The sequence below is a fragment of the Podarcis cretensis genome (assembly GCF_951804945.1).
Source record: "Podarcis cretensis genome assembly, chromosome: 9".
Taxonomy (NCBI): Eukaryota; Metazoa; Chordata; class Lepidosauria; order Squamata; family Lacertidae; genus Podarcis; species Podarcis cretensis.
The window spans coordinates 41855303-42342588 of NC_137178.1; the positions used below are offsets into that span (position 1 = coordinate 41855303).

General features: G+C 41.9%; 10 protein-coding genes and 1 long non-coding RNA gene across 34 annotated transcripts; 6 read left to right on the forward strand and 5 right to left on the reverse strand.

Annotated features, from left to right (window-relative positions):
* Positions 1-7629: 7629 nt before the first annotated feature.
* Positions 7630-24357, reverse strand: PLRG1 (pleiotropic regulator 1). Its single transcript, XM_079990465.1, has 15 exons — positions 24202-24357; positions 19068-19174; positions 17587-17729; positions 16817-16870; positions 15772-15865; positions 14897-14987; positions 14601-14702; positions 14099-14191; positions 13641-13790; positions 13438-13539; positions 12035-12137; positions 11013-11121; positions 10676-10815; positions 9407-9600; positions 7630-8162 (listed from the first exon to the last, which is right to left on the reverse strand). Exons 1-15 carry the CDS (start codon positions 24208-24210, stop codon positions 8103-8105), a joined length of 1551 nt encoding a protein of 516 aa, XP_079846591.1. The 5' UTR covers positions 24211-24357; the 3' UTR covers positions 7630-8102.
* A 5035-nt stretch (positions 24358-29392) lies between these two features.
* FGB (fibrinogen beta chain) lies at positions 29393-38163 on the forward strand. The gene is made up of 9 exons (XM_079990468.1): positions 29393-29549; positions 29774-29794; positions 31203-31409; positions 32153-32336; positions 33554-33781; positions 34612-34725; positions 35707-35829; positions 36653-36938; positions 37767-38163. The coding sequence occupies exons 1-9, from the start codon at positions 29445-29447 to the stop codon at positions 37996-37998; spliced, it is 1500 nt and encodes a 499-aa protein (XP_079846594.1). The 5' UTR covers positions 29393-29444; the 3' UTR covers positions 37999-38163.
* Positions 38164-41544: 3381 nt separating this feature from the next.
* Positions 41545-49092, reverse strand: FGA (fibrinogen alpha chain). The gene is made up of 6 exons (XM_079990444.1): positions 48939-49092; positions 47041-47169; positions 46161-46344; positions 44308-44453; positions 42793-43804; positions 41545-42396 (listed from the first exon to the last, which is right to left on the reverse strand). The coding sequence occupies exons 1-6, from the start codon at positions 48987-48989 to the stop codon at positions 41693-41695; spliced, it is 2226 nt and encodes a 741-aa protein (XP_079846570.1). The 5' UTR covers positions 48990-49092; the 3' UTR covers positions 41545-41692.
* Positions 49093-54955: 5863 nt separating this feature from the next.
* Positions 54956-62622, reverse strand: FGG (fibrinogen gamma chain). The gene is made up of 10 exons (XM_079990470.1): positions 62455-62622; positions 62310-62360; positions 61815-61998; positions 61614-61707; positions 60817-60947; positions 59337-59470; positions 59035-59219; positions 57459-57736; positions 56231-56397; positions 54956-55382 (listed from the first exon to the last, which is right to left on the reverse strand). The coding sequence occupies exons 1-10, from the start codon at positions 62515-62517 to the stop codon at positions 55368-55370; spliced, it is 1302 nt and encodes a 433-aa protein (XP_079846596.1). The 5' UTR covers positions 62518-62622; the 3' UTR covers positions 54956-55367.
* Positions 62623-70614: 7992 nt separating this feature from the next.
* LOC307224011 (uncharacterized protein) lies at positions 70615-467399 on the forward strand. 2 transcript variants are annotated; one of them, XR_013842368.1, is made up of 21 exons: positions 70615-70798; positions 73393-73493; positions 73575-73644; positions 74038-74168; positions 76664-76749; positions 78275-78374; positions 79904-79947; positions 80965-81042; positions 82916-83112; positions 89989-90053; positions 91147-91253; positions 92990-93101; positions 94714-94813; positions 97499-97538; positions 98092-98143; positions 101509-101620; positions 102776-102859; positions 104501-104624; positions 110859-110949; positions 111834-113810; positions 466783-467399. XR_013842368.1 is itself a non-coding variant. In XM_079990452.1 (20 exons), the coding sequence occupies exons 1-20, from the start codon at positions 70630-70632 to the stop codon at positions 111906-111908; spliced, it is 1938 nt and encodes a 645-aa protein (XP_079846578.1). In that variant the 5' UTR covers positions 70615-70629; the 3' UTR covers positions 111909-114890. The 2 variants fall into 2 exon arrangements, 1 of the variants encoding a protein (XP_079846578.1); XM_079990452.1 differs by lacking the exon at positions 466783-467399 and having other exon boundaries at positions 111834-114890.
* On the forward strand, positions 117556-126889 carry LRAT (lecithin retinol acyltransferase). 3 transcript variants are annotated; one of them, XM_079990482.1, is made up of 3 exons: positions 117556-117787; positions 122015-122698; positions 126220-126889. In XM_079990482.1, exons 2-3 carry the CDS (start codon positions 122108-122110, stop codon positions 126370-126372), a joined length of 744 nt encoding a protein of 247 aa, XP_079846608.1. In that variant the 5' UTR covers positions 117556-117787; positions 122015-122107; the 3' UTR covers positions 126373-126889. The 3 variants fall into 3 exon arrangements, with proteins under 3 accessions (XP_079846608.1, XP_079846607.1, XP_079846609.1); XM_079990481.1 differs by lacking the exon at positions 117556-117787 and adding an exon at positions 119845-120184; XM_079990483.1 differs by lacking the exon at positions 117556-117787 and adding an exon at positions 120331-120546.
* Positions 131211-135438, reverse strand: LOC307224032. 2 transcript variants are annotated; one of them, XR_013842378.1, is made up of 2 exons: positions 135299-135438; positions 131211-132111 (listed from the first exon to the last, which is right to left on the reverse strand). It is a non-coding gene; the product is annotated as an uncharacterized lncRNA (long non-coding RNA). The 2 variants fall into 2 exon arrangements; XR_013842379.1 differs by having other exon boundaries at positions 135187-135313.
* On the forward strand, positions 132877-151356 carry RBM46 (RNA binding motif protein 46). Of its 8 annotated transcripts, XM_079990457.1 has the most exons (6): positions 135758-136230; positions 138181-138352; positions 138865-139332; positions 139955-140737; positions 147141-147200; positions 151124-151356. In XM_079990457.1, exons 1-5 carry the CDS (start codon positions 136084-136086, stop codon positions 147194-147196), a joined length of 1626 nt encoding a protein of 541 aa, XP_079846583.1. In that variant the 5' UTR covers positions 135758-136083; the 3' UTR covers positions 147197-147200; positions 151124-151356. The 8 variants fall into 8 exon arrangements, with proteins under 8 accessions (XP_079846581.1, XP_079846582.1, XP_079846586.1 ...); XM_079990455.1 differs by lacking the exons at positions 135758-136230; positions 147141-147200 and adding an exon at positions 132877-133447; XM_079990456.1 differs by lacking the exons at positions 135758-136230; positions 147141-147200 and adding an exon at positions 134046-134271.
* NPY2R (neuropeptide Y receptor Y2) lies at positions 250270-265183 on the forward strand. Of its 9 annotated transcripts, none has more exons than XM_079990572.1 (5): positions 250270-250484; positions 254526-254622; positions 256820-256921; positions 260209-260653; positions 261737-265183. In XM_079990572.1, the coding sequence occupies exon 5, from the start codon at positions 261785-261787 to the stop codon at positions 262946-262948; it is 1164 nt and encodes a 387-aa protein (XP_079846698.1). In that variant the 5' UTR covers positions 250270-250484; positions 254526-254622; positions 256820-256921; positions 260209-260653; positions 261737-261784; the 3' UTR covers positions 262949-265183. The 9 variants fall into 9 exon arrangements, with proteins under 9 accessions (XP_079846698.1, XP_079846700.1, XP_079846701.1 ...); XM_079990574.1 differs by having other exon boundaries at positions 260461-260653; XM_079990575.1 differs by having other exon boundaries at positions 260509-260653.
* MAP9 (microtubule associated protein 9) lies at positions 319553-340729 on the reverse strand. Of its 5 annotated transcripts, none has more exons than XM_079990443.1 (16): positions 340570-340729; positions 338832-338963; positions 337753-337837; positions 335330-335545; positions 334988-335227; positions 331567-331796; positions 330590-330701; positions 329630-329910; positions 328926-328981; positions 327678-327843; positions 326872-326961; positions 325936-326100; positions 323959-324104; positions 323275-323407; positions 322571-322657; positions 319553-319777 (listed from the first exon to the last, which is right to left on the reverse strand). In XM_079990443.1, exons 2-16 carry the CDS (start codon positions 338901-338903, stop codon positions 319655-319657), a joined length of 2202 nt encoding a protein of 733 aa, XP_079846569.1. In that variant the 5' UTR covers positions 338904-338963; positions 340570-340729; the 3' UTR covers positions 319553-319654. The 5 variants fall into 5 exon arrangements, with proteins under 5 accessions (XP_079846569.1, XP_079846568.1, XP_079846566.1 ...); XM_079990442.1 differs by having other exon boundaries at positions 334988-335230; XM_079990440.1 differs by having other exon boundaries at positions 325939-326100; positions 334988-335545.
* Positions 440282-478252, forward strand: GUCY1A1 (guanylate cyclase 1 soluble subunit alpha 1). The gene is made up of 9 exons (XM_079990450.1): positions 440282-440525; positions 458399-458756; positions 462324-462385; positions 463357-463415; positions 467462-468171; positions 469004-469489; positions 469985-470128; positions 474179-474333; positions 475554-478252. The coding sequence occupies exons 2-9, from the start codon at positions 458511-458513 to the stop codon at positions 475753-475755; spliced, it is 2064 nt and encodes a 687-aa protein (XP_079846576.1). The 5' UTR covers positions 440282-440525; positions 458399-458510; the 3' UTR covers positions 475756-478252.
* The last annotated feature ends 9034 nt before the right edge of the window (positions 478253-487286 follow it).

Consider the following 487286-nt stretch of genomic DNA (forward strand, 5'->3'; position numbering starts at 1 on the left):
CTTTGGATCAGTACAATCCAGGATGTGGAATCCATGCCAGGCATAAGAGTCTGGAATGGTAACACAGCTTGGATCAGACCTGTATAATAGTTATCTAAAAGGCTAACAAGGTGGAATAAGAGAGCACAAGAAAAGAATTTATAAACAGCTCACTGGGCAATCTATACCTTGAAAATTCTACTCTTGCATTCTAGTTCTCAGGTATTTAATCTTCCAATATGAGTTGATTGTGTTGTTAAAAGCAGCTGCTTCAAAGTAGATACAAATTTTGTTCCTATCAATGTGATGTGGAGAATAAATTTATTCCAAAGGAGAAAAGTTTGTGGTTTGCGGAAACTAGAAATGTATCTTTTATGACCTAGTCAGTTCCTTATACAGTGGTACCTCGGGTTACATACACTTCAGGTTACAGATGCTTCAGGTTACAGACTCTGCTAGCCCAGAAATAGTGCTTCAGGTTAAGAACTTTGCTTCAGGATGAGAACAGAAATCGTGCTCCAGTGGCACGGCAGCAGCAGGAGGCCCCATTAGCTAAAGTGGTGCTTCAGGTTAAGAACAGTTTCAGGTTAAGTAAGGACCTCTGGAACGAATTAAGTACTTAACCCAAGGTACCACTGTATGTGAAATTCTACTTTCGGCTCTTTCCCCCAGGTAACAAACCAGAAGTCACGGAAATCCGCCCAGTTCAATTTGGGCATGCCAGCCAGGTCTCAGCTGGGAAGTGTCTGGCATGCCTGAACCTTGCTCCAAGCAGGGATGAGCCTAGCGCTTATAAACTGATGCACAGAGAATTCGATCCTGCTTTGCGCAGTAGTTCCCTGGACCCCAGCAGACCCCAAGTTTGACAGGTGGGTGTTTCCACTCACCTTGTCAAAGGTTGCCTGCCAACATGATAAAAATCTGACACACTGGGCCAAAATGGTTCCCCACTCCTGCTGTTCAAGTTCTTTAAACAAGATGCCACCACTGAGAAATCTCAGTCAATCCAGTTCTAATCTTTAATTGTTCAGGCACATGGATGAGTTTCAGGTAGATTAATCTAAACAGCAGATCCTATGCCATTATCACAAGTTGCAGAAGTCTGCAAAGTATGTTTTCCATGCCGTACAGTTGCCGCTGTTTCAACTTTTATTTCTCCAAGACCCTTTTTGACATGCAAAATATGTTGAATGGATCCAAGCCTCTTTCTATATTTACATCTATTTAAGAAACATAATACCCATTTCCCCTTCTGGAAAAAAAAATGCATATTCCGGAGAGTGAACTCATTTCCTGCATTATTTACATGTAACCATGACATGGGTCTGCACATGAACTTAATAAATTAATTGGATTGAGTTCAGAAGAGAAACACACGCATGCTTCAGTAATTAAATTTTTATTTGTGATTAAGTTGCAAAGAATACACAATATTCATATTTTACTTAACACACAAAATACTTAGTTTTGTTGCCCAATCTTCCATTAACAAATGATAACATCCCCACTCTAATCCGCACTGCATGCTTTCATATTCAGGAATCCTGTTTTGAAGCTTTATGATCCTAATCAGTCACATAAAACTTACAATTATGTTACAAGAAATTGTTTTCTTTTCTTATAGTTATGTACAATATTAAAGTCAAAACCCTTTTAAGTCATGTTGGTAGGAAAGGAAATTTTACACACTTAGAACAGTACATGCTACCAGATAAGAGGAAATTATAGGAGTTCTGATTCCAATTTGAAATACACTTAACAAGTTCTGAGTCTCAAGTTACATGGAGCTTTCTAAATTTCCACACTTGTATCAGTTAACAAAAGAGCAAAACATACAAAATGTATTCCAGATTTGTTATCTGACAGAAACTGCTAAGGACAAAAACAGGCAAGAAAAATTATTAGAGCCAACAGCATTGTTCTGTGCCAACACTTATTTCTATGGGATAACCAGCTTCATCTAACCAACATTCTTAAATCTAATTAATTGCATGAAGGGGTTAATACCATACAGTCCTGCCAGACTTAATCTAGAATTATGGAAACAGGTAATCAAGTCTATTGTTCACCCTCAGTCTACATGTGGATCCAGGTTGTGAGCTCTGAGCTGCTGCCTCTAGCTGCATGGCTTTTACAACCCGCTCAGGTTCCTAGACCAATAATTTAGGAGCTTTTGCCACTTTGTAACTGAACTAAGTTTTACTGCCTGTGCAACTTTTCTGAAGCACATGAATCTGACCTTTGAAGAGTTTGTAAGTAAACCATTTTTTTACATACCAAAAGTGTGGGTTTTTTCCCCCTATGCTGAAGGAAGAGGGAAACTTTGGAAACAAACTTTTAAGGGAACATTTTTGGAACTCACTTTAAAGAGTATATTTTAAAGGTCTAATAACCTATATTTTCATACTTTGCTGCATATTGTGATTTTAAATCTCTGCTGGGATACCAGAGTACTTGCCCCAAATTTGGATCTTGGCATCTAAGATTTATTTTGTCATTGCACCAAATTTGTTGCTGGCTTAGCAGTCCCTCTGCCATATAGTGCTATCCTATTCATGTTTACTTAAAATTTCTGCTGTATCTAATGGAGCTTATTTTCTTAGGTGTGTTTAGGATTGCATCCATAGGTGTTTCTAGAGGCATCCTTAGCTGACAGCGATAATGGCTCTCCTGGCTGTGGTGCCAAACTATTGTCTGGGGAAATCACTGTTCTAATCACCACCTTCCACAGTGTGAATGTAAATAAGATTGTTGAAAATACTAATTAAAAGTTCAAATAAGTAAGCATTGTTCTCCAACACCTGCTCTTTGCATTTCCTCCCTCAGGCCTATATTTGAGCCACTCAGTTCCTTGTGAAAGCAACTGCTGACATTTATAAAATTATTAAAACACGCAGGAATATTATCTGCAGTTTCCTATTTGTCATGTTGCAAGGGCCAAAAGCTTTTCTGCTTCTAAAACTTAATGAAATGTGTGCAGACTTGTAATATTGAATGTACCCCTGGAGTCAGTAATCTTGACCATATGAAACTTGTTTTAATACTCGCTTGGTTAAAAAATAAAAAGTTTTCAATCTGAAGGACAAAGAACAATTTATGGCACAGCAAAGCTGCCCAAGATTTTTATACCTCCTATTCTTTCTAAAGTATTATAGGCTGAATTCATAAATGGTAACAGCTCTTCTATTATATGCCAATGGGACATCACTAATTGTAGCGATATATATATGCAGAATTCATCATGCGAAAGGCTGGGCTGGATGAATCCCAAGCCGGAATTAAGATTGCCGGAAGAAATATCAACAACCTCAGATATGCAGATGACACAACCTTGATGGCAGAAAGTGAGGAGGAATTAAAGAACCTTTTATTGAGGGTGAAAGAGGAGAGTGCAAAATATGGTCTGAAGCTCAACATCAAAAAAACGAAGATCATGGCTACTGGTCCCATCACCTCCTGGCAAATAGAAGGGGAAGAAATGGAGGCAGTGAGAGATTTTACTTTCTTGGGCTCCATGATCACTGCAGATGGTGACAGCAGCCACGAAATTAAAAGACGCCTGCTTCTTGGGAGAAGGGCAATGACAGGCCTAGACAGCATCTTGAGAAGTAGAGACATCACCTTGCCAACAAAGGTCCGTATAGTTAAAGCTATGGTTTTCCCAGTAGTGATGTATGGAAGTGAGAGCTGGACCATAAAGAAGGCTGATCGCCGAAGAATTGATGCTTTTGAATTATGGTGCTGGAGGAGACTCTTGAGAGTCCCATGGACTGCAAGAAGATCAAACCTCTCCATTCTGAAGGAAATCAGCCCTGAGTGCTCACTGGAAGGACAGATTGTGAAGCTGAGGCTCCAGTACTTTGGCCACCTCATGAGAAGAGAAGACTCCCTAGAGAAGACCCTGATGTTGGGAAAGATGGAGGGCACAAGGAGAAGGGGGCGACAGAGGACGAGATGGTTGGATAGTGTTTTCGAGGTTACCAGCATGAGTCTGACCAAGCTGCGGGGGGCAGTGGAGGACAGGAGTGCCTGGCGTTCTCTGGTCCATGGGGTCATGAAGAGTTGGACACGACTAAACGACTAAACAACAACAACAACAACAAAATTGTAGCGATGGGAGCTCTGTTACAATCTGCTACATCCAAACAGTACTCAAGAGAAAGCCCACTGAAATTGTGGGTACAGTGGTACCTCGGGTTACATACGCTTCAGGTTACAGACTCTGCTAACTCAGAAATAGTGCTTCAGGTTAAGAACTTTGCTTCAGGATAAGAACAGAAATCGTGCTCCAGCGGCGCGGCAGCACGAGGCCTCATTAGCTAAAGTGGTGCTTCAGGTTAAGAACAGTTTCAGATTAAGAACGGACCTCCGGAACGAATTAAGTACTTAACCTGAGGTACCACTGTACTACTATCACTCCAAATTTCTATGGCCTAGAATTCTACTCCAGCCTCCAAAACACAATTGGCTGATTCTATAAATTGCTGTGGTGACAGAGCAGATTTCTCTGACACTAGGCCTTTGTTGTTATGACTCACAATCTGATCCTGACAAACGTTATCAGATTGTTTCATTAAAACATGCCATGATGGCGCACCTGATCTTTCACATCTGACAGGTTTCATAATTAAAGCTGTTTACAAAGTATTGGCAAATTAGTTCCCAAGGAACTAATTTGCTGCTCACCATCAAAACTGAGTTCCTGGTCTGCACTTTTCTATCTTCTTTTAATCTCAGTTTACCCCTGGTGTTTGTTGATCAGTTGCAGACCAACTAACTGCTGGGGCTTGTTTAGTGAGCCTTTTAGGAAAACCAAGCACAAAGATTTTGCCTGAGATCCAAGGACCAGATCAGGCTCTTGTTTCTGGAGCAGAGTCCCAACAGTGTGTAAAAGGTGGTTACTTTCTGAAACACTACCATATACTGACTTGTTCAACAAAGTACACTAGCCAAGCAGCAATTAGTTGAATGCTCTAGTCTTTCCAACTGGAATACAACCAATTTTAGTTAAAAACTAGGTATCAGATTGCTCAACATATTACAAGAAATTGTTTCATAAAGTATATGAGAAACCATCTGCATAGCCATTAGCCCTATTCTGCAAATCTTTGTGCTACAGGTTGTGCACATATGATGAAACCGGGAACTTTTCCACAAGCAGTAGAATATATTTTTATTCTGGGTTTTTCCTGACATAATGCTCTGATGAGAAATGTACAATAGCTCTTCCATGAGCAGATGTTATCTTGCACATACAGGAGAATCCAAATGGAGCTAACCAATTGAGCAGTTTTTCAAATTAGGTCCCTGGCTGATCTTATGGTACAGCCACGGAACTGTTTAATATGTTTTAATGAAACTTGCACACCACACCATAAATATGTCTATTTGGCATTAAACATCCTTAATCGTATTAACCCAGGGAGTTGGCACTTACACCACTGTGAAGATTATGGGGAGAAAATTAAACGCTATTTCACGAGGTCAAACTTTTGTTTAAATTGCATCATAACTACATTAACACACATTTGCAATACCTTCTAACTGTAATAGAACATTTTTTCCAAAAGAGACAATTCATGTGTAAGTTAACACTAGCTTGTGGTTTTATGGGACTTCAGTTGATAACAACCAATATTACAAACCAAGTATTTCACTGGCAATATTAAATTTCTATGTCCACAAATACGTGTTATACTCATGTAAATGCTATTGGAACAAAGTGAAGATGTTGAAGATATCCAACCCATAAAAAAAAAATGTACAAGACTGGAACAATGCACCTAAATGGCACCTTGGGAGGGCTCTCCGAGTTGAAGGCAAAACCCAAAGTGTTATGTTGGCACACAATGGATTTTCTAGCAATTTGTTCCAACGCAGCCCCTTCCATCCTCTGAAAAGCTAAGCGCGAAGATCACAAGAATCCCAAAGCAGGACTCAATGACACGTGCAGAACTGCAGTCAGAAATAGAGCTGGGTGATAACTGGTTTTCAATATCGCAATATATCACCAGCTAAACATGGCGATATACCAATATATCACAGTATGTGAAATAAGGAACTACGCAGAGGTGAACAGGACAATGTCCTGGCAACTGCTACTACTTAGGGGCTAAAACTGATAAATGATATTATCAATCACCTCATGGTCACTTTCAGCAGCAGGCAAGCCAAAATGCATCCTAACAGGACTTTTGGTTTTGGGCTTGGCTACCAAAGAGTGGCAGCAGTAACAGCATTGGCCTGTGAGGCCTCACAGTGGTGACAGGATTTGGCAGCAGAAGTGGCAGTGGCCTACAAGTCCTCGCGGTGGAGACCCGGGGGGGGGGAGCCCTGCGGCAGTAACAGGTGACAGCAGTAGCAGCATCCTGCGAGGCCTTGCGGCGGCAACATAATATTGCAATATTCTGGCAATGGTGATGGCAATAGTAGTGGCAGCCTGCGAGGCCTCATAGCCACACAAACATTGGGGCTTGCGAGCCTCACCACGGTGGCAAGAAGTGGTGGCAGCCTGCAAGTCCTCCTGAGGGTAGGGAGAGGAAGTGGCGGAAGCTGGCAGCCTGCCTCAGTGAGGCCTTGCAGGCTACCTCTGCTTCTGCCACTGCCTCCTGCCACCACTGCAAAGCCTCACAAGCCACTGTCATTGCAACTGCCATGACAAGACCTTGCAGGCCATTGCCGCTTTTGCCACTACAAGGCCTTGCAGGCCACTACTGCCCCCACTACAAGACCTCAGAGGCTGCTGTTGCCTACTGCTGTGGCGGGGCTTCGCAGGCTGCCAATTATTGCACCACTGCTGCCAGGCTGCCACTGCTTCTGCCCCTTCCCCGCTGTTGATTCTGCCACCTCCCGGCTGCTGCTACTTTTGCCACCTAGGAGACCTGGCTGTCCCAGATTATTTGTATTCACTATGACTCATTGCTGTACTTTGGATTGTCCTACATGCCACAATTTCGTAGCCAAGCCCCAAACCAAAAGTCCTATTGGGATGAATTTTGGCTTGCCTGCTGATGAAACTGACTTTGCGGTGATTTATAATACTGTCATTTATCCGTTTTAGACCTCTTAAGTAGTAGCAGTTGCGAGGACATTGTCCTGTTCACCTCTGTATAATTCCATCCTTATTTCAGACATTGTGGTACACTGCAACCTTTAGCTGCTGAGTTATTGTGATCGTGAAAACCAGGTAACACTTAGCCCTTACATACATTATGCTTCACAATATATTGCCTGCTCAAATATTATGAAACAATTATCACGATGTGAGCTTCAAATTGGTTTTGGACCATATACTGATATATGACCCAGCCCTAGTCAGAAAGCAAAATTGCTAAACCATCGCATTGTAAGTGGAAGCATTTCCACTCACTCAGAAGACTCTTGATCTCAGCCAAAAACCTTGTGTCGTTTCAGAGCTGCTCTTCTACCTCGTCTGTGGAGTCTTAAAAAGAGTTGTGTTTTAAAAGTTTGACTAACAGAGAATCAAATAATAGACACTCATCAGAAAGCATTTTAAAGAGGTTGTTTCATTAATTTTTTAAGTAGGATTCTGACACGAGATGGTCAAAACCATTGCTCTGAAACAGAACCACACGTACAACATATAAGAGCACAGTTCTGCATTTTAGTTGTTAACGCCCAAGAACAAACTGGAAAAGAAATTTATATTTTATTGCATTACAGCTCAGTGAAGTAGCACATTGTATTAAGGACATAAATCACTTTTACAATGGCTCCCCCCCCCAACAGTTTTACTATTTGGTGCTGTAGGATCAAGTACCAAACAGGAGTTTTGTTTTGTTTTTTTTCCTCGGGGGAAAGAAGAGGGATACAAGAAAAGAGCAGGTGGGATTCACACCACCTTCTGCCCACATAGAATGACATGCACACACTGGGTGACTATGATCACCAGCACATTACCATTTTATTAAAAGAAACTTTCACTTCTTCAGATGTGCATAACATCTGCAGCTGATTTCCTGGGATCAGAGAGAGGATAATATCCTAGAGGGAAGCCATATATAATATAAAAACTGCAAACTAAACAAAGCAATGACTTGAGGAGAGTTCAGGCTTTGTAGTCAGAGTCAGGATTATGGCACAGCTATTCAGGTGGATTCTCATTAAAATCGTTTTCGCTTGATGATTTCTGGTTTCCAGCTGACAGGATGGGTTTCTTCAGTCTAGAAGTATTTTTAAAAGAAAAAAAAAACATATTAGAATTCCAGCTTGTGTTAAAGTCAGAATGTTTAATAAGATCAGTGTCATTGAATTTTACTATGAAATCACACTCTTGATGAACTAAGTTTATTGATCCAAGCTGAAGTTAAGAGAACAATATAAAAATATTGCCATCAACAGGAGGGGGAAAATTATCAGTTTTCGTCCAATATACATAACCATATCAATAAATGTTTATTATGGGTGGTATCCAGTGGCAGAGGAGGCAGCAGAACTGGAAACCACTGTGTGTTTCTTTCAACTTCTGCACACAAGCATTAGAATTTATCAATTAAAAGCTCTGGTAAAATAAGCCACTAATCCCATTTCACAGCTGGAGTGTAATATAGATCAATGCATCAAATGTGTGTAGATGACGACACAGGTAGATTTGTTTACTGGATGTACTATAGTTATTTAAGTGGCTCAACTGCACCATACAATCAAGATATGCAGTAACAAGCTTTTGTTTAAAAGTAGAAAATAAAGCAACAGAAAACATTTCAGTTTCCTCTGATCAAAGATTCCCAATAAAAAATTCAAGAGTGATTTTCTCCCCTGTAAAACAAGCGTAGTTTGATGTACAGTGAAATAATAATGGACAGAAGGCTGCTCCCATGATAGTCTTAAGTTGGAGCAAGTAATGCAGCAGAACTCTGCACAACAGATAATAGGCTGCAAACCTACTCACATGTAATAAGAATTCAGTGGGACTTTTTTCTATGCACAGGATTGTGCTCTAAGTGTCGCAGATAATCAGTGTAGCTAAGGAAATACTTGTCTGCTTTTAAAATGCAGCAGCCATCTCCAAATCCATACGTCCTTTTGTAATCTTGTGAAACTAGTAGCAAGCGTTTTCTGCTCTGAATAAATGCATAGTACTTTCTTCTTTTTAACAATTTAAAAAAATCTACCCTGTTCAGGCTGAAAATGGAATTAGAAATCATTTTATTCCATTGTTGTTAGAAAGTTACAGGCAAGCAACCTAACTGCCCTCTATTTGTAGCGACTGTTTTTTTATTACATTTCCCCATCCCATGAGATGCGTTTGCTGCTGAAGTAGGCCGGCTGCCCGAGCTAATGTGTAATCACTCTAGCAGTAAGCAGCGTTTAGGGATAATGCTTCCAGAATCTCTGTCCTAAGAGTATCTTAAAACCTAGTTTTATATATAAAATATGTGGCGAAAAAGAATATGGTTCTCCATACCGCAGTATCATCTTCTCTGTAGACTTTAATGGTTTTATCGGCTTCAGCAGTAAGCAGCCTGCTTTCAGACTGATCAAATGCACATGCAAATATTCCAGATTCGCTGTCCAATGATCCAGGCTGTACAGCCGCATGAACTCTCTGGAAGTTATACCCAGTTCTCCAGTCCCAAAGATGCATCGTACCATTGTCAGCTGAAAAACAAAATCAGTGTTACACCTGCTTTACAATTCAACATACAGCCCAAATTCACTTTAATGTTTTTATTATAAAAAACCCCCACTTACTCTATGTAATCACAACAGCACCATCAGCACAATCCTATGCACATTTACTCAGAAGCAAACCCCACTGAGTTCAATGGAGCTTATTCTCCCAGGAAACATTTACAGAATTACAGCATATCAGTTCATCAATTAGTTAAACCTGTGTTGGTTTGCAAGTAGTTCTGAAGCAAGTATAGTATGCTTTCAGATGATGCATGCACATGTCATAGCTGGCATCAGTTTAGAAGAGGCATTTTATCTTATGTAAGATAAAGGGGGGATGTTTCTTAAGATTGTGCTTGCCATCTGCAGTCTATACTAAAACACAGGTGCCACCATTTAGAAAGCCCTGCACCTCATCTCCATCAAATGTCAGATAAAGGTGGGATTTGGAACAAGAATTCTTCCAATTACCACCCTCAACATACTTGGACCAAGTTCATTTATGGCTCTAAACCAGGCATCCCCAACTTTCAGCCCTCCAGGTGTTTTGGACTACAATTCCCATCATCCCTGACTGGTCCTGTTAGCTAGGGATCATGGGAGTTGTAGGCCAAAACATCGGGAGGGCCGCAGGTTGGAGCTGTCTGCTCTAAACCAAAGCTTTCCAAACTAATTTAGTTGGTGACACACTTTTTAGACATGCATCATTTCATGACACAGTAATTCAGTTTTACTAGCAAACCAGTGGTTTAACTAACCACTTTCTATCCCCGGGAGAAGCAGGGAGCATTCGTGCGACGCCAACACACTAATGTGTCAAAATACAATTTGGAAAGCTTTGCTCTAAATGTTAAAAGCAGTATTTTGAATAGTCTGGGACCCAAAGCTCTTTCAATGCTAGTGCTATACATTTGTGGAGTCAATCAAAATGACCTCTGAGCTATTCAGTGTTTCAGAACTGTCTGCATAAGTGAGCCCTGCAGACAGCATGTTACAGTAAATAATATGGAAAAAAAAGAAATGTCCTACTTCGAAAGCTACTTCGAAAATTCTCATTTACCTCCAGAAACCAGAACTCCATCTGAATTCACAGCTAGTGTATTGATAATAGCACTGTGACCAGAAAGATTCTGGATAAAGTTTCCATCAGGGAATTTCCACTGTTTGATGTTATCCGGAGACCCAGATGCAAACGTGTACCTGTAACAAGGTATATGTTAGCAAGTATTGGAAGTTCAGTTAACCAAAGACTACTATATCTGATTAACAATTTAATTTACTACTTTCTTCAATAATATACATTGTTGCAGTTGTTGTAGTTATAATATAATATTATTATATGTATTGCATTACATTAACAGGATAACAGGAGAGGAAAAAACCTGAAAAAATCTTACTGTCTTGGGTGCAGTACTACTGCTCTTACTGATTTCTTGTGATTGGTTAAAGTGACCCATGTTTTTCCTCCCACTAAGTCCCAGAGTCGTATAGTGGTATCATGACTTCCTGTAAATACAAAATAATAAGAACAGATTTTAGAAAGGCATGTGGATAGGATAAGTATCTGAACTGCCTGTATGTTAAAGAATCACATGCTCCAATTTTGTTATACTTCCAAGTTTCACAATCACAACTCTGCTTCTGAGAATCCCTGCAGAGAAAGCATCATCATATGCATCAATGTTATCTTAAATTGCATTTCAATGTCTTGGGGGGATTTAGGATTATCCAATAGTCAAACTTTCAAAGCGCCAAGGTACTTCTTTTCTGAAAAGGCCTTCTATCTGCTGTATACACATTTGTAAGTAAATACAGTGGTGCCTCGCAAGACGAAAAGAATCCGTTCCGCGATTCTCTTCGTCTAGTGGTTTTTTTGTCTTGCGAAGCAAGCCCATTGACGGCTTAGCGGATTAGCGCTATTAGCGGCTTAGCGGCTTTTAGCGGCTTATCAGCTTAACGGATAAGCAGATAAGCAGCTTAGAAAAAGGGGGGGGGAGGGGAAAAAATCGGAAAAACTCGCAAGACATTTTGTCTTGCGAAGCAAGCCCATAGGGAAATTCGTTTTGCGAAGCGCCTCCAAAACGGAAAACCCTTTCGTCTAGCGGGTTTTTCGTCTTGCGAGGCATTCGTCTTGCGGGGCACCACTGTAGTTTCCTATTGGTTAGTGGATTACCACCAACACATTGTAAAAACTCCCACTGCTAGTTTCCAGTTGAAAATCAAGCAGCAAAATGGGCTACATATTCTACCATCTTCAATTCACAACATGGCTGCAAATCAATTGTTTTCTGGTTCTCAATATGTTTCCAAAGAGAGTCTGGGAATTGGAACAGCACTTTTCCTCCCCTATACTCCAGCTGACTGTAACAGTGAACTGCTGGATATGCTGTATGCATTTGGTAAACAACTTCCACCATACCGGTGATGATCTGTGGTTCTGCCGCTTGACACTTCACTGTTGCCACAGCATTTGTGTGTCCTGCCAATGTATGCACGCTCGCTTTTGTCCTCACATCCCAAATCTAGGGAGGTTAGAATCAAATTAGAACAGATAAATGCACCATCCACCATCAAAACCAATGACAAAAGTATGTATCACTCAGGTCTCTCCTAATGTGGAAGGCCAACTCTTCCTCTGCTCACCTATTAGTTCCAGTATTACTTGTTAGCAGCCTGGCCTTTCATCATCAAACTTCTCTCATCTTCTTGTGAACCTGAGCCCAGCGTTTAAGAATTACTGCCCTATATCATTTCATAATTTGTGTATTCTGCAGTGGCAGATACCACACTGAACTGTAGCCAAAGCAATAACTCGTAGGCCACAGGAAGCCTTCAAAAAATTTAACTCATACAAAGGTATCTGTTACAACCCACCCTAATGCCCCGAAGATAATGAAACACATAAACTAGGATGGAAACTGAAGCTGTCGGCCAAGTATTATATGTTCACTAAACTGCAGGCAGGCAGGAGGCATACATGCCTTGAAGAGCTGATTCACACATGCGACATTTTTCCTACGCTGTGACATTATTATTATTATTTTTAAATGGGAATCAGACAAAAGAACACAGTATTGTATTTTCCTGTAGCAACAAATTATTGACAAGCGTATTGTCAGGGAACTGCCATCGGAAGAACAGGAGGTGGAAAGGCTCCAGGAGAATAGCAGAGACACTACAGCAGAAGAGGGAACCAGTGGGGGGGAGCAGGAGCTCCAAGGGAAAGGGAGTCGGACGGGAGGCTCTGGGATACTTCCAGTGAGAACAGTGAGGAGGTATCAGGACCCCCTTTAGGGACCCCCATCCCTCGCCGGAAACTGTCATGCAGAGAATCCAGGAGACGCGTTTCCGTTAAACAGCTTTTATGTTGGAAACGTTTCCGCAGACGCCCACTGTCAGATTCTACCAGCGACTGACGGAGCCATGCCAAAGGGCTCCGCTCGAGGCAGAGATTTGCTACACTGAGTAATCTCTGAGGGATCAAGCTTTTACGCACAAGCAGCTCATTATCCCATCACACGTATGCACACATATATTCACAGCATATATCGCATATGGTGGTATACCCCAATTTGCCTAAACAGAGACTATGTCCATGTAAGATACAGGGAGTGCCATACATTCCTGCTCAAAGGCCAAGTTTCAGTCTTCATAGCATGATTTATCTGACCAAATCACATACCCTAAACCAGGGAGGGTAAGTAGAATTTGTTCCTTTTGAAATGGAAGCCAAATTGGCAAGAGACAGGAAACCTATTTAAGCATTATCTTACGTAAGAAGAGACAGATCAAATACATCACAGATATATGTGTTTTACTTACACGTGCAGTTGAATCTCTGCTACATGTTACAAGCACGTCTATTGTTGGATGCAAATCCAAGCCATACACAGCACTCAGGTGGCCATGGTAATGCCTAATAACCTACACATCAAACATATTTCAGTTAAAACTGGATGCTACATGAATAGGTAATCTTTAAATTAATAATAAAATTTCAGCTGCTACCAGTGTGCTTAGCTTACCTTATTATATTCAAGGTCCCAGCATTTCACCTGTTTATCTTCTCCACAAGAGAAAAGGTATGGACTCCGTCCACTCACAATTACACCCCGAACTGTACTAATATGCCCTGTCAAAGATAGTTTCAGTTTGCCACTAGCAAGGTCCCAGATCTGAAGCAAGAGAAACAAATGTTTTGATGATCTTGCAAAAGTTAAGACATCAAAGACTGTTCATTTAATGGAGTCCAACATCTCAAAGACCTAAGCAGAGTACAAAATTAATCTCTAAACAGAATTATAAAGTCTGAAAACTCAGTTTTTTATTTAATTCCAGTTCCGGCACACTGGTGCAACGAAAATTCTAGGTAACAGAAAGAAAGATGGGCAATAAATTATGCTGGTCATGAAATACTTAACAGCACCTGAAATAGCATCAATGGCAGCAGACAGTGATTTTTCAGTTCTTTGCTATCTCTTACCTTTATAGTTCGGTCAGCAGAGCCAGTAACAAACCACTGATTTCCTGGTTCTACTGCAATACATCTCACCCAACCTAAGTGTCCACTGATAACCTGCAATTGTTATAAAATGAGATGGATTGTTATAAAATAAGATGGATTGCGCGGGTGGAGAGGCTTCGGACTGGCTCGCACCAATCAAAGCCCAGCTCCCTTTCTCCACAGGGCAGGGAGAAGCCAGGAGGAGGGAGGGAGGGAGGGAGGTGCCGCCGCGGTGTGGGGGGAATGGCTCCCAGGGGAAAATAGCCCCCCCAAAAAAGGCACAGTCTGAACAATTACACCAATCCAAGCGGCAATTCCAAGACCGTCCCAGATCCAGAGGGCAATTGGGCCTGATCTGGGATCTGGCCCGCGGCCCTTAGTTTGCTGACCCATGCTCTAGACTGCACTGGAGCAGGTGTGGGTGTGCTTGAACCTAAGGTTTGAGCCTAAGATTCATCCTTGCAACTTATTTCTTACTTACTCGGTACAGCTTCCATGGGGGATGCCATTGTGGTTTTGGCATTGTTGGAGCCTTCTTTGCCATTAATGCAGAATTTTTGTTCCCACCAGCTTCCATCATAGCCTATAAAAGGAACAGACATTTTAAAACTACACTCAACAAATATCCCACCCCGCCCCAAATAAGTTTCTACTATCCCTATATGGTTATGCAGTGTCATTCTGTCACAACCCTATTCCCAACAAAGTCACTGTTAAGAATCCAATTTGGTAAATTTACTGCATCTCCATCAGAGGCTTTCAATTAACGGGGCTTACCAGAGTCAAACCTGGAGGCTGTGAGCGCTCAGGAATTCCAGCATGTCTGTATATATCACCAACGCTAGAAGCAGTTCGATTTGATTCCATTCTGGAAAGGCAGGGGGAGTGGACGTGAGGCAGAGAAAGTGAAGATACATTATCCTACAAAGCGTTAGCAGACGTTTGTTTTCAGTTGCTTCTTTTCAAGTAACTGACAAAATCTTGTGCATGTAAATGTAAAAAATACAAAAAGTGTCCTTAAAACAGTCCTGCTTCCATACTGCAGATGAAGGGCTAAGGTCTTGGAGAGGCAGCCATTTAGGCTGCAAACCTAAGCACACTTAATAGGACGTCCTTCTGAATTGAACAGGACTCACTTCTGAGTGAACATGGTTAGTAAACTGCATGGTTAGTGGGTACAGGTGAAATCTGAACCAGGACTTCGTGGCTCACAGCTCAAATCCTTGCAAATTAGCTTTTACCGGAAGGTCCCGCAAAGATTTCACTCAAAAATAGAAAAGAACTGAACATATGCCATTGTCTTCACATCACTCCCTAATCCAAAGCCCCCTTTTTCGTCTCATCTCCACAGAGAGGTAATCAGAACTAACAAAATGCTGATCAATTGTACAAGGAAAAGGCTCTCACAGTAATTCCAAACCATCTCATCAGACAACATTCAGTTCTTAAATTTCAGCAATATAGAAAAACAAATGAAGCCGCATCAATTAAAAAATCCAAAAGCTCAGTTTCAGATCGAACACATTATTCTATTTCCATTAATACAGATTTAAATAGCTGTTCTTTACATTGCATTTTCCATGCAAACTTCATCAGCTAAAATCATCAGTTAAAAACACAGAATAATTTTGCTTTTAACGGAATATAATTACCTGGACTGAGAAGGTGGCAACGCCACAGCTAATGACTGAGCTGCTGATTCACTAGGCATCCTCTGAATTTTAGTGTCTGCAGTCAAAGCCACTCCTTATAAAAGAGAAAATACACACAGTTAAGACAAATCTTAATTACTTTTTGTTACCAACTAAATCCTGATCAATCTATTCTTGCTGACAAAAGCCAGCCCTCAAAACTTAGTCTTTATTGATCATATGTATTTAATGCTATGGATCTAAAGATTTTAGTTGATTTAATTTTACCTGACTTTAACAGGGCTAAACTGGCTTTTAAAATTCAAAGAGTCCATTTTCTCTCTTTGGAACAGGCTGAAACTATAGTTCTCTATAATGCAGGTAAAAAAATATAACTCATGATACTCTGGATACCTAAGTATACTGGACAACTTGTAATGCTCATTTGGACACTTTAGATACTTTAACAACAACTTAAGCTCCAATGTATGGGTGGGTGTGGGTATATATATATATATATATATATATATATATAATTTAAGTTTAAATTATGAAATTCTTAGGTTCAAAGTGTTCCATGAGAGAAATACTCCCTGTTAATTTTCACTAAACAGCAGCACAGCTAGATATGTTAAGGCCCATAAACACCCTCCCCCCCCCAACAGGAAAAATGGGGGGAACACCTCCCCCAATTTTCCAGGACCATCATATCTCTTAGCCAATATCCAAAGATTTAATAACCAAATGTTAAAGAACAAATGCATCTCCTTCATTTCAAGTAGTGATGGAATAATGAAAGATACTTAAACATTTCAAAATTTGCCTAGTGCACTTCCACTATAACATGTAAGAACTCATTAGGTAGATGCAAACCATACTTCAGTAAACATTATTTGTGTAACTTGCATGTATAAGTCGCATCCACTTATTTTTGGTATTGTATCCTCTAGCTTCATTAAGAGACAGTGACTATCAAGCACTGTATCATTAGTGGTATCTCCCTGGGGAAAATATATATACTAAAATTGCACTCAATTTCACCCATATAGTTTGTTCAAAATCTTACCAGGTCCAGGGGGATATGGATGTGTCCCTGTTATCAAATATTCATCATCATCACCTAAAGAGAAAGAGATTTGTTGATTATTACTTTAATAAATATTATAGTAAACAGATAATTACTTGAATTCCTAAACACACCTTTGTACAATTTTCATTATAATTTGCACATAACAAGAACTGCTGGTACTGTCGACCTTGTAAGTACATGCATTATGTGCTGCTTATACACTTAACAAGAAACTTAGGAATTCACATTTTTCCACTCATTCTTCTGGCACAGTGGCATTTATTTCCATTTTTGTTTCTTTGAGGGGTATTATTAAATGTCTTGCTTACTGTATCAATAAACCATTAATAAACACAGTCAGATATAAATATAATTAATAATAACATGTTCTGCACTAGCAAGCTATACTTAGGATAAAGATCACCAGCTGCTACATCATGGCAAGTCACAGATCAGGCCATGTGTCAATGCCACTGTTAGATACACAAAGACTTTCTATGTGAAAGAAGAAGAAAAACTTCAAAGTCTTCTGATGTGTTGTTCTATAAATATTTAATATGCACTTCCACATGCCACGTCTTTGTCAACCACATGTATGCTGCCTTGGGTCCATGAAAGAAGAAAAGGAAATAAAGATAAACAAATAATAATCCAGGGTCCTCATTTGTGTAACCACATTGTAACTGAAAGTGCAGCAAAATTCTTTCACTGCAAGTGGGGCCCAAATGTCTATACTCAGGTTTATACAATTATAACTGTAGCCATACCTTGATTCTGAAGATACTGCTTATGTCCATAAGAATCAATCACACCATGGGCACCCTTCTCTCGAGCATTTTCTTTCAATACAGGCATGTGAAGCACAGAACCGTACTCTGTACGAAGTTTAACGGCCATCTTTACTTTGTGGCTGCGTAAGAAAACACTTTAGTACATGTATATTTTTGATGCACTGTATTATCATAACAAACTCATGCTTTAAGTAAGATATGCAATTAGGAGTTCTGATAACAGTTCTGATGTTCTTGTGGAGTTATATTGGGATGCAGTATTCTAAGTATTTAGATAAATAGTCCAGCAAACAGGAATCTTACTGAATGTTACAATTTTCTAGATTTTACTACACCCTAGGTGTTCATAGGCCCTAGTTTATAAAGGAAAGCCCTCTATTTAAAGGGCTGCCCAGTCAAAATCCAGGTTAAGGATAAATAATTCTAAAAACGGAGAGCTAGGCCCTCCCCCTTCAACAGTTAGTACAGTAGTGCCCCGCAAGACGAATGCCTCGCAAGACGAAAAACTCGCTAGACAAAAGGGTTTTCCGTTTTTCGAGGTGCTTCGCAAGACGAATTTCCCTATGGGCTTGCTTCTCAAGACGAAAACGTCTTGCGAGTTCTTTCCCTTTTTTTCCTTTTTCTAAGCTGCTAAGCCGCTAATAGTGCTAAGCCGCTAATAGCGCTAAGCCGCTAATAGCGCTAAGCCGCTAATAGCCATGCTTCGCAAGACGAAAAAACCGCAAGACGAAGAGACTCGCGGAACGAATTAATTTCGTCTTGCGAGGCACCACTGTACCTGGACTACAGGCTGAACAGGCACACAGATCACCTGGTCACAGTTATTCCCGCTATAGTGAGATTGTACTGTACTATAGTGAGATTAAGTACTGTATTGTACTTAATACAGCGCCATGCTTCTGAGACATAACTTCCCTTCCTCTCCTACCCTACCCCTACAGCTTCCACACACTGCCCAGATGTACTATAGAGGGTCCACAAACCTCCAGAACAGGTTTTGGGGGTTCCAGGAGGCTGCAGAAGGGGGATAGTTCTGCTCCACCAATGACATCTGTTCCACTGCCAGGAGGACACAGTTCAGTTTCTAAGTTTGCATCTGTACACCTGTGCTGGCATACAGTATACAAATTTTAAGCAAATCTGCCCCCTTCTGTTTTTGTTGTTGTTTTTTGACGATGCATTTCTGACTATGCATATCCCACCAAATATTTTTTGATACTTCAGCATAAACTCAGTGGGTGATACAAACACAGGATTAGATGGGTACATAGCCAAGTTTTAACTTCATCCTCCATCACTGTAAACACAATCAAATGTTGATTCTAAGCCCTCAAGAACTAGTTCATTTCAAAATGATACTGTGATACTATGGAATAGGGTTGCTGAGTAATGGATTAAGTTTTTAGACTGGTGTGTAGCTTCAAAAGCACCAATAGCTTACTGGCGATCCTCCTTACCTCTTATCATCCAATGATACTGGTTTTGCATTGTCAGCCACAAACATGTCATGAGTTCTTTTCAAAGATCGGAAAACAAGGGTATGCACAGAATGCTTTTGTACTTCCTAAAGGGGAGAAAAGTTTCAGACACATCTTTAGTAAGACCTATTTTATTAAAAATGCTCAATGAACATTGACGAGCACTGACCCCCCCACCCCCACGTCTCTTCCTCAAGTCCTTTGCACATGTCAGATAACTCAAGGAAGGTTCTCATTTCTCCTGATCTCTAGAGTAGACAGAAATCTCATACCCTTCTATCTGATTCAAACATAAACACTATATGAGAAATCAGCCTTCTCTCTCCCAAGTCAGAAGAGGCAAATGGTGAGAGTCTTCATAACTTGCCAAGTTTGGGAGTAGACAGAAGAAAACACAAAATACTTCTTTTAGGTCTAAAGTTCAGCATGATGAAATGAGAGACCTTTCCTTCCCCTAGAGCAGGGGTGGCCAACTCTCAAGAAACTGTGATCTACTTTCAGAATTAAAAACTGGCAGTGATCTACCCCCGTTTTTTTTGGGGGGGGGGTTCAGCTCAAAGTTTTTATGGGTTAAAAGTATAGCTTTTGGGGGGGACTTCCGTTTTTGGGGGGTTAAAGACAAGGGACAAAGGGATAAAGTCATTCACAAAAAGATCACTATGAATGAAAACAGCAACACAAAGAAAGCTCCGTCTTACCTTCCAGAGATCAAACAACAATGGAGGGCGGGGCGAGGGTGCGGGGCAGGAGTCAGTTTTGGCAATGCTAAGGAAAGGGGGCCAGAGATCGACCGCGATCTAGCAAAACCTCGCAGGGATCTACCAGTAGATCGTGATCGACCTGAGCACAGTATTTGTAGCATTAAAATTTCAATGGGACTATTTGTAGTCCCATTGAACATTGATAATTGTATTTGTAGTATTAAAATTTCAATTGGACTATTTTGAGCATAACTGAGTTGGATACAATTCACTGTGTTTAACTATCTACGGTAAGTATGTATGTACTTGATACATGTTTACTAAATAATAATGTTTACTAAATACTTTGTTTTGGTGAACTTCTTTGGTATGTGTTTTTAACCGCTTGTTAAAATTGTTATGCAATTCTAGTTTTGTTTTAATTTACAGTATATAAAACATTTTGGAAATGTGTCCTAGAAATAAACAGAAGTACAATAGCTACTAAAATGTAAAATGTTTTTAAAAATAGTTTGCATTAGTATGTGTACTTAGAAAAATATAACCCATAAATGTTACTTTCACTAGTATTGTGATGTTCTAATTGAGTCCAATACAATGTATTAGACTAACAGTACTTATGCATATATGGCTAGCTTGACTTAATTTTGTTCTCCTTTAGAACAAGTGTAGCCCACTTTCCCCACCCCCATTCAAAAAGAAGGCAAAGTACCAAAAACAAATGAGAAAAGAGAGCATAGCTCTTGCTCCCATTCTAATAAGCAGCTGTTTACTCTGCAACAGAATCTGCTAAGTGCTAAAAACTATGACTGAACTTTCCAAATGAAGTATTAAGTTAACTTTCTTCCTTTCCGGAGTGTCAAGATCAAAGACATTAGACTAATGCTTTGGTCAAAAGTCTGTTTTCCATCCTAGGGTGAACTGGGTGTAAATCCAAACATAAAAGCTCTGCACTTCCTTTCTGGCAAGTCACCTTTCATATACATTTAGAGCCCAGAGTTCCCCTAAATTTATTGTCATTGTAAAACTGGATAAAAACAAACAGAGTGAGGACATTATTTACAGAACATTAAACATGATCCATTAGCTTTCTGCACGTCCAGTCAGAGAACTGTTTCTCATTTTTTGTTGGCTCCAATCAACTATTACTTGCTTGGTTGATCAGGCTAGCATGCTAATGTTAATACAGAGGCCACATTAAACTGCTTTTTACTATTATCCTACACTGGGAAGCCAATGTCAATTACATTGGTGATACTGGAATTTCCTACCTTGTTTATGTGACGAAGCAGCTATGACCAACACATGATGTATGAAAGACCAAGGAACTGATGCATGCTCGAATGCAGTGGAAGTGGGGTGTACACATTGTCCCAGTCAGTTACTCCTTAACAAAAGCACCTACTAAACCCATTTGCACCCAAAATGATATGTGGATGCATGGAAGTATTTGGGTTCACACATGAAACCCCAGCTACTATTAATAACAAAGAATGTTATTCAGTATCATGCAGTCATTACTTCAATAGCCGTTCACCATGTAGATGAAACTGTTTTGCTTCTGTACTCCATTAAGGTAAAGGTAAAGGTACCCCTGCCCGTATGGGCTAGTCGTGTCCGACTCTGGGGTTGCATGCTCATCTTGCTTAAGAGGCCGGGAGCCAGCGCTGTCCGAAGACACTTCCGTGTCACGTGGCCAGCGTGACGAAGCTGCTCTGGCGAGCCAGCACCAGCACAGCACATGGAAACGCCGTTTACCTTCCCGCTATAAAGCGGTACCTATTTATCTACTTGCACTTTAGGGGTGCTTTCGAACTGCTAGGTGGGCAGGAGCAGGAACCGAACGACGGGAGCTCACTCCGCCACGGGGATTTGAACCGCCGACCATACGATCGGCAAGTCCTAGGCTCTGTGGTTTAACCCACAGCGCCACCTGCGTCTCTGTACTCCATTACACCATAAATGGAGATTTATGGTGTAATCTGTACTCCATTACACCATAAATAAAATCTCTGCCTCTTTTAAACATCTTAACAGCAATTTTGCCAACCTGATTTTATTCTCCAGCTAGGAAAATGGGCACTTGCATATACTTATCCTATCCTCCATTCTCTCTTGTCCCTTAACACTCATGTTCTGTTTGCAGAATTTGTGCTCCCCAAATCTCTTGGTTGACCCATGTTGTTCGGGAATGACTCCCATTTTCTCACACACAAATAAATTGTGGATGTGGAGGCTGCATGTCTGTGAAATGTGTCATTCATATTTTTGCCACTTCGGTGAAAGGTACATGATGCTGTTTATCCTACAAGGCTCTGTATTGGTTAGAATTTGTGCTTCAAGACAAACTTTCAAACTTTTCAGGGCTGCAAAATGAGATACCAAATCTGACATAATAGATAGCTGTCAGGTACACTGTCCCTCTGCCATCAAACCCAATTTGTGCAAGGCCCTGCACTACACCCACAGCCTTCTTGGGCTTTTGCACCCATGTAAAGTTAAGACCGCTGGCTGCACTGTTGCAAGATGGAGACTAGCGTTCCTGTATCAATGCAGGGCCACTTAGTTGGCATCCTAAGCCACGGTTTGGTTTGGTTTGGCTTGGCTTAACTTAACATGCGAATGAGACCAGACATTTTATGCATTATCTTTAGTACTTGGAAAAAAGGATCTGAAGCTGATGATGATCTGGGTAAATAGTAATTCATTTATCACACAAATTTCTTCCCCTGCTCTTCAGTGAATACTTTTGTGTGAGTGGTAGCAAAATGCAGAAAAGCTAAATACTCTAGAATTCTTTGTTCAGTTAATTCATCCATAAACATGGTTTATCATGGGACAATTAACTCACATGGGCCCCATACAAGCATAACCCAGCATGTAATAGCAGCATCCCTCTACGTATGTGTACAGGCAAGATGGATACAGCAGTGTTCCTCTTCCTATTGCCTGACCTGTGTTTTCAGTCAAGTATTTGAGGAATAAAAAAGAACAGCACTTGGGCAGTATGTGTGCCTTACAGACAGCTTATTTTACAATGAAGTAGATCTGGGGATAATTGCAGCTTTTTTAAAGGATTATGAGCATGTAAGCACAGCACACCAATAAAGCTCAGACCAGACACAAGGATTTCCCAACATTTCTGCACCTAGTTTTAAAAAGGAAATGCAGTTTTCCTGTCACTTTTCATGAGTAAGCAAACAAAAGTTCACCAAGTGTTATTTATTTTTGGGTGTAGAAAAACTTACACCTTTTTTTTTAAAAAAAAAAAAAAACAAACCTCACTATCTGAGGAAATGGAAAAACACTAACACTATGCATATAGCCTGTACTGTCAGCATTGCTTATTATGGATGTAACTCTCCATGATCTCAGACCTTTCTGGTTTCCCAGGTCCGTGACTGAATGGGAGGCCTTCTGCATTCAAGGTATACAAGTGAACAATTTTTTCTTACTCAGAAGAGATATATATATAAATAACTCTTCAGTCTTTACCTTCATCACCAGATGAAGGTAAAGCAGCAGCAACCAAACATTCCTGCATCATTCCTAAATCCAGAACCACCCGAGAGCCCCTTTGGCTACCAACTATCACTGATGGATGTTCACTGGCATGTTCGAATGCCAGGAAGAGGCATCGTGTACTGATGGAATCCATGAGGTGTTATTTCTGAAGTGGGATTAAGTCTACACTCATTATATATATATATATATATACACACACACACACACACACATATGGTATAAACATGTAACAAAAAACAATTCCAAATCCAAATACTGAGATTACTCTGAATCTCCTGTCTTCCCCCCATCCCTTCCATGGGTCCTAATGATGATATTTACAACTGCGTATCAATACATGCCCAAATTTTTATCCTTCTAAATTATCCATACTTTCTGTTACTTGACTAGTGTGATTAAAATTTTACCAATGTTTTAAGCTACTTACAGTGGTCTCGTACATAAACTTTCCCCATTCTTGTCGTCTCGATTTCTGAGCTTCCCAGTTAAATTTTTGCCATTTCGGTAAGCCAACACTGATTCTTGATCTTTTCCATGACTACCTTCACGGTTCATGCTTACTATCTGACTGCCTGTAAGACACCCTGAATGTGCGAAAACCCTCCTCCAAGCCAACATCGGGGAGGCTTTTGAAAGCAACTCTCCAAGCTCCTCACTCTCGCCCACACACACAAGCTCCGGTTCGACCCGCACAGCCGGCGTTGGAGGAAGGCAGGTCCAGCTCTACGCCCAAACCGAAGACAAGCGACTGCCTCATCCAGCTGATTTCAAAGGGTCTCATTTTCGCGCAGCTGACCCCCCCCCCAAAAAAAAGCGGCGCGAAGGAGCGAAACTGCCCTCAACTCGTCGCGCCACGAGCCTCGCCAGTCCCACCCCTGCTCTCTTACCTCCACCATGGTGCCAGCCTCCTCAGTTACAACCACCTGGTCATTCAGCGAAAACCGCGGCAAAACCGACGCCGGACGCAGGCCCGTTAGCAAGAAGGCGCCACTTCCGGCGCTTTGCCTTCGCCGCACCGGAACTGACGTAAAGTTCCCTCTGCCGCGCCTGCGCGGGGCAGCGTTTAGGGCGGAACCTCTTCGGTTCCACTCAGTGCCGGGCGCTCGCTTGATGGCGTCACCGGAGGGCTGCCCGCTCGAAACGGGAACCCCGCACGTAGCAAAGGGGGCTGAGAGCCGGAGAGAGATGAATTGATGGCTCAAGACAGTATGGCTGCAGCCTCACGCCCTTGCCCGATGCCATATGCGCCTGGCTAGAGAGCGAGTCCCCGTGGGACTTCCAGGGAAGCGCGTGAGAAGGATGCAATTCAAACCCCCGTGTTTCTATTTCTTTTCCCATTAGCCATTCTCATAGAAACACCTACGGGGCGTCACGCCATCCAGTGATATTTATAATCAGGAGCTTGGAGGTTTGTGAACAAAAATGCTCTGAAACTGAAAGCCACAGAGCCATAGGACCATTGCGAACTTATTATTAAATTTGTATATCGCCCTTTATCCATAGATTTCAGAGTGGTTCACAATATAAAAAGACAAAATGAAAAAGACAAAATACATAATAAAAACAAGAGTAACACACCCCTCCCACTCAAACACACATTTTATCATTGTTATTTACTCATCTGAAACATATTTTGGTATGATCCAGGAATCAATTCCGTTTAAGTAAGGCTGCAGAACATGCCAGGGTAAGGTATCAGATTGCATTTTCCTGTGCTACCTGACTAACTGAAGCTGCAGTCCTTTGGAATACTGTAATCCCTTTAAACTTAGTAGGAATAAGGCTGCTCCAATCCCATGTACATCAGTGATGCTGGATAGTTTTCCAAAGGTATTAAACTGTGGCAGTGTTGGGAAGTAACCAGGAAGAGCTGTGGTTCAGCAGTTACCACATCCTTAGCATGCAAAAGGTACTCATTGGATGGACAGATAAAACCAGTGGAAAACAGTTGCAGATGGTACTGACCCAGGTGGACCGATGGTTTGACTTGACATAACAAAGCTTCCTATGAATGCTATATAACTATCCCTGTGCTGAAACTACCATAATGCACTACAGCAGTTCAAATGCCACCTTTAATTATATCATGGGTGAGGAACCTTTTTCATATTGAGGGCTGCATTCAGTTCTGGTATAGTAACATATTTTAATTTTCCCTGGGTCACTGCAGTAATTTATTGTTTGTGGATTTTTACTTATTTTTGCTGTTTTAAATCATTTTGTTTCTACCTTTGTGTAGTAAATAAATTAAGTTCTGAGAGGCCGTACCTGTTAGCATTGCTGCTTGCTCTGCAGAAATGGTGGCAACTCTATTCTTGTTCACCAAGTTTTTTCTGACGCCACTACTGAATAATGCTTTAAGCAAATTTGGGAAAATAAAAATGGGAATATTGTGCTCAAGGCCGCACCCATACCGTCAAGATACACTGAATATAATGAATTGCAAAAGTGGCTGTGGAATATTTGTGTGTGTGTGTGTACAGCATTGTGTAATAATTATTGTAAAACTGAGTTCCACTACATCTGTGGACAAGTTTAATCGGATGGCTTCAGTTATGTTTTGTACCTCAGAGGGCACTAAGTGCAGTTACAGATTCTGAACAGAAGAGTGCATGAGTTAGCTTTTCATTGACCCCAAGAAAAAGATTCTGTTTTTTTAACATTAGAAATCTGGCAAGATTTACTTGGCTCTGATATTATACATACTTATCTGTGAGTAAGCCCCAATGAACTCAGTGTGGTTTACTTCTGAGCAAACATGCATGCTGCCAGGCATGTATGTGTAGAAATGCAGCTGCACTGTTTCTAAAAAAGATCCTTGCTTGCCCTTAGAGCTAGAGATAGCCAAGATTCAAATTCCTTCCAAGAAGTTTCAAAAAACAAACAAATCCCAGATCGTATCAGATTATAGTTTCTTCCAAATATTTTTACAGCTAACTATTTTGGATATGGACAGAAGTCTTTTAAATTGTTTGTTTATTCATTTGATGAGTCCCACTTTTCTGGAGAGCTTTCAGAGCTTTTTCTAATTGTTTAGTTCAAGTTCCATGCTAAATTTCACAACTGGGTTAACTCAGCTGATGAAAATAAACAGGAAGCATCCCACACATTAATCTTTAAAAGTGTGTGTGTGTGTACTTGCTTTCTTCCAGCATATTGTCATGATGTATTCTCACTTACGAGAAACTACTACAAATATTTGTTGCCTTCAGACTACAATTTGAGAGGGTCAGAGAGAGATTTCATGTTTGCACTTCTCTTTTAAAAGACAGAGTAGGTTTGCAACCCTGCTTGGGGGAAAAGGACATTTCTAAATAAGTTAACAACCAGTAAAGAGCCCCCTCTTGCACAAACACAGTGGCTTATCTGTGGCCTACTCATAGAATTCTGCAGAGCTGCACACAGACATATCATTTGATCTGAGAGTCACTAACTAGTGGCCTTGGCTTATCAGTCAAAGCAGGGCATTGCACCATGACTGAACAAACCAACAAGGCAAACGATGCAGTTTAGGGTCTCTGTTCTCCACTGTCCAAATATATAGGTAAATAAGAGGAAAGCCTAGGAAAAGGAGAAATGTCAGCCAACATTTTCTTGTTTTAAGAAAAACTCTTTACCTCCAACTCTTGAGCTAGAAGAATCTGCTACATATTCTCTCTCAGTAGAATGAATTACTGTACCTTCCAAAAATTGCTAAGATGGTTGTTTTCCTGCAGGAAATGAACATACTGTGTCACCTGTTTGCCATATTTGAACAACAAGGACATGTAAAGAGAGGTTCTTGGTGTTGCCCTAAAATCGTGTAATTTCCATCCCATGGATATTCAAGGCTTGAACATAATCATTTTCAAGAAGTGCTGGGAGACATTTTTATTTGTTCCAGCTTTTAATGGCTATAGCCAGAGTTAATGCTGGTGGTTTTTATTTTCCTTAGTGGGAGCAGGGTTAGGTGGGTTTGTGGGACACTTGTATTCACTGCTCCATTTCCACATACTCCTAGGCTGAGACAAGCCAATAAATAATAGATACCAGTAAATATGTTCAGGAATGGGTGTCCCAAAGTCTGAGCTTCAACAACTCTGGTCCTGGGAGTAAGTCCTATTGAACTCTCAGTGAGACTTCCAAGTACAGCACAATTTTGTATGTCTATACATTTGCTAAAAAGTGTTAAATATCTCCAGATAGTCAAGTTTTTGGCTATATACACACTTCTGTTTATCCTGTGTGCTCCAACTGCTGTTCTGGGAAGCGGTATTTACATGACATTATGACATAAGAAGAGCCTGCTGGATCAGGCCAATGACCCATCTAGTCCAGCATACTGTTCTCACACGGGCCAACTAGATGCCTTTGGAAAGCTTGCAAACAGGATTTGAGCTCAAGAGCACTCTTCTGAAGTTCCCAGCAGCTGTTATTCTATCAACTGGTATTCTAGCAACTACAGTTGTACCTTGGATCCCAAACGCCTTGTGAGTCAAATGTTTTGGCTCCCGAACGCCACAAACCCGGAAGTGAGTGTTCCGGTTTGTTCTTTGGAACCTGAATGTTCGACACAGCTTCCGTTTGGCTGCAGGGGCTTCCTGCAGCCAATCAGAAGCTGTGCCTTGGTTTCCGAATGCTTTGGAAGTTGAACGGACTTCCGGAACGGATTCCGTTCGACTTCCAAGGTACAACTATGCTCATGGATATTTCTGTGGGCTTAGAGTTACCGCTGGCAGTTCTTTCACTAATAGTAGTCAATATTAGGCCCCAAAGTATATCCACTGGTAGGACAGAGACCATCTCTGTTGGGCCCCAGGATCAGACTTCCTGAAGCTGGCATAACTTACATAGAAGCTACCACATGCAGAGTCAGACCATCAGTCCATCTGGTTCATCTTTGCTGCCTGGCAATGGCTCTCCCAAGGTTTAATGCAGGAGTATTTCCCATCCTTTCCTGGAGATACTAGGATCTTCATCATGCAAGGCAGATGCTATACCATTGAGCTATCTGGTTCATCTTTGCTGCCTGGCAATGGCTCTCCCAAGGTTTAATGCAGGAGTATTTCCCATCCTTTCCTGGAGATACTAGGATCTTCATAATGCAAGGCAGATGCTATACCATTGAGCTATGGCCATTCTCCAAGTAGAGCCATGTCAGGAAAAAAGGAGATAAGTCACACACGTATCTCCTGTGCTGGCTGCCCCAAGCCAGCAGGGCTTGGATTGCAGCAGGAGATCTGATACCCCTCAATCTCACTTAGCTAGGCACTGTTAGTAGGAAGATGATAGATGCTTATAAAACTTTGTTTGGCGTGGAGAAAGCTTGAGGTAGCATGCAACTAATAAGCTTAAATAAAAATCGTCATCTGGTTAATCTGGCTGATGTGCCACATTAAAGATTTGCACAAGCTCTTCTCATTGTGTAAGCATTCAAAGGTGCTGATCTGTTGCACAGTGAGACTTAAGGTTGAAGGATAAATTGCACTTTTTAAAATGGAGATGACGTGGTTTAGGATGGGCAGCATGCAATGCCGTTTGAAGACCAGGTTAGCATTTACAAAGTATGAAAAATATCCAAAACCACAGTAAGGGTATGTAAAATTACAGTAACAGACTTGAAACTACCCGTGAGTAAAGGAAAGACCAACTCCATAGGAATTAATGGGGCATAGTCACAACAAATAACTCTCCCTATTGATTTCAGTGGGACTTAAAGGATGACATTTAATTTTCTTTAGATCTGAGACAATGTAGTTATACATAGCTTTGGGTCAGGGTTGCTGAGACCTGAGGAGCAAAAAGGAGACGAAGGAACAAGACTATCAAGACCCTGATTACAGTTACAAACACTGCTAGTCTGTTTTCTTTACCCAATTTCTTACGACTACAACATTTTTAATTTCCGCAAATGAACATGGCTATATTTAAATGACACCTATTTGTCCTCCCTTGAAGATGGTACATAGCAAAAGATGTTGCTCAACTGGAGACTTTGTCCAGGCACAAACTCTGAACATTTAGGTTAAATATTAACAGTGTGGGACGGCAGACCTATCGTTAACCAGCTAAGATACTTCAGGTTGATTCATTTATATATGATCACTGACTTGCTTTCTCTGATTTTACAGAGGGGAGGAAAGCTGCTAAGATGCTCACGCAATCCAAAATCATGAAACTACTGTTGCTGTTTCTCCTTTCTGTTGTTGTCGTCGTTAAATCCCAGGCTGCTGTTGACTATGATGATGAAGAGGAGGTTAGAATATAAAGATTTTTTTTAAAAAAAAATAATAATAATCATGTGTTCACATTTTTGGTTTAGATTTCAGAAAATAGAGGCAAAACCGAATACCATTTTATTTGCATTAAGGAAATAATAATTTGCAAACTAAACATGTAAGAAAGAAGAGTTGAATTCTTGAGTTATGTGTAATTAATGCTGATCCTTTTCCCTTCTTTCTTCCCTTTTCCTTTATATAGGTAACCACAACCACAGCTCCGGTAAGACCGAGTTTTCTTCTTAATTAAAGAAAAACAAACCACATAATGGTTACAATTATGGATTCCGTTCCAGAAACTTACATATTTGCTTATAATTTGCTGTCAAATAATTGTGTGTGTTAAAAAAATTCACTTACCTCCAATTTAAGAATTAATTTAATATTGCCGTTCCAGAGACATTTATCATTCATTTCTTGAAATAAAGCTGGCGGGTGGGGTGAGGAAAGCCTGCTGGTCCTCATGGGATTATTCAGGTACAGTTTGACTGTTTCCACATAAGATACTGAAAAGTACATGATACCATCAGGGGGAAGAAAATTTCTCTAACATGACAATTCAATAGCACATGAACTTTGTCTATGGGAACACTGTCACCTTTTGTGAATTCAGTTAATCTTTTGAATGAAGTTCAATGGGTAATTATTTGTATTGTAATATATTATCTCATTTTATCTTAAAATTGATTTTTGCCTTCCATTGCTTTGGATTCATTTTTTCTCAGGTTTTGTTCATTTCATTGGGATGTTAGGTTAGGAATATCTAAGGGATATTAGCCCTATTCCTTATGCATCTTTATGTATTTGTAAGCACAAAAACTCATAATTGTTAGGACCAAACTGCACCTTTCAACGCAGTTTTTTCCAATTAAAAAATATGCTGGGAAGGGTGCATGTCCAAGCAAAGAATAAATAGGCAGGCATTTCTCTCTCTGCTGTTATTCTCCAGATCACATGCTAAGTGATTTCCCCATCCCTTAATGGGCTTCAAAAGAATGTCAAATATATTGAAGAATTTACTTGCCTCCAACCACAGATTTCTGCATACAGTTTTATTCTGAGCTTCCTTGATGACCCCTGTGCCCCCCACTCCAGTCCAAAATACTAGAGCAGGCCTGGTTTGTTCATAATACCAACCCATGGTTTATTAAACCATGACTTAGTATTACACATAAACCCTGCCCAGTGCTTAACTGTGCTTTATTAACTGCCAACAAACCACAATCTGAAGCCATGGTTTGTTGCTGGCTTACAAACCTTAGTTTGTTTTAACTATGGCTTGGCATTACATGTGAACCTGCCAGCTTTATTTATTCAATTTCCATCCTGCCATTCCTGCCAAAGGAGCCCAGATGGAACATGACAAAGCAGCAAAACAGTACAGGTTAAAGAAAAATAAGTAAAATAGATGAAAACATTTTAAACCATTAAGAACATATGGAAAAACTTTAAAAATATGCAGCCCCAGCCCCTCCCCAAACTACACAGGAGAGAGCAACTGGAAAATGAACAAAACTTTGGAGGAATAAATACTTCGGTAGATGCACGACGTATTCTTTTTATAACGTAAATTGTTTGCAGATTATAACAGTAACAGGATTATTTATCCTCCCACTGCCGTCGGTGAACAGGTTGACGGTGATGGAGTAGATGCACGAGGTCACAGGCCACTGAACAAAAAACGGGAGCCATATCCAACTCTCCGTCCAGCTCCTCTTCCTCCCAGTAGTGGCTTTCGATATCGGGCTCGTCCAACTAAACCACCTGTGGCTGGCCGAAAAAGAGAGCAGATTGTATTCCCCGATCATGGAGGCTGCAAACATATGTCGGAAGAGCTGGTAGGTTTATGTGCATTACTAGTGTGGTGGGACGATAATTCTTAAGAGCAAGTAGCAGGTTTCATCCTGTTTGATAAGGCTACCTCTTGGAAGCACTTCGGTGGGAAAGTACATGTGCTATTAGTCCATTTCTTGTTGGTTTGCTTTGGGCTGTAATCCTGATATTTCAAAAATTACAAACATGCCCTGCTGGGGAGCTTGCTTCAGAGCTACTTTGCCGGGTCTGTAGTGAAACATCTGTGTGGCCATCAGGTATTTAGATGGCAGCTGCTTTTAAACAATTGCTATTTTAATGGTTTAAGAACTAATCTTGTTTACACATCATAACACAGACATTCTGTTCTTTATCTCTCCCAGTTACTAGCCATCTGTTATGACAAAACCAGCTACAAATGTGTGGCTGGCCAATTAATTGATTTGTTAGCACCTACTTTGTATGCCCGATCCGTATATGCCTGAAATTCTGTGGAGGTAACCTTGTGATTCAGTTCCGTATCACTCATGGTCATGAATGAATTAAGCAATCAGATAGACAGGGCCAATTATGTCTCTCTCTCTTTTTTACCCATTCAGAACTCCATGCACACCCACACCCAAGCACTATGGGATGGCATCGCTACTTGCATATTTTTTTTTTTAAAAAAAAGCTTGCACATTGAATTAAAAAAATGTACTTAATGTCATGTTAGCTCTAACCCACTGCATTCAGCTGCATTGTGTTTGTGTGTGTGCGCTTTTTAAAGGGAGTCTTATGCCCAACTGGATGTGAGCTGCGGACTGCGCTGCTGAAACAGGAAAGGACGGTGAAGCCAACTGTGCAGGATCTAACAGATAAAGTGCAGAAGCTAGAGCAGTCCACTTCAACTATATATTCTTATACCCATCTGCTGGATGAGAGGCTAGCAAAGAAACAGAAACAAGTACTAGGTAAACCCTGCTATTGTTATTTATCACTTGCTGCAAATCAATACATAGGCAAAACTGCCTTGCTCTGGGTATGTTGAAAGGATTCTCGAGAAGGATGAATGATAATAATGACCACCAGAGGGCACATTCGTGACCACACTCCCCGCACAAACGTGTGGTGGGACAGCAGAATGCTTAAAAAAAAAATTAGTTCCTACCTTTATGTATTAGTTGTATTTTTGTAATTGGGTGTCTCAAGGTGACTTACACAACAAAAATAGAAAAAAGCAGAGATAAAAATAGCATTAAATGAAAACTTAAACATAAAAATAGCATTAAATGAAAACTTAAACATTGCTGTCTATTTTGAATAGACTTATATTGGAACTGGAATGTACGAACCATGTGTGAAAATGACACATTTATCAGTATGGCAGTTTGATCATATCAGCCAGCCATCAATCTCTAATCAGGGTAATAATTCCTGACTCTCGTGCTGGACCAGATAGGCAGATGTCATCTACAAACATCTGAAGTGCTTGTCCAGGAGATAAAGCAGAAGTGAAATCTTTATCATGGTTTATAACATACTGAATTAGTATTTATTATTTCTATTGTACCCTCCATACATATGTGGCTAAGTCCTACTCCTCTTGCCAACCTAGCAGTTCGAAAGCACGTGAAAGTGCAAGTAGATAAGTAGGTACCGCTCTGGCGGGAAGGTAAACAGCGTTTCCATGCACTGCTCTGGTTTGCCAGAAGCGGCTTAGTCATGCTGGCCACATGACCCGGAAGCTGTCTGCGGACAAACGCTGGTTCCCTTGGCCAGTAAAGCGAGATGAGCGCTGCAACCCCAGAGTCGTCTGTGACTGGACTTAACGGTCAGGGGTCCCTTTACCTTTAAGTCCTACTCAGACTAGATCCATTGAAATTAATGAACTTAAATTAGTCATGTCTATTAACTTCAGTGGGTCTACTCTGGGTAAGTGTTATTAACACTGATGCTGTTTTACAAAAATGAGAGGTCAGTTCTCTGCCTCAAGGCGCTTCCAATCTAAAGAAATGCACAAAGGATGCAGCAGAGGAATGCGAGGGCAGTGGGAGTCAGTGTCAGATTACTAGCCTATTGGGTGAAAAAAGTCTACTATGTACTATGTACTGACACAATAAATGCTCTTTTATTCTGTTAGCAGTTTTTTTAAAAAAAGTATACATGAATTTGGGGTTTTTTTTTCCAGATAACCAGAATGTAATTTCTCAATACAACAAGGAGGTTGAAGAGCACTACACTTTCATCAAAGATAACCTAGACAACAACATCCCAACTAATCTGCGACTTCTTCGTTCAGTTGTGGATAGTTTGCAAAAGAAAATACAAGAGCTGCAAAAAACTGTCACTTCTCAGTTGCAAAACTGTCGCACTCCCTGTACGGTTTCATGCAACATACCTGTGGTGTCGGGCAAAGGTAATCTCTCTCTTCCCTGACTTTTCTTGCTCCACAGTTTGACAGGTGCACAGGCAGCCTTGAGGGTGCCACTGGCGCATTCACAGAGACCCTTACACCGCACTGTCATCTCCAATGAGGCATCTCTTGTGACCACCAAATAATGAGCAGGGCAATCCGACCGCCAGCTACAGCTTCTGTGTCCATTGTGGCTGGTGATGGTCTGGCTACAGCAGCCCTGTAACTTCATCCCAAGGTCTATGACAGTGACAGGGAACATGTGGTCCTCCAGTTGTTGTTGGATTCTCAGATCCCATCAGCACTGACCAGCATGGTCAGGGATGATGGAAGTTGTAGTCCAGCAATGTCTGGAGAGCTGCAGGATCCACATTCTTGGCCTAAGGCCAACTTGCCTGCTGTTCTCCTCTCCTTCCTTTCTTCCCAATTGGCCTTCGTGGTAATTGTGGTAATTGGTTCACTAACATGCCGGCTTAAGCTAATGAAAATCTCTTATTACCTCATTCTACTGAGGGAACCTTGTTTTTTAACAAAACGGGTGGAGAAAAGACATTTCACATCAGTAGGATCCCCAAAAGTATTGGGTGTGGACCCTAAACACAAAGACCCTATGAAAACTCTGTGTTTGAGGGATGTGAGTGGGACAGTACAGAGACTGTATTCTTTCCTTCCTTTCATCCTCTCAATTTCATTCATCCTTTAGAAAGAAAGTGGGAGGCAGTAAACAATTTTACGCCTGTATGTAATTGGTTCTGCTAATACCAAGCTATTGGGAGGAGGGAAAGATTTTTGTAGCTTGCTCAGCAATATATATCATGGCTTTCTGATTGCAGAGTGCGAAGACATAATTCGGAAAGGAGGTGAAACATCTGAGATGTATCTCGTCCAACCGGATCCTTTTTTCAAACCATACAGAGTTTATTGCGACATGAAAACGGACAATGGAGGTGAGTTGGGCCAGTGCCCCACAGGAGCTCCTTGGTGATTTCCAGGACCCCTTGCCCTTCCCCATCTGTGCTGCTACTTCCTGTTCATCTGCCCCTTCCAGGATGCAAACAGAGATAAGAGCAAGGTGAGGGAACTGTAGCCTCCACTTGCCTTCTAGGCAGTTGTGTGGGTTGGTCCCAGAGGGAGAGAGCAAGTCCAAGTGACAGTGGCAAGGAGAGAGGGGAGGCTATTCAGGGAGAAGACTCACTGAAGCTGCCCATTTGAAGCTGCTACTGTGTTGAGTAAAGAGAACCAAAAGAGTGGCAAAGAAATTTGCACCAACTGTATTACACCTGCAGCTTTTGCGTTAACAAGAAAACAGTTACAGCCTGTCAACTTAACTTTGAAATTAAGTATTTGGTAGTTAAGTATGATGCACATTCTCTCAAACTACAGCTGGAATTCAATTCTGAGAAGATTCCCTAACCCACCCCCAGTAGCCTATGTGTTATGGATACTATCACATCAAAGTTTAGCACTTTGAAATTTCATGTGCCCCCCTTGATGTGAACATATATTTTTAGAGTATAGTTGCATATTTTGGTATTAAATATCCTGCCCATCTTGAGATGGGCAAGGTAAAAAATCTCAGGTTATAATCCAGATAGTGGGCATCTGACCCCATGAGAAATCAGTTGCTAAAATCTCATTATTTCTAAGAGGTATTGTTCTGTTACACAAGCAATGATCCACTGACAAGTTCTGCTATTGAAATGATATGAGAATGTCCAAATAGACAGTGCATGTCCTTTAGATAGAGGTGCAGCTATTTATTTTACTGAAGTCTTCTATATACCAGTACATTCAGACACAATGAGACACAAATTACTGAGGCTATATTGATGATACACTAAAATGACCTGTGCCAGCATTTTTCTTCTTCTTCTTTCCTTTGTTTTGGTTAATGACTGGTGATTTTTGCATCCTTTTACCTTTTCCAGGCTGGCTTCTTATTCAAAACCGCCAAGATGGCAGTGTTAACTTTGGAAGAACATGGGATTCCTATAAAAAAGGGTTTGGAAATGTTGCATCCAGTGGTGGAAAGAACTATTGTGACACCCCTGGTAAGAATCTTGACTCTGAGCAGCTTCTTATTAATGGAACTATTATCAGCTGCTTTGACTGGTGAAGAATGTGAGAGGACATACTGCAACTTGGGAGTTGCATGACTTCTTAGTGGTAGACCATCTGCCTTGTATGTGGAAGGTTTCAAGTACATTCTCCAGCTTCTCTGGGTAGGGTTGGGGGAGTCCCCTGCCAAAAACCCTGGACAGATGCTGCCAGTCAGTGTAGACAGCACTGAGCAAAGTGGGTCAATAGTCCCACTCTGTATAATGCATCTTCCTATGTACTTGCAGCCACATGGCTCAAGTGGCTGTGTTAATGAATGCCTTCATCATTACAACATTGCTCAAAGTTGAGTCTCCAGCTGTTATTGGACAGGACCAGTGGTCAGGGATGATGGGAGTTGTAGTCCAACAGCAACTGGAGACCCAGGTTTGATAAACACTGCTGCCTAAATGCCTGCCACTTTTGACTACCTTTGCTTCTTTTTTCTATCAATGCATAAAGTTTGTACAGCAAAACAGTGTCAAGAAGTGTTTTCTGTAGCTGTCTTAACAGTTTCTGAACTTTCCTCTTCCATAAATCAATAAAAGACTGTTGGTTGCATTGGAGTGATTAGAAGAGCAGGGATAAGCAAGATTTCTCTGTTTCTGTTGTTTAAAAAAATGCCATATGGTTTCAACTCATTTTCCAGCTAGGTGTTCTCATAATTCTTGGAACTGCCTTGTTTGGTTCAGGTTTTACAGATTTAGGACAAAGAATAGATTCCTTAAAACCCCTTCTGAAGATCTCTTTAGCCAATGTGTTTTCATTATCCCACAGGTGAATATTGGCTCGGAAATGACAAAATCAGCCAGCTTACCAAAATGGGACCCACTGAGCTTTTAATCGAACTGGAAGACTGGAATGGTGATAAGGTTAAAGCACACTATGGAGGATTCAGCATTCAGGGGGAAGCAAACAAGTATCAGCTCTCAGTTAGCAACTACAGGGGCACAGCTGGAAACGCCTTGTTAGAAGGAGCCTCGCAGCTGTATGGCGAAAACCGAACCATGACAATCCACAATAGCATGTTCTTCAGCACTTTCGACAGAGACAATGATGGCTGGTATGTGTATGCATTTGCACTTGGTTTGCTACTGTACTCTGGCACACATATTTGGGTATGACTAGAGATGAATTGCTTCCTTTGCAACTCTTAATGTTGCATGACTGCAACCTGTTAGGCTGGCATAGTTTATTACCATTGCAATAAATGAACACTGATGGCTGATGGGCACACAGATACACCTGTCAGGCTTTTTTTTGGGGGGGGGTTCTAATTCAGGGAGAGCTACTTTTGATTAGACATGTTTAGGATCATGCTGTCAGGCTGGAACAGATTATAAAAAGTACCCTAGGGTTAAGAGTTATAAGCTATATACAGTGGTACCTTGGGTTACATACACTTCAGGTTATATACGCTTCAGGTTACAGACTCCGTTAATCCAGAAATAGTCCCTCGGGTTAAGAACTTTGCTTCAGGATGAGAACAGAAATCGTGCAGTGGTGGCGCAGCTAAAGTGGTGCTTCAGGTTAAGAACAGTTTCAGGTTAAGAACAGACCGAATTAAGTTCTTAACCCACGGTACCACTGTAATTTATATAAGTCATCATTCGGAGAACCATGGGATGATCTCCTGGTTGATTAATAGAGATTACTTTGTCCAAGGAAGATACAGCTATTACTGGGTGCACAATTACATTTATTATGGTTGTAATTATCATTACTATTGTTATTAATTTAAATGTATTACTCACCCTTCACCAGGGCACTTTAAAATTCAGAACTGAAAACAGTTAATAACATAAATTAATATATGCTGGATTTGCAGATTATGCATTTACTTTTTTATTGGTGCATGTAAAATATACCTTTTGTATATTTCACCCCACAGGCCAAATCCAGACCCAAAAAAACAGTGTTCCAAAGAAGACGGTGGTGGCTGGTGGTACAATCGTTGCCATTCCGCCAATCCAAATGGCAGATACTACTGGGGTGGGCATTATACCTCAGAAATGGCAAAACACGGAACAGATGATGGCATGGTATGGATGAATTGGAAAGGGTCCTGGCATTCACTGAAGAAAGCCAGCATGAAGATTAGACCAGTCATCCAAGAACAGTGATTGTTATTTAAATAAACTGTGGCAATTTTTTTGTGCTCATATCTGTTTCATGATATATTTGAGCCTAACTTTGCATTAAAACATTAACCGGCAAACACACGTACTCTCCCATGTTTATGTTGGTTAAATGCACTGTGAATAAAAGCAGAAGTGTTATGCAGGCAAGTCGCATCTTACACTTATTTTACTTATGTGATCACAGCTTTGTGCAGATGGGGATGGGAGGGAAATAAATAAATTGAGAGGGGAAGAAAACCCACTCTCCATTTATTTCCCTTCCCCGAAGGTGAGCAAGGTGCCAAGCTTTGGGAATTTGCAGGAGAGCTCGGGGACACTGCCAGAACCTTTGCACAACCTTCCCAAAGCCAAGCAAGAAACCCTCCACCTTGCAGGGGTGGTAGTTCCAGGGGTTCCTGGCTTGGATTAACCTCATTGAAATAGTTTGCAAACATCATGTGATACATTTGTGACAGATAGGCAACACAAAAACCTTTTGAATACCTCATACTTCCTCTATAGTATTGACATTTTCTGCTCCGATAACTTCATTTCTTTATTACAGGATTTCTTACACATACCCTTGACCTTAAGGTCCCAGGGCAAGTTGCAAGACTGTCACACGGTTTAAAATAAGATAAAAGAATTTACATGAAAATCTAATACAATTTTAAGTATTATATAATGTAAATCACACCTCACAGCTGTCAAAGGCCAGGGTAATGAGCTGCGAAAAAAGCTGTACTGTAAAGAAGCCAGCTGCATCTTTCTGTGGAGGGAATTCCACAACTTCTCCATTCAAAAGTAGATTCAAAGTAGATTCAAAGTGAGGAAATGAGTTCTTGTCTCAAATTCTGTGGGAAAAGCTTCACAACATAAGAGGTCCTGCTGGATTTGTTCAGTGTTCCATTGAGTCCAGCATTCTTTTCCCAGAAGTCAGCCAGAGGCTTCTGGGAAGCAAACTGAGCTGCTGTGTTAATTAAATAAATAAATGGGTGCTTAACTCACCTTGATGCTTCTTCAGCTGGGTCTCCCTGCTTGCAGACGTCTGATAGGCACCTGATGGCCACTCTGATAACAGGATATGGGGCTAGATGGGTCACTGGCCTGATCCAGCAGAGATCCTATTATGTTTCTGTGTTTGGCGACAGAGGTATACTGTCTCTGAACACGGGTGTGTAAACTGCCCTGTGGTTTCTTGATGACGGGCAGTATATAAATTTAATAAATGATAGTAATAAAAATAATTCCAATAAGTGATTTTTCTATAATTTTATTCTTTTGTCTTCAAGCTACTTTTTACCCAACTTCCTTTTAATCACCTGAGACCAGAATCACCCTTGCACAGTTTGCACTAAAAACGTCTAATGCACATCAGGACATTTTGAATGTGACCTCACTGAAGTGTATTGTCACCAAACAGTTAACATTTGTCCAGTTAGACATTTCCCTATAGAAGTCTGCCTTTCCTGACAAAACAGGGCTGTGACTATAATTATGCAATGCAGCTAACAAGAAACAACTGATACTGGGATATCAATGCTTTCTCTGGTTGACTACAAAACAAGAGTCCTTTTAGTTCACAGCCCCTGTTCAGTATGTCCTTGCCCTCTAGCTATGTGGTGCCCTCCAAACAGCCAATGGTCAGGGATGTTGGGAATTGTTGTCAAACAACACCTGAAGGGCGCCACATTGGCTACCCCAGGCTAAGAACTTGCAGACATGTTTATCCTTGTCACCAGTAGTTGTACTAAGAGAGAGGTCACCAGCTTTTTTGGTCCAGCAGCACATTTTGAATATTGAGCAAGTGCTATGAATGTCAATCACAAAATAACTGCCATGGGGTGTGGCATAACACAAAATGTCTGCCATGGACGGGGTATGGCAGAATACAAAATGGCTGCCATCAGAGGATGGCATAACACAAAATTAGAGAGAGAGAGTCATCATTGCTGTTCCTATGAGATTGAAAATGGGGTGGTCTGGGTACCCTTCAAGCCCTCTGATTACTCTTTCAAAGTTGTTAGCATGGTGTAGTGGTTAAGAGCAGTAGACTCGTAATCTGGTGAACCAGGTTCGCGTCCCTGCTCCTCCACATGCAGCTGCTGGGTGACCTTGGGCTAGTCACACTTCTCTGAAGTCTCTCAGCCCCACTCACCTCACAGAGTGTTTGTTGTGGGGGAGGAAGGGAAAGGAGAATGTTAGCCGCTTTGAGACTCCTTCGTGTAGTGATAAAGTGGGATATCAAATCCAAACTCCTCCTCTTCTTCCCACCACGCCACCCCGGAAACCTCATTCTTAGCCTGAGAAGTCAGCCACATCCTCCTGATGCCAACTATGGGGATCACACAATATTGATTCCACATCCATATATACCCAGATGCTGTTGCCCCAGTACCAGAAAAAATATGCAAGGTGACCACGCCACACTTCCTTGCTTACACGCACAGTATGCACAAGCACTCGTCACACACAGACCAGTCACCCATTTCACATAAGCATCTTTCCTCGCCCTCAAGTGCACCTCTCTCACAGAGATCATACGTACGCAGAGACCTCCCCATTCTCTCTCACACACACTCTGCATATTTTCCGTCACATGTTAACTTTTTAAATGCAGAGAGTTTCTGATGTCGGGGAGTATTGAGCTGTTTGATTCTCCCACCTTCATTTTTAACTGATAAGAGATCCCGGAGAAGCTTTTTCTATTAAGTGTATTGGTAGATCAACATAGATGCTCCTACAATTGCCTGGCTAGCAAGCATGGGATATCACTAATGGGAGCCTTTTTACTAATGCTCTTTGCAGTGCATTGGGAGGGGAGGGTTATGCTTCCCCACAATAAAAACCAGGGGCCTCCATGGCTGGTGGTAAATAATAAAAACCAGACATAGCTCTCCAGCAACTAAGCTTGAAAAAAGCTTTGTGAGAAAGGGGGAATTTACAGATATGCCTGTGCACACACTGGTTTTGTTGATTGTTGTATTGATGAAGACACTTCGCTGCTTGAGGCAAAGGACAAGATGGTGCCCCTCCACCCCATTCCATTATCTAAAGCCAACCAGACTGGCATCCTTCAACACTGATGATGGGACAGCATCTTCAACAACACCTGAGGGAAGCAGGCTAGCTAAGTGGGTGCAGGGTGCACTCATGAGCCTCAGTCTCAGTCTCTTGAATAATAGGGTCAGCCCTGATATGTGTGCCTACTTTGTCCTTGCATGCTTTGACCATGCCCACTTTTGTTTTGGGCCCACCCACTGGACCTTGGAAAGTTGGCAATGAGGGAATGAAATCCTCAGGCTGAAAAAAGGTTCTCCATTTCTGACTTAAATACTGTAGATTATCTTTCTTTGCTCAGCCAGCACTGGTTTTTCAAAGGAATGGTTCTGAATTTCATCTCAGTGTGTAATGTGCGTTGTTTAATACTACGTTTGTTATAGAACTTTAAAGATACAAATAGCTTAACTGAGGAAGACATTCCCAACAGACATTTTATAATATTTATTTGTGCTGTTGTTTGTAAATAACTTAAACACACCAGAAATGTATTTTTGAGTGAACCCATTTATTTTATAGGCAGTTGCATTCTGTTGTTTTGGATAATAAAAAAAAAACGCACACACTATCAGACATACACTACATAATGTTGAGGTATATATAATTTTGGAAGTTCTTGTTGTTGCTGCTTTGATATCTAGAGTGTCTCTATAGGCCGAATTTTCAATCTAACAACTTTGAGAGAGTAATCAGAGGGCTTGAAGGGCACCCAGACCACCCCATTTTCAATCTCATAGGGAGCATTGTTCCTTGGGTCATACTGACCTCCTGAGTAATAAATCCCATTCAGATTAGCAGCTTGGCAATTATTGTACCACCAGCCACCTCCATATATCTCAGCACAGTTCTCCTCCCATTGGTCGTTGTCTCTATCAAAAGTACTAAATTTCATGTTATTGTGAGTGGTGTATTCAACCCCATCTTCCTCTGAACCCCTGATAAGAGCATCGCCTGCTGTCCCCTCATAATCAGAGACACTGAGCCTATAGCCTTCTTCTTCAGAGCTTATGTGTATGTTATATTCTGCATAACCTTTATTGCCCTCCCAGTCCTCTACTTCGACTCGAAGGACAGTGTCCCTCTGGGTCAGGAGATGGAGATTTTCATTGCCCAACCAGAACTCTCCTTTCCCATCCACGCTGCCAAAACCATTCTTGTAGTCTTCCCAGGTCCGGTTAAAATTCAGCGCCCCATCCAATCTCTGTTGGATCAGAAGCCATCCTCCCAAAGTGGTCTCTTGGTCGCAATAAACTGAAAAAACCTTAGTGGTTCCTGCTGGCTTGATTCTGAAAATGCCACTTTGGGCACCAGAAGTGTGTTTCTGGTGGATATCCTCACAGTCTAAAAAAACAAAGTTGATCTGGTTGACAGAAGTTTTCGGTTAAGCTTTATTACAAGGTCACAGGAATCCAAACAGTAATCATGCTCAAGTCAACTGGCTACACTTAATTTGGGGCTACAGTGGAACGATTCCTTGTACTTTTCCCCCACCCCAAACTGATTGCTTACATGCACATTTTCATTACCCATGACATTAGGTACACAACTGCCTTGTTATCCAATTACTCATGGCGAGAAACCATGTCCCCCACCTTTCCAAAATGGCAACCAACAGACACATTGCTCTTATTATTTAAACAATGGCATGGACTGCACTCGTTTAACCTGTGTGTCAGTTTGGTTGCACACTTCACTGCTGCTCCCTCAATAATTATTTTCCATGCAGTGGGTGGGTACCTGTCCCGGTGTAGCTTTCTCCCTGCTTCACTCCTCCTGCACTCAAGCTGCGTGCATGAAAATCAGGTCTGTCTTCTCCACTCTCGTCATGTTGCAGCTCAACTGATGGGATTTTTATTGACTTGGTTTCGAAAGTGGAGCCCCCTTTGTTGAAGCCGCTAGAACTGCTGCTGCTGCTGCTGCTGCTGCTGCTGGACATAACCGTCCTGGAATGGGATGTGGAGCCACTTGTATGAGAATGGAAGTCGGGGGAGGGCTGGTCAAAGATGGAGAAGTCGTCGGTTTCTCCCTCCCCAAGGTCAGAGAAAACGTCGCGTCCTTCAAAGGTCGATGTGTGGGTGCCAGTCCCTGTGCTATGGATTCTGCCACCAGAACCTGAGGTGAAAAACTCTTTTGCATTCAGAGGCAGGGTAGAAAAGTCAGAGGAGCCACTTCCACCGGTGCCAGTGGTCACTCTCGTGTGGGTGGTGCCTCCTGCTTCTCTGGTTAAATCTTTAGAATGGAAACAGTCCAAACCATCAGATGTTTTATACTCTTCAACAACCTCTTCTCTGGGACCTTCAGGACCTCTGATCACTTTTCTAGTGATGGTTTTGACGCATGTACGGGAGAGACGAGACTCAGAAGGACCGACTATTTTCAAACTACTAGAGGTATCGCCTCTGCCAGAGGTATCCCCTCCAAAACCAGGAGTGACTAACTTGCTAGTATGTGGTTGTCCAGCAGCCTCTGAATCTTCCAATACGACTTCAACCAGTTTGATACGATTAATGATGCCTGCTTCTTGTTCCGACAGAGGAGCCGTTTTAAAATGGCTAGGGACAGTGGAATCCTTCAGGGGTCTCATTTTCAGTACCCTCAAGGGAGCAGCTTCATATGCCGGCTGCAAGTTGATGGAACTGGCCTGTAAAAGCAGCTTCTGTATCTTGTCATAGCTATCGGTGTCCACATTGTAGCTGACAGCTCGAGAGCAGGACCCTTTGCAGGAACGCACCTTAATATCAATGTCCACCTAGGCAGAGATGGAAAGGTGAAAATACAAATGGGAGAAGAAGAGAAGTGTGTCAGTCTGGCAAGTGTTTACAGTATTATGGTCAACCAACCTATAAGACAAAATGCAATGTATAAAATACAAAACCACAACCTCAGTATAAATGTGCATGCTTTGATTCCTAAGTCTGCCGAAGCTGTTGTATCCTTAAGTATTTATTGGGCTATTTTGTTTGTAAAGGAGGAATGCCGCTGGGCTATTGCTGATGGCAGTTTCATCACTGCTTGAAGTGACCCCAAAAGGTTTTGTTGTAAAATAAAGAAGCCAAACCCTCATCTATAGCAGTAAGGCATTGCTCAACAGAAAATAGTTATAATTTGTCCAATTGTACCAGAGGTTGAGAAGAATGCCTCTTGTACTGTATTTCCATAGAAGATGGATGCCCTTGAGAAATGGCGAGTGGGTGGAATTCAGCCTAGAACAAGAATTTTTTTTATTTTTTTGAAAAAATGGTTGCAGCCTACCTCTAAACGCTTCATCTCTACAACTTGGTTCCGGATGGTGTTCTGCAGCACTTTAATCCGGCTAACTTGGTCAGCGACTCTCTGCTTCAGCGTCACAAGTCTCCTTCTCAGATCGTCAGATATTTGGCCATAGTTATCATCAATCTCTGAAGCAAAAGAAGCCGCAATAGCTTAGTCTTTCCCCGCAATAGCTATTTGAAGGTACAAATTGAATTACAATGATAATAACAACACATTATACTGTATAAGGACACTAGGTAGGAGGAAATTAGCAAATGGCTCCTGTAGGGCCAAACCTTAATGACCCTTGATGATACTGTCTTTTTCTCCAGATTGGGACAGCAGTATCTGAGAGGGAGGGTTTACCTTCCCTCCTCATGCTGCTTTCCCATTGAAAAACACTGCTGAAGGCACACCCACCCCAGTCACGATCCCAGCATAGATCAAGGTGCTCTGTGGGTGCCATTTGTAGATAAAAACACTTGGGTACTGTCAACTTTTTTGACAGGCTCAAGGACGCATGCATCCATGTATGCCTGAATTATGCATCCCTATTACTTAATCTTCCAACCTTCAGTTCTGCAATGGAACCCACAAAATTCACCTCTTAGACAGAGGTGCTGAAAAACCTTGCTGCATGAACTGGCACTCTCTTTTGTAGACATTTGAATCCTAGCTTTTTTTATTTCCCCCTTTCTGTGTATTCCATTCATGTTAGATCTTAATTTGTTAAAGAAATGTTGGAAGAAAGTAATAATGAGCCATGAATTCTGCTCATATCTAGGCCATACATATTCAGGAAGAATATCAGGGGCCCAACTTACTGGGAGGGCACATCCTTTACATGCAAAAGGCCCCAGTTCAACCCCTGACATCTCCAGTTAAGTTCAGCTTCAGCAACACTGAACTAGGTGGACCAATGGTCAGTCTAGGAATGAAGCATTTTTGTTGTTGTTACACTGTAGATACTAAGACAATAAGTGAATATTCATCTTTGAAGAATGAAGCTTTCACTGTTGAAACAGGGTCTCTGATCTGGGGCAGGATAAATCCTCAGAATTATTTTAGAACATTATTTGAAAGTATATCACATGGTCTGCTTTTGGAAGGGAGATCTGGACCAAGCCCACATTTGCCATAATGTTTAAACTTAGAGGACTGGCCATGGGTTCATGTGGTTCTTGACGCCCAAACAGATATCCATGCCTGGTTTAAAGCAAAGTAATTAATGAAGATGATGTGATAATTGTAAATTGGGAGGCTGCTGATTAGGCTTTGGCTAAGGGTGCTTCTCTCCCAATTGTCTCAGACAGTTGTTAAAGGCCTTGTTGTAACTGATGTTACACTGGATATGCAGGTTGACACCGTGTGTTCAAGAATCCTATGCGTTCAGCATTTCTGATGCTACAGACCCACTAGGCACATGCACCTAGAAGTGGGTGCCCTTCTACAGAGCTTTGGCTCTGAGTGCAGGGGCCCAGGGGTGCAGCCAGCTGGTGTGATCCTGCTCCCCTCTTTGTATGATTATGCATGGAGATAGCTTGTGAAAGGAGATTATTTTGACAGTGGAATCATACAAAGCAAGTGTGTTGTGAAAGTTTTTGTTGCTCTTGATGGGCCTTCCTTATGTGTAATTATAACACCTACAATTCTAGTCTGTCATGTATGAGCTAGTTGAGATTCTTGCACTGCAGGGGGCTGGAGTAAATGACCCTCGAGATCCCTTCTATGATTCTGTGACTGTTACAGGAGTCCACTTGGTCTTATATAATAAGGATGCAACAAGCAATTGTTTGTATTTGGCAATTGTTAGGGAAGTCAGATGAAAGTTCACTTGTGTGGATGATACTCACGTTGCTCACTGGCCAAATTTCTCTCCAGATAGCTATTGATTTCCTGTTTAATAATATTTGATGTCTTGTAGCTGTTTTGATTATCCGCAAGCAGTTTCTTAATTTTGTTTATCCTGTCAGCAAAATCCTGGTCTGTTTCGTCTATCAGTCCCTGCATCCGGCATCCTGAAGGACATTTAGTGCCCTGAAATGAGGAAATAGCAAATAAAATAAAATTACAGATGAAACACCTGCCATGTCACTTATTTGGTCCTAAAGGTTCATTATTTTATTATTACTGCTAATAGAGATTTAATTATAATCACATATAATTTAATTATCACATGAGATTTAATTATAATCACATCCCCAGTTTCAACCATGTTTGCTTGTCATGCCATATTGCTTATGCAGGAATGCTACCTGGTGAAGCTGGTTTAATTTGACTTCCTAGCAATAATAACATTGTTCTGTATTTATAGCAACTTTGTCACATGTGAATATATTTTTAGGAAATGCAGTGCTGTGTATTTTTTCTAAGATTTGTGTGCCCAAAATCTAGCATACCGGGTGCTCAACAGCTAGACTCTGTACATGTTTGCTCCTGCTGTGATGTCTGACTGAATTCAGTGGGTTATATGTGTAGTCTGAACTGACTTTATTAATAATCAATGAAAGCTTTTTAATTACTAAACAATACATAGTTTTTCATCCTTGATTTTCAGTTAATCTAGAAATCTGAAGAAACCCTTTGTAGCAATTTCTAAATTGCAGGCGTGTTGCAGTATCATTGTATATCTATGTCGTTAGGGTCTATTGTGCCATGACTGTGATGTTGTATGGAGACCGTGGTACACAGCAAAAAGTGTGATGAATGTGCTTCAGGCTTGTTCGCTCTTACCCATTCGTCATCAGAGCATACTGGCCAATTCTTTTCAGATTTGCAGTCAGACTGGGCTTTATGCTCCACTATTCTTGGGCCACGTACTCCTCCTCCGAGTTCTGTAAAGGATGCATCACCTTCTGCTGCCTGTCATAGAAGGAGAGGAAAAACATCAAAACAATATTATAACTTATTTAATCTAATTTATTGTTACATTTCTCTTTCTCTTTCCTTCCCAAAGTGGCACACATGGTTCTCACCCTCTCCATATTATCATCACAACAACCCTGAGATAGGTTAGGTTGAGAATTGGCGACTGGCCCAAGGTCACCCTTCATGGCGGAATGGGAATTTGAACCGTGGTCTCCCAGGTCCTAGTCTGAAATTCTAACCACTACACCACACTCTCTCTTTAATAATAATTCACTGAGTTCCCAAAACAACCCAAAATATACCCAGATGCCCCTAATAACAAAGTCTAGTAATTAGAAACTCTTGCACTTGTTTCACTAGCATTACAGCAGAGAAACAATGTCATTACTTTCAAGCTCCGCCTTTAAAAGTAAATGTTACTATATAGATGGAATATAATGCAAGCAAAACTGCTGTGAGTCATGAGTGAATTTGCTGGAAGTGTGTTTCTGGTGCAAAGGACAACTTCGTGCAATTGATATGCTGTCAAGTACCAAGCAACTGGAAAGTAATAAGCCAAGTAAATCACCAAGCAAATATTAGTAAGTAACTGCTGTTACAGTTGAGGTATATGAAAGGTATAGTAACTAAAGAGGAATTTATCACTCATGTAGGCTGCAATCCTCCTCAGTTAAAATCATTATGTTTTGACACAAAGTTTTGTATGCCTCTTTCATCAATACAGCTGGCTAAAATAGCAAATGGATTGGCTCAATCATAACTTAATAGGCTATATATGGGTGTTCCCTTACTTGGCTTCTTAGCTTAGAAGCTAGAGAGAGGCTTATCTGAATCTGTTCCATAGGAAACGGTTTGGTTAGGCTCATACATCACAAGAATCTTTGCTTCAAGCATTTTGTTTCACTTCTGAGAGCTGCCATGCCCTGGTGTGATTCATTCAGTTTTATTGTGACTTAATTGTAGACTCAATCTTAAAAACAGAAACTCAGCAGTATAGATTGTCAGAACAATTTCTGCTTTATACAGTTACAAATTTCATGAAATGCTGAAACGCTGCTAGATTTCATATGAAGGTAATGCATTTATCCTTGGGTTTGCTTTGGTTTGGGGAGTTATCACATCGTAATTTAATTAATTTTGGGGTCTTTTTTGTAATATAACTGAGAACTCAGTTAAGTTGTTGTTTTTTTGGTGTATGCAATTGCAACTTTCATTGACTAGGTTTCATACGAAGAATTCAAAGATAATGCATATCAAAAAGGCTCGTATTATGAACACATGCCTATAAAGTACTCATTTGCCCCAGTCCAGCAAGGAAGATGCATGCACAGAGATAGGCTAACACTTACAGATGACAATGCAGAGACATAGCTGGATGTGCATCCACATCAAAACCCTCATCAGGGTCCCACTGAGATGCAATCTCTGGAGCTGGTTGAGAAAGCATATTCCCTTATCTGGGGCCACTTTTATATGCAACCAGTTATGCGTTACTTTTTTTCTTGTTTATATACATATAGAAACAAGTACAGATTGTATAGATGGAGATGCAGCCAGATGATGCACCCAAGAATCGCCCCTCCCGAATTCAAGCATTTGAAAGGAGAACCCCCCAGATTTCACTTCCATTTCATTGTTCATCTGGAAGTAAGAGGTTTATTTGGGCTGAAATATATTACTTTCTAAGCAAGCAGGTGACCAACAGAACAAAAAGCAACATAGCTGGTAAGCTAACAGGAGAATCAGTTAAAATGAACTCATACCCAAGTGATGCTGAAGCACAGCAGGGCACAGAAGACTCTCAACTGCAACATCTTCAGAAAGCTGTGGATCTGACAGAAAGGGATGTGTTCCACTTAGGTATTTTTGGTTGAATTTAAACCTTGAATTTAAACTATCCATCTCCCCCCACAATTAATGATTAGTTTCCCTTTTGTTTGCAGAGTCACAGTGCAACATTTGAGTTTGCTGACCCAGAGGTCTGTTGCAAAAATTCCTTGGTTTGTTTGCTAGAAGTCCGTTTGCACAATTCCAGCAAACACGGAACACAGACGTGGGTGGATAATCCAACCCTGTTCCAGGAAAGGAGGACCTAAAGTTTGAAATGAATCATTGATAGATAGAACACATAGGGGAGAATACAGCGCTGACAAATGTCAACGATCTAGAGCTGGCATTTCTAACAGTGATGGAGTGTCACTGCTTAGTACATTACAGGAAACACATGGTTACAATGGCCATTTTGTGCTGTACTATTATTGTTTGGATCCAGAAGAAAGAGCCAGCAATGGGGTAAATGCATCATTTCCAATACTAGGAATGGAGACATGGATGGATTTAAATAAAGGGCTGCAACTTCCTTTAAACAATTGGCTCCTCCAGATTACCTGTTCATTGATCATTCATCCTCATTTGCTTGTACAAAGCTTACACACACACAAATATATTATATCTGGTCTTTACTGAGCATTTGTTTTGTTTGTGGGGCAGTTATATGATAAGTATAATTTGTGCTGATTTCATCCTGATTTGCTTGTGAGGCTTTTATATGTCTTCTTTTGTTCACCCCACACTTTTCTACGAATTTCCCCATCACTTTCCAAACTGCAAAAAGTCTGATTATTTTTTAAAGTTGATTTTTTGTACTATGGTGACAGAAACTATAACTTGCTTTAATTGTGCAAAACTAAATTTAGAGAATGCACTTAAATTCCTCCCACAAAACAGAGGCTGATGAAACAGTTAATGGAATAACCTAATCTCCCACTTTCCAAAGAGGTCGGGGTGGCGTATTTGCCTCTGAGGCTAGAATGAGGATTCCTCATTCTGCTATCTACCTGCATCAGGTGACTTCACCCTAGGTCAGAGCATTAGCTATCTTTATGGCTGGTGCTGAGGAGGTTGCTGATTTACCATGAGTCCCAAAGCATCAGATTTTAGGATCAGTGAATCTTCAGTTGCTCAAGGTTGGCTCCTCTCCCTGTTTCTTTCAAGTTGGGAAGGTTTGCAGAACTGTCTTGGGTAAATGTCCCTTCACCAGGGTGATGCCTCAGAGTGCTCACCACTGGGAACATGCGCTGTCTTTACCTTCTTTTCCCCACCCACGTTATGCCTGCTGCAAGACAGAGCCAGCCTAACTTGTCATTTCTCAGCTTACCTATGACTCCAAAATGTGGACTGCAGGCCTTGCAGTAGATCCCCCCAAGGACAGATCACGCCCCTTCTGAGAGAGGTGTACCCCACCAATTACACCATAAGAATTTGCATCAAACTGCTGCTCTTAGTTGTGACTAACATTTGTTCAATTATGCCCAATCTGTGTAGGACCGAGGGTGCATGCTTTTGATATGGGACACATTTTGAAAACACTATCAGTAAATGAATGCTAGGCTCAGTCCAAAGATAAAGCATGCTAATGGGAGAGTTGCAGAGTTACAAGACTATGGACAGATGGCTATTTGAATGAGCCACACATTCAACTATCATGGTGGTCTTAACCATCAGTGGGACTTCAGTCTTTCCCGATGATATTTTTGTCAATGTGCTTGGTGCAAAAAAGAAAAAAGAAAAGGTTACTTTGAATCGGGAAGATTATTTTTCAAGGGCTTTGGTATTTTTTGTACAAGATTCCAATTTCTAAGTTTTTATTGATAGATGTGACATGCTTCTGGAAAGTGGCTTGCTTTAAAAGAGTGGCTATGGTTTGTTTCTTTTATTTCATAAAACAATTTTATCATGCAACTGCCAATCATTGCAGTCATTTCCACCTGAAAATTGCTGAGGGCCCCCTTATTGTAGCAATTGTAAATCTGTAGAATTCAAATTGTAATACAATAAAATACAGAAGCAATAAACATATAATTAAATGTCATAATGAATATTAAGTGTGATGGATATGCCATCTCCCATGGTCAACCACAAATCCACTGAGACCCTACAGGTCTCTGGAATGAAACTGATGGTCATGGAGCAGTTTGGGAAGCTCTGCTCTATCGGTTCAATCTTCTAGTTTCAATTTATCATGTTAGGAAGGCAATGCATATTTAAATATACATGGTAGACCAGCTATTCAAAATGTATTGACAGATTTTGCATGTCCTTGGAAGGTTTGAATACGATCTTAGGAGCATGATAGAAGAGACAAAAAATCCATCTAAAGTAGCATCCTATTTCCCACAGTGGAGTCACCTGATTGCTCCGAGAAGCCTACAAGCAGAAAGAACATGGTGGCAATAACCAGGTGTGCAGTAAAGAGTCAGTATCAAAGTAAAGGTTTATCAGTCAAATCCTGTTTTTTGTTCATATATAAGTTCAATAAAGCAGCTTCTGGGATCTTGTAATGTGTTGGTGGGTAAAAACTTGCGTATTTCATGAACAACTGGGTCCTGAAATGATTACACTTTTCAGGCACATCCACCACATTTGGCAGTAGTTGCCTCTGTCACCTCATCTACTCCAACAGAATTCTTATGAATATAAGAAAGTTTTATTGCAGTATTTTCAGCATCATTTCTTTAATACCGGCTAAAGAACACTTATAAGGGAATTTCTCCCAGATCTTAAACCAATATTCATCTTCAATTTCTATTTCCAAGTACATTTCCTAAATGTGTTTTAAACTTCCTGCTGTGCCCCGTATCCCGTAGTGTTCACAGCTTGTGTATTTGGGAGACACTTTTCCCCATGTTTTCTGTTTCTACAATCATAGCTTCAAACCAGGTAAGCCCCCGAGTAGCCTGCTGTTTAATATGTAGTGATATTATGATAACAGGATCCAGTATTTTTGTGTTTCACTTGTGTTTGCTACAAATTCTTTTGCAGGGGTTGGTCAAGACAAGAATATAAGAAAAGTCCTGCTGGGTCAGATGAAAGGCCTACCTGATCTAAGATAGCCTGTTATACATTACATACAAAAAGGAAATGCATTACCCAAAAAGTGGACAGAGATTTGCAAAACATTTGTGTTGCTGTTACAGTAACCTTTCTTGACTATATCCCGTTCATGGGCTATCATCAGTTATCCGCTTTTCTACTTCTGTTGAGGATTGAGTTAGATTTGTTCAAATCAGCACAACAGATGTATAAAGTTGTGGGACCTCTAGAATAGTGTGGGAAGTAGCACTGCTAGGAGGAGGAGGAACTGGCAAAATCACCCAACATCACCTTCTTCCTCCAGCAAGAACCTCTTCTAGATCTTAGTGCTGTCTCTCAACATCCCTTCTATTTGCAGAATGGCAGATATGGATCCAACCCATTAATTCCAACTATCCTTATCTGGAGTGATACCTGATGTATAGTTAATGCTATATCACATTGACCGCTCCCCACATTAAATGGGGGGCGCCCTTTGCGTGGTCGCACGCAGCCCCCTGGACCCTATGCAGCACCATTACCACAGGCTTGGCTTCGCCTTCCCGAGGTGGGATACCTGGAGGGCTCTGCCTACCTCAGCCAGTTGCCCAATCCCGCCTGGGGAGGCATTGCCCAGGTGATCAGGCCAGGTAGGGGGAGGGACCACCTGCCCACACAATAGGGGGAGGATCTTACCTGGGAATAATCAGTTGGCTCCAGAGCTTCTCCCACCCTACCCACCCTCAGTTAAGACTTCTTTTGCAAGTTAACCTTTTCTCCACAAGAATGGGCACTGCTACATCAAGGTAGCTGTTGAAGGGCTGGAAAGGAATTCTCCTGCATTGGCAGGTTTGCCTTTCCCGTAGCAAAACTTCACAACTTTGGCAGTATCAGGCCTTGGGCAGAATCCTTTAGTCCATCTTCCCTAAATGGGGGAGGGCATGCAGCAGTGACCCACACCCCCCTCCTCTTTGCGGTGGCGATACCAGGGTTCCCCGTTAAACGGGTTGTTTGAGGGGAAGCTTTGGCCGTACGCCTAGAGGTTGTCATTGCTATCCCCTGCGACAGCAGCGTAATGGGGGCGGGCTCTCTCTGCTTGAACATGTGTTCTCCAGAGCCAGCCCATCCAGCCCACACACTGGATAACCCTGATGTTCCCCAGATCCCTGGTGGGGGACTGGGAGGGATAAATGCCCAATGCCTGAGCCAAGGTCTACTCACATCTGAAACATAATAAAGTTGTGGCCAATTTTAAGCCCATAGCACATTGTCTTGAGTCGTTATTCCACACGGGGGCTGCCCAGGGTTTGGGGGACTCCGCCTGTCCACATTATTTTCAGAGCAATGCAAACTCTTTTTATTTTAAGACCATATTTCCATATAATAGATTTAGCAACATATCTGGGAAGGTAGTATGATGTTTGTGCCAAAGCAAACTAGAAGTAACACGGATACAACTGCACAAATCAAGGTATCATAGCGGACTATCTCAATTTAATTTTGCCTTAAATAGTGGCAGCTTGAGTCTTAGCCTTATTATGTTGATGCTTCTTGAAGAATGAGCTTTAGTGAGCCAGTTCTGTGTATCTGTCAGATCTAGGGAAGTTTTTAATATTTAATGCTGTATTGTTTTTAACACTTGATTGGGAGCTGCCCAGAGTGGCTGGGAAACTCAGCCAGATGGGTGGGGTATAAAGAATAAATTGTTGTTGTTGTTGTTGTTGTTTTACTAGTGGTTAATTTCAGCCACAAAGTGTTTGGTGCAAGTATATTTTATTCCTAATTAAAACAGTGTGGTTCGTAAAGCACTGTTCCTATTCCCTTAAAATAAACTGAAGTAATTTCTGGAATATGAATAAATAACAAGGGAAGAATAATTTGTTTTAAATGTGAATGGATGGGGTATCATTTACTACACAAACACCTTTACCTAACAATAAGGGATTCAATGAAATGAGTTTGGTTATGAAATTGCCAAATCTGGTAATTTGGTGCTTTTATTCGCAAAATCAATTTGCATCAGTGGTCCATCTCAAATAAAACATAAAAAGGTAAAGGTACCCCTGCCCGTACGGGCCAGTCTTGACAGACTCTGGGGTTGTGCGCCCATCTCACTTAAGAGGCCAGGGGCCAGCGCTGTCCGGAGACACTTCCGGGTCACGTGGCCAGCATGACATCGCTGCTCTGGCGAGCCAGAGCCGCACACGGAAACGCCGTTTACCTTCCCGCTGGTAAGCGGTCCCTATTTATCTACTTGCACCCGGAGGTGCTTTCGAACTGCTAGGTTGGCAGGCGCTGGGACCAAGCAGCGGGAGCGCACCCCGCCGCAGGGATTCGAACCGCCGACCTTTCGATCGGCAAGTCCTAGGCGCTGAGGCTTTAACCCACAGCGCCACCTGCATCCCTCAAATAAAACATAGGTGACATTAAATAAAGGGCAGTCAACTATATGTAATAGATTGGGCTTTGTATGGTATTGTTAAACCACAGAGCCTAGGGCTTGCCGATCAGGTCGGCGGATCGAATCCCCACAACAGGGTGAGCTCCCGTTGCTCGGTCCCAGCTCCTGCCAACCTAGCAGTTTGAAAGCACATCAAAGTAGATAAATAGGTACCGCTCCGGCGGGAAGGTAAACGACGTTTCCATGCGCTGCTCTGGTTCACCAGAAGCGGCTTAGTCATGCTGGCCACATGACCCAGAAGCTGTACGCTGGCTCCCTCAGCCAATAAAGCGAGATGAGTGCTGCAACCCTAGAGTCGGTCACAACTGGACCTAATGGTCAGGGGTCCCTTTACCTTTACCTTTAGGGTGCTGATGAATAAAGCTAGGAACGCATTTACAGATTTATAAACAATTTTTGAAGATGATTCTGAACATTTGCTGAATTCCTTTCAATTATTGTGGCAGTTAAGAAGCAATTAATAGTACATTTTCATTTATTAATATTTATTCAAATATATACGGAGAAGAAATGTTGAACAATAACTACAAATAGTGGTTCTAATCTAGAACAGTTTTTGCCTATGTTGAAGGATATTTTCTTGCATGTGGATTTTGCTATACCATTGTTGGATACAGACACAATCTGGAGAACTTCAGGATTCAGGCTTTTAAACTTGTGAGCTTTACAGTTTTCCACAACCTTGTGCAAAATTGTGCAACTGTGAATATGCAGCAGAAAATGTGAGCAATGAATGTCTTTTATTGGAGGGTGGAAATGAACATTTAATGATTTGCTTCTAGTTCCAGAGGCTACATTTTGGATGCTTTGTGAACTTCAGAGTAGCATTTTATAAAAGTTTGTGAACTTGACCAGTTAAATCTTTGTTAAAAATGTTCTTTTAAACATCTCCAACCTACAAGAAAGAAAGAAAGAAAAAGGAACAACTGTCATTTTTCTCCTGAGAAAGACTGAATAACATACATCTATAAAGAGGATTTTGTGAACACAAAAACAAAAGAGTGCTGCTATTTCCAACCAAAGACATTACTAATTCAGAATCTTTGGAAGATCATAACAGACCACAATCTCCGCTTCAGTTTGGGATTCAAAGATACACTTATTTTGAACATGGAGGTTCTGTTTAGTTATCATGGCTAAATGATAGTTTCAATAGAATGATCCACCAGGAAATTTGTCTAGTCCTATTTTAAAGCCATTCTCTGCTAGAGTTCCAACACCACATCACATGGCATCAGGTACCATGTGTCCGTTATACACATCTATATGCCATTTTGATTTTAATGTGATAAAACAGCATTCAGAATGAAATAGCTCTGAGAATATTTTCCATAAGATGCCAGTAAAATGCTGTTAACAGTGTTCAGGTGCAATGCTTCCATTAATTCAATTTTCAATTGACTTTGTTGTCTTCCTAAATGTCTCCTTGGCCTCCTAATCCAGCCTCTCCCCTTATGAACCTCTCCCCAAAGAGTCTCTCCCCATATAAACTTAGCTGGACCCTGCAATCATCATCGGAGGCCCTTCTTCATGTGCCTCCTCCACAAGACGTCTGGAGGGTGGCAACATGAGAACGGGCCTTTTCTGTGGTGGCTCCCCACTTTTGGAATGCTCTCCCCAGGGAGGCTCCTCTGGCACCTTCACTGCATATTATCTTTAGGTGCCGGTCCATTTTTCTCTTTAGTTGCAAAGCAACTAAATAATAATAATAATAATAATAATAATAATAATAATAATAATAACCTCTTTTACTCCTCCGGCTTGCCCTCCTGTTACTACTGAAAGCCTGGAGAATGGAATGATCTTCATAGTTGTTTTCTTCATGGAATACCACCGACTTCGCCAGGTTGCCCAAATGATGCCATTGTCATAACCACTTGGACCGGCATCTTTCTCTGTGTAAGAACCACCTAAAATACAAGCAGCAACATAATATCATGTAAGTGGATGGTAAGATTATTTTTACAGAATGAGAAGATAAGCTGCACTTAACTTTACCCTTCTCTGTGCCCCCAGCAATTCTGCAGCAAGTTTCTAAACTTGTTTTTTCAGAAGTCAGCTCCACTGAGTTGAATGGGACACTTCATAATAAGAACACTTAGTCAGTGCTTTTTTTCTGGAGGGACGCAGGGGTATGCATACCCCTAAACATTTTGTGACTCTAAGTTTGGCCTCATTGAGGGGCAGTATTTCAATATGAGTAGGAAAATAAGAGTAGCCCTAAACATTTTTGTAGAAAAAAAGGGCTGCACTTAGTTATACACACAATAAATATGTGATATGTGAAATGTCAATTGACAAGTAAATGGTTCCTTCTCAGGCTTATTCAGAGTAAGTATCTGAAGTGAGATGAAGGGGGCATACTTTGTAATTACAATTCTTAATTGCTCATGTGTGATATGTAAGGAGTCAATTGACCAGCTAATGGCACCATTTCAGTATTAAAGTTTCCTATTTCAAGATATCTCAGAATCATAAACCGCAGGAAAATGCATATACCTGGCCATCCAGATCCACAGCACAGCGTATACTTGATCCTGGAAAATCTGAAGCATCTACAGATGCTAGCCAAAGGCTAGCATATAAAAGTTGAATTGATTTCTCTCTCATTGAAATCAATGGGACAGAAAAGTGCTTAAAGGTGAAACCTATGCATGTTAACTCAGAAGTAAGTTGCCCTATATTCAGTGAGCCTAGGATTCACTTTTGTTGGATCCTACCCTGAATGTTTAGGGCTGGAGGGAGAAGAGATCAGTCCTATCAAACACCCCTTGATTGAGTCCATTTTAACTTGGATTGGCTCAGAATAAGTGGAACGATTTCCAGATTATGTGAGGAGGTGTCTATGTTTGCCCATCTCTTTCTGAAACCTGAGATCAGATGAGTCAGGCCCCTGTTACCTGTCCGCCTTCAAAAGTTTGGAGGGGAGGGGAGGGAGGACTTGGAGCATGCAAAAAGCTAATAGCGTTACCTTGATAATATCTGCCATTGAGGTGAGCAGCATGACATCTGTTCATCCACCACCCAGATTTGTCCTGTTCAGCACAGTTGCCATCAAATTTATCATTGTCGTTGTCAGCTGTGCTGAACTGCATTCCGTTGTGGGATGTGAAGAATTTGTCGCTTGGATCATCTCCAAAATCAAAGCCTTCAAAGGCATCACCAGCCTCACCGCCAGAAAAGAAGGCGTAAGTCAGGCGATATTTGTCTGCTTCAGTTCCCACTTTGAAGTGGGCGTAATCTGCATAGCTGTAGAAAGGAGAAAGTTAAACGTTCCAAATTTTACTAGCATTAAATGTCTTTTACTTTTGATTCCTCAGACATGTCCGTTAATTATATTACGTGGTGCAGGCATTTCAAGGATACAAAATGGGGGCATTTGCGCAGAAACTGTCTAAAACAACTGCCTGCCAAGTACTTCATCTTAGCAGGTCTATAAACGTAGAGGACTTGATCGCACTCCTCTGCTCTTGGCACCATAGTAAAGCAGTTTTCTGCTATTACAGTTACTGCGGGAGTAAATTAGAGCTTGTTTGAGAGATGAGGTGCAAACCATCCCTGGGTCATAACATTGTACACTAACTTTACCTGCTTCTATAATTTAAAAATTGCTATTTTAAACAAATATGATTGTGCTTTTTATGCTCTTCAGTGGAATATTGTCAGGTAAAAAAACACTGGGGACAGCCCAGTGGTCTTTCATTAGTGCTGTGGACTAATGGCCGGAACACATATCAGTGTCAGATTGGCTGCTGGGAAGGAGCCTGGATCACATGTTGCAGGAAGCAGTAGAACCCAGAGAAACCAACAATAGCCTTAAGACTTATATTGGCTGGTAGCAAACGGGCAGAAAGATGATGGCACAGCATAACAGGCTTGCCAGGTGTTGACAAAGCAAGAGCTCTCTTTGCAGACTTTGGCCCACAGACCTGGAGTGGGGGCATGGATGGGTGAAGAGGACAGCAGAATGATCTAGTTTATACCTTAGAATTTGGCAGCTGTACAGTGCAAACTTTGGATAGCCAGAGTTCCAAAGTCTAAGAGCAATGATGTCCTGCGACAAAGAACCAGGTAGAACATGGTTCTGCTGCACTTAACAGCCCCCAACAAGTCACAAGATCCCAAGCCTTTGCTGTTACAGTTCCTCTACCCCAGCAATGCTCATACACAGATCCTGCATCTACCTCTTCTTCCTTCCCCCACAAAGTCCTCCTTCCCTGCTTCCACTGGCACCATTGTACCTGACAACCATTGCTTCACTTTCCCCTCCTGGCCTCTGGTCAGACCCCACTCACCCATCTTTTACTCCCTGGGAAGCCCTTTTGTGGGGAGGCCTCGTGTGTGTTCCTGCTTTTATTGCACTATTTCCTCTTAACCTTCTGAGCCAAATGAAGTGTTACCAGCAGGTACAAAGTTCTCATGGGAAGAAAATGTGAAGTTTGGGAAGGGGAAATCCCCATTGTTCCTCCTGGAAGGAGCATGTGCTTAATAAGCCAATGTCTGACCACCACCAGCATAAGAGTCATGAACTACTGAAGGAGGAATACCTTTTTTGGCCACTCCAGTCCTCCAGCTCTATTCGCAAGGCATATGGAATAGCAGACTGAGTCGTTATCAGATGAATCTTCTCATTTCCTAGCCAGAATTCTGTCTGGTCATCTGGTGACAGGTGTCCAAAGCCTTCTTTGTACTGAATCCAGTTTTTATTAAAATCTTCACTCCCATCAAGCCTCTGATAAGGAATTGGAAAGGTAGGAAAGGGAAATGAACAGGATTAGTATTCATTTTATACGACTGATCTTCTCTTATATGCTATGCATGCCACGCATTCGCTTTGCAGATCACATACCCTCTGGAAAACCGTCCACCCGTTTCCTAGTGTATCCATTTCACAATAGACCAGGAACTGCTCCTTGGCTTTGAGAGGTTTGATGAAGTAGAGACCGCTCTGCCTGGCACCTTTATTTGCAATGTCTTGACAATCTATAATGAAGAAACAGGATCAACATATGTTAGTGAAACTGCTGTCTATGGTATTCACATTTTAACTAAACAAGACTACCTCACCACATACCTCAGTCATTATAATTTGCATTCTTCTCCAGTGCTTTACCCAAAGAACTCAGGGCAATATACACAGTTTAATCACTCAAGAATCACATGAAGTAGCTTAGGCTGAACAGAGATTTGAACCCGAGTCTCCCTGGCCTAAGACTAACCCCACACCCCTCAAACCACTGGTTCTGCTCTATGTGGAAACTGTTCTGGAGTACATAATTTAAAGACTGTTAACAAAACGCTTTGGACACTGAGATGTACCTACGTTATTCATTGTAAGTCTGCAGAAGTTAACGAGATACATTCCTATTTGTCTGCACCGAAATGTGGTTTTCTTGGAACTGTATTAACCTACAACTGAGCTATGGGCCTCCTCCTCTTTACTTATATAGCTAGAGATTTTGATAATTTTATAGGTCAAGCAAAGCTTTAGAAAATACCACAAGTTGTCTTTCTCCACTCATTGGTCCAGCTGGGACTTCCACTAATGGGAAGGAGATGAGGCCTCTTGCAACTGCTCCAAATGTTATGCTGGGGGGAGGGAGTGCATTTTGGAACAGTTTGGTAGGTGAAGTGGGGAACTTCAGGTGAAAAGGAAGTTTTGCAAAAACTACCTTAAGCTGATGGAAGTCTGTGCTGCATTCAAAAAGGATTCCATCAGTGGAAGGACACAAGTAGATTTAATGCAGTAAACATGCCGACCTCAAGGCTCCACTTTAAATATACTTATATCTGGGCATATGCCGAAGACATCAATGGAAACTATGAATAATTGTGCTTAGACTTGAGGTGAGAACAGAATGACAGCCCATAGATGTTAGCCTGGACTTAAGGCCATCTGGATCTTTAGAACTAAGTCACTAGAACTAAGTTGTTTGTTTCCATGCTTTAGTGATGAAACCATTTTAGAGTGACAACTGTCAAATGAAGAGTTATTTCTAATGATCTCAATCCCAGTCTGTGTACCCACATCCAGTTCTTTCAGATTTTAAAATATGCTTTCAAATGGCTGGGCTTCATGCTCAAGAATGAAATAAGTTTATAAAATGGTCAATTAGCCAAATGCATTGCCTTTCCATAAAATGTTAGTACGCAATAAACTGGCATTATCCTGTCACTGCGACTTCCCATTAATTTCTGTATATATTTGAATTGAGTGGGCTTCATGATCGGAAACAGATTAATTTTTTTAAAAGAACTATTAGCCACCTCAATAAGATGGGAGTGATGGCACACAATTCATCAAACAGGTACTAGGCTCTCACTCTTACCTCTTCCAGTTAATTCTTGTATCTGGACAGTGTCTTTGCACGGCTGTTGGCATTGTGCCTCAAGCTGAGCAGTCTTCTGCTTCAGATGTTGAATATTGTTATTGTTCGAAATCAGCAAGTCTGTCAGTTGCCTAGCAATTGAAAAACCCAATACAGGACAGGCTTATTGGAACAATAGTTGAAGCTGAAATCATTTAGACTGTGAGGAGGTGGGTGGGGGGCAGAGAATCATATCTCAAGTTACCTCACTCTCTGCATGTTCAGCAAACTGTCCACTGAAGGCACAGAGCCTGGTGCATGTCCAGTGAGGGACCCCACTCTCCCCTTGATGCAGTCAGTATACTAGGAGCAAGTGCTTGTTTTTCTGCACTAATATGACCTAAAAGAATAATTGTACTGCATGCCTCCATGTCTGCTGCCTTGAGCTCACTGGAGGAATAATAGATGGCTGTATCTGTGTTCTTTAGATGTGTAAGAAGCATCTGCTGTAGTCTGATTAAACGGGTTTATTCAGAAGTTAGCCCCAATGTAGTATGTGAGGCTTGCTTCCAAGTAAACAGGTATAGGAGCTGCAGCTACACAGATAGCTTAATTCTCTTGGTTGGGTTATAACTTTAGACAAGTAAATAGCTTGATTAGGTGATAAACCTTAACTAAGCAAACAACTTGTCTGTTTACACAGATTAAGTTATAAGAACACACACATTTTCTTTAACACATCAGCAGAACTTCATTAAGGAAGCGAAGCAGTGAGATTAAGTAAAGTCCTCAAAGCTGCAATAACAGAAGATACGTACTGTATTGTATTTTCATGGGCCACAACGATGTTTTCATATCTGATGATTTCATCAATGATTTCTCTGGACTTTTGAGCATAACCTGGAATCACATCTGCAGAACAGGAACAAAAGCATGCAAAATGTTAGTGATGTGCTGCTAAATGAACTGGGAATTAAAGGAATGTTTCCACTGTACTGTAGTGGCCTTTGCATTCTCACTTGGCTGAGTTTGAGGGGATCCCATGTGCACCTGACGAATCTGAGCTATCAGTTGGTCCGTTAAACCTGAAGAGTTAGAGATCTGTTCCAGGATTTGTTCAAGTATCCGGAGATCTCGATCCACTGTAGGCTGATATGTATTCAAGAAATCTGCAATGCCACATGTGGTGGGGCAAAAGCTACCCTAAAGGCAAAGAGAACTTTTAAATCACACTGCAGAAGAATAAATGTTTAACAGCCTGATTCTATAACTTTTCATCCCCTACACATGCAGAACCTGATGAATATTAATCACCCCCTTGTAGGCTAGACAAGAGGAGAGCTTAAAACACAATGATAAATGAGCTTATTTTAAAATATTGCATGCAGTCCGTAACCAACGTTAAAAGCAGGCACACATTTTAACAACTGCTTCACAAAGGAATACACATACCAACATGCCAGTAGTAACCATATTAGTAAGAAGCGCAAGAATAACAAGAGATATTGACTTACAAATCGATCATCCAAGATGCAGCAATTATCACGGGTCACAGGAACATCATACTATGTGAAAGAATAAATAAAATAAAATGAGTTACTATGGCAGCTATTTCAGCCATTTCTTTAAGAGGTTGCTACCCTGCCCTGCTACACTTACTGTGCTGCAAGTTGAAAAAAGGAAAGACAGGAGAGGCAGCCAAATGTTGAACCTTGGCTTCATTGTGCTTGTGGCTCTGTGACTTCCCAAGCACTGAAGAGACAGTGCTTAATCGGTGCAGCTTTGCAAGTGTCAGGGACCTGATATTGCTCTCCGGACTGCACAGCAGCAGCTTAAGGGATCAGGTGGGACACAGTGGGTGGACACAGTATTGTAAATAGGCGGGGACAGAGTGGGGAGGGAGGGCAGCCTCTTCCTGACCTCGCGGGGGTGTTTCCGGGATCCGTTGCCTGTTCTTCCCATTTTTAGCACCAGTGCATTTCTCACTCAGCACCCACGTCCACAAGTCCTCCTTTGCAGGGAACAACAACAACAAAAAGAAAAAAAGGTTGTAGAAGATGGACAAATTGCCCTATGGAGCAATCGCTTCCAGGAACCACTTGCACTAAGCCTGACCTGTATATCTGAAGGGTCTGATGATCAGAGATAGCAAAGATCGCAAGAAGAGTCTACGTCCGCCACCACAAAGTTCAAACAGCTCCAAGTGAATGTGTTATTTTGTAAAATGGCTTATGCCGTGCTCTTGGACCCCCGTGTGGCCTTGAAAAATTACAGTGGTACCTCGGTTCAGGTTACAGAAGCTTCAGGTTACAGACTCCGCTAACCCAGAAATAGTACCTTGGATTAAGAACTTTGCTTCAGGATGAGAACAGAAATTGTGCGGCGGCAGCGGGAGGCCCCATTAGCTAAAGTGGTACCTCAGGCTAAGAACAGTTTCAGGTTAAGAGCAAACCTCCAGAACGAATTAAGTTCTTAACCTGAGGTACCACTATATTGGTATAAACTTTAAAGGTTTGGGAAAATTTGGAAAGTATGAGTGTTGGGGTATAGCAGCATGGAAAGTGTTTCTGTGTGGCCAAGGCTCAAAAAAAGAAATAGCTTGTGTGTGGTTCCCCTGAGCTGGAGCTCCTGCGCATGAACCCCTCTAGGTTATTTGCTGTGGGTGGAAAGCTCCCATTATCATCAATGTGATCTGATTCTAAGCAAGAAAGGTCCCCTCTCCCTACACCACAGACCCGATATTACTTGGGCTCCCCTGCACCGACTATTTGTTTCTTTAAAAGTCCACCACACAAGGCCAAACCACCTGATGAATGTCATCTGGGCCTGTGGAGGCTCCAGGCAGGGTTTGCAGAGTGCCACATTCTTTCTGAGTGGTATCCCTTCAAGAAGATCCCACACCTGGGAAGAATGAGCTACTCTACAGAGCTGGAGATATCTGAGGTGGGGAACCTGAGGCTTTGGGGCCTCTCTCTGTTTGTACCGAGGCTGCACACCCGCATCTAGCAACATCCCTACTTGCCCTTCTCAAGTGCTTTTGCCTGTGCTTGGACTGAAATAATGCATCTTGATGTACGTGGATGCAGAAACCTCTGGCATTTTCATGGTTAGCATGTAGCCTAGTGTACAAAGGGAAGAGTCCCATCTTTGCTTCACACTTTTGCCCGTGGACCTGTCAGCCACTGCCATGCAGCGCCACAGAAAGTTGCCTATGAGGGAATGAAGCCCTTTGGCTGAAAAAAGCTCAAGTTAGTTATCCTGCAAAAAGAATTCTGGCACCACTAAATTTTGTAAACCGCTTAGAGGGTTGTTTGCTTTTCTTAACAATTAATTAAGTAAGTAAGTAAGTAAGTAAGTAAGTAAATACAGTGTTGTTGCTATGGGCAATAAACCTGTGAAATAATGCTGATCCTTAAAATCTCTTGATAATATTTTGGCACAAACCAAGATGCTCCTTACGCTTTTTCATAGAATTGTTGTGTTGATCCAAAAGAAACACATGAGTGAGAAGAGAGGTAATTTGCTACATTTAATCAAGACCCTGGCAGCATTTACTTTGCCATTCTAAGTGCTTTTGGTTTTGCTAAGGTGTCCTTATAGAGACAAATCTTTAGAAAATGAATAGAAGAATGGGCAATTCATTTTTAGAGGCCAAAGTAAAGCCCTTTGTGTACTGAATTGAGCAATTTTGAGCCTTTTGTGGTTTATTGACGGATTTCTCAAGCAGCTCCTGAATGATTAATGCAGATGGAGATGGAAGGCAGATTTCTTAAGCCTAGATACTCATGTACCTTTCTCAAACTGATAAGAAAGGTAAAAATGGTATTTGGTTAGTTTTTGGGTCGAACTTTATAAATCCCATTGGTTGTGTACATAGAGGTTTGAGCTGATCTTTGTTAGCCTTTTCTTTCAAAGGGACATTGGAAAGTTATCCTGAACATTCCTGTTAAGATTAACTTTTGGGTTTGTTTTTTTAAAAAGCGAAATGAGAAGTCCATGGAATGGAAATATCTGTTTATAAGGCAGCTCAGAAACTTGGGCAATAGGTCAGGGCACTTCTAAGAACGTACATAGCAACTTTGTTTACATTTGTGCACCACAGCAATGATGGGATGGAAGTTTAAAATGGAATCAGAATTTCCACAGGCAACCAACTACCCCCCCCCCCATTATGCGCATCACTGTGAAATAAATAAATACACGATTTGAACCATGTATAGGCAGCCCTGCATAGGGAAGTTTTTAATGTTTGTTGCTTTATAATTTGTTGGAAGCTCCTCAGAGTGGCAACATATGGGCAACATATAAATGAATAATAATAACAACCAAGAAACAGTACCAAAAAAGAGCAGGATAGAGCTGGGGTGGGGGTGGGGAGAGCTTGCATGGCTGCTCACAGTGTTTTGCCACCCTCACTTACTCACCCTCTTTGGCTTTCTTCTTGGCCAGCAGAGCCATTGTTTGGGATGTGCTCTGCATCTCGGCCCACCTGCCAGTCTCTTGCTTCCACATAACACAGAAAATATTCATTACCAATTTTATTTTGAAAATACTCATTTTGCTGCTACTGTAGATGCTTCTCCTGGCAATAGAGACAACAAAATATTGCTTGACTACACATACAGTAGTGCTACATTCAAACCAAATTCAGAGGAGGGAAAATTACATCCCTTTATAACAATCACATGAGTTTTATTCAACATGTCTGATTGAAGATTAAACTGCATCTTAGATTATAAAGGAGACAATTTGATAATAGCATTAGAAATACAATAGTATTTTTTTCTGCTGTTGTTTCTATGTCTTCTCTTCCAGAGTTTGTAAGATGTGGTTACGTTCATAGAATCATAGAATTGTATAGTTGGTAGGTACCATGAGGGCCATCTAGTCTAACCCTCAATAATGCAGTTTTCTTTTGCCCAACGTGGGGCTTGAGCCTAAAACCATGACATTGAGTCTCACGCTCTACCTACTGAGCACTCATACAATGAACAAGATTTGGAAGCATTTGTCAACATCAGATTTTAATATTCTTTGGTCAGTTCGTGCCCCAGCTTCCGGAACACAACATTGCCCGATTTCATTTGACTGATCTACAGATATTTGAAGGACTTCGGCTCATTTACAAAAGGTTAGCTTTAAGTTCTTTATTCAAAGATTGTGGTGTATGCTTTACCTTGAGCAGAAGACAGTGAACTCCATTTGCTCAACAAAGGTCTAATGCGCTAATGTGCAAGGGGGAGATAAATAATCAGCTCAAATATTTGCAGAATACTCTGCAAGTAGGTGAGGACAGAGTCTACAACAAACTCAGCTGTTTGTGAGTAATGCTGTTTGATGAAGTAGTCTCAGGAAAAGACTGACAAATCAAACAAATTTTCTGGATAGGATACAGGTTTATGTGTTTGCAGAACATCGTATACAATAAGCAATGTTACTGGCAACCGGAAATGTAACATTAATTGTGAAATGGCCAAAAGGTGCATCATCATTTGTCCTCAGTAAAATAAAATGCCCTTCATGAGTTCTTTAGCAAATGGGACACTGTGTCAGGTTGTTTCCCCAACCCCCAGATATAACTGAGGCTGAAATCTAGGGGTGCCAACCAGATTTCCTGCGACTGGTACAGCGTATGTGAATTGGGCTGTCTGAATTCTGCTCCCCTCCCCAAACAATCTGTTGACAATACATGTCTAGCCTACCTCACAAAGCTGTTGTAAAAATAAAAAGAGGGGAGGGGAAGACAGCCTTTAGCTCCTGGGAGCAAAAGCAAGATACAGTTACAGCCAACAACCAATTTATGCATGTGCGAGTGTGCACACATGGTGCTGAACCGGGAAGTGACCCAAAACCATCACTAAAAGGGCGGAACAGGGGTGGGGCAGGAGTGAGATGGGGCAGAATGCTTTAAGTGGGCTCTGTCGAAGCACGCATGGGTCCAGACTGTAACTTCTGCACAAAATGTGTAACTTCTGCACAAAATGTGGATTGCCTGTATACAAAAAGAAGCAGCATACACTCTAAGCATGTGTAGTTTCACAACTCTCAGCAAAACACACACACATTTTGACAACCATGATAAATGAAAGAAGTATCTTTGGATTACAGTCTACATGAATTTCAACTTGCTGCAGCTGTGATTTTATGGTTGTATTCGTTGCTTCACTTTGCATTTTATATTTTAGTTTGATGGTTACTGTATAGTAATAAAAAATGCACAAGTGATGACAGATGAGTACTGTACTGGTTGTTGGGAGACATGATAAACGGGCCCACCCTCTGCAATATCACAATTTTTTCCTTACTTGGAAGGAAACCTCATTTATTTCATGAGTTACATCCATGTAAAACATACCAAAGCTAGCCAGTTGTGTTTTACACTGTAAAGGCAATGCACTTGGGGAGTGTATGAATGAATGTGGTCATGGAAGAAAGTGCTTAAACAAACATATCCCAGTACACAGGCAGACCTTCCTGCTTCATCCAGCATCAGGCTAGCAGCACAGACATGCTTCTCTCTTTTCCCCCCTCCTGCAACCGATTCCCATGTGGTCAGCATTCCTTCCTGATTTGCTTAGCAAAAGTAATGAAGGAACCTTAGCAAAAACAGTTGTATCTGCAGCCTTAGAACATTGTCTCCACATTTTGCTTTCCAAACCTCTTTATAGACGTCTGATTGACTTCACTTTTTTTAAAATGAAAATGAATCTGGGCTCCTTGCTGGCTTGGGGCCAGGAGATGTGTGTCCCACTCACCCTCACCCCCTGGCTGGCAGCCCTGCTTGTTTCTTTATTGTGCTCCTATCCTTGGCTGCAGCACTAAATATAGTTACATATCTGATTAGTTGTTGTATAACCTCACTTGTCTCAATACAGAAAGTGAAATCACTTCCCAAAGCTAATGAGTTTCATCCAGAGATAGATTTGCATCTGAACAATGCAACTCTGGCCCAAGACATTTTGGCAGCTGAGGCAAACCACAAAATGGCATCCTCCTCCTCTCCACTAGGGAAGAAGGGGTGAATGAAGATCTACATTGAAAACAAGGTGGGGGTGGGGGATGAGATCAACCTTACCCAATGACACAACGATTAAAGATTGCTTTTCTACTCCAAAAGTTGTTTCAAGTTTACACTAGCCCCATATGGCTCCATAAAGTCAATAGGGACTAGAGCAGGCTGCACAGACAACAGCATTGCCAACTTCTTTTTAGTTAGATCAATAGGCTAGTAAATAGTTTTGAAACACCAATCCTTTTGTGAACATGTACTAAACAACGATAGACTATTAAGTATATCTATGTATTGCTATAGACTGCCACCTGCTGTCTTTTTATGGTAGCATTAGAGTTCCTTAGGGTTTGTGTACTGACTGAAAAAGGAAAACAAAATGCAAAAGTATAGTATGCATCAGAAATGCCTTTTCACTGAGAAAAGCACAAGAAATCCAAATTAATGTTTTTTATAACCAAAAGGCATGTTAATATGGCTGCCGTGCGGTGTTATTTTTAGCTATACTATGGCTATTCTATCTGAATTTGATTGCGACTAAGTCCCATGGACTGCAAGAAGATCAAACCTATCCATTCTTAAGGAAATCAGCCCTGAGTGCTCACTGGAAGGACAGATCATGAAGCTGAGGCTCCAATACTTTGGCCACCTCATGAGAAGAGAAGACTCCCTGGAGAAGACCCTGATGTTGGGAAAGATGGAGGGCACAAGGAGAAGGGGACGACAGAGGACGAGATGCTTGGACAGTGTTCTCGAAGCTACCAGCATGAGTTTGACCAAACTGCGGGAGGCAGTGGAAGACAGGAGTGCCTGGAGTGCTCTGGTCCATGGGGTCACGAAGAGTCGGACACGACTAAACGACTAAACAACAACAACAACTCTTCCTAAAGTACAGTAGTGAGTTGCATCATGCAAAACCAGCCTCTGCTTATAAACCTTTCAGTGACTGATAGTTGGCACATTGTATGATAAACTAAAAATAGCATTGCTTATATTGATTCCTGCTCTTTTTATACCAGTATCATTATTGTCAAGATTTGGCCACTGTTGATGGTGGTGCAACACAGCCTCCTGCTGGTCAGAGTATAATCCTAAGGAATTTTTAAGTTAAGCATCTCACAATGGCCAAGTTTTCTGATGGTGCTTTCAATTAAGGTTGTTAAAATATTGCAAATGTGTGTGTATGTTTGAAGTTGTTGGATTTTTGCCAGAAAAGGTTTAAAAATGCTTGGCACACCAACATTTCATGTTGACCCAAAGTATGGTGTTTCTTCCCCAACTATTAATAAGCATAGTTTAAAGCACTACAGTGGTACCTCGGGTTACATACACTTCGGGTTACATACGCTTCAGGTTACAGACTCTGCTAACCCAGGATGAGAACAGAAATAGTGCTCTGGCGGCACGGCAGCAGCAGGAGGCCCAATTAGCTAAAGTGGTGCTTCAGGTTAAGAACAGTTTCAGGTTAAGAACAGACCTCCAGAACGAATTAAGTTCTTAACCTGAGGTACCACTGTATTTAGTCAAGTAAAATGTAGGAACAGGGAAGAAGTACTCTTTGCACATGCTATGGATGATAACGTTCAAGCCTATCTCCTGTTTTTAAATTTGTTTTTATTGAGGACAGAATTCTGACAGATATTTTTGTCCGAGAATTGAAAAACGGGGGGCAGTGACTGGAACCCTAAATAAAAACTCCCAAAATGTGTGTGCGTTATTGTTTTTCACTTTTTCTCTCAGATGGAACTTTTGCTTCCTTTGACATACTGTATAGCAATTTTAATTTCTTTTTATTTGCTGTTATATTCTGCTCCATTAGCTAGTGAGACAACCATCCCTGGAAGCAGATGCTGGGGAAGAAGCAGGGTAGTTTAAGATAAGAGTGTACGGACCCTGTGGTTTGCGGTCCCTAAGCTAGCCTGCTGCCTTCAGGTGCAAAGGAGGATCCTGTTTCCAAACCAGTGTGAATTCAATATTCTGCTGCTGGTCCATTCAGCTTCTGTATATGAAACAGGATGAGGCATCTGATCTTTTGTTTCTGGCAGCAAAATGTATTTGGGAAAATGACAACCATGTAAGGCTAGTATTGGAAAGGGTGTTTTCATCACTGGTACACCTTTTCCTTCTATATTTATTTAACTCAACGGGCAGCAAAGGTATGCATTTGGGGAGGGAAGTCAGTGTCTTGAATGTGGCTGATCCTGGGTTCGAGTTTCAGAATATTCGTTAGGTGGAAGCTGTTGAGGTCCTTGACTGCTGTTGTGGACAATATTGGTCTAAATGACCTGGTATAAGGCAGCTTCTGATGTAAAGCAGCAAACACTCCTATAGTGAAAGGCTTTGGCTCCTCTTGGCCCAATGAAGAGTTGTTAAATCCTGGTCAGGGTCAAAGGATCGCTGCCACATTTTGCCTGAGAGCTCCTGCACCTTCATCAGCTGCCTGACGCCTTTGTTTCTTAAAGATTCCTGGGTTTTTAACAACTCCAGGAGGTTAGCATTTCCAAAAAGGTGCAGCAGCTTCTACGGTCGGAAACTTGGAAAAACTACTACCGCAACTCTGGAGAGGGAATGGCGCCGCTTCACCAGCCGGATTTCTGCCTGCCACCCACAGGCAACACCCCATGGAGAACGGCGGAGGCCGCCTTGAAGAACCGGGAAAGCTGCGGGAACGCGGAACGACACGGCGACGGCGGCAGAGCCGAGGGCGCCAAAGTCCGGGCGAGGATCCCGGGCGCTGACTGGCGGCGCCCGGCGGCCCTCCTTCTCCGCGCCACTTCCTCGGCCGAGCCCGCCCAGGCCTCGCCTCTCGCCCAGGAAGAAGCACCATGAGCGGCGCCGCGCTGCTGCTGAGGCTCCCGGCGGCCGCCACCGCCCCGCGCCTCTCGCGGTGGACCAGCAGCCGCCGCTGTTGGAGCAGCGAGCCGTGCGCCCCTCAGGCGAGCCCGGTGCGGATCGGCTGTGCCTCGGGCTTCTGGGGAGACACGGCGGCCTCAGGTATTACGCAGGGAGCCGCGGCCTTGCGCGCCTGCACCGGGCGGCAGCTCCTCCTGCTGGTTGCCCGCCGGGAAACCCCTCGGACGGGGAGGCGGGAAAAAGAAAAACTCCCTTCGCGCCTTCCGCGGGTATCTGCTCCGCTCCACTCCGCGGAGTTCCCTTCTGAGCCGATCGCGCTGTTCGGCTGCACTCCTTTTGCCACGCTTATCTGGGAGCGTGGGCACCGTTGAATGCAATGGCGCGAGATGCTTTGCATGCCTCGAATATGCCCAAACCGGCGTGCACAGATTCACGATCTCCATTATTAAGTTCTTCACTCGCTTCTCGCCCCGTTAGCCTTCGCTGCAGTTTTTGCGCGCTTCCTCGCAGACTCTCTCGCCCGGCCTGCTGTCCCGATCATGCCATCTGAACGCACCTTTGCATTCGCTTGCCCTTACAGTGTTCAGTTGCTTAGGTTTAGGTTCCGCACAGGCTCACCTTGCAAAAGCAGTCCCGTTCCTTCCTGGCTTGATTCATTGGAAGTTTGGGGGTGAAATCGGGCCAAAAGATAAAACAGCAGATGGCGCTGAAGTTGCTGCAAGTTTGCGTTGTTTGTTTACTCGCTGCAACCTCTCAGATTGCATGCAACGATGCAATCGAACCTCAGGACTAAGGCGCATCTGTTTTAGCGGGATTTACAGGTCAGCGTGCATAGGACTGCAGCCTAGGAGTATCCAAAACTTCTGATCGCCTAGCAACTGTGTAATCACAATTTCAGCTTTGTAGTTTCGTTGCTTTAGCTGTCATGCAGTCCGGGGAAGGCAGACTTCCTTAATTTTTACCTTTCCCGTTTTCGGCCGAATTTCGGAAATATTTTGTAGATCCCAGTAAGCCTTTCAATCCTACTTACGGGTATTCAAATTCAGTTCCAAATTTCAGGAAGGAATCGGAGCTCTCCGCTCATGGCGACGCGGCTTCACTCCACGGGCTGGGTAGCGACTCTCAGCACCGCACGCACACCCGATGCCGCTCCGGAGCCTTTAAAAAGGCTCTTTTGCAGTAAAGGGGGGCGCAAATGGTGCCCACTGAGTCTCCTTGCTCACAGGCTTCCACGCCTGTGATTTTTGAGGGTCCCCGCTTCGCCGTAGCGGTCAGGCCCGAACTCGTGAAGCAGTCCTCCTCCGGAGCTCGAAGGGAGGACCTTTTAATTTGTGTTGAAAAATCAATTAAAATTATTTTAAAAAAATAAAAAAATAAAAAGCAACTGTGTAATCACAGTTTGGCGTGATGGAAATGATGTAAAAGGAGTATATAGTTTCGTCTGTAAATGCATGCTGTGAACATGACTCTGAGGCTGCAGTCCTAAACACTTGGGAGTAAATCCTGTAAAAAAGGTTAAAAAAAAAGGTAAAGGACCCCTGGACGGTTAAGTCCAGTCAAAGGCGACTATGGGGTTGCGACGCTCATCTTGCTTTCAGGCCGAGGAAGCCAGCGTTTGTCCACAGACAGCTTCCAGGTCATGTGGCCAGCATGACTAAACTGCTGCCGGTGCAACAGAACACCATGATGGAATAGAAAAGGAATAAAAAGCGGTCCTTATTTATCTACTTGCACCGGCGTGCTTTCGAACTGCTAGGTTGGCAGAAGCTGGGACACAGCAATGGGAGCTCACCCCATCGCGGGGATTCAAACTGTCGACCTTCTGATTGGCAATCCCAAGAGGCTCAGTGGGACTTCTCAGTAACTTTGCAAAGGATTTGGTTTTCAATGTGACTGGAGGGTGGGACTAGGGAGGAGCTATTCTGGATAAATGAGTCCAAAGTGAAAAGGCATAGTCCAATATAATAAATGTCATGTGGGAACTGATTTGGAGAGCTGCAACATATGTATCTATGAATGGTGTACTATTAAAATAATTTCCTTATGGCATTCCTCAGTTTTGACAACCAACTTGGTGGTCACCTTTTACTTATTGTAGACACTTTTTAGTTAGAACATTATTACTCTCAGTATTTGACACTTGAACTTCCTTTTAGTTGATCTTAGCTTTTTACCCATTTCACTTCCTTTGATATTTTGCCACAACAATTTTATACCTTTCTCTGTAACTGGATAGTGTGATCCTAAACTTTTTAGTGTAAAAAGGAGTTGTCATTTCTGGCCAGTTTGCATAGGTACTTTCCCTGTAAGACACTTTTATTACAGAGTAATCTCAGCTTAATTCCCTCAGATTTAATTTGAATAAAAATACATAGGGCTGGGTTATAAACTAGTTTCAGTTCAGTTCAGTTCCATTCCAATGTAAACGTCCACCAAAATGTCCCTTTTGAGCCAAAATCTGTTGTTAGTGTAATATGCTATCATAGCCGTCCTTGGAATTAAAGGCCAAATTTTACAGGTTAGTCATGAACTGTGGTCTTGGGATTTGACTTTAAGAAATTAGCCATTGCATATATGTAGCTCATTGGCCTTGAATTATATTTTAAAGAATTATTATTAACCCATAAGTCTGTTTGCTGCAAAGCCCATATTCCTGAACTGTTTTGCATTAGATGTTTTTGCAATGTGAGTGTGTGTGTGTTCTTACTAAAGACAGTTTTATTTCTTTGTATTAGTTCCTCAACTACTCTATGGAGGGAAACTGGATTTCCTGGTTTTTGATTACCTTTCTGAAATTACAATGTCTCTACTAGCTACTGCCAAAGCTAGATCTCCAGTGAGTAATTCTTCTGAAGCAAACATTTTAAAAAAATTATTCTAATAAAAACATTCGCAATTTAATTTTCATTTCTTTTAGGATTTAGGATATACTCCTGATTTTGTATTAACTGCTATGGCTCCATATATAAAGGACATACACAGGAAAGGTATGATTTTGTATTTTATATTGCTGTAATAATTTTAAATTATTTGCAATGTGTGTGTGTGGGGGGGGAGAGGGTACTTGACCCATGTGCTTGTTTTAAACCTTGGCTTGTAAAACCTTGATTGATTAGAACTGAGCCAAATTCTCCTCCAGTTTACAAAAACTCTACTTGCCTGTAGCAATTCCTTACTGACTCCCAAGTGTCTGTTTAAAGGTCTGTTTTAGTCCAGTCAGAGGTATGGATTAGAGCAGCCAGCTGTAATTTGTAGCTAACTTTTAGTAACCATCTGAGTAGAAACAAACAACAGAGAAATCAATTTATATGTGTGTGTACATACATGAACAGTGTATATACATTGTTCATAATCCTATATATTTTTTTTGCCTTTCTTAGGTGTTCGTGTTGTAAGCAATGCTGGTGGAATGAATGCTCTTGTCTGTGCTTCTGCACTCCAAGAAGTGGCCAAAAAAGCTGGCGTCGACTTGAAGATTGCTGCTATTACTGGTGATGATTTAATGGGAGAGGTATTTGGATATTTTATTTCCTTAAATAGGAAGGTTGGTACTTTTCATACAGTTTTAAAACCGCATATATGTTTGTCGTAGAAGCCTGAAGTCTGGTCAGGTCCTTAGTGTGTCTATTAAACAAATGTCACCAACGTTACGCAAATGCAGTAGATAATCCATGGAGTTAGGAGACAGTGAGGTCTCCTTTGTCCTTATTCTTCCTCCCCACCTGTGAGGATTCGGGAAATCAGATACCTCTTCAATGGCAGCAAAGAAGCAGATAAAAGAAGAGTTCTTATCAATTAGTTTATTCAATAATCACAGCAAGAGACAAAGGAATGTGGTCTCTCTCTAGAAATGGCATTGCTCCAAGTAAAGTCCCACCTCCTCCATCTCTACTATTCTACGTCACCCCGACGTTGGCTAATCTGAGCTTTCTGCCGCTGAGCTTTCTTTTCTGTTACCATCAATGCCTGCCTAGTCTTAGGAGAGGGGAGGTCAGGAATGCTTTCCAAAGACACTGAGTCTGTCAGCTGTCTCTCCCCTGGTGTTTCCTCTTCCTGCTGTTCCTCTTCCAGTATCTCCCAGCTTCTCCCCACTGCAGTCTCTCAACTATGCCCTTCTGCAAACCACTGTTCTAAATCTATGCTAAATCTATCCTCCTGTCCCCGGGGGGTTCAGGAGAAGGGAGGGCAGTCCCCACCATTCCTCCTCAGTCCAGTCCCTGACACCACCAGTGTTCAAAACTCCCATTGTGTTTCTAGGTGCATTTTGGGACAAGAGAATTTTATTAGCTCAAGCAGTTTCTGAGCTCTGGGCGCAATACTGCGCCTAAGATTTCAGATTAAAAGAGCAGAGTGGAAGGAAAGGAGGACCTTTTCCTGCCTCCCCTCTTCCAGCTACTCTCTGAAGACTGGAGAAGAGACCCTCTGAAGAATATTAGAGGGGTGGGCAGGGGAAGGACTAGACTATGGGAAAAATGAACATAATATTTTAGTCAAAATAGATAAAAAAATAAAAAAATTGTCTAGTAGCACCAAAGACCAACTAAGTTTGTTCTTGGTATAAGCTTTTGTGTGCATGCACACTTCTTCAGAGGCTTATACCAAGAACAAACTTGGTTGGTTTCTAAGGTGCTACTGGACAATTTTTTTATATATTTCAACTGAGTCAGACCAACACGGCTACCTACCTGAATCTGTAATATTTTAGCTGCAGTTCATTCATTTTCATCTTTGTATTCTTGTTATAAAAAAGCACGCCTAGACATTCTGTTTTTGTGCCCATAACCTACGTTTAAGGAGCCATTTAGCTCCTAGTTTTCATATCTCAGTTTCTAACACTGCTCCCCACACCCCATTTTCTGGCATCCCTGTTGAGATGAACAAAAGTTATTGGTAGCCTGTTGACTACTACCTCACTTCAGCAGTTATTATGATACAAATTTTGTATGGGCTATGCTAGCATGTAATAATTTTACTATTTGATAAAGTGATGGCTGCTATTTATGAAAAAAATTCCTTGGGCTAATATTGGTAAACTGCATAACAATGTGAATATTCAAAACAATAGCTCATATTCATTAAAATCATGGGAATCTTGCCCTTACAGTGGTACCTCGGGTTACATACGCTTCAGGTTACATATGCTTCAGGTTACAGAATCCACTAACCTAGAAATATTACCTTAGGTTAAGAACTTTGCTTCAGGATGAGAACAGAAATCGTGCTCTGGCGGCGCAGCAGCAGCAGGAGGCCCCATTAGCTAAAGTGGTGCTTCAGGTTAAGAACAGTTTCAGGTTAAGTACAGACCTCCAGAATGAATTAAGTTCTTAATCTGAGGTACCACTGTAGTTCTATTTTAATAAACACTGTACTCATTGTACTGTACACTGTACACAACCCTACGCAAACATATATATTTGTTTAATATTTGTTAATTATTTCCTATCAGATATTTTTGGATAAGGATAAGAGAACCTTACACAATGATGTGATCTGTTAGCACTTAATTGCAAGCAAGATCAAGTGAAAATAATGGGGCTTGCTTTCAGCCATAGGTTCCTGGTATAAAAGCAGTGGGTGGCGTTCAGATGTCAGAATTCTAGTCTTCTAAATGTGCTTGAGTGCTTCCCCTCCCCCAGGCTCTGCAGTGCTGGTTTGTAGAGATTGTTCAAACCATTGTTTGTTAATTTGGTCATCATGGCAAATTATTGTTTGAGAAAATCAGGAAGTCTTTAATTAAGTTTTGAAAGAAAATGAGGAGAGGGGAAGCTCTTGACCCTGTTATTTGTTTCCAATTCCCCAAATCATTTAGCCACAATTTCTTGATTAAATGTTGAACACTCTTCTGAAAACAAACCTATTTAGTATCCCCTAACTTAATTTACCTCTTGCAATTGATAAATTTTATCTAGCATTATAACAGAAACATTACTTATTTTTCCGTCCTAGAAATTAGAATTGTAATGTAAATATTTTCATATCACATACATAAGTTTGGGTATTTTACAGTTAAACAGCATCAAAGAATATGCCTCAAAAGAGGAGAATGGGAAGCCGTTTCCAGAAAACATTCACAGCATGAATGTATATCTTGGGTAAGATCTTTAAGAAATTCATCTTGTTAAAAAAATATATTATACGGGGAGCTGCTTTTTAGAGCACGCCAGTAACAGTAGCAGTCTGTGGGTTGGGGACAGCATTGATCACCACCTACCTTCTGAACACCTGAGTACCACTGCTGGTTCCTGAGAAGGGGAGGGGTGAGGCATGGTATGAGTACAGCAGCACAAGTGTTGAATTGGCTCTGCCACCATGCCTTGTTCTCCACACCTTGCCCCTCCCACCACTAGTGTCAATTTGCAGGGACAGGAAGTGTGATGCCTTAGCTCAGGCATAGGCAAACTCGGCCCTCCAGATGTTTTGGGACTACAACTCCCATCATCCCTGATCACTGGTCCTGTTAGCTAGGGATGATGGGCATTGTAGTCCCTAAACATCTGGAGGGCTGAGATTGCCTATCCCTGCCTTAGCTGAAGAGTTAAGGCTTCTTTCTATAGTACAGTTGTACCTTTGATCCCGAACACCTTGTGAATCAATTGTTTTGACCCCTGAAAGTCACAACCCGGAAGTGAGTATCCTTTATTATATACAGTCGTACCTTGGGTCCCAAACTCCTTGTGAGTTGGATGTTTTGGCTCCCGAACGCTGAGTGTTCTGGTTTGCAAATGTTCTTTGGAACCCGAATGTCCAACATGCCTCCAATTGGCTGCAGGAGCTTCCTGCAGCCAATCAGAAACCACGCCTTGATTTCCGAACATTTTGGAAGTCGAACAGACTTCTGGAACGGATTCCGTTCGACTTCTGAGGTACCAGAAAGTAGTTTGAGAAAGGCATTTCAGATATGTGCATACTGTTGCACAACATAGCCAATGGGAAGGAAGTTATATGCCTGATCTTGGGGTTTCCTGTGGGAATGAAGGGGATTCGCCCCACCTGTATCTCATCCCTGGAATGCTTCATCACCTGGCCTAATGTTAGCTACTAAAGATAGTGGAAACGTTGCCTGTGACAGATCTATTCCTGGAGAGTTTTCTGCAGGTATAGCAGAGGATTCTGTGGTAGAAATAGCCACCCTGCTGGTGGAGCTCCTCTCCTATCCATTTTCAACTTGTAGATCGAGGGGTTAGGATTGCGTTCTTAAGGTTCAAAGTTAGCAGTATTTTATCAACCCAGCCAAACCTATCCTAACCTTTTAAGGCATTTTTGTATCATTTTATTTTTTTACAGACGGGAATCTGAACCTGAGAGGTGGTGGCTTGTGTAAGGCTGCCTACTGAGTGTGTGTCTGGGGCATTATAAACTCTGGGGCACAAGATCCCTCGTTCATCATGTTGTTGCTCTCTGCCCAGTAATATTTTGTTGTGTGTAATATTGAGAATTTAATCAATGATTCCGGCTGCAAGATCTTTTCTCTCACGAGCTCAATTGAATTGAGGGGTTGTTCATTCATGAACTGTGTGCTGGATTTAATTTTAAATCTTTAAGATCGAATGTTCAATTATTTTGAAAGGTGAATGAGTAAATCTAGTGTTTTAATGATCAATACTTCTGTTTCTTCAGTGCAAGGCCAATAAGCAGAGCTCTTGACTTAGGAGCAGACATTGTGGTGACAGGAAGATGTGTTGACAGTAGCCTTGTATTGGGACCACTAATTCATTCCGTAAGTGTGAATCAATGTTTCTGAAACAGTTTCTTCCTCTAGGAGTCATCTGTATGAATATTGAACAGGTTTCCAGTTTTTGTTATTTTAATTATAGGCCCTTGAAGTAAAATCCAAATGTATTTTCATTAGTTTTGTTTATTTTGGAACCATCCAACTTGATGAAATATGCTTATTTAGAAAGTAGTTAGACAGTGATCAAGAGATCAAGAACTAACTTAGCTTTGCAACCCCCTCCCTGTCTTTTTCAAACTCTTGTTATCATAAATTGATGAAATCTGTATATTTCTCTCTAAAACCTAGGTTGGGGGTTCTAGTAGTTCGTTGTAGTTCTAAAAGAAATATGGAGACAAGCAAATCCTCATATTGGCATTAGTTACTTTTTAGGAAAAAAATGTCATCCATGTTAATGAACTTCCTCTGATAAATCTATCATCATTATTTAACTACCTTTCTCTCATTTATAGTTTTTACAGAACAAAAATATTTACAACATGAAAATGATTTTGCTTGCCACAAGGTGGCATAAAAGGTCAACTTTAAACATGTAAATTTTTTTTCATGAGTTAGAAATTTTTATCTAAATGTCTGGTTAGGCTAAAACAAATTTCTGCAAGTATGTAGCTGAGCTGATGCACAGCATCTTTAACATAATCAGTGTATAAAAAGTCAGAGACGTCAGTTTTTGATTTTGTTTGTAAATCATATCCTCTGCATCGAAAACCTTTTTGCTATTCATGCTGCAGATCCTTATCTATATAAGTTTGGTATTTACCAAATGAATTTTGAAAGCCGGCTACATTGTGTCCTGGTTTGCAGATATTGCGAATACTCCTCTTTATATCTGTAAAATGTTCTTCCATTGTTTATTGATGTCTATTTAATTTTCAGGGCACAATTCAGTTCACTACAGGCTCTTTACCTTGCCATGCATCCATGCAAGTTATCTGCCCCAAGGGGAAGGATAGAACGTGTACCTAGGCATCACGTAGTCCTCATCCAGTGGCCTTCTTTTCCTGATAGCGTATGTGTGTGTGCATACAGGGAGTGGGGAAATTGGGCTCAACCTACCTCTAGGGTAGGTTGTGATGAACTGTTCTTTGCATTTTAAAATTCAGTGCACCACTTAAATGTACTTCACTTAACACTTTAAATGGGACGCGGGTAGCGCTGTGATGTAAACCATAGAGCCTAGGGCTTGCCTATCAGAAGGTTGGCGGTTCGAATCCCCGTGACGGGGTGAGCTCCCATTGTTCAGTCCCAGCTCCTGCCCATCTAGCAGTTCGAAAGCATGTCAAAGTTCAAGTAGATAAATAGGTACTGCTCTGGCGGGAAGGTAAACGGTGTTTCCATGCACTGCTCTGGTTCGCCAGAAGCGGCTTAGTCATGTTCGCCACATGACCCGGAAGCTGTCTGTGGACAAACCTATAGAGCGAGATGAGTGCACAATCCCAGAGTTGTCCGTGACCGGACTTAATAGTCAGGGGTCCTTTACCTTTAACACTTTAAACCTTTTGTTTCTTTTATAGTTTGGCTGGAAGAGAGATGACTTCGGCCTTTTAGCATCTGGAAGGTAAATGATTTGACTTTAAAAAATGATAAATGCTTTTAAAATGTAATGCTGTATGAACGTCGATTATGTTCTGCATAATTCTAATTGAAACATTACTTTGAAAAACATGAGTGCAATGTTTGCTTTCACATTTAATTATGAATACCGTATATCAAATTATTTTGAGTTCCAATGCAGAAGTGTCATGGTTTCAGGAAGCATATCTGGATCCAATGAAGTTGATGCAGGCTTCTGCATAGAAATCCCCTGCTAAATTGGAAATTATGTACAAAGAAAGTATGTTGCATGCATAGTTTTTGGTGCTGGATCTGCTGTATTTGTGGTTCTTGACAGTGGAGTAGGAACTCTGGATTAATAGACTGTAACATTTGCGAGCTTCCGCAGTGCTAAATTTATCTTTGGACTCTGTGTGTGTCAGACTAGATTTTGCCTTCCTCTTTCACTCTTTTCCTATTGAGGGAGAAAGAGAAGAGGGGGGTTGAAGGACTATCACCATCCAAAAAAGGCAATTGATGCAATTAGGCCTTTTAGTAATTAGCATCAACTATCTCTTCAGAGCTATATGAATACTGATGTCACTAAGATTCACTGATTTCATTTGGACTTACTAGGAAAATGGCCTCAGGTCAAAGTCTCTGAAGTTAATGAACCAGAATTATAAATTAGTTGCTGATATTCCATAGTCAATTTAAGCAGGAGGACTAATTACATAGTAGTAATGTGTTCCCTGACTATCGAACAGATGGAAGAGGCCAAAGAAGCACTCTGTTCCAAGATACGCTAAAGATTATAGAAACTGCCCATGGATCCATTACGTTTTGAAACTTTTATCTATTATGTGGGATCCCTTAAGGTCAATTTGACCATTATAGATGCATCTAACCATGCGTCATATGAACAGGATATTTTTAGGTTAGCTTTCTTTGCCTTCTGAAAGATTAAAGTTGAATCTGAATGACTGTATACTAAGGTGTCTGCCACTGAACTAAAATGTATATTACGACTCTCGGTTTTCAGTCTTGCAGGCCATCTGATTGAATGTGGTGCTCAATGTACAGGCGGAATATTTACTGATTGGCATAAGGTACCAGACTGGTATGTTGATTCTATTTTGATAGTTTGATTTGATTTATGTGGTGAAAATGAAACAAGGACACCTTAAGGGGATTTATCACTTTTCTTTATGCTTATTTTGTCAGTTTTCTCTCTCAAACTTTTTAGGACAGTATGTCTCAATATTAGATACATGTATCAATATCAGTATATGTGGGCAGTCTAAATTATTTCATCAAATTTATTTCATCAAATTTATATACAGCTTGTGTGTAAAAACAAAACCCCAAACCCTCAAAATATATGAATCCCATTTTAGAAATTGCTATGCCCCTTTGCTTTTCTCTGTGTTTTTGGAGGCCTAGCCAGGCCAAGCTTAAACATTTGAATGCAATTTTACCTTAATTTCAGCCGTTTTAATTATACTGTGCATTCTTTGCCTCACTGTAACCTAGTTAGCTCCAACCTACCACAGATTCTTTAGAACCATTGAATACAGAGTGTTCTGTTCTCCACACTGTCATCCCTTTTTTTAGCTTGCCTTCTTTTTTCTTCTTTTTTATTGGTTTTTCAGTTAGTTTATAGCCATCCTTTTCATACACGTCAATATTCACAATAAACAATTGGACACAATGAACATTCCAACGTTTAACCTGTATGCATAAACTAAATAGAAAATAAATATTATGTTACTTATCTACTTATTTTGTTGTTACTTTGTTTGCACCGGACTTCTTTCCACCTCTTACTTGGGTCCATGGAATGCTATGTTATATGCCTTTCCAATTGTATCTAATATTCTATTTACCATCTTTTCCACTATTTCTACTGGTTGTCTGTACAAGAGTCATTCTAGCCCAGTCAAAAAATTTTAATCACCACAGTAATCTCCCAGATATTTTTTTAATTTACTACAATTGTTGTTGAATTTTTGGTACTCTTAACTTCCCTGTCAGCTTATCCATCACTGCGTGTTCCATCAACTTTACTTACCAGTTCTCTTCATTGGAATTTGGTCTTCTTTCCAGTTTTGTGCTAACAATACTCTCGCTGTGGTGGCGTGCATGAACAACTTCAGATCTTTAGGGAATCTCATTCCCAATGATTCCTAAAAAGAAAGTTGCTGGCTTTTGGGGAAATGATAATTTAAACATCTTTTTTAACTCACTATAAATTATATCCCAGAATTATCCCATTTTTTAACATCTCCACCATGCATGATATATTGTTCCTACTGCTTTATTACACTTCCAACACAGATTTGACTTATTTTTATACATCATCGCCAATTTATTGGGTATTAAATACAAACGGTAAAAAGTCTTCATATAATTTTCTTTAAGAGTGTAGCATGCCGTGAATTTGAGATTTTTCCCATGCTGAAAGTTGGATGTTATGACCTATATCCATAGCCCATTTTATCATGACTCACTTAACCTCCTCTTCCTTTACCGACCAATCTAGCAGAATTTTGTACATTTTTGAAAGCGTTTTCTCCTCATTATAGATCACCTCCTTTTCAAATCTCGAAAATTCTGTTGCAAAGCCTTTCTTTTTATCTCGCTTAAAAACCTCATGTAATTGATAGCCTGTCAATCTACCTTTAATTTTCTCAAAGTTCTTAAGTTTTAATTTTTTAGCTTGCCTTCTGTTTATTTGTCCCCATCTCTGATTTTGGGGCACAAACATTTCATCCCCCAGTTATTTTTCCTTATTTGCCATAATGCAACTGGTCATTTGACTCTTCAAGAGCTTTGAAAACTGTGTGTGTGTTCTATATCCTTTAAAGTTCTGGGTATATGTTTTGGAAGTAGATATGTTTTTGTCCCCCCAACCATTGCCATGTATTGCTTGTTATTTGGTTGCTTATATATTTTCCAAATCAATAAAGTATTCAATGTTTTCAACCCTTTAGGCATAACATCGGTTTTCCCATAGTAGAATGTTCTTCTGATGGAAGTTTTATTGTATCCAAACCACCTAACACAGGAGGCCTCTTGTCTTTTGGCACGGTGGCAGAACAGTTGGTATATGAAATTGGTAACCCTAAGGAATATCTCCTGCCAGATGTCACATGTGACTTCTCTCAAGTTTCCCTTGCTGAAATCCCAGGTTAGTGTCTGCAGAGGGTGTGTACAGACATGCATAAACACAGGATTATGAGTTGAAGAAACAGGTAGAGAGGATAAGGAATCATAGCAAGAAGAGTGTGACCCAGGGGTAGTCAACCTTTTTATCCCTACTGCCCACTAATGCATCTTTCTTGATGGTAAAATTTCCTTACCGCCCACCAGTGCTCAATGGAAGGAGGATTCAGCTTGTGCTGTTGTACCCCCTACCGCCCACCTAGAATCCTGAAGCACCCACTAGTGGGCAGTAGTGACCAGGTTGACAACCCTTGGTGTGACCAAAGATGGAGCTGTGTGCCATGAAGCTGAGGAACCAAGAAGTGCCAGGGGGAGCTGATCCCTATCAAAGACCAGAGTTAAACTTGTATGTGGCTACTTGCACATGGCTTTGTGGAGAAATGTACCACCTTCCTAGGTTCTAAATTCCAGGCTCATGGAAATCTAAATCTAATTTAAGTACAGGGCTGGTAGGAGGGGAGTACATTTGCACTGGGCCATGGACCCTAGACTTAGTTTTCAATTTTAAGTGAGTCAATTTGATATTTCTATACAAAGTTAGAAAGCAAACTGTGGAGGTACAGTACTGTAAGGCTTCAGCACTGGGCAAGCAGCACTTTTGCTAAGGAATTTAATCACTGTTGATAAGTAACCAAAGGAAGAAATGCTGACCACTCCCACTCAGGAAAGGGGTATTCTCAGAGTGGTAGATAAAACAAGAAAACTCATTGTTGCTGTTAGCCTGTGCTGGACAGAGGGTGATACTGGGGTTTATTTGTTTAAGCACTTTCTTCCATGTCCATATTATTTCTTTCCTTCCAGTGTGCTGCCTTTAAAGAATAAATCAAAATTGGCTGGCTTTGGTAGGTTTTACTCAAACTTAGTTCCTTCAAAATAAATGAGACCTCCTTCCTACTTAGAAAAATGGTACTGTTGCAACCCCTGTGCCCATTTTCCACTTCCCCCTCCAGCCACTATTGGTCTGCTTCTTATCACTATGCTGTTATTTCTTCATAACACAGCAACTATAAGGAAATATATGAACTGCCTTACAGCTGTAGCAAGTTAGAAGCCCTGTAGGCTGTATTTTTAGTGCAAGGATATTTGTTTTTCAAGGTTGACAAAATGTTTTGTGTGTATGTGTTGTGAAAGTGCACATTTGTTGCTCATTGCTGTATATTTGTATTACATTTCCTCCCAGGAGCTCAAGGCTGTGTATGTTGTCTTCCCATATCTCCTTTTATCTGTACAACAGCCCTGTGGGGTAGGCTAGGCTGAAAGTTGGCAGTTCAGACACCAAAGCTACAAAACTTCACATACCTGGCATATTTTTCGCTTGTTGTTTATTAGGGTTGGCAAACCTTTTGGGTAGTGGTGGTGGTATTTTGCTATAAATATCAGGACTTTTTGTGTCTTTCTTTTCCACTCAAGATACTTTATTGTTGTTGTTGTTGTTGTTGTTGTTGTTGTTGTTGTTTTTATAGGCCCACCCTATTCCTGTAACAGTAATTCATTTAAAAACAAATTTAAATAATGAATGTTATATTGTTGTAACCTACCCTGTGACCTTACGGTGTAGAGTAGGTTAGAAATTGAATAAATAATAATAGCAACAGCCTTGTGAGATAGGCTAGACTAAGTTAATATATGTATCCAAGCAGCATTTCTTGCCCACAGATTGCTAGCGAAAGATTGGAGAGATGTGGTGCTGCAACTCACATACAGGAAATCCTGTTGGCATCCTTGGTTAAGAAGTCAAGGATTTGTGACTGTGGAGAATAGGAAAATAGATCATTAATTTTGTATCCTCAGTCATCTTTGCTCTTTGTTTTAGACTACAGTAAGATCCATGCAGGGGACGCAGGTGGCACTGTGGGTTAAAGCCTCAGCGCCTAGGACTTGCCGATCGAAAGGTCGGCAGTTCGAATCCCTGCGGCGGGGTGCGCTCCCGCTGCTCGGTCCCAGCGCCTGCCAACCTAGCAGTTCGAAAGCACCTCCGGGTGCAAGTAGATAAATAGGGACCGCTTACCAGCGGGAAGGTAAACGGTGTTTCCGTGTGCGGCTCTGGCTCGCCAGAGCAGCGATGTCACGCTGGCCACGTGACCCGGAAGTGTCTCCGGACAGCGCTGGCCCCTGGCCTCTTAAGTGAGATGGGCGCACAACCCCAGAGTCTGTCAAGACTGGCCCGTACGGGCAGGGGTACCTTTACCTTTACCTTTTAAGATCCATGCGGGTGGCGCTGTGGTCTAAACCACTGAGCCTCTTGGGCTTGCCAATCAGAAAGGCGGCAGTTTGAAACCCTGCAACAGGGTGAGCTCCCGTTGCTCTGTCCCTGCTCCTGCCAACCTAGCAGTTCGAAAGCACGTCAAAGTGCAAGTAGATAAATAGGTACCGCTCCAGCGGGAAGGTAAATGGTGTTTCTGTGGCTGCTCTGGTTTCGCCAGAAATGGCTTAGTCATGCTGGCCACATGACCCGGAAAAACTGTCTGTGGACAAACATCGACTCCCTCGGCCAGTAAAGCGAGATGAGCGCCGCAACCCCAGAGTTGTTTGCGACTGGACTTTACTGTTAGGGGTCCTTTACCTTTACCTTTAAGATCCATGAACTCAATAGGGCTTACTGCCAAACAAGTAAAAATGTATAGCGTCATGCTGTTAGGACTAAGGAATTTTTAATGAAATTATACAATGAAAATACAAATGCAATATTAATCCAGAAAGATTGTGCACACACATATATATTTGATAAACAAAAAAACCCTAAAACAGATACACAAACAAACATTGGAATCAAAAATGCAATAGCTCTAAGCTTAAAGGAACCCTTTTTAATAATAATTAAATATACACCTAACCTTCAAATGAACTTTTAGTTTGTAAATGGCCCAACATGACACATTTGAACTCCAAATGAACTTTCACATGAACTTTCAGTTATTCTAGTAGAAATATAACAGATGGGAAGTAGGCAGATTTCTCAAATATCTTTAGATATAATTGTTTTGACACGTACACCAGAAAAAGGACTCCAGGCCTATCTACTTTAATTGTTTACTTTACTAAATATTTTGTATGGCAGGATTAGATAAACTAGTTGGTTGAACTAGAGATGCTCTTTTTATTATTTCAGTGGGGAATATGAAGGGTTTTAAAAAACATAATTGGTGTAAGAGCTCTGCTAATTTTGTGATTTTAAGATGTATTTTTCTTATTATAAAAGTTCTAACAGAACTCATGAGCTATAATGAATCAAGCTGCAGGAAGTTATGTTTGTTTAGATTTAAAAACATTGAGGAGTAAAGCCATTTCAAAAGTAATGATAAATTGCATTGTCCTGGTACCATTTGGCTTATGATGTTCTTTTAGTGATGGGTTATTTATGAAGAAAAATATTTTATATTATTGCATAGATCTGTTCCTTCATGTACTAATCACATGCTCAGTGGATAAGTGTGTGTGTGGTTTGATAACGCCAAGGTTACAGGTTCAATCTCCGTACGGGACAGCTGCATATTCCTATATTGCAGGGGGTTGGACTGGGCAACCTTTGGGGTCCCTTCCAACTCGACAATTCTATGATTCTATGAATTAGTTTGAAGTCCTGCACCACTGAAATCAACAGAGTAGTCTGCCATTTAGCTCTGCTGAAATGGAGGAGAAAACCATGACCTCCTCTGTGTACAAGTCAAGCCTATCGACTTTGGTGATTCTCCAGCTGAAGCCTCTTTTAAGAAAAGACGGACTTGGCCTCAGTTAAGACAAAATGGTCTTGGCTCTAGTTATTTCAGAGCTAAAGTATTCCAGTGCTTTCTGTGTGGAGCTGCCTTCACAAACAGCTTGGAAACTTCAGAACTTAAGTCTGATAACTGGGACTCATTATTCCAGTTACTTTGGCTACCTGTGTGTTTCCAGGTTCAATTTAGCATGCTCATCTTTCATTTCCTAAATTGCTCAAGGCCTAGTTGCTTCGGGGGACTGTCTACTCCCATATCATCCTGCCCAGAGTTTAAAATCGTCCTGTGTGCCATCATCAATCGTTAATATACTTGCAAGCATCAAGGGCTGACATGTCTGACATCGAAACCCAGAGTCAGTTAGATACATGACTAGGTGGGCCAACCATTCAGTCAGATAAGATTTCTTTGCTGAGCTGTTTTCAAAGACGTTGTTTATACTCATTATTACTAAGGAGTGCATCATACATTCTAGACTGCTGTTGAACATAACACTAAGCCGTGGTTTGTTTTCAGCACAGGGTGTTCCACAAACTGTAAATCATTTCACAGACAGGCAAACAAACTATGGCTTGTTTCTCCAGAGCTTGTTTTGTTTTAGCTGTGGAATAATTTACAGAGTTATTGCCGTAACTATCATCTCTCTTTATCAGTTTAGACCTCCCTGGTTAGTACCTGGGATAGCTCAGTTAGCAGAGCATGAAAATCTTCATCTTGGGGTTGTGGGTTTGAGCCCCAAGTTGGGCAAAAAGATTCCTGATTTGCAGGGGTTTGGATTAGATGATCATTGGCATCAGTTCAAATTCTACAATTATGTGATTTTGTGAAGGGGAACTGGGGCAAATAAAATGGAAGGATCATGTACTAGAACACCAGTGGTAATTCTTTTGAATCAGATTTTAGTGAAGCAATATCTACACTGTGGCATACATTTGTTCTTATCTTTTATTTAGGTTTTATATAATTTTATTCAGATTTGTTTAGAATTTCTTAATTTTGATCTGTGTTAAAAGAGAGGTTTTTTTTTTAAAGGGGGGGGGGAACTGCTGTGATTTGTCCTGGAGGTTCAGAACTTTTCATTTTATATTGTATATAGCTTTATTTAGGTCTGCATCTATTTATTTATGTTAATGCATGTGACTTTTATACAAATATGGAATTACGTTTGCTAAACGCTTGCATTGTGATGGTCTGATGGCTAGATATAAATAAACCAATCTGATATACTGTGATGGCGACAATAGGGTTGAAATCAGTGGTGGGGAACCTGTTGTACCATTCCAGATGTTGCTGGACTCCCCGGTCACATCATCCCTGACCCCATTGGCCCTGCTGGCTGTGACTGTTAGGAGCTGGAGTCTATAACAACATCTGGAAGAGCACAGGTTTCCCACCGCTGGTTAAAATTCCTCCTCAGCACCTGGAAACAGTTGTCCAGAAGAATTGTCCTGAGTACACAATGTCAGCATGATCCTGGCTGATCCTGTTTGCAGGCTGAGCCATCTTTGGGTAGCTGTGATAATATACAGTGGTGCCTCGCAAGACGAAATTAATCCGTTCCGCGATTCTCTTCGTCTAGCGGTTTTTTCGTCTTGCGAAGCAAGCCCATTGACGGCTTAGCGGATTAGCGCTATTAGCGGTCTAGCGGCTTTTAGCGATCAGCTGAGAGGCGGCTTATCAGCGGAACAGCTGATAAGCGGCTTAGCGGCTTAGGAAAGGGGGGGGGAGCGGAAAAAACCCGCAGGAACTCGCAAGATTTTTTCGTCTTGCGATGCAACCCCATAGAGAAATTCGTTTAGCGAAGCGCCTCCAAAACGGAAAACCCTTTCGTCTAGCGGGTTTTCCGTCTTGCGAGGCGTTCGTCTTGCGGGGCACCACTGTAACGATTAACCATTTTGTAGGCAAAAAATGCCTGTCTTTTACTAGATAGTGAGTTAGTTTAAATTAAATGGCTGTAGCTGGCTTGCCTGCTCCTGCCTCCAAGCCCCTCAGAAAGGCTCTATTGAAGGTTGGAAGATGCTGCTGAATTGGGTAGACTGTTGTCCAGGGCAAGTGGGGATCCCTGTTGATTGGGCACGAACATAATATTCAAACTGAAGCTCTACTAGTGCAAGGTACCTACACTCTCACAGCCTAATTCATTCAGCAGGGTCTGCTGCCTTGAGGCTGTATTCAACAGTACAGCTCAGCTGACAGTAGGGTCTCTGCCTGCAGGATGGAGAGGGAAGCCATTTCCAGCAATTCCCTTTCCCCTTTGCTACCTTTCCCTCTCCAAAGTCTGCTTCAGAGCATTTGGGGGCAACCATCAGAGCAGCTGGACCATAAAGAAGGCTGATCGCTGAAGAATTGATGCTTTTGAATTATGGTGCTGGAGGAGACTCTTGAGAGTCCCATGGACTGCAAGAAGATCAAACCTATCCATTCTTAAGGAAATCAGCCCTGAGTGCTCACTGGAAGGACAGATCGTGAAGCTGAGGCTCCAATACTTTGGCCACCTGATGAGAAGAGAAGACTCCCCGGATGTTGGGAAAGATGGAGGGCACAAGGAGAAGGGGACGACAGAGGCGAGATAGTTGGACAGTGTTCTTGAAGATACAAACATGAGTTTGACCAAACTGCGGGAGGCAGTGGAAGACAGGAGTGCCTGGCGTGCTCTGGTCCATGGGATCACGAAGAGTCGGACACGACTAAATGACTAAACAACAATCAGAGCAGATTTAGAGGTGGCGCAGGGGACTGGAAAACATGAGAATTTATTTCCTGTTCTGTTGCCAGAAATCTTTCTGCCACCTGGGTGACACCACTGAATGCAGCCTGAACACAACCGCTGTCCCCACCCCACCCCAGCAACAGATGTTCAGAGGAATTCCACTTCTGAACTGCACAATTCCATTTATCTGTTGTGGTTTAAATCCACTGAAATACTTTTCTGCCACACACTGGTCTAATTTCATTTTGGAGCCATTGCTTTTACATGTATCCAGGGAAACATATTTTGACAGTTCTGATTTTGTCTTCATTTAATAGTGTTGTCAGTCCTACACACTTTGGAGTGCAGTAGCTCATAAATGCTTATTAATAATGGTTTGGTTATAAGTAATTCCAATCTTTTAAATATCCCTTTTCAGGCATTGAAGGTGGTGCAGTGAAAGTTCAGGGAGCAAAAGGATTGCCTCCATCAGCATTTTACAAGGTTCTAATTATTGTTTCAATAATGATAATGGTAGTATAAGCCTGAAGAAAATATAGTATTGCCATGGTGTGAAACATGTGTTTTCCTATGCCTAATGAAAAGAATATAGACACTTTGCAAACATCATTGAACTGAAGTGATGAGTCTTTCAAGAAATTCTTGGCAAGTCTGTTTTGCATAGCATTTATTTATTTTCACTTTATGTATTTAGTTTTAGAAGGTTTTGCAGTCCTTTCTGTGGTAAACAGTCTGAAATTAAACCATCCAAACTGTTTGAACAGGCTGTGCAGAAAAAGGAGTCTGAAAGACCATACAAACTGAAAATTTGTTTTAAAACTTTTGGATAATGCAGATGCAAATTTGTGTAGTGTTCTGTGCATTGAATCTGGGGATTTGAAGAGGGTGATTTGTCTGCTGGCATCTCACATAACCATTTTTAGGCTGAGGTTTGAATTTACTTTATCTTGCATTGGTTCAGTGGGGCTTTTTGTACTATACCACTGTCTCTTTCTGTATCTAACAGAAATTTGCACATTTAAATGTATACATATTAAAACATTTTTTAACACAGATATACTATTTAGCAGGTATAAAGATTATATTCCAACTTCTGACAGCATTTGAAAATCACAACCATCCTATCTTATCTTAATTTAGTTCTAAAATGAGACAGAACTTTAATCTATCCCTCTCTAATTATCTGAATATGATTAAATAAGAGTAAAGGATTCTTTTAAATAGATGGTTAAACATTAGTCTGCATAGCTAATGAAACTGAAGAGTGGTCACAGACGAACAAAGCCACAGGCACTGTCAAAGGGTTTATTTGAATAACAATTGCCCTGAGTGTTTTGAGCGCAGATCTTAATTGCAAATATAATCAATCCAATCCAGTTTTCTAATGCCACTTGCTTCAGCTATCAGCTATGAGCGCTCTTCATTCAGTAAACCCTTTGCATAAAATATACAGCTTTGTTCTTTTGTGATACTCCTTATTGCTGCAAGGATAGCTCTTCCATTTTAAACAAAATATGAGAATGAATAATGAGAATGAACCATTAATAATTTATTCACATCTTTTCTGTTTTTCCAGGTAAATGCTACGTACCTTGATGGATTCAGAGCTACAGCTTGCTGCCCAGTAGGAGGACCAAAGGCAATAGAAAAAGCAAGAAGAACTGCTGAAAGTATTTTGAAAAGGTTGGAATTTACTGTAGAACAGCTCCCCTAATTGTATAATCATCTCACGGTGCCCCATTGGTAAAAAGTAGCCATGTCATTTGGTCCACAACTTAAAATGTCACTATCTTAAATTAAGAGCAATGTAATATACACTTAATATTTCCAATAGCATATTATCAGGCGTTCATTATGTATAAGAACCTAAGAAGAAGCTGCTGGATTAGGCCAATGGCCTATCCAGTCCAGCATCCTGTTCTAACAATGCCCACCCAGATGCCTGCAGGAAACCTTCAGGAAGGACCGAAGCATAAGATGGATCTCCCCTCCTGCAGTTTCAAGCAGCTGACATTTAGAAGCATTACTGCCTGTGACCATATTTGCAAATTAAGCCTGGAGTTGCCTATTTCAATATATGAATCCTGTCAAATGAGAAAGTGTGTTTCCAGAAGAGGGATGCAGGTGGTGCTGTGGTCTAAACCACTGAGCTTCTTAGCCTTGCCAATCAGAAAGTTGGTAGTTCGAATCCCCGTGACAGGGTGGTTGCTTGGTTCCTGCTCCTGCCAACCTAGCAGTTCGAAAGCACAACTGTGCAAGTAGATAAACAGGTACCGCTCTGGCAGGAAGGTAAATGGCATTTCCCTTGAAAAAAAAGATTGGCTGGGGCAAGAGATGATTTGATTTCCACACTCATTCTTATCCCCCACCCTTTTTTAAAACAACAACAACGGTTAAGAGTATACCAGGAATGAGTAGAATAGCTTGGGGGGAAATTCAAATACATTCTTTGAAAAATGTTTCAGACTTACTTCATTTATGAGGATTTAGGATTTTCTTGATTCTTTTACATTTTCTTATTATGAGAGCTATGATAATAAGAGGGCGGAAGTTTTTTTTGGGGGGGGGTGAGAGGCTCCCATCTTTCACCAGTTTCTGAGCTTATAGCTATGCTAACACTTGCCCAATAGGAAGCTTTGCTCTCTGACCCAAACTCCATGTGAAGGTGGTAGACTTGCATCTTTAAACACTGTTGTGACCTGCTGGTATAAAGTGGGGACAAGGATACAATTTAAAGGGCACATGAATAGGGTGGGTGGGTGAGCCAAAACATACCAAGAGCTTTTCTCCCAGCTAGCTGGTGCCAGAGCTCAGTTGAAGAGAAAAGCACCGGCTCCTGCCAACCTAGCAGTTCGAAAGCACGTCAAAGTGCAAGTAGATAAATAGGTACCGCTCCAGTGGGAAGGTAAACGGCGTTTCCGTGCGCTGCTCTGGTTCGCCAGAAACGGCTTAGTCATGCTGGCCACATGACCCAGAAGCTGTACGCCGGCTCCCTCGGCCAATAAAGCGAGATGAGCGCCGCAACCCCAGAGTCGGCCACGACTGGACCTAATGGTCAGGGGTCCCTGTACCCTTTACCTTTAAGCCAGAGGTAAGCCACAAGTGGGCAGAAGTGGAAAAATATATGTATATGTCACCTGCGTATAACACACTCACATCTGCATCCACTTCACACACAAAGGCAGAAAACCCATTAGAAGACTTTGTCTGCTGTTGCCCCATGTAGAGTTTGAATCTCAGAATGGGGACCATAAGTAAATCCCTGCTAGATCATGCCAAAGGTATACCTAGTAAATCACACTGGCCAACCACATGTCTGGGGGGAGCCTGCAAACGGGACTTGAGTTCTACAAACAAACCTTGGGTGTTGCAAAAGTTTCTTTAGCAGCAGCCTAGTGAATATATTTGACCTGTTTCAGGACACGCCTGATGTTTGATCAGCTGGGATATGAGGACTACAGCAAAATTAACCTACAGATTTTAGGTTCTGAGGAAACGTACGGACCTCACGCCAAAAGGAGTACAGACGATGTAAGTAAGAAGGTGGACTCACAAGCACTTTTCTTGATTAGCCAAGAGAAGTATTCATTTCCCTTTGCAATTCCATTTACTCTTCATTTTCACCGTCTTATCGTTTACTTAGCCCTGAAGGAAAGGAGAATGAAATGGAGCGTATGACATTATTTGCAGAGGATATTTTTGTTTTTGTGTTCTGGTTTCGGTGCCTAGGTGGGAAGATGAATAGAAACAGAGAACACCAGATTGAGAAGAAGATCGTTCCTCTCATGCATTTTACCAGTCTTATCACTTTCTTCCTGTTTATATTCTTCCACCGACTGGGAAGGAATGGAGGCTAAGAATTAAAATACATATTACATTTATTGCTTAGTGAGCAGCTATGTCTCTTCTTTTCTTTAAATTAATTGCAGCTGTGGAATTGGAGGGGGCATTATTGTAAGGGGGACATTGCCAATGCTTCCCCCCAAATATTGCTTCACTGTGCAGTTGTGATTTTTTTTTGTAAAAGTTACCATTTGTGTTAAGGAGAAGTTCCTAGTTGCCATGAATATATATATATATATAATATTAATTTGAAAATAACTGAGGTAGTTTTCATAAGTACCATTATTCAGCTATTGCTCAAAATGGCATTATTTAGAATGATCAGGCTGAAAATGAGAAGGAGCTGGGTTTTCTCTTTATAAAACTGAGGCTCTGTTACAGGACAAGGCAGGTCATTAATGGCCCTTTACAGTGATTTAGGAAGCATTCTGAAGCCAGGCCTTGGATTTATTTGGTGGTATTATTACTGATAATTTACGGTTGCTATTTATATTTTATATATTTTGTTTGTATACCCCCTCTTGTTGTGGTAGGAGCGGGATAAAAATGTTTAAAATAACTTCTCTCAGTAGGATCCTCTTCCAAGTATGAAGCTTCATGCAACCTTTAAACTGTCAATACTTGTCCCTGTAGTCCAGGCTGTTTTCAGTATCTAAATCTGTACACATGGCTGGAATTATTCCAATTTATTTAATATTTAATTTAAAAAGTCATGTATGAAATATCTCTTTTTTTAGAAATACAACATTCTGTTTCTGCAAGAAAATATATCTCTTGATATTGTGCTTTCTGTTGCAAAATATAATGTTCTCACGATCAAATTTGCTTCTGTACAGAACATATCATCCAGACTCTGAACTGTGCCATTTGAAAGTTAGCATACTGACCCTGTTACTGACAACAGCAGCAGTTTTTTATTAGGGAAGTTTATACTATGGAAATATTCTAAACTTTGGACTATTCTTAGAAGGCTTGCTTGCAAGTTAAAGTGTGTCAGTCACATTTTTAATGCTCAGCATTCTACAATTATTTGCTATATATGCTATATATGTTTTGTCTGCTGAAAACTAAAACTATTGTCTTAATTTCACGTGCACGTTTGGTAATTTTAATAAATTATGGAAATAAACAGATACTTCAAAGTTAAATTTCAAACCATTTGCAGTAGGAGTTGTGTCTTTTGATTTACGCTTCCGCTTCTAAATTCTGTGGAGTTTTTTTTTTTTTTTACCATAGAATTGTTAGTCTTTCAATGTGGTTTATAATTGTTACCTTTCTCTTTTCTAATATCTGAAAACAGGGTCCACGGGAAGTTGTTATTTGGCTTGCCGTACTTCATAAGCAGAAAAAGGCAGTGGAAATCTTTTCCAGAGAGATTGCTCCAGCTGGAACAGGAATGGGTAAATTTTGAATCTTTTCTCTCTCAGTCTCTGGTTGTTTTTCTGCTGTTGTGGTTTATAACCAAACTTGGTTATTAAACTGTATAAAATTGGTTGTCATTTGACCAAAACTGAGCACTTCTTTGGTTTTTAGTTAGTCTAGAACAGGAGTGGGGAACCATTTTGACTTCCCCAGACAGCCTTTAAGGCCAAATTTGGTTGGTGGGCAGGGTTGCCCACATCAGTCATGTGATGCCACAATGACATCATGTGCAAGGTACTCTGAATTGCTGAGCAAGGTCCTTCCTCAATACAGACCAGCTTTTAAGGTATTCATTTGCACTAAATTCCCTTTGTAGTTAAGTAATTGCGTTGCTTGGGATGTTAGGAGTACATTAACCATGTGGTCCGTGTGAATAAGCTGTTCATTTATTGCTTCTGCAGTGGCCTGGAGACAGAATAAATACACTGTTGATTTAAACCTCTGTTTACAGAAGCAGGGTCAGTGTATGGTCACAGTCTGTAACTGGCAGTAAATTTATGTTCTACCAAGCAGAGCAAAGTAAAGTAGCACTTATCTATATGATATTAAATATTGCTAAGATAAGATACATGTAACCATCTTGACACTTGTTATTGATCAGATTTGCTTTCAGGAAGAATTTTTTTTACCTTTAAAATGTATTTCCTTTTACAGCGTATTTGCAAAAACAACAACAACATTGTGTAGTAAAAGCCCATTCCTCAGAACATTTGTGAATGTCAATAAAAACAGTCTTTAATTAATAGTGAAAGTCAAAAGCTCTGTTGGATGGCACCCCAATTTCTGAGCGGTTCGAAAATTCAGGGGTTCTAGGTGCTTACCCAGGGTTTGTGTTTGCTTTTAAATATGAAGCACAGTAGAGACTGTGGTGTCTTTATGATATGTGGTTTATTTACACATATATACAACCTCTCCTCAGGAATCCTCGCCCACTAGCTTGCTTACTCAGCTCTTGGCAACCAGCACCTGCTGGCTGGCCCCAGAGCCACCATTCATTTGCCTGGGGAGCTTGTAGCCAGGGCCGCTGCAACAAACAGCTGCGCAGGCCTCTGGAGGTGGAGATGTGAGAGGGCATCAGAGGATGGAGAGAAGGAAGGATGGAGGCCGGTGCCACCCACGGCACACCTGACCACTATTCCAGGGTGTCATGGCATGCTGGTTGAAAACCACTAAGCTAGACCATTTGATAGCATGGCATTGCCCCTGTTTCTTATGGGCTTAAGTCTTAAGTTTCATAAGTCCCTGCCACACATGAAATTGCATTGACTGTTCAGAACTAAGACAATAAAACCTGTCATATGCTCTGAAAACATGCCATTACGATCAGTGCAATTTCCGAACACTTCTCAAGGGCAGACCCATATGGAGTGTACAGCTGTAATCTAATCTGGGTATGTCTAAGGCAGGGGTGGGGAAGTGGATCCAGATTCGAAACATGTATTAGAGTCACCCAAATTCCCATACTGGCCCCTCATTCTTATTGAGATAACTACAACAAAACTGATGTTCGGAGTTTTCAACAGCGTCAGCAAGGAACGTTCACATTTTTAATCTTCTGAAGCAGCTTCCCAACTACAAAACTAATGTGCTGACCCTTATTTCACATCTTAAGTGACCGGAGCTTGACACCACGATGACAGCTGCTTAATGCAGCTTGAGATTTTAAAGTGCCTGGGTATATGTAAATATTATGACTGATGACAAGTGTGTTGGAAGTTGCTTCTAGGTTTAACAGATTAACTTGGCCAGTCCTCATTTATGTTTGAATACATAATCCTGAAAGATACCTTATCTCTTTGGGTTGAGAGGAAATGGATATAGCAATTTTAATTGGCCTCTGTAAGCAAAGTTATTTGTATATGGTGTGCAATATTATAATGACTATAGGACACTTGATTTCAGATGCTTGTTGTTTTAGAGTTTGAAAAGTTCAAGTTCGTAATAAGTGCTGTGGCTGGACGATTTGTTGTTGTTTAGTCGTTTAGTCGTGTCCGAAAATAATATTCTTTCTAAAATCTTGAAACTGATTTAGTTTCAGGCTCTAGCTCATCCTAATACTTGTGGATATTACAATAGAAAAAAAGAAGGGCCTATAAAAGCTGAAAATGTATTCTGCTTTCTAACTTGCGTTGGTGTTACAGTTGAACTGCATTTTTTTAAAAAAGTATTTTGTGTTGTGTTAGATTAGACCCATATTAGTTCAGAACCCTGAGTAATGTTATTTAGACCCATCAGCTAAAGCTCTTGTAAAGGGGACAGCTGTATAGTTATTTGAAACAGGCATCCTAAATACTTTATCAGTGGAAAACTCACTCACTCAGATTCCTAGATTTAGTCGCAAACTCCCACCATCTTCTTAGCTTCTGTTGCACGTCTTCTAGTAGAAGGATAATCATTTTATTTCCTTCAGATTTCCCCGACCTCCTGCTGTTGAAACTCCATTTATCCTACTGTTCCTGCCCTTTAATTCTGCAGGGTCTAATTAGGAATTGGAGTGATTTTAAGTATCTCATGCTTAGGCAAAAGTCCTCATCATCCTAAAACTTTTATCTCATTGTCTGAGGGAGCTTTGGAGAAAAACCAAATCTCGATAAATAAAATGGTTCAACTGATTTTCTGTTAATCATCTTTAGAATCTTAACTTTAAAATATTTCATTTTTAGCACCTGGTCTCACTGGAATAGTTGGAGGACGTCCAAAAGTGTAAGTTTTTAAGAGGGGGTTATAAGAATATATACTTTTATTTTTAACCGTTAGGGAATTCGTGCATTTCTTAACTGTCAGTTACTTAACATATTGATTAGCTAACTTTATGTTTTATAGACAGCCAAATTATATACTCCCTTAGCTGAGAATCCTAAAATATTCTAGTCAGTCTCAGGAATGTGCTGACTGCTGTGTTTTGGAGGGCTTTGCCTACAGTGAAAATATTTATTGGTCATTATATTTCTAGAAAATTTCCAGTCGTAACAAAGTGGCTCAGAAGCAGATTATCAGCGATACTGCACTGCATGGTTTTAAATTATCCTGTGTTGCTGATAATTAAAAGACAGGTCTTGCACCTCAACTGCCATCAGCCCTAGCCATCATGACCAGTGGTCATGAAGGACCACCCTTGAATTAAATAGATGTACTGAATGTCTAAAGACCATAGTTGATGTTGAATGTATTCAGGAACCATTTAAAAACCTACTGAAAGGTGTTCTTTTGGCATCTGTACTTAATTTGCCTTTTTTGTGTGTGGCTTCTTTTCCAGATCGCCAGTTCTGAAACCATTTTTCTTTCTTTATCCAAAAAAGAATGTCAAGGTAGGAGCTGCTTTCTAAGTACCAGTCCCAAATACACTTTGTAGCTGCTGCAGAAAATCACAAAATTCATATTGGTTTTATATTTTGAAGGGTGTGTGTTCTTACTTGTACATTCTTCTTAGTCATTAGATTCATGGTGGCTGATTTAGCTTGTTTGTGTTGGGAAGAGACATCCTATAATATGCACCACTGTACAAGGCGATACTGTTCTTAATGTTGTCTGTGGAATGTTGAAAAGCTCCAAATGTCCCGTCCCCCCCACAAGCATAGGTATGGATGATTTTTTTAAAAGTGAATCTTTTTTAAAAAGAATCTTCCATTATGCTTTACCAGAAAGAAGAAGAAAACAATTCAGAGCTCTTTAGTGCTCTGCAAGCAGCATTTAGGCAGTCACACCTCTTGCAAAATCTGTTGACTTAAAAGTAGAGAAAGATAGAGGAATAGAAAACAGAGAGAACGGAAAGGAAGAGAGCACAGAAAAACAGCATGACATGAAACTTTGTGAGGGCCCATCTTTGACTTGAGGTGGTTTGTTTACATTGTGGTTGGACTCAGTGACAGAGGAACCCTCTCCGGCCCCCAGGGCAGGATGCCGAGGGGTGGGGAGAACCACCCAGTGACGCACACGTGGCGTCTGTACGGACTGTGCACGCGCGGCATCCTGTACGGAGTGTGCACGTGTGCTATCCTGTACGGAGTGCACATGCGTGGCAGCCCATACGGTCGTCGTGTGAGAGGCAGCCCTTATGGATGGCGCTCGAGAGTGGCAGCCTGTACAGTCGCCGTGCGAGCGGCGCCCATACTGACTGCGCAGGCCCTTGGCCACTCTACAGCTGTGGGGAGGCAGGGGCCATCTTGTCACACACACACCCTCCGCCCCCCACTTCATACTCAGCGAAGAGTAAAATCACCCCAATTTGCTTCATTATGGCTGCAGAACAGAGCAGCTGCACACCCCTAAATAAAATAACCCGTGCGAGGTCAGAGTAGCAAAGCTTGAACAATCCTCCCTATTTGTCTACAATGTAATGAGAAATCACATTGCCATATACTCTCATCCATGCAAGGAGTTGGGGCTAAATGTCTTCTGAGGACCTAAGACTGAGAAACACAAGGCTTCTTCTGACTCTGCAGCACTTTCGTCCCTCCCTCCTCTGTTTCCAAATAACTCCTTCTATGTTTCTCTAGCCTGGTTAGGGAAGAACAGTAATGTCCTTATTAATAAAGTGTAGCAGTTCCAGCAACTGTGGGAACCTCCAGCCCATTGGCCTAACCACTCAGCCCATGAGGCTGTTATTGGCCAAGCCATGCCACCTGTTCTGCACCTGATGTGGCTAAGTCCTATTCATAGAATCATAGAGTTGGAAGAGACCACAAGGGCCATCGAGTCCAACCCCCTGCCAAACAGGAAACACCATCAGAGCACTCCTGACATATGGTTGTCAAGCCTCTGCTTAAAGACCTCCAAAGAAGGAGACTCCACCACACTCCTTGGCAGCAAATTCCACTGTCGAACAGCTCTTACTGCCAGGAAGTTCTTCCTAATGTTTAGGTGGAATCTTCTTTCTTGTAGTTTGGAACCATTGCTCCGTGTCCGCTTCTCTGGAGCAGCAGGAAACAACCTTTCTCCCTCCTCTATGTGACATCCTTTTATATATTTGAACATGGCTATCATATCACCCCTTAACCTCCTCTTCTCCAGGCTAAACATGCCCAGCTCCCTTAGCCGTTCTTCATAAGGCATCGTTTCCAGGCCTTTGACCATTTTGGTTGCCCTCCTCTGGACACGTTCCAGTTTGTCAGTGTCCTTCTTGAACTGTGGTGCCCAGAACTGGACACAGTACTCCAGGTGAGGTCTGACCAGAGCAGAATACAGTGGCACTATTACTTCCCTTGATCTAGATGCTATACTCCTATTGATGCAGCCCAGAATTGCATTGGCTTTTTTAGCTGCCGCGTCACACTGTTGGCTCATGTCAAGTTTGTGGTCAACCAAGACTCCTAGATCCTTTTCACATGTACTGCTCTCAAGCCAGGTGTCACCCATCTTGTATTTGTGCCTCTCATTTTTTTTGCCCAAGTGCAATACTTTACATTTCTCCCTGTTAAAATTCATCTTGTTTGTTTTGCCCCAGTTCTCTAATCTGTCAAGGTCGTTTTGAAGTGTGATCCTGTCCTCTGGGGTGTTAGCCAACACTAACATTTTTCTGATCATTGGTGCTTCCATGCAAGTATTGACAATCAGCTGATTTGGGAGGCTAGCATAGCGCTGTGCAGAAACAAGTCACCTGAGGTCATTGTGACTGACAGGTGGGAGTCCCCACTCATGTGTCAAACTTGGCCCATGCAGGGTGGGAGAGACTGTGCCATTTCCTGTGCTTAAAGTTTGACCTGGATTTCAGTAGTTGCATAAATGCGTGCTGTTTTAAATATTGTTTTAAAGTCTGACCTAGAGTAAAACCTATTGCATAAGGTTTCCCCCCCCACCCCCATCTCCAAAGGCTTGCATTGATACAAAGATTCTATTATTTGGTTTGCAACAGAGCTTTGTTCTGTTCTTGTGAAGAATGAGGATCAGTGGAGCTTTTCCTTTAGCTTTTATGTAATTGTACTTCAAAACAGTGTTTGTGCAGTTTCGTATCTTTACAAGTTAGAAACCTTTTGATTTCAAAATATACAATTGTATGGGTAATATACAACTAATTTATACTTAGAGCAGGCGCAATAAAATTAATGGGTCTAAGTTAAGTCATGTCTGTTCATTTCAATTTGTGTACTGGGGGTATGGCTAACGTTGGGATAAAACCTTGCATTTTTTTTAAATTGAGGAGCAGCTGAAATTTTTTTCAGTAAGTCTTCCTCTGTCCTCCAAGTCCCCCCAAATTAAATATCTGTTAAAAGTAAGAATGGTGCCTATTGTCCTGAGTTCCACTTAGTCTTCAATTTCTGCTGACCATTGCTGGATGTACATGAGGAAGGCTTGCTTGCTTGCTTGCTTTCTTCTCATTCCACTTTGTTTTGAATCTTTTGCAAAACTTGTACTTGCACACACTGTATAAGTTTTTAAAAATCAAAAGCTGGAGAAAGGCCATTGACATGACTGGCTGGCTGCGTCTATAGGTTGCAGTAGACACTTCTGATTTGTGAGATATCTGTAAGCAGGAGCTATTATAGTCCAGTCAGCTGATGCCTTGGTGTGATAGGTTGTGTCAACACAGATTTCATTGAAAGCACAAGCTAGATGTTGCATGGGAGCACTAACACAAACAGTTTTACCCATTTTACATCTAACTTGTTGCCTACATGGCTTTTAGTCTTGTATATGTGGCAGCCTATTTAACAGTTTAAATAATATCCTCCCCCAGATTGACATATTTATCAATGGGCTACATGTTGAAACATATGAGGAGGATCTTTCATTCACTTCAGATGCAGCAATTTCACATGATGAGCCCATGACTCAGGAAGAGTTAAAAGGTACTATTGTTTACCACTAAAATTGCTCCATACCAAGATTTTTTATTTTTATTTTTGCATATAGACTTTTCTTTATACAGGGTATGCTTTTCAGTACAGTCTTCTATTTGGACACAGTCATCTCCTCTTGAAAATAAATCAAATGTTATTGTAGTTTATCAAATCTGGAGAAATCTTCTCTGTCAAATGTGCAAAGTATATTTCTTGTAGCAGATCCTAAAATTAGCAGATTATAAAATATAATAGGCCTTGGGCATAATCTTTTAATAGCCACATGCTGAAAATTGGTAGAATTACTGTTTTTAACAGAATAAACAATCATTTAAAGACATATTAGACCACATGCCATAATTTTGCTTTGCAGTTTATTCAAAAGTTTTGGATTATTTAATTAATAAAACAGATTAAGGATATTGCACAAAGGACAGATTTGTAATAGTGTTGTAGCAATATCATAAGTGGTTGGATCTGGGGGCTTGTTTTGGACATTTCTCAATCCTAGTAGTAATTTCAAAATTTACTGGTAAATGATGGAAATTAGAGTTCCAGACTAAGACTGAGAAGACTGAGGTTCAGATTCCCACTCTGTTATAAACCACCTGGGAGGACATTGGGCCTGTTTTTCTCTCTCCCAGCCTATATCACAGGTTGGTTGTGAGGATAAAGTGGGTGGGTGAGCAAACTTGACCTCATTTGGTTTATGTTGATATATACTGTACACAATTTGGCTTATTAAGGATTTATTATTATAATATTTGCTATTGGAGTGTTTGTATATGTGGTGAATATTTTATTGTAATAAAGAATTCAATATTTTAAAAAAATACATTTCTCCTTAACTTTGTTTTTGGTTGCTGAGGGTTTCGTACCTTAGCTTGATTTAAGAATATATACATGAAGATTGAGTCAAATCCAGGCTTCCTCAACCTCGGCCCTCCAGATGTTTTGAGGCTACAATTCCCATCATCCTTGACAACTGGTCCTGCTAGCTAGGGATCATGGGAGTTGTAGGCCAAAAACATCTGGAGGGCCGAATTTGAGGAAGCCTGGTCAAGTCTGCAAGCAGCAATACACTAGAGAGTATAAACAGACAAAACAACAGCTTTCCTGTTGCAGGTGAGAAAGCAGTAATTTTATTTCATTCCATATGTATAGATCTACCAAGTGGTCCACATATATATCGTCTGGAAGAACTTGCCTATACCAGAAGTGGGGACAAAGGCAATTCTGCAAACATAGGTATTCTTCAATTCTTATGGTTACATATGTGGGCTGCTTTTTAAATGAATAGAACTTTCACACCACATTGAGAATATGCTTAACCTTCATACATTTTTGCAAGGATAACTGATGCTGAAGCGGTAGAACAAAATTTTAAACATTTCATGTATTCAAAATAATGCTTTGACAGTGTTCCATCCCTTTGTCCCACTTTGTATATGTGCGTTTCAAACTTGAAGAGCTTATTAAAATCACTGTCAATACAACTAAGTTCCCATCTGTCAAAGAGAAATACAATCAATGAATTTTTGTTAAGCTTTGAGGATTTTATGCTTGTATATGTTGTTCATTTATCACAAGTCAGTGGAAAGAGATGCAGGAAGCAATATACAGTAACTTAAGACTGACTTTATTTCATATAAAAGTAGACCTCAAATATATTTAAATCTAGATCTTCCCCCAATAAGCTATATGGATTTATCATCTACATCCTTAACTTGGAATTTTTTCTCACTTCCTACTGATGCTTTGTTTGGCTGTCTTGTTTATCTTGGTGGATTTTTTTAATAGTTTGTAGTTGTTTTATCACATCTTTGTACTTCTATTGTAAGCTGTCCTGGGACTGTTTTGGAAAAGGTGAGATATAAATATTTGAATTTATTTTAAAAATGTGTCACCAGATGCAAAAATTATACAGCAGAAAACAACCACACCTTTACCTTACTTTTTATCATTATTATACCAGCAAGGACAGCTGATCAAACATGAAACAACAGCTGAGAGGAAGAAAGATCTCCCGTAGAAAATGCATTTATTTTTAGCCCTGCAAGGCTGTTGGTTTGAGAAAAACTTGAAGTGGAATGGTTTCTTTTTTTCTTATAGTTTTGCTATAAAACAGTACGTGGCTGGTGTTGTTTTCTGGCTCAATACACTCATACCTTGGTTGTCGAACGCCTTGGTACTTGTATGTTTTGGCTCCTGAACGATCGAAACCTGGAAGTGAGTGTTCCAGTTTTTGAATGTTCTTTTGGAAGCTGAATGTCTGATGTGGCTTCTGCTATTGTTTCTGGCATGCCTGCGTAATTGTGAGCCACTTGGAAGCCGCACCTTGGTTTCCGAACATTTGGGAAGTCGAATAGACTTCTGGAACACATTCTGTTTGAAAACGAAGGTATGACTGTACTGGATCTCATGGAGAAGGCAGGTCAAAGGTTACAGAACCATGGATAGCATCAAGTGAGCCACTTGCTCTCACAAAGATTGAGAACAGACCAAGCCTTTTAAAGCAAGCACACCCCTTGTAGATAACTTCAGGACCATAAAGGGCCAACCCTCTGGCCTGAATATGTGCACTTCCTGTTCCATAGCCTCCATCTTGGTGTCTCCCTGTGCAGCTTGACTAGTGAGGGAGACATTGGATGGCTCTGGGGAAAGTTACTTTTGAGAGTCCCAGCTCTGGCCATTGAGATATGGGAGATGATTCCGGGGGGGGGGGGGGTATGTTCTGCAGACTCAATTGTCTCCTGCTGTGCAACAGCACCTGGACCTAGACCTGGTCTGTCTCCTTAGCTGAAGAGACTGCAGCCTCTGACTCCTAGTCTTGCTGGAGGCTAGACTCTGAGGTCATAACAGTTGTGTTTTTCTTGTGTGCAACAACAGGTGTAGTAGCCCGACATCCACTGTACTATCCATACCTCAAGAAAGCACTAACTGCTCAGACTATAGAAGGGTATTTCCAACATCTTTTAGAGAAGGAACAGTCTGAAGAGAGCTCGGTCACAAGGTATGTGCTTTTTCAGATTAAAACATTCATGCAATGTGGCTTGAAGAAACTGTTTTGTCATATTCTTAGATTACTAGAAAATATTCAAATTTGAAATAGGCTTCAAATGTTATTCTAGGCAAAAGTCCGGTGTAGAACATTGGACACACATAAATGTTCCCACTGAAGGGTTGATTCAATGTCACAAGTAGAAAAGTGGATTTTGGGGCTCCACTGAGCTGCTTCATTTGAACAGGGAAAGTATGGAAGAGGTTGAGATATTAAGGCATGCCTGAAGTTGACTTAATAGCTTGGCTCACTCCAAAGCAGTGAAATAAAGTTTCCTGGTTCAGATGAAATGGAAACCTATAGTTAATGGAGAACTTCCTGGTTTGTTTACTCTGGTTGAGAAGAGGCTGTGGGAATGGCCAAAAGGTTTGTTTACATCTTGGCTTAATAAACCGAGATAGGATCAAGTGTATGTCTGACAACAGTTTGAGACAGAGTATTTGTGTCATTTAAAAGCAAACACCATCCTTAAAAAAAGGAAAGGAAAGGAAGATGGGAGGCAGAGGAAAAAGTGTGAATTGGGCCACTCAAGCCTTTGACAGCTCATTGTAAGTATCCCAAAAAAGGGATAGGAATTGAAGTTGAGGAGATGCCTCTGCCATCCCCTGCCTCCAGCTATATGGTACTCAGGTTTTGGGCCAACAGTCCTCTAGTGCTGTTTAGCAGAATGGGGAAAATCTTCTGCATGGGTATGGGAGGAAACAGACCAGAGAGGGGACTTGACAGCCATGAACAGGAGCTCTGCAACATTGGTATATAATGTATCTGGAGGACAGTGACAAGAATGATAGGGAGGAGACACATGATCAAACCAGTGAGCAAGATCATTCATCTAAATCCTGGTCTTTCTCTTTACCTTTCCATCTTAATTAAATTATAAGATTTCTTGTCACAGCACCTAGCACACCATGACACCTAACAAATGTTTCATCGTCATAGTAATAGGACTAGTCGTACTGGTAGTTCAGTCTTACAGTGTCTACTCTGTTAATACTACTGGCATAAATGATGCATCTGTCCCTTGCCTTGGGCTCATTTTTGTGTTGAACCAAATCCTGTACGTATGCAGAATGTGACTTCTTACTTGAGTTCAGAGAGGAATTGATAACAATCTCTGTTCCTTTGGCTTGTCATGAATCAGATAATTTATGATGTTAAATATAAAACCACCCAGCCTCTTACTAGGAATAGAAACAACAATAATTCACAGCGAGTAAATTGCCATAAGGTAACAGAAATTCTAGGGACGCAGGTGGCGCTGTGGGTTAAAGCCTCAGCGCCTAGGACTTGCCGATCGAAAGGTCGGCAGTTCGAATCCCTGCGGCGGGGTGCGCTCCCGCTGCTCGGTCCCAGCGCCTGCCAACCTAGCAGTTCGAAAGCACCTCCAGGTGCAAGTAGATAAATAGGGACCGCTTACCAGCAGGAAGGTAAACGGCGTTTCCGTGTGCGGCTCTGGCTCTGGCCAGAGCAGCGATGTCACGCTGGCCACGTGACCCGGAAGTGTCTCCGGACAGCGCTGGCCCCTGGCCTCTTGAGTGAGATGGGCGCACAACCCCAGAGTCTGTCAAGACTGGCCCGTACGGGCAGGGGTACCTTTACCTTTACCTTAACAGAAATTCTACCAAAGTATTCCATTGTGATGCCTCAAGATCCTATAGGAATAAGTTATTATTTACTGATATTTAAATTAGATGCTAAGGACCTGGATTAAACTAAATTGTACTAATGGAAGACAAGTTGCAGTAGCACAATGGGACTTCGCCTTTCTCCCACTGTGCACCCCTGCACCCTCCCCAAAGGTGTTTAGGGGGTGGTCGAGAGAATCCTCAGAACAGCTGGCAGGATGAGAAGAGGGGAGGTCATTCTGTCTGGCAGACATATATGCTTGTACTGATGGAATAATCGCATTGGAATTCCACCCTAAATATTTTTGTTTCCAAACTCCCAAGTCATTGTCCTTCAAATGGTTGTTACAATTCTGTTTACAGTGGAAGCAAGGTGAGAAACAACTCTGGAATGTCCTCTGATCTTAACTTAAAGGTAAAGGACCCCTGACAGTTAAGTCCAGTCGCGAAAGACTCTGGGGTTGCGGTGCTCATCTCGCTCTATAGGCTGAGAGAGCTGACGTTTGTCCTCAGTTTTTCCGGGTCATGTGGTCAGCATGACTAAGCCGCTTCTGGCGAAACCAGAGCAGTGCATGGAAATGCCGTTTACTTTCCCGCCGGAGTGGTACCTATTTATCTACTTGCACTTTGACATGCTTTCGAACTGCTAGGAAACTTAGGAAGGCTTTTAATTAAGGGCTTCCAGCTTGTGACATTTGCTGTGGGATTTCCAACAAATGATTTGATTGTTCTGTCACAATTTTTTTTCTTTTTGGAGGCAAACCGAAGAACAACACGCAGGTCAGGTGGCATCAACCTTAAAATCTTCATGATTATGCGGCCTTCTGCAAAGTTTAAGTTCATAACACTTGTGTTCTCTGAAGGCTGGAGAATAGTTATCTTATTCATTGAGCAATGCTTTGGGCCATGAGCTAGCCTTGCCATTTTTACATTGTGAACAGATATTTGTTTTGTGAAAACGTGTGCTCAGGCCACTATTGAAGTTTTTGGCTTAATCAAATTTCTTAGATTAATCAAATCATAGGCATTTAGTTTGCTGTGTATTTTTAAGGATGTGATAACAGAATAATGTGAACACAGGGTGAAAAGCGACCAGTGAGAAGAAAGAACACTTTTGTGTTGTCCTTGAGGAGGATTAGAAGGAATTATACTCACATGCTTTTAAGATCTGAAGGCTTCTTACTGGACTGGCAAAATTTGTTTGCCTATGGGAACAAAAGCAAACAAGCTTTCCATTGAAAAGAAAACGACACATAATTTTGAATTGCAATTTGAGGAAAACCATATTCTTGCATTTTAATAGCACTATTTCTCTTTTGTATACTATCTGACAAATGAGCACAATTGTTATGATACCATTTCTGTAGAAATTACTACAAAATGTAACTTCCTGTTTCTGTGCCAGTAAGGACTTCAGATGAGTACAATTGTTTAGTACTATTTCTGTAGAAATTATTACAAAATTTAACTTTCTTTTTTTGTGCCAGTGAGGACTTCAGACAGAAAGATTTAATGCTGCAGTCCTGTACTCACTTACCTGGGAGTAAGCACAATGAACTTCAACGGTCCATACTTCTGAGCAGAGATTGCCTAGAATTGCCCAGTTAAAATAGAACTTAAATGAGCGTTAACTTGATAATACTCGTATATAGCTAGCTAGTTATTTTATCTTTTACATTAAAAATTATATATAGCTTATTTTTATTTAACACCCCCCAACAGATCCTGTTCCCCCATTTGGTATATTTTTTAGTGGGGGAACACTAAAGCCACTCTGGATTCTCAAAGAACACAAATCCCTGTGTGTTTCCAGCTCCAACAGAAGACTGCCATGCTGTTGCTCCCTTTCACAGACACATGCCTTCCTGACATCACCTCCAACAATGGGTGGGGGGGGAGCTGAGCCCTGATTCCAAAAACTTCTCCCTTTCCATTCAGAGACACCTCTTTGGCAAAAGCAGGTGTGTATCAACCCCTCTGCTGGAGCCATCAAGGTAATGGGATCTAGCAGGGTTGCTAAAGCATAGCTTTCTGCTTACCAGATGTCAGCCTCACAACCTGGGGATCCTTCAGGTGGCATCCAGACTAACCTCCCAGATTTACAGCAACACATTGTCATCTTCCCTGAACTCCCAGAAAACAGTACAATACACATCTTCTGCATGTATTTTGATGATTACCGAATTGTTTGTGGAAGCTCATTGCAGCCCCTCATACAGAGTCAGTGTCGTTCCACCTGCCCCAGGCAGCTTAATCACACCCTAACTGAGACTGTTAGCGAAGCTCTACCTCTCTTTTAAATCAGAGCCAGTGAGGGAAGTGAAGGTCCTGTGTGAGTGCCTGGAGGCGGTTGGAGGATGGATGGTGGCTAATGGATTGAGGCTGAATCCTGATGGGGCAGAAGTACTGTTCTTGGGGGACGGGGTGGGCTGGTGTGGCAGACTCTCTGGTCCTGAATGGGGTAACTGTGCTCCTGAAGGACCAGGTGCGCAGCCTGGGAGTCATTTTGGACTCACAGCTGTCCATGGAGGTCAATTCTGTGTCCAGGGCAGCTGTTTATCAGCTCCATCTGGTACGCAGGCTGAGACCCTACCTGCCCACAGAGTGTCTCGCCAGAGTGGTGCATGTTCTAGTTATCTCCCGCTTGGACTACTGCAATGCGCTCTACGTGGGGCTACCTTTGAAGGTGACTCGGAAACTGCAATTAATCCAGAATGCAGCAGCTAGGCTGACCTTTAAAGCCCTGAACAGCCTCGGCCCAGTATACCTGATGGAGTGTCTTCACCCCCATCGTCCAGCCCGGACACTGAGGTCCAGCACCGAGGGCCTTCTGGCGGTTCCCTTGCTGCGAGAAGCCAAGTTACAGGGAACCAGGCAGAGGGCCTTCTTGGTAGTGGCGCCCGCCCTGTGGAACGCCCTCCCATCAGATGTCAAGGAAATAAACATCTATCTGACTTTTAAAAGACATCTGAAGGCAGCCCTATTTTGGGAAGTTTTTAATGTTTAATGTTTAATTATGTTTTTAATATTCGGTTGGGAGTCACCCAGAGTGGCTGGGGAAACCCAGCCAGATGAGCGGGGTATCAATAATAAATTATTATTATATAAGTGGCACCAAGTCTGAAAGCACATTTAAATGAGAGGAGCCCCATTTCAGTCATGACTTGCATCCCATCTTAGTCAAGCTTAGGAGCAGCCTGCTAGCTAGAGTGGAACTGCTCTTTGGAGGGAAGACTTCTCTAAACTTTGCTTCATACATGGAGCTGATCCTCAGTATTGTTTTTAGGTGGTTCAGGGGGCTGTACCAAGCAAGATGGGGAAGGTAGGAAAGTTGCATTCTACAGGCAAAACTCCACTCACATTTCATCGTAACATATATTTGGAATTGATATTTTCACCCAGATTATAACAGTTCATTATATATAGGGGCGGGACATGTAGAAAAACAAAGTTTGCTCCATTAAAAAACTTACAGAATTGTATTGGTACCAACCAAGATGTCACAAAATAGTGACAAGGGGAGAGCAACAACAACAACAACAACAGTATGCTGGGTGTTGGCCAGACAGGCCAAATATGGCCATCAGGGCTCTCCCCAAGCCATACACCCCACCAGCCCTGCTTTGTGTGCTACTTGATTGGTTTTGCGTAGCCTTGAATTCTGGTAATGCTTCTTCCTTGCTTGATGGAGGATAGAGAGGTATTTGTAAAGAAGCTAACCTACTATACAAGGTAAAATTCACACTAGTTTCTTTGCTCGCTTTTGCCTCAGTTTCACGATGGAGATTACAGAGTGTCTCTGATCAGTCTCTGTTAGGAGCTACAGGTATTAAATAATATTATTTATTATTCATGCTGGGATAAAAAAAACAATGCCTGAAACCCATTTTTAAAAATTATAACGTCCAACAGTAACCCAGATCTGCCCCATGCCTTCAGTGGCTTAACCCTGGGTTCCTGATTAGTCAGAGAGCTGAAATAAAGAAAAGCATGGCATTCTGTATGTTAGCAAATCTGGAGATCAGTTATACCAAATTGTGTGGTAAACCTAGTGGTAGGACAGGATGTAATCTTCAAAATGTGAAGTTCCTCTTCAGGTGGTAGGAATGTAGCTTCTTATGGATGCTTCTGCCATGAATGGCTTGCTTCTATATTCCCTAAGGCAGCTAAAAAAGCACAGTCATGTTGGTCCATGAGAAGTCCATGAGAAGAAGGAAGAAACCCTCCAGAATTGGGGTATGACTAGCAAACAATCATCACTTGCCAAAGAACTTCAGGAAGTTTGGATACTAAACATTGGAAATAAACTTTTTAGACTGTTGTAGTCTGCTAGTTTGATAAACATAGCAATAAAAGGAAATGGTCTGCCTTATGCACACACTTGTTAAAATAGGTCAGCTCCTTGAAGTCATCTTCATTAAATGTGCATCATTTCACTTACTTATGTGTTTAATTTCTAAATCCAAGTTTTGTAATCCATGATCAGTCCCAGTGTGATTTCTTAAGAACTGTGATTAAATTGCAAGCTGGTGAATCAAACAGCTATATTTTATTTTTCCAGATATGAAATGCCAGGAATACATGGATTGAACTTTGTTCTGAAAAATGCCCTGGGTGGTGGTGGCACTGCATCTCTGAGAAGTGACCCACAAGTAGGTGTCTTATTCCAAAGGGGTTACTGAGTTGGTCTGTTGCAGCAAATCAAAAGGGTCTTTTGCCCCTTACAAGATTGATAGATGTATTGTGGCATAAACATTCCTGGATTAGAGCCCTCTTTATTGTAAATGGGATGGGGAGGCAGGGTTCATTAAATGTATACCACAATACGTCTGTTACAGTGCAAACCTATATATGTCTACTAAGAAGTAAACCCTTTAATGTGGCTTACTACCAAGTTATATAGGATTGCAGCCTTAGGCTTTAAGGGGGCACAAGACACAGAACTCAAGCAATTTGTTTTCTCCCCCTTACATTCCTTTTAACAAACTGTGATAGATTAACCAACCATTACCTGCTGAGATGTTAATGTCCTGAAGTTAATTCTAGCTCTAAGATGGTATTCAACTAAGTTTTACTCACAGCAGAGCTGCTGAAATTAATGAGCTGTAATAAGCTAGGGCTGTTGATTTCAGTGGGTCTATTCTGAGGAATACTCACCGTAGTTGAATTCCACCCCTGGACTTCAGAGAGTTACCCTGTGACTTGTCATGTTCTACCCCATTTCTGTGTTGACCTCTGCAAATAACTTCTGGGGACAACCTCATTCTTTCTTGTATCTTGGCTTCCCTTTCTATAAAGACTCGTATGGTGCAATCCTGCACATACATTCTCAGGCAGAAATCACACAGTTTGGGGCCATGAGGTAATTGAATGGAAAGTGCCAAACTGAAATAGTCTGCAGCACGAGGAATGGAGTTGTTATTCCAAAGGGGGAGAGTCACTAGGGAGACATATTTGGGTTCCCCCCCTTGTGTGAATAAGAAATTACCTTTGTTGCTGCATAAAGTGATATGTATTTATTTATTTGCTTTCACAGGGCAAGGCGTATGGGCAGATGCTGTTGGATTTCCAGATTAAAAATGTTCCAGATTTAAAATCTTTGATAGAATAGCAAATCTTTGGCCTCATTCAGTTTTCAAACAACGTCAAACACATATCAACCCAAGAAGCACATGATTCATTCAAAAATCAAGAAACCACCAAAATGTTTTGGTGGCAATTATCAGTTAAAACGTTCAGCTAACGCCTATGCACAGATAAGGAAATGTTCTGAGTAATGCCAGATTTGTTGCTTTGAAAGTGACTGGTATTTCCTGTCTAGTGCATTGGATGAAGAGCCTATTTATTTCCTGTTAATATAATTAAGCAATAAATTTTGGAATATCTTTCTGAGAGATAACCACTGTTCCCCTCCCCCCAAAAATGCATGTCCTTCACTGCTTTCTGGTACAGCAATAGCTCTAGCAGCACTGTAATATAGAGCTTGCTACCATTAAATCATTGCTATTTGTTTGCAGATAGATGCTACTTTATGGGATCCAGGAATTGTTATTGCCTCAGTCTGCAGGAGGTCTAATTATATTAGCAACTCAGAAACACATGATTTTTAATGCTTGCTCAGTCTTGTTTGCTTCTTTCATCTTTCATGGTTACTGAGACTTAGCTTCTAGATTAGCACTGTTTTCATTGGAGGCTTCCAAATTCCTATTTGGATTTAAAAACAAAACTGTTGTGTCCTAGCCTTCCCCAACCTGGTTCCCTCCAGATGTTTTGAACTACGGCTCTCATCGGCCTTAGCCAGCATAGTTCCATGGTAAATGGATCAGGGAGAATGGGTTTTTTTAATCCAAAACATCTGGAAAGAACCAGGTTGGAAAAGGCTTGGCTTCAAAATGTTGCATCAGTGGTTCAAAGTGTGTTCAGTGTGCAACCAGTTGGGTATGTATATTCAGTACAGTGGTACCTCAGGTTAAGTACTTAATTCGTTCCGGAGGTCTGTTCCCAACCTGAAACTGTTCTTAACCTGAAGCACCACTTTAGCTAATGGGGCCTCCTGCTGCTGCTGTGCCGCCGGAGCCCGATTTCTGTTCTCATCCTGAAACAAAGTTCTTAACCTGAAGCACTATTTCTGGGTTAGCAGAGTCTGTAACCTGAAGCGTATGTAACCTGAAGCATATGTAACCCGAGGTACCACTGTAAATGGTGTAGTATGTATTTTAAGTCAACATGCAGCAAGATAAATGATACGTTATACAATTAATGAAAAATCACTCTGGATTTCTCCAGATGCTGTTGAGCTATTCCATACTCTTGAATTGGTTTCCCAATTGATCAGGAAGAGGCAATTGAAAGGAAGGTAATCAGACAAGACGAGCAATTTGAAGTTCCATTGATTGCACATCCAATGGGAGTTAGAACTTCATGAGGCAAGGTAGAAGCTCGAGTCTCCCCCTGAATGCACTTTAATGTAAGTTTTATTAACAAGGCCAAAGATCCAAAGAACAAATTTAGATCAGCTTAAAGATGGGGGGCAAGCCGGGTGATATTTTGTATCCCACCCCCTTTGATAGAATCGTAAAATCATAGTGTTGGAAGGGACCCCAAGAGTCATTTTCCAATCCTTTGCAATGCAGGAATCTCAAGTAAATCATACATGACCACTGGCCATCCAACCTCTAAGGAAGGAGAGTTCACCCCCTCTCATAGAGGTCTGCTCCACTGTCAAACAGCTCTTACTGTCACAGAGTTCTTCCTGATGTATAATCAGAATCTCCTTCTTGTAACTTGAAGCCATTACAGTGGTACCTCAGGTTAAGTACTTAATTCGTTCCGGAGGTCCGTTCTTAACCTGAAACTGTTCTTAACCTGAAGCACCACTTTAGCTAATGGGGCCTCCCACTGCTGCCGCGCCACCGGAGCACAATTTCTGTTCTCATCCTGAAGCAAAGTTCTTAACCCGAGGTACTATTTCTGGGTTAGCAGAGTCTGTAACATGAAGCGTATGTAACCCGAGGTACCACTGTAGTTTAGATCCTAGCCTGCATCTTTCGTGTGACAGCCCTTTGAATATTTAAAACAGCTCACCACCACATCATGTCACAAGCTGCTTTTGAAACTCCTTCCTTGCTTTGTCATGGCAAGGTTGGGTGGGTGGACGAAATTGAAGACCCATAAATACAAGCAAGCCCTTGGACTCCTTGGGCATGTTGAACTAGTAGCTTGGTTCTTTGGATGTTGGCTAATGAACTTGAAGGTTGCATTTGATGGCTGGTACAATGTGTTAGAAAGATACTACCTCCAGATAAGTCCACATGGGGACAGACCCTGAATACTGGCAAGTGGTTGCTTATCCTACTTGTACAAACTATCGCCTTTAGCTAGGGATGGGGAACCTGGGGGCCTCCTGGTGTTGCTGAACGGCATATCCCATTATGCCTAGCTATTGGCCATGCTGGCTGAGGCTGATGATGTCCAGTAATGTCTGGAAGGCCACAGGTTTCCCCTTCCTGCCTTAACCTTTATTTGGAATTGACCAAATATTAGCTTAGAGTAGTCTGTGCTAACCTGGTGCAGTGTAGGTGTTTTGGACTACAACTCCCATCAGCAACAAGTGTCAGAAATCCTAATCAATTCATTCTGTAGTACAGTGAAGAATGGTATACAAGTGCATGCTTCACTGAAAATGGCAGTACAATTTTTTATTTTGGAATTTTTTTATTTTATTTTTAGAATTATTATTTGTAGTCTTTATGTGCTTGAATTATACATACATATATATATATATATATATATATATATATATATATATATAAACACTAGTTCGGACTATGTTAACTTTTCCAGAATCTTGTAGGCACATATTAAATTCAAGACCTGTACACAGATTTTGCACATTCGTTCCTCCAGAACAGCATACAAGCCACTGTTTATCAAGATTACACTTGAATATGTTGATCGGACTTTGGACTTGACATTGAAGCTTCTGTACAGAACTAATAAGAGTAAGGAGTACACTCGGGTGTAGTCCCATCTTCATTACTGAAAAGTGGTACACATAATTTTAGTGTTAAATAAATGTTAAATGGAGTCAGCAGTTTTGTTGTGTCTCCCTTTCTATCTTTTTTCTCATCTGTTGACTTTCTCTAGGCTCATCATAATATAATGATGTCCCAAGAAGCAGCAATCTAATGTATTTCAACTTCATCTCATTATATAGTAAGGTAAAGGTAACGGGACCCCTCACCATTAGGTCCAATAGCGGACAACTCTGGGGTTGCGGTGCTCATCTCGCTTTATTGGCTGAGGGAGCCAGCGTACAGCTTCCAGGTCATGTGGCCAGCATGACCAAGCCGCTTCTGGCAAACCAGAGCCGCGCATGGAAACGCCATTTACCTTCCCGCTATAACGCGGTACCTATTTATCTACTTGCACTTTGATGTGCTTTCGAACTGCTAGGTTGGCAGGAGCAGGGACCGAGCAATGGGAGCTCACTCAGTGGCGGGTATTCGAACCGCCAACTTGATCGGCAAGCGCTAGGCTCTGTGGTTTAACCCACAGCGCCGCCCGCGTCCCTATCACAGAAAGGTAGTGCCTTGAATGATGAGGCAGACTTTTGTGATATTTTCTGTTGCAAAGAGACTCAGCTTGCTACATGATTTAAATTTTGTTTTCACTTTCTTATCTGGATAAAGGTTGATAGTTAAATCAGCAGGAGCAGGCAACTTTATTCAGTAGGCATTTATCCACCTGGCAAGTTGGATGCTTCTGAAAAAGGAAAAAACAACTGCTAGAGGTTGGCATGGAGAACCAGTAGGTGTGGCACAGCTTAACTTCACCCTGCCAGTTGTTTTCTCCTTGAAATCACATTCCACCCAGCTGATTTCCCTCTTCAGGTAGAAGTACTAGCATCTTTTTTCCCTGCAAAAGGAAAAGCCATGCTGGGTTTGGGGCACTTTTGAGTGGAAAAACAACTGTCTTAGAAGGAGTTATGTATCTCCTGCCTATTTACTGCCTCTCCACTCATAATTGCAGCCTCTATAAGTTTCTTTTCATTTTTTAAAAAATAGAGGAAAGCTACACAAAACTATACATGATTAATAGTTTAACCCTAAGACTTCCGCAAAACATCATATCTCATGTCCCCCACCACACACACACCAAAAAGCAGATAAACAGTTAATACTGTATAATATTTCTGTTTGTGACCCATCTTAACAAGGACTGGACCTCTGGGAAATTCATTTTGTGCAGAGAATGGGAAGTGGCTAGCTGCATTCATTTAAAGTCCATTAGTCGAGTTAAGTATACATTTAAAAAGTCAGTCAGTCATCTGTAATATCCTTTTGTGCATGAACTGACTGCTCTGCCTCTGGTGTGCTGCCACCAAATGATTCCTCCCTTCCAGCAGCTCTCCTGTGAATAGGACTCCAGTTTGTAGGAAAGCTGTGTGGGGCTATCGGCAGCATGCATAAGGGTTCAAATACATTGGACCTTTATAGTGCGATCCTATATGTCTTTCCAGGAGTGGTTTCAGTTCAGTTTGATTTTCTAAGTGAGTTTAGGATTGCAGCTTTAGCATAGTTAGTAAGGACAGTCAGTTCTCAATCAGATTTTCAAAAAAGTTACAGAGCGGTGATACAAAAGGTGATGATTAGACAGGAAGTTGGCAGAAAATTCACACATGGTTAAGTGAAAATAGTGCAGAAGAGGGAATTTCAGCAAGCGTAGTTTGCAAGTCAAGTGCAGGTACCCTGCTCTCCTTTTCATCTGGACACCCTGAAGAGAATTCCAAAGTATTTTTAATAATCCCCCACTCCCTGAAAATAGAAAATTATTTTTGCAAATAAAACTATGGGGGAGGAAGAAAGGCATGTAACCAGCCTCATATAACCAACATGCTTTAGTCTAATTAACGCATGAAGGGGTTAAGACCATAGCATAAGCTTCCCTGCCAGGCTTAGCTCACCTTAGTAGGCTCTAGGTCAGTGTTTCCCAATTAGCTAAGTACTGCAGACCCCCTGTTTTTCAAAAGCCAAGCCATGGATCCCCTACTTTTGAAAATGCTAATATTTCTGTGGTAGTTTTTGTTATGTGAATGGTACTACCATACCATCCAACATGTCCCAGTGCAAAACTGGGATTCATGGCTTCTGGGCCGTGTTCCTGCACGAATTGCGTGACCCATGCAAGAGCACAGTACCCCAAAACATGCATTTTTGGGTGCCACAATCTTAGGCATTTTTTGGGTGCTGTGCTCTCGTGTCTATACTTTCTATAGCACATTTTAATGGAGAAAGTATATTTAAAGTCTGATTCTGATGCACTTTTCCAGCAAAATTTTGCAATGGATGGTATTGAGACTATGTGGATATAACTCATACAACCCTATGTTTACTCAAAAGTAAGACCACTTTAATGTGTGCCTACTTGCAGGTAAGTGCACATTGCATCCTTACAGTGCTATCCTAAACATGACTACTCGGCAGTAAATCGCAGTGAGGTCAATGGGGCTTACCATTAGGTGGGTGGATTGCAGCCTTTGTGAGTCACTGGTTGAGCTGTGATGTTAATCCCTAGAATGAGTATTGCAGATTTACATACTGTAGAACAGTAATGCAAATTTAGGCTGTATTTTAGTTCTGACAGATTTGGGTCCATATGACTCTTTTCAAAAATAATGTGTAGCAACATATTTGTTGTACGTCCTTGATAAAGGGTGATGTGTATAGTATGCCCTCTATAACATCCGTGAATGTTCTCTGCTTGTTTCCACACACCCACACCCTGTTTTGAAATATATATTTAAACTAATTACTGTTGCTTTCTGCATCTGAAGCTCCCAACAGCACAAGGACAGTGAAGCGTTAATTTCAGAGAGTGGCTGAGTATATAGCTGAATTTTCTGGAGCTGCAGTCAGCATGGGATCAATGCATAGCTTTTCAAGAAAATGCAACACACTACCTCCCCCATCCCTGCTAATGAGCAGCCAGGTAAGGTGAAACTGTTGTTTCCCCAGCTTGTTAGTGGAAGTAGTAAGAAAAGGGAGCTAGTTTTTTCATACATTCCTTTTGAGATTCACCCAAGCAATCAAGGCTTTTGGCCAGAAACCTAAATAACATCTCTGGTTTCATGGGCTATTTCCTTTCTGGATTTATCTGTAATGTACCCCTTCATTTGGGGGGATTAAGATTAAATGGCACTGGAAAATAAAACAAAGGCTGCCTCTGTCTAAACAAGGAGTGAAACATCCTGGAAACATCTTTTTGCACACTAAGAACCAACACTTAGCTCTCTCTCCACCTGACTTCCAGCTCAAGTTCCCACTGGCAATACTACAGTGAGTTGCATCTGAGGGGTGTGTGTGTGTGTGTGTGTGTGTGTGTGTGAGAGAGAGAGAGAGAGAGAGAGGAGAGAGAGAGAGAGAGAGAGAAGCTATGCAGCCAAGACTAAAAGGCAACAAGTTCTCAAAACCATACATCTAAAAGAAAGAGAAGCAGAAGATTCACTTAAAATAAGTGTCATGTAAGGGTTCCTAGTTGTGGAACAGAGTGGAGATCTGGGTCATTTCCTTCTTAATTCCACATGGATCATCTGAAATAGATTTCTACAGTAGCCCTTCAGGGCCTGAGGCTCACATTATAGCATTTGTTAAATTACAAAATCCACATTAGGGCAACATCCTTATTAGGTCGACCAACATGTTACAAAATAGTGCACAAGTTTGTGAATTCCCGAGATCTCTGCATAAGGGTAGATGCTGCAGCCACAGATGGAGTCTGCATTTAGGCACAACTTTAAGATGGAGGCAGCTGGCATTCAGCTGAAAGGAGTCTGTTAGGTGCTTTGCAGTTTCCAGATTGCACCCAGGAAGAAAAACTGACACACGCCCCCCCCCCCCCCTTTTTGGTAAACATAAAACAATCTTGCTTTTCAGCTGTTGCATTGGCAATCCTAAAATACAACCTGGGAACATCTCGGAAGGGCTACAGCCTATCTGCTTTAAATGTATGTTGTGGTGGTGTGACCAAGGACAGGTAAGCCAAGCGCCTATCAAGGGGAGAAGTTCATAACCAGGACAGGAATCAGATAGGTAGCCGTGTTGGTCTGCCATAGTCAAAACAAAAGAAAAGAAAAAAAATTCCTTCCAGTAGCACCTTAAAGACCAACTAAGTTAGTTCTAGGTATGAGCTTTCGTGTGCATGCACACTTCTTCAGATACCTCCATCTGAAGAAGTGTGCATGCACACGAAAGCTCATACCTAGAACTAACTTAGTTGGTCTTTAAGGTGCTACTGGAAGGAATTTTTTTTCTTTTATTTTGTCAGGACAGGAATGTAAGAGCAGCCCTTCTGTTGCTTATCTCCACTATCAATGAAAACCGAGCTGAAACAATTGCGCGGGAGAATTCTCATTTTGCAAGCATTGATGCTGAATATAGCATGCCGTCACTGCTTGGCTCTATTCCCCCACCGCACCCCTTTCCCCCATTGTTTTCCCTGATGCCCCCGGCATTCTCCGCCCCCGGAATTTGAATGGGTGGGGATGGAGGGAGAAGTCTTGCTCATTTTCTTTGTTAGTTTAATATGCTTCCTCAATTAAAAGATTAACAATAGCAGGCAAGCTTCTGCCACCGCTGTCAGATCTCTTGCAACATACAGCCCGGAGGAGAGTGCCAGGTGTGTAGCGCTCTTCCATCCAAGAAACGCATCCCAGGTGCTCTTGGGGGTGTTCCAAGCATGTGCCCCATTCGGTCGGTAGAGCGTGAGACTCTTAATCTCAGGGTCGTGGGTTCGAATCCCACGTTGGGCAAAAGATTCTTGCATTGCAGGGGGTTGGGCTAGATGACCCTCATGGCCCCTTCCAAATACGATTCTGTGACACTGGCTGCGAGTTTCTTCCTGGTAACTCTGGTTAGGGAAGCCAGAGGTCCTGAGGTGCGCCTCCCTCCCTCCTCCCTCCCCGCCCCCGCCGATCCTGCTGCGCCACCAGGGAGGTCCTTAGGCAGCGCTGCCTGCCCGGGCGGGGAAGGAAACTCGTCCTGTCAGGGCCCATCGGGACCCGTTGCACAGTTTCGGGAAAGGGGCTAAAAGAGAAACAGCTCCACGCCTCTCTCCCGTTCGGTCCCAGCGGCGCTTTGAGAGACAAGGGGAAAGGGGGAGCTCTGGCTTCTTCTAAGCGCGAGGCGAGAGAGATCCGCCCCCTTTTCCCGGGGCCCCGCCCTCTCCCCCTTCCAGCGGCCGCTTTTCTGCCTCTCCGGATCCGGAGTGCCGGGGGGCGAAACACACACACAAGAGTGAGTCTGGCAGGGGCCGCTAGAAAGAGAATGGCGGGTTGCGCGGGGGAGTAGCCTCCCTCGCTCCGGCTGTCAAGCCCTTGTCGCCTTCCAGGTAAGATGAATGGCCCCCCATCAATCATGCTTCGCAGATTCCGCGGGGCTACCAAGCACAGGAGCCTCCGACAGGGGCCGAGGAGAAGGAGGGGGGTAGGGGAGAAGCAGTCTGATGGGCTCGGGGTGGGTGTTGAGTTGAGGCTTTTGTTTGCTGGGCTTGACCCCTCCGCATAATGGATTAGCAGAGAATCAATCTTAACCGCGAGGCACGGCTGGCTCCTTCGGCGCGTCTCTCAGCTCAGCTAGCCTGCCGCAGGCAGACAAGCCGCCGAAGAGTCTCGTGGCACCTCGAGGCTGGCGCAGTTGTGCCAGATGCTTTCGTGGAACGAAGCCCACGTCATCAGTTATCCTCACTTGCAGGTACGCGCGCGCGCGCACACACACACACACACACACACACACACACACACACACGGTGCGGGAGAGCAGAGCAGTGTAAACAGTGGCGTCAGAGGGAAAGGAAATGCAGAAAGTTAAAACGGGGATATCCATACATGAATAGATATGTGAAGTGCAAGATTAATACCCCCCCTTCCCCAAAGCCAGCCAACGGTTATTTTTTTTCGTTTGAGCAGAAATACAGGCCCATTCTGAAAGGGGGGAAATGACTTTTAAAGGATTGCTTGCTTTTCTCCCATCACTCTGCTTCTCCATCACTACAGTTTCTTTCGCACCTTCCTTCTGAGAACCCTGCAAGTACCTCCATGGTGCATGAAAAGATTAGCTGGGGATGGGGGGGTGGAAAGGGTTTGCCCATGCTTTTGCTTTTTGTCATAACAGAAATGTATACCTTCCCCAATTCTGTACAGATCTGTTGCCTCTCTAAAAGTTAAAATAAAATAAGGATACATTACAATTCTGGGGGAAACCAAACCACTTCCCAAACTTCTGCCAAACAGAAACCACACTTGACAAAAGCCCTATATATGTTGCATTGGAACTTGATGCTATCTTACCTGGAAACTATGTGGAAAGGTATGCTTTGAACACTCACATAGGAAATGCAAATATGGTAAATGAACTTCTATCATGGCATTTGATCTCTCACCATCTTGCAAATTCAGATATATATTTTTAAATGTTATGTGCCAAGCTGAGTTCATGTATATGTAAAAAATGAATCATTTTCATCAGTAAGCAGATCTCTGTATCTTTAAATCAGTACATGTATAAATTCAGATCCAATTTGCATGGCACACAACAAAAAAACCTTTCACTTAGATGTACCTATCAACATTTTCCTAACACTGAATACATGGCAAGGTTTGAAAACCCATTCCTATTGGTTGCAGTGGCAATTACTTGAAAATAAGGCTGCAAACATATGTGCAAGGAAATAAGGTCCATTGAGCACAGTGGGGCTCACTTTCATGTAAGCATCTAATCCTATACAATTAAAAGTCTGCAATTCTAATATTTACTTGGAAATAATTTCAGGGTGCCATATGTATGCAGCCTTGTATACCTGCATATTTACTTGGAAGAAACCCCTGCATACTTACTTGGAAGAAAGTCTTACTGAGTTCAGTGACAACTTACTCCAAAATAAGTGTATGTTGCAGATTTTGTGTCTCAAATAGTCTCCCAGGATAGTCATAATCTATCACAATCTGAATCAAATGCCTAATGATTGCATTGGTACTTACATCATTCTAGGCTTTCAAGCTGTTCAGTCACTAAGTGCTTGCATTTCGATAAGCACATGGTCTAGACTAGGTGATTTTGTATGTGTGCCTGCTCATTCTATATACTGAATGCATAATTGGGACTCTTGTAAAATGTTTCTGAAAGAGTCACTTTCTGAGTAGAGGTCTATTTCACCCCACAGTAACCACCCACTTGCCTATCTGCCAATCCAAACTGATGCTGGTTGTGGGACAGCCCCTCTTGCCATGATAAAAAGGCAAGATGCTGAAGCTGAATGAATCAGGAGCAGCTGCAGCCGCAGAATAAGATCAGCACCATGAAAAACCCCATGTATGAAATAGCATCCCTGCTACTGGAAAAGTTTCTGCTGCTTGCCAACTTCAAACTTCTCGGTGTGGGCTCCGGTGCAGAGGAAGAAGAGAAGAAGAAACGATGCTGTTATTATGATACCACCTATTTCAAGCCAGGGGATTTGCTGGAGGTGCCCCGAACACTCTTCATTCATTTTGGCATCTACCTGGGGGATAACCGGGTGGCTCACCTTATGCCAGATATCCTGCCTGCTCTCACCAACGACCAGAAACAGATCCAGAAGGTGGTGACTAACAAGAGACTCATCTTTGGTGTCATCACTAAAATGGCCAGGATCCGTGTGGACACAGTGGAAGACTTTGCCTATGGAGGCTCTATTCTGGTAAACCACATGGACAAACTCTTCAAGAACAACGTCCTGCGTGATGAAGAGGTGGTCTGCAGAGCAGAAAAGCTGGTGGGTGCCACTGAATACAGCTTGCTGTGGAACAACTGTGAACATTTTGTGACCTTCTGCAGATATGGTTCTCCGGTCAGCTTCCAGACTGAGAAGGTAAACTACCACTGTACAAATCTAGCCAAGCAACCTGGCAAAAGGATTCTGAGTCCTTGCTTTGAGAGCACAAAGGGACAATTGCACAGTGGCTTATCTGTATGAGACTCCGTGTTGTGCACTTATAACCTACTTCTATAAGCATTTCTCACTTGCATTTCCCTTCCCCCAGAACATAAAGTAAGCTGCATGAGTTGAGGGTGTTTCATTTTTGGTTCAGTCTTGTGCTTTTAACTATTAGTAACCAACCGTGTTCCAAAATCTCTAATAATCCATAAAAAGCTATATAGTGCCTTTTATGTTAGTGGTAAGATTCAAGTGCAAGCTTTCCTTGCATGTCCCAACAAGACTGCTATCCAAACACTTAATGTATCTCTGAGCCAGAATAAACAAAAACACAAAAACAAAACTGTCCAGCCATTCCATCGTCTGGGAACAGGGCAGTGTGAGCTGATGCTGCCAAGGAAGTATAGGGATCCTGCTGTAGCACCGGCTATCCAGTTTTCCTATCTGAAAGCAAACCTGGGCAGAGAACTATTCAATTCCCAAAAGACTTTAACTAGAGCCTTCTCTGTTGAAGAGAAATGCTCATCTTCCCATTGCTCTTAAGGAATGGAATCTTCTATTATTATTATTATTATTATTATTATTATTATTATTCAGCTCAGGATTTGACTATACTTACAGTCCTTTTAAATTTTGTTTCTTGCAAATCAAAAGTGGGCAAGTCATTGTTTTAACATTCCACCTGCCTCTCTTAAATCCAAGCCCAGACCTCTAGCAAGGGCCCACTAATCTAAGTAGAATTTGGCCTTAGACTGCTGACAGAATGCTAGATTTGGTATTTTGAGTACTTTCAACCTAGTGACAATGGTGCTGGTTGCAGGAATTGCTATATAGTGTATATATTTCCCCCTGCTTTCCCCCCTAATGAAATGGTGATTCCCTGAAAGGCATACAGTTCAAGGCTGTTGTAGATTCTGGCTTTTTAATACTCATGCAGAAATGGATAGGGCTAAGGGGTGCCACATGCAACACTGGCCTCTGTCCCTCTTTCCTTCCCTCCTTTCTCTTATGCCCTCTTGTGTCTCTGCCTCCCAAAGGCTTGCACAGCTGTTCGTTCCAGCAGCCCTGGCTACAAGCTCCCCAGGTGAATGGTGCCTCTGGGGCTGGCCAGGGGGTACTTCCCACGCCCCCATGGGACAGTGTGATGAGGCACCTCTCTTTGGGGTGGGGGGGGCAGCTCAGAGACCAGGGGCAGCAGCTGCCCAGAGGACTCCCAAGGAGAGGAGAGGGGAGAGGAGGTTGAGGGAACACTCCACAAAGGAGGGTGTTTGAAAAAGGGTGAGAGGCTGCCAGCTCTGCAGGCAAGGGGTGACATAACTGGGCTCCTGAGCCCCAATGGGGTGCCGCAGAAAGAATGTAGTTGGTCAAGCGAGCCATGGACTCAAAAGGGTTGAAAACTTGTGGGCTAAGGTATGTCCTTTACTTTTCCACTCTCATCTTTACTGTGTGAAAACTTCTGATTCATTGGATTGGCTGCTATCTAAAAGCAGAGCATGCAAAACAGCCATCTGAAGCACAGCACATCCTCTGCAGAACTTGAGTTCAGTCCCATTTTGCTGAATGTATGTTTTAGTCAGCATTTATTTCATATTGTTGAGGGTGGCCCTATGTGAACCTTCCATCTCAAGCTTAACAGTGCTAAGGAAATAGGTCTCTCTTCATATGGGACAGCTGGGTACAGGGAGTGAAAATGAACACTGGTTTAGGTTGTACACTGTGTACTGTTCCAACAGGCAGGGGTTTGGCATTGCAAAAGTAAAAAAAAAGTTCATCTTTCCATCAGAGGGTAAACACAGGATATTTTTGGTGTGGTTTAGCAAACATCTAAATGCGATGCCCTGAAATTCAAGGTTATGATTCTCCTTTGTAGCTGGGGATGGTGGTACTAAGAGCAGAGCTGATCTCTTCTCCGCCATTCAAGAGAAATAAAGGTACATTGTGCAGAGACTAGGAGCAGTATTACCAGCAGCCCCAGGTTAGCTCAGAGGCGTGCTTTTACAAGCTGAACTTGATGAAGTCTGCAAAAGGAAGTACGTCAGATTTATTTAGGTACCAAGCAAATAATTTGTTGTAGTAGAGGCAGTGTTTCTGGGTGGCTAATTAGAATGGAACACATATTGCCTCTCTGTGCCCAATGCAGGCAGGAACAGAGCAAGGGCTATTTTGCTTTAATTTCTCTCTCTCTCTTAAAAATATTGAATCTGTGTGAAATGCCAATGAAGTCATTTAGGTTTGCTAGGTTTCTGACAGACAAAACCAGATTTTAATTGGTGTTACTGTTCAGCACTGTTAATCTAACAGAGTTTTTGTATAGTGCTTTATTAGTCTAATAAATGGCTTGGCTGGAGAAAACTTGCAACTTTTAAACCCTTAAGGCTGCCTGGTTTGGTTTAAATTTTTTTTTTTTTTTTGGTATGCTTCCTTAAGAAGTAGGACAGCTAGTTCTGAAGCCTTCATTTGTTCATTTTAAATACACTTTAAAAACAACAGCCAACCCCAACTATTCACTACTCTATGCCTCACTTGGATGTCACTGGTGGATTGGCACATTTTGAAGACTATTCTTTCCCCCTTTCTGTTCATTTCACTCCTGCCATCTCATCCCAATGCAATACTCTAGTAAATAGTAAATGTGCAGGTACCACAGTTCTGCTGACATTTTGTCCTGAAACCACAGGAATGATGGGGTAGTTGAGATGGGGGTGGCTAGAGAGTAAGCAGTCAAGGCATTATATACTTTCAGTCCATCAAAACCAACTTGCTAGAAAGCACTGAAATACCATCATGTAAACGGTAGCAGAGAACTGAAACCAAATTCTAGCCAATGTCATCATGTAGACATAACATAATTATCCAAATGGTTTTAGAAACACACACAGCAACTGAAGAATTAGAAATTCAGATGGATGGGAAGTGGGATCCTGACCACTAGGGTGCCTACTCTTAACCTGTAGTGTCTCTCTGTGGTCTCAGGTAGAGCTGTTTCCCTGCCCTGCTGCCTTGAGATCTTGGAAGTTTTGAACCTGTGGCATTTTGCATGCAAATGGTGTGCTCTTCCACAAAGCTATGAGTCCTCCCAAATAAACAAGGGTGCTTCAATATCCTTTGTATTATCACTGAGGATGTTGGGGTGCATCTCTTAGATCATGTGGCACAGTTGCTTGTAACAGCAAATCATTTTGGACTAGCCCTGCTAAATTTCAATTAAAAAAATTAAATACTACGTAAGTCAGTTTGCTATATAACCTGGAAGGTGGTAGACTCTCCTTTGTTCAACCAGGACTAGCTGGTCTTTTTTTGGTGTGTTGTAGTAGCAATTACCTGCATCAGCAGGAGGTTGAACTACATGAGCTTTAAGGTTATTGCCAAATCTATGATTCCATGCATGTGTTTATTTCTCAACTGGAAGCAGCCCTTAATTTGCATTCTAAAAATTTCTGCTCTGATTTTTGCAGTTCTGTGAAACGGTGAAGATGATTATTCGGGACCAGAGGAGTGTTCTTGCTTCAGCACTGCTGGGACTGGTTTCTATACTCTGCCTGGGTCTGGCACCTTCTACTACCCTCCCTACCATCATTATTCCATTCATTTTGTGGATGGCGGGTTAAAGGCACCCACAGAGCTTGTTAGAAGTTGTAAATAGAATGTACAATGTATTTATGAAAGATCAAACACCTTTCCAACCTTGTGTACAGAAGAAAAATGTGGCATCCAGTTGTGTAATGATTTAAAAGCATCATTGGCCAGAATATGTAATAGCTTACTGTGTAAGCCACTGGATTTTGTGAAAATCTTTCTAGAAGGCAAATTTAGCAATGGGTTCATGGGATTTACTCCCAAGCAAGCATTCCTAAACTGCATTCCTAAGATCAAAAGTGAATTCTAATGAAATTTATAGGTCTAACTCCCAAGTAAATGTGCATAGGTTTGGACAATAAGGGTAATATGGGAAGAGGTGTCTTTCAGAATATCAGTGAAACAGAGTATTAGAGTCCTTAGCTAGTTGAGAGGGGACAAATAGGGAATGAAAACAAGCTACTAGCATTCAGCATCTCTTCCAGTTGTACTTTGAAGTCTGTTGTTTCTAAACCAAATGCAGTGGGAATAAAATAAGTTCAGATGTGTGTTTTTATTGTTGCATATTCAACAACTTCTGACTGGTTCACCTCTGCTTTTTTACATTTCTAATTTTAGACTCTAGACTTTACAGGGGCCACCTCTTGAGATAGTAATGTGTATTACTTCACTGACTTCAAAGCCAGCCCTGCTGCGTTTGTGGGACCTCCTGCCCATTCTGCTGAGAGGGGCCCTAGACCTCTGTCCCAAAGTCCTGCCAGTGAGTTTTATAAAGTGGGAAGTTAATTCACCAAGAGGCTCTCCATTTAAATTACAAAACTGCCTCCCACCATCCTGCCTGGATTTAAGGGCTGTGAAAAAACTGCACCTTCCTAGAGCTGTCCCTGTTATTAAATGTTATAAATCATGCCAGAAGTTTCTGAAGTGTAGAGACTAAAACAGTTTGGCTGGTACAAGTGGCTAACAAGGAAGCAAAAAAAGAGAGAAAGGCTGTGTTTTGAGGGAAGATGAAAGGAGACTGCCTTGCTCTTTAATCTTTTCTTGACAATGAGACCAATCGGGTTGGAAATCATGAAGCTGCTTTATGACAGCTAATGCACTGGGAAGTGGGAAGCATGTGTCATCATTGTGTCCAGGGCCAGACATGCCATTAGAAAGGGTGAAACAACCTGTGCCAGGCAGCAGATTTCAGGGTGCTGTAAAAAGTGTGGCAAATTGTCAGTTACTTAGACCGCAGTGCTGAGTACACTTATGTAGGAGCTACCGCAGAGCGATTAAGAACAAAAAAGATCGCTTGCGGGGTCAGAGCACCACCCCCAGCAGGGCAGGAGGCACAAGAGGCCTCTGCCCTTGTTGATTCCTAGCAAGCTAGAGGCTGCTATTGATAGATGTCTGAGGAAACATGAATACTGTACAATTGGGTGGCATATTTGTTATATGGAGTGTGTGTGTATGTGTGTGCTGGAATTTCTACCCCGGCCCCTAACCTGTCTTAAGTCATTTCTGATTGTTCCATGTGGGACGGAAGAAGCCTCAGAATTCAATATTTGGTATTTAAAACAGAAGTGCTTCTTAACATAATGTTCCTCCTCACTAGTACCAAAACCCACATCTTGACATCACAACCATGCATCCCTTTATTGATGCATGGTTGATACCTATGCTTTCTGCAATGAAAGTCATCCCTTGTGTTTAGTCTATGATGTATTAGAGTTTTTTAAATCTCTGATAAAACAGTGGGATAACCCCCCCCCCTTTAAAACTCAACTGGCTTGCATATATATATATACACACACACACACACACACACACACACACACACACACACACACAGTGGTACCTCGGGTTACATGCTGTAATGGTTGTAAGGGGGTTACTTGTGCGTAAATTGCCTTCGGTTTAGTTTGATTGCTTGCCCAACCATGCTTAGGCTCACAGCTCGCCCTCCGTGACCTGTTAGTCACTTGCAGAATCTGTCAGTGGGCGTTTCTTGAACCTCTTCCAGCATAGAAGCTGTGTGACGCCAAGTCTCCACCTATGTTCCCTGCGCGGAACTCGTCTGCGCAAGTAAGGGGAAGGCTGGGGCGTGCCAGCGCTCTCTCCACTAGTTTCTGGTGAAGGGTCTCGGAGCCCTGTCACCAATTCCTCCATCTCCCTCTCTTCTCTACTGGTGTTACGCTGAATTCCTTCCCCCCTGCTGGTCCCCTCTCCGGCATCGCTCTGGAGCCCTGCCTCCGCCTCTCGCTCTGATGTCAGTTCCCTGACACATACGCTTCAGGTTACATACGCTTCAGGTTACAGACTCTGCTAACCCAGAAATAGTGCTTCAGGTTAAGAACTTTGCTTCAGGATGAGAACAGAAATCGTGCTCCGGCGGCGCAGCAGCAGCAGGAGGCCCCATTAGCTAAAGTGGTGCTTCAGGGTAAGAACAGTTTCAGGTTAAGTACGGACCTCCTGAACGAATTAAGTACTTAACCCAAGATATCACTGTATATGTATATCTGCTTTACACAGTTCCTATAATCTTCTCGGCAGAGGCTTGTAATTGCTCAAATAACTATAAATCACTCGGTTTGCAGATGTTGAAGGAAACAGAATAGCAGGTGGCCAACAATGCCTTTATAAAAGAGAGAAGATACATTGAAAAAATGGGTTCTGCTTTTCTTCTGTCCTAGACCTAACTTACTAACTGTGATTAGTTGCTTGTGTAAATAGACAATGTTGGAGCCAATTATGACTATACCAGGGAAAGCCATCAAAATTAAATGTTTCCTGGGCGTTGTTGAAATGGACTCAGACCACATGGGGGCATATTCATACCGGCTGCTAATGGCTCACAGAGTTACCCATTGTTTTCTGGTGGTGATGTCACTGCACTGTACCTTACGTTTAGGTTACTTCTACCTGGGCACCTGTTCCCAAATAGGTAATGTACATTTTACCAGGCCAATTCAAACTGCCTCAAAATAGTTGGACTCAGTAATGCAGGGGTAGACAAACTGGTGACCTCCATGTTTCGGACTATCAACTCCCACGATCCCTGGCCACCATGCTGGCTGGAGCTGAAGAGAGTTGTAAAACAAAACATTTGGATGACACCACATTGACTATCTTTGTAGCAGGCTGCCTGAGCGTAAGATGAAGACAGTTTTAAAAAGTGAGATAGCTTAATGGTGGGGGCTTGTAAATGGAAAACTAGTTGAAGAAGTCTAGGGCTGTGATTCATAGCTCCAATAGAACTATCTGGAGTAGAGCACCCAGCCAACGCATAATGACTGGTGTGATCCCAACTCTACTGCTAGCACACATGAACCCAAACAATGTGAATGTGGGGCCCTTCCAACCATGCCATTCCCTCTTTTTGAGATGCAAATTTGAAAAACTTCCTGCTGTGGTCAGTTTCATTTGCATGGGAGCCTTTTTTCCTTCTGCAAAGGGGGGGGGGGGGTAGGAGGGAATAAAACACTGACTCTTCATCCCTGATACCCATAAGCCATGCAGCAACTCTGCTGATCTCTGGTAGTCCAGATCTTAGAGTGAGGAGTGGTTGGGGGCACAGTCTAAACAGGCAACTGCTGCAGTAAAACACCATGGCAATTGGTACTTCTTGCACGTGATCATCCCTTTCTCTTTAGCATTACAACACCAAACCAACTGGGGGAGAAGCTGCAACTTTGGATGAGCTGAAAGTCATAGCAATGGGAGGCACAGACATGCTCTCACAAGGAGACAAAGCTTGACCCTCTCCCAGTGAAACAAAACTTTCGATTCAGAAGGGTTTGTGAAATGAACAGAAGTTGCTGGCAGGAGCAGGGGGCAAGTGCAATGAGGACAGAAGCAGGGAGAAAGAAGGCAGTCCTCAGAATAAAGAGGAGCTTGGCCCTCCCTTCTCTTCCAGATTGTATAGTCCTGTCATCTTCTAGATAAGATAAATGGCCTCCATCAATCATCCCCTGCAGCCCTCACAGAAGCTGGCTATCTGCTTGACTCCTGAAACATACTGGCCTCCAACTGGGGGGGGGGGGGGTATTGCTGATCTGACAAGGTGCTCTTTTCTGAAAGCAGCCCCTAGGGTTTGATCATTTGCATAATGGTTTATTGTCTCCACAAAACTCAGCCATGCTTCCTACATTTTCCCAGATGATGGAATTGAGACCAGTTATTTGGGACAAGCAGGTAATTGTCAACCAAATGGAAATCAAAATGAATTTGTCAAGGAAACAAGGATAGTGCCACCAACCTTATAATTTACTCTCTCCCCCCCCCCCAGCATGTGGTAGAATCAATGCACGCCACTTCATACTCTCAATGAAAAGAAAGAGCTGTAGGAAACAAACATCCATTATTTGCAGACTTATTTTAAATCGGAAAGCACTCAGGGTAAGACATTTTGCTGCCCGTGGCGAGAACAAGATGGTGTCCCTTCCCATTTCATATACAGAAAGCAGCTGAAATGGCAGTTGAATCTTGCTTTAACACTGGTACAGTATCTTTCACTGCATCTGAAGACAGCAGGCTAGCTTAGGGTATATCTGACAGGACATATGACACTCCCTGCCCTCCTGCCTCACTCTACCTAATGGTAGGGCTGGTCCTGGTTATATCCACCATAGAACAATTACGGTACTTATCCATATATACTTTCTATGAATCTGAAGAGTTTTGTATTGGTGTTTTAATGGGGAAGTCCATGACTCTTCAGAAGGTTTCTGAATATTAACTGTCGGTACAACCAAAAAAAACTAACTGTTGCTCAATCCTGGCTCAAATTCCAGTGCAACATAACGCACTGATATCTTTCTTCTATGGCACAGCTTTTCAGTACAGTAGTTGGTCATGAGCAAAAATGGAGGACAGCATTAATGCCAGGTTCCTTTTAAAATTTATTTATTGTGTGTGAGACTAATTAGATCATATCTGCTTCTCTTTGGTGATGAATCACAGTTCACCTGGGCTGCACTGCCTGTGTCTTGGTCAGCATTCTGTGAGTTCATCTACAATGGAACAACAGGAACAACTGGTACAATTCTGTAGTGATGTTCTCTGTCCCACTTGTTCAGTAGCAGAAGTTTCAAAGCTGCAAAGTACTGTTTGTACCACAGCAGCTGAAGCCAAGTCTGAGGTTTTACACAGACAAGATTAATGGGGAAGGGGAAATAATTTATCTTGCTTTTTTCTGTGCATGAGAATCAAGATTCCAGTTATTTTAATCATTTGCATTGACTTAAGGGATGTTTGCTGGAATGCAGGGATGGGGGACCCATGACTCTTCAGATGCTGTTGTATGACATTCCCTTATCATTGGCCGTGCTGGTTGAGGCTTATGGGAACAGAGATCCAACAACATCTGGAGATCCTCAGGCTCCCCATCCCTGCTGTAATGAGAAACCCTGCCCAAAATTGTAATATTTAAGGCAAGTGATTATTCAAAGAACTGAGGCCACCCATGCCACACTTCATCCCTTGCTTAGCAGCATCCTCCTGTTGAACTGAACACTGATACAGCATTATTATTCCTTGGTATTAAGGCTAACAAAATATATAGTCAATCTTCTTAAACTGTCTGAAGTTTCAGTCTGATAGCTGACAATGATCTGCCATTATTAAGGTAAAATGATCTACCTGTGTCAAGTGACAGGTGCACATGGGAGATGTATTCATCGAAGTGAAGCTTGAAAGCAAGACACAAAAGCACATATGATTCTGTCAGCCTCGTGTTCTTCTGCACTTTCTGCTGTGAACCTTATCCTCATTTTGCAGGCCATAATGCACTTTATAATAACAACAACAACAACAACAGCAACTTATTACAGCAAAAGTCTGTACAAATGCTGAACTCCCTTAAGTAGATGAGACTGCAAATTAGAGTGGCACTTCTACTGTATGTAGTAAGAGTGCTTGAGCTAATCAATGAAATGTTCCAATGATCTAATTAAAAACCATCCCATAAGAAAAGCAAATTCCAATTGTATACATCCGTGCAAGATCCATAATATTTTTTGCAAAAACATGTCAAAGTAATAAAAATCAAAATCCAAACTATAATGCAAGATATGGATTTAAACAGAAATAATTAGTTTAACTGTACTTTTAAGAACCCCCCAAGAGAATTTTCAGAAGTTGGGACTCAGCAATTTACTAGAACATAAACGTAGGACTTAGAGATGGATCACATGCCACTGTGAAAACAATGGGGGCTGAAAGTTAAACTGTAATTACAGTGTATGAAAACGGTATTTAAAATTCTGCAAATAACATTTAAGATATTGAGTTTTTAATATCTCTGTATTTATTATATATAATGTGTGTGTAAATGTTGTTTTAAAAAGAGAGAATGTAAAGTACCCGATAAAGCTAATTGGGAGCAACAAAAAAAACCACAATAACAACTTAGTTTTTCTGGACTAATACTTATTGCTGACTGCATTGTACTGGTGGCAGTGAAGCCCTGCTGCCTACAGTTGTACCCTTTTAACCTTGGAAGAAACAGAAAAGAGTTTGAAACAAGGTGCTGAATGCAAGTGAGATTTGATGATGGGAGAGAGAAACAGTGGAACACACAAACTGAAGTTGGGGCGCTTATCTGGAAAAGCAGAGATAGGTGGTGTGTGTGTGCTATCAAAAGTGGTAGATTGCAAGGGCAGGCTAGCTTAGCAGAGCCAGACATACCCTTAGACAAAATGCCATGACCACCTCAGGTGGTAGCAGTCAGCTGTTGCTCCTGAGTTTCTGGCCATTGCCCTCTGTTGAAGGACAGAGCTATTTATGCCACACAACCTGACCTGGGACCCTAACTTAGCCCCAAGTGCGGTGGAGGGTGCTATTCCATTCCCTTCTTCCTCAGGCTGAAAAATATCCTGGGCAGGTCCTGAGGTCAGATCATTCTCACAGACAGGAGACACAGTGAGAGAGAAGAGGTGCAATTGTGTGGTGTGTAAAGAGACAATGACCCAACTGCCACGGCAACGAGATCATAGTCCTGCTTTGCAACATCTGGCAAGACAGGAAGGAGCAGCCTGGTGATCACAATGGCGTCTCACAATACTGTGAGACTTGGAACTTCTCATGGGAATTCAGAAGGAGGGGGGCACTGGTAGAAGACAGGGGGTAGGCGGAACAAATAATTATAGTTTTGTCCCCATTCTCCTCCCTGCCGAGTTGTACATGGTCAACATTGAGACCTAAAGATGAAGTGGATAGGTTGTGCTAACCCCTGAAGTGTTTGTAAGCAAGATGTCAGGCAGGTGGGGTCTGTCTGAGAGCAGAATGAGGTAGATGGTGCAAAGCCCCATTCATTTTTATAGACCAGTCTCCACTGGGCAGCATGCATAAGGCTGGCATTAGAACTGTATGTAAGGACCAGATGGCAACAAGCCAAGAAAGGCAGACACTGCAGGCTACAAGCCCAGGGAAGAGAAGGAAAACAAAGGTGATGATTGCCAGCACCTTTCTGCTGAAGCTCGGAAAATGGCCACACTCCTTCTACAGTCTGTGCAGAATAGGGGAGAGCACAAGGTCAGCTGGTGTAAAGTGTGGACAGCAGAGAAGGGGGAAGAAAGAGACAACTGACAGAAACCCACAAGGCAGGCGTGGGGGGATCCTTTTTCATCCTGAGGGCCGCATACACTTTTGGGAGCCTCAGGCCAGAGGCAAAAGTGGGCGGAGCAAAGAATATAAAGGTACATTTCACTTTGGTACAGCAGGCTAGTTTCTTCACAAAAAAGGCATTATCCGAGTTCAACATCACATTCCAGCCAGGCAAAAATGCTCAAGGAAGGGGGTGAGGTTAAGACTGGTGAGGGCTTTGGCCTGGGGATAGTGTGTGTGGCCAGGGAAGAGTCCCAAAAGAAACCTGGAGGACTGCATTTGGCCCACAGGCCTGAAGTTCCACATCCCTGATGCATGAGGTGAGGCCAGAGACACAGCCAAAGGTAAGGCATTGAGGATTTTGAGCAGGGAACTCTTGTCTCAGTAGCTTCCATGCAGAGAAAACTGCTAATCTCTGCTGCACCATCACCACACAGGGCTAGATAAGGTACTGCAACTTTCAACACCAGCAAAACTTAGTGATGTGAGGACCCCACCTGGCTTTTGATAGCTGCTTTCTATGGGCTCAAACTAATTTCCTGCTCAGTACAGGCTGAGCTGTTATGGAGTACCTGAGAACTGTGCTGAACAGCTGGCCTGCCTCTTGGCTAACAACCATCCCATCCCAGCTCTGGTGATGTGAGTGTCCCACTGCCTCTGGAAAAAAGCTGTGGGGATGGCTTTTTGTTTTGCTTTTTGCACCATATTTTACCAGCCAAATTGTTGGCTGCAGGCCTGCAACTGAGATTCATTTCAGTAGAATCACACTTAGGCATCATTAACTTCCCTGGGGTGGAGCTATTAAAATTTATTGCAACTGTTTGATTGTTATCTGGAAGGAAAATATATTCTTTAATATCTTTTCAGCTGTAATGTGGGGAATAATGCTAAGCTGTAAAATGCCTGTTTTTGAATTGCTTCGTGGATCATAGGAATGCCTGGAGGCCAAACGGTAGCCTGGTGCCACACTGACTGCAGTTCAGTTAGTGAGGCGAGAGTTTAACCACCAGCCAAATCTGGGCTTAGCCAAGTGGTGTGGGAGCAAAAAAGTGGCAATGTAAGCCAGAGTGAGGGAACATTTGGCCTTTGAGACTACATTTCCCATCATCCCTGGCTATTGGTCATGCTGGCTGATGGGAGTCAGAGTCCTATATGTACCTTTCCTTGCTTATTTGTTTGTTTTGTATCACAAAAAAACCCTAATTGCATACAGAGCACCAATGGTTCCCTATTCCTCTGTCAGCCACAGTTTGGCTTACCGTGTTGTGGGAACCAGGCCAGTGTGTGTAGGTAAGCTATGTTGCATCTTTCCCGTTTCCTTTCAACCCTGCTCACACTTACTTGGGAGTAAGGCCCCCCCTTGGAACCTACTTGCGAGTAAACGTGACTTATTCAGCCTATGAGCTGGCAGCTCCTTTCCCATTGGTTGCTTCTGACCGTCGACGAGAATTATTAGACGGGGGAGGCGCGTCCGTTGGGATTTACAACCGTCTCCCCTCCTGCGGGAAACCGCGCGCGACGCACGCCCCTCCACCTCTTTAAAGAAAGCGAACCCTCCCACCTGTCCTCGTGCTGCTCCGCCGGGGTTCAAGGCTTCCCATTGGCAGGCGGCCGCCGTCCATCTTTGTGAGGCGTCACGCGAAAAAAGCAGCCGGCGCAAACTCAGACGGGCGAGTGCGGCAGATGCGCGTGTGCCACACGGGTGAGAAGGCGTGGCGCGGCATCGTGTTCTCGCCCCTCTGTACAAGAGAAGGAAGCCTTATTTCCCCCCACCCACCTCCGTCCCAGGCGGTAGGAACCTGCCTGGGCGACAAGGTTGGCAGTGGTAATGTGAGGGGGTTGAAGTAATTCCTGCCCTGCCGCCGTCGGCGCTGAGCTCCTTTCCCTTTTGCCTCCTCGCTCCCTGTCTCGGTTTCTCAAGGGAAGGGGAAGCGGTCGTTCGTGAGGGCTTGGGAAAAGGGCCCACGGAAGGGCGGGAAGGGCGAGGGCCAGCGGAGACGTTCACACGAGCTGGGTGAAGCGACGGGCACAATTCGAACAGTTTCGAAAGCAGGCCGTAGAAACGGCCTTTCTCCATTTCCTCGCCTTTCCGGAAACAGAACCGAGGCAGCCCCGGGCTTTAAGGCAAACCACCCTGAGAAAGAGCCGAGGAGAAAATGGAAAGGGGAGGTAGAAACGGGAACGGCAGGCGAGCCGGCCTTGCCGTCCTCTCCTCCCTCCCACCCGCGGATGCGGCCTGTAGGCCCTGCGTCGGATCCATCGCACCCCTGTTCTTGGTTAAGATTGGTCCCCCTGCCTATAAGGTATTGGGAAGGGGGCAGGGGGAGCCGGCCGGTAGGCCGAAAGCCTGAGGTCCAAACTCCCCGGAAGTTTTGCCGCTCCACGTTGGCAGACTTAGACTTGCGCAGCCCAGAAGTCTCGATTTGGCCATATCACCGGCCCGTGGGCCGCTTTAGGATCTTGCCCCAGAAATGCCTGGTTTTTGAGTTTCTATTGGGGTTGATGCCGGCATTAGCTCCTGTTCGCGGGAGCATCGGGGACCTGGTGCTCTTGGAGAAACCACCACATCCACATCTTGAAAATACTGTGTCCAAAAGAGGAGGCTTCGGGCGCACTCCTAGTAAAAGAAAAGTCACAAGGTGGTCTTCAGTTTCATATTAGAAGCCATGGGGTTAGCGCTCCCCCCCTAATCAAGTAATTAAGTAAATAAAAGTAACTGAAGACCTGACCCAAATGCCCATGTTAGAAGCACTACTAAAATGGCGAATGTGTGCACCAGGAGTCTAGAAATCTTTGGTACCATGTTCTTTGTTAAAATCCGGCAATTGGGCGGGGGGAGGAGTAGAAAAAAATTCTAGTGCAGTATATTTCTCGTGGAAATGCTCCACTTTCTGTGCTTGGCACAAGGGGCTCACCAGTATCTCTAGGAAGACTATGAGGTTTGGATCTCCGAGAGCACCAATAAAATGCACTGTTTCATAAAATGAATTGTTCAGTGCCGTAATTATTCCTTCAAACAGAGTAAGGAAAGTGCATGCTACTGAGTTGTCATGTTTTAAAATATTTACAGGTATTTCAACAAAAACAATTTTCAAGTAAACATTTGAATCAGTTTGAATATATTTTTTTTTAATTGCATTGTGCATTTCCCCCCTTTGTAATAAGAGACATTAATTGACTTGCTTTGGAAGAAAGGTTTTTATATAGCATGCAATTGAGCAATATTATGTATAATAAATGTAAGTCAAACATGCTAAATTGGATCCTAGTTGGAAACCTGCATATTAAATCTATGTTTTAATATGGAACAGACTTTCTTGGGAGGTGGTGGACTCACCTTCATTAGAGGTTTTTGGCACAGGTCAGATGGCCATCTGTTATGGATGCTTTAGTAGAGATTCCTACATTGCAGGGGGTTGGGCTAGGTGATCTTCAGGGTACCTTCTAACTCTACAATTTCAGAGAATCTATACTCAGCAATATGTATGCACTGGGAATCCTGGCTTATAACCACAACAGAAAAAAGGTTAGTTGCAAACAAGCCAACTTCAAAGCTGGTTAGTTTGAGCAGAGATCTTTTGAAATAAAAAGTAAGCTCAGCAAGTACTCCTTGCTACATGAGAAGGGAAGGGGACTACTTAACCCAACACTTTGTCTTACCAGAAAATATGGTTATTTGCATTAACAACAGAAATTGATTGCTAATCAAATAGTTCTTAGCACCTGTAAATGGTTAACTGTGTTTCAGTTCTGTTTTGTTATTTTAGCTTCTTCCCATTACAGATAATAGCTTCTAGATGAAAGAGGGAGGATCACATTTGAAATAACAAGAATTACTGAGTCCATTTAGCAGTTTATAAAAGCATTTTCAGAAGCTTGCAGTTCATTGCACATGCACATTTATCTAAAGTACTTTGCACTAATAAAGCTAAAACACTATAAACGCTTTAAACATTTTGTTTCACTTTGCTAGTTTATATTATATTCATATATTGTTTTGGGGTTCAGGAATAGACTGCATAATAAAACCATACAGCATGTACTAAAATCTACATTAAAATTTGATACATAATTTAAAACATGATCCTGGAAATTAGCAAGCATATGTAGCTATGTCATGAATTTTCTTTGAAATATATCAGACTACTTAAACATATAACTACTTTTCAATAAAGGTTTTTCAATAATAGGATCTTAACATGAAATAAGAAATTGTGCTTTCTGTTTAAGCAACACTATGAACATTCTATCAGTTTGCAGAAGACGTTACAGCAATGAATGAAGAACACACAGATGTAACGAATGGGTGCAGTAAAGTTAGAACTGGTACTCAGAATGAGGCTGCCTTATTGGCTCTTATGGAAAAGACTGGCTACAACATGGTTCAAGAAAATGGACAACGAAAATTTGGTGGACCTCCACCGGGTAAGAAAGCAAACGTGTGTTTTGAGAATGTTAAGCTTTGGAGTGGGAGTGAGGGAACAGATTTTGAATTAATACGTGTAATGTAGGTCAATTTAACATTGACTGAGAACTCTGTAGTTAGTTTTTCAAATAGCGCAGATCCTTTTTGTGCTTAATGTTACAGGAAAATACACTTTCCATAATTTGATCTATCCTAGCTTATGATAAAGTAACTGGATTCAAATTGATTTATTCCTGCTTGTTAAACTAGGCTATAATTCTGACCATATTTTGCAGTAAATTCAGTTGAAATCACTAACTAGCAGGATGGGGTAGGGGAATAGGGGAATAGAGCTATTAAACTATTTTCGAACTCCATTAATAAAACAGATATTTTACCCCATCTATTTATCATACAGGAAACAACAAATTAGAAATTTCCTAATGTGTTAAGACATGTATGTTAAAGTTCTTATTGGGAATGTATCTTGTCTCATAGCATTTGTAATAATGTGCTGAACCATTTTTTTAAGGTTGGGAAGGTCCACCACCACCTCGAGGCTGTGAAGTTTTTGTAGGGAAAATTCCCCGTGATATGTATGAAGATGAACTAGTTCCTGTTTTTGAAAGAGCTGGGAAGATCTATGAATTTAGACTGATGATGGAATTTAGTGGTGAGAATCGTGGATATGCATTTGTAATGTATACAACCAAAGAAGAAGCTCAGCTTGCCATTAGGATCCTTAATAATTATGAGATCCGTCCTGGAAAATTTATTGGTGTTTGTGTAAGTTTGGATAACTGCAGACTATTTATTGGAGCTATCCCAAAAGAAAAGAAGAAAGAGGAGATCTTAGATGAAATGAAGAAAGTTACAGAAGGTGTAGTAGATGTTATTGTTTATCCAAGTGCAACTGACAAGACAAAGAATCGTGGTTTTGCATTCGTAGAATATGAATCCCACAGAGCTGCAGCTATGGCACGAAGAAAATTGATTCCTGGTAAATCTTTGTTTTTCATATAAAGTGTAAACACATTCTTTTCAAGCCACTTCATTCCTAGATATGGACTTCACTAAGAGCTAACCTTGATGAGATAGTGGCAGGTTCTTGTTCCCTAGCCATGTAGAAAGCAGGGAGTGGTGAATCTGATTAAGAACAAAATGGGCAGCACATAGGTGAGGAATGCTAAATTATCCCCCAGCTACAGTTTACCTTGAAGCCTGTGTTCAAGTCCTTTTCTCCCACACACTTGTTCTTAAAATTGGACCACCATTTCATACCTGACAGAGTCAATTTGGGTTTTTATTATACTGATCTGCCATCACAGCTAGTTCAGCCCTAACATACTGAAGTGAGAAATGAAGAAATGACAATGAGCCTTCTTACATAAAGGATATTTGTGTTTTTCCTGTGTAGCTGAGAGTTGATTTTTGGCGCTCTTCTGATTTGGTTCCCTGCAAATCAACCATGATGTCCCACCCCACATTGCTTATGACAGCCATCAACCATTTGGAAAGGCTTTTGGGGGTTGTGGGGTGAAGGGAGAAGTAGATGAACATTCTTAGGTAACTATGGAAAATGTTAAAAATTGATGCATTTTCATTTCATTTTTCTTTCATAGGAACATTCCAGTTGTGGGGCCATACTATTCAGGTTGATTGGGCAGACCCAGAAAAAGAGGTTGATGAAGAAACCATGCAGAGAGTCAAAGTATTATATGTTAGAAACTTGATGATCTCGACTACGGAAGAAACAATTAAGGCTGAATTTAACAAATTTAAACCAGGAGCTGTTGAGCGTGTAAAGAAACTTCGAGATTATGCTTTTGTTCATTTTTTCAACCGAGATGATGCAGTTGCTGCTATGTCAGTAATGAATGGGAAATGCATTGATGGAGCTAGCATTGAGGTAACACTGGCCAAGCCAGTAAACAAAGAGAGTACCTGGAGACAACATCTGAATGGACAAATTAGTCCCAGTTCTGAAAACCTTCTTGTCTTTGCAAACAAAGAAGATGGTCACCAAAAATCACTACCGAAGCCAGCCAGTCTCCCAATTCGACTTAATGGACAGCACAGTCCAAGTCCTCCTGAAATTGAAAGGTGTACTTACCCATTTTTTCCTGGAACAAAGCTTACTCCAATTAGCATGTACTCATTAAAATCTAGTCATTTTAGTTCTGCAGCAATGCAGTTAGATTATTACTGCAACAAAAATAACTGGGCTCCTCCAGAATATTACTTGTATTCAACTACAAGTCAAGATGGAAAGGTTCTACTAGTGTACAAGATTGTTATTCCTACTGTTGCAAATGGATCCCAAAGTTATTTTATGCCAGACAAACTCTGCACAACAGTAGAAGATGCAAAAGAATTAGCAGCACAGTTTGCGCTGCTACACTTGGGTAAGTTCTTAAAACTTTTATTAGTGTTGTGGTTCTTGGTGTTCATTATTTTAGGAGAATGAATAATTAATCTAAAGCAAATAAGACTTCATAGTGGCCCCTGGTGATTAGTAAGCAAGCTCTATGGAAAGCCTGCATTTTATACTCCAGAGATACTTTAGAATCTTTTACATACACCAAGGGATGTAGAGACTTTGTACTTTTTGCCTCAGAACGCACCTGTCAGATACTCAGTTTCATCTTTTTAACTGTCAAGCAGCAGCATGCTAGAGAGCAAGAATACATTTAATCTTCAGTGTAAATCTGATTTTCTTTGTTGTTTTGGACCATGTTCATCTGGGATCTTTGCCTTTAGGATTGAGGCTTCTTCTAGTTTTATTGAAAAGGCAGTGGCAGTTAATTTTCATTTCAATCACATACTTGCATTGGGGGGGATTGCAGGAAAAAAAAATGATACAGTAAAGTTGTTTGGGGATGGAGTTACGCAAATGCCTTAACTTTTCTCAGGGCTTTGGGAGGCATTTACTGTCCTTAGATATGTGTTTGTCAAGCACCAGCATGTGGCCCTCAGAAGGCGATACAGCTCTTGCACTTGAAAAAGTTTCCCACCTCTGGTTTTTTAAGCTATGAGTGGTAAAATATTTCCCCAAACCTCTTCTCCTTTCCTAAGCTCTTTTTACAAGCAAATAGTCACTGTTTGCAAAAGCTACCCACTTCCTTTGTGAAAAGGTCTAATTTATAGTTGATAAGGCCTTAGAGGTTGTAAAATAAAGGGTTTGTGAAAACTCAACCAGGAGATAAAGCATGATTGAGGTCACATCTGCAGGAGAAAGTGCTATCCAGCTACATGATTAATGTTACAAATCAGAAGACATGTCGGGCGGGTTATGAATTAAATTATTATTGCCAAGCCCTGTGCGTATATGCAGTTGCGCATGAGTTGATTGCATGTAAGTGGGAGGATGCCTGTACAGCATTTATAATCTGAGGGAAGTCTCAGGCTCAGTCAGCTGCTAGTTTGGATTTTTTTCAGTTGATTATACTACCTTACTTATTTCTTAAGTACCGTACTTATTACTGCTCTGAGTTACCTTTCCCCCCAAACCCATTCCTTTTGTATTATTCTTGGATCCAATCTTGCATAGCAGTAGCCTCCTAATTGACTTGCCTGGTGTGACTTTTACATGACTGAAGTATTGTACTGTACAATATGGTCTGGTTGGTGAGGTTTGGTACTTCTGTCTCTGCTGACTTCTCGTAACCAGCAGTTTACCTGGAGTGCGCACCGACCCCTCTCGCTCTCCAGGCTTCAGGCAGCTATCCGCAAGCCTTCGGAGTGCGGCGGGAGTTCCCGCAGGGCTCCGAAAGCTTGCGGATAGCAGCCTGCAGCCCGGGGAGCGCAGCGCCAACTCCCGCTGCGCTCCCCAGGCTTCAGGCAGCTATGTGCAAACCTTTGGAGCGCGCCCCCAGCCCTGCAAGCTCCAGGAGCAGTGGCAAGGCTGCACGCAACCTTGCCGCCGCTCCCGGACCTGTTCTGGGGGCTGGGGTCAGGGGAAGCTCGGGCTTCCCCCGCCCCAGCCCCGTGGCTAAAAATGAAGCCAAGACAGCGAGCGGGATCCATCCCGTACGCTGTCTTGGCTTCTGCTAAAGCTGCGTGCAGCCTCTCCCGGCTGGAGAGGTTGTGCGTGGCTAAAGAGGAAGCCCAGACAGCAAGCGGGATAGATCCCGCTCGCTGTCTTGGCTTCTTTGCTCTTTGGGGCGGGGGGGGGGGCGAAATGTTTTTCTTTATTCCCCCCCAAAAAAACTAGGTGTGCCCTATGGTCCGGTGCGCCCTATGGAGCGAAAAATACAGTATTCAAAGTGCTTCATGTGCATTATCTAGTCGTAATCTCTACAAATAATTACTTGCAAGGCAAGTAATTATTTTCCTTCATTTTTGGAGATATGTGGGGACTGAGAGAGGGAGAGAGGGTCTTGGTTAAGGCTACCTAGTCAGCTCATGGCTGAGGTTAGATTTGAACTAAATTGTACCTCTATTTTCATCACTACTCTCTATTACTTTTCATATTCACATATAAGTTATAGTTATATGTGAGACTTGAATGATCTCCAGTAAGAATGGGTGAATCAGTCAATTATGGGTTCTTCCAAGTTTCTCATTTTCAGTTTTCCACATTTCCACATCAGTTTGCAATTAAAATAACAATCCACATGAAAATTCATCAGAATTTAGTGTGTATTTTTCATAATATACACTGGTCCTGTTTGCTATGGATGATAGTTGTAGCCCCAAAACGGCTGGAGGGCCGAGTTTGGGGATGCCTGATATACACATTTGGCAGAACAGTTCCCCCTAATAGTATGCATTGTACATTGTTTCCACTAATATATGCATTTTTATGCATACTTTACTCCAGTACATGCATTTATTTACACGTTACTTGGCTGGAAAACTGAATTGAAAAATTAGAAGAATTTTTGAGGTTGTTTTGGTTCTTGTATTGGTTTGGGAAGCGTGAATCAAATGCAAACTGAATGGAAATCTGTGACTAAACTTGTGTCAGTTTACAGTAAACATTCCATTATCCTTCCATTTTCCTATCTGTATTAACAATTTTCAAACATGGCAGTACAAGAGAGGCTTAAAATTACATTTATTTAGTTAGAAGGCTGGCCACTTTTCAGACCAATAGTGTCACAAAGTGCTTCACAATAACTAAAACACTTCAGTAACAATAATTAAAATACAACAATAAGACAAACATAGAATAAAATAGGCGAAAGCCAGCATTGGAAACAAGTCCCAACTATTCTAGCTCAATTGTCAACCTCACCCCATTTTAAAACAATATTTCTTTAGAGCTTGTTTAAAAGAGAGAAGAAATGGGGCTTTCCTGACTACTACTGGAGTTGAGTTCCATAAATGGGGGACCACATCAGAAGAGTCCTGGTTCTTTGTGTCTTATTAGCCAAATAGATTTTACAGGCAGAAATCTTAGGATTTGAGTTGACTGGAATAAGTACAGGAGATAACATAAAGTAATATGAACTCAAACTGTTCGGGGCTTTAAATGTTATTAACAACTTGGGCATGATTGACTTAATCTCTTGGTCCCAGGCAGAAGCGAGGCAGCCAAACTTTGTACCAACTGTAGTTTCCAGTATATCTTCAAAGGCTATTTGGAGTACACTGCAGTAGTCTAGTCTGGAAATCACTAATGCGTGAATTACTATGGCAGGGTCAAATTTCTGAAGATTGGGTGGTACGACAGCTACAAACTTAAGTTGATAAAATGCACCCCTGTACTTTCTCTCACTCCTAGTCCTTTGAGGCCTAGTCAAGAGAATAGAAACAGATCTACAAAGTATGCCAACAGAAGGAAGGCCACAAACAAAAGAATACATTGCATCCTTCCTTCTCTTGTGACAATGGCAGTGCCCTCCAAGAGGCAGAAATGCATCTTACTGTTGCATTTGAGAGTTGTACTCAGGACTTGCATGTCCTAAGTTTACAGGAATTATAATGATGGGACACAGTTTTAGAAATCATTTTGGGGGAGTAAATATATGAACACTTTGTCTTAAACATTTTGTTCATCATTTTAAAGAAAATATTTCATCATCCAGATTTTTCCAATTTTTCAGAAAAAAAGCTTCTGAGGGGAAAAGGGGCCTTTAAAAAACATACTATCCTCCCTCCCCGGGGCCTTCACATTTCTGATTGTTTATTAGAGAAAGGAACCAGCCTGCCACTTCACACAACAGGATAACAACAAAAAATTTAACATAGCTAGAGGTTGAGAGATTTTTCAAACAGTATAAAGTTGTACTTACCATTCGGCTTTTGCAGTTAAGTACTAATAACATTAGATTACTGAAAAATGTCCATGTTTGGAAACACAATTTAAAATGTTATTATTAGATGCTGAGAAGGGAGCTATCACAGAATTGTCAGTTATTGGTAGATATGGAAACCAACTTTAAATTATCTGATTTAAAATGTAAGAAGATCATGGGTTATACTGCCTCAATGGACATGTGAAAGTTTATAGGAGAGAGAAATAGTAAACATTTTTCCTGTGCCAATATACCTGAAAATAAATACAAAGTAACAGATAGGTTTCCTTGTATAAAAGGGATTTTTTGTTTGTTTGGCAACTATGTCCTTTACTAAAACCAATGGGAGTCTGATCAAGTTCATAACACTGGGCAACAATTTTTTACTTTTTGAATGTTGTCTAGATTTCTACAACTGATTTAGGGTATTTTTGCACTGCTGAATCAGGAAATGGCATCCGTTTCTCTCCATCAGGTCAGGTTTACTGTAAACTGAATGGTGGGCATTGATAAAGGTAAGTACACGTAAATTGCATGTTGCTTCACCATTTTTCAAACTTCAGGGCTTGAACCGTTTCTTGGAACTCCAGGAATGCCCAGCGGCAGGGAGGTCTCTCTTCAGAGTCCAACAGTAGTCAGCCATCATGACTGCGTCCCAGTGACCCTGATACCTGGTCTCCATCTCTTTCATGTCCTGATGGAATCTCCCCCTGCTCATCAGTCATTGAACCCAGGTTCTCAGGAAACCGGTCCATATGTGAAAATAGGTAGTGCATCTTGACTCTCATGTTGCAGCCCAGATTTCTGAAAGCAGTCAGCATGTTGTTGAAAAGTTCTGTGTAGTTTCTGGCCCTATTGTTGCCAAGAAAGTTCTTCACTACCAGAACAAATGCCTTCCACGCATCCAGTTCCACTTTGTTCATTGAGTTTCCGAACTCTGGATCTCTGATGAGCTGACGGATCTGAGGACCATCAAAGATGCCAGCTTTCAACTTCTCCATGGTCAATCGTGGAAAAGCCTGGCATAAGTAAGTGAAGCAGTCACCATCCTTGTCCAGAGCCTTGGTGAACTGCTTGATTAAGCCGAGCTTGATGTGCAGCGGTGGGAAGAGTATTCTGTCTCTGTCCAGAGGGTCGTTGATGACGTTCCTTTTTCTGCAAGGCACCAGTTCCTCCCGCACAGGCCAGTCATTCTTCGTGTAATGCTGAGCACGGTCCCTACTATCCCACATGCACAGAAAACATGGGTAATTGGTGAAGCCATACTGTTGTCCCAACAAAAAGTTCACCATCTTCAGGTCAACACAAATAAACCACTTATGCTGATCATAACCAATTTTCTCCAGCACATACTTCACCGCTTCATAGTTCTCCTTCAGTGTACTCGAGTGAGCCAGGGGTATAGAGGCAAACTGGTTGCTGTTGCGCAGCAGAACACATTTCAGTGATCGCTTGCTGCTGTCAATGAACAGTCTCCAATCTTTGGGTTCGTACTGTGGCATGCGCGGGTGGAGTTTCCTATACACTTCGTGGGGCGGTTGCCCCATTAACTTAGTTTTGATCCCCCAACTTTACGCTTTGCAGCACCAATTTATGGAAGATTTCGAGGTTTTATGACTTCAAACTGATCCCTTTTCGACATAATTACCCAGAACTATCGGACCTGAATACTTCTTGTCATTAAAATAATTTTCAATCAAAACAATTATTCGACATGGCATTTTACCCCCACCAACTTCTTCTAAAATGCTCCACACAAGCGTACATGTGAACAAAAATGTAAAAAAAGACATGTGGCCATAACTCAAAAACTTGACCTGATTGAGCAAAACCCAGTGGCGTAGCGTGGGTTGTCAGCACCCGGGGCAAGGCAAGTAATTTGCGCCCCCTAACCCGTGGATTTGCCCTAACCCCAGATGTTGCGCCTGGTGCGGCCGGCCCCCCCTGCACCCCCCATGCTACGCCACTGGCAAAACCAATGTGATTTTTGGATTCAGCGCATCAGCTTCATCCTAAATCAACTGAAAAAACGCAATTTGTTGTTGACCAGTGTAATCGGCAAGACCCCTGTATTTAGATCTTGTTATTTTAGTATATGTTATGCAAATCTATACCCTGTGACTTCAATGTACTAAGGAAACCTCTAGATTGCTTTTAGTTAGAAATGAAGAGCTCAGTACTTCTGAAACTTATGCCTTGAGATCAGCACTGCAACAGCATACTATTCTTGCGTTCTTAGCTGGCATATTTGTGAAGGTGTATTTTGCAATGCCAACACAACATAACAGTATTGTACTGCATAATGAATTTTGTGGCGGTTTTCGATGAAGGACTTGGTGCCCTTTTTCTTAAGGTGTGTGCTAGTACAGGAGGATTGGGGGTTGTTAATCATAACTTCAGTGTGCGGAAGATCAGTGCCCTAAAGTGAGTTGAGAACTAAAAAGTTACACATACATAACAAACTGAAAATGCATAGTCCAGTTAATTAAGTTCCAGAATTCCATACACTTTTGTTAGGGTTAACATCACCTTGAAGATTGTTACATTCTGTCTCCACTGCTTGCAGAAAGGGTACATAACCTCCCCAGTCTGGACCTGTGTAGGAAAATTTGGAGAAAGTAAGCAGGTAAGTAACTTGATTGAAGAAAAAGAAATGGGCCAAATCCATGCTTGGTTAAACGCTTGGAATTCCCCCCGGAATGAAATTGCCATTTGCAGAGAAATAACTTGTGCTTTGATTATTGCACTTCTATTTTGAATGTTGCATGTAACTTTAGTAATTAATCCCCAATAGTAAAAAGTCACAAATTCTCCTCCATTGCAAAGAGTGATCAGGGTATATATTTAACTATTGGCAGAAATAATATGAAAATATGTAAATACAATATTTTTTTCTTTCATATTATTTTTAATGGCACAAGGAATTTCTGTGTGACAAAAATCATGCTTAAATGAGCCTTTCTCTGAGAATTATGACCTCCTTAAGCTGCATATAAACTAATTGATGTTTAATACTATTTTTTCTGTTCCCCCACACCATCCACTGATATTAAAATGTCTTCTACCATTCATAAAGTTTTATTTATTGTTACTCCTTTTGCTTCTTTTTTGTCTCACCCCCAAATGCTGATTTTACTGTCACACTAAATTATTTCCCTTTTCATTTCACATTTTTATCTAGATTATGGCAGAAGCTTATACATATTATTCATGTTTAGCACCTATTATATTGTTAGCATGCCTATAAATAACGTTGATGACGTAGTGCCTGTGTTTTGGTTCATTGAGCTTTAAAATATATGTTGAAAAATAAATGGCAAGGTTTATGAAGTCTAAGGAATGAAGTTGGTCTGAACCTGTGTACTCTACTTTAACTGGAGGGCTGCAAATTAAATCATTTCTAATCCCCCCATGCCTCCCCCCCCCCCAAAAAAAAAAATCCTGCCTAGTTCAGGAGAGTAGATATGCTAGTCTACTGTAGCAAAACAAGCCATGATATTTATGGCACTTTAAAAGACTTAAAACAAAGTTATTGTCCATGCAGGTTTTAAGAACTATAGTATAGCATTTACATTTTCCTAATAATACAGCTATGTACTTGTTTTTATTTTGAACCAATATGTAACTCTGCCAAGTCATCTAGAACAGTGGTCACAACCTTTTTGGTACAGCAACCCACAAGTTCACATTTCCTTGCTGTGGTGATCTATAGCTTCATTGTCATGTGAATTTTGTATCTTAGGTCTTTGACAGCCATCAGCTTTGTGCATTTTAATGGCAAGTTTGCCTATTTTATAACCAACAACCTGAGGCACCTAAAGACCGATTTACTTAACACTCCTATTAATGTGCAGTTTGCTGAAATATTTATAGTATAGTATGGATTCCATTCGACTTCCAAGGTACGACTGTACTTACAAAGTGATTCTCAGTTTTGTTTATGGGAATGTCAGAACACCCACCATTTGGATTGCAGGATATTGCTTCAAAAGCTACAAAAGTTATTCTATAAACATATGTTTACATAAACAGTGTAGGGCCCCATCTGTACTATATGTTTAAAGCAGTATTATATCACTTGGTAATAATCCAGGAAACTGTTTGTTATGGGTGCTGAGAATTGTTAGAAGTCCCTGTTTCCCTATAGAGCTACAATTCTCCAAAACAACCCAGGGATCTCTGGGCATTGTAGTTCTGTGCAGGGGAATGGGTTTTCCTAACAACTCACAGCACCCTTAACAAACAACAGTTCTTGGGGGGAACTGAACTTTGGGGGAAGCCATGAGTGTGAAAGGACGTGGGTTGCACTGTGGTCTAAACCACTGAGCCTCTTGGGTTTGCCGATCAGAAGGTTGGTGGTTCGAATCCCCGCAACGGGGTGAGCCCCCGTTGTTCGGTCCCAGCTCCTGCCAACCTAGCAGTTCGAAAGCACACCAAAAAAGTGCAAGTAGATAAATAGGTACCGCTCTGGTGGGAAGGTAAACAGCGTTTCCGTGTGCTGCTCTGGCTTCCAGAAGTGGCTTAGTCATGCTGGCCACATGACCCATAAAAACTGTCTGCGGACAAACGTGGGCTCCCTCAGCCTGTAAAGTGAGATGAGCGCTGCAACCCCAGAGTCGTCTGTGACTGGACCTAACTGTCAGGGGTCCTTTACCTTTACCTTTTATGAGTGTGAAAGTGATGTACGTAATACTACTTTAAATATATAGTGTAGTTATAATGAACTATAAATATTTTTTATTGTTCTATTCATGATAAAGTCCATTTTAGCAAGTACAGTAATAGTGGCAGTGTATGCGTACATTGTGGCCAACTGTCACCTGATCTGCCAGCATCTGCCAGGGAGCAGTTTCCAAGCATTAAAATGTAAGACTTGAGCCTTTCTCTTTGTCAACATAGCATTCCAATATGCCAATGAAGCAAAAAGTTGTAAGAGGTGTTCATTGTTTCAGTTAAGGATTAAAAGTAAAAAATTATTATTTGGGGTTTACTTATAAACTCCACTTGCACAGGCATTGCAAGTTGCAACCATAGGCTGGGAAACACTGTTTTAGAATATAATCTGTTGGCTAAAACCAAGAGTAGCTTCATCTGTTCCTTTTACGGTGTTGAGAAAATAATGTGGCTTATTTCTGCTTGTATTATCTTAGAAGGCATAACTGAGTGGGGAAATTAAGAATTTTTGTTGGTCAGCCATAAAATAGAAATTTAATTTGTTACTAAACAGTATTGAATTTTAAGATGCACATGCTGGGAAATTATTTATAGATGTGTTTTTAGCTGTTTTCCTTTGAAAGGCTTGTTGCAGTTCTGCAAGTTATTATTAATGTATTTGTGCTGCAGCAATAATATTTAAATTGTTAAGAGATGTAGGTGTATACTAAGATGCATGGTAGTTAAATATTGGCTAATTGATGTGATAAAAAGTACTGCCACTTTCTTTTTCTCTGGAACTGATTTATTTCTAACTTGTAGATTGAGTCTTAAAGGCAAAGATTTAAAACTTGCTAAGGTTGGACTCTTGGAAACCCATTATTTAAAACACTTCAGTGTGGCAGCATGATAACTCTGTTTCTGCAAAATTAAAGATGCAACTGATTATCTATAAATGAATTTTCTGTTAGGCAGGGGCTAATTAGACATTATATGCAACTATGTGAATAAAGCACTGAAGGCTTTCTTACTAGTAAAATACTCTTTTGAAAGGAGGCATCTCTGTTCCAAATCTGATTCCATGTGTGTTTAATCAGTTTCTGATCCTTCAGGGGGAAAGATGCTGATAATTGGGAGTGGAGAAGGGCAGAGGGAGGACTAAATCTTTTCTACTCCATGTCCCCACCCAGTCCCAACAAACAGCTTAAATATTTTATTCTAAAAGGCTTGCAGGGTTTCTTTATATGCATTTGCATATAAGGTTTAATTAGACCCTAAGTGCCCAGTATTTGTAGCTACTAGGAGCCATCGCTTAGTGTAACAAGATTCGCAGTTCAGTATCATCCATCTTCATTGCGTTTGACCTTTTTGAGGCTTGAAATGCATAGACAGTTGTTTAGCTGAAGGACAAAGCATGTAAGCTCCTGTCTCCATGTGACAGTCATGTAAATTGCTTTTACCTCCGCCGTGCCATGGGTTATGCGCTGGACAAGTTGTAATGCTGTACCAGGCTACTAGATGGCACCACAAAGTCTTCATTGGGGACATCCAGGGAGGTAGCCAGAGTTCCACCTGATCGTTCATTTTGTACAAGCAAGACAAGTAAGCTCTTTCTCTGTATGGCCCTGTCATACTTTGTTTTAGAGAGCTTTGGCTCAAAGTAGCCCATGTGTATAGGTAGTCTTCAGTGCTGTTGGTGAGCAGCAAGGTTTTGAGTGAGGAATGTGTAGGTTGCATGGAAATCTTTAGTAAAAGGCGAAAGATACCTGTTTACATAGTCTAGATTTGCAGAAAACTAAAACAGTGACCATTGTTTTATTTCTTAACTTTCGTTGCTTAATTAAACCTCTGTTGTACATTCAAACTTAACTCAGATTATTATTGCTTTTTTTACAGACTACAATTTCCGTCGAAGTTCAGTAAATAACATTTCTCCAGTTAGCGCTACTCTCTCTTCTGGAACAACCAGCATATTACCATATGCATCCAGACCATATTCTTATCCAAGCTACCCTTTGTCACCAACAATTCCACTTGCTAATAGCAACCATGTTGGACAGCGTCTGTATATCTCCAATCAGGCCTCATTCTTTTGAAAAAGAAAAAGAAAAAGCTGGATGAAAATAGAATACGTTTTATTTTATTTTAAAACTAGAGTGTAGTTTTAGTTTTAATCGGGTCCACACAATTAGTTGGGGTGAGTTAACTTTATCTATTTTACAGATTGCTTATAAATTTACTGAATTTGTGTGAAGATAAAGTTTCAAATGTGTTTTTGTTTGGCAAGAATGGGATTCTTTCAAACATGACATAGTATTTCATGCCTTGTCTAATTGTAGGTAAGGGAATCCAAGTAATATTTTTTTTAAGTAATTACTTTGCTGAATGGTAGCATTAACATATTTTAAGTGCCTACAAATGTTGGTTATAATCTTGTTACCAAGGATCACACTTCTTTTCTTTTCTCTTTTGGAGATGGGAAACATTATTTAGTTAAAAAGCAAAGTATTATGTAAGAAGGAAATGATACATATGAGAGATTTATTTTTGTAGAAAAACAAAAACAAACAACTCCAAGTGAATGCCTCCAAATTTGACTTCACACAAATAACTTATATACTATTGTGGTCCTTGTAAATCACTTTGCATTTTAGTTGCATCCTAAATATTTGTTTTATTAATGAAACAAATTATTTTGTGTTAATTTATACAGTGTTTACATTGTTAAGCATTATTTGTTAAAGGTACTGTTCTATTTGCATGTTGTCATGTTTTTAATGTTTATATCATGTGTTTAATTCCATGCTTGAATGCAGACATTTTGACATTAAATTCTTGCTGTATAAAATACTAATGAGATTTGTCTTTAATACATAAAGTAGTTGTCAGTAAATTTCAAATCAGTTTATTACCATGATTCTGCCCCCTGTGGTGTTGAACCAATAAGTTATCTGATTAAAATGCACATATTGCAAACCACCGTATGAAACTGCAAATAAGGTCCAGTTTATAAGTTATTAGAGTGGATTCTCTGTCGTCCATTCAGTTGCATTCTGTATCACATACAGAAATGTGGATGGGATAAAGGGCATTGTTCTTTCACCTCCCATCTTGATTTCCAAATTTAGGCACTGGAAGGGTTAAGGCACCTCCTGTCTACCACTGCTCCTCTTCTCCCTATTACCCCCTGCTCTGAACCTGGTTTTCTTTAAAGATCTTCTGCATATAAATAGCAACATATGTTGTGGAATATTAATAATAGTTGCTTCTCAATGAAGACAGCATACTTATTTTGGACTGTAGGTGGCAGCAATGTGCTGCATGAATGGTTTCTAGAGTTTATTTATATCCTGCCTTTGGAATTGAAAATATCAATGCAGCTAGCAAAGGAAATAAAAACAAATGGGTCTAACGAGCTATGGAAGTTTAGTTTACTTTCTCTTACTTAACTCTTAGTTAGATAACTAATTCCAAAGATCCATTAGTTATCAAACACTACTTTAAAATTACAGAGTTGTGTTGAACAACTGAAACATTTGCTGCTACGAAAGGAAGTAGTTAATCAAATTCTGAATGTGAAAAGAAATTGTCAGTTGCAGCATGAGGAAAGTTATATGGTTGCGTTGTAGCAGTCTTGCCTGCTCCCCGTTAATAATGGAGAGCATTAATTTGCCACAGTGCTATGTGTCTTCCAGACCTTTCCCAAACTTTGAGGAAAAATGTACCTAGGCAGATGTGCCACAAAGCCAAGAAAAGCTGCTGCTACCTGGTATATGTTTTAATATTAATTTGTATCCATTTTCAGATCATGGGCATAATCCAGGCAGAGCCCTCCCCCTGCCTCATTCCTAATTGCAAATGACCTAAAGTTAAGAAATTTTAGTAAATTGGATTATTTTTTCCCTACTAAACTCAGTGGAACTTGATAATGATTTATCTTGGTTGGCCAAAGCTCCATCGCTCCAAACTGGGGCTTTTTTTTAGTCTGTAACTTGAATTTGATATTTGTGAAGATGCATATTGTTTAGAAGTAGAATTTCTTTCCCACTAGAAGCAATCTGGTTTCCTTGTCAGCACAATGTATATCCAATGTATTTCTCTTCTGGGGAAAACCAAATGCATGTTTGTTTGTTTTTTTCATCTGAAGAGAATTCAAAATAGTTTTCTGGTTTCAGGCTGGCATTGGCTACAAATCAAAAGCAGATGTTTTACTGGTGAGATGGACAGGTTCTCTTTGTTAATGCTTACCCACCAGTTCAGGGCTACTTCAACTAATCCCCAGACTAATATAAGTAAATGTGGATTGCATTTTGATAGCACTAACTTGACCCTGCTGAACTTGGTACTCTGTACTAAGGAAACCCAGGAAACAGTGTTTAAGTCTAATGCAAGAAAAGGGTCTAATACCTGTGTCAACACAGAAGACATGGAGTAAGCTTCCTTCACCTAATGGCATAAAGGTTTTTATCCACTGATATGTAGAGAGCCATGAGATAGTGCTAAGATGAAAATGATACTGAAATCAAGAAAATAACCTGCAGTAAAGCCTTATAAATACAACTATAAAACTTACTGGAGCTTCTGGTTTGGAAAGAAACCTCATAATATTTCAGCAACGTTACATTTGAAAAGAAAAAAACCTTACAGTATTTGAAAACCAGGGTTGAGATTTAGTTTGATTTGTGTTAATTTAGCATTACTTATCACAGCCCGGGACGCAGGTGGCGCTGTGGGTTAAAGCCTCAGCGCCTAGGGCTTGCCGATCGAAAGGTCGGCGGTTCGAATCCCTGCGGCGGGGTGCGCTCCCGCTGCTCGGTCCCAGCGCCTGCCAACCTAGCAGTTCGAAAGCACCTCCGGGTGCAAGTAGATAAATAGGGACCGCTTACCAGCGGGAAGGTAAACGGCGTTTCCGTGTGCGGCTCTGGCTCGCCAGAGCAGCGATGTCACGCTGGCCACGTGACCCGGAAGTGTCTCCGGACAGCGCTGGCCCCTGGCCTCTTAAGTGAGATGGGCGCACAACCCCAGAGTCTGTCAAGACTGGCCCGTACGGGCAGGGGTACCTTTACCTTTTACCTTTATCACAGCCCTCATTGACAACTTCAGACTCCTTGTTTTGTAATGCAGTACCGAAAAGAATTAAGTTTGTTTCATGTTGCTCATATCTGGAACTTTTCTATAGTGTTACCAAAATGAAACATTCAAATCCCACTGGATGATATCCAGCTGCAGCTGCCTGTCATTTTCACAGTGGCACAGTGGGATTTCTTTTGCCCCCTGCACACAACACTCCAAATCTGTTCTTGAGCTTTAGAGAGCCTTCAAGTAGATTTCAGGAGGATGGGGGCAGAAAGGAAGGGGAAGGCCTTTGTGCAAGTTAAAGTCCATTTGCACAAGGTTGGATATTTATGTATTTGTTTGGACAGTTTACATACTGCTTAATTACAATTGTCTCTTAAGTGGTTTACAGGGAACACATTAAACATAAAAATGGGTTAAAACTAAGATCAGAATTCAGTCAAAATGCCTGCTGGAATAAAAAAGTATTCAGTAGGAAACCTGTCTGACTTCAGCTGGAAGGGAGTTCCATAAAAGGGCCTACAGTGGTAACCATTTCCTCATTGCAAACAGACTTTGCAGACTGTAGGTTCAGCTTCTGTTGCTGCTGTAGCTTTTCTGACATGATAAAGTCTTTTCATAAGATGGTCCCCTCCACAAAATGCCTGAGATGTGGTTCAGCTTTCTTACAAGCTGGCTGACAATGATTACACATATCTGAAGAATATTCACATCATATATAAAAGATGGATGAGTTCTGTCAACTGCCACTTCCAAATGACAACATTTGTCTTAATTCTGTATGAGCTTCATAGTTGGCAAAGGCAGAAATTGTTATTTCACATTACAGATGGTAAACTTCTGTTCAGCTGTGGTTTAAAGCCTGACATGTCTGGGAAATTTGCAAAGGGATATTAGTCTGTTGCAACAAAAAACAGTCATGACATTTTAAAGTTTATTGGCTGTAACGAAAGCTGCCATTGCCCTTGTACAACAGACTTCCACTTGTGCAATGGATCTTCTCCTCTCCCATGCAGCTGCTTGTCTCAAAATTTGTTCCAGAGGTTTCGGGAACCATTTGTAGCAGATTTTGGAGATGGACAGAGAGAGGAAGGGGAAGGGGAACAGTGTTTCCACAGTGTTTGCAATGCCCCAACACATTTATTATGGCATTGACTTATGGATTATGGTCCACTTCATCAGATGCATGAAGTGCTATCCTGAGTTGCAGATACATATGCGTATAGTTAACAGTGAGTTCAGAAGAAAAATAAATGAAGCAAAGTTCTGATGGTAATTGTTATGTTATTACCCATGGTAGTTCACAAAATGCCGATAGTTGATAACAGACATCCCCAATGACGTGGTCTCCAGATATATTGGACCATGACTCCCATCACCCCTAGCCAGCAAGGTTGTGGAACGCTGTGATAGTGATAAAGCTGTAGAAGAATGAAACTGAAGTAATGACTAGGGCTGCAATCCTAGTCATGTTTACTCAGAAGTGAATTCCATTGAATTCAGCAGGGGTTTATGCCCAGGGAAGCGCTGTTAAGGATTGCAGCCTAAATTATATCCAGATACTGTAAATGAAACTGGGTGCCCAAACATCATTTAATGCTCACTGCTAAACCTAACAATAGGTACATAAAAGAATAATCTTAATAATTTTGATGATTCATCACTGATATTTTTACATAATAGTATTTAATCTCTACTTAAAAGAATAAGGTAGCATTAAGACATTAGCTGTTCTTCATGTTACAAAGGTTTGGGGATTTGGGACAGAATTTTCAAAGTAATGTATACAGAACTCCCCTTTCTTCAATAATTGTGCACAGCACGGAACATTTTCCTAATTCCATATATATTGGGTTTTCATTATGTTTTATCTCTAATTCTTTTATCATTATCTGAATAGTGGATATCTTCACACAAGAGATAAGAATCACAGAAGAGATTATGCAAATGTTGGTAAGGGAATCTCGGTAGAACATATAGTAGTTGCACCTACAATTACAGTCAAGCATTTCAAATACTGTTAAAGAAAATTGGACTGTTGTAAAAATTACTTTTATGCATTGTGTCAAAATGATAGTTCTGACTTCCCACTCAGTAATTTAAAAAAGTGACTGTATATGTATTTCTCATTTCCCCAAAAAGCAAGTATTTAGGAGACTTCTCTCCTAGACAGATTTCTAGATCACATTTAAATAAATATTCTTTTGGTGCATTAACATTGTATTAAATGGCATGGAATTATCTCCTAAAAATATAAAACATAATTGTGGCATGAGTGCATACAACAATAATCTGGGCACAGTGTTCATGCACGGGTTACCGTAGGACTTCATCAGCACCTACACACTGCAAAACTGATCCTTTAGCAACAACTCTGCCCAGAACATACTGAACATGACCTCCCTAATCAGACAAATCACTTACTAATAGACACTCTACCTTATCTCAACTTCAGTTTATTGGCCCTCATCCAGGTCATCATTGATCCCACACACTGATTCAGCACCACCACTGCCTTACTTGCCATTCGTCACACAGAGAATGATCTGGGGCATGGAGTGGAGGAGGACTGAGAAAATCTAAGCATTTGTGATTTAAACAGGGGTAATGTAGAATCATTTGTCAACTTCCAATGGTATTCTGGATGAGAAGGATCTTTGATTCAGCAAAGGACTTACTTTAACCTATGTAATAATAGCAAACACATCTTCTGAGTGTGGATCCTTATTTAACCAAAATGACACCGTCTACACACACAAGGAATGTATCAATCAGCTTGGAGTAACCAAGGTTTGCAGAATAATGTTGGGAAGGGAAAGTGGGAAACCAAGGGGAAATGGAATGGAGAAACCTGGAAAAGGCTGAAACTCTTAAAAAGCATTCCACACTGCAATATTTTGTTGCAGGTCCTTCTTTGGCTCTTATTTAGAGAATTTTGTCTCACGGAGACAAAAAACAGAATTTGGTTTAATGGCCTGGAACCTCCTTGATAAACCCTCGAGCTTTTATTGTCCACAATACAGCCACATGTCAAATCATTTGTAGGTTGCAGTCACCATGAGTGAATGCCCAATTTACCAGTTGCACATGTAACATAGTTGTAGACAATTTAGTTTTCAAATTTGTCCAGCTGATAGAGGTGATCGGTATTATGCACACGGTACAGCACAATTACTTGCATCCTTTATTTTCTGTGGATTTCAGTCAGACGTGATATATATCTGAACAGCTGCTCTAACAACTACACAATACATATGCTCAGATATCATAAATCAGCAGAAAGTTATAGGCATGCTAAATCCTTTTTGTTTGATTAGCAAGTAGGTTAATTTAAATCCTGACAGGAGCAAAGAAAGAAGAGCAAGGCACTTCCTGATAACAGTCTGCTTCCTTAGAAAAACTTGCCTTTGTGCTTTGCGTTGCAGATCGACTTGGCCAAGTGTCTGCACTGGCTGCTTTTCAGACAGAGGATGTTTCCAGCCCTGTCTTGCTGATGCCTGGGATGAACCTGGAAATCTTCAAAACAGATGCTTTTCCACCAGGGGTGGGGTCCCTCTGGTGTGGGTGCCAAATGCAGCCTTCCAGGCCTGTCCGGCCGACCCTCAAAACTCTTCCCAGGCTATGCTCTTCACTGCCCCTGCTTCACACCCTGAGGGGTTTGGCCTGGCAGCAATATGTCCTTGAACTTTGGCCTCTTGGCCGTGTGGACAGAGGACAGAGAGAGCTTTGTGTGTGTGGAAGCTAGCCTACTGTGCATGCACTGCTCCACCTACTTTTGTCTCTGGCTCTGCTCACCACTGGCATGCAGCCACTAGAAGCCTACCCAGAAGGAAAGCTGGCCTTCAAGCTGAAAACAGTCTTCCACCCCTGCTCTACCACTGAGCTTACAACCCTTCCCCAGTGGCTGGTCTACCTGTAGCACACTAAGCTGTCTTGGGCAGGTGTGGGAAGACAAGAGGATAGGCCTGCCCTGCAGCAGAGGCTGGAACCAAGGTGACCTTTTAGTGTTTTTCAATTTTGATTATTTTGGAATCAAAACAGTTCTAGCATCATGGAATCCCTATGTTGAAACGGTGCTCAAGAGGCCCTGTAGTCCACATGATTTTCTTGCCCATCTTATTCCCACGTCATTCTAACACATGTCAAGCAAAGCAGTTGAAAGAAGTATGCAGAGACTAGAGAAAGAAACGTGAGAAGAGAGGAGAGTATTTTCCTATTTGCCATCCTTTGGACTCCCCCCAGAAAACTCGCCCAACTAAATCTGCTGTATCCTGGCTTTGGTTATGTGCAGTGCAGCTGCAAGAAGATCAAACCTCTCCATTCTTAAGGAAATCAGCCCTGAGTGCTCACTGGAAGGACAGATCGTGAAGTTGAGGCTCCAATACTTTGGCCACCTCGTGAGAAGAGAAGACTCCCTGGAAAAGACCCTGATGTTGGGAAAGATGGAGGGCACAAGGAGAAGGGGATGACAGAGGACGAGATGGTTGGACAGTGTTCTTGAAGCTACCAGCATGAGTTTGACCAAGCTGCGGGAGGCAGTGGAAGACAGGAGTGCCTGGCATGCTCTGGTCCACAGGGTCACGAAGAGTTGGACGTGACTAAATGACTAAACAACAAGTGCAGCTGACTGAGTGCTGAATGGGACACAGCCATGGGCAACCTGATGAAGTTCCAGTAACCATGGTGCCTGTCCATAAAAACAAGCCTAGAGTGAAGGACTAAGGTGATGCCAGCAGGTCCCAGGAAAAATCTTGTGAGATTTTGGGGGAGATTTGTGAGAGCCAGGCTGGATGGGTGGAGCCTTTGGTGAGAGCCTGGGGGCTGAGAGGTGTTAAGTGGGGAGGTCTGTCAGAAGGAGAAGGAATTTGATATCAGTATATATATATATTTAGCAAATTGCACTAATGGTTTTATTGTGTATTTTCGGAATTGGTGTGTTTCAGTTTTCTGTACACTGCTTAGAGATATTTGTATATATTAAGTGGTATAGAAACAGTCTAAATAAATAAAATAAATATATAGACCAGTCAAGAGAAAGCAAGAGAGTGGAAAACAAGAAAACCGTGTCCTTCAGAGAGCTGCTCCAATGCTGAAGCCCCCTCCCTCATAAGAAGAGAAAAGGGATGGGACACAATTCTAGATGAGGCTCAGCTGGCGACTCTCATTATACTTCTAATTTCTTAAACTCCTCGGCCATAAGTCTCTTGTTAATGATGACTAATATCAGAATCAAACTGCCACTTCTCAGGAGAAAGAGCTTAGTCACTAGGGTGAAATGGACCAGGAAAAATAGCCCATTAAATGGCAAGCTTATTAAGTACTGATACGTGTTGGGAGGAAAGCAGAAGGTGGCTGAATCTGCCAGCGATACAAAGTCAGCTGGCTATTATGGAACTTGTAAATAAGTGTTTCTGTTTGGCTAATTGCTGTTTATCCACAGGAAGATTGAGAGAGCATAATTGCTTTGAAACATAAATCCCTCTGTAAACTATAATTACTATTAAATCGTTTCCAGCGTACAAAATACTTTACCCTTCCAAACTGATTTAGGCACCAATCCTGTACATTTACCTGGGACTATGTCCTATTGAGCTTCCTGGAGTGAACTTATTGGATTGCAATGCACATCTCATAACACTCTGATCTCAAGCAGAGAGGTATTGCCACAAAGGGCTTGATTTGAGCTGCAGTATAATGAGGAAACTGCCTGTTATCAAGTCAGACCACGTATGTCAGGTTAGTCACTGGCTAGCTGTGACTCTTCAGGATTCTTTCAGACAGGTGTCTTATACAGCCTTACTAGAGGGTTATGGGGGACATGCGTGTCCACAAGTGGGCAAAGGAGGGAATCTTCTCCCCATCCCCCAAAATCATAATACCCAGATTCCCTGCTTTCATTTTTAAATAAGTGTTAAATTGCCAGCATTTGCCTGAGTTATGAGGCAAAATGTGCAAGCATCATTTGTTTGATGGACCTGTCCTCTGGTGCTTATTCTGCATATGTTTTTATTTGGAGTATTTACTATCCCCGCTCCTGAAGGGAAATTCTGCAAAAACACTTTTGGGCAGGGATTGAAGCTGGGAATGTGGAGCATGTGCTGTGTCACTGACCATTTCTTTACTTGGCAAACTGCCATTTTCTGCTCACAGATATGATCGTAGTGGTGATCATTTGAACTTATTAGTTGCTTGCTATACAAAAAAAGGTCTCAAAGTGACTTATTTTTTTTACGAGCATAAAGCAGAAATACAAAAAAATGCATAGTAAGAAAAACATAGAATAGTTAATTAAAAAAAATCAACAGAAACCTCCCTGCCCCATAACTGCAGCAAATGCTTCAGTAGCATCAATAACAGCCAACAACCATTGGCTTTAAATGCTGGGGGAAAGAGGCGTGGTTTTAACTGGAGCAGAGAAGATGTTATTGATGGCACCAGGCACGTCTCACTGTGGAGAGCATTCAACAAACGGAGCCACAACTGAAAATGCCCTCTCTTCAAGCATCTGTCAGAGGGGAACCCAGTACAGGCCTCAGGAAACAGTCAGCAGGAGGAAGAAATTTTCCAGGTAGTCTTATTTTATCCCACATGGAGGGACATATTTCTTGTCTCCCTTCCAAATGTCACTTAGCAGCTCATCAAGACCTCCCCAGCACATTGCTGCTGTCTGTTGCACTTATTTACCCTACAGGAGGAGCCAATCTTACCATGGGCATAGCCAAGGGAGGTCAAGTAAAACCATAGAAATACTTAACTAGCTGACTAATCAAGTTCTGCCCCCCCCCCAACAAAAATCCTGGCTACACCCATGTGTCTTACAATGATTTAATCTTTTTTTTTTTTAAAAAAATTATTTTTCATTGAATTGTTACAGAAATAGAACGAACAAAAGAAAAAAACACCCATACCATACAGAAGTGAATAAAATTATTACAAAACCAAATGAAAAACACAAATGACTTCCCGTCTACTCCTTAATTAAAATACACAAAACTTGCTGCTGATACAAACTGTTATCATGATTAAACTGCTTCTTGATTAGTCTTGGGTCTCACATTATTCTTAAAACTACTACTGAAATTAATTAAATGCTGCAACAGAATTTAAACTGCTATAATTATTTTTCAAATACATTTTGAAGACTTCCCATTTTGATACAAATACCTGTTTTGGTTTGTTCTTTATTTTTTCGGACAAACTATCCAATTCCGCGTATTCTGTCAGTTTTTGAATCCATTCCTACACTGAGTTAATCAACGCAACCAAATGTGATGTTTTGTCTCTGAGTTTAGGATATCAGATGCTGACCAGACCCAAACCTCCTTAGCTTCAACAACTTTTCTCTGCCTTGTGTCTTGAGTACCCATTTTTACAAAATACAAACATGCCTTATAGTGAGTCCAGTTCTAGCTCAGTTTTGTCTACACACTGACTGGCTTTCCAGAGTTTCAGACAATGATATTTTCCCGTCGTATCTGGAGGCTGAACTCAGGATTTTCTGCATGCAGCACAGATGCTTGAAAACTGAGTTATGGCCCTTCCCTAAACAACTTTTCAATCCAGTAAGTTGGATAATTCACAAAGGGTTTATTTATTTAGTAGCAAAGGTTGCATTTGTTGGGCTTCTCTACCTATGCTTCTCAAGACAGTATTTGAGCTGCTAGGGCACCACACAAAGCCAGTTTTACAAAAGCCAAAGTCTTGTGTTCCAAAAGGGCGCTTTCATTATGTCCTTAACATGAAAATATGATCTGTGCAAATCCCAAGGGCAGCAAAATTTCCTAGCGTTCCCATTTAGCTAGTAGCAGGAAACCAGTCTTTTACTTATGAGGAAGGGGTACAGTGGCTTGGATTCTGGTTTCTTTGGACCTTCTGACTATGTAGTAGGGATTTGTGAGAGATTCATCAGCCAATCCAGGTAAATTCTCACTGTGGCAACAAAGGCCCTAATGTATGTGACGATTAATTGGCTCTTGCTATAGTTTTGAGAGCACATATTGATTATATATCAAACCTTCAGGCTAGGCACAGACCTTCATCTTATTAACTCATTGGGAAGGGATGACATTTTGTCAGTAAAAAAAAACAACCAGACACATTTTTGAGTTGACAAGTCTCTTTCACATCCATCAGATAGTTGAGATGAATTAGTTCAGCAGCTGTCTGATTTCACTTAGAATTGATTGTGCCTTGGTTGATATATCATTTGATTGAAGTTTTCTCATTCCAACGATGGCAGTTTTTCATGTGTCTTTTTACCTGCCTAGTGGTGCAGATGATGCTTCTGAGCTGCCTGATGAGCATTGAAGCCTTGTGTCAGAGACAGGGCTCCCCAGAGGGATGATGAGGATGAGGATGGGGACAAAGAGCCAGAGAATGTCAGAGCTCTCCAGAGAGACAGAGAGCTAGAGGAGGAAGGAGTAGATCTCTTTCCTTCTCAGCCCCCCGCAACCCCCCTTCTCCTCTGCTGGAGAAGAGGAGATAAATTCTAAGGGAAGTGAGAGAGGGCGGGAGGGAGGCCAAGGCACTGATAAGCGCTCTCTAACAACAGCACAAGGGGGGAATGATTCGTCAGAGGAAGAGGTGGGACGACAGCCAGAATATCCTCGTGCTCGTAGGTTAACGAGGGTCAAGGAAATACGTCAATCAAAGAAACGAAAGGGGGGCTTCTGGAAGACATCCTGTTGGCGGAGGAATCTGAGCTCAGATTAAGGTTACCAGACATTCCCATTTCCCAGGGACAGTCCCCGAATTTACAAATCAGTCCCCATACAAAATCCATTGAAGTTGAAAAGTGTCCCCGGAGTCATTGAAAAAAATCTGGTAACCTTAGCTCAGATGCCTCAATGTCTTGAAAGGGGTGAGTAGCCATTGGAGCGGCTCTGAGTGTAATTACTGTATATAATAAAACTGCTTGAAAACTGACAGAGTCTGCTTGCTGTCTGATTAAGCCGAAGAGCCAACTGGATCGTGACACCTTGTTTCTTTGAATGGAGGGTGGCCTTTTACAAATGCAGGCTGATATCATCAGTGCTAAAAAGTTATCAAGAATCCATTTTGAATAAAGGAAGGGGTTGCCAAACTGCACAGCCTAGGCCCAGTTAATATCATTAGACCATCCGGACTGGCACAAGACAGTGTGCCATTGTCACCACTTCTGCTCTGAAGAAGGGCAGAGTAAGGTATTGGATATGAAGCAGCCCAGGAAAGTGCCTGCCTGTGGCGTTTGCCCTCCTAGGTGACATCATGCTGGGTCATAAGGAAAGGGTTAAATGAGTGTGAAGTGATTGGCAAGTGGGAACCCAAGGGGAGGAGTTAGAGTTAGAGTTAGTGTTGTTAAGGAGTCAGTCGGGTGTTAGAGAAGAAAGAGGGAGGATAAGTCTGTGGGTTGGGACAGTTTGATGTGAGAGAGTGAGAGAATCTGTTAAGAGGAGTCAGATAGACAGTTGGGATAATCAGTTACCAGTAGAAGTTATTAGGAAGGTATAGGCCGGTAAAGAAACTAAGATTGAGAAACTGACAAGAAAAATTATCTGAAACCATAAACTTGTTAATGCTTATAAAATAAACTTGTTTATTTGGTTTAATGTTAACAACTGTCTGGACTCCGTGTGTACCTGAGAGAAACAGGTTGGTGGCAGCGGGGAAGCAATCACAGTGGTGGCACAGGGATCAATAGACTGTCAAACATCCGGGGACCCTGTGTGATCGCCACACTGCCCCACAGTGACAGGCAATAAAGCAGAACAAGAGACACTCATTTCCCTCTCCCGGGGACTTATCTTGTGAATCACCCTGAGATCTTTTGATGAAGGGCAGTATATAAATAACAACAACCACATCTCCTTTCCATAGCTAGACCTGTAGTCAGACTGAGATGGATCTAAATAATTGGCATCACCCAAGACTTTCTGGAGTTCTGATGCTACAGGCTACTTCAATACCTTGCCACCAAATGGCAAATTGGACAATTGCCACAGGATCTAAATTTGGCTTTTTAAGGGGTGGCTTCACTACCTCCACCTTAAGGCTGCCGGGGATTTCTCCTTCCCTCAAGGAGGCATTAACCACTGTTGAGGTGCAGATGCTCAGCCCTAATCTCTCTGATTTAATCAGCTAGGATGGGTAAGGATCAAGCCAACAGATGGTAGGCTTCATCACTCCGAGTGACTTGTTGCCATCTTCAGATAAGAGAAGCTGAAAAATTTGCAATTCTTTAGGTTGTAAAAAATAAAATAAAAACCACCTGCTATTATGCCTTTTCAGCTTTCTTGGGCATTATATTGTATCAGTGGGTTTAGTGTAGGATGGCAACATTACAATAAAATATCCAAATCATCAAAATAGACACTTAAAACCTAGCAGCTGCATAGGAGAACCTTATTGAATCTAATTTCCATTTCCCTGGCTTAGGTTTTCCTAGGACTGCAGCCATTACGGGAGTGTTCAAACATCAAGCACTCTTCATTCCTCGTGACATTTTAAAATAAGTAACTCCTTAACCACTCAGGTCCCTACATTCTAAGTGAGTTTTCACTTAATGGAGTTCCTTTGCTGGTGTGCAGCACATTCTAATCAAGGGTATTGCAGTTTTAGTAAGATAAATCCTTTCCCTTGGAACCTATTTCTGCAGTAGTCCTCAGAAAGGAAAAGTTATTGTTTGAAAGGGAGGCACCAGTCTATTTGCTTTCTTCCTAAGGGTGCTTCTGATGTCTACTTCTTCCACTGTAGCGATGAACAGAAAGAGATAATGGAAGAAGTGTCCCAGTAGGACAGGAGTGGTGAATCTCAGGGCTCCATTTCACCAATGGGGTTTTCCTCAATCCACACCTCTTCCTATCCCTCTTCTGTGCTTTCTTCAAGTGATATTTGCCTGGCTCAAATGTAGCCTTGAACTATGGTGTCTCTTGCTTGCTAGGATGGCATCATAGCTGTCAACTTTCAGATTTGAAAATAAGGGACCAGCAGCCTCACCTGTCCCGGGGACAGTCTACAGGATATCTAACAATCCGGGATAGCAGCGGGAAGCAGCGGGAAATGGTGCTGGAATAAGGGAATTTCTCACAAAAAAAAGGGAAGGTTGACAGCTATGGATGGCATCAATATAAAAATAATTATAAAACCTAGTCTTTGAAAGAGGGATGTGGGTGGTGCTGTGGGTTAAACCACAGAGCCTAGCGCTTGCTGATCAAAAGGTCGGCGCTTCGAATCCCCACGACGGGGTGAGCTCCCGTTGCTCGGTCCCAGCTCCTGCCAACCTAGCAGTTCAAAAGCACGTCAAAGTGCAAGTAGATAAGTAGGTACCACTCTGGTGGGAAGGTAAACGGTGTTTCCGTGCACTGTTCTGGTTCACCAGAAGCGGCTTAGTTGTGCTGGCCACATGACCCAGAAGCTATACGCCGGCTCCCTCAGCCAATAAAGCGAGATGAGCGCCGTAACTCCAGAGTCGGCCATGACTGCACCTAATGGTCAGGGGTCCCCTTTACCTTTACCTAATCTTTGAAAGAAGCACACAATTGTTGTATGAGGATAATGCAGGCAACCCTTAGAGTCAACTAGCATGAAGCCATGCACTCAAAGAGGTGCATGGATATAACAACATAACTTATGAAAGGACAATTCTTTACAAAAAAAGTAATGCATACCTTGCATACTGCACTGATTTTAGCCCATTTCTTTGATGGGAAATCATTGGAGCTCAAGTAGCAAAGTTAGGTTATGAAGCTATAAAATTGAAAAAGAGTTTGATGGATTTGAAAAGAGAAAGCCTCTTCTGTAGTTTGTGGAGCAGGAAGCTTTTGTTCAGTGTATGTCAGTTTCAATTTGATGCTGCTGCAGAGAAGTTATTCTGTGAGCGGCTAATCTGATTGAAATGTTATAGGGATATCAGAAAAAAATTGTTCCAGTGGCTTTGGGCACAGCATCACCTAGTAAACAAAATGCAGATGTATGAAAATGGGCCCAAACCATAAATCTGTATGCCACTAGATTATTTTAAAATAAGAGAAATGAGTTCACATCCTGGGGTTTAATTTTTCCTAAAAATACCACAAAGTCTGCACTCCAGAGATTGCATGCTTAGGCGCACTAGGTTTTTGGTAAGTTTCTCCAGCCATCAGATCAATCATTTTATTGGTAGAGATGAAGTCATAATCTTCATAGATCAGCTGAAGTGGGGCCTGTGTCTGATGTGTGTGTATTTTTATGTTGAGAACTATCTTGTGATCTTCAGATGAAGGACAGCATACAGATTTAATGAACAACAACAACAACAACAGTTGCAGGTTGCATCAAATGGTGGGAGGTGACTTGGGGCATCCAGTTTTCTCTGACCCCCCTGTTTTCACTGTCTTCTTGTATATAGTATATTCAAATCTTAAAAAGTAGAGACATCACCTTGCCAACAAAGGTCCATATAGTTAAAGCTATGGTTTTCCCAGTAGTGATGTATGGAAGTGAGAGCTGGACCATAAAGAAGGCTGATCGCCGAAGAATTGATGCTTTTGAATTATGGTGCTGGAGGAGGCTCTTGAGAGTCCCATGGACTGCAAGAAGATCAAACCTATCCATTCTTAAGGAAATCAGCCCTGAGTGCAGATCCTGAAGCTGAGACTCCAATACTTTGGCCACCTCATGAGAAGAGAAGACTCCCTGGAAAAGACCCTGATGTTGGGAAAGATGGAGGGCAGAAGGAGAAGGGGACGACAGAGGACGAGATGGTGGGACAGTGTTCTCGAAGCGACCAGCATGAGTTTGACCAAACTGCGGGAGGCAGTGGAAGACAGGAGTGCCTGCCGTGCTCTGGTCCATGGGGCCACAAAGAGTCAGACACGACTAAACGACTAAACAACAACAACAACAAATCTATTCTGGAGGATCCCCAATCCTCAGGTACATCTTTTTGAGGGCTGAAGCAACGGGGAGGGCGCTTCAGCAAAAATAATGTATCTTGATGTGTGGATGCAAGCTTTTTCCACTAAAGCAAAGCCATTGGACATAACTCAGAGTTCATTAACTCTTTGGAAGCAACTGCAGAGTACAATTTGGAGAAGATTGAACTTGGAGCAACTGTAAATTTCAGTTCAACCTTGTCCTGACAAGGCTGTTGGAAATAAGATATTTATCTCTCCCAGCTTCACGTCCACAGAACTGCAAGGGTGTTACGAGAAAGCCATTAATTTTATTCAAGCAATCCATTTCATTGATTGTATCACGCCGTGTTCATTAAAAGGGTGTTCACTGTGTTCATATATATTATATAGGTGAGGAAATTTCTGTCATCAAAAGCAACATTGAGCTCTGATGTACTTTGTGCAAGCATACTGTGCCCCACTCATTCTTTCAGCTTGCTCTGTGTTTTCCTAGCATGCCTCCCGCTCATTGTCCGTGTGGAAAGATGTAAAGGACATTCTCAGACTGTTATGAACAGAATGGAGCAGCTTCAGATTCTTCCCATGCAGAAATCTCCTGTGCACATGGACTGGAGTACTTGCATTATATTGAGAACCATAGGCGACTGATTGTCAATTGCTTCATTCTTTCAAGTGTACAGCAGTACCTCGGGTTACATACGCTTCAGGTTACAGACTCCGCTAACCCAGAAATATTACCTCGGGTTAAGAACTTTGCTTCATGATGAGAACAGAAATTGTGCAGTGGCGGCGCAGTGGCAGCAGGAGGCCCCATTAGCTAAAGTGGTGCTTCAGGTTAAGAACAGTTTCAGGTTAAGAACGGACCTCCAGAACGAATTAAGTTCTTAACCCAAGGTACCACTGTATTTCCTTTTCTTTTGGAAGCTGCTTGTAGCTCCCTTTGGGCGCTATGCGATTTGTAGCTGCAGTAGATCATGTGTACATATAAGGCTAGTCATGATGGCTGGTATCAGAAGTAGTGTGCCAGTTGCTGGGGAACATGAGCAAAAGAGTACTATTGCGTGATGTCCTGGTTTGGGGCTCTTGTAGGCATCTGGTTGGCCACTATGGGAACAGAATGATGGACTAGTTAGGCCATATATTAGGCAGACCCAGACCATAGAAATGTAATTGGTAGAGGGCTCTTTGTGATGTCATCCCCCGTCTCCTTTATCCATATTGTGCCTAATTTTATATGTGCCTATCAGCAATACAGCTCTGTGGTCTTAACCCATTCACTTGCTTACTAGCAAGAATATGCATTGTTAGATATGGCTGCTATTCTCCCATACTTTGGACCTTCTGGGAAACTCAACAAACTTGCTTCACTTGGAAATGGGTGCAAAGTGTGCAGCTGAATGGGATGCACCAGTAGACAGCCTGAGGAAGTGTCATCTACCTTTGGTTGGCTCATAAAAAGCGAGTCTTGAGTGATGTTCACTGTTTCCAGGAACTCTTCTCATTGTGAGACTTTTGTGGGTGAGCTGAGGATTCGTTGGACCTTGGGGGAGAACCCGGAGGCTGAAAAGGAGCGTATGTCAGTAGGAAAACGAGTCAACATTGATTTATATAAATTAATAAACTTGTATCAATGTAACATTTTTATATGTAACTGTATTTTTGTAATATTTTGTTTAGGTTGCTTGTTGTTGCTTCAGTTTTTTAGACAGGATATTTTTAATATATGGAATGGCATAGAAATCACTCAGTCAATATATGTTTTGAGACCGAAAGCTGATTGATTCCACAGACATACTTTGACATGATGTAATAGTAATAATAAGAATAATAATTTTATTATTTATACCTTGCCCATCTGGCTGGGTTTCCCCAGCCACTCTGGGCAGCTTAAAGCATATAAAAAATTGTAAAAACATCAGACATAAAAAATTTCCTGATACAAGGCTGCAAGGATGTTCCTCCTCTCGTTAAAAAGTCCCTTCCCTTTCATGTCTGAAGTATAGCTCAGATAATTGTTTTCCCCTAATTTCTATTTTACAGGATTATAAGCACAAATACTGCACTTTATTCTGGAAACACACTTTATTACAAAGGAATGAAATGCTTGAAACACCTATAGGAAGCACAGTTTTATAGTTTTTTGTAGCCAGTGTTCCTAATGCAGAAATCGGTGTCTTCCTTTGATGGTAAAAGTCTGTGAAACTTGGCTACACTATAATATGTCATGTAAATGCATATGTAATTCTTTCCATTGATCCTTTATAGCTTTGTATCTGTCTTCAGGAAATATCAGGAGCAACTCAGTGCAATGGTCCATGTAGCCTTCAGTCCTCCATAATCCCTTCCTAATGCAGTTCATTTGTGAATTTTATTTAAAGGAAATGGTGGCAGGTTCTCCTGTACAGTCAGTTGGTTGTTAAAGACAGTGGACCTGTACCACATTTGAGCTTCACTGAGATGTTAATCCACTTTTACTTTATTTTCTAGTTTTGTGGAAATCTGAGGGATCAAGTGAACACACACACACACACACACAGAGAGAGAGAGAGAGAGAGGGAGAGACAGACAGAGAGAGAGAGAGCACAAAAGAGAGCGAGGGAGAGCGAGAGCGAGAGCGCTATGCTTAGTTCAGGAGCATGCTAGGAATAGTTAGGAGCATTCCAGGCATGAAATGAAAACTGTAAATTTGAAGCACACATATTTCAGGTTGCTGTGCAATACCTAGTGCTCCTCTGTTTTGCTGGGATCCAAACTCAAGTTTATTATCTCACTTCCAGCCCACCACTGCATCCAGACACAGGTCCAGGACCTGCATGGCTTCTTCTAATTCAGATGTTATCAAGAAACAGAGCTGAGTGTCATCAACATATTGATGGCACCTTGCACCAAATCTCCAAATGACTGCTCCCAGTGGCTTCATATAGAGCACTGGGGATAAAACCCTACACCACTCAACCAATAAACTCATGGAATCATAGAACTGTAGGGTTGAAAGGAAACCCAAGGGTCATCTAGTCCAAACCTCCCCCCCCCAATGCACGAATCACAACTAAGAAATCACTGACAGATGACCATCCAACCTCTGATTAGAAATGTCCAATGAAGGAAAATCTACCACCTTTTGGGTGGGACTTATTTCTGAGTAAACATGCATAGGGTTGCACTGTTAGACAGTTAACTGCTGTCTGTCTATGAAAGTGCACGTACTCAATGTCAGTATATTACAAATCTAAATGTATGTCCAAATGTTTAAAACCAAAAATTCAGGCTATAATAACTAAGAAAAACAGTGATGGAACTGACAGCATATCCCTTTCCCTTTCATTGAGGTAGTCAGTATTTTGATCCCCGCCAACAATTTATACAAAAAAAAAAAGCTTTCATTCAGGTTTTTTTGGGGGAAGGTTTGAATCTTCTTCATGCTGTTCTAGGTCACATAATCACTTCATCAAAGACTCAGTGAGATCGCAGTAATGATGGGCACCTATGTACTCAAGTTTCTGAAATTAGCGCAGATGTGACAGATCTGCATAAGGGCAACTAAAATGATTGGCATGCGTATCATGTAGAGACATACTTGTTAAGGACATGTTTTTGCTAGAAAGACTGATAGATGTATATGATTGTCATAACTGAGTTGTCTTTGCTGACCTTCCTTTCATTTTACATTCATTTTATGTAAATTAAAACTATACAGTTGAAATTGGTGCATTTTTTTTTACTGTCCTAAATATAATGATGTGAAAGGTAAAATAAAAAATGCAGGTGAAATACAAGCAGAAAATAAAAAGTAAAGAAGAATCTAATTTCATTAATACCAGGAGGGAAAGATGGCTTTATTATTTCTAAAGGTTTTAAAAATGCCGACAGTGATATGATAAGGTGTTTATCCCAACCCAGCATGGAATATATATAATCAGAAGCAGGATTACATGTCTGGAATCCTTTACTGGGTTGGAAATAATGCACCCAGATGCAAAAGGTCCTGTATTATCCCTGTTGGCGCTGGAGATAGTGGATGGGTATCTGTGTTCCCATCCGTGCTGCAGTACATATGCAAATGTGCATCTCTATCTGCTGTTTTAAGTTGCTAGTTATGTGTGTGCTGCATAATTATTGAGTACAACTGTCTCTGTATTGCAGCCATAGAATACAAAATTATTTAGTGGTAAGGGTTTATTAGATTGTTTTTGTTCTTCTTTTATTATGCAGTGTGTGTTCTCATTTTGTATTTTTGTGTTGTGATGCACCTTGTGTCCTTTGGATGAATGGTAGTATACAAATTTAATAGACAGCAGCAGCAACAACACTATTTATCTCCCTTTGTGGTAGTATATTACAGTATATATACTATGGGGACCTGGGAGTCGACGCTTTAAGGTTTTCATATGCAATTGCGTCATCTAAATAATATTGCTATAGGACTTACGTTGGGTTGGATTTTCCTCTCAGGATTTTTTCCAAACCTGTGATTTTGTAGTTGTGAGACTTGGGTCTGAAGAAGAGTATGAGGACTGCTAAAATGATTAAACTCGTTTCTTTTCTTAATGGAACTGGCCTGGTCTGTTAAGTATCGCCTTTGTTATGTGGCTATATTGCCACAGAAGCTAAAGAAATTTCTGGAAGGTGAGAGCCCATAAGTCAAAAGAGGACATTTTTTTCTTACCCCTCTCTTGACTAGGACAGCATGTAGGTGTCATTCAGACTTGGGGTAGGACAGAAACAGAGCGAAACTGCCTCTGGAAAGCATTTTGGAGGTTCTGTCTCCCTAGAAATTTGATGAAGAAGTAGCAGTGAACCTTGAGATACCAGTTGCACTAAACCTGTATCTCCACCTCTGCTCAACCTGTATACAGTGCACCTCAGGTTACAGATGCTTCAGGTTACAGACTCCACTAACCTAGAAATAGTACCTTGGGTTAAGAACTTTGCTTCAGGATGAGAACAGAAATCATGCCGCGGTGGCACAGCGGCAGTGGGAGGCCCCATTAGCTAAAGTGGTACCTCAGGTTAAGAACAGTTTCAGGTTAAGAACGGACCTCCAGAACGAATTAAGTTTTTAACCCAAGGTACCACTGTATTCGTAAATAAACTGTGTATCTCAACATGCTATTCTCCAGCGACCTCATTCCAAAAGAAACAGAACCTGAGAATATATTGTATCCTTGGAATTCTCCCCACCCAGAGAATCAGAACAATCAAAATCTAGCCGTTTTCCTATTAGCCTTTTCCTGCTACTCCTTACTTTTCCAATATAATGTAGGTTACTCTTCCTACTCCATACCATGCACCCCATTCTTGCCTTCTAGTTTCATAAGTCCCCATGGCTTCTCTTTTGCTGCCTCTTCAACTAGTAAGCCATTGCAGTTATTTTATCCCTAGTTAGGAAAGGAGATGCTGGAGGAAGGAGCTCTTGCCCCTTCAAGTACGGGAAGAATTATTTGGGTACCCACAAAATAGATGGCCTTTTCGGAAGAGGTGGAATATTTTCAAGGAGCATCTTCATAAGCAACAAAGAGAAAGCAAACGATCAGCATGAAGCAAACTACAAGAATTTAACAGGAAAGGGGGGAAACAACTTTATCAACAAATGCCACATAAATGCAGTTATGCTATATACAGATGGTGTGTATCTATAAACTTATTTTCAGTGTCTTTAAAAAAAGTAAAGCAAATAGGTCTGCTGAATATATCTAAGCAGCCAAAAGCAGACGGTTAAAAACAAAATCATCATCATTTAAGGGATCATTACTAAACACTTGTTCAATATGGTATATCACCATGACAGACTTCTAGGCATACTTGCCTAGAAAATTACTAAACAATAGTTCAGATTGGGGAAAAACTACAATGTACTGATAACTCAAATAATATTTTCATCCTAAAGGCTTTGTGTAAAAGGGGCCTCTTTAGCTTGTAATCTTACTTGTGAGACGGTCTCACTGAACTCAGTGGGATTTACTTACAAGTAAACCTACATAAGATTGCGCTGCATATGAACAAGGTTCATATGGGTCCCCCACCAATCAGTTGCTACAGCTTTTAGTGATATGATCAGTAAGCTAATATGAAATCTAAGTGTAAGAACTAAAGAAATCTGCGGCTTAGAAGGAAAATGCTTCTAAAGGCAAGCTATTATATAGTTCCCTATAACAGTAATTTTCCATTTCAAGGCAAAATATTTTTGTGCAGTTTGGTTTCAAAGCTAAATGAGACCAGCCACAAAACAGAACTGCTAAGGAGAGCCTGAGGGATGTTGATGTCCAGGACATTTTAAAACTACCTGCTGAAGGGGGCAAAGTTTTTCTCAAGTAGGGGAAGTGACTGAGGACTGCACATATGTAGGTATGCTGGTGCGTCAGTCTTGTATTCATGCAAGAAGGGGAGATCTGTGGCAGCAAAGAAGAGTTCAGGAGGCCAAAGTTGTGACAAGCATACATACTCCATTCTTCTCAGGCTGCCATATGTCCGGAATTTCCCAGACATGTCTGGGACTCGTCTTTCGGAAATAGTGTCTGGATGAAGATTTTGAAAATCACAAAAAATGTCTGGGAAAACCTGGGTGTACAGCAAGCCATGTCAGAAGTGTTGAATTCTTTTGGCAAACTTCCTAAAAAAGAAGTCCCCAACCTTCGTTTTTGGGGGAGATTTTGCAAGAAAGCTCAACAACTTTGCCCCCCAAAAGCTTGACAACTTTTGTGTTCTCTCGCACAGGGTGCAAATGTCTCATATTTTCACAGAAAATTACTAAGTTATGGTCAACGTTAAGTTTATACTGCACAGCCCACAGAACTTCAAGAAGTTATAGACTATTTTCATCTGAGAGGCTTTGAAGAACAAGGAGTGTTTTCATGAATACAGTGGTACCTCAGGTTACATACGCTTCAGGTTACATACGCTTCAGGTTACAGACTCCGCTAACCCAGAAATAGTGCTTCAGGTTAAGAACTTTGCTTCAGGATGAGAACAGAAATCGTGCTCTGGCGGTGCGGCAGCAGCAGGAGGCCCCATTAGCTAAAGTGGTGCTTCAGGTTAAGAACAGTTTCAGGTTAAGAACGGACCTCCAGAATGAATTAAGTACTTAACCCGAGGTACCACTGTACAGTTTTTTCATAAACAGTAACCATTCAATTCTGTACTATTCAGAAATAAGGCCCGCTGAGTTCAAGGAGGCTTACTCCCAGGCATGTGTTACAGAACTGCAGCAACAGTTAGACAGTCACTCTATTTTATACAGTGATTTAATAAGTTAGCTCATAGGAAATCTAGGTATGACAGTTAATGATACCTGAGGCTTAGAAGGAAAAATAACAAGGTGATACATGTTACAGTTAATTGTCAAGCTGATACTCTAAGTTTCAGGGCCAGGGTGGTGTAGTGGCTAGAAAGTTGGACTAGGACCTGGGAAGCCAGGGTTAAAATCCCCACTTAGCCATGAACTTTACTGGGTGACTTTGGGCTAGTTACTGCTTCTCAACCTAACCTACCTCATGGAATTGTTTTGAAGGTAGATTGGGGAGGGGGAGTCCTTGAATGCCACTGAGCTCTTTGAAGGAAAGGTGGGATATAAATGCAGTTTTTATTAATAGTAGTACAGCAAAAAAAATACATGCCATGCATTTTGGCATCAAGGAGTTCAAATTATACTTGGCTGGCTAGAGTTCATTTTCCCTAGACACTTAGAAAGGCCAGAATGCATCTTGACCATAAGAGCATAAGAGCTTAAAGATGTGGCATGTAACTAGCTTGGAGAGTAAGCAATATATTTCTTGACTGTTAAGTGAAATATTGTGTTTGCTGACATTATCACCATGAAATGTGGAGACATGATTAGGCCAATAAAAACAAGGTATAGCATTTAGAGGTAACAGAAAACGGATGGTTATGTGCTTGAGAAATACAAGCTTCACAAAGGATAAAATTTAATTTCTTTAGGAAGGCATGGGCAGAATTTTTATTTGTTTCCATCCCCAAGCAGTTCCTGGTCGTTAATGCTAACAGGGCTGAGCTTGCAGAAACCTGGAACATGGAGACTGTCCAGGTTGTTAGAGCCAGACAGTAGAAAGTGGTAATAATTCATGAAGGCACATCTTATTTATGAGGCAAAATTACATGGGAGGGAAGTATAATATGCAAAGTGATAATCTTTACTATATCAAAGTGTAAAAAAAGGCAGGGGGCATGTGATGGCGAAATAATGTGATAGGAAACCATGTTTTATCAACTCTCATTGTGAAATTGAGAGGTGCATATTCATTGTTTGCAAATGGGACCTGTAAAAAAATGCAGGAGTTCTCCTGTTCCAAACTTTATTCAGCCTGGAACAAGAGCTTTGTCATGCTGTTTGGCACTCACGGGTGACACACATTTCCCGTGATGCTATATGGAGCTACAGGGCTTGGTTTGGGAATAGCTTCCAGTCCTGAATCTGTGGCTCTTCAGATTCTGTTGGACTCCAATGCCCATCAGCCCCAACCAGTGTAGCCAATGCTCAGAAATGATGGTAGCTGTATTCCAGCAATATCTGGAAGGCCAGGCCTGTTTAGACTCCCTTTTCTCTCCTCAGGGGTTGGAGCTGCCAAGGCTGAATGAAGTTTGTTGGGGACCCTGGTGCAGTTGCCCAAATCAGTGTAAGAATTGCAGCTCATCTGATGAATGAGCAAATTGCCAGAAACAGCTGAATAAAGTGAACCAGATATGTCAGATATTGTAATGGTTCTAGGGGTTGCTCGTGCGTAAGCAGGTGCCTATCTCGCCGGCTGGGTGCAAACACCTGGCTGGGTTGCCTAAGTGAATCTTTTCTGTCCAGAAAGCCACTCGCCTGTGGCTGTCTCAATCGCTGGCAGAATCCGTCAGTGGGCGTTTCTTAAACTTCTTCCACCAAAGAAGTTCTTTGACGCCTAGTTTCCTCCTACTCTCTCTGCGCGGAAGCCTTCTGTGCAGGGAGGGCGTGGGCAACGGAGGACCCCTACTCTCCCCGCTGGTCCCAGGCAAGGAGTCATGAGACCACCTTGCCACTTCCCCCATCTGCCCCCCTTCTCCACTGGTGCTACGCTGATTCTCTTCCCCAGAAGATGGGCTGCTCCTCCCGATCCCTGGACGCTCTCTGGAATCCCTCTGGCTTTTGCTCTCCCCCTCCAGTACTGATGGCAGTTCCCTGACAGATATATTTCTCTCTTTTTTTAAATTTCTTTTTATTGAGTTTCTCTTACAACATACACAAAAGAGAAATAAATTAAAAGAAAAATACAACTACACATCGTATAAAAAAGAAGATAAGAAAAAGAAAAAAGAAAAAAGAAAGAACAACTAATGTACATGACAAATTTAAGTACATAGTTTAAATACACAAACTGACCTCCTTCCCTGCTGATTTCGGGTTTCTTAATTTAAAAATTTCATCTTCTGACAGATATATTTCTCATTGTAGGGCTGATTTATTTTTATATTATACTTCTAAGTGTTTTGCATTTACTCCAGCAACCCTTATGAAATGACCAGCACCACACATTAGAAACGTTCTATCAAGCAAGCAAAAATATTTAATTAGAAAACTTGCAATTTTACACTGTGCAGTAATTAGAGATGCACAGTTTGTGCTGCTGTTCCAGTTTTTTACCCTCCTCCTCCCACCCAGAGCCTGAATATTTAAATATTTACAATCAGCAAGATTGATTGTACGTGCAATTACAGGTCTCTCTCTTGGCCTGGAATGAAACATCAAAGTGCTTAGCCTGAGGAACACAAACTTTGTAAATCTGGATGCAAACTGACCTACTCTGCACCTCCAAGACTAATGTACAGATCAGAATTTAGGTCATCCATTGGCATTCCAAAACTAGATGGAACTGACTTACGGATGAAGGTAAAGCAGACTAAAAATGGACTGATTTGCCCAGACACAGACAGTGGCAATTCTTTATGCTCTCATAGCAGCTCATTATGCTACACCGTTCAACAGAAATGTAGACATTTCATATAATACCTGGCATTCTGGCTCCTAATACAACACTGAATTGACCTGACAGGAAACTTTTTTAATAGTAGCTGTGAAATGTACAGTATGCAAACTTATTTTTCTCCTGTGGGTTTATTCCCAACCATTTCTGGGTCCACATGCATATGAGCAAAGGCAAAGTATGAATGCTCACAGATACAATCACCATTCTCAATGAAAATAAACTGAGCTTGGTAGATGCTCCCAGACTCTGGAACTCCTTTCCTAGAGAAGCTAGACTGGCTCCCTCCTTGTTGCCTTCTACTGATAAGTAAAGACTTTCTTGTTCCAACAGGCTTTTGAGATTGAATGCTTTTAACTAAAGGGCTGGTGCTGTGCTGCCTTTAATTTACTTATTTGTATGTTCTAAGCAGAGTTTATATAAAGTTTTAATCCTATCAGTGTTTAATTGTTTGTAATGATTATTTTTTCTATGTTTAGTGGTTCTTGTTTTTCGCTGTTAGCTGCTTTGAGTCCCATCAGGGGAATAGATGAGGTATAATTAAATATATCATCATCATTATCTGTCCATCACCCTAGTTACAGAAAGATTGCTGCTTGAAATAATAATTGTCAGGGGCTCAGGAGCAGAGGCACAGGGGAGAGAGGAAATGGAGAGCGAAGGGGAAGAATCTGAGGGCAGCGTAGGGGAGTATGACAGTGGCACGAGAGATTCCATGAGCTTCTCCAGCGAATCAGAAGATTCCCAGAGGGGGCGCCGAGGGCTAGGGCAAGGGGGGTCCCAGGGGGGATGCACCAGAAGCAAGGGGCCAGCGGGGACTCCCAAAGCAGCAGCGGGAGATCAGGACCAGCTCCCCCACCAGAGCGTAGTGGGGGGGAAGAGTCCCATGTATCAGGGCCAGCGTCTCCTCCAGCAGGGAGAGAAGATGAGTCAGGACTGACCACGCCTCTATCGGAGAGTGAGGGAATGGAGGGGAAGTCAGGTCCAGCTAGCCTCCCCGAAGGGGGAAGCAGTGACAGGAGCAGTGTAACGGTCAGGAGAAAGGTTGCCGGCTGGGCGCGCGCGCCAAGTTCGAATGTACAGGCGCGCGGGACGGCAGAAAACCCGGATTGGGAACCAGGTCCTAAAGCCCGCCGGAGGGAGGGGGAAGACTCAGGGGACTCAGCGTCAGAAGAGTCTAGAAAGGGCAAGACCCCAGCGGACAGGCGGACCCAGAGGAGGAAAGAGTAAAGGAAGAGGTGGAGCAAGGCTAGAGTCTTAAACTGGTGTCTGGGGGGAGGAGATTCAGACGGAGCTTCAGCGGTCTAGAGTTTGAGACGTAGAGCTGCGCACCGCGGCTTTGAAATCGAAACTGAACTTCAGTAAAGACTTTTGTATATAACAACGAACTGGCGTTGGTCCTTTGTGAGCTGGGACCTCGGGCAGCTCTGACAATAATAATATTTTTATTATTTATACCATGCCCATCTGGCTGGGTTTCCCCAGCTACTCTGGGCGGCTTACAGCATATCTAAAAACATAATAAAAACATCAAGCGTTAAAAGCCTCCTAATACAGGGCTGCTTTCAGATGTCTTCTAAAAGTTGTGTAGTTCTTTATCTCATTGGCTTCTGAAGGGAAGGCTCTCCACAAGAAGGGCACCACTACCAAGAAGGCCCTCTACCTGGTTCTCTTTGCTTCTCGCAGTGAGGGAACCAGCATAAGACCCTCAGAGGAGGACCTCAGTGTCCGGGTTGAATGATGGGGGTGGAGACGCTCCTTCAGGTATACTGGGCCAAGGCAATTTAGGGCTTTAAAGGTCAGCACCAACACTTTGAATTCTGCTCGGAAATGTATTGTAGACTCTGGAAAGTTTCTTTCTTAAATGTTTGCACCAGCATCACAGTTACATCTGTGGTTGTCTTCAGGTATAACTGTTGATGTACCCTAAGCACAATGTGCCGGCACAGCAAGTCATATCGGCAACTTTGATTTATGATGTCCTTTTCTAAATGAGGATGATAAGTTTGGGTTCTCTTGAATGTTTGGCTTCATCTATTCTATAGCATCTTTACTTTGAATATTACCTATTTATCTTCTGTTGTGATAAGTGTTATGCTGGCTCTGTAACAACTCTGGAGAGCTAGGGTCACCATGCTGAAGATGCATATTTTATGGAAATGACTACACTGACCTTAAAGCATCTCTATGAATAAGTACACACAGTTGACTACTGCAGCAAAGTAAGCCATTGTTTTATTAGAGGTCATCTAAATTCTCACAGGCAATTTTATTTGACTGCAACTTTCTTCCTGGATAGATCCTTAATGGCTGGACTGAAGAATACACTTAACAAGTTCTGCATGACACCAGCTGTCATAAAGATGTTGCCTTTTATTGAGCAGGCACTCAACAAACTCTTAAGCATTTACACCATTCGGTATGCAGGCAATGATTGCTCCATCAATTTTCTCTGAGCTCCGCAACACAGGTGATCATGGCCACCTGATGAACAACCACCAAAGTCTGGTTCTAAAATGCTGCCGAGCTGCAATATTCAAGTGTCATTTGAGGCAAATCTATTGCCTCCAGTGCTATTTGAGAATAAATCGCCTGACTATTACAGCTTAAATACGTACCTTTTATGGCAATCTTGTACAGTAAATACCATTGAGGACACAGTTACTACAGCCTTCTATTGCAATCCCTCTGCCTGCCACCACATTTCCAATGCTGGTGCCAGGAATGAGCATTACTGGGCATCTGCTGAGGACAACACTCCAACACGGGTCACATTGCTAACCTCCATGGTCCATGGCTTCTATTAGACCTTCTTGTTGCTGCCATTGCCTATCACAACCCTTCTTTGGGACCAGAGAGTCAGAATGGGTGGAGCCCTAGAAGCAGCTAGTCTACTTGAAACTTATCTGCAAGAAGAGCCAGTACCCCTGTGGTCCAGAGACATTACATTTCCCTCCTCTTGACTCAGAGACTTCCACCTCAGTTTAGCTAGAGTCTCCCCTGTTCTGTTGGGACCAAACACCTGCGGCAGAAAGCTTGATCTTTTAAATGAAGAGCCTTTTCTCCATGAAGGTGGCTGCTGAAGCAACATCAGAACTCTCCTCTCATGCAGGACTCAACTGGGAGGGTGAGGTGACTCTGGAAGGCCTTGACTTGGCTGTGGTCAGTGCTTGCATTAGGACACTGCCTTCCCTTTCTGACCAAGCAATGACAAGGACAAGGAGTAGCAATCTCCATTTGTGTTGCTCTTTCATCTGGGGAGTGTGGCAGATCTGGCACAGTGAAAGGGGGCAAATGGGGATGGTGGTAACATGGTGGGTCCACTCAGGGAGAGGGGCTCCTGGGACTACCTTGAGGCACCCCTAAATCTGGAGCTCTTCTCCTCTGAGTACAAAGCAACTGTCATAGCCTGCTGTCATCTTTCTCGAGCCAGGGGAATAGACTGGTCTGCTATGGCTGCTTTCATTCACACAGTTTTCATGGGGTTGTTTTTTATTACACTTTTCCTCTGCACTGAGGGAACAGACAAAAAGAGCCATCATACTTGGCCACGATTGGTACAAACAAGGATGAGGGAGGATGAGAAACACTTTGGGCAGTTTCATTGACTTCAGCTAACAAGGGAACAGTGACAAGCCATTTCTGCCACAGTAGGGTTTTAGTTGTGAATGGCTGGCAGCTGGACAATTGAATGACATGCTCATCAAGCTCTGATGGAGCTTCTGTGCTCAGGAAGCCTGGCCATCAAAGCCTTTCCTCTTCCTGTTGTGTTTATATAGCTTCAGTGGGTCAAAAATGTGTTCCACCTGTGCCTGCAGTGCGATGCTTTATTACCCCTCCTAACTACACCATTCTACATCAATCCTGGCTGAAAAGAGAGAACAAAAATTCCTTCCCCTCACCAATATAATGGACTCTGCTGTGATTGGTAACCTAGGTAAGTAAGAACCTGCAATATATGACTAATTGAATGTGTCAGGTTCTCATTCTCTTTGAACTGCTACCCGACCCCTGAGTGGAATTACAGCCACTTAAATTGCAATGCAATGGCTCCTTTTGATTTCATGCTTTCGAAGGGCTTGAGAGCAAGCAGCCGAGAGGAGAGCTACGTGATCTGAACAAGTATGACTCTGTGTACGTTCCTGCTCTCCTCCTTGGGAATGAATTATCTGTTGTGTCCTGAACCTAATCTTTTTTCTTAAAAAAAAAACACCTGATAATAGATATGAAGGCAGAAAGTTCACACCTGAATTGTTGGCAATGAATTTCATTTCTCAGCTGGACAAGGACTGTGTTTCTCTGAACGTTTAGCAAGGAAGGAGGCAGAACATGGCACGTTAAATGCTTGCAGACTTGAAACCATAGCCTAATGTTCTTTTCTGGCTACATAATTTACTTTATTTAACAAATAAAATTTACTTTTCAAAGTACAGTTTCCCAAGGTGGCTGACAATATCTGGAAAAAGCAGCTAAAATATGTACAACAGTACAATAATATGCTATACAATAATAATAGGTTGGAGATAATAACATTAAATGTCCATTTCAGCAGGCCACTCAAGAGAAAGGCGTGCTTGAATTCTCTCTATTTTATTCATCTTAATATGTTTTTACATTGCTGCTGTACTGGTTCTAGTTGGGTTATATATACGTATATATATGGTTGTCTTTTTAGAATGTACACAGCATAGAGACTTTGAAATTTTAAGTAGTATAGAAATGCTTTAAATATTTTTAAAAATATGAAAAACAGACCATTAAGAAGAACAAAACCTAATCTGTTTCCTGAGTTATATGTACTTTATCTTTCCTGTCTTTTAGCCTGCTGCTCTTGGGCTTAGTATAAGCCTTATATTGGACTTCAGCCAGAAGGGGATAAAAGTACCAATAGCCACTGATGGACTGCTAACATTGGGGTGAGGCGGGAGTACTGCCTTTCCCCTTGCATTAGTTAATGTTTCCTCTGTGATGCATACCTAAATAAAAGCTTTTTTTTTAAAAAAAAGATTTATTTATGTACCCAAATTTCTATATCGCATATTCAAACTGCAGACTTCTAAGACAAACTAAACTAGAGACTTTTGAATGGCAAGTGCATCATTTGACTAGCCTGGGACGTTGCTGTTAACTTTAAGGCAGGAATCTGAAATTCAGCAACGCAACTGAGTAAAATGTGAAAAGGCTCCTAACTCCTCCTAGAGCAAATTCTCGACCTTACATAAGCAGCATAAACAGCCTCAACTTAATAATGTTCAAGTCATTGTCTCCCTTCCTGACCATAACAGAGAACTTTAATTTTGGTTTTTCATAATGAGAGATAATAATAATAATAATAATAATAATAATAATAATAATAATAAAAAATAATTTTATTTATATCCCGCCCTCCCCAGCCGAAGCTGGGCTCAGGGCAGCTAACAACAATCAAAATAATCCAACGATTCTAAAAACATTTCATTATAAAAATTAATTAAAATCAAATTTATGGCAACCAATAAGCAAAATTCTGTGCAGGTTGCCAGAGGAGGGGGGTCAGGCTGTGCCCTGACCAAAGGCCTGGTGGAACAGCTCTGTTTTGCAGGCCCTGCGGAAAGATGTCAAGTCCCGCAGGGCCCTGGTCTCTTGTGACAGAGCATTCCACCAGATTGGAGCCACGGCCGAAAAGGCCCTGGCTCTAGTTGAGGCCAGCCTAACCTCTCTGTGGCCTGGGATCTTCAAGATGTTTTTATTTGCAGACCGTAAGTTCCTCTGTGGGACATACCAGGAGAGGCGGTCCCGTAGGTACGAGGGTCCTAGGCTGTATAGGGCTTTAAAGGTTAAAACCAGCACCTTAAACCTGATCCTGTACTCCACCGGGAGCCAGTGCAGCTGGTATAGTACCGGATGAATGTGATCTCGCAGCGAAGACCCCATAAGGAGTCTTGCCACGGCATTCTGCACCCGCTGGAGTTTCTGAGTCAGTCTCAAGGGTAGCCCCACGTAGAGTTACAATAATCCAGTCTGGAGGTGACCATCGCGTGGATCACAGGGCGAGAGAGATAAGGAGCCAACTGCTTAGCTTGGCGGAGATGAAAAAATGCTGCCTTTGTTATAGCTGTAATCTGTGCCTCCATAGAGAGGGAGGTATCGAAGATTACACCCAAACTCTTAACGGACGGTGCTGGCACTAATTGTACCCCCGCAAGAGATGGGAGTTGCCCCCTCAATCCCATATCGCCCCGTCCCAGCCAGAGGACCTCTGTCTTCGAAGGATTTAACTTCAACCGGCTCCCACATAACCATCCAGCCACAGCTTCCAGACATCTGGTCAGTGTGTCTGGGGCCGAGTCAGGATGGCCATCCATCAACAGATAGAGTTGGGTGTCATCGGCATACTGATGGCAACCCAGCCCAAAACTCCGGACAAGCTAGGTGAGGGGGCACATAAAGATGTTAAAAAGCATCGGGGAGAGAATCGCACCCTGAGGCACTCCACACACCAAGGAGTGGCGCGATGACAATTCTCCCCCAAGCGCCACCCTCTGTCCCTGACCAGAGAGAAACGAGCGCAGCCATTGAAGGACTGTGCCCTGAATCCCAACGTCGGCAAGGTGGTGGTCCAGGAGTTCGTGATCGACCATGTCGAAGGCTGCTGACAGGTCTAGAAGAATCAGCAGCCCCGACCTGCCTCGATCCAGCTGCCTGCAGAGATCATCTGTTAGGGCGACCAGAGCCATCTCGGTCCCATGACCAGCGCGGAAGCCGGACTGGAATGGATCCAGGGCCGATGTTTCATCCAGAAACCTACCAAGCTGTTCAGCAACCGCTCTCTCAATCACCTTACCCAGGAATGGAAGATTCGAAACTGGGTGGTATTTGGATAGATCTAAGGGATCTAATGATGTTTTCTTTAAGAGCGGGCGCACCACTGCCTCCTTCAGTTCCCCTGGGAATATCCCGGTGCCAAGGGACAAATTGATGATATCCCCCAGGGGGGCCCGCACCTCGTCTGGACACGCTCTAATCAGCCAAGACGGGCACGGGTCAAGAGGACAGGTGGTAGGCTTTCCAGCTCGGAGGAGTCTGTCCACATCGGCTGGGGATATCCGGTCAAAGTGGTCCAATACTGGACCTGAGGACAGTCGAGGGGCCTCCAGTTCCTTTATTGTATCCAAATTGGCAGGGAGGTCATGGCGGAGCAACAGGACCTTCTCCGCAAAAAAGCTCGCAAATGCCTCACAGCTGTGTGTCAAATTGTTATTTAAATTTGGCTGTCCTTCAAGGGACGTTAAAGACCTAATTATACTAAATAATTGCGCTGGGCGAGAGCTAGCGGAGGCAATGGAGGCCGAGAAGTAGGACTTCTTAGCGGCCTTCACTGCCATCTCATAGGTTTTCATAAAAACCCTATAAGATGTTCTTGAGGCTCCGTCACGGGCACCCCGCCATACTCGCTCTAGCTGTCTGAGGTCCCGCTTCATTTTCCGGAGCTCCTCGGTAAACCAGGGAGCCCGGTTTCTGCGGGGTCGCAGAGGGCGCTTAGGTGCGATCTCATTGATGGCTGCCAGGAGCTGGATATTCCAGCCCTCAACAAGCTCAGTCAATGAGTCGCCAGGGGAAGCAAGGTCCTTCAAGGCCTGACGGAATCTATCAGGGTCCATCAGCCTCTGCGGGCGAGCCCAAATTGGCTCGCCACCTAAGCAGGGTGGAGGTGGAAAATCAATCCTGGCTTTCAGAGCGTAGTGATCAGACCATGGCACCTTCATCGAAGGAGACATGATCACATCTATACCGACGCCAAAGATCAGATCCAGCGTGTGGCCTGCTTGATGTGTGGGGCCCGAAACAAACTGGGAGAGCCCTAGTGTCGCCATGGAAGACACCAGGTCCAGAGCCTGTGAGGAGGGAGTGGCGTCAGCATGGACGTTGAAGTCCCCCAATACCAGTAGGTTAGGGAACTCCAAGGCCCAGCCGGCCACCGCCTCTAGCAGGCCTGACAGGGTGGCTGCTGGTGCGCTAGGTGGCCGGCACACCAGCCAGACAGCCAAGCTCACCTCGGAGCCCCACACTAGGCCAACACATTCAATGCCGGGGATCGATGGCGATGGTAGAGCCCTGAAAGAACAATCTTCCTGGATTAATAATGCCACCCCTCCCCCCCAGCCCACAGTTCGCGACTGGTGGAGGACGGGGAAACCCGGGGGTGCCATCTCTCGTAAGGTAACAGTATCCCCTTCGCGCACCCAGGTCTCCATCACACAAGCCAGGTCAACCCCCTGCAAGGTGAAGAAATCTCGCAGGGTGGCGGTTTTGTTGCCTATGGACCTGGCATTGCACAACACCAGTGACGGAGGTGAGTAATCCTTGCTCACCCTACCCTCGTCCCTCGGGATGGGGCGCAGATTGGAAGGGGTACGAGCATATCCATATCTCGATCCCCTTCGCCTATGACATCTGCCCCCACCGCCATACCTCCCTCGCCCCTCCACAGTAGGAATCCCAAGCCTTATACCAACCTCCATTTACAAAATAGAAAAACAAACCAAACCAAAACAATTTATACCAAACAAAACCAATCCCCATCCCACTCAATATCCAACCCCAAACCAAAATAAAATGGAACAAAATAGAAATACATCAATAAAAACCACCGTTCACGGTGGTAAAACAAAGTAAAAAGTAAAAACCCCTTTAAAACACTTTAAAACATATAAAACATAAAAAAAGGTTATTAAGCTCCTGTAGACCATCTATACAAATCTTAACACATTTCTTTTTCTTCCATATAAAAGATCTATAAAATTATTACTTGGTAAAATATTCAGGGCACTGCCTAGCTAAAGTAAGCACTTGGAAGCCCTGTTTATTTCAGTTGGAGAGGTGTGAGCATCATCCCTAGCTAACAGGACCAGTGGTCAGGGACGATGGGAGTGGTAGTCCCAAAACATCTGGAGGGCCGAGTTTGCCTATGCCTGCCTTAGAATGCCAAAATGCTTAGCTCAGTAGTATTTGGGGAAAGATTTTATGAGCTGCATGAATGCAACATGTATTTAAACTTGCATCCACCAAGTCTCTCGCCACACTCTTTTCTGATTACTAGAATGTAAGCCTGCAAGCAAGAGCTGTTAATCTTCGTGCAGTATCCTCCTCCCCTTCATCACCATCAACACTATCAAGGCAAAAATGAAATTATTATTGAATTATTCCAGGCTCACTAAGGCACTCTGCCATGTCCTCTGAGAGGCATCCAGAGACTTGTACAGCTTCATAAAAATACATAATATTTCCAGGAAAATTATGTTATTAAAAGGAAGTTATCTCCAGTCCCAGCAAAACTGCTCCTGAAAGCTGTGTGATCCTGTTTGTGATGCAGCACAATAAGATGCTGGAGGAATGAGAAATTTTGGAATCCCTAGGTGTGTATGTGGAATTACTTGGGCCCAGTTAGGGGACTCTTTAGATCAGATTCTGCAGGCCTAGTGGTGACTTCTAGATGTTTTAGGGCGGCAGAAACTTCCATCAGCCATAGGCAGCTGCTTCAGATGGTACCACACAATTCACATTTTAATGAATATTTTATGTATTCATCTCTTAAAAATATCATCTCCACAGAACTTGGAGTAAATAAAGACTCCAGCAGCATGATACATTGCATATTTATTCAGAAGTTAGTCCCCCTAAACTTAATGACTCTTACTCCCAAGTAAATGGATATAGTCCTTCACTATATTGTGGGTTTTTCTTTTTAAGCTATTTGATCAATTTTTTTTGCAACATGCTGTGCTTAATTGCAATCTTAAAATCCTGCTGGAAAATTAACAGTGGAAGCAAGAACATTCAGAAATAAGGCTTTAGAATGTGCTGGCCAGCATTTATGTCAATAGCCAGCTACTGCACTGTCCCTGCATTTATTCTTCTAAGATGTGTTTCTTGCTTGGCAGCCCTGATATGCCAGGACCAAAGAGCTTGATCTTATCACTATTCTATTCATTTTGCATGAACACCCCACTGCCGCTGCCCTTTTGTCCCAACGGTACAGGCAGCAGTCTCAATCTTCTGCGCATCTTTCTTCTTAGACCTCCCCAAGTCCTTTCAGCAGCTGCTATGATGAAACAGCCATATTACCTTTCTGACAAATACTCAGCTCTGTCAAACAGGTACATAAATCCTGCAGTCACTCATGTAAAAGAGATTGATGGGGAAACACAAGGTAATATTTGTCATTCTACAGAATTCACTGGCATTGCATAGAATCCTGTCCCTCCGTGATGGAATTGGATGCCAGGACGGCGGCTGTGTCAGAGCTGGTTCCTTTGGCCTCTTTCTCATGTTGACGTGCTTATTGAGTTCATGCTTACTGAAGCTGGAATTATATGTTACATTTTTTATGAATGTATGCTCCTATGCTTCTAAAACCATAATGTGAGCATCCTGCAAATGTGTTTTCCTTCACTTCTCTGAAGAATTATTGGTCTTGCCCTTGCTATTGTGTTTACATGCTATGGCAAATGATGTTTGATGCTGTATTTAGGTTTTTAATATATACCTATTCACAGTTTTCAAGGGATTCCAGTGGCCCTCTTGATGTTGTTGAACTCTTAACACTCAGCAGCCTTGGTCAGTATTTCCAGTGCCCAGGAATGATGGGAGGTGTTGTTCTATGAACATTCTGGAAAGCCACAGTTCCACCATGCCTGGAGTACACCTAAATATGTAAGCTGTGGTGTGTGACAGATGCATATTTTTAACCCTGTCAGGGCTGGGCTATAGGCAGCTGTCTGATACACCTCAAAAGTAGAGATGAATCTATCAGATTTGCACTTTATGAAGAAATATGAGAAAATGTACGATAAGGAAAGCTATGTACTATGATTAGGACTGTGATATGGTCTTTTGAAACACTGATATAGGAAACTGCTACATATAATTACTAAGAAATTCGGATGGAAGAGATTTGAGGAAGTCAAATACTATGTTTATGAAGATGGATGGTACTTAATTTTAATTAATTAAGTGGTAATATGTTGTATGTATCTTTTTCCTTTTTCCCTTTTTCTTTTCTTTTTTTGTATGTCTTCATTATTGTTAATCTTTTCTTTCTTTACTATGTTTATCTATTGAAAATAATAAATATTATTTGAAAAGAAAAGAAAAGAAATATGAGAACCAAAACACAGCCACCCTTTCATGGGAAATTTGTGGTGCATTTCTCTAGCCAGTCCCCAAATGAAACAGAATAAATAATGAAGCAAAAAATGAAGAGATTTCCATTTTGTCCTGTGAAACGCACCTTTGGTTTAACTCCAACATCTTGCTAAATCAGGTCTAGTTACACATGGTGAATAGTCATAGAATGACTAGCAGCTGTTTCTAGTACAGTGAGACCCAGGTGAGCATTGCAATGCACATCCAAATCTGCACCAGCAGTGGCTCGTGTGGAAGACTTTTTGCAATGCAACTCTTGTTTAAGGGACTGAGACAAAAGTGTTTTAGGTTTTGAATCCCAACTGGAGATAAAAGCAAATTTCAAAATACCAAATTCCACAGAGGCCTGAAATTCCACGGGTGGTGGTAGTTTTACTATATCCAGGTAGGCTCAAAAGTCTTGGAACCAACAGGGTTAATTTGTTAAACTGCAAATTTGTTCCAAAAATCTTTGCAAATAATTGTTTTTGTATCTTTTTCTTTCATGCCTTTGAGTTGAGGATGAAATTCGTGAGACATAATATTATTTTCAGTTTGTGTTAGACAATAAAATATAGTTGCAGAACACAGTGAGCTGCTTCAATGAAATAATTTTACGAAAAACTTCATTAAAATGGTTGAATCATAGCACTTACTCCAGTTAAGATGTTTATGCAGTTCAGAAACGAAAGGTACATTCTTTCTTAAAATGTATTATTATGTGCAAAGCATACATTACTGCTGGGTGGTATTCAGCTAAGCTTAACTTAGAGCAGACCCACAGAAATTAAAGAACATGACTCAGTTAGGTCCATTAATTTTTCTAGGTTTGCTTTGAGTAAAACTTAGCTGACTACCATCCACTCACATTAGTTCAGTGTTCTGTTTTATTCATGAGCACTGATGTGGACAACTTCTATTAAAAATTCCACCGCCCCCAAGGCAGAAATAGCATCTCAAAAGACAACAATGTTGGCGTAAGGGGTACTAGTTATTATTTATTTATTTATTTATTTATTTATTTATTTTCAATCCCTCATCACACTAACTTCTAACACACTAATATTTAGATTTTACAAAAATAAGTAAAACGAGACAATGAAAAATAAAAAATGTAAAACAAAGCCTAATACTTAGATATTCTACCATGGTACAGCTCCAACTCTCCATTGCAACGTTCCTCAAACTCCCCTCATGGACCACTTGAAAGTTAGTGGGGGGTCTTGGTTGTCCACTTAAAGATTTTTCTTTTTGCTTGTAGCAATTGCAAGGTGCTGTGCTAGATGCTGTATGGTTTTAAATTGTATTTTGCAGACATGCCACAGACCACCTGAATGAAGCTTGTTGACCACAGTTGGGGAAACCCTGGTCTAGAAAACTGGAAATAGAGATCATATTAGCTAGAAACAGAAAGCTGATATCCCTGCAGGTAGCCTGTTTCATTTGTATCAGAATGGTCTCAAGAGAGGCTTGAAATTAAATCTGTTTGTTTCTCCCTGTCCTACAAAGTGGGGAAGTCTAAAACTCCAGAATAAGTGGTGAGGGAGGAATCCTCTCGCCATGTTTGAGCACTCTTGTACTCTCCTCAGACAAAAAACCTTTCACTGTTGCTCCTCATTGAAAACAAATCTGTGAATGGATACTTTGGGGTGTTGGGGCATAAACCTTAATGGTAAAAAAAGTTCAATCAAATATCTGGCATGTCTGTGTTCAGTATCAATGAATATGAATCTGTAATATGATTTCTGTGATATTTTGGTTTTGTGTAAACTGATGTCCAAAGAAGATGGGATATTTTTCCTCACATTTTACCTCACAAGATTATTCTAAAAGAAAACCATTGTGTGTGACATGATCAAGGGGGCGGGAGATTTTACACTTTGGTCCCACCTCAGTTCCTGTTGAACTCACTCTGAGTAGACATTTATGGGGTTACACTATGCATCTGCATGCTAGGAAAGGCAAGATGTTGCCGTTGAATATAAATTATCTGCTTTCCAAAGCCGCATAGGAGGTGTGCCAGGAAAAAGAAAACACCCACATTTACCAGCTGTCAAAGCCACAGATATTCAGAAATTATAGATGTTTCTATCCTGCAGATCATGCATAAGGGAGGACTTCAAGGGTACTTTGAGATGTTCAGGCTTCAACGTTTTCACACACACAAAGCCCCTGAAAAATACTGCTGGTTTTGCTGTATGTTGTCTATTGGGGCTAGAGGGATAAAAGGATGTATTATATCTTTGTTCAGGTGATGACAGGGCTGGCTCAAAAAAAGGACATGCAAAGGATATGGTTGCATTGGCAGCTGAAACTTACTTCAATCCTGCCAACAGAACATTTTCCTCCACCTAGGAGTAGGAAGTTAGCGTTTTGGGGAATGCAGAGCAGGCTAGCAAAGAGGGTTTAGGAGAAATAGAAGTGGCACCTACAGCCTGAGGCAACAACCCCCTGTGCCTAAATTTAGGGTTGCCCTGATTCCTGAGTGATGATTTCCATTCTCCATGTTGGGATATTCAACATGGAGTTGATCTTCCATTTTCAATTCCACTTTTGTGGGGTGGGTGGGTAGGGAATGAATGGCATTTCTGGAGGGGGAGTTGATACCAATATGCTAGGCTCCCTGGGGTTTACTAGCAGCAAAGGCTATACATAAAACTGTCTTTCCCCCTCATTTGACTATGTTATTTGCTGCAAGTGACATAACTTGGTCTTTGGAGATGACGCAAATTTAATGCTAAAGTTTCTAAACTATTGCATTATCTTTCTAAGATGAGTGAAAACTCCTGCTGTGTGTTCCTCATGTTTTTAGATGTTTCCTTTTATGGCCACCTCTTCATCTGTTGCAAGGACCCTTGGCTCTGTCCTGGGATTTTCATGCTTCACTTGAATCCCTCAAAAGTACACCTAGCAGCTGCTCTTGCTCCCCACCCCAGGCTCTGAGAATCTTATGAAATGGAAAAGACTACCAAAAGAATGCTTTTACTGTGGATCCATTTAGTTTCAAATCAAAGACTTTCTGCCTGGTTGGAGACGCTGAAAAGTATAAGGTCTCTGGAGGCTTCCCAAGGAATGGGAGCCCCAGGGGAAAATAGTAAACTTCAGAAGAGTTATTCATTTTATAGCTACTACAGAAATGTCACTTTTTACACACACTTACACACACACACACACACACACACACACACACACAAGTTTTTCCAGGAGTGTATGGGGTATTAGGGACAGAGGCATAGCATGGGGGGGGGGTAGAGGGGCCACAGCCCTAGGCACATGATTTTGATAGGGTGCAATGAGACAGCCATGACAGGCAGCCAAGAGGAGCCATGGTGGTGGTAGCATTGCTGTGCCTCTCCTCCATTGGGCTCTGGTGCATGAGAGAGCTGCAGAGGCAAGTTCCTCAGTGATAGCCCAGCACCGCTGAAATGTCCAAGTGATCAGGGGGGATGGGGGATGGGACGATGACAATGATGTAACACTTGCCCCGCCCTGGGCGCCAGGAACCTGCGCTACGTAACTGATTAGAGAGACACGCTCTCTCAAGACAAATGGATGCCAACAACAACCATAGTTTTTCCAAACTGGAACATCCCCCCCACCCAGCATAACAAGGAAATATTTTCATTCCTTTTACTTTTTGTATAGCAGTTCTCATCATTTAATAGTGTAATTTAAAATAAGGCGTTTAAAGAGGAAAAAAACACACCGCATATTTGGAAACTTGTGAAAGGTGTAGGTGTTTCAGAGAACATTCTGAATAATGACTTTAAGGCGTGTTTTGCAAATGAATTAGAGTTTGCTTTTAAATTGGTTGATCTTTTATAGCTTGCGCTACCGCAAAGGAAGTGGGATTGTAGATAACTATTGTTGGTCTCGCTACTATTTTCCAGTCTTGCTTTCTTATTATTGTTGGGGACTTTTGTGTGGAGGTGGGAAATGGCCTCATGGGTTCTGCTCATTAAATTCCACCAGCACGAGCCTAGGCAATTTTGCATGTTGATATAAAGAATAACAAAGAAATAATGGAATCAATCATAGATTTCAACAAAAATATACTTGCCTAATGAAATTCTGCGGAAAGCCTACAAAGCAAGTCTTTGTCAACCTTCCAGAAGACATAGAGAGCATCATTATGTCAAAGAAAATGTTTGTGCGTGGGGGGAATCTCTACTATGTTCGACATTAAGCAGTAAGCTTGGTCTTGCTTCTTAGCAACAGGAATGCAGGAAGCTACTGACTCTGACCATTAGTCCCTCTTGCTCAGTACTGTCCACACTGCCTGGGAGAAGATGCTCAAGGGTTAAGACAGGAGGCACCCCCATCCCTACCTGAGGATGCTGAGGACTGAACCTGGGATCTTCTGCATGCAAGTTCTTCCGCTAAGCTATAGACCTTCCTCAAAGGATATGTATTAGAAATGCAGTCTAGCATTACTTAAATATAAAACCCAAAATAATTATTCAAATACAGTTGTACCTCAGAAGTCAAACAGAATCTGTTCCAGAAGTCCATTCAACTTCCAAAACAATCAGAAATGAAGGTGCGGCTTCTGATTGGCTGCAGCCAATTGGAAGCTGTGGAAGCTGTGTTGGACGTTCGGGTTCCAAAGAACGTTTACAAACCAGAACACTCAGCGTTCGGGAACCAAAATGTTCAACTCACAAGGCGTTTGGGATCCAAGGTATGACTGTATACAGTGATACCTCGGGTTAAGTACTTAATTCGTTCCAGAGGTCCGTTCTTAACCTGAAACTGTTCTTAACCTGAAGCACCACTTTAGCTAATGGGGCCTCCTGCTGCTGCCGCGCCGCCAGAGCACAATTTCTGTTCTCATCCTGAAGCAAAGTTCTTAACCTGAGGTAATATTTCTAGGTTAGTGGAGTCTGTAACCTGAAGTGTATGTAACCTGAAGCGTATGTCACCCGAGGTACCACTGTATAATAAAGGATACTATTTAGTGGGAGGAAAGTTTACACAGTTTTGCAGTTTCTTCTAGAAACCATGTTGGTTGATTTGTCAGTGTGTGAGATTTCCAGTACTTTTAAGAGTCATTCTGAGTTTTTGGAGATTAAAGTGCTTTCCCAGGAGCTGGTGAGTTTTCTTCCTTTGGTCAAAAAGTTAATCAAATTTCACACCCTTTGTTAGCTTCTTCCATTTATAAAATATAACAACGTTCTTAATGCATCACATTTTAATCTGGCCCCTGCTATTTTGTTAATTATTTGAGTTGAATAACGTGTGGGCTGGTTCATAACATATGATATTGATCTGCATGAATCCTACCATTTTTTCAACATACAAATATAATAGTATAATGTACTCTGCTATTCATTGGGGTGCCATGTATCATCTAAACAAAATCTTAAACTGAGCCACTTTGAGTTATGTGCTAATATAAAAATTGATATTTATCCCTTTTGTTTGTTTTTGGCTGCACTCTGACTACATTCTATGAAAGTTCCAGCAAAGTTGTCCCATTAGAACAATGACTTCCACTTGAGCAACAAAATATCCCCCTTGTATCTTCTCTTCGTTTGCCTGTGCACCAACCTCCAAAAATCTGCTCTGAAGGGTTGGGAGGAAAAGCAGAACAGATTTGGGGGCATATGGAAGTCCTTGTGCTAATGGGGCAATTTTGTTGGACACAAGCCAGTGCCTCTCAAACAGAAACCCCTAGAAGACTCTAGTACATTTTAAAAGGATGCTAAAGGTTGATAAATACCACAATATGCTCATCTTGCTAAAAGTGGCCAAGTTCCTGTACCCCTAATTCTTGTGTAAGTCCCAAACTATGGACTTGGACATTTGGATTCCGTCTAGACATGCTCAACTTTGCCATCCCTTCTGAGCCCATCAGACTTAACAGACTTCTGTTGCTGTTATGTTAGGTCACTGCTCTTAATGTGCCATATATTCTGCACACAGAATGGACTGATCTCCTTTGCAACCCATCTAAGTCAAAGGCCACAATCACATCTTGGGGCTCTGAATTCCATATATTGATTATAAATGAGTTGTGGAGGTTGCCAGGCAAGTTCCTTTTGAGAGTGAGTTCAGCAAGGTAGGTGCAACAACAGAGAAGGCCCTGCTTGTTGCCTGAAGGATAAGATAAAGGGTGAAAATGGGCAGGCATTCTATGTTGTGATGGAAGTGATCTGAACATAAACCATAGCTCAGTGGTAGAGAATGGGCTTTGCATGCAGAAAGTCCCAGGTTCAGTTCCCAGTATCTTTGCGTAGGCTTGATAAAGACCTTTAGCTGAAACCCTGGAAAACCTTGTGGAATATGGCTTTCATCATACCTTATCATTGCTGCCTGGGGCTGATGAGAGTCTAGTCTAAGACATCAAAAGGCACCAGGTTGGGGAAGGCTGGTATAAACAGCACTGAGTTAGATGGAGCAGTGATCTGACTTGGTATAAGATCCCATCTGTTGACACCTCATTTATCCTGAAAACAGGTGGCTCAGAATGTAGCAAATATTTATTCCAACTACTTTTCTCACACCTCAAAAGGGCTGTCCACCTTCATGCTAAGACTATGTCTTCCTCTTTAATTAGCACAGTAAATATAGAACAAGCACTTGGGGCAGAATTTGGTGACATAAACCAAGTCACTATGTCCTGCCTGGTGGCAGAATGACCAGCAGAATTGATAGAAATTATTTCTGGTAGCTGATCTCAGGTTCCTGTAGGAAAGGAAACAGCACTGACAGCAGGAGACACAGTGTGCTCGAGGGAGAAAATGCTCCAAACACGAAAGTTACGGGGTTTTAGAAGGCATACAGAGGATTGTCGTAACAGCACCTGGAGAGCTATAAAACACTGTCTGCCCCTTTCCTGGCATTAAGAAGAAAAAGGAGGACATGAACTGAATAAGTTAGGGACACAGAAGACTCCTTTGATTCTAAATGTTGATTTTTCTGAGGCAGGAGTTAAGGGTTTTTTTATTTTCAAATAACAAAATTTGATGGGATATCTTCTGTGAAATCAAAAGAACTGTAATAGGTTAAACTATTTTAACAGACAAGGGTGGCACTGTGGGTTAAACCACAGAGCCTAGGACTTGCCAATCAGAAGGTTGGCAGTTTGAATCCCCGCAACAGGGTGAGCTCCCATTGCTCGGTCCCTGCTCCTCCAACCTAGCAGTTCGAAAGCACGTCAAAGTGCAAGTAGATAAATAGGTACCGCTCCAGCGGGAAGGTAAACGGCGTTTCCGTGCGCTGCTCTGGTTCGCCAGAAGCAGCTTAGTCATGCTGGCCACATGACCCAGAAAAACTCCGGCTCCCTTGGCCAGTAAAGCGAGATGAGCGCCGCAACCCCAGAGTCAGTCACAACTGGACCTAACGGTCAGGGGTCCCTTTACCTTTACCTTTACTCAACCAGTCAGATGCTCAGATTTGTGGGCATAACAACCACCACCTTTGACTAATATTTGATGATGTTGGAAAGAGAAAGCCAAATGGCACAACAGAAGCTCTAAGGCAGGCCTGGAGGTGGGGGCAAATGCAGCTCTTTTGGCTTTTCTAACTAGCCCTTGTGACTCTTCCCAGGCCACACCCTCTTCAGCCCCTTGAGTGTTTTTGTCCAGCTGGAATGTGTCCTTGAATTCCAATAATGCCTCTTGGTTGCCTGGAAGCATGATAGAGGGTGTGTGTGTGTGTGTGTGTCTGTGTGTGTGTGTAGAAAGTAGCCTACTGTACAAAAGTACATGCCACCACTGTCATGTGGCCCTCACAAGCTTGCCCAGATGGGAATGAACCCCTGGTCTGACAAAAGTTCCTCATCCCTGTCTTAAGGCAGAGCCAGCTAAAGGGATATCCTCCAGATATTACTGACTTCAGCTGCCATAAGCCAGCATGGCCATTTGTTGGGGATGATGGGAGTTGTAGTCCATCACATTCGGATAGCACTATATTCCCTAACTTTGCTTTAAGGCCTCGTCCTTGTAGATGAAAATGCCCTGCTAGCAAGCCTTCTTATGTCTGTGTACATATGCATAAATGCCAGGCAAAATTTGAATTCTTCAGTTCCTTGAGAATCCAGTAATATAAAGCATAAATCCTGAGATGAAACACTTCTTTATTTCAGGTATGAATTATGACGCATGGGGCCACAGCTCAGTGGTAAAGCACATGCTTTGCATTCAAAATGCCTCCAGCTCAATCCCTGTCACTGTCAATCAGGTAGCAGATACGGGGAATGGCTCCATCTCTACGTGAGACCCAGGAGAGCCACAGCAGGAACAAAATTTCTGGGCTGTAAGGAGCAATGTTTTGACCCACAGTAAGGCAGCTCTCTGTATTCCCTTATGTGTCCTTCAGGAAAAATAATTACCGCATCATCATGAAGATATTAACCAAGATGCACTAAACATTTGAACAAATCTCTTATTCCTGAAACCTCTAAGGATCTCTAAGATCTCCAACAAGGCAATTAATTTGTGTTGTTAATAAAGAAATCCTTTAACTCAGGCATAATGTTCCTAGGAAGTTGCACATTCACGTTTCTCAGTTTTGCCAGCAAGTTTTGCCAGGATGCATTAAAGGACAGATTTGCATTTTACGTTGCTAATACTGAGAAGTAGTGCAATGCCAGTAATTTCGAACAAAGCTGAATTACTTTGTTTCCATCATATATGTGAGTCAAACAGGGATTCTTTCAAAATTCCAGATAAACGCAAAAGAAGCACTTGAAATATTGATTTGCTGGTCATCATGACTTTTTGGAAGATTTGAAATTAATCATAGAATCATATGAGTTGGAAGAGATCCCAAGGATCACCTAGTCTTTAGCAGGAATCACAGCTAAAGTATCCCTGGCAGATGGCCACCCAAACTCTGTTTAAAAACCTCCAAGGAAGGAGAGTACATCATCTTCTGAGGTAGGCTGTGCCACTGTCAAACAGCCAGTGCCCGATTTATGTACAGTGGTGCCCCGCAAGACGAATGCCTCGCAAGACGAAAAACCCGCTAGACGAAAGGGTTTTCCGTTTTTCGAGGCGCTTCGCAAGACGAATTTCCCTATGGGCTTGCTTCGCAAGACGAAAACGTCTTGTGAGTCTTGCGAGTCTTGCGAGTTTTTCCCCTTCCCCCCTTTTTCTAAGCTGCTAATAGCCGCTTAGCCGCTAAGCCGCTAATAGCGCTAATCCGCTAAGCCGCTAATGGGCTTGCTTCGCAAGACAAAAAAACCGCTAGACGAAGAGACTCGTGGAACAGATTAATTTCGTCTTGCGAGGCACCACTGTATAGGCTAAGTAGGCTGAAGCCTAGGGCCTCTAAAGCTAGGGGGACTCACCAGCCTGCCATCTCCCCAGTGCTGCAGTCTCCCCTCTCCCAGCAGCTCTGAGACTCAGGGCTAGCCAGTGGGGCCCAATTTGAAGAAGTGGGGCCCAACTTTAGGGTTTTTTTTGGTAGGGCCCCAGTTCACAGCCAAAGTCTGTAAAATCTTATAGGTAAAGGTAAAGGGACCCCTGACCATTAGGTCCAGTCATGGACGACTCTGGGGTTGCAGCGCTCATCTCGCTTTATTGGCCGAGGGAGCCGGCGTACAGCTTCCAGGTCATGTGGCCAGCATGACTGAGCTGCTTCTGGCAAACCAGAGCAGTGCATGGAAACGGCGTTTACCTTCCCACCGTAGCGGTACCTATTTATCTATTTGCACTTTGACATGCTTTCGAACTGCTAGGTGGGCAGGAGCTGGGACTGAACAATGGGAGCTCACCCCGTCATGGGGATTCAAACTGCCGACCTTCTGATCGGCAAGTCCTAGGCTCTGTGGTTTAACCCACAGCGCCACCCGTGTCCCTGTGAAATCTTATAGATATAAATAAAATCCATCTAGATTGCCCTGATGCAGGGGGCCCCTTAGAAGCAGCCTGCAGGGCCCAATTTGGCCAAATTGCCTTAAGGTTAGCCCTGATGAGACTGTGCAGGGGTTGGACTGACAAGCACTGCACCTTCTAGGTCCCTAGTGTCACCATTCAGAGTACAGACTCAAGGACTTGTTATGGAAATAAAGAGGGGGCACTTATTGGAAATCAGTTTTGTCACCTTCCCCCCAACCCCTGGACGATGAGCCCAGCCACCGTTTATTCACAGTCACATAATCACTACACTACAGCATGGCCATAAACCTGTACGTTCAACTGCTGAAATACACACCCAATATGTAGCAATGAAGATTTATGTTACTGCTTTATGAATGAACACTGTTTTATTAACGAACTCTGTATTTTTGGAATTACCTAAGAGCCACCAATAGGGAGCTCTAGAATCTGACAGCTAACCAACCCGTTGGCAACAGAAAGCAAACTAAAAATGCTTTTGCAGTTCATCAGAACTATCCAGCAGTACCAATTTATAGGAAAACTGGTGCTATTAACAGTAACCCTTCTAGTTGGCTAATTGATTTGGCAACTTCCATGCACATGACATCTGATGCTAATCCCCCCCAAAGAGTTAAATGATAACTCATCAGAGGCAGCTACAGTTGCAAATGGCAACAAAATATCTGTGAAAGGAAGAGGAGCAGGTTTGCTCAAGTGTGTTGCAGGTTGAAATACTGTTTGTAAAAAAGTAGTTGCTCAAATTAACAAATAAGAAAGTTTTGAGAATTTAAATTCTAGATTAAAATGGATTACTTAATTGAGAAGGGGATCGTAAGAAAAACACTGGGGCCTAATTTGAATATTAGAGTGCCTGGTATCTGGAGGGCCATCTGCTCCTTTATTTCCACACTGTGGCTGCAGACCAAATCACCTGTCAGGAGAGCTATGAGATTCAGGTGAAGGTCTTGCCAATCCTAGCAGGTATATGACAGGAAGAACGGCTGCCCAGCATTACTGTATTTTATGGCTGTAGTTTACTTCTTAATATGTATTTTAAAACTGACTTTTTAATGACAACATAAAGTGGATTCTAAAAGTGCCACCCTGTCAGGTAATCATGATCATATTATTTATACTTCCCAGGCAGTATAATTTGTAAACTCAATGGGTTTTTTTTAAGAATAATATTACAACTTCATTTTCCTAAGAAATAATACCAAAAATCATAGGAGTCATAACTCCACAACAACTGGAGGACCACAGGTTCTTCAATCTGTTTTAATGGTATTGTTTTATTGTATATTTTTGTTATGGGTGGCTGTAGTTTAATGCTTGTGCATAGTTTTATACTTATATCTATTTTGGGTTTAAGTGGTATTTAATAAAGAAGCCTTCCCTTGCTGGTGTTATTTAATCCCAAGCATCAACTGTCTGAAGCAGTTGCCCCATTTTACCTAATGGTAGAGACGGTTATGCTAGAGTCTTTAAATAACTGTTGGTAGTGTATGTTTGTAGGGCATAGAGAATGGTATGCTCTGGCATTGTACAGCAATAGGAACATCACAATCTTTGTCCAAGATCTTTACAGTGGTACCTTGGGTTACATACGCTTCAGGTTACAGACTCCGCTAACCCAGAAATAGTGCTTCAGGTTAAGAACTTTGCTTCAGGATGAGAACAGAAATTGTGCTCCAGCGGCAGCAGCAGGAGGCCCCATTAGCTAAAGTGGTGCTTCAGGTTAAGAACAGTTTCCGGTTAAGTACAGACCTCAGGAACGGATTAAGTACTTAACCCGAGGTACCACTGTACTCTCATGTGCAACCTTGGACTGAGAGGAGCACCTAGTGTTTTCGGAAAGGACAACCGGTGACTGTAAAGAGAAATTACAAAGAAGCTCAGCTTCTGAGTTATGATCGATAAAAGGAAATTAGGTATTACAACTCAGTCCTGTCCCCTGTAGGCTGGCAAAGCTTTACTTTAGCAAACAAAGGATTATATTAATGAAGGACAAAAGTCATTTCCCTGTAGCTGGACATACAGCAGAAGTAGTAATTGGGAGCGCTTCTGTCAAATTGCGGGGGCCTTGGGAGATGAATAGCAGGGAGAAAATTGTTCTGTCCCTTGAGAGGCAAACAAAAATCAATTTCAATTTTAGAAGGGGACTTATATTTCAAAATTCAGGATCAGCAGCGTCTCCCCCCGCCCCCTTCTTTTCTTTCTTAACTCCTTTTTGAAGCTGAATCCAGCAGTGGTGCTTTCCCTGGGCAGTTCCATGGCCACTATGTTAAAGCACAGCATTCTTCCATGGGTGCAGGAATGGCTCCCCTAAGTATGCTCAGTTGATTTGCAAATGGATCAACATGTGTGATAAAACTATTTAAGTGTGATGGAAAGCATGTGCAGTTAAGTGTCTTCTAGTGACCTACTTAAACCAATATAAATGGGTCTAATTTTAATTGCTGAAAGGGAAAAGTAGACCTTAACTTACTGCTGAAACTTACTACAAATGCACTAAATTTAGTGGAAGTATAAAAGGTCAGGGTAGCAGTGATGAAGTGATGCTTCTTGACATCTTGCACACAAGCACTTACTGTTACCTGAGTGGCCCATCAGGATCTCACTCTGCCAAACGCCTGTCCCTCCCTCAAAAAAAGAGAGGGAAAAACTGTAATAAAATTTTTAAAACTACCAAAAAATGACTATTGACAATCTACTGTATATTTTGGGAAGTAGTTTGTCTGTTCTCTGTGCATTCGGATGCCTCTTGAGATATCAGTGCCAAACTTGACATAAGGGTTCCAAGGTGCTGGTGGTGGGGAGTCTTTGCTGACTTTTTGATGCCAGGTGCCATTTTGATTCAAAATGATGTACCGAAATGTGACTTTAGCAGGGGTGCCCACACTTTTTCCAAAGAGGGCCAGATTTGATGAAGTGAACATACATGAGGGCTGACCAAAGTTGTTGAGCTTTCTTTAGGGTTGAAGTTGGGCTTTTTTGGAGATTTGACTCCAATAAATAAACTGCCACAGGGGCCGGATAAAACTGGCCAGGGGGCCGTATTAGGCCCCCAAAACGGACTTTGGACATGCCTGCTTTAGTGTGACTTCACCTGTTCTTTGGCATAGGCTCATCCGCCTGTTGAGATATTGTTGCCAAACTTGACATGAGGGTTCCTGAGATGGGGGCAGTGGATTTCATCACCATTTGAATGCCAGGCACCACCTTAAATTAAACTGGTGGACCAAAACATCACTTTGACATGACTTTCCCATTTTTTATTTGCCCAGCTCTTAAGATACAATTGCCAAAATTGACATAAGGGTTCCTGAGGTGGCCACCTGCCATTTTGACTCAAGATGGCAGACTGAAATGTGACTTTGGCATGACTTCACCTGATTTTTGGCATGACAGTTCCAACCTCCATGACGTTGGATACCACTGATGATATTGTTGACAAACTTGGCATGAGAGTTTTTGAAGGGGAGATGGTAACCTTCATCTATGTTTGGACACTAGGTGCCATTCTGAATCAAGATGGTGGATCAAAATGTAACTTCAGAGTGACTTCACCCAATTTGGCATTAAGGGTCCAAGCTGCCCAGTTTGATGTGACTTCACCTAGTTTGGTGTGATGGTTCCAACTGGTGCCAATTTGAATGGCTTTGAAGATGGGTCACCCAACTTAGCACAAGGACATACTGTATCTTAACCAAATTTTGTATGGTGGTCCCTGAGATCAAGGAGCCAGTTTTCAACTACTATATGTTTGGATATAATTGCATGCCATTTTGAATCAAGGTGGTGGAATGAACCTTTCAAAACTGTACTCTTTTTTGTTTCTTAGAATTCTTCAGCAATGCTGGGTGTGAGGATGCTAGTGTAAGATATTTCAAAAATCTGTTCATTAAATGAACTGAAGAAGCTCTGCTAAAGTAAATGAAATGGTACTGATGTGCACAAGTCAAAATATTAAGTGTTCCTGTTTGTGCTCTTAATGACATTATCTTACTTCATTGCTCATTGAACTTCCCTTTATTATACTCATCTTCCTGCTTTAATAAAACATCCTTTTGGACTTACAGGAAACATTCAGGTAATGAGTCTGATGAACTGCCCTCTGAGGTGAAATTAGATTCATCTCCTGAAAGATGACACAGATATAACTCTGCAAGGAGCAGTTCATCAAGTACTACATAACACCTTAAAAAGCTAGATATTGCTGAATGCATCAGTTCTGCTGGGTTGCCAGGTTATATGACTGAACTGAATAAAGTTAAAATCCAGGGTTAAGTCTCTTCAGCCAAGTCTGGCCGAACACTCCTCTAAAATGCCAGTTTTTAAGGGCTTATGCCAGAGGAAGTTCTACTGGTCTCAATGGAGCCAGCTTAGCCTCTGCTGAGTTGGGGCTGGGGACTTACTCTGGCCTATTTCTGGCTGAGTCAGGAACCTGTTGGCTCAGCCAGAGACCCACTCACTCATCCCAACTCACTGACCCCAGAAGATCTAAGGTTAGAATTGCACCCAATTTATTTACTGAAGGCCTCTTTATCCATACTAATTTTTATGAGGATATTACTTTTTAGTAAATAAATCTTGTGTACAGCATCACGTATACTGAGTACATTGATGGGTCTATTTCGCAACATGAGAAAACTGTGATCAGTCATTAGATTTAGTATTCGATGCACATGGTGGTCTAATGCAGTTTTCCCTCTGTTTGCAATAGCTCTAAGTAAATAACTATTGTATGTTATGGCTTTTGTCAATCTCTAGCTGCGTTCACTCAAAGTAATACAGACTTAAACAACTTGTCATGTCTTTCAGATACTAAACCAAAATAGCCAGGCATAAAATTACACTCATTATTGCCTTCCATAATTTACTGCAGCTGAATTGGCTCTGAGAGAATAGTCCTTTGTAAAATTGAAATAAAGCAATGTAATAAGAAATTACATTATTAAAATACGGTCAGTTAGATAGGTGATTAAAAGCTTCTTTTATAAGTAAGCTACTCTCTGAACTGGCAGACCCTTGGTTTAAGGAGGACCTCTTAAGGTCAAGTAATTTGCATGCTGCAGAGCTCCAAAGTTAGCTTCATCCTTGTAAGAAGAGCCTGCTGGATCAGGCCAATGGCCCACCTAGCCCAGCATCCTTTTCTCACAGTGGCCAACCAGGTGTCTGTTGGAAACAAGAACGCTCTCCCCTACCCTGGTTCTCAGCAACTGGTATTTGGAAGCATTGCTGCCTCCAACTGTGGAGGCAGAGCATAGTCAACATGGCTAGCTGTCATCAATAGCCCTTTCCTCCATTAAGTGGTCTAACCCTCTTTTAAAGCCATCTAGGTTGGCGGCCATTACTTCGTACTGTGGATTTGAGTTCCATTGTTTAACTAGGCACCACATGAAGAAGTGCTTTCTTTTATCTGTCCCTAATCTTCAAAGATTCAGCTTCATTAGAAGTCCATGTGTTCTAGGGTTATGAGAGAGGGAGAGAAACGTTTTTCTATCCACTGTCTCCATGTCATGCATATAAGCTTCTATCATGTCACCTCTTGCTCACCTTTTCTCTAAACTTAAAAGTCCAAAAAGCTGCAACCATTCTTCATAGGGTACATCTTAGGCGCCATCCCCGTGATCATTTGGGTTGCCCTTTTCCATTCCATTTTCCATGCCTTTTTTGATTATTGTTCTGTACTAATAAAGGACAGTTGTGCTTTACAGGCCTGCTTCCTTCGTGATTTGTTTTTCCTGCTACCCCAACACAACAAATACTATCTCAACATTTTCCTTCCTGAGCATGACATTTCCTTGAAGAAGAAGAAGAAGAAGAAGAAGAAGAAGAAGAAGAAGAAGAAAATATCTCTCATCAGAAATGATGCATTGTTTCTGTTAAAATGTTTGGCATGTGCCGCATTGCTGTCTGCAAATATTCCCAGGTGTGCTGCTCTTACGGTCATTCCTAAGAAAGAAAAGCAGCTGTAAAGAGAAATGTTTTTCCTTTTCTCTAGACAGTCCTTTCTCTACCAAATTTTGGGCTTCAAATATTACAGTATTATTTTTAAACAAAGATGTGCTGGTGCTGAAAATTCCAGCACGTACAACCTAGGGAGGTCAAAGAGGTCAACCATTTTCATCGGGTCTAAGCTAAGGTGACGCACGACATAGTGTGGTCTTTAGCACCATAACTGCAGCACCCATTCAAGTCCATATGCATCCTAAGCTGTTGGCAAATTGGATGTGAAGAAGACTGATGTGGAGCTTTATGGCCTTCACGGAAGTGGGTATGGACTTTTTCTTGGGGTATACTCCAAAGCCTTTCTCACAAATGAGTACAGCTACAAGACAGTGGAGGTTGAGGATCAGAGCTTTCATTCTCCTAGATGGGCTACCTTCCCAGGTTGATGATCCCCATCTGCCCCTCACTTTCCTCTACTGTGCAGGAACAGCTTTCTTGACTGTTAGACCCACTATTGGTCTCATCTGCACAGTCCGCTGAAGCCTGTCTTTGCATGCAGGGGAAGTCCCTAACTCACTGAGGGTTTGAGAGCCATCAACTACTGTCACCTGGTTTAGCTGCCCAGTCGAAGCTGTTACACAAGTTGTGTAACAGCTTCTAAGAGGCACATATGAGTGCTGAGTGCAGGGTAGGGACCAATGGTGGATGGACCCACCAGAGGTGCTATCCTTCCCTAAACACCCCATACACTCCAGTTACCTGACTATGTCACAGTGATCTGATTTAGATGTATAATTAGTTAAGCACTATGCTGTATGGAGAAAAGTGGAAGCTCTTTGCTTCTGTTTCTAATTAATCATGGTTTTTGTTAAATCTGAATGTGGTCAAACTGTGCTTAACTATGATTTAGAAAAACAAGCCAGAATCATGAACAACGGCTGGAAGTAGAATATTATAAAGCAATCATATCAAGCTGTGTGTTGCTTTTACACCTGAACTTATTTAGTCTGTTTTTGGCAGAAAGCATAAAATTTGAAAGCAGTAGCTCTCTGCTAACTGACTCCTCAAGCATATAGTGAATTGTAGATTGCTAAGAAAAGAAAAGAAACTCTGGAAATGGGCTATATCCCTACTCGAAATGTCACAAACGCTAAACATAAATAAGTTTTAAATTAAGACATAGATATTCATAACCAAATCACGCTTTGCTCTAGAAAATTACACTGGAGCAAAAATAGGATGTCAAAGCTTTGGCTTTTCTAATTATCTAGCTAATCTTGGTGTAGCTTAGTGCAGAACCAATTAGAAGTCTAAAATATGCTTTAGCATGCAGCTTTGAGTACTAATGTAATTAGGCAGTTTTATCAATGATCCAAGTGAGAGTGCCTCCCGCATGCTCGATTTGTATATTTGTCTGTGATGAGTAACTCATAAATAATACTGAAAGACATAAAATCCAAATAGTGCCTCCCATAAAGGCTGATACAATAAAGTCATAATTTGCCTATTTGGTCCACTTACTGTTACTTCCCCAAATCTGCTATCTCACTGTGGCTTTATTACCGTTCTTTGTAACTAGGGATGGGAAAGAAATTTGATTCAGTTTGCATTTAAAGATGAACCCAACTAATTACAGTTTCCAAAGCAATATCTGCAGAAAATAATGACTATCATTTGAAATTTGCACAGCTATCGACCTGAATTTTGTAGTGCAACTCTCCATTCAAGTAATATTCACAGAAATACATATACTAGGGTAAAGAGTTTTGAGAAATACAACATTGGCGAAAATAGCTCAGGTGACTCCCCATTTACACAGGGGTTACATTTCGGTCCCCTGTACACATAAGCGAAATGCACGTAAGTGGGGAGCACCCATTAGAAAGCCTCTAAAAGCCTGCTTTTAGCCTTCTGTGCCTCTGGTCTCTTCCGTGCTGAATAAATTTGGCAACTTTATACATGCTTTAGGTCCCCCCCCCTTTAAAAATCATACTGATATTTTTCCTTGCTATGTATTTTACCATTGGTTTTTTTGGATAGTTTGTGGATTACAGTGGTACCTCGGGTTAAGAACTTGATTCGTTCTGGAGGTCCGTTCTTAATGTGAAACTGTTCTTAACCTGAGGTACCACTTTAGCTAATGGGGCCTCCCGCTGCCGCACGATTTCTGTTCTCATCCTGAAGCAAAGTTCTTAACCTGAGGTACTATTTCTGGGTTAGCGGAGTCTGTAACCTGAAGTGTCTGTAACCCGAGGTACCACTGTATATCACTTTGCTTCCTGTCTTCAGTTGGTTTTTGGCAGAAAGCTAAGTTCCTTTTGTGGCTTTACTTTCCCCTCACTGTCACCCCTCACCTTTGCTAGATCATCAGAGAAGGGAACTAGGTCGATTTAAAAGGCATCAGAAATACCTTTTTCTCCAGATCTCTAGAAAGGGCAGGGAACAGTGTGTCCAAGCCAGCAACAATACAGCTTTCCCGTCCAACAGCTGTTGAGCAGGGTAGTGTGGCAGCAACGAGAGCTCCTGTGTGTTATTTTGGAACCAATATGTTCTCTCTTTTTAAAAAACCACTTTAAACCTTTATTTCTGGACTTTGGGCTCACTGATGTACTCTTTGGGCTCTGGGGAGGGTCTCCTCGCAAGCTATGAGGACTTTCCAGCCTTCTCCTGCCATTTCCAGGTTTGAATTGAATTATTTGTTTATTTCCTGGTGCTGCATGTATACATGGTTGTGTACAAATCGATCACATGTAAGTGGGGGAATGCCTGTATTTTAAAAATGCACTGCAGGATGGAAGTTGCAAAAATGTGTATTTTGTATGAGATTGCACACAAATATGCATGTTATGAATGGACTGCATGTTATGCTGATGGATTTTCATGAGAATGAAAAAAATGCAGATTGATGTGGAAATGTGCAGAACTGGAAAAACGAGAAACCAAGACACCTGAATTTTCCCATCCCTACTTGCAACCCATACTTGGAAAGCAGGAATATCACAAGTAGTGTGACTGGAGAAGTCAGTGGATTGGATCTCTTCGTCCAAGGATGCAACCTTCCTTTGATGGAATAAGTCCTTCTATCAGAGGGAAATTTTGTCTTTAACTGGGTGCAAATTTTTGGAGAAGAGAGAGCAGTTATTCTGAAAATGTCTATTCTTCTAACAATTTTAGGTTTATTTAACACATGATTTCTTCAAGGAGAGGCATATACATGGAAGGTTCCAATGCCATCTTCAATGTCACCTCCTCCTTCTCCAGCTCTATGAGGTCTTACAGATCTAGAAGCAGCTGAGAAGACTGAATCCAGCTTCTGGATGAATAATTCACACAATGGCTTTTGCAGAGTACTTTAGAATCCTGGGAGGATGCCCTGGATGCTTAATAAATTCAACACCATTAATTTAGTCAGACTTACTAGACCTTGGTGAATATCCATGCTTATGTGCATGCTGTTTTTGCCATTCTCATCTCCAGGGGCACAATCCACCAGGACCCTGGTTTGCAAAGTCAAATTGAAATTAATGGAATCTTTGCAGAAGCACCTTTACTCCTGCTTCAATGATAAATCATTAGGAAGAAGAATGGAGACTTTCTCTCCTAAGGGAACTTATTATCTCCATGCTGAAATGTTTCAGCAGCCTGCTCATGTTTTCATATGTGCTCACTGACTTCTCTAGATTTCACTACAGTTGCTCTGGTGATATCGTCTGGGTCACATAGTTTTCTGACAAAGCACTATGAACCTCATCAGTACTCCTAATGATCTTCTTTGGATGCCATTAACAAGGTAAACCAACTGGGAGGGGAGCCCCCTAGCAAAAGTTGTGAATAAATTATCCAACTGTGACCTTTGCTTATGCCAATTTTGGTAATGCTGTGGCTCAGACGGTGTTAGTTTAATATTGCATTCTTTTCAAGAAGCAATCAGCTGCCTGTTGAAGTCCTTGAACATTGTAAAGAATCTAAGCGACCGACTTCTGTCATTTAAAAGCCATAGTAGAATGGAAAGTACAAAACAGAGATGGAGAGAGAGAGAGGGGGGGGAGAGGGGGGAGATTGAATACTGGAACCAAGCTAGGTAGAATCTTGTATTGTGTTACATTTTTTAAAATTTATCTATCTATTTATTTATTTTGAAGAGGTCTATTTCAGCTGTCTATAAAGTCATACTCAAGGTGCAAAATGAAAGGCATACCGAATTTAAACACACAATACAGCATGTCCAAAACAAGTAATAGACAATCATACTAAAAGCACAACAATAGTCACAGTCAGTATAGTACAATCAATATGAAAACTGCAGCAGTCAGAATTTTAAAAATGATGCCTTCAAATCCACTGAAAGAGATAAGACTACTTAGGGACAAATGACGCTGGATGTTTACTTTGAAGTATGCCCTTGAGTACAACTCCCCCTCCTCGGAAAAAACCCTAAATAAAATCCAGCGATGTGACATTGTGCACTCAGGCTTTTAAAAATGCTTTTGGCAAAGTATCCCACCAAAGATTCCCGAGGAAACTTAGCCGTCATGGAACAAGAGGAGAGGTTGTTTTGTAGACTGGTAAGTAGGTAAGAGGGAGCAGAGAGTAGGAATAAATGGACAGTTCTCCCAATGGGACAGATGTAGCAATGCCCCAAGGACTGGTATTGGGACCTGTGCTTTTTGACTTGTTCATAAATGATTTACAGAGGGGGTTGAATAGTGAGCTAGCCAAGTTTGCTGATGATTGTTCAGAGTGGTTGAAACAAAAAGAGGTTGTGAAGAGCTCCTAAAGCATCCCTTCAACTTTACTGAGTCTCTCCCCCCCAAACCTTATACTATATACAACATTAATGTCTCACATCCAATGGAACTAATCTGTAGAAAAGACTCTACAACCTGAAAATAGAGACAATGCATGTACTTTTGTAATCCAATAAAATCTTTAATAAAAACTATTTATATAAAAAAAGCTTTACTGAGGCTGCAACTCTGTGCAGGCTTACCTGAAAGTAAGCCCAATGGAACACAGTGGGACTTCCTTCTGAGTAAATGCAGTGGATTATTCTCCATGCTTCCTTTAGTTAATGGAAGATTGCAAAGCCATCACAAGGTAATGTTGTGTCTGGTTATTCACTTTCTCTGTATGACCCCATTCTATATTATTTGGCTTCTTTCTTTTTTTGCTTACTTTTTAAAAACAATGCTATATATTCTCATGAGATGACTCGGTTTCCTTCATCTAGAGTTTTGCATTCACAGGATGACCTGAGGGCGATGTTCAATAAAGAAGCACTCATTCAGAAGCAGGCTATAAGCGCTTTCCAATGCATGTTCGGTGATATAATTCTAGATAACTGGCAACAACTTCAGTCCTAGCAAAAGATGCATTCTTAGATACTTCACTTTTGTGCTTTTAGCATATAATTACTTAGATGCATGCTAGGTATACATGGCCAGTGATGCTTGCATTAGATTAAGGAAATCATAGTTGATTAATTGTATCAGTTTTTAAAAATAAATTAATTGGTTGAATCTGTATATGTGTACATATGAGTAAAAGAAATTATTTAAAGGGAAATGACAGAGCCGCTTTGCCTTTAGATGATGTTCAGATGTGTGAAAGCAAGCATTAGCTTCACCCCTCCATCATGTTCACATCACCTGACTCTGCTGCCATGAACGCATCGGGTCTGAATAGGGGAGCTTATTGCATGGACAGGCGGAGTCCCCAGATCCCGAGCGGTCCCCCCGTCATGTGGAATAACGACTCAAGACAACGCGCTATGGGATTAAATTGGCCACAACTTTATTAAATTTCAAATGTGGGTAGACCTTGGCTCAGGCATTGGGCGTTCTCCCTCCCTAGTCCCCAGCCGGGGACCTAGGGAGCATCAGGGTTATCCAGTGTGTGTGTGGGGGGGATGGGCTGGCTCTGGAGAACATATGTTCAAGCAGAGATAGCTGCCCCCGTTACGCCGCCGCCGCAGGGGAGAGCAATGACGACCTTTCGGCGTACGGTCAAAGCCTCCCTTCAGAAACCCCTTTAACGGGGAACCCTGGTATCGCCACCGCAAAGAGGAAGATGGACTAAAGGATTCCGCCCAAGGCCTGATACCGCCAAAGTTGTGACGTTTTGCTACGGGAAAGGTGAAACCTGTCAATGCAGGGAAATTCCTTTCTGGCCCTTTGACAGTGACCTTAACGTAGCAGTGCCTGCATACCTGTGAAGAAAAGTTAACCTGCAAAACCTATGAAGAAAAGTTAACCTGCAAAATAATGCATTAACTGAGGGTGGGTAGGGTGGGAGAAGTTCTGGAGCCAAGTGAGGATTCCCAGGTAAAATCCTCCCTCTATTGTGTGGACAGGTAATCCCTCCCCTACCTGGCCTGATCTCCTTGGCAACGCTTCCCCCAGGTGGGATTGGACAGCTGACTGGGGTAGGTGGAGACCTCCAGGTATCCCACCTGAGGGAAGGTGAAGCCAAGCCTATGCTGATGGAGCCGCTCCAGATCTAGGGGCTGCGCACGTCCACGCAAAGGTCGCCCCCCGTTTTATGCGGGGAGCGGTCATTCTACATTTGTTGGCTCTCAGCATGGTTTCTTTCATTGAGGGGAAATATAGTATCATTGCACAGTTGACTTTTTCATCCAAGAAACGAGATATTTATGGATTTATTTATTTGTTACCTTTCTACATCAAATACTCAAAAGCCACTCACAGTTCAAAACAACACTTGCTTTTAATGTTAACATTTGAGATTACTCCAGATACAATGATAGCCGCATTCTCATCTTTGCTGATGAAAGCTTTCATCACTAGAAACTCTATGCTAGTGTTTTGGCAAATTGGATGAAAGCTTTTTATTGACATGTTTTTAGATTGTTCCTTTGAACTGAATTCAGGAGTGTGTGGAGGAGCAGAACAAGACATACCGTATAAAGAACAGGTTTAGAATTATTTTAAAGGATCTATAATATTATTTTGTGCAATCCACTTTCTTTGGCTGCATAGACCTGTCTGCGTGCAGGAAGCTCCCTGGGTACATCAGAGGTCTAGAAATATTTTTATTAAGAAATATAAATGAACAGTGTTGCTGTTCACTGCATTCTTTTTCATTTGTTTGTTACTTTGGTGGAATGTATTGTGCCAGCACTCTGCAAAAGAATCCAGTGTAGAGCAGCCACAACTGTCACTTAGCCAGGAACCAGTTTTCAGCTTGCAAGAGTTGACAGACTGGAAGCAGAATGGGAACTGCAAGCTAGGAGAACCCAGGGGCAGCCCTGTCATTAGGGAAAGCAAGGTGGCAACCTGAGGCAGCTGGTTTTGGCTGACATGAAAGTGCAGCAAATGTTTATTAATATGCTTTATTATGGTTGTATTGTTACTGTGAAGAAGTGGAAGAACTGTTTGTGGAATTATTTTTGTTCCAGGCCCCAAAATAACCCGGTTGGCTTGGGATACTATTGTAGACCAGGTTACTTGAAAGATCTACTTCCTCTCTATTGGATTGCAAGGACATTAAGCTATTGGAAAAAATGGAATCCGGTTAGTCTTGCCATGTGCTGATGATTATCAGCTGCTGGTGATGCAGAAATGTGCGTCTTCACTGGTGGCACCAGTTTAATGAAATGTATCCCTTGCTAAAATATGATAATACCTCTGTATTGGTATTCCTCTGCCTTTTGAAGATGCATGTGCTTAGACAGGCATTCCCTTGACCAGAGTCTCCTGATTTAATTATGGTGTGGTTTTAAAAGCTTGGTTTTAATGTGAATTTTATATTCTGTCTTATTGTGAACTGACGCTTATACTTTAATGATTGTATAATCAGTTTTTATTGCTTCAGAGCCTAAATTGGCATTAGGTAGCTTATAATCTGCATTAAAAAAAAACCAAAACATTTCAAGGCAAAATACAACATGTGAGAATAAAATCAGCAAAAGTATCCATAAAAAGATCATGAGAATCACCAGCAAGACATTGATGAATACTGACTGGATAAAAGAAAATTCATGTTACAAAGCCCTGTCTACAGTCTCCTTTTCAAAAGATGTCTGAAAGAAGGAAAGGACAAGTCCGACTGGACCTCTATTGGCAGGGAGTTCCACAGGGCAGGGCCTGCCACACTAAAGGTCTGCTCCCTAATGACAGCCAGCCAAACCTCAGGGACATGGGGAACCAGCAGAAGTGCCCCATCAGAGGATCTCATTGATCAGAATAAACTCATCACCACTGTCATCTTGACTTGGTCAGGGGTGTTATTTGCTGCTCTGCCTCAGGCAGCAAAATGTCTTGTTCCAGCCATTAGGGAAACTAATGCCATTGCCTGACTTTGCTGTGGAGAAGGAAGAATAGCAGCTAAAGATTGGAGCAAGAGTTGTTTTCACCCATGTGTTTCTCTATCTTCCAATAAACTACAAAGACTGTGTCTAAGAAGATAAGTATTCCTGACATTAGTATTCTGAATCTTTTAGGTCTTACTGTCCAAGACCGTCAGTTTGCATTCCTGATGCATTACTTCACAGTATAATTACAGATCCAAAAAAAAATAGCACTGCAAAATGAGCTGGAGGCCAGTTTGAGTTATTTGACTAAGGACCTTTCGTTTTCAGATGCCAATTTTGGGATGTGTCAGGATCCTCTCGAGACAGTACCTCTTAGAGTGCCATGACCTCTTTTACTTCATTGAATTTGGAAGTGCTTTTATCTTTTCCCTGGTAACAGAAATGAACATCAAAATGCTTTTGCGGCAGGAGATATGGAGAAGATAATTGGCTTCCGTGTTTAATTTCTTCAGTTCCTTTCCTTCTATATTTAATTCTTTCAAGCTCTGCACACAGGGACATATATACAGTGGTACCTCAGGTTACAGACGCTTCAGGTTACAGACGCTTCAGGTTACAGACTCCACTAACCCAGAAATAGTACCTCGGGTTAAGAACTTTGCTTCCGGATGAGAACAGAAATCACACAGTGGCGGCACAGCAGCAGCGGGAGGCCCCATTAGCTAAAGTGGTACCTCAGGTTAAGAACATTTTCAGGTTAAGAATGGACCTCTGGAACGAATTAAGTTCTTAACCTGAGGTACCACTGTACTTCTTTCTACATGGAGCATTTGTGTGGAATGTGTGGTAGGAATTATGTTTATTATATTAAGTGAGGAGTTCAGCTCCAAGACATCAAGTAGCAAGTGAAAGACAATAAAAATCCACAGATATTTTTCCCCCTGTAATTGGTTTATTTGACATTCATACCTCACACTCTTTCTCTGCACCTCTTTCCAATCAACAACTCTTTCATGCCAGCTAAGGTGTTCTCTTACCCTTTGATTATTTCCTCTAACAATACCAGTCACCATGAGATGATACCAATGACAGTTGGAGCCCTTGGTAGCCAGCTATGACATGGTACTTTGCCAATAAATGGCTCACATTCATTGCCATTTTGGCTCCCTTGTTGAAAGAGTCATGAGTATATGCATCCATCTCCCCCTTTGGTTAGGTTTTGTAGGGTCAGTTTAACTAGGAAAACCTTAAGGTGTGGACAAAGCACCTGTATCTCTTTGCACCATGATGCAGCCATTTGAGCCATGCCTATTTTGGTTTCTTTCAGCTAGTCAGGATAAGTAAAAGACCAAGTTATTGGTTATTATGAATACAATGGCATACCATCAAGTTGGAAGGAGGCAACAGAGACACCTCTTTTAAAGTCTGAGGGCCACATTCCTTCATGAGTGACTTTCCATGTGGTGGATACAAATAGGCAGAGCCATAAATGTGAGCTGAATCTTTGTACAATAGACTACATTCCAGCTATATGAAAATCAGAGTTGTCATTCTATACCCTCACCCTCACCCTCCAACAAGTCAAGGAAAAGCCACTATCACATTCCAAGGAAACATTCCAGTGAGTCTTAACCTATCAAGGAGGCTGCAGAACGGGCCTAGGGAGGGGTGTGGCAGGGACAAGGAGTGTGTCCTTGAGGCTGCCCACCATACTTTTTAAGAAACATTTGTGTAACCCTCAGGAATAAGGGAACTAGTGTCAAATCTCGTTTTAGCCAAAGTGATCAGGTGAGCAGTGGCTGGACAGTTCTAAGGGCTCCTAGAGGAAGGGGTTATTCAGACTTCCACTATAGATTGAGTTTTTAAATTGGACAGTGGGCTGCTCACATCACCAGTGCAGTGAAGTTGTTCCCCACCCCAGTACATTTCGCAGCTCTTTCCCCCCAGTAGTTCACAGCAGTCGTGCTTAATTAGTGTCAGATTTTAATTTTTGAGCATTTTAATTTTTGATTTTATCCTTATACCTTATTCATATCTCAGGGATGATCATGAAATTGTTTAAATAGTGTCCCCATTGTGCAGAACTGAAAAAGAATACAGATAATTGAACACTGCAGCCATTCTTTTCCTATCCGTTGCCTTGGGGCTAAAGAAACACTCACAATCAAAAGTATAAATGGTGGTGAGCATTTTTACCTACCTAGGAGATGTTTTCTCATCATTTGCCAGGCTCCTTCAATCATGCCTTCATTCTGCTGAACTATGTGGGACATTCACAGCTGTAACAGAGGCACAGGATTGCTGCCATCATGTGCCGTACCAAACAATCGGAGGCATTATCTCTCATTATAGTCAGAAGACTGTAGCAAAACAGTGCTTCCAATTTTCCAGAGAGAGTTTGTGGTCGCTGACTGTAATCGTAGAAAAAGTCTGCTTTACTGCTGTACCTATTATATGTTCAGATAGATTTTACAGTGGTCTTTTGAATTTGCCAGGATTTTTGTTGCAGGATTTTGCCAAGATCGAAATAGCTTCCATAGCTAAAAAGACTCCAAGTAAGGGCCAAAGTACATGTTACGTGCTTGAATCTTGCACCATAATTTTATTCTTTTAGAAGCAGCTATAGTGGCTAAAGCAGGTGGTGGTGGGAAATTTGGGTCAAGGTTGTGGTTTGGGAGGGAGACAGAAGATCCCTAGTGTTGGGGTCTCTGTAATATAGGCAACCCAGGTACCTTCTTTGGTGCCTGACAAGGCCCCCTGCCCCTTTCAAAACTGGGGGCTTGGTTTGGGGGTATCTTTTGGAGGGAGCGTTGCCTACTTTTGTGCCTTATTTGTTGGTGTTTCATTTGGGGTGACATTATAAGTGTTTTATCTGTTTGGGGGAATATCGTATTACAACAGGATGGGGAGGCTGATTATGATATATTTGGCTGCACCCCAAGCCCATGGTTTCATATCTGTAAAATGGGAGTCTGTGATAGAAGACACTGCTGAAGTGGTCAAATCAGCCTCTTTTAAAATTCTGATAAAGTGTTGTGTTCTGGATCAAAGCCGGAACCCATAGCCAGGGGTCAGCAAGCTTTTTCAGCTGGGGGCCAGTCCACTGTTACTCAGACCTTGTGGGGGGCCGGACTATATTTTGAAAAAAAATAATGAACGACTTCCCATGCCCCTAAAATAACTCAGAGATGCATTTTAATTAAAATGACACATTCTACTCATGTAAAAACACCAGGCAGGTCCCACAAATAATCCAAAGATGCATTTTAAATAAAAGGACACATTCTACTCATGTAAAAACATGCTGATTGCCGGACCATCCGCAGGCTGGATTTAGAAGGCGATTGGGCCGGATTCGGCCCCCTGGCCTTAGTTTGCCTACCCATGCCATAGACTAGAGTACAGTGGTACCTTGGGTTACATACGCTTCAGGTTACAGACTCTGCTAACCCAGAAATAGTGCTTCAGGTTAAGAACTTTGCTTCAGGAAGAGAACAGAAATCGTGCTCCAGCGGTGCGGCAGCAGCAGGAGGCCCCATTAGCTAAAGTGGTGCTTCAGGTTAAGAACAGTTTCAGGTTAAGTATGGACCTCCGGAATGAATTAAGTACTTAACCAGAGGTACCACTGTAATCCTCTAGGTTTGCGGGACCATGGATAGCTCCAAGTGAGTCACTTATTCCAACAAATATTGGAAGTGAACTGAGGCCTTTTATGCCTACCTCCAGAGTATCTTTTCCAGGCTCCACCCCCTGAGAAAACGTCTCCTTCATGTCATGGCCTCTCTCTTGGCACTGCTGGACTGGTGATGTTTGGTGTGAGCCATCTGGTTCTTCAGGCTCCTGCTGCATACAGGGGTAAGGACATTAAGCACAACTTTTTGCATGTCTAAATAGTTGATCTATTACAGATGTGTTGCCATGGAAACAACTAGCTAGTGATTCCACCAGAAGGAGGGGGCAGACCTTCCTCCCCTCCCCAAGCTAAGAACAGGAGAAGAAAAGGACAGAGGCTCATCTGGGCTAGTCCCTCCCAGAGCGGAAAAGATACAGAAGTCTGATTTGCTACCAGTGCTGCAGCCAAAGCTGTAGCTTTATTTTGGGCAGGGATCCCAGGAAACCTAATGGGGGAGCAAGATCTATTGGAGTGTTAATGCTGTGAGCCCTTCCATAGCCCTTCTAGTGAGGACCAAAGCATATCATGGAGTGCAATCTTTGAGCCAGGGCTGTATCACGAAGTGTGAAATCTGAAGGATAATTATCTGTACATTAGTCAGGGAGGGTGTGGATCAGGTCCATTTGCATCAGAATCCACAAACTTCAAATTCCTCAAGCATCCCTAGCACACACTGAATGGGGCTGTAAGAGTTGCAGGTTTGTTTGTTGTTTGTTTGCAAACTTTGGTAATACAGTCCCTGATTTGAAATCACAGGGTCTGGATGAATACTCCTGCCCTTGAGGCACTGGGAGAGAATGACAATAGCAGCTTGTAAATATCCTGACTCCTAAATATATCCTCAGGCTTATCAGTGCAGGAAGCTCAGTCCTCACTCTTGTCTGCTGATTTCATGACCCAGCCATGAACTGACAGAAATTCATGGTGCCAGGTGTGCAGCTCACATTGTCTGCCAGTAAACAAATAAGTTATCCTGCTATAGAATCTCTCTCTCTATATATATCTTGAATCTTGAACTCTAAACCAAGAAAGTAAAAAATGAAAACAAAGAACTATGTTAAGTATTTTGGATTTTAGTGCTATACTTGATTTCCCTTCTCCATCAATGTCTTGGAAGTTTCCACATTCATTTCAACAACTTGCATAAATGCTTCATTCACCACTATTCATTCGCCTTGTTATAATGTACCCATCTGTACTCTGCAGGAAGAAGGCAACTAGTTTTGTTCTGCTATAGCAGGTAGGCACCAGTACAAAAATGGACCTTTCTTCCAGCAATGGAACCTAAGGCTGCAATCCTTCATCCACTTACCTGAACTCAGTGGGTCTTACTCCAGAGTAGACATATACAGATGAACCTACCTAATATGCACTTTCTGAAACGCTGTGGGAATTAGAATACAGCTATTGTCCCAAGTTTGCACTTTTCCAAATTTTGCAACGCAATTCTCCAGCCCAAAAGTGTGTATATCAGCACAAAGTGTGAATGCATCATATTAGAAGTTGCTTTGCAAAAATGTGTATAATAGGCAAAATTGCATACAAATATGTTTATTAGGAGAATTTGCACTAAAATGCTGCTGAATTTTCACGAGGTTTTCTTTTTTAAAATGGCAAACATATGGAAATGAGACAAACTGAATTTAAGACTGGAAGAATGAGAAAACAGAGAAAAACCAAATGTTACAGATTTGCCCATCCCTGAATGAATTTAGAGCTGACATTTGTAATCAGTACTGTGGGAGATTTCTACTTTGAAAATATAGATGCAGCATAAAAAACTAATCCTTTGAAAGGGCACAAAGTTAAGCTAAAGGAAAAGCCCCAAAGGTGAATAAAAATGTGATGATGATTATCCTCACCTCTGCCAGTGAATGATGCCACTGAGTGGCAAAAGAAGTTTCCCAGAAGAGGTGCTATTTGCCCAGCCATGAGGTGCTAGGACTGAAATGTGTAGGTCAACTACCAATTCCCAGATACTTTTTTAAAAACATATTTAAAGTTTTCCAAAGTATGTAAAAATTGCTTCCCACTACTTTATTCCATGTCTTTGATGTGAAATTAACTGAAATTGTCAATTATTATTATTATTATGTCACTGTGATGCAGTGGTAAGTTGTTGTTTTTTAACCAAAAATAAAAAGGGCAGTTCAAGAGAAAGAAGAGAAATGCAAATTCTAAGTGGATCAAAGCCAATTAATACATACGCATGAATTTCTGTACAAAGAAACCTCAGCTTGATCCAGTTTTAGTTCTAAGTCTATATAAAAAGGGAAAATCATAGCCAATGGTGTGATATGTGTGTGTGTGTGTGTGTGTGTGTGTGTAATACTAAATTGTAGATACACTGGTTTTCCCATTAACCTGTAGAATCTCTCTCTCAAATAGTACATGGAGGGAAGATGTGCATCAGGCACCCCCAACCTGCGGCCCTCCAGATGTTTTAGCCTACAACTCCCATGATCCCTAGCTAACAGGACCAGTGGTTAGGGATAATGGGGATTGTAGTCCAAAACATCTGAAGGGCTGAAGGCTGGGGATGCCTGATTTACATACTCTACAGCCCTACTCCAAAGGGAAGCTATAATGGAGTCTCTGGGCTCACCAACTCTTCTTGTAGATCCAATTGCAAATTGTTTCAGAAACGCTTATCTATGAGCATGGAACTCCATTACTGTTATTACAAAATAATGATGATGATGATAATCCCCCCCCCCCCATGTTCAGGAGTATGACAGGCTGCTTCATTTCACTTCAGTGAATGCAGGTGCATTCATTATGTTCATTTTAGTTACATGAAGCTGATTTTCAGCAAGGGAATGGCAACAGCCTTTACTGTGGGAGGAATGGGCCCCTGACTTTCTCAGACACATGAAGTGAATTCTGAGTTGGCAGGTATGTAAAAGACACAACTGCACAGTGGGAGCTGAATGGCAATGAGATACAACAATTCTAGCCGGTGATAATTAGAGTTTAAATATATGTTGAATGGACACACCATTAACCTTTTAAGCAATTGGTGATAATTGCTAAGATGATTGAATTAATGAATTAATCTGTAGCAGGGCAGGGAACCATTAGCGAGGAGCAGCACTGGAGATAACAGATATCCTGGTCTTTGCAAGGTGATGTGATCTTTGTAAGGCATGTGATCTTCAGACTCCTCTGTTGCAGGCTGCATGTCAGCCTTGGTTGGGACCAAACTAGTTGTGGGTGAAGTCAGAGCCAAAAGGAGGTGTGGGCCTGTCCTTTCTCTGCCTCTTTTACCACCCAATGGGCTGCCAGAAGGACATTTCACTCTTAAAAAAGTAAAGGGACCCCTGACTGTTAGGTCCAGTCATGGATGACTCTGGGGTTGCGGCACTCATCTCACTTTACTGGCTGAGGGAGCCGGTGTACAGCTTCCGGGTCATGTGGCCAGCATGACTAAGCCGCTTCTGGCGAACTGGAGCAGCACACAGAAATGCCATTTACCTTCCCGCCGGAGCGGTACCTATTTATCTACTTGCACTTTGACATGCTTTCGAACTGCTAGGTTGGCAGGAGCAGGGACTGAGCAACGGGAGCTCACCCCCTCGCGGGGATTCGAACCGCCGACCTTTTGATCGGCAAGCCCTAGGCTCAGTGGTTTAGACCAGTGTTTCCCAACCTTGTGCCTCCAGCTGTTTTTGAACTACAACTCCCATCATCCCTGACTAGCAAGACCAGTGGCAAGGGATGATGGGAATTGTAGTCCAAAAACAGCTGGAGGCGCAAGGTTGGGAAACACTGGTTTAGACCACAGCGCCACCCATGTCTTACTCTTACTCAGGGTCTAAAATGAGCATTTGTTGAGGGCTTTTGAAAGCAGGTTAAGGGCTGCATCTGGCCTTCGAGCCACAGGCTGCCACTACTGTTCTACGCATTGCACCAGAGGTAGCCAACATGGTATGGTGCCCTCCAGAGGTTTTGGACTAGAATTCCTATAATTCCTGACTGGTTGGGACTGATAGCAGTTCTAGTCCAAACAGCATCCAAACGGCACCATGCTGGCTCTCAGGAAATCCTCGAGAATGAAGTGTCTCTTTTCTGTACTTGTTTTTAAAGCCTTCGTGATTCCATTGCTGCTGGAAACACAGACATCCTTGCCTAGTTGCATAAGACGCCATGCCTCTTGACTCTCTTCAAGGCATTAAAATGAGCGGTGGCTGATAAGGATCTGACCTTTGCCGATTAATGCCTCTTGTACGTCACACACTTGACAAGCATATGAGGCGAATGAAAAATTGTATGCCTGCGGTTCATAGCTCTGTAGCAGAAGGGCAAAGCTATAAACATAATCTAGCAACTGTTACACTCAAGAGCAAGCAGCAACCTACAATTACAGAGCAGGACTCTTATAATTTACTGGCTCGAGCTTAACACAAATTTCAGTCCTTTTGCTTGTTTACTCTGCAAGCAACCTTGACCAATATAACAAGCTCTCGCCGCTGAATATTAATTCTGCACGTCTTAAACTTCAAACGGTGCACTTTGGTCTGGTCTGGTCTGTACATGGAGAAAAAGTGCCTGATGATCTATGACACGGAGTCAAAAATATTGTGGCAACTTTGACTGATGGAAAAGGCCTTTTGTTCAATATGGGTTTGGTTTCCAGGAGTGAGATTTCTCATAAATGAGCGATAATGTTACTCGAGGTGGGAAAGGAATTTGAGTTTTCTGTTTGTCGTATATTTTTAGTTCATCTTCTTGAAGGTATACTACAGTTTGTTCCTCAGGCAAGAAGTTCAGTGCAGGAAAATGGTGGATGGCAATAGAATGGATCCTATCATTCTCTATAGATAAATATTTGTATTTATTACATGTACACCCCACCTTCCTTCCAAAGAGCTTGGGGTGATGTACATGGTTCTTGCTGCCCCTTCTCCTTCCAACAGCCCTATGAAGTTTGGTGGGCAGAGAGAAAATGTTTGACCCAAAGTCATCCAATGAGCTTCGTGACTGCATGGGGAACTGGGCCTCCTGCAAAACTCTAACCCCTGTATTCAACTGTCTCTTGGGGAAGATGAGTGATGCCTTTCCTGTCTGTACTCAGTTCTTCCATTTCTTCTTTCAAGCCACACCTTGGCTAACAGGCTATGTAGAAAAGTTGAGAAACTCATTCTAAGTGGGGTTGCCAGCCATGCTTTGTCCTGATAGACACTTTGGGTCTTTAAATACATCCTTGACACATAGCAAGCATAGTATGTTGGGAAAGTGCTGGGAAAAGCCAACAGATACAGCAGCCTTCTCTATATCTACAATGCCTGATACTGAGCTAAGTCAGACTCAGAGTAGACCCATTGAAATCAATGGGTTTAAGTCCATTAATTTTAGTGGGTTTGTTCTGAGTTGGAATTACATTGGATATCACACTGTGTTTAAATATTTCTGGGCACACTATGGACTATGGACTCTTGCCTGCTGAACCACAAAGAGTTACCGCCTCTCATTGACTCACAAAGCATCAAGTTCTTGGAATCTGTTAATTAAAAACAGTAAAACTGCCATGATTCAAGACTCCATGGGAAGAGACGCCCTATAAACCTGATCTAAAGCTAAGTGATTTACCGGTTTGCAAAGTTAATGTTAAAATCCTGTTTGCAATCAAAGTTAAATGATGGCAATTACTTCTGATGGCACAGCAGCTACTATATGGATTCAATACTCTGAGGAAGATGATTGATTGCCGTCTTTTGAAGACATGGCTTTGCTTCTGCTGCAGAGTGTAAAAATCTTGTGCAGAACTCCACACTCTTAAATTCTCCAGAAATCACATGTCCTGGAGCTCCTGACCCAGAGTTTACTGGATTGCTCAGTCCGTGCACAAATGTTCTCAAAAATCAAATTTATTGGGGATCCTTTTGTCAAACCAGATGTACTCCATATGGTGAAAATGTATTTGCGCATCAATCAGAATTGCAATTGGTTTATAAATCCCATAGTGGACCTGCAATCCCTGATATGCCTAAAAAGAACAGATTGCAAATAGTAAAGAGCAAAGTTAGGGAAGTCTGCCATAATGCCCAATCCAAACTTTACAGAATCATGAAAAACAACTTGTGCTAGATTTTGTGGAGGCTTGTAATGACCAGGTATTTCAGTTTTGTCATGAACAAAATGGCCTTGCTGTCTGGAGCTGCTTGGCATGATAGTCCATAACATCTGGAGGGCACTGGGTTGCAGAAAAAAAAATGGTGCAGAAAAAAAAATGGTACAGATTGCAGATAATTAAACTATCCAATATTCTTAAAACATCCTATTATCTGAGTGTCTTGGCAAAAAACAAAATAAAAAACAGATGACACACAATTGGCTTATTAATTGCCCTGCTTGCTGAGATGTGTTTCCCAATCTGCTATTTATTCATATTTTAGCTTTTAAACTTTATTTCCTGCTTACAGTCCCAGTAGAAAGAAAATAATGCTCGTTAGCCCCAGTTAGCAAGGTTTTCTATTTATTATTTATTTCATTTAATTAGCGAGGCTTCATTTATTATTTAGTGGATATTATTATTTAATGACTTTTTACAATTTATACTCCATAAAATGTTCCAGCCCTGTAAAATGTCAAAAAATGAATTTGGATTTTCTGAGAAGATGCCTTCTGTTGCTATTGTTGTTACATCCTCGCTTGCTTTTTCTGCTACGTTAACAAAGTCCAAGACTCTAATCTAAGCAACGTTATGCGGTGGGCAGAAAGTTCGACCTTTCATTGCTCTCTTTAAAAATCAATAATTTCCGAATGTACATTGTTGGTGAGTTCCTGTGGGTAAAACTCTGTCAGGTAAAGTCAATTTCTCTCCTGTGTTTTGAGCCACTTGCTTGATTAACCTTGGTGTTTACAGTCCTCTGTGTGTATCTGTGATTTCTTTTCCTTACTTTGACTTGAGACTGCACAGATTCATGCTCCTGTTTTCTGGTAAATGTGTGATTTCACGATGCTCAAATGACCCATTTCTGAGTTGCACCGCATTTGTGTCAGTGTGGCTGTTGTTCACACATCCTCATGAGCACTGGAGAAATGAACCTTGCCTGAATCAAAGGTGACAATATTGCAATATTGTCAGGAGTCCGAATGAAGCACGATGCCCTAGAAAAGGTGGTGAGAGCGGGGTTTCCTTTCTAAAAAACACACCCTAACCAAAAAACAGTACTGCCAAAAAGAAGAAAAAGAGGAATGTATCACTCAAACAAGAGGGGTGAGGTGATACAGATTTGCACAGATTTGCACAGGTTTGTAAAGATGCAACTACAGAAAAAAATTATTATAGTTTAAGTGGAAACAGAAATAGAAATACATCACACCATACTGGGGACGACAGAGCAGGTCAAGTGTGTGCTTGCTCAGCCCGCTGTCCAGCTCCTAAATTTTGATGGGCAGCTTTCAAGTCCCTGTAATTTCTTTCTTACTGTCCTTTATCTCAGACTTGGACTGGACATTGCTTTAAATAGCAGACTCCTTCAAATGGAGGACTATTCTCTGTAAAGCAGAAGACATGACTTCCTTACTAAGAAATGGTTAGGAGTCATGGCTACAGCACTCTACCATCTCCATTGTTGTTTAGTCGTTTAGTCGTGTCCGACTCTTCGTGACCCCATGGATCAGAGCACGCCAGGCACTCCTGTCTTCCACTGCCTCCTGCAGTTTGGTCAAACTCATGTTGATAGCTCGAGAACACTGTCCAACCATCTTGTCCTCTGTCATCCCCTTCTCCTTGTGCCCTCAGTCTCCATTAGCTTCTTACAAACTATCAGACAGTATTCAAGGCATGTGTTTTTTTCATCAAGAAAGCCCACCAGGAATTTTCTCTTCCCTGGTGTTCTCTCACAATCTTTATGATGAATTACCTTCCTCTGAACCGAAGTGTTTTTCTGAAGTCCTGTAGGGCCTTCCCATTGGGCTGGCAGTTGGACTATTCTTATATTCTACCCTGTGCTATTTTTCTAGAAAAAAAAGGTGTTGGAACTCATCATGAGCTTGTTCTCTTATAATTCTTATAACTTGTTCTCTTATAATGGCAATGGCGCCCACCTGAGAGGTGCCGGAACGGAGTTTTGGAGAGTTCCAGCTGGGGGAAAAAAGCCCTGATTCTACCTGTCCTGAATCCCTGAGCTAAAGTCATATAGGAACTTAAAAGAAAGAAAGAAATACTGATTATACATAAATGCTAAGTATGGTCATTCAACCCAACTTATTTCATCAGGTTTGGGATTAAATGTTCAAATGTCCTTACTTATTTTGGCTCTCTCTTTCACGATTCAGCCCAAGTGTTGTGCTATGGATAGTCCATACAGAACCAAAAAGGACTTTCAAAAGTCACATACCTTGTTTTTCTATACACATATTGAGTTTGTGGACCATTCTCATGCTGTTTTATATGTCGCCTGCCCCAGAAAACACAGAGCTCAAAGCACACGTTGTTCTGTCCCTTCTGTAGAATAGCAACTGACAGGCCACAGCTTGGTTCGCTGCAGCTTTCCTAAACAGATGGATAGTTATATTTATGTCCCCCCATGTATCTATTAATGTAAAGTTCCCAGTGCGAACATTAGCACTTGGAACATGGCATGTGTCTTGAAACACATTGCTGAGGTTTCATGTCCCACAAATATTTTTGGCATCCTTACGTAGGAGCGAAAATCCTGCTTTTGTATATTTTATTTCATGCTGGTGGAAGGTTTATTATACACGTTTTCTACCGACTCTTTCTCAGAAACTGCAAATGATACTTCTCAGCATGCAAAGGACATTGAAAGAGGGAAGACTGTGATGTGGGGTTTTTCTTTCCTTTTCTTTTACCTCCTGGCACAAAGCTACATATTTTTCCTGTGATAACTATTAGTATAGAAAGTTGCCTAAGCTTCTTATGAGCAATGTGTGCGTTTTCCCTTGTGGACATGATGTGGACATGATGAAACAGCAGAAGATCCATGGCTGAGTTGTTGTTTTTAAGTGGCAATGTTGCCACCAACAATATATTTTGGAGGAGTAGAGGCTGGTGTGCTACTTTACATCACTTCAGAGGCCATTTCTGGTACACAAGATGCTGGACCCCCATCCCATAGCCTCCAACATTTCTCTGACGAAAACAGGGACATCCTATTCTACATTAGGAAGGTTCTCTTGTGTTTGATCCCCTGCACACATAAACATCATATACGCATCTACACCGGTCACCTTGAGCCAGGTACAGCCTCTCTGCCTCATCTACCTCGCAAGGTTATTGTAAAGAAAAAAATGTGTGAGGGAAAGAACTGTCTACACCAGGCACCTCCAAACTTGGCCCTCCAGCTGTTTTGGGATAACAATTCCCATCATCCCTGATCACTGGTCCTGTTAGCTGTAGGGCTGAGTTTGGGGATGCCTGGTCTACACCTTCCACAGGTAAATGGAATGAAATAAAATTGTAGCAGTAAACTGCCTGAGTCCCTGTCAGGGAAAAAGGTGGGTAATGGTATAACAACAACATCATCATCATCATCATCATCAACAACAACAACAACAACATAATAGAAACTGTGAAAATGATCAGTAAATCCTATTGAACTCAGTGGAACTTAGTTCTGAGTAAAAATGCTTTGGATTACAGCATAAGGCTGCCCAGTCTTTGCCAGGTTACCTGGGTGTAAGCTCTATTGAATACAGTGGGGCTTATTTCTGAGTAGAAAGTGTAAGGCTCCATTTACAATAAAGGGATAAACACTCTACACATTTCCTAACAAATGGCTAGCTGCTGAAGCATTGCAATGAAAGAATTTGAAGTGGATTGGTGACCTTTTCCTTCAAAATTATAAGAAGGGCTTCATATGGCAGCTTCACTGTTTCCTTCATTTGGTGCAGGGATTTTATTTTCCGTATAAGTAGGACTCCGTTTCTGCACACACACTTTTTATTTGTTCTCTGAGACATGGAGGGGAGGAAAAAGGAAATCTGGGGCATTCCAGGATCCAATCAGAAACTGGGATGCCGTCTGTAATTCCGGAACTGTCCCTGGAAAATCGGGGCACTTGGATGGTATGGTGTGCTATAGCATAAAATTACCCCCCATCCCAGGTTTTTTTTTACTTAAGTCTAGGAAAAAAAACTCCTACATCTGCCTGATTACACTATTTTAAAGCTTTGCATCTAAGCTGCACTCAGTTTTCTGATGAACGTTCCTTGATTTAGGTCCTGATTCTCATGAGCTGTTCTGCTCTGACAAAGAAGTGGGAAATAACTGTCATGCATAGTCTTTGAGAATGTCACAGAGCCGCTGCCATGTGTGAGGAGGGGGAAGAATGAAAGACAGACTGATGGGCTGAGGAGGACCCGGTTCATATAATGTGATTGCAGGGCCGGATTTAGGTTTTATGAGGCCCTAAACTACTGAAGGTAATGGGGCCCTTTATATGTCCAGCTGTCCTTTGTCAACAACAAATTGTCGCTGTTTTTTGTGTTGAATGTATTCTATATGGCAGGCTTCCTCAAACTTGGCCCTCCAGATGTTTTGAGATTACAGTTTCCATCATTCCTGACCACTGGTCCTGCTAGGTAGGGATCATGGGACTTGTAGGCCAAAAACATCTGGAGGGCCAAGTTTGAGGAAGCCTGCTATATGATAATTTATGGATGTAATAGGTATCTAAAGCCATTTGCACATAACAAATAGGAGCCTACACAACACAAAACACTGTTGCTGTATGTAGGTTTTATTTTATTTGCTTTTTATCTTATATTTTGGAAATGTACATCCAGTTTTTTTCCTTTAATTTTTTTGGGGGGGCCCCAAGAGAGTGGGGCCCTAAGCTACGGCTTGTTTAGCTTATACGGAAATCTGGCACTGTGTGATTGGCATGTGAATGGGACATCTTGTATAATGTTCTATGCACAGTTAAGTGTTTTCTGCACAGCAACAGCCCAAAGTAATTATGTCACGTTGCTTCCACACCCCACTTTCCCGTGTATACGGCACTCAAAGTGGTTCGCAAGAGAATAAATACATTAAGAATTAATAACACTTTGCTACCAGCATCCGACAACAATTTGGTTCATTGCCAATGCGAGCAATAAAAACTAGTGAAATGCACAATTGACAGCATCCATCAATACTACTAATCAATACGACACATTTCCTAACTTTGGAATGAGGTTTGATTTCCATGTATTGTCTTTCCCCCCAGCATGGGCACTCAGATGGGAGAAAATCTTTGCGCTTGCACAGAGAATGCCAGGTCTCCTTTCTTTGCTGAACAGATGGGTGGCACCTGCACAGCGTGGGCTTACACACTGCAGTGTCACCACAACCCAGGCAACAGCAGCTGCAGCGACACAGTCAACGCCCTCACAGGCTGTGCTTGATGACACCAGGCCGTTTCCATTTGAGAAAAGGAAAAGCAGTGTTTGCCATAAGCTCTTTCAACATTTGTTGATGCAGAATGAAAGAGAAAGGGAGACTAATCAATTATTGCCATACTTTTGGCGGATTATTTAAACAGACTTCAGGTATCATAGGGAGGTCCGGCACAGTTAGTCTCCTAAAACTGTAGGCATCTAACTGAACAGAAACACAGTTTGGAACCTCACCTCCCTCCTGATTCAGCGACATCTGCAATGAACTTGATGGGAGCTAGTAAGCTTAACAGCAGCCATGGAATCCTCAATATATGGCTCTCTTCTTGGGAATAACTGAAAATAGAGTCCCACTGATTCTCCACTTGGCAGACATTTTCAAGCAAGGGATAAAAAAAACAAAACCCTGTGCTGGTTTTATCTCATGTATAATGTATATGTTGCTAACAACAGCAGACAGCTTTCTCTCCCCTCCCTTTCCATCTTCTATAAAGAGGCCTTCTCTGTTCTTTTGCAAGACGTGGCCCAGATCTCTTTTATCCTTTGGGACAGGAGGGGCTGCTTCCTGCTAGAGGGAAGGGCTATAGATTTGTGAATCCGACGATTTGAATTTCACATATCGATTCATAACTTTTTGAAAAGTCATCCTTTTATCTTTTTCTAAAATAAAAACAGTATTGATTTAATAAGCCTCTACTGTATGCTCTCCACCCCTCTATAGTTAAACCGTCTCAATATTTTCTAAGTGTCTGTATCATTTTCATTGACACCGATCATTATTACTTCAGCAGACGACACCTTTCATCCTCTGAATTTTTTTACCTGCTTCATCTAAGTCTGCCACACTCCAATTTCCAAGCCGGCATTTATTTATATTCTTTTCTGTTGACATGCCTTTGAAGCTAAAGTTTATGTTGTTTTTAATGGCTTGCTATCAATAATTGTCTTTCTCCTCTCCTCTTCCACCTACGTTCCTCAGTTCTGTTTTTTGTTTCTCATTCCAGCCCACTTCCCCGCCGTGATCATGAATATATTGTGGCTATTTTGGGAATGGTGACTGGGCAACTCTTGTGGGTGGCCCTGCTTGTCATTTCACACCACAATCCTGTCCATATTTTCTCAGACATAAGTCCCACTGTGTTCCGTAAGGCTGATTCTCAAGTTCTCCACCATTTTGCAGCCCACCTTCCCACACTGTCAGCACAGAGCTATTCTGAGGGCCAAACTATGCATGATGTAATCTACCACCTTTGCTATTATTATTATTATTATTATTATTATTATTATTATTATTTACAAAAAGCATAAATTCCCCCTTTAATTTGGAAGGGAAAGCAGCTTGTGTAGTCTCAGTCTGGAAAGTGTTCCCAAACTAGATGGAGAACCTGTGTCAGTTTTCTGCTAGAAAAAAACTTCTTCCCTCTTTGTTTCCTATTTGCTGCTGAAGGTGCAAATTGGGAAAATGGGAGCGGGGACCACTTTCACTGGAAATCTGGTGCCTCATCCATTCCAGGAGGAGCCAGTGGGTGGTTTTTCTTCAGAACCAAAGTATCCAGTTTATGCCAGGAACCACAGTACAGGATGCAAGTCAAAGGCCAGGAATCCCTGCCAGCAAGTTTAGCATTTTTGGTGAATCTCCCCCAACTCCCCTCCCCTCAAAATGCTCTACTACTTTGGGTTCCAGATTTTAACCTATGGAAATATGGCAAACCTAGGTAAAAGGTAAAGGGACCCCTGACCATTAGGTCCAGTTGTGGCTGACTCTGGGGTTGTGGTGTTCATCTCGCTTTATTGGCCGTGGGAGCCGGCATACAGCTTCCAGGTCATGTGGCCAGCATGACTAAGCTGCTTCTGGCGAACCAGAACAGCGCACAGAAACACCGTTTACCTTCCCACCAGAGCAGTACCTATTTATCTGCTTGCACTTTGACGTGCTTTCGAACTGCTAGGTTGGCAGGAGCAGGGACCGAGCAACGGGAGCTCACCCCATCGCGGGGATTCAAACCATCAACCTTCAGCAAGTCCTAGGCTCTGTGGTTTAACCCACAGCACCACCTGCGTCCCTATGGCAAACCTAATTGGTATGCTATTTCATTAATATATGCATTTTAATGGCCACTTCTCCCTATTATTTGTGTTTTTGTAACATTGTTTGGTTGTATCTAGCAGCATGAAAACACAAGCTTCAAGCAGTTGGTAATAGAACCAGCCTTTAATATCTAGTTGCAGAATGGAGCTCTTTTGCGGCTGTTGTGGGCTCATCAAGCAAGCCTCTATAGAAACCTCAGAGGGACAAACAGAAACCCCCTAGTGGTTCTATTCATACACTGCATTGTGGCACATTATTATAGTGCTGGAAAACTGCATTGCAAATTTGTAACACAGCACCTCTCGTTTTGGAAATTAAGGACTGATGCTGATCTTTTAGTAAGATTTCTCTGCATATTTTTTTCTCACATAATCACAAAGTATCCTGGGTATGTCCCATGAAAAACAATGGAGATGACCATCAACCAATTGTTTTTAAGTACATGAGGGCTAGAAGTGACACTTCCAGATGCAGAAAAGATGCGGAAAAGTGTTTAAGAACATAGCTGATTCAACAGCCAATTATTTCGGGCTCAGCAATAAGCACTTGATCTTCAAGGCTTTCTGGCACCTCTCATATTATTGTAACTTGGATGCCTGGTAGCAGTGTTGGCAGAAAAGTCAGTTCTTAATGAGGCCTCAATTTCTTGCACTTCAACAAGGAGCTGACACACTAATGTTTTGTGTGTGCATATATGTGTGTGTAGTACATTTAATGAACCAACCAACCAACCACTCTTTTTCTCAGAGAGCTTAAAACACACACGCAGTAGTATATGTTTCACAAAGTCTTCATTTTCCCCCTGTTCTTTTGCACCTTTAGCACCAATTTCTGCTAAACATGCATATGTTTATTTTCAACGTTTGCACGGTTCTGCCTTTTCATTGTTGATGAGAATCCTGAATTAGAAATGCTGAATGAAGCTTTTTTACATCAAAAGAATTGCAAAGAGACACATAGAGACAGAGAGTAGTGAGGAGACATTTCCATACTTGGCTGAGAAAGGGGGGGGGGAAATCATTTGAAAAGTTGGAGAGAAGAAAGCAATTAGTACTAGAGCAAAACAGTCAAATGAAAAATTGAGTTCGCTTTCTAGAAATGGACTCGTGTTAATCAGAATGGTAGGTTGAATGAAAGAATGATTGCATCGAATGGTTTACATGCTTTTGAAGAAGTTAGCTTACTGATTTGCAATTTTTTGTTGATGATGTCTGATATTCTGAGAGGAATTCAGAAAAGCGCTAAGCAGATCTCTTTATCAGTGCAAGCATTTCTGCTTCCCTGATGAAACTATCTCCAACTGCTGTTTTGGGGGTTCTCCTGATATCTCCAGAGCCAGTTTGGGGGGGTGTGTGTGCTGGGACACACAAGGGGGGAGGCCCATTGTGGTAGTGGATGTTTTTGTGCAGCCTGCTGTTCGTGAGACCAGTTAGTTGAATCCAACCCAGTGCTTTCCACCATGAGAGAATCAAAGAATCACTCACTAGGTTTCCATGAGCCAAGTTTCCATCTTTTAGAGTCACGGGATTTTGTGAGGAATAAATGCGGGGAGAACCATACATGCCACCTTGAGATCCTTGGAAGGAAAGAAGGGATAATAGATTTTGCATTTGTTTCAAGTTATCAAAGTAAGGGACTTGAATGCAAATGCATCTGGGGAGGAGTAAGTGTGAGAGAGGACATGGAAGCTGAAAATGCTGCAGGGCTTAATTGATTCAATGGGTAGATGAATTAACTGAGGCTTTAGCTGATTAATGAGCCTTGATCGATTCAATGGATGGATGAATTAAGTGAGGCTTTAGTTAATTAATAGACGAAGTCAACATTTCATTTGGTGGGGCTGTAAATAAAAAAAGCAGAGCTGGTGATTTTTGTGACTAAATACATTTGGTGTGCAGCTACAATGAGGGGTGTGAAAAATTCAGTTATTTGTTGGTTTTTGTGCTTTTCACAGTTCAGGTTTTGGCTCAGAAACTATACAAATTCATATAACATACACCTATTAGGTTAAAGTACGTACAGAAAGGTATATTTGGGGATAAATGCATACAGAAATGTGCATTTTGGGTTAAAATGCACACAATATTCATATTTTGGAATAAAATGCATATAAAATGTGTATTTGGGGAAAAACAAGTATATATATATGCACAGAAATGAATTATATAGATCAGTGTTTCCCAACCTTGGGCCTCCAGCTGTTTTGGGACTACAACTCCCATCATCCCTAGCTAGCAAGACCAGTGGTCAGGGATGATGGGAATTGTAGTTCAAAAACAGCTGGAGGCCCAAGGTTGGGAAACACTGATATAGATGATAGACAATGTGCCAGAACACAATGGACCTCTGAATATTCACTTGTGAAACTGACATGGACTGTCAATAGACTATATGATTAACTGACTTTTGAGGACTTGAATGCAAGCTCAGTCAGTAGAACATGGTGGCAGGCGTAGGCTGGGCACCCACAGTGAATTTTTTCTGGGTGTCCAGGCACCCAGGGGCCCCTGGAGATGGTGCCAGTGACTGGGTGTCATGCTATTCCAAACTGGAAGTTTGTACAGGAAATGGAGTGGAATCATACAATTGGAGGGGACCTTATAGGTACTCTTCTTGTTTCCTGCCTTGCCATCACCAGGCGGACATTGCCAGACCCTCAAGATTTCAGTCTTCTCTAAATCGTCTGCAAAAGAGTGGCAGTGTGCTTGCTTTCCCCCTCAAGGCAAATGGAAAAATATAATTCATTAGCATTTGATCCCTCCCTTCCGCCAAGATGGCATGCATCTTTATCATCTCAGCAACCCTGTGAGGGAGGTAAGGGTACCAGGGAATGACTGGTTGTGAACACAACACAAACTCATCCTTTTGATGGCCAAGCAAATGCCTGTCCAAATGCTTCATTGTACGTTACAGAATGGGGAAAGGACAGAGAGGGCTGGTCTTGAAGTATTTATTCATACAAATCTATTTTTGAAGCAGTAGTGAAATCTAATTACAGGAAGCGGGTAAACATAGGAACTGAGAGGAGAATTTTACATATTGTAGGAGTTTGGTAGGAAGAAATACGACTCGCTGCATGTAATAAAGATTCATTTGCAATAGAGTACTGTTGTGCTCCATTAATTTAAACCCAACGGGATAAAACATGTCACTATAAAACACTTTCATTAGTGTTCAGAGTGTTGTTACCATGTTGGTAATGAAAATGAGACAAACATTGGGAAGCTGATCACCTGAATGCTACTAAGTTTAATTACTTTGATATATAAGTGTATATTGCACAAGTTCTTTGTAGTTCTCAACAGATTACAGTCACTCACACGGTCTATACCAAGTCACAATGTGACTTTAGAGCTCAGAGTCAACAATCGACAAGATTTTCTCTGGCAGCTGCAGGAGAAATGCCAAAAGTAGAGATGTCCCTTTACATCACCTTCATAGACCTGACAAGGGCCTTTGACCTCTTCAGTTGAAAAGGACTCTTCACACTGCTCAGCAAGACAAGATGCCCACCTAAACTCCACAAGATAATTGTGTCCTTCCATGGGAACATGTGCTGCACTGTCCAGTATCATGGTTCTTTCTCGGATGCCTGCCTATAAAGAGTGGCGTGAAACAGGGCTGTGTTCTCACCACAACTCTCTTTGGTATATTCTTTTCCCTGTTGCTGTCATATGCCTTCAGTTTGACTGAATACAGTGTGTACTTCCATTCAAGGAGTGATGGGGGTCTGTTCAACCTGAACAGCTCCATGCCAAGACAAAAGTGTGGCAGGTTCTTATCTGTGAGATGTTGTTTGCAGATGGTACAACCTTGACAGTGTACTCCAAGGAAGCTCTACGGAGATTCATCAACCATTTTGCCCAAGCCTACATGGAGCTTGACCTCACCATCAGCCTGATGAAGACCAATATCTTGGGTCAGGACCTCGCCAGCACTTCTCGCATCAGCATTGGTGACCATAAACTTGAGGAGGTACATTATTTTGTCTAGTTGGGCTCCACCAGAACCAGCATCCCCTCCATTGCCACTGAACTGGACTAGCATATTGGTAAGGCAGCTATGGCAATGGCTTGTTTCTCCAGAAGGGAACAAGAGAATGTGATGCTAATGACCAATACCAAGATCTACCAGGCTTGTATGTTGAGCACACTGCTTTATTGAAGTGAGTTATGGACAACTTATGCCTGCCAGGAGTGATGCCTCAATGCCTTCCATATGCACTGTGTCAGGAAGATTTTGGGCATCACATGACAGGACAGAGTCTCAAACAAAGATGGGCTTTTTGAAGCCCACATTTCCAACATGTTTGCACTTCTGTCTCAGTGAAATCTCTGCTGTCTTGGTCATGTACACAGAGTGGAAGATAGCAGGGTTCCCAATGTGTTTTACAGGGAGCAGGCTTCAGACACCAGGCCTGTTGGTAGACCAGCTCTGTGTTATATAGATGACATGTCAAACATAACATGAAGGCTGGCAACATTAACCCTGCCATGTGGGAATTCCTTGCAGACAAGCACAGTGCCTGGAGACAGACAGATATGTTGTGTATCTACAGCAGTGACCAGAGGAGGAATGACCACTGGGAGGAGCAGAGAGAGAAGAAACGCCATGATGCACCTGTAACAATGAAACTAGATCCCTTTATCTGCCCCAGCTGCAATAAAACATGTCTGTTCCATATTTCTCTACAGTCACAACAGGGGCTGTAACCATCCAGTGGTTTGACTTTACCACGGAAGACACACTCTTGCGTTGTCTCTCAAGACAGATGAATGGCAACAATAAGATCCTTCGGTTTACCACAATCATTAGCCAGGTACAAGAAATCTCAACTCAGGAGAACTTGTGTACACACACACTCACACGTAGAGAAAGAGAGACAGAGGGAGACGGAGAGAGAGAGAGAGACCCAGGAAGGAGAGGAAAACTGCCACTCTATCTTCCCATCTGCTCTGCTGCTGTGTATAAAGCAGGGTACTGAATAGATGGTTTATTCTCCTTTGATTATCCTTCTTTTACCTGCTTGGATCACTCTGTGAAGATCATTAGAACTATCACACTTCAAAACCTTTGAATTTGATATTCTGCAAGTGTGCCATATTTCACATTTGTGTAGAATTTAAGGGTCAGTCGGAAGCCTTACATGGAGTGATTTATTTATTTCTCCTTTGCAAAAGCAGTCCCAGTTGTGAGGAACAAAATAGCACCTATAGCCTACAAGTCAATGATCTATGCATAAGCTGGCTAAGCTTTGATGCACGTACTGAATGTTGTTCCTAGGCAATTTAAGGACAGATCACCACCTACTTCAAAAAAGTAAAATGCTATTTAGAAGTGGTCTCTGGTGTATGTTTACTTGCTTTTTCTATCCTGCCTGTAACAAGAATAGGTAAGGGCATACAGCCTGCAGGATCCCAAAATATAGTGTCTGTGGATTTTAGGGCTGGCTGAGGGAAGAGAGACTGGGAAAGGAGGATGAAGGCTGTTGTATAATTACACATACACAACTGAAAAATTGGCACCCCTTTTGCAATTATTAGGGTTAGTTGTTTGAAATTATTTCATTAACGCCTCAATAAAAAATGGTTAAATCATAAAATGGCATTGGAAGTATTTAAATTTAAGCCTCTTCTCATTTTAAGAAAATTACAACAGTGCCTTGGTTGCCAAATAAATTCTTAATTCCATGGATAGGTAAACCAATTACCTGTAAAAGTAACACAGTGGAGGAAAATCAATACAAACCTATTTTTAAAAGAGTAATTACTATATTAATTCCTATGTGATAGCATCACTACTTACTGTCAAAAACTGGCATTTCCACCCACTATTTCAACTATTTTTCATCTGACTAATTCCATTAGATCATCTTGTATGTTGCCATTTTTACATATAAGGCCTGGGTATCCAACATGGTACCTACCAGATGTTGTGGACTAAAATTCCCATCAGCCCCAGTCAGCTTGGCCAGTGATCAGGCATGATGGGAGTTGCAGTCCAAACCTTCTGAAGGGTGCCATGTTGACTACCCTGTGTTAAGGTATGATAAACACAGTGCCACAATTTTGTGAGAGCCACAGTCTTCATGTCCTCTCACTCTGTAGCTGGATATGAAGCTATGAACTGACCATCCACATTGATGACCTATTATCTAGGGTTTTCCTATGGCTCCTGACAAAGCCACTTGGAGGCTACTGATATAATTATTCTACATAACAGGACAGTGTGGTGCCTTTCTCACTTCTTAATCAGAGTGGGCTTTTTATTTTGCATTTCCCCCTCACTTTAGGACGAGGCTGATCATTTTGGTTCAGTCAAATGGTTGTCCTGCAGAGGCGTAAATTGGTTTAATCTCAGCAGCCCTTTATGTGGGCTACAACAATGCTCTTGGCAGTGGTGACTGTGTGAGAACAAGCCTTGGCATATGGAACTCCCTCCCCCCCTTGCATATGGTGTTTTTGTGTGTGTATGTGTGTGTGTGTGTGTGGGGGGGGTAATTAGGTGTGGCTGAATGGAGAATATCATGTCCCTGAAGGGGGTACATCAGGAATTGTGGAAGGCAATTGCAGTATGTATACGGATAGCAACAAAGACAATCGAGAAGGAAACTGTAATGTACTTGCTGGCTGTGACACAAATGAATGAGAGCCCAACTGTTGGGATGAATTGTGTGCACCTAGGGATGGGTGAGATATTCAGTTCTGTTCTCATTTAAAGACGAACTGACCTAATTCACACTTGCAGAGCAATATGCAAACCGAAACACTGCTCTCCTTCAAAATTCATGCTCCTCTGAATTTTGCAATGCTGTTCTCCAGACAAGTAGTGTGTACAAAAAATGTATGCACTCAGAGAAAGTGTCATAAAAATGTGTGAAAGATTTGTGGAATGAACAATCAAAATTGCATTATATTTGGGGAATTGCTTTGCAACATGCATTTTGCACTGAAATGCTGGTGAATTTTCATGAGCCCCCCCCCAATGCAAACCAATATGAAGAAATGAACTTAAGGTTGGGGGGGGGGGGGAATCAGAAATTGAAAGAAACAGAAATTGACAGATTCACATATCCCTATTTGCATTCCACTTTGCAAAGTATGAAATAAAAGATCTCTCCTTTCCATTCCACTGGCTCCTTCTGGTTGCTGTGTCCCATCCCATTCTCCCAATTTCGTAAGTATCTCATGGCATGGGTGCTGCTTCTACTGTAAGATGGCAACAGCTACAACCAATGAACACCTGGGTCAGGTAAACCATGTGGTACATTTTCAGACCAGCAGAGTTGTCGTTTCACATTAAATGAGAGGCTTGGGGCTTTTGTATTTTGATAACCATACATGGGTACCAAATTCAATGTGAGAATGACCTGTAAAGCATAAAACTCTCTATGCCTTTGCTTCCCATCAGTTGCACCTCCTAGCACTTCAAATGTACACAGGTATTTTTCTTCTTTTTTTCTGGATTGACGTAATCAAAAGAAAATTGATCTACATTTACACTGATGTGTCCAAGACACGTCTTGATAGAACCCCTTAATTTTCTTCCAACTGCTAGAAATTGCGCAAGCAAAACAAGCAAACATGAAAGCCATCATTGGTAATTGCAGCTAAAATCTCCTAGCAAAGGTATAGCCTTTTGTCATTTACTGCTTGCAGAGAGGCAATCAAAATTAAATGAGGTGAAATTACTTTGAAGTGTCTGGTTTAAGCTCTGTCAAAAGGACTGTTTGCCAGGTTCAAATAGGTTTTGTAAAACAATATGTGGTACATCATGGTCCAGCTGGTCCCCTGCAAAGACCAAGGCTCCTGAACTGGATCAATCATTGTTGTCTACCAGAAGAGCTTCTGAGGGCAACTCCAGACTCTCAGCAAAAGATTCAAGCACATAGCAGCAAATGTAGGCTAGTGAAATAAAATTGAAGTGTTTTATGCCATTTGTACAACAAATCCACTTTTTAAAAAGAAAGGGGCTTCTTGTGGTTAGGGAAGTGACCAGGAAATGCTTCGGAAAGTTCCTATAAAGCTGCTGTTCCCTGCTCCACTTAGTGCATTTTCCCTGCTTCTGTGTCAAACAACTCACTTATAACTTACAGCTCTGACTTCATTCATTAGCTAAGTACCCTGGAAAGTGGGTGTAGCCAAGCTGTCTCATCTGACAAAAATCACACAGAAGATACTTGTACATTTTGCGTCAAACCTTTCTTTCTAGGAGGGCTAGAAACTTGCTCTTTTTTCATAGAAGCTTGGAGTGTGAAATCCCTGCTGGCTGTGGGCATGTTACATCACTAACCCACTCTACCCATTTTTCAGTGGCCCTGTGCCAGTCTGTATCCATCTCCCAAATTTAATCCAGACTTACCATTTGTAGGAGAAATCTAATAAACTGGGGACTGCGGCCAATGACCAGTTTGCAATTTTAAGCCCCTTCCAAAGCTCTTCCAGATGACCTATTTATTTAACATTCACTTTGATTTGCTGTCATAAAGCTTATGCAGAGGAAAAATATCTATTTTGCCTTGACTGAGGAAGACATTCTAACTTTTTTTGCTGGGAGATTATACAACAACCAGCCTTCATCCTGATTTGCTGTTGGGGTGTTTTGATACCAATAACATTGTATAGTGAAGAAAAGTTACCAGCCTACTAAAATTTTCTTTCAAAAAGGCTTGTTTGCATTGTATTCTATATCTTTTGTCTAGGAAATACAGCTGGTAAAATAAATTTGTTCCCAAATCCACAACTAGGGGGTGGGAATCTTCACTAGGCAAACCAAAATGTCACAAAATACTCTGCAAGCTTTCAAGTTCTCCATAACTCTTCACCAGGCTACATGGTAAGCAAAGCAGCCAGCAGGGAAGAGGGCGGAGGGAAAAAATGCTTGATGCAGCAAACCACGGAATCTGCATATTTGGGGATCAGAAAGCACTGTGATCCTCCAAGCGCAGGAGCTACATCATAAAATCAATTCCAGGAAAAAGGATTTCCTGGGGTCCTTGATACTGCTGAGTTACTACACTATAAGGATTGTATTGTAAATTCAAATGACAGACCAGAAGATTACTTGCAGAGTCAGCACCAATGGCAAAGACCAATGGCTGTCTAGGGAAGGTTGCGCAAAAATCCTGCACAGCTTCTTTGTTCTTTTCCTTCCAAGGCATTACGTTCTCTATGTCTGGCTCAGTTCCCAAAAGCATAGTTAGCGGTGTAGGAAGCTGCTGTTTAGAGATAGAGCTCCTCCATATGACCTGTTTATAGAGCACTCGTCCTGATTTGCTTGCACAACATTTATGCAAAAGTTAGACTATACTTTACTGAGCATTTGTTGTGATTCGTTGGTGAGGAGGTTACACAAAAGGATGGACAAATCTGTCAGCTTTGGTTTCTCTCCATTCTTCCAATCTTAATTTCAGCTTCCAACATTTCTACTTCAGTTTGCATTTTTTAAAAGAATTTTTTTTCATGAAAATTCAGCAGCATTGTAGTGCAAATTTCTCCTAATGAACACGCACTGCACACATTTTCTCTTGTTAAGCATTCATTTTTCCATAGAGCCTCCCCCCTTCAATTCATTTCGTTTCCCTCTAAGCATGAATTTCCTCTGCAAGAGAGGAAAATTTAAAAGTCAAATCTTCGTTTTTCATTCAGTCATGCCATCTAGCTCTACTTCATTCTTTGTGGTATCTGCCGAGGTGTGAGAAGCTCCACGGGCACTTCCACAGACATGGCTACAGATGCTGAGCAAGACACCAGCCCACCTCTTCACCAAAGTCAAGACTTGGCTGAAGCCGTATGTGACATGAATTTCATGGGCAGCTGTTGCTAAATGTTTTGATTCTCAACCTTTCCTGGAAAATCCACATCACTGACAACCGTTCAGCTGTTGAGCTAATGAGCCAGCCTGTCTCTTTTGCTCTCTCCCCTCCACGATCAACAGTGGGCGGCTATGAGATATTCCAGCATTGTCTGTGTGGGCAGGCAAAGACGAAACCTGCACATTCTATTTGGGTACTTGTATCAATGCAGAGCTCCAGAGCATCTATTAGGTTTTATTTATTTATTTTACCGTGTACTTTGCTCTGAAGGAGGCAATTTAGTGCATTGTGTGCACTGAAGAAAAAGCCACAGCTGATCTCTTCTGGTACAGTAATTGCATCATGATCTCTAGAGACTGCCTTTTCTCTTCACCCTGCTGGACTCAGAATTGTATTTCTGTTTGAATGCAATGCAGAAAGCATGCTAGCCCTATCTTTCAGCCATTAACGGCACAATGGTCAGGACTGTGTGCTTGCCCCTGTGGCGTCCTTTGTCCTGGCTTCTTAAATGGTCGGTGTCTTGGACAGTTGCCCAGCTGTACTCCATGAATTGTTCTGGGAGTTTACAGCATCCTCATATCTTAAAGCGATTAGGCAGTGCCTTCTGGCATGAGCTTTAAGCAGGAAAATGTGAAACGTTTGCAATGTTGCAAAAGAGATTCCCCACTGGTTGACAACAGAAGAAACATAAAGGCCAGAGCAACATGGTACAGTTACATACCACCTCAATCTCTGAGCAGTGAGAGATTCGAGAGGTTCCAGGCATTTACCCAGGATTCAGTTTTCTTGGAATGAAGGTCAGTGGAGACTGTGGTGTCTTTAGGATATATGGTTTTATTTACACATCTATACAACCTGAGCACAAGATGGAGCAGCTCACAGCATTAAGCCCCCCCCCCAACAGATCTTGCTTCTCCCTTAGTCATAGCCTTGGATTCCAGCACAAGTCAAGCATGGCTCTGTATCTCCAGCTTCTCAGCCTGCTTTCTGCTCAGTTCACCCAAAACTGCTTGCCCATTGTTCTTCTATCTACCAGCCCAATGGGAAGGGGAAAGGCCCAGCCATTTCCCCCATGGCCCAGGACATGTGCTACTTCCCCATAACTTCACTTGACCTCATACACCAGTGTGAGCATGCTGTGTGTTTCTGACTCTTGCCAACAACAGCCAGTGCGTGTGGTGGGTCAACATACAATGAGAAAATGTCACAATGTGACTATGTTTTGCATAGCAATGTTGTGTGGAGTGTAACATATAATTCTGCTGGTAGAGTCAATATTTTCAAATTGCAGGTAGACCAGCCCACTTATTTTTTGTGACAGCTCCCTTATCTACTGCTATAGTGGAGGCCCATCATTTGGCTAAAATGAGGGGGGTTGGGCCCCCCTGTCGATTTCATTAAGGGCCTCCTCCCTTTTCTTTCATGAACTGAAGACTGGCTGAGTCTTAACACACTCAAATGGGGCTCATTATTCAAAGCCATTTTGAAATGATACCCAACTCTTCTTTTTAGAAAGTTCAGAGCAGCTTCTATGTGCATCCCAGTGATCTTCCATCTAGGCACTGCTGGTCCATGTTCATTGATCTTCCAGAATGCTGCAATATTGCATATGCCCAATTCATTTAAGGAACCGATTAATTCCATACTCATTTAAGGAACCGATTAATTCCATACTCTGATGGAATATGCTTTTTCCTCCTTTTTCTTTTTTTAGTACTAGCTGTTCCAAATACATCATAACTTATTATGCGGGTAAGAAAACTGATGAAAAGAGATGTCTTTTACTGAATGACATTTTGTTTTGCTGAATAGTCCAAAATAATGCTTACCTTATCACCCATTATGCTAAAGTTGCACATACCTATAAAAGAATGCATTTGGTTATCAAAGAGACTAATTGATTAAGATGCTTAACTTTCATTAAACTGGTGCCCAATCCCCTCTGAATTCTTAGTAAAGATTCTTATTAAGATCCCACTGTATGAGATTATGGACAAGACATAGAAGATAAATGCTCTTTTTATAATGCATGCAGGATTTGTAGGCATAAGTATTAAAGCAGCACACCAGGGCGCTTTCCTTTTTATTTCTTTTGGCAAGTATATTCAATTAAGCAATTGATTTTCACATAAAGAACAATTTCATTTTGCAAGGCTGATTTGCTAGCAAATGAGCAAGAATTATAAAGAAGCCTGTTGCCATACATTTATTCCTTCCACAGCAAAAACAGTGTTTGAAAACCAAATTGGCACAACGGGGATGGAACAATATTGATCTATAAACAAAGATGGAAGGCATAATCATTTATGTGCAATTTCTACTTACAGCAGTCATTTTGCTGCTCTCTAATTATTAGTGAATGAATTTATGTGCAGAGACAATTAAAGGGACACCACACTGCCGGAATTTTGCGTCTACCCATACCATAGATTTAGGCTGGCCATTCCTGTTCCCCCAGAGGACTCTGGGAAATGAATTTCTGTAAGGGCTAAAGATTGCTAGCTGTATTGTCAGTAGCTTTGCCAAACTACAGAATTCTTTAGGAGAAGCCATGAAGTTTTAAATCAGTATAAAACAAATCTGGTACTACATGTGTGACTTGAACTTTCTGCACACAAACCAGTTCACCAAACTTTGGGGGCCAATGGACACATATGAAATTTTGAGATAGTGTTCTAGCTGCCAGTCACAAAATGGCTGCAGTGAAGGGTGCACTGTAACACAAAATGGCTGCCATGGCAGCATGGCATAATGGTTGCCACATCTAAAAGAGCAAAATAAGAGGCAGGACAACAAAATGGTTTGTGTGCCCCCCCCCCATCAACAGACCCATCAATGGGACAAAAGGCACCTACAACAGCCACTGCCCCACCTCTTCAGTGTGAGGTGGGGGCATCCAATCCTGGCATCCAATGAAAAATGAGCATCTTTAAGGGAGCCATGCCCAATTTATGAGACACTGAGTGCAAACTGTAACTGAGCGGGGAAAACAGTTTCTTATGCATTATGGATTTTTAAGGGAATATTTACGGAGACTTTTTGCAGGCACCATAAAGGTACTGACAGGCATGCAGGCAAGATTATGTTTTCAGTCACCTGATGCTCAGTGAAGTTCAGATGTGGAGAAAAAAATCAGACCCATTTTTAGACAGTGTGTTGTCATGTGTCACTAACCAGTACCAGAGTGAAAATGGATGTAGGCAGGGGAAAAACAAATTCCCAGAGCAAAAACAAGAATAGGAATATTAAAGCAGCACAGTTCTCGTGGTTTACAAAAGGGACACTGACTCCAAAAGAACTGAGAAGTGTCTTATCCAGTGACCACTGTGCTTTGAAGATGGAGATTAACCTAAATTTAGAGAAAATGTGTTGCAATTGTTTATCCAGTGGAGAATATGATGAAGGATGCTTCCACACTGAGTATTTACTATGGAAAAGCCACACTTTGTTTACTCACTTTTAAGGAGGCATCTGCACAATGACGTGAATAAAATGTTTTTGTGCCATCTTCTACCTCAAGTATATCTCTTCCCATAGGAACTGACCTGGACTCTGTGATCATCATCTGAGGCCTTTCTTCATGTGCCTCCACCATGAGAGGTCTGGAGGGTGGCAACATAAGAACTAACTTTTTCTGCAGTGGCTTCTGAAATACTCTCCCTAGGGAGGCTCACTTGGTGCCTTCGTTACATCTCTTTAGGCGCCAGGCAAAAACATTCCTCTTCTCCCAGGCCGTTGGCTAATTAAACAATCTGTGACCTTTTAAACTGTGTATGGGGGTATTGTTTTCATTTCTTATTATGGTATGTAATTTTGTGTTTCTATATTGTAAACCATTCTTTGGATGAAGGGCAGTATAGAAATCTAATTAATTAATTAAATCAATTAATTAATCCAGAATAATGTCTGTTAAAGTTCCTCCTCTGCACCATGAAATCAGAAAATCTGACCATTTCTAAAATCAATGCAACAGCTGTGCAATTTCCCCAGATGTAGCTACCCCATTGTCATTGCACAACTGTTTAGTAGGTTGTTAGCACAGCCTATATAGATTACTGTAGTCATTTCTTTCTCTATGGTTCATCTCGCTGATTTGGGTATCACTTAACCTTCCACTTTTCAAATAGCATTGTCTTTATATCATTTATTTTCTCCCCTTCCTGGGGGAAGAATCATAATTGGGAGTGCAACAAGAGGGAAAGTTTTTAATCCTTTCACCACACACAGTAGTCCCAATAAAAATGTCCCCACCTCTATCATTTGTGGTGAGGGAGACGGGGCTGCCCACCTGACTACAGAATGTTATTCGGATTCCTGCAGTCTATAGAAGCAGAGTTGCTATTCTACTTGCGTCTTGAAAGAGAACAGGAATGATTGGGTGCTGCTAAATCATTGGCGTCTAAAAGCACCTGAAATAAAATGGAGTGATTAAGATTTGAGTGAGCATACAGAGAAGAATCCAGCGGTGTCAATGTAGAAAATGATGCTATATAGCCTGAGAGGAACCTCAGCTCAGAGCTGAAATATATGTTTGATTAAAACAGTTTTTACAGAAACAAAGAGCTACAATCTGAGGGCAATGTGATGAAAAACAAAGTCCACTATCCTGCAGCTGTAGTGTGTGAGAAATCCATGCAAAATTTAATCTCAGTCTTCAAACACAGGCCATAAAATCAATTTGTTCAGAATCAAAAGTTCTTCAAAAAGGGATGTTTGGTGATTATTCTTTGCTTCCTTGTAGGACGCACATGAGCGTGTGTGCTGCATGTCAATCTTAGCATGAATTTTCCCACTATCTAAGGCTAACTTTACACATTATTTGAGCTAAGTAATGAGTACAGAGTGACAAGTATTTAATAATGTACCAGGAAACTGGCCTGGCCTAAGACATTTTGGCACCTGAGGGAAACCACAAAATGGCTTCCCATGTACTCCCCCTGCCAGGAACAAGCTGGGGAGTGAAGATCTACATGCAATGCATTCCTTGGAGGCCGGATTTGCTGCCCCTGTGGATGCTGCTGCCCAAAGCAGTCACCTCACCTTGCCACATGGGAGGGCCGGCCCTGCCAGGAAACGTTGATAGCTTTGCTCTGAAATCAGAAATGGTATTCTGATCACAGGAGTGACTATATATATTATAGGATATATATATATATATATAGGATACTTTGGGACAAGGCTGGATCTGTACCAACAGCTACTCTCATCACCTGTTGCTGATAGCCATACAAGAAAGTCCCGCAATTTCCACACTACATCCTATAACTGACACTACTGGCATTGCCCATCCTGGTCCAATATCTTTGCAGAAGAGCTCAGATGCACTTTAACTAGACAACCTGAATTTCCCAGTGCTGTTGAATCCTACCCAGAAGATAATTACAGTCCTGAACTACCACTCCTGGATGACACTCAAAGCTTAAATGTGACAGTAATAATTTTAGGGACGTGGGTGGCGCTGTGGGTTAAACCACAGAGCCTAGAGCTTGCCGATCAGAAGGTTGGCAGTTCAAATCCCCGCGATGGGGTGAGCTCCTGTTGCTCAGTCCCTGCTCCTGCCAACCTAGCAGTTTGAAAGCACGTCAAAGTGCAAGTAGATAAATAGGTACCACTCTGGCGGGAAGGTAAACAGTGTTTCCATGTGCTGCTCTGGTTTGCCAGAAGCAGCTTAGTCATGCTGGCCACATGACTCGGAAGCTGTCTGCGGACAAACATTGGCCCCCACAGCCTAGAGAGCGAGATGAGCGCCGCAACCCCAGAGTCGTCCGCGACTGGACTTAACGGCCAGGGGTCCCTTTACCTTTAACTCTATCCCATAATTTAATTCTATAATAACAGAAAGAACTGATCGGAATATGGCTCTAGGGCTCAGGGGACACATGTGCAGCCCCAGCCTTGGACATCCCTGTCCCTGCCCATCTCCAGTTGTGTGTTCAACTAAGCATGCTTAGAAGCCTCCCTGTGTTGATGAATCCTTTGTTATCAGGGTTCCACATCCACACTAGGCTTCAAAGCACGTTTACCCAATTGTGCTTTTCCAGCTCCTACCATTCAACATTGGTGGAATGAACATTGCTGCACATGAATAGAGGATGAGGGCCAGTGCTCCTCCCCTCCTCCAGCTCAACTTGGCAGTTGTGATGGTGTGACGCATCAAGGAACTGACCCATTTTTATTTCGTTTTTTGGCAAAAACTTGGTGCTGTTTCTACAGACACATTTTTTTACCAGGCGTTTTAACCTAGCAGCAATAGAAGCCAGTCACCACAGTTTAATCATGCTCAATAACAAGCCGTCAGCAGTTAGCAGAATGATTATTACTTCTGTGTGGCCTTTGGCAACAGCATATAATCACTCATCTCACAGGAAGCTGGGGGGAAATCAGAGAAGAAAGGGAGCAAGGGGGAAAAACCCAACACAGAGGAGAAGAGGGAAGAGTCCTTGCAGGCCTCAGCTTATAAAGGGACTTGATTAACCATCTTTTGGAGCTGAGCGTAACCTTATCTGAGGAGACCTTTTGGCTCAAAAGGCCAGATGGGCATTAATCACAACGGACACCTCTTGCCACCCTCTTTCCCACCCCCACCCCCATTGCTCTGGGACAGGACTACTTCATGATGCAGAACAATGGTCACCAACCTTTTCTTGCCTCTGGGTGCACTTGCAAACTAGAGAAACTGTTGTGGGCATCACAAATGCTCACCACAACCAACCATATATCACAGCCAAGGGTATTAGCTTCAACAGAACATGTATTTCAAGATATATATATATATATTTTGGGGGGGGGTGATGGAGAGAAAGCCTTGGTGGGTATATGTGGGTGGGCACTTTGCTGACAAACCCTTGGATTTGTGGCATCATACTTAAGGGCACATTCTGAGGAAATGGTGGCTGCTCACTGCCAGCTGCCATTCTCTCTCACTCCCCTATGTATAATGGTACACCATGTGAAGTGAGCCTCCTTAGTAGCAGTGTTGACTTCGTTCTTGTATCCTCTTCTATCAGGGTAGCAACTGTGATCAGTGCAGATTCAGTTTGCGTTTTCATTATATGCCACATGGCTGCAGCTGCTGCTGTAATATGATCTAAGGTTATTTTCACTTAGACAGGAGGCACCCTCGTAATAGCACATCTAATTATTTACTTTCACTAATGCTTGTTTTCAGAAGTCATTTGAAGAAGCAAGGGGTTGTGATTTGCTCTCTAAAGAGGGCCAGCTCAAAACATTGAGGGGAGGATCAGATGAGCAAATTGTGCCCAAAGAGAAATAATTAATATTATTAATACTACATACAGAACTTGTATTTAGTTAAATTTGTTTATTTATTTTTCAAATGATCAATACTCTTGGTGCAATAGTGGATTTCAAGACAGCAAACAAAGCCAAACAAAGACATTACGAAGCAAACAAGTGAGTTGTACAATAAATGGAAGAGGAATAGAATCATTTCATCAGCAACACATACCCACATCTAGAATGCTGGGCTTGTACAAAGAATATAACCTGGAGCCAGAAAGAATGCATGATGTATGAAGCTATAGATTATTTTGTAGATATTTTGGCCCCAAATCATTTAGGGAGCAATCCTACAGGAAGATAAGCCAGGATAAACAGGATAAATCCATTAGATCTTGGGTTCTGCCAGGAGGTTCCTGGTGCAGCTGGACTACCACCAGTGTAAGTAACTCTGGTTTCTCTTAAGATTATATAAATCTTTTGCCTTTTACTAACTCCCCATCCTCAGCTCAGCAGCATATCTCCAGCTGAGCTGAGCCTGGAAGATCTTAAGCTGGTGTAAGACCTGAAAAGAGCCATTCTGGGGTCATGGCGGGGGCAAGATGGGAAAAAGGGGGACAAAGACTGGATCCTAAGCCCATCCAGTTCTTTAATGTCACCTGGGAACCCTGTGCAAGTTAAGCTGGGAAAAAGGATGACAAACACTATTTTAAAGGCTTCTTTTCCCTCTGCCAAGCTTAGGGTGGTTCTAGACTGGTGTTTGAGTGTGGTGTGTTTCACTCCAGCTTAACTTGGCATTACACCAGTTTCTAGTGTACAGAATTGTCCTGTTGGGGATTTAAAGGTGAGCCCCAGCACCCTGAATTGAGTTCAGCAGCAAACAGGCCTTCAATATAGTTCCTTTAGAATGAGAGTTACATGGCTCTGGCAGCTGAACACTCTTATGGCTGGCTACTTTCAAATGCAAAAAAAGTCCATCTGCAAGGACTTTCTGAAATGTCAGAAGGTAATGCTAATTAACCAAGAAGGGCTGTTTTTTTTTGAACCACATTGGCTGTGATAAAATCACAAGGAGTACGTAAGGACTTGGACAAGGGCTTCTGCTTCTCTCCTCACCTCATCTTTGCTCAAAATATCATGCGCTGCACCAGACAGCTTCTTCAGAAGTCCCTCTAAATTTCCAGGAGTTTGCCAGGGAGTGCATGAAAACTACACCTAGGAGGAAATTTGGAAACGTACTATTTTTGCCTCCCTGGTACAAGGCCATTAGAATTTAGGCCTGTGGGAGCTGCAATATTTTTTTGTATTATGAGTCAGTGTGGTGCAGTGGTTAGAGTGGTGGACTTGAACTGCAGAGGGGTGGCTTGTTTGGTGGGGAAGTGAGAAGCCATAGCTTCCCAGAGGCGGGGTCGCTGCCACTCACCAGGAGAGGGAGGAACAGGATGAGATGACAGCAAGGTTGGGGCCAGACAGACATACCAGCAGAACCATCCTGGTGCATGCACCAATGTGTCTATACAGCCCAAGACTCAACACCACCTCACTCCTCTTCCTGGTAAGCAGCAGTTCCTGGTGAGCCACTCCTGCGACTAGAGGCCATGTTTTAAATCCCCACTCAGCTGTAAAGTTAAGCCATGTCATGCTGAAGTGTGAACAATTACCTGCGGAAATTTTTTTTGGGTGGTGGAGGGCAATTGGTCTGTCCTCATGATCCAGAATGACTTCAAATGTCATCAGGTCTATAAAAGCGGCACATAGAAGACCATGAGTGGGGGAAGAATACTTCCGCGCCAGGTGATATAGAATTATTGCATGGTCAATAGAAGCGCGATTTGGTCTAAACCCGACCTGTTCATGGCCTATCAGATTGGAATCTTCGGCCCATTGGGTTAGTCTGGTTAGCAGGAAGCGAGTACAGATTTTCCCGATGATTGATAATAAACTGATGTTACGATAGTTTCCTGGGTCCTCTGGTGGTCCTTTTTTATATATAGGGATTATGATGGACTCCTTCCATGATCTAGGTATCTGGCCCGTGGCATTGATTGCATCAAAGATTTTTGCAAGAATTTTGGCCCACCATGCTGGGTGTTGTTTAATAGCTTCAGCCGGGATCAGATCGGGCCCTGGGGCTTTATCAGTTTTCAGTTTAGCAATTAAATCTACTATTTTCTCCGGGTCAGTATCTGGCCATATGGGCAAGTGGCTTGAAAGAGTATCAGAATGAATGTTAGAGATATCTGTCTGGGAGAAATATTTTCTTAGAAATTGTTCCCATGTCAGGGCTGGGATAACCGTCAATGGGTATTTCCTCGATCTTTTGTTGATTAAATTCCAAAAACCGTGAGAGTTGTGAAGCTTAGAGGCAGCAATCAGCGCTTGCCAACGTCTTAGCTGCCACTCATGCTTGGCTGACTTCTGTGCCTGTTTGTAAGCAATTTTGGCCTGCAAGTACTCTGGGGGAAGAGTTTCAGCTCCAGAAGATTTGTATCTGTTGTAGATACAACAGAGAGAGAGTCTAGCTTGCTTACATTTGGAATCAAACCAAGGTGCACCGAACCTGGGTTGATCTCGGTTAACCAGGTGAGCCGGCATCGTAAAGAAGCTAGTTAAATCTGCAGAGAAGTGGGAGAACCACGCCGGAAGACAGATGCATTATGGATTCATAGCAGCCTCCACAGACCATCGTTGCAGGGTCTCCAGATTACACCCCACTTACTGGTTTCCTTATAAAGCACCAGTTCGCACATTTAGCAGATTCAAGTGATAAAGCTGGGTGGATTTTGCTGTTGCAGTTGAATATCTGAATACACCCCCCTTAAAAAACAGAGGCTTCCTGCATGTAGAAAAGCATCCGTGTTCAACCAAGCCATCTTCCTGTCATGCTAGTTTTCCAGGTGCACATGACATTGTTGGGCACTAAGAGACACACGCACATTTTCCAGGCTTTTAGAAGCGGTGCAGTCCTGGACAACAGCAAACTTTCCCACTTGATCCTGTTTGAAGTAACCGCTTGCCCTGGATTCTGCATCCTCCCCAACGCGAACATAAATGAGAACGATCAGCTTTCGCCTAAGGAGCATTATGTGGCTGAGGTCCGCATCACTCTCCGGATTAGGCCGCTAAATCGGAAATAATTGTCCAATAAAGTTCTGTTTCTTTATTCAAAAACCAACAACACTGACACCTAGAAGTCCTGAATGAAAAGGAAAATGGAAAATCGTTTAGGTCGCCACAGCACTTGGAGAGCTTGTCTTTTCAGACATTAACCGCGAGAGACCCACTCGGATTCACAGAAAACCCACTTTGTTGTGACATGATATAAACCATCTGAATCTATCTGAACCGCCCCCCCCCATCCCCATCACCTTCCCTTTCATGAAATTTCAGCCGAGACAATAAACCCGTGGCTCGTCGTCGGACTGCAATCCCTTCGGCACTGAGCGCAAACCCCGCTGAACTCAATGGTCTTACTTCTGAGTAGACACATTTGCGGGGCTGCGGGACCGAAGTGCTCCTCTCTCTTCCTTTTTTCACACTCCGCTTCAGTTACGAAGAGGGAGGCGCCCCCCGGGGCTGACGCCATTCATGGCATAGCTGCGGGGCTCTCTGCACATGTTCAGAGGCGCTCGTTTCCTCGTCGGGATGCCTCCCCCGCGCGGCTGCCCGCCGGCATTCCGAAGAGATTCCGAGCGAAGCCCCGCCCCGCCGGGCACGAGCGGTGCCCTCCCTCCCTCCCTCCCTCCCTCCCCCGCTGCCTGCTTTCCTTCCCCTCGGCGTCCTCTGCCCGCTCCCGCTCAGTGGCCGGGCGAGCTTCGGCAGGTGAACACGCCGGCGCCTCCCTTGTCTCGGAGATGGAAGAGCCGCTGCAAACTTCAGGCGGCAGAGACGGAGCGTCGGACTGAGGCGGGGAGAGGAGTCAAGCCCCGGCGAGGGGGGCCAGAAGGGAAGCAAAGGCATGGGAGATCGGTAAGTCAAAGCCCTACAAAAGTATCTGGTCGATCTAGGGAGGAAGGGGGGAAAGAACAGCCCCCCACCTTGGGTACTTGGAGGAGGGCAACTCCTGGCGTCCCTCCTCCATCCAGGCGAGGCACCCGTCTCTGCCCTGCCTGGAAAACTTGGACACTTCTGCCCCCATCTCCTCCACTCCTGCTTTCTAAGCAAAGGTCCTGGCGCTGCCCAGGGAGGCGAAAGGAGAGCCTCGCTCGTGCTTTGGCCACTCGATCTCCACAGGGAGAAAAGGGTCACCTGGAAACTGGCAGTTCTCTTCTCTGGTCCTCCTCTGTTTCGAATTAATGAGCGAGCCCTTGAGCATTGCTGCGCACGGGGACTCAGAGTAACAGGACATAAACTGACGCGGGAAGATGCGTGTGTGTTTGGTCCGTGGTAGCAGCCTCTGAATGTCATAATGGGGATGGGGATGATGGTAATTAAAATAGCTGTCAACGTTTCCCTTTTTAAAAGGGAAATTCCCCTATTCCGAATAGGATTCCTCGCAAGAAAAGGGAAAAGTTGACAGCATTGGTAATTAGACACTAAGAACCTCAGGTTGCCGGCTACAAGCTACAGACTCCGCACTCACCCTATGGAAATTTGTTGAACTCCGCCGGAATAATTGAATTATGAACTGCAGCAACAAAGCATTCAGGAGTCGTCTGTATTTAAGTGTTTGGCAATCATATTGCTACACATCTCTCTGCTTTTCTTGTTGTGCTTTGTTGCGTTCAACTTCTACTCTACCCTGCTCCACCCCGTGTACATCCCATAGGAGGATGATATCAATTAATAACGTACCAGCCAGCTCTGCAAGAATGCTGGGTGGATTTTTAAACAGCTATTGTCATTATTATTGAAGGCTGGGGAAGGAAGTGTTAAGTGCATCAAACTTACTTCAACCCAGGATAATGTCAGCTAGCAGTAATGCTTTTTTTAAAAGCAGGCCATATGGCATAAATAACGGATCAGATTGTTTGGAGCATCGAAATCGTAGCCTTTCCTTCTTTAACTCCTGCCTTTCTCAACAGCTCTGTATTTCTTTCAAACCAGCAGCTTCTCTTCATTGGAAGAAAGTTAGTAAAACATTGCAAACTTTTACATTAGAAGGTCACTTTAAGTTTCTGTTGGGTGAAAGCAGATCCCATGGAAATCATCAGAATTCTCTTCTGAGCAAATAAGTTTATAGATGAGTTTGTAGATATGTTTATAGATGAGTTTACTTGTAAAGATGGTTTGCTAGAGTGTATTTGAGATGTGGAATGGACAGTAACAAATTACCCCTCCTTGCTTAAGTAGGACAAAACGGTTTCAACAGTGGAGTTCATTGTTCCTTAACCAATTGTGTGCACGTGGTGGATGCCAGACTGTATTATTTTCATCTGAGAAAGTTGTAAATGGATGCCATATTTCAATATAGTCATTAACATCCTGAGAGTCTTTACCCATTTAATCAGATTTCCATCAAAGCAACAATCCATATTTTCTGTCTTCTAATACAAGCTGCAGGTGTTCTCCCAAGTTCTTCCAGTTCTGTGTTAATCAATTCATTACTGTGAAGTAAAATGTTGAGGGGATCAAAAAAAAGGCAGAACAAAACGTACCAGAGATAATGGACACCCTTGTTTGGTCCCTCAAAATAAAGAACATGGGACTGAGTCCCTGTTATTAACCTGGACTACAGATTCTGTGAGCCTATAAAATTGTTAAGAGGCCCCTCTTACCCTCTCACTGAAGGATGCCCTGGTCATTCATATTGTTACGAGTTTGTAAATTCCTGGGTCTGATAAAAGTGAGAACTAATCAAGCTTTGGGGAGTTAAACTGTACCAAACGGCTTATGTTAGAAATACAAGCCAGGCCAACCTGATGATGGCTTGCTGAGTGAGAGTTGTTAGGGGTATAAAGCTTAATGATGGCCAAGTCAAAAAGAGGCAGGGTGATTAACAAAGTAGTTACTCTGTGCCAAAAGGCAGAGGGATGTGAGCCCCTCCTTCATCTAGAGAGGTAGCTAGCAAGAGACAAAAGGCCAGAAGTTTTAGGATGGCACTTGGCAGTGAAGTACTGGCAAGAAACTGTGGCAGGTTGTGAAACAGACGGAGAGCATGGCTGATTTCTCTGTTGGATCCAAGTTCACTTTGTCTATGGGAGAAGCAAGAGACCCCCATGGAGTGTAATGCTGGAACCCCTTCACAGTAGGCTCAGGTGGTCTTAACCATATATCATAAACACACCACAGTCTCTGCTTTGCCTCCTTTACAAAAGGAAACACAAACCCTGAGAAAGTGCTTGGATTCCTGCTCGGAGATTGGGATGACATATAACAATATTAAACCATAGGTTATGCTAACTGTGGTTTAATGTAGGGTGGCCAATGTAGTGTACTGCAATTGTTGTTGGACTCCAACTCCCATCGGCCCCAGCCAGCTTTGTTAGTGGTCAGGGATCATGGGAGCAGACATATGAAGCAACATTTGAAGGGCACCACTTCCCTGTTTAATGTGATGTGTGAACCAGGCCATTGCAGAATGAGTCCAGCAGGAGTTCTAAAATCCGCAGAGCAGTGCTGGAATATGGATTATGAGAAGCATGATTGCTAGATGTTTTTGTGCACTCATTCGAGTAAAAAAAACAGCATTAGCGAAAACAAGTGTGCTTCAGAATAGGTGAAAGAAAGAGACAGAGAGAAATAATGAGGATTTTATATACAATACAGTAGGATTCTTAGTAACAGCCCCATCAAACACCCTCGATCTTTCCAATTTTTGGCATTTGTTAACCAAATGCAATTTCTCCTCTGCTTGTGTTGTTGGATTCTTGAAGTATCTTAATTTTTTCCTCCCCTCTGGTGCTGCTACCCAAAAAATTCTTCCTTGGATGAAGCAAACTCAGCAGAGCACTTTAACAAGGATATAAAGAAAAGATGGTGTCAAGAGAAGAAAAAACATTATCTGATCATTTTCTAGCCAAAAGGAGGATGAAAAGCTTGATGAAAAGAGAGATATGGAAGAAGAAGTTTTGTAGAAAAATGAAGCAGCCTTTCAATACAGTTTTTTAAAATACTGTAATTTTTCATCAAAGAAATTTTAACATGCTTTTTTCTTAATTGGGAGTAAATGCAGGGTTCTTTGAATTGTATGTTATGCATCTTAGCTGCATGCTACATGCATAATTAGCAGACTTTGTAATTGTTTGCTTATTTACTGTGCAGCCCTGTATATGTCTGTTGAAGGGTAAGCCCCATTGAGTTTACTGGGACTTATTCTTACCTAGGTAAGTTGGGTGATTTGCAATGAACCTGCAAGGATTCATGATTCCTAGCTGTTTAGCAATGGCAACAACAAAATCACTTTTTCCACTTAAGTGGGGCTGCTGAAATGAAGAAACTTAACCAGGGTTTATCTTTTGTGTGAAAGGACTGCAACCTCAGTTCATTTCTGGAAGTGAAAACAAATACCAAGGTTCAGAAGCACCCTGTCATTGAATTCTCACTGGCCCACTTCACACATAATGTTAGGTCAAGCCATATCTAAGTGTTGAATGAGTGACCCACAGCAACTCATAGTGGCCCAGACAAACCACAAGTTCAGATTCAGATGAGTTTTGGCTGTGGCTACCTGAATACTCACTCGTTCATGGATAGCCATGGTTTGGCTTCATGTTATTTGCAAACTAGGACAATATTGTATCTTTTACACTTGGAGCTTGTTGGCAGATCTTGGGTTGTAGGCGAAGGAAGTAGACGCAACAAGCTTAAAGTTTGATCCATTATGTAGTTCAGTACACTGTCTTCTACTTTGGGACCAACTTCTGAGTAAACATGGCTAGGATCAGGTTTCAGTGGTTTCCCCCACCCTTTCCATAAGGGACAGACACTAAAACAACCTTTTAGCAATGGCTTCATTCCTTGTGGGCAAATGTGATTTCTGGTCACCCAGTTTCCTACCTTACTTGTGCAGGAAGATAGTTTTGCATCTGCATTTCAACCATGATATACTTTTGTTTCACCTGTCCACAGGTGTGATTGACTTAAAGTATATTATTACTAGTCCTGTGACCGCCACCATCCGTACCACAGAGATGTAACCTTTACAGCTTGAGAAGCCTCAGCAAAGGTAATGCAGATCAGCTGGGGAGGCGGTGATGTTTGCAAGAGAATGAAAAATTTCCCAGCCACAAGCTTCTAAGGGGACATCCATGGCATACCATTCCCAGTCTGGCTCTTGTGTCTTAAACTGAAGTGTGGGAAGAGGGATGAAACTGGGAGCTTCCCCCCCTGCCCCCCTTTTGACAGCCAATAAGCACGACTCTTTCCATGTTTATTACCTGTTACAGGGCATTCCTGTAACAGGTGGTGTGGATGGGCAAGGAGATGAACCAGAGGGGGCTGAAGTTGTGGTCAGATATGGACAGTGGGGGGTTGGACACATGGTAGATGCTGATCTTCTTTAAAGTTGCTGCATAGATGTACTCCAAGGCAGAGGTGGCCAGCTTCAGGATTCTTAGGGCCCCTTCTGTTCTCCATATAGTTTTTGAGTAAAGGGAGAAAGGGGCTCTTTCTATAACCTGCCCCCTTCACAGGTGATCAGGTTTCATAACAAGTTCAGTGTCATCCAGCAACAATAGCTTTACAGGGTCAAAGTGAACAACACACAGGAGGCACACAAATCAAGCCTTCCTCTGATCATTTTCAAAATGAAAACCCATGTCTGGGCTGTAATTTGGAGCAGGGGAGAGGGGAGGGACTGCTTAACTATTTCCATCCTTGCCATTTGCCTGCTCACCCAGCCCGCAAATTGCCCCCCCTTTTCTCCCTTTGCAAGGGAAAACTTTTGAGAACCCATACATTTCCCCACACATTTTGGAAAACACCAGGGTAGTGGAAAAAACAGCAAGAAGGGAAAGGTTTATAAAGTCCTCTAGATATGCTTTTCAGTAACTGGAATGCATAGGGCTTTAATATTTTTAAGATGAAATGCAGAGGCAGACTTGCTGATTAGGGGTGGGGAGAACCAGCTTCCCAGCAGGTGCATTGCTGTTACTTTCTCAGAATGAGAGGGTGGGAAGGTCAGCCCAGTGCAAACACACTGATGCAGCCAATCTGGTGTTCCTGCTGATGCATTTGCACCATGCCAAGCTTCCACTGCATCATCTCTCCGGCAAACCAATAGCTGGAAAGCTAGTGTAGCGGCTTTGTCCCACTGATGAGCCACTTCTGGTGAAATGCAAATTGCTTTTTTGTTGTTTTGTTCCTTAGATGAATGAATAAGTAAAAGAAGTCCACTGTGTGGCTATTCCTCTCCTGCAACCTGCAGCCTCTTGAGCAAGGTTGGGAAATCTGTGCTCTCCAGATGTTGGTGGGCTCCCAAATCCAACCCAGGGGTGATAGGAGTTGTAGTCCAGGAATGCCTGGAGGATCACAGATCCCCTGTTCCTTGAGTTTGTTTTTGGTTTTAAAAAACAAAGAAAACGGAGAAAAGAAGCACATAGCTGCATATAGTATTTACTGCTTCACAGTTATAAAATGTGGCCACTTGGGTATTGTCTGTGCCTTACATATAAAACAAACCTTAAAATAAATGAATTCCTCTGACACACAAGTTTTTAAACACCTTATCTCTTTGAATGAGGAAAGCTGAAGGCAACCTTTTTTACTTCATTAACATTTGGTGTGACCTTGGCAGCAGATGAAATTGCTTTGTAGGCTGTCCCTGGTTAAAGGCATAGAGTAGGATAATCAATGCATTATTAAGGATGTGTAGGAAACGAATGGTCACAAATTCCTTTGGCAACTGGGAGTTCACCCCCATCCCTAGAAAAACCTGCAGTTGTGCTTTGCAGTGCAGCAATCTTAAGTTGCACCACCATTTTTTTTGCAAGCCATAATACATTTGCTCCCCACGTATTGTAAACATAAGGAGCAGGGCACATAAGTTAACAGAATGTAGCCTACAAATGCATTGCTATTGGGAAAGGCAATATAGAATTTCAATAGGTCTAGAATGGTTCATTAACTTCTAATTGACTCAGGCTAGGGCTTGCCTTCATACAGAGGAGCAGCTGGGGAAATAATGCCTGAGGCATGTTCATCTGACACAAAGAGTAGGTTCAGGTAACAATAGTATCACCATGGTGGTTGCCTTTTCACTCTGCAGGGCTGTGTCCATCTGATAAAGCCACTGGCTGTAGCGACAGGAAACATGGCAAATGTGTGCCTTGCATATTTGCTGCCTTGTGGAAATATGAGGATGACAAGACTGTTAGCTTGCCAACTTATTATTAGTGTCACCATGCTCTGTTGCTTTGTTTCAGGTCTTCTCTCGTCCACATGCAGTTTGCAGGTGTTGATAGCAGCTGCCGCCAGCCGTGACTTGAAACAGAGGATTACCAACCCTGCGGCAGAGTAGAGTGCAGGTGGGCAACGTGTAGTTTGGGAACTAATGAGGCCCATAGCCCACTTTCATACAGCCTGTGGCCTAATTTCATGTGGGTGGCAATGAGGGAGGAAATGGAGGGAAAGATGATGGCAGAGAGAGAGAGAGAATGAAAGGGTTGTTAGATAACAAGGGGGAGGAGGGGCTGTCCTGTCACACATCCTTGGTTCAGATTCTCCCCACTTTTGTTTCTGGCTCTGCTCTCTGCTGGTGTGCAGCGTCCAACAGATTACGTCCCAAGGGAATGCAGAAAAAGGGTCATCCCACTTCTGTGGGCACTGCTGTAGGAAGGGGTGGGGTGGGGACTGCCCCGGGTGTCATCACTGAGGGGGGTGGGTGGGTGGGTGATGTGGTGGCTTGGGCAGGCACCTGAAGGCTCTGCACTGCCTGAAACAGCAGTGTGGGATTTGCGTCTGCCCTCCGTGTCTCCCTTCGCTGCCCTACAGCTGAGGGGGAGGTGTCAGAGAGGCTTCATGCAGTGCGCCCCATCCCCGGCTGCAGGACGCACGAGTCGCACCAGGCACCCGAGCGGCTAGTTATGCCGCTGCCTGTGGGAAAGGATTCCAACTTTCTGTTATGTACCTTTGATTACAAAGAAGTGTCCTCTATAGTTCTGTTCAGCAGCTACAAGGTAAATTCAGTTTACTGAATGGGGATATACACTTTCCTACATTTCTTGGTAGAATATATATTTTTAATTGGTACTTATCAAAAGCTACGCAAAAGGTCTTACCCAGTACAAAGTATCTTTCTATTGTACAACGGAGTAAAAGAAATACTTTAAAAATCTAATCTAAAAATGAACAGGAACAAAAGGAAGAAAAAAAGTGGTGGGTGGAGAAAGAAAGAAAGAAAGAAAGAGGTAAAAAGAGAGAGAGAAAGAAAAGAACATGGAAAGATAAAAAGGTTCTCTGTCCATTACATATAGTATCCACTCATTAACATCCAACTATTCTATTTTCTATGAGCCAATCTTTTTTTCAGTGTTCTAATCCAGATATTACAAGTTCGTTTTCTCATTCAAGCAGAAAAGCCCGCAAGAAGTTTCCAATCCTTAATAAATGTCAGTAATGTTTTTTCTCTAATTAAACACATTAATTTTGCCATCTCTGCTAAGTCCAGTAATTTTATCAACCATTCCTTCATAGTAGGTAGGGCTGTATCTTTTCCATACTTGGCTATATTTCTGAATGGTTGTGGGAGCCTCGTAAATCGCTCCAGGTAATTAATCACATTTCAAACTGGCTTCCTTGTGGTTAGTGCTCCCCTGTTTCCACCCTGTGGGTGCTTCCACACAAAGTGCCAAGGCACTGTTTTTCCTCAGTTTGCAGAAAGTGATACTGAATACCACACCAAGTTATTCAGTGGTATTCTTCCCCCTGGCCAAGATCCTTATGTGATGTCTATTCACAAGTAAGTTCCATACCCAAAACTCATGGAAATACTCTTAGCAAGTTCAGTCTGTTTTCTTGCTTTTTGCTGGTCTATGCTCTGGGGATCAGTGGTGAATAGTTTCTGATCTGCCCCTTGAATGGCTTCTTTATCCAAAACAGCCTGAATGCCCTTTACAGTTTTTGCATGTGGGGGTGAGTATATCACTTTTTAAAAAATCATTATTTTGCCACATATGGAAATTATACTACAGTGGTACCTCGGGTTACATACGCTTCAGGTTACATATGCTTCAGGTTACACACTCCGCTAACCTAGAAATAGTGCTTCAGGTTAAGAACTTTGCTTCAGGATGAGAACAGAAATCGTGCTCTGGCGGCGCGGCAGCAGCGGGAGGCCCCATTAGCTAAAGTGGTGCTTCAGGTTAAGAACAGTTTCAGGTTAAGTACGGACCTCTGGAATGAATTAAGTACTTAACCCGAGGTACCACTGTATTAATAATCGTAAATCTCTCTCGCACACCCAGCAAGAACAGAAAGTGACATTGGGGTAATTGTAGAGATGTTATTCAAGGGGCAAAATGGATCCTATTCATTCTGCCTCCTCCAGCACAGATTAAGAAGAACCAATATGATGGGCTGATCTTTCTAAGAGGAAGCATTTAATTTAAATGCTAGGTACCCTGAAAACCTTAATAGGTTTAACTGGTTGAAGCTGCCCACAAAAATTGCCATTGATTAGACATGCAGGAAAAAAAAATGGGGAAAAGACAAAGGATTTTCCAGAAAACACTAGAAAGCAACAGGCTAATAAGGGCATCATATGGATTCTGTGGAAGTATCTTAGGTTGCTCAACACAAAACTATATGATAAATTGGTAACCAAAAAATACCTTTTATATTCTGGAATAATTAAAAAATGCCCTTGTTTGTGTTGCAACGGTGACAACCTGGATTTAGGAATTCTATCCTCACAGTTCAGGATGTGTTCTCATGTAATGAGGAAGACTTACAACATCTTGTTCATATAAACGGGGGTGTCAAAGCAGATGGTCAGTGCAATCCTATAATATACCTACATGGAAGGAAGTCCCATTGAATTCAGTGGGATTTACTCCCAGATAAGTCAGTAAGATTGCAGGCTCAAAGAGACTAGCTTTACACACTTGCTCATTTTCATGTCTCTCTTGAGCTTATTCTCTGAAGCTGATAATAAACTGAAGAGTTTTGACAACTTTAGCATTGGTTAGCAATACTCGTTCACTCTTTACTGCTCTGCTTATATATAAACTAAAGGCAGAAGTTTTTCCCCTTTCTTTGATCGTTCCTTGAAAGGTTCTGCAGCAGAGAAGAGGGGAATGTTTTCTTCTCCTCGAAATATCACTCCAAATGCAGTCCACTGCCAAAGAAACATTACCTCAGGTTATTTTTAATGTGTTTTTAAAAATTTAATTTCAAAGTCAACGTTGTATAGAAAAACTCCTTGGTATTAAACATGCTCTCTGTTCCCTTATTGTTTATTGCAGGGTACAGCTTGTACTCCTGAAAGCTAGCTGCTTTGCTACACTGACCTTTTAAAGAGACGGGGGGAACTTCATGTTTCAGTTCTGTTTAGATGGTTGTAGATGTGCCTGCTTTTTCAGTCACTCTGTCACTCTTTTCTAGAGTTTAAAAGAAAATGTGTGTTGTCTATGACATGTAGCTTCTAAAATTCTCCTGATACTTTCAAATCATCAGTATCATGAGCAGCATGCTGAGAGTCACAAAAATGAACTAAATTTCTAGCAGTAGCAGCTGGGAAGTGCTTCCTATGTATATTTCCTGGGCATGAAGAGTACTATGTGTGTACATATGTCTTTATTTATTTCAATAATAGCCCACCTTTCCTCCAAGGAGCTCAAGACGACAAATGTGGTTCTCTCTCCACCTTCATTTTATCCTCACAAGAACCCTGTGAAGTAGGCTAAGCTGAGAGACTGTGGCTGCCCCAAGGCCACTCGGCCAGCTTTATTGTCATGTGGGGACTAGAATCCTGGTCTTGCTGGTTCTAGTCTGGCACTTTAACCACCACAAAACACTGGCTCTGTTTGTGGGAAAATCACATGAGGTGACTAGCTTTCTGCATCAGTTGATGGAGCCACTCAGCTAACCTTCTGTCACTGCTGCTTACCAGAAGGTGGAGGAAAGAGGTTGGCACAGTGGAAATGTACCTGCAAGAACACTGGATTAACACCACTGATGTGTTCGTACCTCGCTGACCTCACTGCTGCCACCTTCCCTCTACTTCCAAGTAAACGGCAGCAATACAGGCAGCAGGTCAGGTGAGTGCCATTGCCCTGTTCTGTATATATCTGGTTCATGAAATTGATTTTCAGTGAGTTGTGTAGCTGAGACCTATAATTTTATTTGTATGTTTTCATGAATGATCCATTAGAGTTCCTCTCCAATGAATTTTGCCTTATGCAGTTCAAAATCCTTAGCTGTGAAGGGCAGAAGAGCAGTCTAGAGGTATTTAAAAGCATTGCTACATGCTTTCTGCTGAAGCTGAAATGATTCCACCCCCATCCTCAAAGTTCTTCTTTATTAATGTCATTGGTGAATATTCCCTGAAATTTCTTTGCCTATGCAAATATTCTACATTCTGAAATAGGATTTGACATTTAATTTTTAGTAGAAGGTCAGGACACATTGATAATGTCTGACATGTAACACTCAACATTTGATAGGATCTGAGAGCTGACATACAGTACCAGCCAATGTTTGCCAATTAGAACTGTACAACATCTTCCCAGTTATTGTGGATATTTCTGCCTGGCCTAACATTATCATCACATGTACAGGACAGCTTCTGCCAAAGCTGACACACAATTTGGGGGAGCAGCAAATGGTTTGTTTACATTTTACTTTGCATGCTAGAACAGTGACTTATCATTGCCCGTTGAAAGGGCTGGCTGGCTTTCTGTTGTTTGTGGTGTCTGGCTGTTGCTTAAAAGACCAGTCTAGGAGAAGAGGAATCTCAGCTCCCAGTACAGTGCTGTGATGGGAAGAAAAATGCAGCAGAGAACAGGTTCTCTCACCACCACAGCACTCAGCTTGTGAGAGAGGAACCTTTCCTCATAACATAACATTGTGATGGGAACACTCCACTGCTTCTTTGCAGATCAACAGGTCATAGTATCTGAAAGCTGTGTGTGATCAGAATGTGTGTATTATGTCTATATTAAAGATGAAGCAACTGAGTCTGAGATATATTTGCTTGCCTAGGGCCCCTAAGAATTCAGGGCTGAGGTGCAATTTGAACCAGGGACCTCCCAGTCCAATTCATTTAACCAACCCCTACCTTGGGGTAAACCTCCTGACTTTGCCCTTTTTTAACATGTCCATCATCTTGGTATTCTTTGTAGGGGAAGAATGCGGCTTGTGTGTTGAAATTTGTCACACCTACAGAGAACATGGGGCTGATGGGAGGATCCAAAATTATGGAGAACCGGACAAGACTAACTAAAACGGACTTCTACTCCAGGCTGAACTTGCCACCAGGCTTCGAGCATCCCTACGATGACCTGCTTGCTGACCCCAAGCGAGATCTGACGGATAGCACCAATTTGGTGGAGGTGCAGATCGTCCTCATCTGTGCCTACTGCGTCATCATTTTGCTCGGGTTAGTGGGCAACTCCTTGGTGATTCACGTGGTGATCAAGTTCAAGAGCATGCGCACGGTGACCAACTTCTTCATTGCCAACTTGGCCGTGGCCGATCTGCTGGTGAACACACTCTGCCTGCCGTTCACATTAGTTTACACATTGCTGGGAGAATGGAAGCTGGGTCCTGTGCTGTGCCACCTCGTGCCGTACGCCCAAGGCCTTGCCGTTCAGGTATCCATAGTGACGTTGACTGTGATAGCCTTGGACCGGCACCGCTGCATTGTGTATCACCTGGAGAGCAAAATCTCCAAGAGGATCAGCTTCTTGATCATTGGGGTGGCCTGGGCTGTCAGTGCCATCTTGGCCAGTCCTCTGGCTATCTTCCGGGAGTATTTCTCCATTGAGCTCAACCAGGACTTCAAGATAGTGGTCTGTGCCGAGGCCTGGCCCAGGGAAGGGCTGGTCAATTACAGCACCATCTACAGTGTCTTGATGTTCCTGATCCAATATGTCTTGCCTCTGGCCATCATCTCCTATGCCTATATCCGTATCTGGAGTAAGCTAAAGAACCACATCAGTCCCGGGGCGGCGGGGGACCATTACCACCAGAGGCGTCGGAAAACTACCAAGATGCTGGTGTGTGTCGTGGTGGTGTTTGGGGTCTGCTGGCTGCCCTTCCACATCTTTCAACTCGTCAGCGATATTGACAGCAACGTGTTGGATTTGCAGGAATACAAACTGATCTACACGCTCTTTCATGTCATTGCTATGTGCTCCACTTTTGCCAACCCGCTCCTCTATGGCTGGATGAACAGCAACTACAGAACGGCTTTCCTGACTGCTTTCCGGTGTGAACAGCGGCTGGATTCCATCCACCCAGAAGTATCTCCTGCACTGAAAGCCAAGAAAAAGCTGGAAGCCAAAGAGGAGCATTGCAATGGACCCCCATTTTCACAGCCTACAAGTGTTTAGGGGGTGAAACTAGATGTGGCAGTGGGCATACACATACACATACCCGTCACTCTCTTTTTACAGGTATAGTGGCGATATGGATTGGGACCAGGGGCAGAGGGGAGATTAAGCCATTTAATCTTTCCCCTGTCCAATCTTCCTGATGGAAATTGCTCCTCCCAGCTGGCATTTGCCCTGATAGGAAAAGCAAAAGTGCAAGTAGCAGATGGTGGGGCAGGGAGTCACGAGTAGGAAAACAATGTAGGCAGAAAGGGTTAAGCCATTTCCCCCTGGGGCTCTGATCCAATCCTCACCCAATTTGCATTTGCACTGATTTTAAAGAGAGAGAAGTGCATTCACACATCTCTATTGCATTTCTTGTTTGACCCTAAGAAAGCAGTGAAGCTGGACGAAGAATGTGAGTGAGTGCAAGGGGAAATAGTTGGATGCTGATGTATTGTTGGGTGTGCTCAGATGTGCTGCTGATTCATAGAAAGCTTATGAAGAACGTTCCCTACATTTTCAAGGCCATTTGTCATCAAGTATAACTTCAACTCCAAAGAACTATAAAAGACTAAGCTGGTGTTTGGTTGCGTACAGTGAATTCAGAAGCACAGCCAGCAGTAACGCAGAAGAAAAGGGTTTGCCATTGTCAATGCACATTTTAAAAAGTGAGGAGACAAGACATTGGTAGTTGGAGGCAGATGACAATAAACATTTGACTGCTTGGAACATTGCACAGTCCTTTTAGGCCACAGGATCAAACTACCCTCTAGTGGCAAAGCTGCAAATGGTTGTTGAAGTTGAAACTTGCAGCATCTTTCTTTATGAAAGAAGTGGGTTTCCTAAAAGCCGTGGTGTACTATGGTTTCTCCCCCCCCCCTTTGATTTACGTGAAAGTTGTGTTTCCCTGTTGAAGTTTCGCTGACCTTGTTTTTAACATCTACCTTTTAGCCACTTGTAATGAAATTCTGGAAGGCAAAACTTGAAGTTTGTATAATGAAAGTGGTACCCAGCTTGGTAATGTGCAATCTGTTACTGATGGATTGAGCACCTGCATGGCATCCTGTGAACCATATGTGCCAGCTTGGCCCTACGACTGTGGATGCCCAGGGCTGTGGGTGACATGAGTGTGCATGGCTCTGGCACTGAAATTTGTGGGTGCCCGGCCCTTTCATGGGGAATTTTGTGGGTGCTTGGGCACCCAGGACCTCAGGGAGTTTGCACTTATGCTGTGAACTGTTTTTACAGTCCTTTTTGGGAAGGAGAAGGTCGGGGGGGGGAGAGTTTTACATTAAAGTGGTCCAAACTTTTCTGCAATTGGTTCCGACAGAAGCGGACATAGTTTTCTTTGTTCCTTTACAATGATTTTGTACTATTCATCCGCTTACCAATAGCACTATGCTTATTTCTTCTGCTAATTTGTTTCAGCAGAGACCAAAAACTGCCCCTCTCAATGATCTTAGCACTCAGCAATTTTGCAGTTTTGTCTTGTGCCCCCTCCCTCTGCCTTTCCAGACCAGTGTTGCCAAAAATTTAACAGGATGCACAGGGGTGCTGTGGTACCAATTCATGGTCTTTCAAACATTTCAGTTAAAAATCTGAACCTGCTAATGGGAAGATTAGTAATGGGTGAGGAACTAAGAAGTCAAGCAAGTGTACTGGTGTGGATCCCTGTTTATTCGCAAGTCAAGTCTGGGTATTTTGGGTGCATGCATGCCTTTATGTGAGGGAACTGCAAATGCCTGATCTTTCAGGTATCTTATAGCCTGATCCATACCTGAGTGATTGAAGGTAATCCTGTTTATTCTCAGTGGTGTTAAATTGACTCGGATCCTTGTGTTAATTTTAAATGGATTGCAGATTGAGCTGTGGCACTGTTAACACATCATGTTTGAAACTCTTCCTGCTTTATTGCTAGATGCTAAAAAAGGACAGTAGAAACACTGCCCGTCTTGCTCAATGGTAATGTGTGTTTTTTTGTTTTGTTTCTGTTCTTGTGGTTTGTGCTTTTATGTCACGCATCTTGCCTGGGATCTGTGCCCGTCATTGCACTCTGTGCAATTAAATACGTTCAAATAGAATGCAAGCTAGACATCCGTATGCTGCTGTGTATACCACCAAATGAAGTTTGCATGTGTGTTTGTTAAGAGTTCCATTCTGTTTGCTCAGGTATATGACTTGACTCTCCTGTAAATGCACAGCTATGAATGGCAATGCACACTTCTTCAGCATATATGGTTTGCCTTTTTTTAACCCCCCCCCCAACCCCCTGGAATCATTAAAGTTATCAAAACAAAGGATCACTGCTGGTGTGTTTTCCTCACCCACTTTTTGGGCCAAGCTAGATGTGGTGCGTCATTGGAGCCATTTCTTTAAATGTGGGTAAGCCATGAAAAATGGAGGGTGCAGGGGGATGGTATTCAAGGAACAAATGCTACATGAGTCACAATGCTTGCTACATAGGAAGCTGCCTTATTACTGAGTCAATGGCTGCTAAGCTACGATTGTTCTGTTTTGCTGTTGGTGACAGTATCCCTCTGAATATCCATTGCTGGGAATCGCAGGTGGGGCAACGGCTGTTGCACTCAGGTTCTGCTTAAGGGCTTCCTCCCATGGACACCTATACGGGCCCTGTGATACAAGAGTGCTATAGATGGGCCTTTGGCCTGATCCAGCTGGGCTCTTAGACCAGGGGTCCAGCTTGCACTGTGTTGTCTGCAGTGACTGGTGGCAGCTCTCCAGTTTCAATTGGAGGATCAACCCAGGCATACCTGGAGATGCTGGGGATTGAACCTGAGACCTTCTGCATGCAAGGCAAATGCTCTACCATTGAGCTATGGCATATTTCTCCCTTGCTCACCGCTTGCTTCTATGGGGTTAGTTCCTTGACCTAGCTTTTGCTTCATCTGGCCTTCATTACCCCAAGTCAGCTTGGCTCAGAAAAAGGACCAAGACAGAAAAGAGGAGGCAAGCTCTGGTGCTTAGTGACACGAAAAATAAAAAAGGTACTTCTACATGTTTTGAAGTTAACTCCTTCAGGAGCTATGGACAGAAACAATGAACAGCGTTAGTAACACGATTCTTAAAAATAGAACGTAAGTAATACACATGTTATAGAATGTTTAACATGGTCCAAAAACCTATTAAATGCACAACACAAAATCTAGCTCTCCTGAACATTTAAACCCATATCGGACTTCAAAAAAAGGAAAAAGAATAAACAATGTTTGCCAGGTACCAAACTTAGACCTTAGCCATGAAATGTTAAAACCTCATTTTTCTCTCTCTCTAAAGAGTGAACAGTAATTTATCTTAAATGTAAATACAATCTTGAGATGCTCACCACCAGCCCTAACATTTACCAAACATGCAGGAAAAAATGTGCCTGAAATGAAGGTAAGTATGTGGCGGGCCAATATATGACCAGGGCAGACCTGCATGTCATGAAACATCAGATCACAGCCAGGGTTTGGCCCTGGAGGCGCCCTGAAATATCAGTCATGGGGGCTGAGCATGGAAGCAGCTAATCAATTGCTTCCTGTGCTTAAACATGGGAGATGCCTGAGTCTATGGATACTGTGCCCTGTAGGGTGTGTGTGTGTGTGTGTGTGTGGAACTTGAGGCTTCTCAGATTGGGGTTTCTCAGTTTTGTTTGAACTCCAAGATCTACCAGCGGAAGCCAAGTGCAAAAGACATGTTGTTAGAATGAAAGAGCAGGGTGCCTCTGAGGACATTCTGAGCCCAGGAATTTGTTTTCAGTGCAAGAACTGGGCTGGTCTCACAAAGATTTCCCCTAGGAGTCCTCTCCTTGTTTCCTCTCTACATTTCAACAGCCTTGTATAGGCATGGAAAGTTATTTTGCTGCCGATAATGTTAGAGTCAGAAGGCAGGAACATTGCCGAACAACCGCAAATCACCCAGAGATCAGTCAGTAGTTGCTGATCTACTTTCTGATTATACGACAAGTAATCAGTTCCCTTTAATAACTATGAGGTGGGACAATTGTGCCTGCATGCACTTCAAGCACAAGTTCAGCAAACACAAAAGTTCAACAACACCATTAAAAATAAGAACATATGGAAAACATTTAAAATAATTTAAAAGTATGTGCCGCAATCACATACTCGCTCCTAGATGACACAGAGCTGCGCTTGGCAGTCCTGTTTCCTATAAATGTGTCTGCAGGTGGCATTCAGTTGGTGGGGTGGGGGGAGAGGAAGGAAAGAGTGATGCAGCTTGAAAACATCTGGGCCTTCCAATACAGTGGTACCTCAGGTTAAGCACTTAATTCGTTCTGGAGGTCCGTACTTAACCTGAAACTGTTCTTAACCTGAAGCACCACTTTAGCTAATGGGGCCACCTGCTGCTGCTGCTGCACCACCAGAGCACGATTTCTGTTCTTATCCTGAAGCAAAGTTCTTAACCTGAAACAATATTTCTGGGTTAGCGGAGTCTGTAACCTGAAGCGTATGTAACCCGAGGTACCCCTGTATGCCCAAAGAGGCTCTTTGTGAAAGGCACCTCTCTGTAATAAGAAGCAAATGGAGACAGGTCCAACCAAGTTAATTTTTGCTCCAAGGAGTTTTGTGCCATAACTAAAGTTGTGCCCTGGGAATACTGTGGCAGCTTGAGTGAGACGCTTCAACACTCATAGCATGCAGCTCCAACCCTTCAGGTTACTTCCAAGTCAATGCCTTTTTCCCAGAGAGTACATATGCAAGAGTTCTCTGATGCAGAGCACCTGAAGCGACTCACATGTTATTATCTCCGGCAAATGCAAGGCATGTATAATGAATGCAGACTTCAGTCAGAGCATGTGAACTGCTTCCTAAGCACCATAAATAGACGCAGAAAGGACAGTTGCTCTTTTTCAGAGTGGGGAGCATGTGGCTTTCCAGATGTTGTTTGACTCCAATTCCCATCAGCCACAGCCAGCATGGCCAACGGGACAAGTTGATTTCCCCTCCCAAGTGGAAACTAACCAAGCCAGCTAACTACTATTGTTTCAGCGAAAATACAGAATCTCTCCACATTTCCCCACATGGTACAGCTTCAGCTACCTGCAGCCGCACAGCACTCTGCCTTTGCTTCTGCTTAGGAACTGTTGAACAATCATGTTGTTGCCTCATCCATTTTGCTAATTATTCTATTTTAGAAATGAGCATTTGAAAACAGTGCCAAGCAAATTAAGATCCTATTTAACTTTTGCAGAAATAGATAATGGCACGGGCAGTCCTGCTTATGCGTTTTTTGGGGCATGTTGATGAATAAATATTGTGATGACCCGAAGTCATGTGAAATGACTTGGTACAGAATGCATAGTTTCACAAGACATAAGAGGCACAAAGGCTTTATTTTGGATTTGAAGAGTTTGGATTTGATATCCCACTTTATCACTACCCTAAGGAGTCTCAAAGTGGCTAACATTCTCCTTTCCCTTCCTGCCCCACAACAAACACTCTGTGAGGTGAGTGGGGCTGAGAGACTTTAAAGAAGTGTGACTAGCCCAAGGTCACCCAGCAGCTGCATGTGGAGGAGCAGGGAAGCGAACCCGGTTCCTCCAGATTACGAGACTACCGCTCTTAACCACTACACCACACTGGCTCTCTTCTGATTTTCTTATTATGTAGGAATAACAATGAGAAAGTTAAATGTAGTGTACAAATGGCAGTGCATATTGTTTGTCAAGCTGTGGGATAAAACTCCTTTTCATATTATATTTCCTGGCAAATGAAAAAAGGACAGGAACATAGGAAGCTGGCAAAAGACCATTGGCCCAGTTAGCTCCGTATTAACTACAATGATTGGCAGCAGCTGTCCAGATTTTCTTTCCCAGACCTTGATGCTGAAACTTTATTTGTATGTAAAGCACTTACTTCACCACTGAGCTCTGGCTGAAGATCACATCACCCACACTGTTTGATTAAATAGCCTTTCTCTCTGCCTTGTTCATTTTTGGAAGTTAGCTGGGCGAACTGGCTCTGTTCAAAACTTGCAAAACACTTTGCTCTTCTCCAGCCATGTAGAGGGTCACTTGAAACATGCCTGGCTTCCAGCGAGGTTCGTCTGTTCCCTTTCTCAGAAAGTCTAGAAGAGTGCAACCCTATATGTCTCTACTCAGAAGCAAGTTCCATGGTTTTGAGTGAGGCCTACTCCCAGGGATGTCTGTATAGTGGGTTGCAAGTTTAAACTCTAAGGTCTACTGATGTTGTATCTGCTACTGGGTCTATGCAGAAACAGCTCACTGCGTGAGGTGGGGTGGAGCTGCTCGCTTCCTGCCAAATGAGTCACTGTTGCCAGGAAGTAGAGGGAAGGGAAGAGGCAGCAGGGAAGTCAGCATGCTACACCAGCAGAACAAGTCCCGTGCTCCTTGCAGTATTTTTGCACCACAACAAACTCCCTACCGCATGGCGTCACTATTCCCTTCCAGGTAAGCAACAGGGACCTACCTGCTGGGAAGCTGGTGTAGTGGCACAACTCACCATGTAAGCCAGTTCTGATTCAAGCGTATACAGTCGTTCCTTGGAAGTCGAACAAAATCCATTCCGGAAGTCTGTCTGACTTCCTAAACATTCAAAAACCAAAGTGCGGCTTCTGATTGGCTGCAGGAAGCTCCTGCAGCCAATTGGAAGCAGCTGAAACCACGTCAGACATTTGGATTCCTAAAGAACGTTAAAAAACTGGAACACTCACTTCTGGGTTTCAATCATTTGGGAGCCAATTTGTTCGGGAGGCAAGGCATTCGAGATCCAAGGTACGACTGCACTAGAAATTTAGCTTTGCAGAATTGAAGTGGATTAAAGCACAGTCACTCTGGCGCAACAAATCTGCTTCTTAAAAACATGCCCCATTGGGAAAGTGTGAGGTGAACGAATAATTAACTGGAAGATGTGTGAACACCCTGCAAGCAAATCAGGATGAGTGCCGATTGCCATTTAACCACAAATCATAGCAAATGCTCAGTAACAAACATAGTCTAACCAGTGCATAAGCTTTGTGGAAGTAAAACAGTCAAACATCGGAGCAAGTCACACTTTCAAAGTGTTGAACAAATACTTATTAATCATTGCATTATCGTTGTAAAGAGGATAAATGGCTAGAGACAGGTAGCCAAATGGGTAGAATGAAACACTATATGGTGAGTCTGCAGGGATCTGATGTAGAACTCTGAGCTCTTGTATAGCTTAGCATAAACACCTGGCTCTGCCTCCTGTTTCAGCAAATTTGTAGAAATGAAATATAATGGGGCACATATTTCAAGGAAATGGGGAGGTGGTATTGGGGCACTTGGTGATCCACACAGAACTGAGCAGGTACATAAGCAGCGTTCTAATGGATCCTTGCTGGGAATTCAAACCTGAGCACAGATGGTACATTCCATTAAGGAGAGAAATGCTGCTGGAACAGAAACTCTACATACTGCCTTGAATCTCCTGCACCACCCTGGCACTGCCTTGCCTGTATTAAAATGCTGGCTCCAGAGTCCGAGGGGGCTCCCGGCAGTCATAGCTCATACAGTATGCTTTCCTGAGTGGTGTCAAGTTCAAGGTTGCCTTTACAAGATCAGAAAAATGAAGGCAGCTCTGTTAAAGCACAATAACTCCCTTTCGTCTCAAATCCACAGTTGTGTAATACCGAACAAGCATTCACAACATAAAGGACATGGTGCATTGCAAAAAACAGCACTGCGACACACATTTTCAAATGTATTTGTTAAATTGGCATCTCACCTTTCCATCAAAATGTGTGTGTGTGTGTGTGTGTGTGTGTGTGTAAAATAAAACACACAAGAAAAGAATAAAAGGACAGGTAAAACATAAAATCAACAAAAGGAAAAGGCCACCTAAAACCAATTACATCATATTTACAAGCCATTTTTACAGCCTGCCTAGATCATGTCTTTGCCTGCTGGTGTAAAGTTATTGGAGACGGGCCTCCCTTGGCAAAGAATTCCAGTTCCTAGGTGCAGCCACCAAGAAGGCCCTCACCTGAATTAAAGGCCTTATTTCACCCAGATAGCAATATTTTGTAGCAATGCAATAAGACTAGACTTCCTAGCTGGTGCTTTAGTTGAGAGTTTTAATATACGCATATTTCTTATCCAAAAAGTTAAAGTCAGAGTAGACCCACTGAAGTTAATGGACACGGCTAACTTGCAACCTGAAGAAGTGTGCATGCACACGAAAGCTCATACCAAGAACTAACTTAGTTGGTCTTTAAGGTGCTACTGGAAGGAATTTTTTTTGTTTTGCAACCTTTAATTATTGCAGAATTTTCCAGAGTTACATCCAACACTAGACCCTACACTACAGAGTCTTGATCTGCCTTAACCTCTACACACACTGGCTGCAAAACTCTTATCCATAAGTGGTTCTAAAAATGAAAATGTTAATGTAGTATAATCTAAAGAAATGTAAAATGTTGCGTCCAGATTGCCTTTTTGCATATCAAATTAGCTAATTTCCTTCCAAAGGGAGGTATAAAATAGTCAGCAATAAATGACTGTGGGGACATTGGGGAGGGGGTGGGGTGCGTAAATGGCTGCCCCCACTGGCCAAAAATCAAAATCAAACATTGACCACCTCATTTTCAAACTACCCTAAAGCTTTTAGAGTTCACCCTCCCTGAAGATTACTCCAATACTTTGGATGGCATTTTTTGCCCCCAGAGTTAGAAAAGGATCTGGGCTGAATACTTTGGCTCAGAACTATAAGAAAAACACAGTGAAAATGAAAACCGCTCTCTGATCTCCCTTCCAGAGGTGATTCCACGAATCCTCTCAAGGTCCCAGAACATGTCAACTCATTATCAGCAGTATTGTCTTAAGATTGGACAAGAGATTGCACTGGCTGGAACTTTCATAACTACAAATTGCTTTAAAATGGAAGTAATAAGCTGATATGATCCCCAAAATGTAAAATGTTCCATGCTGTGTCAAAATGCCTTTCACCATGCCAAACATAATAGCAGTTCTTTTCCCCCTTCAGTCAAAGGAAGGTCATTTGGAGCCAGGATGACTGTAACTAACTCAACAGTCCAAGTTACCAGGCACATCTCTTGCAGGGAAAATTACAGGTAAATGGCTAGGAAATAGCTGGGGGTTCCTGTGGGAGGTGAGAGCAAATTTGGCAAAGGGACATACTTCCCCCACTTCTCTTTCCCCCACCTGGCTAAGAATGTTATAATCTAGGTGTCTCTGTGTGAAAAGAACAATGCACACTGCAGTTTGAGGTCCTCTCCCAATCCAGACTGTCATTATTTTGCAGGAGGAATTCAACTGCATACTGATGGTTTTAGGTTTGCACAGAGAAATTGGTTTTAAAAGCACCCAGGCAATTTTGTAAAACAAACCAAACTTTTTTTTAGAACAAATTGACTTTTTTGTATGATAAGAGACATGCATTAGAAAGTGTGGGATGCTAATTGAGTGATGAGAAATCGTATAGCCTCAGTGCAAACAAATCAGGATGGAGGCTCAGTAAACCACAGAAGTTACAGAACCTCCATGCAAGTTTTGTGCAAATGAAACAGTGTGAGTGCCGAATTAGAAGGTCACATGGAAGCACCCTGAATTAGAGAAGAAGAAATGCACAGGGAGCTACATTCTGAACCCTGTTAGCAAACAGCATTTTGAGGTGCTGGCTAGGGTTGCCGTACGTCCTGGAAAACCTGGACATGTCCTCTTTTTAGGGGTCAACATGCCCATCTGGATGAATTTTCACATTTCAAAGGAAATGTCTGGGGTTTTTTGGGGGGGGTTGGGGGGCATGCACATGCTCGGGAGGGCACTGTGCCCCAGAAGCAAAAGCACCACAGCAGAGTAAGGCTGTCTCAGTGAAGATCAGGTAGGAGCTGGGGTCCATGAGCCAGTGTGGTGTAGTGGTTAAGAGTGGTGGACTCATAATCTGGGGAACCGGGTTCGCGTCTCCGCTCCTCCATGTGCAGCTGCTGGGTGATCTTGGGTTAGTCACACTTCTCTGAAGTCTCTCAGCCCCACTCACCTCACAGAGTGTTTGTTGTGGGGGAGGAAGGGAAAGGAGAATGTTAGCCGCTTTGAGACTCCTTCGGGTAGTGATAAAGTGGGATATCAAATCCAAACTCTTCTTCTTCTTCCCGGGCTGGCAGCGGCTCAGGCTTTGGTGGCTTTGGTTTGGGCTTTGACTCAGGCTGCTCTGCATGCTGCAGCTGCTGCCAGCCTGAGCTGGAGAAAGAGGTGCATGGGCACAGAGGTGGCCCCATGCACCCACATGCCTCTTTTTCTGGCTGAGGCTGGCAGCAGCTCGGGCTGCCCTCTTTTTTGCTCTTCAGGATATAGCAACCCTGGAGTTGGCTGTTTCTCGAGAAATATCTGGCATGGGAGCAATGGAGTGTTGACACTGTATCTCTGTTAGTGGTGCAGTCCTGCCGTTTTAGACCCTGAACATACAGTGTGGGTGTGTAGCTTTAAATGGCCATATGTATTCAATTAATGTTTCTTTTCTTCCATCCTCGCCACACACCATGCTTTATGACTGTCGTGCATTCCTGATACATCAGAAGGACAAACAAACAAGATGAAAAAACACATTCAAATCCTGAGAAAAAGGAAATATCCTTAGAATGCACAGTGCCATGTCTTAAACTCACTCAGATCATAGCACCGTCATAACTAGAAGAATAAAATGAGAGTCTGCTTCTGCTATCCTAAGCACAGTTGATGTCGAAAAGGCTAATATACATTTTGAAATGAAAATAATAGTATGCTGATGCCCAGAATTTTCCCATTTGATAGGGATTCCGTTTGTGGAGTATGTGAATCAGCATGTTATTTCCTCAGTAATCCATTTTAGTGTGAATGAATGAGTGTGGGAAAACACACACACATATCCTAGCCCTTTGTTGTACTGTTAATATCAAATAGACTTTTGCTGGCCTGTAAATGTTAAAATTGTATTTGCTTGATTGTAACTTAGTGGTTGATCTGTGATTGTAATAATAAAGATTGATTGAAATGATAAAGTGAACATATGCCCCCTTTTATGTGCCCAGCTGCCTGCTCCCTGACTATAAAATGTTTTTAAAAATACAAGGAAAGGATGTGGTGGCAACCAGATTCTGGGCCCAGATGCTGACACGAGGCCTGTTTGTTGCTGCCCATAATCTCCCACTTCCTGGTTACTCCAGCCCAAGTGATCCAGCCCAAGCAATACCTCATGCCTCCCAGATGCTCTGCACAACACCTCTCATCAGCCCCAGATTGCATGTCCAGTGATCAGGTAAAACTGAGTTATAGTCCAAAATATTTTGGAGAGCACCAGACTGGGGAAGGCTGTCTTTAATCAATGCAGCACAGAGACCAACTAGTCTGTTTGTCAAGCCAGAACATGGGAACCAAGAGGAGAAAGGATGACGAAGGTATGGATTTCATTCTCCGGTTCAGTGTCTGTCAGGGGCTCAGGAGCAGAGGCACAGGGAAGAGAGGAGATGGAGAGCGAAGGGGAAGAATCCGAGGGGAGCGTAGGAGAAGAGGACAGTGGACCGAGGGATTCCATGAGCCTCTCCAGCGAATCGGAAGATTCACAGAAGGGGGCGCCAGTGGCCAGGGGTAGGGGGTTCCCAAGGGGAACGCCCCAGGAGCAAGGGGGCAGCAGGGACTCCCAGAGCAGTAGTTGGAAATCAGGACCAGCTTCCCCACCAGAGCAGAGTGGGGGGGAAGAGTCCCAAGGATCGGGGCCAGTGCATTCCCCACCAGGGAGAAAAGAGGAGGCAGGGCTGACCACGCCTCCATCAGAAAGTCGGACAACGGAGGGGAGGTCAGATCCGGCCAGTGTCCCGGAAGAGGGAAGCAGTGACCGAAGTAGTGTAACGGTTAGGAGAAAGGTCACTGGGCTGGCGCGAGAGGCAAGTTCAAATGTACAGGAGCGCGGGACAGCAGAGAATGAGGATTGGGAACCGGGTCCTAAAGCTCGCAGGAGGCAGGGGGAGGAGCTAAGCGACTCAGCGTCGGAAGAGTCCATAAAAGGCAATGCCCCAGCGGGCAGGAGGACCCAGAAGAGGAGAGAGCAGCGGAAAAGGTGGAGCAGGGCTAGGATCTTAAACTGGTGTCAGAGGGGAGGAGACTCAGACGGGACTTCGCCGATCTAGGGTTTAAGATGTAGGGCTGCGCGCTGCGGCTTTAAAATGGAAATTGAACTTCAATAAAGACTTTTGTACATTACGACAGCCTCGCGTTGGTCCTCTGTGAGCTGGGACCTGGAGGCAGCTCTGACTGCGTCCTTCTTACTGCCTTTAGGAACACATTGACCACATCAATATGCCTCCTTGAGGCATTTTCCGTTCTCTGTGCTCTTCATGAGTAGAATGGTGGATATGGTTTTAATGAATGAATAAATCTGTTTGGCAGTATGTGGCAAGCTGAATATTAGTCAACAGGGTGCTACATGTGCCATGGATCTGATGCAAGAATGATTGACTTGTGATCCTCCAAATGTTGGACTACAACTCCCATCATTCCTCACCATTGGGCAGGTTGGCTGCCCAACATCTGGAGGGTCATGGGCTCCCCTTCCCTGATCTAATGCAATGTGACAATTTTTATGTTCTCATTGATCATTCAAGTAACATTAATAGCTTTAAAAAAGATCTCATTGAAGCATACAGCCTTGAGTGCAAAATTAGTTCTTACTTAAATAAGGTGGGGGATTCAACAAAAGGAGTAGACTGACATAGTAGCAATATAATCAGTGGTCACGGCATCTAAGCATAACTTACTAAATCCTCATGTGGCAACTCAAGCTTTGGCAAGGATAGCAAGCAGTTTTCCCCATCACAATTTTTCTCTTAATAAGATCCTGAGCGACGAGTCGAAATAAGAATTGCGATGATAGCTTCTGCTTCAACCCAAGGGCTGGTTATCTGTAGGGGAATCTGCTTCCTTCACAGCTGCAGCTGCTTAAGAGCAGCTTGCTTCAGTCAAATGCTGTGATGGAAGAGAGGAAACACATTAAAATCCCAACTTTGAACTGGCCAATCAGGGGCCCTCCAGTGGGCGGAGCCTTGCTAGCGGACCGTGAATCGGGTGCTTCCATTCCGGTCTTCCCATGACACATAAAGCTGACTGCACCTGGCATCTTCAGCGCAGTCAGGAGAAGCGTAAGGTCTGTTGGCAAAGATATAATGCCCAATATATAGGAAGGTGACCCTGTCCATGGAATAGCCATCTAGCATCCCGTGTCACTTCATAATGAATATTGATTCATTATGGCAGCTTACACTGCATTATCTCCATGTAATCTCCGTAGAGGCAGGATGTTTACAGCTCTTGTAAGTGGCCTTTCAATTTGTTCTAGTGTTAGAAAAGGGCAGCCAGCCATCAAAATGTGTCATGCTTCATGTTTATTGCTTGTGCTCTCTATCTTCTGTTGAGGTCCAAAAGGTTGCTCTTAGACAGGAATTTTTGTTCTCCCCTTTTCAATGATGAATGTTTTATAGCCAGTTTCATCCTGTGACATGACATCAGTGATGGGAAGGAGCAGCATGAAGGCCACCACCACATCACTGCCTCTTCCACTCTGACCTGATTTCCTACAGCAGCAGCATGAAGGTGCGGGCAAACAGACCTTGTCTAGGGGTCCCGTCCCTGAGGCAAGAGCGCCACTGGCACAAGACCATCAACCGTGTCTCACTAATGGAAGCCCAGGCTTGCTGGTCTCATAATGGTGCTCAGGGACAAAGGTGTGTGTGTGTGGAGGGGAAATATAATTTGTTTGACAGAGATAGATAGGCATTTCTGTGTGCCTTCCTTTCATTTTATAGCTCTCTACCTGTGAAATGGGACGCAGGTGGCGCTGTGGGTTAAAGCCTCAGCGCCTAGGGCTTGCCGATCGAAAGGTCGGCGGTTCAAATCCCTGCGGCGGGGTGCGCTCCCGCTGCTCGGTCCCAGCGCCTGCCAACCTAGCAGTTCGAAAGCACCTCCGGGTGCAAGTAGATAAATAGGGACCGCTTACCAGCGGGAAGGTAAATGGTGTTTCCGTGTGCGGCTCTGGCTCGCCAGAGCAGCGATGTCACGCTGGCCACGTGACCCGGAAGTGTCTCCGGACAGCGCTGGCCCCTGGCCTCTTAAGTGAGATGGGCGCACAACCCCAGAGTCTGTCAAGACTGGCCCGTACGGGCAGGGGTACCTTTACCTTTACCTTTACCTGTGAAATAATGGTGTTCATTCAATGTGCTAAAAGACAATAAATTATTAAGGCTGGAAAAGACAGTAGTACAAGATATGAGAAAATATTACATTGTTTGCTGATATAATAACAACAGGAATGCTATTTGAAATCTCTCTTTTAGGTGGGAAATAGATATATACAGTGGTATCTCGGGTTAAGTACTTAATTCGTTCCAGAGGTCCATTCTTAACCTGAAACTGTTCTTAACTTGAAGCACCACTTTAGCTAATGGGGCCTCCCATGGCTGCCACGCCGCCAGAGCACAATTTCTGTTCTCATTCTGAAGCAAAGTTCTTAACCCGAGGTACTATTCCTGGGTTAGCGGAGTCTGTAACCTGAAGCGTATGTAACCCGAGGTACCACTGTAGTTGTAGCTATTCTTCATATTCTATTGTACTCCCATTTTATATTATTTTATGGTGCTCACTTCGGCAGCACATATACTGAAACTGGAACAATATTATTTTATGCTATAGTTTTTCCATTTTGTTGCATGCACACAAGATTGCCCCATTCATTTTCACGCAGGATACAATCCAGTGTGGGATCACTGATCCCTAAAAAGTTAAAAACTGTTGTGGATTGCAGAGACTTAGGGTTTCATATAGCACTGGGGTGAAATGAAAGCTAGCAATGCCATTTTTTTACCAGCAAAATACCCAACCAGTTTTTGTTGTGTTGGGGGAGGGTTGGTGGTGGTTTCCAGAATAGCTCCTGGTGAGGTGTGCTCTGCATCTGGTACTTGGATGAAAATCAGCAAAACTTTCCCTACTTATATCTAGCTGCTCAACAACAACCAACATTCTCGATACAGACCTGCTTAAAAAATGGTTTAGTCCTTGTTTCACATTCCATGGGATGCAAAGATCATTAATTAAAGGTGCTGATGCAAATGACAGCACACAGTTTATAAGAGAACCACTTGGGAATTGTGCCTACAAGGTGTTCTGAATTGAAGCCAGCTTCCCTCCCAATGAAAACCGCAGCTTTGGTAGGTGGATGGTAGCATGGGAAAAGAGAGGAGTCCAGGATTAATCCTCCCCATCCTATGAAGCCCTGTTCCTGCTATTTGCATTACAAAAATCGTGCATGTTAATAGCATTCACACAAACCCACATCTGTTTTGTCCCATTAATGGGCTGGTTTTGACACATGCTCGCTCCCTGCGGTATTCATTTTCAATTTGTTCAGATTGCTTAGAAATGAAGGCCACACACTGGCTCCCTATGGGATTCAGAAAGATTTAATTAGCAAATCTAATCTAATCCCTTAAAAAACTATACTCACCTTGAGATGTGGCTGTGCTGGTCCTCTGCCCATCTGTAGAGATGGGGAAGAAATTCTTTTGAATTCTCTTGAATTTGGATCGAAAGATGAACCTACCTAATTTATAGAATCATAGTATCAGAATTGTAGATTTGGAAGAGACACATGGGTCATCTAGTCCAACCCCCAGCAATGCTGGAATCTCAACTAAAGCATCCATGGCGGACACTTCCTGAAACAATACACAAACCGAAACCTTGTCATCTTTTGAAATTCACACTTCTGCAATGCAGTTCTCCAATCAAGTAGTGTGTAGAAAAATGTGCATACAAAGTAATGTGTAAATAAGAATTCATCTGTTCGTGAAACTAACATACTACAGAAAAATGCATGCAAAAATGTGTATATTTGGCAAAAAAAATGCATACCAAAATTAAGAGAAATATGCATTAAAATGCTGAGTTTTCATTTAAAAATGAATTTGTAAGCTTATGTGGAAATGTGGAGAACCAAACTTAAGAATGGAAAAAAGAAATACTGGCAGGAACTAAACTGACAGATTCACCCATGCCTAGCAATATGTCAACAGGGCCTCATGTCAAATCTCTCTCTCTCTCAAAACACTCCCCAGATTTGGTATCCAATATTGTATCTTTTCTGAGAAAGAAATGCTAGTGGCTTTAGTAAAAACTGAGATAATAAACCATACATAAACAGATGAAAAAGGGTTCTAGTACTATGTGGATTTCATCATTTTAACAGAGCTCTTTCAGTGCAAATGACCTGTTTTACCTTGCTCTTTCATTGGCTTAAGCAGGTTCAATGCATAGTTTATGGGAGTGAGATAGAGAGTGACAGTGACTGCTCATAGACCTAGAACAGATCACAAGGACTTCACAAATCAATTTTGTTTCCATGACCAGTAGTGGCAAAAAGCAAGTCCTTGAGGGACTAACACAAGTTTATCATCACAAATGTGTATCTTCTGCTAAATGAAGAGCAGAAACGAGCCGTCAGTTGATGCAGGGCTGTGGCTCCATCACAGCAGGTTTCTCCCTTAAAAGCAATTCTTAGCAATACAGAACAAGAATGTTGATGAAAAGAGGGAGCCACTGCATAGCCCAACTTTAATGAAATTTCTTTACAATTATACTTTTAAATTAGAAGTAGCATCTGTTCTTTTGTTCAAATCTGGCCACCTAATTTCACAGTTCAGTTGGAAACGGAACCAGGTAATAAGGAGGGAACTTAAGGTGGGAGGGAACTCATACGGATTTACATTTTTGGAGTGGTGAGAAATACGCTTTTAATTAAACATTTCTACATTCCTTCCAGTCTTCCCGACCATTTTTTAAATATATATTGCAGGACAGATTTTACGGGTCTCATTATTTGCCACACCTAAATCCCTTGGTGATAGCAGAATGCAGAGACATAAAACTGAAAAACACTTAACTGAATATGAAGTGTTTTATGGGGCAGGTTGGCAGTGATTCATCACCAGGCATGCAAATTCCTTCATCGTCAGCGTTGGTAAAGATGCCCAACTGCAAATTGTAGGGTTGCGAAGCTTCTGTCGCTGTCCATGGTATTTGAAATGTTTCATACCTATTTAAGAATCTACCTTCCCTAATGCCATTACTTCTACTGCAAAGATAGTGATTTATTCTCCTTCTTTCCTGCCTTGACTACTTTAAAGCTGCAATCATGTACCTGCACAGTACATACTTAATTTGAGAGAAAGCTCCACTGAGACTAGTGGGACATACTTTTGAATAAACACATATATCATCGCACTTCTTTCTGGTTTGCCCCTTTACCAGCTTCACCCTCTCTCTTTCATTTCTCACTCTGCTTCTAGCCTGATTTATTTTGCGGGCTAAACTCCATGTTATATTAAGCATGCTTTGAAAAAGTGTATGCTCAACACAGATCCCTTTATTTCTCAATGAAAAAAAAGTCAAGCAGCTCCACACACACACACACACACACACACACACACACACCGCCCCAACCTGGCTTGCAACCACATTGTGCGAGGGGGTAGAAATTCACTGCAATGTTTTCTTGCCTAAAATTGCCCTGCCCTAGCTGCTTTTAGCTCAACATGGTGCTACTTTCAGTAAGCAGCATGCAAATAGAGCAGCAGGGAGGAAACTCAGAGCCAAGTATTCCTGGAAACTGCCAGTTTCTTACTCTTTTTTGGCTATCCAATTTAACTTGCACTTTGATGGATGATCATAGTTGTCACTGATCAAATGTTTGGGAAGTTGCTATTTGCAAGAGAACATTTATGTTGCTCCTTGTTCCATTTGCCATGGCGAAAATCTCTACAGGTTCAGGAGGCAGAGCTATAGTAAAAAGCAGAAGAGGCCCTTAGCACAGGGTTAGAAAACTTCCAGATGTTGCTTACAACTCAAGACTGAGCTTTTTTCTTTTCTTTTCTTTTAAAATGACTTGCAAATCTTCACAGAAGACAACAGCACTCGCTGGAAGCAATCTATATTTCGCAACGTGCACATTCTTTATTTATTATTTACTAAATAATAAAAAGCCCATACTTTTTGTCACTGCCATGTTTATATCCCACCCTTCCTTCGAAGGACCTCACAGAAGGGCAATCTGGTTCTTTAGATGACTGCAAAATATTGATCAACTGTTTGTCATCGCATCCTTCCCAAAACAACAATTTATTGATGAAGTAAATTGGAGAAAGTATGATTTGCTGCATTTTTTTGTCGAGTGTGGAATGAATGCATCAATGCAACAGCTTCAAAATGACTTAAACTGTCACCTTCTTCTCATTACTTCATTGTAGTTTATAACAGCTGCCATTGGTGTGGTGAGTTTGAAACCATGCATGAAGGGAAAAAGATAGAGAACTGAGTGGTTGTAACTTCAGAGTGGTTATAAAAATATGATAAATGGGTAGAGTTACCATAGTCCATGATGGATTGTCTCAATTACTTCTCATCTGCAACATAATTCACTTAGGTATAATGTACCAAAGAGCTGCTGGCAAGCACATCTCCAGTGTTGTTGAGCTAAATATAAAAACCTTTTGATAATGCAGTGTGAAGGAAGGAAATATCAGAAGCTGTTAGGGATGAGCCGGTGTCTCCATTTCCCATTTCTTTATTGGCACATGGGTTCACTGTGCTCCAAGTTCGACACTCCTGAATTATGAAATTAGAAACATTTCTAAAATTCTAAAATATGACAATGCAAATTTTGCTGCAGCTTTCATCGGCTTTGCACCCCCCTGGTCTCCATCTAACATTGTCACTGAATATTTTCAAACTGATTAAACATTGGGGGAACCCCCCCAAAACAAACTTAGTTCTGATGTTGATGTGGCTCTGTCAAGAGTCTTTGTGTGCTGTGTTATAATGTGTGTATGCCTTATTGCACTTTGGTAAAACACCACACCAAAAAGAATCTGGATACAATCCTATGTACGATAACATTTAGACTGGAATAATGATGTGGGGTGGAGAAGAAATGTGTGTATGTCTATCAGTGAAAAACTGTTTATGTATGCTTATCTGTATATGCAAAACTCTGTACTTCAGTTTGGAACATTATATTCAATATATTACAGATGAAAAGAAAACAGGAGCTTGAGAAGCCCACCCCTGGGTTGAGTAATGAGCATAGAACATAATTTTATTCATTTAAATAATTGTACCACTTATATATCCCTAATTTCCACAGTGAATAAGAGGAATGCAGTAGGAACACAGCATAAAAACAATTACAGTGGTACCTTGGGTTAAGTACTTAATTCATTCTGGAGGTCCGTTCTTAACCTGAAACTGTTCTTAACCTGAAGCACCACATTAGCTAATGGGGCCTCCTGCTGCTGGCACGCCACCGGAGCCCGATTTCTGTTCTCATCCTGAAACAAAGTTCTTAACCTGAAGCTATATTTCTGAGTTAGCAGAGTCTGTAATCTGAAGCGTATGTAACCCGAGGTACCACTGTAAAAGTAACAAGAAAAGCAGAAAACACTTTCTGGGCTGTTTATAAAACATACATTTAAAGCACCTGTTTGCTCAAAGAATCTTGGGAACGATCACTTGTTAAGTGTGCTTGGAATTGAAGTTCTATGGGGTGTAAACTACAGTTCCCAGGAATCTTTGGAGTTCTTTAAATGCATGGTGTATGCATGGCCTTAAAACGTCAACTGAAATAAAAAAGTTACTGGACAATTCCCGAAAAGGATTGTGTATTTTCTCAATCCACATCCAAGAAGGATTTAAGAAAGGTAGGGCATTAATTGAAGGGTTCATCATCACCATCTGGAGTGCCACAGGCAGTGGCAGACTTTGGGTTGTCAAGTTTCAGCGGCTCCCTGTTCAATACTAAAATTCAGTGCCATACCATCTCTCATGTTCTGTTCTACAGCATTGTTGTGGCACCCCCTGTAGCTTGGTGCCCAGTCCAAATACAAGATGCTTTTCTCTTCTCATCCACAGGTGTTCTAAGAAGGCCTAGTAGTTCTGCAAGCATTAGAGACAAGTGTGTGGGCTGCTATAACCATCTCTGGCCCCATGACAGGGAGCAACTAAAGCCCCAAGAGATCTGGTTTCCCAGGGTTACCCAGTGAAACCAAGCATCAACGATGCAATCAATGATGGGACTTTGGGGGCTGAAGCCTAGTGTCTCCACTCAACAGAATGGGCAGGAAGGTTTCCCTGAGCAACAGGGCTGGCTTATGTGAAATAATCCCCTTTAACAAATAAGGAGCCCACCTGACTCAATAAGGCAATTCAGTCAAGAGTCTAAAATTACCCAAGTGCACCACTGCCAAGCAGAGATATGAACTCTTCTGTCTCAAGAGCAACACTCATTGAAGAATAATGCCCGCCACACAAAAATAACTAGGTCAAGATGTATTTAAAATGCCTGGGAAGCTCCCAGAAGGAAAAGAAATGGCAGAGGAATTAGTAAATTCCAGCATTGGAGGTGGATGAAATGAGACAATTAGAGTAGAATGAGTCTAGTAAAGGTGTTGCCTGTAAGAACAAAGGCACATTATGATTTCCCACAATTACATATTGTTTCTAGGAGATAAGAGTGAAACAAAGAATGTAAAATTATACAAAATTAAATAATGAAGCCGACAAAGTTGCTGAAATATTCATTTTAAAGGCTTCTTTTGCAAGGACACCTGGCAAGGAGTATTGCTTGAAAAAAAACAAGAATAATATAGACATTTGTAAGGTGCAGGAAGACAGAATATAATTGTGTGTATGCAAATGAATAAGGAAATGCCAGGCCAGGGATAGCTAAGCCACAGTCCTTGGCCTGCATCCACAGTGGAAACAACTGTGAGGTTTGTTATATCTGCACCCAGTCTTTATGTTCAGAAGCTCAGAGTAGCTTTTCACCTTGTCCTGACCCTATTAGATAGGTTAGGTGGAGGGATGCAAGGCCACCCAACAATCTTCACAACAGGGTGAGACCTTGGACCTGAATTACTTGCTACTAAATCTGACACTCAAGCCGTTTCCTTACGGATCCCACAAATGCTCTAGTGGAAGCATTGCAGCATTTGCACTTGGTTATGGTGACCTGGTGAATTGTGCAAACTACAGCATCCCAACAGTGAGCAACTAAAAGGTCACACACACAAGTTTGCTCTTGCTTCAACTGCAGTGGCAATCATAGCCTGTGCATTAAAGAAGAACAGCTGGATTCACAGCAACGAGCACTTTTAACCTACAGGGATTCAGTTCCACCCCTCAGTTACCACATATAGCAACTGAGCATGTGAAAAGATCCAGCCTGCATTCAACTGTATAGTCAACCTCCAAACAAAAAGCCCTTTATGAAGGAGTGGAGTGAAATCCAGGCCAAGAAAACTTCTGCCACCCTTCTTTGAGGGTGCAACCAGACTTTTTCTCTCTCTTTTGCATGTGAGAAAAAGTGAGGGAGGTTCCTCTTTAATGCACCTGAAAAGACTAGAGAGAGCATTTCAATTATCATGGGTCCAAGCTGTCACCTGCAGTGAGAAGTGAAAAGGGTGCTCTCCTGAGAGTATCTGTCTTCTGTATCATGAATTCTTCAGACAAACAAGCAGAAAACTTCACTGCTGCCAGCAAGATTAGAAGCAGGTTGTTCCAGGTGACACCAGGTTTTCTTTAAAAGCCTCCAAGAACAAAGGCAGAAAAATCTTCCCTTGTACAGGGAAGCTAAATCACACAGAACTGAAGATCTAAAACATGCATGAAAGAGTACCCATAGTTTAGAAAAAACAAAAGGGCAATCATTCTTCCCCATTGCTGCATGGAACTGCTACATTTGAAGACATACCAGAGTTCTTGTTTTATTTTCCTGCATTCAAGGAACTAGGCCTGGCTTCAGACATAAAGGTGAAGGTGTCATCCGTTACTGGATCTCCAACTTCTTGACTCACCAAAAAGAAACTACAGCCAGGCCATACACATTCTCTTTGGGGTGGCCAGAAATAACCAAACTGCCATTACATCTGCTTGAAACTTTTTGGAAGTCCACCACTTCTCCCCAACAATTATTTTTGGCATGGTTCATTAGTGCTATCCAGGGGCAGCCCACCCATGAGGCAAGGTGAGGCAACTGCTTCAGGTGGCAGGATCCATCAGGGCAGCAGACCCCAAAGTCAATATTTCTTCCCCCATTGTTTCTGACGCCAAAATGTATTGGGATGGCCCTGGTGATAACATTAATGAAACAGAAAACAAAGGGTGACATTGAGGTAAATTTTACTTGGAGTAGATCAATTGAAATTAGTCATGTTAATTAATTTCAGTAGATCTACTCTCAGTAAAGCTTAGTTGAATACCACCCAGTTTGTTTAACTTGCACAAGCTTCCCACTAATTGCTCTTTTCTACTGCCCTAGTGTTGTATCCTGTTAACTATGAGTTTATTTGTGAAAAAGTTTGTCCTTAGCAGGACCCAGGAGTTGAGGGGAGAGATGGGAGGAGGGAAAAGAAGGCGGACATAAAAGAATAGGCCGAGAATGTAAAAGGAGGTTATGAATGCAGTTTCTTATTACTAAAAATTATTCCCCACTGATAAAGTTTACCAGACCTAGAAGTATTGCAGCATGCCTATAATTTATCAGTCATTAAGTATTGATAAATTGACTGCAGACATGCAGATGTCAAAGATAATTCAAAGATAATTGAAAGAAACGAAAATGCTGTATTTCTTTAGTTAAGTTTGAGCAACACCCATGCCCGTGGAATGGATACATCCAATTAAGAAGGTACATATTACCATCTGCCACCACAGAAATTAAATTTTGCAGCACCAGAGGCAGATATGCCTATGACTGTCACTCTTTCCAGAAATCCAAATTAGACAAGCATGCCTAAACCCTAAGAAAATATTTGAAGCACTATTCTAGACACCTTGTAGAAGTAAAAACATAGAAGGCATTTATTCTTTATTTAAAGCAATTTTACCCCTCTCTTCACTCAAGAAAGCTCTCACTAATACAATTTGGGTTTTAAAAAAATCAATAAAAGATTGGTTACAAAAAGTCAGTTCCTGCCCTCAAGTTGACAGTCTAAAAGACACAACACAAAAGGAAATAAAGTGATGGGGAGGAAAGAGGAAAACAGCAAACTTAGGCACCAGTTCTTCAAGCTGCAGTTCTTAAAATGAGAAGCTGGGATGCAAGCAGTTCAGGCAGCCTGATGGAATGTCTAATGATAGGTGACAGTTGAGGGCAGGCCAAAGGCAGCTGGTCCATCAGCTGGTCCATCAGCAGAGATGAAGGAATAGCCCTGCTTCCCTTCTTTCCCTCTGCTTTGCAGCCTTGATGCAATGGCTGTTACTAGAAAACACCCTAAATAATTCAACTGGGCGGGGAACCACAGCCTGCTCCCAGATATTCTGCGACCAGAAATAAATTCAAGTTTGCCAAATAAAACATTTGTGGCATATTTTTTGCTGCTTCCCAGTATAACATCAGCACCAGAGTACCAAAATATTAACATTCTTATACTGTAGTCTTAGTGACTGCAGCATGGAGGGAGCTGTCAGATGTACTGTAAACTAGTCTATTAAAGTATTAAGAAAGAAAAGACACACAAACCATTTCAGTAAGTAGTACAGAAACAAGGTATTTCCAAAAGATGTTCCCAGTGGTCTGTATGATTAATGGACTCTGACTGCTCCCTTGCAAATGTCGTACCACAAGATGAAAGAGGAGACTGCGTGTAAATAAAGAAGGTGAAATGATGTTTGGTGATCTCTTAGCAACAACTGGAGCTTCAAGTGCAACCACCCATCAATCATTCTTCTGACAGTGCTCACTGATTTCTTTGTGACTTACGGGGTGTTCCTGAACTTGTTTTTGGTATTTTTGCCTAGTGTGAAGTCCTGATAACAGCAATCCCATGCAGGTAAGGGATTCTGTTATGCATATGCATAGACTTCACTGTGCACAAGAAAAGTGATCATATATAGAGATGCCCTTACCAGTGAAGTGAATGGGGATACACAAAACCATAAGGCAAGGACCATTATCGTGTCATTTTGTGGCATCCTAACGAAACTGTATACATAATCTTTGCTTCTTTTTATTTTGTAGGCAAAACAATAAGAACCTCAATTCCTTGGTCTGAAGGACCTCTGCAAATATTTCCAACACTATTTTGTTAAGACACATTTAAACAAGTCTTAACAAAATACTGTTGGAAATATTTGCAGAGGTTCTTCAGACCAAGGAATTGAGGTTCTTATTGTTTTGCCTGCAAAAGGAGGGGTATGATTTGTGAACAAAAAAGTGAAAGCATAACAAAAAGAAAGTATATAAACAAAGATTCAGTGCAGGTCCAAAGGCATAATAAAGTTGTAACTCACAAAGATCCCAATTACAAATAATAAAGATATATAAATATAAAAGCATTATCTACCTGTGAGTTCCATCATTATTGAGAATAAAGGGTCTATATAGTCCTAAATGAGGCAGACATTTGCATATACTGTTGCATTGAGTGACCATGTGCCTTAATATTCAGATAAGAAATAAAATCATGCCATATATATATATATGTATGTATATATATGTATATATATCACAATCATATCTGCCCTCAGTTGGTGTAATAATCCGAGGCTGTAACTTTAACAATTTTTGTTCAGTTGACTGGAAGTAATCGGTGAGATGTAAATAAAAGATGCAGACGTAACAGTGCAAAACACATTATTACAGGCATGCAGTAGATTTTGTTTCCCCCCTCTTTCATTTGAGGACAAAATTGCTCCTGGAGCTCCAGGGTTTAGTTTTTCAACTATGCATGATACACCTTTTCTTTCTCTCCATTTAGTCTGCTATCAAAAGCTATGCAACAATCAGACAACACACTCTTGGGAGACAATTGGTAGGGCACCCACTCAGAGAACCTCATTGCTCTAGGCGTGCTCCATTTTCACTCCATGTAATGTACTCGGAGAGTCAATTTTGGAACAATTTCTTTAAGAATAATGGCAGCTGTGTGTTATTTCATGGGAAAATCACCATGTTTGCCTTATGTGAGAGCACAAAAGAAAACCTGTATACACAAAGCTAATGAAAATAAAATTTGACACTTCCAGCTGTCTAACCTGTAGGAATACTTTCCATGAGAATAACCTTAATTTCCGAAGTATATCTGAAAAAGTGTGCATGCACACGAAAGCTTATACCCAGAAGAAACTTGGTTGGTCTCTAAGGTGCTACTGGACAGTTTTTAATTTTTTAAAATTTATTTCGACTGCGTCCAACCAATAAGGCTACCTGCCTGAACCTTAATTTCATAGACAGAAAGACTTCATAGAAATAAGCATGGAAGGAAAGGCAAGTATTCAAATATTCCAGAGGCAACACTTTGTAATTTTAGGAGGACGCTGTTGTTATCCAATGCCAGCAAACTATACCCAGTTATGTAGAAGTATATTTAAGTGTCTTGTTTTTCATAATTGATCTTCATATTGTGTGTGTGTGTGTCTGTTGTTAGTACTGTATTTTCATCCCTCCCATTGCAAAGATCACCAGATCATGTTTGTTTTACTTTCTGTATCAGAGAAAGGAGGTGGTGGAAACCACTCTTTCAGATTTCCGTCCCTAGCACTGTGCTGGTTTTTCTTTGATCTGTCTAGAGACTAGGTGGCAGTATGAGAGAGCTGACTCTCTTGTGCGTGTCCGTAATGTTTTTTTGTTTTGTTTAATCAGTAGTAATAAAATTAGGTGTGCAACAAAACCTCCACTGTTTTGCTCCCATTACTCTGCTACTATTGAGGTCCTCACAATAGCAAATGTGAGTCCACTGCACCAGGACCTGTTCCAGAGGAATGCTGTGCTCTGCTGTTCCTGTATTCCTGTGATCAGGGGTCAGTGAAGGTGCTCCCGACACCCAGCCCATGCAGGCACTGAAGACATGGGCTTTATACGGGTGTACAGACATCTGTGTGTGTGGCAGGGGGTGTTTTGCCTGTGGCCAGTAATAGTGGCAGGGGGTGTTTTGCCTGTGGCCTTTAATATTTTGAAGCCTCCAATTCATTTTTACTTGTGCAGAGAGGCAACAGCTGCCATAATATCATAGTTGCAGAAGTTATGCCTATGTATACATGAGTCGCTTAAAACACAGTGAGGTCATTTCCCCCTCACTGTAATAATAATAATAATAATAATAATAATAATAATAATAATAATAATAATAATTTATTATTTATACCCCGCCCATCTGGCTGAGTTTCCCCAGCCACTCTGGGCGGCTCCCAATCAGTGTTAAAAACAGTACAGCATTACATATTAAAAACTTCCCTGAACAGGGCTGCCTTAAGATGTCTTCTGAATGTCAGGTAATTCTTTATCTCTTTGACATCTGATGGGAGGGCGTTCCACAGGGCGGGCGCCACTACCGAGAAGGCCCTCTGTCTGGTTCCCTGTAGCCTCACTTCTCGCAATGAGGGAACCGCCAGAAGGCCCTCAGCGCTGGATCTCAGTGTCCGGGCTGAACGATGGGGGTGGAGATGCTCCTTCAGGTATACACAGGTATACTGTGTTTCATGCCTCCTTTATACGTTGCTGCGCACACCAGGGAGGAGGCAGGGATGTCCCCACAAGATGCACATGAATCCATTTCTTTGCTTGTGCTGAACTCCTGTTCAGTGAAGCTGTTATCTGCACATGCACAAGGGCTGCTTCAAATGTACACATCTCTGCTTAACTGCTGCTTATGTTTACAAATCATTTGGAAGCTTGTTTGGGGGGAAAGCATACCCAACTGCAGTATTTCTCAAAAAACTACAGGATACAGATAAATTGTGGCTAACATTGGTTGCACTGCACTTCAAACACCAGCAGTGGGAGCACATTGGAGCAGGAGTAAAGGAAGTCTGTTGTCCTTCTAGCTGGTTTATCTTGGAGTGCTGCCTTTCCCACTAGGGAGAGTGTTGAATCTTAAGGCAAGCCACATTACTCCTCCTTGCAGCGTATGGGAGAGTGGAGAAATCTGTCACTCTTGGTTTCCTTCTGTTTCTCATTTTCTCAGTTTGCAATTTTTTGAAAACAAGGACTCCTCGTGGAAATTCATTAAGTAATCTAGTGCAAATTTCTCCTCATATACACATTTGCAAGCTAATAGAATGCATTCTGGTATTTTTTCCCCACCAGAATATGTGTTTTTATGTGTGCTTTACCCTGGTTCATTCTCTTTTGTACACACTACCTGGCTGGAGAACTGCACTGCAAAACTTGGATAAGTGAGTATTTTGAAGAATGGCCATGTTTTGGTTCAAATATAGTTTCAGGAAGTGCAAATTTGCTAGATACATCTTTAAATGTGTACTGAATTTCTTCCCCATTGCTGCTGCCAGCAGCACGAATACATCTCTTTATATAGGAACTGAGGGAAACCAAGCCAGAAAGCTATAGATGCAGAATACGTTATTTATCAACATGACTAACAGTATGTGGACCGATAACTCCCAGAAGTGCAAGCTGGATTTCGAAGGGGCAGAGGAACCAGAGACCAAATTGCAAACATGCGCTGGATTATGGAGAAAGCTAGAGAGTTCCAGAAAGACATCTACTTCTGCTTCATTGACTATGCAAAAGCCTTTGTGTAGACCACAGCAAACTATGGCAAGTTCTTAAAGAAATGGGAGTGCCTGATCACCTCATCTGTCTCCTGAGATATCTCTACGTGGGACAAGAAGCTACAGTTAGAACTGGATATGGAACAACTGATTGGTTCAAAATTGGGAAAGGAGTACGGCAAGGCTGCATATTGTCTCCCTGCTTATTTAACTTATATGCAGAATTCATCATGCGAAAGGCTGGGCTGGTTGAATCCCAAGCCGGAATTAAGATTGCCGGAAGAAATATCAACAACCTCAGATATGCAGATGACACAACCTTGATGGCAGAAAGTGAGGAGGAATTAAAGAACCTTTTAATGAGGGTGAAAGAGGAGAGCGCAAAATATGGTCTGAAGCTCAACATCAAAAAAACGAAGATCATGGCCAGTGGGCCCATCACCTCCTGGGAAATAGAAGGGGAAGAAATGGAGGCAGTGAGAGATTTTACTTTCTTGGGCTCCATGATCACTGCAGATGGTGACAGCAGTCACGAAATTAAAAGACGCCTGCTCCTTGAATTATGGTGCTGGAGGAGACTCTTGAGAGTCCCATGGACTCAGTGGCGTAGTGTGGGGGGTGCAGGGGGGGCCGGCTGCACTGGGCGCAACATCTGGGGGTTAGGGAAATCCACGGGTTAGGGGGCGCAAATCCATGGGTTAGGGGGTGCAAATTACTTGCCTTGCCCCGGGTGCTGATAACCCACACTACACCACTGCATGGACTGCAAGAAGATCAAACGTATCCATTCTTAAGGAAATCAGCCCTGAGTGCTCACTGGAAGGACAGATCGTGAAGCTGAGGCTCCAGTACTTTGGCTACCTCATGAGAAGAGAAGACTCCCTGGAAAAGACCCTGATGTTGGGAAAGATTGAAGGCACAAGAAGAAGGGGACGACAGAGGACAAGATGGTTGGACAGTGTTCTCGAAGCTACAAACATGAGTCTGACCAAACTGTGGGAGGCAGTGGAAGACAGGAGTGCCTGGCGTGCTCTGGTCCATGGGGTCATGAAGAGTTGGACACGACTAAACGACTAAACAACAACAACAACAATAGTATGATCCAAACTCAAGATCCATTGGAATGAGAGAGGTTGTATTTGACAGATCTTGACCTTTCTCAGCTGGGGCTATTCCAATGTAATTCTGTCACCCTGGCTCGCTGGAGATATGGCGGCATAACTTCCTCAGCACAGCTCAGCTGGGATTCAGCTAGCAGAACTTAAGTTGGTATAACTTATACCAGCAAACATCCCTCCCCTAAAAGGGGCATTTTGGGGGGTATGGTCAGAGCAGAACAGGACAAGACAAGAAGAGACTTAGGCCTATTCCAAGTCTCTTTCAGCTCAGCCATAGAACCTGGCAACACAGTGGAACTTAGTCAACAAAAAGCAGGGTGTAATTCAAATTTCTCTTCAATTGAATTTGGAATGGGGTAAATCATGCTGGCTAGTTAAGTCTTTTCTATGAAGGAAGGAATTTGAAGATGGCTCTGGGATTTTGTTCTGGAAACAAAGACTGCAATCTTCTACATGCTTATATAGGAGTAAGTCCCATGGAAATCAGTAGGACTTGCTTCTGAATAAACACCCAGACATGATTTTTTTATTGATAGCATTTTCTGCGGCATTATTTACCAATGAACAGGGTGAAATTAACCGAAAAATTAGTTAAATGTGTTGTAGAAATGTACTAAACCCCCCTGCGTGCTAAGGAAAATGTCAGGTTGACACGATGCAGTGGTTATTGTAAAACTCATTTGAAACCAGTCAAATGGAATAAACGCTAATATTGTAGTTCTCAGTAGGTGACCCACAAATGCTAAGTTCAACAGGTAGTCAGGTAATAAATACAGTGTCAGATGTTTTCGTATGAACTGAGACTTTCCACCATGGTTTCAATGGGTCATGGTAACCTATAATTACGATACTATACCTTTATTGTCATTGTCCCATGCAGAACAACAAAATTGAAAAATCTACATAAGACATTCAAAAACCCCTAAAAACTCTGAAACCCCATTTAAAAATACAATATACTCCTATAGAGACTCTTTATACTGCGTTTAAAACCAGAATTGCATTTGGATAGAAACTGTTTCTCAGGCAGCTAGTCCTAGTCTTTATAACCCTGTACCTTCTTCCAGAAGGCAGAAGCTGAAAGAGATCATTTCCGGGGCGCGCACTATCCTGCACGATCTCTGCAGCTTTCTTATGGCACCTGGCAGCATAGATTTGATCTAAGGTGGGAAGAGTGCACCCAGTTATTCTCTCTACAGTCTTTACAACCCTGGACAGCATTGTTTTTTCCCTGGCCATGCAGCTCCCAAACCACACACACAGACCATAAGTTAATACACTCTCCACAGTACAATGGTAAAATGCCATCAACAGGTCCTTTGAGAGATTGTTTTTCTGGAGGATTCTCAGAAAACATAACCTCTGCTGTGCTCTCTTCATCAGGTCTTTGCTGTTTTCTCCCCAGGTTAGGTCATCTCTCAACTCCATTCCCAGAAATCGAAATACCAAGACCTGTTCCACACACATCCCCTTAATAATAAAGTCTCAATTGAGTTGAGACTTTAATCTAAAATGGATCATACCAGTAGCACTTCACCCATTGTTCTTTTTTCAGAGTATTTAAAGTGGGAGAAAGAGGCAGAAGGAGGTGGAATGACAGAAGCAGGAGAGACAAGGGTCAGAAAAAGAGATACTGAGGAGATGGTCATCTTCAGTCAAACACAGTAGACCCACAACCTATGTGGAGGTCACGTTCTGGGGATAGCACATAAAGCCAAAAACTTGTATAGTTTCAACTCATTGGTTGCTATGGTGGGTAGGATTTTGAAAGTTCCCCACCAGACACCAGCCTCCTTTTTATCTTTTGCCAGGTGTGTAAAGCTGAATAAACACAAGTTAAACGTGTGCAAGTTGTGGGTCTACTGTATACATTAATAATATTCATATTGAATACTGCGGTGAAAGGTGGATCCCAGGTCTGAAAAGATGTACAGTGGTACCTCGGGTTACATACGCTTCAGGTTACAGACTCCGCTAACCCAGAAATAGTGCTTCAGTTTGAGAACTTTGCTTCAGGATGAGAACAGAAATCGTGCTCTGGCAGCTAGGCAGCAGCAGGAGGCCCCATTAGCTAAAGTAGTACTTCAGGTTAAGAACAGTTTCAGGTTAAGAACGGACCTCTGGAACGAATTAAGTACTTAACCTGATGTACCACTGTAAGTGATATGCAAACTTTCCTTCTTTTAGCCCCAGATTTGCTGTGCTTGCTAAATACTTGGTCCCAGTTCGAAGATCCTTGCTGCATGGTAAGTTTTCTCTCTTCCTCTTCAACTACCACCCCCTCAATTACTTGCTGGTTGAGGTTGTGTCACACCAGCCTTGCAACACTTGTAAATGTCCTGTTTGACTGACAATTGGAGTCTGAATCTTATTGATCATCAAGGCTGAACCCACAGGGTATTGGGTACCGAACCCCAATATTTCCGCAACAATACAAGTTTGTTAAGAAGGGTGAAGTGCCTTTTAAAATAAATAAATTTGGAAGATGCAAGTCAGCAATGCATATATGATACAGGCCATAACACATATATAGCTGTAGCCAAAGTTGTTATTGATTCCTTATATTGAACTCTAACACAAGATATGGGGGATTCTGGGGGGAAATACTCTCCCCTTATTGGCAAATAAGCACAGGGCAGCCATGTTGATGTGCTGTAGTGATTTAGAATAGAGAGGGGCCATCTGCTAAAGCTGTACAATCTGAGCCAGTCTTCACTAACCAGGTGGCCTCTAGATGTTTTAAAAATCCAGACTACAACTCCCATCAGCCCCAGCCACCAAGTACTGGCTAAGGCTAATGGGAGTTGTAGTCCAAAACACCTAGAAAGCACCAGGTTGGCAAAGGTTGATCTAAGAAAAGGTTATTTTCATTTACTTGCCTTCAGCAAGCCATGCACAGCTTAAGTATGGCTGTATTATACACAAATAATTCCAAAGCCAGAACAATGATGATGATGTTGTTGTTTTCCCATGCAACTATCTCATTTTCCTCATTTTTCTTTCATCACATAGGTAAACATTTGAGATGGCAGAGAATGGGATGTATGCTTTTGGTTCCTTGTTCTATAGTAGATGGCTCAGGATGTTTTCAGTCACGGTCAAACTACAAGTCTAAAGCCAGGCCAAATAAAATCATGTGGCTCTTCTTCTATGTAATGTGGTAGACTCTGAATTTTCCTTATTAGATGTTGACATTCATCATTCATTTTGAGGCAGCCAAATCTATTTATTTTACAGTTGCCATAGTAGTATAAATGTATGGCCATTATCTAGGAAGCACCCCACACCCTTGGCTGAGTCACAGAGAATGTACTCTATTTGTTTCAAAAGCAGCCATTAACCAAATGGAACATTTCCAACTTAGTGAACATTATAGCATCATTATTGGTTTTATATGCAAAGGGAAAAACTTGCTCTTTGTAAACAAGTTGCAAAGCATCTCTAAGTCACACAAAAGACAGAAGAAATTTTGTGGATGCAGTTAAATTGAATATTCCACCAAAGACTGCAACAAAAAAAAAAGAAGAAGAAGAAGACCCACAATTGGTATGCAAATGTAAACACATGTATGTGCTGAAGGTTCAAGCCTACCTATGGCTCTTCAATATTGAGCTCTTAACACACACACCCCAACATCTGGTTTTGCAATATTCAAGCTGAAGTTGACTGCACTCAGTATTGATTTGCTGGCCCTGAGATGCCACCAAGAAACCTCCTCATGATCCCTAGGGCAGTTTTGCATTTTAAAACCAGTTTAAGAAACGAACTGGATGAATGAACTGGACACAGTTCTCCAGGTGTGGTCTAACCAAGGCAGAATAGAGAAGTACTATGAATTCCTTTGATCTCAACACTATACTTCTGTTAATGCAGCCTAGAACACCATTAACTTTTTTTTTTTTTGCTGCTGCATCATACCGTTGACTCATGTAAAGCTTGCGATGTACAAAGATCCCCAGATCCTTTTCACATGTATTGCTGGCAAGCCAGGTGTCCTCCATCTTATATTTGTGCAGCTAGTTCTTCCTGCCTAAGTGTGGAACCTTACATTTGTCCCCATTGAAATTCATTTTGTTAGTTTTGGCCCAGTTCTCCAATCTGTTTAGGTTATGTCGAATCCCCATTCTGTCTTCTGCGGTATTAGTTACCCCTTCTAGTTTGGTGTGATCTGCAAATTTGATAAGCATTCCCTCAGTACCTTCATCCAAGTTGTTTATAAGGCTGTTGAACAACAATGGGTTCAGGACAGGACCCTGTGGCACCCCACTTGTCACTTTTTTTCTAGGGTGACAAGGAACCATTTGCGAGCACTCATTGGGTTCCATCAGTCAACCAGCTACAAATCCACTTAGCAGTTATCTCATCCAGTTCACATTTTACCAGCTTCTCTGCAATAATATCTTGCAGGACTTTGTCAAAAGCCTTACTGAAATCAAGATACATTACATCCACAGCAGTCCCCTGATCCATACTCTATAAAAAAGCAGCACAGCAAAACATTTTAGTACGTAGGTGGATGCAGAAGATCCCCATCTAGAGGCAGTTGGCTATGATTAATATTAATTGCTTGATTCATTGAAATTCAAGTCAAATTAAGCACACACACCCCTCAAAATCTCTCTCTACCCTTTGGCAGTAGGGCCCAAACTTGCATCAACTACAGATTTTAGGAATTTTGAAACCTGGGAGCAAGGACCAAGGAGGCAGATGTCCAGACCCAAAAACATTCTGAGCAGAAGATAGAAGAATAGGACCAAGGCACTGAAATCTAGTATGAACAGAAATGAGGCATTGAATAAATAAGTTCAGCTGCTCAGATATCTCTTCAGTTGCTTAGAATGAAATAATATGCTGGTCACTAAATTCTTTGTACATAGCAGAAGTAGGGAACCGTTCAGCAGACTGCCAGCACAATCCTATCCTATCTGTGTAGAACAACATTCCACTGAGTTCATGAGCATAGGATTGCAGCCCAATTGATTAACGTCTGCCACCTCAGGATGAAGCCATGACTGGCCCACTCCCCAAGCATCTATGGCAATGAGCTTATTACAAAGGAGTTGGGTCTCATGGGCATCAGTATTGCTAATCCTCAGGGGCGCCTGAAATTTTAGCTCCATGCCACAGTTCTATTACCATATTAGTAAAATGGCTTTGTAGTAGTGCTTTGTTCCTACCTTCCACAATAGGATCTTAGTTGAAAGAAAAAGGGAAATGAAAACATAAGGAGTGAGTCAGGAACATATTGATTAAAATTTTAAATACATGCTCCCTCCTGTGATCAAAAGAGAACACAGCCCTTTTATTATGTCAAGTCTTATCCCCTCCCCAATGTGCTAGACACAGTCTAAGCTAATTTACTGTTAAAATCTCAAGCTTGAAATATCTGTTTTTGATTTGGACATTCATCTAGGGGCAAAATGCCAACTGCCTTCAGTTTTCATTTCACTTTTAATTGGATGCTCAACGAGGGAGATATAATGACCCATTTTAGACACTTGGAAATCAGAAGCCAAACTGGTTCTCGTTAACAATTAATCAAGCAAATATTGGGCAAGGAACTGAATATTATTATTTTTTACCATTTTGAGGAAACCATAACTCTGTGGCAGAGTACATGACTTTACACATAAAAGGTCCCAGATTCAAACTGTGGTATATCCAGTGTGAAGTTTTAGGTTGCAGGTGATGAAAAGACCTTTGCCAGTGACCCTGGAGAGCTTCTTTCTCCCCCAGCCAAATGATTTTTTCTTCTTCTGTAATTGCAAGTTGGCAGCCTGGCCACCATTTTGCTTTGGATCTAGGGTCATTCCTAGGCACTGGTATGGGGGGGGGGACTGCAATTGGCAGATTCCCCCTTCCACAAATTGTAGTGAATAGCAAGAAAAAATTATGTCAAGTGGCCTTCTTTTTCAAAGCAGGGTAAGAATAAGAGAATTTTTGGCTCAGCTCTAGTTCATCCAAGTGTCCCTATTTTCCAGGGAGGTCAGTAATGTGGAGGGAAAGCTATATTTCAGGAAAGTCTAGAAGTTGTGCTTTTTATGCAGAATTGCACAGAATAAACATATACATGTGTGTACTATAAGGTTGCTCCTCTGACTCTATATGTACTTGACTATACTGTGTGCATATAGCTTTCTGCCTTTCACCTAAATGGTTAATTTTTGAAATCTCACCATGGGTGGGGAAAAACTCGCTGAAGCTCCTTAGCCTCCTCTCCTTCTCCCCAGTTGCCTATGATTTTGGATTCTTGAACATGATTAGTATATGGCAACATCTGCATAAAGAGAGATTAGTATATGATTTATGCAGGTATCACACAATCCGATTAGGAGCAGTTTTTTGCCCAAATGAGTATTTCAGACCAGGTGTCTCCATTGAGATTTATGTCAAGCTCATCCAATTTCAGCTAATCGCTAGCATTCATGCCACAAAATCCCCTTTTGAAAGTCTGTTCAGGTTTCTCAGAGTCCTACAGACAGAGCATAACAAAAAAGAGCTGGAGATTTCTGAAGGAATGTTGATGGTGAAGCGAAATAAACTGTAGCCTATTGTTTTTGCAATTCCCACATTTCACTCAAATGCCAGGATTTGCTTGGCTTGCTAAGCAGCCCCTATTTTTGGTAGGCACCTCCACTGCATCCTCTGTGCATGTACAGAGGGCTTGGGGGGAAAGCAGGATGGTCTCTTATTTGTGCAAGATATGGTAAGGTATCTTCTGGTTTCTTACCTGTCTGAAAAGTGCAGTGGAACTAAGACCTGCAGAGTGGGGATATATATATACAGTGGTACCTCTGTATGTGAACGGGATCCATTCTGGAGCCCTGTTCGCATCCTGAGCAGAATGCACACCGCATCTGTGCATGCGTGGGTCGCGATTCGCCACGTCTGTGCATGCACGTGATGACATTTTGAGCACCTGCACCTGCGCGAGCAGCGAAACCCAAAAGTAACCCATTCCGTTACTTCCGGGTCGCCGTGGGACGCAACCTGAAAAGATTTAACCTGAAGCTATTTTAACCTGAGGTATGGCTGTACTGCTCAGAAACTCACTCCTGGCAAGCGAGCAAGTGTATTTGTGGGTGCCTGCTTAAACATAATACATACCCTGGCCAAAGTGTATATTTGACTTCAAAGCAGTAATGCCATCAGGGCAGGACTTGGCGGGAGCTGTCCAGCATTCTATGCAACAGAATAAGCCTCTAAAAGTGTCGGCTTACAGGATTATGAAGTAAGTTACATAATGCACATTTCCATCTAAAAAGGGGGAGTGGAGACCATTATGTCCCACGTCTAAAACTACCAGTCTAAAACTACCTAACTGCACCACTGCAAAAAAGAAAGAGGCTTTCTACCAGAGTTTATCCCAATGTACTCATAACTGCACAATGGAGACTCAAAGGTGGCTTTAGCATCATTTGTAGGAGTATCTTAATATAATAAAAATTAATGAAGCCAGTATATTAAAGGCCATAAAGGTTGCCAGGGATGCCTTTTGACAGCTTCATCTGATCTGCTAACTGCCTCCCTGTCTTAAGAAAGCACTTCATGCCCTGGCTGCATTTAGACTAGGCTACTGTAATTAGGGGCAGACTTGGGTACTATGGCATGCTGTGTGAAGCCAAAATTCACACAGTGCCCCCCAGCCCTTGGTCAGCCTTCCCAAAGGCAGGTAAGGAGGCACCCAGTTTGGGGAAGGAGGTGTGAGGCTCTGGTAGGGTCCTAGAGCCCCCTCCCACTCCCTTCCCAAAGCTGGGGAAGTGCTAACTAGGCTTTGGGAAGGAGACACACTTCCTTCCCAAAGCCAAGCACTAGCATCCCCTCGGCTCAGCTGTAATGTGTGTTGTGTGGAGCTGTCTTTCAAAAGTTTCAGCTGGTGGCTAGGGGATCAGAACCTATAACACTCCTTCTGGACAAGCCGCACGGGTTGCCGGGGTTGCCAGGGCATCTCCAGGCCCAGTTTAAAGTGCTGCTGGTTACCTCCAAACAGCTCAGGACCAGGTTATTTGAAGGACCACCTGCACTTGTATGAACTTTTCTCCACTCAATAGCTGAAGCAAATGGCACAGGCAAGTCATATGGCATGGATGCAGGGTTGCCACCTGTATGTCACACACACAAAACGAGAGGACACAGACTTGTGTACAGTAATTTCTGTGTATAGAATTGGAGATGATTGCTATAATTCAAATAGAAATATAGTACATCTCACCGGTGGCCTGTGTGTCTCTGCGGCTGCTACCTTGGCTAGGCAACTTCAAGATGCAGCTTCAAGATGCTTGCTTTCCCTTCTTGTATCTTTAAACTGGGCTTGGAACTGGACAACCTTTCAAAGAGAAGATCCTTTCAAACAGAAGACCATCCTCTATAAAGCAGGACTCATGGCCATGCTACATGAATAAATGCAAGCTTGCAAATTGAAGTGCGCATTTGTATTGCTGTACGATAGGGATAAACTAGGCACACAAATTGTGCTTCAGTCGTTTACAAATGCTAGACATGACCCAGTATTCATAAGAGGAATAAATGTGGGGAGCGCCAAAGATGCTCCTTGCCTGAGGACCCACTTCGGCTGGGGAGGGGCCTGAAGACAGACAAACATTGTTCAGAACTCTGCAGTGCTCTGCAGCATCTTTCCCATTAGAAGTTCTCACAGAGCCAACAGCACTTAATGATCTTCCCAGTCACTTGTTGTATACCAAGGAGTAGACAAATTTCTGCAATATGAATGTTCTCCCCAATCTCTGTTTTCCCCTTAAGAGACAGCTTATTAGAAAAATGCATTTATTTTTTTTGCCAGGACCATGTTGACAAAGACCAAGTCTGTTGCTCTCTAATAACTGTGCTTGTGGATGTCTCACTCTTGCTAAGTAGGTTGCAATGCATTGAGAACTAAATTGTGAGTTAAGCAGGTGTGGAATGCTTTAATAGAAGTACTTTTCCTTTTCAACCTTTTCAAATGTCACATTAGTCTATGACAAGAAGCAAGCTGTAACCTTCCTCATCTTGGCTGTTACCAGCAGAAAAAAGTATTAGAAAAATTCAATGGATTTTTCATAAGAGATGTGATGACAAAGAATAACATGTTTTGGATTTTCTAGCGTACAGTCTGTGTCCTTAGATGCACTGAACCAATTTAAGAATAACCTTGTGCTTCATTCCTTGCTGTCTCCTCTAGTCACAGATGTTCCACCTTTCTTGATCTGACTTATTGACAAGCAGCAATCATGTACTCGGTTCAGTCATTTGACTCAAATGTTTCCTTTGTCATGAAAAGGAGCCTGCCTGAACTGGTTCTTAGGAAGCCTTGACAACACAGGATGGATCCTATTATATTAGAGACCAAGCAGTCCATTTTGCCTTCGAGTAAATGAAGTAGTAATCCCACTTAGACTCCTTTTTTCTTTTATTAATCCACAGAATGTTATAAGTTTAATACTTCCCATCATATGCTCCAATGGTGGTTTCAGACGTCATATTATCTACTGTTCTGCTCCACACTTGCCAAATAAATAAATGGAGACTACCCAAACAAATGTTGGAAATGTGCAAAGGGAAGGAGAGGAAGAAGTCCTGCTGTGCAAGTGGATGCCTGCTTATGCTATTTTGGATCTCACCCAGGACTTTTTTTTCCCAGCTGGAGCTCACAGGAGCTCAGTTTCGGTACCTCTCAGGTAGGCGCCACTGCCATTCTAAGAGAACAAGGGAGATGTTTGTGGTCACCTCTGGCACCCCTTTTTCTAGAAAAACAGCACTAATCTCACCCAGTGATTTTTGGTTCCAGCAGAAAATTTAAACACATTCTTTGAATTTGTCAGAACCATGCTGGGAGGAATTGTTTAGCTCAAGAGAGAATACAATTGATTTTGTATTTTCTGAGTGCTGGACAAAAGGGACAGAAGGAAAAGCTTCATTATTGCTAGAAAAATGATGTGCAGATGACAATGGACTTGAAATTTGCAGGGGATTTAGCAACTTCTTCTATGCTGGTATCTGTTTCTTCTTTACTTTTTAAGTACTCAGCCATTGTATATGGGAATTATGTTTGATTTCCTTGTGTGGAAAATACACGTTTGGATTTCAGAACAGGCTGGGTTTGGAGAAGCAGTGGGTACTGGTCAATTAATAGCCGCCCCCTGCTGAGGTGATGCAGGCCGGTGTGCTTCAGGTGCAGAGGGGCAGCTCATTCTGAAGTAACAACTTGACATTTCTATAAAGGAGCACAGGAGGAAATAAAGCAAAGCTTTTGGCTTGTGGTTCTCATTTGCAACCAGCTAAGAAACCATATTGGGGCAGCAGGTTGCGAGGTTTGGAGAGACAGAAATCTATTTGCCAGGAACACCTTTAGACAGCTACTCCTCCCATTCCTTCTCCTCACGGTCAGAGCCAACTGATTGTTCACGCTTGCCATATGTGGGTGTAATGAGGATGCCAAACCTATATAGAATTCCCTCCCATTAAATATTTGACAGGCACTGTCTTTGTTGTCTTTTTGTCACCTACCAAAGACTGTCTTCTTCTAGTTAGCCTTTTACGCAGAGTCTCCATCTGCACTGGAATTGTTTTTAGATGTTTCAGTTGTTTTTTTCATTTGTGTGTTTGCTGCCCTGGGCTCCTTTGAGAGCAAGGGTGTTATATAATCTTAGCAAACAAAATAGCAACAATAGAAAGCTGCCACAGGAGAGGGATGTGAACAACAGCATGGCAGGGGCATTTCTAGGACTTAGGTGAAACTGTGAAGCACCCTCATTACCGTATTTTTGCTATTGGTTGCTGCATGTTGTTTAAGTAGTCTTGTTATATTTATAGCATGAAAACTGAATTGCATGTTATATTTGCCATTGTTTACTGTGTCCTTATGAAATTGTTACTAATGTGATTGTCTTGCTGTTATTATGAAACTGTTATATATTGTTTTACAATGTTTTTATGAAATGGTTTTTGTTTAAAAGGTATTCCAGTGTCGTTGTTGTTGTTGTTACTATTTATTAAGCTACATTAATGTTTTAATGTTGTATTTTAATGTTGTTTTTAAGTTGTATTCATTCAACTTGTTTTTATTATTGGTTGTTAGCCACCCTGAGCCTGGCCTTGGCTGGGGAGGGTGGTTGGTTGCATTTGCTTTGTGGGGCTGTAGTTGTGCAGGCTTGCCCAATAGAAGCAAAACTGCCCCCATCATGACTTGGCAACATTATAAGCAAGTGTTAATTTACTCTCCCCAAATTCATTCCTAAAGTATTTAACTGAACACAGAGACTCCTTAGAGACTCAGAAATCCTGCAGTTCTAAAATAAAAAGAATGCCATACAAGCAGAAGCTCAGACAAAATCCAGTCAAATGGGGTTTCAGGCAGCTGTTCTCACTGTTCTACACAATTGTCAAATCAAATCAAAATTCCTGCAGGCAGAAACACCAAACAAAGAACACACAATTTATAGTTCAATAAATAATGGATCTGCAGAACAATGGAAGAGTTCTTGCCTTCTTTTCCATTTTGTAAACATGCACATGTCTTTGTAGCAGCAATGCCTTTGTTATGCCGCCCTCTTTTACACTCTTCAATAGGCTACATCTCAACTTTCTTTTTAAAGACTCTGCTGAACATGTAAAGCAACAGCAGCTAAGTGACGATAACTCAGAATATTCACAACAACACAAGAGGCTCCAAGCTTCAGGCCAATAGCTGTAAAAACAAAATTGCTCATTAAAAAAATAGTCGCAAGTCATTCCTCAGAATGCTCCCAAAGGTCTTGTTTTTTTTTATTTTCTTTTGTAATGCTGCATGTATTTATCAGAATTTTATTTCGGAGTTGGCTAAATTATATTTACTCTCAGTCTCCTCTCTTGTACTTGAAGTTTCCCCAGTGCCTCTTTCAACTTGTGTAATGTGAGGAAGAAATGTGGTAATGAAGGCCTAGGGCGAGAGCCAGTATGGTGTAGGGGTTAAGAGCAGTAGACTCGTAATCTGGTGAACCAGGTTCGCGTCTCCGCTCCTCCACATGCAGCTGCTGGGTGACCTTGGGCCAGTCATACTTCTCTGAAGTCTCTCAGCCCCACTCACCTCACAGAGTGTTTGTTGTGGGGGAGGAAGGGAAAGGAGAATGTTAGCCGCTTAGAGACTCCTTAAAGGGAGTGAAAGGCGAGATATCAAATCCAAACTCTTCTTCTTCTTCTTCTTCTTCTTCTTCTTCTTCTTCTTCTTCTTCTTCTTCTTCTTCTTCTTCCTCCTCCTCCACAGGACTCGGGGATTTTGCTAAGGTGGCTTTGGTTGTGAGGGGGAAGGGCAGGTCCTAGCAGAGCTCTGTCTTTGTAGTGGCATCTGTGACCACGGCCACAAGAACTAGCAAAAGGAATTGGGTAAAAAGTTTTTGATAAAACGCAGATGCACACATATTTCTCTGATTTGGCCAGATAGACACTGGGTATAAAACACTGTATAAATCTGAAGCCCCCAAGAGGTAATGCTATATATATATTTAAGAAAACGTGCAGGACAATGTCACAATCTTTTTATTTAAATATTATTTCTCTGTGTCATGCTGCCTCTTACATCACCCGATTCCTTTAGTCAAATTTCTAACATGACTAAGAGAGCACAAACTGCAAATCAAAGGTTTGAAGTGAAGCATGAAGACCTGTTTGATTTTGAACACTGGCTCCATTAGTCATTGGCTATCATTAGATATAGACAGTAACAAGCTTGATTCAGTAGAACTGGATTTATTACTTGGCCGGCTCAGATTGGGTTTGTGTCATTAAAAGGAATATGTATGGTCTGAAGAAGAAAGCATTTCAAATTAGATCTATGCTAGCAGCTTCCTATCTATAGAGGAAGTTATAAAAAAAAGTCAGGTTACTAACACATGACATTACAAATCTCTCTGAAGCTTCAGAAGGAGACAATGCTATTTATTTATTTAGAAATCTCTAAGTGGGAAAGTAATCAATGGACAGATATAAACCAAGAATTAGTCTTCAGCTATATTCCCACTAGCTGAAACTGCCTGGCATTGCCCAGAAATCAAAACAAAACAAAACAAAACAAAACAAAACAAAACAAAACAAAACAAAACAAGGGGTTAGGTCTCCTCTACTTACCTTGGACCACTGCCATCTCAGCTGCTTCCTTTCCAATACTGCTTAAATCTGCTTCACCAACACATTTCTTGTGTGCAGCTAGTAGGACTATGCCCTCTGCTCTCCAGCTGGTGAGTAGAGAGTTCAGCTCCACACAGTTTGGCTATGCACATTTGCAGTCCCTTGCTGGGAGCAGGCACATACAAAGTGCAGTGGGTGCTGTTTAAAAGCCCTCTTGCAAACAGTCTTGGGCTGCTCTTTGCAGAGGCTGATTGCCTCTCCTTCATCCTGCACACCCTCTGACAGCCCTGGAGATGCTCCAGGTGGCCCAAACCAGAGTGAGCTGGGGTTGTCTTGACTTGACTCGGATTGGCTTGATTTGGTTTGGGCTTTGGTTGATTTGGTGCACAGCACTATTACTTTCATGCCAGATTTGGTAAAAAGCGCGGCAGTTTTGAAAAGCTCTGCTCACAGTCTTGATGCAGAAGGGCATCTGATAGTATCCGAATATAGAGCAAAGCCCAGTCCTCCATTTCAGAGACCTCTGTACAAAATTGGGCAATGTTCTCTTCAGAGGTGTGCAAATCAGTCCAGTTTTAAACAGTTCAGTGCACCATCTTGATTCAAAATGGCATCCAATGGTATCCAAACATAAACCAAAACGCTCTCCTTGCTTTTGGGAACCATCACACCATATTGGGCAGCCATATCTTCAGAGGCTTCCAAATTGGTGCACTTTGGTATGGTTCGATCAGCTATCTTGTTTCAAAATGGTGTCCATATGATTCCATGTGTAAGTCAAACCCTGCTCCTCGATCTCAGGAACTATAATGCCAAATAGCGCAATAGTATCTTCAGAGGCATTCAAACTGGCACAGTTTGAAATGGTACAGCCTGCCACTGGGATTCAAAACATCATCCAACAGTGTCCAAATATAAGCCAGAACTTGCTCATTGATCTCGGGAACTGTCGCCCCAATTTGGATGACAATATATCCAGAGGCGTCCTAATAAGCAGTTTGATGAATTTTATCCCACCATCTTGAATTAAAAATGGTATCCAAAGGCATCCAAATATAGACCAAAACTAACTCCACCTCGGGAAGCATCATGCCAGATTGGTAGATGATAGCTCAGAAGGCATCCAAAAACATAGAGAACAGGCAAGCAGGCAGACAAACTACTCTCCAAAGTATGTAGTAGATAATCATGATCTAAAAAGCTGGAAATACCATCAACTAGTGAGTTTAATTTCTTTAGGACTCTAGAGCTGTGCTGATCCCAAATGGCACGACACAACACACTTGAATGCATTAGGATAATCTGCAAAATCTCCAATATTTTCAAGGCATTATCAGTGAAATTAGAATTCCAGGGAGTTTTTGGAATAGTAACATACCAGCTCCAGGCCATCAGATAATGTAAATCACTGTGGTGTTTTTTTGCTTCAAATAGTTTTTCTGCTATCACCTTATCTTTGTTTTCAGCTCTGCTGGGAAGATATTTATAATAGCTTCTTCCTAGGTACAGATGTGAGATTGTATGAAAGAGCAACAGAAGCTCCATCCAGCTTGGTTAACGACTGAGAACTCCTATTAATTAAATATACCATGTTTTGACTTTATGGTGGCTCAAATTTCTTGCCTTCTTTCCAGTTCACTGATTCCAGCTTTTTCTTCTTTTATGCTGCTCTGCTAAAGGCTAAAGTAAAAGTCATGATACAATCTGCAACATCCAATTTATGTTTCCAGCTAACCCTCTGCCTTGGGCATAATAAGATATTGAAAACAGCTGAAGAGCTTGGGTAAACATATTTTTTACTAATCAAAAGATACGTGTGCATCCTTGTGGGTGTAAATTTCACATCCCCTCTTCGATTGCTTTGGATTCAACAGAGAATAAATATACAATGATGTGAATTATGTGTACAAGAACAAACAGCTAGATAAACCCTTCTTCTCCAAATGAATATTGGCTATTTTTGCAGCTGTAGCTACATATAAAATAACCAAGCAAAACATTTCAGCATTTGTTGTAAGCCTTCACGTCATGCCTTTCAATTAAAAATGTCCATGGGAGCTTAAAAGAAAAGACTGCATTTTATTGTTTTATGAATCAATAAAGCAGAAGCATGACGAAGCCCAACGTTCTGAAACACAAAGGAACTAAAAACTCGATTCATTAAAAGCCTGGGCATTTTTTTATTTTTATTTTTTTAAAAACTCTGAACCTGCTACCTACATGCCAACTGGTTTCTGTAAATCACTCTGGAAGCTTCACTGAAAGGTAGAGCATAACTCTCTTAAATAATAGTAATAATAGTAAATAACTACCTCATTGATGTTGGTGCCTGGTGAGCATCCCTAGGAAGGTTATTCTAAAATTGGAGTGCCGCCGCTGAAAACACTTTGGATTCTAATGGCTGCACTTTGTGCAGGGCCTCCAATGATAACCTTAAGAAGTGGGAAGGCTCTTTGGACATGGTATTTTAGACCAAGGATGGGGAACCTATGGTCAGCTGCCGGACTACAGCTCCCATCATCCCTGACCATTGCCTACACTGGCCGGGGCTAATGGGAGTTGGAGTATCTGGAGGGAAGGGGGGTATTTATTGATTTACTTTATTAACAAAGCCCAACTTCCACTTACCGGTAAATGCTTTTCAGACCCGTAATGCTGCTACCAGAGCAAATGGGGCTCATCAACCTGGGAAGGTAGCCCATCTAGGAGAAGGAAAACTTTGAACCTAAACTTCTGGACATCTTTGGGAGGAGTAAACCCTACACAGCTCTCAGGAGTGGAGTCTCTAAGATGGTTGAATGGGGTCTTGTACATCTTCTTTTGGCAACTCCTGCAGCCAAGCTGGTGTCAAACATATTACTCTGCTTTCCTTTGGACCACATCAGTGAGGCCAAGGGGGTGTGTGCTTTTTATCTGGGCAGCCCAGGGCCTCCATGCATACTGCCCAGGCTTGTACTCCAATGAGGTCACTTCAGTGCTGCCAATGTAGCAAAACAATGCAGGAGGCAGTAGTTACAAGTTACTGGTTTCTGCAGCCACAGCAGGCGCTGTGATTCTCCAGCAGTCTGCCTTTACCACCAGAGATACATTCTATTGTCTCTCAATACAGACGGATGCCAACAACTACTACAACCATTTAATATAATTTATACCCTTTGCACTCTTCACTTACCAATAATCCTAGTGGCAACTGTGGGCTATAGGTGTAGTACAAAGGCAGTCAGGTATAGTCACCACATTCAGCAAATATAATAATGCCTTCCTATATACATAAAAATGTAAGACTGTCATTTCACAGTCCCCATTGGAGGATTTGTATTCTCCCATTACAATCCTGCTCACTGGAAGGACAGATCGTGAAGCTGAGGCTTTGGCCACCTCATGAGAAGAGAAGACTCCCTGGAAAAGACCCTGATGTTGGGAAAGATGGAGGGCACAAGGAGAAGGGGGCGACAGAGGATGAGATGGTTGGATAGTGTTCTTGAAGCTACCAGCATGAGTTTGACCAAACTGCGGGAGGCAGTGGAAGACAGGAGTGCCTGGCGTGCTCTGGTCCATGGGGTCACGAAGAGTTGGACACGACTAAACGACTAAACAACAATTGTCAGGGGCTCAGGAGCAGAGGCACAGGGAAGAGAGGAGATAGAGAGCGAAGGGGAAGAATCCGAGGGGAGCGTAGGAGAAGAGGACAGTGGACCGAGGGATTCCATGAGCCTCTCCAGCGAATCGGAAGATTCACAGAAGGGGGCGCCAGTGGCCAGGGGTAGGGGGTTCCCAAGGGGAACGCCCCAGGAGCAAGGGGGCAGCAGGGACTCCCAGAGCAGTAGCTGGAAATCAGGACCAGCGTCCCCACCAGAGCAGAGTGGGGGGGAAGAGTCCCAAGGATCGGGGCCAGTGCATTCCCCACCAGGGAGAGAAGATAAGGCAGGGCTGACCCCGCCTCCATCAGAAAGTCGGACAACGGAGGAGAGGTCAGATCCGGCCAGTGTCCCGGAAGAGGGAAGCAGTGACCGAAGTAGTGTAACGGTTAGGAGAAAGGTCACTGGGTTGGCGCGAGAGGCAAGTTCAAATGTACAGGAGCGCGGGACAGCAGAGAATGAGGATTGGGAACCGGGTCCTAAAGCCCGCCGGAGGGAGGTGGAGGAGCTAAGCGACTCAGCGTCGGAAGAGTCCAGAAAGGGCAATGCCCCAGCGGGCAGGAGGACCCAGAGGAGGAGAGAGCAGCGTAAAAGGTGGAGCAGGGCTAGGATCTTAAACTGGTGTCATAGGGGAGGAGACTCAGACGGGACTTCGCCGATCTAGGGTTTAAGACGTAGGGCTGCACGCTGTGGCTTTGAAATGGAAACTGAACTTCAATAAAGACTTTTGTACATTACTACAGCCTAGCGTTGGTCCTCTGTGAGCTGGGACCTAGAGGCAGCTCTGACAACAATAAATTACAATCCTGGATTTGCATGAAATCATGGTGGGGTCAGGGGAGCAAAAGAGAAGGTAGGTTGCACAACACTGGTGGCTGTGGCATGAGAGCAAGGAGGACAGGACAATGACATGTGGAAAGAGGTGGTATAAAACCGCAGAAGTTTGAATAAAGCAGGAATGGATAGACATAGAGGAAAATGGTGGTTTGAAACAACAGCAGTGGTTTGAGTAAAGCAGGGACATTTTCTCACTTATGGTTTTCAACAGCTGCCCTGGATAAAAATCTTATTTTTGCTCATCCCATCTGAAGGAATCTGATGTGGATTGTAGGGACTTTGGGTATCATTTGATTCATCATCTCATGCGGCCAACAGGAAACTATCTTTATCCAAACTGTGCATTGCAAGGCTCTGTGTAATTTAAATTTTGATTTGATGTTTCAAGCACTCCAAGAGTTCGATGTGATTTTTAAAAGAGGGTGGGTGAAGGAATTGCCAGCACAAAGTCAGATTTGCAATTGTTTTCAGGACAGATGGAAATATTATTCTCTGCTCTCTGCACTGCAAGAGCTTTCTCAGAGGAGTCGTTTTCCCATAGAATAAATTCTGTTTAATTTTACTTATTTTGTGGTCACACAGCTGATCGATGTGATACCACCGGAAAAGAACAACTTTTAAAAGGATCCAAGAGACTCTGTGTGCTGAAGCTTGGAAAGTTAGGATTCAATTTTCAATCTACAACAGATGTTTAATATGAAGAGAGACACTGAACATTGTATTAAAATTAAAACAGTGATTAGAAAAACACCCATATCAAGTTCTCTCACTATAGCGTATAACACAATTGGTTCGTTAAAAAAACACACCACTAAATGTGATTTTAACAAACTTGGACTTTCTTTTTTTCTCTGAGTGCAAGCTGGTATGAACAAAAATTATTTTCCTCTTTCTTTCTTCCCCAAATGGAATGGGTTTCCCAATGTATATAATGGCAGATACACCATCTGATTGTCACAACTTCCAAAGGTGAGTTGCCTAATTGCTTTTATGAACTTGGCAGTGCCCTTCAGATGACCAAGTACAACAGTTGCTTTGTGTGAAACCTTCATTGGAGGCTGAACAAGGAACTGAGCAGAGGAGGAGTTCACAGCTAGAAGGAAGTTCTATTTAGATGATTGCTGCTTTGGGGAGTGCATGACCAAGGGCATTTGTGAGGGTGTTTTGAGGCTAAGGCCCGAAATGCTGTCTTAAGGTGTATGTAGGACATGGTTTAAATAAGGCACACACACCACACACACACACACACAGAGTATATATATATACCTAACCTCTGCCCTGCTTTTCTACTTACATTTGGTTCTTTCCTCACCGTCCCTTTTACAGATTCTTAACCATCTCTTCCTTCTTCTTCTCATCTTGACTAAAAAAAGCAAACCCTCTTGGCAGCTGTGCCAGATCAACAATATGGAAGGAAAGTATATCTGATGGGAATGTAATGCATGTTAACGTGTTGCTATATGCATGACTTTCTCAAAGTTCAAAGAAATTATCTCCAGACCTTCCTCAGTTCAGAAATGCTACCTATCCATCAACACTGCTCCACAAGACTCCACTGAAGATCTCACTGTCAAGAAAATGGCACATTGAACAGTGGCTGGAAAAGCATCTGGAGAGATATTGTTAATTATGAGGGAATACTGTGTATTTTTTTAGCATGTAGTGTCCTCCGCCAAGTATAAAGTATGCATCACCAAGCTCAAGCACATTTAATGGCTCTCCAAAAATGTGATTTTACTTGACAGCGCTGCTTTTTTCTTTTTTAAAAAACTTCTCAGAACAGCTCCCTCTAGACTAAGAAGAAAATAAGCAGGTATGAGTACCGTCATCTTTAAGATTCAAAGCAAACCTGTGCATGTCTACTCAAAGGCAAGTCTCACTGAGTCCAAAGGGGGTTGCTCCCAGGTAAGTGTGTATAGGATTGCAAGCTTAATGTTGAAAGGAAATCATGAGGAAATCTAGTGATCTATATACAGTGGTACCTCATGTTACATACGCTTCAGGTTACATACGCTTCAGGTTACAGACTCCGCTAACCCAGAAATAGTGTTTCAGGTTAAGAACTTTGCTTCAAGATGAGAACAGAAATCGTTCTCCGGCGGTGCGGCAGCAGCGGGAGGCCCCATTAGGTAAAGTGGTGCTTCAGGTTAAGAACAGTTTCAGGTTAAGTACGGACCTCCGAAACGAATTAAGTACTTAACCCGAGGTACCACTATATTATTATTTTTCTTAAAAACTTTTTTTTAAGCATGTAAATGTTTGGCTCTGGGACATGAAATAACATCCGTCCATTGGCCTGCTCAATGGTTGGGGATGTTGAGAGTCCAACAGCAACTGGTGAGATTCTGAATTATCCCTGAATTAAGCAAATGATAACGGGGTATTTTGAACACAACGCATTCATTTTCCTTTGCATTCCTAAGGGATTGCACTGCATATTTTTGGGGCAAGGCTGCCATTATACAAAAGAACTGGAATGGAGACCCAACAGTTAAAGTAGGCTCTACTTTTTGAAAAATGAAATAGGATTGACTTTGAAATTTTATTCATTTATGTGATTTAAATCCTGCCCTTTCTCCTGAAGGAGCCCAGGGTGGCAAACTACAAAGTGATAAAACAATAAAAACACATTTAAAAGCAGTGCTATTTTTCTAGAAAAAGAATTGCTCTGGCCTTGTTGGAAGTAGTGAGAGCTACAGGTTCATTCTTTGTACCAGGAAGAGGGGTTTACTGTTGATTTCCAGCCCCTCAGAATTCTCATTCGCCAAGGGGTATCTTTTCTCTGCAGACTTTTACGACATACTTTATAGCTTATTGACATTATCAAAGTTCACAGAAGCTGATCCAGTACAGAAAATTCCCTAAGATATTGCTGTTGGTGGGCAGTAGTGTGTGTCTGTTCCCTGCCCCCCTCCCATCCAGAAACCTTTAAAATGCTCCAAGAATGTGAGAACAGGAACCAGCACATGCAGTAATTGGTGCTGGCATCTGAAGAGAAATGAAAGTTGAACTGATGCCTCAAAAGCTATTTGGTTTTGACATTACAGATTCAAAACACAAGACTGTCCCTTTTCCCTTTCCAACCTCGTGTGGCATGGGGCTTGGCTCCTATCTGTTGCAAAGTTACCAACTGCTGTTTGCTTGGTATTATTTGCACATAGCTTCATTCTTTGAAATGCTAGGTGCCATGCAGGTGATTTTCAATACCTGCATCCAGATGGAAATATTTTTAGCATAGTGATCCTCCCAAGCCTGGTATCTGACTTAAGGCTTGTTTGATTTCCATTATCCACATTTTCATCACTGGAGGCAGATACTGAACATGAGGCATCACGTTCTGCTGTTCTGCCAAGCAGGTTATGTCTAATACCCGGCCATTTGCAGAGAACACCATTTTGCATAAGAGCTTTGATCAGTTTGGTTCATGGGAGATGCAAAGCATTAGTCACAGGGAAGGTTACCTTTCCTTTTCTTTTCCAGTAGCCCGTAAGGCTGTAGTCTTAGGCTTACTTACTCGGGCACAAAACAGCAAGCTGTTCATGGTAGGTTGGGAAGTGTCACTAGAGGAACCTGCATGAGAACACCTTGTCTGGGACCAAGAATACTGTGTGCGGGAAACATTCACAACATATGCTCCTTGAGCACAATATGGAAGACGTATCCCTCAGGACTGCTGGAACTCACAATGTTCCACGCAGAAGGGAATAAGGAAGCTGTTTGGGCCTCTAGATCTCCTGCTCTGCTTCTGCTAAAAAAACCCACCAGCCAGTCGAGAGGCTGTTGATAAAAGTGTTGCAAAGGATGCCCAGGGAATTATTCTACACCTCTTATTACAATCCAAAATGAACCTGCAGCGATGGTGCCTGGTTAAGGATTTGACCGAGCGTTATGAAGTGGTCAAATTCATACCCTGAACCACTACAACACCAATTGATATTAATGCTGAAATCAACCGTGGAGTAATTCATTTTTGCATATGATCCATGTGGCTAGAAATGGTTATGAAGTTTAAAGGGAGTCTCATGTCATATCCAGGATATAAGCATTTGTTGGACTTTTGCTAGTTTCACTAGTTGAGGTTCTCGCCAAAGAATCCTGTCCATTGGTTTTTGATGAGCTGGGAGTTCTACCCTCACCTTCAGCCGTCGAGAATGACATTTTCCCAGTGGGAGGAGGAATGACAGGTAAACTGGTTTAGATCGGTGTAGACATGCATTTTGGGTTTTGCTAAATGTGAACTCTACTTAAAAGAAATCTGAGGGTTGGTGCCATCTGGAATAGGGTTGTAATGCAAAAATATGAAGTGGTATTCAACTAAGTTTTATTGAGAGGAGACCTACTGAAATCAATTAACATGACTAAGTTAATTTCAGTTGGTTCACAGTAATACCGAGCTGAATTATCACCCTAAGGGTTTGCAGTGTCAGTGGACAAAGATCGTTGGAGGAATTAGGAATGGTTAGGGATTATGGGAATTGGGTGGTATCTGCAGGGATTCTTGTTGAATAGAAAGATCTTCATTGTGCTTCATTCTTCTAAGGGCTAAATAAAACCATAATCCAAATAGGAGAATAGAGTTTATTATATATATATAAATATTCAAAATGTGCAATATAGTGACAGCATCTGCTTACGGGAAAAAAAAATATGTTTTGTAGAAATAAATAAAATATACCACACAAGTTTCTTTAAAAAAACAAATAAATCAGTGCACAGTAATCATACACAGCCAGTTTCACAAAATAACATATATTTTAACTTGCCTATAATTTTGCTTTCCATCTTAAAAAATAAGAAAACATGCCACAGAGGCAGTGTGTCATCTCCACCATCCTTTTTCTCAAACCATTATCTTCTAGCTGCTGAAGACTGGAATTTGCTGTTGTTTAATATGCCACATTCAGGCATACGTTGTTATCTCTTCTGAGTCACTAGCTACAATAATTTCCTGAATAAATACAACCTTTAAAAGTACCTTTCTAATTAACTAGATCCTAATCAAAACGGGAAGCTGAGAAATACAACTTTAGATGAAATAGCTGTGAGGTAGCCAAAGGAGGCAAATTGGTACTTTAGAAAAAGGATTTGCCTTGTGTGCAGGTTAGTATCGTAACTATAGTTCCCCAAAATGTGACTGAAGCCTCCATGTAAAACTGCAGACAGTTGCTGAGAGAATAACCATGAAAGAAGTGGAGGAAACAGAAGGAGAGAAAAAAATTTAGAGGAAGGGAAGAAAGAAACAAATCTAATATACAGGGTGGGTGGAGTGGGGGAAGAGACAGATGATGAAGGTGAAAGATGGGGGATAGCTCAGTTGGTAGAGCACAAGACTTTTAATCTTTGGGTTGTGGGTTTGAGCCCCTCATTCGGCAAAACATTCCTGCGTGGCCCTCAGGGATCCTTCCAACTCTAAAATTCTATGATACTGCAACTTATATTCCTTGAGCGGAGAAAAATTGCATTAGTATAATGAATTCTGGTACCTGGATAGGATACAGGGGTGTACCCAGAAGTGGATCCACCGGAGAGTGGAGCTCACAGAAAAAGCTCTCATCTAAAGTACCGAGCCACAACATGCTTAAAAGTCTCTCGCCACCTAGCAAAACGTTCATACATGATATCACACACACATACTCCTGGGATCACACTGTGGTTCAGACTATAACTGTGCCACAAATGGAAAACTGGAAATAACAACTGGACGCAGAGCAAGAAAGTAGGTTTAAAACACATTGTCCTGCCAAATCACATGCATGTATCAAGGGATTTAGAATGTAGAAACTTCCTACCCACTTTATTGGAAGAAACATTCTCAAGGATGATTGCTGCAACCATGGTCTGGAGTTGGCAGGTGGTCGGATGGGCAAGAGGCAAGTCATGAGGAAGCGTTGCTTCCCCAGCTGAGCTGGCTGTCTAGCTCAGTGGCTTGCATCTATCAAGAGGAGTGGAGGCAGTGGCAGGACACACTTACCAGTGACTGGTGGATGTGCAGAGTACTAAAGAGTGACCATGACCAGGCAGGCTCCCTATCAGTTTCATTGCCTAGGCCAGTGGTTTACAACCAGTGTGCTGTGGCACCCTGGGGTGCCTTGAATGATGGTCAGGGGTGCCAACGGCAACATTGGCCTCTGTTCCTCTTTCCTTCCCTCTTCTCTGATGCCCTCTTGCATCTCTGCCTCCCAAAGGCTTGCACAGCTGTTTGTTGCAGCAGCCCTGGCTACAAGCTCCCAAGGAGAGGGGAGAGGAGGTTGAGGGAACCCTCCACAAAGGAGGGTGTTTGAAAAAGGGTGAGAGGCTGCCAGCTCTGCAGGCAAGGGGTGACGTAACTGGGCTCCTGAGCCCCAAAGGGGTGCCGCAGAAAGAATGTAGCTGGTCAAGGTTGCTGTGGGCTCAAAAGGTTGAAAACCTCTGGTTGAGGCCAAGCAATTAATTTTATGATTTCAGAGTGCCAGAGAAATAGAGGCTATCTGGAGAACAAATATCTTTTTGCACGCTGGAACATTTTAACACACAGAAGATAAGTAAACTTGAAAAAACAACAGAAAGACAATTTTTCTGAACTAACACAGACGTACCTTTTTGTCTTCCATGTACCACTTAATCTGTTTACCCACTGCTGTGTATCAAAATTGACATTAAAGCTGACAGTTGCCTCTTTCCCCTCAGTTTTGACCAACTTTTCTTAAACAGAAAACCCTCTGGGCAAAATAGCACATCATTTTTTCTGTTCTACATAGCATATTACAAGTTGAACACTGACAGATTGTTTCTAACTATGATGGCGGCACATTCATTGCTTAGCATAAACAGTAGCACTTATTTCCTCCAGATGGAAAGTAAAGTAACAGCAGCAGTTGTAACTTTTCCTAAGTATTGCATTACAGCCTCTTTCTGGGCAAAACCAGTCCCATCTAGAACCACTTTTAAATGCAATATGTCACACACGGAAGTAACTTTAGTGTATGGAAGAGAATGCAGATTGCATGCAGACGGCGATGGAAACTTATGTTTAATTTCACTGTGCCCAAATTTGAAAGAATTATGTGGGGTTATGGGACAGACTACCCCATCACTATGTGCTTTCCAGGTAGAGAATTTGTCTCATTTGAAGGAGCCTTTCATTTGAGCTAAATAACATTTTGCATAGCTAATCTGTTTATCTCATGCTCGGCAGCACAGGCTGACAGCCTAACAGGATGCATACAAATGATTGTAGCATTAATGTGATGGAAAAGTTTCTTAAAGATCTAAAAAAGAAAAAGGGTAGCACACCTAATTGTGTTAAGTAGGGTGTTTAAAGTATATTATCTCTGCAAAGAAGTTTGCCATCATTTTTTTAACCAGCAGCAGGGATCTAAAAAGTAGAAGGCAGGAGCCATGGTAGTCCCTTCAAAACACTGCTGTTTTACCTCAGAATTGTTTTAAAAGCTGAGGAAAGTAAGCCAAAATAAAAGCAGGAGTGGTTTTAATAGCTTACTATTGTAACTAACTGTCAGAAGTGTTATGATGAAATGAGTTTCACTCAATTTCTATTTTGATTCTGGCAAAACAGCCTAAAAATTTATTTATTTTTTGTAACGCCCCTCAAATAGCTTCTGAAGTCCAAAGAGAATTTAGCTCTTTACAGAATGTTAAAACCACATGCCATTGTCTGCCAGGGTCTTGAAATAAGATTGTTACTTATTGCAAAGTCTGGCGTAACAAAGCAAGCTTCTCAGGTGCCTGCCTCTGCTAAAAGAGGGAAAACAACCCACAGTTTAGTAGAGATGATTTGCCCTATCTATTTTTACTAGTTCCTTTTCATTTTTATAGACAGTCATAATCCTGTGTGCCAAGATCAATGAAATAAAAGCATTGCTGGTCTTTGTAACTGACTCACACATAGGAGAACAAGTGGAGACCTCTGAATTATTTTTTTTTTTTGCAGTTTAGGAATAAGGAAACTGTTCTTTCCACTTGCTTTCCTCTCACCTGACAAAAAGTACCCAGAGAAGCAGTTGCCTGCCAATCCAGTTGATTTCAGATCTCTTTATGTTGACAGGCCAAAGAGCAAGGCGACAACTGCTCCCTGTGCTTTGCCCCTACAATGAGAGGGGCGCACACAGAGATCTTGGGTTGCACTGTGAAGGGTGCAGGTGGCCTAATCTGCTTGATTAGTCTGAAGGCTGCATTCGCTTCTGGGTAACATTCTGAGGGCCACCTGCCAGTGGTGGGTGGGGCCAGAGCCAAAAGCGAGTGGGGCAATGAATCAGGGCCACTGAGGAGTGAGGCATGTGGGGGTGGGGCTGTATTTGGACCCCGGGCCTCAGTTTCCCAAGCCTTGCTCAAGAGGCAACCCCCAAGGACTATGCTCTGCTACAACTCTAACGTCCACACCCCAACACAGCTAAATGAACTAGCAGTGCTGGTTCAACAACATTTTCTCCATAAGAGAGAATGAATGCAATACATTTTAATTCAGACAACCAGAGCTGGAGAGACAATTCCCATCTGTGAGTCAGGGCTCACAAATATTTCACCATTCCCTCTTGAGGTCAGCAGAAGCTGTAGTTGCTTCCGTGTGATTAAGAGTACCCTGACAAAGATTCTGAAATAACTGCAGACAGAACGGCATGGCTAATGGGGCAGGTGCCACAACTCTATGCCAAACTGCCAATTAAATAGGTTTTGCGATTAAAACCAAAAGACAAGGCTATGGCTCTTGAACTGCTTCAGTCGTGATTCAGCAATTTCATGAAATCTACGTTAAGTATGAATGTTCATTCTGTCAGAAAACAATGTTGGTAAAGGGACTCTTTGTGTGAAAGCATCTGAAAGCAGGATTTAGGTCTGTTAGAAATAGCCTGTGCCTAAAATGAAATCTCTCTCTCTCTCTCTGTCTTTTTTAGATCAAGCTTTTAGAGCCACACAGGCCTGAAAAGAACATATTAAATTATGGATTTCATGTAAAAAAAGACATTTTAAAAATGTATCACAGTAAATGCACATGGTTCATCTAGCTGCTTACGGTGGATAAACCCTGGAAGTCATTTGTTACAGATTGCAGCTGAAGGTCTGTTCACACATGCAAGCATCTATTTTTAATTTTATAGCATTGTGTATAGGGAAATACAGTGAGCAGTGTGAAGAATCCTTTTGTGCAACAGTATTTCCCCAGCAGCTAGTATTCAGAAGTGATACTGCCTCTAATACTGGAAGTAAAATAGGAATCATGACTAGCAGCCACTGACAGCCTTATCCTCCGTACATCTGTCCAATTCCCTTTTAAAACCGTCCAAGTTGGTGATCATGATATCTCGTGGTACCGAATTCCACTGTATACCTATGGGCTGTCTGAAAGAGGAGTTCCCTGTCTCTCCCACCGTTCAGCTTCACTGGATGACCTGGGGTCCTAGTCCCAGTCAATCCGTCTTCTCCACACTGTGCAATCTTGAACACCTCTATCGTGTCCTTCCCCCTTCTTGCCTTTCTTCTAAACTCAAAAGCCCCAAATCTTGTCACCTTTCCTATTGAGCGAGTTGCTCCAGCCCAGTGGTCATTTGGGTTGCCCTTTCTACACACCCTTATCCAGGTCTACACTATGAATTTTGAGGTGTGCTGACAACAACTGTACACAGTATTCCAAGTGTGGTTGCATACAGGTTTGTATTAAAACATTATGATACTGGCTGCTTCGTTTTCAACTCCTTTTCTGATCTGTGACACGTAGCTCATCTTTCTCACAGCAGCCACACATTGTGCCCCTGTCACTGCCAATCATTCCCTAAAGAAGTTCTCTTCATTCATTTGGACTAACCCATTTGATGATGGTTTCTAGGAAAGCAGTCAAGATGTCTTTCTTTTGTTAGGTTTTATGAGTTTTAGCCGTATGTTAACTTTTCTGGCTACTGCTTTTCTTTTGCATTTTTTTATAGTGGTTCTGCTGTTCTCTAATATTTATCATATTAGGATTATGTTTTTATTGCTGGGAACCACCTCAAGAGCCCTTATGGTGGTATATAATAAAATAAAATCTTACATCACAAAGTATGAGAGGAGCTCGCTGTAATTTAAGAAGATCTTCTAAGGCTTTAAGAAGCACTTTTGGGACAAATCACAGCTCCTTAAACTGCTCCCCTCTAATTGAAAATTATTGCCTTCTCGGTATTCCAAATATTTTTTCCATCAACAACGGTGTGCTACAGCAGCTTCTGTTTACTACTGCACTCAGTATTTTTTAATCTGCTGATTGCTTTGATGAAAAAAACACCCTGACCTACTTAGCGTAGTGCTATAAACCGTGCAGCTTGCATTCTGGGAAATGGTGTGCTACACACAGAGCACCACGTCTTTAGGACAGATGGCGTTCCCATACCAAAGAGCCAAATCACCACCTACACCAAAAGAATGAAAGAGCCAATTTCAATTCATGTTAAAATCAGATGTTGTGCAATAACGGTGATTAGACAATGGCAGAAGGTTGGAACGTTCCCTCATGGCCCTGGGCATCTCAGTAGCTTCTTGAAGAAACAACTTTGCCAGGCGGGCTCCATGGAGGTGGAGTTTCATCTTCAAGGATGACCTGGAGTTTCTTTTGCTTTGTCTGTATCATCTGGTTCATTTCTTTCTTCTCCTGTTTACAATCAAGCGCATTGAGATAGTTAGCAGCACACTGCCTGGATAAATGCTAGATTAGTTTGCAATTTGTTCTCCACAAGACAACGTTAGCTTCCTTTACAAAATTACAGATGCACCAGATGCCTATTTCTATGTACTTGTCTCTTAATTATTATTTAGCTTGGCAGAGCTGCATGTTTATTTACAGTGCCATACATTGTTATGAAAGTGGACTTCAATAATTAAGTTAAAATAAATCAGTCATCCCCATTCCATGCTAACCGTTCCATGCAGTCTTAATGGCTTTGTTATAGCTTCCAATATAGCACTAAGCAGCTAAAACAACCTTTTTTTCAATAGTTCACTCATTTAAACAAAGTATCTAGTATGTTCTGGTTATAAATATTTTCAATTTTTGGTGGAGTACGTTTATAAATTCCTGTAACTTAATGAACACCAGCAGTTGCTATGACGCTCTTTATAAAGATAGCTGCCTTTACACCACAATCACAAATATTTCAAATACATCCATTTAAAACCAGCACAACAATCTATTCAATGTGGCATAATAGATGCTCACAAAGCATATAATTTGGAGGGCAATTTTAGCTTATTCTTCGATTTCACTCTTTGGCTATATGCTAGTTGTACATAAACATAACTTTCTTATACAATAGGAGCATGATCAGTACTCTTGAGAGGACTCAACGGGCCCTTTTTAAACTTTAAAGTTATATATAAAGCTATGATGTACAGATTTAAAACATGCACAATGCTGAAATAACACTTAGCATATGTACCGTTTACCTATTGACCCTAGAGATGTTAATCTTAATACATGTATTTTCAGATCCCCAAGCTGATGTTTGTGCGTAGGATAAGGTCAGCACTAACAAACCAAGCTTTAAATAGCCTGGAACAAACTAAAGAGAATTTTTAAAAAATGATGTATCATTGGTACTTATCTCCTGAGAATGTATAAAGGAGTTTCAAATGCCAAGAACACGAAGGGACATTTTATCATGCTTGGTGGACATGTAAAAAGACTAAAAAATATTGGATACAAATACATATATTGATACAACAGATTTTAAAGGTTAATATTCAATTCAAGCCAGGGAATTCTTTGTTTTAGGGTTAATGGACATACAAATGGAAAGGGGTTAAGGAAGATTACGCCAATATATTATTGCAGTGGTGAGACTGCTATTTGCACAAAGATGGAAAGATATAGCCCTACCCACTATAGAGGAATTGCCGATAAAACTATTGACTTGGCTGAGATGGCAAAGTTAATGTGCTTAATTAGAAGAGAAAAAAACATTATCGACATTTATTCAGGACTGGAAACTTCTTACGGACCTTTTGCATGAAAGAGAAAATGAACTTATAATATTGAGATTTGAAGATTGAAAAATTCTGGTTTATAGAATGGTTGGATTTTAATGCGTGAATAATATATTTAGCTGCAGAATGGAGAAACGGAAGTCCTTTTATGTTTCTTTAATTTCTCTCTTTCGGTTTCTATGAATAGGCAAAACAGGCCATAAGAGGGAAAAGGAGATCTTCGTATGTATCATCACCATCATCCTACCCCTCCTAAAATGAGATCAGGGCAGCATATGTGGTTCCCTCCTCCTCCTTATTCTCACAGCCAACCCAATGAATTTTATTTTATCTTGTTTTATTTGTCAATTTACAAACCACCCTTCGTCAATTATAATCCCAGAGTGGTTTACTACAATTACATTAAAACAATAAAATATGGTGTCTCATATTGAAACCCCAAGCAACAACAGTACAGCAAAGAGATCACATCACTGAGAGCTGGCGTTGACCCCAGTTTTTTCCAAAGGCCTGGTTAGGAAGATGTTTTGTTAAGTGGTGTTGGAAGCTTGATAGTGACATTGCTTCAGAATTCCACAAACAAGGTGCCACGACAGAGGAGGCCCTGCAGGCTACATCAACTGGGAAAACACGAAGGGCTTTCCCTGCAGACCTCAGAGCCCAGGCAGAGAGAGAGAGACCAGCACAAGGTTACACAGAAAGCATCATAGCCAAATGGGGAGTTGAACTTGGGTCTCTGCAGTTGTACCCTAACATTGTAGCTGCTACACCATGCTGGCCACTCGACTAACTTGTATCTGGCAGAGGCAGGACTAGGCTTGTTTAGATTTAGGCAGATGCTGCAGCTCCATTCCGGATCCACTCCAGCCTTTTTCTGCCTGCATTTCTCTTTGTCTGCCTCTTTCCTTCCTTCTGAAGTCAAGGGAGCTGGGATGTCTTCTTCCTCTGCCTGCCTGCCTGACTCCCTCTTCCCTTAATCTCTCCCCTTTCTCTGCTGCAACAGCCACTGGAAAGACCACCGGCAGAGCCAAGCACATGTAACTGAATTCACACAAGCTAATGCCCGTTTGATGTGACCACACTGCGTAACACAGACCATACTTTTCTTTTCCTGTTCCAAGAACGTGGCTCACATTATATACGCCACTGCTTCTCTTTGCATGCCAGTATTGGAGGTGTTGGCTCCTGTCCACCGGGAAACTTCTTAGAGTGATTTTTGTGCATCTGGTGTCCTCCAGATGTTCAGGCCCAGCCAGCATCTGGAGGCACTAGGTTGGTGAAGGCTGGCTCAAAGTGAAGCGACTTCTAATAGCTAATGGCTAACCTCCCCCCCATTTCCACACACATTTATGCAACTACGTCTATGTATAAGTATAAAGCATAAGTCATAACTATTCTATCAACTCTGAATAATGAAAATCCTGATCTATGAAACCATTTCCTTGCATCTACAGTCACTCACTTGGGCAGCTGCTGCTGCTGCTGCTGCTGCTAGAATTTGCTGGTTCTTTGCTGGGCTGACATGGCTTTGCAGAAGCAGCGGCTCTTCCTGACAGTGAACAGGAGAAGAGAAGACTCTACTGTCACCGACTATAGCATTGGGACAAGAAACTGCTAGTAAGGCAGTGGTATACATACCAAAATCTTTGGGAGGCAGCCGTCATGTTCTACAGAAACAGAAGCATCTGGAGGGCCACAAATTAGCCATCCCAGCCATCCTTAGGTGATTATGATATCTAAAATAAACCTTGTTACATATTCTTAATGTCAAGGGTCACAAGACCCTGCATTGTTGAGCAGGTGCCCTCTTAAATTTAGTAGCTGCCCTCTGCACTCCAGTCTCCAAATCTCTCAACACAAAAGCATGTCTACTGGGAAATTCAAACATGCTTCCAGGAAATCCCGCAAAGCGTGCAAAATAACACTTTTCCTCTACATCATCTAGGCATCATCTTACTTTAAAGGCAGAAATCTAATACATGTCTGCAGAATGCTAGGTATTGCACATACATCTGAGGGTTATTTTCTAAGGTCTAGATCCAACAATCATAGGAAGAGAGATTATACTGCCATCATCTGGCGATTTTAAAACAATGAAAGTTCATTCCCCAAAATTTCTATACAGTATGTCAAATCTTGGATATTATCACAAGTGCAAACACTTACCAGCCATTTTTCATATTCTTCTATCGCTCTTTTATCCTTTTCTTCCTTCTCAACTTCTTGTTCTATTTGTTTTCTTCTTTCTTGGGTTTTTTCTTTTTTCTTTTGCTTCAGGAATTCCTCTTTTTTCTCGTTCCTAAAGGATAAGGAGAAAATGTTTTAATACATAAAGGAAATGTATGCATCCTACTCAAATAACACAAAACAACACTGTAACACAGAGACACATACTTAGCATTGTTAGATGCAGGTGCTTGCCTACATCATTATAATGTTGTATAAAAACCAAATGGAGGCATATGCAGGCCTCTGCCACCAGCCAGGGTATCAAGGGCTGTGGGGAAGCTGCACCTCCTGCCTACCAGGGAGACCATGGATGTTTTAGCTGAGATTCCTGCCTTGCAGGGGGTTGGACTAGATGACCCTCAGGGTCCCTTCCAACTCTACAATTCTGTGACCTGGCCTCATACATTCACTGGTCAGAGAAGGAGAAATGACTCCAATGCTTGTTTTCTACTGCCCTCCACATTCCTTTTCCCTTTTGTATTGTGTCTATTAGACTGTGAGCCTGTGGGAAAGGACTTCTTTATCTTTTAATATATGCAGTGTTTAGAAAATGTCAGGTACTTTGAAAGTATTTTACACAACTACTGCTGCTGCTACCAACAATGATTATAACAACTGTACCACTTTTCAACAGCAGATGTGCTGTCTTTCTTCTTCTCTGCAACAACCTCCTCTTCTTTCTTCTTCTTTAATCTTTCAACTCTTTTCTTCCTTTCTATTTGTTGTTTTAAGTATTCAGCTTTCTTTTCTTTCCATTTCTCAAAAGCCTAAAGAAAGCAACAAGTCCATCAGGGATGTGAACCGAGGAGATCTTATCAGGGTTGTCAAGCAATTTAATAAGTTCTAGTTAATTAATAATCTGCTCTAAACCAGTCAATTGATTGCTTAAATGTGCACAGTGCAAAATAGGTTTGCTTGTTAACTAATTAAAAGAAGGAAAAGAAGGAAAAGGCACCTGCGCTTTATGTATTTAATCTGAGCAGTTTATTAGCTGCTTTTCAGCATGGCTCCCAGAGCAGTTTGACAGATTAAAATTAGTAAAATACGATTAAACAAATCCGGTTTCTGGCCATGCCTACGAGTCAACGGCTGTTGTTCTTCATAGCCCTCTGGAGGCTGCGAAGTTCAGGCAAGGGGAAAGGGAGAGAATGGGGCATAAAGCCTCCCAATGCTTTCCAGTGGGGTCTGGGAAGTTCACTGAATCCCGCAGTGTCGCACAATCCCGGGTCTGCCAATTTGGAAGGTAGAACGGGAGTGACCTGGGAATGTGCCCCTGCCTTGCACGAGCCTCTGTTACTGGCATGATTTGTGGAAGGTTCCTCCTCAATCTGGATAATTGGCATTAATCAAGAGGTGCTCCCAAAGCATCATATGCAAATGGGCTGCAATCAATCAGCTGCCGAAAGAACCGGGACTGGGTTTTAGAAACTATTTAAATGGTTTTCTGAAGCTTAAGAATCCCTACAACAGCTGTGAAAGGAAAGGGGGAGGACAGGGCCTTCTCAGTAGTGGCACCTGCCCTGTGGAACACCCTCCCATTAGATGCCAAGGAGATAAAGAACTATCTGACTTTCAAAAGATATCTGAAGGCAGCCCTGTTTAGGGAAGTTTTTAATGTGTTTTTAATATTTTGTTGGGAGCCACCCAGTGTGGCTGGGGAGGCCTGGCCAGATGGGCGGGGTATAAGTAATAAATAATTATAATTATTATTTTCAAATAGTCTTTTTTCCTCCTAATGAAAAAATGTGTGTAGTTGCTATTCTGATACTTTGAAAAAGAGGGGAGGCTTTTGATTTATGCTTTACAAGGAATTTGATTAGGTTTTGCTATGCTCCAACCAAAGGAGAATGAATTTTATTACCGACTATTTCTGGATGGGGGTGTTTTTGGAGGAATGCATTGGGGAAAAGAAAAAAATGACCCGCTGCTGGACAGTTGTTGAAGAGAGGCTGAATCTGAGAAAAGGGTACATGGGGCACATCGTCCTTATTTAGAGTTTTATAGTTTAAAAAAAGCAATTTAATTATGCCTGGAAATGTATTGACAGCCAGTGTAGTAGTTCCAAAATGGTACAATATACTCTATTTGTCCACTGACCAGGCTGCTGTATTCTGCACTAACTTGCTCCCATACAGTCTTCAGGCTATATCCCATGTCCTCAATGTTTTCTTTTATTCTGTATTATGGTAACGCACCAGAATCAAACCAGGTTAGAAACGAGCAAGTCCTTAACTCTCAGCATCACCAATGAGAACTGGCCCTTGCCAATTAACTCACTGAAGTTTTATTGATTAGTGTACTGATTAAAGCTTGCAGCCGGGCGTTTTATAGATTTTGTCCCATTACTAGGCCTCACAGATAACAAGATCCACTTGCAAAATTGTTTTGTTCATGCATATGTTGCTGTCAAGAGTAAAGAAAAGGAAGGTATCCTACTGCGGGTAATTGGTTTATGTATGCAATTAATTTACAGAATTCGACACTTATTAAGATGAATTGTAAATGTGCGGAAGTATTGTGAACATTAGCAGCAGAGTCCATTTGTCTGCATTAGTCCTCTCTCCCCAATTTAATGTTTGCAATATGAAATTGTCTCACTGCCTTTTGGGCCTCTTCCTTCTTCTTCTCATTCAGTTCTGCTTCCATCTTTTTCTTGGCCTCTTCTAGCCTTTTCTTCTCAGCCAGTTTCTTTGCTTCTTTTTCTTTCATGGCCTTCCAGGCTTCAAAGGACGCAAGTGCTTCTTCTTTCTTAGCAGCTGCCTCCTATGTGGGAAGCAACATTGGCATTGTTAAAAAAGAGAGAGCTCAGTATTATGATGTCTGGACTTAATTGGGAAAAGGTCAAGCAAACATGTGTACCACAGTAATTTGTGTGCCCTGCTAGTTACTGTTCTAGTAAGACTATATCTGCCTTATAATGCAGGAAATTTACTACTTAGCATCCTATCTACTGGCTAGGCCTTGGTTTTGTTTAAACAGAAAACTACCTTGAGGTTAATTAAAGTTATTTCAAAACTATTTGCCTCAAATGTGCAGGCGTTTACATAGATGTGTCGCTATTGTGAGAAGTGTCAGTGTCCCTCTTAATTTGCTTCTGTCCACCTTGAAGAAAAATTTCCAGGGAACATTCTTCTAGTTTCTCGCAAGCAGCAACCACTGTTATGCTACCTTTGTTCAATCTCATTGTCCTTTCAGATCAGCCTATGCCCTCCAGATGTTCTGGATTACAAGAGGGGCGGATTTTGGGCTGTGCGAGCAGGAAACACACACTGGGCACTACGCCGATGAGGGAGTCTCCTCAAAGCCCTGTAAGCAAGGGGCTCACTAAACATATCCTACAAAGACATTAGTGCTGCTGCTAGAAACAACAGGGGTGTGTGAGGGGCTGTGGATGGGAACAGAGAAAGCAGTTAGCTCTACTGCATCAGTGGATGCGTGGATCACACAACGTTGAAGCTCAATGTTAGCATTTAGCATGTGGAAAACTATATGCTATAACAAGTCCCTTTAAGACGAACTATTTTCAGAACAAACCTTTTCATTCTTTTCCCTCAAGTTCTCAGCTTTGTTTCTTTTTATTCTTTGTAGTTCCAACAGAAAGATTCTTTTCTTTTCCAACCAGTCCTATGGAAGGGATGAAAAAAGGAGAAAGCTGTAACAGGCAATTTTCAGACCTAACAGGATGAAATTACCTTTTCACAGAGGGATAATCTGTTTTTCTTACACAGGATATCCCAGCTGCTCTCATAATTTGATATATGGAAGAGCAGGACTTTTGTGCTGAGATTAAAAAGAATGTCCTAGGTATGCACAAGTCTTTCTTATCAGGCAATCCCCTTTCCAAATCATAACTCCTCATGCAGTGTTAAAGGCTGCTCCTTTAAGCTTCACCAACTTTCAGGAACGACTCCTTAAGGCAGGAAGTGGGGTGTGTGAGATTTACATATAAATAAATGTTAATCTTGCCCCTTGTTATCTATAATGAGAGGTGGGGAAAGGAGAACAAGCTCCTGAGCCACCCACAATCCTAGTAGAATCCCAGGGATAATATAACATCTGAACTGGCTGCTTCAAGAAAACTTAGCAGGCAGCCCTCCTCTGTTACTTAAACCATCTGAAATACAGTATGAAATTATTTTTCAAACAACTTTTGTAGTTTTTAAAAAGCTTTTGCCCCTTTAAATGTCTATAACTGATTTTCAGCAAGGTGAAATGCAGACTATTATATTCACGTCTTTTCTGAATAAATGACACATAAATTTAAAAGGTTCGTGTCTCCCTTAAAGCAAATTGGGAAATATTCTTAACGACAGAGCATTAAAACGGCTCTAAATGGTTACCTGGTAGACAGCTGCCCGTAAACTATCTGCTTTGTCAAGTTCGGCACTGAATTTTTGCAAATGCTTATTGTCCAAGACCTTTAATGTTCCCAAATACTGAGATGATGTACTTATCGGGATGGGGGAGTGCTTCCCAGTTTTCTTCAAGTAGGTAGAGCTGAAAGATCTGTAAAATGAAAATGACATATCAAATTTTGTATACGACATGTAAAAGCAGATAGGTGTTCCCATTTACCGAGAAGCTATACACATTCTCAGGTGTATAATAGTCTCAAAAAGCACTTGACTGGGTCAAGTCTGAGCGCAAGACTCAGATATTCAAAGCATTATGTGCAGAGCCAATTGTACCTTGTAGAGAGAAACTAGCTCGTGAAATTATTTGGAATAATAGAAATGGCCCCCAAGTTTGTAGGTACAAAGAACTGTGAGCTAACTCTGTGAGCTGGAGATTGACATTAGAATCCCTTGGCCTACACAGATGAGGGTATTTGTTGTCCTTTAGCTAATAAGGTTTTGGTCTGGGGCTGATCTACAGGAGTCTCAAAGTTTCCTCCTTGTCTTTTATGAGGATTAGTGTAGGTGTTCTTTAAACCCACTCTTGATGTTTGGGCCTTTTGCTTCAACAAACAATTTGAGTGTGTTTGTTAATGAGTCAAGAATTTCAGAAAAGATGAAATATAAAATATCATTAGATGCTTTAAATCCTTTTAAGGAAAACTATGCTTGCTATACAAAGAATCAGAAGTTTGAAAAAACTGATATTTGGAATGATGCTTCAGGGCCAAAAAAAAAAAAAAAATCAATCTGGAGGAATTTAAATGGAAAATAATCAGCACTTAAACATTCATGCCAGAGAAACTTATAAAAAACTGTAGCCATTCACATGACCTTTTAAAATATATATATATAAAGTAACAAGAACAATGTGGTTTAGGGCGAAAGCACTACTTAACACCTTATTTCTGTGATGGTACATTGTTTTTAACTGTTTTTACCATTGGGTCTTAATTGTTGTAACCTGTCCTGGAACCTTAGGGCGAAGGGTGGGAAAATAATAATAGTAATAATAATATTTCAGAATGTGGGCTCAGAGAACCGATGCTACCTCATACAGAGAATTAAGCCGGTGAAATTTGCCATTTGTGACTTAGAAAATTGGAAACATTTATGTCACCTTCCAATGTGATCGTGTCCAATATGTAATGAAGAAAACAACCAGGCTTCTGAAGAATGTACCAAATTTCCTACCTGCTTATTGGAGATTTTGCTTTTGGTGGAAATGTCTCTTTTTCTTCACCTTCCTCCTAATAAAACCAGAAAAAGAAAAGTGGTTGTACAGCCTGGAAAGTAATAGTACTACTTATGCAGCACCTATTGGGTGTGCCAAATCAAAAGCCTCTGAATACTGAGAAGGGTCACAATATAAAATTGCAGAATCCTGCCTTCATGAAATATAAACCAAATAGCAAGGATTAAGAATTTCTGCAAGATCCACATTTTCCTTCTATTTATAGCTTCCAAATGGCTCTAGAATTTTGGAGAGCATCTTTTGCACTTGATGGAAGAGAATTCAGGGACTACTAACCACATCTGGGTGTGAGCCAATCAGTGAACTCCCTCTGAACAAGCAGAAATGTCTTCTACTTGTGCAGTGGGATCTTTGAATCCAAGCCTATGTCTGCTGGCAATATTACCATGGGGTCTTTATCCACGAGCACTGATTTTGTTTTATCAAATGTCTTCTTTGAATGGAGCAAGAGGAAACATAAATCAACCACAACTGAAATAGACACGAAATGTCTAATACTAGAGCACAGTTTAGTTGACCACTGGTAGAAGAACATCGTTCCTTAATCATAAGTGGGTAGCAGCCAAACGAGTTTTTTAAATGTGAATATGTGTGCATATATGTATCAATTTAAGGCTATATGACAATAGTCCATGAAACACACCTTTAATGAATCCTTTGAAGTACCCAGCACAGCCTTTGAAGTACTTAGTGCTACCTTTTGATCAAGTTTATCCTCCTTTGTTGTCTCATTTGATCCATCCTCAACGGCACTGTGTTCTAATGCCTGCAGCTTTTCTTCCAAATAATCCTCAGTTGACTTGTGAAGTTTCTTATTTTTCTCATAAACTGTTGTCATCATTAGTTCTATCACAGAAGGGGATTCTCTGCCACTTTCCAGCAATTTCAGATCATTGCAGTTATCAGTTTCTTTCTGTTCATCTTCTGACATGGAAAGAAAAGAAGCCTCACAGGGGTTAATGATCAGACACTGGACAGGGCCAGGGAAGGAAAGAGATAAGAGAATGTATCTGGAGTTTTGCAAGCTTTTCTCAAAATTAATTTTATATGAGACAAATGTATTTTAAGAATAACTTGAAATAAAGTGTTCTTTCTCTATTTCAGCAAGTTAGCAATACCCGCCCCCCAAATTCCCTTTATAGTGATGGAAGATCAAGGGACAACTAAAGTAGATCATTATTAACTGTGTATTTCAAACTTTCCCCATTAACAATCAGATATTACTTCCGGGCAACTTGTATTTAAGTTCTTGAAGGTGACTTAAGTTATAAGGCACTTAGCATTACAAAGTAACACTCTCTGAATTGTAATTGTTTTTTTAAATATTGTGTAGTCATAAGATGTTAATAGGACTATGTAAATTTTATGTGAAATTAGTTTTGGAAAACTGCTACAATGATTTATATGGAAACTCAGCCAGGGGGACTCAAGGAAGTCACTTAACAATGTTAACAAAAATGGAATTTTTACAGTTAGGTTATATGTTTGTTTGTTTTTTCTTTTTTGATGTTGTTTCTTTTATGTCTGTTGATATGTTTATTTTAAACTTGGAAAATCAATTTTAAAAATATGAAAAAAAATATTGTGTAGTCATATTATTTACCTTTTGAAGAAGATTCTTCTGCAGATATTGCCAAATTGGAATCTCCAGTTCTCTCATCCGCTGATGAAAAATGAATAGGGAATGGGGATGAGGAGCTTGCAATCCAGGGGCCCTAAAATGCAAAATGAAAGTAGAGGCCATCCTATCATTACTTGTGATTAATCCATATCAGATTAAAAAGATTTCTAAAAAAGAAAATCCCCCAAATGTATCTCCCAAAATAAAGAGTAAAAACAATCTAAGATTTAGCCTACCTCAGGTCTACAGAAATTCAGTTGCTAGAATTGAAAAACAAGCTTCTTTATCCACCCCCCCCCCCCCGTCTCTCAGGCTGTTCTCCTATTGAATTCAATGGGAGTTACTCTTGGGGAAGTGGAGTTACTGCCTGCACACACCACACATTTAAAGCACTCCCACACTTCTTCAAACTGTAATTTACCCCCATAGAGCTACAGTGCCTAGCACCCCTAACCATCTACAGTTACGATTATTTGGGGCCAGGGGATATGCTTTAAGTGTATGGTGTGTATGCAGCCACTATGTGTAAACTGAGCCTTTTCTCAGAACTCGTTTTAACAATATTTCACTGTGTTCAGATCCTGAATTCCAACCTCTTGACTGCTGAAGTATCATATACATTAGAACATCATTTTGTTGCACACTGGAGCACATTTCCACCCTGAAAATATGTATGTAACCATTCCTAGCTTGTTCTTGTCAAAGTTAACATTTTCTCACTGGTGAAAAGCTATGGAATGATTGTAGAACACAAAGGGTAAAATCATCCGTATATGTTGGAACAAAATATAAACTTGGTAACTTTAGGCATGATCCAACCACCTATCTCAGTGATTTCAGAAGAAGAGAGTTAAATATGTGTTTAGCTCTCCATGGATAGCAATGGGACTTGTGAGAGCTTCACTCAGACTGCCTTCCACCCTTTATTCATATACAATAGATCAGAATTATTTTCTGACCTCAGGACCAGGACTTTCAGAAAGTGCTCTATTTTCAGATTTCTTCACTTGATCATTTAGCCTTGTTTCAGAAGATGGTGCAGACAGTGAAAATCTGTGGCTGTGAGATGTCCTATCCTCTGCCTTAGTTCCTTCGTAATCCTCCACATGGCTGCTTTTTCTCAAAACACTCCTAGGTTGAGAAGATGGCTTTGCATAATCATATCGCGCGGGAATGCTAATATTCTCAGCTGAGAAAAATACAAAGAAAGAAATTGTAAATTGGCATTTTAACTGGGGGGGGGGGGGGATGGATAAATTTAAACTATGGAAATTCCTGAACTGTAGTTTCCACTGAGTCAACTAAGGTTACCCACAGAATCCCTCATTCTCTTAAGTCGCCCCTGTAGCTCATGCGGGTACAGACAGAGCAAAGGGTAGGACTTTTACCAGTGACACGCCCTGGCAAAATGAGCTTACAGGTGTATCTATAAAGGGACTCTATCTAAGCTTCATTTTAGTCAGGTCAGAGAGCTTCCCCTAATTTGATCAGACAAGCGAGCACAGGGATTAAACAGCTGCCTTGCTCCAAAAGCTCAAGAGCTTTCTTGAGCTGTGCCCCTGGACTTGCACAAGGAATGCAGTTCCCTGTGCCATTAAAAACCAGCCTACAGGAATTCTTGTAAAGCCTTAATAGAGCTACTGTATGATTATGACTTCCATAAAAACAGCAAAACACTTTCTGTTCGAATGCTGAAAACCTTCTGACACACAAAAAAGAAAGTTGGCTTTTAATATCCAAGCATTAAAAAATAATAATATTTGAAGCAGAATCACATGTAGGGGTGATCAATGGGGCAGGGCACGACCATGAAGTGGCATCTCTGGTGCTTACTGGGACAGAGTGATATCAAGGTTGGGGCAGAATGGGTGCAACAGTGAAAGCTATCTGGTGCTCCCACTTGTGTGCCTGCAGTACCCCCCCCCAGGGTAGCAGTGATACCACGGCCCAAAGTCTGGCTCCATGGTGCTGCCCTGTCACACTATTCATTCTGGCACCACATTAAGCCATAGTTAAGGTGTGAATGAGCATCGTGTGAGTGTGCACTGTCCCAAAGTGCCCACTACGCCTGTCCCACATTCCTGGCTTTGCTGTGAGCAACAAGCCATTTGAACCCTGGCTCGTAGTTTGCTTGCCCCCAAATGAACCAAAAGCAAGGGTTTGGTTCACACAAGCCAAAGCTTGTGGTTTATTGCTGCTGGCATGATGCAAAGTGGAACTTTTGAACATTGTGGACCAGAGCAGTGCTCACTTGCATTCAACAAATAAAGCACTGGCCATGGTTTAATGCAGAGTGAGCTAATAAGGGCCCTCGAGATGCTGTGGACCATGACTCCTATCAGCTTCAGCCAGTATTGCCAACATCCAGGGATAATGGGAGTTGTAGTTCAAAACAACTGGAGGGGCAAAATATTCCTGCACTGGACTAGATGATCCTTGTGGTCCTTTCCAATTCTATGATTCTGTGGCACTTCATTCACTACCCCTGATTAACTGTGACATGCAAACCAGACTTGAATTTGGAGATAGCCAAACATGGACTATGCTGCCACCAAGTGGAGGGAAAAACCCCCATTCATTTATTAAATTTCTATATCGCCCTTTATCAAAGGACCATAGGGCGGTTTATAAAAACACAACAATACATAACACAGTAACAAACAAAACAATAATCCCCCCAACTGTTTAGTCAGATTGCAACCTGAAATGTTTAATGTGCAATTATTTCCCAAATGAAAAATGGATCATAGAATTCTCAGAGTAAAACACTGGTGGCTTAAGGCATGACTTCTCTCAGTATCTTAAATTGCCAGGAAGTGCTGACTGTCCTAAAAGGGTCAAATTTGGTTCAATCCTAAGAATCTGGTCTCATACCCAGGGCCATTTAAGATAACAGCCACAATCCAAATTGGAATGTGCACATCAACAAGCATAACCATAGTTATAACTACTGCCAAGCACAAACCTAACATTACCATGATTATGCCACAGGTGGTGTCAGCTCTTGAAACTGTGTGTATCCACTTACAATAATATAGTAATCATGAAAGTGCACATGAACATGCACCTTTCCTACTCACCAAGTAAGTATAACCTGCCCCACATATCTGAATTAAGGGGGCAAGGCTTTCGGACACAGTGTGTGACTTCAGACTTTAGCACTGGTGCTAAATCATCTTGGTTTAGAAATTAAACAATGTGGTAACCTTTGTACTTCACCACATCATCAATGATAGAAATATAAATAGCACAACTCCCTGACTGCCAGACACACTTGATCATAAACAGGAACTCTTTTAAGAACTCATAGGATACAACAGAGCTAAAGGCAAGATCCTCATACACCAATAGCCTCTTGGGGCTCCCTTTCTGCTATTGCCTACAATCCAAAGAACTGCCAGACTTCTGAGCACCTAAGGTAGCTTTGGGGTTGTGCCTCTCAAAGAGCAGTTTTTCATGTCAGCAGCCAAACCTAACTAGAATCTTGCAGAAATAGCTTCTGATATGTCACGAGTTTAAAATTTAACCTTGCACTAGGCACATCTAGCAATGAGTGAATCTCAATTTCAGTTTCTCATATTTTTAGTTCTCCATATTTCAACATCAGTTTGCATTTTTTTAATTAAAAAAAAGTCCTCATGAAAATCCAACAGCATTTTAATATGAATTTCTCTTAATCCACACATCTATATGCAATTTTTCAAAGCATTCCCCCCTAATATATTTTTGTATGCTACTTTCCCCAACATACATTTTAATGCACACTTTACCTCGGTATATGCATTTCTGTACACGTTACTTGCCCTGAGAACTGCATTGTAAAATTCAAAGGATGGCTGTGTTCCAGTAAGTACAAATTAGGTCAGTTTGCCTTAAAAGTGAACTGACTCATCTTTCTTTTCTGTCCCTAGTGCATATCCAAGGTTTTGGACACATCTAAACTAGCTCTGTAGATCCTGATCACTCTTTCGACAAATCCAGAACTAGATATGATACGTCATATGGGAACTGGCAGTAACTCTCTTATCCAACAGGTGTAATGGCCTGAAACTGATGGGTCACCAGGGTATTGTTCTAAGTTACTATAAGTTACTATAACAGACTGCAAAATGACAACTTTTTTATTATGTATAAAACATTATAAAATATAGCTTAGATTTATTTTGGAATATAAAGAAATACAACAACAAACAATCCACCAACAGGAAAAAATTAACTTGATACTGCAGATCTTTTCCCTTTAAAATACACACATTAAAAGGAAAAATTTTTCCACTAGAAGGATAATCTATACAAGGACTTTTCTTAATAATATTGTTTAAAATCTGAAAAGTGCATTATAATTCTGCATGCAGCAGAATTTTATTATGCTTGCTTTACCTGATGCTGATGCCGCCTTGGTCTTAAATTCCCTTGGCCTTGGCACTGGCTTGATTTCAGTTTTGCACTGAACTGTATCATCCCTCTCTATCTGCAAATCAAACACTGGTTCCTCTTCCTGCTGATCACCTTCTTCTTCAAAACCCGACCCTTCTTCAGAAACTGAGTCATCTTCTTGCCTCTCTTCAATCCGATGTTTACTCTCCAACATGGCTGTTTCTTGAAGTCTCTTCTCTTCAGCTTCTGTCAAAATCAAGTCATCAGCATGTTTTTTTCCAAAAGAGTAGTGATCTGGCAGAGATACTTCAAATGAAATGGATGTTTTTGATGCACTCCCTTCACCTGACCCAGAATGTTCAGCTTGCCTCTCATCACTCAAAATCTCTCTCTCAAACCTGGACACATATTGAGGTCTCTCATCTTCATCTGACGAAGACAAGTCATCTGCACTTTCTCTTTTCAAAGTGCTCATATTGCGAAGATTATACTTGGATGTTGCAAAGGAAATTGATTTCTTTGGGGTGTTTTCCACAGTTTCAGGAAACTCCTCCTCTGAACCTGAAAACAGAGTCGATTGGCATTTCGTGGATAAAGAAAGGGAATCAGGCTGGATTTGGTTAAAAGCATAATTCTGCCATGCATTTTGATCCTGACATATTTATCGGTTTATGGTGCCAACCCAAAAGTGTATGTTTCTCCTTCTAATTCCTAAAGTTGTATGTCATGTTAGAGTGAAAAAGGTTTCAAATATGGAATTTGAAGTAGTTTGATCAGTGAGAATGAATGAATGTCCTTTATAGACCTTGTCCCACTTCAGTATTCAGAACATGAAGAACAGTAATAACACAGTAAAACAGATGTTTTCAGCCATCCAAATCCAAATAGCATAAAAGATAAGAAAAATGATAGGCAGAGAAAAACCTCCCAAAGAGATTTGCAGTGTAAAGTACATTTAGAACAAGTGTCATATATATATATATATATATATATATATATATATATATATATACATACACACACACACACACACACACACGCATATATATAGTGAGCTTACCGTATTTTTCGCCCTATAGGACGCACTTTTTCCCCTCCAAAAATGAAGGGGAAATGTGTGTGCGTCCTATGGGGCGAATGCAGGCTTTCGCTGAAGCCTGGAGAGCGAGAGGCGTCGGTGCGCACTGACACCACTCGCGCTCCAGGCTCCAGGAAGCTATCCGCAAGCCTTGCGCGCCTGGGGGGAGTTCCCCCAGATGCGCAAGGCTTGCAGGCGGCAGCCTGCAACGCGGAGCACGGGGCGCCCTCCGGAGGACGCCCCGTGCTTCGCGCAGGTGTCGGCAAGCCTTGCGCACCCGGGGGAACTCCCCCTGGGAGCGCAAGGCTTGCGGGCGGCAGCCTGCAGCGCGGAACACGGGGCGCCCTCCGGAGGACGCCCCGTGCTTTGCGCAGGTGTCGGCAAGCCTTGCACACCCGGGGGATCTCCCCCCGGGCGTGGAAGGCTTGCGGGCGGCAGCCTGCAGCGCGGAGCACGGGGCGCCCTCCGGAGGACGCCTCGTGCTCTGCGCAGGTGTCCGCAGTCTGCCGCCCGGCACGTGGAGCGCCCTGAAGTAGAGCGCCCCCCGCTCTGGGCAGACACCCGCAGCGTGGGGAGCCCTGCAGGAGTTCCCACAGGGCTCCCCACGCTGCGGATAGCAGCCTGCCGCCCAGCGTGCGAGGCACCCTGAAGCAGAGCACCCCTCGCGCCGGGCAGACATCCGCAGCGTGGGGAGCCCCGTGGGAGTTCCCGCAGGGCTCCCCACGCTGCGAATAGCAGCCTGCCGCCCGGCGCGAAAGGCGCCCTAAAGTAGAGCACCCCGCGCTTCAGGCAGACATCAGCCAGCCCCACAAGCTCGGGGGACAGCAGGGAGGCGCAGCGCTGCCATCCCGCTGTTCCCCGACCTGGTGCGTCCTATGGGGCGGAGCGTCCTATGGGACGAAAAATACGGTAATTCTCTGTGTGTGGGTTGTGTAGCCAACACGGCAGTAACCATGCAAGCTTCAGAGAACCCCAAGTCTTGCATGATTATATCTTTTTAGGGTCAGGTGGGAGGAGAAACACCAAAACCAGCCCATTTAAGAGTGAATGTGCTCTGTTGACTCAAATTAAAAACCTGGGAAGGGGTGGGTGGGTGTGACTAGAAACATAAATAGGAAAATATCAATGACAACATTTTGTTAACAGTCTTATTTGTTTTCCATAAAAGTCAAATCCCTATAGAGAAAGAGATAGGCCATTATGTCTCCATGTAGGAGGGGAAAAAGGATGAAATTATAATAGCCTCTGAGCTAGTGTAAAGCAAAAGATTTGATCCACATCAGCCTAGATTCAAAGAAAGCTATGCAATAAGCTTCAGGGCCACTGTGTTTTGGCTACTAAAAGAACTCTAAGGAACATATCTCATGAAACTCATTGAAACTTACAGAACAATCCTAAGGGGCTGAGGTGTGAAGTGATTAATTCTTTGCTGCATCTTTAGCCTTGCTGCCTCCAGCTGGTCAGGGCAGAAGGTGCATACGAGCAGTCATTACAACAAAAGCCAGAAGACTGGGACATCCAGTCTTAAACCAATCCAGCAGCACAGAAATCAAGGTTAGGATGGCTGCTTTACTTCTAATTAAACATGCCTAGGATCATTCTGCATGTAGTTACTGATCAATTATTTATACGACAAAAGCATTGAAAGGGCACACGTAAATATTTCAAGGTGTCATGTTATTTAACTTACCTTCTTCATCACTTTCAAAATCTTCCGAATATTCAGAAGATTGCTGTTTTGCTGCGCGAGCAAGAAGTGCTTCTTGTAGTTCTTCCTAAAAAATTGTAAACATACTTGCTCAGGAGGGGAGTGGGAAGATAATGCATTACTATTTCAAAGGAAACAGAGTAGTTCCAATTTTACTGTACATTGTTTTGCTTTAAAAATATATATATACCTAGAACAAACTAAAAATGTGGCAATTTAATGATCCCTAATCTTTTTACCATAAAGTGATAAAACCTGAATTTGTTTGTTTTGTCTAAGGTACAGATTCATGTATTTTTCATGGGTTCCTTAGGAGTTCTGCCTTGAAGTGGTTAAAAAATATATGTTTTTGATCTGTTTGGAATCTCTAAGATCTTTTCAACAGTTTCCCTGAGGATATGAAAGAGCTCTCTCAAGATGGTGAAACTATTGGCTTGAAAATAGGTTTTGCATGGCTGCTGAAACATTTAACATGCTTGTTGTAGGGTTGTGGGTTTTTTTAAATAAGTAACTGGTTTTATTAGGGACTTTGTGAGTTGTTTTATAAATTGCTTAAGTAAGCTGCTTTGAACGTAAAAGAAAAAAGCAGTGTATCAAATGTTTACATAAATAAAACCATCAACACTGAAGGTAAACAAATGTGTGGGGTATCATTTTCATAAATTTTAAATCTGATTCCCCTTCTGTGATCAGCCCACCAACAATGAAAAGCTCCTGTATGTCTGAAAGACCCATACACCCTTATGCATGTATATGGTATCAGTGGCGTAGCGTGGGTTGTCAGCACCCGGGGCAAGGCAAGTAATTTGCGCCCCCTAACCCGTGGATTTGCCCTAACCCCAGATGTTGCGCCCGGTGCGGCCGGCCCCCCCTGCACCCCCCACGCTACGCCACTGTGTGGTATATCCATTTTTTTCCTGAACATGAAATATGCACAAGCTCTGGGCAATTATCACTCATTAACATAATGCAGAACCAAGACACAAACCATCAACTTTAAGTTTGCAAGTAACATAATGTACAGCAATAAAATGTTATAATTTCAGATCAAAACCTTTTACCTGAAAAGTGGTTCTTTTGGAGAACTTTGGGCTTTTGGTATAGGCTAAAGTATTGATATCTTCATCAGACATGTTTCTTGATCTGAGGAAATTAATCTTATATGCTCAACTTGTGATCCAGTGAAGGCAAATCTTCATTATGGATTTAAATAAGAGAGAGAGAGGGGGGAAAAAGTGACCCTTTTTTTTTTGGCAACACTGACATTCCCTTGAAGGAGAAATAGAAATGAACAGTAAAATTTTAATCTAGTTGCATAGCACAAAAATTTTACTGTTCATTTCTATTTCTTTCCCATCTTATCCCTGAGATGAGTTACAGGATATACTTCAGTTTTCTACACAAACAACATGAAAGATACATTAGGCTGAGGTGACTTGCTCAATGCTCAATATTTATACCTGTGCAATAATTTGAACTTTGGTGTTCTACAGCTTCCTAAGCTATAGCCTCTGCACCTAATTTGTTTCCATCAAAATTACCATGTGAGTAGAAACCAAAGAGTAACTGAGTTGCAGTCATCATTCAGAGGAGTTGCATAAAAGGAAAAATGGATATACTTACACCAGAGAAAAAAATTGTACACCTGTGTCTGAAATGACGCAATTGTTCCAGTTAACAAATGAGGAGCAGGGACTTTATAGAGGTATCTAATATGGGTTATTTTTGGTCCTGCACTTCCTCATTCAGTCCATATACCCATGCTAGTTAAAAATTGCCAATTTTGTTGGTGGCAGTGGGGATGGGATCACAATCCCTGGCAGATAACATGCTTTGCGTGAAGGTTTCAGGTTAAGTCTCTGGCACCGCCAGGTAATAACGGAAAAGACCCCTGTTTAAAATTTTGGACAGCTGCTGCCAGTGAGTGCATACAATATATGGGCCAGGGATCAGAACTCAAGTGTAAAAAAGTTTCATAGTTAAGTGTGACCAGGAATATTCCGTGCAGACTGCCGAGAGCCAAAATATTAAAAAGCTACTCCCTTCTCCAAAAATAGCACTCATTTTAAACTATAGATGCTCCCCCCCCCCCCGCAAGCTCTACAAAGTCATTTTTTAAATAAATAAATAAAAGCATATCCAAGCACACTCCCGAGTTTTATCAAGGAGGAGGGTAGAGGTTGGGGGAACGAAAAAATGGGGAAGAAAAAATTAACGCGCTCTCCATTTGTCAACAAACTGAGATACTGGCGTCTTTAGAACATTTCCGAACGGTGGAACCACGTTTTTTCCCCCGCAAGGAACTTCAAGCCACACCTATAGTTAGAACCGCATACATTGGTGATCTTGCGGGGATTTTCCTATGCCCTTTAAAAATGTGGGTGTTTTTTTGTGGTGGTGGTAGTAATGGGGTTATTAGGTTGTCGTTTTTATTTTTATTATGTATGTGGTGGTTTTATATCTTGATTTTATTCTGTGAACCGCCCTGAGACCCCCGGGTATAGAGTTGAATAATAATAATAATAATAATAATAATAATAGTATCATCCAGCCCAGGCGCGCAGCAAATGCAGCTCCCTTTACTTTGCTCAGAAGCCCCACTAAGACCCGCAGGGTTTTATCCCCCAGAAAACAGGCACCGGGTAGCTGCCTTGAGCATTGAAAACGAGCCCATAACGGCCAGCTCCTTCCAAGGTCCCAGCCGGGCCTGGGGAAAGAGCCCCTGCCGCGCTCCGCCCTCCCGCCTCCCAGCTGGCCTCGGGCTCCGCCTGCCTCCCTCCCTCCCTCCCCGCCCGGTACCTCGCGTCGCGGGAAGGTTCTTTCTTTGCACTCGGGCGAGAGGGCTGAGCAGCGCCCACTCCGATCTTGCCCCTGCCCCGGCTACAGGTCTAGTGAACGCCAAGCGCGGCCTCAGGGCAACGTAGGCCTTTCAGCCGCGCGCGTTACCTAGCAACGCCCGCCACGCGGCCGCTGACAGCACAGACCCCGAGGAGCGTTGCCACGGGAAACGAGCCCCGCCTCCTCCGTCGGCCTGGTTTCATCTGCTGGAGGCGGGGCCGAGGTGTGACGAAATAAAGACTCTTTCTTCTCGCCCCGCCCCCTTTCACTAGCCAGCTTTGCAAAGGGGAAAGTTCTTGAGCTTACTAAGAGTGCAGGTTGTACCGATCGTGAGTTGGTTGCAGGGCGTTGGGCTATAGATGGTCCTCGTGGTCCCTTCCAACTCTACCATTCCATGATATTAATTTTGTTTTCTGTGTGTGCTTCTATGCAGTACAAACCATAGAGCCAATCCGTATTTTCTCATTTGATGTTCAGCAGCAATGAAAAAGGTTAAACTGGGATTGTGAGGAAAAGCATCACCAACACTGGATAGGTTCATACAATAGCTGTCAACTTTCAGATTTGAAAATACGGGATCAGCAGCCTCAAAAATAAGGGATCAGCAGCCTCACCTGTCCCGGGGACAGTCTATGGGATATCTAACAATCCGGGATAGCAGTGGGAAGCAGTGGGAAATGGCGCTGGAATAAGGGAATTTCCCGCAAAAAAAGGGGAAGGTTGACAGCTATGGTTCACACATCATTTTTCAGTTGAACGATAGTTAAGCTTAACTATAGTTTAAAGGTGAATACATACTGTGCAAAAGGGTTAAATGGTGGCAACTTCACTCTGCTCTGCTGTTGTGGCACTGTTGACAGCTAAGTTCACCCATGATCCAGCTTAGCATAGCATGATTTGATTTCATTTGTGGTTCCCCCACAACATACAGACAAACCAGGTGCTATAATAAACTACTGTACAGTTTATTTGAAGAGAGACAGAATGCTAGGTCAAACCATGACTTGCCTCCCAGCAGGAGAGCAGTGAAGCAGCTGTGATTTTCACCCATGGGTGGGTAGCCATTCTCAGCCTGAGGGCCACATTGGCTTCTGGGCAACCTTGGAAGGGCCACATGTCAGTGCTGGGCAGGGACGGAGCAATGAATGCACATTTCACTCTTGAACAGTAAACTAGTTTCAACACGCATGCCCACATCCCTCTTTACCCTCCTTTCAGACAAATAACGTATGCTCATAGTAAGTTTTCTAATTGCTATGGTCATAGCTTCTAAAATATGAATGACCTATAAAATGCCGGGACATCTGACCATCCAAATATCTGATAATCATTTTATTTTCCAACCATGCAAACCCTATTACACTGACAATGCAATGCATTTCAGAGTACCATAGTTCCATTTAGAGAGAGAGAGAAATGCTTGTCATCTCCAGAGGATGGCAGCAAAAGATTTTGCTGCAAATGGAGAGAGACATTTTTGCTGTTTAATTTAGTATGTCACCATTTATAGTCAAGATCAGGAAAAGAGGCATTTTTAATGACTTTACCACAAATTAGAGCAAAGCATTCACAGCAAAAATGAATTTGGAGCAGGGACTGAAATCAAATGATTGTCTGGAAACAAGTTATGATTAAAGGCTGCAGTTCTAATGCACATTTCCCTGGGGAACACAACAAAGAGACTTGTGACATCTTACAGAGTTTCTGTGGACATCACTTGATGACGCACATCTGGGGCCAGCAAGATATAGGGGTGGATATTCAGATACCCACATTCAAGAAACTCACGAATGAGCAGCCTTTGTGTAATTTGCTTGTGAAATTGGCAGTCCCAATTGTGTGGAAGCCTATGCATACCATGAGTCCCAGAACAGTGTTGGGATTAGATTGGCAGATTCTGATGCAGGAGGAGGAGGAGGAACCAGAAGAGGGGATCTCCCCCTTCTGGCCCAACTTCTGCTGCTTTAGGAGGCAGAGCAAGGATGCCGGCTTACAACAACTTTCCTATGGAGTGGAGAGCCTCAGTGGAGGTTTGGTGCGGGGGCTTTGATCAGCCAAGCAAGAAGGCAGAACAGGAGTCAGGAGCAACTGCTGTGTTGTTGCCTAAAACCATGTGCCACCTTTGCAAATAGGAGCAGACTCACCTTCCCCAGTGGGGTGCAAGCTTGCAATCCCAATATTCCCACAACGAGAGAGAGTCTCGTGAGTGAGCGCACTATGCCTCATATTTAAAACCTTGGCAGGAAATATGTTGGGACATCTTTGCCACTTCCATCCAATTCTGAACTTCTTGCCCTGCTCCTGAACTCCTGGACCATGACTCCTGAGTCCTGTGTCTGTCACTGAGCCTATACCATTACTTGCTTGAATAAATAAATATCTTTCTTTCTTACAAGAGCCTCTGCTTACATCTGGTGAGGCAGGAGCCAGGGCACTGTGCAAGCAGCTGCTTATGTGTCTGCTTCTTTAGTGCAGACATCCTCACTGCTGCATGGATGTCTAAGCATGGGTCCAGGAGAGAGGTCTTCAGGGCAGCCCTATGATGTCTTCCTCATGAAGTTCATGACGATTCTACACAAAGCTTAAGATAAGCAAAGCGATTGTTCAAAACAGTGGTAAATACACAATTATACCAGCATTGCCCACCCAATGTGTAGTGGGACAGAAAACCATTATCGCTATTCCAACCTAAAGGGATAGAAGCAAACTTCTTGATAAATTCTAATCCAGCATTTTTATGCTTTAATCTCGCTTTGTATCAACGGAAATGGATAGATTAAGAGAAAAAAGTGACAGTAAAGAAGGGAAACTACCGAAGACCTTTTTCGCATTGGTGCAAAATCTCAATTTAATTGACATTTGGAGACTTAGACACCCATTAGAAAAAGAGTTCACATTTTATTCGGAACCGAATCAGTCCATGTCAAGAATAGATCAAATTTGGATCTCGAATGAACTAACTACTAGAATCCAACAAATAGAAATCCAACCCAGAGTAATTTCGGATCACAATCCGATAAAAATGGAGATAAAGATGTATGAAGAAAGAACATTCAGATGGAGACTGAAAGATTACCTTTTGGAAGATGAAAGAATCATTCAAGATGCCCGTAAAAAATTGATGGATTACTTTGCAGACAATATGAACAAAGGCACAAAGATCAGCACAGTTTGGGATGCAAGCAAGGCGGTAATGAGGGGATTCTTCATCCAACAGAATGCGATTAAAAATAAGAACAGAGAGAAAGGGAAGAAGGAAATCCTAAAACAAATAATGGACAATGAACAAAAGTTAATCAAAAAGCCAAATAACATCAAGATAAAACAAAATATTAAAGTCTTGCAGACACAGTTTGCCATGATCATAAATAAAGAAGTCGAATGGAACATTAAAAGACTGAGACAAAGGAACTTTGAATTCGCAAATAAACCTGGAAAATGGCTTGCATGGCAAATCAAAAAAAGGAAAGAGCAAGGTACAGTTAACAAAATCATTGTGGATGGCGAGGAAATAGAGAACCCAAAAGGTATCAGAAAAGGATTTTTGGATTTCTATAAGCATTTATATGCAAAACGAGAGAAAAACAATATAAAGAAGATAGAGAAATTTTTGAAAGGAAAAAAGGTGCAAAAGATCCCGACAGAAATGAAAGACAGACTGAATGCCCCAATAGAGAATGAGGAGATAGTAGAAATTATAAAACAGATGAAAAAAGGGAAGGCACCAGGACCAGATGGATTTACAGCAACTTATTACAAAGAAATGAGGGACTCCCTGACGGTACCACTTAAAGAAGTTATGAATAATATTTTGAAACAACAGGACATACCAGAAACATGGAAAGAAGCCTTTATAACACTCATACCAAAACAAGACTCTGATCTCACACAAGTGAAGAACTATAGACCGATATCTCTGCTAAACACAGATTACAAGATTTTCTCGGGTATTTTGGCAATAAGATTTAAGAAGATATTGCAACAACATATCCATAAAGATCAGGCAGGTTTCCTTCCTGGCAGACATATGAAGGATAATGTAAGAAATATAATAAATATTCTGGAATATCTGACTGCCAGTAATGAGAGACAAGCCGTTCTAATGTTTGTGGATGCAGAGAAAGCGTTTGATAACGTTTCATGGGAATTCATGTTGAAAAATTTGGAAATGATGGAAGTGGGAGAAGACTTTTATAATGGTATAAAGGCAATATATTCAGAACAGAGAGCTAAATTGATAGTAAATAATGTAATCACAGAGGATGTGAATATAAAGAAAGGTACGAGACAGGGATGCCCTCTCTCACCACTGTTATTCACTACGGTTCTGGAGGTCCTGCTTAGTTCTATTAGGCAAAATGAACTAATAAAGGGGGTAACAGTAGGTCAAAACCAATATAAAGTTAAAGCCTTTGCCGATGATCTGGTAATTACGGTGGAAGATCCGACAAGTAGTCTAAAAGAAGTTATAAAAGAAATTGATCAATTTGGAAGAGTGGCCGGATTTGTATTAAATAAGAGGAAAACTAAACTTATGGTGAAGAATTTGGACCAAAGTTTGATAGAAGAAGTGCAAAGAGAAACAGAGATGGAAGTGGCAAAGAAGGTAAAATATTTAGGAATATGGTTAACCCAAAAAAACATTGACTTATTTAAAAACAATTATGTGACAACTTGGAACACTATCAAGAGAGACCTCGAGGCGTGGAGTAGGATGAAACTATCTTTTTGGGGCAGAATCTCTTCAATCAAGATGAGCGTGCTTCCAAAGATGTTGTTCTTATTTCAAATGATTCCAATAATTAAGGGGACAAAGATCTTCAGAGAGTGGCAAAGAATGATTTCAAAATATATCTGGCAGGGCAAAAAGCCACGAATACAATTTAAGTTACTAACTGATGCGAAAGAAAGAGGTGGCTTCGCCCTGCCAGACCTGAAACTTTATTATGAAGCATCTTGTCTCTGTTGGATAAAGGATTGGATAACACTAAAAGACAATAAGTTATTGGATCTGGAAGGGTTTGACAACAGGTTTGGCTGGCACGCCTACTTATGGTTGGGAAAGAAGAAAGCTCATAAAAGTTTTGCCAATCATATTTTCAGAGGTGCCCTAATAGAAATATGGGATAGGTACCAAAATATTTTGGAACCAAATGTACCTCATTGGTTATCCCCACTGGAGGTCATGAGTGTCAAAAAGACAAACATGAGAGAGGATTGGATGACTTATGGAGACATTGTAATTAAAGAAGGGGGGAAATGGAAATTGAAGTCATATGAACAAGTCAAAAAATATGTATATGATTGGTTGCACTACTTCCAAACAAATGAAATGTTTAAAAAGGATTGCAAAGAGAGGAAATATATTGAAGGAGAGTCTAGATTTCAGAAAGAGATAATAAATAATGATTATAAAGGTAAAGGTAAAGGTACCCCTGCCCGTACGGGCCAGTCTTGACAGACTCTGGGGTTGTGCGCCAATCTCACTTAAGAAGCCAGGGGCCAGCGCTGTCCGGAGACACTTCCGGGTCACGTGGCCAGCGTGACATCGCTGCTCTGGCGAGCCAGAGCCGCACACGGAAACGCCGTTTACCTTCCCGCTGGTAAGCGGTCCCTATTTATCTACTTGCACCCGGAGGTGCTTTCGAACTGCTAGGTTGGCAGGCGCTGGGACCGAGCAGCGGGAGCGCACCCCGCCGCAGGGATTCTTGTCAAAAATGTACAAAATGCTATTGGAATGGCAAACAAAGGACGAAGAAGTTAAATCGGTTATGATACATTGGGCCAGGGACTTTGGTTACAATATACAGTTAGCAGATTGGGAGAAGGTATGGAAGGAAAATATGAAATTCACTGCATGCATGACGATAAAGGAAAACATTATGAAAATGGTATATAGATGGTATATCACTCCCGTTAAATTAGCAAAAATGTATAAGACATGTAACAAATGTTGGAAATGTAAGGAAAGGGAAGGGTCATTTTATCATATGTGGTGGGAGTGTAAGAAAGTAAAAGGCTTCTGGGAAATGATATATAATGAGTTGAAAAAGATGTTTAAATATACGTTTGTGAAGAAACCAGAAGCCTTTTTGTTAGGAATTACAGGAAGAGAAATTAATAGAAGTGATTATAAACTTTTTCAATATGCAGTGACTGCGGCAAGAATTTTAATGGCTCAAAAATGGAAACAAGAAGATTTACCAACATTGGAAGAATGGAGACGGAAACTGATGGACTTTGCTGAATTAGATAAACTGACAGGAAAAATTAGATACCAAAAAGATCACAAGTTCACACAGGACTGGAGAAAGTTTACAATTTATCTGGAAAATATTTGTGATGAACAGACAACGCTAGTTGGATTTAAAGAGGCTTTGTGAGGAAAAAGGGTATTGTAAGAGGGAAAAGAGCTGTAAATATTTATTAACTGGCAATACAATTACAAAGGAAATGTGAACCAAATTTAAAATTATGAGGATTGTGGAGGGAGCGGGGGGAAGTCCAAAAGAATTTTGTATTATAGTGGATACGAATGTGTTATTTAAATTTGTAAAAGAAAAATTTTCTTTAAAAATTAATAAAAAAAGAAAAGAAAAGAAATTCCCTTTCTGGGGAAATGGCAACTTTCAAGCTCTGAATCTGACTGGAGTTTTAGTGCTGGGGTTAGAATGTTTTAACCCTCTCCATCAGAATTCCAAAGTAAAAATGAACACAATGAGACGTCCAGTTGGGAATCTCCTATGTCACATGATTTTGTACTGTTCTTGTGCGGTGAGCCAGTGTGGTGTAGTGGTTAAGAGCGGTAGACTCGTAATCTGGTGAACCGGGTTCGCGTCTCTGCTCCTCCACATGCAGCTGCTGGGTGACCTTGGACTAGTCACACTTCTCTGAAGTCTCTCAGCCCCACTCACCTCACAGAGTGTTTGTTGTGGGGGAGGAAGGGAAAGGAGATTGTTAGCCGCTTTGAGACTCCTTAGGGCAGTGATAAAGAGGGATATCAAATCCAAACTCTTCTTCTTCTTCTTCTTTGAGTGTGCGGTTGGGGTCGTAACAAGGTTTAGCCATGAGGTGGCAGTGGACTTAGTTGCATCTGAACAGAGTCAGGCGTTTCCCTTGTCAGACCATAGAGAGCTTGTCCAAGTTCCTGACTGATGTGTCCTCTTTAAGTCTTCCATGGTGTTAAGTAAATAACATTTTTTTGCCTTAAAAAGGGCACTGGTAACAGCAAACAAATTATCAACTTCTTAAAAAGTGCAAATGTTTATGCTAAATAGTGCTTGCTTGTTTTCTTAAATTTTGGAAGCCTAATGGAAAATTACAGCAGAGCAGCATGATATTTTAGAGTCATGTAAATATTCACATTTGTTCCTTTGGTGCTAAACCATGAATAATTAAAGTGACAAGACGAGCAGCAGCCAAAGGCCTCGGATTTCTGACACTGAACCAGAATAATGTGTAGTCTTCTAATGTGCTGTTGTTCAGTTTCTCTCTCAAGTTCATTAATCAAGTAATATTTTGTTGTCTGTTCCTCCCAGAAGTTGTACCAGTGGACTTTTTTAAAAGCCGCAAACTAAACGATGATGGATTTTGTTGCTTTAAGATTTGCTTTAAAAAAAAAAAAAAGTTCCCACCACCAAACTATTTAAAGATCTTGGGGAGAAAGATGCTGTAGCAAATACTGCAGAAACAACCTACAATGACATATCCATTTTGCAAGTTTAGTTACCTGAACTGTGACGTCTTCAAAATGTGCTGAACTTTTGCTGTCTTTCCTCATGTCTCTGTGTACACAGTTGCTCAGGAAACATAATAGCTCTTTCCTGCTGCTGGAGCTCTCCAGTCTACCCCAATTGTCAGTAGCTACTGATGATGAGAAGCTCAATGAAATTCTGGACATGCAGAACATTTCCTGGTGCTTCAGTGGGTCTTGGGGGCTGTCTGAAATGACTTGCGAGGTGGCTTGCAGTTTGCCACCCCAGATTTGTACAGATCTGCAGCTCTTTGCACCCAAAACTCATGTGTGGGCACTCAGTGGTAAAGGAGTGGGGCTGTTTTGCTCACTGAACTCCAACATCAAGTTAGTTGAAGAACCCAACAATGGCCATGTGTTGAGCATGGTTGTTTTAAGAGGAGTCTGTGTGCATGAAGAGCTGTTCAGATAGAAGCCTGCTTTACATGCCTTGCTAAGCCTAAACTATCACTTAGCGTGAATGTAGAGGTTCCCAGAGACTGCAACCAACTTTGCCCCTACTTGGATGGAGCCAACTGACCTTGGTTTCAGCTCATGGTTAAGTCTGAAGAGTGTTAAACCATGAGCATGGATGGCATGCTAAATCAAGCCCAGCAGTGGAATGAGGAGGAAAGAGCAAAGCTGCTATGATCTCCTCTCATGGGGCCTGCCCACTTATGCAATCATGCAAAGCCCTGGGTTGGCTTAGCACACTGTGTGAACCTAGTCAGCCTGCCCCTTCTCCAACACACTTAGTGCCCTTCATGCAATATTTTGAATAAAGATTATATTGACTGATACTTTCCATTTCCAAAAAGTAGGCAGGGCTTAAAGATTAAATTTGCTGAAAAGCATGAGCAAAGCACAATACTTCTATCCAGCCATTTTGAGTTTATTTCCATTAGGAAAGCGGTGTTCTCTCAAGGGAATTTCATGACAAAATTCAGCTGGGACAAATGCATGCGAGCGGAAAGCAGATCAATATGGGATTGACTCAGAATAGCTTGCTGGCGAATCTCTCCTCACAACATAGCAGAGTTTAAATATTTCCTTAAAAGTCTTGCAGCTAGTTGGCTGAGGGACTATTCTGCATGTTTCATTAAAATGGCCAAATTGATTATATGCTACCCTTTGATTTAATTAAGATCTTCCTTACCCCACCATTTCTTTGCTACTGCTTCATGCAAGAAAGTCCACAAACCAGTTTGAACAAAAATTGAGCACATCAAGTAGAATTGGTGGGAGGCGGTAAAGTACTGTGTTTCCTTTCAGAAGCAATGGTAATGAGATGCAAATGAATACAAATTTCATTGAAATTAAAGGCTAAACAAAATCTGCAAGTTTACAGTCTGTTGATAATCTAGCTTGGGAAATCTGTTTTGACTTCATTGACCTTTCCCCATTTTACAGACAGGGAGCTGAGACCAAAAACAGTGATTTGTCCAAAGCCAAATTCCATAGGTGACTAGTCCCTGCTTTGTGCACAGTGGACTGCACCAACTTAATACTACGTAGAAGCAGTGCCTCAGCAAATTCAGCAAATTTAAATATCACGAAACACAAAGGCACATTTCCCCACTCAAAGAATCCTGGATGTGAACTTTGTAAAGGGTGCTGGGAATTATAATTCTCTGTGGGAGTGCTTTATATGTATAGTGTTTGCAGTCAAAATTATCTCAATAGAACATATCAGCAAGAATAGAGCAGTGTGATAAACCCTACAGTTTGAGCCAGGAAAAACCTGTATAATACAATGCATCTTCAGGAGGTGATTAAAACTAAAAGCTCTATTGGTCTCATGAACTGCAGGTAGGAGAGTGTTCCAGAGGGTGGGTGCCACCACCAATAAGTCCTGCTTTGGAGATGTCATAAGACGACATTTTAATAATCATGGCATATTCAACAAAGCCTCCTCTGTAGATCTTATCTATGGGCTGAGGGCATATAGGGGAAGGTGGTCTGCTAATTATCCTTGCCAAAAAATAAATAAAATAAAAATAGAACCACGAGGGTTCCTAATGAATCAACTTTATTTCCAGAAGTAATTTGGAACTCCCAAAGCTTAGAGAAATTTGACTGAAGCATAGCTGTCAACTTTTCCCTTTTTTAAAGGGAAATTCCCTTATTCTGAATAGGTTCCTCGCAAGTAAAGGGAAAAGTTGACAGCTATGGACTGAAGAGAATCTCAGAAACATTCCTGATATTCTACACCCATAGTCTGTGAACCATTGCCATAGTCCAGTTGATCTCCACATTATTTGCAGCCCAGAAGTTTTGAGCATATTAGTACAGGGATAATTGTAACAGCAGCAGCAGTGACAACAAAACAAAGCTCCATCATCTATTGGTTCATTGCTTTGCACTTATAACAAACCAGTTCTACAAATAGTTTCCTTTAACTTTACCACTGCTATAGATCTCAAGGGCACCAGTATAGAAGAATTTGTAGGTAAATGTTCTGTTTTAATAGTCCTGTTTATTGGAAAAGTAGAAGAGAATGTATAATAACATTGCACTGTGTGTTGTATTTAGCTTTTTAAACATCATCTATTGGAACTGGGAGTTCTTCAAGTGTGTCTGATTCAGAAGTATTTAAATTCCTTTTCTCGGTGCTCTTCTTTTCATTACTTTATGAGTATTACATGCTTAAAAGGGTTAGAAATGAGTGTGTGTGTGTGTGTGTGTGTGTGTATATATATATATATATATATATATATATTTCTGAAGGACACATCGTTGGATGTCAAAGCATGGCTGTAAAAGTTTCAAAATCCCCCCAATTTTATGGGGTGTGAAAGATTTCATGGTGTGCTAAATATAGTTCTGTAGCTAATATACTTCAATGTCACTAAATCAAGCTGGAAAATTTATATGGTCTATCATGGAAACTTTATTGAATATACAATCTTTTTGGCAGCAGTGAAGGCTTTCTTATCTTAGGATTGGTTTTAAAGCAAATTCTTCCATTTTTTTTTTTTAAAAACTGATTCTCACCAAGAGATAAACAGGTAAGAGCACTGTCAAGACTTGTAAAAGGCAAACTAGATATGATGTTAAATGCATCTTTGCATTTATCCTATGTGCTTTCCAAAATGCAAATTCAAACATTGCAAAATGCAGGCATCCAAGCCTGATTCTTTCTGAAGGTCTCATTCAGTCTGGCCCCCTCCTCTAATGCTGTACCATTTTTAGCTTCTGCCTTGAGACATTGATGTGCAGTAAGTGCAAGGATTCATAGGAGGTGTTGTTCCTATGGATTCTGATGTTCTTGCAGGGATGTCACAACCTACAAAAACGACATGAATAGGTATGCATAGGATTGTGCTGTAATTAGAGCAACATACAAAAGGGGGTCCAGTATATTTATTGGGAACATGTTTCACATAATTACAAAGTGATACATTGTAGATTATAGCATTCATTGCATTTCAAAAATCATATTAACAGCTTTTATCCTAGTTTTCTTGCCACTTTTGGTTTGTACATTCAGTGAATTGAAAGGGAGTGCTTGGGGGGGGGGAAATCTTAAGGAAAATGTGTTGAGAAACTGAGATTCTGTTTGCATGGTCAAACAAGGAAGTGCGACAGAACTGTACACTCATCATTTTGCTCATGCCCACTTGTCTCTCTGCCTTGTTGTCACCATGACATCTACCAATAACCTTTGTTTCCCCCTAGAATGTCCTTTCAAGGAACACACACTGTGTCTAGAATGAAACAAATGTGTCAGCTTTTAATTAAATATTGACAGATCAAATGTATCTTTCATCTGGTCTGGAAAGAATCTTTAGGGGCTCAACATTTAAATGATTTTGTCCCTTTGAGAACAAAACTGTTTTTCTGTTATCCAGTTTTCTATCTGATATGCCAGTGACTTGGTATTATCATGTGGCTTTTCAGCTATTATTATACAGAAGGTAGTCAGAGCAGTCCTAGGGGGTCGGTTGAAATGACCGCTTCTGTGTCAGAGCTTACATCAGCATCACTAGTTGTGATCATATGATTTCCCCATATAGCAGCATCAAGAGTTGTTGGCACCAGTCTGTCTCGTAAGACAATGAAGTGCGTCTCCTGGCGTGAAGTTAAACAGCTGCGTTGGCAGCACTGAAGTGACTTCCCCGGGTTGCAAGCCTGGGCAGTGTGTATGGAGGTCCTAGGCTGTCCAGACCACAAGACCCCCCTCTCAGCCTCACTGATGTGGTCTCCAAAGGAAAGCAGAGCAATATGTTTGGCACCAGCTTGGCTGCAGGAGTTGTCAGAAGCAGACATACAATGCACCATCCAGCCATCTTAGGGACTCCACTCCCGATTTTTGTAGGGTTTACTCCTTAGCTTTTTAGGATCAGAGTTTTCCTTCTCCAAGATGAGCTACTTTCCCAGGTTGATGAGCCCCATCTGGCCCTCACTTCCCTCTGCAGCACATGCAGAAAGCAGCTTCTTGACTGCTGGACCCACTATTGCTCTCATCCCCTCAATTTGCTGAAGCTTGTCTTTGCATGCAGGCAAGTCCCTAACTCACCAAGTGTTTGAGACCCATTGGCTACCCTCACCCGGCTTAGTCATCCAGTGAAAGCCATTTCAAGGGTGTAGCCGCTGTCGTATGCTGGCAGCTTCTAGGAGCCACAAATGAGAGCTTAGGGCATGGTGAAGCCAAAGGTGGACAAACTACCCCAGAAACAGCATGGTATATTCCCTTACAGGAGGTACTAGCCCTCCCTTAAAACCCCATGCACCCTGCAATAATAATAACAGTAGCAATAGGAAGAGGCAGTATAATGATGCAGCTCATCTCACGGCGATCCCATTGCCACCACCAGTCACAGTCTGGCAACTCTCCTCATGATAACCCTACAAGAGTTATGAATGGGAGGCACAGCTATGGCAACGACACTGATATGACATCATAGAAGCCACCCCACACATGATGCACAACTGAGGTGCTAGGAAAAGCTCTTGCCCCAACACCAGGCTGGCACAAGCCCTGACTATCCCCACTTCTTCACCCACCACTTCTGTATCCGTACTTCTATAGACATCTGGGGAGAGTGAGATAACATATATAGGTGATGTGGCATTGCATTTCACATTAAACTTTCCCACATCCACTCATCCTGCAGCATGGGGAGCCAGACTATGTCTGCTGGACCCACCTAGCAACATCAACATGCCTAACAGGTCTGCCCCCTGACTTTCATGCATCCACTGAAAAAGGTATGAATCAGGAGCCTACACGTGCATGATTCCTGACCACAAGTAGAAGCCTGCGAGCTAGTTTGCACATAATGCAAAGCTGAACTATGGCATAGTGTGAGTGCAAAGCACATGGATTCTTAGAGAGGAGATTGAGGCTGTGTTGTCCCTTTGTAGTCTTCCTGCTTTTATGTTGTTCTGAGCTAAGCCACAATGTGACTTAGTGTGATGTTCAGACCCAAGCTTGTGGATTGTCCCACCCCACACAAAGCAAGAGCTGTAACCAAGGTTTACTCTTGGATTCTCCTTTCAGTTCTCACACATCCACTCTAAGCCATGGTTTACCTTAGCATGGTGTACACAGCTGCATATATATAGGCTCCCCCTTCAGGGGGTGGGGAAAAGGATTGGAGCCAACAGGACTGTAGACGTTGGGGGCAGAATCACTGGGCGTGGCCCAACATCCTCCAGTGATCATGTGGAAGGCACTTTTGAAAGGGGTCTAAACTGGGATCATAGCCTCCAATGTGGCAGAAGAAGAAGAAGAAGAAGAAGAAGAAGAAGAAGAAGAAGAAGAAGAAGAAGAAGAGTAGTAGTAGTTTGGATTTGATATCCCGCTTTATCACTACCCTAAGGAGTCTCAAAGCGGCTAACAATCTCCTTTCCCTTCCTCCCCCACAACAAACACTCTGTGAGGTGAGTGGGGCTGAGAGACTTCAGAGAAGTGTGACTAGCCCAAGGTCACCCAGCAGCTGCATGTGGAGGAGTGGAGACGCGAACCTGGTTCACCAGATTACAAGTCTACCGCTCTTAACCACTACACCACACTGACTGAAAAATGCAGAGGGTGGTGGTGAGAACTATCCCGTGCTCTCCATTGACTTCAAATGGTGTGCATTTCGTTTTGACCAGGAGCGAATGGCTGGGTGGACTGGTAGCACTTACCTGGTCTCCCAACAGGTGTCTCACTGATGCTTACTGAGGAGAGTGGGAGGGGCAAGGCAGTGGGGAGCTTAGCGATGTACAAACACCCCAGCAGAGTCGCTATGGCACTCCTGCCAATGTATGCCCAGTGCCAACCTCTCTGCTTCCTTACCTCTCCCACGCTCCCTTGCAGCAAGCAGCAGCGACTCAGCTGCCAAGAGATCAGGTAAGTGCCATCCCCCCATTTGATGATGTATATTTTGAGCAGTGAGGGATGGGGGTCCAAGCCTTGGAGGAGGGTAAGACGTCAACCTGGAGCTGCATCATTACAGGGGATTTAGTAGCAACCCTGGTCTCGTTCAGCTGATGCATTTTGAGGATAGGATTGTACTATTTAGTTGCATAAGCTCATCTCCGCTCCACAAACTCTTGATTCCTTTAGTATTTCAGTTCTTAAGAGATTGATTGCTTTAAAGCACTCCCTATATTGTTTTTGGAGATTAAGGTCACCGTGGAGGCAAAAAGGAGCAAATTCTTGAGATTGTGTGCATCAAGCCAGGCTCAGCTGCTGGCAGTCCAGGAAAAGTACACGGCATAGCTACATTTTTAATTTGCTCTTGCTCTGATAGAACCTTGTTCTGGAGGCCATCATAGTCACCCACATCCACACCCTGCCTATCACAGCCACAATAAGGAGGGATCCCAAGGGACTTTATAAGGCTCTAATTTCTTGACACCCCTGATTTAGTGCATGGAAGCAACTTTAAAACTCACCGACTGGCATAGCTGTCAACTTTTCCCTTTTCTTGTGAGGAATCCTATTCAGAATAAGTGAATTTCCCTTTAAAAAAGGGAAACGTTGACAGCTATGCCAACTGGTAACTCTAACTACATGAAGAGTCTGTTCTCTGTCTTTTGGCCACATGATGAGCTGAAACACCTCCATTTGCACACACCAGGTTTCTAAGCTATTTCACAATAACATTCTGACTTTGTCAGGGTTATAGAGGACCAGAGCCATAGCAGTTCTGGAAAGTGCAACCACGACAGACATTTTAATTCGTAGAGGATACTGAGAGGAGATATGATAGCTATCTTCATATATCTCAAGGGCTGTTACATGGAAGATGGAACAAGCTTGTTTTCTCCTGCTCTGGAGGGTAGGACCCAAACCAATGGATTCAAGTTACAAGAAAGAAGATTCAGACTAAACATACACTTTGGATAAGAGCAGTTTACCCCCCACTTTATTCATTAATATAAAACTTTGTGTTTTTTTAACTATGAAGGAGCAATATGTTAACCAACATTTTGCCCATCTATCTCAAACATCACCACCACTTATCAGCCACTTATTCTCTTTACAGAGTTGCCATCGATGAAATGCAATGAAAGCGTAGCCCACACCAAGTTGTATCACCTGAGCTTGTTGCTAGAAAGCAGGATGTACGCTAACTGCAAGATATAGACTAGAACTGTTCCTCCCCCAGCTCTTACTACGGTGTGGATATTAATTAAATGGAAAGAAATAAAGAAAGCAGGCAGGCAGCCACCCTCGAATGTCACTTCCATTATAGGGAACATGGCTGAGAAGATAAAAGGGGATCAAGCTGAGCACAAAATAAGCTAGAGGGGCTTAATCTCTTCATGGGCGGGGGAGCAGATACCTGCAGATGTTGTTTTGCTCCTGAGAGAACAATCTGTAGATGAAGAAACAGGCACACCCTTTCAGAATTCAGAGGTGGGCAGATATGTGTGTATTGGGCAGGGACAGATTTAGCAAGACCTAAGGCCATCCCATCCCAAGCAAAACTGCAAAAGAGCAGTGTGTTTTAAATGCACTTGCTAGGTGTTATTATTACCATCATCATCATTATTATTTTACAATATCTATTGCAAAAGTAATGCCAGACAAATAGGCATCCCTCCCCCAATAATAGGATTGGAGCCTTTGGCATGCATACATTTGGATTCTATTTACGTCTTTATATAAAACATTTCCCAATCACCCTTCAGCCCAGCAGTAAAAATAGAATGCAGCATAAAAATAACACTTAATAGCCTGTAACAGTAGTCATGGGAGTGTCTTCTATCTGCCTGTACCCATGCCCTGCTATTACATTTGTAAATAGAAGGAAATATTACAATAAAGAAAAGAAAACCGATAAATCTTCAAATGTTCTCTTATTTAAAGGAATCTAAATCCAAGTAGTGACATGCCTGGAATTTTTCACCTCCCGGAGAAATGGGGAACAAACAATACCTTTGTTAATATTAGGGAAAGGCAGTCTGCATTCCATCAGCTTCAGCCGGTATGATCAACAGCCAGGGATGATGGGAACTGGAGCCCGTTCTTAGATTCTAGATAATGGACTGGGAAATGAGAGAGACCAGTGAGGCATGCTGGGAATCACCCCTCTTTATCCTTACCATGACCTCTACATGTCTTTTGAGGCCACATTGCCTGGCTCCTTACTCTGACATGTTGCAACAATGCAGAAATTGGTAAGAATTGGCAAAATAAAGGATGACTGGTTCAAAACCTCTAATCAGGTAATCTTTTCACATCAGGAAATAGTTTTTCTCTCTTGCCAAAGACAGAACTCAGTTATAATGTTAAATCAAACATTTGGATTGTGACATACCGGGGCAAACCTATTTATGCCAAACTTCCCAATCAAGCAGGAACTAGAATTAAAGGGGGGAAAACACTTTGCCTAAGGCATGATTGTAACCTTAAGCAAACCCAACTCTTAGGCCACATTCAAATAATACATTTAAAGCTGTTTCATACCACTGGAAACAGTTATGGCTTCCCCTAAAGAATTCTGGGTGGAGCTACACACAGGGGGGGAAACCGCTATAAATAAGCCAGAAATTAAATCGTTATAACAAAAGGAAAAAAACACTATGTAAAATCACAAGGAATTTTCTTTGTTCTCCAGCGCCATCTGGTGTTGCATGTTTATAACACACTCAAAGCGCTTTAAAAAAACAAAAAACAACAACTAATGTAGCCGAGTCCCTGGAGTTTGTTACGGGTGCTGAGGGTCATTATGGGACTCTATTCCCTCACAGAACTATAATTCCCAGTGTTCCCTATGAAGTTTTTGGTTGTTAAACTACTATCATTTAACCTTGGTGCACTGGAGAGGTACGTCTTTAATATGGATTCTGTTTTCTGGAGTTTCACACCAAATTGACGAGCTCCCATTTTTCTCCTTCTCTCTTCTTGGAATTTATTCTTTTTTGGTTTGTGAATGTAGTAGGATATTAGGAAGAATGCGCACATGGACTTGGGTTTATATGCTGCTACATTAATGTATAATGTGTAAATGAATGCTTATCCCCATCAAGATGTAGCAAATCAATGTTTTAGCAGTCATCCTAAGCTTTTGGTGTGGGTATAATTTCCTTGATTCAGATATGTTCTCAGGGTGGTGGGCCATCGATCCACATAAGATATTTCTCTTTTTCTCAGAAGCTTGTTTAAGTGTTATATATGAAACACACACACACACACACACACACACACAGAGAGAGAGAGAGAGAGAGAGAGAGAGAGAGAGATGTGTGACATCTGTTCTATCCCAATGCTGCAGTGACAGAAGAAGCACCACTTACCAACTATTTCCCTGCAAAGGTTCTGTCACAAGCATAAGAGCTCCATTCAAAGAGAAGCAGTGTGGTGTAGTGGTTAGTGCTGGACAAGGGAAGAGTCATGCTGAAATCCTTACATAGCCAAGAAGCTCACTGGCTGTTCTACTCTACTGTTCTAACTTACATCACAGGATTGGTGAGGGGAAGTATGTACATCCACCTGAATTCTTGGAAGGAAAGTGCAGCTGTTGTTGTTGATGATGATCCCAATAATAATAATAATAATCCTATTATTATAATGCATAAAAATAATATGGCAAGAGAAGCTGACATTCTTTCCCTTCTCCATTTTTCCTCAATAATGAAAATCAGCTTTAAACTCACATATTAAATCACTATCGTCGTTATGATCATTACTGTGCAAAGATTGACTGCGAGCTGCCATTCATTGTGAGAGCTGTTTCCCATGAGTCACAGATAATTCCGCTTGCAGGGGCTGCAAACTCATTCTATGTGATTAGAAGAGATTAAAACAAAAACAGACGGCTTAATCAACATGAGTCCTACATTTAGACCAGGAAAGCACTTGGGGATCAGCAGAGGGATCCCGTGCCACCCTGCTGCTCTGCAGTTCATTTACAGAGAGTGGCGTGTCTTTGCCACTAGCCGACTATTGTGTGTCATGACTCTTGCCAGTAGCCACCGTTTTTGCTCTTGATCGTAATGTCAAGTGACACCGATTGTGAATTATTCTGACATACACTCCTATAAGCCCTTTTTCTTTCAGGCAGATGTTATGTTCAGATTTAGAGGTGTGCCCCCCCATGTGCTTGCTTTTGTTTGTGCTTACTATTTAAGGAGTGTTCTTCCGAATCTGTGACAGTTCTATATTTGCCAAACGTACTTTGCTCGATTCAAATGAAGGAAAGCTGCAACAGTGGGTCTGTTTATACAAGGGTTGTTGACTACTGTCTGCAGTGTAGATTCTACCCAGGCAAGGAATTTCAGGATATATAAATGCAGAGCTACACATTACAGGTTTTGGGAGAAAAGCAATGACAAACCTAGACAGCATCTTAAAAAGCAGAGACATCACCTTGCCAACAAAGGTCCATATAGTTAAAGCTATGGTTTTCCCAGTAGTGATGTATGGAAGTGAGAGCTGGACCATAAAGAAGGCTGATCGCTGAAGAATTGATGCCCAAAGCCACATCATTGCACTGATTTCTCTCTCCTCTCCCATCAGTAAATAGGAATGCTTACCCTGCGCTGTGGTGAATGTCACAGTGGTGATGTTTCCTAGACCCTACCAACAGCAGCCAATGATTTGGCGCAAGGGAACAACATGATGACATCACAACGCAGTTAAGTGTTCCTTAATATATTTAAAGGAGAGGGAGAGAACTTGATGTGGGTATTGTTTTGGGGCAGAATTCCTTTGTCATCCACAATATATTGTTAGGTTCATTCCACTTCTTTGAGCAGTGAAAAGTTCCAGTGATGCAGGGGTCACTTAGGCTTAGTGCCATGGGAGGTCATTGAAAGGTTGATTGTAATTTTGCAATATTTGAGTTTATGTACAAAGACATGGATTGATCATAAATGGAGACACAGCTTAAGCACTCCAACAGAGATTTGAAATCCATGGCTGTCACAGCTTTCTCCAGGGAGATCAAAGCCTCTGAAATTGATTCATTGTATCTTCTCCAGTCTCTGCCTAAACTACAGGCTATTTTCCTTTGTACACCTCATTTCCTCCATCTAGCTGGAGGGGTGGAATAAGCATGTGCCATCTCCTCTGACTATTACTTAGTCTTCAGAGGCCATCTTAGTTCCTATGGAGACATATCACCTGAATATCACAGGCTATCAACAGGGTTTTCTCAACAGGCTGGTCAGGTATTGTGTCAGGGAAATTCTTGTTAATAGATGTGTTCTCAGAAACCTGATAGGTAACCCCTTAGCAGTGTAATTCATCCGCTGGCCCCACAGTCTTGCCAAGTAGACAGAAACTGCAGATTCTTTTTCAGCTCATTTCAGCTTCTGATTCATGACCTGAGCATGTAAGCAAATCACAGGCACACACACAAACCCCATTGCTCCATCACTGAGGAGCTGTCCACACCAAGCTCCTGAAGTGAATCAGGACACTGAGGTTCATCCAGATCAGCATTCTTACATTACCATCTGGGAGCTAAGTTTAGCATAATAGCCATGCATTCATTCTTTTTCTTCTGAAGTTATAGGCTCAGTTTGTTTGTTTTTAAATAAAAAACAACAACATTTCCCGTTGACGAGTGCTGAATTTTCACCTTTCTATGCACATCCTGATAAAACTGATGTTCTGCACCTAACCAAGAAAGAGATGGGACATTCCACTAAAGTGGAATTTTAATGGTTCTCTGGGCTAACAAAGAGAGCAGGATAAGGTTCCATTACAATAAATTAGAATTGTGTTTATGATGAATGAGAACTCAGGTGAAAAATTCAGCGCTTCAAACACACATACATAAACGTATTTTGGTGAGGAATTTGCTGTAGCTGGACTCTGGCTGGAAAGAGAGAGAGCATGAGATAGCTGCCTGGACCAATCTCATAATCATCTTTACCCCCTTAATAAAGTGCAAGTTTACATGTGACAAATGTTTTCACATGAAACAAAGCACTTCGTAGTGACAGATCATAGTCTATTGTGGTGGGCGGATGGGTGGGTGAACTACACAATATCCTTGTTGTTTACATTAGCGGGTTTTTATTTTTATTTAATAAATTCAAATCCCATCTTCTCAAAAAGAAGTTTTTTTTGCAACAAGGTGGCACATAACATTTATAAATTAAATGTATACTGTACAGCTATTATATAAAATCCTCTAGTTAATAAAATATTGATAAATGTAATATATAAAATATCTATCAATGTGACTAGCACAGACGATGTGTGGGTGAGCTGGCATGCAACAGTTTACTTACCCACACATTTTCTTTATGAAACTAGTTGCAAGGCTGACCTATAGCTGTACATTTTGATCAGGACCATAAAGAGAAAACACAGGAGAAAGCAAAACACAGTTTATCAACAAATAAACTGGCAGCCAGTGGAGACTAAACACATTGGCAGAGGAAGAAATGCGTCAATTGGTTTTATTTTGAGTATCCTCCCTTTTTGAAGCTGAGCTTTCTGCTGCTCAGGTTATGAGTCCACGTTTATTTATTTATTTATTTATTCCAATTCACAGCAAAGCATCCAACGTCATATCCCCATGCCACAGTTTTGTTCCCTTCGTCCCCAAATGTGGTCAGCGTGGATTCAGAATCCCATCCTTGCCTCTGAAGTGAGAAGCTTTGCCCAACAGTCATGCTGTCTATTCAAGAGGCACGGTGCTGAAGACATTTGGTTCCTTTCAGAAGTTACAAGGAACCAGGACAGATTATTAATCTGCTTCCAAGAATGTATAACCCACTCTTCTATACATGGATATTGAAAGTGGTTAAATTGTGGGGTGGGGGTGGGGGTGGGGAGAAACAGCAGCACTACAACCACAGTATGAAAACCTCTGCATCGATACTGAGCTGGACAAGTGTATTGGCAAGGCAGCTACAGCAATGTCTCTCCTCTCCAAAATGGTATGGAAGAATGTGGTCGTAACAACCAATACCAAGATGGAGGTATACCAGGCTTGCATGTTGAGCACGCTGCTTTATGATAGTGAGACGTAGGTAACGTATACCTGTCAGGAGTGAGAACTCAATGCTTTCCACATGTGCTGCCTCAGGAAGGTTTTGGACATTGCATGGCAGGATAGAGTCTTAAAAAAAGATGTGCTCTCCCAGGTCTACATTCCTAGCATGTTCACACTCCTGTCTCAGCTATGTCGATGTTGGCTTGGTCATGTACAAAGAATGGAAGATGGCAGGATCCCCAAGGACGTGCTCTATGGGAAGCCAGCTTCAGGCACCAGCCTGTTGGCAGACAAACTCTGTGTTACAAAGATGTCTGCAAACAGGACATGAAGGCTGTCAACATTAACTCCATTGTGTGGGAATCCCTTGCAGATGACTACAGTGCCTGAAGACACTCAGGTTGTATATCCACTGCAGTGACCAGAGGAGAAATGAAGCACAGAGAGAAGAAACGCCATGGTATATCTGAAACAGTGAAACCGGACGCCTCCATCTGCCCCACCTACAAAACTCCCCATGTATTTCCCATATCAGTCTCTGAAGCCACAGCAGGTGCTGTAACTCCAGTTCTTCCATTATCTCTTGAGACAGACAGATAATAATAATAATAATAATAATAATAATAATATTAATAATAGTAATAATAATAATAAATTATTTATACCCCGCCCTTCTCGGTTCAAAAACCAGGCTCAGGGCGGCGAACAACATATGTAAAACACTTAATTATAAAAGCAGCATAAAATACAGTATAAAAACATGAATAACATGAATAACAATAAAATTCAAAAATCAATTAGATAATCTCCCCAGGGCTAGCTGGCTGAATTGGTCCTACTTAGGCCAGCAAGGAGGGCAGGGGAGAATTAGCTGTGGGGTCTCAGAGTGGGTGATCTTCATAAAAGGGGAGGGGGAGGGAAGAGAAGGGAAGGGAAATAAAAGATCAGGTTGAATTCAAATTAAAGGCCAGGCGGAATAGCTCTGTCTTACAGGCCCGACAGAAGGAGGTTAAATCCTGAAGGGCCCTAGTCTCATGGGACAGAGCATTCCACCAGGTCAGAGTCATCACTGAAAAGGCCCTGGCCCTGGTGGAGGATAGTCTGACTTCCTTAGGGCCTGGTACCTTTAAACTATGGTTATTCATGGACCTTAAGGTCCTCTGTGGGGCATACCAGGAGATGCCAACCATGAAACATGACAAAAACCACAGCAGGAATAAAAACATACAAGAACATCAAAGGCATAGTTCAAAACACACGTCGAAACAGGATTTTCAAATTAGGAGACTCAATTCTCAACCTTTTTATTCGACCGTCAGTCAGAAAAAATACAAATGCATTTGTCAATACACAGTTAAAACATCCAGAAAGCTTTTAGAGCTTAGCCAACACTAAAAAGGGCTAAACAGATAGCCCCATATCAATACAGTCAATTATGGTCTTGCAACGCTTAAAGGCTAAAAAAAGAAATTTGGCCGCCAAGAAAGGTATAGCTCTAGTAACATTATTCAGCAAGTGTAAAACCTGGTTTTCTCCGGGTAGGAAGCTAAGTTGACATAGGAGTGGGTCTATAAAATTTTGTCTAAGCTCTGCATAAGAAGGACAAATCAAGAGAATGTGTTTGGTGGACTCAACCACACCGATAGCACAATGACAGGTTCTCTGGGCGTATGGTACTCCCCTGTACCTTCCCCACAATATCGCAGAGTCAAGGACATTTAATCTAGTCGCTGTAAGAAGTCTGCGGTATTCCACATAGTGGATTTCTGCAAGGTAGGGGGCTGGTATGGTCTGATAAATCTGGTCCCCTAGGAACATCCCTGGCTTTACCTGGGCTATGTCCTCTTGTCTGGCAATATCACTCAGTCTCCGGGAGATCACATCTCTAGCTTGATTGTACGTCATAGACTCAAAGTAAAGGTGAGACAATCCGCAGGATTGAACCTCGTTAATGACCTCCCTTTCCCACGATGATTGGAAATCATCCCTCAATATCAAGGGGGCAATACCCACTGGTTTAAAACAGAGCTTGAGCCATAGCCAGAGCTTCGTCTTCAAGGCCACGTACCGTAGAGCTTGCCAGCCGACCTCTAATCTCATGACCACACCCGCTACCGAGGGGGGAATTCTAAGGATGGCTCTAAGGAATCGCGTTTGAATAGAATCCAGTTTCAAAAAATCCCTACGGGAGCCTAAAGAGATGCACACCAAAAGAAGGGGGAGGATTTTCATTTGGAAGAGTCTCAAAGCTAACTTCACTGATTGAGCCTGATTCTTAGCATATAGAGATCTAATCTGGATGGCTGCTTTAGATGCATTAGTTGTTATATAGTCTCTATGGGCCAGAAAAGACCTATTTGACCGTATTACTTGTCCCAGATATTTAAAGCAGTTAACCTGCTCTAGGGGAATCCCGTTCATCGACCATCGATGGAGTCTCAGTCGGGCAGAGAAGACCATGATCTTGGTCTTAACATAGTTGGGTTGGAGCTCATGCTGAACACAGTATTCCTGTAGAGCTTGCAACATTCTCCTCAGTCCAATAGGCGATCTGGCAAGAAGTGCGGCGTCATCCGCGTACAGAAGAACATTCAGAGATCGGCCTGCTAGTTTGGGGGGTGGGGGTGGAATGCATCATTAAATTAGGAGACATAAACCCCAAATGTTCAGAATAGCCATAGTTTAAGGCAAGGATAGGCTCCAGATGTTGGACTACAACTCCCAGCACCCTTGCCCATTGGCCGTGCTGGCTGGGACTGATGGGGGCTGGAGTCCAACAACATGGTACCACATTAACTACCCCTGGTTTAAGATCAAGCAGACCGCTTCCAAGAAGGCACTCCACAATGCTGACATTACAACTGAAGAGGCGCTGTCTCATGCACACATTTGCTGAACTTGCTGCTGGTGGTACTGGGACGTGGAAAAGGGCACCTGCTGTTGATCTTAGCGTGGGAGAAGCTGGGGCTCAATATATCTTGGCCTCAGGCTATTTACTGCTGCAATGGTCAAAAGCAGTTCTTCAAACTGGGTTGAAAAACCAACCGGCAATCATTATCTGCAGGTTCCAAATCACTATCTGGAAGCCACATTTTGCATCAGGGACAGTTCCTGTACTGTCTTCGAATACTACAGCATGATGTCAATGCTCTGTACTGTAGCCTAAATTCACTGCTGCTTTAGTACAGTGTTTGCTTTTGTGTCATGCTAAAACTCAGATTGAACAGGATGGTGCAGATCAAATGGCTGTTGCAATGAATATTCCAGGTGTGGGTCAGAAATGAGAACTAACCATCCATTGTTTTGCACGGAGCAAAGACATGACCTTAACTTTAGTGAATGATTCACATTTTTTTACCACTGTGCCAAAAGGAAGGAAATGGTTTAATGAAGTACATTTGACTCAGGCCCAACTGTGCATATGTAAACAAACAAAGAAACAAACAAAAATCCACCCTAATTTCAATTCCTGCGTTTTAAATACATTGTATTATCTTCCTGGCTTCAAGAGCTTATATCATATAATGCAAGGAGCATATTTTAAAGCAAAGTAAAAGTAAAAAAGTAAAGTAAAAGAACGCAGCAGTTATCTTAATGATAAAAGTGCATACCAGACACATTGCTTCATTTTTATTAATGGAGGGTGCTGGCAAGGCAAAAACAAAGGCAGATCTGTTTGGGGGGAAAGAGACAGCGCCCTGGGAGGGCTCCTGCCTGTGAAGGGTGGGATCAAGCTGCTTTAATCAGCAACCCATCTCACTTGGCACGTCGACAGAAATGTCTGTTGGCTATGTCAAAAATCGTTAGGAAAAAATATCTCAGGCCAAACTATTTTTGGAAGTTTCGTGGAAAAGGAGGACTGTCCACTTTCCCACTGAAAGGAGCGTATTGACTCAGAAGATAAATAGGTCTCGTTTTTTTTTATTAAAAGGCTCTATCTAGGGATATATGAGTGGTCTGACCAGCAAGTCAGAATCTTGCCAAAAGGAAGATGGATTTTGTGCTTGGAATACATTCTGTGATGTCAACAAATACTCATGCTCACTTAATTCATCTGAACTTGATACATTTGCAGGCGGTTGGCAGGAAGGAGATTGAGGTATAGCCAAGGCTGAAAACTCTAAGCATTCTTACTAGGAAGCAAGTTCCATTGAACTCAGTTTACTTCTGAGCAAACACACGTAAGATAGGGGCGCACATTTTGATTCTGGAGGAGTTGGGGCAGTGGTGGGCATGGATGAAGAGCACAAAAGAAATACTGTGCCGTTTGGGGTGGTGACGAGATCACACTGGCCTATCTATTCTGAATGTATTCTGAATGTTCTTATGTGATGCCTTGACTTGACAAAAGAAATGAAGGAACAGAGGAAGCTGCCATACTGTCCATTTAGCTTAGTATTGTTTACATTATAAAAGTGGCTCCCTAGGATTTCAGAGCCCAACCTAGAGCTGCTGGAAATTGAATCTGCATGCAGAGCAGATGCTCTCCCACTGAGCTATGGGATGTTAGCAAAGCTAAACAAGTGAAGCCAGCATATTGTAGCAGTTCAAGTATTATACTAGAACTGGAGAGACCCAGGTTCAAATCCCCACTGTGACATGAAGCTCACTAAAGCTATGCCACAGCAGGACCAGCATCAGGATTTGGCTTTGATGGGCACTTGCCAAGGCCCACACATTAGCAGGAGGCCCACTGCCAGCCCTTTGGTCTGATGCCTTGGCATGTTCACCTGCTCCCTCCAAATATGTGAAGCTTGTCAAAGCATGGGAGATGAGCAGCAGGCTCCAGATTCCTTGACCTCTCCTCCTGACCAACAGATGGGGCTTGGAAGGAGATGGGGTTTGTTTGTTTGTTTGAATGAATGAATTGTGCTGACAGTGGTAAGAAGGAGGGGACTGTTAAGTTGTGGGTGAAGATATCAGACGACACAGCGATTCTTCAAACAGCTCTTGTTTATTCACAGGCCAGAACAGAACTGGGCTGAAGGGTTCAGCCAACCGCCTTATATACCATTCAACTACAAAGCAACAGTAACAACTTTCTGTAACTATCCAATCACTGAACGTCACTTTCAATTTCTTATTTGCATATGTGGACCTGAGTGAAAACTATCTACAGTATCCCCCTGCTGGCCCAGGGTGAGAACTTCAGTAGATAACAGGGACTCTACTGCCTCATCTGAATTTTTATCTCAAATGCCTGCCTCCTTCCCTCCTTCCCTCTCCATCTGTAGTGAGAAGCCTACTAGATGGTGGGGCTAAATACAAAAAGTGGCCTAGATAAGAGTGAGAGCAGTTTGCTATTGTTACTAGACCTGCAAATAAACCTGAGTTGAGGGTGGGGAGTGGATACTGCCTGCTGATGTCACAAAGACACTGATGGCTCCCTGAAGCAGGCCATTATGGTGTCATTTCTCTGTGCAGTTCTTGGGGGAAGGAAGACTTGGGAGGCCTGCTGCCAAATGAAACGCTGCCAGTCCCTCATTCACAGTCCTTGCTTCTCCCTCATAATCTGGCTGCACACTGTTCCTCTCCAGGCTGCTCTGACAAACTGGGTCAGGAGGGGAGGGGATAGTGGACAGGCAGATTCATTCAGCAAAGTCATGAAACTGAAGACTAGCCCAGAACATAATAGTTTAATAATCATGGGATTGAAGACATTCAACTCAAAGTGGCCACAGGTGCCTCCTACTGTAACAGAAGTTCTAAGTGACCCATCAACAGCACACAGCAGGGGCTTCGCATTCCATTTTGTCCCTTATGACAAAATGGAAAATACCATCCTGCCCTGCCACCTCCATGCTACCTGCCACCCTTCCTCTGTTACAGATGGAGAAGCCGCAGCAGTAGTGCCAGTCTCACAAGATCTTGCCCAAATCTCATGAGATCTTCCATGCTCCACAATATCTCACAAGATCTCGCTGGAGCACCAATTCTCTGCCAGTGGTGGAGGCACCTGCTGGGGTGGGTGGCTGCTTCATGCCACCTCATGGCTGAGCCAGGCCTGCTACACAGAAGAAGACCTCTCAGCACTCTTAAAAAAAACCTACAGCTCCCATAATTCTTTGGGGGAAGCCATGACTATTTACAATGGTATCATAGTGCTTTAAATGAATGGGGCATTTGTCTTGTGCAAACAGAAAAGGATCCTCCAGTCCATGGTGGAAGAATCCTGCTAATGGAAGGGAATGCTTTATTCCAATTCCCCACCCCCAAAAAACCTCATCCATGCCACCACCTACACTGTTCAGAGGGTTCTCCAACCATCTGGAACAGCATGGAAGCTGATGCTGGGGGCTGAGGAGAATGGGAAAATCAGAAAAAGTTGTCTCCTCCCTTCCACTGTTGATATTGAAGCCTGGTTCCAACCCAGTGGGCTCCATTAATACCGCACATGAAAAAAACACACCCAATAATTGAGTTTGAAATTCTTTGCTAGAAGATAAATTAGCATGATTAAACTGGGAGACCTGAGAGCTATGATTCAGATTCTTTATTCAGGTAATTATTTAAATTGAAGAAATGCAATGAAGGAAGAGAGTGCTTTTTAATACATTGTAGAATAATCATGCCAAGAAAAATACGTGGATTCTTATGAGCCTTGATGTGCCTGTAATTTAATATAACACAAGTCTTCCTTTAAAAAAAACCCAGCCATTGGCATCTGTATAGTTCTAGCAAAATATTGCTAAAATAGAGGATGAGAAATTTCTGACCTCTGATTATAGTATCATTTAAAAAAGTTTGGGACAGTGCTAAACTTTTCATCAAAGCAAACATTCCACAATGTTAGCTGTATCAAATAATTCATACATGAGCATTGTATTTAGACACCATCTTTCTCTGAACAGCTTCTTTTAATCAGGCTAGAGCTGAAAATTTATACAGTTTTGTGGGCATTTGTAATTATTCTGCATTACTCTAATTATGCTGTCACTATAACCTCTAATCTTCCCATCTCTCCTTTGTATCCTCTGCTGCCTATACCTGATGGGTAGGTATGTCTGCAGGTTTCACTGTGGCAGCATAGATCTTTGTGTGGCACTTCCATCATTTATATTATTAACATGGGTTTTTTAAAATAAAAAAAACCCATTGCTTTTTTTTAGGTATACACAGCGATTTATTTCTAGGAAAAAAGGTGTTGGGATGCACCAAGCCCCCCACTCCTGCCACCATGCTGTTGCTGTTTGCTTGATCACAGGCCCCCTCCCGCTGCTTACCTGACTACCTGCTCACTCTCTCCCCCTCACACCTTTGTCTGCCACCGCTGCCACTTTCAGAGGATCTTACAGAAATGTGGAACTTTCTCCCTTCACTCTGATTTGTTCCATTTGTCATATCCCACACCTCTCCAGCTGCATGATTGGAACTAAAGTACATGGGTAACCTAGTGTAAAGATAAATTAGCATGATTGAGCCCCAAACTCTGAATGATGAAGAGGTCCCAGCTTATACCTTGGGTTTGATATGCTTGGAATAAAGTTCACAGAAGACTTTTGTTATTCTCTTTTATATAAGGTCTATTTTATACCAGGTTGCGGAGAACCTCTGGCCCCCCAGGTTTTGCTGAACTTCAGCTCCCATCAGCCTCAGCAAACATGGCCAGAGGTGAGAGGTGCTGGGAGTTGTAGTTTAGCAACATCTGGAGGGGCAAAGGTTCCCCACACCTGATTTGCACAAACATATAAACACAAGACAGAAGGACCCATGGCATTAAGAATCCCACAGATCCTGCTTCCTCATCAGGTTTCTAGCATAATTAGAAGAATTACAAATGCCCTAGCACTGGAGTCTTCCATAGTGCTAGCCAAACCTCTGTCTCTCTGGCTTATTTACAAGAAGACCTACAGACATCAACATGGGCCAAAAGGAAAAGTAGTAAAAGCACAGTGCTTTTCTTACTTTTCAGAAAGGAGCCTGGTCTATTCCTAGGTATTATGGTAGGCCAGACATCCATCGTCCCCAAGTGTAGGTTAGCACTAGCTACTACAGTGGTACCTCAGGTTACATACGCTTCAGGTTACATACACTTCGGGTTACAGACTCCGCTAACCCAGTGCTTCAGGTTAAGAACTTTGCTTCAGGATGAGAACAGAAATCGGGCTCCGGCGGCGCAGCAGCAGCAGGAGGCACCATTAGCTAAAGTGGTGCTTCAGGTTAAGAACAGTTTCAGGTTAGGTACGGACCTCCGGAACGAAGTAAGTACTTAACCTGAGGTACTACTATACTGTGCATAAGTTAAAAAAAAAAAAGTGAAGGTGAAGGAGCAGGTGGCGCTGTGATCTAAACCACTGAGCCTCTTGTGCTTGCTGATCAGTAGGTCAGCGGTTCAGATCCTCGAGATGGGGTGAGCTCCCATTGTTCTGTCCCAGCTTCTGCCAACCTAGCAGTCTGAAAGCATACCAGTGCAAGTAGATAAATAGGTACTGCTGTGGCCCCCTTCATGGATCACTGCCTTGCCGTGGCGAAGGGGCTTGAAGAACTCAGAGAAGCTATGAACTATGCCGAGCAGGGCACCCAAGATGAACAGGTCATAGTGGAGAGTTTTGACCAAACGTGATCCACCTGGAGGAGGAACCGGCAAGCCACTCCAGTATCCCTGCCAAGAAAACTCCATGGACAAAGACAACAGGCATATAAAAGTTATGATGCTGGAAGATGAGCCCCTCAGGTCGGAAGGCGTCCAACATGCTACTGGGGAAGAGCGGAGGGCAAGTACAAGTAGATCCAGAGCTGATGAAGCGGCTGGGCCAAAGCCGAAAGGACGCTCAGTTGCGGATATGCCTGGAAGCGAAAGGAAAGTCCAATGCTGTAAAGAAAAATATTGCATAGGAACCTGGAATGTAAGAACCATGAACCTGGGTAAGTTGGAGGTGGTCAAAAATGAGATGGCAAGAATAAATATTGACATCCTGGGCATCAGTGAACTAAAATGGACGGGAATGGGTGAATTCAGTTCGGATGACCATCATATCTACTACTGTGGGCAAGAAACCCGTAAAAGAAATGGAGTGGCCCTCATAGTCAACAAAAGAGTGGCAAAAGCTGTACTGGGATGCAATCTCAAAAATGATAGAATGATCTCGATACGAATCCAAGGCAGACCTTTTAACATCACAGTAATCCAAGTTTATGCACCAACTACTGGTGCTGAAGAAACTGAAATTGACCAATTCTATGAAGACTTACAACACCTTATAGAAGTGACACCAAAGAAGGATGTTCTTCTCATTATAGGGGATTGGAATGCTAAAGTAGGGAGTCAAGAGATAAAAGGAACAACTGGCAAGTTTGGCCTTGGAGATCAAAACGAAGCAGGGCAAAGGCTAATAGAGTTCTGTCAAGAGAACAAGCTGGTCATCACAAACACGCTTTTCCAACAACACAAGAGACGACTCTACACGTGGACATCACCAGATGCGCAGCATCGAAATCAGATTGATTATATTCTCTGCAGCCAAAGATGGAGAAGCTCTATACAGTCAGCAAAAACAAGACCTGGAGCTGACTGTGGCTCAGATCATCAGCTTCTTATAGCAAAATTCAAGCTTAAACTGAAGAAAGTAGGAAAAACCACTGGGCCGGTAAGATACAATCTAAGTCAAATCCCTTATGAATACACAGTGGAAGTGAGGAACAGGTTTAAGGATTTAGATTTGGTGGACAGAGTGCCTGAAGAACTATGGATGGAGGCTCGTAACATTATACAGGAGGCAGCAACAAAAACCATCCCAATGAAAAGGAAATGCAAGAAAGCAAAGTGGCTGTCCAATGAGGCCTTACAATTAGCGGGGGAGAGAAGGCAAGCAAAATGCAAGGGAGATCGTGAAACATACAGGAAATTGAATGCAGATTTCCAAAGAATAGCAAGGAGAGACAAGAAGACCTTCTTAAACAAGCAATGCAAAGAAATAGAGGAAAGCAATAGAATGGGAAGAACCAGAGATCTGTTCAAGAAAATTGGAGATATGAAAGGAACATTTCGTACAAAGATTTCCATAATAAAGGACAAAAGTGGAAAGGACCTAACAGAAGCAGAAGACATCAAGAAGAGGTGGCAAGAATACACAGAGGAATTATACCAGAAAGAAATGGATGTCTCATATACCCCAGGTAGTGTGGTTGCTGACCTTGAGCCAGACATCCTGGAGAGTGAAGTCAAATGGGCCTTAGAAAGCACTGCAAATAACAAGGCCAGTGGAAGTGATGGTATTCCAGCTGAACTATTTAAAATTTTAAAAGATGATGCTGTTAAGGTGCTACACTCAATATGCTAGCAAGTTTGGAAAACTCAGCAGTGGCCAGAAGATTGGAGAAGATCAGTCTACATCCCAATCCCAAAGAAGGGCAGTGCCAAAGAATGCTCCAACTATCGCACAATTGCACTAATTTCTCACGCTAGCAAGGTTATGCTTAAAATTCTACAAGGAAGGCTCAAGCAGTATGTGGACCGAGAACTCCCAGAAGTGCAAGCTGGATTTAGAAGAGGCAGAGGAACCAGAGACCAAATTGCAAACATGCGCTGGATAATGGAGAAAGCTAGAGAGTTCCAGAAAGACATTTACTTCTGCTTCATTGACTATGCAAAAGCCTTTGACTGTGTCGACCATGGCAAACTATGGCAAGTTCTTAAAGAAATGGGAGTGCCTGATCACCTCATCTGTCTCCTGAGAAATCTCTATGTGGGACAAGAAGCTACAGTTAGAACTGGATATGGAACAACTGATTGGTTCAAAATTGGGAAAGGAGTACGACAAGGCTGCATTTTGTCTCCCTGCTTATTTAACTTATATGCAGATTTCATCATGCGAAAGGTTGGGCTAGATGAATCCCTAGCCGGAGTTAAGATTGCCGGAAGAAATATCAACAACCTCAGATAGGCAGATGACACAACCTTGATGGCAGAAAGTGAGGAGGAATTAAAGAACCTTTTATTGAGGGTGAAAGAGGAGAGTGCAAAATATGGTCTGAAGCTCAACATCAAAAAAACGAAGATCATGGCTACTGGTCCCATCACCTCCTGGCAAATAGAAGGGGAAGAAATGGAGGCAGTGAGAGATTTTACTTTCTTGGGCTCCATGATCACTGCAGATGGTGACAGCAGCCACGAAATTAAAAGACGCCTGCTTCTTGGGAGAAGGGCAATGACAGGCCTAGACAGCATCTTGAGAAGTAGAGACATCACCTTGCCAACAAAGGTCCGTATAGTTAAAGCTATGGTTTTCCCAGTAGTGATGTATGGAAGTGAGAGCTGGACCATAAAGAAGGCTGATCGCCGAAGAATTGATGCTTTTGAATTATGGTGCTGGAGGAGACTCTTGAGAGTCCCATGGACTGCAAGAAGATCAAACCTCTCCATTCTGAAGGAAATCAGCCCTGAGTGCTCACTGGAAGGACAGATTGTGAAGCTGAGGCTCCAGTACTTTGGCCACCTCATGAGAAGAGAAGACTCCCTGGAGAAGACCCTGATGTTGGGAAAGATGGAGGGCACAAGGAGAAGGGGGCGACAGAGGATGAGATGGTTGGATAGTGTTTTCGAGGTTACCAGCATGAGTCTGACCAAGCTGCGGGGTGCAGTGGAGGACAGGAGTGCCTGGCGTTCTCTGGTCCATGGGGTCACGAAGAGTCGGACACGACTAAACGACTAAACAACAACAACAACAACACTGCTGTGGCGGGGAGGTAAACGCCGTTTCCATGCTCTCTGGCTTACGTCACGGTGTTCTGTTGTGCCAGAAGCAGATTAGTCATGCTGGCCACATGACCCAGAAAACTGTCTGTGGACAAACGCTGACTCCTCGGCCTGAAAGAAAGATGAGAGACACAACCCCATAGTCTCCTTTGACTGGACTTAACCGTCCAGGGCTCCTTTACCTGTGCATAAGTAAACTGACTGGTACATGCCAATGTCAATGCACACATCTGTGGCGTTCTATGCATGCACATGAAATCCAGCTATGGTTCCCATCCCTTTGGCAGTGTGTGATTGCAGATGTCAGGTTTAGCGCTTCTCCCACACAAGACACGGAACACTGGCAGTTTAAGTAACTGAGGTTTATTTCTCAATAACAGGCTTACAGCAGTCCAAGCTTCCACAACCCATCCTTCACTGTCGGAGTCAGTTGACTCGACTGGCTTCTGACCCCTTCCAAGGCCAGATATATGCCACGTCCTCCCCCGCCTCCTACTGGCCCGCCTCTGCTCTAATCACTTGCTCCGCCTCCTACTTCTTGGTCACTCAAGTGCAGCCAATTCCTCTTCCTCTGGAGAGTCCTCTCTGCTGAGTGTGTTCCTGACAGCAGATGTACACCTCCTTCTCTTGATATGAATACAAATGCATATCTTCATGTATCAACTGGGGCTAACATGACAGCTCTTCCACCTCCATGCATTTCTAGACACATGTTGCACACACCACTATCTCTGAAGCGGCTGACTTTTTAGCAAGGCTATTTCATTGTAATGATACAATTAGAAAAACCCTCCAAAATAATGTGATGAGGAAGGCCTATCTATGCCATTTCGAAAATAAAATTTCTTTTATCACCGTACCTGATTAGAACATTGAAGTACTGCTTCAGGCTAACTGTAGCACAATTCCCATTTACTTTCATTTGAATTTTTAAAATACAGTTATTCTAGAATAGATCTAATTTTCCTCTTCCCTCCTCTGCCAAATAATACATTAAAAATGATTTGCTGATTATGACCTGATTTTTTAAAAAAAGAAAGAAAGAAAAGAAAGAGAAAAGCTTTGATAGCTGCACATTTGAGAAAAATATAGACTGACTTTTCTCAGACAGGCCTTTGGCTTGATGTGAATGCAAATAATTCTCCCCCATCTTTTGCCTGACTTGATGGTTTGACAATGAGCTCGGAAAGAATTAAATGCATTTTCTTGCTTATTAAAATGCCTCATTGTTTGGTCGGTGGAAGGTTATTATTTCTTTGAAATGATTTAAGGAGCTTCTTCTTCTTCTTCTTCTTCTTCTTCTTCTTCTTCTTCTTCTTCTTCTTCTATAAAACAGAATTCATTTTCACTATTGACATATTTAAATGTTCAACCCAAAAGGAACAATTAAAATACAAATCATGCCTGCGTAGGTCTAGACAAGAAGTCGCTTCCAGACTGTCATTATTTTGAGTGGTGGGATTCAAGCGCATAACAGCAAATTCAGATTGTGCCATTAAAGTGGATTTTCCCCTCTTGTGCAGCAGTTTCTCCCTCAAATTTACTTTTTCTGGCAAGGAGAAATGATGGAGAAACGCATTGGAAGGTTAGGAAACGATGTTTGATTCAACATTGTATAACCTCCCTGTAAACAAACAAGAATGAATTCTAATGGACAGTGAATACTGTATTATTACCTACCTGAAAACTTTGTGGAAACAAATCAGGACAAGTGCTTGATATAACAGGTAAAACATATCTGGACTCCATAGCTATAGTTGTCTTTTTTATATCATAGGCTTTATACCTACTTCCATCACATAATCAGTTGGAGGTAAGGAACATTTTGGTCCAATTCACTGAGGCCAGTAGCATTAGCTCTGTGGAATAGCTCTGCAGGAAGTCAGCATTCACCGTTCTGAAACAGAATGGGAAAACTGTAATTTGACAGAAATAATCCTATCAAACTGCATAAATAACTATGCTTTCTGTGTTCTTAATCCCTTGCCTACAGAAGTCATTGGAAATGTCAACAAAGCAGCGAGCAGAGAATGTTTTATAACGCAAATTATTTGAGCTTCTGAAAGTGTACTACAGGGGCTGAATTATTATGAGAAGTGTCCGGTGATGCTGTGGTGGCAGAAAATATTATGAATTATATTATTCACAGCCAGGGAACTTCTCTTTATTTGATTTACTACTATTAAAGACAGTGTCACCGTAATTTAACTAAAATGAAAAAGGCTCCAATGGAAATTGCCAGGAGTATTTCTCTTTTCTTTTTTGCAATGAGATTAGTAGCTACAGAGGGCATCATTAACTTTATAGGTGAAATGTTACAATACCATATATGGAGTATATTTATATAGAAAGATTTTCCCTGTCAGTGTGAATGAAGGACATGAGCTACGACATCTAAGGAATTTTGATTTACTTTGGATATTCTTAGGTATGTTCCTTTTCATGGTCCCAAATGCTAAGGATTGGGCATTTATTGACCTGTTTGTTTCTTTGATCTGTTGCTATCCTGTTAATGTGCAGGTGATTTAAAAATACTGCCGATTTGTCAGCGCGAGGGTTAACAATTGTGTCATGCAGTATTTTCTCTTTCACAGGCAGCTGGTGCAGGACCTCACCCTGCCATGGGGAGTAGATGAGCCTCTCACTTTGCCTCTCACTGCAGTCTTGATCTACATCAAGCCCTACACACTTGTTATTTCTATGGGAGGGGGGAAGCTCTCATCAATAATTTCAGTGGGAGCCCCCCCCCAACGTAAACAGCAGGGTTACAGTCCAGTTTGGGAATGCAGGCATGGGGTGGTGGCAAAGACTGAAAGCCCATATACAGCAGTACCTCTGGTTGCGAACAGGATCCGTTCCAGAGGCCCGTTCGCAACCTGAAAAGAATGCAACCAGCATCTGTGCATCTGCGCATGCACGGGTCACTATTCATCGCTTCTGCGCATGCGCATGACATCATTTTGCGCATCTGTACATGCGCGAGAGGAGAAACCTGGAAGTAACCCTTTCTGGTACTTCTGGGTCGCCATGGAACGCAACCTGAAAAAAACGTATCATGAAGCAAACGCAGCATGAGGTATGACTGGACCCACTTGCTTGGGTCCTGATTCAGACTGCACCAATTATCTGTGGAAGAAATGGAGCGAGAGGCGGGAGGATACTGAATTTTGTCACCTCACAGGGTGCTACTGAAATTTGAGACCCATAGGTCTGCCACTGTCCAAATCTCAACATTGACATAGTCTCAGATTTTGCTCTCTAAAGTCTTGATTTATTTGTTAAGCAATGACCAGGTTTACTTCTGCAGACGTGGTAATGTCTTAAACTAGGACAGAATCAGCTATGGCAGTGTGCACCAGTCCTATCTATTGGCCTTATACTTCATGGAGCTTAATGCTATCTTCCTTTCTGCTTTCCCCCCTCTGGAGCTGATGCAAAAAGACATCTTCGTACAAAGCAAAACCCGTTGGTAGGTAAGGTAGGTCTTACGAAGCCTGCACTCAAAGATCATTATTTCTATTCCTTTCAAACCACACACACGTAATTAAAGCATGCACAATGCCTTTTAACATAGCAGCACTCTGCAGCGAGAGCCAAAGGTAGAAGAAATTTAAATAACAAAAACAATTCCTTTTCATGTAGTTGTGCATATTGTCATGCTAAAAATCTTTGACTTCAACCTACAATGCCATCAGGAAATGTTTTGATTCCATAATGCACAGCATCAGAGCTCTAGCCAAATTATTAAAATATATTCATTTCTCAGCTTGACAGGAGGCTCAGAATGTATGGAAAGCATGCTAGAAGGATACTTGAGTCTGATTTCTTCCTTTACCTCAGCTGCTTATTTTGCTAAATTCTGCACATTGACTCAATAATCAACAATGTGGTTTCCCCAAACCAAAACTTGTGTTGTGGGCGCATTTCTTAGATGCTGTCCCATCTACTTCAGTGTCCAGTGAATAAGACTGATTCCATTCATGAGCCCCTTGAAAACCCTGGCTTTATCCTTCACATCCTCAGGAACTTTCAGTCTGTCTGCTCTACATCCAGTCATGTTCTCCTTTATCCATGAAAACCTAGCTCTTGCTCCCCATCAGAACCTATGTTCCCAACGGTGTAGTAACTAAGCACCCCTTATCTGTTCTAGAGTACATCACCAGCTACAAACAAATTGGACCTCAGCTGGGCAGAAAGAGGAAAAGGGACACTTCAATAGGTGACACCACCTCCTCAGTACAGCACATGACATTTAAGAACCATTAGCCTAACCTTTGAGTCTCTATATCAGGTCATTATGAAATCTGAGCACAGATAGCTGAATTTGCTCACATCAATCCACCTCTTGCTTCTCACTAAGTGTCGTGTTCCCCACTTCCTCTACTCCTTTTTGGCATACTGTACTTTAAAATTCCTGAGGGCAGGGGATTGACATAGGCAGGGAATTTATCCTTATCCAAACCCAGGCTTCCTCAACCTCGGCCCTCCATATGTTTTGAGACTACAATTCCCATCATCCCTGACCACTGGTCCTGCTAGCTAGGGATCATGGGAGTTGTAGGCCATAGACATCTGGGGGGCCGAAGTTGAGGAAGCCTGTCCAAACCTCAGAGGCCCACATGCCAGTAATGGGTGTGGCCAAAAGTGGGTGTGATCACCAGGACACCCACACACAGTCCCCTTCCTCAGCTGATTCTTACAGATTCTCTCCTCATTGCATGGGTCATCTTTTGGCAATTTGCCAGTGTGGTGGATTGGACAGAAATGATTAACCATACTGCCCACCTCAGCTCTGTGTTTATTTAATTCTTTTCCTTTTTCTTGATAACATCAAAACCAGTGGGCTCTTGAGGGCACAGAAAAATTTGCTGGTGGGAGTGGCTACCTAGGCACCTCAGCTGAGGATTACCCACTCCTGAAAAATTAGGGTCAGAGAGATAATAGTTGAGCTATTTTTGTTTGTTACTATTACTCTGTAAACTGCCATATACCTTAATGCTAAGTATGAAGAAATGATGGTGGTTGTGGTGATGATAATGATGTCCCATAGGTCCACAGAGCTATTGGCAAATGAGGTTACAGGGAACCAGGCAGAAGGCCTTCTTGGTAGTGGTGCCTGCCCTATGGAATGCCCTCCCATCAGATGTCAAGGAAATAACCAACTACTGACAGCCCTGTTTAGGGAAGTTTTTAATGTTTGATGTTTTATTGTATTTTTAATATGATCATGGGAGCCACCCAGAGTGGCTGGGGAAACCCAGCCAGGTGGGTGGGGTATGTATGTATGTATGTATGTATGAATGAATGAATAAATATCCATAAAATACAAGTTAATAGCTACAAAAGGTGAATACTGGTTTCATGGCTACTGTAATTGGGTTAAGGCTGAAGTTAGTCATCACGACTAATTTTTCACATTTGTTTTGATAGGATCTTGCCGATCGAAAGGTCGGCGGTTTGAATCCCTGCGGCGGGGTGCGCTCCCGCTGCTCGGTCCCAGCGCCTGCCAACCTAGCAGTTCGAAAGCACCTCCGGGTGCAAGTAGATAAATAGGGACCGCTTACCAGCGGGAAGGTAAACGGCGTTTCCGTGTGCGGCTCTGGCTCTGGCCAGAGCCGCATTGTCACACTGGCCACGTGACCCGGAAGTGTCTCCGGACAGCGCTGGCCCCTGGCCTCTTAAGTGAGATGGGCGCACAACCCCAGAGTCTGTCAAGACTGGCCCGTACGGGCAGGGGTACCTTTACCTTTACCTTTACACATAACTAGGGACGCAGGTGGCGCTGTGGGTAAAACCTCAGTGCCTAGGACTTGCCGATCGTATGGTTGGCGGTTCGAATCCCCGCGGCGGGGTGAGCTCCCATCTTTCGGTCCCAGCTCCTCCCCACCTAGCAGTTCGAAAGCACCCCTAAGTGCAAGTAGATAAATAGGTACTGCTTTATAGCGGGAAGATAAACGGCGTTTCCGTGTGCTGCGCTGGTGCTGGCTCGCCAAAGCAGCTTCGTCACGCTGGCCACGTGACCCGGAAGTGTCTCCGGACAGCGCTGGCCCCCGGCCTCTTAAGTGAGATGGGCGCACAACCCTAGAGTTGGACACGACTGTCCCGTACGGGCAGGGGTACCTTTACCTTTACCTTACACATAACTAACTTGCTCTGGATTAATCCTATTGACTCCATTAAGTATTTTACATTCATAGTTATGATGGTTTCTATCAGGCCTTTATGTAAATGATAAAAATAAAACATCAGAGGAAGAACACACCTAATATTTATTTCTCTTTATAATGCCTCTTGCGTAGGCAGGTTTAGTTTTATGAAATGTTTATTTCCATGTGAAGTGCTTTATCAAAGCACATCTTTGGGGGGAAAGGAAAGGGTTATTGTAGCTTTTAACCAACATTACATAAAATCCAGAGGGGAAGAGAATATGTCACATTGGTTTCTGTGCATTTTCAAAAGTTAATGCATTAGATGCACTCACCGGTCATAACCTGCCTCATCTCAGAATATATCACAAGCTTGTAATTTCCCTTTCAGTATCACATTTGGGCCCAGGGCACATAGAACCCCTGGCATGTCAAGGCCAATATGTCAAAGAGAAGTCTAATGAATTCTTGGCATGCTTCCTGCAACCACAGTGGCCCTGTAATTTGCAAACACAGGCACTACATCAACATCATTTGTGGGGCTGGACAAATAAAATACGTGGAACGAGCAGTTCAGCCTAGCCTGCCAGCTTGTTGGAAAGCTTTCATAATGCAATATCTTCCACTATGGCGATCTGTTTAAATTTAGTTCCTGATAAAATAATGAAGTGTAGCAGGTGAAATGCAACATGTGTTAGCTTGAAGTTGCATTGATTGGGACTTAATTTCCAAATGAATGCTCACGGCCCAGTTTAATTATCCATTGTTCATGGCTGTCTTTGATTTGAGCTTTTGCCCTGTAGAAAATTAAGGAGAATGTGTGTTTTTTTAATAAAGGGGGGGGGGAGAGAAAAGCATAAGCAAAGAAGCTAAGTCTTTGGGTTTTGTGGTAGTAGAGCATAGAAGAACTATTGGGGGGGGGGGAGGTAAATGGTAAAGGATCCCTGGACGGTTAATTTCAGTCAAAGACAACTATGGGGTGTGGTGCTCACCTCTGCTTTCAGTCCGAGGGAGCCGCAGTTTGGCCACAAACAGCTTTCGGGGTCATGTTGCCAGCAGGACTAAACTGCTTCTGGAACACCATGACAGAAGCCAGAGTGCACGGAAACACCATTTATCTTCCTGCCACAGCGGTACCTGTTTATCTACTTGCACTAGTGTGCTTTTGAACTGCTAGGCTGGCAGGAGTTGGGACTGAGCAACGGGAGCTCACCCCATCGCATGCGGGGATTCGAACCGCCAACCTTCTGATCGGCAAGCCCAAGAGGCTCAGTAGTTTGGACCACAACATCACCTGCATCCCAAGGACTATGGAGCATGTGGTCACGCATCTAACATGCCTCTAAAGATGAGCACATTGCCTTGTGTCATCCTGGGAACTTTGTTTCAAGCCCTTGGTCATTTGGTGGTGCTAAGCTGCTGCACAATACAAAACAAAAAGTCTGAAGAGGAGTAAATCAATTGTTTCCTTTCCCCTGCTCTGATCTGCTATTCTCAGCCTTGGTCCAGTATATCTGAAGGAGCGTCTCCACCCCCATCGTTCTGCCTGGACACTGAGGTCCAGCTCCGAGGGCCTTCTGGTGGTTCCCTTGCTCTGAGAAGCCAAGTTACAGGGAACCAGGCAGAGGGCCTTCTTGGTAGTGGCGCCTTCCCTGTGGAACTCCCTCCCACCAGATGTCAAAGAGAACAACAACTACCAGACTTTTAGAAGACATCTGAAGGCAGCCCTGTTTAGGGAAGCTTTTAATGTTTGATGTATTACAGTATTTTAATATTTTTTTTGGAAGCCGCCCAGAGTGGCTGGGGAAGCCCAGCCAGATGGGCAGGGTATAAATAATAAATTATTATTATTGTTGTTGTTGTTGTTATTGTTGTTATAATCATGACCCCCACCCCTTGCTTGGTGTGCATCAGAGGTGAGGAACCTATGGTCCTCCAGATATTGTTGAACCCCAGCTCCCATCAGTCCCAGCCTGCATGGCCAAGAGTAAGAAATGATGAGGGCTGTAGGCCATCATCTACAGGGCAACAGGTTCCTCCACCCTACTGTAAGTCATTTACAGTGTGCAGAGTCGGGGCTGAAGTGTTTGTCCATAAAAAAAATGCAGACGTTTCAAATAGCTAGTTTATTCTCCTGGCACCTATTCTCCCAGAGAAAGACTAACCCCCCTGCCTTTATATGAGGATGAGATTTAGCAGTACCAGCTGCATATCAGGGCTTTCCTGCAATGAGCTCGGAGCACACACATCTTCTGAAGTATGCAGAAAGGCTTAAAAGAGTTTATGGGAGAGAAGGGTGCATCATTCCAGGAATCCTTGTCATGGCCAATGTGTGTGTGTGGAAGCTACTAATTCTCTAACTTTATTTAGAACCATTAGCACCATTTGCAGCCAGTTCACACTCGAGGCAGCCCTTATACGTCCTTCTTTAAAAGCAGAGCAAAAGTTTGTGCAATAATAACCTCTGCAGTTGTCAGAAAGCCAAAGGCAAAACGCAGTCACATTTCTTTACGATGATTTCTTCCTTTGCTAGTGTTACCATTCTGTGGGAGCTAAACACCTCTACATCTATCCCAGAGCTGATATTTTGAATTATTATGTCCTTAGTTTTTGTTTTCTTAAGGTCTTTGGGATGTTGCCAGATCCATGATATGCTGGTGAATTCAACCAACCAAAATATATGAAAGGATTCTTCAGGTTTCCCCATTCAAAGAATGTTTATTAGAATTCATAAAGCTTGCCTCCCTTGTTGGAAGATCAGACAGTGCTTGGCCTTGGTGTTTAATCATTTTTATGTTCAAGCTTCAGCTTTAGAGAGAAGAGGCAAGTAGTCAAGTTTATACTCACTAAAAATAAACTTGCCGACTGGCTGGATTCTTCCATACGAAAATGTAAACAAGTGTCATCTCTTCTGGAAAAGAAGTTTTGCCCTGCTTGTGACTTCCCCAGAAGAACAGGACAAGCGGCTCCCCCCCCCCCCACACACCTTTTGCTCCGTTAAGAGATTTGTTTCCATAATTGGGGCAGATCACTTACACTTCTGGGAAATGAAATCACTGTTTGTTTCCAGTTTTGAAATATGCTGATTAGCACTGCAGTGCAACAAGGACTTTATATATATATATATATATATATATATATATATATATATATAAACAAGGACTTTTAAGCCAGCTTGTGCTCACAGTACTCAATGTTCAAGCCTGAGCATCTGAAGTCAGAAGTTACCGTACTCTAGCTGTATACATAAAATGGCTTGGCATGGACCAGGGAGGTCATAGGATGTCAACTTCCACCAGCCCCAGCCAGCATGGCCAATGCCCATGGATGATGAGAGTTGCAGCCCGGACAAATCCGGGGCTCCAACAGGCTCCACAACCCTGACAAAAACTTTCTCGGCTCTCGTAACTGGGTGATTTAATGACAAGACATTCCTAATTGAGCATCTCACACTCTCTGGGTAGATCTGTTGCTGCATGAGTGAAGGTGGATTAGATCTGCCTTCAAGGGATGTGGGTGGTGCTGTAGTCTAAACCGCTGAGCCTCTTAGGTTTGCCGATCAGAAGGTTGGCGACAGGGTGAATCTCTGTGACAGGGTGAGCTCCCCTTGCTTCGTCCCAGCTTCTGCCAACCTAGCAGTTCGAAAGCACACCAGCACAAGTAGATAAATAGGCACTACTGTGGCAGAAAGGTAAATAGCATTCCATGAGCTCTGGCTTCTGTCACCATGTTTCGTTGCAGCAGAAACAGTTTAGTTCTGCTGGCCACATAACCCAGAAAGCTGTCTGTGGACATACGCCAGCTCCCTCAGCCTGAAAGTGAGATGAGCGCTGCAACTCTATAGTCGCCTTTGACTGAACTTAACAGTCCAAGGGTCCTTTACCTTTACCTAGATCTGCCTTCAAGTTATATTGGTATGCAGAGGCCCTCTTCACATCCATGTGTAACTCCTTTAGTGCCACTCCAATCATGATGCTGCACCACACAACTAGTACGTGAGTGAATATTAATACTGTGGCCTCACTTGCACTTAGCATTCAAGCATCCTCACACCCCTTTTAACATTCATGGCTTTTTCACCTAAGGAATCCTGGCAAGTGTAGTTTGTTAAGAGTACTGAGAGTTGCCAGGAGAACCCCTCACAGAGCTACAATTTCCAGAGTAGTTTAACCACCAGGAAACACAGGGAATTGCAGCCGTGTGAGGAAAATTGAGGTATCCATTCTAACAACTCTCAGCACCTTTAACAAACTACAATCCCCATGATGCTTTGGGGGAACCTATGACTGTTTAAAGTGGTATGATACTGCTTTAAATATATAGTGCAGATGAGGGACCTAATTCTTTACAGTGCAAAACACCTGTAGCTATTTTGACAGAGATTAGCAGTTGTTTTGAAAAAATTAGACCAATTTTTTCAAGGACTTTTTACCCACCTTGGGAATGAAGGAAGAAATAGGAAGAACAGGAACCTCAGCTGGCCAGAACCTGCACCTAGACTGAGAACGTCGTTGCTTGATTAATTTTTTTTAGCATTGCCTAATATTAGATGAAGCAACTAGGGAATAAAATATTGCAGAAAAAGGTTTTGTTTTGACATTTAGTAACAAGATTAGCTGGCAGGAAAGTTTAAAAGATGTTATCTCCTCAGCATGAAGAAAATGTGCACTTTCTAAATGTGGATGTAATTTGCAGATTTTTTTTTACTGCTTTGTGGCTTCATGTAAATTCATCTTAGAAAATAATTGTTTAAACTCGGTCAGAGGAAGAAGAGACAGGTTCCCAGCTATTAGGCTGCATGAAGAAGTTTTCCAATGCATACAAAAATCAGATCCAGTGTAAATCTGGAGGGCTGAAGGGCTACTATTTAATGAGTCCCAGCTGTTAAAACCAATTGTATCCATCCCTTCTTGTTGTTGTGTGTTTTTTTTTTTAAAAAAAACTTTTTATAAATGCAAAGAACTGAAATGTATACATATGTCTTATTGGGGAGTTGGGAGTTCACTCAAAGTCCCTCACATATTGTAAGGGCCCACACATACACTGTATAAACTAGTCACTTCCCCATCAGCTATAAGTTCAGCAGCCATGTAAAGGAACCACATATATATATATATATATATATATATATATATATATATACCTCTGTGCTTATATACCTGCATAGAAGCCTCGTCCGTGACTGGCCCAGGATTCCTGCTTGTGTGGATGAGCCCTACTCAAATACACCTGTACATGCATAGGATCCCTTCATGCAGCTGTCCAATATATGGCTGTTGACTCTCTCTCTCTGTGTGTGTGTGCCTGGTGCACATGTCACTAAGGGATGGGGCTACCTGTCACAACCCACTTTTGCTCCTCACCTTCAATGCCTGACTGTGAGCCCCTCGCTCCTAATGAAGAAAGGGAAACAGCTAATTCCTTCTCTTCAAAAGTAGGAAGTGGTCTTATATTCAGTCAGACTGCTGATTGACCCAGCTCAGTATTGTCTACTATTCACTGTTTGGCAGTGGCTCTCCAGGGCTTCGGACAAGTGCCTTTCACAGTTTCACCCAGAGATGCAAGGGCCCTTTCTTAAGGCCTCTCTGTAATCGATGCATATAAAAGTGGCACATATACCCCTGTGGGTACACTTTCTACCATCTAGTCTAGGGCTGTGGTACAAATGATTTCTGTGGTGCCTATGATCTCAATGGGATCAGATCTTGCAGCCATTATCACAACACGTTGTGGCACCAAAGACGCTCTTCAATCCAATTCCAAAGTTTCTGCATGGGAAATTTGGGACATTACATTCTCCCTTTGAATCATCTGTAGAGCCAGTGGCAGGTTTGAGGGTGCACTGGGCAAGGGTCCTTCAATTCTCCCCTCCCCCACAATTTAGTTCCCATCCCTGGCACCCAGGTCATCTCCCAGTATGCTTAGCTGGTGGCAGAAAGCAGAAGTTCATTTTTTTACTTGCTAGCATGGCAGTTGTGCTAGGGAGCTAAGCACTAGCCAAGGCTACAGTCATCTAGCATGTTCCTTTCCCTCTACGGCCCTGAGCCCTGCTACATCAGGAAGCTAGAGGCATTCTGGGGAAAAGATGGTGGCTGGTGTCTGTAGCTACAGCTGCTGTTTTCCATTGCAAGGTTAATTAGAAAGTTTTGAGATAAACAGAAACCAGATTGCAGCCCCAGCATTTGCCTGACCCTAGTGCTTATTGACCCTAGGCCTGTGGATGGAGCATCAGAATGGATAAGAACAGTAAGAAGTGGATGTTTTTGCTATGCGTAGAGCAACAATTCTAATCCACATTTTTAATTTGTATACAAAGCTTGCAGACAGCAGCTATTTTGGATGCAGATCTAAAATAAGAGCATGCTCTTGTTTATGTGTTGTGCTCTGGAGTGAAGCCTTTATGACATCACCTGCAATGCTCCCAATTATCCGTTCTCCTCTGTCAATTAGTTCCTATTATTGGTTAGAACAATTCAAGAGTAATAAAGTGGCTTTAATATGTGTTAATTAGTCTTTGCTGGTGCATTTTGACTAATATCCTGTCATATGTTTTAGCCCACGGGAACTCAGTGTACCAGTTTCATCTCATATTCTTTTTATGGTGTTTGTTTAAGAATTAGATTAAAGCACCTCAGGCCAAACACAGAAACAAAATGACTCTTTGGAGCTTTAATAAGTATTAAAAAACAAACCACACACACACACACACACACACACACACACACACACAGTGCAAATATATGAAGAAGTATTGAAAACAAAGCTTTCCTGTAACTCATTCTTAGCCAACCTGGTGCCCTGAAGGCGTTTTGGACTAAAACTCCCATCAGCTCCAGCCAGCAGAATGTACCATTAAGAAGTACCAACATTACTATGGCAAATCCCAGAGGGATGACCATGTTAGTCTGTTACAGCAAACACACACACCCTAGTATGCTGCAACAAATCTGTTAGCCCTGAAGGTGTGATGCCACCAGACTCTTCTTAACTTCCCTGCAGCCTCCTCCATGTTTTAGAGACAAGCCTTCACCAACCTGGTGCCGTCCAGATGTAACGGAGCGCGTTACTTCTGGGTTTCACTGCTCGCACATGCGCAGACGCTCAAAATGAAGTAATGCGCAGAAGCGGCGAAAAGCAACTCGCGCATGCGCAGACTTGCCGTCGCTAGTTGCATTTGCTTCTGGATGTGAACGGGGCTCCGGAACGGATCCTGTTCATATCCAGAGGTACCACTGTAATAGTAAATCCAGATTAGCTGTGCTGACTGGGGCTGATGCGTAGGCTACTCCACTTGTGAGGCCCCTCCCCATTCCCCACCCTCACATCTAGAAGAAAATGGAAGAGTATTATAAACAAAATTGAGTGAAGCCAAGGATGACGATGAGTATTTAAAATTCTGCAATTTCTCCTCTAAAGGACCTAAGATGTTATTGTTCAATACCATGGTGAATTTTTTAAAATGCATAAAATTAACACTGAAAAACTTTTGCAATAACTGAACTTTGTAAACCTGGGAAGGCCAGGTCTTCCTGTTATATACCTGCTGGGATTGACAAGGCATCTGACCCTCACCTGAATTTCATAGCTTTCCTGACGAGTGCTTTGGTCTGCCTGCCAGATACCAGAGACTCTACTATTCAAATTAGGCCCCAGTGTTTTTGTTACAATCCCCTTCTCAATTAAGTAATCCATTTTAATCTAGAATTTAAATTCTCAAAACTTTCTTATTTGTTAATGTGAGCAAGTAAACTACTGCTCTCACTTCATAACAAACAGTATTTCTACCTGCAACACACTTGAGCAAACCTGCTCCTCTTCCTTTCACAGATATTTTGAGAGAAATAATTAACATCACATGACATATGCGTGGAAGTTGTCAAACCAATTAACCAATTAGAAGGATTACTGTTAATAGCACCAGTTTTCCTATAACTTGATATCGCTGGATAGTTTTGATGAACCGCAAAAGCATTTTTAGTTTGCTTTCTGTTGCCACCCTGGAACTTTGCTTTATTAGTACCACTTTGTTTTGTATGATTCCTTGCAAATGAAGGAAAACAACTTTTCTGCTTGTATATGTTGATAATATCATCTTGGTTACTGATTGTACAAAAACAAGAGTCTTGGGTTTACAATTTTGGGAGAGGGGAGACTGTGGCACCGGGGAGCGAGCAGGCTGGCGAGGCCCCCTAGATTTAGAGACCTGAGTTGCCCTGTCCTTACATGAAGTCTTGGGTTTGCAATTTTGGGAGAGGGTGACTGCAGGACTGGGGAGTGGGCAGTCTGGTGAAGCCCCCTAGATTTAGAGGCCCTAGGCTTCAGCCTACTTAGCCTATACATAAATCTGGCCCTGCTGATTTGAGTTGTTGTGGTCCAAGGCATCTGGGGCACACCAAGTTGGCAAAGGCTGGTTTAAACCAACATCCCTAATCTCTCTTGTAGTCCTGTCCTTCCTTCACATCAAAGAAAACATTTTCTTTTCTTACTAAATTTTTACACCATGGTAGGGATCAGAAGCAATTATTTCTATGGCCTTTTGCCAAACATTTTGTGCACCTTTCAAATACAAGAGTTCAAACAACGCATTGGAGATGGTGGTTTAAGAGCACTTTAAGACTGCTTCAGATTGTTATCCTTTAAAATTAGTCCTGTCAACTTCCCTTATTATTTCCCCCTCATTGCAGTTTCTCCCAAAATATGGCATTCATTTCTTGCTTGCAGTGTAAAAAAGGATATATACTAATCTGATAACTAGGTATGAGCAGATTCTCCCGTACCTACATTAGTGCCCATAATAACTATGATATTCTATCTGTTCTACTTCACTTGGCCACTGAAATGTTGTGATGTGGTATGAAGGTACATGAGGTCATCACTTTGCTGACGCTAAGCAGATCTGCTTCTTCTCAATGCCTGGATGGGTGGCTACCTAAGACCCACATGCTCATCACCTTAGGTACTACGATGAAAGATGAGATACAAAGGAAAATGATTGATAGATAATATCCTGCCTTTATCCTGGCTTCTAGTAAGCATAAGGTTACCATATTTCAAAAAGTAAAAACCAGGACACCCCAAAGTCCTTCGATTTACTTGCTGAAGATCCAGGACAAACCACCACTTTCCAGAAATCCCCCCCCCCCCAAAGATGTCACTTCCACCTTTGAAATCCCAGTAATGTCAGGGAAAATCCAGGTGTATGGCAGCCCTAAGTAGGCATCTCTTGGTTTCTGTAGGAAAAGAGAGGGACTAGATAAGCCTCTGGTCTGATCAACCGGGACTCTCATTATGTTCTGGAGAGATATGCTCCCAGCTTCCTGTCTCAGTGAGTAACCTAGCAATTCTATGTGTTTCTGTGTGCATGTGTGTTTAACTAGCAAAGTTTTCAAAGACAGCTCCCTGTATAATAATAGGGGTGAATATTGTGGGGTGGGGGTGCATGCAATAGGTGCCTACTTCAGAGTGACAACTGACTATCATCTAGCAGGTAAGTTTGCTGTAGTTCATGCCTCTTGTGTTCCGTCACCCAATCATGGACCAAGACGCATGAAATACAGAACTGTTGTGCAAGTGCTTACACAACACACTGCCCACTGGGGCTGTGCAATGCACCTCCGATTCAGTCCTTGAAATATACTCAGAGTTGAGTGTGAAATAACAGTCCTGGACCTGATTCAGCAATCCTGAGAGGGCCTCGATCTTTCAAAGCAATGTAACCAGGGCCAGCCCAGGCATATCTGTCATTTGACAGCAGTACAGTCTGTAATTTCAAGAAACCAAATTTTGGGAATTTCTTGTAGGATCCTTAGTTTACTAATGTGTTAAGTGTGCTTCACATGACAGTGAATCCTGTGTTTTAGTGTTCTTCGCCTTAGAGCCAATCTAGACTAATAATAAACAATAGACCTACATCCTGCTGTGCTATGGAGAAGGGTCCTATGAAGAGAAGACATAGTGTCCAGAGTCATTTTTATCTTTCTTAACATCGTCCATTTGCTATGGTCAAGCATTTTATCTGGATATGTTTAATCAGAATTCCAAAATGCTTTTTTTGGCATCAGCACCAAACACTAATATAGACAACACTCTCCTCTTTTCCATTACAGTTGTCAAGATAGAGTTCACCAGAGGCAGACAGCAGATATAAGGAACTGCCGTCTGTGCTCCTAAATGGGAAGTTTAAACAGAGGACTCTTCTGGACCTAAATAAAAGGTCATTATTTAAGGTTCCACAAGTTGGAACGCACAAACTGATCCAAGCCAGCAAGGAGGGCATTGACACTTTGGGGTCAGGGGTGTGGGGATGTGGGGTTGCTATTTCCTACTCTGCAGCAACTGCACCCCAATGCCTAAAGTGATAGATAAGATAGTGCTGGTGAAAGAGCATATTGTGGCTAGCTGAGAGGGGCAGCTGGCTGCACGTGCTAATGGTTGTGTTTGCAACACCAGAGGCACTTTTGATATGGGTGGTTCAGTCTGAAAAAATGGAAGGATGATTATGTACGTATGACCAAAGACACTGCCAGCAACCAGCTACCAGCTACCAGCTTGCAAAGTGGGTGGGCTGTATTCAGACACAGGTAATTCTCTGAGCATTTCCCCCTTAAGTGCACCCCAGCCTCACTCTTCCTTACAGAAGCCCCCTCACCAGAGAGCCAGCGTGGTATAGTGGTTAAGAACGGTGGACTCGTAATCTGGTGAACCAGGTTTGATTCCCCACTCCTCCACATGCAGCTGCTGAGTGACCTTGGGCTAGTCACACTTCTCTGAAGTATCTCAGCCTCACTCACCTCACAGAGTGTTTGTTGAGGAGGAAGGGAAAGGAGATTGTTAGTCGCTTTGGGACTCCTTAGCGTAGTGATAAAGTGGGATTTCAAATCCAAACAACTCTTCCTCTTCTTCTTCTTCTTCTTCTTCTTCTTCTTCTTCTTCTTCTTCTTCATCTATGTTAACAGCCCTGCTAGGAAACTGTACTAAACCCTGATAATAAGCCAGTTATGTTACCAATATCTGTGCTGAGTCTAAATTCTGCAGTAAAAGATCATTGAACAAAGCAGAAGAAGTGTTCTTACAATACCCCCTCCCGCCCCATGCTTTCCCTGCGTACACACCAATGTTTGATAGAATTTCTTCATTGCCAGTGCTGTTTCAACATGTCTAGGCTGCAGGTAGGAGATGGGGATTTAAACATAGGTGCATCAATTTCATAATGCGGAGGCAGACAGCGGGGACACATCTTTGTGTGGTGAGGGAGAACAGGAGAATTGGGAAAAGAAAGCCACTCCCGACATAAGGGGGGTTGCGGGCTCACGCCCCACCTACATCCTCGCGGGGCTAGCCCAGCCCCGCGGACTTGGGAATCCCGGGAGTCATCATTCACCACACCAGCCAATCGGCTGGCGACGGGGGCGGGCTTAGGAGAGTTCATTTAAGGTCGGGGCAGCCCGTGCTCACCCCTTTCTTTTCTTTCAGCTGGCTGCAGTTTCCCACCCATCCACCCTCTAGGTTTTCATTTGGACTTTGCTATGGGCTTCGGTTGGTCGCCGCAAGGGGCCTGGTAGGAGTTTTTCCATTTGGCTAATTGGCATTATTTTGGAAGCCACTTGTTTTTTTCGCCTACCTCGTAGCAAAACGTCACAAGACCTTTGGTTTGGGCGGTTAGGCATTGGCAGGGGTATTATTATGCAAATGAGTTGGGGGGAAGGAACGCCATCACCTCCCCCAAATGTTGAAGGGTAGTCCGATAAAGGACTCCGGGGGGCGTCGCCTCATCCGAAACCTATGGAGGCTAGGGCCTAAAGCGCGCTCCCGAGCGGTAACCCCTCGGGGAGCGCCTAAGGGATGTGCATCTCGGGGGGCTCCCCCTGTTGGTGCTTAACCCTTCCCAGTTTTATGCCGGTTAGTCTGATAGGGCCAATGCCTAAAGCCAATACCGCTCTTACCTGTAATCAATAAAGTTGTGGCCATTTTTCGCCCATTAACCTAAATTCCGGTGTCCGGTGTCTTTATTTATTCCACCTGTGGGAGGGGGCGGGAATCGCCACGCAAATACATTTTTGTCCTTCTTCCTATTTCTCACAATTTTTGTGAGCAACACCGTTCGGTTCCATCATCCTCAGAAATTCAGCGGCAGCTGTGGGCAGGAGGGATTGACAGCCTAAAATGGGGCATTCTTTAAATGCAGTTTAGGCAAACCCTAAACTGTGGCATTCCTTGCACCTTCATTGTATCAGGTTGTTGCAGAGAAATATATTTATCCCAACCTTTGACTGAAAGAGAGAGAGAGAGAGAGAGAGATTTAGTTCCCATCCTGTTCTCTTGGCTATAATTTGCTTTAGTGGACTTAAATACTGTGGGCTCAACTAAGTTGTTGTGCTAGTGGAAACCAGTGCAAGGATTACCCCTAGTGCAATGGGACTTCCTTTCTGCCTGCCCCTGCACCCTCCTCAGATCTGATCAGAAGGGTCAGAAGAACCACAAAACAGCACGGTGTGCGGGAGGGACTATTCTGTCTGGCGAGCAGAAGTTGCATGCTGATGGAACAACCTCCTTAGCATGATATTAAATTCCACCCTGTATTTTTAAGTTGTTGCAACTTGCCCTGGGACGTTATGGTGTAGGGTGGGTAAGAAATATAATAACAGTAATAATTGATTCAAAATACAAGTTTTTTCTCATTCACTTTCACCAGAAATAAAATTAAATTTCCAGGTATGTTAATGTGAGCGAGCTATTGACTTTCTTGAGACCACCCTGTGAGCTCCATGACTGAAAGTAGGCTTGATCCTGGATTTCCCATGTCCTCTCTCAACACCCTGAATTACACAGGGGGTACTGAATACTCATTGAAAAGGTTGAACACCCAGGGAGCAATTGCTATTAGGCTTGTAAGAAGCTTTGTCAACTGCTAAAAACCACTAATTGCTTCAGAAATGCTTTAGCCTTTGGAAAGGTAAAGGCTTCCAATTGATGTATCAGCTAACATCGTACAGGCTGAAATGGAAGCTACCTAATACCCCCACAAACTATTTAGAGGCTGGTTTCAATTATAGGAACTTGAGAAGTGAATGCAGTGCAGTTATCATCCCTGTGGCTTGATCAGGTCCCAATGAATTTGGAGCATCAAATTGCTTGATGGCAACCCTGCATCTAAATCCTGCTATAGCTACTTTTCTGTTTATAAGAGTGAGAACAGATGCAGCAGAAATAGTAAGCAAAGGTTCATCTGGATATGTTATTCTCCCTACACCCTGTCATTGGTTTGGATCATGGCTCTTGATGATGTTGCCCTAATCCATCAGCAAGGACTCTGAACCAAAGCAGAAAGAGCAAAGAACACAGAATAGACAAGAACAAGATTTTACATTACTGTATTTCAGTGTCCCTCCCCTCAAGCAATGTGGCTAGAGAACCCTGGTGAAATCATTACAACAGATTAAAGCTTAGACCTGTCGGTCACAAAATATCTCTTCCTTCCCCTCTCCCTAGCTTGACATTTTCTTGATAAGGCAAATCTGAATAAAGCGATTCACTTTTGGCAGACAAACTGTCCACAATGTCCCCCCCCCCCCCCCAGTGTCTAAGTCTCTGAAATGCCCCCAAATACTTTGGAGTTTCCCTGCTTCAGTTCAGAACACTTTGGAAAGATCCCATTTTGGTTCGGACAAGCTCTGAATTTTTCTGAAATTACCTACTTCAGTGCAGATCTTCAGTGCAGACCCAATCTATATATGGTTTATTATATATACTGTAATATCTACCATATATTTTAGAAAGTTGTTTGCTATAGATTTTGACATCTCTTAAGGTATCGTAACTGACATTTGCACAATGGTTCCTAAGATCAAGGAGCAGGTTTCCATCTATGTTTGGATACAAATTGGATATCATTTTGAAGCAAGGTGGAGAACTGAATTTTTGAAAACTGCAGATTTTAACCACTGATTTAAAAATGGCACTGCTCTTTTGGTTTCTCAGAATTCCTGAGCAACATCAGATGTAAAACTCTCTCTCCCTCCCTCTCTCCCTCTCTCTGTGTGTAAATATCTGAATACACCCATATCTGCTTTTTCTACACCTTTGAACTATTTGGAAGCGTGCCTGTAAAGCCAATAAGTGGTTCTGGCAATTAGAAAGTATTCTTTAAATAAAAATACCTTAAGAATAATGGATGTTTATTTTTCTATTTATTGGCAACCTGATACGAGCTGCTTAGGAATTTTGTGCAAGTTCTAGCTAATAGTAAGAGTGATACTCCTTTTGCTGGATGTATAAAGAAGCCATGTATCAACTGGTGAGCCATCTCAAGTTTTGCACGCTTGCCAAGGAGAGATTGCCTTTGTGCGATGTAAACAGCAGTAAAACTGCATTCCCTGGAAAAGAAAAAGGCCTGACAATTAATCTTCATTTTTATAGGCAACATACATGTTGTCAAATAAGCTGCTATTAAATTATCATTGCTTTTTTTTTTAACTGCTTGGTGGTTATCTGCTGCCAAATCCTCCTGGCAAACCAAATGTGTAATTTATTACACAGCCTTGGGTTTGCCAAGTACATCACCAAGTATGAAGAGTGATTGATTCAGCAGCCCATCTGATGGTAATCTGTTATGTTACGATCAAGTTTCCTTTTTGCCATTTCATTCAGACCATTTATTATTTGTGATATTCATTTATACAGGGCTAAATTGGTTTCTTCAATCCATCAGTGCCATAGTATTAAGGTATAATGAAAATGGCAACACCACATGTCGCCCGCCTTCCCCCAACCTCACTCTTCGCTATTATCACCAATATTTTTTCCTGAAATGAATGCTTTCCATGGCACATGCCTGGAAAGAAAAGATCTACAATATGCAGTGTAAACAAAACATTTCTGACTATCAGTAATATGTACAAATGAGCAATCTTTGGAACAGAATTCATACATAATCTCAAAGAACCAACATGTAATTAGTCTTGTTGTCTATGGTATGCAAAGATCCATCCCATGAGAATTGCTGTGAGGATAAAATAAGGGTGGAGAAAAATTTACACCCCCTTTAGACCATAAGAGGGAAGGTGTAGTGGGGCATAAAACCTTTGTTTGATCCTCACAGCATCCCTGTTGAAAGATAGCAACTTGTCCAAGACCTCCCAGTGAAGTTCAAGGCCAAGTGGGGATTTCAACCCAAGTCTTCCCTGCCTTAGTCTAAGGCTCTAACCACTACATTGGCTCTCTAGTAGTCTTTAAGGTACCCCAGATCTTTTACTTGCTGTAACACAGCAACACAGCCACGCCCTTGGATTTTTCTAATCCAACTTGTATCCCATTGTCAGGTGAGGACTTGGTAGGATTCTGGGCAACAGTCCAGTCAGGTTGTCAAACGGTGACAACAGCCGTTACTCTTCTGCAAACAGAACTCTGCATAAGTTATAACTTGCCAGTTGTGCTACATTTTTATTTTCTTGTATGTATATACAGTGGTACCTCTGGATGTGAAGAGGATCCGTTCCGGAGCCTTGTTCGCATCCTGAAGCAAACACAACCCATGTCCGCACTCTGTTACTTCTGGGTCGCCGCGGAGCGCAACCCAAAAATATTCATCCCAAAGCTACTTCAACCCGAGGTATGACTATCCCCATTGATGTTTCTTTCCCAAGCTTCCCATTTCTTCCTCTTTAGCATAGAAAAGACCACACAGTTTGGTAACTTAAAATGGGTTTTTACTTACAAACTCTCCAAAGCTCATGTGTTCCCATGTCATATAGCCTTCCTGTGTCTATAAAGATTGTGTGTATCTTTATTTGGATATAGAGAAGCTATCTCCTTGTTGTGGAGTCCATCCCATGGAATATTGTGAGCAGGGGCAAGCAGGAAGCTGTCAGACCTTTGCTGTAAGTTTAATAAATTGTTACACCTAAATTGTTACACCTGATCACTCTGGCAGTTTGGTCATCTTTCTATGTATCCAAACTCTTGTGAGCCCTCCTCTAGTTCTGCAGGGTGTTTCACATGGTAGATGAAGAGTTTCTGAATTATTTATGTAGAAATACAAATATGGCTTTGCTAAAGCCATGCAGCTGCCTGGGCTTGGAGCGATCTCCCCAGATGTCCTTCCTAGTTGGTTACATGGTGGGAAAGAGAGAGAGAGAAAGAAGAAGCAAAGAAACGCTCCTTCCTTCCAAGGTGAGGTTGTGTGACCTAGCTGAGTCTAGGAAAATAGCTTACTTACGAACCATGCATGCTGCCTTGGAGCTCTTTGGAGGGAAAAAAGAGGTGGATAGAAATGCAATAAATAAATATCACCTGGAATGCCACAGATTCCCCATCTCTGCCCTAGCTTTTAACCCAGGCTTCCTCAACCTCGTCCTGCCAGATGTTTTTGGCCTACAACTCCCATGATCCCTAGCTAGCAGGACCAGTGGTCAGGGATGATGGGAATTGTAGTCTCAAAACATCTGGAGGGCCGATATTGAGAAAGCCTGTTTTAACCTATATGGTGGTCTGTAGGGGTTTGCTGTTGTTGTTCTGTTTGAAATATTGGGCACTTGAACTAGCTCCATCGTCCTGTCATTCTAAAAGCTACCCTGTGAAAGCAGATTCTGTTAAATGAAACTATTTTCATTCATAGCACATCATTTCACTGAGGTAAGTGCTAAGTAATCAGGCCTGGGAAAGGCTGATAAAGAATGGCTGTCAGGAACCCCCCCCCCCATACTCTTGTTTCTAATTATGTAGAGTACTGGATAACTTTTAATTAAAAATATGACCTAAATACTAATTTGCTTTTTCCTAGAGAAAAAAATGTATTTGTAGAAATTTATAGATTGGACTATCAGGAGGCTAGAAATGCTTAATTTTAGATATGCATTGTCTACTAGAAGACACGGAAGGGAATGCATTTAAAAGAGTAAAACAAACACATGAAATGACCTTACTTTTTGATTATTGCCAAAGCACCTGTTGTTAACCTGAGCCAAACTGTGAAGCAGCCTGTAGCTCAAGCTATGTCAAGTAACATGTTTATTTGTCTAGACTTGGGGTCATGGCAAGATTCATAAATCACGAATGCCATCATAAAACTAGGCAATAAAACATTCCAATGTCAATTATGCAAAAAATGAAATGCGTTGTATGCCAGCATCACTGAGCGAAGAATGTTTAGTTGAACTCCTAACCATCTACTAGGGGTGCATCGGAATTAATTTGGCATAGTCTCCTGTAGCCATGGTCTTGATGCTTGTGAAGCCTCCATTCATAGGAACCAACTCCTAGGGGCTAGGTGTGCTTCATCCCCCATAATAAAATATTTGAGGGGGCCGGGCCCTCACAAAGTTGATGGGCATTCCATTCAAATGGTGTGCGTACACTGCATCATGTGATCGATTATGTGAGGTTGGGCTTACCTGGGCCCACACAATATTTTATCCAAGTTGGCACCCATGCCCCCATTCTTAGCAAACAATCCCATTGTCTTCTGTACATGTAAGGGGAAATGGTGTCATCTTGCCCTTTGCCTCAGGCAGTAAAATGTCTCAGGCTGGCCCAACCCAGCAGGAAATGGTGTTTTCCTGGCTCTCCTCTCGTTTCCCTGCTTCAGCATTCCTTTTTCTCTCCTCCACTCTGGCTGGTGCCTTTTCAACCCTTGGCTCCTTCCTGTCATCAGTATTCCTCAGGCTCTGTTGCTGCCCCAACGCCACTCTGTCTGCCCCCCTCTGCAATGTTTCATATTTCCCCATAAGAGTTAGCAGCTCATTTTAGCTTATGTACAAGAAAGTAAAAGGACGCACTCAGGGGCACACATGCCTTTCTGGGCTTCTGATATTAAACCTCTTCTCTCCCCCAGTGCCCTAGCTGGTAAGAATCAAGCATGTGCCTCTTGGTATAGCCCTGCCATGGGTTTGCACCATAAGTTTTATTGCATAGTTTACCAGTGAGTATGAGTTTTTCTCTTTCACAAAGCCAGCATGCAATAGTAGTTGGAGTGTCAGACTAGGATCTGGAAGGCCAGGGTTCAACTCCCCACTCAGCAGTAATGCTCGCTGGGTGACTTTGATTCCATTCCTCCCATGATGCAGATGTGTGTGGGATTGTTACATGTCACATGTCTGTTTACATTCCAGCACTGATCATCGGAGTCTTGTGGGGGGAAAGGGAGATACGCTGTTTCCGCTCTGTATAGCTTTTGCTTTTGCAGCTCTCTCCCCGAGTAAGAAAAACAGAGAGAGGAGCCATGTTTTCTTTGTTCTGTTACGTTTGATTTAATTTGCAATAAATTAGGCTTATGTGTTACTCCTCAAGGCTGAGCTTCTGTTTTGAACTCTGCCTGTGGTGTGCTTATGTCCCTGGATATGGGTAACATAAGCGTGAAGGGAGACCAGAGTGGTGACTCCCAGGTTGGGAGTTGGGGGGAGGCACCAGGCCTTGGCGTTATTGCCCAACACCCCCTACTCCTGATCAAGATCCTGAATCTTCACAGGAGCAGGAGGACAGTACAGATTTGGAACAGTGATTTGTAGAGGTGTAGCACCCTGCTTGTGGTTAACGCTTAGCTGGAATGAAATATTCAATGCAGCAATAGAGAAATTAAAATAATAATTTATTTGTCAGACAAATAAATGAGAGGCACAGTGGTATATGGTTACCAAGCTCTGGCCTGGCCTCCTGCCATTCTGGCCAGCACTTATATTTCCTTAATCCAGCCCCCTTGCTCCTCCTGTGGCTGCCTCTGTCCAATCAGTCTGGTTGAAATTCCTATTGGCTGTTTGCTAGAACCAATCACAAAAGATACACCCATTTCCTTTTTGCCTTTTATGGGAAACAAAAAGCTATATATTCTTCTATCTATAAATGACAAATAAGTAGTCATATATCTTACATTTGTCTCAACAAGGAACCTTAATTACCAGCTCACCTCTTGCCCTCCAAAACATATGGTTAATAGTTTTAAATTTTTATCTTAAACATATGTCAAGGATCTTGAGTTCACATCAACATTGAAAGATCTCCTTCTTTTGGAGGTCTTTAAACAAAGGCCTGACAACCATATGTGTGCTCTAATGATGTTTCCTGCTTGGCAAGGGGGGCTGGGCTGATGGCCCCTGTGGTCTCTTCCAACTATATGAAATAAGAATCTAGCATAAGGATTTAACATTTCTTGGTTTCTAAATCCTTTGCATAATTACATTTAAGCTAATATATTTCATACATTATCATAGATAGCCTTTTAGAAGAATAAACCTTCTCAAAGTAAAAAAGGAAGGAACATTTTACAGTCTCAAAATAAAAATAGGAAGAAAACCTCTTCTTCTGTTTACACTCCCTTCTCCAGCCATTTGCTCTTGGCCTTTTAACCTTAGGAAAATATGGCTCAAGTTTAATGGGAGGCACATGGTTTTATTTTACTATTTACCAAGTCTTAATTATGTTTTCTCAGCCTTTTTTATATTCTGTAATATGTAGGGTCAGTGTAACCTTGGCTCTCAGCCTGTAATTCCCTTTTTACGACTTTGAGAATTGTTTTCTGCTATAAATCAGGGGGCGCCCTTGTCCAGGAGGATAAACATCTTGCCAAAGTACTTAGGCAGCTGGTCTTCTGCCGGGCATGAAACATTTGAAAATCTTTAAGCTCTTTTTAAAATGCAGGCCCTGATCAAAAATATAAGCCTAAGTAAAATGCAGGCTATGATTAGATGCCTCAGAGGGACATAGTTCAGAAGGCAGAAGATGGGAAGTACTGGGTGGAGAACAGCTAGGAGGGGAAGAAGTGGGGAAAGAGTCCATCTGCTCAGGCCAAGGTCAAGGAGATCAGGTTGCAAGACGTGGGAGTGACGTGGGTGACAAGGGAGGAAAAGTGCATGGAACCCTTAATAGGGAGCACCTTCATTCCTAGGAATGGATTCTTTGTTCTCTTGCTGTGATTATTAAAATTTCTAAATGGTAAGAGACTCCTTTCTCTTTGTTCCGCTTATCTACTGCCAAAGGGGGGGAGGAAGCCGAGTCCCTGAAGCCTGACACATGGTCTCTTGCAGCCTAACCTACCTCACAGTGTTGTTGTGGAGACTAATGAGATGGGAGAGAACCATGTATGTGATCTTGAGCTCCATGGGGAAAGAGGTGGACTATAAATGCAATCCATCAAGCATCTGTAACTAGGGTAGGCATTCCCTAGATTTTTATAAGGGGTTTGGATGGTGTGTGAAATCCAGGTTCTAATTCCTCCTTAAATAGTATTGGGCAACACACCAGGTCTCTGTGCAACTTACTTGGAAGGCTTATTTGGATGTTACTTTTAGTTCCTTGGAGAAATGGGAGTATACGAATCATAGATTAATCTGTATGCTTCATTTTTCCTTATAGCCTAAGTAACACTAGTTTGTAAAGACAGAATTCAAGTGGGGGAAATCAAATTAGAGGTTTAGAGAAACTCCTGAAAAGTGGAAAGATTAAAATGTCATTTTAATCCTCTTTAGTTAAAGTGGGGACAGATAAAAGAGGATAATGCAGAGCCTTACGAAACCATAGGAGATGGCACAATGACAGTCTCATGCTCTTTTGTGATAATGCAAGAATTATAGGTAATCAATAAAATTAAAAGAAAACCAGTTAACTAATGCTTAAGGATTTCCCCCCATTACACAATCCATCTATTAGTGTGCAAGGCTTAGACTGAAATTATAAATAGGGTACATAGTCTACCAGTCTTGTAAATTAAGCAGGGAAATGAAAACAATTCCTCATAATGAGGTGTGCACAGGAGAACTTTACAGTGGGTTGTTCCCATAGATCTTTGTGGATAATGCATGGAAATTTGAGCAGTAATGTTTGTATAAAACATGTTTATTCATTAGATAGTCATTTTGGGGTATGTGGCATCTTCTCATCTTTCCATAGCTGTACATCAGCATTGTTTACTACATATGTACGTGTGTGTCTATATAAAATGGCATAATTTATGTTGGTGGTTTCATCCTTTCTTAAGAGAGATGCTTGGGCAGTGTTCTTTGGTGCCATGGAGCTTTCACTGTTGGGTTCCTCAGGGTTTGACTCCATCCCCTATGCTGTTTAACATCTACATGAAACTACTGAGTGGGGTCATCTGGAGTTTTGGAGTATGCTGTCATGTCAGCAATATGCTGATGACACACAGCTCTACTTCTCCTTTACATCTGCAGGTGGGCAGTGGATGTGCTAGACCATGGGTAGGCAAACTAAGGCCCAGGGGCCAGATCCAGCCCAATCGCCTTCTAAATCCGGCCCACGGATGGTCCGGGAATCAGAGTGTTTTTACATGAGTAGAATGCGTCCTTTTATTTAAAATGCATCTCTGGGTTATTTGTGGGGCATAGGAATTTGTTCATTTTTTCCTCCAAAATATAGTCGAGCCCCCCACAAGGTCTGAGGGACAGTGGACCGGCTCCCTGCTGAAAAAATTTGCTGAGCCCTGTGCTAGTCTGTTGTCTTGCCTTGGTAATGGGCTGCTTGAGAGCCAACAAACTGAAGCTCAATCCAGATAAGACTGAAGCACTGTTATTGGGTGGTTCCCTAGACTGGATGAATGGGAGGTTGCCTGGTCTTGATGGGGTTACACTCCCTATGAAGGAGTAGGTTCGTAGCTTGGGGATACTCTTGGATCCTTTGCTGTCACAGGTGCTGGAGGAATTTCCACCAACTTTCTATTGCTGTGCATGTCTCCTAACATTTGTCTCTTTTTTCAACCCTGGGCTCCTTTGAGAGAAAAGGTAGGATATAAATTTCATAATAAAATAAAAATAACCACTTTATGATTATTCTGCCTAAAGAGAAGACTCAATACTCCCAACAAAAACTATAGTTGATTTCTGTACAATCTTCCTTCCTTCCTTCCTTCCTTCCTTCCTTCCTTCCTTCCTTCCTTCTACCAATTTCTCATATGTGTCTGTGACTACTCTGTCTTTATTTTTAAAAAACTGCATATAGCCACAGAAAGTTAAAATGGGTGATTGGCTGTATAATGTGACCCTTACATCCCAAAGGAGTTTATGCAAGTGTTGAGTCATAAAAAGGCTGGCTTGTCTCCACAATCCATTTTTAGACTCTGGATTGAAAGATAGCGTGAAGCTTGTTATCCTCCTGAATAATGCTGACCTAATATGGACAAATTCTTGCATGAAAGGTTGTGAATCACATGTCAGAAAGGATTACCAAGAGAGAAAAGAACCTCCTTCGTCGGCATGCAGAAAGCGGCCACAAAGTGCCAAAAAACATTCCTAGCATCAACATGAAAGTGTGACACCCCTTGCCCCACGCTGCCTTTTTCACAGCTTCTGTCAGAACTGTTCCGTAGGCATTTCTTCCTTTTTAAAAAAATATAATAATCATAATCCCATTTGAGCTGGCTCTTCAGTGTTGCTCTGTAAAATCAAACAATTTGATAGCATGATTAAAATGTTGCTCCTTCCCAACCTGGTACCCTCCAGATGTTTTGACCTACAACTACCATCTTTCTTAAGGGACGCAGGTGGCGCTGTGGGTTAAAGCCTCAGCGCCTAGGACTTGCCGATCGAAAGGTCGGCGGTTCGAATCCCTGCGGCAGGGTGCGCTCCCGCTGCTCGGTCCCAGCGCCTGCCAACCTAGCAGTTCGAAAGCACCTCCGGGTGCAAGTAGATAAATAGGGACCGCTTACCAGCGGGAAGGTAAACGGCGTTTCCGTGTGCGGCTCTGGCTCGCCAGAGCAGCGATGTCACGCTGGCCACGTGACCCGGAAGTGTCTCCGGACAGCGCTGGCCCCTGGCCTCTTAAGTGAGATGGGCGCACAACCCCAGAGTCTGTCAAGACTGGCCCGTACGGGCAGGGGTACCTTTACCTTTACCTTTTACCATCTTTCTTGAATGCTGGCAGTGCTGACTGGGGCTGATGGGGGTTGGAGTCCACCCCAACTTGGTGGGCACCCAGTTCAGAAGGCTGACTCACCCAAAATGTCAGCGTCTTTATGCTCAAGCTGGCATCACACACTGATGTCACCCAAATAAATCATCCAAATTCCACTGGGAGACAGAGAGGCAAGAGCTGATTTAAACATTCAGGAATTGCACGGAATAGAGTTCTCAAAAAGCTTTACTATCTGTACATGAGGGGTTAGTTTGAATACACCGCCTTATCAGACTTTCAGATAAGAGAGTCAGTGTGGTGTAGTGGTTAAGAGCGGAAGTCTCATAATCTGGGGAACCGGGTTCGTGTCTCCACTCCTCCACATGCAGCTGCTGGGTGACCTTGGGCCTGTCACACTTCTTTGAAGTCTCTCAGCCCCACTCACCTCACAGAGTGTTTGTTGTGGGGGAGGAAGGGAAAGGAGAATGTTAGCCGCTTTGGGACTCCTTCGGGTAGTGATAAAGCGGGATATCAAATCCAAACTCTTCTTCTTCTTCTTCTTGGCAACAATTTATTGCAAGAATCATAGTGTTGGAAGGGACCCCATGGGTTATCTAGTTCAACTTCAAAGTGTAGAGAAAGGGATGCAAACATGAAGCTCCCATGTTCACAAGATCTTCCTCAACTGAGCAAAGGAAGTTGCCCCTTGCACTGAGGTGAATGGGCCAACCTGCTTGTGTAGGAGGGTCATGAGAAATGGATCGTTGCATTTACTGTCCATCTTGTGTATTTTCCACCACATACATCAGTCCAGGGTGTCACACCAGTGTGCTTCAAGATCAAACATTGTACCCAGTCAGAGTTCACAGAGAAATTATGATAAACACGTTGAATTTTTGTTGTTGTTGTTTAGTCGTTTAGTCGTGTCCGACTCTTCGTGACCCCATGGACCAGAGCACGCCAGGCACTCCTGTCTTCCACTGCCTCCCGCAGTTTGGTCAGACTCATGTTTGTAGCTTCACAAACATTATCCAGCCATCTTGTCCTCTGTCGTCCCCTTCTCCTTGTGCCCTCAATCTTTCCCAACATCAGGGTCTTTTCCAGGGAGTCTTCTCTTCTCATGAGGTGGCCAAAGTATTGGAGCCTCAGCTTCACGATCTGTCCTTCCAGTGAGCACTCAGGGCTGATTTCCTTAAGAATGGAGAGGTTTGATCTTCTTGCAGTCCATGGGACTCTCAAGAGTCTCCTCCAGCACCATAATTTTTACAATTTTTTTGAATTTTTACAGAAATTCAAACACAGTGAATTGCATGTGTATTATGATTAGTTCTGTTTCCAGAAAGCTACAGAGTTGTCAGTTTGGAAAGTACCTGAGAAGGAGCTGGGCTTTCTTCAGGTGGAAAAGCCAGCATCTACCATATTCAATAGTCTTATTGAACAGTAGCAAATAGAATTAAGGATGCTTTAGAAAAGTAAGTGTAGGGCAAGATATTATAGCAATGGTGTATTCCAGTGTGACATCAGTAGATTTAAATGAAAAGTTGGTGCAACATATTGGAAAAAACCCTTTCCTTTTCTTTAAAGAAAAGTGGAACAGATATGGTCTGTTCATCCTTCAGCAATGTGATTGCCCAGAGCTCTTCGTCTCAATATGAATACTCCAGCTATGCAGGGCATGGATGAAAATTAACAGTGAAATAGCTTAGACTTGTCTACTCAGAAGCAAGGCTCATTGAGTTCAATTGTGCCAACTCACAGGTATAATTCTGAAGCCAAAGTTTGTCACATTGGAAGATGTCAGCCTAACAACAGTGGAAGTGGCCATGCTAGAATTCTGGCTTCTGTATCTCACAAGATTTGTAATTAATGTTCTTGTTTGCTTCTAAGATGTAACCATGAAAGCATTTAGTTATTACCTACAGCCTTAAGCTTTACATATGCTATATCCATGATTTTCAGTCCATAATTTCCCTAGAATAGTCAACGGGCAGAGAGCCATAAATGACGTGTGCTTTTCTTTTCACAATACACAAGTCAAGAGGATCATAAAATAAAATAAATATGTGTAAGCAGTGTTTTATGACAACTGAAGAGATTTTGGTCCCTTCTAAGACTCTAAAGAAGACAGGAGTGCCTGGCGTGCTCTGGTCCATGGGGTCACGAAGAGTTGGACACGACTAAACGACTAAACAACAAAGACTCTAAATGAATGAACCGGTCTAGTTTCTGAGTTAGCCGTTGGTTTAAACATAAACCTTAAAGATTATTACTATTATGAGCTGTCTGTGTGCAGTGTTTATTCAATCTGGCTGGTTTCATCTCTGGATTCAATGCACTGAAGTAGAAAGAAATAAGGAAACTCTTTCCCCTTTGTAGAGAAAAAACAACAGGGTACCTGAGTTACCAGCTAAACACACAGCGCAAGGTTCTGCTGTCCAAACAAAATCACAGATGAGCTCACATACATATGTTTATCACCTGATGAGTTCTGCATCAAGTAATGAATGATTTGCATGTGTGATACAGCCAGCAGAGATAATAAACCATCTGGAGAACTACCATATCACCTCCCATTGTCCCAAAACACACAATATATTTCAACAGAGAAGCTTCACATCTATAACTGAGGGTCATCAAGTGACAATCAACTGAATGATATGTGGAATTTTCCTAATTCTGAGTATATTGATGAGTAATTAGGATAACATAGAATGAGAATTGAATTGAATCTTTTGAGGAGCTGGAGATGGCATTCATAAGTGGTTCATGTTTCACAAGCGTACAGTAAAGTTGGTAGTACAATAGCTTTGTAAACAAGCATTTTGGTTTCCCTGTGAATGTCTCAGTTCTCAAACCAGTGCTGGGTAGTAAGCCACCTACTTTATAATTTGAAAGAATTATTGTTTGTATTGATCATTTGATTGTAATGTTTGCTTTTTGCTTTTTTAAATAAAAAAATGCATTAAAAAATACCAGGGAGCTATAAAATAATAATAATAAAATCTGTTCTAGTAAAACTCAGTTATTCAGCCAACTGCACTTCCTATCTCAGATGCATGTAGAATAAATGTGCAGTTGGAACCAAGTTGAGTTAATGATTGCAATAAATGGGAGTGTTACATAAAAAGGTCTTGTACATTCTGTGTGAAAAATCAATTCCGAATGAGCTGTGCAATTAAATGGGCTTGATCTGTCATTCTCTAAAGATCGTAACAATGGACAATGCCAATAAACAACATAGATTCAAATGAGGTTGAGCAAGGACACGACTTGTGTGCCAGTTGATCTTAATAGGCAGCAATTGTATTTCAAGCGGAACCCTTTCGGATTCAAAGTTCTGGAGTAGTGTTGCTGGCTTAAGTGAATTGAGTATCTCACTGCTCTTTTAGGAAATGTGGTCAAACCCAAAACTATAGTTTTTTAAGACAGAAGCTTCTCAAACCTACGAGAACAAGAAAGACGAACAGCTCCCAGAAGTCTGCTGGGGGGGGGAGTGTTTTCCCATATTGTAAGTGACTCTTTTGAGAGAGAGGGTTAAATTCCACTAATGCCCTATTTGCTGGCTTCCCAGAGGCACCTGGCTGGCCAGATGTGGCTTTGGCCTGATCCAGCAGGGCTCTTATTAATGGAAGTATGCAAGGATTATAAACTGGATGTGCAATTTTAACACCATGCAACTGACAGACAGTATGGCATTTTTGGACTGGCCTCAGAAAGCTTCTTGGTTGGCTGGACTTTTGCCTTTACCTGGTCAGCAGAGTGAAACCTAGGTCCAAGCTCCAGTTCTTCCAGTTTTCACTTCCAGCAGGCTACTGATCTCAAGGACTCCGAATTGGATAAGACACCCTGCCCCCCAGATATGGAATATACAGAAATGGCAAAACTTAACCGAAAAATAAGAAATCAAGATAACAAACTTTTTTAAATAAAAGAATGGAAATGGTTTGTTGAATATTTACAAACAAACTGTAAACAGATAAGAACATTGGCATAATTATTGTAATAACCTGTAGTTTGATGAGAGTACACATTTAAAGTAGATGAATAAATGATTAAGTTAAGTTAATGAGGAATATGCAGAAAATATAAAAAATAAATTTAAGGAACCACAGAAAAAGGGGGAAGGAAGTCAAGTTTCAAAATGTTAAAATTATTGTAAAATTATTGAAATATATAAAATTGAAAATCATAAAAAGATTTCCCCCCCCCCCCACAGAACCAGCCTTCCCTGCCTGACATTCCCTTGCTTGCAATTGTTTGCTGATGTCAGAGAACATTACAGCAATTGCATCTATGCATGTATTCCTGAGTTTTTCCCAGGAGTTCTAATTCAGGCACTATAAAAACCACCCAGGGAGGCAGAAATATACTCTGAGTTATGAAGTATTGACAATCAAATTTCTCCCCCCTCCCCGTGCTTAATAAAGGTTGAGATTTCAGTTCAGGCAGTATTTATTTGTTTTCAAGACTAATTATTGCAGTTGGCAGTTTTGCCATGCAGGAGGGATGAGTCAGAATGAATCCATATATCCAAAAGCAAAACGAGAATGTTACAAAATAGAATAGGGTGCAGGCAGCATACAGTTGTGTAACAAGCAACACCACACTGTTGGTATATGTGAAGCCTAGCCCTCAACCTTCGTTATGTAAGTGCCTAAGAAGAACCCTAGACACAGGTGGCGCTGTGGGTTAAACCACAGAGCCTAGAACTTGCCGATCAGAAGGTCGGCAGTTTGAATCCCCGCAACGGGGTGAGCTCCCATTGCTCGGTCCCTGCTCCTGCCAACCTAGCAGTTCGAAAGCACGAAGTGCAAGTAGATAGATAGGTACCGCTCTGGTGGGAAGGTAAACAGCGTTTCCATGTGCTGCTCTGGTTCGCCAGAAGTGGCATAGTCATGCTGGCCACATGACCCGGAAGCTGTGCGCCGGCTCCCTCGGCCAGTAAAGTGAGATGAGTGCCACAATCCCAGAGTCGTCCGCGACTGGACCTAATGGTCAGGGGTCCCTTTACCTTTACCTAAGAAGAACCCTACTAGATCAGACAAAAAGGTGATCTTGTCCACCATTCTGTTTCCTACAGTGGGTAACTGGATACTCCTGGGAAGCAGAAAAACAAGACATGAGTGCCATAGTCCTCTCTGGCTGCTGCCAGAGACCTGCTGTCTCTAGTCATGGAGGTAACATATAGTCCACATGGCTAGCACCACTGATGGCTTCCTCCTCCATGAATGAGTCTAATCCTGTTATAAAACCATCCAAGTTGCTGGCTGCTACTACATTTTGTGGCATCAAATTCCACAGGTAAACCATGTGCTACATTTTTAAGGACTCTGATACCACTTTAAACCGTCATGGCTGCCCCCAAAGCATCACAGGAAGGGTAGTTTGTTAAGGGTGCTGAACGTTGTTAGAAGACCCCTATTCCCATCCCAAAGCTAACATTCCCAGAGTTCCCTGTGAAAATGGATCAATTGTTAAAGCATTTTGGGAATTGTAGCTCTGGGATCTCCTAACAACTCTTGTCTCCTTAACAAATTACACGTAGGATGATTCTTTGGGGGAAGCCATGACTGTTCCAAGTGGCATCATAGTGTTTTGAATGCCAGGCGTGAATGGTAAACATGTCAGAATTCAGGCTCGGTCAGAGGTATGTGCCTATCTCTCCAGGCACCGCCTGAATTCTTTCGACCTCCCTCCGGCGACTCCCGGTAGGAAAAACACACGAGGTCCGTTCCGGCGATTTTCCTCAGGCTGTGAGAAAAACACACCAAACTGCTTCTCCTCCTCCCTGCTCTCCAGCATATCCCCAGGGAGGGGAATCAGACACAGACAGAAATGTATCTACATTGTCTTTATTCCTGTCTTTCACTTCAGTACAGAGAAAACATGTCCGCTCTCTTCAACAAACAGAGAAAAACTCCAAACTCCACCCATGTACATCCTGTACAGGTCATATGACACACACTGAGCTAACATCCGGTGCTCAATACAGAATGGACTGCCCCTTTGTTTCCATGGCAACAGTCACATACATCCTGTTTGGCTTTCCAGCCACAAGCAGCTGACTTGGCTGCTAGAGCCTTTGCTTGCTGCTGCATTGCTGCTTTAGAATAACATACTCCCCCTAAAGTATCAATGCGTGCTGCGAGCAAAGCGTCATCCAGAGAAGAAAACAAACAGTTGTTATATGTATAACACTCCCCTGTTGTTTCAGTTCCACCCTTGGAACTACCCGCCACTGGTTTTACCAATGTACCTCTCTGGTTGTGTGACTTCCAAGGAATGAGTGCTTCTGCATTACCTTGGTTAGCAACTCTCTGTTGTGCCTTTGTCTCTGACTCAGACACAGCTTCAATTTGACCTTGGTCGTTTACAACAGCAACACATGCAATAGCTAGGTTTGCAAACTCCTTTGAATACCTTTTGGGTGGTACACCCTTCGTTGCTCTCTCAGACCTACGCAAGAGGTGCTGCTCTCCCTTGCTTTCTGGTTCAGCCTCTGAACTCTCTGGAGAACCAGTACTAAGCTTAATCAGTGGTTCATCCTCCTCTTCTGAGGGTCTAGTCATTGTGTGAGATTTCTTCTCAATGATTGTGACAACTGAGCTGTCTGAGCTATCGCTGTCATCATCAGTACTACTGAACTCAATAAGATCAAACTCATCATCATCATCATCAGAATCATCATCATCACCTGTGGGAAATGTGTGAAAAATCACTCTCTCCTGTTCAGGAGCACTCTCTAGAAATTTTGTGAGAATCACTTTTCCAGATTCAGACAAAATTACTCTGTAGAGACCCTTTTCATAACCCACAAAAATGCCTCTGGCATTCTTTACTCCACCTGGAGCTTCTGTTCTCACATGAGACCCAAAAACCTTGAAATGGGCAACAGAAGGTTTTCTGTGGAACAGTTTCTCAAAAGGAGAACATCCCAAGTCTTTTGAAACCTTTCTCAACCACGTGTAACAATATGACATTAATGACTCAGCCCAGTACTCATGTGGCAGATGTGAACTAAGCAATTGCGCATGCATTCCCTTTTGCAATTCTTTGTTCACTCTAACACAGACACATCTGTTCCAAGCTTCTTCGGAAGCTGCAATTTTGTGTCTTATCCCTTTCTTCTTCAGGAACCTCTGGAAATCCTGTAAGAGAAAAATTGGCTTCTCATCTGTGCAAAGACAATCTATGTCAGCATCATGCATATTTTTAACTTTGTCACAAAACTCTTTAAACCTTTCTAAGGCTTCTTTCGGTCTCTCCAAAAGATAAATCCAGACAAAACCTGTAAAAGAATCAACACATATTAGGTAATACTTTGCATTGCCTCTAGATGGTGCTAAAGGACCAATCACATCAGCATACACCCGCTGAAATGCCTTGTCGACCCTCGAGGTGACCTGCTTGGCGTTCTTCTTGGCTACACCTGCAAAAGAAATCATGTTAGAATCACAAGAATTACATTCCATGTAATCACTTTGATCAAAAGTCAACAAATACAGTCCATCTTTCTCTTCGGCAGAAAGATACAACTCTCCATCTTTGTAGATCTCGCAGTGTTGATCATCATAGGACAGTTTTAGTCCCTTCTTGGCAATCTGCGAAACGCTGAGCAGATTGTACTTCAACTCTGGAACCAAATAAACATCGTTTATAGTCAAGTTCAGACTTTTAAGATACACAGTCCCAATTCCGGTGGCTTCCAGCTCTTGACCGTTGGCTTGTTGTACAACGAAGCTTTGCTTCTTAAACGACGAAAACAAATCCCTGCGATGGGTCATGTGAACCGTCGCTCCCGTGTCTAAAATGAAGGAATTCCCCACTTGTGGTATGGCTTTTAGGGACATCAAAGCCTTTGCAGGCTTCGCCTGTGACTTGGCATGACTTCTGCCTGACGCCTCAGACTTCGTGGAGCTTCCCTTGGCTCCTTTGTTCTGACGTGGCTTCCTGCAGTTCCGCTGAAGATGCCCAGTCTGTTCACAATTGTGGCATCGGACAACGTTCAAAGCTACAGCATTTTCTCCAGTAGCTACAGCAGTGGGGGTGTCTGAACTCCGTTCTTGACTCCCCCTGTCCTTGACTTCCAGGGCGGCAAGTCTGTCATGTTCGTTCAGGACGACGGCAAAGACCCTGTCCGACGTTAGATCTTGTGCTGGGAGAGACCCCAGCTGACTGGCAACCGTTTTGTAAGTCCGATTCAGGCTGTTGATCACCATGAAGCAAAACACTTCCTCATCCAGATGGAAATTGCGTTCCACCATCTGCTGACGCAGAAATTTCATTTCCGTCAGGTGCGCTTGAACATCTCCATCAGGCGCAAGCCTCAGGTTAGTCAGCTTTTCAAAATACAGCAACGCTGAAGAACCTGCATCTCTCTGATGTGTCCTTCTCAGCGTGTCCCAAACATCTTTCGCGTGCGGTAAATCTTGTATATGAACAAGCTGAGAGTCTGACACGCACAGAATTATAGCAGTTCTGGCCTTCACATCCTGTGACTCCCAAGCACGCGTTGGTGCTGCAGGGATGGGGTTCTCAATCACCCCAAACAGTCTCTGATTCTGCAGCAAGGCCTTCATCTTAATAGACCAAGATGCATAATTGTCACTGGTCAAAAGGGGTGGAGAAGGCAGGCCCCCCCCTTTCTTGGCATCCATTTTGAGTCCTTGCATTGACTCACAAACACAAGCCTCTAAAATCCAATAGCTGGCTTGTTTACACTCTGTGCACCTGGCAGCAATAACACTGGCTGCTTGGAAAGTCCCTTTCACAGTTCCTTTGTAAGGACCTAGTCAAAACACGAGCTGTTTGTGCCTCTCTGGGCATAGCCTGACTTCCAGCCCTTATCTTGCGTTGCTAAGCAACCACATTCCTTTCCTTGGACAGGAAAAACCACAGGAATGTTTGGAATGCAGACTCTTCTCTCTCGGAGCTGTTTTTCCCAAACGTTGCTCCCATGAAGCAGAGAATTAATCCATCTGCATTCACACTCTTAAGCCCGAAAATCTCATACCTGGGCTCCGTAGCTTGGCTTTCAGCTTCTTCTGGTCAGCTTCTAGCTGCAGAGAATCAGCCTCCATCTCAGGCTTCCATGGAGAGGGATGAATACAGTCTCCTTGATGCAGACCCCCATGGATCGTAGCAACCGTCAACTGCTACCAATGTCAGAATTCAGGCTCGGTCAGAGGTATGTGCCTATCTCTCCAGGCACCGCCTGAATTCTTTCGACCTCCCTCCGGCGACTCCCGGTAGGAAAAACACACGAGGTCCGTTCCGGCGATTTTCCTCAGGCTGTGAGAAAAACACACCAAACTGCTTCTCCTCCTCCCTGCTCTCCAGCATATCCCCAGGGAGGGGAATCAGACACAGACAGAAATGTATCTACATTGTCTTTATTCCTGTCTTTCACTTCAGTACAGAGAAAACATGTCCGCTCTCTTCAACAAACAGAGAAAAACTCCAAACTCCACCCATGTACATCCTGTACAGGTCATATGACACACACTGAGCTAACATCCGGTGCTCAATACAGAATGGACTGCCCCTTTGTTTCCATGGCAACAGTCACATACATCCTGTTTGGCTTTCCAGCCACAAGCAGCTGACTTGGCTGCTAGAGCCTTTGCTTGCTGCTGCATTGCTGCTTTAGAATAACAAAACATACACCATTAAGACCAGCAGAACAGCTCAGGGTTGCATCCCATCCACTCGAGATGTCAGTGAATGCTTAGCCTGTCATGGCCCCAGTCAGTCAGAGGAAGATGAGACTGGGGCTGCCAGCAGTGACTCATGTTCTGAATGTGATAATGATTGGTTCTGGCTTTTCACTTAGTGAATGTGGAGAGACACAAGAAGATACCATAGGAGCTTCATGGTCCAATAATTATATTTTGCCATATCGCATTTTAAAAATAGACACAGGCTTCAAATGTCAACGTCTCTTTCCCCACTTTCATTTATTAAGAAGTAGGGAGGATGTTTCTGAAACTGCTTTTTGGTATGCAGGAGCCCTAACATTTTGCTGTTGGTGAAAGTCTGCTAAAACTAAAATCAGGGTATCGACGTGAAGCTCTCGTGGTGGCACGCAGGTGAGGGTGGAAGCTCCAGGCTCACATTTTATATCTTCCAGTAATCTTCACAGCTTCTGTTTGTTTCATGAGATATTGATTGGAAAATTATACTTTATTCCTTGTGGTCTGCCATGTAGCTAGTGCATGTTTTAATGAGACAGGATAGCTCTCTCAAAGTGGTAATCACTGTCAAATAAGCAATATTCCATAAACCATGAGTGCTGCTTAATTAATTGTCATTTGGTGGATCACAGGCAACCACTAACCGCATAAGTTTGAAACCCAATTAATGGATGTAGTCTCCCTTGCTGCTGCTGCTGCTGGGTTTATTTCCATTTGTGGAAACTCTAGGGTCACATGGCATATCCTTTGGCTCTGTGGGACTACATCCACCTCTCTCTCTCTCTCTCTCTCTCTCTCTCTCTCTCTGGATGTGATTAGCTATAGTTATCTTAGAAATGGGTGAGCTTGCCCAAGCTCACCTCAGATTAATTCAGAAACAGTCCAAGATCTTTGGGGGGGTGGATGGGAAATGGAAACTTTTGGGTCTTTTTTCTGAGGCAACCCAAAGTCCAGAAAAAACATCTGCATAACTTGTTGATATTGCTGTTGGGAGTGTGTTCTCTTTTCTACACTACTGAGAGTGCATTAGAGGGTGGATAAGTCACAATACACACACACACACACACACACACACACACACACACACACACACACTTAAGCTACCTCCCAAAGCTCTGCATGCTTTCAATTTGAACTTAAATGAGAATTGACAGTGGTGAGGTAGTGAGGCTCATAAACTAGGCCACAAAATCCCGGGGTTAAGGTCCAAAGGCGGGTGCCATCCTCCTTGCAGACAATGGGATGCTTCTGAACTAACAAGAATGCTCAGTGCTGAGACAATACAAATACATATTGACAGTTACTGTGCAGATGTATTAAAAAGTTATTTCAGTTGCCCTTCGCAGCTCAGCTTCAAGGGCATGTAGAGATGGCACTCTATAACTGAGATTCATACAGAGTCTAGTGATCTGTCCCAGAGGGAATGCCACTGATACATTTTTGAGGGTGACTTTCCTTTCTCTTGGGACTCCTACGGAGCTTCAGTGCTGCAAATTACAAGCCTGGCTACTTCAATTAGTCTTCCAGAGGGATAGAAAAAGAATCAATTAGTACAGCTGATTTGTTCCATTGCATGGAAAAGTCTGATTTCACCTCATGCAACCTGGTCTTGGGAAAGGGTCCACCACTCTGGCACAGCAGCCACTTAGCATGGAGCTGGAAGTCTTCATAAGCTGCATGGCTATAGGCAAGGCTGACGTTCACAAGGCATAGCAGAGGGTTGATCATATCAGCAATGTTGTCATATGACATCCGGCGAAAGACATGATGTGCAGAAAAGAAGAGAAGAGAAAAGACACCCCCCCCCCGAAAACCAGATGTATAGAAAGCAATCTCTGAAGGTTTTTGCAGGTGTCATTTTTAATATAACCAATGTGTAGCTCTTACAAGGTTTTCCTCCAGAGAGCATGCCTTTCACAAGGAAACTGCATTTTCCAAGCATACATTTTGTTGTGGCTGCTTCTGTCATGTGGAATGCAGAGGTGTGAGTGCTGCTGGCGCACTTGTTGGCTAGCACCCATGACGTCAGTGGTGATGGATAGTACAATTACAGACACACACACACACACACATACACACACACACACACACATGCCTATGCTGTTCTATAAACTTTTCAAAAGTTTGATGTTATTTTCAAAAACTTCTCCAAATGTTTAATATTATGCAGCAAGGACTAATGCAGCAGGGAATGTCACAGCATCTTAGCCTCATAACAACAACAAAATAGTAATAAGTAGCAGCAAGGCTCCACCTTCCTCTTGCCCACAGAACAGTAAAGTACTATAGACAAAATTTAATGAATCCTTTTCCTATTTCTATTTGGTGTTGGGTTTTTTATGTTGTGCTTTCTCTTTCCAGTCTAAGGGTGTACATGTCTTTAAAAAGAGTACCAAACAAAACTGGACTATTTCCCTACAGGATTTCTTTTTATTCCTTGGAGCAAATATTATATGCCAATGGAATGTAGTGCTACTGGTGTCAATTGTTTGAATGTAAGCACTAAGGAGAAGGAGACATCGTGTTTCCATTATGTGAAATAGCCCTAAGACTTTTTGCAAGTTGGATCTGCCCATTTTCTGGATCAGTTTTTAATTGGTTGCTCTAATCACATGGGACACAGGCATGCTGCTTTATTCATAAGGACATAGGAAGAATCCTGCAGAATCAGATCAAGGCTCCATCTAGTCAAACATCCTGTTTCTCACGGAGGCCAACCAGATGCTTATGGGAAGCCAGAGTATGAGGTCAAAACCCTTCTCTGGCTGCTGTCCCCCAGCGACTGATATACAGGAGCAAGCTGCTTCTGATCCCAGAGGTTGCATATAGCCATTGTGGCTTGTAGCCATTGACAGCTTCACCCTCCGTGAATATCTGAGACTGTGAAACACAGAGAGAAAGATGCACATTTCTTTCCAAACAGGCTTTGATGATTTCACATGTCCGGCGGAGTGACTCAAACACATAACAGTTGTCCAGTCTTTTTAAAAACAAATAGTGAAACATTACAATTAAGTTATTTCCAACTGGCAGTGTCGATCCAACTGCAGAAAAGTTAATAAATCTGGCTTAGTAATTCATAATCAATTTTATGTCCATTGGAAAAATAATAAAAGGTTTTGTTTTTTAAAAAACAGCATTTTCTTTCTGTGGGTTTCAAAACACAGAACAAGCTATACAGTACTGTGGCAGTCACATGTCAGTAGCCAAACACATTCTGGTCAAGCTAGGGAGGATGAGGACATATTCTAAGGTTATAGTCTCATTCTTATTTATGTAGCCACGTTGTAATCAACACACTTAATTGATGAAATGCAGGACTGCTTGTCCTCCCTCCAATTCATACATAAATACATTTAAATTCTCCCCCTCAAATTTTTGCTGTCTTGTGTTAACATCACCCGAGTCCTTAGTCTGAGTTACCTAAAGAATGTGTCCGTGAGTCTCTTTTCTGCAAGCTTTTTATCAATGAAGAGCTTTTTAGATCCTGGGGGGAATTATTGGGAGTGATCCAAGATGTTTTTGGGGTGTTTTCTTTTCTTTCTTCTTTTTAAATCAGTTTTTATTAAAGATTTTCTTGTTTTACAAAACAAACAAGAAAAAGTGCATACAATGACTCCACTTTCTTCTTTTCTTTTTAATAGTATTGCAACTTTTCCGCTTGCCACCTTGAGCTGCTTTGGGAAAGAAGGTCAGGATAGCAAATAAATACATGAATAAATAAAAGAGCAGGTAATAAATTCTAGGGGAAGCTGGTGGCAGACAGGGGCTGTTATCTTGGGATAACAACTCTTGAGAAACAACCCCTGACATAATATCTGAGGCTTGGATCCAGCATTCTGCTCACACCACAGGGTTTTCCCTCTCGTTCCTCCCCACTGAGGTCCCAACCCTTGGAAAAGTTGCTGCTGAGGGTCATGGGATCCTGAGATATTATCTGGGGCTCCTCTGAGTGATGAGGATTGGCTGGAGCTCATGGGAGCTGTCATTCAAAACCTCTGGAGGACACAAAGTTGGGAAAGGCTGACAGAGAGCATTAAACTTTTACATATATTAATGCCGTCAACGCTGTCGTCTTTTAAGACTTTAATGAGGATATTCCGTTGGTTGTTTCAGCTTGCCTTTACATAACCTCCACCAGAATCAGTGTTAATTGGACAAGTGCTATATTTTAATCCTATAATGCATATATAGGATTAAAGCAAATGACATCCATGCAGTTAACTGATGTTTTGAGATAGTTGCCACCTAAACACAGCCTAGAAATTTTTGAAACTCTGAAGCCTTGGAATGCAACCCATGCAAGCAAAACCATTTACCCAGAATCTCAACAGATGAAACCAAACATCTAATTTACCATCTGTTGAACTCGGCTTGCATTTCAGTAGAAATTTCTTTCCCACAGAATACTTTCAAAGTGCTGTGTGACAGAACCATTTCCTTTCTTTAGGGGCAACACAGTTAACTAGGGAGGGTGGGAGCTCAGTAGTTGAGCATCTGCTTTGCATGCTGAAGTTCCCAGATTCAATCCCTCGTATCTCTCAGTAAGGCTGGGAAAAAACACCTATCTGAAACTGTGCAGAACATATAGTCTCATTTGGAATATAGCAGGCACTTGTGTTTAGTTAATTTCTTAGATTGAATTTGTTCAACCAGGCTGGTGGATACCATATTTTTCACTCTATAAGACACACCCAACCATAAGATGCACCAAGTTTTTAGAGGAGGAAAACAAAACAAAACAAAAATTCTGAATCAAATGTTGTTGAAGAGGCTTTGCTCTGCAAGCCCTGAAGCCAGAACAGCAAGAGGCATTGCCGCGCAGCAATCCCTCTTGCTGTTCTGGCTTCAGCGAAAACAATGCAGCCTGCATTCGCTCCATAAGACGCACACACATTTCCCCTTACACTTTGGGAGGCAAAAGTGTGTCTTATAGAGCGAAAAATACGGTAATTTCTATTACCAAATGGAAGCCATCTAATAAAACTGCTTCCTATCATTTCTGTCTTTGAGCTGATCCATCAGAGATAACAGCCACACAGTATATTTAAAGCACTTTTAAAGCATATGTGCTTTTAAAGCACATCCACACCCCATTTGACCCCTCTGTGATGATATACCACTGTGAATCAATAAATTCGATAACTGTAGAGTAAAAGGTTCTAATCTGCTAGAAGGTAACACATTTATTTTTTAAAAAAATGCATTAACATTTCCCCCCTTTTCAACAAATGTCTCATATTTATTTCAAAAGCCATGTGGCCTTGAATTTAAATTAATAAATGATAAATCTGTTAGAATGTGACACATTTATTTAAATAATCTGGCATCTTTTAAAAATGAAACAGACCCCAAAAAAGCCTACATTAACATTTCTGGCAAGGTTTGTTGCCTCATGAGTTACAATTTTCCAGCACATATATAACAGGGCGTTGTTTAAATCTATAGAATCTTCACCATTTCCAGCAAGGAAGAATACTAGTGGTGCTCCTTCAGTTAGGGTGGCCATGGGTATGTAGGGGCAATTTATCTGGAAGACAATTGTAATTTCGAGGAGTTTATCTAGCATGGTCATTTTTTCCTGCCTCTGTTTACTTCCCCTCTCTATCCCTTGTTCTGCTCTTTGATGGCTGAGCACATCCTTTAATTTGTTGGAAGGAAGTGATAATGCAGGGTAGCTTCTGTATTGGAAGAGGGGGCAAGCTAATTAATAATCTACACTAGCTAGTCGGGCAAGACACGTAGGGTAACAGGCTAGTTAGTTATAAATCAGATAGTGTTGGGCAGGAGTTCTGGGAAGCTCATGCATGGACTGATTGATTGCAGGGCCGTGCAAACTGAAACTACCTGGGGGTCACTTCACCACTTCTTGAGGGCTTCCAAGTGGCAGATCGAAGTGCTTGCTTGGTAATGTATATATTGCTTGCTGTTTAGAATAAAATCTTTAATCTTCTCACTCACCTGTGTTTGTATTGCTTCTGAATCTCATTAAAAGAACCACCTTGCATTTGGCAAGACAGGGTAGCTCTTCAATAAGCAAACTTCTCACAATACTTTGTAGGTCCTTTTCTGAATAGATCTTATTCAGATTTAAGGGACACGGGTGGCACTGTGGGTTAAACCACAGAGCCTAGGGCTTGCCAATCAGAAGGTCGGTTGTTCAAATCCCCGCAACGGGGTGAGCTCCCGTTGCTTGGTCCCTGCTCCTGCCAACCTAGCAGTTCGAAAGCACATCAAAGTGCAAGTAGATAAATAGGTACCGCTCCAGCGGGAAGGTAAACGGCGTTTCCGTGCGCTGTTCTGGTTCGGCCAATAAAGCGAGATGAGCGCCGCAACCCCAGAGTCAGCCATGACTGGACCTAATGGTCAGGGGTCCCTTTACCTTTACCTTTAATTCAGAATTAGTACTTTCCTCAGAGTTGAAGTGGATGAAGGCCATGGTGGCTTAAAGTATCTCTTTCTTTCTAGCAAGAGATGTGTGCCTCCTTTTTCTTGGGAGTCCCTTTCAACTCTACAATTCTGTGATTCTACTGGGGTCTAACATTCTAGATCTGGCCAGGGGAAAAAAAACACATTGTCAATGACAAAAGAAAACCTAGGGGCTGGAAAGAAATTTTTGAAAGTACTGGTGGAGCAGAACATTCTCAGCTCTCTTGTGGGCAATTTTTCCATTGGAGAACAATGAGAGAACTTGAAAAAGCCAAGCCTACATCCCCTGAATAAAGCCTGATTGGTTGAATGTGAAGGGGTTGACTGCAATACCTTTCACTCACGAAGCCCAAATGGTTAACATAAAATAATAATAAACACTGTGCTATATTTTTATTTACTGTTAATTATTTAAATCATCTGTCTTTCTTCTACCTGCAGTTTATATTTCTACAGGTGTTCAATATACTGTACTGTGAACCTTCAAACACTTTGCATGTGACCTTATGGAAATGCCACCTTAAAACCATCTGTGTTTCTTTTCCATGTCAGATTGTATTGTGTTGGAGCCAGGCTAACTATGCAAGCCTAACCATGTATGTTCATGCAGTAAGTGGGTGGGGCTTATTTCCAGATAAGCTGAGCTAGGGCTGCAGCTTGATGCTTTATTCAGGTGTTATATTTCCTCTGTAGAGCAACATGGGAGCAGATAGGGGGGCATGCAAAGCATCCATACCCTTTGCATCACATGGTCCAGCAAGCCTCACCCTCTAGCACTGACACATGGAACATGATAATCTGCAGGGAAAGGTTCTCAAGCACACTGATTTGGGATTAAGCCCCACTGAACACAGTGGGAATTACTTCTGAGTAAGCAATCTTACATTTCTAATTTGTAATATAAACAAAATCATCTACATGCAACTTTATGTTGCGACCCTGAAAAACAAATTGGATTAAAGAGAACTAAATTGAGAGCCTTGTGTGGGCTAAACATATGGGTAGATTTTAAAAATAAAATAATCTATGTTTGTGCACAGTATTCCCTAACTTCATTTATACTGACATCACTGGGAGACGTAAATCTGAAGACTGGTTTTGGCCTTCTGACAGCTAATATGCAACAAAGGCTCTTTCAGATTTGACTGAGGGAATAAGTCATTTGTACCATGGACTTTTGTCTAGAAAACCAAACGTATCTCTTTGTGAAACCCAACTTCTGTTGTGCCCGGGACATTTGGTTTTTGGAAAGACACTACAAAGCATATGTGTTATTTTTCAGATATATTATTTATGTACAGTATTATACAATGTTTTGTTTATTTTGGAACAGCTACACATTTCATACATTTTTTAAAAATGATTATTGATGCCATTGATACTTTAAACCAGGGGGAGCAAATGTGTTGTTGAAGTGCTACTCCCATCTTCCTTTCTCATTGGTCATGCTGGTTGGGGCTGAGTTGGAGTTGAACAACACATTACTATCCATGCTTTATGCCCTAGTCATAGCATGATGAAGTCCCTAAGGGCTGCAGGTTTTGAAAATAGGGTAATTCAGACCACCAAGCTACAATCATAGTTTGCCAAAATGCGTCTGTTATGACTATCATTCACTTGTCTCGTCGACTGACGCTGACACATGGTTGGTAACTAATGTGAAATTCATGGAATAAAATTATTTAATTATGCATACTTAAGGACCATATTGTACCATCAATTTTTCATGGGCTTCTCATTGCTGTCAAGAGGGAGCTACTAAAACATTGATGGCACATTGCAAACTGGTGCGCTGTGTTCTATTTTAAACACAGAACAAAGAAAGATTTTCTGGAGTGCAATCTAAGGGGAATAAACTGCAAACACCCCTCCCCCCCAGTATGTCATGTGAGGACATGAGACAAGTCAAACAAGAGTTCACATTTTTGCCAGTAAACGCAATTGCATTAGGTCAAAAAAATAAATAAATTCCACAACTTTAGAGTTATAGTGCCCTAATACTTCAAATAAATCATGCAAAAGTGCTAAGGAACAATTCTGTGTACACTTGCCTGGGAGCAAGCCCCACTGAACTCAGTGGGGCTTACTTCTGAGTAGACTTGCATAAGATTAAAGTACTTTCCTGCCTGTCTGCTGTTGCCATCACAAAGCAGCTTTCTGCAGATAGAAAAGCTGATTTATTTCCTTTATACTGCAAAGTTTTATACACCCCTTATTTTTCTTCTTTGACTCAACCTCCTTGAAGCTTTCCAGAACTGGCTTAGAGAAGAAGATGGGAATGAGCAAAATATTATATAGCTCTTTAGGCTTTTCTTCTGTCACAAAGAATAATAGCACGATTTATACTGTAGCTACTGCTATGCAAGCTGTTACAAGAAACAGAAAATGTCACACACTTCTTAAATTGCCAAGAACAGAAAACGAAACTTCAATTCCTAGGTGCTGGATGTTTCCACACCAGAGCTGCTTGCAACCACCTGGGTCCATCAGAGCCACACACAATTGGAAATTCAGTTCTGTTAATATTTTAATGCAAACCTACATAATTTTCACTTTTGAAAACAAGACGCAAACCGAAACAAAACTCACACTTCTCTGAATTTTGTGATGCAGTTTCCAAACAAATAATGTGCACACAAATGTTTATAGTCAGGTAAGACATGGATAAAATGGCATATATTGATGAAATTAGAATTTTAAAATGCATTATACTGGGGGAAATTGCTTGGAAAAATGTGTGCATCAGGCAAAATTCATACAAAAAAAGGAATAATACAAATTTGCACTAGAATACTGGTGATTTTTCATGAGGATTTTTTTAAAATGCAGATTGATGCAGAAATGTGGGGTACAGAACTAAAGGTTAGAAAAATGAGAAATTGAGAAAAACTAAAGTGAGGGGGTTGCTTTTCCCTATGCATACAACTGCCTAGAAATTTTGATGTTGGTTTCCACAATTTGCTGAATACACACTCTGAAATATTTTACCTTTCAGATCTCAACCACAAAACATGGGTGAGCAAAACCCAATTGGCATGCTTGCTACTGGAGATGCAGTTGGGGCATGTGGAATGAACAATTTCAATCCCCAAGGACTACATAACCACCAGTCTGTGTCCAGAACATGTGAGGCCATAGCAAGAGACATCAACATCCAATATCTTTAGGCACCAGGCAAAAGCTTTTCTCTATAACCAGGCATTTAGTCTTTAACTATCGGTTGCCTTTTAGAAATGGGTGAGATGTTTTTTAATGTATTTGTCTTTTCTGGTTTTTTTATGTATCTATGTGGGATGTATTGTCTATTCGTTGGGTTGTAATTCGCTTTGGGGTGCCCTGGGCAGGGTAGAGCAACTGACAAACTAAATAAATAAGGAACAAAAAACTACCATCTCTTAGGTGGCCCTCCAATGTCTTCTGTCAGCTCCAGCCAGCATGACTAATGCTCAGGAATGATGCAAGTCCATCAGCATGTGAAGGGCCTACAGACTATCCACCCACCTTAGATTATCTTGATCTATAACTGCAAGCAAGCCATTCTCCAAGTAGGGCTGCCTTACAATGCTTGGGCATCACAAATGAAATGTTGATTTGTAACTAAGAAAAGGTGTATTAGAAAACCTTTAAAAAAAACAATGCAACAACACCTGTTCTTTCTCAAGTGTACTTCCTACAAATTTCCAACCTTTTGCATTTTAACTAGCATAGAAGACATAAAAGTAGAAACAGCAGTTGGGAAGCCACATCTGCACAATCTCAGAAGAGAGATAGCCAAGTTCCACAATGCAATTATAGACCTTTAGACTTGTTGGTGCTACAAAAGAAAAAGAATAACAAGCACATATACTGGGACCCAGAGGCAAAATATTTCCTTTCCAAGATTAATGAGTATTTTCCACATTTGAGAATATTGACCAGGAAGTTCTATTAGCAGCTCGTGATTAGCTTTTTGGTGTCTGCCTGTGTGTACGGGTGGGCGGGGGGCGGGAATAATCTTAGAAATAAATAGGGAGATAGATATCGGCTTAAGTTAAATAAAGTAAGGCAACAGCGAGTACGAATAAACAATTCATCACTCTTGAGTTTAACAAATATTCTTTTAGTACAGGAAGCCAAAAAAAGCATTACTCTTCTAACCATAACTGTGCATTTAAACAAACCAAGACTGAAAAAGTTGAGTGTTTGTTTAGTCTTGTTTAAAAAGAGAACCACAAATTCTATCTTCCAAAGAAAACTCTACAAAGGAACCCACGAGCTTTTCATGACTGCACCTTAAATTTGCAGTGGCAAGCATGTGCATATGATTATGTCCTACACGTGTTTAATATCTGTGTAGAGGGGAAATGTGTATATTGGCATGTGAGGGCTCCAACAAGTACTTACATTGTTGCAAGTGCTTGGGTAAAGAAGCTCTTCTGACTGCAAGATAACCCACAGCTGGTGACTTTTTCTCCATTTCCCTTTGTATTGATTATAATCATAAAGTCATGGGTAGGCAACCTAAGGCCGGTGGGCCGGATGCGGCCCAATCACCTCCTCAATCCAGCCTGCGGACGGTCTGGGAATCAGTGTGTTTTTACATGAGTAGAATGTGTCCTTTTGTTTAAAATGCATCTCTGGGTTATTTGTGGGGCCTGCCTGGTGTTTCTACATGAGTAGAATGTGTGCTTTTATTTAAAATGTATCTCTGGGTTATTTGTGGGGCATAGGAATTTATTCATTATTATTTTTTCAAAATATAGTCCAGCCCCCCCACAAGGTCTGAGGGAGGCCCCCTGCTGAAAAAGTTTGCTGACCCCTGAAAAGGTTTTGGCAAGCCCATTAGCACACACTTCAGTCAGAAATGGGAATTATAATACTCTTCGATAAAAGAAACTGCCCATGTGTGGGTGTGTAACTTTCTCTATAGCTAGAAACTTGGGGCAGAAAAACTTATTCATCTTAATTTTAGTTTCTTATTTCACTCCTTGTGCATGATAAAAAGCATCTATCTCTCTTTGAACAATATCCTTTTGGAAATTAACAATAGGTGATGTAACATACCTCACTTGTTCTTCAGTCCAATTACCAAATGCAATCATCCATCTCACCAAGAAAGAAAGAAAAAAAAACTATAAAGGAAGATAATTGCAAATAATTTTCACAATTTTTTAAAAAAATTAATTTATCAAGGAAATAAATGCTTTTATTCTTAAGCTTCATTGTGACTAAGATATTCATTAAAATGCTTGTGTATCACTCTCTCATTTATGCTGGCAGTTTTGGAAGCTGATACTTGATTCACATGGAATCCTCTACAGAGTGATGGTCTGAACATTTTGAAATAATAGCAGAAACTTTGATCAGTCCAAAGTTCAGGATCCTGTTGGCCAACTAGATACCCATGGGCAGCCTGCAAATATTGTTGCTGGTAGCCATTGATAGCCTTACCCTCCATTATTTTGTCTAATTCAGGGATGTCCAAAGCCCATTTTGGGAGCCTAATACGGTCTGCGCGAGTCAGTTCATTTCCTAGAGTAAAATCCTAAAAAAAGGTCAACAACTTTGGATGGCCCTTCACTTCATCAAATCTGGCCCTCTTTGAAAAAAAGTTTGGACACCACTGGACTCTAATCCTTTTTAAAATCCGTCCACATTGGTAGCAACCACTACTTCTTGCATAGAAGCAAACTCCTTGGGGCCAAGGGGACTTCAGCCCCCCCCCCTAAGTTGATGGGCATGGCCATTCAAATAATGGGGCAGGGCTTACCTGCCACCCGCAATATTTTATTCAAGTGGGCACCCCTGAATTCTTGTGGGAGCAAATTGTTAAGTTTAACTATGTAGTGTGTGAAAAAGTGCTTCCTTTTGTCTGTCCCAAATCTTCCAGCTTTGTTGGATGCCCCAGAGTTATAGCATTATGAAAGAAAATATTTTCTTTCATTATTTAAACAAAGGAAAAGAGGATAAATAATGAAAGATGTTTGGCAAACACATTATTTCATTATGAGAAGCCTGCAAAGATGTGATGTCTTGGTGCTGGTGAGTCCTTGTTTTGGAGCTGATGACAGACTATGAAAGACCAGTGTCTTCAGAAAGTGTTTTCATCAGCAGTCATGAAGTAAGATTATTTCAAGACCTGCATTGACTGTTTTCATCTTCAGCAGGGGTGAGAAACCATGAGACTTCCAGATGTTGTTGGCTGGGGTTGTTGGGAGTCTAGCAGATTGGAAAGACCACAGGTTTCCTATTCCTGACCTACAGGTACATCTCCTGATCTTAAACAGTTTATTTTTATTTGGAGGGGAAAAAATGGTTTGAAAAAAATATGCTAGTTTTACAACCAGGGCTTTTTAAAAGCTGGAGCTCACAGGAGCTCAGCTCCAGCACCTCTCACGTGAGCACCATTACCATTCTAAGAGAATAAGGCAGAAGTTTATGGTGAGCTCCCACACCAGTTTTTCTAGAAAAATAGCATTTTTCTAGAATAGTAATTCCAAGCCTCAAGTGGAGAGGAAGGGCTGTAGTGAAAAAGAAACTATTTTAAAGGAGCAGACTGTAATCTCCTCAAAGCCAGATATTAATTAATTCATCTATTGTATTATTTCTTAGATACATTTATTATCTGCCTTTCATCTAAAGGTTCCAGGACTGGTTACAAATAAAAAAAAAAACTATGTCACAATCTGTTGGGGTTTTTTAAGCATCAAAATAAAATCACTAAAAGCAGAGACAGTATAAATTTACTGAACAGAAGGGTAAACAATCAGAATTCCAAAAAAAGGTTGAGTAAAAATGTGCATGTTTTTTAAAAATATATAATTTTGTTTTTCCTTTTGCACTCTCTATGTGCAGGATGTCCACGTATATTTCAAACACAATGTTGCATTGATAAGCCCCAGAAATCTTTTTTACTGCTGCTCACTCTTGATATTCTAAACAGGTGAATGAAATAGTAGAAATGTTTCTGTGAAGAGAGTATTTAATTTCCTTCACCATGGGATACTTACAACGCATGGCTGCTGGAGGCATAGAATTAACACATCATGACAGAAATATTGAAATAACAGCACACAGCAGCCTTCCTAGATCTGGTGCCCTCTAGATGTTATGCTGTACAACTCCCATCAGCCCTGGCCAGTATTGCCAATGTTAGGGATGATGCGAATTGTAGTTTGAAGCTTCTGGAGGACAACCAGTTGAGGAAAGCTGGAGTACAGGCATAACAGTCAGAAAGACATGCTGGAATCAGTCCAGTCCTTTTAAACCCAAGCTGATTATGCAGTGTTGCAGAAAGGTGACCTTCATACAACAAAATATGATAAGGATATTATACATGTTACTAATGGCATTTATAAATGTAAAGGAACTGCAGTCAAAGTTAATGAAGGTGTATTATACAGGTGGTGCACTTGTTGCCTTCTAAATGAAATCTTATAAGCATTTTGCCATTTTCAGATGGCTCACTTGTCATTGTGAATTCCTGTGCTAACATTTGGAACCAAGGCTCAGCTGGCATTTAGACCTCAACTGGACAGGCAAAGGGAATTGTAACTTTGTTTTTTAGGTTTGAAATGTAATTACAATACAAAAAAAAAGGCAGAGGTAGCTCAGCCCTAAGATATTTCATATAGCTCTTGTTTTATTTTTGCTCAAATGTTAAACTGGTTTATCAACTAACCAAACAAAGAAAAACATACAAGGATGTGGGGATCATATGTGAAGAGCCATTGTTCTGAGTTTATACTCATAATGCAGACCTCAGAACAATTACCTTCCATCTTGCCTCGCGTGTACCCTTTAAAAATTAAGTTAAATGTATAATAATAGTGGTTAAAAGATAGAAACTTTCCCCCTTACCCTTTCCATTCATGTTATGGGTGAAGTAATAAACACTCCATAATCATTCATGTTTGTGTTTTTAAATACAGTGGTACCTTGGTTCTCAAACACCTTGGTTCTCAAACACCTTGGTACTCAAATGCCTTGGTTCCCAAACACCAAAAACCCAGAAGTAAGTGTTCCAGTTTTTGAATGTTTTTTGGAAGCTGAACGTCCAATGTGGCTGTCGGCTATTGTTTCCGGGGTGCCTGCATCGATCAGAACCCATGCCTTGGTTTTCAAACATTTTGGAAGTCAAACAGACTTCTGGAATGGATTAAGTTCAAGAACCAAGGTACCACTGTATTTGATGCTTTTGTTTTTTCTATTTATTTTGCATTTTTGTTTTGGGCTTTTCAGTTAATTTGTTTTTGTGACTGTGTGGAACCCAGTTCAGCTATTGATTGATTGATTGATTGATTGTGTGACTGCGGAAATGGATAAAAGCCCCCCATCCAAACAATTGCTATCATCAGTGCAGGTAAGAAATGTTTTTTGTTTTTTTTTGTCATCTACAATACTGTCTTATTTATTTTATAGTGCAGTCCATTGAATATTGCTTTCATTTTATGGATCAATGGTCTTGTTAGATAGTAAAATTCACATTAAATTGCTGTTTTAGCTGTTGTTTTAAAAAATCTGGAATGGATTAATCTGTTTTGCATTACTTTCTATGAGGAAAACGCACCTTGGTTTTGGAATGCTTTGGTTTTGGAACGGACTTCCAGAACGGATCAAGTGTAAGAACCAAGGTACCACTGTACAGAAATGGGGGCAGGGATAAAGCATAGCAGATGTAGTGACACTCATTGGTTCTGCTGGTGCATTTGCACCATGTTGACCTCCCAGCTGCCTTACCCTTTCCTTCCTGCTTAGTATAGTGACTCGGCTGTTGTGAGGTCAGGTGTATACCACCACCCCAACATACCATCCACTACTGGGAATAGAAAGTCTAGACCAACTAGTATGGAATTTAAAGGTGTGGCCTTGTGTGCGCGCACAGTAGTTAAAGAATGGGAAGAAAAAGACTGAGTAGTTGATGGAACCATGGCTCCTCCAATCACAAGTAAAGGTAAAGGTAGAGGGAACCCTGACCATTAGGTCCAGTCGCGGGCGACTCTGGGGCTGTGGCGCTCACCTTGCTTTACTGGACGAGGGAGCTGGCATACAGCTTCCGGGTCATGTGGCCAGCATGACTAAGCCGCTTCAGGCGAACCAGAGCAATGCATGGAAACACCGTTTACCTTCCTGCCATAGCGGTACCTATTTATCTACTTGCACTTTGACGTGCTTTCAAACTGCTAGGTTGGCAGGAGCAGGGACCAAGCAACGGGAGCTCACCCAGTCGCGGGGATTCAAACCGCCAATCTTCTGATAATTGTATCTCATTTAAATGGAGGCCACAGGAGGTCCCATTTGGTTGGATACTACCTCACCAACCCTCAAGGCTCTAAAGAAGGCGATGGCATATGCTAGAAAATACACCAATAATAATATAGCGCCGGTAGCTACTCTTTGCATTATAGCTTATGCTGCACCAATGGGAAACTGACCTTCTATATGTTGCCAGCTTCCTTTTACTGTTTTTATAGCCTTCTGTCAATGTTTTGAGTGCATCTGCACTTACTTTTTCCACTTTGAGTAATTACATCTCATTCTACTCCTGGCAACTGTCTTCCTTCTGTTCCATCCATATGTTGCCATTATTTCTTGTTTGCATCCATTTCTTTCCCCACCACATATAGTGTGTTGGTTCCTTAAGCGGTGGGTTGGAGCCATATAGCTAGGATCTAAGTCCCAGTGATCTCAATGAGCCTTTAGTCTGGACCCAGCCAGTAGTGGCTGGCAGGACAGGGCAGACTATGTTGGGGCAGCATTGCTCAATTGGTTTCCTAGTGTGGAGCTCAGTGCTGGTAAATGAGAAGGAGGGACGGGGCAGGTGGGAGGTCAGTGCAAAATAGGGTCAGCATTGGGTGCATCAGTTTAGCTGGGGCAACCCAGTTAGATGGGTGGGGTATGGTTGTTGTATTTGGATTGTCTCTGTTGCTGTGCCAGCGCTGAGCCATCCACGCACTCCTGATGCTACACCTGTATGCATCAACCTCCCTGTCACTTCACAGATGCATTAGGCAGCCAGGTGAGCAGTGACGCTGGATTGTTATCTGTGTTGCTTAATAATAATAATAATAATAATAATAATAATAATAATAATAAATTATTTGTACCCCGCCCTCCCTGGCCGGAGCTGGGCTCAGAGCTGCTAACATCATATAAGTAATACAAATGCATAAAAACCAGCAGTCATATAAAGCATCACATAAATAATACGATATGCATGAAAACAAGCAATCGATCAATTAAAATGCATCCCAAAATTAATTCAAATAAATTAAAGTTAAAGTTAAAACTGGACAAATGACAATCCTCAGGTTAAAATTGAAAGTTGTTAATACTCACCAGGACCAACTGTTTCCATTGATATTATAAGGACCTATAAGCAGGCTGGGAAACCTCCTTCGTGCTTGTTCTTATACAAAGAGAAAATGAGTCAGACTGAACCCTGACCAAAGGCCTGGTGGAACAGCTCCATCTTGGAGGCCCTGCGGAATGATGACAAATCTTTTGGGAAGGAACATTATTACAACATGTTGTAAGATGCCTTGAGAAGCAATCCATTGCAGTGAGGCAATTGACAATTTTGAAGTGTTGGAATGACTGCCCCAGAACCATTCCCATAAGTAAAATGGGGAGGGGGGGAGCAGACATTTCTATTGATCCATTACACACAACAGCAGCAGCAGCACACAACATAATACTCAATTGATTAGGGTCAATAAACAGTCATAGATTGCTTCTAGATGGGGGCAATGAATGCATTAATACTGCAAACAGATTGTTCAGATGTTGCAAATGGATAGTTGTCAACAAGGTTTCCCCTCCCCGCTGAAAGGGTAAATCTGGAATAATAAGCTGACAAAGGGAGGTGTAGTGGTTAGCATGCAAGTCTTTGGCTGGTGAGATTCACATCCCTGATCAGACATGAAGTGTCCTGGATTATCTTGGACCTGCTATAGTCCATGTCAAACAAAATGGCCATGTCCGGTCTTGCACGTACAGACACTGGCAAGCTTATAACACTTCCATATACTGCTCTGGAAGATGGTGCTATTCCTCAGGCTATGAAAAATGTACTGGACCTGTGCTCTGCCATGTTCCCCATCCATTGCACCACTGTTCAGTTGAAACATGGTGTTTAAGACTTCTAAATAAATACATACTGAAAAGCAGTGCGTTTCCATATAACACTTGCCGGGGCGAACACAGCAAAATATAACAACTGAAGTGGCAGTTTTAATCCAGCATCACCAGGAGGAATGCAGATTCTCCAACCCTTTGAGAAGAATTTACTGTCTGATAGGACTATGATAGAAGAATATGAAGATGCTAAATTTGACGATGGTATTCCAGTCATGAGGGCACTGAAGAAGTCATGCCAAAATTTTGAAAATGTCTGCGCTGTTCTTTCTCCCCTGAAGAGTGGTTAGGTATTCTTCCAGTGGTTACAAAAGTGAGTTTAATACTAGAACACAAACTCCATTTTGACACAATTTAACGTACGTCCATAAAAATGGAATCCCACACAGCTGAGGTCAATACGCCATTCATATCTTCTGCGAGTTCAAAGAAATGGACCATCTTTCCCAGTACACTGTGTAATATCTGATTCTAAGGCTCCCTGAAGAAAGACTGTTTCTTCAAAATGGTGGGAGGGGGCAGGTAAACACACAAACTCTCTAGAAATAGCTTTATCCATGTTTGGTTATGTATGTTCACAGTCTATAAATAAATCTGCAGAGTATAAGAGGAGACTGGAATAGGCTGGATCTCAAATAGCACCTTAAGTTTCCTCATAATAAGAAAGGCATTTCTTCACAAAAGTAGCTTGAAGATACTCTTCCAAACAGCACAGCTGAAAACAAATTTATATTTGCAGGGGAATCTATTCAGTTTTAGGTTATTCGGTTTCATGAAGAGAACTTCACTGCAGGCTGAGATCACACCGAGATTATAGATAACATCACCCAAGTCAAAAGCAGAAGGATGGTGAATGCAATCCCCAGTGTCCTCTGCCCCATTTATTTCAATGGAACTCTGTGTGGCTCATATTCCCTAGACTGGACATGTTTGGGCACAAGGCATCATTTTGAGTTTTCAAGCAGCATCTGACTACTTTTGTGTTCCCAATGGTACTTTGGAATTGTGCTTTGTGAATGACAGCCCCTCTATGCTGTGTAACAAAAGACTTCTGAATGCAAGGGGAGCTTCAAAAGCAGTTTGTGTTTTAGTGGGCAACAAAGGGAGGGGAGGATTTGCTGTTCAATGAGGGGGGGGGGAGTCAAAAGTTCCATTGGTTAAGCAAAAGCCAACTTTTTCTTTATGGGAATCATAAAGGGAGTAGCCTAAATTAGCACCCTGGATCACAGCACTGACTCACCTGTGTCAAAGCAGGCATAAAACAACTTCTATGGAATACAGGAAGCTAGTCTTCCATTGGTCTATCTAGCACAGCCCTGTCTACACCAGCTATCTCCAACCTGGTGTCTCCAGATATTTTGGACTACAACTCCTACTGTCCCTTTGGCCAAGCTGGCTGAGGCTGAGGTGAGTTGCAGTCCAACAACTTTCTGGAGATCACCAAGCTGGGGAAGGCTGATCTGCCAAGCAGCTCTCTAGGTTCAGGCTATGGTATTTCCCAGCTAGACATGGTAGATGCTAGAGATTGTGCCTGGGACCTTCTGCATGCAGAACATGTGATCTACCACTGAGCTATGCTCCCTGCTATTCCCCCAAAAGTTTTCTCCATTCACTTCACTGGATTTTTTATTTTTTTTAGGGAGGATCTCTAGCCTACCAGATGTTGCTGGACTCCAGAGTCCATCATTCCCAACCACTGGCCATGCTGCCTGGACTGAAGGGAATTGGGCAATATTGAAGGGGCACACAAATGCCTCAACCTCTGATTTATAGGAGGTAGTCCATGTCGATTCTGCCAGTGACTGTCACTTGTACATGAAGCATTAGATTTCATATTAAGTAAATAAAAGGCCAGATGACTGAAGCACAACTTCACACGCAGCAGTGAGTGCCATAGCAGGTCATCCAGGTCTTTGCACTGTGAAAACCAGCTCAGACACATGTTTATCTAATAAGCTATTTTTAAAGAGTCCACTTCTAGTGATGGGGCCGTTACAACTTCCCTTGCAATTTGTTCCATTTCCTAAATATTTTTATGTTTAGAAAACTCTCTCTTGCACTTATCTTTCTTCCTGCAACTTTATCCCACTTCCTCTAGCTAACTCCTCTGTTGCCATGGCGAGTCACTAGCCTCCAAATTTTGTCCATCTGTGAGCTTGAAGACAGCTAGAAGGCCTCCCTTCTGTTCTCAGGACTAAATCTTCCAGGATGCGACATTTCTGTTTAATGTGTCACGACAGATTGCCATATATTAGAAAGTGTTATAATTTTGTTTTCCGTCACCATGGTTATTTTCATTTCCTGGTGTTTAGTTTCACATTAGGCTATATTATTTGCCCATATGCTGGAAACATAAAGAATAGTTACTTGCCGAAAAATCCAGAGCAGGAATGGGGAACCATTTTCAGTTCAAGTTGCTTTCTGGACAAGCTTACAAAAACCACATGCCAGAAGTAGGCAGGGCCAGAGGCAAAGACGGGCAGAGCAACTCATGTGAATTTCACTGTTATGCAGCTGGCTAATTTCTACACATGCTGTATAGCCACCATCCAGACAAGAGGTATTTTCAGAGTTCAGTGACACATTGCAGCCAAGAAAGAACGCTCAAGGAGTATGCAAAGCAAGGCCAGGGAGGTTTGTACCCTGGGAAGAGGAGATATGGCTTGGGGAGAATCACAAGGGCCAGCAACAGGCCTTGGAGGCTGCATTTGGCCTTCAGTTCCCCATCTCTGATCAGTCACTGAGTTCAGCCTGTGCTAAGGTACAGTGACTTAGATTCCAAGAATGCACATATTCCCATGAAGACTCAAAGTGTGGTGTAGTGGTTTGGATGCTGGACTAGGACTTAGAACACCCATGTTCAAATCCACATTTGTCCATGTAGTTCACTTGCATACCCTCCAACATTTCTCCAGTGAAAATAGGTACATCCTATTATTGTTATTAATAATAATATTAATACCCTGCCCATCTGACTGGCTTGCTTCCAACATATATAAAAACTTAATAAAACATTACACATTTTAAAATTCCCCTATCCAGGGCTGCCTTCAGATGTCTTCTAAAGGTTGTATAGTTCCTTCTCTCCTGGGCTTGGGGGTCACATAACTCTATACCCTCCAATATTTCTCCAATGCAAATAGGGACATCCTAAGAAAAAGCAGGGCATTCCAGGATTCAATCAGAAACTGGGATGGCTTCTGTAAATCTGCAACTGTCCCTGGAAAATAGGGACACTAGGAGGGTCTGCACTTGGGGATCTTGGCCTTTCTCTTTCAGCCTAACCTGCTTCATAGGCTTGTCCAAGAATAATAAGGAAGGAAGTGCCATGTATACGAACTTAAGCACCTGCTGGATTGGTAAGTGCCTGCAAAGTTTGAGAAGGGTCTTTTCAGTGATAATTCTGACTTTAGGAATGCTTTCATCAGAAAGGTACAACTCAACACTCTATGTTTTCAAGTGCCAGGTGGAAAACCTGGCCTTTTGTTGGAAGGCATTTGGATTGGCTAAAGCTATTTGGTTTATTTTCTGCATTGCTGCTGCTTTGGGATTCCTGATTACTGCATCAATGAGCGATTCTATTTTTCAATTTCTTCCACTGCTATTTGTGTATTTGCTCCTTTTAAAAATTTGTTTACATTTTAAAAGTTGCTTTAAAGTATACATTAGTTGTTTTGAGTTTATCTAGAAGTATTATGGTGTACACAGGAACTGATCTGCTGCAGAGACTTCTCAGCCAGCCCTTTGGTGACTTTTAACACACAAAACCAGGAGCCTCATAAATAGCTTCCAAACAGACACGTACTTCACTTTAACAACCACCACTGTAATAGATAAGAAAATGTATCCGGTTAATGCATACTGGGTTCAAATGCATGTAAAGTCTTCAACACATTTCATACGTAACCTCCTAGTTAAAAGGTAAAAGGTAAAGGTACCCCTGCCCATACGGGCCAGTCTTGACAGACTCTGGGGTTGTGCGCCCATCTCACTTAAGAGGCCAGGGGCCAGCGCTGTCCGGAGACACTTCCGGGTCACGTGGCCAGCGTGACATCGCTGCTCTGGCGAGCCAGAGTCGCACACGGAAACGCCGTTTACCTTCCCGCTGGTAAGCGGTCCCTATTTATCTACTTGCACCCGGAGGTGCTTTCGAACTGCTAGGTTGGCAGGCGCTGGGACCGAGCAGCGGGAGCGCACCCCGCCGCAGGGATTCGAACCGCCGACCTTTCGATCGGCAAGTCCTAGGCGCTGAGGCTTTAACCCACAGCGCCACCTGCGTCCCAACCTCCTAGTTAGATATTAGCAAAAGCAGTCAAACCCCAATGTCTGCTGAACTTTCTCGCTTTCTGCAGAATCTCTATTTTGCTATGATTAATCAGATTTACAAGCATTTAACCTATCCTGGACAGTTCTAGCAGCAATGACGGCTCCTGAAGTACAGCGACAGTGAGGCTGATAGCTTCTTACGCCAGTGTGGAATTGCACCAGATTCTAAGTCACTTCTCTGTCTGCTGCCCACTGCTTAGCATCTGCTGCTTAGGGAAGTAGAACTGGCTCTGAAAATGACTCAGCACCTCAGTTATTGGTTTGGACACGTTTGTTGCAAACAGGAAATAGGAACATAGCTCAGGGGCAGAGCATCTGCCTTGCCTGCTGAAGGTCCCTGTTTCAATCCCCAGTATCTTCAATTTAGGCTGGAAGAAGAAGAAGAAGAAGAAGAGGAAGAAGAAGAAGAGGAGGAGGAGTTTGGATTTGATATCCCTCCTTTCACTCCCTTTAAGGAGTCTCAAAGCAGCTAACATTCTCCTTTCCCTTCCTCCCCCACAACAAACACTCTGTGAGGTGAGTGGGGCTGAGAGACTTCAATGAAGTGTGACTGACCCAAGGTCACCCAGCAGCTGCATGTGGAGGAGCGGGGACACGAACCTGGTTCACCAGATTACAAGTCTACTACTCTTAACCACTACACCACACTGGCTCTCAGAAGAAAGTCCATCTGAAATCCTGAAGAGCCACTGCCAGTAAACACTATTAAGCTAGATGGACCCAGTGGTCTGACTCAGTATAAGGCAGTTTCCTAAGCTTTTGAGTGCCTATTATATAACCATGAGTGACGAGTACTAGGTAGGGTGCGCATTGGAGACCCAGCCAGCATTTGATTGGCATAAGTAAATCTGTAGTGCGAAGACTCTCAATTATCTAGCTTTTAGGGATGTAACACTTTAACCTTTAATTTGGTTTAATCTATTTATTTTGCTTGTACTAAGAAGCCAAAGTGACTTTCAGAATGTCACATTTTTGTACAGATTCATCTATTTTTGTCTCTTTAGGCGAGAAAGGCTGTCATTTTCCTTTTACGATTATTGCATGTAATTACAAGAGAATTCACTTTAGAAGTGAGCATTGTCCCAGTTTTAACATTCCTTTTGTTCTATTGCCCTTTACAGTCTGAGTATGCCTGCAGATATCACCCTTATAAAAATGAGTACTAAGTTCTTCTTATAAGTGAACAGTGTTGTATTCCAAAGATTACATTCTAAATTAGAAGGTGTATCTTTAATGAGCTATACAGTGGTACCTCAGGTTAAGTACTTAATTCGTTCCGGAGGTCTGTTCTTAACCTGAAACTGTTCTTAACCTGAAGCACCACTTTAGCTAATGGGGCCTCCCGCTGCCGCTGTGCTGCTGGAGCACGATTTCTGTTCTTATCCTGAAGCAAAGTTCTTAACCTGAAGCACTATTTCTGGGTTAGCAGAGTCTGTAATCTGAAGTGTATGTAACCTGAAGCGTATGTAACCTGAGGTATCACTGTACTTACATTGGCCATGTTGGCTATGCATAGCCTGCTGACAGGCCCAATGCAGAGACCCACTGCCCCACCCCAGATCGGGCCCTGAATCAATTTGTGGGTAGGGCTAATGTTAAAGGAGGGCTTAAACATGCATAACATGCAGCCAAAAATATTTCATGTTTATAAAAATGACCTAGGACATTCAGATCAGGAATATAAACTGAACAGCTTTGCTTGCTAATTCCTTTCTTAGCTAAGTGGTGAAGAAATGCGTCCACCTACATAATCTTGCATTTTTTTATATTTTCATGCTATTTTTGTCTACTTACTCTCTAGAATAATGCAATTTTATTTAACGAGGACACTACATTGCATCCATGATTATGTATGAAAGGACGTCATGCCCAGGTTAGCAAATGAAACGCAGAGCTCTGGCTGAGTTAAACAAAGCGGTCCAGTCTCAAAGCACTTTCCCCATCCGGTGTTTGTTTTAGGGTGTCCAGATTTGCCCTAGGACTCGTTGGTGGCAGCAGTTGTTAAGAAACAGTCTTTGCCAACAGTTTACATTGCTAAGTGGGCCTATTAATCAACTACAGCACTGTGAATTTAAAAGCTTTGTTTTTTTTTTTTAAAAAAAAACAACCCAGAGAAAACAAGGGTAAAAAGAAGTAAATTGCACCAGCAATTGGATAATTCCCAAAGGACAGCTCTGGCCCCTTGAGAAGTAACAGGTTTCCTCGTAGCCGACTCAGATGCAGGAGTGGTACTCGGAAGGTCGTGAAAATGGGATGTTGGGAAGTACAGTGGTACCTCGGGTTGCAGACGCTTCAGGTTACAGATGCTTCAGGTTACAGATGCCACTAACCCAGAAATAGTACCTCGGGTTAAGAACTTTGATTCAGGATGAGAACAGAAATTGCGCCGCTGCTGCTGCCACTGTGTGACAGCAGTGGGAGGCCCCATTAGCTAAAGTGGTACCTCAGGTTAAGAACAGTTTCAGGTTAAGAACGGACCTCCAGAACGAATTAAGTTCTTAACCCGAGGTACCACTGTAAAGAGGGAATCTAGCTCACCATCCTCTATTCTCTTCCCTTAAAGGCTCTCCTGTTAACACCATCTGCTGATTAAAGATTTAAAATAAAATGTACAAGGATACAGTATTAAGAAAAAGTTTTCTTAATACAAGTAAGAAATAACAGGAGGAAGGCAGCATAAAAATGGTTCATTGTTAAGCATCTAGAAAACAAATGGACAACGACAATATGACATAAATTCAATTTACTATGAAGTGCCTACAAAATCATATTTAGATGGGTAGGCACCATTTTTTTGTATCCCCCCCCCCCCAACAAAGTTGTGAGTTGTGCCTATTGTCATTCTAAAATATCCATCTTTGAACTTTGCATGTTTATTGCAAAAGCAGTGTGTGTGTGTGTGTGTGTGTGTGTGTGTGTGTGTTAAAAATCCCATTCCAATCAATGTTGGTGTTTAAGAAGAACTGTTAATGGTAGGCTCGTTTGCTATGTTGAAATAATGAATAGAGAAAAATCTGCACACTGCCTTAAAACATGAGAACTGCATCAGGGTCATCCAATTAAATTGATAAGGCAGCAGGCTCAGGAAGGCTAAAGGAAGCAGCTCTTTGCAGAAAGTATAATTACCTATGGGATTCATTGGCAGGGATGGTGTGATGGCTACTGAAATAGGTGGTTTAAATAATAATAAAAATGTTTCAAGTACCTATTATATCTGATATCCAGCAATGCAAGCTCCTTGTTTGGATGCATTTTTATTTTTATTTTGGCTATCAGGTGTTTGGTAAAAGCAACACAGAATTCATGCACTACCTTGCCATTTGCTTCTGAGTAAAAGGTAAAGGTAAAGGACATACTTCACTATGGAGTTGTGGTGCTCATCTCGCTTTTCAGGCCAAAGGAGCCGGCGTTTGACCACAGACAGCTTTCCAGGTCATGTGGCCAGCAGGACTAAACCAACTAAACCATGACGGAAGCCAGAGTGCACAGAAACACCGTTTACTTTCCCGCCACAGCAGTACCTATTTATCTACTTGCACTGGCGTGCTTTAGAACTGCTAGGTTGGCAGGAGCAGGAGCAGGGACAGGGCAACAGGAGCTCACACTGTCATGGGGATTCGAATTGCCAGCCTTCTGATTGGCAAGCCCAAGAGGCTCAGTGGTTTAGACCACAGCACCACCCACATCCCTTGTCTGCTTCTGATTACCAGTTGCTGGGAATCACAAGGGGCAAGAGTGCTACTGCACTCAGGTTCTGCTTGCAGTTTCTCCATAGGCATCTGGTTGGCCACTGTGAGACCTGAATGCTGGCCTCAACGGGCCTTGGTCTAATCCATTCCTGGACCACAAACTCCTCCACCCAATAGTAACCCCTTCTTATTTGTATTAAGTTTCAATTAAGATTCAGTTGGTTCCCCGCAATTCATTCCTTTGCAACCGCCAGCCAACAAAACTGTTTAGAAGTTTCCTTAGGGTGGTTCATTACTGCTTAGCCATAAAGAAGAGTGGCAGACTGGTGCGGAATAATAATTCCCATCCTAACCTACTTCACAGATTGCTGTGAAGATAAGAATGATAAACCATTTTATAAACTACAGTGTATTACAGATGTGATAAATAACACAGTCAGATTGAAATAAATGAGTTCAACTTTGAAAGCAGGGGGAAAAATCTAGTCCAAAACAAATATCTTCTAATAATAATAACAATAACAATAATAATAATGACATACAATTTTGATGTCAAAATGTTTTTGGCATTTATTACCACTTAAGAACATAAGGTTTTTCATCTGTATAAATCAGAGTAATTTCAAAACTGCAACCAGTCAAATGTTAGTCCAATTAATGATTCAGCTTCCTGAATGAGAAGGATTTCATCTGTGTTCAATTTGTGTGCATGTATTTACAATGAATGATTTTTTAAATACACACTCAGAGGATTTTCCCATAAAGTGAAGAGTGGATCCAGATGTTTTTAAAAGAAAAAGAAAAAAGGAGGCATATCATGATCATCTTCTTGAATATTTACATTTGTTTGTTTATTTATATGCAGCTAGAGCCAAGCCACAATGCATTATAAAGTTACAAAATACAACATACAAAAGAACATGCTAAAATCCAGAGCAAAATGAGGGCTCAGGGATCAATATAAAAAGCTAGGAACAATTCCCTATTTGCAAAATTCACAAGCCAAAGCATAATGAGTTGTTGTGTGGGTATGCCAGAACTGGGCTGCTTTTCCAAAGAAGAGGAAACCAAAACTTGTTGCATGCATACAACTCCACTGGAGAAAAACAGATACTGGTAAAGATGTACAGAATGATCAGTTTCAAGACACTGTCAGCCTTATGCATTTTTTCACTTTAATGACAGCATTTCCTTTCTTTCTTGCGTTTGCAACTCTAGTTATATGAATAACCAAATATATCAGTATCATAATGTTTGCACTCTGCATTTTTGTATTTTCAATATTTACATCTTATCACATTAATGTGTGTGCACCCATTTCCCCACTTAGGATAAGGAATCCTAAACTGTATCCTACCCAAATCAGTTTGACATTTTCATGAGCAGCTGCCCTATTTTTTTTCTTAAAAAGAAAAGGGGGAAAGAGGTATTATCTTTATAGGAAGAGAGATTTTCTTGGTAACAATCAAAGGCCTTAGTTACGTTTGGTTATCCTTACATGGAAAAAATGTTGGGTGGTAGCCACCTGAAGTTTACTCAGCACATACCATTGAAAATCAGAGGTTTCCACATGCACACTGACTTCTCCATCCTCTATCCATGCAAAAGGGATGATCACATTACAGCCAGTCAAAAACAACTGAGGGTGCAGAGCTTGAAGTGTGTGCCATGGGGAGAGTCTTGAGGGCCATATAGAGAGGTCTGGAGAACTGTATTTGCATCTCGGGACTGAGGTTCTCCAATCCTGGTAGAACTCCTGATAGTGGCAGGCAATTCATGACAGCTTGAGTCTCATCTATAGCACCCAGGAGCTTGCTCATCTGTAGGCCCCCAGAAGCATCTCCACTTCTGCTTCTCCTGAGCATAGTCTTTATTGCAAGTATTTGACAGTGCTGTGGCAAGCCACACCCGGATCAAAGGCAAGTTTCCGGCATGCCAAGTTGGAAAGGTCCATACGTATAACCTGAAGAGATGGTTTAACCAGGCTGGCCTTCTCTTTACATAGGCTAAGGCAGTGGATGCTGGGGGCAGGGAGGAACGCAGACTGGTGGAATAGAAGAGTTTCCAGTGGCATCCAGGTATGTTTATCTGTTTGGGGCAAGCTACATATGATGCAGTGTGGTGTAGTGGTTTGAGTGCTGTACCAGGGAGACCAGGGTTCAAATCATATGCAGCTTAATCATCAAACTCACTGTGTGACCTTGGTTCAGTCACTCATTCACTCTCAGCCTGACCTACCTCGCAGGGTTGTTCTAAGGATAAAATGAGAAAGACGGTGCCACCTTGAGCTCCTTGGAGGAAAGATGGGATAGAAATGCAATAATAATAATAATAATAATAATAATAATAATAATAAAGGTGTTTAACTCCCAACAATTCTAGAATAAGGGGGAAGGCTTTATGTGGCAGCCAAGAACCTATCCGTGTTTGTATTTACGGTAATCGGCGACTGAACACAGTAGAACCCAAAATGATGGGAAGTCTTAAAATGTGCCACCTAACGAGTGCCTCGCTCTTTCTTCTCCCCCCCCCCCCCCACGCACCTTGCTCTCTTTCCTCCTTTTGTGTCGCTTCTTCTGCTCTCTCTCTCCCCCCCCCCCCCGCTCCGCTCCTGCCGCGGCGGCTCTTCCGATTGGGCGCCCAAGAAAGCGCCTCCTCGCTTGGAGCGAGAGGCCGGGGAGGGGCCAGAAGAAGCGGCTGAAGCCAGCTGTCCAAACGCACGTTTCCAACATGAGTTCGCCGGGGAGAGGCTGTCGAGCTGGGAAGGCGAGCGGCGCTTTCCCCTCAGGCACCGAAAAAGCAGCAGCAAGAGCCGCCGACTGCCGCTCGAGCGCCGGGCGAAGCGAAAGGGGAGAAGCAGCGCGACGAGGTGAGTGGAGGAGGCGAGCGCCACAAAGCAGGCGGCAACGGGGCGAGCGCGCGGCGGTGGGGCTGCTCGGGTCGGCGGCGCGCGGCCACCTCTCGCTGAGGCGTCGAGGAGAAAGACGTCTCGTCGCCGCCAGCCGGGGCAAATGGGGACCCTGGACAGCGCTAGGGCGCGGAGGGGAGGGGCTGGCGCTGCCTGGCGCGCCGGGGTGTGGCCCTCTCCCGCCCTTCTTCGCCTGCTCAAGCGGTGCCTGCGCCCCTCCCTGGGTCTAGCCCAACCTTCACCGCGCGCCACCACTTTCCTTCTTCTTCTGCCCTAAATTGGTTCGCGAATGCCTTTCTCTGGGCATGGTCCACTTGAGGCAGGTGATGGGGGGGAGCGAGGGGTATTGTTGCCGTTTCCCTCACCTTCCTATACGCACCATTCCTTCACTGCCCCCCCCCCCCGCACGCGGTTTGGAAGCTCCGCAAAGTCCTGCCAATAGCAAAGCGGGTTCCTCAGCCAGGACTCCTCTCCGGACCTCCCTACCCTCTCCACAGAGGAAAGACGGGCCGCGACGGGCAGTTCTCTCCTTTCCCGCCCTGCTGGTGCCGAGGCAGGTCCTGCGCCCGGCAAGAGGCTCGCGCGGTCTGAAGGGAACCGGAGCCGCCGCGGGAGCCTGCGGGCCCCGCCTTCCCCTCGCGGCGCGCCCGTCCGGCTCTCGCTCTGCCTGGTTCCCACGCTCCGGCCTCCGGAACGCGGCAGAGGGCGAAGCGTCCCGGGTCAGGGCAGCGGGGTCAGGACGAGCTCCGGGCTTCCAGGCAGTGGCAGCGGGGCAGCTTCGTGGGAAAAGGCGGAGCGAGCTGCTTCCACCCTCACCCTGTCAGGAGCCGGAGGGAAGGTTGCTGCCGAGGCCGCGCCGGCCTTTCCTCGGGCCGAGTCAAGACTTGTCCAGAGTTGTCCTCAGCGGCCACCGTAGCTGCGCCCCGAAAAAGCAGCTCGCATGCTGTGCAAATGCTTGCATAGGCTGGATGGCTGCTTCTTTAAATGTTATTTGTTCGTTATTGTTTCGTAACAAGATTTGCTCGGCGCTTTACCACTGTAACGGTTCTCAAAGCAGTTTGCAAGGATCTGTTGCATTTAAAAACCAAACCAAACCAAACCAAATCATAACTCCCCTTTCTTCCAAGGTCAGGATGGCGTCCGATTTTCTTCGCCCCCTTTTAGCTTCACAGTTGTCATTTTGAGATCAAGGCCAAAATCCCCACTCAGCCATGAAACTCACTGAGTGACCTTGGGCCATCACGTCTTTTGGCACAGCCTACCTCACAGGGTTATTGTGAAGATAAGATAGGGAAGGGTAGAACCATATATACAAGTTTTAACTCCTTGAAGGCAAGACACACTATTGATAGAATTGTAAATAAAATGTTTTTTAAAAACAAAAAAAATGTGTGGAGGAGAGCAGAATGGATCAGTCATTTCATGTGCTCCATGGCTGGATCTGAATGTCCCCAACTTGAGCATTGTAGCCACTTATGTCACACTGTCTCTATCTTACAGGTATGTAGCTGTGTTGGTCTGCCGTAGTTGAAACAAAATTAAAAAAAAGTGTTCAGGCACACAAAAGCTCATACCAATAACAAACTTAGTTGGTCTCTAAAGTGCTACTGGAAGGATTTTTTAAAATTTTGTCTCTATCTTGTTATCAATTAAAATAAGGAAACTAAAACTAGGATCAGTAGTCAACAGAAGCAAGGAGGAAAACAGCAGATGAAACCATGGTATAGTGTCAAAACGATCAGGAAAAATTCATCAGAAATGACACAACCCAAAATAAGGCGTTTATTCCCGTTAGAGAAGAAAGAAGGAAATGTACTAGCTCATTTTCATGCTTTGGCACCAACGCTATCTCTGGTCTGTGGAAAATATCATCTGTAGATTTTTTGTGAATCAAGCACAAACCAGGCCAAGGCTGGTTTTTTTCTGGTTATTTGGCCATTGTATCTGAGTATGCAAAATAAACAAAACAAAACTCCAATACCCAGTTGCTTCACCATTACCACCTTTCTTGGAGATAGCTCTAAAATATATAGTTACACAGGGTGCATCTTAGAGTGCAAGTCAGACTGATTTCAGACATTAAATTATTGATACTTGCTTCATATTCTATAAAGAAACATCCTCCCCCCCATCCCAACTCTTGCAATGTTGAGCATGATGTAGGCTATATGGCAAAAGGCTGCTAGTTTTAACTCTCCTTTCTTGTCCTTATGAATTCTTTGCCTCGGTCTCATCTACATAACTTCCAGCAAGTTTAGAAAATAAGTTCTTATTTTAAAACCAACTGGACTAATTGGTGCATTAAAACCAACTGGACTTATTGGTGTGATGCTATCGTATGCATCGTATGGCAATGTCTATTGAAAGCAGAGTTAAAGTAGAATTAATCGCTACAGGTTAGAAATATATTACTTTTCTGGTTTATGATTGAGCACTTGGGGACAGTATTTTAATGTTTGTCAAAGGCTCCATTGTTGAATCTGCTGTTGTTTCTGCCATTTGTGTTCATGGTTGTGAAGCTGAAATTAAGAACTGTTTAAAATCTTGAAAGTTTCTTAGTTTCTTAGCCAATTTGCCCCTTTTCTAATCCAGTATGAAAACATGCAACTGGCATATGAGTAAAAAAACAAATAAATTAGTATGGCTTTTATTAATTATCTAACTGTATTATTGAGTAGTTGGAATTTAGGTAGCACTTTAAAGACTTTACAGCACAGCTCTACACACATCTCTACACAGAAGTGAGTCCTGCTGAGTTCAAGGGGACTTAGGCTCAGCCTAACATATTTACTGTGGCATAACTTTTTATGTCCTTGTTTTGTCAGGTGCATCTGACAAAAATGGATTCTCGTCCACAAAAGCCTATGCCAGAATGTATTTGATAAACAGAAGCTTTGTGACTTTATTATACTTCCTTATGGGTTGTAATTTACCACCTACTTGTTGTTGGCATCCATCTGTCTCAAGAGGCAATGGGTTGCACCTCCTGCGAGGACGTCAAACCTTAGTGACAGGCCTGGGCAGTGTGTATGGAGGTCCTTCCGGCAACTCCTGCAGCTAAGCTGGTGCCAAACATATTGCTCTGTTTTCATTTGACCACATCAATGAGGTCAAGAGTGGGGGTCTTGTCGTCTGGGCCACCTACTGCATGTATTTTATTCTACTAACTTTAGACAAGCACGGTGAAAGAACAATATCTTTCAAAGTACGTTGTGTGATACCAGAACAATATAGAAAGTGAGGTTAATGAGAATTATTTCATGATACATCTTTATGGAGTCACAAAAGAAGGTTTTAATGTTTAGCTCACCATCTCACTGGTTAAGGATAAAGGTGTCTACTACAACAATTAACGCTGTTGTCAATAATTCTTTTTGGAAGGCAACAGTTTCGTTAATGGACGACTAAGATAATCAGTTTCAAGGTATATAATTTATTGGTGGATTTTCATGTCAGATCCAAAATAAAAATGTGGATGTGCAAAATACAGCTTGCAATGTATTTTGTTTTGTTTTTAAAATCCAGACAGTCGGGATAAAGGGTTTATGGTTATGCTTCCAACTGTCTGAGTTCATAGAATATTGTGAATTCTGCATTTTTAATGTTATAAAATCAACACACTCAAAATGCAGCCTGACCTTTGAGTGAACAACTACCACCACTACACTTTTGGTTGATACTCGATTAGAATAATTAAACATCAAACCTGAAATGCTGCAAATTCAAGTATCTGTCTGTGGAATTCACTCCTGAGGATTCTGATGTGAGTTTTGAATACCTAATGGATCTTTCAACTGTTGTTGACATAAAATTGTCAGTAGTAATTGTAGTTTTGTAATTGGATTGTTTTGTATATTTTTAAAAATTAATTATCTTGGGACAGTTTGTTTAAAAGGTAGCATATACATTTCTTTGATAAATGAATGTAGTTTTGTGGAAAATACAGAGGACTGAGATGAATAAATTTAAAAAGAACAAACCAGAAGGTGCTGCCTTCACATTGAAGTTCCTAGGTTGGTGATGACAACAACTCTGATAGGGGCGGCAGCTACTGGAAAATATGGCTTCTTATATAATAAAACTAATATTTGTTTGAAATGGTTACATTGGCCGGTATACTTTTTATGCCATTAAGGAGAAGTCATATATTGTTTTCACTGCTATCAAAAAGTAGTGAAACAGTCAATTTGTTTTCACTTTTTTATCAAACGGTAGGGAATGAAATCTTGTTCCTATGTGTATTGCTGTGATTCTGAAACTGAGATTAGGCTTTATTATACTCTGTCAATCATGAGTAGACCAGATAAGCTGCTAGATAAAAGGCAGGCAGAGATGCCCCAATCAGCTGAACTGATCATTATCTCTAAATAGAAGAGCAGTCAGAAGATTCCTTTCACTCTACTGTTGGGAAGGAGAAGAAACAAAGTGGAAAAGGTCACTAACTGATAATAGCCAGATAATTATTTTGGTGCTTCCCCGCCCCTGACAACTGAATGTGAAGCTAACATTGCAGTAGACTAGAGTATAAAGCAGTTATTTGAAATAGATTGAGTAATTTTTTAAAATCAGTTTATCAGCTATATGAACTCCTTTGAGGTAATCCATGAAGTACACAAATCTGGTTCCTATGGCACAAACATTTGTTACATTGCTACATTCCTTTATTTTCATTTGTCTTGCCTTCTTTTCCCTTGGCCCCATAAGATGTAGTCTCCATCATGGAGAAACAAAGTTGATAACTGGGTTTATTAAACCTTATTATGCTTTGGAGGGCATTGTTTGGAAAAACCCACCAAGCAAAAAAACTTGTTTGCTTGGAAGTCATACCCCACTGAAATCCACGGGGCTTAGGGCCAATTCACACCAGTAGGTAGGCTCCACACATGGCTAGATTCCACATATAAAGTAGAACGAGCCTCTGTCTTGTGTATGTTCCCTGCAATGCTATATATATATATATATATATATATATGCATGCACACACAAGATACAGAATATATGCCTCATTCACATGCTGCAGCTACTCCCTTCTGTTGCATATGTGGAATTTGAGCCTAGTATATTTGTGTCATTATGTATATAGACAGGATGTATTCCACATATCACATTGTACATACAGGGCAGGGGAGAAGCCATCCTAGCACACGTGGAGCCAAAATGCTGTGGCTTTTAGGAATGTGCCTTTCCTTTCAGAGAAGTATGTTTAGGATTGCGTCCCTGAGGGAGCAAGCTAATCATAACCGACTATCGGCTGAACCAATCTTGCAAAACGTTCTGCCAAAAAAGAGAGCAACATATTTCATGGATATAACCTTTCTTGCCTTCTGTGTAGAGAGAGAATAAATCAAAGTGGAGGCCCATGTACCTTTCTCAGATGTTGTCGTAGAGGTCTCTTTCATTGAACAGGGTTTACAGCTGCTAAGTGCTTCTGTTGCAGCAATCACATTTGGCAGCAGCTGAAACCATGTTTGCAACCTGAGTTTCCCCCACTCTTTCTTTCTTGTGCAACTATGGATTTTCTCACCTCAAATGCATACTTAATGGGCATTGAAATAAATCTGTTGAAGATGTCACAGCTGGACTTTTACAGCTTCCTGCAAGTTTGAAGGCAGAACATGTAGAGGATTACAGTAGTTAAGTAAAGAATAGTTTTGAATTTTTTGAACTGTTTTAAAGAGTTCAAGAACAAGAGTTCAATATAATTCATCTGAGTTCCACTTTATGTTTATTTTAGTAGAGTAGTGGGGAGCATGGATAGGCATGGATATGTATATGAAAGGTTAAGAGAATAATGGCTTTATATTTCCGTATGTAAAAAGTCAGGGATAATACACATAAACAGTTTTTGGAAAAGCAGATTTGTCACTTGTATTGTTATATCCCTTGGGCACAGTCCAGCCCATATTGTAATTAGGTCACTTGTAACACGGAGAATCTTGGACAATAATTTGGTTTGTTTATGTGTGGGTGGAGATATATATATATGAATGGGACTAAGTATCATTTCTTAGCTCCTTCTGTTCAAAGTGCCCAGGGTCCCAGACATGCCCACTTGAAAGTGATTGCTTAAATAACATTAATTATATAATTATGCAAGAAAAATATTGCAATAATGAATTTATTGGATTGATAGAATTTGGATGGAAATTTCCATTTGCCCAGTTTGTTAAAATGCTTTAGACAGCACTCCCTAAATGCTTTGAAATACAGTTCACAAAAAGGTTAGTTGTGTTTGTTTGTCTTTATTGCCTTTCCCATGAATTCAAGGAGGTTAATAGCATTGCAATAAATATGCTACCTTTTACAAAGCTTGGACATACTCAGTCACTACTGATCCTTACTAAACTAGGCTAGCTCTTCCAGATGTTTGGAATGCTAGTTATATCTATACCTCTCAGGGTGGGGTCTGAGATGAGCCCCCCACCACGCCCAGGGAATCTATCGCCATGTAGGGATGGACAAATCAGTGCACATCTGGTCCATGTCAGTTTTGCATGTGTTCATTCATGAGTCTGTTCTGCCCCATTCATGGATTAATTGAATTTTTTAAAGTCCATAGAAAAATGTATTTAGATATGCACTTAATAATACTTTATAAAATATATATTTAAATGCTTATTCTAGCTCAATGTACACATTTCTTGACATATTGTATCACAAAAATGTATACTTTTTGCATTTTGGTGCATTTTTAAAGCTGAGAACTATGTTAGCTATTTCAGAGAAGCATGAAATCCAATAGATAATTACATTCTGATCTGTGCATTAGTCCAGAAGGTGTAAATTAGGTCAGTTTGCTTAAAAATGTGACCTGAACAAAATTCTTCTCCATCTGTAGTGCCAAGAAAGGGAAAAGAGAAACACTTTTGAATTTAGACAAAGAGAGATACAGTTGCTACGTTTTTGGACTTGACTGGTATAAGCCTTAGGGATGTCCTGTTGCTTTTGACAATTGATGCCTGTTTATATACTTGCTTCCCATTCAACATAACTTGTTTGTTTGAAGATAACCAGAGCATACAAAAGCAGTGCAAATCTCCAGGACTCTTTACTCACAAGGACACTGACCCTGTGAAAGGCTATTCCCTGGCATGTTCTATGGCTTGGGAAATTGGGCAACATGAAACACTATTGTGTAATATGAAAACACAAACTTTATCACCCCAAAGCTTCACAGTATCAGTGAATTGTGTCACCATTCTGTGGAAGAGAATTACAATATTTCAAGTAACCAGTGGACCAGTGCTACTAAGTTAGTAAATAAATTGGAGAAGCTTGTTCACATTTATTTATTCGCCTGCCTCCCCCACCCCCACCCTGACAGGGGCTAAATTCAGCTTAAAGATAAAATAGGAACAGCTAAAAACATAACTAATGAGAAATATTTAGCATAAATCTAACCACAAATTTAATATATGTAGTTCATTTTTTAAAAATACTGTGGCTTATGGAAGGAATGTTTTTTGGTGTCAGTGTCAGATGAAAAATGGGGAAACGATTGCACATGTTAAGCACTACTTTGGCTGGGAAGTTTCCTAGAGCTTAGTTAGGCAAATTCAGAAATTGGATGGTTTCTTTTCCATAAGTTTTGATCTTCTCCATTGATCCCTTGATATCATCCTTTGAATCTGTTTGTGTGAGATGAGGTTGGTGTCAAAAAGGTGAATTAAAGGTCTGTGGAATGTTAAGACAATTTGCCAAGGTGACGTTAGGGTCATTTTAGATAACTTAGAAAAAGGTGAGTCTGGGGGTTTCCCTCTAGTTTTTAAAGTTTAGCTATCCAGTGAGTCTTATAATTGCTGACCTAGTTCCAAATCAAGCTGAAGGGAGTTAGCAGCCTCTACTGACTACAATAATGTTTTGCATGTTTATTCTAGAATGACAAACAGAAATATAAAAATTAGAAAAATCACAGGATGGGTGAGATTCTAAAACACACACCAGAAAATCCAGCAGAAAGGTTACACTGTGTGTGTGTGTGTGTGTGTTTGTGACATGGAAGGGGAGTAGGTAGAGACCAAACAGACTAGAATTTGATTAAAATGTCAATTAAAAGTACTCTTTATAATCAAAGCAATTTATGCTAGTTGGCATGCTGAAGAGTTCCAACAGTTAATATGCTGTACTTTCCCTTTTTTTCTTAGTGTACCGAAACTGCTCAAAATGAATCTAGTAGCACAGATACTATGTCAGGATTTCTACATGGATTTCATCCACCATTTACATAAATATAACATTGAGGAGTACAGTATTCAAATGTGCAATCCCTCTGCATATAGTTTGAAATGGTACAGTTTTCAAGAGTGATATGTCAAATGATTATTCTGAATAGGACAATATTTATGCTTTCAGAGGAGTAAATCTTTTGCAGTAGAAACAACGGTCTTGTGGCATCTTGAAAACTATCAAATGCATTACATTGTTATGTGCATGTGGAATGGCTGGTTCAATGAGACACACACACACACACACAAGCTTCTTAAGTGGTATGACAATGTTATGAAATAATAGGATGGTTTTGTTTTTTAAAAAGAGCAAATCTACATGGCAGTGTAGAAGGCATGACATCACAAATTCATCACCTCAAGTAAAAACCCAAAATGTTAATGATTGCTCATGTGTACACAGTAAACAGGAGCATTTTGAGCTCAAGGAAGGGTTATAAAAGAGTTAATGCTTGCACTGAGTCAAAAGCACATTGATTGTCTAGAGGCCTAGACAAAGCAAATAGTAATTAAATAATCTCTTTCCAAGCCAAAGGCTTCCAGTGACCTAGAGATGATTAATATAGTTAATATGCCCTTCAGGAGTAAAAGGGGTTGCTAAATATATGTTTCAAACAGACACATTTAGCATCAGTCGGTCCAGTGCAATGTAGTTCAGTCTGGTGAGATCCTTTCCCCCCACAAGTCTTGGCTGGGGTGGTGGGGGGAAAGAAAGTGCTTTATAATGCAAAAGACATAACAAAGATAGATGAGGGAGTTAGGCAAGATGTCGATCGTGGCTTTATATTTCCATAAGTACTGCTTATAACCTCTAGTATATGAAAACTGTACAGAGGAAAATGGGGATGCGAAGAAGGATGTTCAGTTTTGTGTATGCATTGTTGTTCACAGTGAGTGCATAGTGTGTGTGTGTAAACTTAATAAAATATTAAGTAGGAAAAAAGACAGCAAAGTGGACTGAATGAAAAAAGAAAGGAAGGAGCTACTATAAAGTACAAACTGTATACAATGGATTAATCATATGGAAGGGAATACCTGTTGGGACCCCCAAAGCACTGGAACTATATGGGTGTAACAACATGCTTTTGTGTTAGAAAAGTAAGAAAACTGAGTGTATATTGGAAAATTGTTCTGCATGGTTATCTTTTTTAAAGGGATGTAACAGTTGTTTAGATTGGAGAGGATTTATTTTGATCCTGCAAATCTGCTTTCCTGTTATGGAACAAACACTGACCTTCTCCATAAAAGCTAAAACTGTATTCTGTGTCTGGCACAGCCTGTATGACACCGGCAGCTCTAGTGAGACAAAATGGCTTGTAAAAAGCTGCTTTTTTATACTATTGATCCATCTAGCCCATTATCCTCTCCACTGATTAGTAGTGGTGCTCTAGGGTGTCTGAGAAAGGTCTTTCTCATCTCTGCTACCCAAGATCCTTTTTAACTGGAGATGCTAGGAACTGAACATGACTTTTGTGCATGCAAGGCATGTGCTTTACTGAACCACAGCCCAGGGTGCATACAACGAGGTTCTTCTACGTTGGAATGGGAGACTGCGACAATGATGGTGGCTGCTGGCAGCTGTACTGTGCTAAACTGAAGTTTGTGTTCAATTCCCTTCAAAGTGTAGATTGTGAAATTGCACAAGTTTTAGAATCCTTGTTCTTCTTCCTATTAGTTCTAGTGCAGAAGCTTCCAATATTGGATTGTTAGGCTCTGCTTGTAAACAATAATTTGCAAGGAACTTGAGCAGATTCCTTGGGTCTAAGAAAATGATTTTTTTCTGTTGAAATGAGTAAGAGCAAATAATTGTAAATCAAAATACTTCACCTTTTATCTACACTGAGATGTGAATTGTGCTCAGTTGTATATTTAGTGCTTGAAAAGCAATGCAGTGTAACTATAAGCACACTAATGCAATTAATTTCATTCATTTCTAAACTCTGTATGCTGCCCTTTGATGGTTTATAAAAGGAAAACAGTATCAAGAAGAATCAAAGCCTCATTATAGTTTTACACACTGAACACTGCAATCATATACATGTCTCCTCAGAAGTAAATATTGCTGAATCCTGTGGTCCTTACTCTCAGGAAATTGTGCATAGGAATGCAACAGTAATTGTTTAAAATATCCAGATAATACAAACAGGTCATTGTCAGCCTTTTAAACTCAACTGAGGGAGGTATTTGGGGTTGCAAAATTGATAGTGACAAGTAGCAAGATCTTTTAAATGGTTTCACCTGTGCTGTCGAATTTTGAAACAGAGCCCTGGTTAAGGTGGCAGGTGGGATATAAAAATTACATAACAACGTGGACAAAAAACAAAAGAGAAGGGGAGTTTTTCTTGTACCTCTGCCCTAGGACATGTAAGTACAGTCAGCTGGAATATAGCCCGGAAACTAATTGGCAACCTGCAACAACAGTTTGCTTATTAGGGTGGTCACTTAACACATCTCCACAAAAGAGGACGCTGATTTGTGTAAAATTTGCTTCCACTAATTCATATGTACAGATACAAATGTAGAATTGATTACTAAAATTTTAATAGACGTACAATATATTGAGAAAGACTGGACAGGTGATCTGTGTGCTTGCTCAATCTGCTGTCCAGGAGCTGCTTTTGATGGGCAACTTCAAGGTCCCTGCTCTCCCTTCTTATGGGTCTTTATCTTTAAAACCAGACAGCTCACCAACTAGAGGATTCCTTCAAACAAAGGACTGTCCTCTGCAAAGGAGAGCATATGGACACCCTATTGTTTTTGCCCATTGTGGTTGATACAAGTCAACATCCTAGCTGTTGAACAATGAAGGGGGATTTATGTAGGATTTAAAATACATTGTATAACTTGTTATGGATTACAAATGAATATGAATATTAATGTCACAGAGCAAGCATGGCAGTTAATGAATATTAATTCACTTGTTCCCAGGGACCACTCTAAACTTCAAACTCAGTTATTTTGAGACCAATGCATTCACAAGCATAATCTTAAGGTACTTTATTCCTAATGACACAGAAGCTAAACTACATGGGATGTGGGAGATTTGTGACTGGTTCTCACTTTTAGTTTTTAATTAAAAATAGCCATGGGGTGCTTTGATTTGAGTTGGATCAATGGCCCTGTGGGAGGGGCAGTCCAGCAGTTTTGGTGCTGACTCCTTCCTTTGTGCCACAGCTCTGAACTAATTTAGAGCTGCCTGTAGCTGCCTTGAACTGAAAACGAAAATATTGGGAGGTTTAATCAAAGATCTCCTGCAGTCCTGTGTCATTTGGACTCATTTTCTTTCAATAAACTCCACATTCTGCTGTAACCAATAAGCCATACTTTGGATAGTAAATTCGGTCTATGAATAACATATTTGCTAATAGGCCAGAAGTATTATGTACAATACTGACTTCATTACATTGCAAGTTTCAGCTGCTAAAATGGGAGAAACCTTTAAGTGGTGTGTGCAGGTTCCTATAGAATCGTTCTGTTGCTTGCTCCATTCTATGTTCTCTAGCTGACTGTTGTTTACATATTAAAAGAAAAATGTGTGAGGCAAAATGTGTGTATTTATAATGTATTTCCATAATTTCATTTCAGCAGTAACTGGATAGGCGGTGGGAAACATTTGACATTCTAAGTCAAATATTAACAGCTCTCATATCTTAGCTCCAGCTTTGCTACTTTAGGGACAGTGTCTTGTCGCTTTGGAATCTGCTCCTGTTGTCAGCTTGATGCATCACTTGCTATGTAGGATTTAATTCTCTGCTGCAAACAAAGTTTAAAGAATCTGTGCCCAGTGTGGGGTGTGGGATGGGTGGGGGTGAATTATCAAAACATGTTATAGTGATACTGTTTTTCCATAACACATTGACTTCTCCAAAGTCGCTGAACGCTCCAAGAAAATTGGGTTCTTTTATTTTCAGCAAAAAAAAAAATCAAAAAAAAATCATAGAAAATAAGTTCTTTAAAAAGAATTCACCATGTTTTGACTCTAGTTGAAAATAAAACATCAAGGCTTAGACATGTGTGGTGTATCATTCATCTCCTCTCCCCACCCCAGTGCATCTCAAATTGTGTTCCTGCCTAGGAAATAATCCAAATCCCCAGAAGTAATGCATACCAAAAGCTAGATTTACTAGGCATTTCAAGAATGATAATATGCCACCCCAATCTCTGAGTGGTGCGAGATTTCAGGGGGTTCCAGGAGCTTACCCAGGGTTCAGTTTCCTTGGAATGAGGCAGAGCAGATATACTGTGGTGTCCTTTCAATATATGCTTTATTTCTACATATATACAACCTGAGCCTAAAATGGAGGGGATTACAGCATTAAAACCCCCAGAAGGTCTAGCTTCTCCCATAGCCACAACTTTGGAGGCATGCACAAATCAAGCATTGCCCTCACTCTCTAGCTTCTGCCTGCTTCTAGCCCAGCTTCCTCACACACTACCTATTGTGCTTCTCACTATCAGCCAGGTGAGGGAGGAGGGGGCCCACCCATTGGCACAAAGCCATTTCCGTTATTATACTAACTACCATGCTTAAGCCCATTAACGCATCAAGAAGCTGGTCTGGCTACTTCCAACAATTGAATCCTCCCATTAGATTTTAGCCCTTGCTGGATCCAGGATGCCCCAAATTAGAAGGGACTCTGGCATCCTACAGACTAACCCCCAACCTCCCAAACTCACAGCAATAACAATTATCTGGTTTGTTCCACCCAGATTTTGATGTGAAAGACTGAAGTCTGCATAAGCAGGAGAGATGAGCAAAAGCAGTCATCTGATGCAGTTAAATCAGCGGGATGCATCTACCCATTGTTTGGTATATGAAACCTGTGCCAGCCTTTTAGGAGAAGGGTGGCTGGGTGGGTACTGCTGAGGCAGAGGATCTTTGCTTCAAATAGCCAATGTGACATAGGAAGTGAGAACAATGATATTTTACACTTTATACCATAGATGGGGAGCTCCTGTTGCTCTTGGACTCCAGCTCCCATCAGCCACAGCCAGTAGGGCCAAAGGCTAGGGATGATGGGAGTTGTAGTTCAGCAACATGGGGAGCGGGCACAGGTACCTGTATCTCCCATCTCCAACACCCATTTATAAAGCCCCCCCTTCCCTTGTTCGTCCTGCCTCACCAGAGGTATTCCCCTTGCTAACAGGTGCATTTGCAGTTTTAAATGAAAAACTAGATATAAGTAAAGTTTATGTTCCTGTCATGATTCCTTAAGACTTGTCTCCACACAGCAGTCTTCAGACATTTATAATCATGTTAGCCCAGACTCCAGATTTCTGGAAATTAACTTTCTGCCTAATACATAATTAAATAAGTGCCTCCAGAACATGACTAATCTATATTATAAAAATAAGAAGTAAGTATAAAAGATCAATAAGGTATGGGAGAGGCTTTGTGTTTGAATTTTAGTATTACAGATTAGTTTTGAATTTGATAAACCTTGAAAAATAGTCTTAAGATGTTCTTCCATGCAAAAAGTTATTGCATGCATTGTGGTGTCAGAATCAAAATGAATTCTGGAGAGTTCCTTAATTTCATGTTTTACTTGTCATATATGTTCATATTCTGTTCCTGTCTGTTGTTTAGAAAGTTTCTACCACACCATGTGGTAGTAACATTAGCATGGAAGAAAGGATGGACCTATTGGGCAGTCTCACCATCGCACTGAGCCTTCGATGAGGACATTGTTTCTATATTTAGTTGCTTTATATGGAGTAAACATAACGGTCTGATTTATGAACAGACAGTGATACAAACAGATGTTATGCATTCACAAGAGATAACTATGTATGTAGAGCTTTGATACTCTTTTTTTGTTTGTTTTTATACTCTTGTTTCAGTTTAGCTCCCCTGTCCCTGCAGGCTTGCAAAATATTAACTTGGAAGCAGCCCTTAATTGTTTTTAAGTTATCAACACCATACTTCACTATCCTCCAAATGGTTCAGTAATTTTGCTTCCTTTGTTACACTGTACCATGTTTTGCCTGTGAATACTTTCTTTCTTTGAGTGTTTTCCGATGCAACTGTATAGCATTTTAAGAACTCTACTGCCTTACTAATAAAAGAACAGCTATTTAAGCAGCTATTAAGTTAACATTTCTTTGTTTTGTGCCTACTGAGAAGTAAGGAAGGCTTGAACCCTCCAATATCCCTGGCATTTAAGGTCTGATGCCTGTTTTATGGGTAGTGTTCATCCCTTGAAATCCCTTGACTTGTTATTTAAGTCCATTCTGAGTATAACTTAGTTTATTATAATGCTACATGTATGACCACATTTCTATCTGTGCAGAATACTTGTTTGTGTAGATATTTAAAGGTAGAAGAATGGCAATTATTTTTTCATACCTTCTGAAATCTCCTGCCATTTCTATATGCTGCCTTTCTTGACTAGGTTTTGCTAACACTGACAGAAGCTTGATTTTCATAACTTAAATAAAATGAACACAGCAATAGATGTAAATATTGCAGTTTTCCCCATGAACTACTGTGTTTTACCTTATACTCAGTTTACCTAGCATGCAATCCATACCCAGCTGAAATTATTTACCATGGGCTGTAATGACTTCAGCCATGGTTTTCAAAGAAAGCCAAAGAAATCTTTCTTTTACACATCTTTTACACATCTTAATAATAAAGCTAATGGCTTCAGAACTATTTTTGTAATACTTGTTGCCCAGATAGATCAAAATAGTTTGATTCTGCCTCCTTGTTCCAGGAATATTTCCCAGTTACTTGGCAACGAAAAGTAACCCTTTGAGAACTCATTTGAAATAATAATAACCCCAGTGTACCAACCAACCAACCTCTTTTTGTCAGATAATGAGTAAGTTTGGATCTGTGATACATAGACAATGCAAGTTGGGTTTGGTGAGAAGATTCTTGTTTTCTCCAAGCAGCAAGGTAGCTTGGTACTCAACAAAGATTAGTTTGATTGAGCTGGAGTTAAGGCTAAAGAAAGTAGCTATGTGTCAAATATGGCTTCATTTGCCCTTACTTGTTCTTGTTCTTTCCTTGTGGCAGGCTGAAACCTAGATAAGTTGAGTGAATCTTTTCTGGAGTGTTGAGTTCAGAGGATCATCTTGATAGAGGAAATAGACCAAATTCTTCTACCTTTCTATGGTTCTATTACTGTCCTGTTTACCTGAGTCCATTATTGTTTCTCTCTCTTATAACACTGGGTGCAAAAATGAGGGGGGTGGAGTGGAAACCAGTTCAGTAAAGAATAAATAAATGTGTTTATCTTGGACACACAATGTACTTCAGTTTGTTGAGTTTTGATCTTTATTTAAATCATACATAGCCTCTTATACTCTATCCCACCCTCTCAAATGGATCTTGCACATAATATCAAGCTCATGTGGAGTACACACTCCATATTCTCTTCTTGCATGTAAAGTTAAGCCAGCTTGTTTATATAATCTAAGTACTTGTCAGTTTGTGCTTTTTGAGTGTTGTGTGCGATTCTGTTTGCTTATGTATATTCTCAGTATGAATAGATCTTTCGCCAACCTGGCTGGCTGTACTTTTGCTTTGTTAATACTGTAATCAGATTGGTTGGGAGACATAATGATGATATAACCAAACAACTACATTGGCTTCTTTTGCAAAAAATAAACTATTTGTATATCCAGTGCTGTACTGTATATGTCTGCCTCTATGACAAAGCACAATTTAAAGACGACAGAAGACAATCTACACATATCAGTGATAATGTGTTTTGCTGCACCTTGCACAAATCAATCTAAAATCTCTTGCGTAGGTTGGGAATGAGTAAAATTGAGTGGATCACACTTGCAGTGATGGTTTGACTAATGCATAGCAAAGTAGTATGGGTCATATCTATCATTCTCCAGTGGCTAGTGCAAGAGTTCTTGTGCTAATAGATGGGCAAAGTTTCACAACAAAATATTCCACCTAGGAATTGCACTAGCAGAAGCTTCTTACTCAACAGCAGATTTTTGTTGAACCATCTTAGGTCATGCACTTGTGTTTTCTCTTGCACCACAATGTTCTGCCAGCACTACGTGACTTTAACTTACTGTTGCACTGGATATAGTCCTATGTATAATGTCCTTTATAATGTTTCAAATATGTTTGTGCATTGCAGTGGGTCGGACTAGATGACCCTTGTGGTCCCTTGCAATTCTACAATTATATGATTCTACCACATTAACATTTAGATCATGAGAAATGTTATCATGTTCTAGCCAAACTTTGATGCATCCAGATGATTGCAAAGTGATAGCAATGGAAGAATCCAAGCTCGTAGTTGCTAGTACTTAGCATCTGTTTTACACATTATTTTCAGAATATAACCTACTGCCAAAACATGTGAAAGAAAAGTAGGGAGTTAGGTTTTGTACATTACCTTACAGGGTATTGAAGTAGTTATATTCACAAATAGAGGAGGTTATTTTTGTTGTTGATCTGGAGACGTTCCAAATTTTCTGTACATAAGGTACATAGGACTAGACAAATATTGTTCTTCAGCCTGCAGCAACAAATAAGATACCAATCTTTACTCATATTATCTTATTTTAGTTACAGAGGTGGAATCTACACACATATAAAAATACTCTGTGAAAGTGCTTTTTAAAAAAATGTTTTGAAAAATACATTAAATTTTCATAGCTCACTCTTGCCATCCAATATACATTTGTATATTGCACTTTGCAACACATTTAAAACATTTTATTTGCAGCTGTGTAGCGGAGCCCTTAGTGCCTTTACTCCCTGTAATTGCACCATAATGGCTGTGCTAGTTGATGCTGCTAGTTAATTCGCCCCCCAGCAGCGATCATTGCAGAGGTTGGTACTGTCCCCATTGGGCATGCCAGGCACACTGTCACTCACTCACAAAAGAACACAAAGTCTGGAAGTGTCTTTATGGTCAGTGAAGGTCTGCTAGGATTGTGCCAATTAATTTGGAGAAGCTATAATTTATCCAGCTGACTCCAGGTGAATTTCTTTTGGAATAATATGCATCCACCAGAGGAGAATAAGAGGACCTAATTCTCAGTGGTATACTGGAAGCCCATATTTCTTATATCTAACCTTCCCCTCCTTTTTTTGTACTGAAAAGACAAGTGATACTGAACTGAATCCTTGAAAGATACACGAGTGAATGTAGTTTTCCTTTGGGGCTTATCCACACGTGCCTTTCCTCTGCTCTTTCCAGGCGTGGCTGCACTTTAAAGCTCCATGTCCAAGTGACCTTTTTTGGCTCCAGAGTTGTTTTCCCCATGAAAACCCATTCTTAAAAATAGAATCAGAGTAAATGGCAATCCCTCTACCTTTTGACATAAATGCCATTTTGACGTATATGGTGTTGAAGGTGGGTTTGTGGATTTTTAATTCTTTGTGCAATTGTCCTAACCTTTGAAAGTACTGGACTGGGTGTATTCTTGCGGCTAGTTCACACATTACATCTACCATTTGACTCTGTGTTGTATGAAGTAATTGAACATTAGGTCAACTGTCAAGTCATGCTTGTGTGTTGCAAAGCCAGAGCCTGCTGAATTAAGGAAGCTTATATTTCTGAAGTTGAACCAAATTCAACAAATGTACAAATGCAGTGCTTCTCTTTTCTGTTTCATCTTCTGTTGTAGGGATATAAAGCTACAGTTGTTCCTGCCAACTTCTGCTGTCGGTTAATAGAACAGACATGTTCAGCCCAAACTAGAGAAATTCACAACTTTGGTGAACAGAGACTTGTGCAGTATGTTCTGTACCAAACTGAAAGACCTGAAGATCACTGGCGAGTGCCCTTTTTCATTATTGACCCAAAGTGGGATTTCAGATGAAAATGAGGATGAATGTGCAGAAGTGCCAAATAGTTCCAAGGCTGCTTTGCCAATTTGCAGAGAAAAGACTACGCACGGGAACCTTCCACAAAGGAAAACCAGCAGGAGCCGAGTGTATCTGCACACTTTAGCTGAGAGCATCTGCAAACTCATCTCTCCTGAGGTATAAATTATTATGATGCTTTGATGAAAGTAGTCTAAAAGACCATTCTAAGGGAGGTTTTAGAGGAATGCCTTTTAAGCAATAATTTTAAAAGCAAGACAATTTTCACTTGATGAATGCTCCTTTTCAAACTCTGTTCTTGACGTTGGGTTCTGTTTTCATTTCTAATTATGCCTAATCCTGTAGTTTGAAACCTTTTGCATTTATTTAATCTTATTTCACTACATCTTCTGTGTTTAGGGAAAGGAAAAGAAGGATGATTAAAAGCAACTCAAATATGAAATGTTTACTCACACATTGATTTAGCAGTTACTTAGCAAAATTTAAAGAGGTTAGCAACCTATGCGAAGTAAGGGTGGATAATACTTTGCGCCAGATGAACCATGGCAACATCTAGATGGAGCAGATTTACTCAGATTTATTCCATGTCAGGGCACCTTAATTTATTATAGCAGTGAATTTGTTGCAGCATTGATGAGAGATATGCTTTCTGGAGCTTATTGCCATTCTGGCATACTAACATGTGAAAGTTCGGAACCATGTGAGTGGGCCCAATCACATAGGTCTTTCCCAACCAAACATATCCTCTAAGGAAGAGGTAAGATGAAGGATCTTTGCAACTGGCCTGCTGCACTTGGCTTCCTAATGTTTTGATGGCAAAATAGGAAGCCATGGGGAAGCAGCTGTGGTAACAAATGAAAAACCCAGGATTGCAATCCCGTTATCACAGCCAACCACCAAGTTATGTTTTAGACCACATCTCAAAAAACAAAAGATATTGTAGAGCTGGAAAAGGTGCATGGAAAAGAATTACTGGAAACCACCTAGTTTTAATGGAAAACAGTTGGAGCAACCTACATATAAATTGGTACAATATTGAAAAATTGATGTGTAGATAAGTGTGGCTTACACTGAGCACAACAGAGGGGGGGGTGTCTGTCATCTCATCTACTGAGCACTGTAGAAGGAATGATGCTTGCTAAAGCCATAGTGTAGATAGAGAATTGCTGGTCAATAATAATAATAATAATAATAATAATAATAGCTGTGGAAACTGGAAAGGGGGAAATGAAAACTTATGGATTATAACCATAAACTTTCAGTCCAGAAATCCACTACACTATTAAGGGCAAGGGCAATTTTGCTAATTGGATACCAAATCTTTACATGTTCTTTATTACACATCTCGGCCCCTGCTTTTTATGGAATGTCTGTTTTTTTTAGTCTTCTCCCCATTGTAGTTGTAGGAAAGGCATCCATAACTCAAAAACATTTTATAAATCCATGGGAGAGTGTGACAAGAAGCAAATTTAGTGGGCAATGCAGCAATGTCTAAAAGCATTCCTTAGTGAGACAAGTAGCCTCCTAACATGGAGTCAGACTAATGGTTCATCTGTTTCAATGCAGTCTATCCCAAATATCATCAGTTTTTTGGATTCACTGAAGCATAGATCTTTTTCATTGCACCACTGTATGGGGTTCTTTAAAAAGCAATTGGGCAAGTTGTCTTCCACATGCAAAGTATACTGCCTACCAGGAGTAAGGTATAATATTCATGCTGCTGTCTTAAGGTGCTTAAGCTTAAGCTCATTTACCTGAGTGTAAACTCAATAAGACTTATTTCTAAATAGACATATATAGGATTGTGCTGTAAAATATATACTAAAAGAAACATCTCATTTTGTTATATTCAATGTTACATAATGTTAATGTATATACTGAAATGATAGGATTCAGATATAACCATAGAACCTTCATTGTTGCCTCTAGACTTGGTTTGCAGTTCATTGAACTGGTACACTGACTGAGAAAATGTGCCAACATTTCTTTCAAAGGTGCAGATTGTTGCATGGGCATTGACTGCATTATATGGGGGGGGGGGTACGCCTATCTATAAAAACTGGGGCGGGGAGATTTCAGGCTTCCTGGATTTACCAGCAAGCTTTGTTTATTTCAGCATCCTAAATTAGAGAGAGGGAGTCATTTAGTTGTTGCTGTCATTAAATAACTGAGGCAGAAACCCTTGTTGATCTACTGCAAAGCACCCAGAGATCTCCCAGTAGATTGTGACCAGCTTTCTTTCCACCCCTGCCTTAGATGGTCTTAGATTTGTTTAAAAGTTACTATCTCTCGTCACTGGATGTACGCAGTTTCCACATGGAAAACTCAAAAAACTGAGAAGGTGACTATCGTGACTTGGATCAACACATGCTGCTTCCATTGACGTCAGTGAAAGGTTGTGTGCAAATATCATGGGGAGTGTATAGCGTGGCCCAAAATAGCATTTGATGAGATTCAAGATACTAGCAAATTCATGTGGGGCTTTGTTTGTTTCTTAATTCGTTGGTTGGTTTGTTTTTTAAGAAGATTGTAAGTCCAGACTCAAATAAGGAGTTGGAAAGCGCTGCACATATTGTTTCTGTTTAGATATAAATATTAATTACATCTTGTTTTAATAAGGTATAACATTCATTCAGTTGTTCTTTTTATTTCAAATGTAGAACACAGCCTTCATTACCAGTGTAGTTTTTTCTTGAGGCAGCATGGACATACTTCCATTCTTCCTCCCATAAAACTGCTGTCTACAAAGTTCTGTGTGTCACACAACAAGGTTAATAAACGACAATAAAACATTATGTGCCCAAGCTTGGAGATCCTGTCATTTTCACAATATGCTCATATATACTGACTCTCATATTAGGAGGCTAAATAGATAAATAGTTCAATCCTCTATTGGGGATTTCCTGCACTGAGCAGGGCATTGGACTAGGCGATTTACACAGTCCCCTCCAACTCTATTATTGTATAATTTGGGCTTTCTGATACATATATAAGTCCTGAGATACAGTTGACCAAACTTCATTATGTGTTAACTGAAGGGAATTGCAGCATTATCTTTCTGTCAAAGAAATACTTCAGTCCTGAAAGCTGCCATGTGTTCCATTTTCATACGTGACATCTATCCTTCATTTCAATGAACTGAGTCAATACAGACACAGATCACCTTCCTTCATTGAAATAAATGGACAGGCCCATACAAATGGGAAACTATGCATGCTCATCAGAGCACTCCATGATTAATCACTGAGTTGGAAGGGCTAAGGAGTAATGAAGTGTATCCAGTGGATATGAGCACACTGCATCTTCATTTGTCCACAGTGGCATGTGAATATGGACAGTATTTGGAGAGTAACATCTGTAGCTGGGAATCTTATCAATGGAATGGGCTGTGTAGTAAATTTCCATAACAGTGATACAGGCCCACAGTTGCTTGTTGTGTTAGTATGGGAACTTACAATGTGATCTCCCTGATCCATATCTAGTCTAGTGGCAGGTGCTTTGGCACAGAATGCTGGCCATCTGAAAACATCAGTCACATTACACTACACCATAATGTAGACAGGACAAGTTGGGGACTCCAATCATCTACAAATAGGTGTGTTCTAATTTTGGATAGAATTGCATTCTACCTTTAGTATAAAGTTTGCAGCTCATTCTAATATGAAATTCTAATATATGAAATGCTTAAACTTGACATTTGAATTAATATGACTTTTCTCCTTTCAGTATGAAAGGTTATATCTTGCATTTCAGAGGACACTAGCAAATAATAAAGTAAAAGAAAGCAGGTAAGTTAAATAAGTTAACTTTTTGCAACCAATAACAAGTGCAAAAACCAAATAGGAAGTTGGATCCCATTTACGGTAATGACTGCACAGATTATATAACAAACCCCTGTGTTAGTGAAATCAGGTACCATAAATGCCAAACACAGTCTTAAGTATTAAGGTATCAAACAATAATTCAACATTAAGACACTGGAAACTTTTATCAGTATGTCATTGTACCAAGACTGAATTTTGAGCAGTATTCCCTTTAGAGTTTTCCTCTCTCTATTGCGAAGACATTTTGTGTTTGCCTGTTCCTACAAATGGGAGTTGCAAAGTTGTCCTTAGGCATGAGAACTAATAGCTTTAAAAAGTAGCTGACTTTTACTTTTATTTAAAAATATATTCAGCTATATATTTTCCCTAAGAAAGGGGGAGGGGGTTGCATAGGAGTCATGAATCTTTATAATGAAAATTCAAGTCAAAGCAGGGATTGGACTAGGAGGCAAAATTTCATAGCAGTCTTGCCTAGTCTCTGATCCTGCTACTCTTGGAAGCTAAAATTCCTTTCATAATAACTTGAGTTTGTAGAACTTGAACACTGTGGCACTATGATTTTAAGCTAACTCAGCTGTGAATCCTACTGATATTCGAGTGTAGGATTTGCTTCCAATTACTTGGCGGTGGTGGTGAAGATACAGAAAGATGCTAGTTCTTTTGCTAGTGGTTGTGTAGGAACAGAATAGGTTGTATGAGGAAGAGACACAAAAGCATTGGCTTGCTTAATTGTTTTTCTGCAAAATTGCTTAGCTAGCAGATAAGAAAGAGTAACTAAATTTTTGAGTAAATGGGAATCTAAAGTTTTCTCAAATTAACTTTGCAAATTGGGTTGCTTATCTGTTGTTGTTGTTTTTTTCAGGTTTTAGTACCTGAAAATTAATTTTTACTGTGGATTAGGTAGTTTTTAAAATTCTGTTTTGCATCATTTATAGGAATTCTGAGGAAAGAGAAGACTTTGAAAAGCTAATCACTGACCATGCAAATGCATCAGGTAATGAGATATCTATGGCAAGCAATTCCACTTAATGCAATTAGTTGATGCTTATTAAACATTTGAAGTGGAATAAGTTCTGCACACACCACTCACATTTGTGACCAGCAATAGTGAGGGATCATGTTGACGCAGTTCATATTTTGAGGACACAGTAGGAGATAATAAATTACTTTCAGGGCTAACAGTGTAGTCTTCATTATATGGTGTTGATTCAACCTGGCTTTGGCTACTGTGGGAGGTTGACAATACGAGCAGATATTTTCTAGTGCAATTGTTGCTTAGTTTAAGAAAATATTTGTGTTGCAGAGGATTTATATTTTCTAGGCATTCACTCAAACTACTTGGTTGCTGAGAAAATGTTATCCTTTCTGCTTTATTGTGATACTAAGTGCTTTGTGTCTATTACAAACAAGCACACCTGTTGCAATAGTGAGTATATGTGCCTTTAAAAACAAGCTTCATTTTATTTATTTTTTTAAAAATTATATAGCTCAGGAATGGGAAACCTATGGCTTTCAATGTATTCTTAAACTCCAACTCTCATCATCCCTGCCCTGGAACTGATGGGAATTGGAGTCCAGCAACATCTGGAGAGTCATAGATTCTCCATCCCTGCTTTAGAAGGAGAGCACTCTCTCAAGCAGCCCCATAATACTTAAAGGGATTAAATATAAAGAAATCTCCCTTCCTCCCCAAGTCATTTGGTGATCCCTTTTGCTTTGTTATTTTGCTTTTTTGGACGGGTAGCTGCACACTCCTTCCTCGTTAGTATTGGAGTACAGTGGTACCTCTGGTTAAGAACTTAATTCGTTCTGGTGGTCCGTTCTGAACCTGAAACTGTTCTTAACCTGAGGTACCATTTTAGCTAATGGGGCCTCCCACTGCCGCCGTGCCACCACTGCATGATTTCTGTTCTCATCCTGAAGCAAAGTTCTTAACCCGAGGTACTATTTCTGGTTTGTTTTTTTAATAATATTTATTAAATTTTAGTTTAACAATAAAATACATAGATAATAACACAATCTTTTCCAATATCCACATTTCATACTCATCTTTGGACTTCCTCACAACCCTTGTTCCTGCTTTCTAAACTCATAAATTTTACCAGCAAATTATTAACTTGATTTAATTCATATAGTATAATTTTCCAATATTAATATCTCAAATTTTGGAATTTAACATACTCTTATTAAAACTTAATCATAAAATGTTACTTATCCAAAATTTATCTTTTCGTCTTCCAATTAAATTTAAATTTATATTCTTTGTAACTAGTTTGTTGAAGCCATGTTTTTGCTAATCTTACATCTTTCTTAACATTCATACAATTTACAATATTTTTGTAGATAGTCCTTAAATTTCTTCCAGTCTTCCTCCACCAGTTCTTCTCCCAGGTCTCGGATTCTGCCAGTCATCTCCGCCAGTTCCATATAGTCTATCAGTTGCATCTGCCATTCTTCCAGTGTGGGTAATTCTTGAGTTTTCCAGCTTTTAGCGATGAGTATCCTTGCTGCTGTTGTAGCATACATAAAAAAGGTTCGATCCTTCTTTTGCACGCTCTGACCAACAATGCCTAAGAGAAAGGCCTCTGGTTTCTTAGGGAAGGTATACTTAAATACCTTTTTCAGTTCATTATAAATCATTTCCCAGAAAACCTTCACTCTAGGGCAAGTCCACCAGAGGTGAAAGAATGTTCCTTCAGCTTCTTTACACTTCCAACATTTATTATCAGACACATGGTATATCTTTGCAAGCTTGACTGGAGTCATGTACCACCTGTATATCATTTTCATAATGTTTTCTTTCAAGGCATTACATGCTGTAAATCTCAAACCTGTGGTCCATAACTTTTCCCAGTCAGCAAACATGATGTTGTACCCTATGTCCTGTGCCCATTTTATCATGGCTGATTTGACCGTTTCATCCTGTGTATTCCATTTTAACAGCAAGTTATACATTCTTGAAAGTATCTTAGAGCTGGGTTCTAACAGTTCTGTTTCTAACTTTGATTTTTCCACCTGGAATCCTATCTTTTTATCCAACTTAAAAACTTCTTTAATCTGAGCATAATGTAGCCAATCTCGCACTTTATCTTTTATTTTCTCCATACTCCGCAACCTCCAGTTATCTCCATCTTTTTCTATTATTTCCCAATATTTCGGCCATTTGGCCTCCATATTGAGTTTTTTCAGGGCCTTAGCCTCCATTGGTGATAACCACCTTGGGGTCTTGTTTTCCAATAAGTCTTTATATTTCAGCCAGACATTAAATACTGCTTGAAAGTCTTGTGTATTTTAGCCTTGTCATACCACAGATATGCATGCCAACCAAACGCATTGTTGAATCCTTCCAAATCTAAAACATCAGTGTTCTCAAGAAGTAGCCAATCTTTCAACCAGCAGAAAGCTGCTGATTCATAATACAACTTTAGGTCTGGCAGGGCAAAGCCCCCTCTTTCTTTAGCATCAGTTAATATCTTAAACTTAATTCTGGGCTTTTTGCCCTGCCAGACAAATTTTGAAATATCTCTCTGCCACCTCCCAAAACACTCCATTTTGTCCACAATCTGCAAAGTTTGAAACAAAAACAACATTTTTGGCAATACATTCATCTTAATAGCAGCAATACGTCCTGTCAAGGAAAGTTTCAATCTTGAGCAAACATCTAGATCCCTTTTAATTTCAGACCAACATTTTTCATAATTGTCTTTAAATAAGTTCCTGTTCTTCGCTGTTATGTTTACCCCTAGGTATCTTACTTTTTTAACCACATTTAATTCTGTCTCTTTCTGAAACCTTTCTGATTCTGAAAAAGTCAATTTTTTTTCTAAAACCTTGGTTTTTTGCTTATTAAGTTTAAATCCCGCCACTCGACCAAACTCATAAATCAGTTGCAATACCCTTTTAGTACTAGGCTCTGGCTCCTGTAGGGTCAAAACTAGGTCATCTGCAAATGCTTTCAGTTTATATTGTTTCGCTCCGACCTGGATACCTTCCACCAACCGGTCTCCTCTGATCATATTCAAGAGCACTTCTAGGACCGATATAAATAACAAAGGGGATATAGGGCAACCTTGTCGTGTTCCTTTTTCAACTCTAAACTCTTCTGTCACCACATTGTTGACTATCAGTTTTGCCTTTTGCTCTGAATAAATTGCCTCTATCCCATTGTGAAACCCCCACCCCACTCCCATTCCTTCCAAATTTTTCTTCATAAACTTCCAGGAGATATTGTCAAAGGCCTTCTCCGCGTCTATAAATATCAAGACTGCTTTTGTATTAATGTTTGTTTGCGAGGTACTATTTCTGGGTTAGCGGAGTCTGTAACCTGAAGTGTCTGTAACCTGAAGCATCTGTAACCCAAGGTACCACTGTACACACCTCCTCTGCAATGTCATCTCTCTGTCATGAGGTGATACATGAACATTTTGGCATTTCTCCTCTAGAACTTGCACGCATACCACATGTGTTGCTTTCCAGTGGACAAGTGCCACCTCAGACTCCAAAATCCATGTTTGCTACCAAATGCTTAGTTCAGCTCTTAGATTTTAGTAAACTCTAATCCACGTCTTTTTTGTCCATTTGGAAGGACTCTTATTCATTGTCCTCCACTAGAAATGGTTACCAATTTTTTGCTCAAAACAAATAGACGTGCAAAGTTGTTGTTATAACTTGTCCAAATGATTTCTAAACAGTTTACAACTATAAAATAAATCCATAATTAAAATACCTAACATAAAAATTCCTTAATTAACATATACAATAAAACAATTAAAGATGTAATGATTAAAAGTTTAAGATATTTAAAATAAAATAAAATTGCAAAGCAAAGTCAACAAGTACTTTTCTCCTACCATATGAGGTTTTGCAAGAATGAGAGGAGATGCCTCCAGAGACTGATCTGAAATGGCTTTGTTAGTTTGAAGATGTTTAATAGTGGAAAACAGGTTTGGGGTGAAAGAAAATGAAATGCAGAAGGATTTTTAAAAAATCAAAGGCATACTGTTTAGAAGAATGCTGGTATAAAATGTTTTAACTTTGCAGGAGTTCCAGTAAACATTATGAAGGAATCACTTGGTGAAGAGCTTTTCAAAATATGCTATGAAGAAGATGAACATATCCTTGGAGTTGTCGGGGGATCCCTCAAAGACTTCTTGAACAGTTTCAGTACTCTTCTGAAGCAGAGTGCTCACTGCCACGAAGCAGAAAAGAAGGGTAGACTTGAAGAGATCTCAATACTGTGCTTGGAAAAGGACCCAGATTTCTTAAACGTGTACTATTTCTTTCCCAAGAAAACCACCAGCCTCATCCTGTCTGGCATTATCAAAGCAGCAGCTCACATTTTGTATGAAACAGAGGTTGAAGTGACAGTGAGGCCCCCTTGTTTCTGCAAAGATAGCGCTGAGTTTATTAACCAGCCATATTTGTTGTACTCTGTGCAAGTCAAAAGTGCAAAGCCATCTTTATCTCCCTGTAAACCTCAGTCTTCTCTTGTGATTCCTGCTTCTATGTTCTGCAAGACTTTCCCATTTCATTGCATGTTTGACAAGGATATGGCTATTCTGCAAGTTGGCAATGGTATAAGGAGACTGTTGAGCAGGAGAGAATTTCAAGCAAAGCCAAACTTTGACGAGTGGTTCGAAATCCTGGCCCCTAAAATAAACTCCACGTTTAGTGGGATCATGACAATGCTAAACATGCAGTTTACTATAAGAGTGAGACGAGGGGACAGCACTCTTAAAAGGTCAACAGGGGTAAGAACAGGTTTATCATATTTATATTTCTTATTTCTTCATCCCATCTCTAATTCAAGTGTACAAATGCAATAGTAGCTTTGGATGTATTGCACAAGGCAATGAATGATTTCTCCTCCCATTTGGGGGGGCTTTGACATCGGGAATTTTGAATTTGAAGTTTCTCCTCATGTAAGTTTCTTTTCATAGCAAAAGCCCAAGCATAAAAAATTCTTGCATTTATTTGTTAATGCTTCCATTCACAATGGAATGATTGTTTGAAGTAAGCTATTCTCCACTTGTTACATTTATTTTGGGGTCATTCCACTTTGGACTGCAGGTGAAGGGAATGCATGTTTTAACATTACCTCATGAGGAAAAGAACCTACTCATGGAAAACAAGGATGTCAGGGAGAAAGCTAGGTTAAAACTCCACCTTAAGATATATTTCAATAAGGAGGTTTTTTAAAAGCAATTAATCACAGGAGAGCATTTAAACGTATTGGCCCTTGCCAGCAAATCTGTAGGATAGCCTGTAAGCTGCATCCAGACCCTACTCTGAGTTTTCTAGCTCTTATTGACCCCTATTTGTGCATGTGAGGTGCCTCTCCTTACCAAATTACCCAGTGGGAACAATAGTTGTTAAGTTCCACCTAGTAGAGGGACAGCCCCTATTTATCTAAAGCTCTTCGGAGGTGTGAGATTTGTGATTTTATAATAATCATTGAGCTTCTAACCCAAAGCAGGTTGTCTGGAGAGAGTTTGGCTTAATAACTTGGCTATCACTGCATTAGTAAACTTCCATAATGCTCCAGAAGTCTCACATCACCTCATCTTTCTCTCATTGTTTCAGGTTATGGACCTTAAAGGACAGATGATCTACATCTTTGAGTCCAGTACCATCTTGTTCTTGGGATCCCCCTGTGTGGATAGACTAGAAGACTTTACAGGACGTGGCCTCTATCTTTCAGATATTCCAATTCATAATGCACTTAGGGATGTTGTTTTAATAGGAGAACAAGCCCGAGCTCAAGATGGACTGAAGAAAAGGCTAGGAAAACTGAAGGCTACTCTTGAGCAGGCACACCAAGCCCTTGAAGAGGAGAAAAAGAAGACAGTAGATCTTCTGTGCTCTATTTTCCCCGGAGAGGTTGCACAGCAGCTGTGGCAAGGACAAGTTGTACAGGCCAAGAAATTTAATAATGTGACAATGCTTTTTTCTGACATCGTAGGGTTCACTGCTATCTGTTCCCAGTGTTCACCTATGCAGGTTATCACAATGCTCAACGAGCTCTACACTCTCTTTGATTACCAGTGTGGAGAGCTGGATGTCTATAAGGTAGAGAATTTATTGCACCAATTTGTCCTCCTAGAGAGGGGAATCAAGCTTGTAAGGTTATTTGAGTGATATAATGCAACTTAGAGAGGATGCTGTTAATCTGGAATAAGTCATTTAACAAATTATATACCTCAAAATGCAATCCTTGGTGCATTTAGTGTGGAGTAAATCTTCTAGCTTCATTGGCACTATTTTTGAGTTAATGCCTCCAGGACTGATGATAGAACCTCATGGATGGTGGATGAAAGATAAATATTTTGACATTTTTGTCATAATGAAACACCACAGTAAACCAGATTTTACAGCTCAAAATCTGCTCCAGCAGCTGGCAAGTTGCATCATGCAATTAGCACATCAGAACTCAAGTTCATGTGAATCTCAAGTGGGTGGGTGCGTTTTGGAGGGGACAGAGTTATGGACAACCCTTCCAAGTGTGTTCTGTGTTTTCTTCATGTGATTTTACTTGTGTTCTAAGTTATTTATTTTAATGTTCAGGTAGAAACCATTGGAGATGCATACTGTGTGGCTGGAGGCTTACACAAGGAAAGTGAGACCCATGCTATTCAGATTGCATTGATGGCTTTGAAAATGATGGAGCTGTCCAATGAAGTGATGTCTCCACATGGAGAGCTCATCAAGGTTAGCATGTTATCTCAAATTCACTAAACTACTGATATTTTAAATACTAGCTGGTAGAAAAAAATGTTCCTTATTTTCATTTTTTAGTGAAGCATTACCTAAAATGCTTTTCTTTCACAATGATTTAATTTACCTCATGACTAGTGGTCTAAATTCATTTGTGCTTTTCTGTGCAGAATTGGGACCAAACCAGGTGTGATGTGAAAGATCCCTGATCAAACCACCTATATTTTAGAATTTGTTTCATAGTATTTGTATGATGGGAGGTGCTCTTTTGAGGGCTGGAGGTGGTTTTAACCCTTCGCTCATGCTGCTTTCCCACAAAAGTTTCTATTTGCCCTACAAATACTTGATTTGTGGTGTGACACCTTTGATACTGGCTTAGCTGATGTGTTGCCACTGGATGTTCAGTCGCTCAGAGTACAAAGCAGTTTGAAATCCAGATTCTGTGGAGAAAGAGAAAGTTCTGTTTGGCTAGAAGGAAACCATCACACAGGGTCAGACTGAGGACAAGGAAGAGTCCTAGGATGTGGGGAAGTTATGACATAAAGGTAAAGGGACCCCTGACCATTAGGTCCAGTCATGACCGACTCTGGGATTGCAGCACTCATCTCGCTTTATTGGCTGAGGGAGCCGGCATACAGCTTCCGGGTCATGTGGCCAGCATGACTAAGCTGCTTCTGGCAAACCAGAGCAGCGCATGGAAACACCGTTTACCTTCCCGCCAGAGCGGTACCTATTTATCTACTTGCACTTTGATGTGCTTTCGAACTGCTAGGTGGGCAGGAGCAGGGACCGAATAACAGGAGCTCACCCCGTCACGGGGATTCGAACCGCCGACCATCTGATCGGCAAGCCCTAGGCTCAGTGGTTTAACCCACAGCGCCACCCGTGTCCCAGTTATGACATAGATTGCCCCAAACCAAGGGGGCTGAAGAAAATGAAAAAAAAGCAGAGTAAGAAATGAACCAAGACAGGAAGTTGAAGGATAGGTGGCTTGGGAAAAGGGTAGGGGAGATGGAACTGAGAGAAGAAGAGGATAAGCAGCCTGAAGGAAATTATGGCTGGGGGACCACAGTGCTTAAAGTCACTGTTTAAAGTCAACTGCTTAAAACTATTGGCTTATTCTGTCCAAAAGGACTGGTAAGGTCAGGGGGCAGGGTTGCTAAAGAAAGCCAGTCCAAGGTGTGGAGTTCATAGGAGTTATTTCAACAGCTGTTTCTATGGCAGCATTATCACCTGGCAACTTTTAGAGAGTAATGAGAGCCCTAAAGGGGCCAAGGACTGAGTTTTAAATATCGATCTGAACAGCACACCACTTTCTTTGGCTGCAAGATTCTACAGAAAAGATAAATATGCCTTGGCAGGGGGAAAAAATTATGTTTGGAAGATTTATTTTCAGCCCAGGCAGCATGTGAACATGAATCACCAAGTGGACATTAATAAAAATCAGGAGAGCACTGCTGGTGTGCTAAGCTCATCTTGCAGTCACTGTTCTTGCCTTCCAGTACAGTTACCAATGGCCTTTCTCACAAAGACACTTTGTCTAGCCAGAATCTCAGGGCTATCTTTCTTCCCAGACTGCTAGAATCAATCTTCTTTTCCGCTTGAGCTTCCACTGGTGTCTCATCAGCCCTCACAGACCTGATCCTAGGCTGACATCCCCTCTACTTTTCTGTCTCTTCCTCTGTTTTATCTCCTTTTCCCAGCAGGGCAGTTTCCCACCCTGAGGCTGCATTCACAGTTTATTCCATGTCCTTGATGCTTTCCTAACGGTGAGATTTCAGACAACATAAGAGCCACTTCCAGAACTATAGTGGAATATAGTGAACTATAGTCGAATACAGCACATGTTCAGCATTCATGTCCATTTTATTTACAAATGGGTTTCTTCTAGAAGCAAATTACATTGAAGTGAGCACTAAACTTGTACTATATTCCACTATAGATCCACAGTGCAACCTAGCAGTACATGTCATAGATAGTGCTATTGGGAAATGTAGCCCTTAGACTCCACAGTCCTAGTCCCAAGAAAGGGACTAGTGTGTTATCTATCCCTAGCAGTTGGCATATGGGCTTAGCTCTTGGACCTTATCAGTAGAGTTTGTTTATACTTAATGTTTTTGACACACTTAATGATAGTTAACTCTTACAATATTTGACACTTGCTGTGTAATTGTATTCTATCTCAAAAGCTATCTCAAAAGCAAACTACTAATATCCTAAATTGAGTTTTCATTACTGTTAATCAGCATTCCTCTGGAAAGTCCCCTTGGTGCCCATAAAACCACGTTAATGTCACTATGGATAGCTCAGTTGGGAGAGTATGAGACTCTTAATCTCAGGATCGTGGGTTCGAGTGACACGTTGGGCAAAAGATTCCTGCATTGCAGGTGGTTGGAGCAGATGGTTCTCATGGTTCCAACTCTACAACTCTACAATTTTATTATTTATCCCTTGCTTTCTTGTGGCCTATAAGTATGAAGCATCTGCTAGTTTTAGGCATAGCATGAAGAAAAGCAGTCCGTGCCTCATGAGATATTGTACCTTGCAACTTAGCAAATCCTAAATTGGTTGTGGTTTCACTATAATATGGGAGGCACTTGGCTTTGCCAGTTCTCTAAAATTCCAAAGGCACTGACCCCTCCAATTCCTGGGTAACACCTGCCTTCTGTTTTCTGGGCTTGATCACTTCACTAGCAGGTGGATGGATCCTAGTTGAGAGAAACATTTACATATTTATCTGTTGATTCCAGGCTGCTAGGAACTGGAAAACACGTATGCATCGCAGAGTATTTTGTTTGATTATATTAGTAAAAGTTTGAACTGTGATTTGAATATGCTTCCATCAGTCAATGCAGGCGTTTTCTTGATCCTTTGGGCTTGTGTAAAGATATTTCAAGTGATTGCCAACACCAGCCTGTAAATTAGGAGACTATTCCTTGAACAGTAATGGTATTCTGACTGTAGCTTTGTACATAATTTCTGCTATGCAATATGCCCTTGTTTATGAACAAACTGCAAAGAGAAGACAGTGTGCATGTAACTCTTGAGAGGTGTTTGTTTTTGCGGATACAATATAAATAACTAATTTTTCTAGCTGTAAACAAGCAGCATGCTGCAAAGTATTTTGTTGGACATGGAAGAATAGATTGGCTGCATAGTATTAATCATTTAAATGTAATTGTAGGATACAGAACAGGATTGTAAGTCATGGTAAGTGCTTGATTTGAGGGGAAGCCAAGATGACAGAACTGTTGAAATAGTCTTCAGATTTGAGAAACACGATCTCCCACAAGTTCCTAAGCTAGAGCTTAAAGGACTCATTTCTCAGAAAATTGTCCACAAAACACCAGCTCCATTTGTCCCAACAAGGTTTGCTGGAAAAGAACAAAACCAAAACTAACGTTCTGCATCAACCGTTCCTGTTGGACTGCACTCAGACATTTCTGCACAAACATGCTTTGTTTAGGCTAATGGTTATGCAGAGTAAGCATCAAAAGAAGTTTTCTGTTGTTACCATCTGACTAAAGGTAAAGGTAAAGGTACCCCTGCCCATACGGGCCAGTCTTGACAGACTCTGGGGTTGTGCGCTCATCTCACTCTAGAGGCCGGGAGCCAGCGCTGTCCGCAGACACTTCCGGGTCACGTGGCCAGCATGACGAAGCTGCTCTGGCGAGCCAGAGCCGCACACGGAAACGCCGTTTACCTTCCCGCTGGTAAGCGGTCCCTATTTGTCTACTTGCACCCGGAGGTGCTTTCGAACTGCTAGGTTGGCAGGCGCTGGGACCGAGCAGCGGGAGCGCACCCCGCCGCAGGGATTCGAACCGCCGACCTTTCGATCGGCAAGTCCTAGGCGCTGAGGCTTTAACCCACAGCGCCACCTGCGTCCCATCTGACTACTGCTCTTCAAATTGCACTGCTCATATTCCGGTCATAATCCACCATGATTGCAAGCAAGCTAATAAAACCTACTGCATCTTTGATAGTTTGATTTTTGTCACGTGTAACAATCAAACAATATTATATATCTTCTTTTGTTTTCAAAAGATGCGCATAGGTCTGCATTCCGGCTCAGTCTTTGCTGGTGTCGTCGGTGTTAAAATGCCACGGTATTGCCTATTTGGAAACAACGTAACACTTGCCAACAAGTTTGAGTCTTGCAGCGTTCCTAGGAAAATAAATGTCAGCCCAACAACCTATAGGTACAGCAGTTTACTATGCAAAGTTCTTATACTATGCAAGTGGTGGCTTGTTAATCACTTTCACATTTGTCTGCAGCTTTTCCCCCTTTGCAAAGTACCGCATTGCATTCTATGACATGGTTCTATTGAATTAGCAGAACTGTGGGGTGGGGGGAGAGGTTGGAAGAGACTGTTTTGCTCTTGTTGTGGGGTGTTTTGCTCTTGTTTTGCTCTTGTTGTGGTGTGGGGGGAGAGGTTGGAAGAGACTCTTTTGCTCTTCTTCTTGCTGATTTTGTGCTTGTTGGCTTTGTGCAATGTTCAGCAAGAGAACCACTGTCAGGAATGGATAAACCTGAATGTTATGGAAGGTTGAATAAAATGATCAAACAGTGATGTATTTCAATTTGGTATTGTATGCTTTTTGCCTTTTCCTTTTAAATTGTAAGTCACTTTGAGACAAATTTTTTTCCTGTAACCAAAAAGCAAAACAATAACAAATAATAGAGTCTTATTACCTATTATTTACTGCATTTCTTAACAATTGTATGATTTGCAGTACAATAAAAACTTACATAAAACCATTCCAGATACAAGAATAGTTAAACAATTGCACATACGTAAACCTAGCACATTTGAAAAGCTAAGCAGGGTCAGTTATAATTTCAAATTGGATGGGGGACCATGTGGTTGGGATTCCTGCATTGCAGGGGGTTGGACCAGATGACCCTCTTTTGGTCCCTTCCAATTCTATTATTCTATGAAAAACATTGTTTTAAAAAAGCGTATACAACAATTAAAAACAAGCCAGTAAAAACTTGTTCGGATGGGAAGCCTATATGACCTAGCAATTTGTGTTGATGGCAGATACAGCACACCATCGTGCATAGAAAATTAGGGATCGCAGCACAATCTGATCCATAACGAAGTGAAGTAAGAAGTTCTGTCACTTGCATTTATACCACCAATGCAGTAGTTTAATACATGCATAAAGCTTTGCTGTGCAGAATTCATTTGTCCTGGGGCTTTCATTCTCTTCAATATCAGAGACAGATATATGCATATATTAGAAACATGAGAAGAAATTCTCTAGATCTTTGCATTGCAGTGGTTAGTTCAATGTGAAACTGCCACCCTCCCATGCAAAGAAGCAACAAATATGAATTTGTTTTGATAATATTGTTCACCATTATTTAAAGGTTACATATATATTATATTTAACCGCATTTCAATTTTTCTTGCAGGTTACTAAAAGATTATCCAGGATTTGTATTTACTCCTCGTTCAAGGCAGGAACTTCCTCCCAACTTTCCAAGTGATATTCCCGGGATCTGTTACTTTCTTGATGCTTACCTTCAAGGAACAAATTCAAAGCCCTGGTTTCAAAAGAAAGATGCTGAAGATGGAAAAGCAAATTTCTTGGGGACACCAACAGGAGTAGACTAAGCTGTGCTTTCTTGCATTTCCAGGATGAGTTCTGTATGAACTGAACATTCAAAAAAAGGAAACATGACAGCACTTTAGCTTGTTAACACCTGAAAGCCAGTATTAAAATTACCAAAAAAGGGATATTCCATACTACTTTTAATTTTTATTTTATGTAAAAATATATTAAGTCAGTGGCAGTTTGGAAGGGTGAGAAGCAGGAGCGGCCCATATTAGTGACACCTCGTGTAACAATGAAAGGGGAAAAGCCCAGGCACCTAATATTTCTTTTCCTCTTGCAAACAGCTGCTTTACCAAGGTGAGTCTGATAAGGGCTCCCTACTTCCCTAGAGTATGCGCTTGACACTTCTCTCCACTTCCCAGTCTTTAGGAATCACTTCTGGAGGGACAGCATTCAAAACAAGCAGAACTGAGCTGCTTGCTATATGAACAGCATAACATGTAGCACTGCTCTTTCTTGAAATATACAGTGGACCCTTGAGTTGCGAACGTGATCTGTGTGGGAGGCACGTTCGCAACCCACAGCGCTGCCTCTGCACATGTGCAAAGCACTATTTAGTGCTTTTGTGCATGCACGAGTGCCGAAACCCGAAAGTAACCTGTTCTGGTACTTCCGGGTTCGGTGCGGTGCGCAACCCGAAATTGCGTAACCTGAAGCGTCTGTAACCTGTACCACTGTATTCGGGTTACATAGAGTTGCTTAACCAAGTTGTACCAACTAGTGGTGGGTGGGGAGGTGTTGCTCACCAGGCTTCTCAACACCCAAGTGCCACTGCTGGCACCAAGAAGGATGGGGGAATGGCAAAGTAGGCAGGGAGTGTGGTGCATGCCTAGAAGAACCAATTCAATGCTTCCATCTGCACCACACCAAGCTCTCTACCACCTCATCTCTTTCTTGGTAACTAGCAGTGATGCTTGGCATTGGAAAGCCAGGTGAGCAATGCCACATTGGCCACTGCTAGTTTTAAACATGACCATGGAATACATGGCAAAGAGAATGCCTACCTAGGTGCAAGTGGAATTGGTGTCTAGCCTCTCATCCTCATTCTGCATAGGGGGCTTCACAGATGCTACAGTACCACTTAAGGAGTAGCCTGGAATGACACTACAGGCCACCATTCATTTGATGGGGAGAAGTCTGTTTGGTTCATGAGCGGAGGAAGCGAAAACATGTTCAATCTCAGTTACTGCACACTGCAAGCCATGCAGTGTACCTTTTCTTAGTTTCCATTTACAGCCCATTATTACTATAGTAGTATTTTTAAATGTATAGCAGAAACAAAGTTGACATTCAAGTAGCCCCATTACAGTATTTTAAATGAATCTGAACTATTCCTAATCTTAATTCTTCCAGCACCATACCTCAATGTGCTTTTTGTTATGTGGTGGATATTCACACGGTAGCTCAGAATGCATTTGTAGTGCACGGCCTTCACGTTGCATGCATACAGAATGTGCTACAGATCTGGACCTAGGCCCCATGTGTACACTGTGATACTTTATGCATTCTCACTGACACCAAAAATGGCTTGGCTGGATTTTTTTTTCTGCGTTTGCATCCTTCAGTCCTGGCAATTAACAAAGAGAGTAAAATTCTTGTCAGGATGGTAAAATACTGACCAATTCTGAAACTAAGCTAGGAGGAATTTTTCCTTTTAGAAACCCTTTTTCTGCCACACTTTGGGTCCAAGCAAGTCTATGTAGTAAGATCTCCTTCCTCTGTCCTCCTCTCCCCACATCTCAGACTTGAAAATGTTCCTCTTCATTTATACAACTCCCTGAAATTATTCTTGACATACCTGTCTGGAAATGGAATTTCTTTTTTCTCAAACTTACTGCTCTGACTTGTCTACTTCCTACAGTTTCCTATTTCTTATCTCATGTGATATAAGAAGTATGTGTCATCGTGAATATGTGTCATCAAAAGAATTAGGAAAGAGAGGGTGCCTAACATGATGGCACAACCTCAATTTTTGATTAAGAGTTTCATGATCTTTTACCAGCTGACAAACGTAAAACCTGGCCAAAGTGTCCTAAAATATGGGACATCCTTTTTCACTGCATTGCTGCATCATTTTAAGTAAAGCTCTGTTCAGTATTAACCATTTCCTGAAAGGCACAGGTTAATCAGATATTAAAAGGCCAAGCATTTCACTTAGACTGAATCCTATGCACACATACCTGCAAGTCCCTTTGAAGTTAATGGGACTTAATTTTGAGTAGGCCTACATTTGATTGCTCTTGCATATATCAGCTGTTTTCAGTGCTAGTATACAGATAGGTCACTTACTGCTTCCTGAACTTCTTTCACTGTCAATAAATTATACCAATGTGTGTGTATATGTGTGTGTGATTATAATCAAATGCTAAAACCTCTGTAATCAAACTTATAAATCTGATTTCAAGGGGAACAAATCTCCCTTGTTATGTATTATAGCAATAAATGTTTTCTTTTCGTTGCTATTTAAGTTTATATTAAAGTGTAAAGTAAACTATTCCACAGTATCAACCATTTCTAAACAGATTGCATTGCATTCATTACAGAAGTGTAAGATGTGTGCGTGTGTGTATATGTGTGTGTGTGTGTGTGTGTGTGTGTGTGTATGGATGGTGTACTCATGTTTTGATATATGAGGACTTCAATAAAAGGAAAAACACTTGAATAATGTACAGAACATTTTTTCCTATATGCATAAAAATGTAAGGCTGTCATCACGCTGTCATCACAGTCATGCCAACTCCAGCATAATGACAGGTAGCCTATCCAAGTTGTTTAATGGAAGAGGGGGGGGGGGTTCACAATGCAATTTGGCAAACTACTCTGTGAAGTCCCCACCCCCGTTCAGTGTAGCTGGAGTGAGGTTTAACAAGGGCACTTCAAAAAACCGCTGTCTGAAGTGCATCTCATTTCAAAAGGGTTGGGGGTTGGAGTAAGCTGTAAGGGGAGGGTAGGTTAAGCTGTGGAGGGATAGGTAAGGGAATGGGTGAGGTAGTGGAGCTGGCCAAGTTTGAGGGAAGGGTGGTGGTGGCAAAAGGGTTGGATGGCTTAGGTTGAGTGAAGTGAACAGGGGCAGTAGCTCCTAACTGCATAATAAATGTACAAAGAAACCTGCCAGTCTTGTCCTAGTAAAGGTCAGTAAGGTTGAATCATAAGACAGCAAGATCATGTAATTCAAGTTCAACCTTCTCCTTCAACTCTTTATGGATCCTGCCCAACACTTATGGAGCAGAATAGTGCTAAATTCCAGGGCTCTGGCACAGTCTGCATGAGGAAAGGTTTTCCATGTCAGGTCATGGCATATCCGTGCTAGACTCCAGTGAGAGTGATCCGATATGGGTACAGATTGTAAATTATACTTTGCTGACTTGGAAAATCAGTAGGTGAACCCACAGCATGATAAAAATGTCAAAGGGGCTCTACAAGAACAGAGCAAATATCCAGTATTCTCTTTCCCAAAATGGACCATTAGATGCTTCCAGGAAGTCAACAATGAAGAACATAAAGTCAGTAGCTCTCACTTAGTGTTGCTCCCTAGGATACAGTAACTAGAACATGGGGAGGCAAACTAAGGCCCGGGGGCCAGATCTGGCCCAATCGTATTCTAAATCTGGCCCTCGGACGGTCCAGGAATCGGCGTGTTCTTACATAAGTATAATGTGTCCTTTTATTTAAAATGCATCTCTGGGTTATTTGGGGGCATAGGAATTCGTTCATTTCTTCCCAAAAAATATAGTCCGGCCCCCCACAAGGTCTGAGGGACAGTGGACCGGCCCCCTGTTGAAAAAGTTTGCTGACCCCTGAACTAGAAGCATCCTATCCCTCCATCCTGATGACTAATTGATGGTTCCACACTCCATGAATTAGTCTAAACCTTCCTTAAATTTATCTAAGCTAGCGGCCATCTCTTCATCTTGTGCCTGTGAATTCCATAAATTTGATTAATATATTCTTTGTGAAGAAGTGCTGCATTTCATCTGTCCTGAATCTACTACCAGTCCATTTTCATTGAACGACCCTGTAAGTTCTAGTGTTATTAAATAGTAACACTTTGTGTATACACGCATTGATGTATTAATCATTGTCTCGAGGCAATTTACATATAAAATAATTAAACACAGTTAAACATTCAAAGGTACAAAAAAGAGAGAAAATAACATTGAAAATTTACTCGAGGCAATTTACATATAAAATAATTAAACACAGTTAAACATTCAAAGGTACAAAAAAGAGAGAAAATAACATTGAAAATAAGACCAAAATTCGAACAAATGGACACTCGTGATAAAGACCCACTTATCCAAATGGGAAAGCCTGTCAGAACTAAGATGCCTTCAATTGTTTCTGGAAAGTGGATAGTGGATGTCTGTCATATTTCAATAGGAATGCTATTCCACAGAAAATGGGCAGCCCTGCTCCAAGTTACTGTAGAGTGAGTTTCTAAGATCTTTGGAACTTGTAGAAGAAACTCCACAACCACAGTCACTTTCCCCCGCTAAATTACTCCTCTCCCTTGCTTTGCACACACAATGCTTTAGGGAAGCATTTTCTCCTAGGGAAGATGCTCCAATCTTGGTTGCTCGTTTACAGCTCTATGCTATCCCTTTTTTGAGATGGAGCAACTAGAATTGTACATAGTATTCCAAATGTGGCTACCTCATAGATTTGCAATGCTACCGATGAAACAAGCATACAGAATTGTTTTCCTGTTGTGTACTCTTGCCATAAGATACACTGATGGTTTCTGTTGTATTTAGAACCCAATATTGTGCCCAGATGCGGGTGGTGCTGTGGGTTAAACCACAGAGCCTAGGGCTTGCTGATCAGAAGGTTGCTCGGTCCCTGCTCCTGCCAACCTAGCAGTTCGAAAGCACAAGTGCTAGTAGATAAATAGGTACCGCTCCAGCGGGAAGGTAAACGGCGTTTCCGTGTGCTGCTCTGGTTCGCCAGAAGTGGCTTAGTCATGCTGGCCACATGACCCAGAAGCTTTATGCCTGCTCCCTCGGACAGTAAAATGAGATGAGCGCCGCAACCCCAGAGTCGTCCGCGACTGGACCTAATGGTCAGGGGTCCCTTTACCCTTTACCTTTACTCTTGCCATAAGATACACTGCTGGCTTCTGTTGTATGTAGAACCCAATATTGTGCCCAGCTGTTGACTGCTTTTGCATGTGCATGGCCTGGCCTACTTTGGTGATCCTATTTGTCTCTCCTCACAGTGGCCAGAAATAGCTGCTTTCCCACCTCATTTATTTGCATAAAAGGGCTGCAGACCTGAAACCGCTTAACTCTGGACCAGTTCCAGGTGACTGAACAGAGACTAGTCAAGTGTAAATTGTTTGAGGGTTCAGGCTTAGAGAGGCAGGAAACGTATCTCCTTAGAGTGTGAGACTCCAAAAATAGAAACTCAGCTGCCATTTATAGTAAGGCTTACATCAGGTCACTGAATCATCTTGCATTTTATTCTCTCTCTTTTTACTTCTAACATAACATGTAGCAGAAGTTTTTTTTAGGGATCTTAAGTCAAAGCCTTTGAGCATGACCATACTTTCAAGACTGTATTTCATTTCTAACAGTAATAGGATTGGAAAACAAAAAGATTTTAAAAGATGGTTCTAAGCCAAAGTCTTATTCTATGACTTGAGGTAAATCTGTTGAAGTTAGATTTATAGAACCACAGAACTACCATGAGGGTTATCTAGTCCAACCTCCTGCGATGCAGGATTTTTTTGCCCAACGTGAGGCTCAAACCTATGATCCTGATATTAAGAATCTCATGAACTATTGACTGAGCTATTCAACTAGGATCTTTGCACTTTTGATACCAGATTTGCACTTTTGACTTCTCTCAACGACAGTATAAGATCTCAGTAGATCTCAGAATGATTGTACTCACCTGAAGGGGAAGAGCAGATCCATGCCTGCTGGCCTGTCCCCATAAAATCTGTCATTGCCACCTAAACATGGGGCAGGGGGGCACATCAGTAACAGGAACATGGTCAAAATGTTCAGTTCCTTTCCTAATGATCCCTAGCATGGAATTTGCTTTTTTTCAAAACTGCCACACACTGGGTCATGTGTGCTTCCCATCACACATTGCAGAATAGTTTGGTGGTATGTCTAATCTCATGTTCCAGCATAACTGCATATTTAACTTTAGATCCAACCTTTACATTTAAGAGAAAACATATCTCAGGCTGCTGTCTCTAGATATAGAAGGGCATTCAGAGCAGTGGATCATCTGTGTTTGCCAGAGTCATAAGTTGCAGTAGTTCTGGTTGTTAGTAATGTGTCTTCCTACATGGAAATGGTGTCCAGAGTTTCCCTTGAACTGCATGGCTGGATGGTTGTTTAAAATGATGCTACTTCGTTTAGAAGGATGCCAAAGTGTGTACACACAGATGATCCATTGCTCTGAATGCCCCATCATATCCAGATACAGTGGTTTGAGCTGTGTTTTCTCCCAAATACAAAGGGTGGATCTGAATGTTAAATATGCAGTTGTGCTGGAACATGAGGTTAGACATACAGTCAAAGAAATAATAAACTGTGCAGGAATCTGGAATAAAATAAACAATCCTCTAAAGATATATGTCCCATGGGCTTCAGAGGTTTTGATGCTGACAGCCAAATAATCTCTTCTGCTTACACAAGCAAATGGTAATGAACCCTTACTTCTGTTACAGTCTTCACTGCAACAAAACAGTTTTCAGAGACTTAAACTGGGAATGTTGTGTTGTGTTCTGCATACTGTAAAGATACAGTTCTTCTGCAGCTCAGATGAAAACCACTTTGCTCTACTAACTTTGTAGAGGAACATACATTGAGACAGTTCTAAAGCATCAAACTCAGCACCACTGTCCTCTTCCACCAAGGCTGTCTCCTGATGGCACTTGAACAACGTATTATGTTTTTGTGACTTGCAGGAGGACTATGGAATACAGGGGCTCTTGGTTCATACATCTTAATATTGTCTATACTGTCCACAATGGCTATCCAGGATTTCAGAGAGGGGAAATTACCAATTCTGCCTGGAGACACCAGGGATTGAACCTGGCTCCTTCTGCTTGCAAAACCAATACTCTACCACTGAGTTATGGCCCTTCCCCGATAAGGGAAATATATTTATGGCACATATGGATCACTGACCTATGCACAGTTATCTTGGACACAGATACTGGACATTGTATCTTCAAGGTATTTATGTACCTTGAAGGTATGGTGAGGAAAGACTTCACAGTGGACCTTTCCTTTATTCTCTCTCTCCCCTCTATTTCTATTCTTTTCTGTCTGCTGCATTTTGACCTTCTTCATAGCCTGTTGCCAGCTGAAATTTCCCAGCTTACAATGTTCCTTTTCAGCCTTAGGCCCCTCTTAACTTGCAAACATCCTTAAAACCTGATCTTTGTTTGATTCGATGGCTTTTGAACATCTGCATGTTCTCTGGTTAGAAGTTCATTTGGAATGGATTCATCTTCCATCCGGTACAGATGACCAAGCTGAGATGTCTGAATGAGAAGAGTAATTGACTTGGCAATAGAGCTTTCTCAAGCATTTCAGCAGCGACTATTTTGGCTTCTCCTTTAAGACGCCGGATATGCTGAAGGCAGTCTGTTTAGAAGGCGTTGCATGATCTGTGATCAGTTCCAGGTTCTCCTAAATTAAAGACTGCTCTGATGATACAATTCACTATTATTATTGAATTATTAATCACCTTCTAAAGCAATTCACTATTATTATTGAATTATTAATCACCTTCTAAAGCAGCATCTCAACGTGATTTATAAATCAGATAATTATAAAGAGTTAAAAGCACAAAAGCAAAGCTTTTGAAACAAAACTAAAACCCTAACAAGTGGACACTTGCGGTAGACCCATTTATCTAGCTGGGGAAGCCAGTTGGGACAAAAATTGCTTTCTGAAAGTACGGCTAATATCTTGACAGCAATGTTGTACCACAACACAGGGGCAGCCACACTAAAAGCCCTGCTCTGAGTTACAGTGGAGCAGGCTGCTGAGATGTATAAGACAGGGGTCAGCAAACTTTTTCAGCAGGGGGCCGGTCCACTGTCCCTCAGACCTTGTGGGGGGCTGGACTATATTTTGGAAAAAAGAAAGAAAGATGCAAGAGCACCACGAGCCCCGGTGCCTGCTTACCTGTATCTTGCTAGCAGCAGGGGCTGGCAGCGGTGGTGGAGGGATGATGAGCGGCATGCAAAAGGGCTGCTTAAAATGGAATCTGCTCAAGTGCTGCTGCTGCTGGCACCAACAAAGCCCAGTCCCCTTCCTCCTCTAGGCAGGGCGGAGAGAAGCCAGGAGGAGGGAGGGAGGTGCCACCACCGCCGTGTGAGGGAGAGGGAGGGAGAGGGAAAGAACGCATGCACTGACGATCCATGCGGCAATTCCTGGACCATCCGCAGGCTGGATCCAGAAGGCAATTGAGCCTGATCCGGCCCGCGGACCTTAGTTTGCCGACCCATGGTATAATAAGAGATAAGACAGTCTCTTAAGTAACCTGGTCCCGAGCTGCATAGGGACTTACATGTGAGTACTAATACCCTGAACTTGGCCTGGGTGTTTTTTGCAGGGTGTTATTTGCTGGTGTTAGTTTGGCCCCACATGCAACCTACCCACTGTGCTTTGTGTCAGCTGCAGCCTCTGGAGCAAGACCTGCCTGCCCAGGAAGAAAATTGAGGCAGCTGCCACGGGGCCCCCTGCCATCTCCACCACCAGCAGAGAAACGGTGGTGGCGGTTTCTGGAGAAGTCTTCCCAAATCTCACCCCAATCTTGTGAGATTTGGGGAAGATCTCACCAGAACCCATTGTCATCACTGCCACTTTGCCACTGTGCAACCCAGGTAAGGAAGGCTGCAGGGGAAGCAGGGTGGCAGGGGAGCATCACCTTCCTGTTTTGCCTCAGGTAGCAAAAAGGGACGTGCAGCCTCTGCTCTGGACCTTCCCCAAGGCTAACCCCATATAGAGTACATTGCAGTAATCCAAATGTGAGGTTCACAATGCATGGAAAACTGTGGTTAAGTTATCCTGACCCAGGAATGCCTACAGTTGTCTTACCAACTGAAGTTGGAAAAAGGAGCTCCTAACTGCCAAGGTGTGCAACAATGGGAAAGGGTGGGGGGCTGAAAACATGTATTGCAATGAATCTGATGATAATTGTACTACCTGTTTATAGGAAGCTGTTTGCAATAAAGGCCCAGTCCTTTGCATGGTGACTCTGAAATAAGTACTGATGAATTACATATAACTTACTTCTAAGCACGTGTGCATAGGATTAGGTTGAAATCCCATGCTCGCACCCTTAGAAGTAAGTCCTAGTTGCATCAGTGGGTCTTATTTCTGAGTGGATCTGGATTATTCTTTAATTGTCAAACACATTTCCTCCAGGTAAGTCACACTGATTCTACAGAGATAATTTAAGAATTATGATCACCATATAACTTAACCATTTCTAAAATTTGCTTTATCCAGCAAATGTACAGAAACATTGTCTTTAAACCCCCTCCCTGCTGATCTAATTCAATAATTCCTCCACATTGTTCTACTGTTAAATCTATTATTTCTATATATGTATATAAGTTAAAGCATGGTTAAGTGCACACCAGGATATAACAAACTCAATTAGAAATTTGAATAGTGCAGATTCAGATAATGATGGTTACTAGATGTATCTGCTGAGCTTCTCAAAACAGCACATAGTAATTGCTTTGACTGAATCTAATATATTTCACAATCCATCTTTTCTCATTCAGCCTGCACAGCTCTGGGTGGGTCAGCAGTGTTAATCACTACAATCTGCATGCAAGTCCAATATTCAAAGCACACGCTCACATGTCTTTGAATTCCTGCTACTGCACTTAACCAATCTGACCTTTATCCATTACATTTGAACACCAGAAGGCACCAGTTTGGATCACTTCCCTATTGGTACGTTTCCTGCCAAGAGAAGAGTTTATTTAACCTTCATTTCCCAGTAATCATGATGGCCTCTTGCGGATATGTATTGCAAGAAAACAGTAATTAATTCCTTTCCTTAAGAGTCTGTCTTGGGTAATGAGCATCCTGTTTTTCATTGTCTCGATTTTTATTTTTATTTTAAATCTTCTTATAAGGGGGAGTTTAAAAAAGTATTTTTAATACCCATGGCAGTTTTTGGCCCTCTCCCCATTTACAGAAGCCTAGTTTTAGAATTGCTAGCTATTACCTCCAGTTTTTGATGGCCAATTTAATGATTACACTGTAATCATTCCTTTTCAAGTAGGAAGAATCTTGGCCAGTTTTGCTCTTTAAGCCCCAACTATCCAGCTGCAATACTGCCACTGGTTATTTATTTATTTATATTATTTGTTCCAATACAGCTTTTCTTCTGGAATTGTTTTTGGGGTGTTTTTTTTAAAGTCAGTATCTTCAGAGACTGAGGAAGGATTTGGGCAGAAAGGTTATAAACTCTATTTTCATAATGTTCTTTTGGAGATGAGGGTACCACATCCAAGAGGCGAGGTCAGCACCCCTGATGAAGATGTGGAATTGGAAAGATACAGATACCCAGTTTATTGAAAGGACAGGAGTATTGGCAATAGCAGGACCAGCCTGTCCATGTGGCAGAGCAAAGCAGCTGCCTCAGGCAGAAAATTCTGAGGGGTAGAAAGTGGCTAGAAATGTGTGCCATGTGGTCTGCCCTGCAGCCTCTAAGCCAGCTTACTGCCCTACGGGTGTGGTGGAGGGCTCAGTTCCATCACCATCAACTACCAGTCTGGTTTCTACTTAGATTCTGTGCAGAGAATGGGGAATGCACCATCTTGCCCTTCACATCAGGCGGGAAAATGGCTTGGGCCGCCGCTGGACAACTTTGCCAGAATCCACACCTCAATTGTTCTCATGAAATCTGGAAAATAACAGTTGACTAGTGGGTTTAGAGGAGTGACAGCTCTCAGCGCAGCCAGGGTGACCTTTGGGTAATTATTTTGGAATCATCTTCATCATAGCAACAGCAAAAATCCTAAATGGAGTTATAAGCTGTGAAAATGCAGACAGAGGATAGTTGAAACAAAATAATAATAATAATAATAATAATAATAATAATAATAATAAAAAATTCCTTCCAGTAGCACCTTAGAGACCGACTAAATGACTTATTGGTACAAAATAAAAAAATTCCTTCCAGTAGCACCTTAAAGACCAACTAAGTTAGTTCTTGGTATGAGCTTTCGTGTGCATGCACACTTCTTCAGATACTTTCGTGTGCATGCACACTTCTTCAGGTATCTGAAGAAGTGTGCATGCACACGAAAGCTCATACCAAGAACTAACTTAGTTGGTCTTTAAGGTGCTACTGGAAGGAATTTTTTTATTTTGTTTTGATTATGGCAGACCAACACGGCTACCTATCTGTTACATATTGGTATGAGCTTTCGTGTGCATGCACACTTTTTCGGATAGAGAGGATAGTTGCCACTCTTCCGAAATACAAAGGGGGCTCTAGAAAAGGCTTAATAACAACGCACGAATGATGAGCCAAA

Excerpts from the sequence above, each read along its gene's own strand:
- PLRG1 (XM_079990465.1), bottom strand. Across the intron at positions 14,192-14,600 it reads CCCCATGGAAGCTGTACCGA|GTTATCAGTGGACACTTAGG; the intron begins GTAAGTAAGAAA and ends TAACAATTGCAG. Across the intron at positions 12,138-13,437 it reads GCAGAGATTCAACTGCACGT|ATTTGGGATGTGAGGACAAA; the intron begins GTAAGTAAAACA and ends TAACCTCCCTAG.
- FGB (XM_079990468.1), top strand. The coding sequence starts at position 29,445 with ATGCTCACGCAATCCAAAATCATGAAACTACTGTTGCTGTTTCTCCTT. Across the intron at positions 29,795-31,202 it reads TAACCACAACCACAGCTCCG|GTTGACGGTGATGGAGTAGA; the intron begins GTAAGACCGAGT and ends GTCGGTGAACAG. Across the intron at positions 31,410-32,152 it reads AACATATGTCGGAAGAGCTG|GGAGTCTTATGCCCAACTGG; the intron begins GTAGGTTTATGT and ends CGCTTTTTAAAG.
- FGA (XM_079990444.1), bottom strand. The coding sequence starts at position 48,989 with ATGTTGCAGTTGAGAGTCTTCTGTGCCCTGCTGTGCTTCAGCATCACT. Across the intron at positions 44,454-46,160 it reads AAATTTGGCCAGTGAGCAAC|AGATTGATGATAACTATGGC; the intron begins GTGAGTATCATC and ends CTTTTGCTTCAG. Across the intron at positions 43,805-44,307 it reads TAGAGATGAAGCGTTTAGAG|GTGGACATTGATATTAAGGT; the intron begins GTAGGCTGCAAC and ends ATCTCTGCCTAG.
- FGG (XM_079990470.1), bottom strand. The coding sequence starts at position 62,517 with ATGAAGCCAAGGTTCAACATTTGGCTGCCTCTCCTGTCTTTCCTTTTT. Across the intron at positions 62,361-62,454 it reads TTTTTTCAACTTGCAGCACA|TATGATGTTCCTGTGACCCG; the intron begins GTAAGTGTAGCA and ends TCTTTCACATAG. Across the intron at positions 59,220-59,336 it reads GGTGGACGGTTTTCCAGAGG|AGGCTTGATGGGAGTGAAGA; the intron begins GTATGTGATCTG and ends ATTCCTTATCAG.
- LOC307224011 (XM_079990452.1), top strand. The coding sequence starts at position 70,630 with ATGAGCGGCGCCGCGCTGCTGCTGAGGCTCCCGGCGGCCGCCACCGCC. Across the intron at positions 76,750-78,274 it reads AGCATGAATGTATATCTTGG|TGCAAGGCCAATAAGCAGAG; the intron begins GTAAGATCTTTA and ends CTGTTTCTTCAG. Across the intron at positions 98,144-101,508 it reads ATCCAAAAAAGAATGTCAAG|ATTGACATATTTATCAATGG; the intron begins GTAGGAGCTGCT and ends ATCCTCCCCCAG.
- LRAT (XM_079990482.1), top strand. The coding sequence starts at position 122,108 with ATGAATCAGGAGCAGCTGCAGCCGCAGAATAAGATCAGCACCATGAAA. Across the intron at positions 122,699-126,219 it reads TCAGCTTCCAGACTGAGAAG|TTCTGTGAAACGGTGAAGAT; the intron begins GTAAACTACCAC and ends TGATTTTTGCAG.
- RBM46 (XM_079990454.1), top strand. The coding sequence starts at position 136,084 with ATGGAAAGGGGAGGTAGAAACGGGAACGGCAGGCGAGCCGGCCTTGCC. Across the intron at positions 136,231-138,180 it reads TTGGTCCCCCTGCCTATAAG|TTTGCAGAAGACGTTACAGC; the intron begins GTATTGGGAAGG and ends ACATTCTATCAG. Across the intron at positions 139,333-139,954 it reads ACGAAGAAAATTGATTCCTG|GAACATTCCAGTTGTGGGGC; the intron begins GTAAATCTTTGT and ends TTTCTTTCATAG.
- MAP9 (XM_079990439.1), bottom strand. The coding sequence starts at position 338,903 with ATGTCTGATGAAGATATCAATACTTTAGCCTATACCAAAAGCCCAAAG. Across the intron at positions 337,838-338,831 it reads CCAAAAGAACCACTTTTCAG|GAAGAACTACAAGAAGCACT; the intron begins GTAAAAGGTTTT and ends ACAATTTTTTAG. Across the intron at positions 326,962-327,677 it reads TACGGGCAGCTGTCTACCAG|GACTGGTTGGAAAAGAAAAG; the intron begins GTAACCATTTAG and ends TCCCTTCCATAG.
- GUCY1A1 (XM_079990450.1), top strand. The coding sequence starts at position 458,511 with ATGTTCTGTACCAAACTGAAAGACCTGAAGATCACTGGCGAGTGCCCT. Across the intron at positions 462,386-463,356 it reads AATAAAGTAAAAGAAAGCAG|GAATTCTGAGGAAAGAGAAG; the intron begins GTAAGTTAAATA and ends CATCATTTATAG. Across the intron at positions 463,416-467,461 it reads TGACCATGCAAATGCATCAG|GAGTTCCAGTAAACATTATG; the intron begins GTAATGAGATAT and ends TTAACTTTGCAG.